We start from the raw sequence: 576716 nt of genomic DNA, 5'->3' as shown, positions 1-576716 counted from the left end.
CCAAACATTTGCATCTTTATATATAGGGCTGTTTTCCTTCCCTGCGAACATAGTAAATTCTCCTAGAGTGATTAAACATGAAGTTATTCATCAAAAGTGTTCATCATGTGAGAGAAAAATATTGATCAAATTCAAAAAGGCAACAAAATAAGACTGTGAGATCATGTTTAGCAAGCACATATCAGAAATGTGCGTATTGTGTTATTGTAAAATACTTCGTGTATTCACTGTGTTCTTGTCTTGGTTTCAAACATGAGAAAATAATGATTGTGTATGAAACAGGTATGATATCTTCCCTTACAGAATTCATTTATCAATCAATTAGCTAAGCAAGCAAGTTAAATAATTAAAGTTTGTGATGGTGCTTAGTTAAAGAATAAGAATGCCACTTGCTTTGAAAAAATACTAAACATATGCTCAAAAAAGATAATTTTCAAAAGGATGTTGACTAATATGACATCAATGTTAAGATACTTAAGGGTCTTCCATGCTATAAATATTAGGCATCATTTTGTTTAGTATAGGAGAATATAGCATAGGTGGGTAAAGGATGGAGAACGGAAAATCTGTGTCTCAGGTAAAGATGCGGATAGCCACATGGCAGGCAGAGTGGCACGGAAATGTTCAACTGCAATCGAGAACACAGTGTTCTGGTCTTTGACATAACGAGTTTAAGATGTCCATCTGACATTCAGAGATGTCACGTAAGTAGCTGAGGGTGTAATTCCTAAGGCCAGCAAGGTCAAAGGGACAAGTCTAATGTGAACTAGAGAACCAGAAACAAAGAGGTGACATTTAAAACAATTAAGATTGCAATGGAGATTGATGATATCAAGGGAGAGGGTATAGAGTGATAAAACTCTCAGAGCTATCAGAACTTAGCCTTGAGCACAGTACATGAGGTAAACAGCAAGGGAGCACGCACACACATACATACACACTCAATATAGGCATGCATGCACATGCACACACAAAGAATATACACACATACATGCACACATGTGCACACATAGAAAACAGTTTTAGACATGTATTTAAGCATTCATTCAAATTCCCCATTGCTTGTGATATTACAGGTCAAGGCCTAGAATTTAGCAGGAACAGGAATTGGATTACCACTCTGAGACTGTGGGACTTTTAAGGCCTGACTAAGAAAGAACACACCAACCATTCTCTGGGAGACCCAGTGCCTTGATTTAGTAACACTGAGGCAGAAGGACTTTGCTCTAAACCTACTCTGCCAAGTATGCTTTGGTGTGGGAGGTCCTTTTGTCTATGTGTTGCTTTGATTGGTTAGTGAATAAACAACTGCTTTGAGCCTATGTATGCCAAAGGCAGAAGAAAACTGGGCGGGAAAAGTGAGGCTGTATGCTCAGAGAAAGGGCAGAGCCAGAGAGACACTATGTAGCCCCAATGGAGACAGAACCTGGAACTTTAGCTGGTAGTCATGGCTACATGACACAAATTAATTGAAATGCATTAAATTGATATGTAAAGAGTTAGCCAATAAAAAGATAGAGCTAAGGGGCCAAGCAGTGATTTAATTAATACAGTTTCTGTGTGATTATTTTGGTTCTTGGTGGTTGGGACAAACAAGCAGCCTCCCTGCTATAGTGTTTATGACTGATAAGTGAAACACCAAATCCACTTGTAATGTGAACAAGGAACTGAGATCTAAGACTTGAAACTGTATAGGTCTGTCATGGTGATTTACTGGCAAGACATTCTATCCCAGCATCGTTGATTGGAAAAGCATCAGATCCTCGTAGCATGTGGTCAGTGTTCTGGGGTCCATGACTTCTGATTGGCTGCTGTTTACTGACTGAAGCCCTTGTTAGAGCCAGTTTCCATGCACCCTTGCAAAAGTTTAAAACATGCTAATTTTTAACTTCCAATTGCCCTTCTGGTTCCAAAAGCTGCTGCCTGTGTGCCATATGCTGTTGTCACAAACCTAAGTCATTTTAAGTCTGGTAGCTATGGTTTAGGCCCTGCTAACCTTTTAAGAATATGTGTGATCAGTTAGGAATGGTCAGTTGACTAACCCAGCCCCTGGGTGCAGGTCAGTTTTTCCTAAGGCACAGAAGGAAGCACATTTGTTGTAAGAGCCAAGAGAGACAGAGAGTCTAGTGCAAGCAGTATAAGCCATGTGGGCACTGTTCGCTGCAACAGACCAGAGTTAATGACTAACAGCAGATGAAGTCTCACTCATAGTCCTCATCCAGTGATTCCTGAAGAAAAGAATCATCCTGTATGCTTGTACAGGTTCTTGTTCTGTGATGGGTTTGTCAGTGAGATACTACATGTCAAAGCTCATTGGAGTTTGGCAAAAGGTGTGTGAAGTAAGAAAAGCATTGGTGTTGTCAGTATGCTCAAAGTGATGACCATTTTCCCCCATCACACCTAGTACCAAACTATAAGTCTAGATCAGTGATAGGTTAGCTGAGAAGGTCACCACTGGTATGACACTCACCAACAACCTTAGAATGTACTAGGCGGCCATTAGTCTGGAGTACTCAAATTAAATTGTCATGTTTTCATATTTGTTATTGTATGCATTGCATTCTTTGAAATAGAAGGGTTTCTCTTTTTCCTGAATGTTTCCTTGCAACTCTCTCACAGTTGGGCTTTTTCAGGAACCTTGTTGAACACATCACCTCTATCAGTTATAAACCTAGAGTTCTGCCATCTTAAATTTCACATATTCACTTTTTGTATTTAGAGACTGCTTGCTTATTTCCCAGGGGCACAAACCCAATATAATCTCATAGAAGCTATATTAATTGCAACACTGCGTGGTCAATAGCTTAGGCCTCTTATTAAGTAACTCTTGCATCTTAAATTAACCCATTCCTATTATTTTACTTTTTACCATGACGCTCATGGTTTACTGGCAAGGTTCCAGAAACTGTCTCCTTTGGCAGCTACATGGTGTCTCTCTGACTCCACCTTCTTTTTCCCAGCATTCAGTTTAGTTTTTCGTCCTTGCTCTATTCTGCCCTGTCATAGGCCCAAGCAGCTTCTTTATTCATTAACCAATAAAAGCAACACATATACAGAAGGATTTCCCACATCATTTACTCTCAGTCACAGATCCATGGTACCAGTTACTGGAAACACATGGGAAGATGTCTACATTCTAAAGTTCAGTAACATATGGGACAATGTAAAAGGAAAATAGGTTTCCTTGAAGCACATGACTATCTGGACTAACAATACTTGATTAGGAAAAAGCAGAAAATGTAGAGTGACATTTTCCCTGTCCCTGACGTACAGTGTAGACAGGATTTTTAAGGAACACAAATTTCTTGTTCATAGTTCCAGAGGTTGGCAAGTCAAAGGAGTGGCACACTCAGTGTTTGATGAATACCTGTTCCTGCCCGGAGATGATGCCTTCTTGCAGTAGTCCCACACAGTCAAAGTAACAAGTGAAATCTTTAAGGTTTCTTTTTTAATGGCACAGTGAGCCCTCTTGGTATAATCGCCTCTCCAAAACCTCAACTCCAAAAAGCACCACATTGCAAGGTGTGTCTCAATATGTAAAGAAGACATCTATAACATCTATATTCCATCTATAACATTACCTCAATGAGACTGAGATGAAGTGTGTCATAGGAAGAGCAGTTAGAACCTCACAACAGAGGGTTGCAGAGGGTGAGCTTATAATTAAAACAAGGAGAAAAGGTAGAGTCAACATTCTGTAAAGTGCACACCACCCGCTCCTATATTTATTTCTTAGAACATTAGCTAGTCTGGAGAAGAATTAGGTAGTCTTTCTTGGGGAATTAAATGAATTCAGAGAAAAGACTTGCAACTGACATCCATTTGGTTATGTGGAGGCACATGACAAATGAAGTAAAAATTTACTAGCAAATACTGCATATATTATATATAATACATATGTATTTTATAATTATATATACATGGCTCATGTGTGTGGTGGTTAATATTGATTGTTAACTTAACTTAAAATCACCATGGAAACAAATCTCTGGACATGTCTGTGAAAGTTTCTAGGTTGGTTTAAATGAATTAGAAAGACCTATTCTAAATGGAGTGGCATCATTCAATGGGCTAGGCTCCTGAACTGAACGCACAGGAGAAAATGAGCTGAGTATCATTGTTTCGTGCTCTCTGCTTTCTAACATCAGACACCAGGCTCCTGCTGGCATGCATGACTCCGCACCATGAATAACTATATCCTGGAACCCTGAGCCAATAAAACCCCTTCCTTCTCTCTCCTCCCACCTCCATGTCACAGGATGACCACAGCAGAGTTCAAGAAGATCTAGAAGTTCTATAAATCAAGGATCTGATAGAAATGAAACAGTATGAATAATATGGCAGATCGAGTTCAGCTGGAGAAGATGCTGCTGTCTCTGTCAGGCCCCTCAGGGCCTCAAGTTTGAGAGCAAAGTGCAGAGTTGAGGCCAGTTGCTGATGCAAAAGGGTGAGAGCAGTCCAGATTAAGGAATGAGAGGATGGATGGATGGATGGATGGATGGATGGATGGATGGATGGGTGGCAGGTCCAGACAGGAAAACAAGAAAACAGGAAGGGAAGAATTCAAGTAGGTCATGTCAATAGTATAGTCTAAACTGAGATGAGTCCCTGGGACAGGGACTATTGATGCACAATCTGTTGGTCAGTCAACAGCTTGGGACCATTGCACTGTACTGTTGGGTAGCCTTTCCTTTATGGGGTACAGATGTGGGAGTTATAGCCTTTCCTTAGTCTGATATGTCTGATAAGTTATCAGACCCAGTTTTCCTGACATGATAATAAACCTATGTGTTCCATTATCCTAATATACTCTACTAAACTTAGAGGATCACATCCTATTTCCAGGAGTAAATAGCCTATCAGCCTGTGCTGCATGGCTGGTACTGCATACATGGTGCTGTTCACATATCCACTCGTGGTCTGAGTCATCTTCCACCCTCAAAATGAAGTAAAAGGTTGTTTATATGTGAATCTCTCAAATATAAAGATTTGGAGCTTGGTCCACAAATAAGAGAACATTCAATGTTTGTCTTTCTAGGTCTGGGTTGCCCTCACTTATTCTAGCGTTTTCTAGCACTTTCCACTTGACTTCTAAGAGAGCAAGAGTCAGTCTTTTTCAGGGATAATACCCCTGATATGTAATCCAATCCCTAAGGGTCAGGGCTAAACACATAAGCAGACTGGAAACACTAAATGACTCAGCAGTGCATGTGTATGCACATGTGTATGCATATGTGTGTGGAGGAGCATTAATAATTAAAAGAGAAGAGGTCATATATCTGGTTAGAATGAGAGAGAGGGGCAGGAGGAGTTGGAGGTGGGAGAAGGGTCAAAATTATGTACATAAATGTAGTACTTATGTATAATATTCTCCAAAACAGTTTAAAATATTGACTTTCTCATGGCAGGATAAAACCTGAAAAAACATTGGTCCACACAATATGGAATAATTTAGGGTAGAGCACAACCTGGTCTTAACCAACCAACCCTCAAGTGATGACAGCAGTGATAAGGACCAGCAGATTTGTTGGAAGTCTAGAGCTCAGACAGTAGTGGGTGATACTGTACCTTGGCTTAACCAGACTGTCTAATTATATATACCACTCCCAATTTCTAATTCTTCCTCTACTCAAACCTAAAGTTCATGCCACACTCCAGAGACAGACTTGAAGTCACTGGACCCCTTTGTTTGTTTCTGTCCCCATTGTAGTCACACTAAATAAGTCATTTCTCTCTGCTTTTCACAATTGCTCATGTCATTAGTATTTGATGTATTGAAGATGGGTAGCCAAGTCTAGCTTATGGGGGCTTCCAAAGCCTAGGTTTTTACCCAAAATATGTCAGCACAGTATTAGTGCATGAAAAAAATCCTCTCAAGAGCTAAAGATAAGGATGAGAATGACATGGTAAATGTGGGATACCTGGGCTTGATAATTTAAAAATATTTTTAAATTCATATGTGTGTATGTATGCCTACTTGTCTGAAGGAATTGAAGGTATTTCACCTATGTGCAGGTGCCCATGAAGTCAGAATAAGGCACTGAATCTCCTGGAACTGGAGTTACAGAAGGTTGTGAGCTGCCAGTGTGGGTACTGGAACCTAAACCTGGGTCCTCTGCAAACACAGCAGGAGCTCTAGACTACTAAGCCATCACTCCAGCCCCTTAATAGATATTTGAAGATTCTAGATTATAGGACAGAAAAGGCATAAGGCAAACTTAAGTCTTTGAAGATACAAGGATCTGAAATCAACTGTAACACAGATAATTCTGGAAGCTTCACAAACCCCAGCAACATATATATTTTGCTTAGGAATTTGGAGGAATTTTTTTCTGTTACTTTCTTACTTTGAAAGCTCATGATTGAGGTTGTGTTTGTGTGTGTTACTTATATAACAAAATCTATGTATATGAATGCTAAGAATAGTAATATCTATGAAAGGATGGGTGATTTTGGTCTTTAGACTTTTCTGTACATTTTAGAATTTACATAATACTTTAATTTAAAATCTGGAGGAAAGTATTATCTATCTGTCCATTTATTTTCAGATTGATTGATTATTTTCTTGCAGATAATGGATGTTTTTGCAGCGGCAGGTAGTCTACCAAATGAATGGTACTTTAACTAGTTGACATAATTTAAAACACTTTGCCTTTCGGGGAATGATTTTTGCCTTGGGGGATGAATAGTTGAACAGAATCCTGAAAATAAAACCATGCCATGTCTTCCCTTCTCTCTGCATAGTGCCCTCTCCTCGCTAATCTCCATTGTCTCAGGCTGCCTCTGACTGTTTCACAGGCTTGTCTCTCGCTCCCTCAGGCTATTTTCAGTTCACCTCCTCCCACTGCCTGATCTAGTTTCATGTAAAGAACATGATTTCTAAGAGTCCTACTTCATCTTTCCAGGTTTCCCTGCAGACTGGCCTGAATGCACATTGTCAAGGAATTATGTTGCACCAACCGCAAGGAAAGAAGTAAGTTAAGAAGAGATTATTCTCTTTCTGGATAGAAGAAAAGGTAAAAGTAAACTTACTGCATTGGCTCATCTGTAGGACTCTGCTCCAGGGTGCCTGGACTAGCTTAACTATGGAACTCTGTCACCCACACTGGGTCTAGAATGAAATGGTCATAGGCGAGAGACTCAGACTATGGCTGGCTAGCTGAGCGGCTTTAGGGCACATTCCCTAAACTTGGATGTTCTGATTTGTACAAAAAGGCAACAATATATACCTCACCAACCTAAAGACTAGAAAAACAATGCCCCAAGTAGAAGAGACATCCAGAAAACAGATATTTCCATTACTTTTTTTTTTCTACCTGAGCTTCCTACTTCTTTTCTTCCAGTTTATTTTCTTAACTAGGAAATTTTAATGCTCCTGTCACAACACAGAGATGGCTTGCCTTCATCTCCACAGCTGTATCTAGGCTAAGTTCAGACACCAGCAGAGACAGAAATCAACGATTTTAGCTGCCAGGAAATGACAGCCAAGAGCTGCTCCCTTAAGGAAAGCTTTCTCAATTAAAATGAACAAAATATAACAGCCTGCTTGTCTCCTGCACCTCCCTGCATGATCTTCGTCATTTACTCTGACCCAGGTACTGTGATAGCTAATTTTTATGTTCAACCTTGTTTAAGTCTTAAGCAGCCTGCGGAGATGTTATCATCCCCATATCACAGAAAAGAAAAATGAAGCTCAGAGAGTTTGCTCAAGGTCAAATTATTGGCTTGCTTTGGAAATAAGACTTGAAACTATACAGCATTTCGGGACTCTATGTACGACCTGATGAGGAGTCACTCGCTTCAGCGTCGCTGTGATTTCCCTGTTGCAAGTAGAGATTCAATAGAAATGGAGTTTGAAGATGCTAATTAATCCTAAACATTGATATGCTTTAGTTATTCGCCTTGTTCTCTCTGAAAGGATTTCCTTCTTTTTGTTTCTTTTCTGTCGCCTTCCCCTTAATGATTTGTAATTCCTACAAAAGAATCAAAATCATTTCCTTTCTTATCAAGATGATAGTGGAATAAAACTAGACATCAATAGCAACAGGAACTCCACAAGTACTTGGAGAACTGAACAATGCATTCTTGAATTAACAGTGGGTCTTTGAAGAAATAAGGGAGGGCATTATTTTTGTCCCCTAAAAGAACTACTCTCTTCTAGGGACTCCACAACCACCACACTCTGCATTGACCCAGATAGGCTACTGGTACCCTCCTTCCCCTTCTTCATTTGGATTTCATTAGACCATTCCTAGATGCTGTTGCTTCATATCTTAGCCTGTCTTCTCAAGCCATTTCCATCCACTTGAGACTCACCATCACATGTAGCATAAACCAAGCTCAACCTCCCTTACCCCTGCCAGTTCTCTGGCTATCTTTCTAAGTTCCCAACTCATTTCAATTCTTCATGACTCCTCACTAACCACAACCTTCTCTCTTCAAGAACCCCACAGCCACCATACTTGGTGGGGACCCAGGTAGGCGATCTATATTTTCCTTCTCCTTCATTCTTGTTTCCCAAGGGCACTGCCAATATTTCCATCTCAACTCTCCCTTTCACTCACCTCTATTCTCTTGGGACTCACAGTCATCTGTGGCCAGATCTAGGATGCCTCTGGTTCTGCCTTTTCCACGTTTTAAGATCTGGACCCTGAAATCGGGAGATTTCAGGAGTCAGTCAGCTTGCCCCATCTGCTAACCTATCTCCCAATCTCAACAGTTGCACCCATCAGGAACTGCTTGGAGGCTAAGTTCAAACAAGAACTTTGGATCTGGAACCAGTCAGAGTGTGAATATTGAAACAGAGAGTGGCATGAGACTGAAAACTAAGCATTGCTCTGCTGATCCACAACCTTTTCACCCAGCAATCAAAGAAGCAAATAACCACCCAACCAAGGTAAGACCAGATATCCATGCAAAGACCACCACAAATGTTATTATTTCAGATCCTAGATCCCAGTGCAAAACACAAATATGAACAACCAAAACAACGTTTCCTCTAGAAACCAGCATACCTGTTGTAATTTTCCCCAAGAAAAGCAATTTACCTGAAGCAAAAGATAAGTACTTCAACATAGCAATTAATGAACAAGTGACTCAATGACCATGAAAACACATTTGAATGAAAATAGCTCAGTATTTAGGCTCCAGTTACAAGATCTCAAAAAGGAAAGGTTATAGCTATGAGTGCTTACATTAAAAATTACAAGACTCTGAAATAAATAACCTAATGATGCAACTCAAGGTTTTAGAAAAGCAAGAAACCAAATTCCAAAGCAATAGATGGAAGTAAATAATAAAAATGAGAAAAAATTAATAAAGTCAGGACTAAAAACTAATAAAACATTTGATTCTACTTTAAAAAAATTACACACACAAACACACACATACACATGAAAATTATAACCAATATACCTGAAGAACATAGACATAAAAATTCTCAAAAAACTACTTAAAAACTAAATTCAAGAACAAATTGAGAATACTATACACAAAAAAACAAGTCAATTTCATTGCCGGGACCTAAGGATAGTTTAGTATATGGAGCCCAATAAATGTAATACAGTGCATAAATAGACTTCAGGGCAGAAATCACATGACTGCTCAACAGGTGCAAAAAAGACTTTTGAAAAAATGAAATGTCCTTTCAGGATAAAAGGCCCAGAGAAAATAAGAATAGAAGGAGCATTTATTAGCACAGGAAAGGATACATGCATACACACATATATACATACATATCCAACTTTATAATAAATGAGAAAAACCTAGAAGAATTACCTCTAAAATCAACAGTAGAGCAAAGGTTCTCACTCACTGCTCTCATATTCAATACAGCTCTCAAGATCTTAGAGACATACAAGTAAGAAATAAAAGAAATACAAATAGGAAAGGAAAGACATTCATCCTTTTTTACATAAGATATACTCTTATGCTTAAAAAAACCTAAAGAGTCATACTTCTTACTTTTCTTAACGCTTTGACAAAATGTGTAACCAAACCAATTTAAGAAAAGAAGGTTTTATTTTGACACGTGTTTGAGGAATGCTGTCCATCATGTTGGGGAAGACCTAGTGGCAAGGGCATGGAGTGGGTGAACACATTGCATCCACACCCAGGAAGCAGAGGGAACTGAATACTGGAGCTCCACTTGCCTTCTCCTTTCTGTTTTATTCAGTTTACGACCCAGGCCAATGAGATCATATTGTTCACATTCAGGGAGGACTTTAAATTAATCCTCTCGTTAGCCCTCGAAGACATTGCTCAGAACGGTGTCTATTTGATGATTAGAAAATCAAGTCCAATTGACAATAAAATTCACCACTTGTGAACTTGACACCCTAACTATAACACTTTACCCTTTATTATCTCCAAAGGCTTATAGACACTTCATGATGCCAAACTCTTTCAGTTCAACTTCAAACCTCCAATAGTCATAGGAAAATAAATTGAAATAGATACTGTAGAAGGAAGAAGCAGGCTGAGTTCCTGCCTGGATCCCGGCTAGCTTACCCCCGAAATAATTACATGGAAACTGTATTTCGGAGGTAAGCTAGACGGGATCCTGGCGGGCATGCAGCCCACCACTCCTTTCACTACAAGATACCTTTATGCTGAGTGAAATAAGACAGAAATAAGACAGTAAGCTTTCCCTCATATGCAGAATTTGACTTAAATATGTAAATTTAAATCTATTATCTAGTGATCTATTGTCATCTATCTGACATCTATCTATCTATAATCTATCTATCTATCTATAATCTATCTATCTATCTATCTATCTATCTATCTATCTATCTATCTATCTATCTATCTCTCTGTCATCTAGCCATCCAGCCATCCAGCCATCCACCCATCATCTATCTACCTGTAAGACATAATAGGAAAAAGGAGATCATGAACAGGCAGAAATGCTCTAAAGGAACAGGAGACGTAAAGAACTTTAGATAAATATAGCTTTAATTCAGTGGCTAGGATTTTCTGAGGGTTAGCAAGGAACTCTGCATGTGGTGGGCTGTGTACAAAATACTGAAGACAGGTGATGAGTTCACAGCCTTGGGTGGAGAGGGGGATGGAAGTGTATGGTGACCAGGTCTCATATGAAGCAAACACTGAGGAGTATTCTTTCTATTCAGTTGAGAATAGTGTACTAAATTCTATTTCAGCTTCAAGTATCATAAAACTCAGTTCTGATTGACTTAAAGTCAGGAAATCTATTATTTCACAAACATAGTCCACGTTGCAGTGTAGCCAGAGCTCCAGTTCACTCCACTCTTCTTCTCCCAGCTCTGTCCCTTTTAATGGGCTGAGCATGACCTCGTCTTCCCTGGTGGAATCAAGACAATGGCCAGTAGCATGTTTCCTCTCTCCTTCGCTGGTACACTCCTGACCTTCCCGAGGCTCTTTCTGTACTTGCTGATATCCAGGATTGATCTGAGACCCGAGTCACACAATTAGAACACTTTTTAGGCCTAACCCACTGCCAATGGTTAACAGAGGAGAGGTCTCTCATCTTCTGGCTCATGGTGTGGAGATACAGGAACTAGGGTAAGACTTTCTTGATGCTCTTATAGTTTTGCGAATTTGAATTCTTCTGGATCTTACTTCTCTCAGTCCAGCAGATCACCAAGAATATTTTTTTTCAACTCTGGGATGGGAATCTACAGGTCATGGAAATGGTGCCCTCGCTTGGCATAGCATCAGGACTGGGTGCACTCCATTCATCATTAATTCCTCCTCTCTAATAGGTCATTCCTGACACTATCAAAGCATGCTATGTAAGACTGGAGCTGGCTTAGCAGTTGAAAGCACTTGATGCTCTTCCAGAGGACCCAACTTCAGTTCCCAGCATCCATGTCTGACAGCTCACAACCACCTGTAACTCCAATTCACTGGATCTAATGCCCCTGGTCTCCGTGGCCAACTGTACTCATATGCACATACCCAGAAAGACATACAGGCACACACATATACCACATCATGCAATGAAAGCAGTAAAAGCAAATTGTTCTTCATTTACCATTACCTTCCATGTCTTCTCGATTAGTGACTCAAACTGCCCTCCAACTCTCTCTGCTTACAGTTTTGTATGGGAACCACCCTGACAAAGACATCCGCAACTTCGACCTGGTAGACACGGCGTTCACTCCTCAATCCTCATTTCTTGCTTTCTCAGAAAATTTGGGACAGTTGGTCAGTCTTCCCCCTTTGAGATCTTTGTTTCCCCTGGTATTTTCCTTTGTAACTAGAAACTCCTTGATTTCATTGGTTATATTCACATCATTTAACTCTCTCCCCAGGTTGGAGTGTCCCAGGTCACTATCCTTGAATCTCTAGTCTTTCTCCTTCTTACCTAGTTCCATAGCTTTACGTATCATTTCTATCATGAGAACTCAAGACTGTCCCCTTGGAGCCCTGAGTTTCATCCCTATGCATCCAGGAGCTGACAAGTTTGTCCCTGAAGAGCTGCACGTTAGGCAGCATACATTTCTACCATGGCTTTATCAAACATTGCAGAGCACGCGCCAAGGTGTGTATTTGTTACCTTTAGCTGCAGACAGTTCCTCTAATCAAGAATTGGCACTACAGCTGGCTTCCTTGCAGAAAGGCCTTCCTCCAGAGGCAGCTACCACGAGCACTTCAGCTATCTTTAACTCTGATCAACACCAGACATTTTGCTAATTAGCATGCTGAATCAAAACTGGGTTTCCATTTGTGAAATTAGTGGCTTGTTAATCAGCATAATGGATGTTAGAAATGGGGTTTTGTAGATTGAATTAGAGGTAACCAAGATATGGAGAAAATGTTTTTAGGGATATTGCCTACCCATATAAAAATAGGATCCAAGAGTCCCTGTGGTCTTTACTGTAGGGATAGTATGTACAGCTTGTTCCTTTAAAAGACCCTCTTTCCAGCTAGCAGAGAAAAACATGTCTGGCTAGCTGATGCTGCTTTGGGACATTACTTTCTGCTGAGTACAGCGGTTGGCACACCTGGCAGGACTGTGATTTGGGACAACATCAAGCTTCCAGAGCAGGTGTACAAAGTGCCCTGTCCTTATACGTTAAAGACATTATCTCTGCATGTTCTGTAAAATCCGATTTGAGATTTGCTGTCATTAAAACTTGGTACTGAGTTTGTGTGGACAGTAACTGATCCACAAACTTAACTCCTTCCATAACTATTCTGTATCGCAATGAACCTAAGGGTGGTATGTGGTCAAACTAGCTACACCAGCTTTCAGAACAGTTCAAACCTAGCCAGAATAAAACTCTTTATCCCCTACACACACACACACACACACACACACACACACACACACACACACCCCTCCATTTATGATAAATTACTTATACAGGCCTAAGCATGGAATCTTGCTTGAAACATCTCCCTCTATACCGCCTACATGACAACAGGCTGTCTTGATCCTACCCTCAAAGAGTGTCTTTCGTCTGTGCACTTTCTCCCATGCCCACAGTCTGCCAGTCTGCCTTTCATCCCCACCACAATAGCCTCCTGGCTGACCCTCCTCTTTCCAGTGCCTCTGGCCAGTTCCTACAAAACTGCCAGAGAAAGTCTGTCTGAAGTATCAATCAGATCATGCATGCCATTCTTCTGCTGCAATCCCTACAGCTTTTCCTATCACAGTTAGAATATAATTTCAACAGTGTGCCGTGTCCTCTGCAGACTCCCACGCTTGAGTCCTGGCAACCCTGTCACCTCACCGTCTCCTGGTCTCTCATCTCAGTCTTGTAGGTTTATCTTTCTTGGTTCCACTTCTCCCAACCCTTTCCTGCCACAGGGCCTTCCCAACTGCTGTTCTCTCATGAGTACTGCTCATTCCCATATACACGTCCCTCTAGAGAGGACATTCCTTCAGCCACCCAGGCTAATGGGCTCTCCCCACTGCCATTCTTCATTCTCTGGCCCGCTTCATTTTTCACCGTAGCATATGTCTTGTGGAATCCCACCACACCATCTTTGTATCTATTAACAATATTGTGTTCCATTTGCATGAGAGGACAAGAACTCTCTAAAGGTAGAGACTTTGCATCTTGTGGATTGTGTATCTCCATGGTGGTCGCAGGGGATGACAATGGTGTTCAGCACATAATCAATAAAAATCTCTTTGATCTTGTAGGAAGAAAGTTTCTAGTGTTCCATTCTCTTTCTGTTTCCCCTGGAGCTGCTCTTCAAGTGCTCTGCAATTAGAAAGTCCACAAGTGGGTAGGATGTCCCTGCATGTACTTCTTGCATGCTTTCTATTGGTCAGACCCTGAAATAAAAGGTAAGAATGCTGCTATTAGCAAGTGAGACACAATACTTGTCTCCAAAGGTCTTATTTAAAAACTGGTAGGAGTGACAATGATTAAATAACAAGCAAATCATCATCAATTGCAAGTAAAAGGAAACCTCATATAGAAAGGCAGAGAATGGCAAGGAAGAACCAAGTACAGTGCCTTGTGCTTGTACTACAAGACCGAGGCAGAAAGATTGCCATGAGTTTGAGGCCAGGCTGGGTTGCATAATAGTCTTGTCTAGTTTAAGCTACAGCCTGGGACTTTTTCAGAAAGTTAAACCAAACCAAGCAAAAATATGAGAACTGTCACATTGTACAACTTGTTCTGGAGGTTGGATAGAAAGAGGCAGGGATGTGCATGAGATCAGAGTGAACGTGAGAGGCAGCTGGGGTGTCTGATACAGAAATGGTGGATGTTTGGATTAATGTCCTAGCCTGGGAGAGGAGAAACAGAGCCGAATTAGTGCCATGTCTTGATGGTACGGTGATAAGGAGTGGGGCAAGGTGAATACAGCCAGCTCTAGATACATGAAAGGTCTCAAAACATACGTTATTCTGTCATAAACATTGAGAAGAGGTAGGGATAGGACTATTTCCCCAGTTCCTGGTTTACGTAGCAGGCAAGGGAGGCTTGTTGCTTCATAAGATGAAGAAAATTGGTAACATCACAATTTCAAGAGAAAAATTGGCTTCTGATGTGAATGTCTTGTCTGATAGCTACGGAACACTACATTAAGTAGACAGTTGGGTGTGCAAGACCTCAAGCCTGACCAATCTGGGCTACACTGCCAAGATGTGATACGTTAGATTAGATGGAAGGTAGAGCGTTGCAATGAGAAGAAGAGGGCGTGCTGAACTGATCAGGGCCCTGAGGAAGCCCAGCCGTTTGGCTCAATTAGAAAAGAAAGTCTAAGGGGCAACAAGAAAATGGTGAGGCAAGAGGAAATTCAGGATAGTGTGGTGTCCTGGGGACCATAGAAGAAAGCGGTTCTTGTAGAAAGTTTGTCAGTCCGCTCAAAGCTCGCAGAAAGGTGAGGAAGGAACAGCGGCAATTGCATTGGCAACACGAGGTTGTTAACTTTGACAACGGCTGTTCCTGGTGAGTGACGGCAGCGGAAGTCAGGCAGCACTGGCTGAAGAGTAAATTGGAAATGTGGAAAGTGGAGACAGTTTGGGTAGAAAAACCTTTGAGGAAATTTGACTGTGGAGAGGAGCAGACAAATCGTTGCAATAACTGGAGAGGTATATGGGGTCAAGGGAGGACTTGGCAGATTTTTTTTTCAGATGGGATATTATAGAATTTATTTGATTCTGATGGGACTGTTTCCACCGAGTGGGAGAGAATACAAAGAAGGGACAGGAAAGGTTGAGGGACTCCAAAGCAGAAGTAAAGATTGATTGGCAGTTGGCAGGTGAGGCTTTGTTCTTAGAACTTAGAATAGAAGGAGCACTTATCTTTCCTGTGTGGTTGCTTAGACCCTGTGATTCTGACACGAGGTATTGCATCATTCATGCAGAATTTGGAAAGAGGTGGGCCAACACGGGCTTTGCCCTCTTCCCCCATCACCTGACTCCAGGCAGGTGAAGGAAGGCTGTGGACCTATGAAGAAAGTGGTGAAGAGTGAACCCTTTGGGAATGTCCATCTGACCTGTGTAGGCAGGGCTATGTTGTGGAACATCTCTTCAACTATGTAAAGATGTGTTCCATTTGTTTAGGCTGCATTTGTTTAACGATGTAAAGATGTGTTGCTCTGCCTGTCTAAGGCACCTGATTGGTCTAATAAAAAGCTGAATGGTCAATAACTAGACAGTAAAGGGATGGGGGGACTGGCAGGCAGAGAGAATAAGTAGAAGGAGGAATCTAGGCTCGAGAAAGAAGGGAAAAGAGGAGGAGATGCCTGGGGCCAGTGAGATAGACTGAGTGGGACCTATAGAATGAAAGAAAGATAAAAGCCCTGAGGCAAAATGTAGATGAAGAGAAACAAGTTAAAAATAAGTTATAAGAGCTAACAAGAAATAAGCCTAAGCTAAGGGTGATCATTCATAACTAATAAGTCTCAGTGTCTTGATTTGGGAGCTGGTTGGCAATCCAAAAGAAAGCCTGTTACAGGGGCACTTCCTCCTAGATAAATCCCAGGAAGTAGGACTTGCTATATATTCTCTAGACATTGGAGAGATTGCCTACCTGCAGGGCTTGAAGATGTCTACAGATCAAAGACAAAGGGCTAGACAGCTTTTCATCATTGAAAAAGGCCTACCATCCCCAAATCTACAGCACCAAAATATTCTTTTCCTTGGAACTGTCCAACAACCTCACAAAAGGTAAAGAATTTCAGGAATCCTAGAAGAAAAATTTCCACTTGGATTCTAGGGTGAGGTGAGGCTCTTCAAAATCAAATTCTGTTGATGGGTCATGGAACCACAAATTTCCTGGGGGAGAGGATGGGTCTCATGTGGTGGAACAGTAGGAGGGAAGCCTCCAGTGAGACATATGAAATGCCTTAATAATCAACCCAGTAGGGAAGGAACTGCTTCCTTCCCACACACAGGTGACCCAGGGACTTGGTCTAAACTCACCAGACAAAGAATCCAGTAGCCTCTTTTTCAACATGCTGACAAGCACAGACCAAGAGTTGGCCATGAGCAACATTGATACAGTGATCAAGGAAGTGGGGGGGGCTGCCTGTCTCACCCTCCTTCCTAAACTTTGGACCTTAGTGAATGCCCATCTGGAGAGTGGGTACAGCCAGGACATTTACATTGGGTAAGAGGTGATATCAAGCTGGATTTGACTCTTAAGTATTTGAAAAGTCAGACTTTTTTGTCAGAAATGCATGGGAGCAACAGGAAAAATAATAATAAGACCAAGGATTGTCCCTTGGTGGGAAAAGCAATGCCACAGAGAAAGTGTGCAAGGAAAGGGGGCCTTGGTGCAGATGGACGGAGCTGCTTTCAGCCTGCTCTTCTCTCTTTCCAGCCTCTTCCCTAAAGTGTTTACAGTTACATTGGTTTCTGTCTTTAAAAGCCTGTGATATTTGCACTGTTGTGGCCAAATAAAACTTGTGTACGGCAGTTTCTAAGTGCTTCCCATTCTGCTGCAGTTTAGAGTGGGTTTACACATCTAAAAGCATCCAAAACCCTAGCAGGTAGCAAAAATGAATGAAACAGGTCACACGCAATGTAACCAAAAGAATGAGATCAGAGAGAATGGTTGCCTCTGCAACATTTTAGAAACCCCACCCAGTCTAACAAGACAAACAGGCATGCAGACTTTAGCCTTGGGCTTTAGCATTGGATTCAATTCTCCCCTACCCTGGACCACTGCAAGTTCACGTCCAACAGAAGTGGCCTTGAGACAGGGATAGAGGACAAGGCAGTGTGGTGTGTCCCAGCTTATTCTAATTCTAAGTTAATGTCATTTTCTAGGATGGTGTTTATCTCAAAATGTCACAAATCTACTTCTAGTGTTTTAGTGTGTGTGTGTGTGTGTGTGTGTTTGTGTGTGTGTGTGTGTGTGTGTGTGTGTGTGTGTTCCTATGCTTAAGTGTAGGCACACACAAAGGCACCATGTATATGGGGATCAGAGGACAACCTTTGGTGCCTTTCCCTTTGTTTGTTTGTTCCTCTTATTCCTTACTACTGCATATACCTTCAAATTTCTGGGGATTCTCCTGTCTCCACCTCTGAACTCACCATGGAAGCTGTAGGATTATAGATGTGATCTCCTGTGTCCAATTTTGCATGGGTTCTTGATATCTGAACTCAGGTCTTCATGCTAATGGGACAAATGGTTTACTCACTGAGAAAACTCCCTGTCTCTATACAGTTTTAATTTTCTCCCACGCTCTTGTTACAGATAGAAATGCATTAACCTATCCTCTTACCATTAGCAAGTGAATAGCTAAGGAGAGACACAGAGTATGGCTCAAAAACTCCTTTTTTTGCCTGATCCTGATAACAAAAGCTAACACAAGCCATAGCTTTATCAAGGAAAACACATTGTAAAGGCCTCAGTTCAGCTCGTTAACTGTCTTCTGGGTGTTCACTACATGCAAAGGAAATTGAGAAGGTCAGTTTTGACCAGGAGAAGCTGTACACTCCAGTGTATAATCTTGTCACTTGGAATTTTGCCTGAGTGGCAATATGTGAGCCTCAAGCAAAATATCTTGTCAGCAAAACAAGAGCTCCCTTAACCTAAAACAAAACATATGAGAGGAATGTAAAAGCAGAATTTCAGAATGAGAAGAGTCATATGCTAGAGAAAAAAAAGAATGTGCTTCTGTTCAAGAAATGTCTGCTCCCCAAATGACTCCATAAAGGAGGACTTGAGATTCATGTCTTTGTGGTACACCTGAAAGCACCCCAGTATCTTAGATGCTGAAAGTGCCCTGGAAGGCCATCAACCCCATATCCCATACAGGAAGCAGGTGCCTTTAGTGTGGGGTCTGTTCATGTGGTTCATCCTCCTGAAGCTTTGATATTCATGGCTTTCCACCGGGTTTACAATGCTACAAGTTGTTATAGTTGAGATCCAAATTGGTGTTAAAATCTCCAAAGATCTGTAGTACTAGGCAACGTTTAATGCTGTAGTTAGATGGGACACAGGGGTATGTGCATTCATAACTGAATTATGAATTAACAGTGACTTTAATCGGTGAAAAACAGGAGAAGCTGGATTATAATGGGTAAAAGACTCAACCAAAACTTGAAACTAAGAGTTCATCTTAACAAGGCCAAAGCCATCAGTAATGGACTATGTGGGTCTGAGGTTGGGGTCTGACACAGAGAACTTGGAATGGAAGCGAAGAAGAGAAGAACATTCAATATGTAAAAAAGATTTCCATGAATACCCAAAAATAAAGCAAGGCCCTTACTTTAAGGGACAGAGTCTACAGGAATGTCTAAGACAAGAAGATGAAACCAGGAGCAGCTACGAAGTCTGTCTGTCCTTCCTGGGTCTGGTCTAATCTGGAACATTTATCTTCTGGTTACTGGGGTAGTTTTCAGTATTCAGAAGAGATATGTAAACCAAGATTGTTCTGTCTTCTTGGAAGAGACTAGGATGCCCCATCTGCAACAAAAAAGTCTGTTTTTATATAATTTTGCTTAAATGTGAATATGTCCTCTTCATTAAATATGTTTCTCCATTATGGTCTTCTCCCAGTGTGTATATAGTTCCATGTCACTTTAAGAAGCATGGCTTCCTCTCCTCGTTTCTCCATGGTAAAAATTCCCAAGACCCAGTTTTGAGATTTCTTTGATTTCCTTCCATTCTCTATTCCACACTGCTCACCATTCATGTTCTCATGATTGCTCTTCTCCTGTTTCTCCAGCCATGACCCCTTCCCTGAGATCTGGCTTCTTAAATCTAATCCCTGCATAGTATAATGACTTGTGAGTCAAAACATACCAAAACCATAACCCTTAACCTTGTACCTCCCTAGTGTCTCCCCTCTTAAAAGAGGCCAGCACCACACATTGAACATTCATGCCAAAAGCCCAAGTCATACTTACCTCGCCATTTCCCTACTTCCTCATCACCCACTTCATGAAATCTTCCATTTCTATTTATAGCATGTTTCTGTGTATGATTTTTTTCATGTACAATGCTATCACTTTACTCCAAGAAGTAGTTCTTTCCCCTTTGCGATTCTTCCATGATGTTAATACTCCACACTCCATTTGTTATAGAACGAAACTTCATTTAGAATCTGGGGAGAAGGCTCTCTTAGAAAATGCTTGGCTTAGCCCTGGGGTGAAAGGGACAAGAGAATCCCTAAGCTCTCACTCTAGACAATCTGTGAGGCACAGGTTCGGTAAGAGAACGAGTCTCAGAAAACTAAGGTGGAGAGCCTTTGAGAAAGGCTCCTGGCACACACACATGCATGCATATACCCATATGCTCACATACACAATGAACACAAACATGTACACACAATCATACACATACCACACACACTTACACACACTAGTGTAATTTAGATAATTCACTGCTGTAACAATTCCTACTTCTTCAGAAATTACGTAGTAACCTCCAAACACACTTCAAAGCAATAGGGCCACGAAGGTCTTGTGTAAACTTCCTCTGTGCACCTAGCCAACTTTATCTTGCATTACCTTCCCCATTCAATTTCCTTTTGTCACACTGGCCAGGATTCTTGTCTGAACATCCTAGGCTCAATCCTGAATTTTGGAGTCTTTGACTCACTTTTACACTGTACAGAAATGTCTTTCTAAGATTTTTTGTCATCCTTTGGAAGTCCTTCTTGTTCCTGTTCTAAAGAACTTGTGCAGCCTTTGCCTATTCCTCCTTGGTCTCTGGGGTTTATTCTGTCTCTTTATGCTGCCCTCTGTCCCTCTCTTCTCAATGTTCATTGGTACATAAAGTCATTTATCTTGTTGATTATCTGTCTCCCCATCACTAAAACATGAACTTGGAGAGAAGAGGTACCTTATCTATCTTGTACTTCATTAGATCTCTGTATCTAGAACAAAGCTGCCAACCATGGGCATCTAATAATTATTTACTGAGTAAAGGTGAACTCTATTTGCATATAATTTCTACTCATTGATCCACTGTGGTTGTGTTCAAAAAGTCTATTATTTCTTTGGTATGATGGTTCCGAAAATACATGGATGAAGTGGCTATTATACAATTGTGTGTGTGTGTGTGTGTGTATGTGCATGCATGTGTGCTTGCGTGTGTCTATCTACAAGTACTTAAATTAATCTTCCTATGAGAGGTTTCCCAGATACTTCACTGTCCATGTTACCTGCCCTTGGATAAACTCCAAAAGAAGATTCTACAGAGTTAATTCCAATGCCTAAAAATAAATGGAATGCCACCAAAAATAGGTAGTGGGAGAACTATATTCAGGCTGGGATTAACAGCCAGCTCCTGCCTTGGTCTGAAGTGTTTTAATGTATTTCAGAATTTAAAGAATCTTAAAATATTTTCTTTTCTCTTCTAGAGCAAATAGTTCTTCTGTGCCCCCAAGCAATCACCTTAAACATGTTTTATTCCTTAAACATGCTTTGTTTACTTTCTTGCTTACTACTTCCTGGCTCCGATCTAAGAAATGTGAGCTAGGAAACAGGGCTTCTGCATGTATCTCTAGGACTAGTTTTTCCTCTGAACTTCAGGTGTACATCTATTTTCTTACTGAATGACTTCAGACTTATTCCCTAGGCATCTTGAGCTCAGCACATATACCAGACTGGCCTTTCTTCCTTTTGTCCCCAAGATTCTCACGTTTCCAGTAACTGTAAATGATGTGTGGTCTGTCTGTCTATCCAAGCCCCAAATCTCAGTTATTTTATTTCCCTTCTTCCCCAATGATCACGTCAGATCTACTTCACCCTTCTATCATGCTGTCTGAACAAGTCTTGGAATTCCAACCTCATGTTTGGAAGGATGCTTTCTCCCATGTACTCTTTCTTGTTCTCTTGGGACTGGAGGCTTCACAGTGTTAGCACAGGCTTTAAGAACCTCTTGGCTGGAAGCTTAAACTGGATTTTTCACTCAATGCCTTGTTCCTCTCTAATTCATACAATGCAGTCATGGTGACTCTCAGCACAGCTGTGTTGTGCTGAAGCCCAAACCTGGTCTGCTATAGGAATGTCTTCAGCCAGCAGCTTTTAAGATACCAGCCCGCTTGGGCGTGGCCTCTTATGCTGTGAATGCAGAGGTAAAGCACATGCTCCTTCTCTCTTTCCACTGCTGAATTCGGGTCTTGTTCCCTATCTGTGCAGAGGGAGATGATCTGTGAGTCTACCCCTAAATAAATAACCCTTTATTGTACTCAATTCTGAGCTAATGTGGGATTTTGTTTTAGTGTCCATCTTCAATGGTCTGGTACTAGACCAGCAGCACCTACCCTTTTTTGACCTCACTTAATTCAAAATAACTAGCTAGGAACTGCCCTCTAACACCACAAACTTTGTCCTCTTTTCCTTTCTTTCCACCTGCCCTTCCCTTCACACCTTTCTTCACCGAGCCAGTGCTCACTTTTTTTTAAAGCTGTTTTTATTGAGCTATGTATTTTTCTCCGCTCCTTTCCCATCCTCTCTGCTCTCCTTCTACCTTCTCCCATGATCCCCATGCTCCCAATTTACTCAGGAGATCTTACCTTTTTCTACTTCCCATGTTGAGTAGATCTATGTATGTCTCTCTTGGTGCCCTCTTTGTGGTCTAGGTTCTCTGGGATTATGAATTGTATGCTGGTGTTTCTTTGCTTTATGTCTAAAGCAACTTATGAACGAGTGCATATCGTATTTATCTTTCTGGGTCTGGATTGCCTCACTCAATATGATATTTTCTAGATCCATCCATTTGCCTGCAAATTTCAAGACGTCATTATTTTTTTTCCACTGTGTAATGCTCCATTGTGTAAATGTACCACATTTTCCTTACCTATTCTAATATTGGAATATCCCAACATGACAACATGTAAGTGCCTACACTTTCTGGACATTAAATTCCTTAAGTTTTAAATCTTAGCTTTATGCTAGAAATGCCTCTAGCATAATTTATGTGCCCACAGCAATATACCAAGGACTTTTTGTGAAGTGAACTGCAATTATATGTTATCTCTCAACTTTTTATTTTGTGACTAGACAGATATTAATTAAGATAGATGATAATACAGGTCTCTCAGACCAAGGTAAATTTCCCATGGTGTCACACCTGTAGTTATTAAGTAGCAGGGACTCTATTGTGCTATTGCTACCACAGAATGCCCACTTAGAAGCAAGACATAGGTCTTACTTATCCCTCAAACTGCCAGGTTCTTTGTCCCAGTGTCCCACATGACATACGACCTCCACAGATGTGCACTGGGTGGAACTGTGGCTAGGAAGTAGAGAGAAACTACTTTGAGATGCCACTTTTATTTGTGCAAACCATGGAATAGTGGGTAATGACCATTTTTTCCTTCTTTCCCAAGGAGCTCCTGTCAAATGCCTCTTTAAAAAGCAAGTGAGGATAATTGCAAGTCAGCTGCAAGTGCTGCCAAGATGGGACCTCCAAGAAGAGTGGGAAGACAAATGATATTCAGGCTGCTACTGCGCAGCGTCTCAGGGATTCAAAATAAAGATCCAATTTGAAATTAAGATGAGCAAAGCCATCAAACACCTATAGTCATAGCATAAAGTATTGTCATCAAAGCCCTGGGAGACGAGGACACCTCGCTTGCTTCTGCCTTCTGCTTGTCCTGTCAGTTTCCAGCTCCCAAACTCGGTCTTCCTATGAAGATATTCCCTAAGCAAAGCACAGCCTCTCCATTACGTTTATGTTCCAGTGGTGTTAATCTTTTCCAAGTCCTTCGTTCATTTGGCCAAAAGTTGGCCATTGAATTCAAAGTTAAGGAATTTATGAACAATAATCCTTATGGAATTCCCCATGGTTTGTTGGCAAGTCTCTAAAGTATACAGTGAGGATGCTAAAGTCTAGAAAACATGACACACAATTAAACTGGGTGGGATGATTCTGAGTTCAGAAGTTCTCGTTTTTTCCATCGTCTGCAGAGTGCTCTAACGACCACCAGAAAGTTTATGTATAGAGGATGTGTTAATTTACTCTCACCTTCGAGTAAGAGAATCTCTCCATATTTTAGAAGAGGTTATTGTGGGAAATACAGCATAAAAAATTCTCTAACAGCTACAAAAACATTTCTATACATGGCAAAGACAATTTATGGGCTTATGCTTCTGGAGGGATTAGAAACCATGTCCACCATTACAGCTTTGCTACTGAAGGAGTTCTTTCCTTGCTGTGGGGGATAAAAAAGCCTCATATCGAACCAGAGGGTTGATTTATTCGATTCATGTTACCTGAATGCTGACATTAGAAAATTATTTAACTTCTCCTACCCCCAGGTTTTATAAAATGGGGTTTTAAAATGTGTCTCATGAAGTAATTATGAGGATTGAACAAAGTAAAAAAAAAAATTGGGGGGGGGGTTAATGCTATAATTTGAACATGTTTTTGCTTCCCTAAATTCATGTGCTGGAGTCCTAGGCCCCAGTGTACCAGTGTTGAAATGATGAGACCTCTAGGAGTCAATTAGGTCATTGTAGATCTAACTTAACAAAAGCCTGCGATCTTCGGGGAGCTCTGTCCTTCCTGACACTGGATGGGTTTCAGAGAGAACCTAGGCCTATGACACAGCACCTCCCTTTTCTTACTTCTTTTCTTGCTCACGTGACAGGCATCACTCTTGTCCACGTCTTCAATTATGACAGCACATAACTCTCACACGATGCAGCCATATATTGAACTTCCCAGTCTTCAGAACAATTGAGCCTTTCTTCCTTGCCGATGGCCACTATGGCAATAAAAATTAAAGTTGAATTGAAAAAACAGGAATGATCTTATATCAAATATTCTGTTCTACTTGTGTAAAATGGAATAAGACATTTGGTACCAAATACTCATTTGGTCTGGTTATCAATAAAACTTATTAAGATGCAGTGTTCAGAGATCTTTAGCTTTGTTATTGTTGCAAATTACTGATGATTGCATTGCAAAAGGAGGAAAATATCTAGAGATCCTCAGCACAACTGTTCACATGAAAGGCAAGGCAGGACCTGTGCTGCCTAAGCTCCTGGGGCTTCTCCTAGCAGTCAGTAGGGAAGTTCTTCCATCCACAGCAGGTGACTGGGCCCTGTATTGGGCCATGCATTTTGCCATCATCCTATCCCCTGCTCTACAGCATGATCTCTAGAAGCTGGAGCTCCCCTTCACAGCACCACAGTCCCCAGCAGAGGTTGCACATAGGGACACAACAGGCAATGGCAGCCTTCTCTATAAAACAAGAGGTGTTATTCTAAGTAAGAATGCTAAGTAACAAGCAATCTGGGTTCCTATCTACTTATTTTCCTTTATTTTTTTAAATTTTATTCTCTATCTGTCTATCTATCTATCTATCTATCTATCATCTATCTATCTATCTATCTATCTATCTATCTATCTATCTATCTATCATAACATCAAAAGGAGCCCCTCTATCACCTCTATCATCAGTCTTTCCTATAGCTCTTCGCAATTACCTAGATAATTTTCTGAACTCAGGCGTGTGGTCCTCAGAAGGTCAGAGCTCCAGCCCTTTGATGCCTCTATCCTCAGTGCAAACAGCACCATAGTTGCACAGCTGCCTCTTTTTTTTTTTTTCTGGAGAAGAACTCTTGGAAGGTGGGGCTTAGCCCTGCTCCACTCTACCCTGATAGCAGCTGCTGCAGGCTGAGGGGTAGGGGCGGCTCCTTTCCCCTCCCTTCATTAGGATAGTGGTTCCCAGTCCAGGGATCACGTTCAGAGTCTCAAATGCCTATTCCCAATCCACTCCAGGGAAATCTGAATTTATGGGGACAAGGACAGAACCGGAGTCTGCTAAAACCCCTGAGAAGCCCTGCTATATAGATCCACAGCGTTTGTGCATGCTCCCGTTCCTCTTCATCATGCCCTTGTTTGTATGGGTTCACAGGAGCTGAGTCTTCTCATTCTCCTACCTGGCTCAACTGGCCTCCGGGAAGCCTACTCGTCTGCTTGCTAGACCTTAGGGAAAGTAGCCTCAAGTACTCTCTATCTGAGTAAAGGAATGTGTTTAATACTAGATTTCACTCTTTAAAAAATTTTCTTACTAAAACCAGCCTCATTCTCCAGTAGTGGTTTTCAATATTCACTTTGACATTTGCTTCTCTATGGGCCTGACACCCCTCCAGCTGATTTAGAGTTTGGATGGAGGGAGGCTTATTCAACAGCATCCTTCTTGTGTGGCCAGGCCATGAGAGGTGCTCAGTAAATATTTATTGAGTAATGACTATTCCCAATCCAGTTCATGGAATACCTTTTCTCCCCTGCAGCCTCCCTCTCCCTGTCTCTCTTCTTCCACGGGCCACAGATGGTTTAAGTGTTGTAGTCCTCATGAAGACTGAAAAAGCAGCCAGACAGATGTGTTGTTCATAGCTCCCCAGCCAGGCATAACTAAACATTTACATTTATTACCAATTAGAGGGGAAACAGACTGTAGTTTTATGCACTGTATGTGGTTGGATATATTTCTTTTTGAGATCTCACTAAAATTTTCAAAGTGTATCACTGGATCTCACTCTTCCGCCAGCTCGAATATCATTGAAAATGTCACTGAAAGAGAGGGCTACCTGTGACAGAGGTGATTTACTTGTCATTCTTCTACATAAGCACAGAATACCATGGAGGTGGGAAAAGATGTTGCAGAAGGGTAATGGACCATGTGCATTTGATTTGAACCCACTTCTTTCAGATTTTAGTACATGAAGGATTGGTGGCGTTATGGAGTTTTTGTTGAAGGCTGTGCACAAAGGTGTGTAGTTGTTGATGGAACTAGGTGCACCACAATGCATGAGAACACAGGACTTTATTTGCGAGGTCCTTTGTCCATCCAAAGTAAATAGAAATGAATAAAATTAGTTCTAAAGTTACTTTGAAATCCCTGGCCCTGCACAACGTCAGATGCTATCTGTGCTTTCCCCTTTGCTGATTTCCAATCACTCTTCTATACAGCTACCGTGTAAACACTGACTCAAATTTATCGAAACAACAGAGAAAATGACTGGCTGAGGTTTAGACAACCTGAGTGCTAGCCCAGCTCTGGATAGATCAGCATCCTCCCCCGCAGAATCAGACCTCAGCTTTCAGAAACTTTTGACAAAGAACAATGAAATTTAATTAATGATTTATATATTGTATAAGGATGCCATCACATGGTTATTTATAGTTTGAATGCTGACAATAGGGTACAGATTGATTAGTACATTGTAGGAAAGCTAGATGAATCATACATAACTGTAGGCAGAGGTTTCTAGTTCATTTGCCGATCACCCAGACTCAATATAATCACACAGAAATCTGTATTACTTGCAATACTGTTTGGTCAAAAGCTTAAGTGTATTTCTGGCTAACTCTTACATCTTAAATTAACCCATTTCCATTATTTTATATTTTACCATGAGGCTCGTGGTTTGCCACCAAGGTTCTGGTATGTCTGTCTCCTCTGGTGGCTACATGGCTTCTCTAAGTCTACCTTCTTTCTCTATATAACTTTTCTAGCTTGGCTATATTCTGTTAATCCATAGGCTGAAAGCAGCTTCTTTATTAACTAATGATATACAGAGGGGACTCCCACATCACCTCCCCTTTTCTGTCTAAGTAAAAAGAAAGGTTTTCAATAAAAAAAAGATCCATACCAATACAAAGTATTCATCTCTATAACACATAACCATTAAGAAAAATCTTGAGAGGGCAGAGAGTTTGCACAATTGTTATTAGCACTTGTTGCTTTTGCAGAGAACACATGTTTAGTTCCTAACACTCACATGGTTCACAGTTATCCATAACTTCAGTTCCAAGGGATTCGGTGGCCCCTTCTGACTTTTGTGGTCACCAAGTACACACATGCAGACAAAATACCCATACACATTAAAAAAAATCTAAAAAAAGGTGTTTTAATCACTATTTAGTACCACTTCTCATTCACTACAGTGGATAAAATGGGTATCTACAATGGGACAAAACAAGCCAAAGTTAACAAGTGCTGGTGAGGATGTGGAGAAATCAGAGCCATCACACACTGTTTGTGGGGATGGAAATAATGCAGTAGTCATTGAAAATCTTGGCAGTGCCTCCAAAAGTTAAGCATAAAACCACTGCAGGATTCTGCTGTCCCACTCTGGGTATACACTCAAACAGACTGAAAGCAGGCACTCAAACATGTTCGCACCTACAAAGGAAGCAACAGCCCCAAGTCCACCAAAGGGTGAGTAGAGACGAGTGGTTGTATACATAAATACTGAGTGTTCTTCAACCATAAGGAATAAAGTTCTAACACTTGCTACAATGAAGAGGAATCTCAAAAAGCATGCTAAGAGAGTGAGATCAGGCACGAGAGACTGCATGTTCTATGATTCTATTATATAAAATATCCAGAGTAGGTAAATGCAGAGACACGATACAAATTGGTCATTTCCAACTGTTCAGTTGGGGGAGGAGAATGGGAAAAGTCTGATTAATAGATTGAGGGCTTTCTCTGGAAGTTGCAGAATTGTTTGAAACTAGAAAAAGATGGAGGTTGATGATATCATGAATATATTAACAGTAACAGAATTGGTCACTTTAAAATGATTAATCTGATGCTATGTGAATTTCAATTTTCAGTCTTTTTTTTAGTGTGGTTTTTAAAGGCTATTTATCTAAATAAGAAATTTCATACCCTGTTCCTTTTGTTAAAGCTGAACTTTTTATGCAATCTGAGTTGTACAAGATAAAAATGTGTGGCATCATATGCACACATGTATGAATTATTTATATACTTATTCAATATCCTTCCTTCCAAAAACACTGAACAGGAATTCTGAACTCTTACAATGATGTTATAGATTGTGTGATTCCATTTTTTTTAAGGAAACAGTGTTAATTTTATAATACCAGGGATGAAAATTGCTTTTGAATAATAATAGACCATAAGGGATCCATGAAATGTAGATTAAATCTACAGGGCAGACATGGTAGAAATTACCATTTGTATCAGGTAGGCAATGCCAGGGTACAGAGACATCTGCAGTTGAAGTAGTGGCACAGCCCTTTGCTGTTCATCAGAGAAATCACAACAAACACGGAATCATCACCATGCTCTACAGCCCACTCCGATAGTTTCTGGTAGATTACCTCCAGCATCCGACTCTTGGTTCTTCTGCAGACTCTGTCCATTCTACCTGCATCCCACTACCTACCAAAATCCTCCATCCTAGCTGACTTCCTACCAGTTAAGAGAAATTAAATCACTCATCTTTGCCTTTCTTTCTTTTTAAATAATAATCTTCTTTACTTCATTATTCCAGTGAGTGACTTCCTGAAATGATCGTCTCCTGTATGGCCTATAGAGGCCTGAATGTTTTGCTCGCCTTCATTCTGCTTCTTTCTTCTACTTCCCAAATCAGTGTGACTGACTGAGAAACTGAGAGTTTAAAAGAAAATTTTGATTTAGTGTCCACAACCCTGATCATCTTAAACTATAATCACAGATAGTTTTATTAGTCTTTTTGTAATTTTTTTGCCATTTTATCATATCATCTTCGAAGATTGGTTTGCAACTTCTAATTATCTTCGTGGATAAGAATTCCCATGCTTCTCCTCACTGTTTATGTGAGCAGATATCAAAATGACCTGGATTATTAAAATGTGTGTGCTGAAAGGAGCATGGGTGGGGGGGGGCTTCTGCTTGGGGAAAGTCCCTGGAATATGAAGGGAGCATGCTTCTGGATCTGTAAGAAGTGAAAACCCTCGCTCAAGATTTCTGACAAAGAGAAGATTCGTAAAGAAAATAAATTCAAATGCTATTTCAGAAAAAAACTGTGAGTCAAATGCACAAAGTCACTCATGGCAGATGATGCAGAAGGTTGAACGCCAGAACACACAGATGTGGTAGGCATTAACTGTTCTCACACCCACAAAGGAGGAGGCTCTTGGAAATTCTGGGGACAGATTCAGGGACATGTGCAAGCTGAGTTTTAATAGGGTGAGAGGTGAGCCATCCTAATCTGAAATAAGCACAGGCTTTATAAAGATAAGACAGAGGAGCTGGTCCCCTCCATCACTAAGAAGACTGAGGATCACAGCTCTTACATCTTCCTAAAGAAAACCGTGGAATGAGAAATTGAGATGTTATCAGCTGCCTGACTTGGGTGTCAGCTCCGTAGGCACCAAACTCAAACAAATAAACCTACAGTTATTGACCTGGATACAGCTGGACCTCAAATGAGCTCCATACAGAAGGATAGCATGTGCCCTGTAAATGTCTCAGTATGTGGATATTCTAAGGCTGGAAGCCAGTGCTTCTGGGTTAAAAGCATGTCTGGGGATTTTAGAAAAGCCTGCACCCCTATCTGCGTCCTTCCTTGGGTGAAGGCTTTGTGTTGAATTGTAAAGCTCCAAGCCCTCAATTGATAACCTGACACACTGATTACTGTTTTTCTGTCTCTTTCTTTGAAAGGACACTAATCCAGCCTCAGGGGAAATAAACAGCCCTGGGATTAAAGAACAAAAGATACTCCCTCCTCCACCTTGACCTAGATGTCCAGAGAAGGTTAGCAAGTGTCAGGATGCTGTTGGGCATGCCTTAGCCAGCAGGGCAGAGCACTGTCATGTCTTGCTTGCTCCCTCTCCAAAACTGTTACAACTCACATGCCTTGTTCTTTCTGGATTTTTTTTTGCCCTAAAAATTATACTTCAGAGTTGTCTACATTAAATTGTGCTTCCCTGTGTCCAGCCTTAAGCCATCAAAAAGGAAAATAATAGTAATAATCCCTCTGCATCTAACACATGGGACCTAATTAGTTGTTCTAAGTTCGGTTTACCAAGAGAAAGATTAATGCATTCTAATTGCGGTCCGTCTAGCATCATTTCCATTGCAGGTTTGCAAGCAGCTGTAAGAATGGCCTTTCGAGAGCTTTAAGCAACATGAGTGTTGGCCTGTGTTGTCACTTGCAGCATCACAGATGTTCTGCTTTAGTTGCATTACTCAGAGAATCTTTACTGACATATGGAATGCCATTATCAGGTACAGTGATGGGACTCAGTGTCAGGCATGACAGTCTGGAGTGGGCATTGCCTCAGTGTTAATGAAACCTCCCATATCCCATTATTTTTCTGGGTTAATAATGCCAGGGTACACTCCTCTCATTTGTTGTCTTTATACTGCAAATGATCAGCTAAAGGTAAAGAACAAGAGATATATTTGCTTGTTTCAAAACATGTTGGGTATTAGAGGACAAACGGGACTGCCCCACATTAGGACATGACACTCCACTCCACTCTCCACAGAGTATGTGTTCTATTTTGTCCTTAGTACTTAGGATTGGTTTAGGCTAGAGCCAAGCACACACTGTTCCATGACCAGTGTTCTTAGATGGTTGACTGGAATCAGAATGATAACACTGGAAGAAATAGCAAACCATCAACCCTTAGTATTACAGAGAACTAACACCTAATATGGGTAGTATAGAAGCACCAGGATGCATTCTAAAGAATCAGAAGGCTTGGAGTTCAGTAAATGATACAAATGACAGAGTCAGTAAACAGCATTGCGATACGTGCCTGACATCTTAGCACTTGGCGCGAATAAAGGAGGCTCTGAAGTTTAAGGAGCCCCTAGGCTCCACCAGAAGAAGAAGAAGGAGAGAGAAGGAGGAGGAGGAGGAGGAGGAGGAGGAGGAGGAGGAGGAGGAGGAGGAGGAGGAGGAGAGAAGGAGAAGGAGAAGAAGAAGAAGAAGAAGAAGAAGAAGAAGAAGAAGAAGAAGAAGAAGAAGAAGAAGAAAAATAAAGACAAGAAAAGGAGAGAAAGAAAAGGGGAAAGGGAGAAAAGAAAGAAAATATATATTAGTGCATGGGTGGGGGCAGTGTGCACTGAGAGATGAACCAAATCAATTTCCAGAAATTAATAAGAGCAAAATTCAGGAGACAGAAGTGGGAACATACAGAAAAACAATGGGGACTCTGGCAAACAGGACCCAAAGAGATCCAAATAGTTCTATTCAGCTACGTCTTCTTGGTGCAGAGCTATTTTTGATAGAAATGATCCAATCTGACTGCTTCTCAGTTTTAAAATAATTTTTTTATTCTTTGACAGTTTCATCTATGGATATAAAATATTTTTTATCAGAATTATTCCCCATTCCCCCCCCTCTTATCCAGTCTCCCTGGGGCCCCTCTTCTTCCTATCATGCTCCACTCCTACTTCCATGCCTTATATTTTTAATCTCACAGAACTTAATTAGGGTTTCTGGCATGTGTGTGAGTGTTGAGGTCTTTACTGAATCCTGAGCAACTCAGCAGTGGCTACACTTCTGAAGAAAAGCAATTCCCCTCAGCAGCCATGAGATGCTAATACATCTTCAACCAGGGATCACGCTCATGCACTCATCCATGTGGAGATGTTAGTGGCTGGATCTCATATGGGTCATGTGTAGGTAACCACACCTTTGCGAGTTCATGAATATAGAGGCTGTATCATGTCAGAAGACTGATTCATAACATCACTCTTCACTCTCCAGCTCATACGATCTTTCTCCCCTTTCTCCTGCAATGCTCCCTGAGGCTTGGTTTACAGGGAGGTGATAGATATCCTGTTTAGGGTTGAGCACTTATTGTGACTTAGTCTCAGCATTTTGACAAGTTGTGAGTCTCTGCCTTAACTAATTCCCACTGTAAAAGCAGCTTCTCTTACAAAGATTGAAAGGGGCATCAATCTATGGGTATAAATGTAATGGCATTTCATTTATATTTTAATTAATAAAACTTGCCTGAAGATAAGAGAGTGAAACAGCCCCACTGGTCAGCCTTACAGACCAGGTAGTGGTAAACACACACCTTTAATTTTGGTAGCCACACTAAGTTGCATAGAAATCGGATGCTATATGCCTTTAATCCTAGTCCTAGAAAGGACTATAAAATGGGAGGAGACAGTTCACAGTCTTAGTCTCATTCTGAGATTCTTGGAGGCAGGATCACCATTTTTGAACTGAGGTCGAGGCAAGAGCCAGTGGCTGGCTATTTTGCTGTTCTGACCTTCAGGTTGAACCCCAATTTCTCTCTCTGAGTTTTTATTAATTGTGTTTCTTATAAACATAAATATTTAGAAGGCAGAAGATAGTTTGACAATGTTTACCAAAACAACAGTATTAAATCCCCACCTAGTACCTATGATTTCTTCAGTTGTGGGATTTGACTGTATTTGCAATATGAGGCATGAATTCCTTCCTGTGAAGTAGCTTTCAAATCCAATCAGAAAGTGGTCTATTATTCCCTGTAACATTCATGCCATTCTTGTACCAGTGTACACGTCTGGCCTACCATGCTGGTATACAGTATATAACATAGCATGAATTTTAGTTGCTCTTAATAATAAAAACTCAGAGTCAGATATGGGTTTAATATTAATTAATATTGACGATCAGAGAAGCAGAGCAGCTGGCCACTAGAGAGTTATTTTACCTCTACCAATGCTCAGACCGAAGGGGTGATCCTGTCCTCAGGCTGTATCTCTGGACTGCATCTGTCTCCATCAAACCTCAGACAGTAATGAGCTCCTGTCTTCTCCTCCCTTATATTTCTCTCTCCACCGAACCATATCACTCCTGTCTCCATCTTCCTAGTGTTTGGATTAAAGGCATGGGAACCCACATGCTGGGATAACCTTTGGGTGAGCTCTGTTTCTCTTTTAAACAGATTTAATATTGTGTAGGTCGGGGGGGGGCTTGAAATAACAGAGATCCCTCTGCCTCTGTCTCCTGAATCCTGGGATTAAAGGTGTGTACCACCACTCCCTGGCCTCTAGTGACTTAACTCTGCACTCAGATCTACAGGCACACTTTATTTGTTAAAACACATACACACACTATATAGATATAGAAATAGAAATAGATATAGATATAGATAAGGGCAAGATATAGATATGTGTATATATATATGTATATACATATATACACACACACACACACACACACACATATATAGAATCCAAGTGCTGGATAAGACCACTTCTGCTCTAGTGATCTACTTAGAACCTTTCCACACTAAGAAGCCAGCAGTAGGGGAAGTTTTCAGATCAGTTGTAATTTAATTTCTCTGTGTCCTACAACCAAAGTGTGTTCTGTTTAAAGTCAAGTTTTTCTAGATTGAATGAACACATAAACACACACACACCCCTCCCACAATTATATCTATCTATCTATCTGTCTGTCTGTCTGTCTGTCTATCTATCTATCATCTTCTATCTATATGGATTTATTATTTATTAAATAGTAATACAGTTGAAATAGTTTGACAATGGTTTCACGCACCCCAAAGCTGAAGAACCAAGTAGTTGTTCAGAGGCTGGCTACTGCAGCAGTTTCAGTCTAGCACCAAAGGTTTGGAATGTTCTTGAAGAACCATTGGTACTCAATACACATTGGGAATCCAGAAAAGTTGGCTCTAATATCACTGAAAGAATCAACAGTGACCACAGGGTAAATTAACTTGGCAACTAAAAGATAAGCCACAAAATCTTCCTTCTTTCATTTTTTTTTTTCAATCTAGGATGGTACCACCAAAAGGTGCTGCAATCATTTGGTGGATCTTCTCATATCAATTAAGGCAATCAGGGGAATCCTCATAGATATATCCGTAGGCTAACCTACTGCAGAAAATTCCTCAATGATGCATCCTGTTAAAGGAATTCAAAGTTGAAAGGATGGCATCTTCTACCCTTGAGGGCCTCTGTTCAAGCATTTTTTAAACTATATTTTTAATTACCTTGCAAAGTAGTGGATTTTCACAAGGCCATACCCCTCTCTTGGCCAATCTGTTTTTACTTATTTATTTGTAATAAGTGGTACTATGGCTAGTCTTGGTCTTGTGAGCTGCTTGGGAAGGTTATGGAACCAGTAAGAGGTAGTAACCTCCTGGAAGAACTGAGTCGCTTGGGGTGGGTCTTGAGGGTTTATAGCCTGCCCTACTTCCTGTTCTTATTCTTCCTGACTGTGGATACCATGTGAGCGAGTGGCTCCTACTCCTACTTCCAGGCATTCCTCACCATGATAGAATGGTCTTCTTGAACTGTGAGCCAGAATAAACCTTCCTTTAACTTGATTTAGTTGGTCATTTTGTTGCCATCATGTGGAAAGTACCTAATAAAAGGGGTAGCAGTGAAAGTCAGAGTAGGGGATTGTAGATGTCAGCTTCCATCATGATCTGTCTTGGATACCAGACCTGACATTCTTTTCTAGAGCTGATGAACATCCTGTAGCGGAAACTGAGAAGAGGAGACATTATCAAAGTTCTTGGTACCTGCAGGAACAGAGAGGATTAGTGCTGTCTTGCCCTTGTCTAGAGGATCTGTGCTTCGTTTCCTATCCCAGGTAGAGTGAAAATTGGACCAGATATTGTGACAAAATTATCCATATGCATTCTGCAGGGCCAGTGTAGACACAGCGGTGTGTATTAGGAGATTTCTTCTGCACTGTACAGAGGGCAAAGTTGTAGGCCCCCAGTTCAGTGTTCAGAAGCTGGGGGTGGGATCCGGGCTCTCTATCAGACCTACTCTTATCTCTCTTCTGCATAGCCTTGCCTTTTCTGCTGATCCTTTGCCCTGTTTCTCAAAAACTCTAAGCTCATATTAGAGTTTGAGCTTTATCATCATCTTTTATCTTTCATCTTCCATGTTTTAATCTCTTACCTTGGTAGCGCTGATCATTTTGTTTTCTAATCAGTTGTCTTCTGCTGCCTCCTTTCTTCATTCCTACCTTTGTATGGAATGGTACCTGAGATGTTAAACCCCGGTTTTAACCCTTTCCTCTTCCAGTTCTTCTTAGTTATCTGCAACTCATTTTAAAGCTTTCTGGCTTTGTGTTTTCTTTAACTCCGCATTACCATTTTTTAAAGCTCCCTTTCTCTCCCGCTATCTTCTTGTGCTTTAGTTGTCTTATCTTTCATACACCCTGCCACGAGTGGGGAGAATGAATACTGGAGGGATGGATGGATACAGGGAGAACCCATCTCCAATTAGAAAATTGAGGTTTACCTTGGTCTGTGAGCAAATCATCCATCTAGTGTTCTTCCTTGGGCAGGTTGAATAGGGAACAGGGAGGTATGTCCCAAGAAGTTCTTGGCCTGTCTAGGTAAGGAGTCGGGTAGGCAGAATGGAGAGAGCAGGGGAGGGAGTCTGCTAGCTACATCTGTTTTTTTTTTTTACTTCCTAGAGGAGCTTGTGGGAAGAATCTATCTGAATATGTGTATTGCAATCCCACCTCTTTCCTTGTCATGAGAACCAAGAGATGCTGTCGATAGTAGAGATGATTCTAGATATAGTTTCTTACTGGGGCCAGATATACTCCCAGGGAGGTCCTTTTTAGTCCAGCTTTTTTTTCTTCAGGTCTACACTCTCCCAAGAGGCCCGCCAGAGGTTTGTGTCTATGGGTCCATTCACTTTCTGATATGATAGATTCCCCAGCTTGCAGTGCCTCCCAGTCTCCTGAAACCTACAGTGTGTAATGCTAGTATGGTTGAGGGTAGAGAGGTTTAATTCTCTGCTCGAATATTCAAGGGCAAGCAGGATGACTGAATCCCCTAACAAGTGCACACTAGTACCACCTTCTCGTCACCTAAACCAGTGGACCAGGGACATCCAACTTGAGGGATCCTATTTTTTCTTTTAGTTGACAACTGCAACACATCGAAACGGGATTCTCTGTAGCAGCAGCTGGTAGAATTTTAGGATCCATTATATGCAGACTTTGGCTATTGAGGTGCAAGGAGGCCAATCAGTATGTGAGGTTTACTACCTATCATTTGGAAACCTTATAACATAGCTAGTTAGTGATACAAGAACTATGAATAAAATAGTAACACAATTCAACTCACAAGATCCTTGCCTCCAAAGACACCCCTCCTCTTTCCTTCATTTCACTAAAGAACCGCTCATGCTCAGGTAAGGATTCTAGGTGACTTTTTCTCATAATAATCTGCCTTTCCTGGCTTAGCTACCCCCTCACTGAATCTCCAGCCTTTCTTGGCCATCACTTTTGTCTTTTGCAATTTCTTCTTACTCTACTTCCTTTCTTACACAGCGAGCTGCTGAGCATGAGTGATGTGGTGAGTTTCCTGCTTTATTGCCAGAGAGAGGGCATGGATGCTTAACAAATCTTTAATTAATGACTCAGTGCACAATAGAGATAACATATGCTACATACTAAACACATAAAAGCAAATCCTGGGGGCCTTTAAGGGGAAACAATGAGAATGTTTCATGGCCATGCAAAAAATCTGTGAAACTGGCAACACAGAAGTGACCTGGCAGTCTTCGGTGTCTGATGAAGGCCCTTCCACATCTCTTTCAGTATCATGTTGTCATAGAAGGCATGGGGGGGGGGGTCTTGATCACAGGAAGTTGATGTGGGCTCGTTAACGTTCCTCTGAAAGAGGCAGTGCTGTGTGTCTCTGTCTGTATCTCTGTGTCTATTTCTTTTTCTACATGTCCATGTCTTCATATGACAGTAGTAGCTGGACTAGTTGACTGCTTTCAGCCAATCTCTTTTGCCATTTCCAGAAAGCAACCACAGGCAGTTGCCTATGAGCAACAGGCAAGAGCTAATTATCACAGTTCCCCAACTTACATTTTGGAGAAAGAGCCCTGACGTATATACAGATATGTGTGTGGAAATAGTGAGTGTAAATGACATAGAGAAACCTTCATAAACAAGCACGGTATAAAAGAGAAACCACCACCACCACAACAAAACATCAGGGGACAGCTAGGTCAGATTGCATAAACAGGCCAGACTGAGGGGAGTGAGAGGATTGCCTAGAACAAGCAGGACTCAGGAAGCCACAGTGCTATCTTATGTATATTACTTTTTAGCCTCAACTATAATGACCCATACCACATGGGTCCCTTGGAATCTAAAACAGGCCCTACTGTAGTTCGGGTGCTGGGTGTCCCCTAGAAGCCCAATGTAGAAGGCTTTATCTCCAGAGTGATGCTCCTGGAAAGTGATTGGTCCTTCAAGGGAAGAGGAGGCCAGCCCTTGAAGGGAAGAGGACTTGCCCTTGAAGGGAAATTTGCAACCCCAGGCTATTCTCTTCCTCTTCTTTGTTTTTTGTTTTGTTTTGTTTTTTTGCCATGAGATTCGAAGCTTGCTTCACAGAGACTCTCTGCCATTGTTAACAATCACCCTCTCACTGGCCAGTCATGAACAGGAAACTAAAACCACGCTCCAGCATAACCTTCTCTCTTGATAAATTAATTCCCTCAAGCATTTCGTGATAATGACAGAAATCTGTCTAGCATTGGCATGCAATATGCTTACCTCTGAAAAGAAACCGTGTGTGGCTAGTCCACAGGGAAAAGGCATAATATGACCATCTGGTGGGGCTCACGCTGAAGAAGACCCCAGGCACAGTCCTAAGTAGGAGGACATTTTATTATGTGGGTGGTGGATAGGATTGGACAAAGGCTTTTTGCATGTCGGGCAGCTGCTCTGACACTGATCTGGGTTTTGAAGAAGACTGGGGACTGTGGTTCTGTAGAAGTAGGGAAAAGCATGGGGGAAGGCAATTGCATGGTTTCCATCCCAGACTCATCGCCTGGTGACCTTTAAGAACCATCAGTAAAAGGAGCACAGAAGAAATTCACTGCATATGGCTCCACTCCCAGCTGCTGGACCTTGGGAGAAATCATTTGACTTCTACCTTATCTTATTCATCTTAAGAGACTATTCCAGCCCTAATTGGCCTATGATTTTCAATAGTACTTTGATAAGAAAATGTGTAATGGAAGACATAAATTAATGATATGCTAAATTACACTATTGATGGCAATAATAGCTAAGATTTGTACATTGCTTTATACTTCGCAAAGTGTTTTTGCATGCATTATTTAAGTTGATCTTACTAAAGCCACTGAAATAAATATAATTAATGTATTCATATTTTATGAACGAGGAAACAGCAGCATAGAGCCTTGTCCTGAGGCCACCAGGGGAGTATGTTGTACAGCAAACACTCAGTCCCTGCCCCCAACATCCTTGACTTCTTTGTTATGTGAGGACTTAAGGGCTCATTTACTTATCATCAGCTCTGAATTCTTGCTGTGTTTGAGACAGGATTAGAGTTTCTATTTTCCAGATATTATTATCCAGGAGATTTCTTTAGTATGTGGTCTACTCCTTCATCCACACTAATGACCACTCACCCACCATGTACAAACATAAGGGCAGACACAGGGATGAATGCCATATGGACTTTGCTAAGGACACGGTGTAAAGAGGTAAGGACCATACACAACAGTGCCCTGTGATGGTCACTCTCAGCTGTCGGTTAATGAGATCTCGAAGTGTATGGCACCACCCTCTGAGCTGTGCGGTCCTAGACTGAAAGTGAAATGATAACAAGCATCTCTTCCCAATTCCTAAGTGGAGATGTGCTCAGGTTCTCCAACACCCACTGCCTTGACTTCCCCCACTATGGTGGACTATTATTTTCGTCTCTGAGTCAACATAAACCTGTTTCCTTTATTAGGGTTTCCTATCATAGCACCAGGAAAAGATGCAACGCCTATCTCTGAAACATAAAGGCAGGAGTGTTGTGAAATCTTAAGTGGCTGAGGCTCTTTCATCTGGGGCTAGCATCATTTCGTTTCATTCCTGTATCTAACCTCTGTCAAGTAGGTCAAAGGCAATCCTGGGCCAAGGCTCCAACTTCACGCCGCCAGACCCTCAGAATCAGACCACACTCATCCCTATCAGCTTCTACAGAGGCGCAACTTTCCTTTTCTGCTCATTCACTTATTGTGTACCACGTGCATTCTATACGTCTTCTACAGAAGCACCGTAATGGATACACAATCTTATCAAGTGAGTACCACAGGCAACATTTGTTATCCATTTGCAGCACTAGATCTCAACATGGTAGGCAGTCAATAAACATTTGTTTGATTGATTAAGATTCCCAGATGGAGAATCCACATGGTTGGGAGGTACCAGAATGAATCTCCTACAAGTTCTTCCATTAAACAAGGAAAGAAAATTCAAGAGCACCATTAGTGCTTCCTTAGAGGGTTTCCATTTGATAAATGAAGTCAGTCTTCAGGCTTACCCTGTGCTCCCTCAGTCACAGACTCTGAGGGCTTTAGCAATTGTGTGCCAAGTATACCTGCCCACTGCTCTTGGGACAAACAGAATAATTGGACTCTTCAAAGTTGTCTTGTGCAATATATCTAGATACCGTGGAGAAGATGTTAAGAAGCATTTTTTAAAAAAAGATAAACATTGATTGTCATTATTTTTACCTGCATCCTGTTTCTGGCTGTACTGCTTCCTTCTGAAGGGGCCTTGGCACATATGTTGCTTGAGAGTGCCAGTTTTCCCATCTGTAAAATAATCCCATCCTTGATCCTCCACTCACTGGGGTGTTTGGAAGCCCAGGGAGATAATGTCTGTGCTGTGCACGCTGGGTCTGAACAAAAAGCATTGTACAAGTAAAGACAGTCCCTCCTATTTATAGTGTACACAGTATCAGAAGCGTGTTTCATGCCCTGTCTCCTTTCTTGTCATTTCTAACCCCAAAGTCTCCCCTCTGCTTGTACCCAGAAGCACAATGGTTCAGATCTACCTGTAGTTGGCTTAATTGCCCAGACCCCTGTGAAATCTCATCTAGTTTCTCAGCCTGCCTGTCTTTCAGGGCTTTTGCAAGCTCTTCTCTTTATTGAGAAAAAAGACATCACTCGGAATGGCAATTCGTGGGTTCTTTTATTAGGTCAGCCTTTTCCTGAAGGGTCTCCTTGTCCCTTAAGCCATCTCCTCATCTGAAACTCACTTCACACTGTGATAGCTGGATGCAGAGACTCTCTTGCTTGGTTGCCTTGGCAACAATTTCTGTTTGCTTAGAGTGAAGTTTACTGTTTGGTTGTCATTGTTTTCCCCGCTGCCTCCTAGTACAAGAGTGGTGAATAAACTCTGAGGATGAGGCCAAACAAAGGCAGTGATCCAGAGTGACAGGAGCGGTGAGGGAAGGCCAGCGTGCGGAACCTCTGCAAAGGCTGCTGTTGGGTCTTCGGGACCGGCAAAACATTGAATTATAATACCATAAGAAAGCTCTTACAATCTAGACACAATTTTCCATAATCATTTGCAGGAAAATAAGCAGAGATGTTAGCATGACAAAGCACTCCATGGGAGCGACCCGAGGACTACCAGGGCTGCAGTACCTCCTCAAGGTCAAGCGGCCACACCCAGACTATTTCCCTTTTCTTCAGCAAGCATAGATGTCATGTATTCACTGACATTTTTGGAGAATTCACAGCACATTCTGGAACAAACTGTCCTAGGTGTTGTATGTATCCTACATATCCTTCAGGAGCAAACATGATTCAAAACACTTCAGGTAATCCTAGTATGCTTTGATTTGTATCTTTTTCCTGAGTTTGAAGGATTAGAGTGTTCTGACCTCGTTCAGCTCCTAGGGCACAACCCGTACACATGTCATTGTTTATTCTTTGTGCTGCATCCTAGTATAACTCTTACATCACAGGGGAGATGATTTTGCACATCAACTACAATTTTTAAAACATTACATCATAATTTTTCTTTGCCACTTCATTCATCAAGTCTTTGTTGGACTCTTGATTATTTTTTGAGTGTTTTGAGAGGCACTAGGGTTTGCTAGAGAAGAAAGCAGTAGAAAATCTTTGCCCTCATGGATGCTTTCTCTTTGTCCTGTAGTCATTATAGGGCTCACATGAGTGCTTTCGGTGTTAGCAGAAACTAGACAGAGGCTACAGAGTTGCCACATTCAAGATTTACTATAAATTATGCTACAGCCAGACAGGGCCTTTAGATGCCATTATTTTCAACCATTCATTTAAAGTGCCAGTTTCTCTTTTAAACCTTCTATGAAGTAGTCACTGCCTGCCATTGATCCTTCTGCCCTCCTTTGTGATCTAGCAACAGCTTTAATTCCAGAACATTCTTCAAGTCTGCCCACCCACATCTCTTGCTCTGTAATGGTCTCTGAGCTGTTATACCCGCTTCCATTCTTTTCTCCATTTCTAATCCATTCTCCACACTGCTGACAGAGTGATCTTTTAAAAATGCAAATTGGACGATGTCTTCCCCACTTAACACCCTCCAAAGGCTACTCTGCACTTGGATTAAAACCATAACTCTCCACCCTCCCCTATAAATCCCTGACAAGCTTTAGCCCGCTCCCACCTCTCGGGCCTTACATCCATGACGTCACAGGGACAAAAAAGTTTGCTTATTCCGGTTACTGCGCCAACTACCACAAACACACTAAGAACTCAGTTCCTTGGTAACAACCCTTTGTCCAACGTGTTCATGTTTTCTTATAAAAGTGTCTTGCAGACTAGTCATCTGTAAACATTAATTAAATTTTTAAAAGCTAATGGGTCAGGAATGTATGGTAGAGCACTTGTGTAGCTTGTGCAAAGTTCTGGGTTTAATTCACAGCGCAGACAAAAAATAATTAGCACCCTAAGCCTCCTCACTATAAGGGTCTCTACTGTCCACGGTATTTTAAGTATTTGTTTAGAGTCTGTTTCTAGGCAAAAACATTCACAGTTCATTCAACCTTTTGACCTATGCTGGTTTTCAAATACTTTTCTCCCTTGTTTTTTTTTTCTCTCAAAAAAAAATTTACCTGTTTATCTAATTTCCTCTAAAAACATAGTGATTGGTTTAGTTATATCACAGCCAGCTAGGAAATGCAGGATGAGTCGATTAACAGAAAACATTTGGCTGGTGAGAAAGAAACTTGATCCAATATTACAAAATGTTCATTGACCACTTACATGAAACTAGTTTAATGTCTGACCAATTAAACCCAATTAAAGGCTCTGTTCGGCCAAGCCAAGAACACCTTCCACTGGATTGTATGCAATGAATCCATTGGGTATTAGTGAGAGGAGTTTGCAGTGGATTCTGTGTTGTTGACTTTTCCTAGTGTGAGCTGGTGCTCAATAAATATGGTATCAAAATAATTATAATAAAATTATGCAAAGATATAAGATCAGGTAATTAATGAAGAAGTATTTGAACTGTCAGTCGTGTCTTGAGCCCTAAAGGGAAAAAATAATAACCTGACAATATAAGTGAAATATGAGATCAACCAATTAATTAGCAGAATAATTTAATCTGATGCTCTGAAAGTAGGCCAATTAAAATGCACTGTTGCTATTTAACATTGATTAAGCAAGGTGCTAGATTCTGAACACAGTTTGAAAATAGACCTTATCCCTACCCTCAGGGAACTTAAAGCTAATTTGAGCAGCTGTCTATAAAAGGACAAAGGAACAGAAGGTGTGGTGTTGATTCATTTTCTGAAGCTCCTCTCTGAGGGCTGGAAAGAGTAGGGAAGGGCTGTTCTCACTCTGGTTCCGTTCCAACCTTCTCAGCCCATTTGTGAGCTTTGTCTCTCTCAACTTTAGTGGCGATTGGGGTGGGGATCAAGCTAGGGCAGAAGAAACGATTCAAAAAAGAAAACCAACTTCCCTGAAAGAAGAAGTTTTCTATATTTGAGCTACTTGATGGGAAGGAAAATCCCAGCTATCATTACGATCATCAATAATTTGTTAGAAATAATTCATCATTTGCTAATGAAACCGCAACAATAACAATAAGTACAAAACCAATCAAAACTGTCTTGCTTTCCAGCACACTTAAGGGAAGGCCTGGACCCACTCTCAGACTCAATGATGATAGAAGGATACATCTCAAAGCATCCCATTAACTGCTCATCTGACTTGGAGGAATTGTGGCCCCTAACATAAATAATAACAATCTAAATGTATTTATAACTTGCAAAAATGTTCCTTAACCTCTCATCAGCCTTCTCCTTGTGAACTAATTAAGTTTTGTGGTCTCTGTTTCATCATCCATGTTCCCAATGCTTCCTGGGTTTTTGGTCAATGTGCTGATGCCTTAACTGTGTCCCCGAAAAGAACCCATTTCACAAGAATGAAATGCAGAAGAGACAGCTCCCTCTTTCTCTCTTCTGGATTTGATGTAAGTTGCTGAGGTGACCTTTGAGCTGCGTGGCTAAAAGTTTGAGTGGGCTGCATTGAGATTTCCTCTCTGTGTTCTTGAGAGAGACCCTTAAAGCTCATAGAGAAGATGCTAGGGAGAACTGATTCTGTACAGGCACCAAGAAATTTCATAAGAGACTCTCAAGTCTCAGCACAGAGAAGCATCTTGCTTTCATTAGCATACTTGGTCATGTAAAAGGCCAAGTTAAGGATGGAGAGAATGCTCAGCATTTAAGAGCACTTGCTGCTCTTGATGAGGACCCGGGTTCAGTTCTCAGCACACTCATGGTGGCTTACAACTGTCATTCTAACTCCATGGGATCTAATGTTCTCTCCTGGCCTCTGCCAGCACCAGGAAAGATAAGATGCACATACATACATCAGAGAAAATATTTGTATACATAAAATGAAAGCAACTCTTTTTTTTAAAGGGCAAAGTAGATTACCATTTGTCAAAGCATGTTGGGGGATATACTGACACACTAAACTTAAGAGCTGGGTCTGGTGATACACACCTGTAATCACAACATTAGGGAGGTTGAGGCATGAGGATCCTGAATTTAAAACTAGTCTGAGCTTCATTGTGAGAACCTGTCTCATAAAACTAAATAGAGTAAATAAAATAAAACAAAACACTACTTCTCTGTTAATAACAAAATATTAAATTATTGTGTGTAATCTCAAAAAATTATCAAACTCACCTACTAAAACTATTATTTGCTGCAAAGCAACACACAGCATTATTTGTCTTCTACTTCTTTGTCCATGACTCTAGGTTCAGAAATGTTTCTCCCTAAACCAATCACCCATCCTATAATTTGACTTGATGATGACACTAATAAAAACGATGAGTATGGTAGTTTCGCTTATCCTTAGAGGGTGCCTTCCCTTTCAACCCCTTAGAGGATGCTTTAAACTGCACTCTAAATGTAGTACAGTGCTGTGCTCTTCCCATTTGTCTTGCAGCATTGCCACATTGTATAGTTTCTCTGTTCGTCAATGGTTTCAATAAACCTTTAATGGGTTATACCCTAATACTACTTTTGCATATCTGTTCTTGTTTGATCTCTATTCAATAAACAGTTAGTTGGACACAAGTCTTCCAATAAGCATAATAATAGATCTGATTACCATAACTGAGAATAAGTGGCTAAAGTGTGGACATGGTAGACAAAGGGATGAATTATTCCCTAGACTGGTATAGCGGGATGATGTGAGATTGTTATCATGTTGGTCATAACAACCCTAAATTGAAAATGTATTGTTTCTTTTACAAATGTTCCATTTAGTATTTTCAGACCTTGTTTGACTATGTATATTTGAAACCATGATTAAAGAGTACCACTGTCATTCAGCTCTTTCAAAGCTAAATTCTTCCCATGTGTATTATTTCCTATCATCAATGTGACCAAACACCCGACAAGAGCAACTTAAGAGTGGCAGACTTTATTTTGGCTTACAGTTTAAGGAGACACAATTTAAGTCTGTCTCGGAAGGGAAGGCATAGTAGCAAGAGCAGAAAGCAGCTGGCCCCATTGCCTCTAAAACCAGGAAGCAGCAAGAAATGAATGCTGAAGTTCAGATTGCTTCCTTCCCATTTTTAAGTAATGGTGTGTCGGTACTGTAAAGAAATGCACCCATGTTTGCATGTGCATGTGAGGGTGAAAGGTAGATATCTGGAATCCTCATTCTTTATCTTATCTGTTGACATAGGATCCCCCAATGAACCTGGAGTTCACCAGTTCATCCAGACTAGCTGGCTGGTCACCAACCCTGAGAACTCCAGCCGTCTCTAACTGCCCAGCAGTGAGATTACAGGTATGTGCTGCCATCCTCAGCGCTTCGTGTGGATCCCTGGCATCTCAGCTCAGGTCTGTGTGCCTGCCCAGCAGGCACTCAACTGTTTCAGCAGCCCCTCTGTTTGCTCTGTTGTTTTGGTCAGTCGTTTACTCCAGCCACTGGAATGGCACCACCCGCATTCAGGGTTGATCTCCTTTCCAGAGATGTATTTCCTGGGTGATTCTAATCCAGTCAAGCTGGCCATGGAAACTAATCATTCCACCATGTGTTATTTTACAAAACCCTCACAACCTACAGGGTAAGCCCTAAATTCAGACTTTGTAGTGATAAATTGAACTCTTAAAAAGTAATGAAGTAATTGGCTCAAGTCTGTCTGGTATGCATTTGCTGGTAGGGTTCCTCTACGCTCTACTGTCTCCTTGGTGATAATGTCAGGGTATAAAGGCTACAGCGGTTGCTTGGACATCTTCCTGAAGTCACATTAGTTCACAGAGCCATTGTCTGCACTGGCTTTAATCTTTCTTTTCACATATTGTATATATTTATAATATTATAACAATTTGCTGAAACTTGGGGTGTTGGTATTTCCATGGTGACCACTCTTCCCTTTCTGCACTCACATCTGTGCTGAGGCAATCACCTAATTAACTGGGTTCACTTATTTACCATGTTCTATTACTTTCCTTGTCAGCTTAGTCTGAATAACAATGTGTGCCCCCACCTCTTCTGAAAGAGAAGAAATATAGGGAAGAAATGGAGTAGGTTTTTTTTTTTTTTTGACAGTTGCAATGTATCACTTTCTTTGTCCCGAGGGCTAAAACAATATTTGAAATTGCAGCAAATTGGGATCCCTGGGCCAAATCCATCTTTCTCTGTAGAGGCTTTTCCTCCTTCTTAGAATTCTGTGGGGTCTCTCATTATCGCATTGCTAATCCACTGCCTGGTTCCTTCAAGTAAAACATAGAGCAGACTCTCTTGAACTCAAGTTCCTAGCCCAGCAACTGTGGACCAAAGAACAGTAGGGAAACTCACGCTGGTTAGTTTTTTATTTGTCACTTCTGACTTTAATATTTACTACTTGAATGGGAAGGTCTAAGGCACCAATGACAAGGGACATGAATATAATTTTCTGTGTCCCCTGGGCTAGAATGATGACACTGTTTTGACGTGTTAGTGAGGAAGTAGTTTTGCATACACTGACCAAGACCTTTTCCCTTGGGTTTAACCTTGGTTCCTTTGGCCATTTAAACCTAGGATATTCTAGGGATTAAAGACAAGGCATGCTTAATTATCATGGTACAATTGGTTACCCACAGGAGTCAGGTCAGAAGCCTGTCCTGCTGAGCCCTGTTCATCCTCTCTTGTTCTTCTCACCGTATTTAGGCTCTGAGCTAAATGACTGAGCTCAATGGCTTTTAAAAATAATATTTTTTCCTAACTCTATCTTTTCCTAACATAAACAAACACCAGAGGAAATAGGTGATGGTCTAGAATAGCCGGCACACCTGTCCACAGAGCAAGTGGAAGACAGCTCAAGAGAAGCATGCGATTGGCTTGAGGAAGAGCCAAGGGCATCATGTTGACTGACATGGGCATACTCCTCCATGATCTAGAGAGTTTCATAGACAGTGAAGCAGAGCAACATGGGAATTGCTTCAATCATGCAAGAAACCCCCCCCCCCCCGCTCTATACACAGAGCCCCAGCATTCACAAGGCAGGTCAGTTGTTTAAATGGCCAAATTCCACCTGGTCCCTTTAACATTGATTCTTGAAATGCATATTCACCCAACTAACAAAAAGCTTGGTCTCTGCAAACAGAATTTCCTCCAAAGTGTAAGGGTCTCTAAGTAGTTCAAAAAGTTTAAAAACCTTATATATAGCCGTTGATTGATAATAGAAGTTCTAAAAAGTAGATGTCAGCGGAGAGGGCCGTTAAAATGCAGATGGTACAAGTGCCACCTGCAGCCTGACTCTCTCTGTCATTGATTATGATTGCTGTCCCCTTGTAAAGGCTGAGGTGGCTGGAGAAGACTGAATTATAGCCTCGATTCTTTGGTGTGGTAGTAGGGAAGGGGAAGACTCTCAGCCATATGTTTTTACCGGAACAATGCATGAGGTTGAATGATGCTTTTGCTATTATTAAATAAATCTTCATTATTTAAAAACTATGCTTGACCGGTATATGTAGGCCTTGATGTGGTCATTTGTCTCTGACTTTATCTTCACCTTTTCACTTTTTCTTTTTGTGGTGCTTACCTGCCCACTCTTGTAGCTTTTTCCTTTAATGTAATTCCAGGAATAAAGCTGGAAAATAATGTGAAGGCTGTTGATTGCCAAGGAAGGCAGTCGCCTCTGCTACTCTTATCTTAGAGACACGTTAATAAAACACCAGTGAGCTTTCTCATCTTCAATAACCAGTGAGAAATGTGTAGATTAAAGAAATTGATTCCATGTCAGATAGGTAATATAAAATTGCATACCATTATTTTATTAAAATTTATATAGTTTAAATACATAATATATAATATATGAGATTTTTTTAAATGTACATTATTTGGAAAACTTAGCTACATACTTTAGAAAATTGGATGCTAACTTTTAGAGGGCCTATAATGATAGTCCCTATGGTATATTTCAGAAGGTTAATTTTCTCCCCAGACTGTGGTAATCTGAATAAGAATATCTTAATATGACTCAGATGCTCACAGACAACTTCCATGTATTGAAAATTGGGACTGAAATAGGATTCTGGACTGTCATTTTCATAAATTAGATGAATGCTATGCATGTAGCTCCATTTTTAATAATTTTAAATCTAAATGAAAAATAAAACCTCACTGAATTTTTTTTCATTGAAAAGACATTGCTTATCTTCATCTGATTGTTTCACTCCAGTCCTTGGGCTTCACCCAGGCATCATATCTTGGCATTAGCTATATTGTTGCTCTTCCTTCATGCATTTTCTAAAGACAACAAAATTAAGCATCTAGATGGGATAAGGCCGGATGTTGTCATGTGGAAACATGTAATTGCTTGGAAAGTCTCATCTTGTTTTTTTTTTAAACATCATTATTAGCCTTTATAAATTCAGAAAGCTTGCTTTTAAGCTTCTTTATTAGTATTTTAGCTTTTGATAAAGGTCAAATGTTTATTTGTGAGGTTTGGGCTGAAATCACAGAACTGCTGAAGTGGAAGATGAGTATCTCATGTTCTCCAAGGTAGACCTGTCTTCAGTCACTATGGAAATCAAACAAGGATGAATATAAAGAAGATATTACATCTTGAAGAAGACATTTATACAAGGTGAACTTGAAGGGTTTGCTTTAACTTTATAGATGATTATTTCACTAAATAAAATGACCAGAAAGCCTATAAATTATGTACATTGTGTTGTAACTTCCTTGGCTAGCCTTCTCTAAAGAAAATTGAATTCTTCATACCTCCTGGGTACATGTACTTTTGGATGCATGGCCTCAACAACATAAAACAAGTTTCTGTATTATGTGCATACGTAATGCACATACTATCCACATTAAATCTAATTTATATTTGATTGTAGACTTCGCATGATTTTTGCTTGACTATTCATTACAATTACTCTGGTAGATTTTAAACACATACACTTTTTTCAGTGTTTTTCCCCTTTTCTATTTTGGAAGATTATTTATTTGGTTAAGGTCACAAATAGTTCTATTTTAGGACTGTATAAAGCCTGGGGATCCTACTAGGTAGCTTGTCAGACATTAACAGGCTTGGAGACTCTCTAGGATGGACATCTTCTTCATATTCAGCTTTGGACCCCCACTTCTGTTTCCCTGGTAACACACTAATTTTAAGGAAAGAGGAGGAACCACAATTTCCTCTTCTTAAGTGAAATATGATGATAAAGGATGGAAGAAGGATTGTGTTTTTCCCTCTTTAGGGTTTCAAACACCACTTGAAGGGGAGGAAAGTGAAGGGGCAAAGTTTTGATGAACACCATGGAGGATGGCTATGCTGCCTGGTAAATCACAGCTGTTTTATACATCATTTTTTTTCTGAAATTATTTTAATCTACTCTGTTACATGATTTTTGGATCAAGGAATGGATTCTGAGTTGTGACTCTGGCCCTAGAAGGAGATATGGTATTCTACAGTGCCCAAAATACTGTATAAGATTACAAAAATATGCTACTATCCCTTCCCTTAAGACTTAACCAAGTGGATCAAAACTTACTCAGGAAAGTTTCCAGTTCCAGAAACTTCCAGAAGTAGGATATAGAACTAGGGATACTGCCTCTGAGTAAAGGTGCCATCAAGCCTGACTACCTGAGTTGGATCCCCAGGACCCACATAGTGGAAGGAGAGAACCAACTTACAGAAGTTTAGTTTTCTCTGACCTCCAAACATGCACCATGGCCTGCAAGTAAGCATACACACACACACACACACACACACACACACACACACACACACACACACACAAACACCTAACCACTACCACCACCACCAATCGACCAATCAAATAAAAATTGTAATTCAGAAAAACCTTTTAAAAAGAAACATGGTACATCTGATGCTATTTTAAAAAGATGAGAATGCCGGGCGGTGGTGTTGCATGCCTTTAATCCCAGCACTCAGGAGGCAGAGGCAGGCAGATCTCTGTGAGTTCAAGGCCAGTTTGGCCTACAAGAGCTAGTTCCAGGACAGATCCCAAAGCTACAGAGAAACCCTAACTTGAAAACCAAAATAAATAAATAAATAAAACAAAAACAAAACCAAGATGAGAAGAATAGTTATTCTCTTAGATATGTATGAGATACATATATACACCAGAAGCCTCTCATTTGACAATTGCTTACAGATCCTTGCTGCTATGTCTGATGCAGAAAGTTAACTTCTTCTTACCCCCTTTCTAACTCCCTTATTTAAGACACTGGTCCAAATCCTAAGCCTGCCTGATCTGTTAACTCCAGGCATTTTCTTCCTCTTTCTCTGAAGACTCTCTCCCACCACATATAAGCAACTATTACAAGACTTCTGTTGCTTAGCCAGCCTGCTTTCTAGACCTCTACCTCTGAAAGCATGGCATTGTCTTCCTTTTATCCATCCTCTTCTTCTTGGCAGCTCTACAGTCTCCAACTCACTTGTTATGTTGTTTGTTTCTGCTCAGACTTTAATGTAATTGTCTCTGTGTATTGTTCTGTCTATGTTAAATTATTTCACCTATAAGACTAAGAACCTATAAAAGAGACCTTTTGTTCTATGGCCACAGATTTTATTCACTAAGCCTGAAGATTTCCATTTCTTTCCTGTTGGGGGAGAGAAGAATGATTCATACTGATGAAGCTGATCACTTCTTCTATGCCTTCAATAGTAGCCCTGGGGCCCAGAACAATCACATAGAGTCTGCCATGGGATAGCAGGACTGAATTTGGTGGAAATATAAAGTGAGGATACCATGCTTTTGAATACCTCTGAGAAGTCATTTCTCAGAGGCAATTACACTTAAAATGAGCATCATGGGTGAATGGGAATTAACTAGATGTAAAGGGGTAGGTAGAGCTGCTATTTCAAACAGAGAAACAGCTTTGGCAAAAACCCAACTGTCTCTAAGATAGTGTTCTATGAAATATCTACACTTCTCTCAAAGACATTAGAGAATATGACGTTCTTTTCTTTTATCCACTTTGAAAATCAGTTTTTAGCTAAAATATAGTTGCATTACTTCTCCCTGTGCTTTCCTCCCTCTAACCTATCCCATGCTCCCTTTTACTTCATTCCCTTTCAAACAGATAGGATTATGTTACTTCATTATTTTGTATATAAATATATACATATATTCATAAATGTATAAATACAACCTACTGAGTCTATTTAGTATGGTTTTTGTGTACATGATCTCAAGGATGATCACTTTTTATTGGATAACCAATTAGAGGGCTCATGTCTGGGATAGACTAATTCTCCTTCTCTCTCAGAAGCCACTTTTGCCTGCAATTCTTCGTCTGCTGATGGGATCCCATGAAATTTCCACCTTCTGTGTTCACATGTCTAAGTCTGTCTGTGAGATGGTGTTTCCTTCAAATGACGGGAAGCTGTGTTCATGATACCACAGCAGCATGGCTGCCTACACAAGACCTGAGCAGAGATAGTATGGTGTTAATTTTAAGTGACAAGTGGACAGGTTAAGGATACTCATGACTATAAGGCATCATTTCTGGTTATTATGGGTATTTATGGGATTAGCATTTGAATCCATGAACTGAGTATAAAAAAACACGCTGTCACCCAATGTATGTGGGTACTGTCAACTATCCAGGAGCCTGGATAGAACAGATAGGCGTATAAAGGCAGAGTCCTTCCTCCATTCTAGAGCTGGGACACTTTTCTAGTGTCCCTTGAACACTGAACTCCAGGACTTGTTAATCACATAGGTTGATTTTCCTGGTGAGTCTCTTCTCATATGACACTATCTGTGTCTATATAAATCTCTAGTGATATCTATTAGTCTATCCATATTCTTTTCAATTGTTTTTCTTTCCTCTGTAGAACTCTAATGACTGGAGAGTTTGGGTCAATTTTTTTCTTCCTAACTTCTTAGTGGTCTCTTTGCCACCTGCTATTTACTCCTGTAAGCCACATGAAATTGGATGGCAGCCTCCAGGGTCAGTCTTCTCTCATTCTTCTCCTTCTCTTTCTGTCCTTTTCTATAAATCATAGGGTTTTTCACAGCTTCTTCCCATCACTCTGTGTAGAGCTCTCTCTTCAACCTCCAGGGTCAAACTCTCTTCCAAACCCAATGTTGTCCACCCCTTTTGAATCTACTAAACTAAACATATCAGTTCTTCCAAGATATTGGCTCTTTGTTCTGCTCCTTATTAAAGCTGATACCAAGAGACTTTTCTTGAAGCCTTTAGGTTTATGACTGTGAAGTCCTGCTTGAACTTTTTTCTCATTTGACCCATCTCACTGACTGTCTCCCTTCTAACTACCTTTGGTTTTCCACTGCATTTCCACTGAAATGACTTTAGAGCTAGTCCCTCAACCCCTATTCTCACCATCATAGACTAAAATTACAGAGTGCCCTTCGCCAGCCTCAGCGTTTCTTCTTGAAGACATAAAGACTCCTGTTATCTGACAAAGAAGGTTCCCAATGTTCAAGTTTACTGGAGGCCTCTTACCATCCTCTTTTCTAGTGCTAAATCAGATACTTTTACATGCATTTGGCCCCATTGCAGTAGACTCATCTGCTTTCCACAGATACTCAGGATTTTGGTTCTCTGTTTTTTTGACTAGAAGCCATTGGCTGCTCATAAAAAAAAACAGAACTTCCCCTTTAAGACTCATGCCTTAGGCTATCACCCTTTGCAGAGCCTCATCTTGGCTAGGACTCCCGCCTCCATCATTCTACCTTCTTCTCTGCAAGTTATTAAAAAGGATTTTCTCTCTTCTGAATTAACACTTAATTTCTTAATTAGCCAACTTTTCTGTATTTCTATTTATAATCACATGTCACTTTATCCACAGCTCTCAGGGCAATTACTGCACTTTGCATTGATTCCAGAGATGTTTCTTCATAAATATCTGGTGGATGAATGAGCACAGTCTTTATAGATTTTCTTCCTCTAACAAGTGTGCTTTCATATCTCAAAGTCAATTGAAAGAATATTACACATGGGGTGAATTTATGTTTGCTTGCAACAAGTTATTTTCAAAGATAATTTGAAAGGGTGCTTATTTTTAGTGTGGAATTGCTATTCATTATATAACTATAAAAAGATAAATGAAGTTGAAAGATAGGATCGTTTTTATGATATCTTCTTGGAGGATATTTGAGTCAAAATTCTGTATAATCAAGCAAAGGATATGCCATAGTCAACTCATAGCAATGATAACAACAATAATAATTTAATAATTGTATATTATTAAACTGAGGACCAAGTATGTCCCAGATACTATTCCATACAATATACAGTCATTTTACCCTCACATTTTACAGTAACAAATTGAGGTTCAGAGAGATTAACTTCAATTATCTAAGCGCTCAGGCTTAATATTTGAAATTCATGCTTCAATTTTATTTCTCTAGATCAGAATGTACTTGCCAAAGTATTTCCAGTTACTCATACTTTGTGGGATTCCAGGAGCCTCTAGCCTCCCTCTTTAACCTATTCCATTTTGGACTGCCCACAGTTTGACCTGTTTGTACAATCACCATAGAACCCTAACATTCCCCTTCCCAGACTTGGTGATCTTTGTCCCCAGAGATGCGAGAGGATGAAGTTATCAGCATTCAGCTGAGAGGTCGGGGATTTCCCTCATGGTGACTCACTGTGCGATACTGCCCAGCAGTGCCTTCATGGGAAAGTACTGTGTATTTCCACTGCTCTGCCTGATCCCAGTGAACTAGGCATGGCTTCTGTTGTTGATGTTGTTAATGTTGATTGGTACAATTCATAGAAAACAACTGTCAGAAATTCTCCATTGCGTTGGACAAATGCCTGCATTTATCTGTTGTAATATGGAAATAGCGATAGAGCCACTTCTTAAAATTATGGAAGAATGTGGCGTTTAGAACCTAGCGACAGTGCTGAGGAGTCAGGTGAATTCCTAGTGTCCGTTTCCCCGTTTGTGTGATGGGTGGGTGACGTGAGTGGGAGAGGCAGTTACTCCTGTTCTAAAGAACGATATGAAAACTGGAGAACACCCATACCTAACAGGTGCCATCATTCTTATAATTAATATCCCAAGAAATTTCTTTCCGCAAGCAGAAGGAAGTCTTGGGACTACTATAACGCAATAGCACAACCCGGATGGCTGAAAACAACACAACTGGGTGTCACCAGCCCCTGCACTGACAGGGTCACACTGCCTCCTGTGTGACTGTCCTCTCTTTCCTTCTTACACAAACACTTGTCCTTGGATGTCCAGGGCCCAGTGGGACAGCTCAGAATGTTCTCTTTATTTCTGCGTCCTTCACGAAGATCCTTCTTTCAAGCCAAAGGGCTCTGACAGGCTCTGAGGATTATAATGTGGATGTATTTGGAGAAGAAGGAAGATTCAGCTCAGTACTGCTCTGGGGAGGTTGAGTAAGATTTTGGATTTGAGCAGGTAAAAATGTACAGCGCTTAAAGAACATTTACAGATGGGTTGGCGCGGTGACCGCACTGACAGCCAGGGGGCAGAATACGAAACCAAAATGAGAGTTCAAAGTCAGGAAGAGGAAGGCTGAGGAACTTAAGAGAAACTGCCTGAAATAACGGGAGAGGCAGGAGACGCGAATGTGGGGAGAGAACTTGGCTCTACAGACAACATTGCCCCAATGCACAGTGCAAGACAAGACAGGCTACTTCTCTATGGCCTATACAGAGATAATACTGAACCAGCTCAGGAGCTTTAAATTGATTCTTAGATAAATACAGCCTGCCCAGATGTTTCATTTGTGCTTCCTTTAAAAAATGCTAAATATTTAAAAGTTGGCAGACAACAGAAGTAAGTATATCCCTCCTTGAACATCGGATGCAGGATCTACTGGACCCCTAGTGTCTTAGGATCACAGTGGGTTTTAGGGCTAGTGACCAATATTGATCGACTACAAATCCACAGAGGTTGCAATCAGCCATCTCATCTATTGCATTACAGCCCGGAGGCTGGCTGTCAGCAGCCTTTGTCGTCCTCTTACACTGCACACTCCCAGTGGAAGAGAACTACTTGTGACCATGTGTCTGTGAGTAGCGTGACCCAGGTGAATGACATTGTCTACACCTGGTTGGGTTCTTTCACTCCCATGACTGGCTTGAGCCCTTAGCATTTGACTTTTGTGACCTTGAATCAAAACTTGAAGATCTCTGCACATCTCTGTGGATACATATTATCTAGCTGCCAGAAGGAAAGGATGGGGAGGGTGGCATATTGAAGACAGAAGCAACCTGAGGCTGCCAAAACTCTTCCTGTGCCCATCCCCGCGCATGGAACCATCCGGTTCCCGAATGTGTTACTGAGACTCCAGAATTTAGAAGGCAGGGTTCTGGCCACCCTCCTGCTTCTGTTCCCATCTTCTTCAGTCTCCAGATTTCCACCCTCATCTTTGTCTACTCGGCTTCAAAACATTCCACCCTTCAGTTCCTGTTACCAGAGCCCCTTCCTGCAGGTTTTGGCAGCATCCCCATAGTGCTGATGCCAGCAGCTTCCTGTCTTCCCAGACTGCCCTCTTTTTCCTGCACGATTTGTGATTTAGTTCTCCAGAGCTCTTTTAGAGGCCTGTCTACAAAGAAAGAGAACTAGGGGACTAGGTAGCACACTGTCTTCAATCTGCTTCCTCTCAGAAGGGGTCTAAGCTACTTTTTTCTGCTGTGATCTAACAGAGAATATAGTCTCTCTCTCTCTCTCTCTCTCTCTCTCTCTCTCTCTCTCTCTCTCTCTCTCTCTCTCCTTCCTATGGCATGTGCCCATTGTTCAGGACCAAATTTGCCTGAATTCTCTTCAGAAAGCCTGCCTACACCAATCCCCCTGGGCCCTGACCTTATTGTGACATGTACATTGTGTACATTGTTCTCCTTGCCCAAGTCTCAAAGGGCGCAGAGTGATGCTGTCCGTCTCTTCTCCCTAACATCTTTTTTTGAGACAGGGTTTCTCTATGTAACAGCCCCAGCTGTCCTGGAACTTGCTCTGGAGACCAGTCTGGCTTCAAACCCACAGAGATCCACCTGCATCTGCCTCCTCAGTGCTGGGATCAAAGGCACCACCCAGCCTCCCCTAACAATTTTTAGATTTCCAGGGACTTAAAGCTCATCTGGGATATAAATAGCACTGAAATTAGATGGATGAAAAATGCTAGGAGGGGGATAAGGTCTCTCACAAGCATAGGCTGCAACTCTTATTTGTATTTGGATGTCTATTTCTATTTATTTCTTGGTGTTCCTGAACTTTCTTATTGGGCATCAAGCCAAGACACTTCGTTTGCTTGTTTGTTTGATTTTTAAATATACAGTCTACTGAAATTGATCTTCCTTTGTACCTTCAGCTTGTGAAGTTCAAGTCAACAAATGGCTGGTGGCATCTCCTTGGTGCCCTGGCTACACTTATTATATTGTTTTAAGACAATAAAGCCTGGACTAATGCCTGATTTATAGTGAGCGTACCTAGGAGCAGTGGGGAATCTTGCACGGCTCTGGGAGTGGACAGAGGGAGGGATGTCATCCAGAGAAGCGGGCAGCAGTTGAAACAGGGAATGGTGAGGGTTGCAGGAAGTGATACTCCCTCTAGTGATGATGTCATTCCTAAGGCTTTGAAAGATATTAAAGACAGGGGCCGTTTGCCCTTCTTACACCCACTCCCCATCTCTCTATCCCTCTCTTATTTTCTTTATGGCAGTCTCTCTATGTAGCTGAGGCTGGCCTTAAACCTGCGATAATCTCGCCTAGGCTTCCAATGGCTGGGAATACAAACACAGGACACAATGCCCATATCCAGACCTCGTTCATAACTATTCCTGTCGGGAATGGTCATTTCAAATTATGCCCTGTTATTCCTGCTTTTTTTTCTTTTTTGGTCTCCATATTAGTGATGCCACAGTTAACTCAATTGCTTAAACAGAAGTTCCGATCCCTTTCACTGACTGCCGCCTGCCTGTCTCTCTTGCCTCCTTTAGTGACTTTCAAGTCTGACACTCGGGCCCCACATCTGCCTACCCTGGTCTGCTTGCTTTTTTACAGACACTTCATGACTAGTATTTCTCCTTTACACCTTGACTGATCTTTCTAGTATTTCTCTTTCATATCTCTCCTTTTTTTCCTGCTACAGTTGCCAATCTGATTGTATTACGAATTTCTCTGCTATCTTTAAAAGTGACTTTCCAGCTTCCTACCCAATAAGATCCCAGTCTTTACCTTGCACAGTATAGATGCGTCCTAAGGTTTTCTACTCTGTGATGTGTACAATAAGCCTTTGTATCCATAGCTTTACTTTTCATGGGTTCAGTTATCTGCTACAACACATGATCTAAAAATGATAATAAAAAGTTCCCTGACAAAAACAATCTATACTTTTTAGATTCTCCTTGTGGCGAAGCCTGGCCCCATCCCTCTGTCTTACCCATGCCCCCCTGGTCCAGAGTATCCCCATGTTATCTGCCTCACAGCCGTTGAGCACATCATCAACTTCCAAATGTCTGCTGTTCGTGAAGTCTCGCCTAAGTCTTTGCACTTGGTCCTGTGCAGGGTACTGGACCCCGTCCACAGCATTCCCAGCATTTCCTGTTGGCTGCCAATTACCTGTATATTAACCATTTGTGTGCAAGTCCGATTCTCCTCTACTGGGGACATGAGGGAAGAGCCAAGAGTTCATTTATTTTATTTTCTCTTGGGTTCAACAAGTTGCCTAGAGCATAGTAGGCTTTCATCCAATGGGCTCATTCGCCAGGAAAACATTTCCATGGTTTCTACTGTGGTATGTAATAGTTAAGGCCCTGGAGTAGAGAAGTGAAAAATTATGGGCAAAAATTCTCTCCACTCTTGGAGTTTCCATTGTGGCTAAGGGGTCAGAGAATAAATGAGTTAAAATGTAAGGAAATTTACCATAGCTACACAATGATAAATGCCAAGAGAGAGACAGAAGTCTACCAAGATGGAAGGGTTGCAGAATATGTATGGAATGAATGAGCTATTTCTTCCCCTAGGGGGCTTTATAAAATTCCAGGACAAGGAAAAAGAGGAATATCCTTAAGGTGAATAAATTTTGCAGAAATTCAGAGATCTAGACCCCACACATTAAATTTTTAGGTTCAGTTTTGATCCATTCAGTGATATGACATCTTTAAAACCTATGGTCAATGAGTAAAATATCCAAGCAGACGTTTATCTATATATAACAAAGAAATGATCTTGTAAACTGATTTCATTGTCAAATTCTTACATTTTATACTTGACTGCTGGTGTCTGAACCTGCACATTGCTTTCTGTCTGTAGGACTACATGTTTTGTTAGCTTTATTCTACTTTTCATGAACCCTTGGGACCTATTCATTATAGGATCTTTCCCTGTCTCAGATAAAGTCCTACATCTGTTATGAGGATGACAGATAAAAGGTAGCTCAGGACCCAGGTAACATGGCTTGTGTTGTAACTCCAGCATCAAACACACAGACTCACACACTTTCAAGCACTCTGTTCACTAGAAAACACACTCCCATTCACTCATACACATTCACCCACACTTTACTCACGTGCACACACACTCTTATGCACACTCACATAGTCACTTCTCGTATACCTCCTGCGGTGGTTTGAAAGAAAATGGCTCCCAAGAAGAGTGGCCTATCAGCAGGTGTGACCTTGTTGGAGGAAGTGTGTCTCTGAGGGGGTGGGCTTTGAGGTCTCTTTTTTCAAGCTTTCCTCAGTATGACAGTCAGTCGACTTCCTGTTGCCTGCAAGATGTAGCACTCTTGGCTCCAGTACGAGGTCTGTCTGCATGCTGCCTTGCTTCCCTTCATGATCATAATGCTGAACCTCTGAAACTGTAAACGAGCCACCCTCAATTAAATGTTTTCTTTATAAGAGTTGCCATGGTTATGGTGTCTTTTCACAGCAATTGTAAACTCTAACTACAACACAGACACTCATTTCCTCACACACATTGTCACGCCTTGCCTTCATTCACATACACATGCATTTTCACTCACTCATACCTTCACACACACTAGTATTACACACACAAACACACACACACACACTTACATGTATGATGATCTCATATCCGCATATTCCCATTCATCTCTTGCACAATAAACACTCTTGTTTTGACTTGTGTTTATTCGGCAACATACTCAGAGTCATGCAAACCTCCAATAGCCCATTCTCTCAAACTTCACGAGCAGCTCACTCATTCTCATAAGCAATAATGCATGCTTCTATTGGTGCCTCGCTGATACCTGGTTCTGTGGTCAGCCTTTGCAGAAGAACAACTGAGGCAGCCCCATCCCCAAACCAGCCTTTGCAACCATACTATCCTTCCTTGGACATTCTAGAAGGTATTGACTTAAGGACTGATCTTGGCTCAGAGGTCAGTTTACCCAAAGTCACTTTTAGGTTATGTCTGCTTTTGTTGCTTAGAAATCCAAGCCTTTTTCCTGTGTAAACCACTGTGATGGGCTAAATGTTGCCAGCCACACCAGAAAACTCACATACTGAAGTTCTAACCTTATTTGGAAACAGGGCCCTTAGAGAGCTGATTAGGAGAAAATAAGGTCAAATATGTGAACCCTAATTCATAAGAGTATTGTCCTCATAAGAAGAGGCCAGACCCTGAAAGAGAGGCTACAGGCAGTTGATGGCTTCTGAACAACGGGGTCAGTTTTCTTTGGGGAATGTAGCTTTAGGACTATGCCCCAGCGGATGATCCCACACCCAGAAGTGTGAGGATAGCACAGGCTGGACTAGATGGGTTATTAAAAAACAAGGACAAGGGGATGTGAAATGGGATGTAGGGTGAGTTGGTAGGGGGGATCTGGGTGGAGCTGGGGTGGGGGGCTTAGAGGTAAATATTATCAAAATACATTGTATGACACTCTCAAAGAATTAATAAAATATCTAAACAAATAAATATAATAAATGAGAGAGAAGGAGAGAGTGGGAGGAGGACCGGGACACAAAGAACAGGTAAACTCAGGCACAGGGCACAGGAGAGAGTCCTTAGGAGGAACAGACCTTACTATCTCCTTCAGTTTAGATTTCTTGCCTCCCAAATAGGAAAAAAATGGATTTATTTTGTTACACCACACATACAAGTCTGTGATGTCTTGTTATGGATACCCGATACAGCTGCCTAATACTATGGCATTTCTTCTCTTTTCTCAAGTGTGGCTATTTGCCCTACTGCACAGACTTTGCCCCTCTCTTCTCTCAAAGCATCCCTGCTTTCTGTAACTACAGTATCTCACAGTGACAGAACCCCCAGGCGAGTGGTTCATAGAACATATTCCCACTGGGACACTCTAAGGACTCTGCTCTGGAGAACGACCATACTCTCTTACCTAGTGAGGACTCTGTTCTCCTTGGGTGGAGTATCCATTTCCAGGGTCACCCTTCATGTCTAGTCTCTGACTCATAAGAAGAGAGCAGCTTTCCAACTCTAAGAGGGCAAGAGCTTTTTTTTTTTTTTTGAGGAGGGTTTTTCTATGTACCAAGAATTACTTAGAGCTCACCATCCTCCTCCCTACAGCCTCTGGGGTGCTGAAGCCACTCCTGAAAAAAGAGTAGTCTCCTCTTCCTCCCTCTCCTCTTTATTTTCCTCCTCTCCTCCTCTTCCCCATCCTCCACGTTCTTTGGTGCTAGAGGTTGAACCCAGAGCCCTGCACATGCTAGACAAGGTGTGAGCCTCACCTCCAAGCCAGGAGTTTTCTTAGTCCGACCAAGTGCCTTGTCTGTGATTACTTAGTGAATTTTTTGCATTGTTAGAAGTGCTATTGTCTGGTCAACTGAAAAATGAAATTACTCCAAATCAGAGAATTAATTAAAATAATTCTTACTATCATCTCCAGGATCAAAATGGCGTTGATAGGTAAGATTGTTTTGCTCCCTCTGTGTGAAAGAGCCTTTTTTCCCCTTTCCATTATTTTTAAGCCTCAGTAAGTAGAAAAGTAGCAGGGCATTTCTGAAGAGGGCTGGGAAATTAAAAAAGAATGAAAATTCATTATTCAATAATCAACTTCAACTGTGAAAGCTGCACATTCTGCAGAGAACACAGCGCTGTGGGGGAAACGCAAAGTCAGACCCTGCCCAGTGCATACCCTCTGGGGGGTGAATCTTCTCCACGGAGACCTTATTAAGAGGAGAAAGATGGGGAGCCAGCATGGGGTACCACTTTTGCAGCCTCTCCACCTTTGTACCAAACATTAGCATGCAGAGCCGTTGTATTATAAATCTGTACTTGCATCTCTCCAAACTCCACACCCAGATTAAAAATTACTGTCTAATTATCTGCCTGAAGGTTCCAGAATGGGGCCCCCTCTGCTGGGGCCTTCAAGTGTAGAGACGGATGATGCCTCTGAAAGAGGTGAAACATACGGTGTAGCTTCTATGGGCTGGCTTGTCTTTCCTCTGCGCTCTCCCAGTTGGTAGACTCCTAAGACTGTCCTCTTGAGTCTCAGCCACTGCTATACACACACCTCTCCCAGTCAGCCTGGGGAACATTAATGAGGGTGCAGCAGTGAGGGGATTTTTCAAGCACAGCTGAGAGCTGGCCAAATCAGTCAACTTTAAGAGAATATCCTGGTTGAGACTGGCCTGGTCTGGTGCGCCTTAAAGTGAGACTAGAATCTTCCTGGAGATTTCAAAGTGAGAGGGGATTGAGGCCAGGGAAAATCTCCATGGCTGGTATAGAAGACAGAGATCTTACGTAGTAAGAAATGGGGTCTTATAGTCCCAACTACAGCCAGCAAGGGAACAGGGACCTCAGTCCTTCACTATAAAAAACTGAATTCTGTCCCACCCATATGGGCACAAAAGAAGCGCCGGGAATCTAGGAATGAAAGCAGGCTGCCCAATGTATTGATTTTGGCTTGAAAAATTCTGAGGAAGGAACCTAGCTCTGACATGTCCAGACTTGGACCTGCAAAACTATGACTTGATAACCAGTTTGGTTTTTTTCTTATCAGTTGAAGTTGTTTTTCTGTCTTGCTATAGTAAGCTGTTAGAGCTTGTGTAGAGTCTTACAGCCATCTGCAGAAGAGCTAGGCCTTACACATAGTCTGTATGGCAAATGTTTCCTGGTGCGTAGCTTTCCTCTGGTTAACCTATGTTGGAAGCCCCTGAAGGCAGCAACTATGATGCCTTAGCTTTGAAATGGGGTACTATGGAGTGGTTGGGAGCACTGGAGTCAAATGACATCTCTGCTACCTTGGGCACAGCCATCTATAACTTCATTTTCTCTGTTTCCAAGATAAAGCTAATAATATCTATGTCTTGAAACCGTTCTGAGCACTAAGTGGAACAATCCACAGAAAAGATTGGTACTTTACCCTGTCATGGAGTACACGATGAAAAAAATCGCTATTTTCTTTCAGTCCACAAACACAGTGAGAAGCAACTTTGTGTGACTTGTGCCTGGTTAGGTTCTATAAGATGTTCTAAGGGCCAATCCTATCGTACGATCTAGTTCTCAACACACCCTGGGTGATATTCTTTTCATAGAAAAGTTCAGTGTCTGCATGCATGAGAAAAGTTTTTAATGCTGAGAAGCATTAAAAAGTGAACTCTGAGCAGATCTGGGTTCCCCAAGAGGCACCATGAGAGAATCTGGAAACTCTTTCTGCAAATTCAAATACATCATAGAAACTCCTGCTACAAGAACAGGACAGAAGGAAGAATCATTCCTGGTCTTGTTTGATAATATGGACCATGGGAGACCCTAACTAAAATGCACACCCTAGGCAGGTGGAGGAGCTGATGGGTATATATATCATATGCATACACATTATGGCTCTGTTGTTTGTGCATTAAAAATACCTCAAAATGAAGAACCCCCGACCAACAAGACAGTCTCTGAAGATTTTGTTGGTCAGGAATGTGTGCTGCCACGTCCTTCTGCTTTGTTCTGCTTACTGACCTTGGTGGTCTCCACATAGCATATGGGCTGTTCTGGAAATGTTCAAGACAGCTTTACTTCACAGTCTGTCAAAAGTCAAGTCTACAGTCCAAGGCTCCTAGACATAGCATTCCAGGAGACAAAGAAATAAAAGCGGTTAGTTAGTTTGTACCTGGACCCTCAAACAAATTTGATACCACTTCGTATCTCAAATTCTAGTTGGTCTTAATTAATCAAAACCCAGTCAAGCTAGGAGGTGGATGCCATACCTTTAATTCTTGCACTGAGGAGGGAGAGGCCAGCAGATCTCTGTGAGTTTGGGGTCAGCCTGGTCTACTTCCAGGTCAGACTCCAAAGCTACAGAGAAACTGGCTAAAAACAACAACAACAAAAAAAAGTAAGTCAGAGATAAGGGTTAAAGCTGATAATCAGAGAAACAGAGGAAGAGAGCAGAAAGACACTTGAGAGATCTTTTGCCTTTACCAATGCTCAGACCAAAGGGTCAATCTTCAGACTCCTAGATTCCATACTCCAGTCAGTTTCTGTCTCTTCCCCTTTACATTATTCTCTCTACCCAACCATATCACTCCTGTCTCCTCATCCTTCATGCTTGGATTAAAGGTATGTGACTCCCAAACACTGGGATTAAAGGTGTAAGCCACCACCACCTGGATCTGTTTCCGAATCAATCTTGTGTAGCCCAGAGTAGCCCTGAACTCATAGAGATCAGTCTGTCTGTCTCTTGAGTCCTGAGGTTAAAGGTGTGTGCCACCACTCCCTTGCATTTAGTGGCTTAGCTTTGCACTCTGATCTTCAGGCAAGCTTTATTTATTAAAATACAAATAAAACATTACTACACCATTGTCCGCATAGTGTATGAGACAAAACAGTTATGAAGTCCACTCAGTCAAGAAGAGGGATCACAGACCCACTTCTCAATGAGAAGAATGCTGTAGCACGTGTAATGTCCCCCCAGAGGCTAAGCAGAGTTGAGGAATATGATTGTGCTTTGGAATATTAGATAGCTAAGGTCTCCAGTCTGGACAGTTTCAGGATGTCCTAATGTAGAAGGGGGCTGCTTGTTTGTTTCCTGACTGCCCAGACTCCTAAAATAACTACACAAAAACTGTATTAATTAAATCACTGCTTGGCATTCAGTTTAATTTTCCCTGCCTAGCTCTGTTCTACCCTATCAGGCTAAGCCAGATTCTTTATTAACCAATGGTATTCACAGCATACAGAGGGGAATCCCATATCATGCTAGCATAGAGCTCAAAACTTCTGTAATGGCAACAGTTTGTGCTTGCCACATCTCCTTCCTTGTTTCACTCGTACTCTGTTAAAAAACTATAGCGAGTATGTTCGGCTTGTTGATTCCAACAAGCTAAGTTTGCCAACTTTTGTTTCCAAATAATCTTCCATGTCACACCGCCTACCTGCACTGTGATTATGTTGACAGTTTCTAAGCTCTGACCTAGGAAGGACAAGGACGCTAACAACTCCATCTAGCTGTTCAAACAGAGGTGAAAACTGAGAATTGGAGGGATTAAGAGATAAGACAGAAGTACCATAGCTAGTTACTGGTAGACCCAAAGAAACCTTTAGACTCTTTCTTTTAATCCGTCTAGTCTTCTCTAGGGAAGAGCACACCAACTGGTTATTCAAGATCAAATGGTCAGTCCTGAATATATATATATATATATATATATATATATATATGTAGCATTATGCAGACTGAACATTTATGTTGTATTTATGTATTTTTATTCATATGTGTGTGCATGCATACATGTGTGTAGGTAACACTTAGTGAATAAAAGAAGTCATTAGTTTGAAATAGAACAAGAAGGCATATATGGGATAGTTTAGAGTTAGAAAAAGAAGAGGGGAAATGAATTATAATATCAGAAATAAGTAAATACTTAAAAAAGGGCTATATTTTGAAATGTTATTTTTCTAGTTAGAAGTACTATCAGATGTTTGGGAGAACAAGTAAGTCATAGCAGGACTGAAATATGCTTGACTCCTCAGACCTCAGAGCACGCCTACCCCAGGTTGGCTGGTGTCCAGCTTGTAGGTGGAGACCAATCTTGCTGCAGAGTTGCTTCATCTGTGGCTGGTCACTGGAAAAATCGAGAGCAATCTGTCGCTCCTACTAAGACCGGTTCCTAGAGCAGTAAATATATGGAACTCTGAAGGAAGGACAAAGAGGTGTGGAGAGTTGGATGTGAATGTGTCCAAGATGGGCTGGGTTGCCAATGTTTCCCACAAGCAGAAGCAATCCCAGCAAAGGGCAATGGGATCACATGGTGTCTTAGCAGGTGGTGTTACTGAAGGAAGATTCTCCCTTTGCTGAGGTTCTCAGGGTGCCTCTTAGGGACTAGTAGTTTCTTATATACCCCCATCATTTCTCAAGTCTTCACACCTTTATGTATGCTCTGCCTTCTGTCTGGGGTACCCTCTCCCCTAAAAGCTCTGCTGGAAACTTTAAACATGACTTGCTCTGAGGAGATTGCCCAGGAATCAGAAGACACGTGATCTAGGCTTTCTTTGGTTCACTTAAAAAATTATGTTTATTTGTTAATTTGTGTGCTTTGATTTACATGTGTGTGTCACAATGTAGGTGTTGAAGTCTGCAGGTAACTTTCAAAAAAAATTATTGGCTACTACTGTGTGGAACTCAGTGGTTGAACGCAGGTCAGCCCTACTTGGCAGCAAGCACCATATCCATTGAGTCATCTCAATGGTCCACTCGCTTGCTCGTTTTTTTATTGTGTGTAAATAATATGGCCTCAAACCTCCTGGTGTGCTTGCTGTAAGTAGTAACTATTTTTTATACACCTCTTTTTAATGTGTATTATCCAACTGTGTTATAGTAGTTTATTTTGATGTCAGTTCCTTGCTCAATTGGAGACTACCCGATAGCTCAGATTCCAAAGCACAGCAGTGTAAATGTTTAAATAAGTGTTTGAGAAGGAACGCATGGGTTCATGATTGGGACTAGGTCTGCAGTGACCTATAATATGTTCCTTCTGAGGTTGGAATAAGGGCTGGATGAATCTAACTGCAACATTTTCTTTCTTACTGGCTCTAATAAATTGGGATTAATTCAAATAGTAACCAAAATGAACTGAAAATATTTTCCTTTGGTACTTAAATGGCAAAATTTCTTTAAAGAATAGGATGGGCATAATATTGCATGTGGCTCATCCCAAAGCCTGTCTCTTAAACTGTTAATCGAATTATATTCATACTCACCCTATCCTCAGGTCCTAGACCATATGGTCTGGATTTTTATAAAGGAAAACGTACAAAATCAGCAGTTGGCTTTTAATAATTTGGTTCATAAAGCATTTCAGAATCTTTGCTTAATAAATAATTCATACTTGGGAGGAATATAATTACGAACTCTGACCAGGATTTCCTTGGATGTGCCTTGGCAGCCCTAGCCCCTGTTCTTGCGACAGTTATTTGCTTCATAGTAATTGACACTATCTTGTCATAATCTCCTTCCATATATCAAATTTTTTGTATTGATTCCTGACTTTGGTCCGTGTAAGGCAAGCTTTTAGTAAATCCACTCTGACCTTTTGCCAATTGTGATGCAGATTGTGGTTTTTCCAATAGTTCTCCTAGAATTGACCAATTGTTTAATGCTGGTATAGATTCTGGTCTCCCAGAGGAATGAGTTTTCTAGGCAAACGAAGGACGTGCTGCTTGTCTGTCAGCAGGGAGGAAGGGTATCTGACCACTGGTACAGCCCTCCCGAGCTGCCTATCACTGCAGCCATGCTGCTGTCATCGTGCTGGGCTGGCTAAAAATAACTAGTTGTAAGGAGAGTGTGGGGCTTGTATTGGTATCAAAGTTAAATTCCATAGTGTGTTCAAGCTTTAAACAGCTCAGAGACCTCCTGTTTGTGGTTTCTTTGCAAGCTCATTGGGCAAGGAGCATGGGTGATGAGTGGAAGGACTATAGCAGAAAACGAGACTCTGCATCTCTTATGAGCTGTGCGTCCCTTTTTACGCTTCTGTAGCTTTGATTATTTAAGATCTAGTCCAATTTCTTCACCTGTTGGATTCAGCAGTGAAGAGGATAACCTTTCAATTAGTAGGTGGCTGCATTGACTGTAGAAACCCAAGAATTTCCACTAAAGATAAAGATGTAGCATGTATTCACATAAGAGTCCTATAATAAAGACAAGAGCCTGGAATAGTGGTAACATATTAAGGTTTTCTGTTATACTTGAATTTCATATCCTGAAATATATTTAGGGTATATCCCTCCTGACTTCAATCTCAGTCTTCTCTATGAATTAGGGATACTATGACACTTGTCTTGGCCTCTTATATTTCATTTAACCTGGCTACAACTGATTGAAGTTGGGGTTGACTGGAGGCGAAATTGGACCCCATGCTATTGTGAGTCTACTTTCAATGTCATCTCTGTGTTTGAAGGGAGAACTTGAAAATAGAGATACAGCCAGGCTCTGAGTACTTATGTCGATGGTGAATATGTTCCTCACAATTTATGCTTTTGAATCCTAAATGGGAGATGTTTAGGCTACAAAGATTCTGGTCTGAAGAATAAGGTTATACAATTATATCAAGGATTTAGGGGAGTGGTTGCTCTTTCTTTTTCACTTCCTTGCCATTGTCGCTTCTACCACGTTCTAATCACACAAAAGAAAGTTTTGTCAGATAGTAACACCTTGATCCAAAGCATCTCAGACTCTAGAACTGCAAAGAAAATTTACTGTTTATTATAAATTGTCTAGTTTCATGCATTCTCTTATAGCAATGCAGAGACAGGCTAAAACATCTCCCATTTCATGTAGATTTTGTGAGATTCTTCAACAGGGAATTGACATGGGGAGTGGGTGCAGAGGTAATGGTTAGTACTTATGCTTTCTTCAAGAGATCATGTGACTAATACATGGTAATTTCTCTGCAGCTTCCAAAAGGATGGATTCTAGTTGCATTGTAGAAAAATGCAAAGAAGTGTAGCCAATAGCACTAGTTATATGGAAGCTTTTCCCCCATACCACTCTCTTCACTGAGACTGTATAAATGGAACAAATGCTCTCATCCTCTCTTACAGACAAGAAGCAGCTTCTTGGATGAGGGTACCCAGAAAGGCAATTCTTCTGTGGCATCTTAAAGAGGAAAGGTAGGAGGCCATCACTTTACATAGCAGCAAACCTGGAAATCATTAGACGTAGTATTAAGGAGAAGTCAGGCAGTAAAGAATGGAAAAGAAGAAGGTAGAAAAGGCATGAGGAACTGACTGACAGTATATGTTCTCCAGAGATCAAGGGGGCAGGGGTCTGAGAATGAAACACAAGTTAAAGTTTATGCCTATATTGTTTATGAGCTGAGAATTTTTCCATTTTAAATGAACACACACACGTGTGCATGTGTGTGTGTGTGTGTGTGTGTGTGTGTGTGTATGGCCATGAGAAATTCAGCAAAATTTAAATATACAACATTCATAAATAAAGTTTTCTGCTCTACCAGAATTGTGCCCACTGGCTTTCCTCTGAGAAGACTTTCAGTCTATAGTGGCAGATTGAGCAATTGCAACAGAGACCATATGGTCCCCAGAGAAGAAAATATTTACTGTGTATCTAGCCTCCACTAACAGATTATCTACTGACCTCTGCTCTAGACAGTATCCCAGACATGGCTGTGTAAATCCCATTTAGCTTCTGAAACTTCTCCCAAGAGGAAGCACTTAGCAACTATTTAACACAGCTTCTGCCTGCTGATATGTCTAGGGCCACTGATACAAAAACAGGTGCAGAAAGACCCTTTCCGTTATTTCTCTAGCTCTGCTTTGCCCCTCGGCCACCTGCACAGCCCCTGCGCATCGTATTGCTCCTTTTGGAAGCCAGCCTATGAGTTGAACTCAACATACATGAGCATCCATTTGAGCAGTCAAATGGGGACTGCATCCAAATTTTTGAAATATCACAGAAAAAAATGTTATATATGGAAATATGTGTGAAATGTGTTACAATGATTTCCATATCTCTAAAACTATGTGCAGAGCAAGCCATGTTTAGATAATTGAATGGGTATTAATCACAGTGTGATGTACAATATTATTAAACTTCACAATAACGAATGTTTCATATCACATGACTTCAATAGACTGACTAAGTAATGGAATACATTTCCATCATTGCACTGAACATTGATTGCTGCAGTTGACATAGCACATATCTCAGGAAGCACATATGACGAATTCATAGATGTACATTTTACCCAAAGGTATTTTTTTTATCCTGTTAGCACTTCTGAAATGACTGTTGTACAAGAAAATAACATTAGCCAGACTAGAATTGTCTTTATTCCCACTACTTTCTACCAACTAGATTCACAATAGGATCCTATGAGTGGGCATGTACACATAGACACACACACACACACACACACACACACATACACACACACACACTTTTTGGTGGGGTCCTTCTACATGACTGGCTGTATCCTTATCTATTCCCCAAAGAACTTGTTACATAATCCAAGCCAGGTTTTTAGCCCAGGGGAGTCTGGTTCAGTTGGAAGGACAGAAACTGAAAAGTGAGACAAAGCAATAAAATAGTTCTAAAACGGCCTCAAGAAGCTGCCTGAAGTGGTTGCAGGGGACGGAGCATCTGGCCACTGAGAAATGGAGAGGTGTGAGCAACTTAGAAAGTAGAATCACAAAAATGCCTCCCTTGGATGGGAAAGGGAGATAATGCAGGTTCAAGGTCAAACAGAAGAGGTGGCAAATTGGTGCATTCGGAAAGAATGTGCATGGGGCAAAGAAAGGCTGCCGGTGTGGCTGTGTTTTGTCGAACGTGGGACAATTGTGTGGCTGTTGTTTCTCTTTCAAGTTGGAGTCTGGGAGAACCATCACAAACTAGAATGTGCGCAAGAAAGTGGGTAGGTGGTGGAGGAAGAGCTTGTGAAGGAACATCCAAGTGAAGGCAAAAGAGAGAGAGCTAGGTATGTACACATGTACTGTGTGGGTGTTGTGAAGAAAAGAAAATAGAAGGACAGGGCAACTGGGAAGGCCTTAATTGCTTGCTGCCTGTTTCTGTAACCTGACCATAGAGCCTCGTTTCCCCATCAGACTTTTTAATGGGCCGTTGAGGTGAGCGTGTGGCTCTGTGCCATGTCAGGAGTGATGGTATTGAGGTGGACAGCCCTGGGGCTCTGCTTCTCCCCTGCAGTTCATCATGTCTGAATTAAAAAGGGAATTGTTTGGACAAGCCTGTTAAGTGAATGTTTTTCCAGCATTAGGAGGAGAGTTTAAGGAGCTCCCATTGGATGAAAACGGCATCTAAACCACCTCAGGCTGTGCTGGGAGGAAAATTTATGTAACAGCATTCACATAGCATCTCTCCTTTGCTTCTTTGGTTTCCTGAATTTAGATTCGTCCAAGGCATCTGCCCAAACCTCTGCCTTGGTGAAATGCTCCCTGCATTCCTTTGCTAAAGTGTCCACAGTGTGCAAGGCCTAATCAGGAGGTTCTGAGTGAGCATATGTTTGTGTGTGTGTGTGTGCAAATGTTTATGATGCAAATAGAGAAGCCTAGTTAATGAGACTTCTTAGCAGTAATCACTATGAGAATGACTTTAAGGAAAGTAATATGCTCTAGGTTTAAAATTGTTTAATTATTTTTTTCTAGTGTATTTAGGAACTATAGCAAACCATAGGAATCTCAACTTCTGGGATAGAGATTCCCAGCTGTTCTATCTCAAGTTTGTTTCCAACTAAAAGCACCAGTCAGAAGAGAAGCACGGGGACCTGGCTATGCTTCCAGTTCACAGGAAACAGAGTCGTATCTTAAATATTGACGGTCTGTGAACTGGGAAGTAAGAAGACAGCTAGGAAAGGGGGCGAGACTTAGTTTCTCAACCGATCTGGGAGAAGTACTGAGATTCTTTTCTAACCCCGAGCCATCTTTTGTGAGCGTGCGTGCCTGCACAGACCAGCAGCAGGGAGGCCACAAGCTGCTGGAGAGAAATCTGCTCCACCAGTAGGGAAGGTAGGGCCAAGGAGGAGAGCAGTCATTGTTATGGCCAAAAGCATCCCTGAGTTCTGCCTGCCCCATTAACTCTGCAGAGGGAGGGCTGCTGCCTCAGCCAGTGCAGGTGTGAACACTCAAGTCATTGCTTGGAAAATTGGGCCCTGGAGGCAGGAGTTGCCAGCTGCTCAGTGATGGGCTCCGGTGCACTCCGAGTCCAGGCTTTGCCCAGCATCTTTACCTGTTCCCTTTTCCAGCAGTGTGCTCAGCACCTCACTGCCACCCTCTCCTTCCAATGCTTCGCAGTTTCCCATGTAATTTGCTTGTAACAAGCCTCATAAAGTTTCATCGCGCTTGCTAGGACTGCAGACCAGACGGACAAGTGGAATGAGCTGCTGTTTCTAGCAGGGAAGCATTAGAGTTTCGAGTGCATCCCAAAGGGAGCCGCCTGTCTGGGCTTTCTCAGGAATGGGAGGCGATTTGTCAGCCTTCGGAATTTCCAAGTAACATGCTAACAATGGGACATGGTGTCCTCTTCTTTGAATCCTTTGGCTCACTTGTCACTGGCGTTCCCCAGCTCTCAGTCCTAGTGCTGGTAAATCATCAGAAAATAAAACTCTGGCTGTCATCTTGTCCTCTTGAACTGCTGGGCCCCACCAGTTTTTCACACCTCTTCAGTCACTCTCTATGCTTCCAACCTCCTGAATCCCTTCCTTGCCGTGTTCACAATCCACCACCCCTTTCTTCTTTTCCTAGACTCTTTCTTATAGGTCCTCTCCCACCTCGGCATCCTTTGCACTTTGCTGTGTCTCTGCCATGTGGCTTATTTGTTGGGCATCTCAGTACATAGGCAGATGGACAGAGACCTGAGCAATGGAGCTGGCAATTGCCCAAGGTGAACTGAAAAGCCTAGCTCTTGATTCTTCCAATCTACCCAAGGTGCTTATCAATGTACTAAATATCTGCAGCTCCATTATGTACCAATGCCTTGTTAGCACTGGGGCTAGCTCTACTGAATTTCTTGGAATTCCTTGCCACAACCATAGTATTAGCACCTTTTTGATAAATAATATTATTGATGACTTCACTTGTTGGCTTATTAAGTAATACCTCATATATTTTTTCAAGCAAATGCTTCTCTATTGCCTACCTGTTAGGGGAGGCCTCTTGTTCATTCCTGGCTGCTCTGACCTGAAATAACCACACAGAAATTGTATTAATTAAATCACTACTTAGCCTATTAGCTCTAACTTCTTATTGGCTGGCTCTTGCATCTTAATTTAACCCATTTCTATTTATCTGTGTATTTCCACGTGACTGTGGCTTACCAGCAGGTTCTGGCATGTCTGTCTGTTGCAGGCAGCTACATGGCTTCTCCCTGACTCTGCTTTCTTTCTTCCAGCATTCAGTTTAGTTTTCCCCGCCTAGCTCTACTCTTCCCTATCACAGGCCAATGCAGATTCTTTATTCATTAACCAATAAAAGCAACACATATACAGAAGAGCTTCCCGCATCATTTCCCCTTTTCTGTTTAAATAAAAAGAAAGATTTTAACTTTAACATAGTAAATTACATACAACAAAACAGGTATCAAGCAAGAATTAAAACCTAACTAACATGACTACAAGCTTTACTATTATAGATGACTCTCTATTAACCTATATTTCTTAATTATACATTACATTTTTAATGAACTGTACAAACACAATACCTTAATCAAGAGCAAAAATATACATATAATAAAATTTACCTTAAATTTGTATTAATAGACCAAGATTCATACCAATGCAAATCTCTATAGCACCCACCTTCTCTGTATTGGTCATTATGTTAAAAATTTGGGTTTTTGAAGCATACTCATCAAGATGACAAATGTGTGGGCTGTGTAGTCCACATATGCTTATAGGGAAGCCCCAGGTTGTGGAGTTGTGAATGGACAGGAAGTTCATTTGTTTTAATTGTTAGAACTAAGGCATTTCCCTTGACATCATGTCTCAAAGTTCTCTGGGCTTTGGAATCACCTAGGAAATCTAGACATAATGAGGTCTGGGTTCCTTTTCTGAGGGTTTTTATTCAATTGATACTGTGTGGCATGGGATCAAAATATTTTCAAACTTTCTTCAAGTCATTCTAAGACACAACAAAGGGGTGCACTCTAGGGCACTTGGATACTGTCTTCTGCTGTTCTTGTGATTGTTTAAACATGAAGATACCCAGATTCTTCTGTAATGCTGAACAACTGGGTCTCCTACGTTTTCAATATAGTGTAGAAAGCTGGGCGTACTGCTATAGGCACCATAATGGGCACCAGAGTAGTTAGAGTTTAACATTGAGTAACTGCAAGTAAAATTACTCAGAATGTGGAATTGGTATGCAAAAAGATGAGGGTGGGAAAGCCCTTGCCCTCAGCAGTGGGCCTGAGCCATTGTCTTAGACAACTCCTAAAGACAGGATGAGGCAGAACATCTCTCCTTTAAGTTTCCAGCAACCTCCTGATAGTATTTTATTTTTTAAGTTTTATTTTATAAGGCATTCTCTGCCCTAGGAAATTTTTCTCTCTATTTTAGAACTTTCTACTTTGTAAACTACATATAGATATTAGGTTGCCTTCCAGAAGCCTTTTCTCCTTTCAAAACCCAAATCTGGAAGACAAGATTCGCCAAACAGCAGGCATTCCTTTGTCACCCCCTCCAGCCTCCCAGTCCGAAGGGCTCAGACAGCAGATCTCACAGTCTTCAAAGGGAGATGCACACTCCTACTCCCCATATATGCAGTGGCTGATATATTTTCTAATAGATGCAAAGTATCTGTCTTAGTTACTTTTCTTTTGCTATGATAAGACATAGTGACCAAAAAAACTTAGAAAATTCAGTGTTTAGTTTGTGGGCTTATGGTTTCAGATGGCTAGAATCCAAGATGTTGGAGCAATGTCATGGAGACAGGAACAGTTGAAAGTTCATGTCTTGATCCACAGGTATTAGACAGAGAAAGAATGCTGGGAATGGTGCAAGTCTTTGGTGTTAGACTTTTGAAACCTCAAAACCACCCTGATTGACACACCTCGTCCAACAAGGAGATACCCACTAATACTTCCCCAACAGTTCTACCGACTGGGACCAAACATTCAAACATATGAGCTACATGGAGGCCATTTTTATTCAAACCACTACAGCATCATTGGTAAGCAAGGCATCTCATTCCAAGTATCTTGGATGTAGTAAAACGTAAGGTATACTATCCCCACCTTTCACAATGCAGTTTGGAGAAAGAGAGAATAATTCGGTGTGTGATATATACTTTTGAAATTGACCATCCATTCAACCACCCACCCAATGAGTCAGTTCAGTTGACATTTACTGAGCTCTTTTGTGGAGAGGCTGACACCAAGAACAGAGGTGGATAGAGCATAATGTCTGCCTGCAGGAGATTTCAATATAATGGGGCAGAAGGACCAGATGGATGAATGGGTGGATGGATGGAGAGATGAATGGAAATAATCCGTACATGTGTGGACCATTGTGATAGACTACAGAGTGGAAGTTTTTCCCCAGTTGATGAGTAAGAAACGAGGTGACTAGAGAGTGTTTTGGAAAGAAACCATGGTGATGAGTCAGGTTTGAGGCAAGGACAGACAGGTGAGCATGGGAGGTGCTATAGTGCTCCCACAGACCTGAAGGTGATGTCGTGGCTGCAGAGTGGGAGTCAGAAAAGGCTTCATGGAACACTTAGAGAGGCCTGGCCTTAAGTTTGATTATTTCTCCTAGCCCTATTTTCAGGGAGGTGACCATTCAGCTTTGCTAGATTGTCTCTTCTCCCACTAGCCATTTGGACTGGGGGAGGGGTGGCTTCAAAACAGCTGTCCAGAAACTAAGTCAGATGCCAGGTGGCATGCTCTTTTAAAGGCATTCCTGGGCTGAAGGTTCAAGAATGATTCCCCCATATTGTTGAACTTGTCAATAATAATGGCAGTAATAATAATGACAATGGAAAAAAAAGGACGATTTCCAGTGAAATGTTGTACATCTTTGATAGCTATTGTTACAAACACACTAATAATACATTTTTAAACAAGAGTGAATGTCCAGGAAAAGAAAACAATAGAAAGAAAAGAAAACCCATGTTCCTAGAGGCATCTGCCATCTGCCAGATTGGCTCTCTTCGGATGTCAGAGATGATTATGTATGAAATGTCCCATATGGGTTACTCCTAAAAATCCCCAGTTATTCTTCCCCATGACCCTGCATCTCCAATAGACATTTATTTTCCTGTACCTCTTTGCCAAAACCCACTCTAGAGATGGGGTCGGAAAAGACCCCATGGAATATACCTATTTACTTTTTTTGACCTAGTTACTGGCACCTCTGGAATTCTCAAGTTTTGTTTGCTGAAGGGTTTTGAGTGCTCACAAAGCTGATTTGCCAAGGCCCTGGGAATGCTATGGCTCTCACCACCCACCGAGGATTAGACATTGCTGCCTCACTTCAGGATGTTTCTTTATAATGAGCACTCTGTTGAGAATTTTGGCAAAGGAAAAGGTTGCTTATTATTCTGCATAAGTTTTTACGAACTTGCCTTATGCCAAATACAATGGAGACTTCAGCTTCTATCACAACATGGTCATTTCCATTGTGGGAGATGGAAAAGGTGATTGGTCAGGGTTGAAGTTTATGACTGAGAAGAACCAGGTTCATGAAAATGGCAAAGACTTCCCAGACTTCCATGTCTCAGGACAGCAGGTAAAAGCACCCTATTTTCACAGGTGGGATAATTTCAATAATTTGCCCAAAATTGCAGAGGGTGGTAATGGCAGTACAGCTTGCCACAGGACTGCACATAGGGCAGCCTACGAATTAATATCTGAGGATTTGAAATTCCATGTGCAAATTTAGCTGGGAAAAGAGAGGGACTCTCCTGATTAATTTGGGAGAGTGATTGATGAGGCATGTAGAATTTGATAAAGGGAATATTCAGTCACATTTGCAATGTGCTCTTCTTCCATATGAAGCCTGTGTCAGCTCTTATCTCTTTGGCTGGAAGGACCAGTGAAATGAGCAGAGCAGAGGGTTATTTTTTGTGGATTTTTTAGGCTAGGAAGCTGCAGCTAGTCAAGTGAGTCTCTTTAATGAATTAGTGATAGACTACCGGAAGAACCTAGGCTCCTGGCATCTCCATCAAAAGCCTTAACACTACATTTGTGCTTTGCAAGAGTCGACATGCTGCAAAATCAATACAGATTGCCAGATGCCACCCCAAATCTACCATGCCAACATTTCTGAAAATAGACGACGGGAACTGGATTTTTGTACAAAACCATCTAGTGATTTTTCCTGGCAGTGTTTGTGATCCCTGGTACTAACTCTGTGTATCTAGGCATTTTGATTGTGTGGGTTACATGACTCACTTCCCCTCCCATAAACTTTCTCTAGTCAGTTGGTATTTTCCAGTCTAAAATAATGGTAGAAGAGGGAATTAAAAATGTTCCCCCCATTTTCTCCCAGTTCTATTAAGCTTCATTATTAGGGAGCTATTTTGGTATTCATTTATAGCTTTTCTTAACTCTGATTTTATTTATTTTCTTGTCTTTAGTTATAAGATCTTATCATCACCACTTCTTACATATTAACAGTCCCTGGAATTTGAAGGGAATTCTATTTTTCTTCAGAATCCTCCACTGTCGGCAGAACACTCTGTCCTCTTAGCATGATCACCGGGAAATTATTTTAGACTACAGCAGTCCAGAGTTACAGACCCCAAGGATAACATCACAGAGAAAATCCAAAGATTCACTCCCTGCCCCTCCATGGTACATTTTGAATAAATAGTGTTAAAGATCCACATTGATTTTGCTGAAGAGTGGAAGCATTTATTTTCAACTGTTTCCTGATGGTCAACAACACAAAGATATCCCCTAACCTAAAAGTCAACAAGCAAACATTCACCAAAGACCAGCTTTTGAAATCACTGTTCAGGGTATACTGAGGATGCTGATCAGTGACATCCTGGGCTTCGTTACCCATCGCTGAATGGAGACAGCCTCTTGTTCTATGGAGCAAAGGCTAGTAGCAACCTCTTGCTTCTACCACCTGTACCCTTGTCAGCTAACAGAAAGAAGCTGCTTTTCTTCTCCTGGTCTTTACTACCTCCCCTCAAAACAAATACACAAACGACCTTGTGACTTTAGGGATTTTCCCAAATCCCTGGGGATACTTCAGGTTTGGACTTGGGCAATGTTTCATCTGTATATTTTCTCATGAGGAAACAAATCATAGAGATCTTCTGGAAAAATCCGAATGAAACAATTGGGGAGATGTGGTGAGGCATAGAGAAAGGGTTGGAGATCTTTGACAGAACGTTTCTCCAAGCACCCCTACTGAGCGTCTTAGAAAGTCTGTAAATATGTAGCCAGACTAGATTTAATCTTCAAAGAATTTCAGTTTTAAATATGGTCAGCAAAATAAGTTCTGGGTTAGTATTTATTAAGATTGGGTTATCTCTGTCTCTTTGTGTTTCTCTTTATAGCCAAAAAGAAAACGAAAGACCTACACATTTGGAAACATAAAAATCAAAATCAAATCACTGAAGAAGGAACTAAAGTTCTGTCCCTATACAAGACCTTCCACGAGGTAGAAGCACTCAACAAAAGACCTCAGCCAGAGTACAGAGAGCCCTGCTTTGAACATGTAAGATCGGCAAACAGAGGAAGTATCTATGGGCAGGAAATATGGGCAAGCATGGTGTTTTATGACCAGTGGATGGCAAGTTTGTCTGGAAAGACTGCTACAGACATGAATAATGCCACACACAATAGAAGGTTTTTGTCGTCGATGCTATTGTTGTTTCTAAACGAGCATTTCCTTACCCTAGGATTGGGACTGCCAGTGCATAAAATCTACAAAGGAAAACAAGCCATGCCTGGAAAAGATATCAATGGCCATATCTTCTTCTGGCCAAGAATATGAGGGCTATAAAGGAAGACATGCCAGAGACAGCCAAACCTGTTCTCTCATGGCCAGAAAACAAGTGTGGTTTGCAGGTGCCTTGGCCAGTGGCAGGCACTGGCTCAGAGCCGTCTGTGTCTGCTTGACTCACATACACTCTCTGATGGCAATAATCAAATATTCGTTCTTCTGCCCTTTCATGCCTTGAGCGTGTAGACCCAGGAGAGAGTCTAGGCATGCTTACTGGTTGAACAGAGCAGACGTCCCACCTACCGTGGCAAACCTCCCGAACTTGAAGATTCCCAAATAGACCTTCCACCTTGAAAGACCTCCTTGCCAACTATGGTTAAACTCTCTTGACAGAAAGAACCGGGTATTTCAAAGGCAGTTTCTTCAAATTAAGATATCAATCAAATTCATCTAATCCACATTGTCTAAACTGTCAAATTCTATCTGGAAAACATGAGAGTTTGTGGATTCCTTAGATAGTAAATTTATGAGATATGATTCTTTATGGCCCCTGTGTATGTCTGTATATACATGTTTTAACAGAAATATGCTCAGGAGGGTTCCCCAAAAGCTGGCTTAGAAACAAGACATGTTTCTTGTCTGTTTTGTTTCCTTTTGCGGCTTTCCTACTTTTTCCTCATCTTCTTCACCTTTCCTATTCTTGTTCAGAGGCTCATTCTCCCTGCTTAGACCTGACCTTTCCATTCCCAAGTATTGATCTTGCAAAGATTAACATTATACCTGAGTTTCTATAAACCTATCTTGTAATAAAGTGTTGATGGCTGTCAGTGGAAGTTGATGTCCTTTCCAGGTGGCAATTTTTTTTTAGTAACTTTTTCTAATGTTTAGAATCTGTACGAACATCAGTTGGGGATGCCAAGTGTGGGTCTAAGCCTCAACGGGCCCAACTCTAGTCATGGGTAAGAGGTCTTATTTCTACAAGTCCTGAGTTACAAGAATGCTCCTGCAGAAAGTGATCCCTGGATGCCATCCTTTCTTTCAAATCCAATTCATCAATTGTGCCTGTGGCAATAGAGCTATGAGTTCAATTCAGCCCTGTAGAGAATCTAAAGGCTGCGCTACATTTCCTCCAAAATTCCCACTAGTTCAAGTGTTGTGCAAGTGGATATGAATGGTCACAAAACAGGACAGAGCTGACAGTGTTGCCCAGGCCAGGGGAGAAGGCCAGTATGGGTGACTATTCTGGAAGGCTAAGTCTGAAGTTAGCAAGAGAAAGGAAAAATGTTCCAAGCACAAGTAGAAACCAGAGCTAATCTAAAGCATTGCTCGGAGCCATCTCTAAGTTCTAAATGAGAGGCAGCCTTCTGAATGTTGGCTTTGTTCTCTTAAGGTGCTACAAATATGTGGGAAAATGCAGCTTGCATACTCACAGGTGGTCAGTGGACAGCAGCAGTGACATGAAAACCTGGTTCTGTAGATCCTTCACATGTAAATCTGGCCAAAATTGTAAATTTTGCTTTCAAGCATTGGCATGACCATAGTCAAATGCTTATTCCTTGGTGTGTCAGACACCTTTGCCTGTTCCACTCCTGTGTTTGCACTCACCTTGGGTCAGCCATTCTCATCTGGTCATAGAAACCCTAAAAGAACACTAAAGGATTTTGGGAAGCCTGCCACTGCCACTTTAACAAATGCTGGAGTGGAACAATGGCCTTTATAATCATCTTAGGGACTTTGAGACAGTATGGCATGCAGTAGTTAAAGGCTTGGTACAGTATGGCATGCAATGGCTAAGGGTTTGGTGCAGTGTGGCATGCAACAGCTAAGGGCTTGATACAGTATGGCATGCAATGACTAAGGATTTGGAGTAGTGTGACATTCACAACTAAGGGCTTGGTGCAGTGTGACATTCACAACTAAGGGCTTTGGTGCAGTATGACATTCATAGCTAAGGGCTTTGGGGCAGTATAGAATTCACAGATAAGGGCTTTAGAGAAACATGGCATTCACAGGTGTGTGTGTGTGTGTGTGTGTGTGCAGCAGTGGTGAAGTGCCTGGCTAAAATACCAGCTCCAGCCCTTCACTGTTGAATTTGAATGAGTTGCAACAATACCCTCATGCCTTGCTTTTAGTTTGTATTTTAAAAGTAGAGGTGTTTGGGGCTAAAGAGACAGCTCAGTGGTTAACAACACTAGCTGATCTTCCAGAGGACCTTGTTCCGTTCCCAGCACCCACATGGCAGTTTACACTATCTGTAACTCCAATCCCAGAGATCCATCACACCCCCTGGCCTTTGTGTGCATGTACCAGCATGTACATGGTACAGACATATATATGGGCCAAACACTCATTCACTAAGATAAGTAATGAAAGAATTAAAAAAGAAACAAAAACTACCAATGATGGTGATGACAGTGTTCTCATAGGGCTGTCTGTTGCAGAATAAATGAGATAGTGCATGTTTGAAAGTAAGAGGAGTGTTCAGGCATGTCTTGAACACTTATTAAATATCAAATCATGATGGTAGTCATGCTCACCGTTCATCCAGGACAGATCTTGAAGAGAGCTTAGTTAAATTACATAAACTTACAAAAAAAAAATCTGAATTCTCAAGAAAAAAAAAGTCACCTGTTGGAGTTTACTGACTAGTAAGGTGGATCTTTGTTTGTACCTCAGACAGACACCTCAACTCACAAAGGAAACATTCTTCTTTCTTTCTTTCTTTCTTTCTTTCTTTCTTTCTTTCTTTCTTTTTTTTTTTTTTTTTTTTTGGAAACATCTCAGGTAATCCAGAATGGCTTTAAATTCACAATGCAGCTGAGGTTAGCCGTGAACTGCCAACCTTCCTGTCTCTGCCACCCAACTACTAAAACCATAGTACTTGCCACCCCACCCAGCAGCATTTACATTCCTGTGTTGTCTTCGCCTTTAGTGTAGCACATTTGCTCACATCACCTGGAAACAGCTTTCAGGCTCACCCCCATGTGGGTGTTCCACCTGGGAACAATTCTTCGTGAGCCCAGGAAAGAGGTGCTCCTGTCATGAGATAAGGCAAGGGCTCAAGGAGGACGCTTCCCAACAGACAGTTGATGAATGGGAGGCCCTCGGTGCTGTGGCAATGCAACGTTCCCTTATTAATTTGATGGTGTGTTAAATTAGCCATTTTTATGAGGAGCACAGGGAGTTCCTTCAGGGGTAGCCGCACTCACTGCTCAGGTCCCCGCAGACTGTAAGACGATGTCTGGTCCTCCTTGCTGATGGGAGCTAATGACTGCAGCGGGACACTAGGTTGACTGCAGTTCTTCTCTCTGAAAGATTCACCCTGGCCTTTAGGAAAGGATGCATCCTTGTCTCAAGAGACTCCAAGCCTCCCTTTCTCCTCTTCCTTAATTAGCCTACCTTCCACTTGGAGGTGTCCCCTTAGCTGGTGTGTGTGCCTGTGGGGACATCGATTCCTTTAGAAATTCTGTTTTTCTGGAAGCGAGAGGGAGAAAAATATTTCAGTGGAATTCCACTATGGGAGATGGCATGTATTGTCTGATAAATCATTGAGCCCGGTAGATGGGGCAGAAAATTTATGTTGTACTAAATAACAGCCTGAGGTTAGGGACAGAAGTGCTTGGGATAATAGAGAAATGAAAGAATAACTTTCGGGAATTTGCCAGGCGGCCCACGGCAGAACCGAGAAGAGCGCTCTGGCTAGCTGTAACTCTTCTCAGTTCTGCCGTGGTGTGGGGGAAAGTTGGTTTTCCCTGGGGCTCTTCAGTTAAATGTATGAACTAAACTTTCTCTAAAAAACAATAAACAAACAAACAAATAAAAAAAAAAAAACACTGAATGGTCCAATATTGATTTATAAGCTGGTGAACTCAAAAAGACATTCTGCATGGTTGAGGAGAAAAAGGGAAGAAGCGAGATTAAATAAAGATGAGTTGAGGCCACTGGACAATGCTAGTCCCCTTCAGTATGTGCAATGCTTGACCCTTTGTAGGATGTGTTCGTCCTTAGGTGTTTCTAATTTCAGAAGCATTTTACTTTTTTCCTCTTACTACATAGGTGTCATGGACTCAGTCATGCTTGCACAAATTCATTAGTTGATGCCTGGATCCCTAATGTGATGTTGTTTTGAGTTGGAATCCTTTGCGTGGTAATTAAGTTTGTGAGTTCATAAGGGTGGAACCATAATCAAAGAGGGCAAGGGGAAGAGATAGACACCAGAGCTCTCCGAGTCTTTACTCATACTTTGAAAAGCAAAGCAGACAAATCAAAATCAAATGAAAACAACCTGTAAGCCAAGAAGGGAGGCCCTACTGTAAACTGCCCTGGTACCCTGCTTTCCCTGTGGACTTTAACTTCCCGACTCCAGATCAGCAAGAGTGCACACATCTGTAATCAAGCCATCCAGTCTGGGGTATATCCATTTTGATTGTACACACAGTAAAGTGTGCTTCCTCACTGAAGGAATTCCCTCTTCCTCACAGTTGGGCAGATGATTTTTTTTCCAAATTCTTTTAAGAGTAAGAATTCTGTCCAAGCCGGTGCCCACTAGCATTGGCTAGTGGACAGAGCTGTTTTTCAACTGTACCCCACATTTGCATCCAATGGAGGGCTACAGGATGGACAGCCGCCAGCAGAGGACAGAGGTCCAGGCAGTCCCAAATCCACAGAGCAGACGGCAGCAAGGGGGGATGTGGAGGAAGGGGGCAGCTGTTGCCTTCTCACGCTTATGACCCAAGAGCAGATCCAGAGTGCCTGAAGAGTCAAGGTCTCAGGCTGCTGAGTTATTTTACCGTTCTCCGTCTTCCTCGTTACTTGGAATCTTTCACATTCAAAGAGAGCGTGGTCTCTCCTCCAAGACCCTTCACCTGATTAACCCTTCACCTGATTAAGCCAGGATAATCCATCCAGGATAATTTTTCCTTTGATTAGCTGGAAATCAACTGATTTGGAACTTCAATTACATCTGTAAAATCCTTCACAGTAGTGCCTTCGCTGGTGTTTGATTGGATAATTGAGAGGTGTACATATATGACAAATGACTGAAAAGACTCTGGATACTCTAATACCCCTAAGCCTTCAAAGTCCTTTCAAGACAGGGACATACCAGAAGGGGGATTTGGGGAATATCATTGGGGCTAGCCAATCTGACATATCACAAAGCCACCACACCATCAAATAATTCTGCTTTACTGTCATGGTTTTATTCCATAAAATATCTGGGACTGGCCTATCAAAACCAGAACAGCAGCAACACTCCCCTGTGACACCCGCAAAAAGACTTCCAGGCGTCACGTCAGAAAATCGCCTCCTCCTTTTCTCGCTATCTCTGCCGTTCTTGGGCATACGTTTATCTCATCACCAGTCAGTCTTGGGTTCTGTTCACTGGAATGCCTAAAAAGGAGGAAAGGATTAAACTTATTTTGTGTCTTGCTTTGTTTGCTGTGATTCTTCCAACTATACTCTGGGACTGAATCTTTGCTTTACCATTCATGAGCTGTGGGAAGCTGGAAAAATCACTTGTTTTGTCCAATGCTCATGGAATCATTTCCCCCAAAGCCTCACTCCACGGACTACATGAACAAATATAAAGCAATCTATGTTACCAGCATGTCACAGGACTTTGATAAATGATGGTGCATTCTAGAAAGTAAGGTTGTTTATTTATTTATTTATTTATTTATTTATTTGGGTATGGACAGGTGCGGGTAGAGGTCAGAGGACAGATGGCCAGTTCTCTCTGGCCATCATGTAGTTCCCTGGAATTGAACTCGGATCATCAGGCTTGACAGAAAGCCCCTCTGCCCTCTCAGGCATTTTACCAGCCCAATGATTCTACATCTCGATCGTTAGCAACATCAATATCATTCACATCCCTTTGCCAAGCTCTTTAAAGACAATCCCAGAATACATTCTTTGTCCAGATCTAGAGTTACCCCAAATTAGAATTTGTATCAACTGATGTGCTCTTCACCCCAAGTTTCCAGCTATTTTAAGACGTTTATTGAGGGAGATTTCTGATATCTGCTCTTCATCATTTTCTTAGAAAGATTGCCTACAGCATTAGCAGCAGTAATGATAAATATAACAATGGTTAAAAAAACCCACAAACCCTCAATGGGTGCTGAAGAAGCCAATGACAATCTGAACGGCAGGAGAGAAAGTTTCTTCTTCCCAATTAATGGGAAGCCAAGTCTAATTTGCCACCCGCATGGCACTTTTGAACCTGTCAAGGAGAAAGGAAACCAGTGGCGCTTCATCTTGTCACTAGTCTTCGTGGGGACGGCTGAGTAAAGCAAACGAAAATAGCATTCATTAAAGGAAAAAATTGAAAGCCCGTGCCAGTTCCTATGTTCTTAAATGGAAAAAGAGTCCGTCACTGCCAGCAAGAGGTGACTCAACGGGCCTTAGACCTGTGCACTCTGCAGACGCTGAAGAGGGAAGGTTTTCATAAACTCTCTTGAAAAGTTTAAACTGGAGTGCATGGACTCCTCCTGGGACTCATGAGTCAAGCGGCATTCAAGACGTCAGCAGACTTGTCTGCTTCAGAGTTCGAAGCCTGAGAAAATGCTCTAACGCTGCAGGTGGATTCCAAGTAAATCGCATAAAGATTTCCAAGTGAGGCTTTTCTTGGATATCTAGAACAACAATAAAAATATTCATACAATCTAGCATTAGTACACTCCCTCACAGATTCCACAGATCAAAACCCAGAAGGAAACAACTGTATAAACTCCTCCTAAAATTTTTTAAATCATTTTCGTTTTTTTATTTTAGGTGTACGTATGTTTTCTCTGCTTGTACATCTGTAAGCCATATGTGTGTCTGGTTGGTGCCTGTAGAAGCCACAAAAAGGAGCTTGGGCCTCCGCAACTGGAGTTACAGAAGGTTGTGGACTGCTTTTGAACTGGGAGTTGTGTTGGGAGTTGAACCTGGAGACTCTGGAAGGGCAGGGAGTGCTCTTAGTCCCACTTAGTCATCTCTCCAGCTCCACAAACACCTTCCTGAGAATGGTTAGTTATAATCTACAATGATCTCCTGTTTTGCTCACTTCGCTCTTTGCTTACAATTAGGGACACAGTCACTAGACGGCAGTGTGTCGTGGTCAATCACAAAGAATCACTAGATGGCAGTATGTCGCGGTTAAACGCAAAGCTAAAAGCAAGTGGAAGCTTAAGGAGTTGATAAATATACCTGAGCGCCCAGAGGACTGACTATGAGTTTGAGACCAGCTTTGACTGGATAGCAAGACCTAGTCCCAAATACACATAAAACAGACAGACAGACAGAGGATATCTTATTTACTCAACATATATTTTGCAAACTTCTTATGTACCTGGAACATTCCAAGATGAAACCACTTGCATACTAGAACTTTTGCCTTAAGTGAAAATAAACATCTTTATTGCCACTTTCATATAGAAGCCTTATGCTATCAACTTCTAATTTATTGATGATGCTCCTAATCAGAAAGAACAAGCTCTTATAGATCGTTCCTCACAAATTATAGCAATCTAATTCTCATCTTATCCTCATTCCTTGATTAAAATTACCTCCTTCCTTTGTTGGCAGCATTGATCCCATCACTGTGTGCACTCCCGTATTGGGACATGGCGTTAGCCATGTTTGTTACAGGAGCCCCTCTGGGGACTTTTCTCTGCTTTTAGGGTGCCTGAGGATTGTCTATCTCCACCCAGCTATTAGCATTGGATTTGGAATTGTGTGCTGTGGTACTGGACCAGCCATATGTCCTGTCTCTGCCCTCTCTCATCCCACCTTCAGCTCCATCTCAGATGAGCAGATGGGATTAATTAACCAGAGGCAAGGTTAATTCTTGGGCACCGGGGTGCCAAGAAATCCTCTTATCTCTGTGGGGATATTTCTTTTGAGGCCCTGTCTTAGTTTCTTTTTCTTGTTGCTTTAAGAAAACATCTTGGCAGAAGCAAATTCAAGGGGAAATTGTTGATCTCAGCTCACAGGTCCACCATTGCAGCGGAAGTCACCGTGGCAGGAATTCCAGACAGCTGATTCTATCCCATTCATAGCCCAGGAGCAGAGAGGGGAAGCAATGCTTGCCTTCTGTCTCCTCTCTCCCTTTCATGCAATTCAGGATTCAGCCCATGAAATGGTGCTGCCCACAGTGGCTGATGTTCCCACCTCAATTAAGATAATCAGGGCCGTCCTCCAGAGGCATGCCCAGAGGCCTTTCTCCCAGGTGACTCTGGGAGATTCTGTCAAGTCAACAACACCAAAGCACTTCACACAGGATTTCAACTAAAGAGACTTTCTGCTCTGAGAACACCTGCGGCACAAGATTCAGCAAGTTCTATTCTGAGCTGCAGAAGAAAAGAGTTGAAGAAAGACCAAGTCCTGGGTCTTGCCCACACATCTAGTTATTCGAGTTATTCGTGTCTGGAGACCCAACTTTGCTTTGGAATAGCAGGGCAGCTTTCATTTGTCATTTAATTCTCTGGGTCTCACTCTGCTCATTCTGAAGTCTCTGTCTTTCCCTGCTGCAGGCTAGGATGACACCAAAGGAGCAACAGTCATGTGACAGAGCCTTGAGACCACATCCCTGGTGTTTACAGGAGTAGTTTCTGCCAGCCTCTTGTCTTCCTTCTCAGAAGTCCTTCAAGGTTCTGCCTTTCTGATCAATACTTTATTTGTGATCAGTGATTCGGGTTGCCTCTGGCAACGGTGCCTGCTTAAGCATACCGTCAGGCATGCCTTCTCCTTTTAAGAATTGTTTTCTGCAGCCTGTGTCTGTTACCACACAACACTCTGTGGTAGCTTTGATACTAAGAGGCTTAATGGGTACTAATAAATGAGAGGCTGAAAGTGATTGTGTCAGGCACAACAGTCCCGAGAGAGACATTTTATTGAATCTAAGCCTTCTTTATAGAATTAGTCCTCTCTCTCTCTCTCTCTCTTTCTCTCTCTCTCTCTCTCTCTCTCTCTCTGTGTGTGTGTGTGTATGTGTGTGTGTATGTGTGTATGTGCAAATGCATACATCATGGGTTTAATACATGAGACAATATTTATGTTGCCTCTCTCTTCTACAGTATATAACATAATGAGCATGTACCTCAGTTTATAAGATACAAGAGTGTGATTAAAATTAAGCCAAAATAAGAGAAGACTGTCCAGTATATTTGTCTTGCTACATTTTTTTTCTTTCTTTAGAAGTAGGGTACATACTAACTCAACCAGTAGTCGGGGTTTTCCTGGTCTACCTGATCATCACTAGATATAACAGATGGGCCTATTTGTGTAGCAAGTCAGAATATCCCACACTTCCTCCTTATGTTTCTGGACTTCCAAGGTCCATCCAAGGAAGTTAATGCATGAAGAATACTTTTCATGAAGCCTAGAAAACGCTACTTAGTTCTCTTCAGGAGGAAAGGCCAAAGAAAATGCTCCAAAAGAAGTATTTTCTAATTTGAAACACTATTTATACTAGAGAACTTTTTTTTTATTTTCAAAGTCCCTTTACATTTCTCTTACATAGCATGAATATACATACAAGCATGTATTCACATGTATATAGCCATATGTTTATCAATGAAACGATATGGATACATCCTGAGAAATTTTTTCCTTAGAAATGTATCCAATTTTGTCTCTGTGTAACCAAGGCAGAGTGTACCTATACAAGCCTAGGAACTATAGATCAGTCACTCAGTGTAGTCAAGAATACAGGGAACATAAGATGCGTAAGTTTGCATACTGTTTACAGAAAATGTTTTCCATAGAAAGAATATAAGCTAAAACCATGATAAAAGTACCCTGCGGTAAGCACATAAACCAATGACACAGGCATTTGATATCTTTGGCAAGATAACTGTACACAACCATATATATGATGTTTCCACATAATTGGCAGTGTAATAAGATTCTTATGTGAAAATCATTAGAGACATCTGAGTCGCTACATTACAGTGTTATGATGGCCATAGAATTACTAGGCAACAGATATTTTTCAGCTCCATTATAATCTTACAGGGTCACCATAATATATCTGGCTCATTGTTGACTGAAGAGTAATTATATGGTGAATGCTGGCTGTCTACGATTGAGTCACCAAAGTAAATCATCCATTCACTTTAGATAAAATTTTAGAAAAGCCAGAAAATGAACTACCTCTAGTTTCTTGTTTCACTTTACCTAGGAATAACTGAACAACCAGGAGTTGCACAGGGCAAAGTTACTGGGACTGAGAGTCAACTCTCATGAGCATTTCTAAGAATTTTCTTTGTCTATTGTAATTGTCCTAGCTAGAACATGTAAGACAGAGTACCACTGAAATGGATGCCTTTATGAAAGCCCCTACAACACTGTGATGCAATTTCATTTTTAAAGCCCCAAGAGACAACATAGAATTTATCCTATGACTGTGGGTAAAAACTCCTGGTGACCAACCAGACAGATGAGATTATTTCTAATAAAACATAAATGTAATGCTTTAATGGTCTCATGTAGTGTTTTCATGTCTTTTAAAATCCTTCAAGGTATATAGATATTAACTTTTTAATGCAAAATAAAACCACAAAAGAAAAATGTTAGTAGAAAATGATTTCCAGATTGGAGATGTTAAGAGATAGTGGTATAGACTCCCTTGAGACAAAAGGATACTGAGTTACAAAAAAATAAAATTGATTGTAGTGAGGAGGAAGTAGTAAAATGGGAATGACCTGAGATAGATTTGATTGGACAGAACTGGTAACTAAAATGGTCATTGGGTTATAATAGACACCAGATTCAGTCTGCGCTGAAGACTACTCCAGGGGGGAGAGAGGAAGGAGATGAAGTTAAATGTGCAGGAGACAGCAAGTACACTTGCTGGCCTGCAAATGGAAAGGCCTGGCACTGTCAATAAACTGTGATCAGGAGCCAAGTGGTCAACAAGTGAACTAGAGGAGATTCAACCTTTAAAGGAATAATACTCATTGAGCCATTTTCAATATTTGCCACAGAACTAGTCCACGCTTTAAAACCAGAGCTAATTTCCTTTGGTAGAAAAATGTTAACTTCATTGGTTAATCAAAATGTTTCTTGAGGACTTACTGTGTACAAGGTATTATTATAGATACTAGAGATATGGTCAGGACTATGACAAAATCCTTATCTCCAAATGACATTCATTGTAGAGGGAAATGCTGCCCACTATCATATAGTAAACAGAGAACTGTAATAAGGATGTATACCATGAATAATTGTGTAACAATAACAAAGTAGAGGATATGATTGGGGTAATGCAGCATAAATGGGTCCCATCTAGAAGAATTGGTCAGGGAAGACCTCCCAGAGGAGGTCATATACAAATTGGAATACAATGGTAAAGAAACATTGAAGAATTGCAAGGCTGAGGATGAAATCTATGAAGGCCCAGTGAAGGCAGATATGATATCCCCAAGGTTGAAAGAGCATTGCATGCCATAGAAACTACTTGTAGGTAGTCTATGTGGACATGCAAGTCATACCAATGCAGTATGAGAGAAAACCTACAGTCAGAGATCAAAAAGTCAACTTTATTGCTGAGAGTCAAAACAAACTAAAGGGAACGGCAGATGTCTTTGGGCAAGTGCATTCTGTCTTCCCAATGGGAGCTATATCTGAAGTTTGGCAGCCACACGGAGAGACAGAGAATGAATCCTCTCAGTGAGCAAACTGTCACTCAAAGGAAGATAAAGAGGAGACTGATCCACATACACTCAGGTTCTTGCTTCCAATCCGACCTGAAATTTCCCATTATGGGACTCATTCTACTCCTCCAAGAAACTGATGCAAACAGTGGCCCAATCACTGAGAAACTTGAAGCCAAGACATTTCAAATAGCTTCTTGGGATTGTGCCTGGCTACATGTTAGAACAACAAAGAGCAGAAGAAATGGGATAGAAACAACCTTGGCTTTGATGGAAGAAATCTCCTCCAGTTCTCACCAGCACTTTTCCCCTTTGGGTAGCATCTAAGTTACTGTTCTATGCTGTGAGGACCCATCATGACCAAAGCAACCCAAAGAAGAAGAATTTATTTGGGGACTTGCATACAGTTTCAGAAAATTAGTTCATGAACATCTTGTCAAAAAGTGTGGAGCCAGGCAGGCATGGTGCTAGAGCAATAGCTGAGAGATATGTCTGACCCACAGTTTTCAGGCATTTGGGGTACTGGGCCTAGAGTGGGTATTTGAAACCTTAATGCCCATCCCTGTTGTGTGAGAGGGCCTGCTTTTGGTCCAGACCACCCCGCAAGCTTATACCTGAAATAATCACAGAGGAACTGTATTCATTTAAACACTGCCTGGCTCATTAGTTCTAGCCTCTTGTTGGCTGACTCTCACATCTTGATTCAACCCATTTTTAATAATCTGTATGTCAACACGAGGTTGTGGCTTACTGGGAAAGATTCAGCATGTCTGACCTGGCAACTCCATGGCGACTCTCTCTCTCTCTGCCCTTCTTCCCAGCATTTCGTTCTGTCTACTCCGCCTACCTAAGTGCTGCCCTATCAAAAGGCCAAGGCTGTTTCTTTATTCAACCAATGAAAGCAGCACAGAGACAGAAGAATCTCCTACACCACATTCCTGGTGACAAACATCCTCCAACAAGGCTATACCTCCTAATTCTCCCCCAAACAGTTCCAATTAACATCTGTGGATCAAGCATTCAAACATATGGGAGCTTTCTCATTCAGAGCCCTGCAGATGCAGACAACAAGCAGTATCCAGCACTCACCAGTGATTGTGACAGAGATGAAGTAGAGTTTGGGTCACAGTTAGACCAGATTGGATCTACAAGGGGAAACAACATCCACTCAGGGTCTTAGCAACTCCCTAGCTTTCCTGTCTTCTACATCACTATGCAAACCTCAACAGCTTATTTCTGTATCTACACCTCACATCTGGTTCCATTACAGAAATGAAGATCTTGTTTGACTTCCTGATTCATAAGGATGAGAATCAAGTAGTTGTGGCATTCGGACGGATGAGAAAAGTTACCTAACCTCCATTTCACTTGGAAACTCTACCATCCTTCCCTAAATAGCATTGTTGCTGAGAAATAACTTACACAGGAAGGACGACAGTCCCACTTTGGGTGAAAACAGTCCCTCAGCCTTTGGGAAAGCAACAGGCCTCACATAGTGAAGCCTTGCTTATCCTGTTGTCTCCATCCCCTGAGCTCTATTATAGTGTTGGGTTTCTGCGTTTTATTTGTTTGTTTGTTTTATTTTGGGTTTTTTTTTTGAACTGTGGCCAGCAGAAGTGGGATTTCCCAGGCAGCCCACTGATGGATGAGTTTCAACCCAGGCAGTCTAGGTACCATTCTCTGGTAAGTGGTTGGAACTAACTCCCAATCTAAAGGAATTGAATTTGTCCAATTACAAGCAATTGTTTAGTGGGTTGAAAGGTAGCTCATTGGTTAAAAGCACTAACTGCTCTTCTAGAGGACCCAGGTTCTATTCCCAGCATTCACAAGGTGGTTCACAGCTATGTATAACTCTAACCCTAGGACATCTGACACCCTTTCCTGGCCTCCCCAGGGGATCCAAAACCTTCTTCTGGCCTCTACCAGCACTCGACATGCAGAACATCCATATACATAAAGAAAATGAATAAATGATCTTTAAAGCACTGTTTAGTATACACTAGCTAATGCCTTCAGAAGGATATTTATAATTCTTTTAAAAATTATTTCAATTTTGACTGGGTTTGCATAGTTCAAGAGATTCAAAGAGTTCTATGTATTTTGCAATGAAATCCTTAATATTCTATCTCAAACCTTGGTTCATACTCCCCACAGGCAATCACATTCAATTATTTTAATCTTTCCTTTGGCAGTTACCTCAATAATTTTAAGTGGCATGCTTACACAGCTAGTTTTTCAATTTTAGGCATAATCTATTGATTACCCCACTAGCATTTGGGCATCTGATGCGCACGTGCACACACACACTCACACACATACACACACACACACACACACACACACACACACACTTCTCCAGTCTCATTAATCACAATTTCTTTGGAGGTGGCTGTGCCTTGTTTTTGTTATTTTGAGAGTGAACGTAATAGGCTCACACTGCTGGGTCACAAGGAATACTGTTTTGGGTTTTCTAATTCAGTTTTCCATAAAGTTAGTTAATAATCTGCCTATTATTTCTTTTCCTTTAGTCAAGCAACTTTCTCAAGGGCACCTGCTCTCTCTATGTTCTCAGCACATCAGGGAATATACTGGTCTCCGGTCTCCTTGTCAAAGTCCTTCCCAGGGCCTTTACTGTTTGTGGCCAACTGAGGGCGTTGCTGAGGTCAGCTTTTCAGGTCTGCTCAGGGAGCTTCCTTTGTAGTCCTTGGGGTCCCTTACACTCACCTTTATTTTTGGTTTCCTAATTTTCTAGACTTCATTTCTCCTTTCTTATTAATTTACTCTCAGGTCTTCCAGTAGTTTTCCAAAAAAAGGTACATAAGTTGGTACTGAATTTCAGATAACCTCTGTCTCTCCTCCTGGTAGACAGAGTGGAGAAATACTTAGCATCCTTCCGTTGTCTTCTCAAGCATTGCTGAGAACGTGGATTTGTTTGAAGCCCAACAGTTTTTCAATGCTTTCTTTTCCTTTAGAGAAAACATTTGGCTTTTCCTCGGTTTCCCTGCATCCACACACTTACTGATATTGTATCCATGAATCATTACTCATTCATAATACTGTGCAGATACAAAATGTTTTGATTCTAGCAACTGGGAGCTAACAGGTTCTGGAATTTTTCTCTGAATTTGTTCTTAATATTTTTCTCTCCATATATTTCTGATATTTTATGGGGGAGGAGTTGTATTGTTCTTTATTTTTTAAAAATATATTCTTCATTAGTTTCTCTCTGAACTACTTTCTCACTCTCTTTTTTTCTGGAGTACGTCATCTGTAACTGTAGTTTTCACTCTGAATGTTTTCTTTTCGTCGTCTCTTCGCTTTAGAGAAGGAAAGCTTGTGTGGTTGCTTTCTGAGGGAGCAGCTTGCTTTGGTACAGACTGCAGCATCAATGCCTCTCTCCGTGACATTCAACATTATACTTAATCTCTGTGGAGCTCAGTTTTCCAACTATAAAATGGGGATACTTGCTGTGCTCACTTCACACGGGCTTGTTCTATGGTCTCTAATAGTTTGAAAGCTCTCGGGGCAGAGCCTTGCACGTACGCGTGGGCAGCCACATTAGCTGCAATTGTTATGTAGGCAATATCTTCTTTCATCTTTCTGAAGATGATAATTACAGAGTTTCTCTTGAAAATATTTTTTTCTCTTTTCTTCTTTGTCTCTGTACTCTTTGTTGTCTGTCGTTAGCTATTTGTTTAGGGTTCTTTTTTCCATGCTAAAGGCCTCCTGAAATAATCCATGCTAGAGTAAACAGTGAAAACATTTTTGTGGTCTTATTTTGTTTGAGGACAGGTTCTCATTCACATTCCAGGCTGCTTTGAACTCCCTGTATACCTGAGGCTCACCTTGAACCTGATCCTGCTGCCCATAACTTCCAAGTACCCCTGCTCTCCTTCCAGGTATGGACCACAGTAGCTTACAGTGAAAGTTAAAAAGACTGACTGGATGCTCATGTTTGTCCCCAGCTTACTGACAAATGGTTTCACTCAGGGTATTTTGCTTTGCATTTTGGTGTAGTGTCTCAACACTGTAGATTTACGGCCTATGGCTACAAACCTGGTAGCCAGAGATCTTAGGGAGGGATGGGGCAGGGGCCGGAGGTCCTTGGATTTCAGGACATCAATCCCACACAAACCCTCTGTTCAGCAAATACTTTTGCTGTTCAACCTAGAGTTCTTCAGGCACTTCTTGTCTGATTTCCTACCAGGGCTTAGGCTGCCAAACACATGGGCCTGCAAACTTCTGTGCTTCATATAGATGTTTCACCGCCCTTGCTTTCATCTCTACCTATATTCTCTTACTTAGGGGTATTTGTATTGCTCAGCCTTTTTTTTTTTTGGGCTTCTGCGGTACAGAAGCCCACTTCAAATTTCAGTTTGAATGCTAATGCATGCTAAGTTCATTTCAAATGTGTTCATCTTCTTCTAGCACCAGAATTCTGTATTCCTCTTTCATTTTTAATTTGTTCTTAAAAATTCCAACTCTTTTTATTTCTATTTGTTGGTGGATGTTGTGTTACCCATGGTCAGGGTCTGTGCCAAGTTTCTCCAGATTCATGTCCTCTTACTTAAAGAACTGAATTAAAGACTCACACAGATTGCAATGTAATAAGAAAATTTTATTCAAAACAAGACAATAGCACAGATCAGAAACAAACACATCGTCAAGAGTGAGCCACATAAGTGAGACTATTCAAAGGCCCTGATTATTGCTTGGGGCTTCCTTTTATGAGGTTCAAGAGAACAAGGAGTTTGGTTTCTAAGGAGACACTCCTAGCTTGGGTGTACCCATTAGTATGGGTAGTTCTCTGTTTTGATTGATAAGTAGGGATATGTAAGATTTTGCTTATTGTGTTTGTTTCTTCCCATCATTCATATGGTTTAATCATATGTAGTAGGAGGTCGCTTGAAATAATCACACAGAAAATATATTATTTAAAACACTGCTTGGCCAATGACTCTAACAGACTCCTAGCAAGCTCTTACATATTAAATAACCCATTTCTATTATTTTATATTTTACCACAAGGCTCGTGGCCTACCAGCAAGGTTCCAGCTCATCTGTTCCTGGTGGCGGCTACATGGTGTCTCACTGACTCTGCCTTCTTTCTCCCAGCATTCAGTTTAGTTTTCCCTACCTACCTCTCTCTATTCGGCCATGCACAGGCCCAAGACAGTTTCTTTATTCATTAACCAATAAAAGCAACACATACACAAAAGGATTTTTCACACCAAACATATATGTGCCAAATTATACATAGGTATAAGAAGGAAAATAAGAGATTTTCCCCATAAGTTCAGTCAAAGTACACAGTTTGCCTTGTTGTTGATGGACACAAAACAATTTCAGGGTGGACTGGTGCATCTCTTTTCTTTATAGGATATGTTCTGTGGCATACTTGGGTAGAAATAGGGTATTATCAAAGAATTGGTAGAGGAAGTGATTTATTTTCCTTGTTTAAATCAGGTATACATACAACCTAGTGTGGGAAGGGATCCAAGACTGCTTACAGGTTTCTAGATGCAGTGTTTGGATGGAGAGAGTTGTTTGCACATACTACAGGCAGGTGATGGTTGAGGTTGCCAAGTCACTGTTAGAACAGAGTATGCGTATAGACAATGCCAAGTAAAGTTGTTGCTAATAATCTATTCCCTTTGCCCATCGACCTCTTTCTGTTTGTTTGTTTATGTTTGTTTTAGCTTCTGAAACAGGAGCTTGCCATGTAGCCTAGGATAGCCTAGAGTTCACTGTGTAGATCTCGCTGGTCTCAAACTTACAGCAGGCCTTCTGTGTCAGCATCTCTTGTGTATGAATTCCAGCCACCATACCCAGTTTTGTTTGTTTGCAGTGTGGAAGACAGAACCCAAGACTTCTTGGGTGCTACATAAGCATGTTGCTAACTGAACCACACCCAACTGCACATAGGTAGCTGTTAAAGAAAGTCCTTGTGGTATTGGTTAGTTTTTTGCTTTGCTTTGTTTTTGCTTATTTGTTTTTGTCTCCTTGACACAAACTTTGTGAAGAGGGAACCTTAACTAAGGGATCATCACCATCAGAGTGCCTGTAGGCTCCGTGGGGTATTTTCTTGATTAAAGATTAATGGAGAGAGAGAGAGAGCACCACATACTATGGGTCTTGCCACTTCTTGACAGGTAGTATAAAAAGCAGGCTGAGCAAGCCATGGGGAACAAACCCGTAAGAATCATCCCTCTGTGCCCTCTGCTTCAACCTCTGAGTCCTGCTCTCTGCCACGCTGGGGTCCCTGCCCTGACTTCCCGCAGTGATGGATTGCGACGTGAAGTGTAAGCCCGAGAAACCCTTTCCTCCCCCAGGTTGCATCTGATCAGAGTGTTTTATCACAGCCATAGGAAGCAAACTAGCTTAGTTGTCATTTCTAGGATTTGGGGGAGGTGCAGGATGCGCAGGTGCCTTTAATCTGCCACGGTTTACAACATAGCTCTCTCTGGCTTTTCCAGTACTTCGGAGTTCTTTGTGTGGTGAACCATAGATAATGGAGACCACAACCCAGGTAATTAATAAAGAAAAAGTTCTCCGGCAGGGTCAGCAGGCAGGAACCTGAACTTGGAGGTAGAGGGCTACTTCCTTGATCTACCAACAGGTTCTTAGTGTGTGACTGCCAGGCAGGGAGGCTCAGCTGAGCAGGGTAGTTTCCCATGATCCCATGATCCATGGGCTGAATACTATTGGGCAGCTGAATTTTATTTCATTTTCTCCCAGGTGGAAGATTCAAATCTTGATGCTTCGTCTGAGATTAAGGGCATTACAAACTGTAAGACTCTTTACACACACAGAGGTTGATGGCTATATTTTAGCCACTCTTCCTTTATGGCTCCCTCATATATCTGGGTCCATCTACTTCACAGTGTCCAGCACATAAGGGCTTAAATTTGTATTTTTCTGACCTTCTTCCCCAGCTTCTAAGCAGACATATTGTTCATCCTTTACTACTGAAAGGAACATTGGTATTGTCATATAGTAGTTGTTCACTAAAATGTTGACTGAACTGAAGACACAGAGCTACCTGGCCCTGGGATTGAACCCACAGTCTTGGTCTCTTCAGTTGTTAATTCTAGTCTGCTACACACCATTAAGAAAAGCCATGTCTGTAGTTGTGATGATCTATTCCTTACAGACTCTGCACAGCCATAGGCTGACAATTGCTACATGTATACATACAACTACCTTACATATCCACAGGCAGACCTGAGAAATGATGCCCCCAATAAGCTAGATTCTAGGCCCTATTACCATCTCTTGGGCCATGTGTTTAGCATCTTATATTTAATAAATAGAGCAGCAGAATCTGATTATACTGGGCCTGGTGATGGTTCAACTCGATTGCCAGGGAAATAGAGTTAGAACCCTGAATTGTTTTTATGAATTGCAATGGGCAATTGGAATGCTTGTTCCATATGGCGCTGACTCTGTCTATGGCCTGTACAGTCCATTCCCCATCAGATGGTCCCATTTGGGGTCAGTGATGATTGCGGGGAACAATGTGTGGAGGCAGGTGATCCCCAAGGGGGTCCATTAGATTTCAATCCTTTCTCCTCAATTGCTGCCCCACTGCAGACCAACGGGCTCTGGCACTGTTGGGCTAAGCAGGCTCACATTTTTAATCGGCACACTGGTGCTTATAGGGCTGCTCTATCTAGGGCTTTGGAAGGCAGAAACAAAGGCTGAAAGAGGATAAATGCCTCCTATAAAGGTTAGTGGAGATTGTTTTCATGCTTCCAGAGGCAGAGGTGGGTTCTTTTATCTGCACCAGTTCACCTGCTTCCAGCTGTCATGGTTGCGAGCAGCATCCTCAAAGCTACCGTGTGCCCAGTCAGGCGGGAGGGGCGGCCTGCTGCTCAGTTTTGCGAGTGACATTTCTCCTCCCCTGACCACCCTGCCAACTCCCAAGAATACATCCTCCTTCCTCGTCTCTGTTCCCTGGATAGTGTTTGCCCTCCTCTGCTCCAGTGAGAGTGGGAGGCTCCCTCTCCCCTCAGTTCATGGAAATTATAGAAACTTCCTTAAAGCTGTTCCTTGTGGCTCACGGGTTCAGCCATTAAAAAGCAGCTCCCGCACTCTGGGGAAGAAGGTGGGCTGTGTAAGGCTGAGGTCACTGAAAAAAATAGACTCCATTTAGATCCCCAGAACAGACACACACCTCGGGCAGCGCCCCTTGCTAAGGCTTTTGTGAATGCTTTGAGAGTCCGTTACGGGGAGGCTGGCTTTGGCACATTATGAATATCAATAGCTTCCCATGGCATTCTTCCTATCATAAAGCAGCATTCATACAATATTCACCAGTGTGGCGGAGACAATGAGTCGGCTCCCTCTGTGGCCCCTTTCCCTTCCTTGTCAAGAGGAATCAGCTCAGTGAGGAGCGTGGGCAGCCTAGCTTGAAGTAATTACTCCAAAACCCGGACTCTTGAACCGGCCCTCAGTGTTTTGGGCGTGTGCGGTACTGCGCATGGTGCATCACGTGTCTTTCAAGGGTTCTGTCTTCTCCATCACAGGGTTGTCTTTCTGTGTCACATTCTGAGTTTCTTTCCCAAGAATTCATAGCAAGAATAACCTATAAAGGGACTTCTGAAATGTCATTGTGACCTCTTTGTTCAATGACTAGGACTTTGGTCCTTTGCCCTCCATAAAAAAACCACACACCACCCAGCTTGGAGTGACAAAAGCCCAGAAATCACAGAGCCTTCTTTAAAAATGAAATTAAACTCTTTTGCTTGAGTGGTAAAGCCTTAATGGCCTACATTAGACAAACAGCAATAAAGCAGACCAAGTACTCCTCACTAGCTGCCTGTTCACATGAAAGAGGTGTGCACAGTACCGATAATAACAATAACAACAAGTAGGTATTAGGGAAGGGAGGCTGGAAATGGGGCTTGTAATAGCAAGTGTTGTTCCCATTAATGTACTTCCATGGCTCCAGCAGAACAAGGTGACGTGTTCCCACCTGGATGGGAAGCCTGCTTGACCCTGGTTCCTCTCCTATGTGGTCCTCAGTTTGACACAGTTGCATGGTGAGGGTGAAGCCCCATGGCAGGTGAAAGGAGGGGCAGAAGTCTCCTTACTGTCAACTATTCTTGTCTCTTGGACTAATGATTGAGTTATGCCACTACAGCCAAGAGGTCATTGTCTAGGTCTTGGTCATTTTACAAGGGCTGTCTGATGTATAGACTTCTTGTCCAGATGGGTCTCATTCCCTGCCGAGAGGCCTGGGGGTATTCTAGTATGATTTATCGTGCAGAGATTTACAGATGTTTTTGGCAACATGGTAGTGGCTGGGACTACCCAACGTAATTCCCGTAGATCACAAATCAACTCTGTAAACACAAGCACGGTTTTCCAGTTTTCTCTTATTTTGCTTCATTGTATGCTTTTCAGCTTTCCTCTTTTGTTATCCACTGACTTGAGAAAAATATGCTTCAAATACTCTCTCTGTCTCAGTGATGCTACAGGGATGCCAGAACAGGCTTCCGGCTTCTGGTTGGTCAGAACATTAGCAGAGAGCATCTTTGTCCCCAAATCACTGCATCAGCCCTAATAATTAGTAAAGAATTTCCCTTAAGCATTATTTTCCAAAGTAGATGTATGCATGTGAATTCTGTTTGTTATTAATGAGTCTTATGAGGGAAATACTGTTGGGGCCAAGCAAGTTTGGGGAATGTTGTGATAAACAACTTGATTCTCAATCTCACTATTTTTCACTTCTTGTGGCTGCCGTAAGACATATCCAACAGTTCTCTGCTTAATGAGGGGCTGGGAATATAGGTCAGTTGGTAGAAAGCTTGCCCAGACTACACAAAGCCCTAAGTTCAATCCCCACCACTGTGTAAAAGAAACATGACGACACATGCCTGTAATACCAGTATATGGGATGATTAGGAGAACCAAGAATTCAAGATTATCCTCAGCTACATGAGACTCACTTAGGCTACATGAGATCTTGTCTCAAAAAATTCTTTCACTGTCAGGAAGGTCAGAAGGTTGAAACCAGCTTCATGTGCTTAAGTCGATGTATGGGCAGGGCTGTGATCTCTCTGGGAGCTCCAGAGAACAATCCATTCTTTGCTTTTTTCCAAAGAAGAGGTAGTTTTGGTAGATGTCAGTATTTTATAACATAGGGCCACATCATACTGATCTTCAAGGTCAGCCAGCATCTTTCCAGTCTCTGTCTGTTACGTCTTCTCTTTGCTTCCCTTCTGTCTTTACGAAAGTTCCTGCATGTGGTTTGGATCAGAGCTGTCCACAAGGATGAGTATTGATTGCTTGGTGCAGTGGTGATCTGGGGTGATTGGATCATGAGGGCTCTCGCCTCATCACCATGACAATCCACCGATGGATTAATGTCTGAATGGACCATCTCGAGGTCATGGAAGCTCTAAGGTGGTGGGGTCTGGCTGAAGGAACTAGGTCACTGAGACCATGCTCAATGATGAATTGTGGAGGTTGATCAATCCAGCTGCCCTTATCCACATGGATTTGGGTTTTATTGCACCAATAAAAGTGACACTTTACTCTGGAGACGATACCACGTAGCTAAAATATCAAAAACTGTCAGAAATCTCATAGGATCACTTATACTACCTTCAATAGATGAAGTCTCTCTAAGGAATGGTAAAATTAGTATAATATTAGGGATGTCACACATTGGATTTGATTTCTGGCTCCCCTACTTGTAAAGTAGGTAACCCCAGGGAAATAGTTTAACCTTTACAAGAATCAGCTTCCCCATCTATGAAGTAAGATATCCAGGAGGCCTACCTCATTGCATTGTATGAATGGTGTATGCAAAATGGTTTATTAAAGGGAGAGTATTATACAACCTAGGGATTACTTTCATTCTGTGAACCCAAATTTTTTTTTTTTTTAAAAAAAAAAAACAAACCACAAAACCTATTCTGACTCACTATGGGTTTGGTGATGGTTGGTTGTCTTTCTATTGAAAATCAAGTTGGTCATGCTCAGAAATGGCCCAGAGAAACACTCTTGAGCTTTCTTCCCCACGGCTCTGCTGCCACATAGAGGTGTAGTGCATGTCCACTGAAGATACGGAGATGAACTCCAGCTCACTGTACCCCTCCTGATTTCTTCTCGTAGTCATAAGACCTGGGCCTGGAGGGATCCTGATGGTATCATCTAGACCAGTTCACAGATGTTCATCTACGGCACAGCAGAGGGTCTCTTACATAAAAAGGAGCTGAGTATTCATCGGACAAGGTTGCTGGGCACCACCCTGGGGATTTGACGAATTTGAGCTGGCACTGGGGAGTTAGCATTTTAACAGGGTTTTCTGGGTTGTATTATATAGCCAGTTCCTATACTGATTTAACTTGTCCTGACGTCTTATATGACACATCCCACTGAATGTGTTTTTTATTAAAACAAAACAACAAAGGTCTCTGGAATTCTCTACTGGAGAAGCGCTAAGTGCAGGGTGGTTACCCAAGATGGTAGCGATTCCAAGAACCTTGTTTGGACGGCTGCTGCTTGTACAAATATTTATTATTCACATACTTCTAATATGCTAGTGTGCGTTCTCGGGAGCTCGCTTGTCTTCACTGTCCCTCTCATCGAAAAACCTCTATTCCTCCTTTTTCCTTGAGTCAGTGGGGATTGGAATGTCCGGCTTCTGCCTTCCTGATGCTTCTTTGTTTAATGCTTTTTGTTTCCCAAAGACTATCTCAAAAGTCAGAGAAAAGATTTTCTTCCTTTAAATATGAAGAACTGGACTTCTCAAAATCATAGACCATGCAGTTGGGAGGGGCCTTCGGGTGGGTCCCCAGTCCTCAGAAGGACAAGAGAGCATCACCTATTTTCCTCAATAAAAAGAAAACTAGAGCTTTAAACCCCGAATGATTTTCTGAATTGCAAGGCGCAAGTATCTGTTCTTCCATCTCCTTATTTCTTAAGTAATGTTTATTCAGAAAAATCTTACTTTAAAATAATACATATAGATGTAAATGAGAACAATGTTTTCCTACTTCAGAAATGCCACCCTTCATATATTCGCCTGCCTCGCTTGAGGAATGGCCTGGCTTTGCTTTTCTTTGTTTTTTTTTTTTATTCTTCTTTGGCAGAGCTCATAATTACTTATTGACATCTGATATTCGCCAGTGTACACTTATAAATAAATATTACAAAGCTCCAAAGCAAGCCAGCCAATATCTACTAAGTGGTAGATGAGTAAAATGTTTACTCTCCTTTTTCCCTCAGCTGCATTAAACCTCACTTTTTTTCAGAGCCTCTGGCCTGAACCCTGCTTCTGCTGTCTCACTGCACTCCTCTGTCAGTGACTCCCTAGTCATTTGTCATCAGGAGTCAGGTCCCTGGACAGTTCAGAAAGCGACTTTGTGTTCTTCAGGAGTGTGGGTACAATCGCTGGGCATCCTGTTGTCCCATGTCCTCTTGAATTCTCCTCTTGGTATCCAAGAGTGCTGGTGACTTATAGCAAGTCACTTACTGTGTGTGGTGGATTCACATATCTGATCTGTAGTCAGGAAACAGGGCTGAACCCAGAGTATAAGGCTTCACTGAAAGCAAAGCTCTACCCTGGCTTTCTGAGCTCTTTCCCCCTTCAATATAGGTCCTGCTTTCTTTAACTCATACTTGTCTGGAAATCAAAGAAGGGATGTGTGGTACCAGGGAAGGCCTCAGAGAGAGCATATGGGGACTCCTGTTCTCAGAGATTATGGGAATAGAATTGACAGAGTCATCAGCCATGGAGAGTCAGAAAGGGCAGGAGGGTCTGTGTGTGTGTGTGTGTGTGTGTGTGTGTGTGTGTGTGTGTGTGTGTGAGAGAGAGAGAGAGAGAGAGAGAGAGAGAGACCCAAGCAGAAAAGACTTTGTTTGATGAGGTTGGTGGTCAATTTTATTCTTTCTCTTTTAGATTGCTGATACTTTCAAAACCAATTAATATCATGAATTTTCATTGCTTTGGTTGGGAATGTAATCATCCAAAACAGTCCCTTATAATGCAAGTAGCTGGAAGTGGAGCTCGGAGTATCCCAAGATACTAAGTGCTAGAGAGGAAAGAGGGCAGTGATGAAGTACAGGACGTCCTGATTTCCTCTTTGCTACTATATCACTAGAGAGTCCAAATAACTTGAAAAGTCGTATAACTATCTGGTGTACAAATATTCAGCATCTAGGTTTGTCTCTCTACTAATTCAAATTGCTCTCCTGCCTCTCTTCCTCCCAGCTCAGTGCCTGCCAGTTCCCCATTGCCTCTCTAACCCCCAGAAGACCCTAGATTAGGGAGCTTTGTGCTCTATTTGCAAAACTATGAACGTGGGACTAGCCCAGGAGATCTGACACTTGGTATTTGTCCCTAGAGCATTCAAAGAACATTTGCATATTTCCCAAGGAGACAGTCAGGAAGTCACCAGTGTCAGCTGCCACCTGCACCCGCCCAGGATAACTGGAGTGGAAGGACAAGCCTCATTGTGTCTCAGCTTCAGATTTCTTCTGAAGCTGGGAAATAGGGGTGGAAGGGGAAAGTGCAGGGCGAAAGGAAGACAGATGAATGGCTAATGGAGGCTGAAGCTGCAGGATGAGAGACATTCCACACTAGACAGAGAGACCTATGGATTGATAGATTGAAGCAACGATGTAAATGGGATAGTTTATTTGAGCTGTTTAGAGTCTCTCCTTGTTATCTACCCATCTGTTTATCTATCTGTCTTGAGAAGGGACTGGTGAGAAAGAAGATGGATGCCTGGATTAGGATGAATATGCCCAAACTGGGACTGGTAGCCTTCTGGCACGCCAGACTCCAGGACGATCAAGAACCTAGGAATGAGGACACGGACACATGACAGGCATTTCCCCGGGGGGATTTTCGGCTTTTCCTGTGCTCCAAATAAAAGCTTGACTTGTGTCAGGACAGAGAAGATTACTAGGACATCAGCGAGCCTGTTCACCTGTCTCCCTGCTCCAGACCCCGCCTCCAACCATCTGCAGCTGTGGTTGTTCACCCCGCCCCCCACCAGGTGGACAGCTGCCAATCTGCAAAGGAAGCTGAGAGAGCAGGGCCCGGTACGAGCATATATTTTTATCTCTAAGGATTGTTTTAAATTCTAGTCAGGCTTCCAGTCTTGCAACAACAACAGGGGAAAGAAAGAGAAGGGAAGGAGAAGGAAAGGGAGGGAGGGAGGGAGAGAGGGAGGGAGGGAGTAAGGGAGGGAGGGAAGGAGGGGGAGAGAGAGGGAGGGGGGAGGGAGAGAGAGAGAGAGAGAGAGAGAGAGAGAGAGAGAGAGAGAGAGAATGAGAAGGTTCCTTCTGTTCCTGAAGGCTGATGGCTGTCAGGTCTGCTTTATTGACAGCCTGGTCTCCGGATCCAGGAAGCCCAAGAGGACATGAGAGGCAGAGAAATGGATCTTGGGTTGGGAGGTTGTGGTTGGTTGCTACACAGCTACATAGGGTGCTGCCCTCAGTATCCCAGATGAGTACAGACCCTGGAATAATTCAGCACATTTAAGGGTGGCATACAGGGTATGCTGGGGCATGTCCTCTGTGCAATGAATAAAAAGGGGCAATAGGGTAGAAAGTCTGCCGTGCCATAGGGATGTCAGACTGATGCCTCAGACGACCTTCCTCCGTGGGAATTGGAGAAACTCCTTAGGTTAGGGGTTGAAGGGCAGAGAGATGATGAAAAAGATGTTCAAAGGCTTCCCGAACTTGGTCCAGGCGTAGTGGAACAGTTTCCAACATCAGCACCTGCACACTAAGACTGCAGTAGACTTGAGGTAGCTGTCAGTTTCTCTGAGACACAGTGAGTTTCACTCTTTCCCCTCCACACATGTTGGCGTCCATGACCCTCTTCTTTCTCTCTTTCTGCTTCCTTCCTGCTGGCCTGAGATTCCCAGGTATGAGATTTATATAACTTTCAAAATAAATAACCTTGCAGGCAAATTTTAAGCTCAGCTGGGAAGACAGCTGAGTTTAAGTCCACCCCTGCCCCACAACTCATCATGTGACCTTGAATCCAACCTTCATTTCTTCTTTTTATGTGATCCCAACTAATCAATCTTATCTCTCTGAGAAGAGTATAATCATGATTCCAGAAACCAAGCAGAGTGGTGCATATGGAACCTAGACACCCTACCCTTCTTGATTTCCCTTTATGTCCTTAACAGCCAGGACACAAAAGACACTTTGAGTAGGTAGTCAGCAATTCTCACGCCGAAGGAAGTCCAGGAAAGGAGGAAGCAGGGAAGGTCCTGTTTGCTCACAGACCACCTGGGCCCAACCACAGAACTACAGAATCAGAACCCCTCCTGTGGGAGCTGGAAATACACCTAGTAACTCCTGTCTCAAAATTGGGAAACTTTTTATCTAAGTAGAAAGAGAGCACATAGTGTCTTGTGATAGTTTCAAGTGTAGGCTGTATATCGTTACTGAATCCCTGGCATAGAAGAAAGTGTCTGACAAGCCAGGAGTCGATGCACAGGATAGACTGAGTGTTCTCTTGTGAGTGGCATGTAGAGAGGATGTGGGTGCTGAAGACTCACTAATGAATACAGAATCATCCCCTCCCCCCAAAAAAACGGCACAGAGATAATTTTAAGACTTTGTTAAGTGCGGCCATGGACTTTCAGGCAGGACATTTTGTAACATGGAAGACCATTCAAAGAGGTAGAGCCTGAAGAGATGGGGTAAACTAGACAAGCCAGACATTTAAGACACATAATTCATGCTGGCCTACCCTCCTCCTCAAGTTTTACCCCATAGCTCCTGGCCTGCTTTACCTAGAACTTGCTGGGAGAGGAAAGATAAGAGAAAGGATTAGGGCAGGCTTTTAGAAGTTATCAGGTCTGAAGAGGTGAACGGGGAGATGCTTCTGGGTAATTCTTAGGGAGAAAGGCATTTCAACGAGATGGGAAGCATAATTGAAGCAGAAGACCTAGAAACGATGTGTGCTTGAAGATTTACCCACACCTAGAGATGCCGAGAGCATAAAGTTAAAAGTAGAGGGTTGGGAGATTTGGGGGAGAGCAGAAAGGAAGTGTGGAAACACTTAGGAGCCATGTTAAAGAGCCATGTTAGGAGCCGGAGATTGTTTACCTGGCTGTGGGAAACAGGAAGGTGAAATGGACAGCCAGTGCCCCAAACAGAACACATTGGTCGATCCCTGGACACAGACAATCCAATTTATAGACATTGTGACTCACAAATGCAAGCTCTGTGTGTCATTTTACAATTTGTAGTAGCCCCATTAAAAAGGTAAAAAGGAAAAAATATAGTTTTAATATTATATTTTTTTAATGCAGCGTATCTAAAATGCCCGCATTAAAAGCATTTTAAATACAATCAGTATGATACATAGCTTATTTATTGTCCTAAGTCTTTAAAATCCATTGTGTTATTTATGATTACAGCATATTTTAATTGGTTTATTCACTCTCTAAGTACCCAGTGGCCACTTGTGGCTAATAGCTATGACATTGAACACTGCATGTAAAGAGAATTCAGAGGCTAAAATGGCGGCCGGTGTACATACACATATATAAATGAGTATGGATTGTGTGAGTGTGTGGTGTGTGTGTGTGTGTGTGTAGGAACGGTGATACATTTCTAATCCAGGGTGTTGGTAATAAAGAGAAGAAGAAACATATTCAAATGGCCAAGTATTTCATAGATTCTTCTTGTCTGAGATCAATATACCACATTTCCCTTCTTGGTTGTTGTTTCCTTTCTTCAAGCTCACAGATAGGATAAAGCTAATCTAGGCTGGCTGGGGTTGAGCATTCGACAGTGTTCTCTCCATTACCCATGCTGTTTGCTCTCCTCAGAAAGAAGAACTTACCTTCAGTTAGGATGAGGTCGTGTTTAAAGTGCAAGGCGCAGGCTATGGGCACTAAAGGGAGTGATGGCACAGCAGCCCTATGGTGCTTGCCCAGGTGACTCTTTGATACCACGCAGGTGAGGGGAAATGAGAACCTGACTGCCCTGGGGAATGAGGGGCAATGTGCAGAGCCCGTCAGGAGAGGCAGAACAGGAGAACTGCTGGCATTCCGGGCAGCAGCCACTCTTGACTATCAGCAGCCAGCAGTTGGCAGAAGCTTCAGATGATTGAGAATCGAACCGTTTAATTGGAAGACCATGAACATCACACTGTGCCAGGTTGGCATGGCTAAGTACAAGGATGTCTTCCCAGAGCCCACGTTCCTTGATGTGCCCCTTCACATGGGGAGTGCCCCTAGCCAAACTCCAGGGTTCAGATCAACAATTTCTGTTTCTTGGAAGAAAAAAAAAATCACCTATGCATTTCCAAACAGATACCTGGCACAGTTCTGCAGAGTGCATCCCTTAGACTGAGGAGGAGGTGGGGAGGGTAGATAAGTCTCCTCTGCCCTACGCAAAGTCTTGTAAAGGTGACCAAAGAGTAACACAGAGGCAACAAATCTTATTCGAGTCAAGGGTCTCTGATCACAAGAAGTCCTGGCTAGCCTATCTCTTATGCTCACCAAGGTGACTTTCAAATGGAAATTTGTTTATTTTTGAAATGATTATTCTGGATGACTGAAGTTGCTGTATAGATGCTGAGCAGCTAACAGTGTAATCAAGTAATCAGTGCCCAGAGTCAGAGAGAAGCAGAACACTCGCTGGCTCCCTTGGGTTTCTCCTGACTCACAGTCATTTGCTGCCTCTGTGTTAGTGTAAGCCAAATGCTGCGCCAGACAACCCTGGATTCTATAGAAGTGACATTACAAGTGATGGTTTCCATCCCAGACTGGTGTTGCAAGGATAGCTCTCTTCCGAGCAGAGATCCAAGGACCCTTATGCCTTCTATGGCATGCCTTTGACCTTGACTGACATTCATTTCTTAGCTCTTTCCTGGCTTCTACAAGAGAGCAAAGCAAACAGCATGTGTGAAGTCCATGATGGAGGTCCAGAAGGGGCTAGAAAATCACATTTGCTCATTTTCTTTGTCCAGAGTTCAGGCACATGGTCCTAACTAATGCCAGAGGAGACAGGCAAATTGAGATTTCCTATGTGCCAAAGAGAAACAGGGAGATGGCTTTGTTGAACTTTTTTCACCGTCATTCTCTTATTTTCTCCCTCCCTAGTGAGAAGAGGGTAGACTTTATGTCTTAGGACTCGACCCTGGAGGTGAAAGAGTCAGGAGACTACAAGACAGGGCAACAGTAATTAGCAGATAATGTCCGGAAGTCCCAAAGTGATTAATCATCAGGACACTGTCATAATCAAACTTGTAATGTCAAGACAAAATTTTTCTTCTCTTGTAGTACAGACATATTTAACCAGTTTGCCTCATTCATAGCAAGTACAACTTCCATACTGCCAACAGAATGGACTCTAGACTAATCTTACCAACATGATTGGCCACCAGGCTGTCCGTTGTGGCTCCTACTTGCTTGCTAAGTTAAGGTGTCATTTAAAGTGGTACCTCAGTAGAAGAGTACCTTGTTTCTGCTTTCAGAAGTAACCCAGCATATCCAGAATAAGCAGCACTATCTTCAGAATTATAAAAACTCTAGTGTGTGAGGAACAGTGAACTACAGGCAGCAATACTGGTGGAAAGATAATACAAATGACGGTCATGTTCATCACTCTGACAAATACCTGAAAGAGACTTAAAAAGAGAAAATAAACTTGTATTTGGCCTATAGTTTCAGAATTTCAATCCATAGTCCCTTGGCCCTATCTCTTTAGCAGGAGTAGCTGATGGTTACCTTGTGAAAGCCAGGATGCAGACAGACAGAGAGAGAGAGAGAGAGAGAGAGAGAGAGTGAGAGAGAGAGAGAGAGAGAAAGGATCCAGAATAAAATACACTCTTCAAATCTTCAAAGCCATTCTTTCTAATGACCTACTTCAGCCAGGCCCAAACACATTTATGAAGTCCGTGGCTTTCTAATTCAAATCCCTCTCAATAGTGCTACCTGTAGAGCAGCCATCCATACAAGAGCCTGTTGGGGACTACTTCACATCCAAACCATTTAACTCTAGCCTTGGCTCCCCAAATGGCTCGTGCTAGTCTCACAGTCCAACAACGCATTCAGGCCATATGCTGATTATTATTATTATTATTGCTATTATTGCAACTGGAAACAAACTAGAGTCCCCTGGAAAGAGTCAGTCTCAGCTGGGGAATTGCCTCTGACAGACTGGTCTAGAGGTAAGTCTGTGAGGCATTTTCTTGATTGTTAATTGATAGAAGAGGGTCTTGGCCATTGTGGGCAGTGTCATTCCCAGGCAAACGGGCCCAGGGTGTATAAAAATGTTAGCTGAGCAAGCCAGGGGTAAGAAACCAGGAAGCAGGATTCCTTCAAAGTTTATGTTACAGGTCTTGCCTTGAGTTCCCGCCTTGGCTTCTCTTGATGACAGACTAATTTGTAAGCCAAGTAAACCTTTCCGCTCTAAGTTGCTTTTGGTCACAGTGTTTTATTACAGTAACAAAGAAGCAAGCTAGAACAGTCCATTTCCAAGACCCCGTATTCTTAAGAGTTCCAACATTGTTCAAAATGTCAAGTCCAGAGTCTTTTCTGAGAAACAATTCAAACCCATACCTATAAGCTAAAAAAGGGAGGGGTGTTAAAAAGGAGGAACTGAACCAAAACAAGACCAAACCTAGTATGGCAAGCATTAAGTCTTGTAGTTTCATGTCTGCCATCTGGAAAATTTGGAGCTTCTAAAGGCCTGGGCAAACTCATCTCTACAGCCTTTCTGGTGGTGCCTGCACACATTTTCTCTTCTGGGCTGGCTCTATTCATTGTGTGTGATCTGAAACAACAGACATTCTAGTTTCCTGGCATCTCTAACTTCCCAGGGTCTCTGGTGCAGTGGTGTAGCATTCCTTTCAGGCTTAGCTTCATGTAGAACCTGTTCAGGAGCTGCTCACAGGAAATCTGACCCTGTGATGTGTTAAATGATCGCCAAGGTCATCCATTAAAACCTGGGTGGAGGCCCCTGCAGCCTTATAACTCTTGCATTCTCTGTGTCTAAAAACCAAGCCAAATGTGTGTGATGCTGGGATTTGCTATCAGCTCATGCGGTAGCTGGACCCATTTCGGCCACTGACTGACACAGTAGCCCCTGAGCCTGGACAACTGGGCATGGTAGAACGAATCCCATGAGCCCAGGTGTCCGTGTGGTGCTCTCTTCCCAAGGGAATGTCCTCCAAATTAGTATATGCTTTTACTTCCTGGAACCTATGATGGCAGAAGGGTCTGGCAAGCTTCTGAGATGCTCTGGAGTCATATACCTTACTGTCCTGCCCCAGGGAACATCTTTTATCCAAAGCACAACAGACAATATGACCCATGTGGCTGAGGTGGAAGAGTGCCCACTCCGTGTTTGACACAGACACCCCTACTTTCCTGGAAGACCAACTTCTTACAATTCATACTATTGTCTTACTAGAAATTGCCCTCAGCCACAGGGAACTGGCTCCTCCAAAGGCACGGCTCCGCTTAGGGAGGCAGCCCTTATCAATGACTGCCTGACTGGTGGTGTGAAAGGCCCTCATCTCATTTCAGGACAACGCTAAAGGACTGACCATTCAGGCTCCATCACTGGCCACAGACAGAGTCAGCTCACGTCTTAGTTACAAGCTCTGGACAAGTTAATTTCTCCTTCAACTTAAACCTGTCTTTGTGTGAATTTCTTTGCATGCCATTTCCTTCTAAGTATTTCTTGATGCAAAAAATGGTTTTACCAACCTCATCATTAAAATGGAATTTTGTGCATGTGTCAATAGCTAGCTATCCTTTGCTGCAGGAAGTGGAGGAGAACAGCCTTTGTGTTGTAGCAGTGCAAGAGTGAAATGCTAGGACATCATTAGCATCTTACCAACGGTAGACTGATGTGGATTATCCACATACATGATCTGAGACATTGCTACTTGTGCCTGAAAGGCACAGAAGGTTATTATTAATATGGAGTTCGGTGATTTGTAGAAGATAAACAATGGCAGGCTAGGATGATTAATTCCCACCAAAGCAAAATGTGCAATTCAAGAGGCCTCCTTAGCAGCATTTAAGGAAACTCTAATATACTGTGGCCAAATATTAAAAGAACAGCAAGCTAGGCTCAGTAACTAATCAGGAGTGTAGTGTGCCTTTGGATAGGTTTGGATCTCTGGCCTCAGTAAGCCTCTTCTGCCAGGTACCGAGCCCTAATAGAAAAAGACAAGATTTGAAATGGGGTTGCAGCTAAGAGCTTTGATTGGCTGAGCTTTCACAATTCCCTTCCACATCCTTTCTTCACTGCTAGAAGACAGGACAGTGGTAAACCACTTACTTAAAGAGAGAGAGCATAAGCCACACACTTTTCAAGTCAACTTTTGCCTGCTTCAGGATCTATTTGGACTTAATTTGCTGATAGTTAGTCAACAAGAAAGAGCAAACCACAGAACAACCAGTCTAGTGGTGTGCTGAATTCTGATGTGGAGTGAGCAGTCATATCCCAAAGAACCTGCAGAGCAGAAATACTGCCAGGAGCTGGCAGTATATGAGACCAAACTGTGGAGATGGAGCAGGATGGGCAGAACACTAGGTTAGATAGTTAGGAGTGTAGCATGAATCTAATTGGTTTTAATAATAAAAACCCAGAGTCAGATATTAAGGGGCGAAAGTTGACAGATCAGTGAAGCAGAACACGAAACTACTAGTTCATCCCTCTGTAAAATCCTCAGAACCAAGGGGCCAAGATCCTGTCTCTACAGATCCTCAGACTGAATGCCTCGAGCTTAGATCCGTGCTACATAGGAGTTTTTTTATACCAGAATAGTCTCTTTGGATATGATTTGATACCATAATCTGGAATTGGGAGATGCTACTAACAAGTCACTGAAAGGTATCTTAGAACCTTCAAAATATATATTCACATAAAGATGTACCAGTACCGTCACAGAGGATGGTGAAAGAAGAGAGCAAACTGTTCCAAGAAGTTGAACAGATGAAACCATGACGAGAAACCTCACCACTAAAGACAGCCTATTACAGAGTCTGAGGAAAGGGCACTCCCAGTGTCAAAACAGTGAGGAACGCATTGGAGAGGAGGACCAGCTCATGGGGGACTCTGCTCTTTAGAACAGAGCTGATAACAGAAGAGACTGATAATAGCAATTAGCCCCATTTGACAAAGTCCGTAGTAAAGATCTAAAGTTATAGACAGTGGCACTTGGTGCTCAGAATCAACAGGATCACGGCTGTGGCAATGAAGCCCTGTAAGGACAGAAATTAGAGTGCTCCAAAGCTCAAACAGCATTTCCATAGGCCTGGTCGAGTGCTCTCTGACTTTCAGAGGCATCTTTGGAGTTGGTTGTTGCCAGAAAAGTACTAAATGAGCAGTCACAGGGAATACTTCACAGTCTACAGAAGCGAGAGGTGTCAAGAGTGTATGAGAAGTCTTAAAGCATCTCTCAAATTAAAGTCCATCTAACTTTGTAAGGTGTCCAGAATTGAGTCAGTTCTTACCCCTAGGACCCTGGAGGCAGAAGGAGACACTGATTCCAAATGAAAAGAAATTGTGCAAGTCCAAAGCAATTGTAGTCAGATGAAAGTCCTCCAGTCCTTCAAAAAGCAAAGCCCTTTTCTCAAGTGATAATAACATTTGGGAAAAGAAGTGCCAAGACTTCTGAAGGGGTTGGATATTGTGACAGAATTGTTGTTAATACTCAACTAGGGAGCCAGTTTACATAATACTCTATTAGAATAGGGCTGTGTAGGGCTAAGGAATAAATGTAAACCTGGAATCTTGGATCTGCCTTCCAATACATCCACTGTACTTATCCTATCTGATAGTCATCCTATCTGAATGGCATAGTTGAATAGTTACTGGAATTTGGTTGAAACCTTCACCTTTGTTCTTTACCCCGTGGGCAATAAAATAGTAGAGATGGCATGGAAGCCACTGAATCTTCGCTCCTACTCAAGCTAAGACAGTAAGTAAAAAGTCCTACCTGATTTATTTAGTTCATTTTGAAATATAGGGAAATGGTAGAGAAACGTGCTGATTACCAAGATGTAAAGAACACAAAGGTGAAGGTTCCATTCAAAGGGGACCATACAAAAAGAGAATGTATCGCAACTGAGTGAATCACTGCTTGAACAAATAGTGGCCCTAATTGCGGCTACCGTGTCAGAGGTGTTTTCCCTAAAATGAATTAATGACAGACACCAGCATACAACAACAGGGGAGCTGCTGAATAAATTCATTTCCGCCTCTATCAGAGAGACGGGCCAGAAGTAGTTCACGGTTAGGTGAGCTGTAGAAGAACACACAATATTGTGAACTGGAGAAGGGTATTGCAATTCTTAGGGTAACAGTTTTCCCTTGCCATAACATTGCTGAAAAAATGACAGAGAGCCTGGTATTCCACAGCTGACAATTACTGTCTATTGCTGACAATGCTGTGCTAAGAGGATGGTAATAATAAGTCACAAATATTTTATAAGTCTTATGAAAATGTATATGCTCTAGAAGGTGAACATTGGGTCTTCAGAATCTCAGCACACTAATAATTTTTTTTTCAGTACGCTAGAGCACTCCAGCAATCCCTTCCAACACAACCTACACAGGATCGTATCTTATAACTCCCAATATGGATACAACAGCACAAAATAATGATATCTTCAGATCCTGAGAGCCATGCTGAATATACCATGCTAGACATTACTAAGGTAACCCATTTTTTTAATTAACATAAAAAGCTGGAGGCTGTGAGAAAGGGAGGAAAGAGCTCAGTAGAATGAACAGGCTGTGGTCAAACAGTCAGGAACCTTGTGCCACATTATCCAGGAGAACCAACAGTACTGAAGGCATCTGTGTCTACCATATTTCGCATTGTTGTGACGGTATGCCTGGCAAGGCAACTGAAGGAAGAATCTATTGTGGTTCAGAGTTTGATGGTTCCGTTCATCATTGTAGAGCAAGCTTGGCAGGAATGTGAAGAAGCTAGTAAGTTACATTCTGTCTGCCATCAAGAAACAGAGAGGTGAATGCTGCTGCTGCTTTATTTGCCTTTCCCCCTTGTTTAGTACAAAGCTCCAGTCCGTATAATGGTTCCTCTCATAATAGGGGTGCATTTTCCTACCTCAATTACACCTGTCTGGAAAAGCTTACAGAGATATGCCGAGAGACTGCATCTTAGGTGATTTTAAATAGCATCAAGTTTGTAATCAATACCTCACAGCATCTATGGTAGGAAAAGATAGTTGTTCTAGTTGGTTGTTGCTATGTTAAATGCTGTGGCCAAGGGCAACTTCTGGATAAAAGGGTTTGTGCTGTCTTTTACTTCATAGTCTGTCATTGGGAAAAACCAAGGCAGGAATTCAAGGCGAGAACATGTTGTTAAACCTGTTGCTTGGAACTAAACTAGGGACCACAAAAGAATGTTACTGACTCTTCTTAATTTTCTTTTTTTTTTCTAAATAGAGATGAGTTTTATTTTTTAAATTGTTTTTATTGAGCTATATATTGTTCTCTGCTTCCCTCCCTTATTCCCCCCCATCCTTTCTCATGATCCCCATACTCCTAAATTACTCTGGAGATCTTGTCTTTTTCTGCTTCCCATGTAGATTAGATCCATATATGTCTCTCTTAGGGTCCTCTTTGTTGTCTAGGTTCTCTGGAATTGTGAACTGTAGGCTGTCTTTTCTTTGCTTTATGTCTAAAAGTCATTTATGAGTGAGTACATATTATATTTGTATTTCCTGGGTGTGGGTCACCTCACTCAATGTGATATTTTCTAGATCCATGCATTTGTCTGCAAATTTGAATATGTCATTATTGTTTTTCACTGTGTAGTACTCCATTGTGTAAATGTACCACATTTTCCTTATCCATTCTTTGGTTGGAGGGTCATTTAAGTTGTTTTCAGGTTCTGGCCATGACAAATACTGCTGTTATGAACAAAGTTGAGCACATGACCTTGAATCAAATGAACCTAAGGAACAAGCTTGTGTAGCTATCCTAATATCTAACAAAACAGACTTCAAACTAAAATCAATCAAAAGAGACAATGAAGAACATTTCGTATTAGTCACAGAAAAAATCCATCAAGAGGAAATTTTAATACTGAACATCTATGCCCCAAATACAAAGGCACCCTCATATGTAAAAGGAACACTACTAAAGCTTAAATCACACATTAAACCCCCCACCCTTCCACACATTAAGCCCCACACTGTTGAAGTGGAAGGCTTCAACACCCCACTCTCACCAGTGGACAGGTCTATCAGACAGAAAATTAACAAAAAAATAAGGAAACTAACAGATGTTATGACTCAAATGGACTTCCCAGGTATGTGAATCTGCCAACCAAAATTAGCTATGACAATTATGCATAGAGTTTATATAAAATCCAGTAGAAGAATTTCATTTAGAACGTTTGTCAAAAATTGTGTACAAATTCATGAAGAATATTTGTCTTCTGAAGAAACCCCGTGCTATTAAGAAAAAATAATGACACATCAACTCTTAAAGTGTTACTGGACCTTGGCAAACACAAAGTTTCTGACTATGAAACTATAAGCAACCTGAGCTGCCCACTATTTGGTGAGTTAAGTAAAAACTACCAAATTATAAAGTGCAGTAATCCATTCTAACATAGGCTTGGTACATCCAAGATGGGACACAGTCAGGGCTAGAGAGCACAAGCAAGCTAAACAATCTGGTAACACGGAATTCCATGCTATCTGTCACTAAAGTTACTAACATTTTTCCTGTGGATCTAATCAACAGCTTAATGAGAAGACTTTAATGCCTAACTAACAGAGAAGTAAAATGGACAAGCTTTACTTATGGGTTTTTGATAGTAAAACTTCTTTCTATTGGTCAAAGGTCTTATATGGGGTATAATTGGTCATCCACTTTGTGTAGAAAGAGCAGTGACCTAAGATAAAAATATATATGAATTTATAATACTGGTTAATACCTTGCCTTCTTAAGGACCCAGAAGGAGAATGATTAATTGATCAAAACATGAGAAATTCTGTGAAAGAGGCTTGTGGATGGAACTATGAAGCACACAGGAAATGTCAAGATGTTTCAATTACATGTTAATGCTACCAAAGAGCATCTTCCATAGAAAAGACACTAAACCAAGAGGCAGAATGACTTGGTCAGCTAAAGAGAGTCAATCTCTTTCATTGGCCTCCTTGGCACAAGGAATATGTAGACCAAATAGCCACAAGTGCAAGTATGGAAGTTATGCACAGGTCTTATTTATTAAAATTGATCTAATCACTACTGTCCTACAATGTGGTCATTCGAGACAGCCAAGAAAATTGAAGCTGTGTAAAGCCTTTGAACAAGCACTATGGATTACTGAGTAGTTTCATAATCTTCTATATTAATTCTTGGAAACATTTTGTGCATTCATACAATCCTGGCAGTGATTTTTATATGATTATCTGACCCCCATAATAAAAGAATTTTCTCCTAGTAAATGCTTCTAGTAAAAGACTAAGAATGAAGATCTCCTCCCTATTCTGACTCAAGGATAAAACCATAATAGCTAAAAATGGGATTCCACAAAATAAAGAGGAGGGGAATGGTGTGTATGCATAAATGCAATATTGAATATATAAAATTATTTCAATATGAGCCTAATGAACAAGAAATAGCAACTTCAACAAGGTTGCTGGACATAAGATTAGCACACAAGAGTCACCTATAGTTCTATACACAAACAAAATGCCTGATCTGCCTTAATTTTTCATAGAAACTGATAAGCTGAACCTAAAATGTATGTTGAAATGTAAGTGACCCAAAATATTTAAACCACCTTAATAAAAAGAAAAACAGTCAGGGTCTCTAAACTTCTATATTCCAGAATGTACCAAGTGCTACAACAGTAGCGAGTGGTCTGCTGGCATGAAGATAGACAGAGATCCATGAGACAGAATTTATCATCCAGAAATCAAGCCATGACTTTATGCTCAGTCACTTTTGACATTTGTGCCCAGAAAATTCCATGGGAAAATTTTAATAAATGACACTGATAAAACTGTATATCTCTATGCAAAATAATGAAGTTGACTCCTAGCTTATATTCTACATAGAAAGCATACACAAATAAATCAGAAGCTTGGAATAGACAGTCAAAACTATATTATTAGAAGAAAACATAGGCACATATTTTGGTGACTGTGAATAAGGAACACATTTTTAGATATGAAGACAGATAACAGTTTGATTAGTAGGTAAATGGGAATCATCAAAATTTAAAACTTTTGTTCTCTAAATAGAGGCATTAAGAAAACAAAAATCTTATTTGTTTAATAGGGAAAATATTTGTTAATCATGTATCTGATAAGAGAATCATATGTGAAGTACATAAAGAGCTCTTAAATTGAAACGTACTTAATTGCCTTTTTAAAATGGGAAAAATGTCTTGAAAGAAGAAATACAAATGGTTAATAAGTACACACATACTCACACAGTCAGCATCATTAACCCTCATGGAAATGCAAGGAACACCTGCGATGAGATGCCTCTTAACATCCACTGGCACGGCTATATGAAAGGCAGAAGCCTGGGTTAGCAGGCATGCGCTGTGAGAGCGTGAAAGGATGCAGATGCTTTGGAGCACAGACCTCCAGGTCCTCAAATTGTTAAACATGGAGATACCACGGTGCCCAGCAAATCCATTTCAAATATGTACTCAGAAGAACTGAAATCCAATTTCGACACAAAAACATGTCACAATATTCATGGCAGAGTTATATGTTATTAACCTAAAATGCAGAAAGAACCTAAATACCTGATGAATGAGTAAACAAAAATTGCTGCAACTGTTTAATGGACTATTATTTGATTTTACAAAGGAATGGCATTCTGATGGGTGTTACAACGTAGATAAATCTTGAAAATATTACATGAACTGAAAGAAATCAGACACAAAGAACCACATTTTGTGTGAGTCCATTTACATGAATATTTCTGAATAGAAAATTCCATTCAGATAGATTAAATATTGGTTACCTGGGGTTGGGATTGAGAAGGAGTAGAGAGTGGCTGCTAATGTGTGTTGGTTGTTTCTTGATTGTCAGCTTGATTAAATTAAGAAGAAATTAGATTAGTAAACCTTGCGTGTGGGTATGTCTACAGGGGGACTTCCAGGGAGTATTAACTAAAGAACAGAGACCTAGCCTTAATTGTGAGGCAAGCCACCTCACCTGTCTTGGTGAATGTTACCTGTCAACTTGAAATGATTTAGAATTACCTGGGAAAAGAGAATTATGTAGGTCAGACTGGTCTCTGGGACACCCTTGTGAGGAGATTGTCTTGGTTTTTTAATTGATGCGGGAGGACCAATCTGACTGTGGGTGTTACCATTCCCTAGGTAGATGGTCCTGAACTATATAAGAAAGGTAGGTAAGCATCTGCTGCCAGCAAGCAAGCTACATCTTCCGTGGTTCCTGATGCATTTCTTTAGCTATGAACTGAGTTCCTTGGTCGGTGGTCATACTGTGTGGAATACAAAGAGGGCGTGCTTTGAGACCCTGCTTTAAGTGTTCCTGTCTTAACTTTCCTCAAAATGGGCAGTGACCTGGAATTGTAAGTCAAATAGATTTTTTTCTCCCTCAAGGCTGCTTTTAGTTGGGGGTATTTGTCACCGTACCAGCTATGGAAGTAGCGTAACACCCAGTGTGCTGGGGAACTCGGATGGAATAAAAGGAAAACGGAGAAAGGCAGTGAATACAGGCAGAATCTCTCCTAACTGCCTGGCTACCATCGGGTGAGCTACTCTGGCCTGTTACATCCTCCTTGCCGTGATGAACGGAAATCCCTGAAACCTTGAGCCAAAATGAACTGTTCCTCTCAGCTGGTTTGCTCATAGTATGCGAACCGAGAAGCATTGCAGAGCTCAGGGTTTCTCCCTTGGGAGACAGAAATGTTCTGGAGGTAGTAGGTGAGGATCTGTGTGCACCTTTTCAAATAAAAATCATAAAACCACACACCTTTAGAGGATGAACTCTGTGAGCTGTATGTGACTGAAACTGTGCTTTTACAGAGAGTGAAGCGAAGATATGGATTCAGGACTTAGTGATAGAATGTAAATTCTCAGCAGACTTTTCATTGTGCTCCTGAATATTATCCAGGGCATATGTTGCCCCCACTTGTTACTCAAGACCATACAAAGTGATCCAGCATCTCAAAGACTGAATGCTGAAGGAGATCCCCCAGCATCCACAGCCTAGTACAATTCTCTCTGCCTTTCTGTCTACCTGTATCTTATGCTTTCACTATAACTGGAATATAAACTCTGCCTCTCTCCTGTCTGTGTCTGGGAACCTTATGGCAGAACTGCACCCTGGCTCCCCATCACATAATTCAGCCAGGAATTGACTGCAATTTGGTGCTTGTGAGAAGTGCACTTAAGATGCATCATTGGAAGGAGGCAGTCTAATGGACATGTTAATTAGCCATTCTCTTAGGAACTCCAAGCTCTATCATTGAAATAAGTTATATCATCAGAACAATGTCCCTGGGCCACATGACCTGGCTGGGCACAGACATTTTGTTGATGATTTATGCTGTAATACTATATTCGCTGCTTTTAGAGAAGGCCTATACAAGAAATAGCCATTTGAATGGCTTATCTGTGTCTTCTGAAAACTGTAATAGGAGAGTTTTTCCATTATATTACCCAACGACCTTTATGTAAAGGCCCAGATGATAAACCCCTCTCTGTTTCCAGGAAGTAAGTTTGCTTAGCAGGCGAGTCACGTGAGTCCTCCCTCAGTTTGTTTTTTTCCTTGTCCATTCCTTCCCCCCTCTCCCCTTCTTTCCTTTCAATAATAGATACCATCTAACACAATAAAAGCAATCCAAATGTATTGGGCATGTGTTATGAATCTGTCAATCATGCTTAATGTCATTTGACTGACCATCACCATATCCTATGAATACACAGCTATTGTCCGTCTTTTATTTCTGTACTAGCTGAGGCTGCAAGAGAATGAATGATGTATCCAGCCTTGCACACCTGTACAAGGCGCAGCTGGAATTGTCTGACTCTGGAAAGCAAGGTTCGTCCTGCTCCTGCCTTCCTGGAACTGAGTTTCTCCCCACCTCCCTGAGTTTCATTCCCTCAGTCATCTGCAGACTTTTGAATTAAGGAAGTGTACACACTAAATCCATGTTTGCTTTATTTCCCACAGCTCCTAGCTGAAAATGCTCAATAAATAATTTTGATTGATTCGTTCTTCCAAGTTCTGAGAGCCTTGAAAGAATGACCCTTCATAAATCTTGGTCGTTGTTTCTATTAATGATGCAAGAGTGGTAATCGTGCAGGTTGGAGCTGAGAAGGACAGAACTGAAAGCAAGAATAATTCATTTCCTATTTTAGATTAGGTGCCTCGGAGGCTCTGGGTACATTCTAAGGCCTGGGGGCCGCTGGGTACTCGCATATCGCTAGTGCGAGTTCAATCATCTCCTCTGATGTATGTTTCCATCAGTGATGGGTACTCCCCGTCTCTCTCCTCAGCAGACTGACTCTGATTGGCTTGGAGAAAAGACCTTTACTCACTCAGTCAGCATGACTCAGCCAGTCCTTGGGGCTGCTTATCTGTAAACACACATTCATAAAGCAAGTCAGCGTGGAGACCTCAGAAATTTCATTTATTCAATTTCCCTTTTGTTTCCTCTCACCCCGCCCCCGTCTCCTATCGGTGTGTATAGGTCAGTCGTCAAGCTCTTAAATGGAGGAGAAATGAAGGGCCAGGAGAGCACCAAGATTTTCATCCGTAAGCCCAGAGCCAGAAGTGATGGATTCTTTTATTAGTTCCTGCATTTCCCCAGAGCCTTCTGGTTTAAATTCCTAAATACGACAGGGAAATGAGACATGCTTTCTGAAAGATCCTTGGGAGTGTGATTCCTGGAGCAGCAGCAGCAGCCTTGCCCTGGGAGTTTGTTAGAAATGTAGAGTCTGGGCCCACGCCCTGTGAATCAGGATTTTGGGGGGCAAGTACAGAGTAAGAAGAGTCAATTTCACACCACTGCTCTCTTCGCTTTTGTCCTTTTTTGTCCTGTTTGTTTTTCAAGACAAGGTTTCTCCGTGTAAGAGTCTGACTGTCCTGGAACTTGCTGTGTAGACCAGGCTGGCCTTGGAACTCACTAAGATCTGCCTGCCTCTGCTTTCCAGGTGCTGGGATTGTGCCACCACCGCCTGGCTCACACCACTACACCCTTGAGGGTGCTCCTATGAAAATCACTTACGTGTTCCTTGGTGAACGGCAGTGTACCAACGTGGTGCCTGCAGAGGGGCTCTCCACCAGGCTTTCTGTTTTCTGCCTCTAAAAAGGGGTCAGGTGAAATAACTGGTGACCTGGGCCACTTCTCCCGTAGTTGTTAGAAGAGTAGCAACTATTTTGTGAGTGTTTCTTTAAGGAGGTAGTTTTTAATTTTTCTGTGTTCTCACAATACTCCACACACTTCTCCTAGAGAGTGACCCACTCTTGTTGAGTGTCCTCCATCACATGTACAACCTTATAAACATGTTCGGTAGGGTCTTGACAACCTGGTAATTAACAAAGAGAGAACCTGTCAGTGATGAATAGAGTAGACACTGTGGTTGCGATTGAATTTTGGTGATTTGGGGGGATGTGTCTTCTGAAATTTAAAGCATGTAGAGCAAAACAATATTGGGAGATGTGGTTATTTGAAAGAAGATGGCCCCTAAAGGGAAGTGGCACTATTAAGGGATGTGGCCTTGTCAGAGGAAGTGTGCCACTGTGGGGGTGGGCTTTGAGGTTTCCTATGCTCAGGATACCACCCACTTCTTGTTCCCTGTAAGCCAAGATGTAGCCAGCACCATGTCTGTCTGCATGCTACTATGCTCCCTACAATGATGCTAATGGACAGAAACTCTGAAACTGTAAGTGAGTCACCCCAATTAAGTGCTTTCTTTATCAAAGAGTTGCTATGGTCATGATGTCGCTTCCCAGCAATAAAAACTCCAACTAAGACAGGAGATAAATGTTCAGGTAAAGAAAGTAGATGTGATGCAGTTGGGCTGTAGCCAAGAAGATGAAGATGAAGGTCATTTGGATTGTAAACGTGGGTCCAAGATACTAATGCAGATTGGCTTGACTCAGAGGCTACGTAGTCTGCTGTGCCCACTGTTCTTCACACTGATAACTTCGAAGGACCCTCAGAACCTGTGTGGAAAATCCAACCCCCTCTCCAACCCCCTCTTCCAAGGGGGAGCAAACTGAATGCCCCAGATGTCAAAAATCTTAGCTTAATCACAGGACTGACTGGTGGCAGAACCACAATGAAAAGTCAGAAGGTAGTACATGTTGTCCTGACAGACAACCATACCTTTCCAGCCCATCTTTCTTCCTTCTCAAGTGAAATGCTCATCTAAAGAGAACAGAACCTTTCCAGGAGTGTAGGCTCCCCTGGTGTCGTGGGTGAAACACCAAAACCACTTGGTGCTTACTTTTTGTATTAAAGATAGCCTGTTTTAGGGTATCACTTCATTACTCTTCTTGGCTACTGTCCAAATCCAGTCCACACTGACAGTTCAAGGCTTTCAAAAGCTAGTGGCTACCAATGCTTCTAGCCTTTAAAAGAAAGATATTATGCAGATACCAGAAGACTTCAGTGATATTCAAAAACCTATAATTGATAATCAAGACTCATAGGGGCTCCCCGAAACTGAAGCAACAAACACAGACTGTGTATGAGTTTGAACTAGATTCTCTGCATATACTTTAAGGTTGTGGAGCTTTGTGTTCTTATGGAACTCACAAAGATGGAAAGGGAGGTGCCTCTGACTCTTTTGCCTGCACCTGGGACCCTTTTTCCTTCTACTGGGTTGCCATGTCCAGCCATGATATGAGCGTTTGTTCCCAGTCTTATTGTATCTTGTTAGGCCAGTTTTGGTGGATATTCCTGGGAGGTCTGCTCTTTTTCATTTAAAGGGAAACAGAAGAAGTTGGCCTGGGGGAGGTGGAGGTGCTGGGAGGAGTGGATGAAGGGGAAACTACTGTCAGGATGCAATGTATGAGAGAAGAATAAAAGTTAAAAAAAATTGTTTTAGACAGTTGACATAAAATATAACTACCAAGAAACTAGGGGCAAGATAATGTGATTACACACAGTGAGCTGATATGGCCATCAGGAGACTAGAATGGCCATTGCTCTGTCTATGTCCTTCATGGACACATGCCTACTCCATGTTTAATGCTTCCTAGGAATAAAATTCTGTTATTTATTCCTAGGACCAGCAACAGGGAATGCCACTGAGGTACTACCATCTCTTAGTGGTCTTCTTAGGATATTGTTTCCTTTGTCTGTTTCCACACGCCCAAGTCCTGAACTGGGTCTTGTTCTCCCCTAATACTTGGATACCATTTACTGGCAGGGGGAAGCTAAGGAGGGAAAGACGGGGCAGCTGTGTCTAGCTCTGCTGACAGATACAAACTAGGCAAGCTCTTTACTTTCTCCAGTTCCCTTAGCCTCTTTCTCTCTATGTCAGTAATGAATATATTAGGCTGGCTGCCCCCTACAAAGCTTCCCGTTCCAGGAGCCCAGTCCTCTATCTTTCTACTGCCTAATTTGTAGGACTTACTTCTCCCAAGGGATATTTTAGCTTCCATGCAGAGCATAATGACAAAAGAAGACTTCTCTTAAAATTCAGGACAAACCTACCTGATGAAATTACAGACTTAAGGGCAGAACATCATGTAGGCAGAATATTCTGTCTGCTCGCAAGGCAGCTCTGCCTATCAGGAACCACTGTTTTCATACTTTTGAAAAGAAGCCAAAGATGGGATCTGAATGATATGTGATACCCAGGATTGTGAGTTCATTTATGTTTTAGGCAGTTCATCACTGAGTACATTTATGGAGTACAGTATTATATTATTAGCAGCAGGTATTAAATATATTATTTAGTATTAGAAGTATTAGTCTCAAGCATTAGGGAAGATTAGCATTTGATGTATTAGTTCTTTGAGGTTACAATTAAGACTTGAATTCCTGACTTATTATCCAGTGCATGGTAGTAGCTGAATTATGATTTAGCTTTAATTCCACAACGAGTTCGCCAACATTGACAACCCCGTACTAATTAACAGCAATTCTTTATTTGCAAATGTGTCTGAGAATAGGTGGCTCACATGTTTAGCTATCATAGAATTTACAGGTGAAAACTTCAACATGGGCATTCCTTTGTTAATGAATTTCACAGACTAGTTTTATGAAAAAACTCTATGCTTAACTAAGTTTCAACCCTTTAAAGCTTCCTCTTAAGCAGTGCTCCTCAACCTTCTGAATGCTGTGACCCATTAATACAGTTCCTTGTGGTGTGATGACCCCCAACCATGGAATTATTTCATTGCTACTTTGTAACTGTAACTCTGCTACTGCTATGAATCATAATGTAATATGTAACATAATGTAAGTGTCTGATATGCAGGACATTTGATGCGTGACCACCCCCCCCCCCAAGGGATCACAACCCACAGATTGAGAACCACTACTCTTAAGAGCCCTGGCCTACCCACTAAGTATGTCCCTTTCTTATTTCTTTCTGGATTCTGGGAGCAAAATTGTTGGTCTGCTGCTTTAACCCAGCTCTTCTTCACTAGGCACTGCATGGTTCTTCATCACAGTCCCTAAACAAATGATTAGGCAAAGTGTTAAAACGTCTGCTGCCATAGTTAATGTTCTCCCAGATCTCAGTCTTTGTTTCTCACACCTGAAGTCACAGGGACACTAATGCGTTCGGTACACTCACCCTCACAGATAAAGCTTTCCGCAGACAAGGAATGAACTCTCTGGAATGGATAACTACATTCCTAAAACCACAGCATCTCACACTATCAGACCTCTTAGAGGTTCATCTCTCAAATAAGAATATCCTAGACATCCTTCCTCTCTCTAATAAGAAGATCCCTTCTACCAACACTGTAGCCCATTTTGATTACTGATTCAGGGACCTAAGGCTGAGGTTTCTTTGCCCTCAGCACACTGGTGGGATTGACCCAAAGGGTCAGTCTCTGTGTGCTGACTCACTTCCTATGGAGGCAATCATGTTCCGCTGCCAGGGCTCCATGCTGCTAACTTTATGTACAGTAGATTCCCAATTTCCCTCTCCCTACTCTGAGTTTTGCTATGCACAGCGGCTGACAATTTGCCACATAAAAAGTGTGCCCATAATTTATGAGTGGAAGTTTCTGTCCACCCACTCCTCCAGCATGGAGACAGGATCATTTCGAGTGCTAAAAGCAGACTCCACTGCCTGCCTTACACCTCGCCCATTTTAGGCATATATCAAAGTCTTCCTGACATTTGCAACCCTCTTCTCCCCAAGCGTCCCCTCCTCTGGTACTTCTCAGCACTCTCATTGACGGAGATGTCATCTGCTTGTTCTGTTTCCCACAGTTGAGAAGCCTGGCATAAACCCCCGCTTAGCAAGCAATGGTCTGAACTAGGACTAGCTCGCCCATAGCTGTTTTCACCCTCAATCCTCCCAGCACTCTGGATTTAAAGCCTTCAGGGAGGTTGTGACTCAGGGCACTTACCTGCCATGGATTTGTTGTTGCTGTTGTCAGTGATTAAAGGAAACATCAAATTCTTCTATATGCAACAATGGGCATACAAGACTCTTGGGTGGATGGAACCGTTTTATCGTTGCCTCCCCTCTCATTTTCTACTAAGATGTACCACAGCTACAGATTGAGATATTTAGTGTCTCTGTGGTTTGCTCTGAATGAAATTAAAGCTGTCATACTTACACATTGCACTTAGAACATAAACCATGTGGACAGAGAAGTGGTTGTCTACATAATATGCTATGAGGTGGTCCCTTGCCACTGTAAGGGAGGCTAAGCTGAGATGCATGTGTCGTCTGCCTGGTGTGTGTAGGTTGCGGAAGTGGCAGACAGAATGGAGAAGACGAATACTACATTTATATATTTGTCAATTTCCTTAAAGAATGATCCCAGACCATATAATACACAGAACATGGGAGAGTCTCCTATGCCCCTAGGGACAGTGACAACAGAGCCTCTCTCAGCAGGTTTCGGGACTGCAGCTTCTTCTGTGTTGGAACTGCCAATCCTCTGACATGATAATGGGATATCCTGGTACCAGGACCTGTGCTGACTCTCTAAAAAAGTTCTGTTCCATTTTCACTTAATGTTTCCCTCCCTCCCTCCCTCCCTCCCTCCCTCCCTCCCTCCCTCCCTCCCTCCCTCCCTCCCTCCTTCTCTCTCTCTCTCTCTCTCTCTCTCTCACACACACACACACACACACAACATTTCATACGTGAGTTAACACAGGCACATACATACACTAATCAGCCAGCCTCCCGCATCAATATACATCATCTGTGGATATTCCTCTCAGACACAGGATGATGATGATGATGATGATGATGATGATGATGATGATACTGATAAACATTGAGTCAACCCAAGAAACTATGTTCTCTTTTCTCTCCCATTTTCCCACTAAAAAGGGTCTTTAAAATGCATTAAGTCAAGTAAAATTTTACTCAGAGGTTCATATGACTGGAGCAGGTTGACAAGAAAAACAATCACAAAATAAATATTTTTTGTTTTGTTGTTTTTTAAAAAAGAACACTTCCATATACATCGTCTCTAACTTGACAAAACTGCTTCCTCGGACAGACAGGTGCTGTGGGAAGAGGACTCCGGATGAACTGTGAGGGGCTCTTGGAACAAGTCAGAACTGTGAAACTGGGGTCGGGGGCGAGAAAGTGAGGGGTCTGGCAGGAGGAAGAAGTGAGGGAGTGAGCAAGGAGGCTGTGGCCTGCCCTTAGTGTCGGCTCCTCTGCAGTACCACTGCACACACTTTCGGAGGAAGTGGCACCGGAAGCCATCAGCCCATGGCCCCCCGGGGTACAGGGAGGCAGTGTACAAAAAGTAAGAACTGATGCAGGGAGTCACAGAACAACAACATCTTAAGAAATCTGGTTAAAAAGAATACAAAAGTGACTCTGCAGAGGGGAGGTCCCGCCCCTCCCACTCTTGTCCCCTCTTGCTGTCCTGGATGACAAAAATCACCTTGAAAGCATTTTCTTTCATGGGTTAGCTGGTTCTTTTATCTCTTCCTTGGCTCTTCTTCAAATGCATTCGTTTTAGAGAGCACCAACTTTACAGACCCGAGGCTGCTGAGCTGTGGCCTCCTTGTGAGTGGGGGCGGGGAGGGGGTGTTGTATGCACTTGTGCAGTGGCTGTTTCATTGTCTCTCGCCTGCTTCAGTCCAAGCCTTGAGCTCCCATCTCCCAGGTGCTGAAAGTCCCACGGAAGCACCCTGTTGGCACTGAGGTGAGGGCTCGGATTATCTTTGCACCCTGAATGTGTGGATCAACTCTCTGACCAGTGCTGGGGTAGTTCCCCCATTAGCTACAGAGTTTGCCTGTCTCATACTCGACAGGATTTGGCAGCTTGGAATTGAAAGCTCTCAGGGAGGACTGGATCCTGCCCACCTCGTTGTTGGCCAGCTTGAGCCTATGCCGGAGCAAGCAGGAGAAAAGGTCAAGTCGGACTTTGCCAGGTGGAGAGAGTTGATTGACCCGGTCTCTGAGCTCAATGAGTTGTAAGAGGGCAGAGTCCTGGGAACCTTGCGTATATGGGTAGTCTAGCTGGAGAATTAGGTCTCGGATAGCATCCGGATCAAAGGGCAGGCTGTAGCCAAAGACCTGCAAGGTGTTGATTTTCATGTAGCCCAAGTTCTTGGAGGGATCTGTCATCTCCAGGGGTTCATAGTAGATTGTCTCGTTGGAGCTGTCATCCAGGGACTTGATTCGACTCCTTAGGTAAACGTGGACTGTCTCAAAGAAAGTCTTCCACCTGTTCCCCAAGGTGATTGTCCAGTTTTGGCACTGGGCAGCTGCATCCACGTTAGTCCTTTCCCAGTCAGGAAAGTTACCCTCGTTGACAGGCATGAACCAGCTCTCGGAGTGGCTGCCCCCGAAGGGGTTGACGTAGATAGCCATGACAGGCTCCAGGGTGCTGTTCTTAGTGAGGCAGATCTGCAGGGACAAGGCTAACATGACATGCACCAGCCCGGGCTTGTACTTGTTGCTCTTCAGAGTCAGCAGCATCCGCTTCCTCCAGGAAGGGTCAAACCAGCTGCCCAGGCGCATGTCGTTGCTGATAAAGATGGAGTGGACCTCGATGCGGCTGTCTCGCTTCTGCAGCAGGTACTTCAGCTCTAAGTCCTGCAGGTCTGTCTCCAGTCCCAGGAAATTCTCCAGGGACTCAGCTACCTCCGGACGGCACAGTCCCTGGGCCAGCACATAACCCGGGTTACAGCTCCCGCAGCGAGTACTGTTGTCTGAAGCGCAGTGGGCACACGCAGACCCTTCACCCAAGGCACATGGAATGGGGCCCTGGCAGGAAGACTGGTCATAGGGACAGGTGCAGCTGTGGCTCTGTTCTAGGAAGGTCCCGGGGAGGGTGCTTTCTCCACAGTAGAGAAGGGATTGGATTCGGTTCCACCAGAAAGACAGGGACCTTGAAGAGATAAATCAAAGAAGTAAGAGGCAAAGGAAACTGCATCCCCTGTCCTCCCTAGGAGTGTCAGGACACCGACTAACAGATGGGGTGGAGGGGGCAGGGGCAAGGGAAAGATCACAGCAACAGGTTCCCTGAGCGGTGAAGACCCTGGAGCTCCATCAACTCAGTTAAGCCTGGAACTCTATCTGGTGGACTGGACTAGCCAGGAAGATTTGACATCAGGCTTGTCCCGGAAACAGCCAGGCTAATTTCTTTTGAAACTGGAGGCTTTTCCGTGTCTTGAATCAAACCTAGCCTTTAGCTTTCTCAATAGCATAGATCTTTAAACAGTTCATGGTCTTTCCAGGTTCATGCCCTTATTTTCTGTTTTATCCTTCTTACCGGAAGACGGAAATTTTTGTGGGTTACTTAAATTTTGGATTTCAACTTTTTAACTACCTCCCCAAATTGATTCTTTCCAGTGTCTCCTTCAAAGGACAACTCCAGTCACTGTGTCATCACTACGTTCTGGTTTAACCCACGGCAACTATCTGTATAAAATCACTATTGGTTTATCGAGCCCTTATTCATCCCTGGAAGTACAGCGAGAACAGGGGGTCTGTGCTGTCCACTAACACATTCTCAGAGGGCAAGCTTGTTTCTTGTTCATGGGGGGCATTGAAAAATTAGTTGCTAAAAAACAAAACAAAACCAAACAAACAAAACCACACCAATTTTACTAACTCCTGTCGGTCTGTCTGCTCCACTCCTCCTTCCTGCCTTCCCTGAGGCTCAATTAGTGACATGGCTGGACCTTTGTGAGAGTAGCTACACTGCACAGAGTCCTGTCTCACCCACATATGCCAGGCATTCCTATCATTTCTTGCACAAGCTGTCCAAGACTTCTTAGGAGGCTTTCTTCTCCAGCCTCTGCCTCTTGGGAACTGTCTCTCTCTCTCTTTTTATGCTTTTGCTCTTTTTTCAATTTATGTCCTTTTGATTGGTGTTCTACTTTCATTAGTTTCAGTGGCTAATAAGTCAGGATTTTAAATTTTTTATGTCTTTACATGTTTGCTAAATCTTTCCTTGTCAACCGTGTCCTCTATAGCTAAATAGCAGGGCATGGAAAATAGGTATACTACATTTTTAATGAAGGCATGTATGAATGAGTGAATAGGTAAGTGGATTCCTATCATAGAATATTTTAGCCCTATTGGGAGAGTCCAGGCCTCAGCTTTCTTCCCGTCTATGACTCAGACAAGCCATGAGAGCCACTTGTTTGAAACAATCTAGTGTGTTTATTTCTCATTATTTGCAGTTGGTATATGGGCTTGAACTCAACCCTTTCCCTCACTAGAAGACTTACAAAACTGAAAAAAGAGTAAGTGAAAATTCGGGTGTTACTAGAAAAGTATTTTAATCTATTATCATTTACATAAAAGTAACACGGGCTCCCTTAACTTCTTCATACACAATGGATGATTGAATATGACAAAGTAGGGAGGCCAAGACCACAGAACCAGAATGGCTGAATGTGTCACTACGTTCTGTTCTTTCATGCTGACCACAACATTCTTCCTGGCTTCGGCAGTATGGCAGAAGGTGCTGTGCTCTGGATCTGAAGTCCAGGTACTCACCTCTCCTTGGGCAGGCGGAAACGGGGCTGCCGATGACAGCGCTTGCAGAGGTTGAAGAGGCGGCGGACAATGCGGTGCATCTTCTTTAACAGGACTTTCAAGCTGGCTCCCAGCTGTTGGTAGCGGTGCTGGACGTTAGTGTCCATGGCCCAATACTGGGAGATGGCTGTGGAGTTCAGAAATCGATCACTGGGCAGCCTCTTCAGCAGGGCCTGGAATTCTTCTGTGGGCAAAAATACAAGATCTGAGCAAAAGCTATGGGAAGTCCCGGGAACACACATGGCTGGTTCCTTAGTCACAGGGGCCCCCCAAGAGTCACTGCATAAGGAACAGGCCTCGCATCCACTGTGCTAGCTTTTTAGATTACATATGATATTATTGAAAATTAATTAACATATAAAATGTGGCTCCAGGATTCTTTTCTTAAGAATTCATTGATTTTTCAATATTTGTTCTCATGTATATGTGTGTGTGTGTGTGTGTATGTGTGTGTGTGTGTGTGTGTGTGTGTGTGTGTGCATGCTCTACATGTGTTTAGGGCCCACAGAGACCAGAAGAAGGGGCCAGATCTTCTAAATCTGTAATTAGAGGTGGTTGTGAATGACCCTACATAATTTCAGAGACCAACTCAGGTCCTATGGAAGAGCAGTACATGCTCTTAACTACTGAGCCGTCTCTCCAGCCCCAACTTCAGAGGGTATTTGGCTCTTTTTTCATTTTTGGTTTTTTGAGACAGGTTTTCTTTGTTTAACAGTCCTGGAACGAGCCCTTGTAGACCAGGCTGGCCTCGAACTCACAGAGACTTGCCTGCCTCTGCCTGCCGAGTGTTGGGATTAAAGGTGTGTGGCTTGGCTCTTGTTTTTTGTTCTTATCCCAGCAAATTTTTGTTTTTCAAAATAAATCTCTGCCACTCCTCAAAAGGCTAGAAATCCTGCTTTTACTCATAGCCTTGGGGTGTGTCTCTTTCCTTTTCTTCTCCATGTAACTCACCCGTGGAACTCTCTTCTTTTCTCACATAACATATCCTGATTACTGTTTGCCCCATCTACTCCTCCCAGTTCATCTGCCCCTCCCCTCCCATCCTGATCCACTTCCTCCCTGTCTCTCTTCAGCCAAATTTCAACCATACCAGGACTCTCCAGTGGAAGGTGAACAGGTTCAGTGACAGGCAAATGTTGGCACAGAGAAGGTACTGTACCCAGCTCAGAAATCTTAGAAACATTTAATCCCCACGCCGAGCCTCTCCCTCCACAGCCTACTCTCTGATTCTCTGAGATAGTCTTGCTCTCTTGGGCTCCTGGTCACATAGGCATTCTTCCTTGTAGCTCATATAAAAGCAGCATGCTATCTGCCTCCAAGCTCCAAATCTGAGGCCTCTTGAGGGTCTTGGGTATGGTTTGCTTTTTGAATTCATGCTCAGGTCTCTCTTCTCTGCTTTGCCTTGGGACCTGTCCCAGCCTTACCACCTGGCAGAGGTCTATGACATTCTCATTTATTCACCTGTAGAATCTCATGGTGGTAAAAGCTAAAGTTGCACTGTAGAATATATCCTGCTACTGCTAGCCCAAAGCATCAGGCTGGGGACTAGAACTTGATTTTTTAAAAAATAGCTCCTTGCATAGACCTATTGCTATCACTCTTTTAAAGACAAGGATATTATTGCATCAAGGAACTGGATGGTCAAACCAAAGCAAGAAAGTTGGTCAGTAATAGGGCAAGAAACAAAACGATCCCCTCAGACCCTGGGTCTTAAGTTGACATTGGTAATTAGTTATGTCTTCAAGAACCAACCGTTGGTCTGATTTCCACTGGGTACCAAGTAGACCATTTTATATACTTCATATCTTCAGCAAATATTTATCAGGTGCAAGCATTGTGTTAGACACCATGAAATCAGTCGCTGGAAGGACAGACAACAGTATTTATTTGTACTCTCAATCATATTTATCTTAGCTTATTAAGGCCTTTACGCACACATCTAAGTTAGGCACTGTGATTATTTGCATGAAGAACAACACACCAGTTAAGACTCTTGGTGACCATATAATTATTCTTTCCTCAGACGTTTACAAACATAGTAAGTTGGGATCCAAGTCAGATTTCTCGTGTTCTGGGCCCTTGCAGCCTCTAGTCTTCAGTGGGGAAACAATTCTGAGCTAGTTGTCTTGCTTACCTGACTCTTCAAACTGCCTGTTGTGAGTGGCCCAGGAGTCTTGGATCTGCAGCAGGCTGTCTTCCATGGACTGGATGTCAGCATCGGGACAGTTGCATTCTGGGAAAGTGGGGCTGCACTTGCACCAGCAGTCATTCTCCCTGCAGACAAGTTCACCCTCAGAGCTGCAGGTGATGTAGCTAAGTGCTGCCGCCACAAACCGCTCGCGCAGGTGTTCAGGAAGCAGCACCTGCAGGCCTGGGGAAAGTGTGAACCAAGGCGTCACTGAGCAGAATCAGCGGGGACTCAGTTTCTCACACCCAAGGCTATGGGAATCCAAACAGGGGTTTTGCTGACTGGGCCTGAGACTGGTCACCCCAGGGTCGGATCCTGCAGAGCTGGTTGGGAGAGAGGGCTTTTCTAACCCCTATGACAGACGGGGGAGAGGATCTGAGTCTGCAGAGGAGGAACATCAAAGCCCAAGGCTTAGCCAAACTCCTCACATCAGCCAAATTGAGAGCGTGCATATCATAAGAACAGGCTTGCTGGCTGCGCATCAGCATTTCTAGGAGAGAAACAGGAAGGTGTTTCAGATAAAATAAGAGCTTAGGGCCCTCCTGGGGGAGAAAGCGAGGCTTGAGGAGCTTGCTCTGCCTCTCTCAGCCATCCTTCTTATAGTTTCCCCAAGGTTGGCAGTAGGCATGCTCAGGTATTACTAAATGCTAACCTTCCTGGACCTCCCAGTCCAGTCTGGATAGCTGAGGATGTTCTGGTTATGAGATAGGGATAGGTTCTATAAGTATACAGGTACTAAACCGATTACTTTCTATATATAGTTGGTACTGGCTCTCAGGGTCATCTCTGTCCTAGAGGTGTTGTTGCTGTTGTTTTATTTTGTTCCCTAAAACAATCTGGGCTCACATTCCTTATACTGTTCATGGTGGGTTCTGATTCTCCTGCCCCTGCCTTGCCAAGGGCTGGGATTATCAGTGTGTGACACCATGCCTACTTTCATTTTGAGGATTTTTTTAAATGAGAAACTAAAAGCCAAAAGGCCACAGTGACCCACTGAAGTCGCAGCCCTAGTATCAGCCACAATCTTTGTTTCACCCGGTGATACTGCATTCTTGACTATGGTTGCCTACTCAGTATAATTTAACTCTTGCTTTCTGTTGTTGTTGTTTGCTTTTTGTGTTTTTCTGCTTTTTTTTTTTTGACACAAGGTTTCTCTGTCGTAGCCCTGACTGTCCTGGAACTCACTCTGTAGTTCAGATTGACTTTGAACTCACAGCAATCCACCTGCTTCAGCCTCCTGAGTGCTGGGATTAAAGGCTTGCACCACCACTGCCCAATTATTTAACACTTAAGAAAATTTAAATGTAGGAGCGTAGACTGTGCCTCCAGATTCATCAGATCAGGTCCTCAGACCCGGATACACACTGGTTTCAAGCCACAGGTAAGGTGACTGTTGGAAGCTTACAAAGGGTGAAGGAAAGATAGTTATGGATTAAGGATGGATTTAGTGTTGGTCAGATCTTTAGGAGACTCTTCCAATAGGGATATTGTTAGACTTTCTTCCAGGAGAATGAGGTATAGAAGGACCCCCAGTTATGAGGAGCTCCTTTCCTCCAATGCATGCTTTTGATTTCCACATCCATGACTTTGTCCTTGGCAGAAAATCAGAGCGCTCACAGTGTGCATCCCAGCCTCAGAGGACCTCACACTGTACCCTGAAGTTGTCAGCAGCTCGGATATTTTCTGTTCTCACTTGAGGTCCACCTCCTACTCCCACTGGCTACTAAATGTCCCTTTCTTGATTCTGTGCCCAGCATGGCACCCGGCAGTCCCCGCTCGGCACACACATGCCATCCACATGCTTGCTTTCAACACTCCACGTCTTCCAGTAGTCTCCTGCCACCTCCCCATTGCCTCCCACCTCTTCACCAGAACACTTCCTGTGGCTATAAAGTAAGCGCCCTGAGCAATGTCTGTGTGAGTGATGGGCTCTAAAATTAAATGGCACAAACTATTCCAAATGAACCACCAGGCATTTTGAACTTCACTCACCGCTAATTTCCAGACACAAATCCTGCTTGTACAGGGCCAGGAGAAGAGATATTAATTGTATTGGGTATCTGTTACTAGGTGTTTCGCTCCTCTTATTGTCTGTTTGTTAATTCCTAAAGCAGTATTGGTTGCCTCTGGTTCAGACTGCTTGAGATTTGTAATCGTAACTTCTGGGTGAGGGCTATTGATTTTGGGAGGCTGGGACTGTAATATCTTATCAGAGGCCAATTCAGTTAGTGCTTAGGAAAAATGAACTCTTCTGCTGAATCCGTTTGCATAGCTCTTCTCTTAAAACATCTGAGAAACAGGTGGAATTAGACATCTCTACTTGTCTCCCATTCTTTGGGCCTACAATAGAGGTTTTTGCTTTTTCTCTCTCCACTTTGCCCACACACTGTTTCCAGTTCAAATGTTCCTGTTCATTCTTCGTAAATGCTGTTCCTGGCTTCGTGGTTCTCGGTTCTCACGGAAAAGCACAGACAATGGAAAGCAAGCCACTCCTCTGTTGTGGTTATAGACCAGTGGACCCAAAGTTTGGCCTAGAGGGAGCCTTATTAGTGAAGCCACAATTACTATGCAGAGGACACTGGTTCCTTAGTGTGCCTTCCATAATCCAAACCACCATTGGACTAGTTTACAAGGTTGTGTGTCCCATCCCTATAGGATAATAGCACAGGTTTTGAAAAGGAACACATTTGAAGTTATTTAGATATCAAGTGGCAGGAACAATGGATCATGGGTGTGGGACTAGTTCTCAGATGTTCCTCACCCCCCCAAAAAAAAACTGATGGAAAGTTGCTACATGCAGGTCCTAAGATTTGTGAAGTTTCCTGTCTTAAGGAGGACTTAGCTGAGGCAGACAGGCATAAACTTAATGACCCGGACTCTACTTGTTAGGAACTGTGTACTCATTTCTATTCAAAATGCAATTGGCAGCCTAGGTCTTTTATCTGCCCCTAGCAGATATATAGCAACGCACCTAGCAAGTGTTAGCAACCTAGAACCCCCACCTGCAAAGAACTGCACTCACACCCTACTGTGAAGGACGGAGTATGTTTTCTTCCTCTTTACAGCCATCAAAGCTGCAGTCTATTCAGTTGTACTCTGCTATGTCCAGGTAGGAAGCTGGGGAAGCCATGTGGCCTAGACTGGTTTTGAGCATGTGTGCAATAAGGTAAAATTGTGTCTCCAAGTGAATGTTTAGGGAGAATCCACTACTTACTATCCTTTGCCTATGCATAATTGGATGCACATTTGATAAAAATCACATGTGTTATGGGAAGGAACATGTACAGTAGAAAAAAAAATGGTTGTGGGATTTGATCTGTGTATCTAAGTAGAGAACCATTCAAACCATGCCCCTAATAACCAGCTCCTCCTAAATGAAGGCCCATACAATGATCAGGGTCGTTGAGAACCTTCATGGATGAAGCCTGTTGCCAATTCTGATAGTGTATTTCCGATTGGTGCTATTGATTTGCTTTGAATAAAGTTACTTTGCTCATTTGGTAAAATGTGAGTCCTTATTTCAGTACTCAAATACGAGGCCAAGAGCCTAGACACACCCATCCCAGACCCGGACCTAACTCAAATGAGAAAATCAGATCTTTCCTTTCTTGTCAGGGATCCAGGCTTTCCACCAGGCCTTAGCAGTGTGAAACCACTATGTGGGCGCTTACCCAGTAACTGCACTTTGTTCTCTGGACTCTGAACCAGGACAGAGCTGACTGAATCCAGGTTGTCATAGTTGCTGCAGCCCAGTGGACCGGTCCTGGTCTCTGTGACCTAGAGAAAAAGGGACACAACATGGACTCAGAAAACAAAAGGAAGATTTCTCTTTGCTCTTTCCTTCGAGCCATCCATGTGGAGACTCTGTGTCCTATCCCTGACCAAAGAAACTACATTTGTCTTCCCTACGAATGCAGAGTGACTTTGTTTTCTTGTCTTGAGTCAGTGAACATCGTTTCTATGTGGTTGGTGACAAAAGCTGCTTGTGGTCATGAGATCCTTTGAGAGGGGAGCCAATAAGATGTGTAGCCAGGAAGTGGGGTGTGGAGTGAAACCTTCAAGTTGGTGTCTGCCAGACTGACAAAGGCACGGGGCCAGAGGTGGTCCCTGTTAGCCTATGAGTGAGCCAGTTACATCCACTTGATGGGGTGCTCACAGGTTTTGGGGATCCCGAAGATAAAAAGCACAAGAGAAATATGAGTGGTTATGAGTATTATTATTAGTATTAAACATTTAAGTCCACTTCAGTACTGAGATGTCCTTAGAGAAAATCAGCTATGGGATTACTGCATTTTTCAGTAAGTATATTAAATATAAATAAACTCTTACAGCCACGTAGTATTCCAAACACCGTATTTTAAAATATTATAAAGTTGGCCCATCAGTTTTCCCTGATGTTTAAAGTATAAGATGAAAAATGGGGAGCTTTAAGTTCACTGAAATAATTATGTAATAAGAATGATGGGGACCTGAGGCCCTTTCTTCTCAAGAGCTCAAAGTCCTTGCCAACAATCAATCAACCAATCAAGGAGTATTTATTGAGCAGCCCCTGTTCAATTCTGCACAATTCATCAAACATTCATAGAGCGCCTTTCTGGAGCTCTTGTGGGGCTCTACCTGGTACTGCTGACCTCCCTTATAGCTGCAGGCACCTGGGCTTTGCAGCAGGCACCGGAGCTGCAGTTTCGCATCCTTTCCTGAGAGGATGTGATTCCCACCTGGTTCCCACGCTGGAGTCTCTGCAGAGGCAAGCTCACAGTTACTTTGCTTGCCATGATGTCAACAGCGGCTAGTGCAGTGCCTGGACTGTCGTAAGAAAGCAGTGAACCTGAGGATGTGTGAGTAAAGTGTTCAAGTCTTTTCAGGAAGATAGGCACAATGATGTGGAAGTTACGTAATGAGTCATTCGAGGAGGCGAGGCAGGTAGATTACAAGTGACTGATAGACATCCAGATGTGATCAAAGGATGTGTCACAGGGAACATATAACTAAGCAGAGGGAAAAGGAAAAGAGCAAGGGAAACATCACTGACTCTTTAAAGATAAGTAGGAAGCAGACAGTAGAGGAGTTAGGGAAATATGTTGTAAGAGGAAAAATTCAAAGAGAAAGACAGTGGGATCTGCAGCACAGGCTTCCAAGTAGATAGGTATGGGCCTGGCTCCCTAAGGAACCCAAAATGCAGGGGACATCACAGAGAGACTCCTGTCTACGTAAGCTTAGAAAATGCACAGAGAATAAAGCTGTCAAATAGGAGATGGGATGATACCACAAACACTGGGAAAGGAGTCAGGGCGGATCTTGGGAGCTTCAATCAGCCTTGAAAAGTGAGTAGGAATTCAAGGGACCTTGTGAAAGTATGTCTGGAAAAGAACAAAGAAACAGCATCAAGAACAGCGTCTGAGAGCCAGCAAGACACAGTCCAAAGGAGGACCAGGACCAGGGCCACACCAGGTGTAGGGTGATTCTCCAGCTTTCATTCCAGTGAAGCAAAATGTCACCGGTGCTTTCAGGACCAAATCCAACCCATTTTCCCAATAGGAAAACACAGTCCAGAGCACAGAGTGACTGGGCTGTGGTATCTGAATGACGGAATATTCCTAAAGATTGATTGATGATTGATTGATTTGGAGATAGGGTTTTACTGCTAGACTGGTCTGTAAGTTATGATATGGCTCAGTCTGTCCTCATAACAATACTCCTGCCTCACCCTCCTAAGTATCAGGATCACAGGACTGAGCCAAAAATAATTAATTAGTTTAAATCAACATTGGAGCTTTCAGATTCTAGATCTGTGCCATTTCAATTTCTAGAAGGCAGGTCAAAGGATTGCCACCACAAAATGTCACCACTTTCTAGATAATAGTCTAAAGAGATCAGTTCACCTAATATGCTAGTGATCTGCTCTTCTCAGAAGTCTAACACTGGGCAAAAACAAAACAAAATGCAATGATGGGAAGTTAGTATTACTATCCTGTCCACTAGGTTGAGAAAGTCTCACTCAGCCCCTGTGCCTCCTCCCGGCACTTCTCACCCCGCCCTCTACCCTAAACCTCTCCCTCCCATGGGCTGGGCCTCCGTATCCCCAGCTTCTCTTTCTTATATAATTTGGCCATTTTGTCTATGCACCCTCTTGGTCCATGCTCTCTCTTGGCTCTCTTAATCGCTTGTTCTCTGGGCTGCTCGTGGCCTCTTGGCCCTTAGCTTCCTCTACCCCCTCTCTCACTTTCCCTCATTCTCCCATCCCACAATCTGGTTCAGTCTGCTGTCCTGGTTCAGTCTGGGCTTTTCCAGATGCCTCTGGCTGTTTTCTTCCTCATATCTACAATAAACCTTCTCAGACGTGGTCAGGAGCCACCATGTCCTCAATTTTTCATTCACTATCTTTCTATGAGAGATTAAGAAAACAAGGTCTAGATAAGTTAAATGAGCAGCTCACTATCAGATATATTGTATCCTAGGGGCTGGGATGAATTCAATACATTCTTGCATTGCTTTATTCAGTTAGTGCCAACTCACAGATGAATGTCACAGTTCCTGCCTGTATGGCACTTGTAAACTTATGTTTTTAGAATCCCAGTGTTCTGGTGGATCTTCTTGGGCTGGCCTCTTTTCCCACGTGGACACTGTGCACTGAATACGTCTCAGTGATCAGACTAGACTGGGCCTACTTCAAGGCCAAGTCTCTCTTTTTGTAGTACTCCCCATAAGAAGAGCCATGGCTAAGAACCAGCGTGATTTAGTGGGACCTGTGTGAACGGGTTGGGCTGAATGGCACGTACAAGCGGGTGCTATAGTGTTGAGAAACTAGTGTGTTGCAAAGTTGTATTCCGGATTTTCCATCTACCCACTCCTGTGTGGGTGACCCACCAACTAGCTTCAGACAGGGAGCGAGATAACAAGCTGTGTGTAGGGAAGGGCAGGGAATAGCCACAACAGAGGCACTGCTGTTCTCTCTTTGACTCCCAAGCCTTTTCCTACCCAGTACTCATCCATCTCCTTCCCACCATCATTTCTCCATACTGAGGCTGACTGTAATCTTGTAATTTTTTCCCTCACTCTCTGCTTGTTCAAATGTCAATTCCACAAGAAGACAATCAGTCAGGTAGGCCTCTGAGAAGAGTAGCTTCCCTTTGTTGATTGTGGTGCAGGATGAGAAAAATGAGGAAATACCCTGGCATTGTACCCATGTCCTGATAGAGCGGAGAGTAGTAAGCCAGATCTTCACGAGGAAGGCTTGCTCAGACTGCACGAGATACCAAGTCATTATTATTTTTATTTCTATTCTGTTCTGATACCACCTCCCTCCTCCATGGATAGGTAATGAGGTAGGATGAAGAAAGGGGCCTGGAAAGAGTCTCGAGTAGACGCTGTCAGGAGCTGACTTGGGTGAGCATTACAGACTGATATATACACAGCCCTGTTCTCACACATGTGGTGAAAGCCCTGTCTCTGAAGGGCGAGTCGAGACAGTGCTGCAGATTTCTCTGTAGAGGGGCAGGCAGTTCCGGGAGGTTATTAAGAGGGCCCATAGAGGTAACAGAAAGTGCAGTTCACTCAAGCGCACACATTTCAAAGAGTGCCTCAGATAAGCTTTCAGAAGGGGAAAATAATTGTGTGCTAATTGGTCTGTTGACAGAGACCATCCTGCCTTCAGAAAGCCCTGATGTCTCCCAGGTTCATTAGCGCATCCAATTTTCCATAATACCAGACTGTGAACACCATCATTCCAGTGAGCCTATACTCCTCCCCCTTCTCTCACATCCAGACTGCTACTGCCCTACCTGGGGGAGGGGGGAGGGGACACCTGTGATGCTAACAGCAGAGGAAAATGGGCCTCTAATGGGGAGCGAAGGGGCTGAACAGGAACAGCACAGTGGTGGTGTGTGTGCTTAAAAAGGCTTCAAAGTGAATCAGGGGCCGCAGACTGCTGCAGCTTTATAACGCTTATTTTTTTTCCCCCTTAAGATGGGCTATGATAAACTCCCCATTTCTGCCTAGGGTCTAGCTGGCCTCTGACTGGCTCTGTTCAGTCGTCTCATGAACTTTTCAATCCCTCCTCACCAAGTCCTTCCACATCCGGACACCAAAGAGGTGAATTAATTATAACTATGGAAAGGGCCCTATCTCATCTTTGTGGTGCTGATCTTTTCTAGGAAGTTATAAACAGTTGTATATGCATATAACCTTTTCTACTTTGCATGGCTTTCCTGTGGATTGGATTATCGGGTGTCACTCCAATGTGACAGCAGTAGACAGGAATGGCAATCATCTTTATCATCAGGTAGAACATGAGTGCAGTAACTAATTGGTAGAGATGCCAGCCTTGTTACCCAGCAGGATTCCAGAGAATTTCTGAGGTGCATTTGTCCTTTGGTTGCCATAAGAAAAGATCTGGAGGAGCTGGCGGGGTCAGGGGAGAGGAAGAATAGTGATGGTTAGGGCACAATGGGTTGAATTATCTGGAAATTGTTCAATGTTTTAAAAACAGAAGTAGTCATATTAGCTGAAAGTCCTGTGTACAGGTGAGTTAAGTGACTGGTGACTCAGATTATGGAGGGGACAAATGGAGTTCAATGACTCCTCAAGGTCATAGACACAGCAAGCATCGGGGCTGAAACCCAATCCCCGAGTACTCTTGCTCCACTTTGGTTTGTTTGCCTCTAAACTGTGTAGCCCGATTTCACCTCTCGAATCTTTTATTGAACATCCTGCCCTATGCCAGATGCTGTAAAGGGACTTGGAGCGACATGCATTCTGTAGAGTCCCTTCTGCTTAAAGACCTACTGTCACAGTGGGTGTGGGGAGGAGGGAAACAGGCATGCAAACAGAGAATGTAATGTGGCAAGACCTACCTCGAAAGTGTGTGCTGAGCAGGACAAACCTTACAGCGCAGAATAATGTTTTCTGGTTCCCAAAGGAACAAACCAGAGTGGGAAGGGCACCTGTTTCTCCCCCATTCATGCAAAGAAGTTACTAAGGAAGAGTGAAAAGTAACCACTCTTTTCACTTCAGGCAGACGTGCTAGAGAAGTTTCTTTCATGAAGGCAGAGCAGGGCTCTCCTCTCACCCCATTCATGCCCACCCAGTGATACAGTAATGAATGGGTTGGAGCCCAGCAAGACTTCGGCTAAGGCATGCTCAGTAGAAGGAAGCAGATGGCAAGTGATACTGCACAGAGGATTGTTAGCTCCTAGGATGAGCTACAGGGTGCATACTGCTGCTGGACTATCCTATATGGTTCTATAAGTGTTTATCATTTAGAGAGGAGGTAGACTCCACTGACGGCAATACTGCAGATCAAACCCAAGCAGGTGAGCAGAGATGTGAGAAGGAATACCTACACAGCATTTTGATCCTTAGTCTAGCAAAATGTCCTTGATATCTATATGCCTCACTGATGACTGGAAAGGGTGGAGATGGGAGAAAATATGAAAACATCCCTTTTTATGAATAGTTTTCTGAGTTGTATCCTCTGTGGAGAATCCACTGTACTCCCAGAGAAAACCTTAGGTCAGGCAGTGCAGTGGGAATTGAATATTCATTTCACAGTCAATGTGTCCTTGGAAGAGTTCCCAAAGGTTTCCAGGGATAGTGGTCCCTCCTCTGAGGAGACAAGCAGTGGCTGTAACTCTGGGACCATCCTCAGGAATTATAAGAGATAGGACTTTATACTGACCTGTCTTTCATTCCTCTATTGTAGACTTCAGGGATATTTCTAGGAACCCATGGCAGCGACTCTACCAACACTGCTGGGCGTATGAATTGAAAGTCAACTCTAAACTAGTTATTTTTTTCTGAAGATAACTGAGAGTTATGTGAAGCTGTAGACAGTAAAAGGATCTGATTGTCAATAAATACAAAATTCAGCTAATTAATATCTAAGGATTAAGCCCATTCTTCTAGATATCAGGAACTAGGACTTGACCATGAATGAGGGTGTGGTCCCTGTACTGATGGCAGATAAAATAGAAACGGTAGTGGCTCAGAGGCGGACAAAGAGACTTTGCTCATTTGTTCATTCCTTCCTCCCTTCATCATATGACATTTGCTTACTCATGACCGACAAGGTTGCAAGCTCTGTACTCTCCTAGAAAACGAAGGCTGAGTGAGACCCAGTTTCTCCTACAAGGCTCTCTGAGTTTACTGTGTCCATAATCACGTTAGCTAGCACCTATAGTTCAAAGGACAAGCTCCAGTAATAGAGGTATGCTCTTGGAACCCCGAGGAGGAGCACTTTACTATGTGAGGAAAAGCTTCACAGGCGGTCAGTTTTCTCAACTGAGCAAAGAAGGGAAGGAAGAGCCACTTGGGTCCACAGCCAGGCGCTGGGAATACAATAGAGAGCCAGTGGCAGGAGGTGAGAAATGAGAGGATAGGGTGTTTTAATAACATTTGGTATTGGGTACACCTGGGTTACATGATGTGAGCGGAAGGTAAAAAAGCAGTTGGGCAGAAAGAAGACTGTTTAAAGATGAAAGTAGGAAGACAGCCGGGGCAGAACGTCAATGATTTTGTTTTCTTAAGAACAATCAGCCCTTTCAAGCGCCAACTGTGTTATGCTCTGGGCAAACTGTCCATTTTCTTATTGAATATCACAGACTTTCCTCAAGGTTGAAAACTCTTGCAGTTATGTAATAGTTTTAGAGAGAGGAAAATGAAATCCAAAGAAGTTTAGTAACTTGTGCAACACCCAATCTTCACACAGTGGTAGGACTTGAATTCTTGGAGAGGAGAATATAAAAGCATTATGGACGAAAATCAGGTACACCTTGACAAGGACTTGGATTAGTGGACCAAAATTGGGGATGAAGGGAATTCAGGGGCAAGGGGCAATGGTAGTGATGGATCAGTGGATCTAAGTTAGGGTGTGAGGAAATGGGATACTAGAAGGTAATGAGATCCTTAAACTGTTGATAAAATGTCTGTCTGTCATTTCCTAGTAAGAATTTTGGGCATCTTCTCCAAGCATGACACAGCTCATATGAAACTGAAGGATGAGGGGAAATTCTCCAATGTTCTAATATCTTGGTAAAACTCTCTCCAGGCTACTTAGAGTCCCTTTCCATCACTTCGAGCTGCATTCGATACCAGCTTCATGAATGAACCTTTTCATTCTGCTAATGGAAACCCATCCCCTTCTTCCAGATGCTCCCTCGCTCCAAACACTGTACTCCTGTAATCTGCTACTTCTTCTGCAGTTACTGTCCACCGTGCTCCCTGTGAGTCATGATTAGTCCTCAGCAACATCTCTCTAACACCAAGCTCTTCTTAAGAGGCTACTTTACCTGTTTTGAATTAGCTCAGCTTCGAGTCCCCCGGGGCAGTTTCCTCTGCAGCCTAATCTAGTGGCTGCTGTTTTCCTTCTCCCACCTCAAACTCTTGACCATGGAAATGAGGCAGATCCCTCGTTGCAGCTCCTCCTTATTGTCAGGCCACCTCTGGCCCCTGGGAGCCAGGATCATGGTGCAATGCACCTTACTAGCCACCCTTTCATATTTATTTGCTTGCTATGCTTCTTGACTCACTGAGGAATTATAGTAGTTGAACTTACTATTGTTACCAGCCCAAGTCTGTACCATTCTTACTGACTTCTGCATCCCATACATAACACATCCAATCATTTAACCTTTGCTTCTCTTAGCTGCTTGGTTGCTTGACCTTAGCTCCTCACAGTTGTAATCCCATTTTTGTCACCATACCCACACTATGTCCTAGACTTTATTCCAAACTGCATTTCCTCTATAACTGCAATAAAAAAATTACATCATGCTTCCTTTAACTCTACCCTATAACATATCAGTTCTCAACCTGAGGTTTGAATGACCCTTTCAACAGGGGTTGCATATCAGATATTCTGCATATCAGATACTTACAATATGATTCATAACCATAACAAAGTTAGTTATAAAGTGGCAATGAAAAATGATTAGGGCTCACCACAGTATGAGGGACTGGTCACAACATTAGGAAGGTTGGGAACTATCTATCATCAGACTTAGATTTTCAATCTTTGGACTTGACCTACTTTTTATCATTCTTAGTTTCTTTTTTTTTTTCAGTAGTTGACTTAGAATCCTGAATCTATATTGTATTCCTTGGTATATAATCTTAACTCCTTTCTCTTCCACCTTGTTCACATATGCACCTTGGTTAAATCCAATTGCTCATCCAGTGCATGCCTGCTGCTATGTAAAATAATAAATGGAGTTGATAAAATGCACCCAACTATAGTGGCTCACGTCACACTGTATTGCTGTGGGATAACTCTTCTGTATGCTGTGAGTATGTGTTGCTCTCATGGGTTGATATAAAAGCTGCTTTGGCCAATAGCAAAGCAGATTAAAGCTAGGTGGGGAAGTCAAACTGAATACGGGGGAAAAGAAGAGTGGAATCAGGAGAGACTTGAACCAGCTGCTTAAGAGCAAAATGCCAGCAGACCAGTAACAGCCATGACCATGTGGTGGTACACAAATGAATAGAAATGGGTTAATTTAAATGTACAGGCTAAGTAGTAATAAGCCTAAACTGAAGGCCAAGCAGTTTGTAATTAATATTAGACCTCTGAGTAATTACTTAGAAATGATCATGGGATGGGGTGGAATGGAAAATCCTCTGTTTATATTGCATTTATGACCATGAATATCTTGTGGGTCTCTAGTGCTGCTCTGAAGTCTACTATGTGTTCCCACTCAAGTGACACTTCTCCTTCCCCCCTCTGAAGTGACCATGTCACATGTTTTCCACAACAGTTTCTTATTCCTTTTAGCCAAGGCTTTTACTTCTTGTTTGGCTGAGGAAACAGAACCAATCAGAGAGAGAGAGAAAGAGAACAAAACCACATCTTCCAACCACCATGTCCTACTATTCTTCAGTAGGTCTCTTCACACATCCTACCTTGCCCCTGACACAAAGAATGGAGTGGTTCTGTGTGAGACCCATTTCTTCATTCCCACATGGAATGTCAACACTTTCATTTAAAGATCACTACCGAAATTATCTCCCCTCTCTCCTGCTTCATCGCTCTATGACTTTCTACCAAATTATTCTTTCTAGGTACCAGAGAGCTAGAATATCTTTACTCTCCAATAAGTCTTCTGATTTCCTTTATGGCAAAAACATGGCTTCTATTCACAACCAATGCTAACTGCCCACATGAACACATGCCTGCACAAGATCATGGCTTCTATCCTGAAACCTTGGTGTTTGTATCGAATATCCTATTACATTCATTTCTAACAGGAAAGTCGATTCAACATGTCCATATCTAAAACTAAACTCTTCCATTGTTCTATAAATTATAAAGCTGATTGGCCCATTAGGTTAGGCTAGTTATTAGTTCTTGTAGCTTATATTAACCCATTATTCTGATCTTTGTTAGCCATGTGGCTCAGTACCTTTTTCAGAGGGGTAGATCACATCCTGCTGCTTCGGTGATCTGGGCAGGAGTGGGAGGAATCAACTTCCTCCTTCCCAGAATTCTCCTGTTCTCATTACATTATTTTTACTTCCTGTCTGGTTTTTCTGCCTATACTTCCTGCCTGGCCAATCAACATTTACTTAAAAGATAATTGACAGAATACAGACAATTCTCCCACACCATGGAATCACTATTCACTTGATAGCTCAGACCAAATATCTTGCATCTAATCTTGACTTCTTTCTTTCAAACCATTATCCTGTGGGTTCTACCTCTCTCCCATCAAACTGCATGTACGACCATCTTCATCCAAGACACCATAATGTCCCACTGTAACTACCACATTGCCCTTGGACACTAAATTGGCTTTGCCACTACCTTTTCCTGTTTCTGCAATCAATAATGGGCTAGTGATCTGGCCCTGCAACTTTAATAGCCTTGTACCTTATTTCACTATTTGCTGACTCCATACAAGCTATACCTCCTCCCTTGGTACTCGAGGCCACACTGAGCACAATCCCCCTTAAGGCATTCGTCCTTGCTCTCTAGAACAGTTTTGTTCAAGATACCCAAACTGTTCCGTTCACGAAGGCGCCTCCTTAAGCGACATTCCCAACTCCATCCCCTTACTAGCTTCATGTCTCAGATCATCAGCCATCAGCTCACACTATCTTTGCATTGATTAGTAGGTCCACTATTTGGACACAAACTTCTGACTGTAGAGACTTTTGTATTGTGTTCTTGGTGTCTACATAAGTATCTGACCCATGCTGAGCACTAAAGAAATACTGAGTTAACTGATAAGTAACCAAAATTCCCTTTCTGTTCTCAGATGATATAAAACTAGAATATAACTTCAATGTCTATAGACCATTTTAATTTTATACTTAGAAATTTAAAGCTTCAGAATTTCCAAAGTGTTATTACTCCTCCATTAACATAGGACCCTTAGTAGAAATGTCCTACAGGTTAGTTAGAGCTGGGGGATTGGAGATTACAGCTATTGACGTCACAGTGACTATGGAGCCCTTAAAGACGTGCATGGGATCGTGAAATTCTGTCATGGTCCTGCTGGAACTCCTCCCTTGCCTGGTGCTAACATTTCTTTTTGTGGCCATGCCAAGCAGCTGCAGCCTACTTCGGAACCTCATCTTGGGTAGTGTCTTCACAGTTCACTTTTCTGTCCTCACAGGACTCTCTCTGCACGTCAATTGCTACTCAGCTACTTCCTGACTTGGGGTCTTAGCACTCAGCATTTGTTTTGTTTTGTTTTGGGTTGTTTTTTGTTTGTTTAATTGAAACAGCCTTCCTCAGTCCTACACAATCAGTCATGCCATTGTTTGGGTCTCAACATCACAGGATAAACCTTAAAGTGCTCCTCCTGACCAACCTAACTAATGCTAGTTGCTCTCTCCCCAACCCTAGAAAACGTACACCTTGTCTTTAAATAGCTCTCCGAAATCTTCTCTTACTGAGTAGCTCAACCCCACTAGGATGCAGTCATGCCTATCTTTGACAACAGCAAATCAGTCTGCAAATTAGATGTTCCTTCAGAGGAGGGGTGATGCAGCCTTTTGTAAGGCTAGCTGAAATGCCACCAGAAAGAAACTGTTTTCCTTTGCTCAGTGTGGTCTGACTGACCTGGAGCTAGTTGAGGATTTGGCTTCCCCTTTACCTTAATAGCCCCTGTGGCTATCTGGATGTGGTGCAATCTGCGCAGTGTGCTCTCCCTGTCGATGAAGTAGGAAGCCGCCAGTTGGTGCAGGGTTTCCAGGGACACAGCGGAGCTGTTCCCACTGCCCCCAACCACAGGAGCACCTCCTGATGTTTCTGCCTTTCTGCTCAGTTTCCTCTTGTCCACAAAAATGGTCAGGGACTCTTCCCCTATAATAAAAACATGAGTTTATTAGTGAGGTTGTCAGCTCCAACATCCCTGGCCATTAAGAACCTGTAGCCCTCGGGCAGGGCAGAGTGAGCTCAAAGAGAACACTGCCCCTGCTGTGGGCCTCTCCCCATCATTTCCACTCTGAGAGCTCTTTCCTCAGACTATGCACAGGGTCACAGGCCTCCCTGCCTGGGAAGCCCTCCTTTGCCTGGCTCTTAAAGCTTCCCAAAGCTCACCCCTCAGCAGCGTCTCCATTTAACATCCTCTATTGATCTCCATCACAGGCAATCTGCCTCCAAGGGGGAGACACAATTCTCCCCTCTCAAGTTGTTTATGAGAAGCCACATGGCTATTATTGCTTCCAGGGAAAGGGTAAAAGCTTTGAGGCTCTGCCTCCCCCCTCTCCATCACACATACACCACCCACCCCAGGCCGACAGCTGGCCTCAACCCCGGGGGAGCTGCATTTTTGTCCACTCCACACTTAACTAAATGTTATGATAAACCCTGCTTTCTTCTTCTCATAACTGGGAGAACTCTATATCTTCGGGTCTTGTGATTCTGTTCAGAGTCCTGGCTCCACTGTGCACAGCCCGGTCCCCATCCAATTCTACCAGAGGGAGTGCCACCAAGTTGTTGGAATTGTGGTTTGGCTGCTCACCAGTCTATACAGTAAGGGAGGAGGGGGTCAGAGACTCAATGAACATCTATCTATTTCTGTGCCTATAGATCTGACATTTGTAGCCACAGTAAGAATTAAGAAGTGAAGTCCCTGGGTTAAATAGCTAGTCAAAATAAAAGTAGGAGCGCCCCCTGCTGGGAGATGCTTCGTAGACACCTGTATGTGCCCTCCCATCTCCTTCCTTACCCCTTACTCCCCTCCCCTCATGATGACACTTTCAAGAGTATAGAAATGTTCTAGGGTGGTTTCGGGTGCAGAGAATACACTGTTCTCCGATACACCAAGAAGAAAGTAGTTCTCAGGCAATAATAAGCCAAAAAGGAAGAAAAGATGCAGGGAGAATGACATTCAACAGATCATAAAAGCTATTTTCCGCAGTGGAACTGCCAGTTGGCTGGGGCCCAGAATGCTGCTTACCTCCGAGAGTGGCCGAAAGTAAGAAATGAGTGCCGTACTTTTTGATGAGGTTTTCAGTAACCTGTTGCAGGTTGGGTCTCCTTCCGAGGAGGCGGATGTTGCGGACAAACTCTGGGGCAAGAGGCAGGGGCAAACTGAAGAAGTCTTTCCTTTCTAGGGCCAAGTTGTTCACTTTCCATCGGGCAAACTCCCTGCAAGGAAAGCCACCATATTTCAGAACAAGAAGTATGAAGCCTGAAACAGATAAGGTCATTCCTCTCCTGGAGGCCTCCCTCCTCAATATCCTTCTCGTAGGGTGGAGATTTGCAGCCTGAAAGCTGATCTCCACCAGAGCGTCTCCCACCCAGGCTTCCCACCGGACAGTGGTAGCTAAGTGTCTTCCCAAGGCAGTCGCCACGCCTCACGGAGAAGCGGAAGCAGCACGTGCTGGGCACGGGGCAGCGATCTGCAGAGGGCTGACCCGGTCACAGCTGTTACACAGCCCACCAAGCAAAAGATCATCCATTTTACTTCAGTCGCTCACTGCTGAAAACTGGGAAGCGGGTTTAGAGAGAACAATGTTTTACCGTTTGGGACCCAGGTCCCTTCACACCCACCCTTGGAGAGAGTTACATTCCCCTGCCTGTTTATGCAGTTCCTATCGGTTGATACCACATCAGAAATTAAAACTGAAAAGATTCAAGTTGTCTATCTAATATTACATTTGAAATTAACAGTAATAAGACCATTGCATATAACCGAATCAATGCATTTCATGACAATAGCTGAAACAAAGCAAATCTGACAGGAAGAGCGTATCGCTTTGTGACTTTGTAAATCTTCCATATCTGCTTGACAGGATAGTTTCATTCTCATATTTGTTTCTGCATCCAGTGTGTCATCACAATTTTGAACTCTTATGCTTGGGACCAAACTAAACTAAAGAGATGGCTATTTCTTAAAAGTTGCTTATAGCATGGTGTCTGAAGTCATATCAATAAACGTTGTATTCTACTGCATTGAAATCCAAAGTTTTATATCGTGTTTTGAATAGATTTTTTTGCCACACATGATCGGATAACAGCACACACTAGCCATCCTTGACATACATGTTCACTGAGATACACAGCTCTTTTAACATTCTGGCACTTCATTGTAGAGTACTAAAACATCAGACTTGTAAATACCACCACCAAGTACAACAGGAATACCTTTAAATATCAGGAAGCTGACTAGCTCATAATAAATGAATATATTTTTTTCTGGAACTTGAACTTTATGTGAAAACTAAAATTTTATTTTTGCTAATAAATAACACATTTTTCTAGTTTTCATTTTTGCTAATAAATATCATCAGTTTTAAGGCTAGCTTGCTATTTTTCAGAAGTGTCTGCCAAACACTTAAGTCTAAATAACTATACGTTGTCTGGTGCTCTTGCTTTCAAGAAAAATAAAATTCTAGGAAGAAAGTTGCTTGCTCAGCTTGCAGCTCAACCACATATGTATTTTTCTTTGAGCTCACCATAGTTCTTTAGTGGCCTCAGACATGCACTGTGTCTGTTTCCCATTTCATCACACGAACATGTCTCCAAGGTCAGTGTTTAACACTATTACTATTATTAAACTGTACTACTTTAGGACATTCTCAAGTGAGGCTGGCATATTCTGTCTCTCTCCCTCTTTCTGTTTGTGTGTAGGGCTGTGTGCTTAGTTCATTTGTATTATAATAAACAATACATGATCACCAGATACATTTGGGACAAGTACTTTCATTCAAATTAATTAATTCAGGTTTTTTTTTCCCCTCTCCAACTTTCAGATCAAATGTCACATGGGTCCTGAAAGGACCAAGAAGACCACATTTTAAGCAGCCTGTTTCAAAAGATGGCTGGGTTTCCTTATGGACACTTCCAGAATAATAAAAAAAAAACCCAAACAGCTTTTCTGTCTCAGAAAACAGTAAGATGTAAAGTCTTCCCAGATTCCTTACCCATCCCAATCCTGCCCATTGTGAAAGTACATAACCTTGGTCTAACCTTCCCTTCAAAGCCAATGAGTGCCAAAGATGGAGCTTTAGGAAATAAAATAGATAAAAATAAATAAATGAAAATCTATGCCTAATCTAAGCCTGTAGAAGTCTCCCCCACCCCATCTAATTCAAGAGGTGCAGATATGGAGGAGGAGCATATGTCAACCATCACTAGGCGAACAAAGAAAAATGGTGACTAATAATTCATGGCTTCAACTTAGTCTTTCAAATTTCTCATTGTGTGGCTTTATTTATCGAACGAGGCAAGTTAATAATACTATATCACCAGTTATTTCTTTTGTGCAGGAAATGCTAAACTTTAATTAAAGTACAGGGTATTTGTCAAAAGCATTTGCTATCCCAAATCCCACTGCAGGGTAGAGAACAGTTGCCTGATCTCATTTGTAGATGGCTGGATGGGAACCAGTATTCTCTCATTGGCTAGAGGATAATTACACTGATGAATCATAAAACCAGATTACTAAAAACAGAAACAAAATATAATCAAAAGAAAACCTCTAGGGTCATCAAACCCAGGCTCTCTGCCTTGGGATGAGATACACGTAGCCTTCATTAACTAAGACTTTCTATCATGTTTTGGCCCTAGATTTCAGGGTGAAGAGGAGACATTCTTCCATCTTCCACAATTTCTTACAACGGACCACACCCATCACTTACATGGCCATCTCATCTAGAAGGTCTTCTTATCTCGCTGTCTCTCAGATTTATGCCGCCAGACTTATTACCACTGATATCATCTATTTTCTCTCCTTCTCTTCCCATTAGACCACAAACTCTGCCAGGGTAGGATTTTCTTCCCTGCTATTAACTGTCTCCAGCAGTAGAGCCATCTTAACCATTCTTACAAGAGAATAACTGTATATCTTCAGCAAGGTTTTGTTGGGTAATTGAAGGAAATATTTCCCATGACCTTTAATATCATAGCTTTCCCATTCCACCAGTTTTCAAATTAACGAAAAATTTACTAAAAGGTAGTTATAGGAATATCACCTAGGAAGCAACAAGCAATTAGTGATTGTTCTGATATGAAATGAAGCATTCAAAATGTGCATGTATCAAGACGTTAAATTTTGTTTATAAAAGTATATGAGCATAATTTTGGGCACTTAAAATATAAATCAAACCAGGTATGATGGCAGATATTTGTAATCTCAATATTTAGGAGGCAAAGGTAGGAAGATTTCTACAACCAGTGTGGTCTACCTAGGCCAGTCAGGATTACATAGACATAGACCCTGTCTCAAGTAAAAAAAAAAAGTAAAACACTGCCAGAAAATTCTTTTGATTTTTCCTTTTATACTGTTTGGGTCCTCACACACTGTCTGCCGCAGACATGGGCAACTCATGACTGTCCACTATCTACATTCAAAGCCCAGTGCATGAAAAAAAATCCCTCAATTGAGACCATTGTGCTTTACACTCAGATATTAATGATCAATATATCCATTCCCCTACAGTGAATCTAGTGATTTCTACCACTCATTGTGTTAAAGATTGACCAAAAGAGAAACAAGCTCAGAGTTCTGCACTTTTGCTCAGTTTGACATCAGCCTTGGAAAGTCTGTTTGATGCAAGTCAATAGCTAAAGACTATTTCACTTCAATGAGGAAACCGAAGCACAGAAAGCTTAGCAGTTGCCTTATGTTACACCACTAGGGAGCATGTATTCTTTTATGCTGTTAGAAGTGGAGGAAAAGTTTGAGTACCATCTGCCTAGCTTCTCCAGATTATGATATATACTGAAGCAGGAGGATTACCATGGATTCCAGGGCAGAATAGGTGACAGTGTCAGATCCAGTCTTGAAAAGATGGGGAAAAAAGAGAGGAGAAGGAGGGGAGAGAGGAAGGAGAAAAGAATGAAGGAAGTGTACATGGGGGAGGGGGGATACTCTTTTTAGAGTCCTGGCTGAGGCTGCTCAGAGCAGGGTAAATCAGAGACTCCGGCTGCCTTAGCACATGACCTGCTGTTTTAAAGACTGAGGAAGTCTTCAGCATATCTGCGATTCATTTGTGGCAGACCCATTTTCCAGCAGGCACCTTGGCTGAGGAAAACCTTGAAACAAAGATGTCATAGTTTTACCTAAAGGAATATAACCAGCTGGTAGCAGAACCTGAGCAAAAAGTTAGCACACTGACCTTCCCCAGGGTTATGGTGATAATAGCAAAAGGTGAAACTCAGAAATGTGAAGGGAGTAGCTTGGATGGAGCCACACAATTAGAGGGAGAACAAGCTTAACCCTCAGTGCCAGTGGTTAAGATCAACGCCACACTGCTTTCAACAGCTTTGTCTGCCTTTCTGGCCCTGAAGTATATACTCACGGCACTCCAGTCCTTTCAGAAAGTTAGCTATCTTCTAACAAAAACAGTGTCATCACTCAGAGCATTCCATTTCTTTAATTATCCACACAAAACACGAGTTTACTCTATATTCAATATAGCACACCTTTTCTACTCTGACAAAGCCTTTTCTGGATTAAAATGGTTTCATGATGCTCACTTGCAGGAGAAGAAATTGAGATTAAGAAGGAAATCAATTTCACATACAAAGCACCATGGGAAGAATCCCAGACGAAGACCGGAGTCCAGGTTTCAGGGGTGCTCAGGAAATCATAACACAGAACAACAAATGACCCAGAAAAGTGGCTGGTACTGTCTTAGAAAGCATTTTACGAGCAAACGGTAAAAAAATGATGGATAAGATTTAATGAACTCTTACCATGTGCTAAGCATTCCAACTCTCTTACAAGGGTTATCTATAAAATAAATATCCCCATAAAGAGGAAAACCAAATTATTTTCACCTTGGGGATGGTGAAATAGGGGCCGGATATTTTAATTTACCCAGCTGGTAACGGCCAGCAGGTGGCAGACTCAGAGTTGGAACAGGGCTTGCTTTGACGGGACATTGTTTGACCACTGTGATCTTGTACCTCTGCCGAGAAAAGCAAAGGGGTGGCTCTAAAACTGTAAGGGGAAGTATGGAGAGAGGAGGAGGAGGAAGAGAGAGGTTTGCTGGAGAAATGATGCATAAGCAGGGAGGGGAGGGAGGTAACAAAATGTGAAGCCTTTCTCCTGAGCAGCTCACTGGGTGAGCAATTCATTGAATGGAACCATATTTGCAAAACAGGAAAACCCAGCAAAAGTTGAGTCAGATCCTGTAGTGCTGCATTGCTATGTCTTGTATGTGGCTTGGACCCATAGGGTTTGTTTGTTTGTTTGTTTTTTAACATGGTAGCCAGGTGGCAATGTTAAGAAGTAATGGGAACTTTAAGAAGTGCAGGGTCGGGGAGGAGAGAAGAAATTAAGATAGTTCTCATGGGATTATGGAGAGTTTTCTGGGACGTCTATAATGCCAAAAATGTTCCTAGTCCTCCCTCCCCTTGACTGTTTCTTCTTAACTTAACCCTCCTGGGTTAAGGTCCACCATGATACCATCCACCATGCAATGCAGCCACGTGGTTTCTTACCAGAGACAAACTGCCAACAGCACCATACCCTGTATTGTCCCTAACTGTGAACTCTATTAGCTTCCTTCCTTTGTGAAGCAGTCAGCGGTAGATCACTTGTTATACTAATGGAATACTGACTAACGCAGATGTCAGCTTAGAATTAGGTGCTAACTGCACGAAGGTTCGGGTGCCAAGGCTTCAACCATGCACTTCTACTCCAGTCAGCTTCTTCCCAGACCTTGGGGACCTTCACTGATACAGCATATCTGCGGGACATCTGTGAAGGGAGTCTGAGCCAGATAGTAGTACTATAGGTTCTATAAGCACATTTAGATGCGGGTTCTTTTCAGCTTCTAAAAGCCTCAGACAATACTGGACGGCAGCCTAAGCTAGCCAAAGAGTAAGTGTTCATTTCCAATTTTTCATTTAGCAGGGTTTTTTTCCCCAGTAATAAAATAATCAAGGCTTTTTTCCCCAAGAAAAGAATGTTTTCTATATATCAATTATATTAACACACAGTGCCTCAATTAAGCCATCATCTTTGTTTCAATTAAGACATCAAGTAAATCTCCATTTCAATTTAGCCATTTCTCCTAAAATCTTCTCCCACTGTGTTACACAGTAAACAGCCTGAGAAAGCAAACATTTCAGACAGCACTGTTAGTACATGGGAAGTTCTTTAGAAAAGCTTCCTGGTTTGAGCCAAAGGATGAACAGAGTTCTTGAAGACAAACTTCAAGAAAAAGGCATTCCTATGCATTTCAAAAGGGTTCTTCAGTAGATGGTTATCATCGATAGAAGCTCACTGTATTTCCCATCATCCTTTAGTGCAATCAGGACTACCTCTAAGGAAATAGTATCTGTCAAAGTGCCAACTAATAGAAACATAAAATCATCGATAACAATTAAGATAAAACTTATGAAAGGTGAATTCCAGATGGGGAGATGGTATCCACTGTGTCATGACAGACACACATACCATGCACAGTCATGTATTCAGACTTGTTTAGATATAAAGAAAAGGAGAGGGACTCTAACATTATCACTATTATTACTTTTGTCTGCTTTGCACTAATGACCTGCATTGCCAATAAATGGTGGCTGGCTCTCCCAGTTGCACAGTAATGATTGCACACGATGTTAGGGGAACTTCAAGTCATGCCAACTTCAGGCAACAGAAGCCTCAGAAGGAATTTAGACGGTGTCAGCTCTGAACCACCTCTGCCTTTGAACCCTAAGGAGGTCACCGTTGATAGTGTTAAATGACGACAGGTTGTTCTAATTCAAAAACTGTAAATAGAAAGTCATCACTGCTCAACAGCACTGTGTCCTGTGCGCCACAAGGTCAACAACAAATCTGCCAGCAAGAGCCTCCCTGCAGGGTCTCACAGCGTCCGAAGATGAAAGGGCTCAGAGAGCGCACAGCTGGGGTCTTCCACCCAGGTGCTGTTTCCACTTAAGCACCACTTTTCAGGCTTGGAAACTGAGAGCATTGATCCAGCCTCATGAAGAGCCATTAATTATGAAGTTTTCCTACCTGTGAAGTCCTAAGGGAGAGACCCTTAAAAATAGAATGTATTGGATAGATAGGTGGGTGGGTAGGTAGGTAGCAAGATAGATAGATAGGTAGATAGATAGATAGATAGATAGATAGATAGATAGATAGATAGATAGATAGATAGATAGATAGATGCATATATAATACATACATACAAATAGAAAGATGGTAGATAAATGACAGATAAATAATAGGAGACAGGTAGATGATAGGTAGATAGATAGATAGATAGATAGATAGATAGATAGATAGATAGATAGATAGACAAATGATAATGATGATAGATGTTTAAAAGTTGAAATCTAGTAATAACGAATAGTAGTCTAAACTGCACATAGCTGCACTGAGACTTTATGCTAGAACTACTTTTTTTACTACTGATTTTCTAATGAATCTTTATCTTTCCACCTTTATTGGGGAAATATGCTCATCACATTACCACGGTTATCTGAAAGTCAAGTTCCACATATTCTCTGAGCTGGCAGCTCTCTGTGTGTGCATTCACCATGGCACCCCTGCAGACTTGGCAGCATCCTAGCCTAGAGTCAGTGCACTCCTGTGTGCTGGGAGCCATTTGTTCCTCCCGAGTAAGACTCCAGGAATCATTGCTGTTTCCAGCACAGTCAACCAATCATCACCTGCTCACTCAGGCGACAGTTCTCAGAATAGGATTGGGACTCCCTGAGAGGTGGGGGAAATCTTAAGACAGCTGTAGAGCCCAGGATGCCTAGCACCAAGCGCCATCTTGTAGCTTGAAAATGGCCCACACAAAAGGGCTTAAATAATCACTATTGCTCCTTTCCATTTTGGACTCTTCTAGTCTATTTTCAGTAACCTCTCTTTGGAGAGGCATCACCAAACTTCGATGCTCAAAGGGACTACTATGATGTAAAAGGACTAAATTATCATTCTCCAAGTAGTTGCTATGGAATGGACCCTGATCATAAAAAAGTGTGTCTGGATTTCCTTGAAAAATGAAGGAAGGTACAGAATAGGTTGTTGAATAAGCTATTTAAGAACTTTAGAACAATGAAGAGGACTTAAGCCAAAAACATGAATGATTTTGTCATCTTCCATGACTTTCTTAGTCTACTTAAACTGCCAACCCATGATTTTTCAGAATATTTCTCACACCTCAACCGGTTCTGGATAAATGTAAGTATTGGGTTCTCTGAGCTCACCTTTTTCTTAGAGAGATGTTTCTCTGGACAGGTTAGGGCTTGCTGATTGGACACAGGAGGCTCAGTAAGAACCACTGAGTATTGCGTCATTGATTTTCCTAAAGAGTTTCTTCATAAGGCCTTCTCATAATCCATGTCTCTGCCAATGTCCCATACACCCAGGGTTCAATATGCCGTGCAGAAATACTGTCATTTTTCTTATTTCATAGGATCACAGTTTTAAGCTAAAAAAACTCACAGGAATGTTTAGTTGGTTTTTGTTTTGTTTTTACTCTTTGGAAGCCCACCAACCAGCTCCCAAATAATCACATGGAGGTTTATTCTCTCTTATGAATGTCTGGCCTTAGTTTGGCTTGTTTCTAGTCAGCTTTTCATAAATTAAATTATCCTGTCTACCCTTTGCCTCTGGGATTTTGTCTTTCTCTAGTCTATATACCTTTCTTTACTTCTTACTCTGTGACTTGATGTATGGCTGGGTGACTGGCCGCTTCTTTAATCACTCCTTCATCTTCTCTTCCCAAATTTCTCTTCCTATTTCTTCTCTCTGTCTGCAAGCCATGCCTATCCTTTCTCTTCTCTAGCTATTGGCCATTTAGTTCTTTATTAGACAAATCAGGTGTTTGAGACAGGCAAAATAACACAGTTTCACAGAGTTAAACAAATGCAGTATAAAAGAATGCAACACATCTTTGCATCATTAAATATATATTCCACAGTATAAACAAATGTAACGTACCTTCAACTAATTTTCCACCACAGAAATAGTCAAAGCCAGCAAGGGCTTTGAGGGATTCCAGTCGTTCACTTCAGAGACTCAGCTAAGAACATTTCAGATTCTCAAGATCATTATTTTAAGGGCATTGAGATCTATAAGTATTTTGGCTCCTATACAGAGCAAAGTACTTCTAGACATATCATATCATCAAAAAATTTCTAGCTCGACAACAGATTACTATAATGTTCTTGGCTATTAGAGTTTATACTGCTATAATGAATGAGACATGATTAATACAAGTCATAAAAAGAAATGATAATAACAAACATAATTTCTTATATGGGTATAGTGAAATCTTTTAGTATTTTTCTTAAACTGCAAACAATTTTCATACATGTTTAGCTAGTTTATTATAAAAACCTTGGAGGGGAGAAAGGGAATATTATTAACCAACTATTAACCTTTTACAAGTTAACAAGAAAGGACACTGGAAACTGAGAAAAGTGATCGGCCCCAAGTCTCAGCCGATTAGCAGTTGAATTTGACTAGCTTCTGGGTCATGCTAGTAATGATTTTATGTCTTTGGTGGCTGGCCTCAAACTCAGGTTCCCAAACTCACTATTGTCACCCTACCTAGACAGTCCTTTTTTTTCCCACTATTTTACATAGGAGGGATCGCAGGCAATAAAGCTTTCATTTTGAAATCACTGGGTTAAATATGACCTCATCCCCTACAACCTTGAAAGTACAAGAGGAGACAGGAGGGCTGTACTTCCTTGATGTTCTAGTGCCCTGTCCTCACTGTCTGGAAGAACTCAAGAAGCCTGGCATGGAGGTAATTTAGCAGCCTGCTGTGTTCTCAAACAACGGCCCGTAAACAATGATTGGCCAATTTCATTCTAATCTTTTCAATTTTGCTCTAATTAAAATCAAGCTGCAGCTTTCAAACAGTTTAATTAAGGCTGATTGGAAGAGGTGGGGAAGGGAGAGTCAAGCTTAGAGGAGGAGGAAGAGATCACTGTTTGGTGAGTCACACTGCCCTTTGGAGCTTGGGGATGTGAAGAGGGCACCAGAAGTGGCATGTCTGTGGAGTCAACATGAAATGCAATAGATTCTTTGCAATGAAGGGCCAGTGAAATGATAAGACCAGAAGAGACTGAACAGGATACCGAGTGCTGTCCAGATCCAGAAGCCCCATCTTTGTCTTCTAAAGCTCATCTGTTCACCTGTGGGGAAATGACCCTCCTCCCCATGGCTCACCTCCTGGTGTGCCTGTTTCTCAGCAAGCCCACAGTCCATTCTAGCCTTCTCTTCAGTAGGCTCCATCCTCAGCTTCCCATTAGCCATTTCACTTTAAGATAATTCCCACAGGCTGGAGTTCCTTCCAGTACTCTTAAAATTTTACTCATATTGAAATGAGGTAGGCCGTCTGCTATTTAGATGCATTTGCTTTCTATACAGGATCCTTTTCTTTGGCCAACTATTAATTCTTATAAGAATACCCACATCTCTAGTCCTTGATGGTCAACTTTTACTTCTTGCACTTGACTTTGTCAATGCATTTTTTCTAAACACCCCCAGACTGATGTGTTCCGAGACAGCGAGAGTTCACTAGAGGCAAGTGACAGTACACTGACTGCATCATCACCTTCATCATCGCTCACATGTTCTTCATGAACATTAGCATGGGTCCAGTCTTCACTGGGCCTCTATGCCACCAGGAACGGGACTGGATGTTTTACATATTTTAAAACCTTCATGGAGATTGTTCAAATGTCAGTGTAGTAGACTGAATCCTCAATCATGCCTGTTTTAGGTCCTCAATACATGGCTCAGAAGAAACGTTCACTTCTCAGGGTAGAGCTTATTTCTCAGCCCCATATATTCAGACTGTGGTTGTATGACTTTGCTTTGGGCAAAGGAATGAAGGCCAAAGAGACAGTGTGACCATTCCTGGATGATTCCTCAAGAGCCACTATCTATCATCTCTCTCAGCTGCTCCTCTATCCTCTCTAGGAAAATCACACTCTTGAGGTGTTCTTTTAGTTCTGTCCTTTTAGCTTTGACCCTAAAATAAGTGCCATTAGGAGACAGACCTAGTGACCCCTTGCCCATCTTAAGCATGAGGCAAAGATCTTGCAGTCAATACACATACATGATCTGAAGAAATGACCATTTTAACATACTGAATATTGTTCTATTTTATATGTATAACAGTGGCAATTATTAAATAATACATACCAAACGTTTCTGTTCTATTTCATATCTGAAATAGGAGATAAGAGTATCTTATCAAGGACACACAGTTTGCCAAGTGATGAAGTCTCTGTTCTTTCTAGTGTCCACCTTCCCATTATTCTTTCACTTGACTACTGTATCATTCCTCAAGATAACGCATTATTGTATAGCAGTGTAACTGAGAAATAAGTTCTGTCCTTATATGTCAGTGATTCTACTGAGCCATATCATTTTGTGTATCATTTCTAAAGATAAAGGCATGGTTATGTAGCAGTGATTTTGTGATCACCCAGCACCCTATGTCACCTTAAAGATCTAGTCTTTTTGTCATAAGACACACAGAAGGAAGGCCACCTTTATCCTAATTTGTGAAGCTGACACTTTCAACTTAAATTTCTGACTCTGCCTTCTACTTTCTTACATTCCACCCTTTGTGGAAGAGATTATAAAGTTGTGCTGTAGGCTATTTCCATTTTCTGTCTTGGACTCACAGATGGTCAAGCCTCCCTGCTCCTCCCACCCACAAGCTTCTCTTCATGCTTAGCCATGTAACTGAATTCTAGACAATAGAAGGTGAGCACAGGCCTAGAGGACAAAACTCCAGCCCAGTTCTTCATGTGTTCTCTTTCCTCATCTACGAGGATCCAGGAGAAGGCTGGATGTCAGGTCTCGAGGAATGGCAAAGTCTTTTCGGTCAAGAGAGTCTCAGCCCAGAATGAAGTCCTCAAGCAATCTGTTTGAGTCCTTCCTATAAATTATATTTTAGTGTAAATGAGCAGAAAAGGGTAGACTATCGCCCTGTCAAGATTTGTGAGACTGTTTGTTTCAGCACTTAGCCTGCTCTGACTAATACTATCTGAATTATATCAGCCTGATTTTTTCCAACCAGGTGAAATATTGTTGAATCTTATTGTCCAACTAGCAAGGGTCTGTTTTGGTGACTTGTATTATGCGTGTAGTTTGCTTGGCCAAGCAGATGGGCATCCACTTCTCAGCTCATTGGTTCTCTCTTCTAGCTTTTTGGATACACGTGGAAAATGGCGTTGGTCTTGCGGCTCTCATGTGTAGGCTACTGGATCTTGTTGGGGAAGGTCTGCACGGTGAGAGAACCATAGCCATGCAGGATTTATTTTAAACTGTCCTATAACTATAAAATCAAAAGATTAACTCAGGCTACAGTTAAAGAGAGTAGTGCATAAATTTGAAGCGATAAATTTGATGTATGCTTGGATTTCCATATAGTAAAACAAGTTTGACAGGGGGAGACTAACTCTCCTCTCTTTGCTCTTTCTAAGAAAACCTCTCCACATTTTCTCCTCACACATTTGTTTAGATTTACCACTCTGGTATTTTCCATATTTACCTCCCTCACACATATACACAAATACTAATCATCTATCTTGAAGTACAACAAATCTAATTTTAGTAATCTCTGAGTAATTAAAGTATTGCTATTCTACCAGCTTTACTGTTGAGAAAATGAAGCTCAGACATGCCAAAGCCACTTATACAATGTTACGTATCTATCAGAGATGCAGCAGAAATCCAGGAAGCCTATTCAAGAGCCTAGAGTTTCCACCACTTTTGTAGGCTGCATCTAATTCAGTCCCACACAATCCAACTGCTACTGAATGGTTTTGTCCTCTTTTTCTGTCTTTCTATGGTGCAGACATGGTGCTGAAACAGGAAGGTGATATAAGATGTGTCCTTTGCCCAAAAGATCTCACAGACAAGTGACAAAAAAAGATACATAAGCACACAAAATTGTGAGGTCTATTACAGAAATAAGGAGATGGAGAATCTTGATAGAAGTAACCAGCCTTCTGGCAAAAGTCAAAGTGGACTTGTTTGGAGGGTGTGTAGGAACTCAGCAAGAAGGTATGGAAATAGCTTTGCAGGAAGAGGACATGAGACACAGAAGGACATGTTGTCAAATAAGCCTCCTGTGACTGGGTGGATCTCTAACTATGCATTAGGGTCAGAGCAATGGGAATGAGAACTTAGTGGCTTGAGTTTAGTACTCATTGACTATAGGTAGAAGAAGGACTAGATGAAATTACACCTGAACTTTATCCTTTGGGTCAGAGGGACCAATTGACAAGATAGAGTTCAGATGAAGACAAAAATGCAAGTGGTCAATGTTGAATCCAAGAGAAGGGAGAAGGCTGGACTTGAAACCATATAGTTTGGATGGGGCAAGGTTAGAGTAGAGGTGACAGTCTCAGCAGAGGCATGGCTGCTCCTATCAGGATGGCCCATAAGAGACACAGGAGTGCAGTAGGACAAGTTTTGTTCTGGTCATTGGTTTACCACAGAGATTAAGCTCAGGCATGCAAAGTCAGAGCAAACTGGATGTGGGTGGGGATGTTAGAGAAGCTGGAAAACAAAAGTCAGAACATTTCTCCTACATTGAACTTGAATAAAAACTTTCTAGATTCTTTTCTCACTTCTTTACATATTTCCAACTCTGGCAGCTGTGATACTTCAGCCCCTAAGATATGACCCTGTGTACTGATGTGTGCCTGTGACCTAGAGCCAGCGCTGCTCACCATCCAGAACTACAGAGAATGCTTCAAAGAAGAGAAGTTGGCTGTCAGAAGCTCTAACGTGGGCAACAGATACTGCTCTGTGACAATTTATAAGAACTCTGAAAGTGAGCAAACAAGGATGGTCCCTGGGAACTAGAATTGGCTTAAAGAGAGAACCTTGTCAAAATAAATTCCATTTGTTTTCTTTAGGAAGAGAGATAAAACTTGGAGTGTTGGGGTAAAATAAACAAGGGTGGCTTAGGAGAGGGTGTGGAGGGGAGAGGGAGGAGAAGACGGGAACCTCTGGGAGTGTACTGAGGACTGGAGGAACATAGAAGGGCTTAGGCTTAACTCAGAGAAGAGAACACAGAGTCCAGAGCATGCAGTGACTTTACAGAGAGAAAAACAGATTCCATTCCAGAAAGATCTTCATAGCATCTGAGAATTGAGGCAGGAGGATGGCCATGAGTTTGAGTTTCAGTATTGGCTTCATAGTGAGTTCCACTCAACCTGGGCTGTGGAGTAGGGATCTCTCTGAGGAAAATAAAAGAAGGAAGAGAAAAGGATATAAAAAAGGAGAGAGGAAGAGTGCAGGGAGAGAGAAGAGAAAGGATGGGAGGAAAGGAGGGTAGGAGGAAGGGAGAGAAAGCATCATAGTTTTTTTTTTTTTTTTAAGCTCCTGCTCAATGGAAATGGGCTTCGGTAAATCCCTGTGCTGGGAACTGCTCCAGCCAAGCCGTTTAACCACCATTGTGAGACTGTAGAACTGGTTGTCCGTGCTAGTTAGGAAATGAGTGATTTTGGAGTTTCCTTCTAATTCAGACATCCAAGTATTACTTAGTTCTTGTAGTGAGCCATTTCATGTCATCAGACTGCCTTGCTCACCCAGATTCTCTCTGTGCACATTTGGCTCCTCATCTCAAGCTCATAATCCCCACAGTCCTCAGTTCTAAGCTTCTGCTCTGGCTGTGACATCCAAGTGCCAAAAAATGCAAATGGCTTTTTTAGTTCTTGCAGAAACCAAAAACCATATTGTCAGCCTCAAGCCACATTTTTTTTCCTATGAAGTCACACATACACGTGACTATTTCATGAACCAGGCCTACTTTAAAAGATTCCTACAGCCTCCTTGCCTCTCCATGCCCCCTTAATCAAATTCATAATTTAGAACAGATACAGAATCAGCAAGTAAGAGTTTGGTTTCCCTGCCAAAGTTTACCTCTGTTACTAACAAACCAATGATGTACCCATGGCAAGGGATCATTAGGTGTTTACATGCCTCTATGCATCCACAAGAAGTCATTCCCCAAAGAACCTTCTTTCCTGTCCTTCCTTCGTCACTAGCATGTCCCCAGGTGAGGCCCAGGCTCTCCTGACACACTAGGAAAATGAGAATTCTCCCAGGTCCTGGGGTTGTAATGAACGTTCTACCTACACAGGGTTCTTCCCATCAGAGCCTCCAGCCCAGGGAGTGAGACGTGTTCACTCTGAGTCACTGGCATGCAGAGTTTGTTTTCTGCAGAGATGGGGGAGAGTAGGTAAATCTCTGGTTTGGGGGAGAGCCTGGTAGGAGTGGGGTGACGGAATCAGGGCACAGCAATGCTGCACAGGACTCCCAGTCCCGGCCCCTCTCACTCTCCCATCTAACAGTACAGGGTAGTGTGGAAGTGATGTCAGGCAGGGCCATCTGAACACATATAGAAACCTCGTCTGTACCAATTTTAAAAAAAAAAAAAACAAAAAAACTTTTAACCCAAATTTGCAATTTCCCAAACAACAGAATACTTGCAGTATTGCAAGTTTCCTTTGGTTTTCTATAGATAGCCTTTGAAATACTAGATGCTTCGAAATGGACATGTATATTTGTAAATCAGTGTCTACCTGCTCCTAAAAGTTAGGACCAGGGATTTACTCAAATTTACTTACCATTGAATTTTTATGAGCCATTGCCAGGCAAGAAATAAGGTATTGTATCAGGGAAATGACATTAAGGGCCCCTCCAGTAGAGGATCTGGTTTACAGAAATCCGATTTACACTGTGTCCCGTGTGGAAAAATACAGTGGTGCGAAGCTCACACATACAGAACTTGCCGTGGGGAGACTGTTACAGGAGAACTCAGCGAGGCTTCCTCTAGCTCGGGGTTCCCCAGTGGCTGAGTGCAGATGGGGAAATCTGGTGGAAAGTGAAGATTGCAGGAACTCAAGGTGGGACAAGCCACCTTACTGCCCCTTGAGGCTTGTCTTCTCTGTGTCAAGAATCTACTGGGATGCTAAAGGGAAGAGAGGTGCATGTAGACATGGAGGAGTGGAGGACATCATTTCTCTGGGAATATTAAGTATCCCTAGCTCAGATGATGTTTTAACTGCACAATGATCATTGAATAGCCAGGCTTCCTCTGAGAACTGAAACTTCCCGGTGGCTGTGATTTTCGCTCAATAAATGGGTTACAAAGAGCACACCCTCCCTCATAGAATTCTTATTAGAAGCTTTTTAAGTAATAGGTGTTGAATGTTGAGCTGGGGAGATGACTTGGTGGGTAAGAGAACCTACTGCACAGTGTGAGGAACTGAATTCAGATCTCAGCAACCACAGAGAGTGTCAGGAGTGACTGCAAGTTTCTTGCATGTGACCCCAGAGCACAGGTGATGAAAACAGGAAGATTGCTGAGGGTTGTTAGCCACCACCAGTTCCAAAAGAGAGTCATCTCCTGGTATAGTGGAAGACTATATCTCAGTGAACAAGGCAGAAAGCAAGCGAAGATGCTCGATAGCTCTGGTCACTGTGCAAAGGCACAAGCATGTGTAAACCCACATGTAATGTGTACACCATACAAGCATGCACAAATGTTGAATGTTTATATTGGCTCTTATTTAAGAATACCATTAATATTAGTGAAGAGAGCATTCCTTGCTTTCCTTCTCGATGTTAAAAAACAGTGCTAGGCTAGAGACAGAGCTCAGGGATTAAGGGCACTTTCTTTTCTTGCAGAAGGGCTGGAGTTGGGTTCCCAGCACCCATACTGTGGGGCACACAAGCACCTGTGACTACTGTCCCAGGGGATCTGATGTCCTCTTATGACCGCTGCAGGCACACATGTGTACACAGACAGAGGAGACAGAGACGCAAGTCATACATGTGCCTTTAAATTAAAAATAGATATTTTAAAACTGAGAAATAAAAACATTCAACCGGTTATGGTGGTTCTTGTACAACCTGCAATTTTCTTTGCCTCTCACTCATTGCTTCCCACAGTAAGATCAGGAGTTTGGAGAAATTCTCTTCTTTGGGGTGATCCTTGCGTAGCTCAGGCTATGCAGTAAGCAATCTGCTCACCAATGCCTGTTGTCTTTGGGACTCTCTGGCCTCAGGCAGTAGACAACCCTCTGGCTCTCTGCCCCTCCTCACAGGCCACTCATCTGCCCTCCTATATATGTCACCCATTGAGACCAGCTCCATTTCCCTTAAGACTGGGTCAACCCATCAGCTGAATAAGTCAGTTGCAAATGTTTTTAGCTTAGGACAGGGATGAGATGGGAGGGTTAGAATACCCCATCTCACTCTGATGTCTAAACCTTGATCTGCAAACTTGTCTTCATTATCTTGTAGTATATTCAACCGTTTCTGATCCTGCAGAGGCAGCTGGGTAATTGACTTTGGAGTCAAACTCCTCTCGCGAGGTCTTTGAGTGCACCACAGACCTTAGCCATACTGAATGGCTTTTATTTAGTGGCTTCCTGGGGGCTTGATCTCCCTGGACCTGGACTGCCCCCCCAGCATCTGTGGCATCAGCTCACTTAGACACTAAACAGGTGCCTCATATTCAAAGACCTTGTTGTGGGCCATTCTCCGTTCCAAGCTCTGTGTACTGAAATAATTTTCTGGTGGGAGATGTGGGAAGCTCTGAGTTGGGAGAAACGCAGCAGATGCTGAATAAAGAAACAAAAAAAAATGAGAATCTCTGACCCAGAAAAAGCTCATCTCTTGAAAGATGAAAAAAAGATAGAAGAAAAAGGAGCACGTGACCAGCCAGTGTCCCTGTCTGCTTGTGTCTGTGTCGTGACAGTTTCTGGAGGCACTCTTCCTCCCTGCTCTAGAGTATCTGTAAGAAACAATTCATTCATGAATAAAATTAATTATTTCTTGAAGCAAAGATTTAATCTTTTTCTCTGCCTGACTGACTCAAGATCTCTCTACTAAATCTTGTCTGAAAACGTAAGTGATCCTGATCTCCCTCCTTGGCCACCCAGGTAGTTCCCTTTCTTTCTTTTTCTCTTCTCTTTCTTTGGTGTGTGTATGAGCAGGTAGGCACCATAAATGCTAGACAAGAGTGCGGAGTGCAGATGACACTCACGGAACACTCTCTCCTCCCAAATCTCCCTTTGTTTTGTATTTTCTCTCTACTCTTGTAATCTTAACTCAACTTGGATATGACCCTAAAAAGGATGGGTGTATTTGGGATAACCGTCATTATGATCTGGGGGACTTGGACCTGGCTTTCTAACTCAGTACCCATGAACCAGTTCTCTCTACCAGTCGTTGGGTGTTGTCTTCCTCCTAGATCTTGAGGAGCTATGTCTCAGTGTGTTTTCCAGTGTCTATTCTGTTACTCAAACTGCTCCTGATTCTCTAGCAATCGTTAGGATCCTATTTCTCTCTCTTTTGTACCCTGTTATAGTGCCTAGGATGCTTTTGACAAGGGAGACTCGATAAGCAGTATTTGGGTAAAGACCTCATGAGCAAATGCGTGATGTTACAAGATTGCTTTCATCCATGCTTTAAGCACAAATGATGCTAGTTTTGCATTTGAACACCTAGCATTATAGAACTTTAAAGAACTACTTGCTATTTTCTCACCAGGTAAGTACTGACAATCCATTTTTTCAAAGTAGAAACAGGAAAAATTTCATTTGGCATTATCTTTCTTGTTCACAGAAGTACTTTTGGTTTGTTCCATATACCCCCAATGTTATAAAATGCCATGCCCCTACTTCTGAGAAATCTTTAAAATTGCACCCTACAAGAAAGCAGTGTCAAAAAGATACTTTGAGCATTTTTGAAGCAAATATGTAAGAACAAGGAGAGGAGGGCCATAGTCTTACATGCCTTGACATTCATAGTTGCCACATGGGATTGGCTGCCTGAGATCTAACCACTTGCACTCCCCAGGGTCTGTAATCCCACCCCACCAGTTCTCCCCAGCAGATTCTCCAGCTACCCACCAGGGCTTGTCTAAGCATTCCATTTTACCAGTCCCCAAACCTATGCATGCCAAATAACTGAGCACTCTCTCCAAATGAACTCACCTAGAAATTCAATCCAGTCAAAAGCTATGTCTCCTTATTTCATGGTTTGTTATTTCATGAAATCCAGTGAGGCACTAAGCAGAACTGTCTCTCTAAAATGTCTGTCAAAAATACCAGTTGCTCTCCTATGAACTTCAGGGCTGTGTCTTTATAGCCTTGCTTCAAGAGAACAGTGCACATTTTCAATTAGCCCTCAAATTCCAGGACTTCATATAGGTGTGCAATGCAGGTGTGGTAGGTTTTCACAACAGCAGACAGGAGTTTGCAAAAGGAGAACATGCTGAGGCTCAACTTCTAGACATTTCCAGAATAAAATTCCTCGATGTATCAAAATGCCTTCTGTTGGGTCTACAATCTAGATGAACATTTATGTTGGCATGGTTTTTCAGTTAGTCACCACCCCACTTTTAGTTAACGCAACTTCTAACCCATTTTGTTCAGTCTTTTCCTGTGTCCTCATTCCTCTCATCTGAGAGAGTGCGTCTGTAACCATGACTGCAAACTCATCCTTGCCATATGCCTCAAAGTGTGATCAGCTTTGAATCATAAAACCAGTTGATGGATATCCCTTCCCATCTTCGGTTTTAACAAGCTCCATGTAACCAAAATGTAAACTGAGTAATGATTTTGGAGATCAACCAGTTTTCTTGGGCTCTGGTCTTTCTCCAGAAATTTCTTCCTTGCCTATTTATGCTCCTGAGGCCACGGCTCCTTCGGGAGTCCTGCAGCAGCATGATAACACAAGCTTTCTCTATCTCACTTGTGGTAATGAACGCCTGAGAAATCGCTGGGATGTACCTAAGCAGACCGAGGTTGCCTTTGGTTGCCATTTATTTATGTGGATCGTGATCTCTTAATTGGCGATGGTGCCTCTCCCAAGGTTCACTGTTTATCCAAATCAGTATTTGCTTGTCGTCGAGACGTGGTCTGGATGATAAATCAGCTCTGGTGCTCCTCCCGTGATTGCATCCACAGCTGCGCTCTGCTCCTCACCTCCCCATCTCCCTGGAGGCGCCCGCAGGCTGCTCTGAGGCCCTGCAGCTTTCCTGTTTCTAAAGTTTTATTCCAAGCGGCTACAACTATTCTTATTAGTTCATGTGCCTTGGTACTAATGACTCCTAAATTTAACCTCCCTCAACTGTTATTCCCTTTCATTTGTAACAGTTTCTGTTCAAACTCTCCACTGCAGATGCACCGTGAGGGACGGTGACTTCCCATAAGACCATTTCTCCTCGTCTTTCCCGGTCATCCTTGCCCTTGGTTTTGTTTTGGGGATTGTGGAGGCCCCAAAAAGTGAGTCTACTTCCACCTTGTCTGAAGGTCAGAGTTTCAGTGCTCAGAGTTGTTGCCATTCCACCCTGAGCCAAGGTCAGAGAGTTGGAACTTACTTCTCTTCCTTCAACATTATTGTCCGTTTCTACCTCAAACAAAGGTCCCACCTACATTTAGGTCAGAGTTCTGCTCTCTCAAGGTTACTGTCAACAGGTGTGGCTAATATCCAGACCTTATATTTCAGGTATAGAGAAATAGATATGTTTCTACCTCAAACAAAAGTTTAAGGATCCAACTAAGTTCCTACTCACTTAGGGATATAGCAATGGATTCCACCTAGGGAGCAGTTTGCCTACAGAATGTTTTGGTCTAGGGTGTGAGCATTACTTGTCTTGTTCTTGCAACAGAATGTTTAAGAATGTAGTCCACAACCTTCAACTGGTCTGTTCATTTTCTTGTATCCTGTTAATGCAGTTTTTTTTTTTTTTTATCTTACTCCTACCTTTTAGGGTTGGGGCTATTTTAAGCAAATGGAAATTAAGCGCAGGTGACTTTAGTCCTCACTGGAACTCCCTTCCGGGACTCCCCTATGTTTTCTGTTTTATTATTTTCATTCGTGGCTCCATTCTCTTTACTACTTTTCTAATTTCCATGCCCCTACCCTGGAAAGTGATACTGTTGTCAAAATTGGTTCCTGACAAGGGATAAGGTCTCTGTAGGCAGGCCCAAATTGACCTTAAACTTATGATCCTCCTGCCTCAGCTTCATGCTGCTGGGATTACAGAATGTGCCACCAGGCTAGGCTCTGCAGCATGGTCATGGTCATTCTTGTTCTCTCAGCTCCACACACTGAGTGTGGACAGTGCAGTACTCCTCAAGCTTTGAGGCTGATTTGAAGCTTTTCCAAATGTCGATTCTGATTCTGTGGGTCTAGGGAGAGACTGGAGGGGTCTGTCTTTTTACTAAACTGTCAGGAGATGCCAATGGGTCTAATCCAAAGACAATAAACTCAGATATGTAAATCAAATACTTGGTCCTTCCTGTCACCTTTTATTACCAGATCCCTCTTTGCACTCTGTTTGATTTCAAGCAGATTGTGTTTTCTCAGGGTTATCACTGGGCTTCCGGCTGGAAAGTTCTTGTCTTGTTCTTTGTCACAACCACCGCATGCTTGGCTGCTGCCTCTGTGGATCCTACATGAACTTGGTTTTGAGCTGTTTTCTTCTGAGAGTCTAGAAATTTGTGGAGTTTTTCCAGAATACAATGGTCTCATCTGTCAATGCAATTATTTGTTTAATCACTTGTTTCCTTTTCGTCTCAGACTTCCAATGTAACCTAGACCATTCCTGTTCAAAAAGAGGTAGGTGTGTGCAGAGGTGGCAAGGCCAATAGTCTGGGTTCACACCTGACTTTGCTTTTCTCCCAATCACCGTATTATGTTCACTGTTCTGCATGATCCCCAATTTTCTCAATTTTAATATATTCTTTCTTAGTCTTAAGTGTTTTATCATAGAGGCTTGGATTTTTTCCAATCCCATGATTATCTCTCTATTAAAACTTTAATACAAAAAGAAATTAAAGGAAAAAAAACCAGACTGCTCATTACTTTGATTTGTAGAAGAGAGAGAATGGAACATTACTGCTAGAGTGTTTCGAGAAACCATATTTACATTTGCATCATCTCAATTTAGGGGCCTGATTAGGTTGTGTGTGATGATGAAGATGCACTTAGCAGTCAAAAGGAAGTGGCGTGGGCTAGAGTAATGAGCAGGAGACTTCAAGCCAGGAGCCCCAGTGCTATTTCTGACTGTGACTGGCTACCTCTCTGACCTTGACCAACTCTATCTCAGTGCCGAAGACCCTAACAGGCTCTTTCTGCCTTATAGCATGGCTGTGAGAGGTTAGGCACTTAAGTGTTTACTGTAGTGTGGGACTATGAAGTGAATCAAAGGTGAGGGCAGTTGGGGGGTCACAAATGGAACTGGAGACAGGATCTCCACTCCTACAGCCTGTCTAAGAAGCCTGTTGAGAGATGGTGTCTAAGAAGTGGGACGATGGTTCAGCTCATGTCTCTATGGGAGAAACAAATGCTGAGAGGTTAGTTCGTGGGATTTTTAAAGCTTTTAGGGAAAATGCCAAGACCATCTTATCATTTCTGGGGGCTTAATCAGACAGCACACACGCTTTTCCTAGCTGCACCACACCCAGGATCAGGGAGCTTCAGTGGTCAGCCTCTGGAGGACATACCCGAGGATTGGTGCTCTGTTACCCCTGACAGCTGGAGCAAGATCTAAGCCTGTAGTTTCAAAGTGGGCCAAAAGTCGCCTTGCTCCCTCCAGCAGTCCTTGTGGTCAGTAAGAGGATTGTGAGGGGTGTCAGTTGTTCTTCATTTGAGAGCCTTCCTCTTAAAGGGTCAGATTGAGGGGTAAAGGGTAAAGTGCTTTAAACCAGCAAACAGAGGAACTCTTCCATTCTGCATAGGTTTCTGCAGACGTCGTAACAATCACAGCCATGGTTCCTATCACATCTTACCATTATTGCCCAGACTAATACTTACCAAAACAACCTAATATCAATAAATGATATTTATTAACCACTAGTTCAAGTACCTTGAATCAACTAGCTAATTTAATTATATACCAGTCTTTGAGGTGGGCACTGTTATTGCCTTCACTTTACAAATAATGGCACTAGGAAATAAGGCCATTAAGTAGTTCACCAAACATTATATAGCTAGTAAATTTCAGTTCCACAACTAGAACCCAGGACATCTTGCTCTAGAGTCTTAACCCTTAAGCACCACGCCTATAGAAAGCAATGTAACGGAATAAGCACGTTTCTCTGGAAGTCCATGAGTAGAGAGACTAAAATTATTCTGGAATGATTAGTGATCTCCTCAAATTGAGAGTTTAGCCTGATAGTTGACTAAGGATAGATACATGGGATCAGGCGGGTTACTGTTAGGTTCTTGCTGCTCAAGCATCCACAGCTAGATGGCAAGGAAGGCTCCATTTTTGTGGTTGAGACAGTTGCCAAGTAACTCCACACGTTGCATTCTAACCCCCTAGGGAAATCTTATTCTTTGCTATCAATTGATTCTCTCTTTATATAGAGAGCATAGGCGGATACAATCTGATTTCAAGGTACCAAAAGCTCCCTTAAAGAATAAAATGAAAGACTCATTTTTCTTGAGACACAATAATTTTCATCAAAACCTTTCTGACATTCTCTGTCCACTCTTTTCTTTCAGTCCCTTTGAATAGTAGGGGAGAAATTTGGGTCCCCTACTAAAATTTCGGTGTATATTTTCCCGGTTTCCTGTGATCTGCTTTAGCCAGCATAAACAAGGTCCTGAATTTTCCAGAGGCAATGTCTGTGGGATCCAAAAAGAAGAGGACTAAAAAAGAATTCCCAGTGGGATAATATAGAGTCCTACTAATATCTACAAAGGCAACATTGTTGCTTAATCATTGAAGCCAAATCTCCCAGAAGGCTCCTGGAGCCCTGGCGTGTGACCATTCTCTATCCCCCACCCCCGAAGGGTCACAAGTCAGAATGCTGCATTCCTATTGCAATGACCGGTTACTGTTTCTCCAAGTTCAGGTTCATGTGCAATAACTGACCCCAGAAAAACTGGCCAGCACAAGTGTAAGAGCTTGTCACATTAAATGACCAGAAAACCATTACTACCTGATAGAGGGTTGAGGGTGCAGAAGAGATTAGAGACACTCCCCATGGACCAGTTCTGAGCTACTGCCCAGATGTTAACTGACTGCTAAGGTTTTCATACTTGGGTCTGGGGCTTAGAGATGCGGGGAAGAAGAATCTTGGTAGATACCAAGAAGAGAAAGGGAAACAAACAAACAGTGGCTTGGTCCTTCTCTTCCCCATAGCTCTGTGAAGTTCATAGTGATATTAGGATTCCTGACCTGACTTTGATTCCAATACACTCAATAGAAATAAATTATTTTTCTGAAGAGAGTGCTTCAGTGTGGCTTGAATACACCAGATCATGGAAGGTAAATTAAATCTCATCTTACTGGACTGGAAGAATCCTCTGCTAAATCAGAGGGTTTTTTTTTTTGTAATATGGATAACAGATCACCCCCCCCCCAATTTGCCTTATAGAAAATTTGTGGGAACATGTGCCTAGAGCCTTATGTACTTATTGAAGGTTGAGTTAATGTTATCTCTGGTTCTTCCACTATTCTGTTTTGTCTGAGCAGGTGTTAATTCAACCAACCCGAGCCTAAGTTATTTACTTTCTCCCTCGGTGATTTGATGTGAATCTCTGCTATATTCTTAGAAGAAATAAAGAACTAATCCCACTTAAGCAAGGAATGTGAGCTGCAGTCTCTTCCAGAATCAGGCTGGCCCAAGCACAGTGCATAAATATGGCCAGCAAAGAGAGGTGGAAAGGTCCTTGGTGTACCAGCATCTCAGCTGTCTGATCTTGTCCCATTGGTCTGTATCCAACTTTGAGAGTAGTAGACCATGTGATTGGGCCCCAGAAGCATCTGTTCTGTTCTGTTCTCTTCCTACACCATAATCCCCCTAACCTTTGTTTCTCATACCCCATATTAACCTAACCATGTTGCAAAGTTTTGATAAATGTTAAAAATAAAAAAAATCCCAGGAAAGTGATAACAAGTATCTCAAATTCTATTTTATAAACTCAGACTCTTGCATCTAACTATTTGGAAGCTAACCCTGTATGCTTGTGGCAAGTTGTATGACTCCTCTGGACCTCAGTTTCCTTATCACTAAAAATCGGGGGGAAGACATAAAAAGGGGAGATGACCCTCTTAAGTCAGGGAGAGGGCAGAGGTGAGGGTTCATGAGATGCTTCCATCAACAGAGGCACTGATGACTTGAGCCCCACCCTGGATCACATAAGGGGGCAGGAAAAACTGAATCCTGAGAGTGGTCCTCTGATTGCCACGTGAGCACCATGTTATGTGTGAGGCTGACCACACACACACACACACACACACACACACACACACACACGCATGTCCAGAGAGAATTATAAAAACACAATCAAATTAATTAAGTGAAATTTTAAGTGCTTAGTCTAAAAGTGTACTCATAGAACTAGAAACACCTATGTCTAAACTGTGAACAAATGTCTAGGTGCTAAAGCCTGAGCGATTTTGTGTTTCTCTTTCCCTTTTTGCTTTTCCATATTGTCTTCCTATTAATCTGCATTAAAAACGGAGTATGGTGGCTCATACCTTTAATCCCAGCACTCAGAAGGCAGGGTTTGAGGCCAGCCTGGTCTACAAAGTGACTTCCTGAACAGCCAGAGAAACCCTGTTTTGAAAAACCTACAAAAACAACAAACTAGTTTAGAAAATAAATGTTTTTAAGTAGGGAGAAAAAAAAAAAAACCACTGAAGCTCCCAAATGGCTGATGATGCTTGTAATGCCGAAAAGATCAGAAAAGAGAAAAAGAGAGAGAGACAGCAGAGGGGCAGGGATGCCAAAGTACAAAGGGAAATTTGAAACCAGAGATGTGCTGGTCTGAGCCCTAACCTTGCCTGGTCAGTAGGTCGAGGAGCTTTCCTCTTCCGCAGTGTGCTCCAGCACCCAGGAATATGTGTTATTCCCACATCTTCTGGACCAACTAGACACACTCATTCGCCTTTCACGTGGGGTTGTTCCTAGGGATGAGCCTCTTCCCATGGCCAAAGTTAGGGAAGCATTTGTGTTGTAAGGGGTGAAGGTAGGTTTGATCCTAACCCTGCAGGCTCCCCAGATCCCTGAGGCAATAGCGAAACTTCCCTTTCTTCATTTGCATGAGTAAGTAATTACAACTCCTAAAAGTCCCTAACCCATCGGTTAAAACAGGGCCCAGTATTTGACTCTGACCCACTGCAGCCTGGGCCACAGGCTGTCTGCATGCCTTCTGATTTGTCCTCAATTTATAGGCAGAACAATCTATAAATAGAAAACGTTTTTCTAAGTCCCCAGGAGGCATCAGCAGGTTTTCTAGTTTGTGTGTTTTCTTTCAAAAGAACAAAAAAGGAAAAAGAACCAAACAAGTAAAAAACAAAACAAAACAAAATCAAAACATGGCACAGGTTTATTTCTCTGCCCAATGTTTCTCCATATTTCACTTCTAGTTCAGCTTGAAAACATTCTGATCAGTTTGAACTTCAGGCTTGACACACCAGCTGGACACTGCCTATGCGGTGTTCCATAGGTGCACATAGGTGCTCCAAAGGTGAGCTCCACTCACCTGTAGATCCTGTACCTGGTGGTGAACCCCTGCCGGTAACGCTCCATGAAATCAGCATACTCCTGGGCGCGGTGGAAGGGACCTCGGTCTGTGAGCAGCCAGTCCAGGGGAGCCTGGCCAGCCGAGGAGGCATGCTGTTCCGGGACCACAGCGGCCACGGTGGCTGAGGCAGCCAGCACCCACCCGGGCACGCCAAGTGCTAGCAGGACTGCCCATGGGGCGGCCTCCGGCCAAAGCCCTCTAAACTGAGAGCTGCGCTGCCACCTCATGCTTCTCCCAGGCGGTTAGTGTCTTCATTCTCTCGCCACGCTCTCCCACTCCGTGCTGCTCCTCCAGGGCTCCAAACTAGAAAAATACAAAGAGAGGTGTGAGGTGGGTACGGGACCATATCCCATCTGAGAGCATCATACGTAACTGGACGGGGAAATCCTCCCTGGTGATGCAACGCAACCGATGCCCTAAGACATTGAGCTGAGTGTTTAGTATGTATGATTTTATTTCTTTAAACACAAACTTAGGAAGAAACACCACGTCGGCATCTTACAGATGAGAAGAGGGGCCTCAGATTAAGACGGTGACTTCTGTCCTCACAGCTTTGAAGAAGAAAGAACAGAGGTATGAGCTCAAGAGAGTATGAATCCCGGTTCCACTCCTACCTGGGCTCCCTAAGTATCATCCGTCTCACAGACAGGTTCACCACATATTTCTGTGATTGCCTCACGCCTTCTGAAGCACAGGCCTTATGCTTCAAATGGAGAATTGTGGGAGAGAAAAGTACTTTTACCCCTTTGCTGCTCTGAAGCTAAGAAAAGCTGAGCAAATCACTCTCCTCTCTGGATCCAAGATGGGTTCTGGAGGTAAACAGTTGACTACACAATAGCTGATACTACTTTTTCTGAGGTAGGTTGAACACCTGACCTATTTTTTTTTTGAAGGTGGTCCAGGGATACATTTGGAATGGGGGATCAGAGGAGATGCTCACACAAGGAGTCCATGGGATCAGAGGAGATGCCCACACAAGGAGTCCATGGGATCAGAGGAGATGCCCACACAAGGAGACCATGGGAAACTTCTCTCCTCATCTCCTCACCAGGTGAGAGAGCCCCTCAGGAGTCACTCTGTGTCTCTTTCCTTCATCCTAGCTCAGCTACTGAGAGTATGGAGCATGCCTGCAGTCATCCTTCTTGAAGGAGTGAGTAAGGGTATTTCCTGCTTTCTCCGGGTTGGAGGGAAGATGCCAGCAAGAAGGATGCTTCTGTCTTTCTTCATTCCTGGCTGTCTCGTGAGTCAGCACAGGCTTTGATTTCTAGGGCCTGCACTTTTTCTAAGGACAACTCGTCACCTTTATCAACCTCTAGAAGCAAGGAATCATTCAGTACTGCGGGGTTTCCTGGAACCGCTGCCGTTTCGCCAGTCTTTAATTTCTAGCCTGCGCTGTCACAGCTCTGTGCGCGTCTGCTCGCCAACACCACTTCAGCGCGTGCCAGAACGACTTCCGACGCCCGGTACCTGTAATTCATAACTTGATGATTGCTGCTGGCTGCCGAAACCCAGAGATGGGATGCCTGGGGGTGAGGCAGACATGGTAATTTTTTAAACTTTCACTCTTCTGCAAGGGCAGGGAAAGAGGGCTTCAGTACTTCATGTGCCCTTCCAGAGCCACCCCCAGGGCCTCTCTGGGATGTGTCAGCTCACTGATCCAGAGACATTAAAAGGGTCTGTTGGAGGTAAATGGGAATCCTGGAATTCCCAGCTCCAAAGATACACCGAGTCTGAGGTACAGAGGCCTCAGCATGGGTACAGGATGCTTTTCAGTGTGCCCATATGTAAGGATGGAAGGACAGAGGAAAACCTGAGGATCCGGGCACTCACATAGCTCTCCTTCTCCCTGGCAGCTGTTGATTTGGAGCTGGGTGCTGAGAGATACTTAGAAGCTGCCCCCACTATTAAAGTTTCTTATGTAGGCATTATAATTAAAAAGTTATATTACGATGGGAACCAGAGAAATTGAGCTAGAAATATAGGCAAAATGTAAACCTCCATCTGTCTTCTTGCCAAAGAATGCTGTGCACTGTTTGGTGAGCCAGAGTAGGGGTGAGAGACTGTCCCCACTTAACCAGCCAAGCTGAGGTGCTGGAATAACAATGACATAGCTGTCCCTTCAGATCTTAAAACATGATAACCTTCCCATAATTAAAACAGTGATGCTAGTTCACAAAACTGGACAGGCTAACCAATGAAGCAAGAGAGCTGAGTGATAGCCCTTATACAGCAGTTAGTATATAAAAACAAAGCCACTACAGACTAATTGGGTAAAAAGCAGAATATTTTGTATATAACATTGAGAGCTTAGTGCCAGATGGATTAAAAAGTTAACTATAAAAAAGTAGAACCATAGAAGGAAAATCTCCAAGTGTTTTTTTTTTTTAAATAAGCTTGCATTACCAGGAAGAAAAGTGATTTAAAACTAAACAGAGGAATCATCCTGGCATGTGGAGGGAGCAGGCAATTTTTATACTGAAACAATTTGATGAGGAGGCCCAAAATATTTCTCATTTAATCATTCACATATTCATCCATTCAAGAAACGTAAATGAGAACCCACAAGTGCCAGACATTATGCTAAGACCTGACAATGCGCGGGCAGGTGCATATTGCCTTACCTGAAGCTCTACCGTTAGTAATTTATTCTTTTCCTAAAATATTGCCGTGTTTCTTAAAGATGAACTGGTGGAGGGGTGAGAGGTTTGTTCATTTGGGAAGCTGTGGTTTCTTAACAGAGGAGGCCAACGCAATACACACAGTAAGGTAGAAGTCCACAACCACGGGCAGAAAGACATATGGGAACCAGGGTTCTAAAGTGACTCCCCCAAGAGACCTATACACTTCTGTGTAAGCCTTCTGTAATTCTGTTCCCTTGAGTGTGGGCAGGGCCTGGGAGTAAGATGGACTATTGGGCTCTATTAGTTGACTTTGAGTTAAAAGCAGATGAATGGAGAAGTTGAAAGTCCAGAAAGTCAGTTAGATCATGGGTGCAAAGAAAGGCTTGTGGATTACCTTGAATAATATCCTAAGTGGGTCTGACCTAGTTGGGTGAGTCCTTAGGAGAAAATAGTGGTATAGGTTGACCAAAAACAGAGCAAATGAACATTCTGTGAACTGCTTATGAAAGTCATATAGCAAGGAGCCAAAAATGGCATCTAGACTTGAGAGCAACCTCCAGCCAGCAACTCAGAAGAAAGAGGGAGCTTCTATCACATACCTGTAAGGAAACAAACGCTACCAGTAGAAAAGGACTTTGCACCCCACAAAGATCTGTTTCCATGTCCAGCACGTTGATTTCAGACTGGTAAAAAACTGGAGCAAAGGACCAACTACCTTATACCCAGGTCTTTGAGTCACAAGGGCTATGAGCCAGGGCTGGGGAGACAGCCCAGACAGTGAAGTGCTTATACTGTAAGTACAAGGACCCAAATGGTGTCCTTACAACCCACTTAAAACAGCCACACAGAAAACCTAGAGCGGTGGTGTGTGTTTGTAATCAGAGCACTGGGGAGACAGGTGGATCCCTGGAGCTGGCTGGCAGGACAGGGATGACACACATATCCCTGTGACAAACCCTGTCTCAAGAGAAGAGAAAAAGAGGGTGGGGTGGGGGGGTGGAAGTAAGGGAAGATGGTTAGAGAGAAGGGAGAGGGGGAGGATTGGGGATGGCTTGGGGGAATGGGAGGGGGAAAGAAGGATGGATATGGGACTAGGGAAGTATATATCTCAACTAAGGGAGCCATTTTAGGGTTTGCAAGAGTCTTGATTCTGGAGGGGTTCCCAGGCCCAAGGAGAGGTCCCCAGATTGTTCCCTGAGCAGCAGAGAAGAGCGTACCTGAACTGGCCCTGGTCCATAACCATACTGATGAATATTTTGTATATCACCATAGATCCTTCATCGGGCGATGGATGGAGATAGAGATAGAGACACACATTGGAACACTGGACTTAACTCCCTAGGTCCAAAAGAGAAGCAGAAGGAGGGAGAACGTGAGCAAGAAAGGCAGAACTAGAGGGAACCTTCATCTGACGATAGATGGAGATAGAGACGGAGACCCACATTGGAGCACTGGACTGAGCCCCCAAGGTCCAAATGAGGAGCAGAAGGAGAGAGATCATGAAAAAGGAAATCAGAACCGTGTGGGATGCGTTCACCCTCGGATACAAGGGGACGGATCGAATGAGAGCTCACCAAGGCCAGCTGGACTGGGACTGAACGAACATGTGATCAAACCAGAGTCTCTAAATGTGACTGACATGGGGGCTGACTGAGAAGCCATTGTCAATGGCACTGGGTCTTGTTTTGTCTGCACATACTGGCTTTCTGGGATCCTAGTCTGTTTGGATGCTCACCTTCCTAGACCTGGAGGGAGGGGGGAGGAACTTGAACTTCCCACAGGGCAGGAAACCCTGACTGCTCTTAGGACTGGAGAGGAAGGAGGGGAGGGAGTGGGGGGGGGGAGGAGAGGGAGTGGGGAGAATGGGAGGGTATGGGGAGGAGGGGAGAAAGTGGAAATTTTTATAAACAAATAAATTAATTAATAAAAAAATTAAAATCTACAGCACAGAGCTGTTGTACTCGTCCCACTACATTGGGCAGCCCACTCCAATTTCACATTGAAATATTTGTTTTGCTAAATAAGCTTCTGCAAAAAAAAAGAGAGAGAGAGAGAGAGAAGAGTAAAAGAAAGAAGACAAGGAAGAAAGGAAGAATGGAGAAAGAAAAAGGAAGGAAGGAAGGAAGGAAGGAAAGGTGGAAGATGCCTGTTCTCTGTCCTCCATACACATGGACATACATGTAGCAGTGTGAGTTGACAAATTTGTAATGCTTTAGATGATGTTTGTTACACAGCAAGCACAAGAGGTTACAGCAGCTTCTATGGATCTGGTGCTTCATGCTCCATAGAAGAAACCAAAATGTTATTTTGTGGGAGAAGAGGCCACCATGGCAGTTTCTAGAAGAGAGAAATATTAGTTGTCTCTCCCAACTCTGCCCTTACACTGTACCCTCCCTTGCCAAGCACACTGATTCATCTAAGGCCAAGTGTAAGCTTTCATCATCCTATCGAATGTATTGGATTACTGCTTCTCAAACATTGTGATGCATCAGATTCCATGTCCTTCAGCAAGGAGTCACTGTGAGATTGTGACAAGGTATCGCCTGGCCTAGCCACTTGGCTTCTTGACAAGACTGGCTGCTGTGCATCCTATGCCATGAAAGCCACCACTCACCTGCCGCGCGAGGGCTTCCTAAGGACAGGTGAGCAACTACTGGAACAAGTGTTTGGAGGAATCAGCCTGTGCTAAGCATGCTTCTTGTCATCGCTGTTTGTAATTATGCCTTTTCAGAGCTCACAATGAGCTGGAACCTGCCTGTTACCGGAATATCAGCTTTGGAATCAAATGATTTTGATTGCTGGGCCCTGTCTGCTGAGCGCAGCAAGAATGCCTGAATTCAGGGCTTGCCGTTCCTCAGAAAAACCTGGCCTGGGAATCACATTCTTTCTACTTCAGTAGCTTTCCTGGGGGATCTGAAGACTTTTTGACTATAAAGTCTTTTTTTAGAAAGAAGATGGATCCTTAAGCAGGTTTCAAAACTTTCTCAAAAAAAAAAAAAAAAAAAACAGACAAGATAATTACTGTGTTGACAGTTGTATGAAAATCAGACTTTTGATGGGGAGCAGCTTTTTGGCCACTTCCTGTTTATTCTTCACACTAATACCACTGGAAATTTTGTAACAGCAATCTGTCAGGCAAATCTGGACCGTGTAAATTCTCAGTGTCTTGTTCATCATTAATAAGTAGGAAGATGTAACAATTAGTGCCTTTCCCATCATGCTTTCTGCTTTCACCTGTCCCAAAGCTGACAGTTGGAGCAGATCTCCATGTTGCCTGTGAGGATGGTGACACAGGGGCCATGCTGGCCCCTTCATGAAAAGTGTTATAGATTTACCTGAGAAAGTGAATAATTTTATTTTTCTCCACACTTAAGGCCATTGTATACCCAGAACAGATACATTGGCTATGCATCAAAGGTAGAAGTTGAACAACCTGTACGTTTTTCTTGGTTGAGGACGTAAGCTCAGATCTGTCCTTTAAACCATGAATCAAATGGGTCGCAGTTCTGTCAATAGAGAAAATCAGGTAGAAGATGAAGTCACTTGAGAAGTGGGTGGTGCCATCTTGAAAATGTAAGACTGAGGTCACCACCACTCCGAGGCTGTTACCTAGCTGGAAAGTTCTCTTGTTTTCAACCACCATATCTGCTTGGCATTTCAGAAGAAGGTACCCTCGTACCAGGCTGCTAATGTAAAGTCTTGGCAAATGAAGCAGACACAGAAAATGAACAGAATTAGTGTGGGGCTGAGCACTCACCTAGGGTATGTGAGGCTCTGTGCTCAATCCTTAGCATTAAAAAGTAAACCATAAAAGATAGTAACTGAAGAGGAGGGATTGCATCCTGGAGGGGCTAAGTGTATAGTTAAGCTATAGGAATAAGGGTAGTATTCTGACTAATAAAACTGTAATGTTAAATAATTAGTAAATACCATACAAATTAGTTAATATGTATGCGATCACTACTGCGTATGAAGCATGAATAATAAAATTATCTCTTTAAGCAGAGGAGAAGCAGGAGGCTAAGAGCGGCTCCATGCAGTGTGAAAGGTGGCATGCTTCAGTCGCAGATCTAAGTCTGCGTGACTGTAACTGCACCAGTCCCATGACTTACAGCTACGGAAAGTACTTGCTTGTCACTTACAAGATATTGCCTGTAGGCAAGGCCCTTTCCTGTGGGAGCCTCACTTTAGCCATCAGTAAAATGATTTAAGAGGGAAGACGAGCCCCAGAATACTGCTCCACACTGAAGTTCCATAATTCTATGCAAATAGAGGGGGCGCAAGCGCAAGGAAGCCGTGGTGCAGAGAGTAAAGCAGAAGAGAGATGAGGTATGAAGCAGAAAGTCTTGCCAGCTAGAGCAGTGACATTTCATAAAGTGATTAGTCAGTGACATTAAATAAGTTTTCAAGCCATTTAAGTGGTTAATTGGCCAACTCTGTAGAGGAGTTGTTTGCTTGAATAAATCTGAGGGTGTCAGTGCTAAAAAAAAAAAAAAATCACGGAAGTGTTGTTTGTTCTTGTCATCCACAACATGTTGATGCAAAACCTGTTTATCCTAGAAAGGAAGGGTAGACAGAAGTGATAGAACACTCCTACAGCCAGGGCCGCGTGGAGGTAGAATGCTCTTGGCTCCCACAAAGGACTGGGTCCTTTCCTCTGTTTGGCCAACCATTGCTGTTTTCCCCAGAGGGTCAGCACAGACCATAAAGGACTCTCGGCTGCACTCCACAGAACTCCAGAAGCTCCCAGCATCCCTTCATTTGAATCCAGGCAGGTGTGATGTGGTGTTTTTTGCCACTTTCCTCCCTGGGCTCTGTGACACAGCCCCCACCTTTAACCCTAGGACTGGCATAAACCAGGGAAGCTTTATACATCTCCTGCCAGTCAGACAGCAACTTCCAACATGGGGATGAAGATATCCTCACTGCATAAAATCAGGTCAACAATATTAATAACTATTTATGCAGAGAGGAGCTAATCATAATTACTGTTTACTAAATGCTCTTACATTAATTTGAGACCTTTAAGAGGGGCCGTTGAGAGAGGCAAAGGGGCTCTCTGGTGGCTACTCTACAGAAGGCAGAAACAAAACTCAAAATCCAGATATTGTCACTCGGAGGCCTACAGTTTGCCTCTCCTTATTCTGCCTCACCGCTGTCTATCCGGCAGCCAGTGGGTTATAAGCAATGTCTACACAAAAGAGCTGTACTTAGGGATGGGGAAAATCTGGTGAACATGGCAGACCCAGCTCTTCACTATCCGGGAACGAAACACCAGACTTGAAGCTAGTGTCCTGAGCTTTCTAAGTCATCCCACATACACAACCCTCACATGTGCGGATCATCCCAGTGACATCAGTCCTTGAAGGCTTTATCCCATTCAGGCCCTGGATTCATAAACCTCTCTCTGGGACAACTAGCACTTCATTTGTCAAGGACAGAGTCATCTGTCACTTACTACGGCTTCATACTCATCTCCTGGGAGTCCTTGTCTCTTTCCTTGGGCCAGACAAGCTAACTGGGAGGCTGACCTGCAGCCTCTCATGATAAAGCTGGGGTCAGAGAGTGTAGAGCAGGGACGGCTTCTGAGCACCACATCCTGTCCTGAGACCAGGAAGGCTCACCAGACCAGATGGCAGCAGCCCTGCTAATCAAGTAGATCTTCTAATGAAAAGTTGTATACTTTGAACCTTTAATCTCTGTACAGAATCCTTTTACTTCTCATTCAAGAAACCCTAGCAACTCCTATTGCTCCCTACAAATCAGTCTGCCCTCTTCCTACAGGTTTTGAGACTTCTCTGGGAGCCATTTCAAAAAGGACTGGCTCCCAGAGCAGACTTCAAGAAAAAGAAACTGGAAGCTGGTCATGGCGGCGTACACCTTCCACCCCAGCACTTCAGAGGCAGAAATTGGCAGATTTCTGTGAATCTGAGGCTGTTCCTGGTTTATATGTGGAGTTCCAGGCCATCCAAAATTACATAGTAAGATCCTGTCTCAAAAGCATTATAATATTGCAGTGATACTTCATAAGGCTATGGGATTTGGAGCCCTTAGAAGGTATGACCTCTGGTGAGAGTGTGGTGATGGGGGAGCACACACTTATTTTTTACTACTGTATCACAAGTACTAGTGTGAGAAACAGTCTATATACACCCTTTCACTAACTATGGCTTTGTTGTTGTTCAATTGCTAGGTTTCTGGCTGTTCACAGGTGAGAAAATAGCACAGATAGGCAATCTCTAAACTTTGTGTCTGCATCCCTCAGACTCAGAGGTGCTCCTCCCACAGTGCCTCAAAGTGCTTACAGCGGAGGTCTTGAGTCTCAGTCCAGGAAAGTGGTGTTGTCATTCTGAAGTTCCTCGAACCTGAAACTCTAGCTCTGTGCCCTGCTGCTGTGCTACTGCTGCCTGGCTTCCCTGTCAACATCAGTCCGTCATGCCTTGTAGACTCATTTCCTCCAAGGAGCTTCTTCAAGTGAGGATCAGTGCTGATGACATACTTATTTGGCCTTTCTTCTGACCCAGTGACTGAGCAGCCAGGGCTAGCTACACTCCATGTCTAAGGATAATGCGAGGAGTTTGAGGCATAGACTATCAGTAGGGAAGGAAGTGCTGAAGGGCAGGGAATATCCATCAGCTGTGAATCCACTGCATTTCAGCTTGGAAGCCCCTTCGCCTGGCTCAGCTGATTAGAAAGTCTGTGGCTACAGGAGGGGAAGGAATGCCTCCAGGCCCGACTGTTGGTTTAGGGATACCCAGGTCCAGTGTTCAAACAGAGCTTGTTCTGTTCCTGCCTCACCTCTGTTAAAGATAAAGTGATAAAGATAAATCTTCCAAGTCTAAAGGCGTTGCGGCCCAGAACTGTCACTAGAACCCCTCCATATTGGTTCAGTTATTGTTAGTATGGATCGAACGCTGGTCTAAACATGTGTCCTACATTAACTCAACAAAAGTTCACAAATCCCCGTAAGACTGATGCTGGTTCGGAAGACCTCTGACCTAACAATGACACAAATTACAGCGCTTGACTTTATCGTGGTACCGAGCAGCAGCAATGAGGGGCAGCTTTCATTCAGATGCATGAGCATGAGAGGGAGCCACCCATATTCTACCCTGAACTTAGCTGGCAAGTTGTGATGTTCCTTTATTAGACATTCGCATGTTACATTCATTTTCAATAATTTCAATTTACAGCAGGCTTATCTGAACAGAATTCCATCAAGAGTGTTACATACGTTTTACAGAGGAGAAAAGTCAGAAGCTCAGTAAGGTTCTCCCAATTGAATCCTCGTGCTCTCTTGGTGACTATAGATGTAAAAGCTACAGTCTCCATACAGCAGCTGTAGATGCAGGCGGTCAGGATAGACACCTGTAGGTCAAAGTCCCTAAAACAGTTCTCCAAGCCAAGGGATAATCTAAACTCTGCAAGGGCAAAATCGGAGGAACCTACCACTGCTCTTCCAGCTTCACTACAAAACTCAACACCTCCTGCTTCTTTGAAGCTGCTAATTTCTCTCCAGATGGCCTCTCTGCATGGCCTCTGAGAGGGTGGTGGTAATTTGGGTAGGGTTTCTCCAAAACAGTGGTTCTCAACCTTCCTAACGCTATGACCCTTCAGCGCAGCTTCTCATGTTGTAGTGACCCCCAACCATAAAATTATTTCACTGCTACTTCATAACTGTGATTTTGCTGTTATGAATTGTTATATAAGTATCTGATATGCAGGATATCTGAATGTGACCCCTGTAGCGGTCATGACCCATAGGTTGAGAACCACTGCTCGAAAACCTTAAGGTCAAAGGTTGGAGAGATGGGTCAGTGGTTAAGAGCACTTGCAGCTCTGGTAGAGTCTCCATATCTGGGTCTCAGCACACCATATCAGAAGACTCACAATTGACTCTAACCTCAATTTCAAAAAGTCCAATACACTCTAGCCTCTATGGGTACTGAATGCACACAGTGCACAGTAACTCATGCGTGAACATACACTTATACATACACATACACATTCATTAAAAAAATACGTTTTTCTTTGATGCTTATTTTCCTAAGCCCAACTGAACATATACCTATCTTCCTGTTTCAGGTTCAGTCTCAGCAAGGCTATGCAAGGAACAATGGACTTACGATTCATGCTGGGCCCTATGTCTCCAGCTATACATTCCTCTACTTCACATGGAGACAGATAGTCTTCCAAAAACTGCCCACCCCCCTGGCTCATTCTGAGCGTCACTGGAGTTTGTCTCCTTGCATTCTGGCCAAAGGTTTAGGCTTCTTGTGACTACAACTCCTGGAATAATGCCTTTTGACTCCTCTCCTCCCTCTAGGCATATCCAATGACCTTCCCTAGTATCTAGTATGACTTTTCTCCCCACCCCACACTTTTGTCAACCATTGACTCCATATTTCAAGGAGAAGCACAGCCCCACTCTCTGTGTTTCCTTCCACAAGTATAGATCCCCTTGCTTAAGCCCCGCTTGATTTTCAGTAGAGCTTCTGGATACATACAGAGTAGCTGGAGGTCTGCAGAGCCAAAATACACTCCAGCCAGGCGCACAGACATCTCTCATCACTATGCTGGCTGAAGTACTGAGGTGGGGCTGATATCAACTCTCCATTCCGATCTTCAGTCCTCAGTGCATCTCTCGCTATTGGCTTTCTGCCAGGCCTGTCATTGAATCTGAACTCTTAGCCCAGGACCTGCCCTACTTGGGCCTTGGCACGGACCAGAATGTAAAAGGATAATTCCCTGAGCTGTGCCAAACAACACAGAGCTCTGAGATGCTAGGGATGCAGATGTGACCAGCAAACACATTGTTTCCGGAACTGTGTTTGTAAATATATGAGTTGCCTGACAGCTTGCAGAATTAAATATAGATGCTACATCACAAACTCGTGCTAAAATAAACTATATGCTGCTCAATGAATGTCAATAAGTACACTGAGGAAGAATCATTATCCCTTTTGGTAGCGTTGTCCAAGAAACCCATATCCAAGTCCTTTCCCTGTTCCTTCTACCCCCACCTTTCTCTTTTATTCCCTCACTCACCACCTTCACCTTCTCTCCACTTTCCCCTCTCCAAATGGTACTGATGTAGGGGGAGCAGTGGAGCAGGATGAAGGGGAAAAAGGAAAGTAATCAGTAAGGTTGCTGCAGAAGGAGGAGTGAATGTGGTTGCCAGGATGAATGACCTTGGGGGTTTACTAGGAAGACTGGCGCCTTTCAGTTAACCTACTCGGGCTTCTGGCCTTGAGGTACCAAGTCTAAAACAATGTCCTGGGTACCCCTGGTAATTTGCCAACACCCACAGATGGGAAGTAGGTCTATCAATGCAGCAGTGTGAATCCCCTCTTTAGTTCTTGAGCCAAAGACTCTTTTCTTTCCTTAGATAGGCATTTACAGACAACCAGATCTTATGTCTGAGCCCACCTGCTAAATAAGTAATAAGTTAACCGGAAACTGCTGTCAAACAAGCGAGCAAGCAAACAAACAAATAAACACCTCTTCTTTGCCCAGATCCCAGAAGACACTGCTCTAGGCATCGGATCAAAAAGAAGAGTGTTATCCATTTAAGACAACTTCTAAATTGTTCTGAGGATTTGTGCCAGCCATTTTGAATTTATGTAATTACTATGCCATTTCTATATTATTTGTTCATTGTATTGGCTGTCAGTTTCTTTTTAAAAAGTGTGTGTGTGTGTGTGTGTGTGTGTGTGTGCGCGCGCGCGCGCGCACGTGCATGTGCATTTGAGTGCAGGTACACATGTACTGTAGTGAACCTGTGGCATGAGGAAGGCAAAGGCCAGCTCTGGGGAGTCAGTTCTCTCCTTCTACCATGGGTTCCCAGGATCAGATTGGGGTCACTAGACTTGAACAGCAGGTGGGTTTTTGTTTTGTTTTGTTTTGAAACCAGCAGAACCATTTTAGTTCTTTAACATCAAATTCCTTTCCCATCAAAATGTGAAGCAAAGACTTAGACACACTGCAGTGATCTGGGCACTGCCTAGTGGCCCTTGAGCAAAACTGTTTAAGAGTCCCCAATGGAGAACTGAAGTAATTCTGAAGAAATTTAACTTGGTTCTGACTCAGGCTGCTACAGCTTTGCTAAACTGTTGTGACAAGTGAAACCCTTTGTAAAATGTGGCATTCATCTTCCAATTTCCTTCCGTTTAGGGAAGTTAGGAAATATCGACCATCCGTCCAGCTAATGCTTCTTTTTTTATAATTATTTGTTATCTTTTGCGATTGGTAAGTGGATCATTTCCCCTTTCCCTCCCCTCCCTCCACACCCTCCCTAATAATCCCCCTTGCTCCTTTTCAAATTCATGGCCTCCTTTGGCTCAGTTGTTAAAGGCTAGGCTCAAAACCAAATGATAATAAATGTTTTTTTAATGGAGAGCATTCCATTTAGGGAGAATGTAAAACCGAAAGCAGACGGAGGCAGCAAGGGCCAAGAGGCAGTGCTTCCTGTTCTTTGAAAAAAGACTGCAAATCCCTCCTGTAGCTGTCTTTGTCAAGTCCTGTTGCCCTAAATCCTGTCAGGGAGCTGTACACTGAGGGCTTGGACCTCTCACAACTCAATGATACTCAAGGCGTTCACTTTCTGAATAAAAACTAAGACTCTCTTCTGCCTCATTGTAAATTATTTCTGTGAGTGTTGATCCAAATCTCTGGAGAACATTCATGAAGTAATTGAGTAGGAATTTTATGTACATTCAAAGATCATGTTTCTCAAATCTGTTGAAAACAAAATTTATGTAAGAAAAGGCCAGCCAATCACTTACTCCGGTGGTTCCCAACTGAGGGGAGGGGACGGGAGCTTCTGCTCCTAGGGTCCTTGGGTGATGCTTGCAGATATTTTGCTGTTGTTGGACTAGGTGGAAAGAGTGTGTCTCGTGCAGTGGGTTCAAAACACCAATTTATGGCAATGAATTCCAATGAACCTGAACTCTGAAGTATTTCTGAAAAATGGGAGGTCAACTTTTAAAGGAACTTTACTCCTGCCTGCTGAGGGCCTAGTTTCTATCATACGTAATGGTGACCATGTCTTCAAATTCCACCTTTTCCCATTGCTACCTTAAGGCCTCTAGTTACCTGCTCAAAAGGTCCTCGATATCAGCAACAAAGATAATGAAAAAAATTCTTCGTACTGAATATTTACTGTCTACTAGGAATTGTGAAGCAATTTGCTCTCATTGAGGTTTGATTAACCGCTGGGGAGAGTGAGCTTCTTAAATAGCCAGACTTTTTTTTTTAAACAACTTGCTTCTCTCCTTTCATCTTATTATCCTAAGTCAGTCAGTCGTTGGACTGTTGTGAGGACAAGGACAACTCATACAGGATCTATCCAAAGCCACATGAGTATAGTTGAGTGAGGCAGAATCCCAGAGAAATAGCAACCGTATTACACACCATGGGGGTTAGCTATACAGAAGAATATGGAAGAAGCAAGAGTCAATTTCTTTGAGCAAAGAAGAGCGATAACTAGGGGATGGTTGAAAGATACATAGGACTTAAGGTTGAGTCTTTGGACTGCGGGTATGAGACTAGCTTTAAATATATATACGTAGGAAAATAGAGGTGTGGATAGATTGGCAGATGGACTGATAGTTAGATATGTCAAATTGTACATGTATTTGTTTATGGGTGAAATATAATATGATACCCTGGATTTAATTTGGGAATAGAAAGAAAGATGTTAGTAGAAAAACTTGTGAAATCTGAAACAGCTTGTACCAATGATAATGTTAATTTCCTTGGTTTTATTTTTATTTTGTCCTATTTTATCTTTGAGACATGCTGGGCTCAAATTTGCTATGTAGTTGAGGAGGATCTTGAATTTTTGACCCTCTTGCCTCTGCTTCCTGAGTGCAGGGAACTTCCCGGGTTCAATTTTACCATGACTGTACAATAGCAGAAGTTGGGTGGGGCACAGAAGACCCCTATGCCCTTTCTAACTCTTCTATGAGTCTAAAACATTTTCTAAAATAGATTTTTTTTTGTTTTAGATGGAGGCATACGTACACACATGCGCACATACGCATCCGTTTCTTCCCCTTAGAGCATCCTACCACACTCACGGGTTCCAAACTCCTGGTTTCTAAGTGCTGTCTCTCCACTAAAAGGGATTAGAGGTCCTTGGAGAAGAAAACGAGGCGGTTAATGTATAAGAGGAGCCTGAAGCACAGAAATGGTGGTGTGCTGGTACATTTTTAAGCAACTAGATCTGGAGGGAAAAAGTCATTATGACATTTGCCAGTTTCCGCGATGTAAATACTCTTCCCATGCTTGATTCCAACGTACCAACTGGATATGAAAGACTCGCACATTTCCTGAAAAATATGCCCAGGTTCTTTTAAGCCATAGATCCAGCACAAGCATGAGGAACAAATTCTCAAAGAATAACGGGCACGTGTCAAAATAACACAGAACTACGTTGAGAAGCCTACTCCCATGACTCCAGGACAAGATACACGCCAGGGAAGGAGGTAGAAGGCCACTCTGTCTCCCAATTCTCTATCTCATCTATCTTCTCGGTCGCTTTGTATGCAGAATGTAGAGATAGATAGGTAGGCATGCAGATAGGTAGGTAGGTGGGAGATAGGTAAATAGTAGATGGAGAGGAGAAATATTTTTTATGTAATTTGCCAACTAACAGATGAAGAAAAAATACTGGATATAGAAAATCGCTTTTGCGAGCCGGGCGGTGGTGGCACATGCCTTTAATCCCAGCGGGATTAATTGGGAGGCAGAGGCAGGCAGATCTCTGGGAGTTCCAGGCCAGCCTGGTCTATAAGAGCTAGTTCTGGGACAGGCACCAAAGCTACAGAGAAACCTTGTCTAAAAAGAAAGAAAGAAAGAAAGAAAGAAAGAAAGAAAGAAAGAAAGAAAGAAAGAAAGAAAGAAAGAAAAGGAAAGAAAATCGCTTTGCAATCATCACAGTAATAATCCATTCAAGTAAAAGACAAGGGCAGTGCTAAGCCAAATTTATGAAAGTTGATCAGGTTGATGGTGAGATGTTTCATAATTTTAAATTTATCTCCCTCAGAGTCCAGACAGCAGTCACCATCACACTCCACGGGTCAAAGTTGACATTATCAGTAATAAGACAAACACTTTGGGCCACCTGATAGGAGTCAGTGAAATCATAGAGCCACCATGACATAGTCTGACTAAAATATCTTTATGAAGAATACTTAGACAATTTTCATCTTGCTGCCTTAAGCATACAGACTTTGAATGGAGGATGGTTCCACACAAGTGAAGGATCAAAGGTCCTGACTCCCGACCTTCAACATTCTTTACTAGGTTAACCCCGCCCCCTTATATTATGATGACCTCTACTTCAGGAGGTAGACAAATGTGGTACACAGCAGGGTGTCACCACTCGGCAAAGCTTCTGATGACTGAGAAGTCTCAGACAAATTTTAATTAGTTAGTTATTTTTATTATACAGGTCAGAACCAGGGGACGGGAAGCATAGCTTCACAAATCTCTCCGACTTTAAGCAAGTCTGAGTTATTGTCAATTCTTTCCTATATCGACAATAAGATGTACTACTCTTTCCTGCTATCTTCACAAGACTACATGTCAGAATGAACCAGAACATGCCAGCAAAAGCCTGGGGACTCTCTAAAGGAAAATATCATAAATGAATTTATGTGAATAGTTGTTATCAAATGCTGAAATGACAGTTATTTTCTGTGATTTTGTATATTCCCGCATTTCCAAGAGGGAAAAAAATGCATTCTTTTTTATGATCAGAAGAAGGAATTTCTTCTAATTAAGAAAATAAAGGTGAGACAAGGATTCAGAGCGCTTGTCTGTCCTCATCTTGGCATCTGTGGCACTCTTGGCAAGACGTGAGGCTAGCTGATCACACTGGAGCATCTCGGCCACCAACCTGAGCAGCTGGTCAGACAGTCTTCCTCTGCAACCGTCGTAGCAATCTCACCCTTGTTTGCTCCACTGGTGTGAAGCAGATCTGTCTGGGTCTAGTGTAAACAAACAGAGACACTCCATCACACTCATTCACAAATGTCTCTCCCTCGGCTAACACTGGGCCCCCACTGCCTTGATGTTCCGCCAACTCTACAGCCCTGAGCCTAGTCAGCCCTTGGCCAGAAGGCCCATGGGGATACCCAGGCAGATCCTGGAAATGACACTGGTGACTCAGTAGGACACAGCTTCTGTTTCCTTCGTCCATCCCTACTCTGCACTAATGAGCTGCCCGGAAGCTATGGCTGCCCTCCTGACATCCCAGCTGGTGTGCTGGGCCACGGGAGCAATTACACATATGCCTTCTGTGCTTGTTGTCCCCAGAAATTTCAATTAAGGATGCTCTCAATTTTTTTCTTTCTTTCTTCCTTCCTTTTTTTTTTTTCTTTCTTTTTTTTTTTATGTCTTCACTTAGAACGCTCATTTCTGCTACAGGCCACAGCATAAGGGAGTTGTAGTTTCCTTGCGTAACACTAGGAGGCGTCACTCATGCTGCAGTCTGTGTGAATGGCATTTGGTATTGCTCAGATGAGCAGTTCTGAAAGCGGTCACACAGCTGTCTCTTGGCGAGGTAGTACATTTGCAAAGGAAAGGAAGCAAACGCATTATAAAGAAATAATAAAGGTAAATTTGTCTGACCATGTACATATCTGGATGCCATTAGTACACCCCAAAAGTAGAGTCTCCTGAGGAAGCAGTTTGCTGGAGTTGAACCTGTGATGGTATAATGTAATCGTGGAAGAGGTGCCTTAGAGTAATATATGGTATCCTGACTTCAGCCATAAGGTACCATTTCTTTGAAGAGCAGCAGTCAACAACATTTGCTGGACAAACTGTCACCACTGGAGGGAGAGAGAATGGGGAGGAGCAATTAGCAGAATTCTTAAAATACTTACCTTTCCTTCAATTCTCATCTGTTGGATGCCCTCCCAATACAAAAACTCTCTCTCCCCCATTACCTCTGCATATTACACTTGAACTTACACTTATGTAGCACTCTCTGCCACGCATCCTGCATCCCACAAACACCATGAAGCTTGACTTCCCTGAAACCAGTGGCCACTCCCGCATCGCCAAACCAGGGAGCTGTTGTTCACTGAGAAATACTATTTACTTGGGAATGTGAGTCACCAAGCATCATTCTTATTGCTTTAAATACATTGGATCTTTTGATCTTTAATACAATTAAGGGCAATGTTTTCCAAAGTTGTTTTCTTTTTATGATGAAAATGAGCTGCTCAGGGGAGGAGTCAGTTACCCAGGGTAGCAGTACTTTATCACCAGGGTGGACTATCTGGACCAAGAACCCAGATTATATCCAATAGGTTTTATTCTCCTCAGTGCACCTCTCCCAAGTCACCCTATGTTTCTGCAGCTCTTCTTGCTTCTGTAGCTCTACCTTCTCTTGCCTCTCTCTCCAAATCCAGCATCCTTATGCACTTGAAAGCCTTATGTCTGTCTGTATTGGAAGTCTGTTCTAAACTACTCCTGGAAATACCCTTGAGGGAGCGGGGGAAACAGAAGCACCCCATAAAAACTGAATGTTGCAGAGAAACAACCCAGGAACAGGGACACCATATCTGCAAACAACACCTGAAATTCTTAGATGTCATATGCATAGACCAGGAAAGTTACCCTGCTTTGGAGTTCAGTGTGTGATTTTTAAGGAGTCAGATTATGTAGCCAATTGACAGTAGATTTGGAATCATATTCTGTGCAAATCTTCTTTACTATAGCACAGGGACTCTTGCTTGAACACCATTTTCTCAAAAAAAGAAGATTCTGATTTCTAACAAATACCGAAGAGACTTATCACTCACATAGAACTTCCAAATGTCCACGCTCATGTATCCGTGCATTGCAGCCGTATTTATTGCCAGAAGCTTCACTCTTTCCCCTTAAATGTTTCTGCATTTATGCGCCACCTTCTTTAGACTCAAAAGGTATCTCACAGTCTGTCCATACACAATCTTGTTTTCTTCTAAGTCCTTAGCCCCTTGGGCTCTGGATAATATCTCTCTTCTTCTTTAGGGGCTATTTGCAGCAGGATATGAAGGCCATTAGTCAATCAATAACTCTTTATTTAGAAAAGGGGTGGGGAGGCAGGAACCTGGAGTTTTTAATTCAGATCTAGCAACTCCTGGGGCATTATTGGGAGCGGTCTAAAAATAAGCCTTTGAAAAGCATGATGCTGCAACCGTTGGAACTTTATAGCTTCCTAGCCATAAACAAGAGCAGTTTGCTGCGGGTGGGAGTGTTCACTGAATTCCCCTTCTCCAGTGGTTGTTGTGTCTTCCTCTAACTCTCTAACATCACAGGTATTAACTATTGCTTTGGGCTCTTTGTTTCCTTTGTTCCTGCCTCTTTTCTCTTTTCTCCACATGTCTCTTAGATATGGATTGAATTTCCAACCATCTGTGTTTCTATCCTTCACACCAAATATATCCACCAGTGTATGAAGCCCTGTATTAAAAGTCAATGCAGGCACACTGGGCATCTGTAATATGCCTTTTCTCTTGTCTGTTTACAAAAATGTTCCCTCAAGAGTCAGCATATGACCAAAGGCCTTTGGTCTTTGTGCTTCCTATCAACTCTGGAGGACTTTTCATTGCTGTTTTACTACCCTTGGCCCAATTGTCTCCAACAGACAAGAGCAACGCTGTACTTCTGGCAAGTGTGGGAGTGAGTCCAGGGCTGTGACAACATAGCTTTAAGGCCAATGTTACAGCATCTGAAATAATGTATGCAAGATTCAATCATATGACATCAGGATTCTGCATCTACATTCATTTAGCAGGGTTACAATTATTTTGACTGTGAGCATGAAGAGATAGCTACAAAGATGGCTGCTGACTGGTATAAGAAAAGGAAAAATATCACAGCTTTCTATTTTCAAAGCACCTACTACTCATAACTCATTGCTGTTTAACAAATCACCCTAAGCCCCAGAAGTTGGAAACAAAGGGAAAGGCTTACTATATCCCTCACACCATCTTTGGGGTGGGGACTTTCGTGGGATTGGAGTCCTGATGGGGTGTAGCCATCGAAAGATTTGCTTGGAAAGGAAGGATTCCAAGATGAGGTGGCATGGGTGTGCTAGTGCCATTTGTTGGTAGAAGGCCTCTGTTCCTCTTCACAGGGACATTTCCATTGGACAGCTTGAGAATTTCTGCAAACTGGAATCTGGTTTCCTCCAAAGCAAAGTGTCCCTAAAAGTAGCACTATGGGAGCTGCAATGATGTTTAGGATCTAGCCTTAAAGTCATACTCCATCATTTCTGTCCCGTCTATTGTTTACAGAAACAAGTGATGCTCTGTTTCGAAGGGAACTACACAAAAGTGTGAGCATCAGCGACTAAGTATCACTGAAGGACATCTTGAAGGCTAGCTACCATCTATGGGGGTGATGTTATCAAGGGAAATATCCACCTGTCTCTCTGGTCACTGAGGGATGACTGTACTGAGTCTGGAGGAACTGACCTCATCTGTTCTGCTCATTCTAGATTTCTTTCTCTTTGACAGCTGCCTGTCTGCAAAGGATGGGCGTTCTGCCTGCTCTCTTATTCACCAAACAGCACGGGAAGCTCTGCCTCTGCTGTGCCATAAAAGGTCTCCAGGGTAGCAACAGGAAACTTCATTTGTCTGGTCCTGATTTTGTTCTAGATCTAGGTCACACTCTGTGCTTGTTCTTTATGGAGATGTAGCTCATCTTTGCTTGTGTCTCATTTCTCAGGTGCATCTCCACTGTAGAGATGAAGAAAGGGCTGGTATTTGTTCAACTCCAGCATTACAAAGTCTATTTATATTTTATTAAGTAATCTTTATACTAGGGGAAAGTTCAAAAAAACCTAAATGTCAAATAATATATGACTTGAGTGCATTATAGTATAGCCATACTATTCACTACGATGCAATTATTTAAAGGTATTTTATTCAAGAATAGTCAATGATACAAAAAAATCATTGAGAATATATGCATTTCAAGATTCAGGTTATAAAACAGCATGTGTGCTATTATTATATTAAAAGTAATGAATATGTAACACATCTCTCACCACTAAAAGCTGTATATATGTTTAGGAAAGTACTCTAATAGAAAAACACACATTACACACTTATTACTTGTAATTCTTATCATCAGCAAGTATATGAAGTAATTAAAATTCCCTTTATCTCACTTAATCTGTTTCCTCCAGATTTTCAATATTTCACAGTCATTTCCTTTTTTTTAATGAGACAAACATTCCATATCTTTGTTAAGGTTCAATTAAAAGTAGCTGGAGCTCCCCAGCATGCTTTATTATGGACGGAGTCAAGTATTTTAGTAACTACTGTTCAACTGTATGAGTATATTTCCCATCATTGACTATCATCTCTAATTTGAAACTTCTTTTCTCCTGTCTTCTTGTCCAATACTTGCTATTGTGTGTGTGGGGGGGGGGTCTGGTTTCTCTATGGCTACTTTTTATAGCCTCATACTGTATCAAATCAATAAGTGTTGTTCTTCCTCAGAGTTCCGCTCTTGTCACTCACTGTAACTTCTGTCCTTAGACTTCTCCCACACCCAAGACTTCAGAATGCAGTTAGTATGTGAACGCATGCCTTTAGCCCTGGCCTTTCTCCTGCTCTCGAATGAATTCTGTGTTTCTTGATTGGGTGCCTGAAATGAACATCTCAAACCATCTTCAAATTTAATATAATATAACCCAACTCAGCTTCATGACATCAATGGTTTTCTGTCATGGTGAAGGGCAAACTAATCCATCTGTTCTTAAGGTTCTAAATCTTATGAATAGATTTGAACCACTAAACATTGTGGTTTTGAACATCCAGGATTGGGATCTTGAGTAAGTAACTTTTTAAAGCTCCCCAATGTTTCTTAACAACTGGCGCCGTTGAGTGTCACTGATCTACTTCTTTGACAGAGACCCATTAATATTTCTGATATCTCCTTCCTCCTTAAGTGCAACTCATCACCAAGGTCCATCAATTTTTAACTTTAAAATGTTGCTTATATATGTCTACAATTCTATATACTTGTCTTACCTTATGCTGAACTCCTATTTCTCATCAAGACTTTGAGTGTGTTCTCTGCTCATCAGATCAGATCATATCAGCCTCCTTGCTCCTTCTGTCACTGATTCCCTCTGAGGTGACCTCCCAAATGGCTTGATCCTATTTTAATTCCCTGTCCTTGAGTAACAAGTAGGACCTGTGACTTGCTTCTAACCAAGACAGTGTGACACAGACAACTAATGTCACTTGCAATTACATTGCAAACCCTAAGGCTCCATTTTAGCAGACTTGAGAGACAGAGACTCTCTTGCCTGTCTTGAAAAAGGCAACAACTCAGCACTGAATATCTGTACTGAAGGTGATGTAATTTGTAATTGCAAGTGGACTCTAGGAGTCAAGGGAAGCCTCTGGCTGATAGTCTGGAAGAAGATGGAAACCTCAGGTCTGTAACTAAAGGCTATAAATTCTGCCAATAAACTGAAAGAACTTGGACATGATTCTTCCCTAGCCTAGCTTTCAAGATGGGACGAAACCTAGGCCATATACCGTGATTGCAGAAAGCCCTGTGAGCGTCTGAGCAAAGATCTAGCTAAACAATGCATGGACTCCTGACCCATAGAAACTACAAGATAATTAATGTGTGTTGGTTCAAGTCACTGTAAGTGTGGTGATTTGCTATGCAGCTATAAGGAAAATAATCCCCACACCTATCAGTCATCTAATGACTGCCCACCGCTGTATACACATTTATAAAAATCATTACAATGAATCCAGAATTATGAACGGCCTCCCACTTGCTTGCTTCTCTAGCCTCGTACACTTTACCTTGCTCTGCAAATCACCCACACAGATCTTCTTTAGGGGCCTCAGTGCTGACATTATCAATGTTCTGTTGTGTCATTTGTCTCTTACTCAACCCACGGCTCTTAGTCCCAGCAACACTTCCTTAAGAAAGCCTTCCTTGAATCTCTCTGTCAGGGTTAAATTCTCAATTACAGCCTTTGACAATATATCTTTTTTACTCGTGGAGCTTGTTCGTTGTGATTTTACATATCTGTTTGGATCACTGTTCTGTCAAAATCTGTCTTCCCTACTACTTCTGTGAGTTGCATAAAAGCTGCAACTTTATCTGCGTTGCCTCATCATTTTATTCTTAGTCCTTTAAATATTAGCTGGTATATTAAAAATGCCCCCAATTGTTTCATATCAGTGGAAAATCAATTAGGTATGGTTCATACTTCTTAGTACATACAAACTGGGTGCCATTTCCCTCCTAGCACAACCCAATCCGAATAGGAATATACGGTTGATCTTCAGTTCCGAATCAAGCATGGAGCACCAGACATAGTCGAGATGTTAGGAAATACTTCTCCCATCAGGCATTCAACATGTCCTGCTCTTCAGGCAAGGCGTTTTAGTGATTACTGACAATATGTGAAACAGCACATTCCTATCTAGACTTCTGTGAGAAGAATGCAAAATCTTTGACTTCCAAAGACAAGTAAATTCATTTCACAGCCTCATGGGGATACAGGGGAAGCAGTCTACCTTCTCTTTATTAAATAAACAGTCCTTTATGATACAGCTGATGAATGTGAAATTGCCTGAAGAATCCTATTCAAGCCTATCCTAATTAAAAGAGACATTAGGAGAAAATAGACCACAGGCATAGCTGTAGCATCCTGACTTTAGCTTTCTGTTTCTGCTGGATCTCCAAGTTCTAGTCACCGTGTGTCTTTTGTACTATGTGGCACTGTAAATATCCTTTTTATCCCATACTTTTTCCACAAAATGTTGAGTAATTGCTATTTGTTAAACACTAATTAACTATATCTTTAATTTTATAATGCTTAAATTTTAGTAGAGAGTCCACAGAGAAAACATATCAGTAACTAAACATGAATGCATCCAGGGGAAGCCATGAATAGTAATGCAGGGTAAAGAGACAGACCTCAGTTGGTAGAGGGTGCTGTTATACAGAGTATTCAATACAAGTTGTGTTTGAGCAAAGACTTGAGGCGAGTGTGGAAGCGTCCCAAGAGGGCAGTTGGAGGATCAGAACATAGCAACTCAAGGTAGGAATGAGTGCAAGGGGAACTGGTTCTGCTTGTCTCAAGAAGAGCAGAGATCAGAGCACTGAGAGGAAAAGTTGGAGTAGATAAAGTCATTTACTTAGAGGTGACCGGAATTTTTCAAGTGATGACCCCGTAAGAATTTTCACTTTGTGTCTAATCTGAGTGTGACATTGTATAATAGAAGGCTGTCTCTGGCTGTTATTTTTGAGAGCAGAGTCTAAGATGTCTGGGATGAAAATAGAAACCAGTTGCTGGTTCAGAACATTGGGTCAGATAAGAGCTGATAGTGTCGGGAACTGGCATGGTCGCTGGAAAGATGGGAAGTGGAGTCACCACAGACGTTAGACATTGAGCCACTGGTGTCTGCTCGGAGCGTGCAGCCAAAGAAAGTGGTGAGGGCACGCTCTAGTTAGGTGAATTTTTTTTTTTAAGGAGACTTTTTTTTTTCCCTCACCCTGCTTTTATAAGATATGAAAAACTTCTCAGGACATGCCTGAATCTTAAATTTCTCAACCTAAATACAATTTTAAAATTAGAATGCTAAGAAGTTCTTTTCAGCCTGCAAATGCTTGCTGCCTTTTACATCTCTACTGAAGAATGCAGGGCAGGGCTTCATCTGTGCCATGCTGGACTCCACCTGAATACAAAGGAGATCCACATCAGATGCTGTGAGTTACTAAATATGGGCAAGAATCCTTAAAATAGCCTCTGTTCCAGTCTACCTGGGCATGTGGGGGAGGTCTCAGCCCATACCATCTCGTCTCTGAGACTTGAGCCTCAAAGGAGATGACCAAACACCAGTAGATAAGCACCATCTATGTTAGTCTCGTGCTGGGCAGCATTGCCTATAGTAAGTCATACTAAAAGTACTCTGTGTCAGTGACTAAAGTTGGGAAACCAAACTTACCACCTTACTGCAAATAGGTCATTGATTTTCTTCAAATCTGACCTACAATTCTTCTCCCTAAGAGAATTAGCATACTGCCAAGTCTAGAAGTTTCTTACTACAGTACTAGGGAGCAATAAGGCCGAATAAGGTGAAAGACGTTCCACTATTGCCCCGCCCTCGCTACCACATCCTCTTCCTTCAGTGAGCAAAACATCTCTAAGGATTATTTTTTTCCTTTCCAAAAATTTTACCCCAGGGACAAAAATAGAACACAACATCTATGTGAAGTTTGTTCAGTGTGCATCTATGAGGCCACATTTCTTTTCAGCATTAGTGGGAAGAGATCAGATACAAGGCGTGCCTCAGAGGAGAGAGAATAAAAATAAAAATAGTCTTTCTTTTGTCTTTCATAAACCCGGAGTCCTAATTGCGAAAATCAAAGGGCATCTTGCAAGCCTCAGCATGTGATACTGATGCGACTCTTTTTTTTTTTTCCTGAAACATATTTTTCTTTTAATCCATCAACTGTGGAGTTGTTAGTGATGGGGAGAGATGCCTCCTCCCATACACCCTCTGGTCCCAGCCACAGCATAAGGATGGTCTCCGTTCTTTTGTTCCTGAAGAAGAAGACAACATGAGCAGGCAGCCTAGGTTTACTTCAGTGAGAGAGAAAGCTACCACAAGAAGCAAATGCACACTCCAGACTGGTAGGGCAGACACAGCTGAGAGGCGAGGGCCAAGGTCTGTCTCCAGTTGTTTAAACCACCTCATCACTGGTGTTTGGGAATGACAGCCTGAGTAGACCAATATACATTTCCCTGGATTCCTTTAAGGGCAGCTTTGCACAGGAGGAGACCAGGAGAGAGGATGATTATTTGACACTGATTGGTCATAACCCAGGGGAAGAAAGAGAGTATACAATAGGAGAAAGGAAAGAGAGAACAGGGATCTATCAGAGTCAATAGGATGGGGAAGGAGGAGGAAGGGATTGTGAGCTGAGAGAGTGAGACAAGAACTAAAGCGACCTTTCCACCATGTTTGTCCTTTCCCCTACCCTCCCCCACTCTTTCTGTGTTCTCCTCCATGGAATAGGTAGAGACAGGCATTCCTTTTTTATTATTATTATTGATTTTTATCGAGCTCTACATTTTTCTCTGTTCCCCTCTCTGTTTCTCCCCTCCCCTTCAGCTCTACCCAAGGTCCCCATGCTCCCAATTTATTCAGGAGATCTTGTCTTTTTCTACTTCCTATGTAGATTAGATCTATGTAAGTCTCTCTTATGGTCCTCATTGTGGCACGGACATTCTTTACCCCCCCAATTCAGTCTGTTCGAATTACAGCAATTAGATGCAGGGATTTGTAGAGAGATGAAGCTACCCACAAAGCTGAGAAGTTTACCAGTGGGAAGGGCAGGGATGCCTTGCCCTTGATCCTTACTGGAAGTTCTGTGAGAGCTGGCCATAACCTGCTGCAACTGACTTTGTTCTTTTTCCCAGACTCCCATCCCCCCTTTTATCCAGTCAGCTTGGCTACCTCACACTCAGCTTCAACCACTTTTATTGACCCTTCTTGGTGTCCCTATAACTAACATTTGTTTTAACCCCAGCTCACATGTGTCAGGAAGACCTGGAGAGACCATGAAGAGTAAAAGAAATGCTTCCTTGGGATTCCAGACTCTTCCGCGCCATTTCTCTGGCTAACCCTTGTCTACCATCTGCCTTCCTCTGTCTGTCAATCATTTCGATGGGGCTAGACACCAGTCAGGCATATTCAGGTTTGCTCCCTTCTTCCCAAGGTTTATGAAATCACACAGTACTCTCTGTGACCCGTTCAGCAATATCTCCCAATTTTACGTCTCAAACTAAGAGCTGTGCTCATATCTGAGCTCCAGAGCTGCATGCACATGAACCAGCATTATTGAATTTGCTGAAAAATTAAATAGCACTGCATGCTCATTGCAATAAGTAAAACAATACAGAGGCTTAGGGGAGCTGCAATTATTTCTTCTTTTCCTCTCTGGCTTCACTAGGCTAAGTTAGGAATGTTAAGCATTTAATAAGTGTCTTTAAGCAACTGCTCCATGCACAGGAATGCGGGTGTCTGCCTGCATATAATATATATGTTAACAAGCCTATGCAAATTTCCATAGGCATCACACTCCCAACACATCTTAGATCTAGAACCAAGCTTCTGCTATTTTAGTTCATTTTCTTTGCTCTGAACCTGGAATCATGCTACAGCTTGGTAATTTACAAGTCTTATCTCCTCCTAAACAATATCATTGTATTCATACCCAGATTTTACCCCTTATAGCTGTTGTTCTAAAATGCAAATCTGATCTGTTTAACAATCTTCACTGCCTTCATTGGCTCCTCATCATTCATACAACAAGTTTAGATCCTTTTTCTGTGCATAAGAGGGCTTCAAAAGCTGACTTCAATGTCTCTCGCTTAGTTCTTGTCTCACTCTCTCAGCTCACAATCCCCTCCTCCTCCTTCTCCATCGTATTCACTCTAATAGATTCATGTTCTCTCTTTCCTCTCTCCTATTGTATACTCTCTCCCTTCCCCTGGGTTATGACCAATCATTGTCAAACAATCATGTTCTCTGCAGTCTCCTGCTGTGCAAAACTGCCCTTAAAAGAATCAAGGAAAAGGTGTATTGGTCTGCTCAGACTGCCATTCCAAAATACTGTAAACTGGGTGGTTTAAACAACAGGACTATTTTTTTTCACGCAGCTAATGATGAAGAAGTTCAAGGTCAGGATGCTCTTGGTTTCTGAGAGTTTACTTTTTACACAGGGCTGCTCACGGTGTCTCCTTCATTTCACACAGAGGGGATAAAATTGATTCCTGTTTTTCTTCTTCTCTGTTTTCCTCTGTGTCTGTTTATCTGTCTGTCTATCTGTCTGACTGTTAATCATCTACTTAGCTGTCTGTTTGTCTACCTGTGTCTATTTATCATTTGTCTATCTGTCTGTCTGTCTGTCTGTCTATCTATCTTCTCTCTATTAGATTATGGCTCCACCTTTATGATCTCACTATTAATTACCTCCCAAAGACCCTAACTCCAAATACCTTTTGTGATAGTTGTGATGTCAACCTGACACGATCTAGAATCATCTAAAAGACAAAAACCTTCAGGCTCATCTGTGAATGAGCTCCTACATTGTGTTCATTGAGGTGGGAATATCCAGTCTAAGCATAAGTGGCAGCATTCCATGGGCTGGGGTCCCAGATTGATTGAAAAGGAGAAAGTGAGCTAAGTGTCAGCGTTTATTTCTGCTCAGACTGTGGGTATACTGTGACTAACTGCCTCACAGTCCTGTTGCCATGCTGTCTCTGCCATGGTTGGCTCTACTCTCAAAAAGGGAGTTAAAATATCTTCCTTCCTCGTGTTGTTTCCTGACAGATTTATTATCACAGCAGCAGGAAGATAACTAGTGTACCTCCAATTGTGAGGTGAAGCTCCACCATATTAACTGGGGAGGGGGAGGAAGGTCAATTCAGTTATCTTCATCATGGTTTCTTCTCCCCTCCCAGAACAGATTTAAGAGTGGAGATTCAGAGACCCACTACACTAATTCGGATCCTCCTTCCACTGTTTAGTCCTTGAGTGATTCTGAGCAGATCACTTCAACAATTTGTTTCATCTTTGCTTTTTGAGGGGATTTCATCTGTGTATACACATCACAAGCAATTCAAGGCCTTATTAAAATTCTGAAGACTACCCAAGGGCTTCCCAGTCAACAAGTCTGGGTTGAGGCCTGAGAATTTGCATTTCAAACAAGTTCCCAGGTGGCGGCGATGCTGTTACAAGTGTGGCCCACCTTCAGAGAACCTTTTTCCTATAGAAAAATACTGGTATTCATTTTATACATCTGTCATTGGAATGGTTACATGAGTGTCAGGGCACAGTGCTCAGGGCAGGGGCTGACTCTGCCATTAATAATTGTAGAGTAAGTGTTGGGTATCATTATTATTCTCTGCCTGGAAAAATATTGCACATTTATCATCACTTACCTTAACTTCCAGTTTTCTGGAACAGGCTTCTGATATTCCCTGGGAGAGTTTTCAGCCCCTTTCCTACTGCCTCCTTACCCTATAAATCTTACCAGTATAGTCATAACTTTGCAACTTATGTGCACACGTGCGTGTTCCGCTGGCTGAGCTTTAGGAGGAGAACTCCGTTTTTTATATTATATTTATGGAGCGGGCGGGGGGAGCACAGTGGTGAATGGCTGCCCAGTGAACATATGTTGAATGAGGGAATGAGAGTACACGCAGGGCTGACTAGACATACACCGACACCGTGACTGTTTTGTTTAGATTTCACCTAAATTCGAGCTTGAGATGTTCCCTTTGAAACTATGCCAATGCATCGGCCGGTCCTTAGATCAATCAATACAGAATCCCCATACCCAGGGCCTGAAGGGCACTGGAAGGATCAAAGTTCCTTAGGGGACTTTAAAATGTATGTGCAGGAATACTGAGCTGGGGAAATGCTAGCCACTAAAATGTGCGTCCCATTCAGCTTTATCAGTTGGGCTCTTCTTGACCATGAATTTGTTTCTCTTATCCCACTACAAATTGCCAGCTTCGAGCAGTTTTGAAAAGGGGTAAATAGAGAAATTAGCATTTGTAGAGCACTTTACAGTTTTCAAAGCACTTTCCTACTCAGTGTGTCATCAAAATCTTAAAATAACCCAGTGAGGAAGGTATCATTCTTTACAGATGCTGGGAGGCAACAGCTCTGAGAGGGGGTCCACCCAGCCCTTTGCAAAGAAGCGACAGATCAGCAAAATGCCATCTGTCAGGCTTTTGTGTTCCTGGCCTCCCTGTTGTTGACAGTCCTACCTACAGGCCTTGAATGTTCTTCTAGGGTATGGGCCCTGGGTGGTCCCCTCCACTTGGCTCTCTGCATGCCTGGCTCCATGGCTGGTCGATGTCTTCTCTTTTGCCCTTTGGCATCCAAAATTGGCTTGGCTCTTTGCCAGATGCTTTTCAGGAACCGATTCTCTCCTGCCTTGTGAGTGTTGGTGTTGGTTTGATTTCATTTAAGCTTAGAGGAATTAAATTACTTTCTTACAGCCACAAAGCCAGTGAATGGCAGGCCTGGGATTCAGACCCAGATGGAGAAAGCAACCACATAAGGGATCTAATGCTCTGAGACAGAGTGGATGTAGAAGAGGAAGAAAGACTCCGGAAAGGAAAGGAGAGCAAAGGGCTCACATGTCACCCTTTTCATGTCGGCCTGGGGCCACCACTGAGCTGTGGCCACAATCCAAAACTGTACATTAGGAAACGTTCTAGAATTGGAACATTTGAAAGGAAAACTGTTTCTCAAAAGAGTCCCACAGGTATACTGTTTTATTCTAGGGCTAAGCCAATGACCCAGTAATACTTTTGGAAGTTTCTCCAAAACCAGAAGCATATTCCTGTAAATATAATTAATGGTAGAAAATATTTCTTCTTTGAGTAAATGATTTCTGTTTAGATAAGAAGTCATTTGAAACCAAATATGGTTAGTACAAAAGGGGACAATGTAGATAAGAAGGGCTTTTTTAGGAACTCTCTAAAAGTTAGGACTCTGTAAAGTCCTCAGAGGAATCAAATATGTCATTTTAAAATTGTATATCCATAGGCCTGTCTATATTTCTTGTCAAGTAGTATTTTATCAATTGGTATTTGATAAAACAACTTGTTGAATAAGTGTAAATTGTTTTTATGATGCCCATAAGGTGAATTCTTAAAAACAAAGAATAAAAAATAAAGTTCAAAACTGCTTTTGAATGTCTTCCAAGAAAGTGTCAAGTCCTTAGAAACTATTGCAAGGCTATAAGATACTAGCTAGTGCAAAGCATGACATGTGTAAGTTGCATACATGCACACATATTCACATCACACAAGTACACATAGCATTGTCATTTTATACTACTACGTGTTTTGTCCATATGCAACTATGTATGAGATGTTTGTACATGTAAGGAAAGAGAATTAAATCTTCTTAGTCATGGGTAGCTGTTCAGGAAAAAGAGAAAAATGAAAGCTTATTAAAATCAAAAGGGGACAGCAAGAGATTAGATATGCTGAGTGGTTAGATACAAGGTTTTGCCTGCAAATTACAAATGCATCTCCTCCTTATTACTGACAGTAGGCAGATGACTGATTCTTGTCTTTTTTAGTAATATCATCCATTAAAACCAAATGTCCTTTTGAGGCTGAGTCTACGATATCACATAGTCCTAAATCCAGACTTGGGTTCTCATGGAACACCTTACTGGGGAAAAGAACATCTTTATCTCTCCCCTTTTGAATTATAGATGAAAAAGCGTGAAAGGGAAATATCCTACTTAGGAGAGGGATTGGAACTAATAACATCTCTTAGAGAAATATTTTAGGGTATTGAATGGAACAGAAAATGTGCTTTCCTACATCTTACTGAAAAATGATTTTTGGAAAAACACACACACAAAAAATAAACATTAAACTTCATTTGCTCTTATACATTGAATAATGGTAAAAGATGTAGTCTGTCAGTGTTATTGCCTCTGCATGGAACAAATGATTACACGGGCAAACATCTTGTAAGCATCATTAGCATCTTCTTCAAGCATCAATATTTTTTCTAGTCTTAATTCCAGTGTATCCATGGTAATAGGAATAGGTAGAAGTTGAGAGACATGGCCTGGGACACAAGAGAGATGGGTTCTACTCACAGCTTTCACCAATAATTAAATGTGTAGCCCTGAGCAAGTCATTCCTCTAAGCAAGTTTCTCTCTGAACTTCAGTTCAATCACATGAGTCTGAGTGAAAGGAGTGGATGACGTCTGGGTCTCTGACACCCATACGCTCTGTAAATAGTGTTACCATGTGATGGGAAGGATCAGAATAAAAGCCACTTGATTCTGCAAGAGCCCCTGGGGTCTCTGCCATGAGGATCTCTGCTGAGGATTCAGGGTACCCGTTGGACACAGTTGACTTTGCTCTGTTGAGTCTAACTGAGGGATGCTTTAGTGAGCATGACTAGGGTTCAGAAGAGGGCACACATTTATTTTCTTCTTTATGTGAGGAGAGACAAATAAAAATTAGGTTGAATAGCCCAACAAGAGGAAAGCAAGAATTTCATGCAATTATATGGTTCCTGAAGGTTCTTCTAATTGAATTACCACAGATGCCTGATGGGCATTCCTGGCCATGTCCCCTGTAATTCCTCTGTGTATACTATAAATGCCGTTAACGTAAGGCCGATATTTGCTTTCAATAAGATAGCACAGATGATTCTGTCTAATTGTCTCCCTAATCCCTCACAGTCTGGGAAATGGCTTGAAATTGCTCAAATCCAGTCACTTATTACTCTGATCAAAACTGCTTTGGAAACCTAACAGTGCCATTGGGAGAGATTCAGGCCCTTCTCACCCATGACATGGTTCTGGCTTCAGTCTATGAGATTGGTAAAAATGAATCAATGATATTAAAATCTCCATCACTTAAACAAAGGAATGGTAGACAAAACCCCACTCCATTTCTTATGATCCTGAAGATGCAACATATTGTGCTTCAGAGCCCAGGGAATTTTCTACCTACAAGGCCTCTCTACCCGTGTAGGTAGCAGCTTATTATTGTTAGACATTTACATCTGGAGCAATAAGCTCACCCTACCGCCCATGCAACTTGGTTCCTATCTTTGGTCAAACCTTAGTTTTCCTTAAGTTATTAAATCTTGACTATTTCTAAATCTAGTTTTTTGTTTTGTTTTGTTTTTCAGGGTATTTCCTGATCTATTTTATGTTTTCAATTACTTGATAACACATTCATCCTTGCATGTTGGCTGAGCAGGGTGTTTTGTCATTGTTCATGACTACAATGGGTTTTTCACGAGAAGGCATGGGTAAAATAAGTTTTAACTGTTCTTCAAATTTCATTTACTCATGTTCTCATACACCACTATTAATAACCCAAAGTTGAACATAAGGTCTGGCCATTGGTCAGTGGTAGTAATAAAAGTTGAAACTCAGCTGTGTGAGGGATATGAGTGATGTTATTAATAAGACTAGAGCTAATATGGGTTCTGTTCCTTTCCAGAAACCAATACTTACACACAGGCAATGCAGCAATGTGGATGGGGAGAGATAAGTTAGACTGGGTTTGGGGGGAGGGGAGCTTTTACAGTTGGTCTCTGTAGTGTTACCTTTATTTCTGCAAATAATTTCCTTTCAGGACAGTACAGAATTGCAGGGCCCATTCATCCACTACAGAAAAACCCATCCATCTACAGAGAAGTGGACCTCCACCTATACACTGAGCAGTGTGAGCTGCCAGCTAAAGAGCCTATGTTCCTTGTCTATGCTACAAAAAAGTCCTCTTCAAGGAATTTCAAATCAGAACAGTCTTAACTTTGGGAGTTTGGTGAAGATCCTGAGGCGTCAAAGACAGGAAGTAATGAGAGGAAATGAAGTTTCCAGGAGACTCCGATTATGTCTGCTGATGATAGAGCAATTATTGGCATAATCGCTCCATTGTGAACATGAACATCACGCTCAAAAGTTGTTTCCCATTATTTTCATTACCCCAATTGATTGATGCCACTTTAAAAGCTATTGAAAGAAATATGGTCCTTCACTGTGATCTTTTATCCTTTAATGTAAAGTTAAAGCATGATATATGTTATGGAAAATGCTAGAAGAATGACATAATTAATTTCTATAACAGTAAGTAATTTGATATTTGTAAATAGATCCCACCACTGAGCATTTGCAGCTTAAAACATGAGGCTGAAAATTTTCAAAGGTTTGTGGTGTCCAGTGTGGGTGTTTTGTGTAGACATGGGAGGTAAACAACACATGAATCATATGATCAAGACTTGGGGGACTGATAGCCCATTGAGTCCTCTGGTGCTATTGTAGTTTGTTCTCATCCTCATACTTCCAGGGATTATATGTATGTAGTCTTAAGTAATGCATTCTCCAGAGGACTTGAAGCAAGGAGCAGAGCTGGTCACTAAAAAGCCTTCCCAGCCCAAGCCTGGTGGTCTTTGGGCAAATTATCACTGTTTCCATCAAGACACAAGTTTCAACAGGGCCTTCTAGCATCGAGATTTGGAGATTTATAAAGTAATGTTTTGTGAGTGAGAAGCCAATTGACATAGCAATGCTTTCCTGAGCAGGACAATGGTTTCTGGGTCCTAATGGTTTCTGGACACTCCAGAGCCTTATAAAGGTGTTGGAGTAATTCTCTTGGTTGAGAAGGAGGAGGGTGAGCTTTAATGCATTCATTTAAAAAGCTATACTAAGAACAACTAGCATTTACGATCCGAGCATCAATGTGATGGGCCGAATTACTTCATTGAATCCTTACTATAACACACAAGGAAGATAGCATGATTATCCATATTTTCTACACAAGGAGCTTTCAATATATTAAGACGACTCAGCCATGATTCCAGAGCTAGTTAAGTTCAGGTCTGAAACCAAGCGATTTGACCTTAGAATCTGTTCTTGTTAACTGTAGCTTATCATCTGGCCACGAGGCATTCTGAGACCCCAAAGTTTGCTTCCCTTTCTGTGAAATGAAGGTCCACCAGAGAAGAGGAATTAACAGAAAGGTCCACTCTGCCTACAGCTGCTTCAAATGGGGATCTCCATGACTTTCTTTACCAATTCCCACCAGTGGAGAAAGGAGAGGAGCAAGCTCAGAGCCTGCCAACCTTGGCAGATGGTATGTAGGCTGCTTTGGAGACGGGAAGAGGGAGATTTTTGCTGGCTGACAAAGAACAAGGGAGAGAGATGAGAGAGAGCTGCGACACAAGCAGAAAGAGCTGCACTTGAAATATACGTGGAAGAGAAAAAGAACGAGGGACAGAGACTGTTCTAGGCGACAGATGGGTAAATAGACTTGAAAAGACATTTTCTAAATGTCACATCACTTCAGTCTAGTGAGGAGAAGTGAGTGAGGAAAGGCACAACCAGAAAGGAGAGGAACAAGATCCTTTCCATGGTGTTTCTGCAGCTTGTCAATAGGAAGGTTGGAGAGCAGTTTCAGGGATGGATTTGGGGACTAACTAGATTCTGAAGGGAACCCGCCCTAGTCCTGCTAATTTGGAGGCAGCTGAGTAAAGCCAAAGTGATGAGGACTTTCTGAGGATGCTGCAACTTTACCAAGTCCTACCCTTTGTCCACTGAGTTCCAAGAAAAAGGCTAATAAGGTATGATGAGATTTCTGTTTGGTGGGATCACATCCATGTAACAGCTCTAAGTAACATCCAAGTTTCAAGGACCATCTGAAATCTTATCTGAGAACACTCTGGTGATATGTTACCAAGCTTCGAGGACCATCTGAAATCTTATCTGAGAACACTCTGGTGATATGATTAGTGCCCTACATAGTATTCTCTTTTCTCTTCCCCGCACAGACCTATCTTAAATTATTTATGCACATGACTTAATGTTGAGATGGTTTATTCATGAGTTTGCCTTAGGAGACAGGAGATAGACAACCTGCTTTCGCGAGGGGCTCTCTGGAGAGGGACAGCCGCACAACGTGTTACTCCATCCGGCTCTTTCAGGACAAAACATCTCAGTGTAGAGAGGCCTCTGTTTAAAATAATGATCAGTGTTCCCTGGTTCCCAGTGGAGAAGCATTTGTATAGAAGTGACTGTTAGGGGTAAAAGATCAAAAGATTCCTTAGCATCAGACAGGGAGGGTCTGTGTGTAGGAGGAACAGTGAGTATCTCTGATTGTTCAGACCTGTAATGAGCCTGAAGGCAATTTACCATTCTAGAGATGATTTGCCACTGGTGACTGTAGGTCTTCTCTAGACGTGCATGTCAGCCAAATGAATCATTCTGTCACCTCCCGAGGACAGTCAAGGCACATGGATTTGGCCAGAGGAGAGATGTTCTGAAATCAATGCTGGAACATTGGTTGCTGACAGATTCAGTGACCTGAAGGGCCGTGTTGATAAACAGGGCTCACATTTCGGATGACTGACTAGCAAAATGATTTGAATGTGTTATTTTAAAAAAATCAAAATTTTCCTTCTTATTAGCAACTTCCCTAATAGTCTTCCATGATTTCTTTGGATTTGAGGTCAAATCTACCTAGAACTATGGTTTCCTTTAAAGCCAAGTTTCAATTGCAATTTAGAACTACATGAAGACATTTGAAATATTTTGTCGGTTTTAGGGCTATAGAAAAAGATCATTTGTGTCTCTCCCTCACCTTCCCACATTTTGCCCTTCTTCATTTCTTCCAGAACCTTTTGGAACTGCTGCAGATTTTCCTACAGTTGGTGTGCACTTTGATTTGGGTTAGCATCGTTGAAAAGATCAAGCAAGAACAACCTAAAGAAGGTAAGTGTTCTGTGAAAGCATGTGCGTGGACAGGGTGAGTTTTGTTCTAAGTGTAGAGACTATAGTTTTTGCTTTTAAATAATAACCTCCAGGAAAGATAGGTGGATTTACTTCCTGTAAACAACGAGTGAGTTCTTAGCCTACACGCAGCACCAAGTCGGGAGCTCTGTGAGCGAACAGAAATGGAAGAGACAATGCATGTTTTAAGCTCCCAAGGAACTCGAAGTGAAACAGAAAAAGAAAGTCTCAGAAGGTAAGAGGCAGTACACGAGAGGAATAGACATCACAAACATTCATGGGCAGCCACTAGACAAAAATCCACCAATTTTCCACTGTGTGGAAATTCAGATAAACAAATGGTTTGATTTCCAAATTTCTAGTCTTTGTACAAATGTCCCCTTGTTGAGAACCAACCTAATTATAATAGAATCTTGCAGTCCTCTTTGCAGCTCTCGTCTTTTCTGCTATATTGTTACCAAAGAATCCATTACCTTCTAATAGCAAAAGTTATGTACTACATGTTCTGTTTATTGTCTGTCTTCCTACCACCATTAACGTATAAGCTTCAACAGGACAGGAATTTTATTTTCATCTGCTTTGTTCATATCTATTTTCCTAGCTCCTGGAGCCACAGAGGAACTCAGTATGTAATTGTTGTTTTCATTATATATACTTGGATTGAACAATATAGAATAAATATGGATATAGAGCTGAATAAGTCATGGTACTTGCTGTAAGGAACTCAGCAAATGATACTAACTACAAAGACACTAGTAATCACAGGGATCATAGTTACTATTAATCAAACATGAGGCAATCATTGTACTACACTTACCCCACCATCTAATTTAATTTTCACAATAACCCTCAGAGATTTTATTTCTACTTTATTAATGAGAAAATGGAATCTCAGAGTATGTATATTATATGTATATTACACACAGACACATATATGTATATTAATGAGAAAATGGAATCTCAGAGTATGTATGTTATATGTATATTACACATAAACACATATATGTATGTATATATATTGTTGGTTCCAGGTTATATATATTATTGGTTCCAGATAACAGAATTATAGTACTTTCTTGGAACTTCAACCTAAGACTCTATTACTCTTAGGATCCATGGACTGATTTTTAAATCTTTTTAATTATTTAAACAAACATATATTCTAGTAACAAAATGATTATGTTAGTCCCTAAATATCCATCACTCAGCTCCAAGCAACAGTGACAAATTTGTGGCTAGTCCAGCACTCAGTCCACAGTCTTCACCACTTACAATGATCTGTTACAGAGAATAGAAAACTGATCTTCCATGAGCAGAAAGAAGATAAAGCCATGCATGAGACATGTTGGGGAGCTCTTGTGAAGCTGAAGTCTCTTTCCCCCTTTTTCGTGATAGGATGCTTTATGTTTCACATGAAATGGAGAGGAATGACAGGTTCTGTCCTCACTGTGTCTGACTCTGAGTTCAGCACATTGAAGTGAGTTTCTACCCAAAGGGAAACAGAAGGAGAACTCATCTGGGTACGTCTGCCTGTTTAGTTTGAGACAGAAGAAGTGTCTGCTTAGTTTCTTCAATGCCAGGGAGCTCCCAGACCAGAGAAACAAGTTCACAGTGGGAGACAAAGTAGGCAAGACAAGGTCACATGTCTCTAACTGGACTTAGGAGCTCATAACTGATGGCCGACCAGCCAAGCAGATGTGCTGTAAACAGTTTCTACTAAAGTGTCAATTCAACATATCCTGGCATGTGAAACTGTTGATCTAGAGGAACCACATAACTTAATGGCTTGCTGAGAAGGCTGATTCTCTAAAGACTCAAAGATTTAACTGTTGAAAGCTTTCTCGGAAGCCCCATCCTTGGAAAGTCAGTCGTCTCTATTTGCCATGCTGGAAATCCTCCTGCAGCGACTGAGAATGGAGGGCCAGGTTGCTGCTGTTTTTATCAAGTTGCCAGCAGCACAGCCAGACCGTCCACCCAGTTTGGGATTTTGTAGGCACAGGATCCTGGACCTAATTGCCTTCCATGAATCATCCTTGTCGGGTTATTTTACTGAGCATATTTTGTGTTTAAGTGCAGCAAAATTTTTCAGAAGTTTCAAGGGTCATTATAATAATTTCTCTGATGAATGAAGGGCCACGATCACAGGTCTTCTGTCCAGAAGTATTGGGATGTCATGGTTCCTGGACAGGTTCTATCTGCCAGGAACTGTCACTCCTTGGTGCCCATAATTGCCAGGACCTTGCTCCCAGAAGAGCTGCCTGATAAAGCAGCTAACAGAGAGAACTCCCCATGTCCAAGTCCCACTGTGTCATCTGATAACTTCATGATCATTAGCATAGTATTAACCTTTCCGTGTCTTAGTTCCCTCTCAGTGAAATGGGAATAATAAGAGTCTGACTCATAAGGCTGTTCTGAGAATGAAGTGAGTTAATTCATAATTAAAAAGAGATGATGGTGCCGGTAAATATCAAGCTCTTAACAAATCATGGCTGCTTACACAAACCCTTCTCCAGACTGTAGGCTATCCTCCGTAACTAGAGAATCTCCCAACTCCACACTCCCTTAAAGTAATTGGAGTAATACAGCTGACTTGCAATACCATTCTTGTCCAGTAGGGGTTCCCTACTACCTATGCGCAGTTCTTTCCACATCAAATTCCTCAAGAGGTGTTTGGCAAAATACTAATGAAGGTTCTAAGATATACATGCATGTATGTATACAGATATGTATGGACTATTTAGTTAAACAAGTCCCTTTCTCGTGGACAGCAAACCTTGGAGTTTGTCTGAGAAATGGTTGTTTGGGACACAATGACATTCTTCCAACTGTTCTAACCATGGAACCCTTCCCCTATATGACACCTATTAACCAGCTGAGGGACACTCATCCTACTAACTAGAACCCGGGTGCAAACTTACCCAGCTAATCTAAAATTGTGCTTTTCAATGTGTAGCCTTCGCATCATGTGCGTGTTAAAATGTAGCTTTCTGCATTTCCCGTAAGACCTGCAGAATCAGGGTCCTTGGAGAAACTGCCGGAGATGCTGCATTTTAATAAGCTCCCTGGGTGCACATTAAAATTTGAGAGCCACTGCCTTGCAGGAAAACCTTTCCAAATTTTACACTTCTATAAATTTGAAGCTCCTCCATAGAAAGGACACTTGATGACTTTTCAGGAAGTCACAGTTTGATGAAAATGGGCGTGGTGAGATAAATAGTGAGGTTTGTGCAATTTTTATTTTGTTCTGCTAATTTTATTAATAAAGACGTCTTCCCAGTGACTGATATTGTGCCAGGAGGGAGGGGGTAAGAAGGCAGACAAGCCTCAACTCCTGCTTTCAGAGCGCTTTGTCTGTAATTAAGAAGCACACTGCTTAGCCTCTCACCTCTCACTGTGGGGCACTGACTGTAGTCACCTTCACGGTCAGGTCCACCAGGACCTACTTGGTCCAGTCACAAATGAGCCATCAAGACATTGGTTTTCTCTGTTGTATGATATCCCGAGGAGGGAGGGAAAACGCAGTGGAATACCGGAGAAAAGAGTCCAGCAAAGCAAAGGATGAGAAATAAAGCTGAAAGGAAAGAAAACTTAATAACTAATGAGTTATGGGAAGAAAGGAAACCGACTGCTGACTCTGTTCAGTTTAAGGTGAGAAATAACAGGATTAGCGTGTCAAACTGCTGAGTCCTGAATGCCTGGCCATAAACCTCTAAGCTCTTTGCCTTTTTTTTTCCTGCACTCACTAATTAAATACTGTCTTGAAATATATAAAATAAGATAAAATAAACGCATTGAGTCCAGAAGACTAGACTGCACACCATCAGCCCATAAGGGCTTGGGCTTCTGACCAAGGCACAGATTGATGTAGAACTACAGGAGGACCCCAAAGCACATTTAAAGTTGTGTCTAGCAGCCAAATACTGTACATTTTTCCAACAACAGAAATAACCAGAAAAGGCTCAGAAGCCCTAACCAGGGGTTCTAACCAATTTCACATCCCTTTCATCATTTGCATTCCCTCCCTCGCCCTCAGCTTCATGGACTGTTTAATGTCTGGTGCAGAAGGTTTGCTATGTAGGTAGATTCCTCTCTCTTCTCACTCAGTTCATGAAAACAGTGTCTGTGTTTCACTCCTGGTAGATGGGAGTTTTATAGCCAAATGTCTGACTCAAGCACCCGAGGCCATCATGAGTTCCTTTTCCGTAGTCTTCCTCACTCTTACACAGGGTAGGTTTGCCATAAACTAAGAATTTCACTGATGAAAGAAAGCCCCAGCAGATATTCTGGCCTCGTGTTCTTCTGTTGTTTGCCTGAGCAAAATCTATCATTACTCTATATGCATATGGCATGTGTCAACTGTTTTAAAATTAGCCAATTTTCCTAAGCATAAAAATGGATTTTTGTCATATCACATGAACCGTATATCACAAAAACAAACCAGGTTTTGTTATGGCTTTTTTTTCCCCCTTTCCAAAATGCATTAAGTCTTTCTAACTCACTGCCAAATCCATTTCACTCGCTGCATTTGTGAGATACATTTAAAGAAACCAAGCAGAGGGCAAAAAAGATCTCATACAGTGCCATCATCTGGAAAGAAATCCAGTTCATTACCAAACCAACCACGCCTAGGAGGCTGGACTGCTGGTGAATCTTCGAAGTGATCAATAAATACAGCATTTGCATGCTGCTCTGCACTGGAAGCTTAAGATAGGGGAAAATCGTAAAAATAAAAATAGGATTAGGAACAGAACTGTCACAGAGTGGGCATTCTTCAAACACTATACATTAGAGGTAGCAATTCTGCAATATTTCATGCTCCAAGCAATCCTGGACTGTGAATTTTGCTACATCCATTTTAGAGTTGTGTACACTGAGGCTTGTGAGGTAAAGGAGCTGGGCAAGAAAACATGATCATCCCCTAACAGAGGCTGCTCCAAAGGTATTCTCTGGTTAGTGGCACCTGAGCCTCTCCTCCCAATGACAAAGGACTTTCCCATGAGTAAATGAAAACTCATTAAGCATCTATTCGAGACACTACCAGCGGTGTCATCTCTTGCACCCCAGCTCTCTTCTCCTGATGAGGGTTGTGTATATAGGTGTTATCTTTAAGGAGTGTGCGTTGCAGAAGGCCTCTGTTGAGAAATTCTATGCAAGCATCCCTACAATGCCTTCAAACGTTGCTAGAAGTGGCTGTTATCCTGACAACTGTCTGTGCATTTTGAGGGGCTTGCAATACTTCTGGTAGGGGGAAAACATGGGTCTTTCCCTTGGCTTAAAAAAATCTGTGAATTTCTCTCTTGAAATGCTCCAGTGTTAATTGGGAGGGCAGCACATTAAGTCATTATTAGTCACTAATACTTTACAAATGAGTTCGTCAGGATACTGCGAGGTGTGACAGGACCCGAGGGAAACAATCATCTTGTTGGAGGTGGTAGGGAGTTGCTAAGAAGGGCAGCCCCGGGTAGCCAAGGGGCTCAGCAGGAAGAAGGATGCTGCCTGGTTGGTGGGCACTAAAGAGCTTGACTTAGGCAGGCAGGGAAGATAGGACCTAATCAACTTAGTTCTGTACAGGTTTGCTTTCACAAATGTAGCCAGCCTTTCCCACTCCTCTAATACCCACACACATGCACATGCACGCACATGTGCCAGCCTTTGCCTTCTGAGCTTGCCAGAAGTGTACTTCATATAAGGCCAGCCACTTATTCTAGATAAGAAGAACCTTTCTTCCCTGCTTGGAGGCCAGGGGGGCTTGTAACACAGGCTTTTGCCTCTAGGGGTCTCCAGAGCCCTGAGGCTTCAGGAGGATGCTGACCTTTTTCAGTGATTCCTGAGTCTCAAATCCCAAAGGGCAAAGATTGCGGAAGAGGCACGGTGCTCAGAAAGCCTCTGGGGACCTATCACCCCACAGAAATGCTGCTCATCACCTGCGCCCGTTCTTTGTCTGACAACATATTTATAGTATGTTAAGTGGCCGGGTACAACGAAGGGGAGGCAGAAATGAGATGCCCCTGCAGTTCTTATCCACCTAGCGTTTCTGTATCTCAAGGGGATTGCAAGGACTTCTCTGGCTCCTCACTCCACACCCTCGAATAAACTCAACTCCCAAGGCTACGAAGACTGAAGCTTCACTGAAATCTGTGTTCTCAGCCAGACTACCTCCGGTTCAGCATGGTGCACCCTGCACGAAGCTCCCAAGTGAGAAATGGAGCTGGATACCCTCAAACCACAGCAGCCACTGAGCCTTGACCCTGATGAACGGGCTGCTCCTGGGCTAGAGGACCAAGAAGGGAAAGGCCAAGGCAGGGAATCCACAGCATGGATCTGTGAGGATAAGAATGCCTTGTGGAAACAAAGAGGTGAGGTGCAGTCTCCCACCTGAAACATGCTGGTCTCCAGTAAGCAACTTTGAGGTAGGCTAATACTGTTTCCATCCCATAGGGAATCTTTAGGGGTTAGTGACCAAAGTCAGACATGCTAATCCACTCCACCCACCGTTAAAATCCCAACACTGCCAGGCATGGTGGGGGTGCCAGGCATACCTTTAATCTCAGCACTTGGGGAAGCAGAGACTTGGGAGGACCTCTTTGAGCCCACCCTGGTCTACATAACAAATTCCAGGCCGGGCTAGTCAGAGATACACACTGAGCTCCCGTCTGAAAATCAACAAGCAGAAATTTCCAGTATCATTATTCTCCTGCTGGTGAGGTTTCTGATCAGTGTCAAGCAACTCTCCTTACTTGATTCTTCTCAGTTTCAAATTGAAAGCAGTGAGATGAACTTCCTGGGGTGGGGGGAGGAGGGGTGGAATCGAAGGAGATGGCACATGTATCGTCGTTAGTGTCTGGTACAGTTCCTGGCATACAGCAGGTGTTTATTCATAGACATTGAATTTCATGCATTTTCAACCATTGAGAATAAGAGAGAGCAGTAATTTGTCCTAGTCTCACTGAATGTCACAGATGTGTCTGAGTTGGCAAAGGTCTAACATTTTATGATCCATTTTAATATGTCACCTATTATTTTAGACAAATGGCAAGTCTTGCTTTTTGAAAAATTTCTATAGTGTATGCTTTTCCGTGTGTTTCAAGGCATCTTTCAAGCTCCAAGGAGGTGCCCTGGGCAGAACTCTTGACAGAGGAAAGAAACATGAGACGATCCAGCTTCGGGCACCCAGACCTGCTCCCGCTAGAGCCTTCCACATGTATTGGCTGCATGTGTTAGGATTCTAGATGAAGGTTTGTTAATGAAAGTCTACTGCTTTCCCAAAAGGTTAAAAATCTTGTGTAGTGCAGAAAACCTTTACTCCAAGCCTAAGGATACTCATCTCTAATTTTGTTTTGAAAGCCTTGGTCTTTTGAAAAAAAAAAAACTGTCACACACCTGTGTTCAGAAATGGTGGCACTTGAAATATTCAGCCTGCTGCACTAATTGCACAGTCTGTATAAAGCTTTGCGCTAGAAACTCTTGCTCTGGGTTTCTGTTTTGTTTTGTTTTGTCTGCTTTTGTACCCCCAGTGGTCCCATATAGGTCTTCTTCTTACCATACATCAGCCCTGGTGGCCTGCTCCTGGGAATCCCTTGAGAGTCTAAGAGAATGCGTCTGTTCCACTTATGAAACAGAAGTTTAGATATTTGAGTAGCTCCTCTTACCTTGATCACCGAGATACCCTTTCCCTAGGACACAACTCAAGGCAATGATACATTGCAAAGTCTACTGTTTGAGCAAATGTTTTTACATCTGATAGACTAAAGGTCATGTGAATTCTGCCTCATCCAAGCTGGGAGGCCTTCAATGGGTTATTTAATCTCTGGGAACTTCAATTGCCTTATCAGTAAACAGAAAATAACCCATTTTAGATGGTTTGTCATGTGATTAGAGGAGAAATTGCCTGGAAAGCAATAGCTTGGGAGTTGATACTTGGCAATGATTCTTAGGGAATACCTGGTTCCCTTCCCCCAGCAGAAGTTGAAGGTAGTACCAACTCTAAGTGGCTATGCCTGGATCCCAGCTTTGCCCTCCGTGGAAGCTGGCATCTTATGAGAGCTCATATTTGGAGACACAGAAACAGTAGCAACCATTTTCTGAATACCTATTTTGAGACAGGGACTTTGTGGATATTTTCCACTTCTTGTCTCTGGTACTCAGGAGATGTTATCATTTCCATTTGTTAGGTGGAGATATTTGTAGCTTCACAAAGCTTATATAATCAAACTAATGTCACATAACTGGCCAGGAGCTAAAACAAGACTGAAGCTGGTCTGACCCGGAACCTGGAGTCTCTCCTTTCCTGACATCTTTCAGATCTTTTCACCATGTAAGGCAGAAAGCCTGGTGCAGTAATTAGAACCTGAGTCTGAATGCTAGTTCCTTTGCACTTTCCTTTCCTTGAAAGGAAAAATTTTTAGTCTACAAAATAGGAACGTCATGCACTTCATGAGGTAAGAATAAAAATTAAGTGAGATATTACAACCAAAAATTTTTTGGACATTTCTTTCTACCATTTTAAGATGCATCTTAAATATTTATGAACCTGTTCAAACTAACTTGTACCTGCTCTCCAAATCATTTCTTAGACTTTTAATTATAAATATATCCCAAAGGGAAAAAAAGCCAAATACATAGATATATGGTATGGACATGTGTGAAGATGAAAATCATGACCAAGCTGTCATTCAGCAATCTGTCAACATCTCATATGCCTTCCCCTCTGCATGCCCCTCCTGGATCAAATTCCCATTTCTCCCTCTAGTCTAATTCACTTTACATCTCATTGAAAAACTAATTTGCGTTTTCCCTTTTGCTCAAAGGCTGGTTGTCTCCAGCCTTTGTTGTACCCATCAGTTTACTAAGGTTCTGAGTGACACTTGGTTCACAGGACAGAAGTAAAATCAAGTGGCTTGAAGAAAGCCATGGTGTGTTCATGTGTGTGTGTGCGTGTGTGTGTGCGCACACATGAGCATGCATACATGCGCTCATGTATTGTCTCTTTCTACTTTTGTCAAGAGTAGCAAGCTGAACACTTTATAAGCCATGTCTTCACCCAAATTAACAGGAGGAAAAAAAATGGGCTCATGGAGGGAAGGTTGGAAGCATCTGGACTATTCACTACTCCCAAGATTACATAGACTGAATCTGGCACTTCCAGGGTGAGGGTTGGACCATATCAACAGGAGCTTCAGTAACCCTAGTTTCCTCCTTTGATGCCAATTCACCCCTATCCTCAATCCAAATGCATCCTTATCTATCTTTCTCAGGACAAGTCACACCTCAAATTAAATATTACTTCCTGTAAAAGTCTTTCCTTAACACTGCACTGGTCATGCTCTCCTATAATATTCTATCTTTTTCTTTTCCATTATCACTATCTAAAATTGTCTCATTTGTTTACTTGCCTATATGGTTACTTTTTTCTGAAGACCATACTAAACCTATAGACTCAGAACTTAAACTTTGTGGAATACCAGCTCCCAAACATACTAACTGTGTGACCTTGAACTAGTGGGATTTTTTTCTTTTTCTCTTTTAAACATATTTATTTGTATTTTTATTTATGTATATACATACGTTTGTCTTTGCATGTGTGTGTCATGTGTGCACAGATGATCAAAGAGGACAGAAGAAAGTGTTAGATCTTCTGGTGCTGGAGTTACAAGCAGTTGTGAGCTGCCCAACATGGGTGCCGGAAACTGAGCTCAGGCCCTCTGGAAGACCAGCACACACTCTTAACCACAGAGTCATCTCTCCAGCCCTAGTCATCTCACTTCTCTGAAATTCCAATGATGTGGGAAGTCCTTCTATGTATGTGTTGTTGGTTAATGAATAAAGAAGCTGCTGTGGCTTGTGATAGGGCAGAGTAGAGCTAAGTGGAAAAACTAAACTGAATGCTGGGAGAAAGAAGGTGGAGTCAATGAGAAGCCATGGAACCACCACAGGAGACAGACGCCTCCACCAGAGCCTGCTGAAACTTTGCCAGTAGACCACGACCTTACGGTGATGCACAGATTAATGGAGATGGGTAAGTTTAGGATATAAGAGCTAGCTAGAAATATGCTTAAGCTATTGACTAAGTATTGAAAATAATATAGTTTCTGTATGATTATTTCAGGTCTGAGCAGCTGAGAAAACAAACAAGCAGCCTCTGCCAACATTCCAATTTGTTTTATAAGACAGAAAGGATAAACTTAGTGTTGAGGATCACTGTGATACGTAAATGAGTTGATGCATAAAAGTCTCCAGTTCAGGGTCTGACACATAAATGCTATAAAAGTGTTAGCCACTATCAGCAATGTCCATATGAGCCTTAGTGCCACAATTTCCATCCAGAATGAGATGAGAAGGCTTTGGTGACTGCTGGCCTCTGCTTCATCTATTATGCTGCAGGACAGGGCTTGCTTTCCAATAATATGCTCCCTGTATTCAATATTTCCTAAGAACTGTGTCTTAAAACCCCCATCTCAGCCCCACTGTCTGAGCCACATAACCAAATCATTACATTGTTGTGAATATAGTAAGAGCGAAGATTTGAGCGAGAAGTGTAGGAGTGTAGAGGAAGAAGCAATTAATTCTGTCCCAGAGTCTCAGAGAAGCCTTCACAGAGGAGATAATGTTTACAGAGTCTTGAAGCTCAGTCACCCCTCAGGAAGCAGAGACTAGGACAGCAGAGGGAGGGCACTGCCAGAGAAGAAGATGGCACTCTAAGAGCCAGAATGCTGGGGCTTCAGTGCAAGCTGCAGTCAAAACGGCGAGAGGACAGGGCCACAAAGAGGCCGAGGACTAGCTCATGAAGGAGCTGTTTGTCAGGCTAAGAAATTTGGTTTTCATTCCGGTGCTCGTGGGGAGCCCAGGAGAATTGCAATGATCGGAGAGGCCATAATCAAATTTACCATGTTGAAATATCACTCTGGCTGCAAGGAGGAAACAGACTTGGTTAGCCCTCTAGGCAAGAAACAGGGAGAGCAAACGTAGAAAGGTCCAGGCAAGAAGAAAGAGCGTCTGACTTCAGAGTAGAAGGAGGGGCCACAAGGAGTACAGGGCTTCCAGAAATCACTAGAGACACACTTTTCCCATGGTTGCTGATAGATTGGATGTGGGTAGAGAAGCAGTGTGAGAGAAAATAAAGGGTCAGCATAATTCATCTTTTCATTTTGGGGGGGTTGTTGTTGTTGGTGGTGGTGTGTGTATGGTGTTGTAGGTATAAGTGTATGTGGTGTGTACATGTAAGTGTAGAGGTATGCAGGCCCATGTGTTCACATGCAAAGACTCAGAATAGGCTGTCTAATATCTCCTTTCATTGCTCCCTGCCTTATTGCCTTGAGACAGGGTCTATCACTCAACCAGAAACTTGTCATTTCAGATAGGATGGCTGGTTTGTGAGGCCTCCACATCTTCCTGCCTCCATTTCTCAATACTGCATTTATAGATGCAAGTAGCTACGTTGGGTTGCTTTTGAAAGTTTGTTTTTGACATGGGTGCTCGGGATTTGAACTCAGGTCCTCAAACTTGCAAAGCAAGCTCTCTTACCCAAAGAAGCATCTCCCTAGCTGTTGTTTTATGAAGCAGAGTCTTGCTAGCCTTGGCTGGCCTGAAGAGCATTGTGTAGAAGAGGTTGGCCTTGAATTTGCATTGACTTTTCTGCCTCCCCATCCCCAGTGCCAGAATTACAGACGTGTTCCATTAAGTCCAGCTCCATATTTCTTTATCGTGTCTCTGGAGGTCTGATTGTGTCATTTACTGAAGCAGGTATCTGGGGAAAGAAATGCCTGAATCTAGTTTGGGGTACTCAAACCATGAGAGTATCAAGCCAGAGATCTTTAGCAGAAAATGGGCATAACATTCGTTAAATGTCTACAATGTACTGGAGCTATATTTGGTATTCTGCCCTATTTCACATTGAGAACAAACCCCTAAGAAGGGGGACACAATTGTGTTTACAGGTGCTGAGACAAGGCTGTGAGAGGTAGTAATGTCTCTTTCATGTGGTTCCTATTTAAGAACTGCCAGCAAGACTGAACAAATAACACATAAAGAGAAGGAGTAGAAAATAGAGTCATAAGGGTAGTTTAAAGATAGATCATGGAAAACATAGGAAGAAGATAATATTTCCCCCTGGGGTGTTGTGTGAATCAGGTGAAATATAACTTGGGAAAACATTTTCACAAATGATAGAAGGCTAAATAGATATGACAAGTTCTAGGCATGTCCAAACCTTATCTCAATGACTAACAATGCCAACATAATATTGATGAAGGGGTTCTAGTATTCTACTCTGTAATTAACAAATAAAATTTGATCCTTGTGTCTTCCCATTTTAATTGATAGTTTAATAAATAATCTTTAAAACATAGCAATGGCTTTTCTCCCTACTACACTAAAATATATCTGTTTTGAAAAAATAAAAAACTCGTGGGTGGGGAGGTCATGTGGTATAGAGATAAGAGTGAGGGAACACTTTGGAAGAGACCCTGGAGGTCACTCAGCTATTTCTACCGCCACCACTTTAAAAGAGAAAGGAAGAAGTAAAAGAAAAAGGCTGAAACCATGAGGCCTCTCACCAACTCGCTCTGGGCATGTGAGCTGGGAGCTGCATCGGTTTGCAAAGGCTTCTGGGGCGCTGAGTCACAGTAAGCTAGGTCCCTCCTCAAATAAATATAGGCCATGTAAGCTATTTGTGTTCCTTGCTTTTTAAATTTCAGAAATCCATGCCCGCAGGCTCCCTCTGGGCTGCTCTTGACCTCTCTCTCCAGGTTCTCTTTTTTTTTGTGTCTCTGGTTCCTCCTGTCTCAAGTTTTGCCCTTCCCCCTTCCCCATTAACCTGCCACTGCTCTGCAGGGCCTGGCCAACTCAGTCTAAAAGAAATGCAAGGCTTGTCACAGAAAAATCTAACTTTCTGGCATCTATATTAAAAACTTAAAAAAAAAGAAATGAGTAAAACTAGCAGGATTTTATTTAACCCAACATATCTGAAATATTATATCATTTTAACCTGAAGTCAGTATAAAACTAGTGATATTTTTACATTGCTTTTGTTTGTACATGTGGGGTGTTTTGGTCTTTGAAACAGGGTCTCTTATATCCCTTTCAGGTCTCCTACTTTCTATATAGTAGAGGATGACCTTGAACTTCTGTTTCCCATGCTCCCATCTCCTAAGTAGTAAGGTTGAGAGGTGTGTATCACTGTGTCTGGTTTATGTGGTGCTAGTAATAAAAACTAGGGCTTTAAGCATGCTAGGCAAGCAATATTGCAATATTAACAATGAGTCACGTACCTAGTCCCTTATATGTTTTTTTTAAAAAAAGTGAATCTTTATAATCCAAGGTGCATTTTGCAATCTCAACATATATTTCAAGAGCTCCTGAGCTACCTGTAGAGTTCTTTGGTAGATTTCTGCCTGCTTTGGGTTCTCACTTTACCCAGTCCAGTGACCCAGGTGTTTTAGCATTGCAAGTGAGTTTCAGAAAAATAAATAATGGGATTGGACCAGCCATTGAAGGTCACAGGCTGTGGTGATGGTGTTCTACATTCTCCGTATATCAGAGAAATTATATGAAGAAAACCAACTCGCACCCACATGTTCAGAGAAGGCTAGCCCACTGCAGCCTTCATAGCTGAGCCTTCTGACACTTCCCTTTCAAACAGAACAGGGTTTCCTCCAAAACTAGGAACCACATATGATGTGCCTTGGGCTCTACCTCAACCCCCAAAATTGCACTGGATGCTTCCATAAGTAGAGAAGATGCCCTACTCGCAGTCCAGCTACATGGTCCTTAGCACAAGGACGCGTGCTGATAGACAGACACAAGCAGAATTAAGAGTAGGATCTTCAAAAGAGTTAATGTCTCTTACGATCTGATCTCTTACGATCTGATCCCTGATTGCACTCCTGGGTCAAAGTAAATAAAGAGACTGGGCTCCTAGAGAATTTCCTCCAGACCACACAGAAAGTACAGTGTGAATTGTGGCAAGCCATTCCCTTCTCATTCCCAGTGGAAGCTTTCTGTATTCTAGGAATAGAGCTATTCACACAGTGACATGCAGCCTGCATGATGCTTCAAACCAAGATCGCTGTGCAGCTAGTCCTCTCGCAAGACCCATGCTGTTCTCGATCTTTTCTCTGGGAGAGAGATCTTTTACTCCTGGAATAAGTGTGTATGTCTAGCTGGCTGGAACCTTCTCCAGGTATACAGCAGCAGCCCTTAGACTTCTCTCGGCATTGCCCAGGCTGACACCATGCCTCTCCCCCTTCCTTGCTCTGCTGAACAATCACAGGACCTCGTGGTACAGCTGCGGGCAATACCACTCCCCACCCCCTCCTGCTTTTTTGTGGTCTCCTCCTTTGTGACTGCTACAGCATATGTTTTATTAAAAGAGGAAGAGAAGAGGAGACAAGAGGTTATGTACATGGGCATGCTCAAGAATTTTAAGATTGAAAATCTTCTGCTCAGTGCTAAATGCCTAAGGGCTTTGGCATTTTGCCGGCTCCAAGTAAACCCCAAGAGGAACATTTGGGTGGGGAAATAGGAAATGGAGGAAAATCAAAGCTCTCTCTTAAGAGATTCTGATTCTAAGATACAAGATTTTTCTCGTGTTCTCTTGAAATTTGCCTGCTTTCTCCACCATCCTTATTCAAATTTTCGGGTGGGAAGTGAATGGGATCTCTGACATCGAGTAACTGTTTTCCTGTTGTGTAAGGATTAGACCTGAGAGTGAATGGGAAGTCAGGTAACATTTTTGATGCCTAATGAGATACCCAACTTCACAGCCCTCTGGTAGGCTCTTGGGCCAACTTCTTGTAGGCTATACATGTTTAATATAATAAGACTTCCGGATTTCCAAAGGAGATGTGGCCCCAAAGAACCATGCAAACCATGGCATTTCCAGCCTCTTACCTGTGCCACAGTGAGTTTCTCTGCCAACAGGAACCCTTCATCCCCTCTGCCTACCCAAAAATATTCCACTCCAACTCTCAAAGCTCAATTCTAATTCTCCTTTCTTGGAATACTGATAGCTCTTATTATCAGTGCAGATCAATGGTCAATTAATAAGGTCAGAATTTTGACTTCTTTTGTATTGAGCTTCTGTTTAGAACTTACGCCGTCATTTACCTTTGCCCAGATATAGGTCTGTTTTCCCAAGTAGACTACAAAATCATGGAAGACAAAGTTGTCTAAGGTTTTTGTCCCTCACTACCCAGACATACTGCCAGAGAAGGAACCCAGATCACACCATAGCTTCCCAGCCTTGTAAAGTATAAAGTAGCCAAGTCAGAGCCCAGTCACTGAGATGAGACTGTGCCTTAGAAGAAGACTTAGAAGAAGACTGAGGCTGGTGAAGGAGCAGTAATACCCAGACCCATCCAAACTTCCCCTACTGCTGCGTGACTGAGGGAAGACATATCTTCTCCTAGGGTGCTCTCTCTCCCCTTTCCAAGTAGGAGGCTGAAACCATTTAGCTCTACGTCTTAGACCAATGAGACAATAAGCCATATGAGAATTAATTAGAGGACTTCTGTAAATCCTCCCAGCTCTTTGGAAAAGGGGGGCCTTTATAAAATGGATACAAGGACTTATTATTTAAGGAAAAGAATCGAGCCTCCAGAAATAAAACCACACTGCGTTTGTTTAAACACCAGTCAGGAACCTGAACACTGAACATTCCAGTCAGCAGAAAGTGCGCACACGTCTACAGTTCCTTCAGATTACCTCTTGCTTGTGAGTGGAGAGGGATTCTGGAGCACTATCTCAGAGGGATATATCTTAGGTGGTGCTCCCCAGGTGCTAACCTGTACCTTGGGGAAGGGGATCAGGAGGAGCTGATGACGCATGGATGTTCTATGCCCTCTGGCTTAACTCAGTAAACAGCCTGTCGGGAGGCCAGATATGAACACTCAGAAGAGGATCCTGAGGTCCAAGGAGAGAAGATGTTTCCTGTCCTCAAAACCAGGCCAGCATAAGGAGAATAGATAGGGTCCTTTTGTCCTCCCCAGATCTTTCTTCCTCGATCTTCCTTGTTTCCACACTGTAGCACACACCACTCCATTCTGGGAGGAGAAAGTCAGCTCGGTTTTTTTTTTCTTTTCTTTTTTTTTTTTTTTTTTTGGTGGGGAGAGAGAAGTGAGAGGCAAGAATGCTTCTACCTTCCCCATGGCTACAACCCAGCCAGCTATCAACCCCTTTAAAAGCAGCTGCTTCCCAGCACTGAAGACTCTGGACCAACGTCTGCTCTCTTACCCTCAACACAGTCTCCGTGCTCTGCGTCTTTGCAATTCCTCTCCTTCCTCACAGAAGCCAAGCACGCACCTTTCCCCAGAGCAGGTGGCAGCTATGGTGCTGGTAAGATAGGATCCCAGTGGCAGCATTGCTTGGTCATGCCCTCACTGCTACAGAGCAGCTCAGCCCAGGTGAGAAGGAAGTCCAGAGGGCCACGGCATAAACAAATAACATACACATTACTGTGTAAAATCAAGAGGGAAAACACCAACTCCAGCATCACTTCGGCTGCTGGCTGATGTCATCAGACTGCCCCCCAGGGGACTGAGTAGAATTCTTTAGCTGCCTGGTTAATACTGGCGCTGCCTGTCTTCTAAGAGCATGGACGTGGGGTGAGGAAACGAAAGGTAACAACATGTACATGTTTAGGAAAAAAAAAACTGGGGAGCTATACTTGATTCAGCCTACATTTAATTCTTCTGATTGACCTAGGCCAACATAGCACTGTCCCCGTGGAATAAGGTCCAGACTATCTTTTATAATAGTTATTCTCTTATCACATATGCGCCCACTCAAAGCAACCAACTCCCCGGACAGGGGAGAACACACATGTGGTTCTTTACAGAGAGGTCTTCTCAACCATGTTCCAGTGCATCCAGCTGATTTTTAGTTAATATTTGACTTTAGTCTATATACCCTGGATAAATATGTACCATGCAGAAGCACTGCTTGGTGAAGAGAGAACTCCTCTGGGCTAGCACAGCAGTGCATAAGTTCAGTCTCCTACTGGGCAGGAACATTCCAGGCATCCAAGGCCTGGGCAGGGGCTCGGCAGGCATGCTTAGTGTTTCTGTGAGCTGCCAGCTTTCTGCATTTCCTGCATACAGCTGTGGAAACACACACACACACACACACACACACACACACACACACACACCCACCACAGGCAACATTCAACTGTGTACGAACAGGGAGAGCAATCTTATAGATGGCATCAGCAGACCCTTCCCTCCAGCACAGCAGCATCTCCCCCTTAGTGTCTCCAGGGCACTAAGAGGATCGACCCAATCAATAGGGGCTTCTGCTATACCACTCAAGGGAGAGTACGGGGTTCACTCTTAGGAATTATTTTTGTCTCTGGTTACATGTTCGTGGAAGAAACAGACTGGCCTCTCAATCATGCCACAGGGTTTTATGAACATGTGAACACAGATGTATTGTGCAACGCGATATCAGGTCTTCAGGGTCCTCTCCAAACACGCTGAGCCTCGTGCAGTTCTCTCCAGCATCACTAGGCAAGCAAAAGTCCTTGTCATTCTCTGCAATTATGGAGCCCGAATGCATTTTCCAAAGCTAATGGGAGTTGCGCTAACTTTGAGGACTTAAACCAGGCAAAACCAATATAGGTCAGGCAGAGTGCCCAAGCTCTGTGACAGCCATGCGACACCAGGAGGCAAAACCAGAGTCAGCTTACACCCAAAGTCCACTGCTAAGCTCCACCTGACAGAAACTAAGGGATGGAATGGGAATCATTCCTTTTGCTCGCAATTGCAGGCACCAGACAAGAGGGTTGAATGAGGACTCATCAAAATTACAACGAAAGGGAATACAGAAAACCCACGGCCCGGCCCCCTGCACTGTTACCTTGAATCCTTGCAAAAGCCCTTCTTGCTGTATCAGCTGCTCCCCAAACCACCAAGGACTGCGAGGAGACTCCTAAAAGGTGCCCGATTTTTGTGCAACATCTCCAGTGGCAGCCTTCCAAAGTTTTTACTTCATGATTTCTTGTAGTCTTTCTCCTTTGGGGAAATGCAAAGCCTCCCCCCTCAGCTTGAGAGAGGGAACGGATGTCTCTTTTCAAATTCTCCTGCTCTGGGCTTTGCTGTTGCCGCCGCCGCCGCCGCCGCCAACGTCGCCGCGGCAGTTAGACCACTTGCATGCTGCCTTGCCGCGGAGCGGCGAGCATCCCAGGAACCCACAGCATCTGTGAAGTGGGATCAGCGCTAGGCTGGGTCGCACGCGGCGTGGGAGAGGTGAGGAAAGTGGGAAGGCAACTGAGGAGTCCCCTGTCCCTCGACCGAGGTGAAACCAAGATCTTGCCCTTTTTTTCCAACTCTAAAGAGACTCACCCTCCCTGTCATCCGAAATCTGTGCCTTGCACATGAGCAGAAACCGTTCCTCAGGCGTCTGGGCTCCTTCGGCTGCCTGAGGACCTGCCGGTGTCCTCGGAGCGCGCGGCAGGTGCATTTCCCAAGTCCTTCCGAATCCGCCGAGCTCAGCGGAGGAACTGCTGGATGAGCCGCGAGCCGCTAGGCAGGCAGGCGGATTCCATCCTAAGGCTGCAGCTCGGCGCGTCCCCACTCCGACTCCGCGCTCTGTACCTAACCAGTGTCACCTGCAGACTCAGACACCAGATGAGTGTCTTAAGATAACAATGCTGCCCTGCCTGCCTCTCTCGTTCTTTCTTATGCACGTAGGTTAGCAGCCAATAGAACTCTGCTCCTCACTCTCCACAGACGCCCATTGGCTGAGCAGCTTGGCAGGGGGCGGGTTCTGAGGCCTACCGGCTATCTCCTTTGGCAGGCTGGGGTACCAGCTCTGTTAACCCTCCCAGCTTTGCAGCAGAGACTTTTTTCCCCCCTTTTCTTTCTTGCTTTCTTGTCCCCCCAACCCTCCCTCCGGCGAGGTTAAGAAAGCATTGGATAAATTCACGGCCGCGTGTAAGGTTGGAATGAGGGTTAAAGAGTGTCAAAAGGCTGAGGAACAGGAAGTAGACGGGGAACTAATTGCATTTTCTTTAATCTTCTGAGTTACAATTATCATTTGTCCCAGCCCATTTTGTTTGCTTGCTTAACCAGAACTCTCAGAGATGGGGACCCATTTGATCCATTTTCCTTCTAATTTGAGGTTTCATTTGGTTGTTCTGTGTTTATTAAGCCTCCTGAATTACTTAATTAGAAGTGAGCCCCCAAGTGAGAAATAGCGCGCGCGCGCCTACACACACACACACACACACACACACACACACACACACAGACATGCACTTCAAAGATACATGGAAAAGAGGGAGGCTAAAGACCGCGGGATCCTATAAGATGGGTAGGCAGAGTCTTAGGATGGCTGGACGGCTAAATTGAGATACCTCACGCCCCCACACCAGAACTGTTGGGACAATGGCAAAAGAACTTGAGGATTCTGGGGGAGACATTTAAAATGCCCTGAGTTAAAAAAAGGGGGGGGGAATTGTTTTGCCTGTGCTGTTTCCCTCCTGTGTGTCTCCCTTCACTCCAGTGGCTGTCGGGAAGAGGGACTCGGTTTTTAAAGGAAGACTAGAGAAAGGAGAACAGGACTAGCCTTGTTTCTGTGAAGCAGGTGCTGTTGCTGAGCCTGTGCGAATCGGGGGTGGGGGTGGGGGCCTTGAGGGAGGGAGAAGGGAAGGGAAAAGAGGAAAGAATGAGGGATAAAAATATTAACTTTGAGTTGAAGGGTGTGAATAACATATTTTTGATATTCTAATAAACGTGTGAAACTGAAATACGTTCTACTAACTGGTGAACTACACTAAATTTTGGCAAGAGCAGGGAAGAGTCATTGTTGAAGAAACATCCACTTCAACAGACCAGCTGGAAGTTGAAACTGGCAAGGGGATGCAGGGGGATTCCCATTAAGTCATGTGATGTGGGGCCATATAGAGGAAGATAGTGAGAAAGAGAGAGAAGGGTCTGGATTTAGTTTCCTTGTATTAAGAGCAAGAGTAGAGGTCATTTTGTAAAGAATTAGAAAAGAGCAGAGACCAGAGGTTTAATGTGTGCCAAAGCGGTATATCTGGGTTAGATAAAAAGTGTCCATTAGCTAGAAGTCCGAATGGGTGAGGAAAGCTGAGAAATAGCATCTTGCCTGCAAACGCTCATTCCCACCATTCCTGATTCCCACTTGCTTCCTCCTCTACATCCCAGTCAAGTTATTCCTTCTTCATGCTGCAGGTGTCTAAGCTATACAACACGCCGGAGACCCCCGATCTTCAACTAGGATAAAATATCTTACTAAAATGCTGAGAATCCAACTGCTTCTGCAATGCAGAGCTGGTTGTCCCTGAGATTCCTAGAGACAGGGGCCCACTGAACCTGTCCCAAGTAGGAACACAATGGAGGTCAGGGTTCTTGTGAAATGTTTTGCGGAAGAGAGAAAATAGTAAAATATCTGTAACTCACGTCAATGGAAAGAACGAAGTGCTAGAAACTCTGGGGGCAGGGGTTTTGGCGCTGATCACTGATTATGTGAAAATAAAGGAACTTGGCTATGTTTTCTTCTGTGGTGTCTTAAACCACCCAATGATATTTCAATGATGAAAACACACATTAAAAACTCAACATGAGTTCATCTGAAGAATATGTATACATTGATGTAATCACTGTTCACATCATTTCCAACATTACAAGAAGCAAATGATTGCTTCTTCTTAGTCAAAATCTTATACCCACCCAAAGAGAAGTGGTAGCCTATTGCTCATTCCCAAAGGATGGTATATTCTGAAAATATAAAGTATTAGTGAGTATAGTGGTTTGTGCCTTATTTTTTTTTCACTCATTATTGTCTTTGATACAGGAAGCTGATGACTATCTGAGCTGGTTCCATATTTTAATCTATTATTCATCAGAATGTTCCCATGTGTCTCTGTTGGTACACACACATTATCATTTCTTCTGTCAAGGAATGTAAATCACTAAATTTACTTTTTACACCTACAATGGAGACACTTATGTGGCAATGATTCAAAAGTCTACTTTCTGTCTGAAACAGTTACACACATAGTGGCAATGGTGAAAGTTATCACTATTAAATGATAACTAAATGTCTGAATGTGTGAGGCCCTTCACAAATATAATCTCATTTCTTTTTCATGAGCACCATACAAATTATGCATTATTATTATTATTGTTATTATTTTTATTGGTATTATTGTTGTTTAAATGCTACAAAGAAAAACATTGACTACAAGACACTGAATTCAGTGTCTGCACTGAATATGGCTATGCATTTGTGTGCGTGTTTGTGTGTGTGGATACATGTTCAGTGAACAGAGCTAAGAGAACAGGAAGTGTTGGAATTTCTTACTTCAACACGAGGCTGGAGGTTTATCTGAGGAGTTCAGAGAACCTGAGGAATGGAGAGTACTGTATATTGTGTGAACAGAAGGGCACAGGAGGAGTGAAAATGGGAAATAGGCTTTATTTTCATTGGTGTGTATATGTGTGAACACATATTTGGGGGAGATGATCAAGGAATGAGATATAGCACAGTGAACAAGAATCTAGGGGGATAAATAGTGTAAGAAATGGAAAATTCTTTGAATTTCCAAAGTACAGAAAATTGCAGAAAAGCTACAAAGGAATGAAGGAAGAAAGAGTTCATGAATTTCTGGTAACTGGGTGCTTGGGTACAGAACTGGCTGATAAGAAAAGCAATCAAAAAGGTATTAAAGAAGTGAAAAGAGGCCACTGACATTTAAATATAGAACAGTGGACCTCAGGAGAAAAGTCAGGCTTACAACTAACAAAACCTGGTATTTCGTAGTTTTAAATAGTATAAACACTTGCATATGTGTTGTCTATGGCTTGGGATGTGAATATAGACACTTGAGCTTATTGTTTTCATAAAACGTTAAAGACAAACTTGGTTCAAATTCCCTTTCAGAAGAGAATATGAAGAAGGCAGGCCTTGAGACACATCTGTTGTTTTACTATAGCACATTGCCTCTCCATGAAAGTGATGACTGAGACACACCCACATCTCCTCATCCCACTTAAATATAAGGCACTGCACAGAAGCCTGGTTTCTGTGAACTACAATTTCTATCCTCATCTCTAGGTATACGATTGCATCCATGTGTATGGGAACTAAGGCAAAATATGTTGTCCTTTTGTTCCCATAGACTCTATTGATAAACTCTTAAAAAGAAATCGAGATGTCAACATCTATCACTCCCAACTACAACATAGTAAGAGAACTCCATAGTGACTTATGGGAAGCCAGTCCTACAGTGCTTCACTTGTGCTTTCTAACACAATACTTGCTCTTTTCAAATTCAGGAAGACTTGAAACATTCTAATAGGTTTCATACTATTCAAAAGCAGGCGGCTATTCTTTTGGCCCGTGCTCTGATGAATGCTCAGGAAAAGATGAATGCTTGGTGTTTGCTGAATGATTGCTGCCATGTATGAAATATTGTTTTGCTTTAGCTGTACATGTTGTTTTAATAGATTGATCTCATTAAGCACTTGACTATTCTGTTGATCTTAGTTTCTTCATCTGTTGATGCATTTCTCTATGCTGGGGGAGAGGAAAAGATTTCATGGAGTTGCTTAGGGAGAGCAATGAAGATGGTTGGAAAGCCCATTAGCTGATATATCCTCTTCCACTAGCTCACAATGCCTTTGCAATGATTTTTTGGATATGTCAAGTTTAAGCACAAAACATGCATCAATTTATGAATTATTTTCTTCTTCTTTTTTCCTTTCATTCCTTAGTTGTGACCTTAAAAACATGGCTGGTTCAACTAGATTAAACTATTAGGTTCAATCTTGTAGACTGCGGAGGCACATGTTTTGTCATTTAAAGGGCACACATTTGCATGTATCAGTAAGTTGCACCATGTAGATTGGGACAGCAATCATTTCAAAGGTGGGATTCATGTGAGAAGGTGATGAATTCCGTTTCTAGAGTAGGAACTGAGCTAAGCACAGTCTTCAAGCCTTGGTGTTCGAATCCACACTGAATAGGTGATGTTGGAAGGGCATACTTTTGAAGTAAGTCATTGCTTATCATGTGGAAATTCAGGCAAATATCAGATGCCAGCATTTCCCAAATGGTTGCTTATCTTATACAGTGTGTGCTATACAGCATTTGATGACACCTGCCTGCTTTAGTGGAAGCAGAACTTACATGAACTCTGTCTGGGTGGTGGTGCTGTTGTTTGTAAGAATACTGTGTGTGTGTGTTGGGGGGGGTTTAAACATCTACCCTGTTCTTCTTCTTATTATTCTTTTTTTTTTTTGACAGAGCTTGGATTGATCTCCATCACAACCTGCGATATTCTTTTATTACTTTCCCACTGATTAGTACTGCTGAGAAACTTTAATCTCACATATCCTCTCTGCTCTATTCTATTTACTGGTTTTTAAATTAAATGCTTAATGTTTCTTTGAGCTAAGTCTGCTCTCCCTATCAATCACAGGATCACCATCATTTTTTATTGCTTGTTTTACATAATGTTTGTGACAGAAACGAAATGCATGAGTTGCAAGTGAAAGTTCTATTTTGCTTAACAGTATGAGTTAGATTGACTTCCTTCTCTGTTCATCTTTTTTTTCGATTGCTCTTTCTATATCAATATTGCGAATGCTATCTTTAAATATTCTTCAGGGCTCATATTGGGTCAAAATGTATACGTGTGCATTTGTCTCAACACCTCTTAATACAACAGACAAATCCAACTAAGAAGTTTTTTTTTTCGAAGAAGAAGAAGAAGAAGAAGGAGAAGGAGAAGGAGAAAGAGAAGGAGAAGAAGAAGAAGAAGAAGAAGAAGAAGAAGAAGAAGAAGAAGAAGAAGAAGAAGAAGAAGAAGAGAAGCCACACTCACAAAACCCCAAAGACTGTATCATTTTTATCTAGAAGAACACCCCTCGCCCCCCTCCACCTGCTTTGAAGAAGAGCCCTTTAAGGTGTGTGCCAGAGTGTGTCTTTTCCCAAGCCATTTGGGTGCTGCTGCCACAGGAGATATTTTTGCATTACAAAGACACAGTTCTAAAAATGCAGAGCAGGTAGTTAAGAGCCTGGGGGATGGAAAAGGCAGGAGCATCATCAGCCAGCTTGGGGGGGGGGATGACCTGATTCCCTAGAATACCCAGTCCTCTTCCTCTTTCCTCCCAACATCCTTCCTTCCCTTTTCTTGCCCCCCACCCCCCCTTTCCCGTCCCCAGATAAGCAGCTCCGGGAAACAAAGAACTGGGCTCTCCAGACCTCAGCGTTGGAACCTAGGGCTCTCGGAGAAGCATCTCATTTCGGGGACCAGGGCTCTCGAGCTCTGTGTCCCCTCCCCAACCTCCCCCGCCTCCCTTGCTTGCTCGCTGCTCCCTCCCTGCTCGCTGCCTCCCCCATCATAGCAGCGCAGGGAGGAAGGCGGCCAGGGCTCAAGATGGCTTTAGCCAGGCTCTGCGCCCTGTTCGCCTGCTGCTGGGGGCCGGCTGTGGTGCTGGCCACAGCTGCCGGCGACGCGGATCCATCCAAGGAGCTGGAGTGCAAGCTCAAGAGCATCACTGTGTCGGCGCTGCCCTTCCTGCGCGAGAACGACCTGAGCATCATGCACAGTCCCTCGGCCTCCGAACCCAAGCTCCTCTTCTCTGTGCGCAATGACTTCCCGGGAGAAATGGTCGTAGTGGACGACCTAGAGAACACGGAGCTACCCTACTTCGTGCTGGGTGAGTCCCTGGAGAGGTCGAAGAGGCCGGAGGAGGCGCTGGACCGGCGCCCCCACCCCCCACTCGGCCCACTCCACACATCCACTTGCTGCCGCCGCCTCCCCTCCCCCACACTACCTCCCTGGATCCGCCCCACTGTTGGACCTCTCTCCACACCCACTTGCAGGCCGGCACTTTGGCTTTAGTGCACCTGATGTCTCCCCAAATCCGATCGATCCCGAGACCCGACCCCCCTTCTCAGCGGCCTTGCCCCAAAGGAACAGGTTGCTGGAGTGTCTCTGAAACCTTCCTCAGCCTTGAGCTGGGAGTTTTCATTCAGGAACACATCAGTACAGCGTCAGTTTCCAGTCCAACTCTCATAGGCCTCTCTCCCTGCTTACATGCCACATGCTTAGCTCTTGGCTTCACACGTTTGGGCACCTATAGTCACCCACCACTATCTCCAGGCCTTAGGAATAGGAATTCTGTGGTCACCTTGCCAGCACGTGGGTGCCTCACTGCAAGGGCTGATCATCCTTCATCCAAAAGCTTTTGTCACCAGGGCTTTGATAGCCTTCCTTCCAAACAAGTTTCTAATGTGGCTGGAGTTCATCTTGGGAAGTTGTACTTTCACGCCTAAGTCTTAACAACCTCCTATTTCAGGCGCCTCCACATCTCCATGATGCTTTAAAGTCTCTTGTTTAAGGAAATGGCCCAACTGTGTGGCTCAACTATTGCTATTGCTCTCCTCTGTTCTTGAAACTTCTTAGGGGTAGATATCCTTGCACACAGAGCAGCTTCCCTGGGCAAGAGGCTTTTCTTGCCTTTGTTTGCCACTCTCTGATCCCTTTCTCATAATTTTCTAACAGTCACCAGATCCCTTCAGATGCTGACTGAATCATATGCTGCTTTGACTCTACCCTTTTTGTTTTCATTACCAGACTCTTGCAAAGCATCATAGGCTCATGTGACTTAGGCAACACTTCCCTGCTCCATCTGAAACTCCATGTCTCTCCATGCTACCCCACCCAACTGTGCAGTCCATTGCTCCAAAATACAATGTATGTAGTCTTACAATATGCTTCATGTATTATAACTTTGTTCAGGAAGGGAGATAAGGATAACCATAATTCAGTCTCTAGATGTGGGGGGCAGGTGAGAGGGAGAGAGAGAGAGAGAGAGAGAGAGAGAGAGAGGGAGAGAGAGAGAGAGAGAGAGAGAGAGAGAGAATGTTCAGGATGCTATTACATTTACTTAACATTCTGCAAACTCAAGTTCACTTTGTGTGAATATGGTTCCCCACTGGCCATGTGTAGGTTGAAGCCATTGGTGAAATTATAAGCTCTCTCCCTACCCTTCTTTCACAAAGATTCATCTTTATACCCAGAGCATTTAGGGAGTAGGTGAGGAAACCCTGGTTCCTCAACTCCAATGGAAAAGTAATTGACAAAATTGCCTGGTCCTATGAAAAGTTCATTTACAGTTCCTGGAGTGCAGCTCAGTTAATCCCATTGAAGCCAGCCTACACACTTGAATGGGTTATTTTATTTTATTTTTTTGCAGGAAAAATACCAATAACATAATAAAGACTGGGGGCTGGCTAGAAACAGAAGCAGCGTGAATATGCTACTTGTTACGGCATTCAATTTGTTGAGTTTAGTGGATGCAAAGTTCGTGTTGAAGTCATGCTGATGTGCAAATACAATCTGTTCGTGATGCTTTGTAAAAGTGAATGTGGAGAATTATGTGTTTCTAAAGGGGTTGTTTGGGGTTCTGTGTGCAGTATTTACTGTGCATAAAGTTGGACATATGTGGATGAAAAGGGGTGGCTGGGCTAGGAGGTGCTCAGAACTCCACTTCTCTTTTTGAAAAATCCCAAACCCGGGGCTGTGTACTGTGATATTCCTATATGAGTCAGATGTCCAAAACTCAGATGTTCAAGAATGGGCTTTCTGCGCCTTTGTATTCGCTGCCCACTGCAGCACCCTGTTGGGGTTGCTATGGTAACCTACTGCACTAAGGCACAGACACTTTCACTTCAGAACCAGAAAGTGCAGGATTGTTCTCCAACCTCTCGGTCACTCAAATGGGCTCAGAGCCAGTGATTTGCTGGTGCCTGCCCCTTTTGACCTGGGATTCCCAAAGGAGCAACATCTAAGAGAGAAGAATGAGAGGAGTTCGAATTCATGGAGGACAGACTGAAGGACACATACATGTTCTTATGCTATGCTTTGTGGTCCCGAGTGCCACAACTGAAGACGCACAGTGAGGGGCATAATAATCTGTGGTAGGTCTCTTCTCCCGCATCTCAGGAAGCAACCTCCACCAGCCAGTAGTTCTGGGAATTCATGAAGTTCCTACTTCTTGGCTCTCTTTGCTACTATAAGGACCCAGAAGCTGACTAAAACATGCCTAGCCCAGATGCTCTCTAGTCAACAGGAACACAGATGCTTGTGTGCTTGGATGTTGAAAATATAGGATTGCTGAGATTTGTCTGTGAGATGAGCAGGCTCTGAGGAGGACAGATTTAGCCACACCTTGGTCAAAATCAGGTCCTGTCACTCATGAAAAAAAAATGAGAATAAATAACAAAAAACAAATGTTAGCTACCCCCCCACCACCCTGAGGATCAAGTCAGACTTTTCTCATTCCACATTTCCAAGATCCAAAGGATCTTCCAAAAGTGATCTTGCTGCCAGCTTTTCAGGCCCCTTATTCTTTCAAATCAGCTACAGGTTTCATGATTCTTTTAAGATTTTGTGCATGCCTCCTTCCTGGATGGCTCTTTGTCCCCTGCCTACAGCTATCCAGTCATATAAACATCACACTCATGTTACCTTTCTGTGAAGCCGTCCCTAGCACCTCCACAGACCACTGAAGCTGGAACACTTACTTACGTATCTCTTTGCGAAGATTGGAAGTGTGTGTGTGTGTGTGTGTGTGTGTGTGTGTGTGTGTGTGTGTGTATGAATGGAATAAAAGGTATATTTGACTTGACTTTGTCTAGGATAACTGAAAGTTCATGTGGAAAGGTTAAGATGTTAATGGTGACTATGAATACATGGATATAGGAATGGCCTGGCTATGAATGGAGATTGACTTGACTAGAGTGGAGCCTCGATATAGGAATGGTGGGAAATGCATGTGGTTCTGGAGAGTAGGGCATGGCTTTTCATAGGTCAGGCAGGGAGGGCTATCTTGACACAGCAAGCAGTGATGTGTGGCTCCAGAGACTATCTCAGTTATCAGCCTGTCCATTTTATTTGTAAAATCATCTCTTGTGTTAGGGTAGAAGGAATCCTTGTCTCCTGTTCTTTGAGGTGGGAGTTGCAGACTACGGTACAAGGGTAAGATAGCACTTTAACTTGTATCTACTTTAGCTATCCAAAGCTTTGGATTGGAATATTTAAATTCAGGTCCTGTCATCTCTAGCTTGCCTGCTTTCCTGCAAATATGAATTTTATTGTGAATGATTGTCTTCTCTATGGTACTTGTCAGGCAACTCCAAGCCAGATAATCTACACCTCTGCTTTCGGGTATGTTGTGAAGGGTTTCTAAAGTATTGCAAAACAACTGTAATTTCTAACTAAAAATATTTGGGCATATAAGCCATATTATCCTCTTGGGAGAATTCAAAGGTTTACTAAATTAATATCTCAACTAAAAAATTCTTGTCTCATCTTTCATAACAGAAGATATTCCTGCTTTGGGAGCACATTTGATCTTGGGATGGAGCTAATGTGAGGAGGGAGGGTCCAGCTTTGCTGTGCCGTGAATAGATGTATTTATCACTCCCAAGGGCATCGGAAGAGGATGTTCCTCTTCTCCAAACCCAACTCTTGAGCCTTTGCATGTACAGACCTTAGGGATACAGCTAGTTCTTATGCTTTGGTGGTTTGCATTAGCTGCTATGGATTTAACAGAAGAAAGCATACCTCAGGATAAATCAGTTAGCCTGTAGAGGTGTAGTAAGGCCCCACATACAAGATGCTGTCAAAAGTGTCTGGAGCAGTCCAATGTGCTGGTTAAAAGAAACGGCTAGGAAGGCAGGTCTGGTGTTAGCCTCTGACTTGCCAACCTTTCCAACAATAGAGAAGAGTGAATATCATTGGAGATAAGAGATTGCTCGGAGCCCCATTGTTAGTAATGGATTGATCTGTCACTTAAACTTAGGACAGGTAATATGACATTTAGGCTTTTATCTATGCCTTCTGCTGTATGCTTTAATTTTTTTTTCAAAAATCTATCCTTTTACACAGTTAGATAAAGGATTTCTGGCAATGAACAGGATAGAGAAAACACACTCACCTGCTTTATACAGAGAAACCGTTTGTGTGTAAACGTCTTTCTCACAGCTTTATCCATTCGGTGGATCCTTACACAAGCCTTAATGCTGAAGGCGAACTCCATCAAGAAAGCACCCAAAAAGTTTCATTTACCTATGAAGGATTTGTCAATCCTTATTTACAACCCTTTCCTTTACTACTCGGAGGTATTTTATGGCATCCAGGGCATGAGGAACCTGCTGGGTGAGGATGATGATAATATGTCTAATACTCTGAGAAGTGCCCCCCTGGAAATACAAATTAAGAATATGATGGTGGGGGGACCTTGAGGCCATGCAGAAACTCTGTGTGTGTGGCTCCAGTAGGAAGCTTCTGATCTTTGTTATATGGTCTTGTGCTTAGAATCCACTGTCAGAGTCCAGTGAGCTATTCCATAGTGAGCAACTAGCTTCATATACAACATTGGACAGCATTTTCTCCTTATACATGGGCTTTGGATTGGTGGGAAGTGATTGAAATACTTCAGTGTCCCCGACTTCTTTTCCCAGATCTCTCCATCTTCCATGGAAAGCGGAGCTTTAAAACATATTTCCCGTATTTCTCTCGCTCTTCTGTACAGTGAACTTTAGGTCAACAATGAACAAATTTACAGAGTGGCGACCTCATCTGAGACACGGTGGCATGAATGATGGCAATCTGAAGCTGGAATTTTCAGCACTTAAACAACACACACTTGCAGAACGTGCTAATTTATAGTATTGAGAGGGTTATTATTTACTGTTTCTCCACAGAAATGTAGATTTTTACATCAAAGGGGGTTTGAATGCAGGAATGATGAATTATACGATGCTTCAAGTGTTCTTCAAGATGTGCTGATACAGCTTAAATTCAAGACATTGGCGCTCATGAAAGAAAAATAAATACCAGCTTAATTTTTTTATTCCTCTTTGGAGGGAAGATTGAGATCTTGTTTTATAGAGCAAAGTCATACACATACATATGTATGTGTACACGCACACATTCCCTCCCTTGCTTCCTCCTCTGTGGCTTTTTTCTTTTATTCCCCCTCTCCTAGCTTTAAATATAATTGAACTTAAATGGCTAGGAGTTTCTCAGAGAAATGCCAGTTTATGCGGACAGAAATTTCAGTGAAGACATGTCAAATTTTAATTTCTGCACTTTTATACCATGTCTGGATAGATGCTCACAGACTGTAGAGAAGCTCTATTTTAATCAAATTAATCACCCAGGACAAGTTTGCCTATGACAGTTTCTAATGTGTTACAATGACATCTATCACCATATTACTTTTATTACAAATATGATAAACCTTAAAACCTTTATAAGAAAATAAAAATATCTGCTTGGACATTCGTGAGGATTCTTTTCAAGAAACAAAATTCAGAAAAAATTAAATTATTACAGATAGAAATGTAAACTAATACTGTAACTCTTATAAAAGCAGGGTTGAAAATGTACCCACCTAAAGACCAAGCCATTTCACGTCTTCTATGTAGCACACAGCACAGAAAGTCTTCCGTGCATACATAGGAATACTTCCAACAATGCTGCTGGTAACAGAAAAATCTGAACATACCATTAGACAAAAACTGGAAGTAAATATGGCGATACCGCCACCTAGTATGATATGATCTAGTCATTCTGTGTAAGAACAGGTAAAGATGTGGCCAAATATTTATGCAAATAAAAGACACACACACACACACAGAAAAAAAAAAACAAAGAAAGAATGAAGTCTCCTCTAATATGAAAGATCTTAATGAGAAGGGGAAGGAAAATGGGGAGTTTGAAGATGATGGCAGGACTTAATTTGGGGTTTTGTTTGTTGTTGTTTAGTTTTGAAAACCATCCTTCATTGTTTAGAACAATTTTACATGTATGAAACACACTCCCTCTTCCTATTAACCTTTACATTAATATGGTTGAAGAACCAGCTTTTTCCTTTCAGGATCTCATCTACAGCACTACATTGCATTTAGTTGTCCTGTTTCCTCAGACTTCTCTTACCAATGGTGGATTCTCAGATTTGTTCTTAATGACCTTGACAGTTTGAAGAATATTGTTCAGATATTTGTAGAATAATGTTCTCCCATTGGTATTGGTCTGGTCTTGCCCCAGTAATTAGAAGAAATATGGGATTTGAGGATGAAGGTCTATCTTGTCATTTCTATCATACAATATCAACTTGACTGCTCACAGGTACTATTGATCTTGATGACCTAGTGAGATTGTGCTGTGAGATCTCCTCTGCAGAGGTTCACTTTTCTTCCAAACACTCTACTCCATCAGAATACATTGCTCACAGACCACACTGTGCTACCTACGGTCCACTTGTTGTAAAGGCTTAGTATATAATTATTATAAATTATTTAGAATCATTCTATATAAGAAAATTGTATTTTTCTGTTTATTTATTCAATTATTCATTCATAACAAATGCACTCATAAATATTTATTTTATACTTAGGGTTTTAATTCAATACTATTGTATTGATTTTATTGTTTCAATTGCTTGTTCTAGCTTTGCCTAAAAGGGAACTCTTTCAGTAGGCTTCTGTGTATCTCACTTACTCCTGTTAGTGTGGAGCTTTGTTTTGAAGACTTTCTTGCTTTTAGCCTATATAAGTTCTTCTAGGTTTATTTATTTAGCATATCCCACACCCCTACCTGAAATAGTTCTGTTTCTAAAGAGCCCTGATTCTTTGTTGGAAAATGGTATTAGAAACCAGGATCTAGGCACCAGGAATTATTTTATGCACTGCACAGGTGTTGCAAACATTCCACACCCAAGTCTGCATCACCACCCACCAAGTATGGATCACGACTCCATACTTTCCACGAGCTAGGTAAGGTCCTAGGGGTTGAACACAAGACGTACACAACACATACCGAGAGTTAGAGTCATTCCCAAGAGGAGAATGCCCGTTTATTCAACTTAATCTGGGGTTAAAATACCCTTTGGCCCCAGTAATGGAAACCCCTCCCAGCCAGAGGGGGATGGGGAAGCTGGCGCCAAGTGAGCTTCTCCTCAGGCAGGTGGGCGAGGGGTGTAAGGCAGTGTCAGACAGGTGAGAGGTACCTTGGTGCCTGGGCTCTTCCAGGCAGGTTGAGAAATTACCATTTTAAAGTGATATAGAGCCCTAGGCTATTATACCAGGCTAGAGCAGAGCAAGCACGGAACTTAGCAGGAAGCTTTAGCTGGTTGCCAAAACAGTCCTTGATTTGCACCTCGAGAGGCAGGGGAAGGCCCGGGCCTTACACAGGTATCATTGTTCCTACTCTGTCAACTGCTAGAACAAAAAGGAACAAAACGTGTATGCTGACTCATACACACATGTATTCATAGTGTTTCTGCATATGTAGGTATATTAAATTAAGCATCAGTTGATGCTGATAACTCTAACTCCATTCCACTCTCTATATTAATAATGGCCTCACAAATCATTATACACTTCCCCTCCTGATAATCTCACTTCAACAATGAGAAACTTGGTTCTGATCATCTGCCATCTAGTTATTTAAAATTTTCATTCCAGTGTGAAGCTTATAGAGGTTACCAGAACTTGCCTATCTATACCCTTAAGGGAAACGACTTCAGCAGCTGGAGCACAGTTTGGGGCATGGTTCCTTTTGCTTTAGTCTTAAACACTACTATTTCCAAATTTGCTTGGTCAGCACTTACCCTTCACTGCCTTCAGTGAGATTGTCCATGTATCTATCTTTGTTAGAGCTAGTATCTTTGCTACATTCCTCACCCTATCTTAGGGTCCTCAAACCTCCTAAATGATTTATTTTACTTTTCTAGTATTCAAGTTGGCTCTTTGCACTCTAAAGTTACATGTCTTGATAGACGCAAATGTAAATGCCTCTTGTTTTTCTCTTCTGTGGTGATATATCCACGGTTAAGGGATTATATAGAATAATTTGATTAGCTTACAAAATACCTCAGCCTTTCTTCTTCCCATTGTTACTTCCTTACCCCCAGACTCTGGGAGGAACAAATTGGCTCTTCAGTTGAATCTGGGTGTATTTGTCTTCAGTGTCTTTCTTTGTCTCATAATTTTTCTTTGCATGTTCAGGAAGTTATCTTGACTCCTAGAGGTGTTGATATGTTTGACACACACATTTATTATCCTGGCAGGATTTTTGCCCTGATCCTGTGTACTTACAACAGACAACAGGGTTAACAGTGATTCAGGAAATACTATTGCCTCCCAGTTTTGTCAAAGAATTTTTTTTACAGTACCCATTCCCTTGATGTCTGCCAACAGCATCCTTCGTGTAGATTTGTACAAAAGTGGCCAAAGGAATATGACATATTTGTTTGAAAGTTTAGTGAACATATATTGAGCATCTCCTTTTAAAAAAGTCTCTTCAGCTGGGCAATGGTGGTGCACACCTTTAATCCCAGCATTTGGGAGGCAGAGGCAGGAGAATTTCCATGAGTTCCAGGGCAGCCTGGTGTACAAGAGCTAGTTCCAGGACAGCTAGCACTGTTACACAGAGAAACCCTGTCTCAAACAACAAGAACACCAACAAAATGTCTTTGTTTTGTCAAGAAAGTGGTTCTGGCTGAAGGCTGCATACAAGGTTTTGTGTATTTCCTTTTTTTGATTATTTGTGTTTATTATATGATCTCAGTGCATAGGTTTATGTTAACAATATTCTCCAACTTATAGCTTAGTTTTATCTTAAGTTTATGTAAAGCAACTCTCCTTCCAGGGGTTTATTAACTTCTCTGGGCACTCATTTCACTTCATTTTGGTTCATAATTCTTAATCACTCTTCCCCATAAAAATATCTAGTCTATGTGTGTGCGTGCACACCTGTGTACAGAAGCTCAGGTGCTTCATGCAGTATCATACTTGTGGGGGGTCATGGAACAGCTTATGGGAATCATTTCTTTCCCACCACCCTGTGGGACCAAGCTCCTCAGGCCTGTTTGCAAGTCCTTCTCCCTGCCAAGCCACTTAGCTGTTCCATAACTGTCCTATGCAGTTTTATTTGTTTATTTATTTATTCATAGAATGAGGCCCATGTAGCTTGGAATGGTCTTGAATTTCTTTTTCTTTTTTTTAAATTTTACTTTTTATTCCTTTAATTAAATACACATTTAGTATAATAATCTTAATGTCAAAACATATTTGCTTGGCTTTGGAAAACATACAGTATTTCTTATGTGTCTGATGTAAATGAAGCGTTGGCTTCAGGAGCAGAGAGTGCACACAATCAATAGAGTTGGGGTAACAACTATCCCACAGCTAATTCTCCAGCAGTGACCGAGGGTGGGTGAGCAACACCATCAATGCTATAGTGAGACACAGACACACAGGTCCATCCAGGTGTTCCTTCTCAGTGACTAAGGTCACAACTCTCTGTCTGTGCATTTCTCTCATCTTCCACTTACTATCTCATATTTATATATAATATAATTTATTATATAATAAAAAATTAAAGTTTATATCACTTTGTTAGGGTGTTTTTACTATTATACACTTCTTGCAAAAGGAAGGTGAAATGGAAAGAAGCAAAATTCCCTGACATCACAGAGCTAGTAAGATGCGCAGGTAGAATTAGACCCACACCCACAGATCTTCACCCCATACTTGGGTTTGAAAATGGTTGACTCCCTAGCTTCACCAATAGATAGCACACGGGTGCTTCCTGCGTTGTTGTCTGTTTAGGATTTGTATGTCATCTGTAGAGAGTGTACCTATCATCACAAGATTATAAGAAGAGTTAAATCTGCTAGCAGAGAAGAGCAGTTTGCCAAGACCTAAGTCACTGACAATAGATTGGCGTTAGTTCTCATATTCATTTCATCTCCCTGAATGGTTTTATGGTTATAGAGTTCTGGGTGGGTATATGAACATATAGACCACGTAGCCAGATAAACGGTGTCTGGTATCAGTCACCAGATTAAGCACTGACTGTATCAAGGTTCTGTGCTAGGTCTTGAACTTCTTATACGCCTGCATCTACCTCATATGTTCTTGCACTGTGGGTGTGCTTGACCACTCCCCTTTCTTTAATATCCTCAGCACTATATTTATTAAGATTCAGCTGTGTTGTGTGATTATAGACCATTTCTGTCTAACAGTGTCTTCTGAAGTAATGTTATTGTTTCATATGTGCCTTATCCAGGTTTGGTTAAATCCTAACAGCATGGCCCTCTTGAGAACTTCAAATATAGGTAGCACAACAGAGTGACTAAATTTTAATTTTTAACATTTAATCTGCTAACTCTCAAATAAGTTCCTACATATACCATATCTAGCAATGCATATACAGAACACTGGTACCATTGTTCAAAGGATTACAGATGCTGTAGAACACTCTCCGTTGTGGATACTGGCCACATTTTACCATCTTCTTAGATGGCTGACACCCAGGTTGCCTTCTGCTGCCCACCGCCTGACACAATGTTACAATTATCACCTTTGTGCCTATTTCCTGAAGTATTTTTGGAGAAATTTTTATGTACCTTAATATGAGAAGAATATCTGGTTCATAAAGATGATAAATATTTCACAAGTTTGCACTTGAGTGGTTTATACAAGTCTACACTCTCCTCAGCAGTATGTGAAGGTTTCTATACACCCCATATCTGTTCCCTATCTGTTATTATTACACAGTCCTGTAATAATTGTCACTCCACTAGACTGGCATTCCATTGCTAATCAGTTTATATGTTATTAATATTCAGATGCTTGGTAGAGTATTGCTTTGTCTATAGTATGAATTGTAAGTATTTTACATTACGCTGTGTATTTTGCCTTTGATTGTATTTGTTTTGTTTGTTTGTTTTTTGTGGGGGTCTCATATAGCCTAGGCTGACCTTTGTCTCCCAGGTTCTGGACTGATAAACTTCATCACCATTGCAGACCTTATTTCTTCATTTTGTTTCTGGGTTTTCAGAAAGATTTTAAAGTTATAAAATTAAAGCCATTAATTATTTCATTTGGATTCTCTTCTTTTTCCATGCCTTAGCTGCGAATGTTTTGTACACATTAAGATTATAAAGAGATTCCTAAGTTTTCTTTTAATACATGATGGTTATATTTTAAGTTTAAATATTTGATAGATATTGAGCTTATTCTGGTATATAGTACAACATACAACCTTGTCCATATGTGCTATGTGAAGTAACATGTTAGCTATCCCTATAGTTACTCAGATGTCTGTACCAGTCATTAAACAGCGACAGGTTTCCCTCTGGTTTGAGATGTCACCTTTACTATATACTCATTTGATAATTAGGTTAAATTGAATAAAAATTAGCATATTACCGAAAAGTTGATTGCTTTTTCTTTCAAGAAAAAAAGAGTGTTTTTAAAATTAATTTTTTGATATTTATAGAGCTAATAATTGGATTTTTCTCTTTGGATTTTTTTGAGAAGTGAATTATATACATAGATTTCCTCATTTTGAACTGCTCTTGCATTTCTAAAACAGTCTTCACCTGGTAATAATTAATTGTTCCTTGAATATGAAATTGGATTTTGTTTGATAATGTTTCATGGAGAGCACATCACATCACTAATCCTAAGTGAGGCTATTCTTAGGTTTTTTGACTGTGTAGCCTTTGTCAGAATTTAGTAGCAATTTTACATTTGCTCCATAAAAGTAATTGCTTCTTTTTTCAAGAACAATTTAAACAGCATTGAAATGATCTATGGGGCCTAAATCATTGCCTAGTAATAGGATGATTACAATGACCAAATTGTGAATTAGTGACTTTGTTGGTGAGATAATGAACATGTAAGTAAGAGGTCTAAGTCAAAGGATGCTGGGATATATGAATAGGTCATAGAACTTCCTGGTTTGGATGAGAAATTATTAGCTATAGCTTAAGAAGCAAATAGTAGAAAGGATAAATCCAGAAGTAGGTCAAAGGATGTAAATGAATACATACTTTGGTGCTCATGTTTAAAGTGACAACACATAGTTGAAGGGACAGGAGATTAAACATGTACACTCTAGCAGAACCTAGTGAAATTTGTGTTTTACGCTTCTAGACTGCAGGTAAGATTGACATATCATCTAGTTTCCTTGAGACTCAATTTCCACTGTAATCTGTATTCACTGTAATCTTCTGAAAGTCTGTACACTGTCTGTCTGTGGTCCTGACTGTGGCTTTGGATTTCCCTGCTTTTCCCTGAGAGCTGCTTTTTCTCTACATATAAGTTCCCTTTGACTCATTCTTTAACCCATTTATTTTCTCTTCCTATCTTTTCTGTGTCCCCCCTTTCTCCTTTTTAGTGTTTTCTGAGTGACTAATATGGTGAATCTTGATTTTTAAGTTGGTGTAGAAAATTAATAAAGCACACATGAGTGTATCTGCTTGTTTTCAGAGCTCGCAGGATCATAGATATTGAGGCCTATGACCTAATCAATGGCTTGTTTCTTTGATGGGTTCAGAATTTAAGTGGACTATTGTGAGATGGTGGAACTGTTAAAGGTGAGGTCTAGTTGCAAGAAGTAGATTGGTGGAATATGCCTTTGAAGGCTGTATTTTATTCATTACTCCTTTTTATTATGTTATTCCTCTTTGGTTCCTGGCTTACACGAGGTGAACAGCTTTTGTCCACCGTATTTTCTTCCATATGCCTCTGCCTTGCCTTGGTCCTAAAGCAATGGAGTAAACTATGTACTTAAACCACTGGAATTGTTACTGAATAAGTCCCTTTTCAACTGTGTCTCTCATATATGTGTCATGGGACCAAAAGTACGACCAGCAAAGTGGCTTTTTTTTTAATCCTAGCACCAACCTGGGATATAATCTGATGGAATGTCTTGCCAAAGGGTAGGGCATGTCTTCACTGTACACTTTCTCAGATGTATCATGGGATGGATGGCTACTTCCTTTGTCGCTCCATTGCATCCTTCATAGCATATGTTCTCAGCATCAGGACCATGCATGGGCTCCAGAGTTCAAGGAATATAAAGTGAATATGCAAATATAAATTCTAAACATAGAGTTACATCTTAAGTGAAATTTTTAAATGGGCCTGATAGTCTAGCTTTCTGAAAAAAAAAAAGAGAGAGAGACTGTGTAAAAATAACTCAGAGGAGAAAAGCTTACAGACCCTCAGGTAACAGTTCTAGGGTCAGTGTTTAAGTTTGGTAGGATTTTCTGCTTTTATCAATTGCTCAGAATCCTAAGATCCCTCCATTTTCTTCCTCTGCTCTCCTGCAGGCCAGAATTCTCTTCTACGGCAAGGCAGTTCAAGAGGGTGAATGAATGCTGGAAGGGGAAGGGCAGGTGTTTTCAGGGTAACACTTCTGAAGGAAGTGAGGAAATATTGCACACATCCTTTCTACCCCCATAGCATATCTGGAAATGCAATGTTAGATAGGTGGCTACATACTAGACTTAATTCAACCAAATGAAGGAAGGAGATGATGGAGGGAGGGGAAATGGAAAGGGGATATATTTTTTGTAAACACTGCACATAAGGACACCTCCAAAACAAAGAAGCACCCCTTAGCACTTAGCACATGCAATTCTGCTATCTTTACAAAAACACACTTATTTTGGGAAAGTTCACTCCTTCGGTTCTGCCATGTTCTGTCTCCCTTGTGGTCTCACTCATCAGCATCCACTACTCACCAGAGTTTGACACTGGTCCTAGTTTCTCTTTCAATCTGTCTCTTGTCTTTATTAGCTGTATTAATTATTGTCTGTATTAGCTGTATTAGCTGTGCTGAGCCGGATCAACAAATGTGTCCTGAAAAGACAAGGTGGTAAATATTTTCAATCTTAGGCCACTCTGTCTCTACCACCACTCAATAGAGCCGCATAGTGGAAGGTATCCATAGATACCAGGTAAATATAAAAGGCAAATGAATGACTGTGGCTATGTTCCATTAAAATTGTATTTAGAAAAACCAACCAAAGCACCACACATTATAGCTGTCCAGCCTTTCACGTAGAAAGTACATCTAATGCCCCACTTACAGTTCTCTGATGCCCCATTTGGCACAGTTCCACACTCAGATTCACATTCTGTATACACACGACTGGTCCCACTCTTTTGATCCCCACGTGTCTAGCTCTGATACTGTGCTATGTGTCACAATTCCTGTTCCAGCCTTTCCCCTGCTCTCCTTTCACTCTGCCTCTCATTTGGTTCTTGGAAATTCAACAGTTCATTGACCATCTGTATTTTCCATGTGCATTCAACTGCTCTGACACCATCATTTCCTAATAAACAGTTTATCACTATAGTCAGTGATCTTGTTTGTGTTACTATACAGCATCTGGTGCTCACAAGAGCATATGAGAATCGTCTCCCAAAATCTATGGGCATTTCTTCCAAGTCCAGAGCAAATGCTAGGTTTTGTATATAATTACTCTTATTTGTGTGGATTTGAGGCACTATAATATGACTTCTGATCTCAGTTTGTTTCTAAAAGTTGCTTGTTAATAGTTTATTGATCTTGATGAACTTCCTCTCTCATTTCGCTAAGTGACTATTTCAGACTTTTAGTAAAATCATTAGGCTCACAGCTTAGTTACTGTGTTTTTACACTAGCTAAGATCTTGTTTCATACTGCACCTTAAGTTCTATTAGGCATAAATAACCTTTGATGTCTCTGTAACTCCAACCTCTAAATGTATAAATTTTGCTTTCATTATCTCCCCCCCCCAATTTCTATTACTTTCTGAGTAGATATTGAGTCCCAGATGTGACCCTTGACTCTGACAATATAATCAGAAATAAAGGAGACATAACCCCATCACACAAGCAAGATTTCTGTCTCTCAAGGGCCTCACTATTTCTGCCATTCCTCTCTTCTAGATTTCTGCTCTTTCCTCTCAGTCCCTCCTTTCTCTTATAAATATCCTCAAGTCTCTTTATCCACCTGCCTGTGTGTACTCCTGGCCAGCATTGGTCTCCTAATGTCAACTTCAACACACTGCTACCCTCATCCTAGTAGCCCTTCCTTGAAGTGACAGGTATGGGTTTAATTGTTCATTGATAATAAGATAATTGCAATAGTTCCAGGCATCATATCATAAGGGACAATATTCAGCAGGGGAGTCAAGACTGATTTTGGTTACTCTCTTGAAAGAACCAAGGCTGCATTTTCTCAGTAGATTGTGGAAGCCACTCCTTGCTACCTTTTGGTCTAGTAAATAGAACAGAACTGTGTCTGCGTATACTTAGATCAGTTTCTCTTCAGAATGATGCAGTAGCTAATCATCTCTGAAATAAATCAGGATCCATTCTGGAGCGGAAGTCACACTCTCAGGTAGAGTGGCTACCTCACAATCACTCCTCCAACTCTCTGTCATTTGTGTCTTAACCTTGAATTGCTTCCATTCTTCTCTGTGTGAGGGGGTGGAGGGGAGGGGAAGTAGGGGATGCACATATGTTTGTGGTATGTGAGTGCGTATGTATATGTGTATTTCTGTGTCTTAGGTGCAACCTCTTTCTCAAAACTTTCTGAGGCTCCTTGCTCTTCATGGCACTCCATGTCCACCTCTTTAGGAATGTTTTGTTTCTAAAATTGCTGTCTTCTCCATCTGACCACTCCATGAAGCGTCAGCCTCCTTAAAGGAAGATAGTTTCTTAGCCGAGCACAGTGGTTCCTAAGTATGGTACCAGTGCTACTCAGGGCATGATAAACAGTTCCAGGCCTTCCCTGGCTTTACAGTGAGCTATTTTCTAAACAAACACCCAGGCGAACGCATTGTTAATAATCTCTGCACCCAGCTTCCAGCATGGTGCTCATGTGGCTGGAAGTAGGTCGGCGCATCTGATCCTGGTTCCACTGATTGTCACCAGGCTAAGTCCAGAGAGGCCTCGTGTCCAGTTCACAGATTCTCAAAGGAATGTGCCAGCCTCCCCGAGCTCTGGGTGACCCTTTCCAGAAGCTCTTTGAAGTGAAATTGTTTCATCATAGTGTTAAGATATCACTGTGGTTTTTTCCCCTAGGTTGATATTTACATTGATTGATGTTGTTGGAACCTCGGGGAAGCAGCAGACATCTTAGCAGTAAGAACAATGCCATCAGCTGTTGTAGTGGGCGTTGTGATTATCACCGTACTCACCGTATAGATCCAGTGCTTACTTAGGGATGACCGAAAAGGAGCAGCATAAACAATTCCCTTGTTAAGCGTAGACCCTTGTGTGCATGTCCTCTGCTAGTCTTAAAATGGAAAACGTATATTTGCTACAAGCGGCGGTGTGTTTCTGAGTCACGATCTGAACGATCTGCTTTGGTCTCGTCCCAGGTTTTATCTGAAGGAAAAGTAGACAGGCAAATTGTAGCTTTTCAAATGTATTTACCAAAGTTTTCCTTAAAAAAGGATAAAAAGGGGCTTGGTTAAATAGCAAACACTAGTAGCTTGATTACCACTGCTCAGATTCAGGCTTTCAAGTGAACCGTTAGGCTATTATAAAAATGTGTGATGGCCACAGTGACATCACAGGTTCCCTACACTGAAAGACTTTTCTGATGAAACCAGAAATATTAGAGTGAGAATTATTGAAGCTTTAGCATGAAACGGGCTGACATTCAACAAAATCAATATAATAAGTATATTCTGCTATTTTCCAAGTATTGTTTTGAAAGCATGCATGAATGAAGAAAGTATGTTCTGATTTCAAAGTTGACAGTGGATTTTATATCAAGTGTGTATAGAAAGTTCAGCTTCTGTTTTCAGCTCCCACACAGCCTCTCATCACAAAGAAATTACTTTTTCAAGTTTTGAAATAGTTATCAAGGAAAAATAACCACAAGCATTGATGATTTCACTTCTGTTTTAAGCAAGATTATCTTTATAAAATCCAACCAAAATAACTTGGTGCTGTGTTTAGTGCAGAAGCCGAGATGAGAATCCAACTGACTTCTATTAAGACACCATTTAAAGATTTTTTAAAAACATATTTATATGTCTGTGTGTATGAGCACATGCATGTGGCTGCCCGTGGAGGGCAGAAAAGGGTTTCAGATTCTCAAAACTGCTGCAAGTGGTTGTGAGCTGTCTGGTGTGGGTGCTGGGAACTGAACTCTAGTTTTCTTCAAGAGCATTAAGTGTTATCTCTCCAGCTCCTAAGGCAGCACTTCAGAGCTTTGCAAAAATATGTTAGAAACTGCTATTTTAACCAGGCTTTGTTTTATAAACGTAATTATTGTTTGTAGAATCCATGGGTAATGTTGGCATGTAGCAGGGTTGCTCTTATTTTTCAATAGAGCAATGGATTTTTTTAACGTATCATAGTTACGTCTTCACATATGGTACACCTTGGTAGACACAGCCCACGTGAACAGACACTCCCAGTGGGCCCTGTGAGATTAGGACTGGAAAGGGTTGTAGAGACCAAGACTGTAAGAACTGCTGACCTGGTGCACGGTGCCTTTCATGACAATGCTACAGCACTTGGCTGACATCTTTAGTGTCCCACTTCCCACAGATACATGGCTGTATGTGTTAGTATTTCCCAGCCTCTGAACCTAGTGTGCATGCATAGCGTCTGGTCAATGAGCAGAAGAAAGACCGATTGACTGACTGAATGGATGAATGACTACCTGCCATCTCATTCTACTTCTGGTTTGGAACTTTTTATCTTTATTATTTTTTTCTACTGAAGTATATGAGCTTTCTGTGTTTCCTTTGGGGGTGAGAAGCAGAGCTTTATGTCCCCAATAAGGTCTACCGACCACATATCCCATGCTTAGCTCCATCTCTTTCAGCCACATGAGAGTGTCTGTGGGGCAGGAAGGAAAAGTGATTGGTGAAGAGTCTCAGCATCTGGGAACTTGAAGGGGCGTTCAGAGGTACTTCTTTGCAGTCCCTTTCGTTGGGACTTTGGGCATACAGTGAGGCTGGAAGGCACACTGCTATGGTTACCTAAAGGTCACCAGGGAGACCAGCTGAGAGACTGACATTTAAAGCAACTTTGGCTTATTTCCCTGGAGCCCTGATATTAAAGGAGATGGTGATGATTATTGTTCTAAAGCTCCTGAAAGAGTCTGAGCTCGGCTAGGACAGGCACTCCAAATCCCAGGCACTCGTACCTTCATCGATCAGTGGGAGAAACAGTGGGAGAACAGATTCTTCCGGGACTAAATGTTAATCTAGAGAATAATCTGGTTTTTAAGTGTCAGGCCAGAGCTAGGCAAACCTGAGGACTGGACACTTAGTGATGGGGGATTTAAAGATGTAAGGCGTTCTGAGGATCATAGACAGAGCTTCCAAAACTTTTCAATGAAGCACTTTTAGAAGTGATGAGTAATTAACAGGCTTCCTCATCCCACCAGTTATCCCTAGGGTGGGTGGAGAAGAGATTCCTTACAAATTCCCGATCTGTAACATCCTCAGAAGGTGTGGCATAGCCTTGGGGAACTACCTTTCTAGTCAGACCATTACTGTTAAGAAGGGGATGAGGTCCCACTGAGCCCCATGGTTTCCATAAATGCAGAAAGATATTACTGTAAATTTTTGAGCATTTGGAGACCATCACTTCTTGACTGGATCAGATTGTAAGATATGGTGATTGGAGTCTGGGCCAGCTCTAAAAAGTATGGAGCTCCATTTCCTCCTAGTCACTAAACTTGTTTCTGAGTTAGCCTTATGAACTCAGGCAAATTGGCATAGAGGTCCTATCCCTGAATTTCCTACGATGTCATCAACACAAGATAGAAATTGAAAACATAATATCGCAATGAGCATACTTTTCACAGGGACTTGATAGAGTTGTAAATAAACCACAAGGCAAATGAATGGAAACTTTTACCTGTTTGAACTTGTTCACTACTGGGGTTGCCTAGTAATTGCGTCTCATTATTTTGAAGTGACGTTAGGCTTTCAGAAAGCTGCAATACACTACCGAGCATCACTAGGTATACCTACGTGTCCTTTATTCACCTGGTCCTCTAACATCTTGCCTACCTGTTTTATTACAATAAAACTAAGTTGCCCCAGGTATGAGAATACTTTAAATGGTACTCAAAATATCTTTTAAAAATATAACATTTATACATATGTTAGAGAATACATATTATAAAAACAATAGGCCTAGTTATTTACTGGTACACTCTTACATTCTTGTGAAACTGAGACAAAAGGATGGTTTCTTTGAAGCCAGTCTGGACCACATTTTAAGGACCCTAACTCAGATTGACTAGCCATATCAAGTCAACCATTTCCTTGACTTTGTGTGTGTTTCTCTGTGTGTATATGTATGATACTAGAATTCAGTTTAAGAAAAAATTAACTTAAAGTATATTTTTATGGAAACGACTAATATTCACCACGGCTAAATTAAATTATAAAAGTATTATTTGAATGACTGGTATTTTGGAGTCCTGTGTTGAAAAATATGCATGACTTAGATATTTGAAGAACGAACTTCCTAACCCCTTTCTACCTTGGAAGCAGCTCCTACGATGGATGCTTCCGGGATGATGGCTTCCCAGAATAGGCCTTTTGCTGCAGGGTACCACTTCCAAGTGATTTGCATGCTCCATCTAATAGGTGGATGCTGGTCAAATCTAGAATAATGTCCCTGCACACGGCCATAACAAATCTGACTTCCCTGTAATTCTCACATTAGAATGTGGATTGATGATTATGGTGCTGATGATGGAAGTTAATGTTCTTCCAAAGACTGGACATTGACAACAACTTGGAAATGTTCATACTAGAGGGAGATTCAAGAGGGAAACGTAAATTATCCAGTTAATGGATTTTCCCCAATATAAATGCAAAACCTGCTTTAGTCTCCAGGTCACTATGTAAATCATGCTACCACATGGCAGTTTTACATCCTCTGAGTTCTATGCAGAGATGATTACTAAGAACACTGGAGCAGGACAACTGTGAGAACCGTGGATACCCACAGGGCCGTGCCCAAGTCTGGGAAGACTCCGCGTAAGTTGGAAGGGAATTTGCTGACATCCATCTTCTGAAGTTCACTGTTTTCTGTTCCCGCAGGAGTCAAAATCACTTTAAATAATGTGTGGCTCGGCCATGTGAGGCTTCCCTGCCTCAGAACTCCTGATTCACTGTGTGTGTGTCCTCGCTGTTAGTGAATGTGAGCTTGTGAGACATAGTGTTTCAGTCATGGTCTCCCCAGTTTGATTGTCTCTAGAGAAGTAAGGCACTTACGAGGCTAAATAATGACTCACCGAGCAAAAAATGATTTCGGGTATTGTGGAATAGACTATGAGGATTTGTTATTATCTCCTCTTTCCTTGCTGAATTTGTGAATTCCCTGTACAGCACAGCCTCATGGCAATCCTCCTGCCTCACTGCCTCCCAAGTGCTGCAGTTACAGGCATGAATCATCACTCCAAGCTTAACTCTTTTTTTTTTTTTTTTGCTCTTTAAGCAGTGTTTGTTAATGAAGGTATACTCAGTCCACCCAATTTTCAGATCCTCTTGGATTTGTCAATTTATTTTTTATTTGGGATCTTGATTGTGAAGAGTGGCGGTGATGTGTGCGGGAACCTCTGACCAGGAGCTGCATTTGCTAGTCTTCTTGTGTTTTTAGTTTATATTGCCTGACATCTCAGGTGTTCTGAATTATTTTCTTAGGTCTTGAGGTGCCCTGGAATAGCAGGATAAATAGAGTTTGCTTTCTGCATCTGTGGCCTTCACAGCTGCAGTTCAGTCTACCCCAGATTGAAAATATTGAACATACACATCCATACACATCTGTACCAAACTTGTATAGACATTTTTCCTTTGTCCTAGCCTTTAAACACTATGCTATAACATAGTTATATTTTAATATTTTAATACCACTTGCACTGTTTTAGGCATTTTAAGTAATCCAGAATAATTTGAAGCGTATAAGATGGCACAAGCAGGCTATATACAATGTTATGACACTTTCCTAAGGAGCATAAGCAACTTCAAAGTGCTGTCTGTGCCAAGGGTTCTGGAACCAACCTCCACAGATGCTGATGAGCAACTATATGCAATTTTATAAACATTAGATCTATAACTCTAGCTATCTTGGTGTTCTGCACTGGCTTCTTGTTTATTTTTATTATTCTTCTATTTGTTGGATTTGCATATCATGTAACAACTGCTGGTACTACAGGCATATTTTTAAAATATGTAATAGCAAAAATATGATAGCAATTTGATTATGGAGCTACATGCCGACCATCTTGAGTAGAATTTGAAAATTTGCTGGCAATTTGCAATTATTATTTTTATTGCCTCAAATAACAGTAAGCACAGAATAAATATGGCCAAAGGAGCCATCTTAGAGGATATCTACATAGCCATTACAGCTGCGGTTCATAGTATAATGTTAATAACAGTTTTTATATTCAGGTAAAGACCAATGCCTCCTAGATGCATGAGGGGCATTTACTCGTGTTGAGAGAGAAAGTAGGACATGTAGGAAGTACTTCATTTCATGGGGACTTTAATCTGACACTTAACTACCCACTTGAGCAATTTCACACAACTAAGTGAGAAAGCGTAGCACATAGCTCTGCCTTAGCTTTTGTGCCAGGGTGCCATTTGTAAAACATACTTATTGTTGAGATCAAACGTACCTAATGAGTATCACTTTTCTCTTCTAACCAGCTTCAGAACTAACAAAAAGGCAGTGACATGAGCCAGCAGGTGGAGATGAACACAGCACATTTACCTGATAAAGCTATGCTAGGATACAAGGCCTTGATCGGGTCCAAAGGCTTGCTTAACATTTTGTCCAAATCAACTTCACCTCTCCAGGTGTCAGGTCTCCTGGTGCTCACCCTTTACAAACTGCAGAGGCAGAATGGTAGTCTGTCCTTTAGGAGTGTAGACATTAAGAACAGAGAGAGGAGCAGGAGGGATGTAGCTGTGACTGACTCATCTTCTCCCCTACAGCCACCAATCAGATAGATTTCTCTTCTTACCACAATGACCTCAATGGTGCTGAGGTCCATGGTGATACCAAGGCATCCAGAATAAGGAAGGCTCCACATAGGCTCAATGATAACCTCTCCATGTGCAGGGTCCTAAGCTGAGTGCCATAGGTCCATGACTTGTACAACCACTACTACAATATTAGGAAGGTAAGTGTATGTTATTACTGTGTGAACTAAGGCTTATGTGGTAAGCAGTTTCATCAAGAACACACAGCTAACGAAGTGATGAGCAAAACTCAACTTCAGTCTGACTAACCTCCAAACCTCTAATGTCCAGAGAAGAGTTGTGATCCTACAGGTGTTTGTATTGTTAGCCTTTACTTCCCCTTTCCATGTGATTGGATGTAATGCTTTTTCTTATTTCACCATCTCTTTGAGAGGAAGATACTCTTGGCTTAGCTGAGCAAACTGACAAGAAATGGACAGTAAATTACACTTAACCAACACAAAGTGGCATAACCAAATGAATCTAAATGTGAATGAAGTATAAGCACTTACCATAGAGATAAAAGAGTGCACCCAGGATTTTGCCCAAACTACTTTTATCTGTGAACTGCTAGGTGACAGATTAGTTTTATTTTCCATAAAGTGGTATAGCAAGTCATATTTTATTTAGAATACTATTCATCCATTTATGTATCTATAAAACATTAAATGATATTTCTTGTTTGCCAGGAAAGTCGGAGACCAATTAGGAGGATGTTCTGGTGGGACAGATGACACTGGTCATATGGTTCAGGACCACAAGGTCCTGCATATACCCATAAATGGAAAGCAGCAAGATTATAATGTTTGGGGAGCCATGGTAGTTTCCAAGAAGAGCCAGTTTTCATCACTGTACATTCATTTTATAAACACATGTTCACTGATAAACTCCACTCATCCATCCATCCATCTATTCATCTAATCTTACATACATTCGATTCTCTGGTTCATCTGTTATGGGTCTATATTTTAATATTCTATCTGGTTGGGGCTGATTGGACACATTTTCTAGGTCAAAATTGTGGTGTTTGAGGGATGTTTTCACTCATTTTATAGTAAAATGTCTTACCTTGTAGGGATAACTAACCATAGACCTGCCACTGCTTCCACTGTAGTCTGCCACTTACGAAATCAGGACAGCAATTGCATTAGATGAATCCTTAAGCCCACCAGCACTTTGCATTTGACCCTAAGAGAGTTTGTGACTTCCAATGCTACCAGTCACTGCTGCGGATCTCTATTGTTTTAGGGCTCTGTGGTACCTAAGGCCTCTGTGATTTGAGCTTCTACTCACGACCTGTCTGCTCTGGTCTTGACTTGTTTTGCTAGATCCTCTGAAGTTCACAAGGAGTCCTTCTCTCTCATAAAGCCTTGTCCACCATAACTGCCCTATCTTCTCTTGAATTTGTCACCCCCTGAAACCTACAGTTTTTGTTCTTGAATTTGCATAGTTTTATAATACTTAGCTATTCATTTTGTCCCAAACTATACAGTCTCATAGGATACTGTTCCTTCTGTGTCTTTTGTAAGAGAACTTGCTCCTGCTAGAGCCCAGAACAGTATTATGCTCATCCCAGAAACTCAGTGGATAGTAACAGAAGAAATTAATGAGATTCACAAAATCCTGAGCTCTGTCTTGTTAGCTTGTACCAGAAACGGCTTCCCAGAGGACTGTTCTTTCCTTCCTTGCTTTTCTCCATAGCAGGGTAGAAAAAACAAAGGCTTTAGTGTCAGAGATTCTGCAACTTATTTTAAGCAGCCAGAGCCACCCAACTTCCATGTGAAGCGCTCTAACTTGAGTTGCTTTGTCTGCATAGGAGAGATAGCACTTTGTCCATAGACTGCAGGAAATTGGCTTTGCAGGAAGCTGAGACAAGGCTTGGCAGCAAGAACATGTCCCTTCTTGCTCCTCTTTTGGCCTCCACTCAGGTTGCTTCCTCTCTTCTGCTTCCTCTCAGGTAGTTCCCAAGTGCCCTTTCTTTGCAGTTCAGTGATATCCTGATTGATGAAGGTTTTTGAAGGAAGCCCAGTTTGGTGCAAACAGACTCACAAAACCCCCCTCTAAATCTTCTGAAGCAGAGCTGTCCGCGTGTATTAGCATGACAAAACCTCCTCAGGACACAGCTATTTGTCCCAGTCCAGTTGAAGGTGGAGCCATGTTGGCTCAGCAAAATGACCAACTGTTTTAAATATATCTCTCCCACTGCAGCCTCTTCTCTTTGTAACCTTTTTTTCCCCCTTTGCTTTGCCTCAGCACCCAGAGATTCCTCAATGGCTTCTCGTCCACCCTCACCACAAAAACTAGAGGATCTCATCATAGGAATGCTTTTTCACTCACAGACTGTGGTTGAATGTGAATGAGTTTTAGCCTGCCTAGTACCCACTCGGCACTTATATTTTAAACCTTTTATTTCTGTGGGGAAATAAGAAGATTTAGCCCATGATAAGTGATATCAGCATAAGAAACAGAGAGAGATCGTATAGGGCAGGGACATTCTACAGTTTCAATCTGCTCACTCTAAAGCTGACCTTGAATGGAAGCCAGATTTATTGAGCCTTTTTTAAGGTAAGAGGGTATATTAGCTCGGAAGGTTGAGCTCTCTCTTCCTTAATGGTTGGATTCCTTCCTCCCCTGGGAATTCTTGATCTGGGCTTTGTTTCTGAAGTTTGTTTTGGTTGCTGAGAGGTGAGATGACTGCTTTGTCATCCCTAGCCCCTTGCAGCCTTTGGAGGACTCTGTTCTTGTCTTTGGCACCTTGAAGGCACTTTTTTCCTTCCTGAGTGCTCGTCTCTTATCCTCATCATTTTCTCTTCTAAGACCCCTAGATGCATACTTTATGTTTCCCAATGTACTAGATGCTTTTCTAGGCATTCCATCCTATAAAAATCACCATAAATCACGGCGAACAGGCGTTTTGGAGAGAACATTTAAGTAAGATGCAGGAGACCCAGATTCAGTTCGACTTCACAGCAATTAGTCCTAAATGCTTTCTAGACATAGCTTTAGGTATTTGTTATCCAAAGGCAAGCCTGAGCCTTCGTTGACTTTCATGATTTGTGTTTCAACTCTGACTCAGGGTGACTGTGACTTTGGACAAGTCCATTTGTCCCTATGGATTTTGTGTATGATGACGACACGGGGGGTGGGGGTGGTGAACGCATCTCTTGCTGGCCATTTATGGATCTGTTTGGCTATCTTGCCTCTAGGAACTAGCCCTTCAAGTAACATTTTCATCCTATAATTATTTTTCCCATCAGGGGTCTCTGGACTATTTTTCTCTTTTGCCTCATATTATTTCCATCTTAGTTCACAATGTCTGTGACTGAAGAAAAGCCTGTGAACTTCCTATCAGGTGTGATTTTTCTAAAAAAGGACCTATGCTCTTTAGTAACAGATGTTGCTGTATTAGAGGCAGCCTATTCTGCTTGGTTTCTCCTCTTTGTGATCACAGTTTCTTCAGTTCTGCCTTGAATCTTTCTTCTTTCTTCACCAATCCCATGGCTTGCATAGACTATCAACACGTCTTTGTTCATTTCACCAATCCATGGAATTGTTTGGTTCTTGTGTTATGGAGCCAAATCTTCATAGCTCCAGGACCAGAGCTTAGATTAACAGTTCTCAAAAACGAAAGAAATCCAGCCTATGCTTTCCAAGGTGCCAACACCAGTACTTTCAAACTTGGGGGCAGCAGGTAGTCAACCAGGTAATTTTTTTGCCACCCACTCTATAAGCAAAGAGTGTTTAGCAATGGTTAAGACATATATTGTAATAAGCGTCTAATAAGTAGACCAGCAATGTGTTGAACATCTTTAAATGCTCAGCTACTACAATAAAGAATGATTAGGTCCAAAGCATCAAACAGTACAAGGTTGAGAAATCCTGGTCTAAGCATTTTGTTTTTAACCTTCGAAATCGAAACCTGAAAGTTCATATCCGTTCGCACAGGATATAGCATGGTTTTGCATGCCAAGCAAAGAAAGATGTTATTTATTATGATTTGACTAACCCCTAGGCAAGCAAAGATAACAGCCATGGTTCAGAACAGAATTCAGTTGTGTTGACATCTCACAGGCAGACCCTAGAAAATGAGCAGAGTGATCAAATCTCCAGTGCTGGTTTATATGGTACGTTGATACAGAGAACATTCTAAGGGGATATTTAGTCAAATGTCATAAAAAATGTCATAGGACCTGGAAGCTGTCTAGTTGAGCTAAGATCAAAAATAGGTTGTTCCACATGAGAAGAGCCACAAAAACTCTAGCAATGACTCCTGAGGCCTTGCATGATTGGGTTGTGCTGGGAGACAAGACTGAGCACGTACAACACTAAAAGAAGATGGAACTGAGTTTGGGACAAATTTTAGCTCTGTCACAACTTCTTCATGGCAATGGTGATGCCTCCTTTGGAAGTCACCGAGTCTCACATTCACTTTGCTTTGTTTTATAATTCTCAAGTTAGAAGTTGGAAATTCTCATAAACCTTGGAAGAAATATTCTAGAACAATGCTTGTAAAATTTTAATGTGCTATGAGTCACCTGGAGATCCTGTGAAGAAAGCACTGTCTCCTTAGGTCCTTATGGGTGGGGTACCAAGATGTAGCGTTTCTGACAAGCAGCTGGTGTTAGCTATGCCCTTAGGCCATGCGCATATCTTGAATGACAAAGTTTTCAAATGTTTAAGCTGAAAAGTATTCTTAAGGCCATTTAGCCCAAGCCTGTGTTTCATAAGGGGTGAATGGCTGCAGTCACAGGCAAAGCTTGGTGAGTTGACAGCCCCCACACCATACCTCACCCTCCATGCCCCTCCATACTGCTCCGTGGCTTTTGGCAGCTCATAGTGTTGGTGGCCCTTATCTTTTTCTTTCTGACAGGAAATGAACTGGAGTTTTTGTGAACTTTGTAGCTAGAGCAGTCCTTTCCCTCAAAGCTCCTGTCATTTGAATGCCAATAGCTGCTATACAACATGGTTCATTGCTGTGTGACGCCTTTAAGAAATGAACTTGAGTAATGTCTGAGGTTTGGATGGGTAGACCAAAGGCTGCCAGAAACTGGAGTTGAAGTACTGGTAGGATAGTCAGGTGCCATCTTTTTTTTTGTTGAATGAATCCCTGTGAAAGGTCTCTCATCTTGGTTACAAATGAATTTCAACACCCTTCTGTTTGGTTTAGGGCACTCTTGATGGAATGAGATGCACAAGATTAATGGAAACTGTCATTCCTCAGTGCTGAGAAACCAGGCAAGAAAGCAAAAGTCATGTCCTGAGGAAGCAAGCGCAACTACCTACCTCCCCCGACCCTATGCTTAGCAAAAGTTCTTAGAATTCCATGAACAACACTTCTTCGATATTGTATTTGAAGACTGGAAGGAAAAGGAGGAAGGAGAAAGAGGAGACCTGTGCCTTCACTACCTCAACCAATTCGTTATTAATATGCTATAGTGTCTTCCCTGGCCTCTTGCTCCTTGTCAGATAATTGCTAAAACTAACTTCTTATAGCATGGTTACTAATGCATTCTTGCCACTTCTTTGTGTTCTGTTGCAACATTCGGCAAGGTTATTTTTTAAAACTTAGGGAGAAAAAAAATCAATGTTTTAAGCTATAAAGATCCATTATTTTTCACTGGAGTTTTCCTTGAAGATTTGTGTAGTCTTGAGACAATAAATTTTCTTCATATCCCTTAAAAGCATTAAATAGGAGAGTTCTTCTCACTGTCCTTTGAATAGTAGTAAGAGAGAAAAAAATCAGCTGAGAGTTTGGCAGAGTCCCTCCTGTGTGTGTGTCGCAGAGGGGGTGAGATGGGGGCTGCGAGTGTCGTTGGCTCAAATCAAGAGCAAAACTCCGGACCCTTTGCGATTCTTCACTGGTGAGGCGAGGTTGATTCCAGAGTATATTAGGGCAGAGCTCCAGGGGTGGGAGACCAGTGTGCTCTAACAAGATCAGCCCTGGGAGAGCTGATTAGGCCCCTGTGATGGAGCAGGAGTGGATAATGAGTGGTACGGAGGTCAGCTAGGTGCCGCTTCTTTGTGGGCCTGTGTTTCAGAAGCAAGGAGGCACTCAGGGAAATGAAAATGTAACCCACTTAGTGCTGATGGAATGACATTCTTCACGTGTGCAATCCATTACTAATCTGTGCATCTCAGGCTCCTTGGAAGCGCAGAGGCCAGCTGCATACAAGGCATGATGAGTTCTGCAGGTGTTAGCACAACAGATTGCGACTTGGGGATCCAGAGATGCGTGCCCTCTTTTTCCAGCCTCTGTTACGTAAGATAAATAAGTGGATCCAGTGCACACTCCTTGAGTGACTAATGTGCCCAAGCCATGGTCCTAGGTAGGGCAGTTTTATCTCCTTGACATCTGATGTAAGCATGAGCTGAATTAGAAGAGTCAAGGCAGATTCAATGCGTTCCCACTCACAGAGCTTTCTTAAGCACAGTCTGCAGCAATTTGGATGTGTCCATGGATCTTGCTTTTCCTTTTCTACTTCAAGAACAGAAATGAACCCGACATACACAAGAATACCCTATGAACTTTCGCATCCCCACCCTTTCTCATCTGTTTGTACACAGTGGAAATGATTACCTACAAATTGCTGGTAGATGTTTTAAGTGGAAAATCATTCTATTAGCTGGGTAGTAGGTACTGTAATAGCTTTAGTCTTTGATCTGATGGTATTAAATGTGCAAGCATTATTAATGAAAAGAGACAGCCCCATCTCTGCCCTATCATTATACTTTGGCCATTTTAATCCATCACTAGATGTAGAGATGAAAGAGGCAAAGTGGGTATTGGAATGCCATTCTAGCCCACCCGGCACAGGGACTTCGCATGAAAAAAAAATGATTTCAACCTTTTAAAAATAAAATTTTAAGTATTCTAAGGCGACATGATGCTGTGGAAGGGGAACAGCTTGAGCAGGGTCCGGATAGAACTTGCTTTGCGCGTTCCATCACGGGCGGCCGTTACCCATTTGCTCTGAGCCCGATTTTTCTTTTGACCACTGGGAATTGAGAAAGAACTTTCCTGCAGTCATTGCTTAGTATTTCTTCTTATTCTGGTTATTCTTGGGTTGCTGCTTACTGACATCTTTGCAGAAACCTTAATTGGACACGATCCACCAAGATAAGTCACAACATGTGGGCACGACTCCGGGGTGTAAGAACCACTCTGAACGCTGAACTCTGAACACTTCGAAAGGCTGAGGGAACCGGCTTCTCCTGGAGAATACCGCCTAAGCAAGGCCCTCCAGAAAGACAGACGACCATCATAGAATGATCACCCTTTTCTTTTTACCCCCTTCTCACTCTGGGTATGAATCTCCATTCACACCCATGCTTCTGCTTGGGAACTGCATGAGCAAATGTGCGATTTCAGGTCTTCACTGAACAGCTTTGTTAGCTTCACACCTGCTAAACACAGGCACTCTGCTGAGCAAGCGGCAGAAGCATGTATCAAGGCAGGTACTAGGTGGCTGGCAAGGCAGGTACTAGGTGGCTCGCAGAGGATTACAGGAGCTTTGCTTATCTCAGGGTCTTCAGAGCCCTTGCCAGCTAGGGCCAAGCATGCATTTAGGCCTTGGTAGATTCAGGAATACTGTTTCCAGATTACCACTGGGGTGCTGTTGAAACTGTGATCTCGGTGCACAAAGAGAACCTGATGCCGATCTACGAATATGTTTTCCTGAGGGATAGGCTTAGGAGATATAAAGCATAAAATATAAAACATGTAGACCGTAAACCTGACAATCAAAGTCATATGAGTGAAGCCACAGGATGGAGGAAGCCAGCTGCAATCACTCCCGTCTGGTAACTTTGTTCGCATTTTAGCAATCTCTACTTGGTAATTATTGAGTGCAAATAGAAGATTAGAAGATACTTATGGGGAACTTGAAAGTGAAAGATATTATTACCCCCATGTGTAGTGTATGAATGTGTGTATCTATATATGCTCATATGTGATATTCATGTATGTATATGTATATATATATATATATGTGGAGGCTAGAAGTTAATGTCAGATGTCTTTATCATTCTCTACCATATACACACACACACCCATATAGTGTATATATAATATAAAGTCTCTATCATATATATCTATATATATTGCAATGTGATATATGCATATGTATATATTATCTCATTGAACCTGGAACTCATCAATTCAGCACAAGTAACTAGGCTGCAAGCTCTAAGAATCCTATTGTCTCTGCTTCCCTGGCACTAGCAGTGCAAGGATTGCACACTTGGCTTTTACATGACTGCTGGTGACCTGAAATCAAGCGCTCATGCTGGTGAGCCAATCACTTTCCAACCGAGCCAGCTCCTCCGCCTGGTGTTCTCAGTCAAGAGAAGCAGCACATTTTCTGTTTATGGGAAAAGACTTGATTAGATCGAGGTTTGCTTTTTTATTTGCATGATTTTAGAAATACAATACTTTCCCACCTCCTAAAATCATAAAGATAATATAGAGCCACAGTATTGTATAAAAAATAAACAAAAATATTTGTCTTCTTTTACTATTAGTTGTAACTACTTGAAATATTGTGGTATACAAAATTAAAATATTTTTATTTAAAAATTAATGTGGATAAATCCCCATATTGTCATCATCTAAAAATAATGTCCCTTTATGAACTCTGGAAAAATGGGACATGGGTACACACATCTTATCACTAACTGCTTAGGGATTTACAGAGTTAGGAAACAGCATAGTCTTCCAAAACTTATGAAGAAGATCTGCTTCACTGCCCCTGTCCAATAGAATAAACAATATTATTCCAACATGTGAATGTAATGTTCTACAGGGTACTGTCATTTCTATGTCTTTACAATTGTACCCAGTGCTGTAGTGAACGCCTTTGGGGCTGCAAACTTTTCTTTCTCTTAAATCTCTGGTTGTTTTCTTAAAACAGATACCCAGAAGTACACTTACATACCCTATTTTAAAGTTATGATCATTGTTTAAGTTCTTGGAACATATGGCCAAATGGCTTTCCAGAAAGGTAGTATTAATTTATACTTCCAGAGAAGTAGATGAACACATTTTGCTATACCACAGGCCGACAGGAAACAAACATGGTAGCAAGGACCATTTACACAGCTCTATCCACTGGGAGGATGGACAAGAAGAGCTTCTGGTGACTGGAGTGGAGGTATTTTCAATAGGGTCTGAAAAGTGAAGTGTGTCATGCACTTTAATTAAAAAATCCAATAGGTGCAAACCAGATCTCAGAATATAGGAGAAAAGCTTCAGGAAACTGAAAGGTAAAGTTTTCGTCTACTTCAGGGAGCTAACAGCCAGCAGCTGCAAACCTCAGAGAGAATGCTGCGCGCCAAGAGCTAACAGTAACCTTGTCTGCCTTCACCACTCAATGTCAAGCACTTTAACATGGACCAGGCTCACACCAAACTCTCTAGGTGACACTAATCCCTGATTTAATTACCCTTGGCAGCCTGTGATGGACTTTAACAAGCTAGGGTCCCTAATGAGCTGCATCCCAGGGTTTTCGAGCCTTGACTTGAAGGGTGCGGTCCTTACCTTGGCTAACTCTGTTAGGTGCATAAACCCTGCTTCCAGCTTGGAGACTGCAGTGCAGCATCCTGTGGCCTGCAGCGTGATGTTTCCAAGTAGGGAGCTGACGCTGAAACTTCTGGCACTATATCATTGCAAAGAAGGGACCATAGAGACAATTTAAGAGTGTCAGCATGTCGTACCATCTTCTCTGCATACAGCGAGCGTTCTGGGGACACGGACTATTTTTGTTGTGGGCTTTAAGGTCCCCTACCGACTTTTGCTGTGGCTGGAGTGAGGATGTATCTCCAGCTGCTCTGGAGTGAGGACCTGACCTTTGAATGAAGATTACACAGGACTGTAAGAGCAATGTCTGGTTTCACCCCATTTGACTGAGGCAAGATTGCTTCATTGAGAAACAAGCTGTACAGGAAGGAACCACAGAAAAAAAGAAGTCAAAGAAATTTGAAAAATCAAGTTTATGAGCTACAGTTTTGCCATGAATGAGATGCTATTCACAGGTTCTGTGGCTTTGAGACAAAGCAATTCACCTTTTTATGTGCGTGTTTCACCTTCTGTGAAATTCAGTGGTGACACCACAGGGTCCTTGGTACCACTCAAAGATGAACACAAAAAGAGAAAGTGTGGTATAGTTAACTCATCCTCGTGTATCATGAATTTGATTCTCTCTCTCTCTCTCTCTCTCTCTCTCTCTCTCTCTCTCTCTCTCTCCCTCTATCTTGCCATTGCTATTTTTCTGTTTTGTTTTGTTTTTTGTTTTTTTTCTGATTAGCTTTTCTCAGTGGAACATTTAGTTTGACTTGGAAGCCCATTAAACCCTTCCAACAACTGCTTTCTATATGTGATGACACTCTCTAGTCTTGCCAAACCCATCCTCAAGGCCTACTTATATGTTCCACATCTAAAATCATTCAGCCGATGTTTAGGTTGACTTTGCAACAATCTTGACCTCTTCTTTTCATGCCTGATGGACAGTGTCCTAGATCTGTGTTCCTGACTTGGAGATCACTCCAACTTGTGTGACTGCTAAGCTTGTACATGTCTGGGTCTCATGTTCTCAGCCCTTACACATGGTTTCCGGGAGTTCTGACACTGTCAAACACTAGTTAGGTTTGTTTCTAGGTTATTATTAATCCCCCTGGGTCTGGGAATGGAGCTCATTTGATAGACTGCATTCTTAGTGTGTGTGGTGTCCTGGGTTTGACCCCCAGAATTCCATAAACCTGCCATGCTGATACGTGAGAGGCAACGTGGGACACATGAGACTCTGGAGGGGGGAGAGATTAATTTCACTAATTGTGAAATGAGGCATGATCCCTTAGTTATCTGAAGATGATATTCTCCTTCCTAGAGCTCCCTGACACCTCTGACAGCTTTCGACAATCAGAGGCTTATTCCCCTTTCTTCTTAGATTAGTCGCACTTCTGTTTTGATTATTTATCATATCCACATTTCATGTCTTGCTCTCGTATCATCCCCAGAGCAGAAGAACATGGTTGCTCTACTTGGAGGTTAGTGCCAATCACAGACATGCATAGCTAGGGGACTAGTTTTCTGAACCTTTCAGATTCCAAGAACCACAAACTTTTGAAATTACAGGAAAGAGAAATGGGTTGGAGGAGGAGCATCGAAGTCTCTCAGATGCTTCTAGATTTGTAACTGGGGAAGTAGGTTACAGAACCTCATATTTGGTGCATATACTCCTGAAGAGTCGTACATCAACATCAAAAACAGTAATGGGTGTTAGATCTTCAAACTAAGGAAAATAATATTTTTAAGACTGTGTTCTTGCTTTAAAGTACCCCATTCAGCTTTAAAAATAATCGTATGTGGACAATTTGAGAGTAGCAAACTTAACTCTAAGGGTTTTTTGCTTCCTAGAATTTGAGTCATTTCAACCAGTATGAAATGTGGTTTGCAATCTTTGAACTTAGCCACTAAACGTCTATGGGCATAGGATATGTCAGGGACATAATGAGAAAATCTGGGAAGAGTATAGCTTACAGATCTAAGGCATAATCTCCAAAGAGGCTTATGAAAAATAGAGAAATGGAGACTCTTTTGTTTTCATTTTTATTCAGCTCTTCCAAGTTATGAATCCTCTTTAGAAATATGTTATTTGCTAAAATTTATCTAGTAGCAGGTAAGATAATAAAATTATACAAGTAAAAACTTATATTTCCCACAGGGTTGTAATTAAGGAAAAAGTGAATCCGTGGAAAAAAAACCTGCTATTATATTGAAGCCTACATTTGAATTATTATTATTTTATTTTATTAGACTGTGGTGACTGCTATACTAGGGCATTACAAGCTACTGTTTGTAGAGAAATCACATCTCTCTAGCATAAAGGTCATTTTCCCATGGTGCATAAGTTGACATGAAAAATTACATCTACAGCTAACATTTATGTTTTGAATCATATGCGTACAGGATGCTGTTGACCTGACAAACTGTTTAAATAAATCATCAAAATGGGATGCCATCCATCCAGCACTTTTGAAGGAACTTGAAGTAGAATTGTAAAACCATAGGCCAAATATATCAGACACCCCAGGCTTGAGAAACTCGTTTGATTGCTTATGCAAGTGTGCAAGGCAGCAGGGGTACAGAATGACTTTCTGGACCTTCAGATCACTCCAGATCACTCCAGATCACTCCAGATCACTCCAGATCACTCCAGATCACTCCAGATCACTCCAGATCACTCGTCACTCTTCAGTCCTTCTGCTTCTGGGGAGAGGTGAAACCATTACAGAAAGAAGGACATTTGAATGCATGTGCATCTCAAACCATACTCAGAGTGGAAGGATCAGACAGTGGTTAGAGTCTGAACTTCATACCCACATAGACACAAAGGACGAGGTACTCAAGGACTCCTTGATCATGCTGAAAGCCCGAGTGAGGGTAGAGGGCTGGAAAACACTGTGGCATAGATGATGAACTGGTTTAGATGTTAAACAGAATAAATGGGTACTTCTTGGAATAAGACTCATTAACTATGAGGTCTTATAGAAACTACCACTTCATATATTTTTAATTTAACATTTTAATATTTCTGTAGGAGAGAGAATAATGAAATTCCTTTAGTGTGTCATTGACATTAAACTCTTCTACATATAGTCATGTCGAGCCAATAGAAATCAATTTTGTTACTCTAGAGAAAGTTAGAGAGTTGAAGGATACTTTTCTTTAGCAAAAGTAAAATCAAATAAAACTTCCCCTTTTATAATCAGATAAACACTAGTATTTTTTTCTGACTGTTACAGTATTTGCTCACTGTAGAATATCCCATGGTCCATGGTCTTTATTTGGCATGAAGCATATGCTGGGCTGAGACTGTTATTTATTCTTCTCCATGTATTTATACCTTGAATCATCAGTAACATTGACACATTCCTTCTGGGATTGCAAGAATCAGAGAATTCACTAGTTTCTCAACAAAATTTTGGTGACATTTTGATGTTTATTTTAGCTCAGGTTTGTTGTGATATTTCATTTGTCTTTTTAATAAATGAAGCTTACCTGAAAACCAGAGAGTAAAACAGCCCCACTGGCCAGCTTTATAGACCAGGCCATGGTGACACACAACTTTAATTTCAATAGCCATACTAGTTTGCTATAGAAACTGGAGGTAGTGGTGCACACCTTTAATCCCAGCTAAAGAGAGAAATATAAGATGGGAGGAGACAGTTCTCAGACACAGAAATTCTGAGGATTCCTAGAGGCGATATCGCCATTTCAGACTGAGCTAGAGGTAAGAGCCAGTGGCTGGCTGTTTCATTTCTCTGACCTTTCAGTTGAACCCCAATATCTATCTCTGGATTTTTATTAATCATGTTAAACAGGTTTCTTGGAAAACAGAACTTGAGGCAAGGATTTACCCTCATTGCTACAACTCCAAGGCAAGGACTTTAAGCGTGAAGAGAAACACATCCACAAGAGAAGAGCAGAATTTGAGCCTATCTAACCACAGTGGCCGCTGTTTATGGATAACATCAAGAAGACTGAAGAGGTCACTTGGCATGCACACTTAGTCTGTAACATGGGCATCTTTAGATAGGACTAAGTGCTTAGAGATTGGAGTAAAGAGAAAGGCATTTGCTTGTCTTCTGGTCCCTCCCTTCTTCCTGTTTCCTTTGGTCCTTTACTATCCCCTTGGCTCTTCTGGATCATGCCATCTTCCCCCCCCACCCCAGAACCACTCAATAAGCCATATCTTAAGCCCTAAAGCACATTCCTAGGCAAAAATGCCATGCTGGTTCATGCCAAGCAAACTGGAGCAAATAGTCTCAGAGATGGATCTTAGGTCAACGGAATGAGACCATTCATATGTAAGGTGTCTCTGAAGAGATAATATTGACAATTATGGTGGTTGTGGTAGTGATGATGACAATGTTTTAAAACAAGTAAGAAAGTAAACACCAAGCAAACAAATAAATAATTCTACCAGTAAAGAACAGAGTCACCAGAGAAGGCCAATAGGGATCAACAAACAGGGGCTGGGGATGTATGTAGATTAGGAGCTATATTGCTTGCCAGGCATACACTTAGCCCTAGGTTCAGTCCCTAGGACATCATAAACCAAGGTTACCTCTAATTCCAGTGCTTGTGATGTAGAGACAAGAGGATAAGAAGATCAAGATCATGCTCAGCTACATTATGAGTTTGAGGCCAGCCTAAGCCATGTGAAACTTTGTCAAAAAAAAAGCATATGGGAGAAAATTTTAATGTAAGGATTTGATGTAACTTGTTTATAATGGCTTGGAGTACTAGAAATAAGGGGCATACATTAGAACATAAAAAGAGAGAATTAATTTAGGAGAAATGAAAGGGGTCATTATTACTAAATACAGCAGGTAATAAACACGTGAAAAATTACCCTTAAACGTGATACTGGCAGAAAATACAAATTGGTTGAAGATTAATTTAGGGAAATTGTATTTTATGGAGCCATAAGCAGCTGTCATGAGAAAACTAAGAGTATTTAGGGTACCAAATACTGTTTTAAGATTCAGATCACAAAACACCATAATGTCTGCCAGCTATATGTTTGGTATCATTTTCAGTGACTGAATGTTGTTCTGAACTGATTGATCATTGATCTGAGTCAGTGCAGAGTGTTTTTGCATCGCTTTATTTATCATTAATACCCACAGTTCTTTCAGGGATTCCCCTCCCCACCCCCAGGAAGGGAGGGAGCTGGGAATGTGTCAGAATTATTTTCACCACTTCTAGGTAAGCACCCAGCATTTCTAGGAAGAGATGAGGTTCACATTAAGGACCACTCTGCCACTGTCAATATTCAGTCTGTTAGCATTTAATTCCCCTCTGCAAACCAGGGAGGAATTAGATGGGCAATCAATCCACTTGATCTCTGCCTAGTCATTTGAAACACAAATATAAAATACATTAGTTTCATCACACTCGTTCTGAACTCTAGTTCTTTGCCTAAATTAATCTCTGTTCTTGGATTCTCTCCTCTGTGTGTTTATCCAATCCATCCTCTGAAAGACTTAGGCCAATTTTCATCTCTCCATAAAATCTTTACCCACTTCATTCTTTCTGGCCCTTTGCAGCTCTAAATCACTTGGCATTTATTGTTTTACCATCAATATTCAGCTGTGTGCTATGCTGAATTGGTTGCTAATTACTTTGTACATAGATGATGTCATCCTAACTCAATTTAAAACCCTGTTATGAGCAGGAGTGAGATCTCACAGCCTGCTCACACTCTCAGCATCCAGTACCATGGCAGGCAGGCAGGCACTGAGTTGATGCTGGCTGAACACATCCTGAGTAATAAGCTCGAATGTGATCAGAGTACCAGGGTTGGCATCACCCCGGCATGGCATAGCAGGCAGCTCTCTGTAGCTCCCAGTAAAAATGCTTCCTCCTTGCTATGGGATAATGAAAGCAGTCCTTAATTTTCACCGAGAGTAATAAAAGTTATTGCACCTTTTAGTGGTGCTAACTTAACACCCTCCCCCTCCTCCTCTATCTAAACATGCTGGTGAATCCTAAAGACTTCTTAATTGATAATAAAGAAAACTTAATCTCCCACCTGATTTAAAAAAGGCAATTTGCCAGCCATAGCTTTTTCCTTTGTTCCTCTGGACAGTGGCTTCTAGGGTAGCTGTTAGTGAAACACTATAGGTAATTTATACCAGATACAGAAATTCATCATTGCTAAGTTCACCCTCACTAAACCCGAAGGTGATACTGTTTTTCGCCAAAGCAATAACTGGGGCATGCTCACACCTTCACCAAAGCTCTATGAGGGCTTCAGGGGCCCTTGTTTTTTTTTTATCTGATGATAAATTTGAGGGAAGAGTTTATGTGTAGTGGGGTGACACAGGCAAGTGTCCGGAAGAATTATTGGAGTCTTTTGGTCTCACACACATTATTGAATTTCTCTCAATCTCAGTTTCATTATCTTTCCAGGGCTTCTTATAAGGATGAAATGAAATGAAAATATTAATATGTAAAGTGTTTTGGCAAATGAGACTAGTAGATGCTTTGTTGACAGGCTTAGAATCCTATTCAGTCTTCTGAATTTGGGCCCTTGCTTCAAGCCTAGCACTGGAGAGGATGCTGAATTAGCACTTAATGCTTCTTAAAAGGAGAACCCTAGTCCTGATGGTAGGAAAAAACAAGGCCTCAGTGGGGAAGCAGCTCCCAAAGCCATTCGATATTCAGATGTGTGCCCGAAAGGCTTCCTCAAAACCCTCTCTATCAGAGAACAAGATTAACTGTCCTTAAATCAAACCTTTTACACAGCAGACCTGGTCCCTCCTAGGCGAGATGGAAATAGACTTACCATTCTGGTGTTTAATTCTGTTTCCTTTCCTCGCTTTGCTGATGAGCCACTGAATTCTGCTTCCTGCCTGAGGTTAGCTCACTGTCGATACTGAGCCTTCCCTAAAGCTTGGGCCTGCCAATTCCTTGTTGTGCCCTTGGCCAAGATGTAATTGGTTCATAGAGCCACGGTGGAGAAGATGCAACTTGAAGTCACAGCTGCGACCAGTAGAGAATGTCTTCTCTTAAGAACTGGGCATGCCAGCACAAAGAAGGATGATGCCTGTGTGCCCCTGGGGACCACTGGGCCTAGAGTAGGGAGCTGGAGTAGCCCACCTGTTGTTCTATCATCCATAGTCTGCCATCACCATCTTTGGAACCTTCAGTTGAGTTTGTATGCTTTGGAGACTTGGTTGCCTGCCTCATCAGAAAGATGTACCTGCCCCGTCCCCTCCATGGTCTCTGATGAAGCACAGATTTTTTTTTTAAGAAAATGAATCATAAAAGGCATTAGGTAGTAATTAGGTTTTAATTGTCATCAACAGGTGAAAATAGTTTTGTTTTCCATTATTCTGGGAAAATGCCTTGGCAAAAGCAGTTTCAATGAGAAAGAGTTGAATTGGCTCACAGTTCCAGGTTGTAGCTTGTCCTTGCAAAGAAGTCAGAGAAGCAGGGTCTTGAAGCAGCAGGTCATAGCATATTCACAATCCAGAGCAGGAAGCAATGATAATACCTGCATGCTAGTACTTAGCCCCTATCTCCACTCTTCTTCTTCAGTTCAGAATTCCTAGGAATGGTGTTACCCACAGCTGGCTTGTCTTCAGGTCTCAATTAACATAATCAAGATGCCTCTTCCCCCACAGACATGCCCACAGCCAGCCTAGTCTACATGACCGTTTATCAAAATCCCTTCTAAGGTGATTTCAGATTGTATTAAGTGACAGTTCTAAGGAATCATCACAAGGTCCAGTATGATGGCTCAGTTGTTAATGACACTTCCTGGCAAACTTGAAGACCTGAATTCAATCCCTGGGACCCTCATGGTGGAAGGAGAGAACCAGTTGCTATAATTTATTCTCTAACCTCCTTATGCATGCTGCAGCTTGCAGATACCCATACACATGCCTCTGGCCTGCACATGCACAGATCACATGCATACCCATAAGTATAATAAATAAATAAGTGTAATAAAAAAAAAAACCAGGATAGTAACAATGTTGAGTGTTATCGCTATTATTTGGTGATATCCCACCGTTTTTTTTAATGTGTACATGCATGTGTGAGGGTATACATGTGTGTATATGTACATACGGAGGTCAGATGTAAACCTTGACTGTTGTCCTCAGAAACACTGTCCACTTCCTTTGAGACAGGATTTCTTTTTGACCTGAAGCTCACCAATTAGGCCAGATTGGCTAGTCATTGCACCCCAGGGTTCTAGTCATTGCACCCCAGGGTGTCTTTGCCTCCCTAGCACCAAGACTGCAGGAGCATGCCTCTGACCTGGCATTTTATTGCTTTCCTGGGGCTCCAACTGAAGTTCTCAGCTTTTGAGACAAGTGCCATCCTGACTAAGATAACTAACTCCTCAGTCCTCTCAATTTTTTTTTTAAAATAAATCCCTTGAGGTGATTTTTGGTTGCTTGTTTTTGTTTTTTTGTTTTTTGTTCAAATTTCATCCCTATTTCTTGTTGACAGATGGAATGGCAGTGTTCTATGCACTCGGGGGGCTTGCATGGGACCACTAGTGATGAATGCATTGTAGGCAACACACATTGGTTTCCTTGAGTCCCTCCCTGCGTTTCTTCACTTCTAACTGGCAAGTGACACTGTGGTGAAGCCTGCTTGTGGCTTACAGTGCGGGAGGTGGGAGCAGCTGTGCTGGCATTCTCTGGAGGGCTGAGAGATGTCCTAGCCTTGGAGCTGGAGACTGGTCCTTCAGTCAAAATAATCCCTAGAGAGAAAAAGGCTGAGGACTTCAGAAGGGGCAGTGCAGGAGTGTTTTGATCCCAGCTCACCAGCTGAAGGACTCTTTTCTCTCAGGCTTTTCCATAATTTATTGCAAGCAGTTGAGAAGACCTTTTAGATCCTGAACATTTCTGCCTCCAGTTCTTTGAAATAGGGAGGATGATTCCCGTCACCCCCTGTTTCGGTAAGGCAGTGAGTCTGATGACTTAGGTAATGTCTGGACAGAATGCTGTCCACTGTGAGGTAAGGAGTATGGAGCGGCCAGATGTGAAAAACTGGGCAGTGACATAACGAGCTGGGCCTCCAGAGTGTCGGTTCCAGGCTCTGAGCTGATTGTGGTGTTATGGAATGATGCTAGGTGGAAGAAAGAAGAGGATGGAAGCGACGCTGATCTTACTCCTTCACAATGTCTCGCATCAAGCACTTTTGACCTTGCGAGTTCAGACTCTGTCCTGCTGCCACCCTCCAGCAGCAATCAAATATATTGTTTGAGTTGTCACTGCTCGGCTCCAGTGTCCCCAGGTAGTGCAGCTAATCAGGTTGACAGAAAGCAAAGGCAGTTCTACTCTCTGCATTGTGTGGCGGGGGGCATCATGCTCTGCCTCTTGAAGAGAAGGAAAGACGTGGTTCATGTCACTTCTGATCCACGTCATCTCTGGTCATCCATGTTAACCTATAGGGTTTTCTCTCAGTCACTCAGTAGCATAGGGTTGACCCTCACTGTTACCTTATTGCATCTCATTTTTAAACCACTTTGGAAAGAGGAGAATAGGATTTGGCAACTATAACAGTAGGGTTCCCATTGATCTTTCTTTTAACCCCATAACCCCAAAGTGCTCCAGGTAGCCACAGCACTCTCTCCTTTTGGCGTTTATGCATTCTGCCTGAGACAAGAGATGAAGCTGCCAGTTTTGCACTAAGTGGGTCAGGAGGACTTCTCTTTTCCTGCGTTTTCTATCGCCCTACCTACCACAGCCCCTGACTGGCATGTTGCTATCGACTCAGCTGCCATCAGTGCTCCCACAGCTTAGGCTCTTGGTCCTGGGAACCTCTATTCCTGGCTAAACCTCTATCCTGCAAGCAACACAAATCCAAGGTACTTGAGAGAAACATAATGAGTGAGCACCACACAGGTCTGTCTTCAGCAAGTCATGGGATTTAATATGTGAGCCCAAGGAAGGTTAGAGGGAGAGAAGAGAGAGGTGGTAGGAATGTGACTTTTGGGGGTCACTTCTTGTGTGCACCAGGATTCATTCCCTAATGTTTGCCCTAAACTTCATAAGGTGCAAAGAGGGTACATAGTAGTTCTCTCTGCCCTTCATTTAAGAAAGGAAATCTCAGGTTCTAGGATTGTAGCTGCCTTATCAAAGCACAGTCATCAACAGACAGACTTTTGCTCTAAAGCCACTTCTTTCCCAGGAGATGAGGTTAGTTGTTTGTTGTGCGTGTGTGTGTGTGTGTGTGTGTGTGTGTGTGTGTGTGTGTGCCCACATGTGTGTGCCCACGTGTGTGTGTGTGCCTGCTCGCAAGTCACTCGAAAGTTGCTCTGGACCCATCCTTGAATTTTCCCTTCTGAGCAAACAGAAAATGGATTCTCTGTGTCACTTGTTCAAGGTCAAAGAGCTGGTAAGAGGAGCAAGGCTTTCTTACTCGTTCATGCTGTGCCCTTCCTATAAGGCAGCCAGCCCTCCCTGTCAGCCTTTATAGGACGCTGATGTTTGGTGACGCTGCCTCTGTGGTTCTTAAAATGTGAAGCTTTTAATTGTCATCATGGAGAGCACATGTGCTTTACATGATGTTTATGGCAAGAAAACAGCAGTGGAAGCCGCAGCCGATTAAAACAAAAACCAGCCCTGACCGGTGGAGCATTTAATCCACATCCTGGTTTCCCTGAGCTGAAAATGCTCCATGCTGTTGAGCAGCGCCCACTTCCTAGCCCCACCAGCACACAGTCTACGCCACATGTGACGGGATGAGCAGAAGAAACAGTGGTACTGGATGAACGGAGCTCAGTTCTGCAGTGGGGAGGCAAAGCCTGGCTGCAGATCCCCATTGGAGGGAAGGACTGTCTCCATGAGGCATAGCCCGCATGTTGTTATCTGGTGGACACCCCCTTTCTCATGACTGAACGTGCCACCTTGATTTTTCCCATCGAACTCCAGCATTAATAGGAAAGCTGAGGCAAATATCAGCTTTGTCAGGAAGACGGAAACAGGCTGTGTGAGTGAGATAGGATGGGTGAAAACTCATTACGGAAGAAAGTGCCGTCTTTCTTCAATGGAGGGCCCTCCTTGTGTCTGGGAGTCATGAATATTGCATCAAAAGAATAAGCTTATTTAAGAGAAAGGAAAAGAAACGAAGAAGCTGGGAGAATTAAATAACTCTGGGGAACTCGCCTCAGGAAAGGCTTTTCAGTTTGATTGTGGAAGTGAGTTACTGTCAGGTTTTGCCCTGGAATTTTAGCTTTGTGTGAATCAAGATCAAGAGAACCCTCTTGGGTTGCCTGAAGTCAGGAGAAAGCCTTTAGTGGTGATATGGTAGGCAGGGGTCCCCCCAAATCAGTGGGGCTTCTCCATCAACCTCCTCACTTTTATTTTTTTTTTAATAGTGTTTTTATGTAAAAGCTTGCCAGTGACTCAGGGAAATAGGGGGATGCTTTCAGGGGAATATTGTTGTAGCTCAGCATTTTAATATGGGTGCTCCTTGAATTAAAATGGACTTAGGTCCTGATAAATCCACCCTAAGTTGGAAGTATCATAATTTGAAAGTGCATTTAATACATCAGAACAGCATAGACAAGCAATACAACACACAGTACCTTTCGGTTTGTGGTGGGAGAATCTGCTGTTTTCCTTCATAATCTAAGGGCTAAGTGAGAGCTGTGGCTTACGGCTGGAACAGCGTCGCAGAGAGTTTTGTACCACCTCTCACTAGCCTAGGGAAAGATGAGAACCCAAAATCTGAAGTGTCATTTCCTTCGACTGCACATTGTCTTCGCACTATTACAAAATGAAAAAAAAAATCACAAGTTGGGCTTCTGTAAATTGGGGACCATTTGTGTTTGAATGAAATATCAAGCAGTCATTTAACAAGCATGTTTTTTAGGGCCTGTCTGGTGCAGTTCATACCCAGGAGCTTCGTAGCGCTCCCAACCATGTGCTACATTGCTGTTGTTTTTTGTGCATAGTGGAGCAAATAACCACCAGCAAAACGCTATTGCTAGGAATGAGGAAGAGGCAGTTGCCTGCCATCTTTATCAGATCCTGACATAGGCCCTCTGGGAGATTATGCGACGTGACACTTGACTTTCCTGTGGGGAGATATGGAGTGCTTGCAATCTTCTTCCTAAGCCTGCCTTTGTCAGACTAAGTGAATGCCTTTGCCTACATGCCGTCGTCATGGAGAGGGAAGATGCTATGATGGTTAATATGGATTGTCATCCTTAAAGGGCTTAAAGTCAGCCTGGAGACACTCCTCTAGCTGGGTCTGTAAGGGAGTTCCTCCATTGAGTTGCGTAAGGTAGGAAGACTCACCCTAAATGCTAATGGAACCATTCCATGGGCTGCAGTCCTGGCTTGAATCAAAGAGAGAAAGTAAGGTGAGCACCAGTGTTCATCACTCCCTGCTTGCTGATGTAGGCTCAGTGCAACTACCTCATACACCTACTGCCATGCTATCCCTGCCATGATGGGCGATACCTTCAAACTGTGAGTCAAAATAAACCCTTCCTTCCTCACACTGCTTTTGTGTCCATGTGGGAGGGGTTGTTTAATGGCAGCACCAAGGAAAATAAGTAATACATATGTCATCAAATATACTTGGGGCAATTTTATGTGATGCTGAGAGTGAGGTAAAGAGGAAGAAAGAGCAATGTCACCAGCAGAACCAAAACCAAACAACAAAAAAAAAGCAAAACTGGAAAGGGAGAGGAAGGAAACAGAGGCATTAGACACAGCCCCAAACCAAACCTACACGGCTCCGTGTGGGCAAATCTATTCCAGGCGTGGCATGGAGTTCCAAGAGAGCTGACTTCTGAGATTTAGCTCATTTCAACGGTCAAGTTCCTGGAAACGAAGAGCGACTTGGGAGGAAAGAAAGAAAGAAGGAGGAGGAACCAAAATATCCTCCAAATTTCTGCAGCTTCTTTTGAGTTGAGCAGGGCTCTTTAGCCAGAGCCTCCATCCAGAACCTTGTTACCATGGCAACCTACTTGCAGCCTACAAGGCTGTGACAGCCTACTCTGGAGTTAGTGCTGCTGAACCAGAAAATGTTACAGAAGAAGTTCAGTTTCCTGGATTATTAACATGAAAAATATACATATAGCGTTCAGGAGTAATCTGTGAATTCACTAGCAAATGCTGTTTTTCCCCCTTGGAATTAAACATAGATTCTGTGCATTTATTAAATATCTGCCTGACATCAGCAATGTGTTGTTTCTGGGGATTCTGGAGTGCATATGACAGAGTCCTTGGCATTTATGAATCTATGTCTGCAGTGGGGTTTTGATGAAATAATCCCGGGCAAAGAAACAAGGCACTGTGCCCTAAGATCTCACCACAGTGGATTTGTGCAGTGCTTGGTGAACATAAAAGAGGGTGTAGCTGACTTTCTTAGGGTGTTAGAAAGTCTTCTCAGGAAAGATGGCGTCCAAGCACGAGCAAAGAGGACTGAGTAGGAGTTTCCGGGGTGGAGACTATTAGGAAAGAGGAATTCCTGCAGGGATAACATCTACCCGGCAGAAAAGATAGCCAATTATTCATTTTGTTCCGATATGTTTGTGGTTTTCTCTACCCAGCATACTTGGCTCTATCTGCAACCTTTACCCCCAGCTTCCAAAGGCTGGAAGATCACTTGATCTCAGTTTTGTGGACTGGTATCACTTTCCAAGCCTTAGTGGGCCTTAACCACTACATCTGCTTTGGGACCAAGTGCATTTCGAACACGGTGTGGAAATGTAATTTAAACATGGTGTTACGGGCACCAGAGAGTGGTTGGGACTGGTTTTTAAAGACAGCTTGTAATTAAATATTTTTCAAAAGACTTTTCTTTGGAATACCTCCACCTTAAAAATCCCACACCATTCATCTGCCTTTCCGTGAAATGACTTTTTAAAGGAGGGAGACACCTTCCCTGAACTCCCCGCCTCCATCATGCTCCAAAGGATGCAGTGATTTGCATCCTGACACCAAGAATATAAAGATAAATTACTTCATTGAGAGCACTGGAGAGCAAGGCCCACCTCTGAAATGTTCCACAGAGCCCCCGAGGATCAATGCCAGTCATCCGTACACTCTCCATGCATATTAATTGGTGATAATTGAAAAATAACACCCATCATCCTTAAAGAAGAAAATCGTTGAAACTGACTGAGTACTTTCATGCGGACTATATTTTTATCACTTAGATCCACTAAAGACTCAGACTGTTGACATCATGATGGACACTACTACTAATATAGTAGTGGTCTAGCTACCTATATTTAGCCATTCATTCATTCATTCATTCATTCATTTAACAGTTGTATTGAACTGTGGTAGACATAAAAATAAAGAACAAATCCTGTTTTCGAGAATCTTACAAATGACTGTATATAGAAGAGAGGTCAGAGGTGCCTAGAGAAGCATCACACAAAGCAGAGTGATTATTAAGATAAATCAACATGTTGTAGGGACACAGAGAAGCCATCCATTTTGGGGAGTGTCCAGAAAAGAAAGGCTGTACATGCAAAGTCATATTTTTATAGAATTTCAGAGAACAATGAGCATTTCTTTAGGTACTGAAGGGAAAATGTAGTCATAATTAACAATGTCTGCGATAGCATGGAATGAAGGATAACAAGTATTTATTTGGGGGAAAAACTCACAATAAGAGTCGAGAGCCGTGGTTCTCAGTGGGCACTGGAAGCTGCAAATAAAATTCTGACCACCACCCAAGTGAGTGAGCACGCAATTTGTCTGCATTTATTAGTCCACACACCGCACCTCAGACCACGCCCTAATGAGCTGGTACCCAAAAGGCAATTGACTGAATGGATTCTCATGGCAAGACTTGGAGAAAGGCTGGGGTGAAGGCTGGGTATCTTCAAGTGGCCTGGAGAATGGTGAAGGTCCAATGAGGGCTACAGTAGGCTTTTATTTTGGAAGATTCTTAATGCCTTGCTAAGCAATTGAATTTTACTTGGAGGTGGGAGATGTTCAAAGTTGTTTAAAGGAGTTTGTATGATTATGGTTATTATATATACTCCTACTCAAGTATAATTTTCCATAGCTGGGGGCTTTTGCCTACTTCATTCACTCCTGTATCTCGAGACTATTACCCCAATGACTTGCACGCAGTAGATTTTAATAGATAACTGCTGTGTGGGATTCCAGTGGGGGCTTTAGAATTGATTTCTGGTGATGATGTGAGATTAAGGAATCAGAAAGACTAGCACAGTAGCTCAGGAGATTGCCTGAAGGTGGAGGTAGGGGTGACTGAAGACGGGAAAGGAAGACAGGTAAACGAAAGGGCAGAGATGTATGCTGGATGCCCTGATCCCTGAAGAGTGTATATGGGACTCAGCATCCCACGTGCTTGCGAAAGTGAACAAGTCTCTGGCTGTCACTGATCCAAGACAGTACCACAGTGGAGCTGCAATAGAAGGGGTACTGAAAGGAAGAAAGTGGCTTTGCTTTGAGAAAGTCTAATTTGGGAAATTCATTTGGTTACTTACTTAAAGTGGAAATTGAGGAGATGCCTTTCGTGTGCCTCATTGAGACAGAAAGACTCAGTTCAGGATGTGGGAGTTAGCAGGGTGGAAGTAATCATTAAGAGGAATGGAGTGGGGTGGACTGAGCGTCCTTGGGGGAGTAAATGGCAAGATCACAAGGTCAGGAGGGAGAATCTGGGTATGGCATGCATTTGATGGAAAACAAACTAGAAGCTTGAAAATGATAGGAGCACTGGCTAGGTTTGTGTCAACTCGACACGAGCTAGTTACCTGAGAGGGAACCGCAATTGAGAAAATGCCTCCCTAAAATCCAGCTACATTTTTTTGATTAGAGATTGATGGGGCGGGCCCTTGGGGGGACACCACTAGGCTGGTGGTCCTGGGTTTTATAAGAACACAGACTGAGTAAGCCAATAAGCAGCACCCCTCTGTGACTTCTGCATCAGCTCCTGCATCCAGGTTCCTTCCCTGTTTGAATTCCTGACCTGACTTCCTTCAATGATAGACTACCATGTGAAAGTGTAAGTCAAATAAACCCTTTCCTTCTCAACTTGCTTTAGGTCATGGTATTTTACCACAGCGATAGTAACCGGAACTAAGACAACAGACAAATCAGGGTTAAAGTTAGGATTTCAGGTAGGTCAAAGGAGGAATTCTCTCATTTTAGATGTGACCAGAAGGATTGAGTTCAGTCAGAAGCAAGACAGGGTGAAGGCTGTCAGAGCCACTGGGTTGGGAGGCAGGTCACACTGGTAGTTTTGGTGGAATGACAGAGGCAGAAAACATGAGGGATTCCAAGTGTTGAATGAGAGAAAAGAACCTACTGTGAACTACATTTTTAGAAAAACAGAGGGAGAGTTAACTCGAGGGAGGTCACAGTTGAAAGATGTAAACTTTTTTCAGTTTCATGGAGGGAAGAAAAGGGTATGTTTGTGAGATAACAGGAGGTGCTCGCATAAAGACTAATGGGACACTCAATTTTTCTGTAAAAGAACAACAGTATTTGACTCTGAGAAAAAGGGTCCTAGCTGAAACTCTTGCTTTTATCTGCATAAAGCGATTCATCCAGGCACATTTTTAACACATGTTGTCACACACAGTCTATCAAGATGATATCTAGTCTCACTAACACTGACCATTCTTGCAGCTTCATTTTGCCCAGGCTGTGATGTTTTGAGGTCACAGAGGTAGCAGGAGCATGGTATATCTACACCTGTATCACAATGTGTCCTAGAGATGGCTGTGCAGCCCCAAGGTGAAGTCATATTAGAAAGAGGGGGAACACCGTTGCTCTAAAATTCACATTTTATGAAAATGTTTGGGATCCTAGATGCTGAGGTCTGTTAGCAGATGACTGGAAATTCTCCATAGTTCTCCAGAAGATTCTCATGACAATCCATCATATCCACAGTTTCCCATATTATAAAATAAAGTAAGTGTAGTAAAACATTAAGGGAAAATGGAAGTTGTACTCTCTGTGTAGTGCCATGCAAGTTTTGTAGATTAAAGGCCACACAGAAACAGCTGCACAGAAGAAGGGAAAGGATGCTATGTCCTAGGATGTCTCAGAGTAGTTACCTATGGTGGTGAGATCATAGAATACTGTGATTTCTTCTTTGTATTTCTACATGTTTGCAAAGTGTATAACAACTTATAACTATCTTCATCAACATAAAACCTGGGCTTAAATATCGCAACCGTAAAATTGCCCATATATTCTCTCATACTGGTCTTTCTAGTGAGTAGGGTTTGGGGGCCTCATTTTTTAACCCCTGGAGGCTGAGTCTGTGTTTCCACCAAAGACCAGAATTGCCTGTGGGAACCATTTTCTCTTCTAGGTGCCTCCATGGGCTGAGATGTGGGATGGTGTGTTCCTCGTCAGTTAAGAAAAGAAGGGGTTTCCCTCTTTCTACCCTCTTTCCCTTCCTTTCTCTTCCTTCCTTGTTCCTACTCTCACTGCTTTTGCTCCTGACTCCTAACCCTTTCGTTCTCCTCCTCTGGTTGGCATTGCTTCTGCTGATGCTCTACTTCGTGTATCATTATTGAAAGGCACCAAGAATGAAGACAGGCAAAGCTTTTACTTTTCACTGTTGGCCTCCAAATCTTGATCTTAAAATTCATTTTAAAAGTCTATATTGTGATGGTAATGAAAGTATTGTGCATCTTGATCAGGGTGATGCATGTACAAACCTGTGTATGAGTGTGCTCACGTGCTTGCACGTGCGCACACACAGAGGAATCATTAAAAAATGGGTTTATTTATTGGTGTCTGGATCTCAGTTGTAATATTGGACTATAGTTTTACAAGACAGAGAAAGAAAACTTGGTAAAGAATATATTATGCTAATAGATTTCTTCTGATAAATGCATATGAGTCCACTATAATTTTAAAACAAGTGTTTAACTAAAACACACACAAATCACACATACACACACACCAACAAAACAAAATAAAAACAAAACCCAGAATCCATTCACATCATGTAACAATAATTGCCCATTTGGCTTTGATAGTAAAAATAGAATATTTAAAAACATCTATTATGAAATTATTATGTATTAGACATTAGGGTAACTAGGTTCTTTGCATTTATTATGCCTTTATAATCAATTCAGTAGCCCCCTGATAGATATTATCATTGTTTTTGTTAGAAAGGTAAGAAAATGGAGGCTCAAAAAGTTAAAAAATTTACTCACAACTACCCAACTTACTCACACAATTACCCACCTGGTAATTGCAGAATGAAGATGCAACTCAGGCAGCTTGCCTCCAGAATATGCATGTGTCAGCACATGATACGCCTCTGTGTGCTGTCACATGTCATATTTGCCTTGGACAATGTAGCTCTGATGGGTAGAGGTATTTTTACTCCTCTTCGACATTATTTCATCACATTTATCTTTAATATTGTTTTAAATTTGCTTTCTCTACTTAATGTTGTTCACATCCTGATAAAATGAGACATAGAGATGTACGTTTTATTTTAGGAGACCACGAGTACTTTATTAAAATACATTTAATAAACGTGGAGGTGGTGGTGCATGCTTTTAATCTCAGCACTTGGGAGGCAGAGATTCACTCACAGAGGTGAATCTCTGTGAGTTTGAGGCCAGTCTGATCTAAAAGAGTTAGTTCCAGGACATGCTCCAAAGCTACAGAGAAACCCTGTCTCAACAAATCTATCTATCTATCTATCTATCTATCTATCTATCTATCTATCTATCTATCTATCTATCTATCTATAATATATATGATTATAAATATAAATACAGCATGTAGCTGGTCTTAAGTCTACTCACATCTCACTAGCTTAATGTTACTATTGTTGATAAGCTCACCATTGTTATTACTGTTTTCTTTTCTTAACTATTATCATCCCTGCTTACATATTTTGTACATCTTCCTGTGAATCATTTTTTACCTGGTTTGTATTTTTAAAGCTTACATTCTTATAATGAGGAGCTGAGCTTTCTTTTGATGGGAGGCTCCTTCCCCACTTATTGTTTATTGGAGTTAGTTAGGGCTTGTCTATATGATCTGTTCATCCAGGGCATGTGCTCTACCTTCTAATCTTGTGGCTCAATTGAAAGACAGAGAGGTCTGAGAACTACTAAGCTCTAAAACACTTGAGTTCTAGAACAGGGGAACAGGTGCATGGGCATTATGTAATCGGAACAGAGGATTTAGGCCAATGGCCGTCCTGGAGAGAGGAGACTGAAAATGTGAAAACCAAAACAAGTGTGTTCCCATCTTAACATGTCAACAAGTGTGCTCCCATCCTAGCATGTCAACAAGTGTACTCCCGTCCTAGCATTCAACAAGTGTGTTCCCGTCCTCGCATGCCAACAAGTGTGCTCCCGTCCTAGCATGTCAACAAGTGTGCTCCCATCCTAGCGTGTCCATAGGAAGCAAACGGCAACAAAAGGCAAGGAGTGAGCCAATGGGATGACAGCCCTGGATGGTACTTTCTCCATAGCTCTTGTCATTTGTGCTGTCCATGCAAAGTGAACAGCTCCTGGATACGGATCGCAACAGGTGCCATCCAGATGACTTTGATCCTAGGTTACTAGACAACTTTAATCATGAATCTTTGAATTTCTTAATAGAGGTGATATTTTTGGTTCTGAGGAGCATGGTGGAAGCTGAAAACCACCTGAGATGTTCTGGATTGGAGCAAGCACAGTGGTTATGAGTTGCTGACTCCCACGGTGAATTGACTGCCCTCATGCTGTTCCAAGCCTGCACTCCTTGAGATACTGAGGCAGTCTGAAGGCAAGATGCCAATCTCCTACAGAGAGGGCTGGAAAGTCAGCAGGGTTGCTGACCTCATGCAGGTCCACTGAGCACAGGCTAACATATCTTTTCCTGGAGACTTTGTTCAGGGATGGGAGAGAATTGGTCGGCTAGTTAAAGTGAGAACTACAAAGATGGTCTTGCAGGCAAAATGAAAGAGAATTTTTGCAACCAGTCACAGGGGAGAAAGGTCATTGTGGAGGGAGGAGCAGGAGATGATGTGGAAATAAAATAATGAGAAGAGCACTGGGCGTGAGAACAGACGGACTCAAAGAAGGGGTGAGAGAAAAGGACTGTTGGCTGCCCTGGGACTGTCTAAGCTGCGTGAAATGTGCAGATAAAATGTAGGATGGGCATCTTATTACAATTGGAAGGTATGTGCACTGCATGCTTCTCTCCGCTAACTCCTTTCCTATATTAAACTGTTAAACTTCTCACTTAGGGATGTGAGAAGAAGAAAGAGAGAGAGAGAGAGAGAGAGAGAGAGAGAGAGAGAGAGAGAGAGAGAGAGAGAGAGAGAGAGGAGAGAGAGAGAGAGAGAGAGAGAATTGGCTATTTTGGTGGCAGCAAAATCCACTCAGTGTGGCAATATTGATTGGGAACAGGAAGCTTGACTTGAAATTGTTTCCCCCATCAGACCTCATTACCCACATCTGTCTTTGAGCGTGTCCCTATCTAATTGCTGCCTAGGTAGCATCCACCTTACACAACATGGACGAGAATGCAGTGTCCTCATGAACCTCCTGTTGGATTAATAACCTGGTCTCAACCAGGTGCTTGGAGGAGACACGGTAGGTAGGAGAGAGCAGTCCTGAAAGCAGCTGGTGTGTGTGCCGTCAGGACACCCCCTCATTCTGTGATGAGATGGATTCTTTCCACAAAGCCACTGTCAGCTGCAAAATCATGGTAACAAGTAAATTTTTTTTCTGCTGAAATAAAGCAATTACTGCAGAGTACGCAAACACCTAAGTGACCCCAATGGCAACCGGAGTAATTTTCTTTGAAGATGCTTTTCACCGAAATAGCACGGCATTCCCAAAGCTGAATTACAGACATTGAGGCAGGTTTCTTGCCTTCTAGAGGAGACTGTCTGATAACTTGGAGCAGGAGTGAAGGGGATCTCTGGGTGGGAAGATGGGAAAGGAGTGGGTCAAAGGCCAACTGGAGTACTGGAACCCTACAAAGAATTCCCAAACACCTTGACTTCAAATTCCTCCAAATGTCCAGCTCCTGTTCTTGCTGAGAGCTGCTGAGCTCTGTAGACTGCCTGAAAGGTGTGCTCATTATCCATTAAGGGCATCTGTATCCTCTATGGTGATAGGGCACCATCACCCTATCAGATTTTCACCTCACAGAAAGCAGTTGCTCTAGAGTCCTTTATGTGTCCAGCAATTGTCTAAATGTCAGCAAAATTGAGACAATGGCTTGTGGTTATACTCATGCGGTAGGTATACCATGACGACTAATCCTGATCCCTCATCCCTATACAGGAAGATCAAGACCAGTATGGATTACATGAGACACCATCTCATGTAATCAACACCAATGCCTAGGAGATTAATGAAGCACACCTTTGAGTTGCGACTATGAGGGTGTCCCCAGAGACAGCTAGGTTCTTAGAACTCTGAATTCATAACGTGACAGCTTTATTGGAAGATAGTAAATGTGGAAGATGGAGCCCAGTTGGAGAAAGTAGATTTCTAGGAGCACATCCTTGGGTGTCATATCATACTTTGGTCTTTTCCAAGATCTCCTTTTGTCTGCTTCCTGGTCACCACATCAGAAACTGTCCTGCTTTGCCCTGCCTTGCCCTGCCTTGCCCTGCCATGCCCTGTCTTTCACGCCATGTTGGGTGAACACTTCTGAATCTCTGAGCCAAGATAAATAGTCATTCCCTCCAAGTCATTGGTGCTACAATTATGCAAAGGTAACTAATACATGTACCTACATTTAGGATCAATCTAACTTTAAACCTTGGCTCCATTATTTAATAGTGTCAATCAAAAATTCTCAGTTTCCTGAGACTAGGTTTCTCTATTTTCATCTCATAACACCAGGGCTGATGTGAATTAGATAATGGAGTCAAGGTTCAGGCAAAAAGAGAAGCTTAATGAAGTTTAGTTTCTATATCATTAAGCCATCTTGCTAGAGGGCCCTTGAATTAAATACTCCATCCCTGTCCCCAAAGAGCCAGCATTTGTGGGAATCAGTGTTTCCAAGAGTTATAGAAGGGCTACACAGAATTTTGCTTTACTCCAATCAACCTCACCTCTCTTAAACTCAACTAGACCTTCAGAGAAATCTTTTCTAAAATCATGTCTGCTTCATAATTAAAGGCAAGACACTGGCTTATTTCCGAGTCGACTGAACTCATATTAGAGGTATTCTGGAATCAGACTGTTTTCATTTTTTTTCTTCAATGCAGAACATGACCAACTTCCTGAACTGTGAGTTTGAATAGTCATGGATCCTTATTTTGGCTCTACTATTTACTGATGTGTGGTTGGGGGTGTTACTCAATCTCTCTGCCTCTTGATTGTGTTATTTGGAAAATAGAGTTGACAAACCTGTCTTGGGGGTCATTGGGAATATTAAGTGAAAAGTTCTGAAGGTGTGGTACATGGACTAGGTGCTCCATGCATGCTTATTTGTTTCCTTCTTTCATCGAGAAATAACTTCAAGAATTTCCTGGGATAATTAGATTAATATTTATTCTAGAGCATCATTGGATAACTCAGATTTGCATGATTGGGGCACACACATAATATTTGTCTATTACTCATTGGTTTTATCCTTAGGGCTAATGCTATAATGGATACTCCAGTCAAATATTCCAACAATATAAAATCTTAAGATGTATTTTAATGTGGTAATTGAAATGTTACCTACTTTTACACTTGGAAAGTCATTCTAACTGACCCTTGTTTGATCTTTTTTGATCTTTATAACTTCTTTTACAAAGCTCCTTGTAGGTTTTCTGGTGTGGGAGGTCCTTCTGTCTATGTGTTGCTTTTATTGGTTAATGAATAAAGAAACTGGCTTGGCCTGATTGGGCAGAGTAGAGATAGGCAGGAAAAACAAAACTGAATGCTGAGAGGAAGAAGGCGAAGTTAGAGAGAAGCCATGTTTCCCTGCCAGATACAGACACAGGAATTTTACCCAGTAAGCCACACCTAATGGCAATACACAGATTAATGAAGATCGGTTAATTTAAGATAAGAGTTAGCCAGAAATACACTTAAGCTATTGGCCAGACAGTATTGCAAATAATATAGTTTCTGTGTGCTTATTTCTGGGTCTGAGTGGCCAGGAAACAAACAAGCAACCTCCTACTACAAATTGGTGCTCCAGCGTGGGCTAGCTAAATACACATAAAACCTGAGAAAGTTTGGAAAGGAACTCTAGACACACACACAAAAAGTTTAGTTACATTTTTTTTTCAACTGGTGGCTTGCTGCAGCTTCCTTAAGAGAGGTCTTTCTGATTTGGCAGTACCAAAACAAAAACAACAACAACAACAACAACAAAACCATACAGTTTCAAACCAGTGGTTTCCTGGTTCACCAGAATGAATGGCTCTGGCTCTTTTGGAAGGTTCAGCTATGGAGCACTTGAATAAGATTTGTGGGCCCAGGTGCTTGTATGTCTGCTTGGGGTTAGGAAGAAGGTAGTTGAGACCATGCCCACAGCTTAGTGCTCCTCCACCCCCGCACTCGCCTCAGCCTGGGCACGCATTGGGATCAGGTCTGCAAGGAGTGTAGGAGTGCACAGGCAGGAGAGCATGGTGGATTCCCACCACCATACACAGAGATATTTCCAGACCATGCAATGCTCTGTATGTTATATTTAGCTATTACTGAGATAAAAAGGGTTTATGTGCTGTATGCTCATTCTCAGAGTTAACGTGCTGAGCGCACCTTCTACCTGCCAGTACCAGAGCTGGTAATAATGGTGTGTCCTCATATTGAAAGGCAGAGAGAGATGGGGCCAGCATCCAGAGTCATTGCAACCAAGCTGCTTACCAATTTAGAGGTGCTCCTGGTCAGAAAATAATTACAGATGTATAATAAAAACAGATTCAGACAGATATGGACCTCTAAATGGGTCACAATTTTGGAAAAATATACGTAGTCTTGGGAGAGAAAAGAAAAAAGTATAGACAGTTATAAAAGTAAGTAAATGGTTTGTAAAAATATAAAACAAAGTTTTTTTTTAAAGAGACAGAGTACAGACAGTCATAGATTAAAAGGAGTAAAGAAAAATAAGCCACATAAAGACAGAAAATTCTCAGAGAGTCTGGATTATGTATATTATTGTACTTTCTTTAAATTTTTTGACTGTTAAAGAACTACATAATGAGAGACATTTCATTGTATGGACTGCTAAATTAAGCCAACATAAAGGTATCTTGACTTCAAAATTTGAGTCTAAGGATATGTTGCTTTGGAGAAGAGGTTCTGCTTCTATTCCCACAGAAGATGGAATCTGTGGATTAATTCCAGACTAATGTGATTTGATGGACCAAGACCCCCAAAATGTTTATGTGAACTCCCCCAAAAATACTTCGCCCAACAAAAAGCAGAAAGCAATTTGGAAAGAACTATACCCATATTCCCAAATATTGTTTACAAATGTTTGTTTACATTAAGAGGGGGATATGCTATAGAGATTTGCATTGGTATGGATCTAGGTTTATTGATGAAAACTTAAGGTCAATTTTTGTTATATTTATATTTATGCTCTTGATTAAGGTATTGTGTTTGTGCAGCTCATTTTAAAATGTAATGTATAATTAAGAAATACAGGTTAATAGATAATCATCTATAATACTTGAGCTTTTAGTCATGTTAGTAAGGTTTTCCAGATATATGGAAATATATTTTAGTTAGGTAGTCTTCAAATCTTTCAGAAACCTTCAGAATATGGTATTTAAATATTATAATAACTTAGGATTTTTCATGACAATGAGACACATCTACTCCTGGCAGCACCAATCACTTCAAAAGGAAGATGGGTGTCAAAGAGGCTTCTTATGGAGTTTTTTAGCCGTTTGTGCAAGAAACTGCTCCTGGCTGGACTGCTTGATGATCTGGACATGCAGAATGCATAGAGAAATGGCTGCTGAACTGGTTTAAAGGTGAGATAGTCCTTCAGGGTTCCTGTTTCATGAAAGATTCTGCCAGACATTCTGCAGAACACAGAAGAAAGTGACTGACAAACTGCCAATATAGGTGGAATTGTCTTTTAAATTTTCTGCTTCATGGAAAAGTCTGTTGGATACTATGGGCCTGTAGACTGAAGATGACTGTCCAGTCTGCAAGATGTCTCTGTCAACTCTAGAGTTTTGGAAGTTGCTTATAATGCCCTTTCTGTTTACTTAGGTAATATTATATCCTTCTGAAGTTTTTGATGGATTTGAAGAATAGATAGTTATAGTTTTAGTTTTCCTTAGGTATGATAAGAGATAAGGTAGATATAAATGTTGTAACTGTAATTCTTGCTTGATACCTGTTTGGTTATATGTAATTTTACTATGTTAAAGTTAAAACCTTTCATTTTTTTATTTAAACAGAAAAGGGGAAATGTTGTGGGAGGTCCTTCTGTCCATGTGTTGTGTTTGTTGGTTAATGAATACAGAAACTGGCTTGGCTTGATAGGGAAGAGTAGAGATAGGTGGGGAAAACAAAACTGAATGCTGGGAGGAAGAAGGCAAAGTCAGAGAAAAGCCATGTAGCCCTACCAGAGACAGATGCTGGAACTTTACACTGTAAGCCACAGCCTTGTGGTAATACACAGATTAATGGAGTTGAGTTAATTTAAAATAAGAGTTATCCAGGAATGTGCTTAAGCTATTGGCCAAACACTATTGTTAATAATATAGTTTCTGTGTGGTTATTTTAGGTCTGAGAGGCCAGAATACAAACAAGCAGCCTTTTACAACAGTTTTCTTCTCTCTCTACATCTTATTATGGTGTTTGGTCAAAAGTAATAAAATTCTGACCTAGTCAAGTTCCTACTGATAATTTTTCCTTGTGTCACATGTAGCTTGTTCATACTTATACATTACCTCTGAGTTCTCAAAGGAATATGCTTGTGAAAAGGGATCAAATATTAAGAACTTTTCCTAGAAAAATAACTGAGGGTAAGTGAAAGAGGAAACAATAAGTGGGGAAAGAATAAGAAGCACATATTTAGATGTACAAGAGGAGAAAGGCCTCCAGCTTTGTGGGGGTGAAAAGCCAACGAGCTTGAGAAACTTTGCTGGGCTTTCTATTCTAATACATTACAAAAAGAAAGATGAGAGTTCCTCCCAGAGCAGTAACTCAGCAGAAACAATTACATACTATTATGAGAGCCAAGACCCAAGAGAGACTGTCCCGCCTACTTTCTTCATCCTCAGGCATGTTTGCACCTCGTTCCTCAGATGAGAACAATGTGTGAGGGAGGTATGAGGAGAATATTCTGTGGTCTCTGGATTCCAACCAGCATTCTAGTTTTAAACATTTTCTAGTCAGAGAATGTGTCTTGAAGTCTCATCTCAGTTCTGTGTTTCTTGTTCAGCACTTAATTTTATAGCTATTACCCTACCAAGGGCTGGATTTTAAATGTACCAGCCTAGGGAATTCATGCAGTTGATGCAGCATGTTGTTTGCCTTTTCTAGTATGTGGGCATGTATGTGAAAGTGTGATTTCCCCCCTTTAAACTGCTTTTAAGGTTTTATAAGATATTCTTCAAATATCTAACAGTTTGTCACAAAGTTAACATCTCCTATAAACCCATTCCCAGAAAGTGTTTATATTCATGTACTATCTCTTGGGCAAAAGTGTTTCCTACATTTACCATCTAATTTCCCGCTTACTTTAAGTTGATTCTTTTTATTTGTCATATCATGTTTGAAAGACCAATACTAATAATTGAATGCGTTTCAGTTATCTTTATTCTTGATCTTAGTTTTATCAAATTATGGGACCTGAACATACATACACTAGATACATACCCTGAACATACATATATCTTCAAAGACATATACACAGTGTATGTCAGATGTACGCTCTTCTTAAGGGTGAATACTATTTCATTATATGTAACAATCACATTTTGTATGTCTGTTCATCTTAAGAAGATGGGATTTGGGTTCCTTGCACCCTTGGTCATTGTGTATTATGGTTAGAATAAGCTAACTGAGGTACATAAAAGAGAACAAAATGGCTTGGAAGACAGAGAGAGAAAAAGTAAATCTATTTCAGGACAGGACAGACTTCAGTGCATATCAATCTATCCCTGTGTTCTAGATTCCATTTGAGAGGACCCAAACAGTCTTTATATAAATGACTGGTTCCCAGATGGTGTTATTGGGTGCTTGTATAGTCTTTAGGAGGTGGAACATTGCAGAAGAACCTTACATCGTTGAGAAAATGCCCATAAAGGAAAAGCTTCCATTATCTCTCTACTCCTAACCTGAGATATGAGCAATTGTCACTACACATGTCCTTGCCTTGATGTGTCCCATCAGCCACTCTCACCCCAGTGAATTAATGTAAGCTTCATGATTTTGAGCCTCCAAAACTGTTTAATTATTAAATTTCTTCTCTTTATAAATTAGTTGCTTCAGATATTCTATTGTAGTACCTTGATTCTGAACAACACATGCGTAAAATACATATATAAGTATGTGTGCAAGATTAAGAAAACATCTGAATTTCAGGTACAGCTTTAGCAGTTGCAGGTATTTAGATAGTAATGAAATCAAAGGAATGGATAAGATTGACTAGAGAAAACATGCAGAATAAAAGGCAAGGGCTTTTTTCCAAGACCTAAATAACTCCAATTTTGTGGGTTAGTAGAAGAAAATCAGCCAAAAAAAGGACAGAAAAGTATACAGAAAAATAGAAATGAATACAATAAAGTGTTTAGTTATTCATTTCCATAGAAAACCTGGAATAGAAAAAGAATATACTTAATTTATGTGTGTATTTGTATATACAAATATATTTGCATACATGCATGCGCACATATATGCTTGCATTTGTTTTTGTGTGTGTGTGTGCATGTGTATGCATTCACATACATACAATGATGTGAGTGTCCTCAATACTGATGAATTATACATAGCAGAAGTCAGTGGTAAATTTTATGATATGTGCTCTTTACTACAGTAGAAAAAGAAAAGTTAGGGACTATGTTAAGAGATTGCACAGAATATAATGTGCCAAACCCAGAAAAGGAAACACTCAACGATTGGAATGTTCTAAAAGGTCAAAGGCCTGGAACAAGGCTATAAGAACAAACAGAGGAGACTTAAGGGATAAAAATGAGTTTTAGAAAATACATGAATAAAGGCAGGCAGATCTCTGTGAGTTCGAGACCAGCCTGGTCTATAAGAGCTAGTTCCAGTACAGGCTCCAAAGCTACAGGGAAATCCTGTCTCAATAAACAAAACAAAACAAAAACAAAAACATAAAGAAAATAAGTGAAGAATACTACCTTTGATTCCAGTTCTCAAGTCAAGAGCTTCAGTGTATTTGAGTCTTTCTACCCTGTGTAGTCAGATGTGCTTGCATGTGTCCACTGCTAAAGAAATCCCCTGGGTCCTGATTTACAAGAAGCAGTTAGCTAAGGGAGACCTCTTCATGTCTTCTAGATGCAAGGAAGGTTTTACAAAGAAGGTAGAACTTTCTGAGGACCTTGAATGCTGGGTAAGGTAGAATACTTGAGAGCTGGATGTTGGATATAAGACTGTATGAAAGGACTTGATGAAGTGCGGTGGGAATGGGCTTGGTGGATGAGTAGTCATGGTGTGTAGACACCTACATGAAAGCATCCTATCTGATTGGTCTGGTCGTGTTGACTACTCATTGTATTGGATCCTCTGGAGTGACATGTGCCACGGGCCATCTGCTAAAGGCATGAAGTGTAGTTACACTGCTAGGTATACCTGAGATTCTGTGAGAAGAGGGAGAAAAAATGATCATATACAATTCTAGAAGTTTCTGGAAATGGAAGTTATGCAAAGAGAAGGGAAAACTGAACCAACAGTTGGCCGTGAAATGATGAATCTTACAGGGAAACCAATGACATTTGATTAACTTATCCTTGATGGGGAAATGAAGGCAAGTGCAGACGTCTTCTCTTCTAAGCCTGTTTCACGGATGAAGGCCAGTTGAGCATCAATGAGAATTGCTATTAAAAATGCTGATAGCTGCTGAACCAGATGACATGGAATGTAATGCTTCCTATTTAGGAGACTAAGGCAGAGGGATTGTACACTCAGTGTCAGCCTGGAGTTCTGAGTAAATTCAAGACCAGCCTCAACAGTTTAGTAAGTCCCTGTTTCAAAATTTGACAGAAGTCTGGAGGTAAGAGTCCAATCGTAGGGTGCATGAACAGTCCTATATTTATTTCTCAATACTGCAATCAAAACAAAACCAGTGATACATCATATATATAATCTAGATGAAAACTGAGTAGGTTCCCCAGTGTTAGAATTTAGCATCGCATAACCAATTAAAAGGGAACTTCAGCTTTAGAACACATTTCCTATTGTGGCTGGAATAGTAGGATAGTTCCTTGGTCAAAGTTATTATAACTCTTTTGTGTGTGCACGAGCGTACACACGCACACGCGTGTGCTTATGCATGTGTATGTGTTTCTTGCATGTCTCCTCTTCATACTGTGTTTCACTCTCCTTTCATTCTTTGAATGAATAATTTTGTCTAAATACATCAGTCAGTGTCCCTACAAACAGGTAATTTATGTCTATTGTGTGTCATGGGGAAATTTATGGAGGAATTATTAAAAAGGGCACAGGAAATCATAGCATAACATATAGGGATTAGATAGAAGGTGCTGCAGCCATCCTTAGGCCTGAGGGCAATAGGGAAGGAGTTACTGAAATGCAAAGGCAACAGGGTCCCTCAGAGAGAGCTGTGCTGTCCCTATGAGATACACTCAACCTGAGCCCAACCCATGAAAAATCCCACTCTGTTATTCTGTAGCTCTCCTAAAACCTATTCAGAGTGAGAAAGGTACCCAGGGAGCCATGCAGGATTCATAGGGCAGCTTCCTTGAACACTGAAGAGCATCATGGGAGAAGTAGATGTTGGATCTGGAGCAGCAAGGAGAATGCCTGTGGGATTCCATGTGGTTCCTAGCTCGATAGTTGCCACGTTCATCCTGTATGGAATTTAAACTTTAATTTTCCATTTTTTTTAATTTTGATTTTATACTTAATGTGAACTTACTCATTCATTTAAATTTTTAAACAGAGTGTATTTCATTGCTGGGCACGGCCTGCTTGTCTCAGCCTGAGCTACGGGTCATCTCTCAGAACCTCTCCTTGCACAACGTCCCCAGGAACAATCCGTTCCCAATGCTCATTGGAGATTTGCACCTCTGGGGAGAGTCTTTACCTCTGACATGCTCCCAGGTGATGCCTATGCAGCTGGACCACGGACTGCATTTGAAGAGCAAGGTCCTGAAAGTTGAAAGTGATCATTAGATAGACTGCCAGATGCCCCAAATTAGATAGGTGAGTCAGTGTGAGAGTCCCCCCCCCCCTTCATGTAGCAAGGCTGGCCATCTGCTACTCAATTATTTCTTGGCTTCACTACTAGATCCTAGGATTCAGGTGTGCTGTGTACTTCTCCAAGCCTCAAAATTTCTGCCTTCTATGTCTGATTTCACGCTGCTCTTCTCTCTGGATTTGTGAAGGAACGATGACTGCCAATTACCACGATTATCTTCTGGGAACAGTGGCCGATAAGTCCTGCTATCTGCCTCACCGTTGCTGTCATGTGTTTGAACATCATTTCGTTTGATGCTTACCTGCGCCAGACAAGCTGATGATGTTTTGGCAAGCGGATCATTGAGTTTCAGCAAGTGGGGAGTTTATAATCATGGAGTGTGCTTCTCTTTATCCGTGTAGACTCACATTTGAGGGGTCAAATTAGTGTATCTGCGTCCCCGTTGTTCAATAACAAAACTCTGGAATAACACAAAGAAAGTGACCATTCGACCAAAGCTCAAGCATCTGCAAATCGCAGGGGGCATCTACAGAGGGAGGAGGAGCTTGTGTGTTCCTTGAAGCTGTGCCAGTCAGCTATGACAGAACTCTGAAAGCCAAGACCTGGGGAAGTTATGATTCAGGCTAGGGGACAGACTGTCTTTGTGATGATCATAGATACCATTGAACATAGAGTCTATAGGCAGAGACGGCAGTCTGACCAATGGAGTTGAGAATATTGGACCATGAAGAAGAGAAGAAGAATGTCGCTGTTGCATTTTTGTCTTCAGCAACTAGGAAGAACAACATTTAAGATTAGAGGAGCTGGAGAGATGGCTCAGTGGCTAAGAGTGCTTCCGGTTCAAGCACGAGGATCTGAATCAGGATCCCAGCACCCATTTACAGAAGTCTGGTGTGGTGATGTATGCTCCTAGCCTAGCACTATAGGGAATGGGTGCAGGAGAATCATGGGAATTTACTTACCACCCATAGCTCCAGGTTCAGCGAGAGGTCCTGTCTCAGGGAATGAGGTAGAGAGTGATAGAGCAGAATGTACAACATCCTTCTCTGGCCTCCGGTCCTGCATGCACAAGTTCAGACACCAGTAAAGTCCTATGTGCACATACCATATACATGTGCATTCACAAACATACAAGCACACTCAGATACTTAAGATAAAAAAGAAATTGCTCTTTTAATCTATATAATACAAAAAAACCTATTTATGGATGCTTACAATATGGCCAGTTCTCCCCTTCAGATCATCACACCTTCTGTGAAAAATGGCACAGTGATGAAGGGTATGGACTCTAAATAAGACTGCTGGGCTTCATTCTGGGGTGTACCAATTCTGGAAACGGGGCCTGGAAGCTCTTGGTTGTACATTCTCTCTACAGTGGAATGACTCAACAATCTCCCAGGGGTGTCTTCACGAATGGAGCTGAGCAATGAAAATTGCTGAGAACGATGCTAGAACATGCCACGTTTTCAATCACTGCTCACAGTAATTATTATTATCATCTAATCAAGGTCTATTTCCCGCATAAATATTTGGTTTACCCCACAAAGCTGTGTTGTTGTATCCAGGTTGGTGAAGATTTAGTTAACAATGGGATGGCCGACTTCTTTAGACTGGATGGATGCATGTAACTTAACAGTGTTGAAATACATGCTGGATATTTTCCCATTATGTTCCCAGCACAATAAGCATCTGTTTTGAAAGGCATGCGGGAGACATGGTCTGAGACTATAAGGCAGAGTGAGTCTTTCAGTACTCTGAGGGAACAGGGAAGGTGCAGTTAACGAGAAGGAAATCCACGCTTTTAATGACACACTAAGATGCTATGTTTGTGTACAGTTCTCCTTGGAGAATAGAAAGAAACTAAGCCTTCTTAGGGAACCATTTGTCCTTGAATCTGGAAGGCGTTTCAGGTGAGTTCTGCGAGTCTCAAAAGGTAATTATTACCGAGTATCCAGTGTTACATCAAGTATTGGCTAAATCCCGCACAAGCATATTATTTAATCCTCTCTCAGTCTTTTGTGGTAGCTGAGTGTTGTCACATAATCCCCCATCAGTGAGGAAATGATGGGCCCAGCATTCCTAAGTGACTCACAGTGCTCCAGGGCAAATGGTGAAGCTGAGAGAGAACCATTGCTTTCCTCCCTAGCCAGTGAGTCTCCATTTTTGTCTCTAAGTCTGGGCTCAGCTAAGTAGTGATAGAACAATGCCATTGTGAGGAGAAACTCATTTCCAAATGATACTTGATGGAAGGGGTTGTGGTGATCAAGAAGGGATCAAGATAATGCTCAGAGAAGTCCGCCTGCACGGTTATAAAGCTGGGAAGGCTTGGGTTTCGCCTCATCCAAATCTTTTCATCTGTAATGTGAAGGACGGTTTAGTCCTCAAGGTCACCTGCACTTAGTGTCTAAGCCAAGACAAGAACCCACTTCCAGACTGGCAGTCACTTCTACTGCTTCCTCCGAAGTGCCATTGCTAAAGCTAGGATTGAAAGTCTATGGTAGCCTTTCAGCAGGAAATAGTTAAACTGGGGAAATCATGCTTGCTAATTATTGAAATCACTAACGGATGCAGAGACGCTGTTTGCTTGGTGAACATATGTGGAGAATATTAATCGCCAGCATATATTACTGGAGCTCCTCCTTACAGAGCTCTGCATCACAACGTAAACATGCAGTGCCCAAAAAAGCATGGCTGTGCCTTAATAGCATTATGAATAAATTATTAAGGACTTTAATTTTCTGGAGTAATTTTACTAGCTTGATTTTTTTTAAATCAATCCTTCTGTGGGCCTGTAATTAAAAGAATGTGTAGCAGCTTTTCATCCAGAAACTTTAGGGAATTACTAAAGAAGGGTCACAATTTAGACTAAAGTATATTTTCTGAGGACTGGGGTATAACTTGTTTGGTAGAGTGTCTGTCTGTTAGGCATGATGCCCCAGGTTTGATCTATTGTCCTATATAAAATCCACTGTGTGGTTCAAATCTGCATTCCCAGCTCCTGAGAAGTAGAAGCAGGATAATCAAAAGCATGAGGTCATTCTGAGCTATAGGTGACCAGCTTTAGGAAGAGAGAATGACAGGAAGTAAGGACAGAGAGGGGGGAAGAAAGGAAGGGGAAGTTCTGTTTATTGAGGGACTCCTGATTGCTAAGAATTACTTTCAGTGAAACAAACACTTCTGTTTGTGTTTGCTTAAATATCTAACAAACTTCGGGGGCCACCTGTGTTAGAACATCGGCGGATACTGCCTCAGGTCAGGAAGAACACTATATTAGTCACATCTAGCAGAACCCTGGCGCATGGTAGGCCCTCCACCAATGCTTGTTGAGTGATGCCGCTCTCAAGGACATACTCTGCAATCCCAAAGCAGCACCATGGTTTGGATTTCCTACAGAATTGGCCCAAGGATCTGCTTAGAACTAATATGCACTGTGGGTAACTGATGAGGGACAAGAGGACCCAGTTTAATGATCAAGGGCTCTCGTGTCAGCCAGACCTATATTTTAGTGATGGCTTTGTTGCCGGCTGTCTTAGGCAAGTTACTTTGTCACTTTGACCCTTATTTCTTTAAAAAATGATAATATGTGCTTTACAGGGTCTGGTTTGAGAAGTGTGTGATAAATATGTAAAACGACCTAACTCGGGGTCTGAGAGGCTGTTTTTATTATCCACTTCTGCTTGACACCAGATGGAAGCCTTGGAGTGGAGAGTCACAAGATTGCGTGCCAGCTATTAAGTTTGATTTATCTATTGTTTTTCCATATTTGCATAATCACTGGGTATCTTGGTAGCAGTGTGTCCTAGTCTCCAGTCTCTGTTAAATCTAGTTTTAGATCAGAGGATATCGGCTTCTCTGTCGCTGCAGTCTCTCTCGGGTGTGGCTTTAGAATAGTCTGCCAGTGCCCCACTTTTCAAGCCCTGTCAGAGAGACTCTACAGGACAAATATCTGTCCTGTCCCTGTGTGTGCAAAATCAAAGCTGAGTGTAGGTCTTCTTTACCTTGGCAAATTCACTGTGAGTTTTCCTTCTTAATTCTAGGTCCATTCAATGCCCAACTATAGCATCACATTATCTGTTGGCCTTTGCATATCATTCGGAGTCACGGAGTTACTCTCAGGCCTTCTTTATTAGGAGCTGTGCATAGGTGAGGCCTCTAAAGACCAAGGCCAGCCTGGTCCAGGATGCTGATAAGCACCAGGGGCCAGAGATATTTCACGGTACTTTTTCAGCAGTAAAGGTTTTTAAGATGTGGGTGGGATCTTCTCATGGAGAGTCTCATGGCAGGTAGGCATTTTTATTCTTTTGTGTTATGGGGACTGAGTGATGGGAAGCCAAAAGCTTATTTTTAAAATTTATTTTTATCTTATGGGTAAGTACGTTTTACCTCTATGTATGTATGTGCATCACATGCATGCTTGATGCCCTTGAAGTTGGACAAAAAAGGTAATCTGAGTTCCTGGGACTGGATTTACAGTTGGTTGTGAGCGCACAAATATGGTGCTAGGAACTCAACCTGGGCCCTCTGGAAGAACAGCTAGGGCTCTTGAGTGCTGAGCCATCTCTGCAATCCCTCAAACATTCAAGACATAACAACAGGCCTTCTGGGTTCAGCTTTGGAGGAAACCGATTCCTAGTATGAATTATGACCACCTAAGCGAGACACGTGCTTTCCAGTTTCTCTGTTGCCTTTGGGGACCACAGGTTAGGTTATTTTGTTTTCTCCCTAACTTAATATTGACCAGTTACATAGTGTTAAGGGTGAAGAATGGTAGTTTGAGAGTTGATTCAACTCTTTAGAATGCTGCTTGTTCTTTTGGAGGACCAGGGTTTGATTCCCAGCACCTACAGGGCTGCTCACAACCACCTGTAACTCCAGACTCAGGCCATCTGATGCCTTTCTCTGGCCTCTGTGGACACTCCACACATGTGGTGCCCAGACATACATATAAGCAAAGTACCCACACACATTAAATACAATACATAATTAGAGGGAGAGAAGAGTGAAGAATGAATGATTTGCCCTTAGGACTAAGAGAAGTCAGGCATGTTGAAAGTAGACAACTACAGCCTGGTTTCGGAGGTCTTTCATAGAGTACTCTCTGGAAAACTGGACTGAGTTGAGAATATGACTTGGTCCATTGATGATAAATTCCACACTTTTCCATATACACTGGTTCAGCTGTTGGAAACAGTTGTTTGGGAAAGATGCTGCTTTGTTTTCTGGGGCACTGGGAATACTCATAAAGTTTGCTGGCAAATAAAGCTGCAAAGAACCTGTTTTGGTGAATACCACCAACCCTGGTAGGAGAGTGTGTGGCAGACTTGAATAGCCCCCCAACTCGAATTTCAATCCTTCGTCTCTTACTCAGTAACAGTATAACTTATCCTAACTTTACCTCCTATCACATAAACTAGGCTACTCTACTAGTATATACCCTGGAAAACTATTGTGAAGATTATATAAATGTTTGATGGTATTATCAGCTCTTAAAGATGTTTTAAAAGTCAATTCCCCTTCCTTTCCGCCTTTATTGAATCTTGAGGCAGATTTCTATGTTCTTTCACTAGACCTTACAAAGGACAAATACCAATTAGTCCATGGCCCCAAATAATGTACGTTCCCGAATGTCTCTGATTGCTCCTTCTAATTAGTGGGACCTGTTTCAGGTACTGAACATCGGCAGCAATCAATTTGAAAATGACAGACATGAACCCATTCATTATCCTAATAGGTCCATTTTTAGTATATAAAAACTGAGACCTGATCTTGCCTGGGGCACAAAGAAGTGAGCACCTTGGTTCCTGCAGAAGGATGTGACATTTAATACATTGTGTTCTCATTTATGAGCTGGTGACCAGTTTCATAATCAAGGAAGAGAGAGCACTGGGACAGGAAGGGACAGGCTGCCTGTGGGGGTTTTCAGTCCTCGCCATGGCGACAGGGTCGCTCTCCTAACTGTTATCACTTGCTGCTGTATTTCTAGAGGAAACATTTTTCTAGGACTTCAACTTTTTAAAATGTCATGTGCATACATTCATATAAATTCACACTTCATAAGCTGAGAGCTCAGTGGCTTTTACTAAAGGGCTCAAGTCAAGAAACCAAATCACTGGAATTGGCGAGATCCCTGCCGACCTGAGTTACATCCCCAGAATGCATATAAAGGTGGAAAGCGAGACCTAAGAAACTTAGGAAGCTGTCTTCTAACCTCCACGTGCATGCTTTCACACACAGGTCCACATGCACATATCATGCCCGTGACATAAATTCTTCTTCTCCTCCTCTTCTCCTTATCATTGCTTTAAGAAACAAGGCTATCAGTGCCGTTCCTCAGATTATTCTTGAGATTTCTTCTAGGGACCACTTCCAGGGTATCCACTGACTAAATTTTACTACCATAGATAATTTAATTAGGTTGCAAGTTCATATTCAGTGTGAACTTTATGGGAGGTTGGCTTCTTTGACCTATGGCTCTCGTAGGAATGTGTTCCTTACCGGGAATTGCTATGCATGGCCACTGTAATGATACTTCACTCTGTACACTGCCGCGGATGACCAGTGTTTCCAGTCTGGGCCTGTTTTATGCAGGACTTCTGGGATCCTTCAGAAGTCGTTTGATCTAATGTCAAAGTACATTTAGTTAACTCTATACCAATAAGTGGGATGTGGGCTTGTGTGGGGACAAAGCTTTTTATAGACACTGCCATAAACCTCACGAAGTCTGGGTAGTCACGTTTTTAAAGGAAAAAGTCCTATTTGTGGTAACACCATGAAAAGACCCCAAACCATACTGTCATCAGGAATTGACGCTTAAATGTAGACACGGAGGTGCCTGCCTCAAGTGGTCCTCTATGTACCATTCCAACGGAGTCTCAACCCCACCCAGGTTCTATTCCTCTCGTTAGTATTCCTCAGCCAATGCTAGAACTTTCTTCTCATAATCTCCTGAAGGCAAAGTAGTGCCTATGGAGGTGTCAGCCTTTCTCTGGATGTCAAAGCCTCAGATTGTTCACTTTTGTCCTACAAAAAAAAAAAAAGATCCACTTTTTAAAATTGTCCAGCAGGGAATCAGGGTGGCTGTGGAAGAATTCCGCTCATACATGGTTTCTAAGCTATCTTTATCCTGCTTGTTCTGTTCTCAAAATGTAATACTAGGAGCTGTCACTTGTCTTAACCATTTTAATGAATGATATTTAGTTGCCCAAGGCTTATTTTAAGCAGAGTACATGGACTAATTTTTTTAATACAGAGAGATAGAAAGGAATAGATGCTCTGCCTTAACAAAGCACTACTGAATGCCAGCTAACTGACCTCATTTTTTCTGTTTCCAGTACAGTGAAATTTCATTATCATCATCATCTGCCTTAACTAACTTTTATTATCTACCCATAAAGCACTGAAGGAGTCCATACCACAGTGCAGTGTGGTGGAACATGTGATAGAATTAGAAATAGGTGCTTGGGAATGAGGCCTGCCTGCCAATTAATTACTAACTCTGTATTAGCCAGGATTCTTTAGGGGAACAGAACTGATAAAATAAATATATATGAATATGTATATATATATGTATGCAATTCTAATAAATGAATATGTATGCCTTTCTAATTAATCTCCTACTTAAATAAATTCAACACATATATTTATTTAAATATGATGTTGCATATAATATATACGCATATATGTTATATACATTATACATGTATTATATATGTTATATTATATAACATATAATATATTATATTATATGCAATATGAGATTATATGTGGTATATATTTAAATAGCTTATGGGCTATGGCCTAGTTAGCCCAACTATTGCTGTTTGCCAATGGAAGTTCTAAGAATTCAGGAGTTGCTCAGTCCATGATGTTGGATGTCTCAGCTGGCCTTCAGTATATGCCCGAATTCCCCAAAGATAGACTGTAATACCAGTGATGGAATGGTCTTGCCAAGGAGAGTGGGAACAGGAGGGCAAGGAGAGCGAACTTCCTTCTTCCATGTCCTTTATATAGGTTGTCAACAGAAGGTGAGACCCAGATTAAAGGCGTGTCTTCCCACTATAAAAAAAAAATCCAGATTAAAAGTGTGTTTTCGCAGTTCAACTGATTTAATCAAGAAAACAATCCCTCACGGACACACCCAGCACTTGAATTTTAGTTACTCCACATGTAGTCAAGTTTAAATTGACATCCAAGAAAAGCGATTATGCTCTGTATTCGTCATGAGTTTAGTTTAGTTTAGTGTTCATAACTTTACAAAGGAGAGGTTAAAGTTTCTGCTTTGATGTGAAACTCTTTTGTTTTAAAATCTAAGCAATTTAGATATGTCCAGTAAGATTCATGAAATCAAATGTTCCCTGCATCTGAACATATGATTTCCCTTTACAGTTTATATAGGCAGGTGTAAGTTTCTCTGAGTTTTATGACCTATCTAAATAAACAAATGGGATTGTGTCTCCTAAGTGAATTAAGACAAATGACAAAATGTCTCACATGTCCCTTGAGATTGGCCTTGATCTACTTGTGAAAGAGGAAAGTGGAGGCATGGTAAGAAAAACCAGCTAGGCAAAATATTGACTTTTCCAGACCTCAAATATATTCTTAGCTTTTTATTTTTAATATTAATGTTTATTCATTCAGAAAATCCATTAAGCAACATCTATATGTCAGGCACTTATGCTAAGAAATATGGTAGTAGAAATCCTCAGTGAGTAAAAGTCTATGGTTGTCTCTGTGTCTAAAAGATACAACTAAACTAATATTGTATATGATTTTCCTCAAGCATCAACAAATGGAAAATAGTATGTGTTCACTGTAAAAAAATTTCACTTGATTTTTTTAACAACCTATAAAGATCATAAAATATAAGCTAGAACTTTCAAGAAAGATTACATGTTGATTTATTCTTTTGCCTGCCTGTTTTCCCAGGAATATAATTACGCCAGAAAAATCCTGGTAAGAAAGATGTTTTCAGAGGAAAAATGGAGTACATAAAATCAGCTTTGGAGTTTCTCTGGCTGAACACTTCTTGATTAATTTTTAATTATAGAGGCACAAGAGATTATATCAAGTGTGTTGAGAATAGATATTGCTTAATGAGAATGTATAGAATGTATGTTCTTCCACATTAAGATGTATGATTCACAGATTAAAGAGGGCCTTTTATGAAAGGGCACTTGCTCCTTCAGTGGGAGAAGCCTTCTGAGTTGAAATGACTGCTAACAGTGGCTTTGATTTGTTGCCCAAAGTGCACTTACAGGCTCATTTCCCATTCATAGAAGTGTTCTGGGCTCCTTCTTGACCTCTAAGAACCTAAATCAGCCCGGGTCACTTAAGTGATCAGGGATGAGTAGATAGCCAGTTAGCCAGAGGTCATGGGAAGGGCATACTCATCTTTACTTTCTTCAAGCTTTGTACAGGGACTGCATTTCTCATGGGCCAGGTGGAGTGAAGGAACAGAGAAGAATTCATTTTAGGAGATTACAGTCAATGATCTGATCCTAAACCACGCCTCTACTTTGTTCTTCCGTCATTCATTTCTTCTCTGGATCCCAGATTTTCTCCTTACTTCTTTTGCCCAGCCCCACCTCCTTATTCTTTAAGAACTGTCTCACACACCCTGCCCAGCTTTGAAGAGCCTCACATACTGTGGACAGAAACTATGTGACTGACTAAAGGGGCTCCCCACACGTCCCAGAGATGTGAATGTTCATAAATAAGAAGAGCTGACCAACAGCCCTTGATTAGCTATGTCAGGCATTGTGTCATTTAAATTAACCTCCATATCAAAGCTTTGGAATAAGTATATCTACTGCTATGATGATTTTCTTTCTACTCACAGCCTGCTGTCTTTAACTATGTGAGGTCTCACACACCAAAAGCCAATGTTTTGTCTCTCCAGGAACAAACTTGGTGCCTAACAATACAGTTCAATTCTGGCATTAACTACGAGACGTTAGCTCCCGAACTCAAAGCACCCCAGACTGTCTCTACTTTGCAGGCCAATTTCAAACCTTACCACCATCTTCTTGATTGACCAGGAGTGGAAGACTTCCCACAGCCTCCTACTCAGGTTCAATTACTGACTAGAATTCCATATAGAACTCAAAAAGCCACTTTACTTAAATTCCTCAGCTTACTTACAGGATACAGCACAATGAAAATGATAAGCCAAAGGGACAAGATTCAAAAGCTAAGGCGCAGAGGAAGGTGAGAGAAGCTTCTGTGCCCTTTCCAGTTGCTCCTCTCTGCCAGTGTTTGCCAACCTAGGTCTCTGAATTCTGCCCTAGGTATTGGCATGGAGGTTCCATTGCATAAATGGGGATGACTCAATCTTTGGCCATTGATGATTAATTCAGTCCCCAGTTCTCATTTTACTGGAGCTTTGTGGAGGAATTGAAGTCCCAGTCATTCAGTTACCTGTTTAGCTCCTCTGACCCATTCTGAAGCTCTTCGGGGTTCCATGCAAAATTACTTAGCAAAACATAGGTATTTTTGAAAGCAGAAATTCATGAATAAAAACAACAAAATGTTCCTTTCACCCCCTAATCAGTCAAGAAATTATAAGTGCCTTAGAACCCAGGGACAAAGGCCAAAGATGCACCATGTTGTGTCACGGTATACTTATACTGTCATGGCAGCTACTGTTAGATGGTGACATTTATACTTGGATTCACGAAATGAGTTGTGTAGAGACCTGTAGCTGATAGGGTCTAAATCAGGTTCTAAGTTCAGAGTGTGTATATGAGCTGGACATGTAAGGTTGAACCAGGTGGAAGAAAATAACGAGAGCACCCCTAAAAATGCACAGCATCTTCTTAGCAGATGTAATAAGGGGTGAAATGATATAGGCTGAATAAAATTCATGGAAGCTATGTCAAGTCTGGGGTAGAAATGAAGAAATAATTTGAACTCTCTGTGAGGGTTGGTGTGAACTGTATTTCTGACTTAGTCTATTTGGGTTGCTGTACCAAAATGCCATGTGCTAGATGACTTATATACAACATAGATGTAGAAATTCCAAAGTTAAGATATCTTGCAACTAAGGGTTCCAATTCCAAGTCCTGATATCATCATTGTTGAATGAGTTTCAGAGTATGAACTTGGGAGACATGAACATTTAAACCACTACAGCCTCTATCTAGAAATTACCTGTAGAGGACCTGGGTGTTGAAGCAGGCTTTGGCTTTCTGGTCAGCCTTTGTTGAAATGGTTTCCAAATTGTCTTTCAAAGCTAACACCCCAAGAGAACATAAGAGTGTAAAAGGCCTTTTGTGGTAGACTAATCTTCAAGAAGGAGCAAGGAATAAAAGCCCAAAGCTTGTTCTTCTTCCAGAAGACTTTTCGGGTGGGGGAAATTTAGGGTTCCTTGTGATTCTCTACTAGCTTCAAGACATACCACTACCAAAATCCTCCCCTGGCCTGCACCTTTTTTCCCCCTGCAAAACAACAACAACAACAACAAAAACCTTTGGGGATTTTGAAAAGTATCCAATCTACCACTTGGAGAAGAACAGCCATATTAACGATGGAAAATCTTACACTGCATCTGTCTAGCCTCTTTCTCCATTTTGTCTTCAAAACTTTACAAAGCTATAGCAACCAAAACAGTATGATACAATAAAATATGAGTATTTATCAATAGAGCAGAACAGAAAGCCCAGCTATAAACTCATTATCTAGTCAAATTATTTTCAACAAAGATGCCAAAAAGTAATAGAATAGTCAGCAAATGGTGTCAGAAAAACTAGATAGCACTTATAAATAGATTCTTATGTCATATACAAAAATGAACTAAAGATAAATTAAAAAGCAAATTGTAAGACTTGGAAACAAAAAAAAATTTCTACAGGGAGGGAATCAGAAGAGAAACTGCATGCTGGTGACAACTTCCTAGATATGACATCAGAAACATCAAACTAAACAGCTTATATTCATCAAAGAAAAGCCAACAGTGTGAAGTTTATTAAACTGGGACACTTGTGTGTAAGCTATTAACTTGATAAAGGGCTACTGCAAAATATTTAAGGAAATATATATATATATATATGTGTGTGTGTGTGTGTGTGTGTGTGTGTACATATGTGTTTGTGATAAGCAGGATTTCCTTTCGTAGCCAATGCTGGAATGCTGGCCTTCAACTTAAATGCTGAAGAGATGGAGACAGGGAGATCCTAGGTCTTGCTGCTTGGCCATTCAATCTGAGTTGGTGAATGTTGCTTAGCATATCCTGTGTCAAAAAATAAGAGTGCTTTAAAAAGACAGCCAACACTGACTTCCATCCTGTGCATACATGAATGTGTGTCTCTCCACATTCATGGAGAAGTGGAAAGAAATTGAAAAGCACCCCACATTCATTTATGACCTCTACCTGCATGAATGCTAATACTCAAGGACATAGGAACAGGCACACACACACATACATACATACATATATGCACAGCAAATATGACCTAGCAATTCTATTTCTGGATATTTACTTACTATTTTTAAATGTTCATTTATCCTTTATGTTGAAGGTGTGTGCTTGTGAAAGTCAGAGGTCAACTGAGGGACATGTTCCCTTCTTCCACCATGTGAGTTCTGGGGATCCGGCTCAGTCATCCAGTTGGGCAAGCTCTCTTACCTGCTAAACCATATTGCTGCCAGTACTTCTGGATATTTATCTTAAAAATTGTAAATAGTTCCCTGAAAAAAATTCTGTGTTCTCTTTTTCATTGTGTTGTCCTGTGTAATGGCAAATTCAAGGAAGTGTTCACTGATTGGGAAATGGACAAAGAAATATGTGGCAGATAAATGCAATGTAATATTATTTAGTCATGTGTCACAACATGGACAAATCTTGAGGACACTGACGAAGGAATTTAAGTCAATCACAGAGGGCAAATACTGCATGAGTCTACTTATCTATTGTATCTAAAGTAGTTACATCACAGATGCTGAAAGTGGGATGCTAGTTTGCTGAAACTCCAGGAAAGACAAACAGAAAATTGCTCAGTGAATGCCAGACCAACATCATGTAAGATGGAAAGGGTCTGGAGAGTAATCATTCGTACAACAGTTGTACATACAGTTAACATGGTGCTCGAGAAGGAGCTGAGAGTCCTACATTTTGATCTGCAGACAACAGGAAGTGAACTGAGACACTGAGCATGACTTGAGCATATATGAGGTCTCAAAATCCATCCCTGCAGTGACACACTTCCTCCAAGACCATACCTACCCCAGCAAAGCCATACCTCCTAACAATTTCATTCCATATAAGCTTATAGGGGCCAATTACATTCAAAGTACCACAAGTACCAAATAAAATATTGTTTAATTAAAAAAAAGAACACTGCACAGAAAGTTAAGAGGGTAGAGTATATGCTGCGTGGGGATTTTTGTTAAAAGAGTATGCCAGGCATGGTGGTGCACAACTGTAATCTCAGCACTTTGTGAGGCAGAGGCAGAAAGAGTATGAGTTCTTGGTCAGTCTTAGCTATATCATGAGACCTGCCTCAAAAACAAAACAAACGAACAAACAAACAAACAACAACAACAACAAAATAAAACCTCAAATCTGCAGCGTTGAGAAGGCAAAGAGAACCAGACAGTCTTATGATTATGTAGATATGGCCTGGGCAAGCCCAGGGCTGGCAGCTGGAGAAAGAGCAATTGGATTATATTTGGGAATTGTTCAGGCACACAGGCTTCTTCTCTTTATTTAAGATTTCCCTGTGCACATTTTTAGCGCATTATATTTCCCTAAGAGGCATCATGACACGGTGATTAAAACCATACAGTTTGGTATCAAGTAGATCTGTGTTTGAGTCCTGGCTCCTCTGATTATAAATTGATAATTTTTCTGGCTTTTCTGAGCTTTGATGATCTCATTTTTGCAGTAAAGAAAAATAACCATTTCGACTGAAAAGCTTAAATGGGATAACCTGTGTAGCAATCTTGGATGATAATGGTGAAGGTTATTATTTATACACAGAAGCCATCCTGGTACTTGAGGCTGAAATGATTATCGCTGTTACAGGAGTTGCTTGTAATTTCAGGCAAGGACATTTCCATAAGACAGGCTAGCTTGGGCATCAATGTCACCGCCAGTATTCTACACTGAAAAGGTAAACCTTAAACTACAATCTTTAACTAAATGCAAAACTTACCAGTTCCAGGTACCTGTCTCTGTGTGCATGCATGTGTGCATGTATGTGCCTGTGCAGATGTGTGTGCACTACTCCCTCATAATTTAAAATCATTTCTTTTATGCAAATAAGAAAATGCTGGATTTATAAAAAAGATTGAACCATTTCCTTGCCTTGGTTGACTTTTCTTTAATCTTCAGATAAAAATGTACTCCTCATGCCATTTTGTGACTCTTCCAGGCCCTGGTCAGAGCAGAAGGCCCCCTTTGGAGTGAGTCCAAGGTCTTTCTTTTCCTTCTATCATTGCTTTCTGGGCTGACTGATAAAAAGCAGTGGCACTTGAGACATTACCTCTTTAGACAGTGGTTCTTTTCCTCCTGGTCTACCAAATGTGAACAATATAATTGCATTGAAACTTGCAATTCATAGACGTTGGCAACAATGGCATTGTTGGAAATAATTAATAGATGATTTCATTCTTAAATCGTCAGGGGAAACCCTGCCTATGACAAAAATATTGTTTTGGTGACTCTGAGGTGCTGGATATCACATATAGTCTCTTGGCACTGAGGGTTAAAGGAAATAACTTTTGGACTTTAACAAGTTTGGCAAGGTCTTTCATACTAGTGTTCCAGAAAAGGGGAGGCAAAAGCAGCAGGTTCAGCTAAGTAGATTCATAAGGGATTGAAATTTGAAAATGGAGTCTACTTATATTTTTCATTTACTCAGTCAATCAGCCACTAAACAAATGCTTATTTGAACCTTAACCATGTGTCAGACCTTGTCTACTAGAAATGTACTAGCCGAAGAAGATGAAGCCACTGCCTTTGTGAGTTTCATAGCCCAGTGCCACACAGAGTCCCTTACTCAGTCTTTTGTTCAACATTGCTAAGACTGATTTCTGTAACAGTTTATAAAGTTGCAGCAATAATGACAGTGTGCTATTAGCATAAGCACAGACATACACAAATGGAATAAAATTGGAAGCCCAGAAATAACCTTACATTAATAGACAGTTCATTTTTGACAGGAGTGCCAAGGCAATTCAATGGGGGAAAAATAGTCTTTTCAACCACTGATTCTGGGACAAGCACAAAATTATCTATCATATACAAGCCATGAATCTGGACCCTTGCTTTGTATTATGCAGAAAAACTGAACAGATCAAACACCTATAGACAAGAGCTAAAATTATAAAACCGTTAGAAGAAAATGTAGGTAGAATTTTCATGATCTTGGATTTGGCAATGAGTCCTGACTGTTCTGTCAAAAGGGCAAACAGAAACAATACATCCAAAAATCCTGAAGCCCACTTTGTGTTGGCCAATACTGCTGCACATGCAGCCTGCCGTGGGTTGGGGTTGTGTCACCTCATTGTCCCTACACTGAAGAACAACAATATTCCTTCCTCAAGCATGAGGAGATTGGGAACTCGGAGAAGTTGGGGAAGGGAAAATAAGATGACCAAAATATATTGTATGAATATTAAAAAAAACGATTAGGACAACAACAACACAAACAACAGGAAAAGTCTAGACAAGTTTAGATTTCAACATTTGAGACATTTGTGTTTCACAGAATACCACCAGGAAGTAAAAATAGAACCCATGGAATAATAGAAAATATTTGTGAATCTTGTATCTGATCAGGGGTTGGTAATATAAACAAGCATTGCAATTTAACAACAAAAGACAAATAATCCAATTAAAATTTGGGCAAAGATTTCTGTAACCATGTCTCAGTGGCAGATAGTCAAATAATCAATAAGCACATAAAAATATACTACAGGGTTAGTCATCAGAAAATGAAAACCAAACCACTTCATGGCTGCCAGGGTGACTCCAATGAGAAATGCAAACAGTCATGGGTTCTGTGGAAGATGAGCTGAATCAAAGCCCTCACACATGGGTAACAGAAATTTGGAGACCAGTCTGTCAGTTTTTCAAACGCACACAACAAGCCATTTAATTCAGATATATACCCCAAAGAACTAAAAGTGTTTGTTCACATGAAATAATATATATACATACATATATACATATGTGTGTGTGCATGTATCTAGATCCTAGAACTTTAGGCCTGTATATGTATATTTTACATGTAGCAACATCATTCTTCCTATAAGAAAGAGACACAATCCAAGCAACCACCAACAGTCATAATCTACTTCTAGATTATGCCATTATTCTATCGAAAACCAAGCTCTAATATGTGCTACAGAGTAGGTGTACCTTTAAAAACATTACACTAAATGAAAGGAAAACCAAGAGGCTACATGTTATGTGATTATGATCTGTGCATGAAAGGCAAAGGTGCACAAACAGGAAATGAGTGAGTAGTTACCTGGCATGGGCTGAGAGGAATGAGACCGTTAATGGGGATAAAGAAGAGGGAGATCTGAGGTGAAAGGTGGGAGATTCGTACACTCTACAGAGAAACCAGAGCAGTACTCTGGAACTAGACATAAATGATAACTGCATAGTGTTGCTTATTGTCCAGTCGATTAGACATCTCCTAAGAGGCAATTTGTAGCATGTAATATGTCAATAAAAGGAGTGTGTATCAAAGCATAGGTGGCAAAGGCAATATTTGCATTGGATGCAAACATGGCAGTCAGTGTGCAGAAGAAATGGGTCAGATTGAAAAGATAGGCTGAATCTGACAGCATAAAATGTCGTCAGGATAAACATAGACTCCCCAAACTGCATTCAATAAAAACAACTAATAACTGCTCTATTAACATAGTTCCTGGCTTTCCAGGGAGCCTGAAGTGAGTCAACAGACTATCACAGTCTGAAAGGTTAATGTGATGTTTGCAGCACTAATGGATGGATAGGTACTCCAATAAAAAAATAAACAACAATTTTGGGGGGAGTTAGTTGAGGGACACTCATAATTATGAGGTCAGTTCTGGTTGCTGTGTTGAGAAGCATCTAGATCAGTGTGTGAATCTAGTTCAAAAGCATAATATATATATATGTATGTATACATATTATACATATATATTTCAAGATTATATATATATATCAATATATATATATATATCTTTCAAGACAAATGCCATCTGGAGGCATTTGTCTATGGCACAGTCTTCTTTCAGCCACCAGTCCTGTTACTCCTGTATTACCTCACTATAGTAGAACCAAACAATGCCCCCATGTGGACTTTCCACTTGCCATTTGTAAGCATTTAGTTTATCCCCACAACTGCACCCTCTCCAGGGAATGACATCTTTGAAATCAATGGTCGAGGAGCTCCAAAGTGTGAAAGGGTAAGAATCAATTGAATTAACTGTGTCTGGTAACACAAAGGTCTGGGAGTCACAAGAGCTAACATTAAGTATTTGAAAGTTTCCCGAAGCTGTGGGAAAGGGATAATGAATATGAGATTTGTACATCAAGACCTCAGAGAAGAGGTTCTGTGAGTCAGTGCTGAGAGCCTTTCTACCTTGCTTTCTTTGACCCACAGTCTTCTACCCCAGATGAAAACCCAAATGCTTTTGGTTAGCACAGTGCTCATGGCCAGTTCTGTGGAATTAACCCAAGGTGGATATCGTAGGTCTATGATCTTTCTAACTTTTTCTGGTTTTCAGACTTCATCACGATACTGTCTCAGGCAGTAGTCATTTATCCAATAGCTACAGTGATGCTAATGTGCTGAACACATAATAACATCCCGTAGATCTTGCCTGATCTGATGCTTGCTCGCTAAAAGTGATTCTAAGAATACCAACAACCAAGTGATACTTTTAAAAGTAATAATAAAAATTAATGATGCAATGAATATAAACTATGTATGATATACGAGATGTTTGACTAATGTTAGCTATCATTTCTATTAGAGAAGAGAGAATGTAAGTGAATACAGCAAACATGCAAACATCCTTAGGCGATTACCAGAATTCTACTCTGTGTGCGTGTATGTGTGTTACTGATTGTTGAGTTCATGAGCCCTATTGTCTTAGAGTATTATTATATGATAATTTGTGGATCATTGACTAGAGAGTAGTTTAAGACCAGCATGAGCTACATGAAGAAATCCTGTCCATAATCAAACACTGATCTATTGTTTCATTTCTTAAAATAAATATGTTATAATTTTAGGAAAAAATATGTATAATAGCTCTTCACAGAATCATCTCTCATGGAAGTTTTTTCCAAATAATTAAAATGGTGTTTCTTTGCTGGTCGATATTACCAAACCACAAATTTATCCCTTGTTAATATCCTGCCTTCTTACCATCACTGGCAAGGACAATGGCCACATTCAAGAACGTTTGTGTCAAATGTTACAACTCTTCAAGGCCCTCCATAGTTTTGGTTTATTTATATGCTTCTCAAGATGAAGAGAAGTGCCTCTGTTTTCATTTTTGTGGGATGAAGAACAAGAGAAAACTTGCCTGGGGCATAGGGATATGGCTCAGTTGGTAGAGTGTTTGCCTAGCATGACCCTGGGTTCAATCCTCAGCACCTCATAAAACTGGTTGTTATAATACTTGCTCATAATCCCACAAGGAGGTGTGAGAAGTTCAAGGTCATCCATGGCTGTATAGTGAGCCTCAGGCAAGCCTGGGCTAAGTGAGACAGGAGGGGGCGGATTAATACTTAGAGGTGAATATTATTTGACTCTGGCAGCAGAAATTGGCTTTGGTTTTCGTTATCAGTTGTGGAAGGGGCAGGCAGACATCTTAGTGTGTCCTAAGAAGACATCTATTCTCTTTAGGTGCTTAAGCAGTTTTTCATTCCAATTCTGTCACATTCAAGGGGGTCAGATGCCTTGTCAAAATCTTGGCCTTTAGGCGTATATTAAACTGAAACTCTCAGGCATGTGAGGTTGGTTTCTTATCACTCTTACCTGAGTAGAAGGTATAAAAAGATTAGGGGATACTACCTAACAGGTACCTTCTTTAATCCAGAACTCTTTCCAAACTCTCATCAAACCATGAGACCCAGAGCCCCGCACTGCTGGTGTGGAAATACAGCCATCACCTGAAGGAACCAATACCCCATGGAAGCCAACCACACTCAGAGACCCCTGAAGTCCAAACTGCAGTGGATGAAAATGAAGGCTGCCTCTAACAGCAGCAGCAGCAGGGACACACTTTATTTTTTCCTTTTTTCAGAGAAATGTAATTACCAGAGAAGGAGCTGGCCTCACAAGTGGGGATTAACACTCCCCAGTTCCTATAAACACCTTAGGCTCCCCCAAATGCTTTCAGCAAGATTTGGAGTTTTATGCTTCCCTCCAAAAGTTGGCTCGGTGTGAAGCATGGCTGAGGACTTGCAGACCACAGGGACATTGATTCACTGCGACAAGGAGAAAGGATTTACTGGTATTTCTTGTAAACCTAGGCAGCCTGGGGCCAGAGGTGGGGATTAGAGGAGATTCACAAAGTATGAAGGTTGTAAAAGAGGCTGTGGTCACCTCTGAATAATAAATAATGTCCGGAGTCTTGCTGAAGGGGCAGAAATCAGCATATGGCTTGCTGAGTGTGATGCTGAGGATCGCTAGCTATTCATAGCCAGCATCACAGGTAAGGACACTGGCTTTAGTTCCCAAGAGCACTGCTGAAAGATGAGTTCTTCACAGAGCTATGTCTGCTGCGCCACTCTTATTGGGAGTCTGGAAATGGAGGGATTTTGTTTCAATGTGCTAGGCCTGGAGGCTATGCAAATCACTTCTCCCTCCTTTGGTGCTTAGTTCTTCATGAGTGGCATGGTCCCTTTTTCATCACTCCTAGCAAAAACACAACAAGAAGCAATTTATGGAAATAAGGGTTTGTGTTGGCTTTCGTTTTCAGACCCTACAGATAGAGAGACATCGCCGTCATTACTGAGGAGTGTGGTGGGCGTGATTGGTCATACCGCATCACAGGAAACAAAGAAATGTGAATGCTAATGCTTGTCAGGCCCCTCCCTTTGCTCCTTTTATTCACACTGGACCACAGCCTATGAGAGGGTGCCACCCACAGTTAGGGTAGGTCTTCCAACTTACGTTAAACTTCTCTAGAAGACACATCCCATGTGTCTCCTAGGGAACAATCCAGTCAAATGGATACTAAAGAATAAACTACACAAATTATGGTCTCCAGGGTCCAAAGGATTCACCAATACCCTTCACTTGCCAGAAGGAACAGGAGAGGGTGGGTAATGATGGGACTAAAGGACCATTATCCTTGTTGGAATCAAAGAACACTTCTTTTTTCTTGATCAACATTCTAAGCATCTCTTTAAGGTTTCTCTTGAAGTATTTCCCGTTAGAAGCATTTAAGTTCTTTTTAACTATGCTACTTTATGCCCTAGTAATAGTATTGAGAGCCTGACAAGCAGAACAGACAGAGCACATATATTAGTTATCATAAAGCTATCTAACAATTATACCCTCAAAATAATACATTTTATTCTTATTAAAAAATTCATTCTTATGATACAATATAAAATTTCTAAATAATTTTTTAAAAAAATTTGAAATCATTCAGAATTCTATCTTTGAGTGGCAAACTAAAAGGATTAATAAAATGAACTCATGTTGGCATGTTTAAAAGTTTAAAAAATAGTTTTGACTTGATCAACTGAGTGGTACATTCCTCTAATTCCAGGGCCTTGAGTTTCAGGCCAGCCTGGAACATACAGTGAGACCCTGTCTGTAAACAAGCAAATGGCTTAACTTTGCGTTGTGAGTGCTTTGCTGTGTTATCAAATGTTCTTTGAAATTATGATGACTAATAGATATACTATTCCACCATATGCCCATAGAATCAATTATCAATCTGTTCTCTGCATCTAAATGAATTCCAACTTTTGCTCATTCAACCCAAAGAATATTCTTAAAATAATTCATTTCCATAGTATGTGTGTGTGTGTTTAAAATTTAATTATTGATATTGTTGTTGGATTAATTTGCTTGTTGAGTTTTAGATTATTGTTCTTTTTCTTCCTTTCTCAAAACTTTAGTTTATGATTAAATTTAGTTGGTAAGAGAAGGAAAATAAAAAGTAGAGATGGGGATTGTTTAGAAGGATTCAAAGTTACCAGATGGTGTCCAAGAAAGAAAGACAGACAGACACAGATAGACAGACAGACGTGGAAGAGAGGTAACTTTTGGTACTATAAAATATCTGGATATTTTACAGTCCAATAATATTTAGGAAATCTTGTATAATATCAAATCATTTGATTAAAATTTTCATTTCCAAGAGCCATGACATATTGAAAATTGGCTACCTCTACCTATATAGTCATAGATTAATATAGCTATAGAAATAGATCCTCAAATATGAGTGGCCGGATAAAAGCTATATGTGTGAAATATGGAAGTATATACCTGCAATCCCACTTGGTAGGCCAGGGCAGGAGGTTGTGAGACTAGCCTTTTAATGGCTGAGCCATCTCTCAAGCCCTAGGCCAGGGCAGGAGGAAAGAGAGAAAGAGAGAAAGAAAGAGAGAGAGAGAGAGAGAGAGAGAGAGACAGAAAGACAGAGAGACAGAGAGACAGAGAGACAGAGAGACAGAGAGATCCTGTCTCAAACAACAAATCAACATAGTAAAGAAAATTAGAACCTCATGAATAATATATCTACCTGCTCTCTGAATTTTACCCCATCACTAATTAACACAGTAGACTTGAAAAAGTAGGGACCCTGATGAAGTAAGAAACACATGAAAATTCTGACCTTACTATTGAAGAAAGAGGAGGAAGCTAGGGAAGCTCATTTTTCTTTCATGCCTCCAGTATGTCTAGCACTGAGCTACACAGTCTCCTTGTTGGCCTGCTCTCCCAGCTTTCCTGGGAGACAGGGCTGCTCCTTGCTGCTTTCTCTGCACTCTGATGGCTGGAGATTTGAAGCTGAATCCATAAAGGACCCTGTCTAAGGATCATATGGCTATTAAGTGACAAAGTGAGATGCAGATTCATGCTGCATATGTTCAGAAAATGTGATTTTATCACAGACTAAATGCTTCCACTCATCGGTATTTGAATAAAAAGAAAGAAAAATGAGTTATTACCCAAGGCATGTATGATAAACCAGAAGTTAAGCAGAATACAAGGACCCTTGTCAGGTTTAAGAGGAGGAGCAAAACCTCAGTCCCTAAGGCATCATTTCATTTTTAACATCTACTTCAATATACATAAGCAAGAACATTTCCTTATAATCTCTGGGATGTCCAGTAGCTAGAGAAATTCTTTTGTCGAAACAAAAACTCAATGACTAAGAGATGAAGGTCCCAAAGTGATAATCAACTTGTTGTATACCATATAGGTAGTAAGAAAAAGTTGTGCATTAAGAACCAAGATCATCTATACTCAAATAAGACACATACTTGCAGTTTCTACCACACTATTTGGCATAAACTCCCATCCGTCATGCAATCAACGCTATTCTACATCTTGACCTGTTATCCCTTCACCCCTCTACATTCAACCCTCTATTCATCCACCAATCATGTGCTGTGTTCAAGACATGTTTTCAAGGAGCTCCCAACCCAGTTAGACATTATCTTACACCAGTGCCCTTCTGCCCACACACTATATTATCTGGGGCAGAAGCAAAGACGAGTGGGCTTAGCAGTGAAGGCATGGATGAATACAGAAACCGAATTCACAGGCTCAAGTTTTGAACAGGTGGACGATTAATGAAAGGGAAAAAAGAAAGACACAAGGAAAGTTAAAATTGAGGTCAGATGTATTTTTGGAGAAGATGGCGAGACTAACTTTTAGCATTATTTTAGAGCAAAGTGGAAGAAGCAACGAAGAGGCCTGGATTAAAAGGCACCGGAACAGTACAAATTCTTCGGAGGTGGCAAACAAAGAGAGTATCAAGGGCACAGCCTAAGAGCTAAGTGTGGGCAGAAGCAGAGCCACTCCCTTCTGACACAGACAGGATACAAAAGGAGATGTGAGGATATGAAAAATCTTAAACCACAGATGCTACCAGAACTCATCTTTTCTATAGGTAGAATTGGGAGAATAGATTTGATCTTGACGACAGCACCTGGGAACAGATTGTGCAAACTGGAGATTTTGGAGGAGGGCGAAAGCAGGACTCACTGTAAGGCACTTCTGCCTGAGGATTTCCACAAACTCTTGGTACTCGTGTAAGAGCCTTCTGTCTGGTGCAAGGATTCGGGTCCCACGATTGCAGGGAAGCACTAGACAGTTCTCTTGTCTCTGTTTAGTATGACGGTTTGCCAACTTTCATCTCAGCTGGAGCTGCACCATCCTGAAGCACTTACAACCTGACAGGATGTCCTAAGGACAGCCGCCGTGAGAACTTAACTCCCGGTTACTGGGGGCTGGAGCAGCATTGTGTTTAGAATCAGAGGCAATGCATACAGTGCTGCAGTGGGAGAGGGGGCATGCATTTGCAGGTGTTCTGAGGATTCTCCCGACGCAGCACTTTCTATCTTCACAGAAGGCAATACCAAAGGTACGGGTTTAAATCTTGCAAGGGAAAATTAATTCTGAAAAACGAGACTGTCTGAGTGAGTTAGTGTAAATGTGTGGTGAAAAACAATTTAGAAGGGAGCAAAGAGCTTTGATGTATCCTTAGAGTCCTGCCATCTTTGCGGTGAGAGGCAGAAGTACTTCCTGCAGGGGTGTGGTCCAGGTGGTGGGAGGATGTGTTTGTGATTCTATATTCAAAGTACAGTCTTGGCATCCTGACCCCAGGGGTTCCTCACTAAGTATAGTTGTCTACCTTGTGGGCTGGGCTGATAATGGAGGATTTGAGGTAGTTTGTTGAATCCCACTGCCTTTCATGAAACACATAAGAAGATAAGGGATACCTCTCCAGTTTGCTTGATTCATAAAGGCTCGAAGGTACCTATTCCAGAGGTTAAAATCCTAATGCTTTGTCTCTACTTGGCACAGAGGATGCTCTAGTTACCACACAGTTTCTTCTCATCTCTACTCCACACTTGGAGCCCTTGGATTCTGATACCTAAAACCATCTCTTTCATTTTGAAACATGAGATAAGGCATTGTTTCCTCAGGGAAGCACATGGCTTGATTCATATAGAGAGCAAAGAATGACGCCTTGGGGCTTTCAGACTCTCCTCTTCAGAGTTTTGAAAATCCTGAGAGCTGTCACATCCTAATATTGGGTAGTTTTAGAAAGAGGACAATAGTTTGCTGGTGTTGAGTTTGTGTGTGATGAGCAATGCATTTTATAGTCTGCCTAGACAACCAGAAACATATGACCCAGACTCACATAATAAGGAAAATATACTGATCCATGGCTTGCTGCTGTCACCAGGTCACTAAACCTATTTCTCCAGATATAAAACGAGACTATCTTGCCTCTCGGTACAAATGTAATAAAATCTAGTAACTCTGCCATGAAAATAAGCACTGGCCCATAACCCAAGGGCTTAAGAAGTCAAGGCTAATGAGAAACGGGCAGTATACAAAAGCAAATTGAATCTCCTGTCCTTTATCTTGGGTTTAATACAAAATTAGATGTATTTTCTCCAGAGACCATCTACATGTGGCTGATTGGAGGAAGGATGTAGAAAAGTAGGAAATATGCACTGATAATGGCATACATGTAAAATAATAAAAAGGGATAGGGCCAATGAGAGCGTTATGGCCCTAATAACTTCTGTGGTCTCCTAGCAAGTAATGAGATGCCGATACCTTGGGCATAGTCTGCAGCAGTGGAAGTCCCTCCAGGATTGAAAGGAAGCCAGGAGTATTTCATGCAAAGCCCTGGTGTTATTTTTCTGGTCTGTATCAAAAACATTTCCTCTGAACAACTGTGGTGTGGGACAGAAGTCCTTGCTATTGTGGCTCTTTTGAAGGCATGAGAAAGGCCACATCCTGGCGTGGAGAGCTGCCCTGGTTCTCCTTTGCCTTTTCTTCTCCTGTAAAGTCCCCCTGCTGTACTCTTTGTGTGAGTATCCTTATGACAGAAAGATCAAAGGGCCACTTCAGAGGAACTTAAGCTTCAAACTGCTTTTTCCAAAAATAACAAAGGTGGAAAAGAAGCAAAGGGCTGTGCAAGTGAGAACCCATCCCAATTTATAAAAACACACTGAATGAGACATTTGTAGGTGAATGGAGCCGAAGAGAAAACAGAGCGCATCCTCTCCTTTAATCAAAGGAGAGAATGAGGACCAGAGAAACCTGCCCAGTAAAGATTATGCTGGTCCAGTTGTTATTCTTGACTTCTAAATTTTACATAGTGCACACTTGTGGTCAAATTCATCTAGTTCCTTGACTTCAACTCACATAACTTGCACATACCTTAAGATAAGAGTTTTACCACATGCTCTGATCTATCTGTTTAGATGCCCAGGGGATAGTCTACCTAGATGTCCAACATGCAACTTAATATGACCATATCCAAACCTCTACTTTTGCACCTGAACCTCTGCTTCCTTGGTGGGTGGAAGGTGTAACTTACACCCTTCCCTTTTGGGTCAAATCCACATGCCTTCCCTTCCTGTCAGCATACATGCCTTGACTTAGTCTGCTGGTTCTTTCAAACTCCTTCCTTTATCTTCTGCTTTCTATTGGCCAACACTATGCTTAGTCTTAGCCAGACTCATCTGTACATTCTCACTCATTTTTCAGGATATTTGCACACTGTGAGATGGTGTATTGCTGTGATTATTGTTACATAAAACTGAACAGTTAATAGTTAGGCAGGGGTATAAGTGAGACTTCCAGGAAGAGAGAGAAATGAAGAAGAAGAAGAAGAAGAATCTAGAAGTGTGAGAAGGCACAGAGAGAAAACAGGAGCTGCCGTATGGAAGACAGATAATGCTATAGAATAATGAAAATATGGGTTAATTTGTTATAAGAGCTAGTGGGAAAAACCTAAACCATTCATAATTAATACTGTCTCCATGTCATTATTTGGGAGTTGGCTGGTGGGACAGAAAAGGGCTTATTAGATACTCATTCCTACCCTTTTTATGTACTTAAAAAAATCAAATTTCCAGCCTCATTTTGAGCTCCCTTTCTCTAATCACTGAAGTCAAGTTTCTTGGCACACATTGTGTCTTGTGTAATATGACCTTCAACATGTATTCTGTCTTTACACAGCCTACCAAGTGCCGTCTCAGTGCTTCTCGGAGGGTTTTGCTTTAACTTTGGCACAGTGGTTATGCCTTAATCTATTGCTATTTCAGCCAGGAATTGCAATTGCTCTGTTACCTGCCTGGCTCTCTTGAAGCAGCCGGGCCAGTCAGGCTGCAGTCTGGTGGGAATTCTGTTCCCACAGGCACCAGCTCTGTTGCTGTCACTAAAGGTATCTTTAACTAAATCTCTATCATACTATTTATAATTAAGATTCAAAATTCAAAGCCTGGACTGAACACATGCAACCTCAGAGAGGTTGAATAGCAACTAGCTGACCTCTCTTTGCTGGCATCTTCCAAAATGCATGTCCTTCTGCTCTGCCAAAACAACAACAACGAAAAAGTCACACCACTCAAAATCCTGCCCTGCTACTTCTGGTGTGCCTCTCTATCTCTCCCAGATGTCCTCTAATGCTCTATGATTACCACTTGTCAACTAGTTGCTAACTCAGCCTCCTGATCCAAGGTTAACTTTATTTAATTAATGCAAAAGCAAACTTGAGGTTCACAGTGTGATTCAGTATCACTCAACATTTTCCCCCTTTTGTCTAAATAAAAGGGAAAGATTTTAACTCTAATGCAGTAAAACTATATCCAATAGGAACAATTATCAAGTAAGGATTACATTCACAATGTACTGTCTATTTGTATCTGGCAAATTCAGAAAAACTACTCTATCAGCTATCCTATCTTAATGAGTCCAAAATTTGGTACTTAATTCACGTTGTAGCCTAACTTGTATTACTAACCCAAAACTATCTTTTCAGACCTCCAAAACATTTTCTGAAACAATTTAAGCTTTTATGTCTTTCCATCTTATAAACTTTATACCTCTTTTGTGAGTGTCATTTCTGAATTTGGTAGCAAGGAAAACTGTAATTGTAACTCTCCCATCTTCAGTCCTATTCCAGACCCAAGAAGGATATAACATCACCTGAATAAAAAGGAAATGCAGAGCAAACAACCTCCCAATATGTAGAAATGACAGAGCAGCTGGCTGCCTGATAGCTGCCCAAGGTACCTCTGTAACGTTGGTGCAGCCATCTTTGGTCTACAGGCCTCGAACATCTGACAGACTTTTCTGTGAAGCGAGAATTTTGAAGGACTGTTCTTCTCTAGGCAAAGTTCGACAGTGGCCTTATTTTGTGTCATGCTCACCCAATTTGGACAGCATGCTGTCAGCAGTTGAGGCAAGGGCAGTTTCTTGCCCAGTGGCTGACTTTGCCACAATAAAAACAAGCTCCATATGGAGGTTCTTCATGCCCATCATCTTTTTTAAGTAAATGGGTGCTGCCAGGAGCAGTTGTGTCTCACTGTCATGAAAAGCCTTAGGTTATTAAAACATCCTAAATGCTATATTCTATAGGTATCTGAAGTGTTTCAGGACCACCTATATATCTAAAATATATGTTTAACCTTGAAAACATACCTGATATGAGCACAAGTTTGATTATTATAGATAACTAACAACTAGTCTGTATTTCTTAATCACACATTACATTTTTAAATGAGCTACATTGCTACAATACCTAAAACAAAAACAACTTTAATTCATATCAGTATACAAAAATATATACCAATGTAAAATATGTGAGATTAATTACTTTTTAGTTTGAAGTAGATACAATAATCTACTCTTTTATTCTATTCTTTCCATATCCCCCTTTTTCTTTTCAGAAAGACATCGTTGAATCCAACTTTTCTTGCTTAGTTTCCTCCATTACTATGACCAGTAACAATTTCCAAACAACCCCCATAAACAATGACAAATAGCCCCAAATCATATAGAGGAAGCTAGATTAAGCCTATTTCTAGAATAAGTTACTACTCTATATGACTATTAATATCATGACAGAAAGTTTAGTCTTATAAATTTAGAGATAATATTTATACCTTAAGAAAAGTTCTAAAGAATAAAAATAAAAACCAGGATTCTAAGATTAGTGACAATAGAATAATTCCTTAATTTTGATTGTCTTCTGTCCCATATCAGATGTCTTTTCTGAGCTGAGACAGAGATTTTGGATTTTCCTTTAACAAGCATGCTTGGGTTAAGAGAAGGAGAGAGCCATGCTTCAACTTCAAAGCCAGCTTTGACTTTTAATTGAAATGGGACCACAGGAAGACCATTTATCTTCTATGTTTGTAGAGAACAGCAGAAAGAAATACTTGGGAAGATTTGTGCAATTTCACGCTTTTGAAAATGTACTATACTATTGGGTCAAATTTACTCCTTTTTTTTTCTAAGACAGGATTTCTCTGTAGCTTTGGAGCCTTTCCTGGAACTAGCTCTTGTAGACCAGACTGCTCTCGAACTCACAGAAATTCATCTGCCTCTGCCTTCTGAGTGCTGGGATTAAAGGTGTGTGCCACCATTGCCTAGATAAAATTTACTCTTTTTTGAGACATTTTTCTCTGGAGAATTTGTTCTTCTTTGGATGTCTCATTCATCCAGTGGTCTTCAGATTCCTTAGTTAAATACTTTTATTCTTCTAGAAAGACAAAAACAAAACTCTTCCCCTACTCTAATTTTGGGGAGTTTCTTTTTTTATATCAGGTTATATATTTGTTAAGAAAAAAATGGGTTTTGGCAACAGAAAAAGTATTATCTTTTAATAAAAAATATTTTATTTTTGCTTTTTTTCATACATAATCACATGAAAGACATTTGTTAATCTTGGAAGTTAGTTTGGACTGAATGACCAAACTGTTTGATGAACTACCACCTCTTCTAATCAAAAGATCTCTCCTGTTTGAATGTAATATTTATCAGTCTAAAGGTATCCATAGCTTTTCTTCTCCCGTGAAAGCAAAAGCAAAACCTCTTCCTCAGCCTAACCCATATCCAGGTTTCCATTCTGAGGTCAACACATCTTTAAAATATACGGGCTAACTTAACTTAGCAGTTTCTTTTCTATTATTCAGTGTCTCTTCATATCTGTTGCTCCCTTTTCATTAGTATTTAAAAACTTTAAAGTCAATAAAGCACTGTGTTATCTATGTCTGAGGTCTTTATTACCCCTTCCTGTATATTAAGCATATTCTTTAACATGCAATTAGATCTTTCTGTAATTGTTTGTCCTGTAGGAGTGTGTGGTATACCTGTATTATACTTTATGGTGTAATGTGCAATAAAGCTTTCATTTTACTAGAAACATATGCTGAAATATTGTCAGTTTTACTTTTTAATAAGTCATAATAGCCATGACTTCTATTAAATGTGTAATTAAAGAATCAGCCTTTTCAGAACTTTAAGCAGTAGTTGCCCATTGAAATCCTAAATATGTCTCTATGATGTGGTGAACAAATTTTAATTTTCCAAACTCTGAAAAATGAAACACATCCACTTGCCCAATTTAATTTCTGAATACTTTTTGGATTATTTTTTTGCATTTTATGAAGTTTGATTATATGATAAACAAGCAGGACATTTCCTTATAATTTCTTTGACTTGTTGCCAAGTGATAGAAAAATCTTTCTTCAGATCTTTACTATTAACATGGCATTTCTTAAGAAATTCTGAGGTGTTCAGCACATTTCCTACCAATAGCTTGTCAATTTCATCAGTACTTTGTGGTAAGGGGCCTGGTAGTCCTATATGGAATCTGATATGTGTTATATATAAAGTATGATTTTTATTTCTGGTTACTTATTGTAGTTAAATAAATAACAAAGTTAATTCTTAATTGTTTGGTATAAGTTCACTGCTTTCAATTTGTTAAACAACTTGTTCTGCATATTGAGAGTCAGCGACTATATTAAGACAGTCTGAAAAAATGTATAATGCCATGAAGAATTGCTTATTTTCCTGATTTTTGAACTAAATCATAAGTGTGGTAAGCCAATTTACTTAATTTTCCTGACTCATAACCTGCCTTTTCTGATTTATTTGCATCAGTATAGAATGTTAGGGGCTCCAAAAATTTGTGTTCCCCTTATTATATGAGGGAGAATCCAATAAGTTCTTTTTATAAACTGAAGTCTCTTGCTTTTCAGGTGTTTGCTCCTAATCTCTCCCATGAAATTACTGTAAGCTCTTTGCCAATGTTCATTTTCTCTCATAATGAGACAATTTCAGTTTTAGTAAAAGGTACCACAATTTCTACTAGGCCTATTCCTGCCATTTGATGAAGTCTCAATTTTCCTTTCAGAATCAATACAGAAACCTTTTCTATATAGGTCTTTAATTTTTTACTCTGTTTGCTTGGTAAAAAAAAATGTCTATTCTAGGATATTATCTTCTCTCTAAATAAGAATTCTTGTACGAGTAGAAAGTAAAATAACCAAGATACAATCAAGCTCTAGATTTAAGTGATCCACATGTGCATCCTATAATCTCTTTTCTACCACAGCAAATTTTCTCCTAGCCTCAGTTGATAGGATTTTTTTGAACTATTTAAGTCCTTATCATCATATAAGGTTTAAAATCTATTACTTTGTTCTTGAGTTGTTAATTTAATTGTGAACCTTAGCCAGTTAATACCGCTCATCAAATTTTGAAAATCTTTAAGAGTTCACAATTGATCTCACCTGAGTTGTACTTTTTGTGGTGTGGTTGAATTTTCCTCAAACCTATCTAATATTGTAATTAATTAATAGAATCTTCTATTTGTACTTTTTCAGGAATAATTTGTAATCCCCAATAAGCAAAATTCTCTGTACTTCATCAAACATTATTTTTCTAAAATATATGTGTTTGAATCAGTCAATAAGATATCATCCATATAATTGGAAATTATAGATTGGGGAAACAGTTTATGAACTAGTATACAATATTAACATAAGGTGGGGCTGTTTAACATTCCTTGTAGAAGAATTTTCCAATTGTACCTTTTAACAATCTGGGAATTATTATAAGTAGTCACTCTGAAGGAAAATAATTCTCTATTGTGTTCTTGTAAAGGTGTAATAAAAAAATTAAACTTTTAAATCAATTACTACAATAGATCATCCATTAGGCAATAGAGAAGGTAAGGAAATTCCAGGATGTTAAGAGCCCATTGGCTGAATCACACTATTTATGACTCTTAAATCTGTTAACATTCTCCATTTTACAGATTTCTTTATAATAACAAATATAGGAGAATTCCAAGGATTGGTCAATTCTTCAATATGTTGAACATTTAACTGTTCCTGTATCAGCTATTCTAATCCTTGTATTTTTTCTGATGTCAAAGTTCATTCTTCCACCCAGACATATTTCATAGTTAACCATTTAAAGATAGAGCTGTTGGTACATTTGATGGATTTGATAGGCGTTATGCCCTGCTTATTTACAATCAGAACAGTTGGTAACTGTTCTTGATAATACCTTTAAATATTTTTCTCAGGAACATATATTACTTTACAATTTGTTTCTGACATTTGAGAAATGTTAATCTGTGTTTTCTATTGCTGCAACAAATCACCTCCCCATAAATTCATTGCTTTTTAAAACACATATGATTTTAATTTTCCTATATGTTCTTTTGGCCCTATACACATGACTCATTTTATACTTTGTTTTACCTGAGATAGAGTTCCAATCCCTAGAAGCTGAACATTTACCTCCTGAAGAGGTCAATCTGAATGCTGTTGTATAATATTATTTTAAGATGTGTTACCTTTTTCTATTCTGTGGAACATTTGTTTAATGCTGAAAAGATTCATTGTTTTCTTTTATGTTGCATTTGTTTAACTCTGTGATGCTGTGTTACTTTGCTTGTCTAAAACACCCGATTGGTTTAAGAAAGAGCTTCATGGCCAGTAGTGAAGCAGGAGATAGGATATGTGGGGCTGGAAGGCAGAGAGAATAACTAGAACGTGAAATCTTGGAAAAGAAGACAAAGGAACAGAAAAAGAAATGAGAGAAGAACACAAGGAGCCAGTCACCCAGCCACACAACTAGCCATGGAGTGAAAGTAAGATATACAGAAGAAAGGAAAAGAAATAACCAGAGACAAAAAGGAGATTGGATAATTTAAGTTAAGAAAAGCTGGTTAGAAATAAGCCAAGCTAAGGCCAGGCCAAGCATTCCTAAGAAAAAAATAAGCCTCCATGTATTTATTTGGAATCTCAGTGGTGGACCCCCAAAGAGTAAAGAGCCAAAGAGTAAAGGAGTAAAAAACAACCAACAATAGGGTGCTAAGATTTTGGTAAAATTGTTACTTCTGTACCTGTGTCTACCAAACCTTCAATTTCAATATCATTTATTTGTACTTTTAGTTTGGTCTTTGATTATTTATAAATGTTTGCCAAAATGTTGTCTTATGGTATCTTCCGAAAACTTTAACTACTGAAGCTGTTCTATCATCCAGAGCAATATGATTTTGAATAACAGGCACTAAGTCTTTTGTTTTGTGGAGTTATTTCCCCAAATGCTAATATGGAATTCTTGAACCAAATTTGACATCGGGCCTTAAAGAGCCCATGGAAGGCATTTACCTGTGACAAAGGATTGCTTTGCCTGCCCCATGCTTGTAACATTGGGGTTAATGTCCCGCCCAGTATCCCATAGCCAGCAAGCCCCAAAGAAAATCACACAGAGGTCTCCATAAGATTATAAACTGATTGGCCCATTAGCTCAGGCTTCTTGCTAGCTCTTATAAGTTATATTAACCCATTATTCTTATCTCTGTTAGCCCCATGGCTCAGTAACTTTCTCAGCGGGACAGCTCACATCTTGCTTCTTTGGTCGTCTGGGCAGAAGTCAGGGGAATGGGCTTCCTCTTTTCCAGCATTCTCCTGTTCTACTGCCTGTTTTGTTTTACCCACCTATACTTCCTGACTGGCCAATCAGCATTTATTTAAAACATGATTGACAGAATGCAGACAATTATCCCACATCACCATGTTGATCTGCATTCATTAGTCCAACGTTGGCCTTTACCATACCTTCTGCATATTCCAGAAGGCTGGAACTTTTGTTTGGATTATCTCTAGAAAAAAAGGTTGTTCCCAGGAACACCTTGCCTGCAATTCCTTTTTATCTGGCCTAGTTTACTAGTTAATTTACTATTTAAAATATCTGACTTATTGATTTTTCTTAAAATTTTTAGAAATCACTTCTATCCAAGTATTATTGGTGTGACATCCAATATCAGCTATATTCATCTTTGATCTTGCCTTTCAAGACCTAATCACTCTTTTGAATATTGAGCTAACATTTTCAAAAGCCGAAGATTCAATTAATATTTGTCTAACTTCTGGGTCTGATATTATTCTATTCATAGATATAAATTAGATCTTTGTAAAAAAATTACTGAAAGCTTCTTTGGGGCCTCATTTAATTTTAGTAAATGAGCCAGTCCTCTTTCCTGATTCTTCAACACTGTTCGAAGCATTCAAAGCTGCTCTATGGGATAGAAACAAGATGTGATCATCAAATATAGACTGTATTTGTAAATCAGCATCCTGGCCCTCACTGAGGAGCTAGTCTTGGGAAATTTTATTACCTCTAGCCCTACTCTGTTGTTCTATGATCCTAGCTTCCTCTCTTCAGCATATTTTCCATCGTAACAGAGAACCAGATTTCAATATTTCTATAACTAAATCTTTCCAGTCTTGTGCAATAATTCTGTTCTTAGTTGCCCATTAATTTAACATCTACTTCACATAGGGTGTATACCATATGAAAAGACTGCTTCTTTAGATCTCTTCAAATCTAAGATTTCTACAGGATTCCAATTAACATCTGGACACACTTGTGGTATCTAACATCCGGTGTTCATTTTTGTATCATAACTGGATAAAGTAAGATTGGTTTTCTAATAACCTTAAGCTGCTCCTCTTCAGTTTCATAATGCAATGGTGTGGTAAGTTCTGCTCTCAATTCCTCTGTTTGTGTCTGAGTATTTTTCTTATCCTTTCATTAGTAAGTCCTTCTAACACTTGCATCTTACAAGTTAAATTTTTCTTAGTAAGTCTTTTTAAATCTTCTATCTTAGCATCATCAAGCTTTTGTAAAGCTTCTATCTTATCAATAGTAAGTTCTTTGAAGGGTCGTATCTTATCAGTAAAATTATCATATTTGGCACATTTATCAAACTACTTTTTTAAGGAAAACTATTCATTAGCAAACCAATAATAATTATGATCAGCATTATTTCAATCCCAGCTAAGTCATTTATCCCCTCATTTAAATTTGCCATTTTCAAACTATCCATAGTATCACTATACAGGGTCCTATCACCCTGCGTTATGATGTTCCCCATTCTTAATGTGGGAAAGATTTTTCTTTTTAATATGTTTCAACTCTCTCCTAAAGGACGTCGCAAGTATCTCACCAAATCTGCTGACTTCGCAATTTGTGCATTGTGGCGATATTTTGTTTGTGCTCTAACAAATAAAGCTTTCCTGAAGATCAGAGGGTGGAGCTAGCCACTAGTTAGCTATAGAGGCCAGCCAATAGTGGCACACACCTCTATTCCACGGACACCAGTTCTGTTGCTGCCACTAAAGGTTGTTTTAACTAAACTATCATTCTATTTATAAATAAGGCTTGAGATTCAAAGGCTGGGGTGAAAAACTACTGGCTCAGAGAGGTTGAGTAGCAACTAGCTAACCTTCTCTCATTGCTGGAATCTCCCAAAAAGCACATCCTTCTGTTCCACAAAAACAAAGAACAGTCATACCACTCAAAATTTCTCTCAGTTACTTCTGGTGTATCTATCTATCTCCTGCAAATGCCTTCTGATGATCTATTATTACTTTCTGTCAACTAGTTGTTAACTCAGCCTCCTGACACAAGGTTATTTTATTTTAATTAATACAAATGCAAACTCAGACTTCATAGTGTGATCCCCCAACAGAGGGGAGTACTTCTCTTAATATATGGCTGTGTGTCTTAGTCAAGAGTGTGGCTGGAGTGCCTTCACTTATAATATCCCAGTATGAACCCATTTCCTTTTGCTTCTTGCGAATAGTACCTCTTCTTTTAAGCCTTTTTGATGTCATTTTCTTAGGAGAAACTGATCACCCTCTCCTCCCACTCTTCCTCCATTCTGCGTACATCCTTGACATAGACCTTTGTTGCATTTATAATGAAGTTTTTTACTTGCTCAATCTTAAACATAAATTCCTTCTGGACAGACTTATCATGTCTGCACCTGTCGTGCTTGGTGTAGAATAGGATTCATAAAGAAATGGTTTTGAAGCAACGAATGAATGAAAGTTGACAGTTCACATCAGAAACCAAGCAAGGCATCATCTTTGTTCCAACTTATATTTTTACTACTTTATGCCACTGGAGATAGTCCATTTATTACTTCAGTTTTGTTTGTTTTGCAAAATATATCCTATCATCAGAGTGAAATTTTAGCACACACAAGAAAATTAAGAGTAAGAGTGGGTCTTTGATGTGCAGAATTTATTATTTCTGTCTTCTGACTCAATTGTATTTAGTTTTTCAAAAACAAAATACAGAAAAGCACATGTGTGTTCAATGATTGCTACATGGCTCACATCGGGTCTCATTTTATTCTCATGAAATTATTTGAGGTGTTTGTCATTATCTATAGTTTACAAATGAAGCATCAGAGGCTCCCAGGTTAGCTAAGTGGCCTGGACGCACAGAGCTAGCAAACATCAGGGTTGAGAATCTAACCACGTCTGTCTGACTCTTAAGCTTGTCCTCTTTCCCCTTCACTGAACTTTCTTCCTGGTTTCCCTGGGGACACAGAAAAGAATTAGGGACATAAAATCTCAAGAAGTTTCACAAAAGACTGTAAGTAGTCAGTGACTTGGCCTGAAAGGGGCAGAATTTGTGAACTCTAGCCTGAATCCTGAAGCATGCTGTGGTTTTGAGAAAGGCAATTAACTTCTTATTTTTTAAAATTTACTTTTATTACTGAATATGGCATTCTCAGGTTCTTTTCATGAATTAAATGAAAAGAGTCACCACACTGTGCCATTTGCTATAGAAATCACTAATGCTTAAGGTGCGCTTTATTTCTCCAAGCAACAAGTATCAGTCTTAAGGAAATTGGCCTAATCAAAATCAGAACAGTGGATAAACATTTGATTCTTATTCTGTGTAACTTTCAACAATCTTTGCTAATGTGATTAAATCTACTTTCATGTTTAGTAGTATAGAAAAAGCATTGAGGAACGAAGAGATGCTTTCTTGGTGATGGGGGAGAGGGAGAGAAAACCCGAGATTTGATGAGCCAAGTTGATTTTCCCTTAGTTTAATACATTTAAAAAGTTGTTATCTTTTTGCTTGAGCATTAAATAACTAGATTTCAAGGCATCCATTGGATTGTAGCAGTTACTGATTGTTGATAGTACTTAAAATTTGGTGTTCCTTTAAACAATGCAGAACATCTAAAGTTGAATACACTGGGCACAGGAACTGAAAAAATACAAGGTAGAACAAAATCCTAGAACATACAAACTGTATTTCCAAGGTTGGTTTCTTTTTCTTTTCTTTCCTTTTCTTTTCTTTTTTTCTGTTTTTCTACATCTTAAGAAGCATTGTGACAGAGAGATACTTCATTTAGAAATTTTTTCTCTGGATTGCTTCTAAGTTAATGATTCATGTAACCTTGAAGAAAGTACTTGTTACATTTTAAAATACAACAACATTTAGACAGGGGTGTGAAATTATACTATTGAATATCTGAAAAATGATGAAAGAATCTGTGTTTTGCAGTGCATATGTCCTCAAGTTTTATGATGCTTCAGATATTGGATTTGATCTCCAGATACCCTGAGACCATTCTTGATGAAGTAACAGAAAACACATAGACAAGGGGAACATTAAAAGATGCATGGGAAAGTGGAGACTGAGATTGAGTTTTCCTTTTCTTTAAATGTGTAATACTTCTTTCTCAGCAGAATTCCAAATTTTTTAATATTTTTAAAAAATTATAAAAAGATTTAATTTCAATACTTACAGGTTAAAGTCTTAAATGAAGAAAAAAGTTTAGTTCTTTTATAATTACTCTTAGGATTGAGCAATGAGCAGTGTAAGAGCCTGACATGGCCCAGGGTCTGCCTTCAGGGATGGCTCCACACCCTAGGCCTTTCCCTGAGACCTGGGAAGGGCCATCATCTTCTGTACTCCAATACGCTCTCAGGCATTCAATCCAGTTCCCTTGTTTTATGTGAAACCTAACCTCTGCACACCTAATACGATTTAGCCCCGCTTTCATTTCCTGAATCTCTGTGCTGCTTTTGCTTCCTGGATCTCATGCTCAATGTTGCCAGTTTCTCTGTCCCTGCAGGTGCAGACAAATTAGCATAAAGAGTAAGTTGCGAAATTGGAGAATAGCAAATTTGATTTCAAAAGCCATTTCAGATTGAGGTCCATTTGGTGGCATTAGGAGCAAAACTAATAAACAAACCAGATTTTTTTCTCCTACTCAAATTGATTTTTTTTTTTTACATGACAGTATCCCTTTAGGAGCAGAATAGTTTATCAACTCCTGATTTTAGCTGTCATGTAGCATGGTTTATTTTTTTTCTCTTTTCTCATTATTGCTGACTGTTGCGTAGGCTGGCAAAGGAAAATCTTTCTTTAATAATAAAAGAGAATGCCTTGGCTTTCCAGTATCACTACTGCCTGCTTGCTTTTATAACCTTACAGATGTGGCATATTGTGGTATGATATTTTCACTGTCCCATTTTACAGATGGAAAAAAATTATAAAAGGACAACAGGGCCATGCATAGACTTTAAAGAATAGGGCTGTGAATAGATCTGGAGTCTGATTTACTGACTCAGAACCTAACAAACTTCTTAAGTGACTTCTTTCATATAGAGTGATGATTACTCATCAGTTATTTGGATGGGAAATTCCTCTGCAAACTCTGAGAATGAATTCAGAGGGTTCCACGGGGCTTGTGTTCACAGGGCAGCTCTCAGCTGTGTCCAGACAGTCCTGGGGAAGTGCTGGACCTGTGTTAGGATTGTTCTAGGCCTAAAATGTGCCTGTGTTAGGCCTGTGCTGGTCCTGTGTCGGACCCATGGGGGACCTGTGCTGGACCCGTGATGGGCCTGTGCCAGGCCTGTGCAGGGCTTATACTGGGACTGTACTGGGCCTACGTTAGGCCTGTTCTGGGTCTGTACTTGGCTTGTGTCAGGCCTGTTGCAGACCTGTAACGGACCTATGCTGAGCCTGTGTCACGCCTGTGCCTCTTCCGGGCCTGTTCAAAGGCTGTGTTGGACCTGCTCTGGGCCTTTACAGCAGACTTTTTCTTGCGTGCCACCAATCAACTCCCAAATCATGACACAGACTTAGTGTTATTAATTATCAATGCTCAGCCTTATCTTATGCTTGTCCTACAAGGTCTTATAACTTATTTTAACCTGTTTCTCTTCATCTACATCTTGCCTTGAGGCTTTTTACCTTTCCTTCATTCCGTATGTCCTACTCTGTATCTGTCTGTCTGGCAACAGCCTGACTGGCATTTCCCTCTCTTTCTTCCTCATGCTCTTCTCTTTCTCTCTTGAACCTGGATTCTTCTTCCTACTTATTCTCTCTCTCTGCCAGCCCCATCTATCCCTCTACCTAGCTATGGACCATTTAGCTTTTGAATAGACCAATTAATTGCCTTAGGCAGGCTAAGCAAACACATCTTTACATTATTAAACAAATGCAGCGTAAAACAGATGTAGCACATCTTTGCCTAAACTATGTTAAACATATAGTTCACAACAGGCCTCTCCTGGGCCTGTGTTGTGCATGCACTGGTCCTATACTGAGATATATCAGGCCTGTACTGGATCTATTCTGGGCCTTTACTGGGCCTATATTGTGCCTGTTTTCAGCCTATATTGTGCCTGTTCTGGGCCTGTATTGATTTTGTTCTTAATCCGTATTGAGCCTGCACTGGTTCTTGTTCAATATATTTCTTGAGGGGAGCATTCCACGTCTTCAGAAGGGTGTCATATTTTAGTGGAGTGACTCTTGTGATTCCAAGTCAGCATCTCATTCATGTTTCTGGTTTCTGGAAATCCTTTCATAAGGTACAGGTTCTGTTGCAGACATTGAACACATAGGAATGAAGACCCAGGTGCCAAGTGCCTGCTAAGTTTCCAAGCAGGGAACTCTAGGACTGTAAAATGTAGTTGGTTGGCATTTTGTTTGTTTGTTTGTATTTGCTCTTTGGGGGCCTGCCAGTCAGCTCCCAAATAAATATGCACATGGAGACTTAGTCTTTCTTGTGAATGCCCAGCTTTAGCTTGGCTTGTTTCTAGCCAGCTTTTCTTAAATTATTTCATCTACCTTTTGACTCTGGGTTTTTACCTTCCTCTATTCTGTATACCTTTCTTTATTTTTCATACCGTGGCTTTCTGTGCAGCTGGGTGGCTGGCCCCTGAGTCTTCCTCTTCTTCTTCCACTCCTTCTTCTTCTCTCTCCTTCTATTTATTCCTCTCTGCCTGCCAACCCCACCTATCCTCTCCTGCCTAGCTATTGGCTGTTCAGCTCTTTATTAGACCAATCAAGCATTTTAGACAGGCAAAGTCTAAAAGAGCTTCACAAAGTTAAACAAATGCAAAATAAAGGAATGCAACACATCTTTGCATCATCTAACCAATATTCCACAGCATGAAAGAATGTAAGACCTCTTTAACCAATATTCCACAACAGTGCAGGCTCTGTAACAGACCGTGGGGGTAGCCCCTTGCTGGCCTACTGTCCTCCAATCCTCCCACATACCCATTCCTTTTCTCCTGACTTATTACCAGCACTTCCCTCCATGCCCTGTGATTTTCTCTACGTCAGCACTCTTGCTTACTCATGTTTTTCTATTTCCTCATCTCTCCAGCTTTAAGTGGCCCTTATGGCCCAGGCTCCCCATCTGTGCTTTTACTATGCATCTCTGGTGAGCTCTGCTTCTGCTGATTTATGCCTGATTTGTCCCATATTCCGTATTTCAAATTCCTAAGAGTGAGAATCTGATTAGCTCATCTTTTTGTGGCCAGCCATGCATCAGGTCACGGCACCATCTGTAGTTGGGTTATCCTTGAGTGAGGCGTCTACCGCAGAGGGGTCAGAGAAAGGGCTCAGCAAAGGCTGACCATCAGAGGAGCAGATAGCTCTCACCGACAAGACAGTGGACTCGCATGAGAATAGACTCACCCAGTGCAGCAGCTACCCATCTTTTCCTAAAGCCGCCTAACTCTTCCCCATCCTGAAGTCATCTGGCGGCCTGCAAGGAATGACTGGAAATTAACTTCTAGGAACTAAATGCTTTGCAAGGTCAGAAAAGAAAAAAAAAAGTCATTAAAGTGAACATGACTGCTGGATGCTGTGTTCAGAACTTTGGGTGTATTACTTCATTTCCTCCTCACAACCATCTCGTAAAACAAATATTGTAATCTTTAGTAGGTTTAAACAACACAAATATGACCCAGCAAAAATTGTTTGAAGTAGAAAGTTTGGGGTTTAAGCAAGGTCTTTCTTACTCTTACAAAGTAAACTCTCCTAGTAACTCCTATGTTACACTGACATTGTCTCCACCTGTGTGGAATTTGATTGGACTCAGCTTTGCCATGGTCTACCACCCCAGGACAGTGCCGGGATGGTAGGAATCATTCTGTGGTTGTAAAGGCTTGTCCACACCCATGGTAAAGGGCACTTTGATGTCAGTGTAATGGAGGAGTGGTGCTTCCATGAGTGGCTGCATCCTTAGTGGAAGTGAGTAATATTCCACACAGGAGCCTTCCATGGATTCTATTAACACAGATCCATCATTAATATGACAGATACGCACACCTGCAGACTTAATTGCTTCCATTTTCTCGAGTCACTGATAGGTTTATGGCCTGCCTCAATTCCAGTAAAACTAAAGCAATCTAGACTAGGGGGAAAAAGTCTCACTCCAATCAATCTCCTGAGCACAGCCGGTCTCCAACCTGATGGCAGACTTTCTTTCTAGACAGGATAATTAAAGTCACAGAGCCAGTTACTTTTAAAATCCCTTCATCTTGGTTTTATCATCAGTAGCACAACCTCAGGAAACTTGAGACAGGAAACAGCTTTCCCTGTCTCATCCTTCTTCTAGCAACCGGCCTTCCACACGGCAAATAGTATACCGATTCTTTCTTTCTGGTTGTGTCTCTACAGACTGAGGCAGTGCGTGTTGGTGGGTTATTTCTGTGTTTGTGTGAGATAGAGAGAGGCATCTCCTATTGCAGTTTAGGGTCTCTCTCCCTTCAGATGGAGTTCCAGAAAAGAGAAAGTCAACATTTATATTGGAAACTTTATTCTCCCACATGTGGAAAGCTCAGCAATAATACAGAGTGGGCTGCTGCTGTTTCCCGAAATGTCTGAGGAAAACCCTATCCAAGAAACAAAGCTCTCTTGGGGAGTGTTTTGAATGAATGGACCCATTCAAACAATCATTTAAAACCATCAAGAACTTAAACAAATCTATTAAGTTGTTAGATGACTATGCATGAAACAATGTTGCTAAGTAGAAATTAATTGATAACAGTGTTTATCACCTCTAGGCATCTAAGAAATCGTCTCAAGATATGGGCAAATAGTGCCAGTCCAAACACCTAATGTTCTCTTATTCTTGTGAATGAGGGAAATGAGAAATGTAACTGATAGGATAAATTTTCCCAATTTTTATTGAAGAATCCATGAAATTTCAACAAGTGTGTTAACATCTGACATTGAAGTCTATGTGGGAATAATCATTGCTAGTAAGAATATCCCAAATCAAGAAAAGTTAATTACTAGTGCTGCATAAAGTACACTCAGGAATTTCAAAGGTCTTTCGAGGTAAACATTGGAGAAGTAAAGAGTTCACCATTTACAGCAGATGACTCTGCCTGCCTCTATTGAGAGAAGGCCATTGAAACTGATAACTGATAGTGCAGAGTGAAACCTGCGAATATTTGAAACTCAATCAAGATGAGCATTAGAGTAAGGAATGGGGGGTGAGATGGGTGCTACAGGTAGGAATTTGAAGAGGAAATAAGTCTGAGTCATTGGTGGTCTGTACCACAAATACTCAGCAAGGGCCTCTACTTAGGTTTTCAAAATTATTCTTTTGACATCCATCCTCCTTAAATTATAAGTTACTGTGTGTATTCTTTTCTCATTGCTCTGACAAAATACTTCACAAAAGCAACTTAAGAAAGAAGGTTTTACCTGGCTCACAGTTTCAGGATATGGTCCATTGCAATAAGATTGCTTTCTAGCACTTGCTCCCCACACGGAGACTTATTATTAATTATGAAAGCCTTAGCTTGGGCTTGTTCTCAAGTAGCTCTTATAACTTTATCCATTTATTTTAATCTACATTTCTGCCACATGATGTTACCCCATCTCCTTATTAACCATCCCGCTTCTTCTGCATCTTGGTTGCCTCTCTACCTTTCTTCTTTGATAGTTTTTTCTGTCCCCCGAATGTCCTGCCTAACCTCTTCCTGCCTAGCTATTGGCATTTAGCTCTTTATTTATTCAAACTAATCAGAAGGCACCTTGGCAAAGACATATCTTCACAGTGTAAACAAATATTTTACAACAGTACATCATGGCCAGTCACAAGTACATGAGGCAAGCAGTAACATTGCATCTGCCCTGAAGACTCAGAGAGATCAATACTAGTACTCGACCCTCTAAACGTCTTCCCATGTATTGTCTGGGAGCTTATCCTGTCAGATAATGCGCCCAGCATTCACAGGGAGCTTCTCTTTACTCGTGTAAACTCTTCTGGAAACCCTCCTACAAATACATCCAGCGATGCATCTCTTAGGTAATGAATGACAAATGCAGTTGACAGTGGAGATCAACCACCACAATTCTGTATCTACTGGGCATGGTACTTCGGTTTGAAAACAATTTAACTGCCAACCCTTAGCAACTTGATGCTACTTTGTATACTAACATGTCAGGTTGGTGGAGACAGACTGTGAGGCTATCAGATGCATCTGTGTGAGAAGGAAGGAAATGGTAGGTGGGCATCATATGATCCTCTTGTGTCACCATCATTAAGTTAACACTCTCCTGGACAAAGGCTTTCTGGAGTTCTGAAGTGGAAAAGATCTCTGCCATACCACTGGTGACTTGGGACCATTGTCTACAGTTCATTCAAACCTTGGTCCGGAAACATCAACTCAATGGCCTAAAAGGGAAAACAAAATACTGGTACGAAGGATGTGGGAAACACACAATTACTCTATGTTTTGGGAAACCATACTGACTGCTTGCTACCCCAAGAATAAAGCAAATTATTCTTGCCAGCATTTTTAAATGTTATCCCTGGGGAATGTGCCTAATATTTCTCGTGCTTCTGAGCCTTTTTGTGTGCATATTAATCTACTAGCACCCTGAAGCGTATGTTTCTATTACTGCCACTGTTTAATGATAGAGAAACTGAGGCGCGATGACTTCAGAGGTTCTACATGGAGAAGCCTTACCTCAGACCCACCTTTTCCATCATTAGAATCCTTCCTGCTTCTGCAGCTTCTCCTGCCTTCTTCTACTTCAGACCTACAGCTGACAGAGGAAGTGTGCCAAGGAGGCTGCTATGGTCACAGGAAGTAGTTCGGCTCAATGGACCTGGAGTCCAAAACCTAACTCACAGTTCATATAGCAGCCCAGCATGGGTAAAAACAACATGAATAAGGAAGATAAAGAGGAAAATGTGGCAGGGTTTATTACAGAAGGTGACCTTGCCCTCTGGTCAACTAGTAGAAGTCAAAACTTATTTGAAACCCAAGAACGGTGAGTCTGGTGAGGAGCAAGGAAGTGTACCTCCATTCTGCAGTTATTACTCCTAGGGGACTCATTTTCCAGGGTGGAGTATAATCAAAAGAGAGAGAGAGGGGTATGGTAAACAAACCGAAAAGACACGGGATGCTTGATGAATGAAAGGGGCAGCATTGCTGAGAAGGGGAGCTTGACCTCAGCTTCGGGGTTGAAGTGAGGGAAGATGAGTGCCTGCTGAGGCAGAGGACCGCCTTCCTGCTCTGTGCCTTTTGTCCATCGGGTGGGAAGGAAACAGAGAAGCTGTCAGTGTCGTGTACTTGCCTCTCAGTCCTCACCTCTGTGCCCTGTCCTGAACCTAATGATCCTCTCATTTTAGCTGCCTTTCTTTTGTTCACACTCGGTCTTGTTTGATGAAATTCGCAGCTGTTTTCCTTTAAAGCGCGCTCTTTGACCATAGAAATGGAAAACCAGATACTTTTTGCTTTTAGTCTAGCAACTTAAATGGCAGAGTTTTGAGAACAGCCTCCGATGAATGAAAAGGGGCTCTCAGGAAATGTTTATGAAAATGTAAGCATATTCAAACACACACCCCACAGATAGTGACCAGGACTAGCTGAGGGTGGAAGAACAAAGTGTGTCTGAGAGACAGAGTCACAGCTGAATGCGGCATGGCACAAAGACATCTGTGGCAGTGGGAGCCAGCTGGGTGAAGGCAAGCTCCCTTTTATGTGCACTAAACGCATTCTTCTTGGCTTTCAAACGGGGTTTTGAGTCTTATCAGCCAGATATTTGGAGAACACTCTAGCAGGTACTTTATGCATTCAATAGGGGTCACATTGCTCTCTTGATATCCACCTCGTATTAGAGGCTCACTCATATCTCCTCATTTAACACACACCGTTCATGTCCTAGCCATCATTTCCCACTGCCAGGCCTGTAATGGGTGGGGTTTTGTTTGTTTGTTAGTTTTGTGGAGTGCTTGGAGAAAGAAGCTGGGATTAGGCCATGCCCAGTCTAAGTTACTTCTCATTGTAGAAAACATTGGCATTCTGGCTAAGCCTTGCCCTGAAAGACTTAAAAAATGTATTAATTCTTTATTTATTGTATGTGTACAAGTGGAGCTCAGAGGATACCTTTTGGAAGGTGAGATGCTCACTCCATCATGTGTGTTTCAGGGACAGAACTCCAGTTGGCAGGCTTGATAGTTGGTAGGTTAGTCACTTTGCCTTCTCACCCGTTCAAGGCTTCATTCTTTTTATAGGGTAAGATGATGTGGGAGAATTGTCTGTATTCTGTCAATCATATTTTAATAAAACGCTGATTGGTCAGGCAGACAGTATAGGCGGGAAAACCAGACAGGAAGTAGAGGTAATGCAATGAGAACAGGAGAATTCTGGGAAGCAGGGAGGTTCCTCTGCCATTCCTGTGCAGACCACCGAAGAGGCAACATGTAAGCTGTCACACTGAGAAAGGTACCGAGCCCATGTGGCTAACATAGATAAGGATAATGGGGTAATATATGTTATAAGAGTTAACAAGAAGCCTGACCTAATGGGCCAATCAGTTTATAAATTATAGAGTTCTCTGTGTGATTGATTTTCCTTGAGAGTTGCTGGCTGTGGGGTACCGGGTGGGATGAAAACCCCAACAAGCCGGCCCCCTCATGTTACATGTAAGAAGGTTTTTATTATAGACACAAGAGAGAGACTATTCAGAGGCCTTTGGGAGATGCCCAAAGCAGCTATGGCTACCTCTCTGGGGCAAAGAGAAGAGGGGCAGACTGGCAACGGTCAGAGATATCTCCCTGGAGTAGACATAATAGCAGGATCAGGGGCGAACCTCACGGGTTATAAAGAAACACTGGTAATTGTAGAGTAGGGGAGAACATGCTAAGAACTGGAAGTTTAGGATAGCAGGGGAGGGGGCTTGTGGGCTTGTGGCTTTGCTAAGCACCATAGGTACCTGTCCGTAGGGAAGCAGATCTGGCAGGCAGAAACCCATTTCACAGGTTCTTACGGAATAATGGGAGTGAGCAGCAGCAGCCCATCAAAAGTTCAGCCAAGTCTGTCATTTGGGGTTCCCTGAGGATCTGACATTCTGGCCCTTTGCTCTTTAAACGCTTCACAGCTGAGGAGAGTCCTGGAAGCCCAAAAAGGTTGGAATGTGGGTCAAAGGTGGGTGGGGAGGTCAGGTTGCCTTGGCAGGGGACTTGGGGAAATTTCTTGAGAAGCCTTTCATTTGCTGACTATCAGGCGATATCTCCTGAAGGAGCCCGAAGAGTCGGGGAGCAATCACATTATTATTGTGAGAAGTGTAGAGACCAGTAAACTGAGGTAGAGTAGGAGCTAGGAGCCCAGGAAGACCAAAGGACAGCCTGGGAATCAGCCCCTGGAGGTTGTGGCTTGCAAACCAGTTCTCTTTCTCATAATGGACTGGCTCACCCCGGCTCTCAGCAAACACAGGGCTTGTCGAGGCTTCAGTTTTACAGCCAGTATCTGACTCCAGTTCGGGTAGAAACTCGGAGGCAGAAATGGCTCTGCACCCTGTGGGCCACATATAAGTATGTCTGTCTGTTCCCTACCAAAGAGACACAGATTGGTAAATATTTTAAAGTTAAAAAGTAGTTTAACCCCTTAAATTCTTCAAAGAAAACTGTCTTCATATGAGCACATGGCATATTAAAATCATATCCAGAATATCAGGTCCAGGAACTTATTGACCACATCAGTCACCTGGATTCCATAAAGAGGAAGTCTAGCATGGGCCCACCCGCAGCGTGTGTCTCTTGGGACCAATAGGCAGGTGACTCCTGACCACCCCAGGGGCTTCAGCTGCTGTTGGGTTTCAGTTGTCCATCCATCTGTTGGTCTTCACATCCGCACCTCCATGCTTTCAGTCTCCTATTCACCTGTCTTGACCTGGTCCTGCTCTCTGCCTCTGTGTCTTCCATGGTCCCATACCTTGCCAGATAGCTCTGCCCTACCCTGTGGCTCAGCTCAGCTCTGATTCCAAGGCTTGGCTGAACTCTTGGGGCAAGTGTTCCAGCTGGGTTTTACAGTATCTTATCTAAATACTCTGAGTGACTCTCCCCGTATCTGCATCTGGCCTAGGCCTTGCACTAACGCGTCTTTAACACACCTTGGACTCTGCTCCAACCTTTTTAACTTTTTGTAATCATTCTGCAACCTACACATAAACATTTATGTATAGAGAGATGTTTGCTGTGTGATCTGAGAGTTAACTTGAGTAGTTGAGATTGAAATAAAGGTGCCTGCCTCCGTCAGTAATGAAGGAACATTGAGACTACTGGGAAACCCCAGCCAACAAAAACATTGTAACTCAAAACTTTATTGTTATTCAGTAATTTCTGGCTTGGAAATGCACAAAAGTGTCTGTGTGTATTTCTGCCATAGGGCCTCAGAATTAAGCAGTAAATATAGAGAGGGAACACATACAGAGTGAGCGTGTGACTTTCCCAGCCAGGCCTCACACCATTCACAGACCAGGTGACCTTGAGTCCTGCTAAATCATCTACCCAGGAAGCACTAGACATCTAGATCAACGGTTTCCATGGGGATATGTCTCTCAGTTCATCTACAGGTCATCTTGACCCTTTCCTCTGAGAGGCACTTACGCAAATCAGCCTGCAGAACTGGGCCAAGACAATGTCAAAAGTCTTTAGAACAGAAACTGGAAGCACTGACTAAGCAGATCCGATCCTCCACAGGGGCCAGGTATGGTGAAATCACATCCGACTGGCACACCATTTGCATATTAGTGTGAAGTTAGTAGTAAAATTTCGGTCTCAGCTCTGCAGCCTCAACTTTTCAAATGTTTGCCTGCGTGTTTACTACTGATGTGTGTCTTCTGAATATCCAGTTCTATTTTCTTTTTCTGAAATGCAAGAACCAGGCATACGGTGTCAAGGGTAAGCATGCGTTGTTTTGGTAGGGAGTCCAATTGAATGAGTAAGGTGTGTGCTGTGAGCTGGAAGACAAGATTCCAGTCCTGTCATCCCAACCCATTAACTTTCTCCTTTGAGATGGTTGAGCCTCCTCTTTGGATTCCTGGCTTCTAGTTCTATGAAGCCCATCCCTCAGGGCTGGTCAGTTTATAAAGAGGAGCTTATAAGAAGGGCTTTGTAAATTGTAAGACAAAAGCCACAGTTATGGAGCTGAGTCTTCATGGCTTTTCTTTGGCCCTTTACTTTCTCAATGAATAACACAACGATGGTACCTGATAAAATAACCGCATCTCATGGCAACTGGAGATGGTTGGAAGGTCACACTGGAGAATGTTGGAGTGAGAAGAGGCTTTCCCCTGCCTTTCTGCAGGAGACAGTGGTGCAGAGAGGACAGCCTAGAGAAGCGAATGTGCCCTAGCTGTGGGTGCCTGCAGGCAGCACTCAAGCTCACGATGGAAGCTCACGTGGCTGCGGGAAGGAGATGGAAAGCCTCACTTCCAAGGAGACTATGAGAACAGAATGCCCCTTGAGTGCAAAGGATTTTGGGATTTATAGTAAGAGGAGATCAGGCCAATAAGTCTACATAGTGGGACCTAGCATAACACCAAGGAGGCTCCACTGTTACTTTAATAGAGTCTCATTTTCTGGTCTACTTCTCCCACTGCCATACATCATCCACCTTGGAGGATATGTCCTTATTTTACTTTATTTTATGAGACAGGGTCTCACCATGTAACCTTGACTGAATCTCACTACGTAGACCAGGTTAGCTTCAAACTGACAGAGATCTGCCTGCCTCTGTCTCCTGAGTGCTGGGATTAAAAGTGGGTACCACAATACCCAGAAGAACCTGAACAATTAAGTCAGGATCATGTTGTCAAGTACCTGACATTCAACTCACTGCAAATCTTACATGCCAGTTTTCAGTGGGCACTGATACCAGCCAGGACATCCTTAGACACAAGTCCAACCACTGGGTCTTAAAGCAACGATAATATTGTTTGACTCCTGTCAGACACACAGAAAAAAGTATTCAGGTTTCTAAATAGCACTTCCAGGAATGTGTCATTGCCCTGGATCCATTTGAAAGTACCACTTACCTAATTCTGTCAAACTTATTGCTCAATTTTAATATTTTTATGAAAATCACAACTATGATGATGCTGGTCTTTGTTGTCTGTTCAGCCAGAAACTGCTAAACACCTGGTTTGCTTGTCTCCTGAGACTGGGATTTGTAAAGCAAGAACCAGAATGATATTGAAGAGTGGCCTTAAAATCAAGAGACCTTGATTCTTCCTTCTCCCCATTCTAGTGCATACTAACTGAGTACGTCTGGTCAAGTGGAACTAACTTCTCTGGAACGCAAGTTCTTTACCGGTAAAGTAGGGAGATATAATCTTACACTGAAGGGTCATTGAGGATTAAGGCACTCATGAATAGAGAGAGCTGTTCAGCATAGCCAACACCCCTTGGGGATTTCATCACTTGTCGAGTTGAGTCATGGACAGTCAGAACAGAAATATAATTGAATGAGAACTAATTAGAAGGGGAAATGAATCAAGATAACTTAGAGCAAGTAAGACACCTTTCCATACACTACTTAGAGATGGTATTTTTCATCATCAACTCCCCTTTTCCAACTACTTTTTTTAAGAGAGATGTTTTTTTCATTTATTTATTATCGCAGCTGTAGTTTCCCTTCCTCCTTTTCTCCCAGACCTTCCCCTCCTTCTTTCCCTACCCCTTAATCCATTCCTCCTCCATTGATGTTCAGGAAAGGGCAGGCCTCCCATGAACATCAACAAAACATGGCATATCAAGTTGCAGTAAGACTAAGTATTTCCCCATTTATTAAGGCTGTACAAGGTAACCCAGTATGATAATTGGATCTCAAAAGCCTATAAAAGAGTCAGAGACAGTCCCTCTTCCCTCTGTTAGGAGTCCCACAAAAGAACCAGGCTACACACTGTAACTTATATGCAGAGGGCGTAGGTCAGTCCCATGCAGGCTCCTTGGTTGTTGGTTCAGTCTCTGTGAGCCCCTGTGAGCCCAGGTTAGTTGATTCTGTGAGTTTTATTGTGGTGTCCTTGACCGCTCTGGCTCTGTAGTCCTTCCTCCCCTTCTTCTGCTGGATTCCCTGAACTCCATCTAATGTTTGGCTCTGGGTCTGCATCTGTTTCCATCAATTATGGGATGGAGCCTCTGAAGCCACAGAGACTCCCAACCTTGAAACAATCTGTGATATGAGAATTACACCACATCCTGAAGCCTTTGTTAGCAAACGATCAGGAACATCAGAAGAAGGGATTCGGGTACACAGGGCTCTTGGTGAATCTAGTGGGAAGTTTCCTTATAATTACCTTGCAACAAGTGTTCTGGGTTTCTAAATCCCAGGTGTCCATATTGCTCCCAGTGCTACACAGCAGAGGAGCAAACACCCCCACCCCCCAAGACCCATAAGGCTCAAATTAGAATTCCAGCGGAGAAACCTTAGACTTCAAATGACTTATTCTTCCCACAATGTATGAAGCGATCTATAAATACATATTTTAACATCATGGAGTTTAAATATTATTACACTTCTTACTTGATGTCAGATTTTGTTAAATGCATGTCGTTATCTCAATTTACAAAGGTCAGCCATGTGGCAGTGGAGAATAGAACTAGATGTAAGTTAAAAAAAAAATTCCCTTTACCAGTACATCTGCAGCTCAGATAACCCAGTCCTTTTCAAAGAGCTTTGGGCTTTCTTTTCCCCCTTTTCAAATGAGATTTTAATGAGTATCATGTGGATAAACTCTTTAGCGAGGTTTGAAAAGATCCAGAGAAACACTGTGGTAGGAACAAGCAAACCATTTTGGATGAAATCACAAGCCATTTGAATGCTTCTCGTCTCTCTGGTTGTGTCAGAACCTTTTGGCTGCATCTTTCCCCCCACAGGAATGTTTTCGTCTCCATGGCTAGGTAAACAGACTGTGCGTGAGGTTGCCCAATTGCTATTCATGCCAGCACCGAGAAGCATAGAGTGACCTACTTCCTGTAGCATCCATAGAAAGCTTCATTGCTTTTTGTGGAAGCTGATTTAAAAAGCCACCCTCTGCTTCTCACAGCTCCCACCCGCAACTGCCCTCCGAGTTGGCATTCTGGGGACTACCCAGGCCCCTTATTTTCTTCCTTTCTCCATCCTTACTCCCTGCGTTGATTCATTTTATTTCACCTTTGTCCATTCCTGGAAAAGAAATGGGTGGGTGGGACGCTTTAAAGGAAGTTAACATTTCAGATTATTAGAGTATAGCGTTTTCAGAGAATACGTTAGGGGTGTTAAGGCAGGTCAGGTGATGTTTTAGCTAGGCTCTCCTCATATACATAATGTACTGAAGGTTAGTACCTGGCTGAAAGCCATTTGGAATGTGGCAGAGTCCCCGTGAGGGATCCTAGACTGAAATTAGACACTTCAGTCAACCCTAGCTCTTTAGAAAGACAGACTTGATTGACACACAACTAAGCCAAAGGTCATGAAGAAAGTCTAATTTGAAAATCTCTTGAGATTATTATCCAGTTGTCTTGCAGTAATGGAACTAGCCTGCACCTGACTTGGGTCTGACTTTCACCAAGTGTTGTACTTGATTTTGTGACATCAGCAATCAGCAAGAGGTCAGAACTAGAGAGATCTTGGAGACTTCCGTCCCATCACCTGAGGACAAGGGATATGAGCTCCAGAGAGATCCACAGAATTCCTTCCACGCTCTGGTTCAGTTGTTTGTGTGACCTGTGATCCCATGTCTCATCCCCGGGACAGCGATCTACTGAGACCTTAGTTTATATCATGTGGGGTGAATGCCACTAAGCTGAGGATGTAGGCATTCAACAGCCTTCATCTAGTCATGGGTGAATTCTCGACTCCAAATCTCAGTAAATCAAGAGGGTTCTGGTTACCTGAGAAGGGAAATTCCTGGGCTTCTGTTGGTAGCTGTTCGATGCTTTAAGCTGTCTTGATCTGAATCTTTGCTTTAGATGGTGCTATAGCCATTGATGAAGTTTATTTGGAGGGAGAGGATCGAGAACAGGATAATAGGAAACATCTCTGCGGTGCCAGTGAATTGAATGCAGAAACCACAATAGGAGCTGCATTCCTGACTGGTCTATGGACGTCTTCACAAAAGAATCCTCTGGCTCTGGGATCTCACATTTTGTCCTCTTAGCTAGGCATTAGCAGGCACACACTCCAGGCAAAGCATCAGCACTCCTGATTCAGGCCCAGCAGAGCGAGCAGTCTTATACGGTCCTCACTCTCGGATGTGGGATCACTCCACATGACAACTCCAAAGCGGCTGGTCCCCGCGGTGAGATAGAGGTGTGCAGTACCTCAGCCAGCTCAGCCCAAGGCTGGTCTCATCTCATGTCTCTTCACTTTGTCCTTTCTCTCTACTTCCGTCTCCTCTGTCTACCCCTCATCTTCCTTCACAGATGGCCAAGACACTAATGTGCTGCTGTCATTATGTTTATGAAACAAGTTGAGGTCTTTAGAGGCTGCTGTTCCAGAGACATTAAAGCCTGGTATCACGTTTGATACCAGGGTGGAGATTTGCAAGATAATTAGTGATCCCTGACTGTTATTAACCCCTGACTTAAGCAGGCGATTTCCTTACAAAGGTGTTGAAAGTTAATGCCACGGTTAATAGTTTCAGTCAGAAGACCATAATGAAACCATGTGGAAAGCTAGACCTACCATCAATATCTTTCAAACGCTGAAAAGTGGGGAATGGAAAGGGACAGTTAAAAAAAAAACAAAGAAAGAAAGGAAAGGAAAATGAAGTAGCCTAGTTCTGTCACAGGCCCAGCTTTCATAATATTTTTAATAGTCACTATCAGAAAGACAAGACACAACTGTTACATTTCAATTTAGCTGGTTGGTTAGCACTATTAATGATCTGACCTCAATATTATTTTTTTTGTTTGTGTGTGTACATCTCTGGAGGTTAGGCATTGGATTTTCTCTTCTGTCAAACTCTGCCTATTCCTCTGAGACAGTCTTCTGACCTGAAGCTCTGTGGGTTTTTTGTTTTGTTTTGTTTTGTTTTAGATGGTGAGCAAGCCTTTGGGATCCTACTGTTCTTACACTCCCCTAATGTCAGGGTACAGGCCTGTGCCCACAATTGACCTTTTACAGTGGTGCTATGGTATTGATGCTTAAGCAGCAAGTGTTATGACCTACTGGTGCGAGAGAATTGTCTGTATTCTGTCAATCATGTATTTTAATAAAACGCTGATTGGCCAGGCAGGAAGTAGAGGCGGGTCAACCAGACAGGAAGAAGAGGCAGGACAATGAGAATAGGAGAAGACTAGGGGGGAGGAAGCTCCCTCGAAAATTCCTGCGCAGACCACTGAAGAAGCAACATGTGAGCTGACACACTGAAAAAGGTATCAAGCCATATGGCTAACATAGATCAGAATAATGGGTTAATATAAGCTATAGGAGTTAACAAGAAGCCTGAGCTAATGGGCCAATCAGTTTATAACCTAATGTAGACTCTGTGTTATTTTCTTTGGGACTTGCCGGTTGTGGGGTACTGGGCGGGACAGATACCCCAACAAGCCGGTCCTTCATGTTACAACCTACTGTATCACCTTCCCCCTGAAATTAATTTTTATCATGCAAGGAAACTCACAATGGCCCCTGGGATAGCATATAGTGGAGGTGGAGCTCGTTTTTATTTTCAGAGATGTTCTCTATTACATGAAATTATTTCACAAATAACATAAAGTCATTTGTAATGTCATACTTATAATTGAAAATAACCGATAAATCTAAATAAGTTGGAGATGCCCCCTATCCTCTACCAGCACGGACCTTGCTTAGTGGTGCATGCTACTGTTCCTTCAATGGAGCTGACTCTTCCCTCACTCTATTCTTGGGCGAGTCCCTCAGAAAGCATTTTAGATTTGGTTTAGAGGAAAGGTTGTGTGAAGACAAAACTAAGTTTGAAAATCTAAGCAAGGCCTTTCGACAGGAAGAATGGCCACCAGGAGTGTCAACGTGAACCTTGAAAGATCACAGGATCAGTTCAGCAGGTGCCCTCCACATGAGGCCAAGCATGGACAAGCTAATGTCACCTCCTGCCTTGACCTCAACAACCGCACTGCCTCATTACTACTCAGCAGAAGTCAGCTGGAAACTCAAGCTTGCTAGCAGTGAAAAGGGGTCCCAAGATACTCAGACTGCTCTAATATGCTCTAAGCAATTCACCGAATTAAATGCTCCTTAAGAATTTTCCCAATTAAATCTATACTCCAATTGGAATTGTCTAGTTCGTTGAAGGAGGGCATGGCGGATCTGGTACTTAGGAGAAGATTCTGATACTGACATGATGTTTCTTGACAACTCTGATCAGGTCCTCTCAGCATGAGGACATACACGAAGGGAGAAGGCATGTGGAGGAGAGTGAGGGCATGTTGTAACGTCAGGTGTGGAACAATTTCTGCAGCAAAGTTTTGAGTGTCCTGACGTAACCCCACAAAGAGACGACAAACTCTCAACCCACAAGCTATCATTAGAGCAATGACTAAGGCTAATTAAAAGTGATATCATCTCACTCTGCCTTTTTCAGCCCAAACTTTTCTCTCCTAGAACTTTCCCTGCCCAATGTTCCACCAGTACAGTTCTCTGGGGGCATGCAGCGCCAACGGTCTCTCGTAGGAACCGGATGTTTGCAGCAGTGTGATGAGGGGCTTCCTCAACAGACTGGTGTACAATGTGATGTTGGGTGTATATCTTGAAGTCTATACACACATCTTCTCAACCCAGGTGACTCGGACCTGAGAAGAGGTTTGACATTATTGGTGACATTAAACTTAACATGCTTTCTGGTGCCCACGTGATTATCAAAGTTATCAAGAAATCTTGAAGGTCATCTACATCATTGCATCTTCCCAGAGATGAGGAAGCTCAGAGTTAGGAAGCTTGTTCAAAGTTCCTCAGATGATGGCTAGTCCTCCTGGGTCCTACTTCTCTGTTTAGTCACTGAAGAATGCCGTTTTTCATTCTGAGTCTTGTTGATCATTATCTTGGTTCATGCTTCTGCCTAATAGAATTGGGAATGACTTTCCCCTCGCTGTGAACTCCTTAGCATGGCATTCAAGACTCTTACAAGTGCCATTAATCTGGATTCTGAGAGTAGGTCCTCTGAGGTTCTCCTCCATATCCCACACCCCTGCAGCTTAACTAGACCTCCTGTGATTTTGACAACATGCATCATCCTTCTGTTCCCTTGCACATACTGAGGCCTTCAGCTACAAGTGTGTCTCCAGTATCTTCCACCGTTTTCTTACTTCCCATCAGTGTTTACCCAGCCAAGTCTCACCCAACACGCAGCATTGCTGTCGCTTAACCCTGGCCACATCTGAAATTTCTTGCACTTGGAGAGCAGGAATACATGGTTTGATTTCCAACCATGACAAACGTAATGTCCCATAATGTGATCCTGTAATATTTGTTGCATACAAGAAGGAGTGGCGCTCTGCTTTCTTCATATTGCAGGATTTGGGGAGATACTGAAGACATGAGGTTTGTAGGAGCAAGGATAGACATGGGGAGAGATGGGACAGCCTTCCCTTTCTGGAGACCTCAGCCCTACTGTGTGCTGAAAGAATCAATGCTTGTGACAACTATGGGAGCTGTGACATCTGGAAATAACCATAAAGGATCCTATTGGCATTTGTTTCATTCAGTAAATTGCCGCAAAGGTCCTGAGTGAGCCTCAGTGGCAATCCTCTGAGGCTTTGGATTGGAGTAACCATTTTATCACCTCCCCAGTAACACCCTTGGCGTCTCAGGACTGGCTTGAATTATAGTTCTTCTTGGGGGAGGAGCATCCACACCATTGTGTTTATGTTAATGTTCCAAGCTCAGATTTTGATCTTGATGGTGAAGAAGTTGGCAGAGCATTTACTATGTCCTATTTGGTCTTTCATCAGCTGATCGAGCCAGATATAGCATAAATATAAATATGTTGCTAGTTTAGCATTTGAGCTCTTTCATGTCAGATCCTATGAGGAGAGGGGAAAATGCCAAGTAAGAAACTATCATCTCGTAATTATCTTGAAACTAAGAATTGATGAATGCCCATGGCAGACATGGTGCCCTCTTTCCTTCCCTCTCTTGCCCTCTACAGTGAGCCAAGTTTGCATAGAATCATGATATCACCATTCCCAGGGATGGGAATGTTTAACCCACAGAAGGGTTTTAGAGGGTTAGCCTGGAAGCCACTGCCAGACTCTGTGCAAGCCTCACTGCCCCATGGAGCACTTTGTCAGAGTCCTTGCTGCTCCTCTTCTTTCTTTGGTACCCCCATGCCTAGTGCCATGAAAAGCAATACCTGCCTCTTCATTGAAATATAGTAGCTGTTCATAGGTATAAAGTTTTTTTAGTGAGCTGATGAAGATGTTCTAGAATTAGACAGTGGGTGAGGGTTATACAACACGATGAATACACAAAATCTCACTAAATTAAAAGGTGACTTTATGGCATTTGTATTGTATCTCAGTTTAAAAATAAGTCATGCAATACTAAGATCTGGAACAAAAAATTAGATCATTATAGTTGCTAAGGTCATAAAACACAACATGGCCTTCATACTTTAGGATGTTTTCTCTGTCTCTGTCTCTGTCTCTGTCTCTCTCTCTCTCTCTCTCTCTCTCTGTGTGTGTGTGTGTGTGTGTGTCTACATATTCTGAGGTCATGTTGTCTGCTTTGTGAGAGGAGTAGGAGACATTTAATGGTTTCTCTGTCCCTGTCCTGTGTCAGGTTGGGTGACTTTGGTTCAGGTACTTCCTCATCTGCTAGCTTGGTTAAAACAGAGGTAATGAGTCTGACCTACTTGATGAAGATCTGCTGGGAAACAAAATCTAGTTTGTGAAGTGATTTAAAGGGACAGGTGCTACGTCCTTTTGAATGGTTATAGAAGGGGCTGAGTGGCATCCAGACATGTCTGGGATAAATCTTAGACTAGGTGGAGATGGTTCTTGAAAAGAAGCTGGGCTTGATTACGCCATAAATGCACTGGCGGGAACTGGAATACTGATGATTTTTATCTCTGCTGAGATAAATACAGACTTTGGTTCCCTGTGCAGTGGTCAAACAAGGGCTTGGGGAGGATAAGTTTGTAGGGGAGGGTGCATTTGTAAGGAGTCTTCTAAAACATTGATAGATGAGAAAGCGTGAGTGGTGCCTGCGGGATATACAGCCATGTGCCTGGAAGAGTTGGTGATTATTGGACCTGCACTCAATTTGTTGGACTCTTGCTGCTATAAATGCTTACCTTCAGAGGATGCATCCAAGATGTTTCCTCAATTCTGAATGTGGAAGACTCTTTAGAGGAATGGTGGAGGTGGGAAGCTAGTATCCCCGCTACCGGAAACAAATGCAGAAATGCCTTCTGAAACCCAGGTCTGAAATGCAAATCTTTTCTTCTCGATCTCTTTGCCTTCTTTAGCTCCCTGGATTCTAGGCCAATCGTATGCAAGATCTCAGTTGATATACCAGCCTGATGGATGACAGAGCCTTTTAGGCAACAGAAAAGAAGGGCCAGGCATGAGGGGGATTCTTTGTCGGCAGCTCTCCCTCAGTCTCAATGTACTCTTCTCCCTGGGGAGTGTGCTGTTGAATGAGGGAGGTCATCATACCAGTGCCTTTCAGGGGTAGGCGAATGACTTGTGTCTCATATAGGACCTCAGTGACATGCAGAGAAGATGAATGGATATATCTGTTCCTTCCCCGTATCCTTCGTTGGTTGTCTGGTCATCCCTTTCCCTTTCCGATTTACCATGAGGCATCTTTTTCCTCATAGAAGACCATTTATTTACCTTCTTGTCTGTTTTTCTGAGGTCAGTTCCTCCACTCACAGTCCCACCAGGATTCATTATGCATATTCAGTCATGGTAGACTGCTTTAAAACATTGTGAAGGTCATCATTTCAGTTAGTGTCTGAGTGTCTAGCACAGGGCATGGTTCATAGTGCATTTCTGGTCTGTGACTATTAAATGAGTGGCTAAATCAATAAATAATATCAGCTCTTCCATAAATAGTGAAGGATAATTATAAATTCTATACATATTTAAAATTGTTTTCCTCTGTGTGGTTGTGATACTTGATGAGAAAATATTCTAAATGTGTCTATTAAATCTTTTTTATATCTATGTCATAATTTTTTGGCTAAAGCTAATAAATTTTGAGAGAAGAAGCATGCCTTTTAAAAATGAAATTTTGTAAACTAATGATTTGTTAAAATGTGTATAACAGAACACTGGTCCCCCTTTGGGGTTGTAGTAGCTGTTAAAGGAAACATGGTCTGAAGGTTAAGCAAAGTCCTGGAAAAGGTGGATTAATCCATTTTCTCTAGTATTAGATGCCTGATGTGATATCACTTAGGACTAAGAGAAAAGAGGGTATGTACCCAGGGTGTTCCTGCAGCAGCAGCATAGTGTTCTAGGAGGCCGCTTTTTTGTTCCTGGCTACTCAACCCCAAAATAACCACACAGAAATTATATTATTTGCAATACTGTTTGGCCAATAGCTTAAGTATATTTCTGGCTAACTCTTATATTTTAAATTAACCCATCTCCATTAATTTGTGTATCACCACGAGGCTGTGGTTTATCTGCCTCTGCTATATGGCGGGGCTATATGGCTTCTCAATGACTCCACCTTCTTTCTCCCAGCATTCAGTTTTGTTTTCCCCACCTAGCTAAGTTCTGCCTTGCTATAGGCCAAAGTAGATTCTTTATTCATTAACCAATAAAAGCAGCACATAGACAGAAGGACTTTATACATCACCATAGCTTGTACTACAGTGCAGAAGGCAACAGAGTTTTTAGGTATTTTTCTATTGATGATAACCTGGCTTTCATCCAAATCCCTGAGAAGTGAATGGGTGTTTATACCTGTGATCAGGGCCCAATTCACACCACTTTCTTCACACATCACATCTGCTTTGCAAAACTGAAGAGACAAACAAAAAAGAGTGAAAACACTTCTTTTCCTGTCATGACAAGTTATCAGACACCTCTCATGGACTATGCAGTCTATGCGTATGGCTTCACAAACATGCCGGAAGCCCCAGTGGCTCTTCCATAACCTCCCAGGACTGCTCCATAAATGCTGGTTCTCCGCACAATAATTACCGACTCTCTCCTTGGTAGATTCATGGGCATCTAGGAATAATTGCTGCAGAGCTCACACATCCAGATTTACAAGAGGCAAACAACCTTGTATTTACCCCCGGGGATTATCGGGTATTCAAACTGTGCAATGTAAGGAATGCTATTGATCACAGGACGAGGGGTAGAACTTGAATTTTCACCTCAGTATTTATCTCACTGGGTGAGAGTCTGTCTCACTAGATTTATCATAGAAAGACCTGTGGGGGATAATTCTCCTCTTCTCTAGATCTCTTGTCTTCCTTGAGTTTTATAAGCAGTGATAAGTCTACCTGCAGTCAGAACCCTTTGTTTTCTGCAGATAGAATTGGTTTGTTGGTACCAGAAACCAGGACTATGAAATCTTGGTCTAGTACAAAATCTCACCTTGCAATTTTGGTGGTTTTTTTCCTCTAGAGATCTCTGGGAATACGGAGGACATCCCTCTGGTGCGCTGGAGGCAGCAATGGCTGGAGAATGGTACTTTGCTTTTCCACATCCATCACCAAGATGGCGCTCCAAGTCTCCCTGGACAAGATCCAACAGAAGAACCCCAACATGAGTCAGCAGAAGAGGAACTGAGGATCCTGCACATCTCAGTCATGGTAAGAGCAGGCTAGCCACAGCCTCCCGGGCACACATAGCTTGTGTTTGCCTTGATATTAAGAGTCTTGGTGTCAGCACTATATTCTTCGGTTTCTTGCTGTGATAACAAAATATCTTAAGTGACTACTTACAAAGGAGCCTGCAGTTCTGGAGGTCAGGGGCAGGTTTCTGTGTCAGTTCTTCTCTGGTGAGGACCTTCTCTGCTCTATCATATCATGACAGACAGCTATGCCAGGGGCAAGTGTGGAAGTGATCATGACCTAAACATGTTGAAAGCCAGAGAGGCACTATAGTTCCCTCCTAGGGCATTCTCCTGATCAATAGGGAACCAGAGGCTTCACCCCCACAAACACACCAATACTGCAATTCTAGAGACCATGCTTCCAACCTAAGAGTCTTTCAGGGAAAGGGGACATTTAAACCAACACAATAGATGTAGCTGTTTAAAATACAAATCCATAAAGGTCATTGAACATGCTGATGTGTAAACTTCTCATTTGTGGGGAATGCATCCACATGGGCTATAAAAGTTGCAGTTATTTCTTTTTCCTTATTTAAAATTATTTTCACTTTATATACCAACCCCAGTTTCCCCTTCCATCCCTTTTTTCACCCCTATCTCCCTCCATCTCAGTTCCCATCTACTCTTCAGAGGGGATAAGGCTTTCCCAAACCCCTCACCCCCTCACAACCCATTATTATAGCATTTATTTTTAGTGATGTTCTTAAATACAGGTTTATTTTACTTTAAGAAGAATTTTACCATGTTATTGAGACTTCACATTTCCATATAGATGTGATGATGGTGGTGAAGTTTTAGAACTAGGCTATAAAGCATCTATTGGCATACCCTTTGCTATGGATAAGAGAAACCAGGGTACTGATTTCTTGTGGTTGGGAGAAAAATAAGAAGATTTAGTAGTAACAAGCAGATGGGAGAGTCAATCATCCAACAAACCTTCATGGAGTAAGTATTTTAATTTATTCCAGTATATTAACTGAATAAATCCTTTCTAAGACTTTCTGATAATACCTCAAGTTTGAAAAAGCTTCTCCACCACTGGACGGTGGTGACGGACACCTTTAATCCGCTCACTTGGGAGGCAGAGCAGAATCAGGAGGATCTCACTGAGTTTGAGGTCAGCCTGGTCTACAAACTGAGTTCCAGGATAGGCAGAACTGTTACACAAGAAACTCTGTCATGAAAAACCAAAACCAACCAACCAAACAAACAAGAAACTAAAATGCTCCTCCATATATGGATGTATTTCTAGTTCTGCATGTTTTGTTACTGATGGCAACCATGAAGAAATCAGTACATTTTATATAGCTTGAAAACCTCCATTATCCAAAATTTAGGATGAAAAATCTCTTCATAAAAAACCCTAGCATATCTATATTAACCTAGTCATTGCACAGACAGACCTAATATATATACATCTGACTGAGCTTTTGTATCGTTAAAATAGCCATGAAGCTTCATTTTAGATTTTATGCTTTCATAATCAACTACATTTATGCCCATATTTACTCAGAAAACAAAGAAGAAATCCCTGGTAGAGAAAAACAAGAAAAACAAATAGTTTCATATCCTCTTTTTTATAACACATCTTCCTGCATTCTGTCCATTACAAGTTCTTTACAATAAATGAGACTTATTTTTTTAAAATACTGGTTTAAAATTTCTCAAAATATAAACCTTTCATTTCTTCTTCAGTCAGTGTCCTCATAGATAACTGGCATGATAGGTTAGCTTCATGGACCCAGGCATGTTCTTTAAACTATAGGGCAGAGAAAGGGTCCTTGAACAGGAAGTGATAGGCTCCAATGTCCAGGTAAGGCCATGAATGAAGTGGGAGAAAGAAAGCTACTCTACCTCACAATTGAAATTAATCAGTCGATTCATCGGGGAGAGGAGCTATGAACCCTTAATCTAAAGTTCTAAGCTATGTCAGGGAAGGTCATCATCTTCAGTGTGGTGATGGCTTCCAGAGAGTGGTGAGATCCAGCAAGCAAACCCTGTTAGTCAGGACTACATCACCTTCACATTTATAAATCCATTTTCTTCCAACAACCCACCTACCCCCGACCTGTGCTCCTAAGTGATTTTAGTTCTGTTTCTGTTTGATTCAAAGGGCTTGTCTTTGTCATACTAAATTTTTTTTAAAAATGCCAAGTAAAGGAAATCATATAAGGCACCAAGGATGAACGTTTGGTGTGATTATATCAGAACATCAACCCCTGACTACCAGAGATTAAGACAGAGGCTACGTGAGAAGGGGTGTTTGGCAGGGGAAAGGATACAGGATAAAGAACTGGCCCAAGGTGGCCGACAGCTTGCTCTAGAGGCTGTGGTCACACAGTCAGTGCCGCCAGGACTCTACCATCTATCCTTAGAATGTAACACATGTGTGTGCATGCATGTTCATCAGTGGCTTTAAAGAGAGGATGCTGATCAAGAATGCCGCAGGGCTTCAGGTAATACATCGTGCTGTAGAAATACCTGTGAGCTGCACTCCACAGTTAATGTCTCTGCTGAGAGCCCTGAGTGGGAATTAGGGGGCAGCTGACATTGGAATGAAGAGGAAACATCAGCCCCAGAGCTAGCTTTCAGATCTTTTTGATAATAAGTTTCTAGTTACCCAATGTGACCATCCCTCACCCACAATTTTCCAAATAAAATAGGTTTTTCTTTCAGCTTCCTTTCCGTTTACCAGATCTCCTGTTAGGCAGGCTGGAGGAGGTGGAGGGACAAAGGGTGCATGGGAAGGATGAGGCTAGAAGTGTGGTGTTTCCTCTAGCTTGGACTTTTGGGTGTGGTCAGATCTCATCCCCATAAATACTTAGAAAGTCTTTGACCTCGGCCTGGGAGCAGGATTTCAGAGTGTACAGAAGATAGCTGCCTTCCTGTTCATCTGTGTGGGAAATGGCTCCTCAGTGGAGCCCACAACATGCCGGTCCTCCCTGCTCTTCCCCCTTCCCATTCCACACACCACACACCCACAGACCCATACACCACACACCCACACACTACACACCCACACACCCACATACCCACTCACCACACACCCACACACCGCACACCCACACACCACACACCCACACACCAAACACGTGCTACCTTGCCATCCTCAGGCTGTTTCTCCAGAAACAGTTTCAAAGCCTGAAGTTAAGGATCTGCCCTCAGCTCAGAAATCAAGCCTGAGGGTATCCTGTTTGAAGATGTCATTCCGAGAATCTCTGATGGCCTCTTCTGAAGAGACCCGGGATCGGTAGACTGTATTTTATTCACTTTATACCACATCCTTTAGCGGTTACGTCGGCAGCTATGTGAGGCATCTGAAGTAGTGGCCTGATAAATGTCAGAAGATAGTAAAACCTTTTGGCCAGTCATAGTTTTGGACAGTGATCTGCGCATGCATGATATCACCCCAGGTCTTTGATAATAACAATACCAGAGCTATTTTTTATGAACTCTAATGATCATTAATGATGCAGTTTTCAGACTAGTTCAAAATAGAATCATTTGGAAAAAAACTAATGCTATTATCAAAATATGAATATGCCCCACTTTTTATCTGCCACTGAGAAGTTTTATATTTAGAAGTTTGGCAGGTAGTCCTAACTATTCCCAGTATGTATGGAGGGGATGAGGGGGTTGTGAACACCTGAAGTTTACGTTTCTTCGCCTGTAGCCGCTCTTTCCTCGGGTGTGCCGCCTTCATGCAGGGACTAGTGCTTGCTGTCATAGTTTGCTTTCACTGCATTTCATTTTAAACACAACATGTAAGGAATGATAGAATGACTAATAAAGGTATCTTTTTGTATCCTTCCGAGATGACATGAATGAGAATGTGCAAGTTGTCTCTCGTACCGTGCCATATATATCGGCAAAAATCATAGGGCTTGAGCAAAACCAATACTCCAGCCGGGTGCTTGGCAATTTAAAACTTTGAAAAAAGTTTCATTTTTCTTTCAATCACATCCTAAAATTTTTGAATTAGTTTTTCAAAAGAGTCACCATTTCTTCCTTGCGTTCAATAATTGGATTTCTCTTCTGAAATCTTACATTATTGCTTTGAGGGTCAAAGGATATATTTTAACCTCCTGCATGATTCAAACTGGCTGAAGAGATTTATTCCAAAATTTGCAGCATAATTGACATTTAGGACCATGACAGCACAGAAGCATACACTTTTGCAAACTCCTGAACAAGTGATAGCAGAATTGATGAATCAATACTGAGTGTGAATTTTAAACCAAAAGTTAAAAAAAAATCCTTCAACAACAAGGCAAATTGTTTATTCCACAGAAGACTAGATTCTGACACGATTTACATCAGATACTCAGAAACTGTGCAAATTTAGATTTCTACATGGTTCTTCTACTGATTTGCCGTATGATGCCCATTTTTCTTTTTAGAGTATATAAAAAGAATCTAATGGTGCATAATAGAATGTAAATGTATTGTCTCTATATTTCATGGTTGTAATTAAAGATAGCAATGTTAATAGATTTGCTAAATGCACATAGATTGGCTAAATTTTTCACAGCAACCAGCCTTCAGTTTTGTCTGTCTGTCTGTTGTCTGTGTAGTTTTTATTGGGTTAACTCCTACTGCTAGAGAATGTCTTTTGAACGTTAGCCTTCTTGGGCACAATTTAAAATTTTGTGTGTGTGTGGTAAAATGTCTTTGAATTTCTATGTGTCCATCTGAATATTCTATGGGCAAGCCAATCAGTCAGGGGAAAACACTGTCCAGGACCACTGTCCCTAGGTGTGTGAAGCCAAGAATCCTCAGGTTCCTGTAGACGTTACCTGTCAGAATTCCCAAAGGCCTATAACCCTTAAGATCCCTGCTCGTGGGAACGTCACTTAACTTAAGGAGCAGAGTTCTCTTTTAAGAAAGATATAAATATCAAATCTGGGGGACAAAAAAAAAAAAACCCTGCTGGTACTACTAGAAAGTTCTGGAGTCTGTTAAATAGAGAAGGACATTTAAGAGAGGTCCATTCTGGAGAAGCAACTTTTGAGTCCCTTTAGTCCACAACCTTCCCAGAGCCACCAGTGGGTGGATTCATTTTACAGGACTGGACAATGGCATTGTGTTGAAAGTCTCCATCCTAGCTCTTACTGTTCTTCTCAAGGCCATACAGTTATTCAATCATCATATGTCACTTTGTTTGAAGATTGGGTTCTTTCATTTTTAGAATGCAGGCACCTAGGATATAAGAGAATGGTCTCAAATGTGGAAATCATTGCCTTCAGGACCCCCAGGTGTTGGCAGAGGCTTCTCCTTCATTCCCAGCTGCTCAGACTCCCAAAATAATCACACAGAAACTAAATTATTTGCAATACAGTTTGGCCAATATCTTAAGCATATTTCTGACTAACTCTTTTATCTTAAATTAACCCATTTCTATTAATCTGTGTATTGCCATGTGTCTGAGGCTTATTGGCAAGGTTCTGGTGCATCTGTCTCCTGTGGGTGGCTACATGGGTTCTCACTGACTCTGACTACTCTCTCCTCCTCTATCTGCTTAGAACTCCCACCTTGCCCTATTCTGCTAAGCTACTGGCTGAAACATCTTTATTAATTAACAACAACAACAACAACAAAAGCAAAACATAGACAGAAAGACAGGGCTGGATGCTTTTTTATGTACCCTTTGCCTTTAACAAATTTACTATAAAAATTTATTAGCAAATTCATTAATCAAGGTCATTTTGCAGGTTGATGGTCAACCAATATTATTTGTGTCATTCAAATCAGGAGGCCCTATTTAAGCAAGGCCAATCTTTGGATCTTCAGAAAACAAATGAAAATGCTTAGGTATGCATTATACCACTGGAAAGGAAAGGACTGGAATAACAAGTCAAAAACTCAACAGTCAGATCCTGATTCATTTGCTTGCCTTTCAAGGCTTCTGTCAAGCGTCTGGGCTGACTTCCTGGTCATACCTGCATCTGTCAATGGCATCGCTAGATGTTTCTCCTTCCATTAACAAAATGGCAGGCTGTTTCTAAAGTAGTCAACAAAGTCTCTAAAACAAATGTCTTGCTCTGTTTGTTTGGAAGCCGGTTATGCAAAAACCTAGAGTTGCCAGGGTTCACAGAGAGTGTCGCCCAGACCTCCGTGAGGTTTGTCTTGCAGACTCCCCTCACCTGTCACCGTGGAGTGGTTCTTCTCCTGCCAAGCTATTGTTGGGCTCAGGTATGTGAGCTCCTTTGTAGATTCAGGGGCTCATCCCTCCTGTTCCTATGCTGTCCCTCTCTGTGTCCCTGTACTGCCAGAGTTGGGCTACACTACACCTGCTCTTGATTTAGAGCCGGAGGCAGAGGCTTCTAATGCTGATTTTACCACTTCAGGGAAGACTTGCTGACTAGAGGCTTCACTATTTCATCTGTAAGATGAACGCGTTGGTGAGACTTTCTAGCATTAGAGGGTGGAGCTTCCCTCAGGCTCTATCTGTGACAGAGTTTCACTGCAGGACTTCTTAAGTAGATAGGAGAGACAACACTCTCCTGACTTTTTAAAACAATAGATTTTCCAAAGGCAGATTTCCATGGAGGGAAGCTGGAGGGTTGCAGCCCAGTTCCTTCACATCCGTTTCTACTGTTTTGTTCTATGTGTTAGGTCCACTCTCTCTTACAGTTTTCTACATTCTGATGATTTTACATGTTTGAAGTTCCTTTTACTTGTCAAGACACTTCATTGGTGACCTCTTCAGACACAGTTTTTTCAACTTTGTTTCCACTGTTTCTTTTCTTTTTTTTCTAATTCTAGCTCCTGGGGGTGAAGGGTGGGGGCTAGGGGAATCTCACCAGATACCATAGTTCCTCTTTGTTCAAAGGTTTCATGTCATGTTAACCCAGAGGTAGATTTAATCCTGTTCTTCCATGTCAGCTACAGTTTAGGAGGAGTGAACTTAGTGACACATTCCTGATCCTGGCACAGCTTGGAAATTATAAATATAAATATATATGTAAATACATACATACATACATACATACAAACAATGCTTTCACTGTTTATTTATTTGGCATGGTAAGCACACTAAGATCTAACTTGATGAGCTGTGAGGGGCATCTAAGATAATATAGATACCATCACCATCACTAACTGTTATCATTACCTTCACTGTCTTCAAAATCTGGATTTGCCACTTGTTACATGCCAAGTATTATTTTAAGTGCTTTCCACATATAAATATTTGTTTCCTATTCTCATCACAGCATTATACAATACAAATTGTAACTTTCTGGTCTCCCAGAAGATGTGAGTAAGGAATAGGCAGGCTAAGTGTCTTATCTACTTCAACAGCTATTAATTTGCTGCTCCTGAATTGGAATTTGGGTAGCTGACAGAGCCTAGGCTCTCTGTGAGCACATGCATGTCTTTGCTGGTCTGTGCATTTGTGTGTGTGGATTAAGGCATACACAGACATCATGCATACGGAGGTAAGTAGACAACCTTAGTATGTTGGTTCTCACCATCCCCCTTGGTCTATCTTATGTTTTTCTGTAGATATACGGGCTAGCAAGGCCATGCGCTTTTGGTATGCTTTCGTCTTGGTCTCCCATGTCCCATTAGAATCAGAGACATTTGTGCTATGTACCCAATATTTGCATGGATACTGGGAATTTCAGTATTATATCATACTCAGGCCCTCATATTTGTGAGGCAGACACTTTGACCCAATGAGCATCTCACTAGCCTTATAGTCTATGCTTGCAGAAGCACCCAATCCAGCTCTGTCCTAAAGGAAGTATTCAGCCTATATTTAGTATTTAAACATATTCATTAGCAGCTTGTGTTGTTTTGTGGTCCTTTGTACTTTGTCTTATTGAGTCTATGAGCACTAGGACCCACTGCCATGGGAGAGCACAGCTTTCTGAGGCTATACCAGGCAGCTGACCTCAGAAACTCAGATTCCGTTCAGCTCCACTAAACCCACCTGCTAACCTTGGCTCTTACACTACACTGCCTCACAGCTGGCTTTGGACTTCTTGGCAGGGAAAGAAGAGACTAGCTGGGGAATTCCAACTCTGATATTGTTAAAGCTGTGTAGCGGTATACTCAGGTTTCTCCATATATATATAATATCAGACTTTTGAGGGGAAGTTTTAGGAATCAGAAAGACCTCTCTCTAAGCGTTGCTGACTTGCTAAAGATTTAAACAAATCATTGACTCATTCTCTCATTCCAATATTGATTCTTTTATTTAACAATATTTTTTATGCTTCAGACTTTTTTTTAGATAAAAAGTAGACAGAAATTGAATGTGACAAGGTCCTGGTTTTACAGAACTTGAATCATTTTATTAATACTTGACATTTGAAGGTGGCCCTGGGCAGACCTGACAGCCAGGTGAACCTTTCATTGTTTGTTTCTTCTCTCAGTTTTGCGGTATGTCCTAAACTTCAGCGAGACCCACCAGTTTCTCTATCTTTCCAGACACCAATGAAAATAGCAAGCGGGTTGATTTCACAAAGATGTTGCTGTCTTTTTTACCATCTGGAATGTAACTCACTTGACACAGAAACTGACAATAAACCTTTTCTGAAGAAATTTTGTGAAATAGGTGAATGTGTCCCAGAGGTAAACACTGAGACTTAGGGAAAAGCCACATATACTTTGAGAAATGAAGGCAAGATTCGGGGTACTTGTATCCAGATTCATTTTTGCTGCTAGATTCCTTGAGGGGGTAGCTTCTGGGCTGGCCTGGCATGTCCAGATTTCCAAAGTGTAAGGTAGTTTTATTTCTTTTGGCTAGCAGAGCAGAAATTCTACACTTGATGGAGATTAGGAGGGTACATACGGCGCCGAGCGAAACACCACTGCAGTATGAGCTGAGTTACTTCACATGGTGAAGAGTAGCTCCAGACAGTGAGATCCGGGCTTCGAACCGAGACTGGGGTTGGCTATGAGAAAACACTAGGCCTTGAGAAGCCTCTTAGGCCTCTAAGTTGTACAGCACTAAATTTCAGTGGCATACTTTATGCCAAGGGCTTCACTCTAAGAGAGACTGATTCAAACCATAATTCTATTACTTGCTAGATTTTCTAGTGACATTGTTGAAATTGCTTTATCTCTTTAAACTCTCTTTAGGACAGGGACAGTAATATATCTTCTCAAGGGGCTGTTCTGATGATTACATAAGGGATTCTGATAAAGCACGTCCTGCAGTGCCAGGACTATGGGAAGTGCCCGGTAAATATAAGCTAGGTAAACCCTCGGCATACTATGCAAACTGCCTGTACCAATTCTGTGTGCAAGTTGTTACCCAGGAGGCCACTACCTCAGGGAGCCATAAAAGCAGCTGGATTCATAGCGACTCCCTCCAGATGTCCTGGAGGATCGGTGCTTAGGGAAAAGATTGAGGCAATTAGGGCCATGAAGGCAACAGAATTGGTCGATTACAAACTATGGCATGTGTTCATGGATATCCAGGCCCTGATAGGCCTCTGCTTCATTGTTTACAACGTTTCCTAGCAGGTGTCCTAGCAGGTATCCTATGGTGTAGGCTGATAATCTCATCTCCAACTTCGCTGGAACTACTTCATTAGTACACTTAATTTTTAATCAGGCCAAGTGATGTCATTATGGGAATTCCTTTTCTACTCAGGTATTCATGCATACGACGGCTGTTATTCCTTCCATGCCCAATCAGGAGAAGAAGACATACAATATGGCAATACTCATGGCTAACATTGTGGAAAAACTCAGAAATTTTGACTCCTGCTATTGTTGTCTCTCTCCAGACAATACTGCTGCTTCCTCTTCTTTAGCCTATCAATCAATCAATTTGAGAATTTTCTTATAGGCCTGAAGTAGCCTTTAAATCTGATTGTAAACCTAAACCCTTAGGCTCTCCCTAGACACATAATAGACTTGAATATAGAAAATGGAGTCAGCTATAAAGCCACAGAGAGAAACCTTGCAGGGACAAATATTATCTAAGCTAAGGGTCTGTAGAAAGCAGCTGTAAGCCTTTTCAGCTCTGAGGGCACGTAAGCTATTTCATCTGCTCAGCTCTTGCCAAAGTACTTCTGTACTGCCATACAGAATATATAAATATATTGGCATGACTTTTTTTTTTCCAACAAGACTTTATTTACTAAAGTAAACAGTGAGCCACATTAGGAACATAGGCTACCGTGTGTGAATTTGATCAAATACATTCTCATCTTGTCTTTAGAACCCAAAGAGACTAAAATCTAACAACCTGTGGGGTAAGTGGTAAAGTTCCATCTTCAGTGTGAAAAAATAATAACTCACTAGTTTATTCAGCTCCCCATAAATTTATTTTAATTATTACTTAAGGCATGGATTATTCTTGTGAGAAATTTAAAGCCATATAGTAGTCACGAATTTAGATGACCTCCAAGCTCATTACCTATTCCTGTGAGATACTGATGGAATTCGTCAAGACACACATTGGTACGAATGGTGCAACAATACAAGCAGAATGTTCAGTATATGAACACCACAATTGTATAAACAGGGTATTCATTATGTTCTATTTTTCTTCTGTCTGGTTTCAACTTTGGTCCACACAGTTGATGTTTATAAATGTCAGGATATGTGGAAACACTCCTTTGGAGCAAAACACCGCAAGGGTGTAACAATGAAAGTAAAACTATGCTCCCAAACTTGATGGTTATGATGAAGTAGACTCGTGTGGGAAATGGTACAGGACGCTCTCAAAGTCTGCTGGTTTCTTGCATCCTCGCTGAGGCTCAGGGTGGACAAAGGCTTTCACACTTTGCCTTATAACATCAGCTTTCATCAGTATCGGCTGACATTTACTAGACATCTTGCTTTTGGGAGAGGATGATGTCAGTAGCTCCTCCTGAAGTCATGGAGGGAGCTGGTAAGGGCAGGTAGTTTTAGCTGCTGCCCTGCTATTTCTGACTCCTTCCACCCTGATACCTCCACCACCAAGGCTGACATCCTCAAATAGCCAGAGATGAGTCAAGTCGCTGACTAACTTGGCATGAATCAGATGTCGATTTGTCGATGCTGTACTGTGGCTGAAAGAACCAAGTGCTTTATTGAGTAGTAATTGAAACCTGCTAGTTCTCTCAGTCTCGAGGTCCCAAGACCCACATTTGAGACTTGTGGTGGCCCGTGCTATAAACTCAAATACCATAAAGAAGGTAGGGGTGGATGAAAGGTGTGCATGGAAGATATAAGGGAGTGGCACATTCATTTTCTCCTGTGCTGTATCTTATCTAAGCCGCTGAGAGGAACTCAGACATACAAACATTTGGGGTTTGTAAGAGTGGACTTGTCAGGGTCTGGCATTTGTTGCTTTAGACACATTCTTTCAGAGTGTGCTAAGCTGTTGTACAGAACTAAACTGGAAGACTCTGTATCTCAACGGTGATGACAAAGCAGCCATCTTTTATTCACTTGCCTTTTTCTAAATGCCATACAGTGTACATATCCAAGTCACCAGTCCTGGATTTCAGACGGCTATGTTGGTCCCAGTTCTTCTCAATGTTAGGGCTCAGAGTCAAACTGCAACGTCTGAGGCCTACAACCATGTAAGGCCTGTTCCCTCTCCTTGGACACTACCTAAAGTGGGGATAGGGCAATATCACCCCATCCCATGTAGGACTGTGCTGGGAGCTTCTATTAGTACAGACCCAGCTCTTCTAGCACAGTCTGTATTAGACCTGAATGACTTCAGTGATGAGAAGAAACAGGTGGGTGTGTCAAGCAGCTTGGGGGTACGGTAAGGCCACCGAAATCCAAGATTAGGCCTAGTATCCCATTTTTATCAACACCCCCTGAAATTTAGGCAGGCTCCTCTGGATTTTCTTCTGAAAATGTGAACTTTGGCTGACAAATGTTATGAAAACTAGAAGATTTTTAATGTCGTATTTCAATATACTTTGTATAAACATTTCCCAAGTATTTTAATGTAAATTGACTGATGTTTCAAGCTTATGGCTATTTCATTCTTTATCCGAGATGAAAATACCAATAAAAGCACAGGTTTGATGGTCTGGTTAATCATTTCCATGCAAATTAGAAATGATCTTTTATAACATTAATTATGAAATTAAAATGTTTTGCACTTTTACCAGACCGTGGTGTGCCAGGTACTAGGAACACACCATCGGGCATTGGCCTCCACCTTGGGATTCTCCGGTCAGGTGACCTTGTGAGTAGCCTCAGGCTATCACATCCAGGTCTTATGAAAGCGAAGGACGTGAGGGACACAGAAGTCCCTAGCTGGCATACTTGAAAGTAGTCTATGAAGAAACTTTCATCCCCTGCAGCAACTTGGCTCCCCTCTTGCCATTCATGAACACGAGCAGCTTGGCTCGCCTTTTCCCATTCATGAACGTGAAGCAGTAGTGTGGGGGGAAATGAAACAGTGGAGTTGTGTGACTACGGGTGAGGTGGAATGTAGAACAGTCTCTCTGGGAGGGAGGCACTTCTACTTCCCACTGTCTTTGGGAGAGGCTTAGTGACTGTGGTCTTTCCCCAGAGCATAGATGAGTCTCTAGCAAGTGTCAGTTCCTCACAGCCTCTCAACTGTCTCCGTAGAAGTTCCTCCAAGTTTTCTCACAGGAAGCCCTCTGGACGGAGCAATCCTGGGACCCCATGAAGAATCAGATGATGGGGAAATCTCCCAGTCTCAGTTTCAGGGGGCCCAATAAAGAGGGAAATCTTGGGGGAGGTGGTGATCTTCAGAAGGAACTCAGACTTATGGAACAACAGTGTCCGTTCCCGGTGGGTGGGAAGCTTCCAGACTCCCTTCCCAGAGACCCTCTGGTTCTCCTTACAAATTCTGGAGAAGACAAGCAAAGGAGTTCAGTCATGCACCCTAGGACATTCTAGGACAAGACATTTCTTCTTCCCACTCCCTGTCCCCACTAGTCACGAGGCATAGCAAGATTTTTTGCCTGTTTGATCAAACTTGAAATTGCTGCTTATTTTCACCTCAAGCCATCTGATGGAAAAAGCTAGACTAAGAAGTGTCCCTTTAAGCTATTCTGTGGAGTGCTGGAAGCACATCCTAAGGGCTGAGTCTTGCATTCAGAATTTTTTTTTGTAAGGAGAACCTTACCCATTCCAGGCCACTAGGGTTAGAGAGAAAGACGAGCCCATAGGACAAAGATGGCGGTTTCATCTGAAGACCATCTACACAAATAAAGAGCACTTCCCCATTGCTCAGGGACTACTTCCTAGTGATGATTCCTCATCCAGGATTCCCCTTTCTGTGCCGACTGACTTCCTGTCCATGTGCCCATCATGGCTAATGGAGCCTCCTGTCTGCCCATCTTTCACTTGTCATTTTTTTCCAGATGTTTCTAGAATCTCCCCCCTTCTTTCCCTCTTTCCTACAGGTAGAGACCTTCATGGTTTCCTTGGGCCAAAGCAAGGACAATTGTGTCCTTCCTCTGACCTGTTTGGAAAATCTCCCTCTCCTCACCATCATTCATAAAACCCAGCTCAAACTACATTCTCCTCAGGGGAAAACACAGAGTTCCCTTAGCACAGAAACTGAAATCCAAGGTGGCTAGCCTTTCACAGCCTGACCATCTCCCTTCATAGCCCATTTTAATCTTTACCCTAGCCACCCTGAGTAGCTCACTCCGGCCTCCAGGACCTCCTGGCTGTTTAATACTCTCATGTTTTAGCCAGCGACAGTCCTTTGGCTCACAATGATTTTGTCCCTGAGTGGGGTCACGTCTTCTCACTCTCTATATTTCTCCTCACCTCTTGATTTACTCTAGGAAGCTGTCCCTAATGCTCTCCTTTTCTCTGGGCTATGCTCACTCATGATAGACATTTCCTTGTTGCTCTTATCTCTGCATGAAGATGTCTCTCATGAGAATGTGCTCCTCACTGGGGGGCATTATGTGTTCTGTATCCTAATTGAGTCTTCCTGGCAAGAGACCATGAAGGACTTTGATAAAGAACACACACTTGTATGAGAAAGGCTGACTGGGTCTGACCACAAAAAGCTAAAATTCAGATAAACTGGATTGCCGAATGACTGGATTGCTGGTGTCTAGCCAGGGACTTCCTCTGTGCTAAGAGACCTTCAAAGGGATAATTTGATAATTCCTGCCTCCTCCTTTTGGGTGTTTGTGGCTTCCTTTCCTCACTGCACTCATGGAACTAGGACCTTAAGAAAAGACTGTTTCTCACACCAGAAGTGGGTCTCCATGAGGGCATGTCTCCTCCATATTGTACGTATAATGTATCTCATGTAAATAAACATTGTTATCATTGTAATTGAGTATAGGAATAACTTGTTTTATATAAAACCTGCATACATGTATTTTAGTTGATACCGAAATAAGTGACGAAAGGATTTTCTGATGAGGAATCAGTTCTGAAATTCAGGAGGTATTGGAGAAGTCCTGGTGAGATCACATGATGTTATGTATTAAAGAGGCTCCTCCGGACTCTGGAAGTCTGGAGAGTTCCTTGTCCAGCCTTTGGGGGAAAAAAAAACAGCTATTCCTGGTTTCCTTGTTCTTGGCAGCTCTTTTCACACTTCTGTAGTCTGCAGCCATGGTGTCATGAAACCTGCTATGGCCCCATGAATTGTTAAGATGTGAAAAGCACATTTGATCCTAGCAATAAGTAAAGTGTTGAAGTTTGTGACTGGCTTCCGTTTCTCATTAGAGCAGTGTTGGGGTTATGAATGACTTATAATAAAGTAGTTCCCACTCAACTCACATTCCGCTGTGCTCTCTTAACTGAGAAAGAGGGAAAATACAGTGTTAGAGCAGCTACAAAGTGCATGGGACCTCCAGTGCCGCTGTGAGGTCTACCTAGCTTGTGCCCCTCGTCTGTCATGGTATGGTGGCAGAGAGAACTGCTGGGCCTGATAGCATTTGGCCCTCTGTGAGCCGGACTTACTCCTCCCAACTCCAGAATGGAGCTATCTAGTCTCCCCAGTCACTGTAGAAACTGAAGCACAAGTATGAGTAATTTTACAGAAATAAATACACATGATGTACTGATTTTAAAAATGAGAATTAGACCTTTAGTTTCCAAGAAAAGGGTCATTTAAAAAAAAAAAAAACTGTCCCTTTTACAATGCATGTGATACAGGCTGCCATGGATAATTGGGTGCTAAATAGATGTTAAAATTTTTGATGACAAATTTCTTTGACCTCTCTGGTGATGAGACTATTCACAGAGAGCCCCACAGACTGGGGCAGGAACAGTAAGATCTGAGTGCATGTCAATTAGTTTACAGGGGGAAAAAAGTGTCCATTGAGCTGAGCCCTCAGCCGTCTCACAACTGCTTGCCAGTGGTACCAAGACTCATGCGCCAGAGTCAGGCTGGAGAAAGATAAAGTTCTGAGCTTTCTTAAAGCACAGTCCTCTTCCTGAACTGAGCGACAAATCCATGCACCTGCTGTTTGAACGTCTTGTAGGTGAGGAAACTCTCGTCTACCTCTAGTTAGTCCCTTCCAGGAAGTTGAAGAGCCAAGTTTGCGACCCCGTGAGCCAGTCCAAGGGCCAGCCGGCTGCTAGCCACAATGACAGGTGCCCAGATGAGCAGACAAATGGTGCGGCAGGAAGGCTACTTGTGTTTTCTCAACCTCATTGAGCCAGTGGGGATCAGTTAACCAAACAGTTGTGCTCACCAGGGACCTGCCCTCTGCTGGATACTCTTCTAAAACAAGCGTTCTAGCAGGCATTTCAAAAGCGCTTCCTGTATGCCAATCAAGTCGGCACTATGATGTGAGGAACTCCAAATTATGAATTCAGGATTTATTAATATATATAATATATATTATATATAATATACATATACTTCAGGAGTTGGGAAATAACATTCCAGGGAGAAAAGGACTTGTGCTGGGTCTTCACAGAGTGGGAGGTGCTTAGGCCAATAGAAGGGAATGACAGTTTGGGTACAAAATCATGTCAGGAAATGCCAGGGCAGACAAAGAGTAAAGGCTCAGAAACGGGCCTAGATAATGACCCCAGACCCCGTTATCCTCTCCCTCTTTCTCTCTCTGTGTCTCTCTTTATTTCTCTCTCTATCTCTGTCTCTGTGTGTCTCTCCCTCTTTCTCATTGTCTCTCTGTGTATCTGTCTTCGTCTTTCTCTCATACACACACATACACATAAGTGTAATGTATTAAGAATAAAAAAGGATAAACCACAACTATTTAAAAAAATAGAAAACTGAAGCTTCATGAACACTGTGATCTAAATTAAAATTAATTCATGATGACACTACACATTGGCTGGGAATGGTGAGCTCAGGGTCGCCTGCCCCAGACACAGAATTAAACATTGGCCTGGCAGATGAGGGTCGTCTCATCAGTTGCCTTGGAAGCAAGAGTCTCTGCTGCTCTTTCTGTCATGTGATCAGTTCTGGCCGGATCAGGCTGACCCACGAATTTGCTCTGCATGATTGAGTCACTGATCAGTAAATTAAAATCCGACAAACAATAGCACAGTTGAGCCTTTTGTTGTCTCCCATGAGGGAGAGGGGGAAGAGCCAGGGCTCAGTTTCAAGCTTCCCTTTGCCCTGGCCCATCTTTAGCTGGTAAGCATCAGGCTTGTGCCCAAGGTCCTGATGTATGTACCAGGCATCTGGCTGGGAACAAAGTGAGCCTCAGTCAGCTGGTGAAGAAAAGAAGCTTCTGTGGCAAGTTCCCTACCTCACTCCATCACCACCCCACCCCAGTCTAAAAATCCAAGCCCACGAGAGGAAACCTGAAAACCAAAAGGACAAAGCTGGCAGCAAGTGACAAGGGTGGATGGTGCACCAGGGAAGGAGGAGGCATGGTAGGGGAGTGGGGATTTATTTTTTGGTGTTATTTTTTCGCATTAATGATGAGAAGGGTTTGAAGACTTGGTTAATGACTTTGCCAGAAAAAAAAATTGTAATTAGCTGAGGAAAATATGCTGCTGATCCTGGAGCCGGTGGTTTAGTGAAGCCTGCTCTAATGAGGATGTCAGCCCCTCATTCGGATTGCCGTTACAAACCAGGCCTCTTCTCCAGAGTTTGTGCTTGATTAGCTCCAGAGAAAAACTGAACGTAAGACATTCTTTAGAGAGAGAAATAAGAACCGTACCAGTTAGTACATAGCCCCGGAGGGCCACCTTTTCCTGTCAAACTCTTGCCTCCTCCACGCATGCTTAGAGCCTTTGATGAAGGCTTGGAAGGGGTCTTGGCACAGAATTCTTGGATTGTGCTTGGGTGTGAACATGTCCCTTAAGCCCTAAATTACTCTCTCCTACCTTTGTTACAGTCTTCAGCTCTGTTGTGCATCTTCCTGGGAGGACAGGGCTGAGCCACAGCTGGATTGTTAAAAGGGATATGACAGCAAAGACTCATTGTTCTCTCTAGGGTTTGGATTAAAACTGGGGGCTTGTGATTAAAATTTAGAATGTTCTGGATCAAATAACTTACCAGTTGGAGGCACCTTGTGACCAGCAGTTAATGGTTTTTGCTGGGAGTGAGCGTTGCTATCCTTTGGATCTGTACTGGTTCGTTTTTACTGTCAAGATGACACAACCCATAGTTACCCAGGAAAGAATTTCCATTGAGGAATTGTCCCGATCAGATTGGCCCGGGCCATGTCTGTCAGAAATCATTGTGATTGTTGATTAAAGTGGGAAGGCCCAGCCAGCTGTGAAAGAAACCATTCCTCAAGAAGATGGCCCTGGCCTGTATACACATAGCTAACTAGGAGCAAGCCACAGACCAAGTCTGTAGCAGCCTTCCTCTGTTGTTTCTGATTCAGTTCCCATCTGAGCTCTTGACCTGACTTTTCTCTGTGATGGACTGCGATCTGGAAGGGCATACCAAATAACCCCTCTCCTCCATCAAGCTGTTCTCGGTTATGGTCGTGATGTTTACCATCGCAAACGAAAATAAACTAGAACAGGGTCCTGATGCAAAATGTGATATTGAGGGTTTTGCTTTTATCCTCTGTGTCTACATCCCTTGGCCAGAAACTTGGGGGTTATGTGTGTGGGTATCTGACAATAATGCAATTCCTAGTTTCCATCCATCTCTGTTGTGCTGTAATACCATGCAATGGTCTACTGTTCCACGTAGGTCTCTATTTGCAGAATAAGAATTTACAGACAATAAAGGAGTCTCAAGTCTGTGTGCTTGTATATTATGCTCTCAAGGAAGTAGCTGAGACTTTCTATCCTTGGATTTTTGAAGAGAGTTAATCTCTCTCTCTCTCTCTCTCTCTCTCTCTCTCTCTCTCTCCCTCTCTCCCTCTCTTTCCTCTCTCTATTTTATGTGTGGATGTGGGCATGGATGTGCATAGCATGGATACTGAGATCAGAGGATAACTTTGGGTGTTGATCCTTAAGAGTTTCTATTTTGTGTTTGAAACAGCAAATCTCATTGTCCTGGAACTTCTCCATGGCATCAAGATAGCAGCCATTAGGGCTTCTTGGGATCTACCTGTCAGACATGTGAGCTTCCAGGAATCGAGCTCTCTCCTCCAGCCATCTTGCCCTAGCTGGAATTATAGACATTACCTACTATATCCAGCTTTTTTATGTGAGTTCTGGGCATCTGAATTCAAGTCCTATTGTGAAGCAAGCACTTTTCTCACTGAACTTTTTCCCAGCTTCATTACACTTGGAATGCATCTGTCCCATAACTCTTGATATCAGTCCGCTCCCTCTATGTAAAGTGACCACCCTTGGCACAATTGAAATAGTACTCTTTATTCTGCCCAATGGTCAAACTTCACTGAAGGATATGGTGACATTTTGTTCAGGCAATATTGATAGTACCAAGTATTGACACATGGAAATATTTGCTTGAATAGCCCCAAAGATTAGATGTCAAGACAAGATAGTCAAGGGCTTAATTTAGAGAGTATGAAGAGAGAGTTGGATGACTAGGGCCTTTGCTTTTGTGGTAGGTCTTTCCTCTTCTACAAGGTTCTGTAGCTATATTGCTAAGGTGAGTGGTTAGGTTAGGTATTGGTTTGACTTTGTTTCTCTTGATAATAATCTGCCTCATTGGGACCCAACATCTAACTTGTAGAAATTAATTAACTCTTTTAATCTTCTGTTTCTTCATTTGAAAAAAGTGAATAATTTCTATGTCTGTTTATTGGTAATATTCAGTGAAATAGTGAATGAATTAAGCATTGGATCTGGCACATGGTAATAATTTAAAAAAATACTATTATTACTATTAACTTCTTTTCTCCATCATTCCACTAGTATGGGAAGATTACAGTATGTCCTTCTAGTCACAAAAAGAGACAGAAACTCAAAGAAGAATGAAGTACACTCAGTGAAGTTGTGATTAAACGATGAGAAGTATAAGAAAGGGTTTCTCCTTGAGATTGTCATGAAATAAACCATCAGCTATGTAGGCTCTTCTGTGTCACTGAATAATCTTTAATAAGAGAGGAACAGGGTCAGGGGGCTCTGAATAACCTAACTAGACCCTGGCACAGGAGACCTCATAACATCCATGATGATCAAGTTGTACCCTACCTGTAGGTCATGAAAATGACAAAGGCTGTACCCCATCTGAAAGGCCTTCCACCTATGCCTTTTCTAGTCTCTCTGAGAAACACAGTTTTGAATTTTCATGTTGGAAAAAAAAATCAGATCTTTGAAGTTATAACTGGCTTCTCTAGTGACACGAAAGACTATAGACCAAATTCGTGGAAATTTTAGCTTCAATTCTCAGCTGATGGTGTCACAGGCTGTTTTCTTCTGAAGTGACTGGGATCCCCAGGTTATACTTTGCATATGGACTGCCTCAATGACTGGGTTTTAAAGCTTTTGGTTATTTTTTTATCAGTCCCAGCTGTGGCCCCCAGAGCCAACAACTCTCTGAGGCTTCCTTTCCTCCCCTTAAACTGAGCTGCCTCACTTTTGAAGAAATAGAAGAAAAATCTCAAATAATTCCATCTGATTAAAAGGAAAGTAGAATTCTAATGGTCATTAGCAATCAGTATCTACTGCCTCTTCTGTTACTTGTTCAATAATTCCTTTAATGTTGGGTCCTAATGGAACAGATTATTATCATGATTTCATTTCATCAAGATCACCTACTGCATGAAAACAGGGAGGAAAGGAAAGGAGAATAGCCAAGAATAGGCATTGGGCATTAGCCAGCTGGAGATGTTTATTTATTGGCTTCATGCTTGGCTAGTGAAGTTTAGAAGGGCTGGTGCTCATAGCCCAGGGAGAAAGCCTGTCTCACGCTGCTCTGCCCACGGGCTGCTGAGACAGCGACCTGGAGTGCTTTTGCTTCTATGTGGATCCTTTAATCTCCCAGATTGGCTGTCATGCATAATACACACATTTATGCATGGGTGTGCGCACACAGCCACGCAAATGGGTTCTATGCAGATCTGTCCTTTTAATACCTGACACTGATTAGGGGTCACATCCATAATGCCTGCCTCAATTGCATCATCTTTCATAAAATTGTTGAGTTTAAATCTAGGGGGATGTCAGGACCTAAGCTCTGCCCTATTCCTCTCTGCCCACCTAGACATCGAGGCCAGTCATGAGAATGAGGGAGTCCACTGAGGTGGCCTGGGACCTTAGAACAGAGCTGTGATAAACAATGGCTTTATCATCCTGGTCCACTCAGCCCCGCTCACTTTAGCATTCTCATTAAGGCAAAGGCAGGGAACTGAAGCTATCGAGGATCAGAGAGCGGTTTAAGAAGAAATGCATCCCTTAGAGCAAAGACAAAGTCAGAGGTCTGAGTCAAGAAAACTCTCAGGAGCCAAAAACGCTACTCTAGAAAAAGAATTCAAAGGAGGAACCCCTAAATAGCCCAGGCTGACTCCTGCACACTAGCGTCCAGTCACTGCCCCTGTTGGCTCCAGGATCTCATTAGATTAACCTTCTGAGTCTCATAAAGGACTTACAAACAAACATTCTAGATTCCAGAGGAAAGAGAGTGATCAAAGATAACTGTCTTGAAACTTTTAGACCTAGGAAAACAAAAATTAAGGAAAAAAGAAAGAAGTTATAATGTTAAGTTGCCTTAGAGAAAATCTGACCATAACCTCACTAAGTGAGAGGGGCCCTTAAGGATAACCCTGCCTACCTAGAAGGCTCTTCATGTCAGAGTCAGTCTTTTGTTAATGGGAGGTTGCTGTTCTCTATCTTTGCTGGACAAATAGCATTTTAATGAGACAGGATCTTCAGAACATTCCATCTCTTCCCTGAGAACTGGCTGCTGGGGACTAGAAAAGTGAGTAAGGGAATCTGGGGGTCCCAAGGCAACAAGTACCAGCAAAAGCTCCATTTAGAGGCTAGCCAGGTATGGTGAGGCTTCCTCCTGTGGGAGAGCTGTACAGCTCATGGCAGAGGACTCAGAACACATATTGAGGCCTCTTAATTAATATGGTGGCCCATGGCAACTGGAAAGCATTTCCAGAAGATTAAAAGCCCTAGAAAGGCCCCAAGAGAAGATGATGTTCCTAATAACTTATAAATTGAACTTGCTGCTTAATATGTTTAAAGTGTTTCACTTGTCTACCACTTGGGAAGGAAATAGGCAAGGGATAATGGATGTCTATTCACCAAGCACCACAGGAGAGAAAATCTGTCAGAGAAGATAACCAAGGGGTTTTCTTTCTAGTTTGGGTGGCTTCCTCTGGCAGTAAAGGGATTCTCAAGGTCAAGAATATGCTACCATCTTAATGACATTAATTGACTTCAAAGATCGGACTTACCTTTGGGAAGGGAGATGTCTGTTTGTCAGTGCTAAATGGAGTTGATGGTTGTTTCTGAACCAACATTATATCCTTGGTCTGTGGTTTTGGTTAATGGTCAGCAAGACATGACCAAGTTCTTTCTACCCTCCCAGCTTCACATTTCCAGTTAGTCATAGGTCATGATTAGAAATGTCAACAACTGATAACAGGAATTGCTCCATTCCCTTTAGTTACCCAATGCTATAGAGGAAGGCAGATATAAGATTCTAATATCTGGTGATTCTAAATCAAATCAAGTTAACAAATAAGTTTCATTATTATAGAGATCTTAATGCTAGTAATTTAGGACTGTTTTCCAGTTGACTAACAGAGCACAAGATCAGAAAGGCATTGTAACCATCCATCTAACTACCTATCTATCCATATATCCTCTGTCTATCTATCTATCTATCTATCTGTCTGTCTGTCTGTCTGTCTGTCTGTATGTATGTCTATCTATCTATCTCATATTTGTCTGTCTATATCTGTCTGTCTGTCTGTCTATCTACCTACCTACCTATCATCTATCTTATCTATATATTACCTATCTATCTGTTATCTAGATATCATCTATCATCTGTCATCTATTATTTATTTGTTTATCACCTATTGATTCTATCCATTCATCATCTGTCTGTCTGTCTGTCTATCATCTATGCCACCCATTTGTTATCCTGGAAATCTGACTCTGGATTAGAATGTGACTAGATGGCCCATGGATTTGCTAACTTTTCTCCTCTTTGTCTGGTTCCTAGAAAAGTCAAAGGCAGATATGAGTTATTGTTGTCATATAAGAGTTATGTCATATAACAGTTATAATATGGGTTATCGTTGGCCCTGATCTCCAGGCATTGTTAAGGAAAAACAGAAGACTAAATGTTCCAATCTAATTTTTAATTTTTTTCACCACCATTTAATTCCGTTAGGGATGCAATTTGTGTCCAGTTGCCTTGAGGGATAATTAGCAATGTCTCAGATTCGCTGTACGGCTACCACTCCACTGAGCTCTGAAATGCTAGCTGATTGATTGGCCACAGTCTCTTGACAGATGGTCACTAGAAACAAAATCTCAGCTTTTCCTCTCTTCTGCCAATGGCTCACACAACCCAGGTGATGCCCTGGAACTTCTGGGACATTTCATAGATTCAGACTTTTTTATTTTATGATTTATTGATCATATGACACTGACCAGTGAAGGGTTTCACTGGCCTCTAGGTTCTCAGAGCCTCATTTCCTGTACAGCACATCTTTACCTTTGCTGCTCCTTTTGTTCTAAAAACTCTAGCTGTTTTTAGTACCAATAATCAGCCTGACTTTCTTTTATGCTTCTATTTACTTTTGTTAGTTTGATTTTGTTCCCTGACTAAAATGTAAACTCCATTAGATTAGGAGCCCTACCTGTATTATTCCTTTAACAGTAATAACAGAAATCACTAGAAACACACATCCCCAGAGCAGATCTGGCAAACACTCATTGAATAGCTTAATAACAAATAAATGAGTTTTCTAAGTAGTCGGCTTGTATGAATTTAGCTTATAGGCACATAGATATCTATATTGCAATGTACTCAAAGTTGATGAGCCCCATCTTTCTTCTCCTCCTCCTCCTTTCTCTCTCTCTTCCCCTTTCTCTACTCATTCCTTCATTCTATAATCAGTTATTGACTTTCTGCCTTATGCCAGGTATTAAAATCAACTTTAGAGCTATAAGAAATATGTCAGACATGACCACGACTTTCATTAAGTCTATACTCGATTAGAGGAGATAGAAAAGCCAGTCAAAGGCAAAAGCACTTGTAGCTAATGTGGAAAGGTCTATGGGCAGAGCATTGATGCTGAACTGACTTTGAAGAGTCAACTGAGATGGGGGGCAGGAGCCAAGACCTAGGTGAATACAGAGGGGGTCTTGTGGTTGAAGTAGAGAGTTAGGACGGACTCAATATGGAGAGCTGAGTAAAGTTTTTCTGATCTTGGGTAATTACCATCAATATTATAGAAAACACTGTTACATAAAAATTATAAAATATAAAAATTATTTGACAAACTTCACATTTCTCTCTCAGGTGAGTGCCACAAATGTCAATTTTATAATAGAATAAAGGTTTTTTTTCATTTGTTTGATCTCTATTAAATCCAGTAGAAATGATTTATTGATTTTTAAAAGAAAAATATGCTTTAAAATGTCACTTATTTGCAAGGTGTTTGTGAATAGATACAGAGTCCACATATAGTTCCAGTATGATTATATTTACAAACAACCATTCTGAGAAAAATCAATCAAATACTCAGAAGCCTCATGGAAAGATAATAAAGTGCAAAACAATGCTATACCATGAAGTCGGTTGTTACTTATTTTCAGTGCTCAAAGTCTGCAACTTATTGCTCATTGACTGAATACAGATGCATCCTAAGGTTTTGTTTTGGATTTTCAATGCCATAAAATCTGAAGCGAACACAAATACATTTTGAGCAGAGCGACTGAGTCCAGAAACACAAAGCTAGCCAAGGCTTCCCTTTCAAACTCCTGTACTTTCCCTGAATCTGGCTTTCCCTGAAACCAGGTTGGAGAGTGTGTTCTTGCCCAGACTGTAGGTAGAGGTCTATCTAGACTCAAATGTCAGAGGGAGTTTGTTCGACACAAAATACTTCCATTTGCAGGAAGATAATAACCTTCATCTTGTCTTTCTCCCTCATTTGATTAGCAGAAAATCCTTGGATGTCCTTGACCTAAGGTTTGAGTCATTTTTATACGCCACCTTTTTGAGAATCTTTGAAATAAATATCCTAAGACATCTGTGACTTCAGGTGTAAACTTTTCCATGTAGGTAGGAGAGTTAAAATTAACAGATATTCCAATGAACTGGACTTATATGGGAATATAATGCAACTGAATAGACCAGTGGACTTCCAAGTTCTCATTGTGGAAAGACAGTTTACTTAGCTTTCTAGACATATGCCTTAATCTAATACAACAATCAGTTCTTTTTATTATAAAGGGGCTTCATACTTTTACTTGGTAGCTGACCATTGAATAGAGCATGTAAGGACTTCAGACGAATTTATGCATAGTGACCTTGTTATTATTGTCACAAAATTTTATTATGTAACACTACATACAAATACTACATGATATTACATCTTGCATATTATTGTTTACATGATAATCTACAATTAGTTAGTAAGTCACAGCAAAGTGTTATAATACTTGTCACCAATTGTGGGTTATGGGAGCAAAGAAATCATAGAAGAACTCAAGGCCTGAGAATCTGCTCCCCTATACTTGGAACAAATTGCCCCTGATGGCTGGAGCTTATCACTGGTAACCGGTTACTAGAGAGGTCATCAGGAGTCACTACGTCTTCACAGAGGTAACGGCCTACTGAAGCAAGACTAGAGACATAAATAGATTTAGACAAATTAAATCCTTGTTCCTGGCTTTCTACAGGTTATATGTTTTAGAGAAATAGACCTAAGATACCTTTGGTTGAGTATCTGGACTCTAGTATACGGGAAGTTAATTATTATACACGAACCTAAGAAATTTTCGTGTTTAATGACCTCGTGAAAAGAGCAATTAGAGGATCTGTTGTCACCCACTCAGCTCCACCAATGTTTTCGCTTCTCTGGACCTTGCCTTGCTCATCAGATGAATGGGTCGAACCTAGAGATTTTCAATGGGTCACTAAACTAAAAGACAACATATATTTCTTTGTTAAAATTCAGTTAAACTTGAGAATCTAACAGCACCTTTCAGGCATATAGTGATAGGTGCTATGAATAATCTTATTTAAATTCATTTATTATTTAAATAATCGTATAGAGTGTGTGAGGGCTGTGGGTTTGTTGTTGTTGTGCTTCTGACAAACCCAATAGTCTTATATCTGGGTTCTTAGTAGTTACTTGGGAAACAGGCCCTTGTAACAATGCTCTTCAGACCTCTGGTCAGCTAGACTTGGGCTAGTTTCTTGTTTTTAGTTTGTGAAGTGAGGATGGATCTAGATACAGGCATCCACTTGTTCCCGTTCCATCCTTTGAACTTGTGAAAGTAAGAGAGCTTAAGTGTCTATGGGCACGGCTCACCATGGTGACTGCAGCCTGGTGATCTATCAGCTCTGGGGCTGCAGTCTGGGATGATGTACTCCATCGAGATAGCTCGCAAGACAAAGAGCTTGCTGCACAAGAATGAAGACCTGAATTCATCCCTGGCACCCACCAAAAATTCAGGCACTATGGTTCTCTATGGTGAGATTCTGTGACCCGGCCCAGCACAGGGCAGGGCTAAGATAGAAGCATCCTGCGGGTTAGCTGGCCCAACAGGTAGCAGAAACAGGAGCTTCAGGTTCAATGACAGAGCCTATCTCAAAAATAAGGTGACTACCAAAAACGGAAGACACCCAACATTGACTTCTGGCCTCTGCACATGCATGGCCGCCGTGCACACATCCTGCTCCCCCATACAAAGAACATAGGCTCTGAATTAGTCATTGGGGTTCCATCCCAGTCCTTCTAACCACACATTACATGACCTTGAACAAGTTATTTGACCTTCATGCCTCCTTTTTATTTTCAAACAACTGTCAGGAAACTCTACCTCTTAGAGATAAAACTGTGGAGTTTTTTGAACAACTGTCTGATACCCAGCAAACACCCATTAATGAACAGCTGCTATTGTTTTATTATTGTGTGATATGGGCAATGAATCTATGGGCTGGATTTTACTGTAACCCTGTTGTGACCATCTGTATGCATAATTAGTAAGAAAGGGTGGAGGGGCTCCGAAGGAATCGTGTGTAAGCGAGAAAGATGGTGGGTGTTAAAACCATTCCTCGGGGATTGATGTTTATGTCGCTCTTACAGCTCTTTAGGGAATAAAATTACCTCTGGCTTTCAGTGGCCTAATTCAATGTCTGACAACTTCTCTCGGTCGGGAAGTTATTCCTTCCGTGTGGCTTAATTACCTATTGTTACAGCTTCAGTTTGGGGTGAGAGAGAGGCTAGCCCATCTGACTGTGCCAGGCAGATGATTGACGGCTCTGATGAGAACTACTGGGTCATACAGAGATGCTTACTGTCAGTGGGTTGCTTCAGGGCTTGGGTCTATACAGCTGGGTACAGTATCCTCTAGGCAGGGTTCTGCTCTGTGTCTGAGAGTCATACGGTATGGAGTGCAGAGGAGATAACAGTTAGGAGCACCTCGAGTCCTTGGTTTTGTGCATCTACCCTGTGCAACTAGAGTGTGTTGATTCTCTCTGTATTTGCATGAGAGACGGCACCAGAAGAATGCATCCTCAAGATAAAGCAAGAAAAACTTGAACCTTGGAGAGTTATGCCCTTAGCCAGCCTCATCTCTTGGTCTGTCACTTAACAACTGACTCTACTGTGTGTTTTGCTACCTCCTTATGTGGCCTTTTGGAACACAGTAGTGTGTATGTGTGTGTGCTTATATGCATATATGTAGGCAGATGGTGAGAAATTGAGGATAGTCAGGAAGATTTGCTGGGAAACTGTACTCATAAATCCAGAAAAAAATCATTGTGAAACTGGAAAAAAAGGGGAAATTTGAATTTGTTTGGGGGAATATTCTTAAAACATCTTCCCATGGGTGGGCCCATGGAAAATGATAGGGACCTTTTAGCTCTCTGATATACAATAGGTTGACCATGACTGGAGTCAAGGTCAGGGGGAGAACCATTTGGTACACCTTGACTTAATGAAGTATATTTGAAAAGATAGTAACCTATATAAAGGGGTGAGTGTGACTGGGTCCAGGAGATTGATATCTGTGGAGTGCTGTAGAGGAAAGAGCTTGGGAGGTTCCCTTCCCCTCTCCAAACCCCAGCTTGGGCTTGTCGCCCTGACAGGTTTGTTCAGCTCACTGAGCACTGAGCACCGTATCCTCACCTCCAGGAGACAGCTAGTACTGTCCTGAATAGTAAGGACTGGCCTTTGAGGTGGTGGCCTCTGGAGTTTGGAAGGTTCATCAGGAAACTCCTCCACCAGCCTGACTCTAGGATATAATACCAGCCCTTTCCTCCATGGGAGCAAACAAAACTGTGTTCCTACCTTCTCCCCACCCCATGTCATGTGCAACCCAGCAGGGTTTCTTCCCTCAGCTGGTGCTCAACTCTGGTGGAGGTAGATGTGTCGATGTTTTCCCTGCAAGGCCAGTTATTTTGGTGGAGACAGTTAAGACTCTGAGCTCGGTCCTGATGGTGTGTGATGTATTGTGCGGCACACTTTACATCATTTCTTCGCTCAATTCTTAGCAACCACCATGAGCAGTTTTATGACAGCTTCCTTGTACAGACAAGGAATCTGAGTTTTGGCATTGATAGGAATCATTGATTCATGGGTTCATTGTGAGGATCCATCTAAGATTGATTGTTTGGATATGAGATGAAACTCGATGCCATTCCCTGCTGGCCGCTAAAAAGAAAGCCCCAAATCAGCTTTATGTGTAGCACATCTACAAAAACAACAAAACAAAACAAATACCCCCCCCCAAAATCAACCAGACTAACAAAAACAAAACCAAAACCTTTTCCCCCACGTCTCTAACTGAAAACCCAAAATCTCCATCGTCTCCATCCTCTGTCTCAAATACTTGCTAGGCCAGCAAATAGAGTCATTGAAATGATGCACTAACCACACAGTTTCCTTCTTCTCCCTCGTTAAACGCCAGTGTCAGCAGTGTCCCTTTGTCGCTGAGGGATGCTTACTGTAAGTGCTCAGTACATTTGATTGCCTGAATTAATGAATGAGTGATGAACGGAGTTAGCAGATGGAAAAATAACACTGTAGAGTGCTCACCTTTCTTTGTGCAAATATCTGATGTCCTGTCTTTCCAGGGTGGCATGATCGCTCTGCTGCTGTCCATCTTGTGCCTGGTGATGATCCTGTATACTCGCAGGCGCTGGTGCAAACGTCGCCGGGTCCCCCAGCCCCAGAAGAGTGCCAGTGCAGAGGCAGCCAATGAGATTCACTACATTCCATCTGTGCTGATTGGCGGCCACGGGCGAGAAAGTTTGCGCAATGCCCGAGTGCAGGGCCACAACTCCAGTGGCACCCTGAGCATCCGGGAGACACCCATCCTGGATGGCTATGAGTATGACATCACAGACCTGCGTCACCATCTGCAGAGGGAGTGCATGAATGGAGGGGAGGACTTTGCCAGTCAGGTCACACGCACCTTGGACTCCCTTCAGGGCTGCAATGAGAAGTCTGGGATGGACCTCACACCAGGTAGGAATGGGAGAAGGGATCGGCTCATTTAGTCCTTGCTCAGGTAGGCCAGCAAGCAGCAGCTAACAGATGTCGTATAGCAAAATGTACTGATGTCTTTCCTCAACTGGGCAAAAATAACCTTTTGCATAGACTCCAGCCCAACGGAGAAGCTATTAGCAATTAATGGCTCCTGGGAGAAGAAGAGCCCAGTTTTCTTCATGAGTGTGAATCCTGGTAGGTTGTCTTGCTCCAGCGGTCAATCTTACACCCACATGCATGTAGGCAAGCACCAACTGGACTTAGTGGGATATAAAAAATTCTATCAAGAAGACGTTAAGCATGTGGGAGGACATAGGAAGAATAAGAACAGGACCTGAGAGGTGGGTCTCATCGAAATACATTGTATACATTTGTGAAATTCTCAGACTTAATAAAAAAAACACCCCTTTTTCTTGGACAACTGTACTGGCTTTCTAATTCATAAAATAAGAAGTATAGTATTAGCATAAGTTGGATCCACTTCTACTCCCACCCAGTACTGGGAGCAGAGAGATGCCTTTAGGTGTAGTAGAAGTGTTCTAGAGCCTCTAGGTGTAAACTGGGAAGCCCACTAGAAAGGGAGGCAGTGGCCTTGGAAACTAACCTGGCTTGACTTCTTTTTATATCACATATTTGCACAGGCAACTTAATTCTTTAGTGACATGGAGGACCCTCAGCTACCCATTTTTTGTTTCATTTTGCTTTTCTCTCTGCCTTCGAAGATGTGGGGCCTTGAATCTTCTAACTACATTACTTTACGCCTGCTTCTGTGGTCTCTACACAGGCTGCATTTTTTTTTTTCAAAGAAAATGGAAGACTACAATCAAAGCATCAGAGCTGAGATGTAGACATATCTAGGGAGACAGTGGGTAGAAGAGCCTTGGCCCTAACCCAACAGAACAAGATCAGGGTCAAAAACATGCAGAGAGGGAGGGACTGTTCTTTTATGGTAGCCCACGTCTCTCTCTTTCAAACTGCTATGAGTCAGTACATCTTGAAAGAGAACGCCTCAACAGTGATCCTTCAAGGCAGTGCCCAGTACCTTCCTCTTTGAGGAAGAGATATTTGATACTGCATACCACTAAAGATGCACAGACTTTGGGAAAGGCGGCAAAGGTTAAAATCACATAGTGGGACGTGGAAATTCTACTTGGCATCTAGAAGATGACCTGTATCAATAATCATTTCTTAATATTACTTAAAGTCTGAGAACTTCAATGTCTGAGAACTTTGAAGTCTGAGACTAGAAAGGAGGAGTCTCCAACATGTATCATATTCCCCATAGCGCTGGGCAGAGTACCAAGGCCATGGAATAGACATACAGTACTTGGGGGTTCAAATCTAAGCTCCTTTAGAGAGCAGACAGACCACACGGATGGATGTGTGCAGTAGCTAGAGTTCAGTCATGAAGGAGCAGTGAAGACCGTGGTGAAAGAGAGGCCACGTTATGTCTGAAGGTGCATAGACTCTATTTCTGCTAAAACCCTGTGCTGGTCAGAAGAAAAACCCTGTATTCTACATGTAGCCAAAGGCTGGCAAGCAGTGACGTTATCAGTATGGAATTAACTCAATTGGATTTCCAATTGTAATCCTCTTACTTCACGCCTCTCTTAGTTGGAGCCCCTAGAAACAGAGAGGAGTGTCTTAGCTTCCGCCCGCCTCTCACTTTCTATGTTCCTTGTGTCAGGGCCCTGGGCCCATCGACTCAGCTCACATGGGTTTTCTCACTTTCTTTATGTCTTGCCTGTTCTCTTAAGGCTTTCTCCCCCCTTTGTCTTGACTTTTTCTTATACAGGAAGTGACAATGCCAAGCTGTCCCTGATGAACAAGTATAAAGATAATATCATAGCCACGAGCCCCGTGGATTCCAACCACCAGCAAGCCACTCTGCTCTCCCACACCTCCAGTAGCCAAAGAAAGAGGATCAACAACAAAGCAAGAGGTAGCCATGTCCAGTTCTAAGTCTCGCGGATAGGTTCCAAAATGTGGGTAGAGGCAAGGTCATTAAACCAGCTACACATACTGTCACACGGAGCTACAAAAGCACAGTCTTCTGGAGGCCAAATAAAAGCTACTTGCCACAAAATTTAAGAGTGGAAATCTTTTGATTAAACATCTTTATGAACATGGGTAGTTCCTGGGAAGTAATTGAACAAGTGTGCAAAGATGTGTGTAAATGACTGTTTACCACATTTAAACAAGCCAAAAATTGGAAAAGGTTTAGATGTCCATCAACAGGGAATTGGTTAACTATCTGGCACATCTGCCTAATGTCCAGTGACTTAGCATGCAGTCATTTAAAACGATCATATAGATCTTTATTTGTTAATATGGAAAGTTGCCCACCCATCTACTCAATGGGGAAAATGAGATTATAATGAAGATATGGCGCAATTCCATTTCAAAGGGAGATTAAAAGCTCTTTACCTGTTTCTGCATCAGAAAAAGGCAGAGAATATATGGGTATATACTTATCAAGTGATCAAAGTATTTGTATATGATTTAGAGGGCTTGAAGGAACATTCCCTGCTCACATGGCTATCATATTATGGAATAAGTGAAAACTCAGAGGTAAAAATGTCTTTACTACTCTGATGTAATTCTGGTCTCCTGGTAACCTGAATGGAACATTTCCCTTCTTTTCTTCTCCACTCCTGACCTGTCCAAGTCCTCTTTGACAAGCAGATGTCAGACGAGTCCCTCATCATAGAGCCATGTTCTGTGTGGAGACTGGAGTGCCATCAATTGCTCTGATAACTGCCTGCTTCTCCAACAAACCTAGACACTGAGCAGCCCTGGCTCCTCAGCTGCCTCTCCCAGATTGTCCATCGACCATTCTCACTTTTATTGACTTTCCAATTAGGCCTCACCCTCTGACTCTGCATTGCAAAAAGAGAAAATGTCTATTCTGATTCTCTATCCATTTCAGCTGGTTCCGCCTTCTTGAACCCTGAGGGGGACTCTGGCACTGAGGCAGAAAATGACCCGCAGCTGACATTTTATACTGACCCCTCTCGGAGCCGGAGACGCAGTCGAGGTAGGAATGATAGAGAGGGTAGGAGCTTGGTGCAGGAGGGCAAGGCAGGGACCACAGAGGGCTCTGTGCACTGGAGCCAGTATCACCGGGAAGAAGGCTTGGATTGCAGCGGGTGCTTGCTCCCAGGAAGAAGGAAGAGCCTAGAGTCCAGTGAGTGTGAGAATCATCTCTCCCAGATAATGGCACTCTCAAACAAGTTTCCAAGTTGTTTGAAAGGCTGTTTCTTGGTCAGAAGACTCTCAATTCCTTCTGGAAGACACGGCAGTCATGTTTTGCTATTCAGAGAGACAAATAAAGTGGGTGAAGTTTGTTAAATTAATAATTGGTGTACTCCTCATCAATTCAGCTGCATTGGTCTTGGAATTGAGCTGGGATAACAGGGCACAGCCAGTAAGGAATTATCTAGGAGTTTTCTTTGACCTTTAAGTCTTTACTCAGTAGAATTTTGAGACCTAAGCCTCCAGACCCCTCATTTCTCCTGGCACAAGTTAAGGAAACTGATTTGTTCTTTGCATTGGCTTAGCTGTGCTTCTGTGCAGTTGCTGCATATATTGCAGCAGACTCATCCTTCTTGACCTCAGAGATGATTCTCGGTGCTGTAGGCACCACTGTCCACTCCTGCTGGTGTTGCCATTACCCCTGAGGGAGCTCTACAGCTGAACACCAATGAACCTCAGCATCTACTTGCTGTGTGGTGTTGCATAAGGACACAGCTCCTCCGAGCATCCCTTCTCGCACAGATTGAATGACTTACTAGTAACTCATACATATGGCTTCTGTGAGGATTACATCCTTTATTTATTTTGGCAACTAATGAAGTATATGAAATCACCATCACTGCTTGCAGATATTTCCCAATGTAGTCTACAGCTTTTATAGAACCCCATCTTGGGATATATTGAACAGACTGCCCGTGAGAACCTGTGAAGTGTATATGAATGGCATCAACAGTGTCCACTTTGTGTGGACAGAATTCAGTAGCGTTTCTGACTAATACCTAACCAGTAGTTTTTAGAACATACACATTTTGGCTGAGTTCTACCTCTATTCAAATTCTCTTCACACAGAACTCATTCTTCCCAGAAACTGCAAGAAAGAAGGCGTTTTCATTCTGTTTCCAGTGTCTGTAGGCTTCCCAATCTTTAACATTTGAATTTTTCTTCCTATTTTTTTTTCTGAAGAGTCAGTGGGGTTCTTAATCATTGACCTGTAAATGTTTCCTTTTCCCTGAAGTGGGAATGCAGGTGACAGTATCTCCCTCTCACTTGATCCTCAAAACATTTTATAGAACAGACACGCGATCTAGGCTGTATCAAAGCAGGCGTGTCTTACTTCACTAAAGTCTTATTGGAGAAGACTCCTGATGATGAGTTAGTTGCTTTACAGCATAAAATGATTTGTTTCTTTAAATTGCAAGCCCCTGTAATGCATCAACTGTCTACTGCTATTAACTAAACTATAAGTGGCTCAGGGGCGGAGCAGCCCTAATTATTTTTTCAAAGTGCCTACTAAAGGATTTTGCCTATAATACATGTGTGTAAATGCCTGCTTAATTGGACTGGATGCATCAATCAGACCAACAAAAGCATCTTCTAACCTACCTCCTCTGGGTCAGCCTCTGTGATAGGTAGTGGAAACAAAAAAACATGGCACAGTGATAAGGCTTCCTGTAATAATATAAATAAATAAAATGAGTACTCAGAAGCGATAACACTTAATTCCACATGGCAGCAATAGGAGGCAATAAAGAAGAATTAGAACTGAAATATAGGCAGTGCATAGGATGTCTTGAAAAAGAAGTCTTGGGTAAGAGCATTTCAGTAGAAGAATGCAGTACATAAAAAGCTCGGAGGACTCAAAGAAATGTGGTTGTCAAGGAAGTGAGGGAGATGGCAGGTCTAGCCGGGATATAAACATAAACATACAGGGAAGGTAGGGGTGAAGCCAGAGAAGAAGCTAACTACCAAAGCAGAGACCTGTCATGCTATTGTAATTGCGCTTGCTTCTGCAAATGAGTAGGAAACCACTGGAAAATTCAAAGGCGGGCAGGGATGCCGGATTGTGGGTTGATGATGCACACAGAGGAAAGGGACAAAAATATCTGTTTCAAGTTATTGCAATCACGGGAGAGCAGTGGCAAGTGCCTGCAAACAGTGATGACATTGTGTGCTAAGAGCTGTAACAACAGGGTGCACTGAGGGCTGCAGGGACAAGGGTGAGTGAGAAGCTGTTCTTGAAGGTTTCAGGGAAGTGTTTTCAGAGAGTTATTGTTTGAGCTGAGTCTGGAAGAGTAGGTGTGGACTGGGATGACAAGGTGACAAAATGGCCTTCTGTGGAAGAGGAGATAATATGTGCAGTTCCTGGCCTGGAAGGGATGGTCTAGTGAGAAAGCTGAGAAACAGCTTTCCTACGGTAAAGTCGAGGGTGCGTGCTTATGGTGATATAGAAAGGGAAGCTGAAAGATCGGCAGAATCCAGGAAGCTGTGACCCTGTTGTGATGTCAAGTCTTGGACTGCTGTGTTAGCTTGTCAGTTGTGCTATGTGGAGGTCTCCTCTTGAGGCAGTAGAGTATCTGAGAGCCAGGGGTGTATCTATGAGGGTGAGACAGGTACTCCCCAGAATCCTAAAGTAAGATGAAAGAATGGAGATGAAATTTTAAACAAGATAAACACACACACACACACACACACACACACACACACACACACACACACACACAAAATTAAAGGCCTTGGCGGTGAGAAAGTGTGTCCTGTGAGCAAGCCGAGAAAGAGCTGGGCATAATGGAGTTGTGTTGTGGGAGTAACTTCCGCTGCCTCAACCAATAATCACTGAAGCAGGAGCCCACAGTGCAGCGGGGAGCGACTTCCGCTCCGTCAGCCAATAGCTGCTGAAATACCAGCCCACTGGGGCGTGGTATATTTCTCTTTTAAAAAGAGAAGCAGTTCCGGATAAGGCCCTCTTGGTTCCGGCTCTTGGTTCTGGTGCTCGGTCTCGGCTGCTGCTCCCGGCTCCTGCTCCAGCGACTAGGCTCCCTTCCTGACGGTTTATGGTGTATGTAAGTTTTACCCCCCGCCAAATAAATAACCCCTTAAAACATAACTGGTGTGGGATTGATTCGTTAATAGAGTTGTTTGAATTGAGAACTGGACAATGGAAATAGGACAGGACGCTGGGTTTTGAGAGATGTGACAGGTGTAGTTTGGGATATGTGGCATTTTGGTGCCAGAAGCTGTTTGCTGTTAGTGGATCTGTTTCTGAGGATGGGTCGGGTGGATCTTTAAGTATGAGGAAATGGATGCCATGCTGAAAAGATCCCAGTGTGAATAGCACCTCTCCAACTCGCAAGAACCAGAGGCTATTGGCAGCCTCTGCATTTCATCCTCCCAAGAGCCCTCTCCACAGTCCCTCGGGAGACCCCACACACTGATAGATGAGCAGTCACGAGCCCCACACTCATCCCCCTGTTCCCTGAGAGCAGCAGTTCCCAAGGCTCTGTCCTTTGTAGAGAGTTGGCTCTGGACACACTCTGCAGCCTCTTATGACAGCTACTTCATGAAGCCTCAATTGTTATTCAATGATGTGAGCCCTGTAGAACTCTGAGCACAGGTACCTGACACATAATGACCATTTTGTAAGTGTTAGCTGTCACAATTAGGGCCTCTACTTGAGACTTATTTCCCTCTTCTGTAAAGTAGATAGTCCCTCTCCAGGCTCACAGGTGTGTACTATGAACAGACAAGGATTTACCAGGAAATCATGTACAGAGAAACTTAGCACAGTTTCCTCCCCTAACTGGACTTACATTACTATTAATAATAAATATTAACATAAGTAAGAAAATTCCAGAAAAAAACTATATATCCCATTGCCTTGCTTTCTCACCCACCCACATGCCTCCAAGTGCCACCCTCCTCATCATGCCTCTGCTTACCACCATTTCATCTAAAAGCAAGAGAAAATTCAGCGCCCCCGCCCCACAAATGAGCAAAGTAAGCTCTTCCTTTTCCATTCCTTCCAGTGGTGTCTGGACGGAGGAGAGGATTCTGGTGTGACATCATTGCACACCTATAGAAGTGCATGCTCTTCTAGTGGGGGAAGTTCCTCCTGGAAGCCTGGCTTTCCACTGTGGGAGCCTGGCCTTAGAGCACCCTCTGCAAACAGCATTAAGACTGTCCTATAGCAATGACACTATTCGAGAATTTTGAACTCAGGTAGGGAAGGAGAGGGAGAGACCTTTGGGACCTCTTGTGAGCTTGACCCAATCAAATCACAGAAAATCTGCACTCAGCTCACCACTGCTGACCTTGAAGGCTACCAGGTGGCCAAGTTCCCTTCCTCTTCAACAGGTGATGTCCCCAATGAAGCTTCCTGAGGTCACATAGCAGAGATATTTTCTGATCACTGGGAGTTAGGTTTGCCAGACACGCTTGCTTGCCAGCAGCAGGCCGAGTCAGACAGTCAGTGCCGGGGTTTTTACCACCGTGTCCTGTTTTTGTCTTGCTTTCAGTGGGCTCTCCCCGAAGTCCTGTGAATAAGACCACCCTGACCCTGATCAGCGTCACCAGCTGTGTGATTGGCCTCGTGTGCTCCTCTCACGTCAGCTGCCCTCTTGTTGTCAAAATCACCCTTCATGTCCCCGAGCACCTGATTGCTGATGGTGAGCTCATTCCGCCGAAAAGGTGACAGCTTCTTCAGTCAGCAGTTTTCAGGCTGGGCAGAGGACAGACCAAGCAAGGGCCACTGTCGTGGGGAAGAGGGATGTGCTCCAAACAGGAAGGAAGAGGATACACTTAGATTGTCTACCGATGACCTAAGAAATTGAGCTAATCAAACTGAATGGGTCATCTCTGTTTCTCTACGACCATAGAGAAATGCAAAGCACACTGGCTACAGGTGGATGGATGCCACAGTCCTTTAGTGTTCGAGAAAGGAAAAGCTAACTGGGACAGTCAAGGTGTTTAAGGCTCAGCCATGCTTTGGTTTGCTTCTCCCAGTTGAGAGATTGCTTACTGCATGAAGTTGCTGTAAACTGAGACTTCAAAAGTAAGAATTTACTTTCATCCAGGGGATCCCCAATATAATGAGGGAGTACCATAGGTTCTGAGAGTTCCTGAGCCATTTAAACCCAGAGCACCTAATTGACTTGTTAATGTCTGTTCTCTGGTTGCTGCAAGGCTGGAAGCAGGTGGGGGACATTCACAGCATCCGAAAACCTGCTATTTCAGGGCAAGCCACGGCAGGGAGTGGGTCCCTGTTACCTGACCCAGTGCCAACGCCTCGTGGCTAAGTCTGATGGAGCCATGCCATGGTCACCACAGAGCCACTCTGTCCCTCTATCCCTGAGGAACACTCCAGCAATATGGGACAGGGCACAGCAGTAGGGAATGATATAGCTGGAAGGCTTAATGACTCTGACCTCCCAGCAGTCATTGTGATGGCAGAACCTCCATCTGCCAGTCCCTCACACTAGTACTAATGGTAGGCAAGGACTGGTGAGTGTAATGGCCCTGGATTAGGACACCGTCATCTCTGATGACTTGCGCTTATGTATTGTGTGTGCATCGGCAGACACGTTTCTTCTCTGTCACCCTGTAGGGAGCCGCTTCATCCTGCTGGAGGGAAGCCAGCTGGATGCCAGTGACTGGCTGAACCCTGCCCAAGTGATTCTCTTCTCGCAGCAGAACTCCAGTGGGCCCTGGGCCATGGACCTCTGTGCCCGGCGGCTCCTGGACCCTTGTGAACATCAATGTGACCCCGAAACTGGTAGGCGGGAGCACCGGGAAGCGGGTAACTGTCAGAGAGAGCATGCCTTTTGCAATCACTCCCTTGAGACTCAGATCATTTCTCCCAATTCCACTGTCCCCTTTCCATTTCGTGAGTAGACCGCCCATGGATATCACCATGTGTTGAGTCACTGAGCATAAAAACCTGCAATAGTCTGGCAGGAGCCTGGACAAGATCTTAATTGCAGCCTTATTATGGAAAGGACAGTTTGGAACAACCTCCATTGCCCATTTTGTCATTATCTACCTACTGGGACTAGCCATTTTATAATTGCAAAATTAATTTATGTTTATTATAAAAAATAGTATAGAAGGAAATGATAGTCATCTGGATTTCTGTCTCCTAGATAAATCACTTTAAAACTTTTTATGTCTTTTCTTTCCATCACTAGCCTTTGCATAGTTTTAAAAAGATTTCCTGGAAGCATAGGAAGTCCAGTTGAGTTTTCCTGAATTTGTGTCCTTAATATTCTATTGTATGAATTTTCCATAATCATAATCTTCAGTAACATTTTAATGGCTATTTGCTGTTGCACTGTGCATTTGTATCACAGCTCATTTAAACAGCCTCATTACTTTAAAGTTAGAAGGCTCTCAGGTTTTTGTTTTTATAAGTACTGTTAAAACAAACCTCTCCACAAGGAAATGTAGGGCACATGGGAGGTTATTTTTCTTCCAATGAATCTTAGTGATAGATCACTGCACAAAGGCTGTAGACGTGTTTAAGTGTGTTACTCCGTCAAGCAAGGCGAGGGTAGTTCTGAGTAAGGCTCAGATTCAGGTGGTGTGAAGTGCAGCTGCTGCCTTACCCCGGAAGCATGCGTGCTGGGGAGCCTGGGTCTGTATGCCAGAGAAATGTATACTTTTGTGGCAGGAAAAGGTTTACTCTTCTGGTTATCATGGCAGAATATCTAGCAGAAGCAACTTAGAGGAGAGGGGTTCTATTTTGGCTTGTAGCGGAAGGGAACACAGTCTATCATGACAGGGAAAGCTTGGTATATGGGGTTTTGCCTATGATGGAGGGGAGTGGTGGCGTGGCTTATTACATCTTTCTGGACCAGAAACCAGCTCTCACTGGAAGTGGAGCTAGCCTAGAACCTTTAACCCTTACCTCTCCCCCTGTGGCTCTACACCTGCCAGCAAAACTTCCTGTCCAAAAGTTTCTCCAGCCTTCCACTGCCACCAACTGGGGACCATGTATTTAAACATGGAAGCCTATAGACAAAATTTCACATTCAAACTATAATAAGAGGTTCATAAAGAGTGGCCTCTACACAAAGACCATTTTCAGGAACTAGAGTATCACAGGTAGAATCTCCCTGGAGAAGTAGTGTAATACTATACAATAAAGGAAAGAGTTGTGAGCCAAATCCTCAAGATCTTTGTCTACCATGTGGAACTCTGGAGAGAGAGGCGGGGTGTTCAGCAAGGACTTTCTACAGATGTGGCCTAAGATATACAATGTGCATTTTTTGGTACTCTATTATTAAATCTCTCTGAGAAAGTAGCAGGTAACTGTGACATCTAAAGTTCATGTTCTTAGGTTTTAAACTTATTTTACGTGGGCCCATGACAGAGATTCTAGGTCCCCATATGGAGGAGAAAGTACAGCACTTTCAACATCTGATGTCTAAGACGGTGCTTACTCGCCGTTCCTCCTACGCTGTCAAGGCAAACACCAAACCAAACAGATGGGCTGTGCACCGTGCCCAAAAGCTAGCGTGCTTGGAAGAAATTAAAAAGAGCTTGTCTCAGAGGTGGGAACTCTCCATGTAGCAGAGCTGGCCTCTGGTACCCTTGTTCTCCAGCTGGTTAGGATTAGGAGGATTTGGGACAATCTTAGCTGTTAAACTCACTTCTGAGAGCAACGAGAACTCCAGAGAACCTTGCATGCTTCCTTTTTGCCTTGAAAGGAAATAAAGGGCCCACAGTTACACATGGAAAGGAGGGGACTGGTTGTTCTATGCTTGGGAGGGTTGGACACCAGTCACCTTCTTACCTTGCCTAACGTTTGATTATCTGGGCCAGATTTGCCCAAAGTCCTTTGGCTACCTACAAGGAGAGTTGGTCTTTAACCTTTCATGAAACCAAGCAGAAATAAGGCTATCAAAGGTAACATGGTCTGTTCAGATATGCCTACTCCAATATATATGTCACTCAACTCTTTAGGAGGCAACCTGTACTGAGCATTCGTTATTGTTGGGTGTGCCAGGAAGTTGGTTGTCTGTACCAAAGAAGTCTTCCTGTCTACCCTTCAGCCCCTTCCAGATGTTGAACTTCTAATCCTTCCTACAAAATGACTTCAGCAAGCCCCTCCCCTGCAAATTGTTTCCTGGTATCTGTGATAACCAATGAATTACCAACTAGAAAGTCACAAGGGTACTAAAAATAGGAACCCAAGACCTGCAGCTAAGGTAGGACATCTCCATTTGGTGCGGCAGCTGAGAAACGATGCTGTGGAGCCTCTCGTTTTCATTAACGCTGGAATTGGAAACCCCCTCCCGTGCTTCTTCTCTCTGCACATGGAATGATGTGGTCATCCCACACGCTCATCACTAAGAAACTTTATCGCCTCCCACACTCCATCCTAGAGCCTTTCTCCAAAGAGCTGAGTGTGGGAATTGGCTCCGAGTCAAGTCGACGTTATTTTTTGCAATCCTCCAGCTAGCTTACTTGGAAATGTCAGAGTGTTGGGACATGTGCTTTCCCAGCCGAGCCGAGGGGTCTGCCCATATGGATTCATAGGGCTGTGCAAATGCACTTGTGTATTTTTTTCACGCAGACACACGTACCCATAAACACACAAGCACACAAACACAGATGCTCAGGCACTGGGAAGGAGCAGCCTTTGGTGCCTGGAGCTCCCCTTAGGCAGCCTTCCTAAAAGTGTCCCAAATCTACATGTGTATTTAGACATCATTTGCACAGCACTCCACAACACCAGGTGTGAGAGACAGAAACGTGGACTCACTCCACCAGAGGCCCACATCCCCCTTCCCACAATCTGTAGGTGTGTCATGTTGCATGCCAAAGGAAGGTAAAATGGTAAACAGAGCTGAGGTTGCCTAACAGCTAGTGTTACAAAGGCAAGATCACCCTAGATTATCTGGGTGTCCCAGTTCAATGACAATACTTCTCCAAAGTAGAAGGGAGAGCAGGTCAAAGTACCATGATGAAAGAATGGTTCATCAAGGTATTGTATACTTTGAAGATGAAGGACGAGTCATGAACCAGGCGTGCAGGCAGCCCTTAGCAGGGGGAGAAGCAAGGAAGCAGATTCTTGCTCATAGTCTCTAGAAAGGAGCGTAACTCTGTAGAGACTTGCTCTGAAGGCTCTTTGATCTTAGCCCCAGAGAACCCATATTAGTCCCCTCTGGCCTATACAGGCATGGCACAATGAGTTGATATTGCTTTAGACACTTGAGTTTGAGATGGGCAATAAATATGACAAAGGAAGAATAGAAGAGCTGAAGGAGGGAAATGGGTTGTGTTCCCTCTTCCTATACCGCCATCATGATCTCAGAACTCCTAAAGATGTGCGGGGGCTGCCTATGTACCAGGGCTATAGGAAACTTGCTGGGTTATTTCAGTTCCAGCCTTCCCCTCCACTTACATTCTGACACCGTGTTACATGGGAGGGGCGGAGCTCAGAGACCAGCCTGGACAATAGCAAACTGTCACTGGCAAATGTTCTAGTCATCCCAACTGATCAGACCTGGTTATGCGTGGGTGGGATTGAGAAAGTAGAGACAAGATGTCTGTACCTGCCACCTGCAGCTTCGCTGAGCACCGTGATCCTCTTCTGTCAGATATCAACTTGTGACGGGTCAGTCCTAGGACCCAGGTTTGGGAAGATCTAGGATGCTTTTAAGTTCGGTTCAGACTGCTGATGACTTCACACGACAGACTGTGGTCCATCTCCCCACTGCTTTGTAATGACAGGTGGGAAATGATTATGGCAAGAATCACGCTAGGCAGTGTTTATCAGGAGCTCATCATGTTGACCCCAAGCGTAGACAATCAAAACTCCCTCACAATACTACAGAGTGACAATATTTTTATCCTCACTTTAGGACAATGTTGCCAAACTGCCTTAACCACTGCCTAGTTAAGACCCAGCTGAACTATAGCTCAGGTTGCACGCCAGACCAGAATTCACAAGTCTGGTCCTTTTACGATGTTTCTCCTAATGTTGCCCTTCTGGAAGGGAACCTAGATGGTGGGCTTAGGATTCTTCTCTTTCCTCCTGAGTGACTGTTGAAAGCCTCAGTTTCTGATGAGGGTGTTTGCCAACTACCAGTCTTCTTGTCCACCCTGCCAGACTGGCCTCTCAGGAGCATCTCTGGTCGAGCTGAGATAGTGACAAAGCCTGAAGGTTGTGTAGTGTGGTGTCTACTGGGTCCTATCTTAGGCTGACGCTTCCTGTAAGTTCTAAGGGGGAACACTTTGCAGTTGTTTGTTTTTATTTTGTCTGCTGGAGGCAGACTACCTAGCTGCATCGGCTTTCTCCCTGCTTGCTCCAAGCCTCTGCTCTGCCATCTGAGCAGCAGCCGAGGCCGAGATACCTGCTTTACTTCTCAGCCACCTCAGTTCTGGCCACAGCCTCCATTGCCTTTTTCAAGCTTTGCAGTCTTTTTTTTTTTTTTTTTTTTTTTTTTTGCAGGCATACATGAAAACTCAAACTTGGCTGTTTTAGTATCTATCTAATATGTCCTCCTCAAAACCCTTGTTTCCCAGATCTTTCTATGGCCGACACGAACAGGTCAAAATGTATCACCCTGCTAAGGGACATGGGCCAGGTTTCCAGACAACTCAGCCTCAGCTTCTTTGCTTGTTCTGAGTCACTGTGTGCCCCTCTCTCTGCACCCCATCTCTCTCTATCTCAGGCATTTTTAACCCAATTAATCAGGAGAGCTCAGCCTCCATTTTGTTGCTATAACCTAGAGTGAACATTCATCCCCAGTTTACTTCTGTAACTCCATCAAAACACCCTTTTCCTTCAGGGGGAGTGTTACCATGTTCCAAGTCTTCTTTCTCAGTTTCCTGGGGGTTGTTCAAACCTGGGCCTGCCCCATTCCTGCTAATGCCCAGTGGTGGGGGATTATTAGACAATTTGGTGTTATCCATGTCCAGATGAACATTTCTCTTTTTAGACAAGGGACAGCCAGTCCTATTTAATAAAAGCCAACCACTACTCGAAGCAGTGTAATGACTCAGGGCTTCTGGCCTTAATTTGGTTTTATAATAAAACAAACTGTGGTGAACACAGTCAACCCAAGGAACCCTTGCTTCAAGGCCTTTCTTAATTCTTAGATGAAGTTGTGACTCAGTCCTTCAATTGTAAAATGAACAAAGGTTCTGCCTGTTCACCATGAAAGGTGGCTCAAAGGTGTTTGTCCCCAAGGTACCAAGCAAAAGTAGGTACAGAGGTCTCTATCCGCTGTGCCAACATCTTGCAGTGGGCTTTCTTCCCTGACAGTGTGATCCACAGAATTGCTCCTGCAGCCGCTGTGACGTGTTACACTCTCCTTGCTGGGCACTTTTCCGTGACCATGCCATGTCTCTCCATTGGATTCCTATGTACACCGCCACAGCGTCCGTGCCTCATGTGTTCCCTACCATCTGTCACAGCAGATGCGGAGACTGTAACACTTCGGCTTAGGAGGGCATCCAACACCCTTGTGGGGTCTTTAAAATTCACAGCTAACAGTCGGAGTCTGTGCTTACACGAAACCCCTCTTAAAGTCAAGATTTAGCAGTTGGTTTCCATAGTAACTTTCCTCATCAAGTCTGAACTCCTTGCAGTATAGATGGCCAAACTGGATTGGGGAGGAATAAAGAAGAGGGAAGTTTGGTGGATCCTAGAAATGAGGATCTGTTGAGAGGCAGATTTTGGATATCCCCAAACTCTAGCCTGGTCTGTTTGACAATTCCTGATTCTCTGACTTTGTGTGGCATATGCCATTATATGGAAGAAAGCTTTATCTGTTGTCAGCAGCTTGTCCCCACATGGTAATAAGTGATGGAAGACTCATGTGGAGATAATGACCATGAAAGCAATCTGAGAAGGTAAACGCACTGCACAAATGGTAGGTATTTACGTCATTAGGAAAATAGGTCTCTGCTTGAACCTGGAGTTGTTACTGAATTTATTTTTACATGTTTTGTGGTAACCAGATACCAGATGTAGAAGAAGCTACTCTTTTATCATTAATCCTTAATTCTAGACAAGGGGTCCAGCTGAGAGTATTCTTGTTCTGTGTTTTTGTTTTTGAGTCAGAGTCTCATACAACCCGGGCCGGCCTTAAAATCACTCTGTAGCTGAGGATGACCTTGAGCTTTTGAACCTCCTGCCTCTCCCTCCCCGGTGCTGGGATGATAGGCGTTCTCTACCCTGTCTAGTTTGTGTGAAGCCCAGAATGAAACATAAGGTCTCAATGCATGCTGAGCAAGTATTCTACCAATGAGCTGTAACCCCAGCTCCAGTTGAGACCATTCTGGGAATCAGAATGTTGTGCTCGACACTCTCTTATGGTTACACACTCTTTACTAGCATTCTAATTGGCAACAAGGACAATCAGAAGAGTATATTTCCCACATGAAAAGATATATTTGAGCTTTCAACCTGTTAATTCATATATATATATATATATATATATATATATATATATATGATGTTGTTATCTGTAAACCAATCAAGTTTTATTTGCTTTTTTCTTTTTGTGTATGTATGATATATCCTGTGTGTGCACATGTATGCAGGTATGTCTTTGGGTGTGCAATAGAGTCTGGAGATCCACTTCAGCTATCTTCTTTTATTGCTGTCTATACTTTTGTTTTTTTAAATTGACACAGGGTCTTTAACTGAATCTGGAGTTCACCCCTTCTGGTAGAGTTCTCTAGTCTCACCTGTCTCTACCTCAAGACCTAGGGTTACAAGTACACATTGTTGTGGCTGGCTTTTATATGGGTGCAGGGAATCCAAACTCAGGTCCTTATAGTTGAGCAATACATACTCTACCACTGAGCCACATTCTTAGTCTAAACATTTTAATGATTTAACTTTGAACCGTAATTTGATGGTTAGTATTGATTGCCAACTTCACACGACCTAGAATCATGGAAGAAAGAAGCCTCTGCGCATGTCCATAAGGATTATTTATGGTAAGTGAGGTGAGAAGACCTGTCCTATATATAACAGTTACTGTCCCATGGGCTAGAGTCCCAGACTGCATACAAAGGACGAAGACAGCAGAGGACCAACATTTATCGTCCTTTGCTTCCTGATTGCAGATGGCACCTTCCTGCCACTGTGATGGACTGTACGGATGAGCCAAAGTCACCCATAAATTGCCTTTGCCTAGAGCCTGTCACAACACAGGACTATACCTATGAAAAGCCTATCTGTTTGAGGAAATTAACATTATTCTTGCCCTGTGTACTTTGCAGTTTGGGGTTTGTGCTTTTTTTGAAACTCTTAAGGTATAAAGTCTGATTCTCCTTTTACTTTGCCCTAGTACCTCCTTTTTAAATCTTAATTTTCTTTCTTTGTATCAAAAGGTGGTCATTGTTGACAGATTTTTTATCACTAGCAACCCAATTTCAAGCTGTATTTTTTGATGTTGCACTTTAATCTCCATGGTCATTTGTAGCTATAACCTAGTACCAGTGAAGGTAATAAATTTGGACCCAAAGCAGGTCAGTAGGTTCCAGCACAGCCTGTGATGCTAGCGTCAGAATTTGCTGTACATGAAACAGTGTACTGATCTCTAATATTCCTTAGATTTATCTAAAATTAAGAAGTTACCCATTTTCACTAGTCCACCAGTTGAGTGCTTTGCGGATGAGGGTTAAGTAACTATTATTTGGTATAGAGGCCCTGGGAGGCAATAGCTTCTAGGGAAATCTTAAAATGTATGAGCTAAATTCTTAAACAAAAATTATCTTGCTCACACTGTTCAGACTCTTCTCCTCTCATATCAGGCACATTCTCTTTATTTTTATTAAGTTTTATTTTCATAAAGAGGAAATAACATTTAAAGCTGTTATTTTATTTATATCTACCTTGTTTCTCTTCCTTGAGAGATAAATAAACTGTATGTATATTGTCTCCTCAGGACTTGGTACCTTTGTAAATTTGTTATTTACTAATTTCAGGAAATCACACTTTGTTATTTCATTGGTTATAAATTAAATAATCAGTCATTAGAAGATTAAAAGCAAATGCTTTAATGTAACATGTCACAGTAGCTTAGGAATAAGTAGTGTCATATACAAAAACAGTCACATCAGGAAGCAGTGGCTGCTGTCTTCAGGACTGGTCCTCAACAGAGCTATGGGTGTCAGTCCTTTGGGAGGTCTCACGTTTGCTTCTTAACTAGATAAGCATCATGCAACCCTGCCTCGGAAAGGGTGAAGCCCACAAATAGGTAATCTTACATGCAATTCCAGAAGCCTATTGGACGTCTTAGAATGCAAAAATAAAACTAACAGCAACAATAACAACAACAACAACAACAGCAACAAACTCCCAGAAAACTAATGAGGAGAAAGAACAGGAAGTCTGAGCTGTGCAGGGTGGAGGCGATGCTTGTTTACTAGCTTCAGAAGATAACTAGGCACTTTTCGCTAGAAAACGTAGTTCCCATCAAAACAGAAGAGAAAAATTGCAACCTCCTTTAAATGCCATGGCAGTTCTGTGGACTCAAAACATCCGTGATGACAGTATCTCAAGTGACATCATCATAGGTTCTAATACTGTCATTTTTAAGAGGCTTACAAGTCTCATACCTTGTCCAAGGCTTGACTTCCCTTATCAGCATCATATAGTAACAATACTTAGGTTTCAGAGTCTTAGAAAGACTTTACATATGGATATTAAATATGACCATCACTTGCTAATTGCTGTGTTATTGAGAAAACAAGCATAAAATGTCCCCTTCCTCAAAGACGTGATGGTTTTTGTGCATGCAGTGCCTTCACACAAGTGTTTTGCAGATGTTAAGATCTCTCAAAGTATAAAATCATCATGCATTAGAAAATGGGGAGATTTGTTCATCAGGGCAGTGGTAAGGGGCATGTGTGACTCAGTGGGCTATATTGTATCATTTACTCTATTAACGAAGTCGGGGATTAATCTGATCATTTCACACTGATTTTCTCAAGCATCGACACAGTAGTTGATTGGTATGTGTTTCTCTTTTCTTCCTACCCTGATGCTAAGGGGAATGTCTGTGCTACGAAGGTTACATGAAGGACCCTGTCCACAAGCATCTTTGCATTCGGAATGAATGGGGAACAAACCAGGGGTAAGTGAGACAGCATGTCGGAAGACAGCATGTCGGCGGTTCCTATGTCACTGCTTTCTCTCGCAGGCACGATGGGAGTAACTGTGCACAAAGAAGTAGACTTCATGGGTGCTTGAATTCTGAACAGTCTGTAGTAAAAATGTCACTGTGCCTTTCCATAGTCATGCCATGCCGATGACGTCCATGCCATATATTCTTCCATTTATGAGTCAGGAGATGCTGCCTCTGACTCGCAGCCCTGCAGCCTCCAGCTGGGATCTGAAAATGAAGCTGCCTTTCTCTTGCTTTTCACTCCACCTCCATCCACGAGAATTCCACAGGCAGAACTTAGCTGGTGATTTTGTTGGAGACACGTGAAGCCATACAGATTCTGCTGTAGCTCTCTTGGAGCTTGATGAGTCCTTTGAGAGACTAACAGGCCTCAAAACATGTTGCTGCCGGCACTGTCAGCAGGTGTGACATATGAGACTCAGGAAGTGCTCTGTGCTTACGAAGAGTATTTCTGCCCGATCCCCAGTTGCCATTTCTTTGTATGACTTTTACTTTCTTGAAACTACATGTGACTTGGGAAAAGTAGTTACTTTGTCTATTGCCTATTATTATTATTATTATTACTATTTTATTGTAATAAAACATACATGTCGTAAGTTTACCAAGTTAATAGGTTTTAAGTCTATGAGACAATGAAATTAAGTAAACATATATCATTAGAGAGCCATCACCAGTGTATATTTTATGTTGTCACTTTTAAAAGCAATTTTTGTGTCTTGTTTTGAATTCTGAGAGTTTGCGTTCCGCATTGGGTAAATGGTGGGAAGGATCAATAAATGCTAACTATTAATAGCAATCAGTGGACTAGGGAGAATCAGAAGGAAATTGAGGCAAGACTTGTTGGTAAGTGATTTCCTAGACTGAAAATTCTGTGTTTGCAGCTTGACAAAATGGAAAAAAAAATTAATCAGTGCCATTGCTGACATCCCCATAGAGACTCTCACTCCCGGGCCCATGATCAACACCTTCGATGTGATTCTGATGAACAAAACCTAGACCCTAGACTTGTCTGTGTAGTTCTGACTTTCAAAGCAATAAATACGGTGACAAATGGGTGAGAGTTTGGAGAAGAGCAATAAAAGTGATTGAGGAGCCCAAGGGAGTGATTTATGATAAGGGGAGAGAAGAACTCAGCTCCGATGACTTAGCCAGCCAATGACTAGTCAAGGCTTGATAGATGCTCATAGACGTGGAAGAGGCCAAATATTCTGGAACTGGTTGAACTTGAGGGATACGAACAAGAGTAAATGAAGTTAGGAAAAGGAAATCTGAGTCACAGGTCAGAAAAGTTAGGGAAGTCAACATATTCTTGTGTTAGTGAGAATAACAATTCTTGTGTCAATGAGAAAAAAGGATGGCTTTGTGGAAATGGAACCTGTGCTCTCAGCAGATAGGCAGCCCACAGATTTTTAAAGGGAAGTGTTTGGTGAGAGAGTAGAGGACTTGGCTAATAGATGCCAAGTGAGGTGTGAATATAGAACAACAGTCACTATTTAAATTCTTCATTGTGCCCTGACTCTCATCGCTGCCGAGCGGTTGGCACAGTTGCTATGGAGCCAGCCCTTTAGCTTATGTGATGGCCGAGAATCTCAGCTGACCACAATTCTTACGGAGTAAAATGTTGTAAAAGGTGATGGATAACCACCTCTCTATCTCATAGCCTGCAATCTTGCCACTGAAGAAAACAACTACAAAATATCATTTCACGTTTCCTCTAAATGATCCAGCCTAGCCCTCTGCAGTGATTGCATGTGGTGCTTAATCGCTCAAGCCTCCCCATCCCTAGCCTGGCAGACATAGCGTGTGAGGATGGGCCTGACTTCACTTGGTAATTGCAAAGCCTTTGTTATTCCCTGTGGCTGGATGTAGAGACAGTCTTAGGATGCAGACAAGAGCCCCCGGGGGGAAATGTTAGAGGTCCCAGCACTGGTGTCGTTTGGAACAAGACAGACTAAAGCACCGAGCGGCAGACTGACAAGAACATTAGCCCCAGGAAATAGACAAAGACACCTAATCTGTCATTTCCATCTCGAATTTCCATTATTCTATGATCTTCACTGTCTACGAGGTCTCATTGTGGACACTAATAAAATCATAGGGTAACTATTAGGAGGAAAGAGAGGAGTGAGTGTCTTGAGGACATTGGAGCAGAAGTGATAAGCAGCCTGAGTTTATGTTTATAAAACAATGCCAGACAAATGGGTGCATTTTTTTCCCTCCTGAAATAAAAAGATAAGTGAAAAGTAGAAGATGCCATACATCATGATTTAAATCAGGGTACCGAACTAGTGCCATGTTTCTTTAGATGATTTTCCAGAAATTATTCGAGATTGGTTTGAATATAAAGAATGCCACTTGAGTTGAAAACTGACAGATTTCCAAATAATGATACATATTGGAGAGCTATGGAAAAAATCAATGATAAACCTTATTTTCCTGGATTTTTTTTTATGTTCTAGACAGTGAAGGTGAGTAGCCAATATAAGGGGTACTGATATTACTCTGCAAACATTCTGATAGGACCTACGTTAAGACTGAAGTAGGTTCATTCTAAGCAGAGAAACCAAATCCAGGTCTGGCAAAAGTCTTTTGTGAGAAATTAAGGTTGATATGCCACGGAAAAGTGGCAGAAAGGCATTTGTGCCTTTCAGACAAGGAAGAATGTCAATAAAGGGCATTCACACAAAAAGTTACAAATGGATGCTTCTGTAAAGCAGAGAAGTTGCATCTGAAACTTTATACAGCAGCAGTCTGCCTCTAACTCATACAGTCGTGTGTATGTGTGTGTGTGTGTGTGTATCAATATGTAGTGTCCATATAATAGTACAGTGTGTGAGTATGTGTGCATGAATGACAATTTGTTTATAGAATGGCTCTCTCGTCTATCATTTACTCTTTGGTTTAATTGTGTTTTCAGCAGATGTTCACCTCATTACTCTTCAGGTCTGCTTAGGAACAAGGTGGAGTGTATGTTCTGGGAGAACTAACAGTCCGGTTAGGAAAATGGGTATATAATGAACAATTGCAATGAGTTTCAAGACCTACCAAAAGAAAGATTTTGAGTAAAGGTCAATGAGAGAATCCTTAAGGGGTGACTTAGGTAAGGTTGAAGAACTGGAATAGAGTTCATGAAGAAGCCAGACGTTTTAACTGTTCTATTTGATAGATAGGGACACGAGGAGCTTGAATTTCCAGGAATGGTAGAAAAGTAGCTCCATTTAGTTTAAAAGTGTCTTGCCCATGGCCAAGAGAGAAAGCTAAAATGGGTAAAAGTTAGCTCTCAAAAGAAGTCTTACTTACTGAAGCTTCAGGCACTAAAACCTATTTACAGGATCCTAGACCTGTTAATAGAGGGTAAGTTCTTAAAGAAGTTGTGTATCCTCTTCATACACAAGTAATTTGAGAACCCTTTATGATGAACTCAAATAATTGTACACACACACATACACACTCACACACACACAAATACAGAAGCTCAGAACCTATTAATATTGTCTGGATTTCATTTATCTAGATTCTTAAAGTAAAATATAATCCTGAAACTTTCCCCAAAACAGACAGAAAAGAATATCTAAGAATTAGAAAAAGCCTATATCTAAAGTCTGTTAATGATTTGCATTGCAATAGTCTCGTATCTCAGTCCTGCCAGCAATGCCCAGGAAATAGCAAGCAAACTGGGACATTTATGTATTGATCTAGTAAAGTCAGCTGCTGTAGCTTGCACAGGTGAAGAGGTCCAGGTGAAAGAGTATAGGATCGTAGAATTCATTGCATAAGAAGAAATTTTTCACTAAAAATAAAAACTCAGGACTATGTAAGCAAAGTTTCTAATGGTTTATTAAAAAAAAAACATGGGGTGTTTGAGGTTACATCCTTGGCCTTTGATGCTGGCAACAAAATCAAGCATTCTTGTGCTAACACTCTGTATGAGTCAACCACCAGGGAGAGAACCCTGGTTGACGTGTCCTAAGCAGTGCATAGTTACTGTGTCTTTTGTCTTTCCTGTGGGAGTTTTCCAGGTAACTCCTTGCCCTCCCATATCTGTGGCTGCAGGACACAGCCAGCGCCTCTTAGAGTCTGCATTTGATAGCTGTTTACCAGGACAGCAAAGACAAATTGAAAATGTTCACAGACGAGAAATGAAAACAATAAATGAGGGTGGAAGAAACAGGAGAGATTGATTTACATGAGAATATCAGAGAAGAAAAGAGACACCCAAATTTATTTAGATACTTCGGAGTTATTAAGAAAGACCATAATAATGGCTTTTTGTTAAATTAAAAGTGTACTCAAGGGCCTCTAGATACATCTTTCAGAACACCACAATTAGATTAAATTCATGCTTTTGGAGATTCCTGGTAAATAATAGTCTGATTACTTATTCTGGCATCTCTGCTGCAGAGGGCAACACCAAGGAGATTCTCCAATAGAGAAATATAAACTAGCATTGGGCTTTAATGCTGAAGGGTAAAGACAGAGTGATAACTCATGAGGTGGGGCAAGGCCTGCTGAGAGAAATGAGCAGGTGTTTTCCCGAGGATTTAAAAGCTGTTGTCAGGCATGACCCTGGTGGCAGAGTGCTCCTCTCCCCATGGCTGCCCAGCGAGATGACACCTCTCACAGAACATCCTCAGATACTGACTCAATAACTCATATATGGTCCACACTGTCTTGAGATGGCCTCGTCATTGTCCCGGGTGCTTATGTTCTTCTGTTTCTGCAATGGACTCGTTCTTATTTATCCAGTGGTTACTGCTTAGGCAGGAAATCCAATCTGATAAAGATCAGTGTCCTACAAAAACCCATGAAATCTAGTGTGTGTGTGTGTGTGTGTGTGTGTGTGTGTGTGTGTCTGTGTGTGTGTGTGTCTGTGTGTGTATACTTGTATGGATACATTGTATGTGCATATACACATGTGTGTACTTTCACGAGAAGGCCAAAGATTGACATTAAGTTTCCTTCTTAATTGCTTCTCCACATTATTGTTTGAGGTGGGGGTCTGTCACTGGAGGTCACCCACTGGTTGGCCAGCAAATTCTAGGGACCCACCTATTCCACTTCCCTGAAGCTGGGATTAAAGATATGCTCCCTAAAGGCCAGCCTTTGACATAGGTTCTGGGGAGTTGAACCCAGGCACTCAGTGTGCCATGTCCAAACAGTTTGTAAAAACCTCTTCACAGCTAGGCTAGAGGCCACTGTGTAGTTGTAACCCCTTCCTGGGTTTTGGGCTCTGTCTGAACTTCTTTGATCAGCTATGAAACTCTTTGGAAAAGACTTAGATAAGCGTTATAGACCCTGATAACATAATATTTCCTGAACTTGGGGAACCTATTTCTAGCCCACCATCTGGTCTTTTTTTACCCTACTCCCTTGCTTATTTCTATGTCACTGAGGTCATTTACCTTCCCCCAACCCTCCAGATAAAACACACAGCACGGCTACCAGCTGCTGCCTTATCTTCAGTGCCCCCTCTCTGCCCTTCAGTCCAGACCTCTTTGTCTGTGCCCAGTTCCTGTCACTGGCATGCCATTCACAAATGGGATTATTTTCCCATTAGCTCCTCGCCCCCATCTCTAACTGTTGTCACTAATTCCTAACGAAGGTTTCAATTAATTTAGTTGACCATTTCTTTGTTTTTCTTTTATTTCCCTCCCCTTCTGTTTTTGTTTGGCTTTGCCTTATCACTTGCTCTGTCTGCCCTTCTTCCTCCAGGAGTCACAGGCAATGCCTGCCGTCATTCCCTCCTCATTTCAGTGCTAGAATAGCAGAGGGAAGCTCTTGGAATGAAACCTAAACCTCCTGGTCCCTTCCCGTCAGACGCTGCCTGCAACCTGATTCCACTGGAAATCCGCAGGCCACCCCTCGCTCAATGAGCAAGCCAGAACTTGAAACTGGCCAGCCATGCCAGAATCTTCTCTATGGCTTAGTTGGCATCTTCCCCCAAGCACCAGATGGCTTTGGAATCTCGGGACCTCACTCTTAAGGATTTTTCTCAAGTGAAAACACCTTTTATTTGACCAATTTTCATGAAAACTATTTGGTCAGTCACCTGAGTTTAGAGAGGTCCTTTGTCCTCTGCAGACTGACTTTCCAGGGCATGACCCCTCTGTGACAAACAGTATGTGCGTCTAATCTGCACAAAGGCCCCTTGTAAGCTACTGCTGACTCTCGGGTCATTTTGGATAAAAGCCTTGACTCCCTTCTTGGGAACAACACTTACAACCCTCTTGGTCACTTTTAGACGACCTAAGAGCTATGACCAAGGGAGCGGCTCCAGCACACCTGTGCGGTCCATGGAGCAGCGACTTGTGTATCATTTTGGAACCCCATTTCTGACTTCTCCATTTGGGGATTTCAATTTCACTGGCCTTGAAGAAGGTCCTGAGCCTATAGAATATCTCTGTTGTTGTTTTGGTTTGGTTTTTAACAGGGATGTTTTGTGTATGTGTGTGTGTGTGTGTGTGTGTGTGTGTGCTGTGTATAAATATGGGTGCACATGCTTTTGTATGTGGAGACCAGAGGACAACCTAGTATGTCATCTCCAAGAATACTATCCCACTTCTTTGAGGCAGGATCCCTCATTGGCCTGGAGCCCTCCAATTAGGTTACACTGAATGGCAGGCAAACAAACTCCAGGGATCCTCCGGTCTCTCTTCTCCAAGTGCTGGAACCAGAACCACAAGCCATTACAGCTAATGTTTTCACGTGGCTTCTGGGAGTCAAACTCAGATCCCTCAGCTGGCAAGACCATGCTGTATCAACTGGGCTGTCTCCTCAGCCACTGAGTATGTAGTTTTGATACGTTCCCTCAAAAGCATAGCCAAACTTAAGAAAACTTTCTAGGCAAGCAGCTTCCAGACCCTCTGGTGAATGGGGCCATCCATCCTCTTCTCAATATCCCACGCTTTTCCAGAGAAGAGTGTGTTTGTAGAATAGTGACTAAAAAGTTATTTTCATTTGCTGATTGGGAAATGGAGAGCCCCAGAGGTGAAACAACTTGTCTTAGGCCACATAATTGGTGGCCGAGCTGTACAGCGACAACTGACTAGTGGAGATAAATCAATTGGATAAATATTTAAGAGAGAGGAATGAAAAGTGTGTAATATTCCGAGAGTGGGTTATTAGTGCTAGGTGGGTGGCAGACTTGCTTGTATTCATTTCCCTTCCCTAGACAAGCAAACTCATCTTCATCGCCAGCTATCCCCATTTGAGTGACAGGCGTCCACCTACAGTGCTGCCTACCCCCACAGGAGGGGTGACACTACCAGACTTCTGTCTCTGCCGAGTCCAGTCAAGGCACCATGAGACTTATTTTAAACAGTGCTGGAGGCGGGAATACTCATATTTCCTCCAACATGACCACCAGGGTGAAAAAAAATCAACCTCAATTTACCCTCCCATCTGCTCAAGAATGGAAGATAAATTGTTTCAATTTTATAGAAATGAATGTTTTATGTCTTGCCTATGCTTTCCAGCGAGTGTCCTGAATTCATATATTCTATTGAATGCATGGATGTTTTCCACTAAAAATGCTCCCTGAGCCCTCTGTTTCCGCGGGTTCCAGTTTCAGAATACCAGGCGGGGGAATGCTGTGATTTTCCTTCCCTTTGGGGATTTGAGCTATTTATCTTTCTTTTTTAATCAATGGAAAAAGAAATTCACTCATTATCTTATGCTTAGAGAAAACCGCCATTACCATTTGTGTGTATTTCCTCCAATTTCATTTTCAGTGCATCAAAAGTTCTTGCTGCCACCTCCTTCCATCTGCATACTCTTTGTTCTTTCTCACAGTTTAGCAATGAGTGTGCCTAACCTTTATAATCACAAAAAGCAGGGAAGAGACCCAGCAGACTTCTACAACTATCCCTGCAATGTGCTTTTTCTCTCAGACTTTCCGTAAGGTAGTTAGTCTCCATGTCTAACGGAATAGTCTCAGTTTTAACCTGTTATAGTGGACTAGAAGAAGTAAATGGTTTTTGAATCTAGCATGGAGGCCAAGATGTTAGTACAAACACCTCTGCAAGTCAGTATAATAACAGCAAGTAATGCCTTACACATTAACTATAATATTTAGTGTAGTACTACTTCAGTTCCTCAAATGCTGAACAATTCTTCATGCAATGCTAATTAATTTTTATCATTTATTGCATGTAAGACTTTCGTGCTGAATAGTTTTTTAAAATTGTATCGCCATGAGAGGCTGGAGAGATGGCTTAGTGGGTAAGAGCACTTGCTTAGCAAGTACAAGGACCTGAGTTCAAACCCAGCACTCACAAGGCACCTGGGCATGGCCATGTGTGTTTGGCACTGTAGAGGATGCAAACAGGATCCTTGGGGCTTGCTGGCTGTCATACAATCTCCAGGTTCAGCGAGAGACCTAGTTCAAAGAAGTAAGACAGAGAATGACGGAGCAGGACACAAACATCATTCTCTGGCCTCCATGAACACCTGCACCCAGTTTTGTACATGCACCACATACTTACACTCACACACACACCTTCTCAAAATAGAGATAAATAAACTCTGTGTGTGTGTGTGTGTGTGTGTGTGTGTGTGTGTGTGATACATATCTTAACAAAAGTCCTACTTAATGTTTTTTAAGAGATGGGCAATTAGTGATATTTATACCACCTACAATTTCTGTGAAAGCAATTTCCATAAAAGTAATCTTAAGGTTTATTCTTCCTAGACAAGTAGTTTAGATTCTTGCTCAGCCTCTCATGCTATAATCATTTTTCTAGCTTTAAATGGTATATATAATTTCAAAAAATAGAAGGTAAACATTTTGTCACAGCATAGCTAGTTTTGTGCTGAATCTTTTGTTTTGCTTCATATAAAAGAAGTGCATATGGCAGAAAAAAACTCTAAAAAAATCAGCAAAAAAGTAAAAAAAAAAAATTCAGGTCACCTAAAATTCTTACAATTTTATCCCCTGTAGTAAAGCAGTAAACACACCCCCAAAAACGTTTATATATGTGTGTGTATTATTGTTTGAAACTCAGTAGTCCATCGGTCAGCATCGCTGAGGGATGAACAGAACTCCTTGAACACTCATGCCCACATCCATGTTGTACACATCCATGTTGTATTCAGTATATCATAGAGGAGTTCGATAACTGGAATCCCCTTTCCCTTCCTAGGTAATCACCTTCCCACCTACTTATAGTGGTGACTTTTATTCTTGTATTAATAAGAAATCAGGGTTTAACTCCATTGGTGAACTCAGAGCAACAATACAAACAAATCTCCCAAGCCCCTAGTTTACAAACCTCTCCACAGGTTTTCCTCATTGGGATTAGTATGTTGACTTGAGGAGAAGCAGCCAGTGCCAAGCTTGCCTCTTGTACTTGACTTTTGGACTTAAGACCTTTGCATTCTGGAGCCCCCAGACTTCTGTCGTAGAGGACTGTGAAATGAGCCCACACACAGCTGCACAAAATCTGAGGTTACATCAGCCCAATTAGCCCTAAAGTCGCAAGTCTCCCGTGGGGCTTCCAGGTACTGGTTCTTAGCATGATGTCATCCGACCATCCGTGCTGATGTACAGCAGGTCCTCTTTTCTCTATAACCATGGGAAAATACTGGCTTGAAGAGGAGCCAGAGTTCTCTACTGTGAGACAGTCACCAGAGGGGACAACATCATCAACTCCGGGAAATACCTGCCTGAAGCCGAGTTGATGTGACCAGTGAACCATCCTACTTCCACATGCCTGCTCTTAAAGCATTGTGTCCTCTGCCCTTGCAGGTACAGGAGCCACGCTTGTGATGATCACACTCATAGTAACCACGTGGTCTCCACGTGATCCAAGTACTTGTATTTGTCGCTTTTCTTGTGGCGGTGGCAAAATATCGAACACAAGCAACTACATTCTTATTCTGGTTCTGATTCACCATTGGAGAGTATGGTCCCTTGCAGTGAAACTGTTAAAGCAGAAGGTTCCTGGTCGCATAGCACCCACAGGTGGAAAGCAGAGAGAGATAAATGCTAGTACTCAGCTAGCTTTTGTTGTTTTTATGCATCTTGGGACCCCGGTCCATGGGATGGCACCACCATCATTCAAAATCGTCTTCCCACCTCAGGTAGCAAGGTCTCTAAGATCCTTCAGTTATATGTTCATCTCCTAGGTCATACTAGATCATGTGAAGTTGGCCATCCATTCCTAACACACTAGTAGAGGAGATTTAATTCTTCCTCCAAAACTTTAAGCCAAGGTTTTTGCCCACATTTTACAGGCAAGAATATAAAACCACATCTCCTACAGAAGACTTTGTTTGGTCAAAGACTTCAAGGGCAGTCGTTCCCAACAGTCTTAAGATGAAAGCAGGGACGAGGCTGAAATTTAGCTTTAGATTTCCAAAGCCAGAGACTTCAAGAGTCGAGACCAGTTTCAAACAGTAAGTCTGTGTTCTGAGTTGAGACTCTTTCAGAATGACATAGCATCCTACAGATGATAACAAGTCACTAGAGGGACCTTGCTGGAGGCCTAAGCACAGCAAGTGCCGTTGGCTTCTGTCCAATTCAGGTAAAATAGCTCTTCAGCTAGATATATACTGAGGGGCCCTAGGCTGTGGCTGTCTTTGGGGACAGGCATTTGTTGCTGAGTATTTTTGTGCTATTGTTAGTGCAAAATCAGGGCCAGCATCCAGCCATAGTGACTCATCTTAGCAGAGGGCATGCGCCACCTATAGCAGGACTCCATCCAGAGGTCCACAGTTGCCCACCTCCTGACTCAAAAGAGAGCGAATGGAATACTGGGACAGGTCTTTGCTATGGGCAACGTTCATAGCCCTTGCCCAGGGGATCATGGATGAGTAATGTGTTGTTCCCATCTAAAAGACAGGCTTACCTATTTTGCCCATGCTACCTGACCTAGGGACCAGGCCATCTGGGACATACCCAGTTTTCTCTCTTGGATATTCTCAACAGACTCAACTCAATTTTGCTTAAGCTATTTCCTTTTAGCCAGCAAACTGCATACATCCTACCTACTTGGGTTAATATTTACCCACCCATTTTATTATTTTACTTTATATGCTGGGAATTGAACTCAGAACCTCTTGAATGCTAGGCAAGTGCCTACCTCTGAGCCCCATCCACAGCCACACCTGTTCATATTTAACCTTTATAGGACACAGTGTAACATAGCGGAAGAAGCTGGGTCTGACAGACATAGGCTCAAGTCTTGAACTTAAAAGACCTTGACTTTTGGCTAATTTTATGACTTTTATGAGCCTTGATTCCATTGCCACTCACAATAAAATAATAGTATCGATTTCATAAAGTTATCATAAAGATTATTGAGAAAAGCCAAATAGGATATGTTGTCCTCAGTGATCTTCACAAATACGTAAATTCTGGATCAGCATACAGTGACTGTCCTCACCAATCTTGGTTAGCATTAGTTGTGACCTATTTTGTCCTTCTACAATCTTTCACCAAATGAAGCAATTTTAAGGTCAAATTGGCAGGTGAGGCTAGCCAAATCTACCACCAGAGTGTAAATTACACAATGGGAAAAATATTTTCTCATGTATCATTGCCTTGCCGTATCCTAACATATTGCCAGGATCATAGGAGGAACTCAGTTAATATTTGCTAAATAAGTGAAAAGGTGTGCCCGTCTTATGAAATCCTTCCTGGGCAAAGCCAGTGACCGAGTTAGGATTCCCAAGGTTTCATGTGGCTTGGGAAAGACATAATCAGACCTCTGTTTTCTAAAGGTAGCTACAGGTCTTATATAAAACCTTATTAAATTTTAGCTTCCTTCATGGAAGTGGTGAGTCACTGATCTAATTTTAGGGACAAGAGCAGGAGTGTATCAGCTGGATCACTGACAAATGTAGAAACTTCGAGTCAGAAGCCCACCTCAAGGTCATATTATCCAGTGTGCCACTCTGAATAGATACCCCTCCAGCAGTCTTTGTAGCAGACAGGCTTCCCACCACTGTATGAGCATTATTAGTGACGGGTACAATGGGATTTGATGAGGCAGCTCATCCTATTGTTGCAATATGGATTCTTAAACAGATCTTTGGGCTGAATAAAAATGCATTTCCATGTGGCTTTCTCCTGTTCAGTAAGTTTCGTCCTTTATAATATAAAGGAATGCACTTCCTTCCTTCTGTGCTTCACAGCTGATTCCTGTGGTAGCCTGATGTAGATTACAAAAATATGCTGAACTTTAGTACAGTGTAGGGTGGGTGCCTGAGAGCAAATAACGTTGTCAGGTGTGGGCTGGTTGGATCTTAATTTCTCTGGTGTTTCAGATCATTGTGTACAGATAACTGCTTCCAGACTTTTCCCTCTCAAAATGCCTAAATCTTCCAACTATTCTCTCTCTTCCGCCGTGTGTGTGTGTGTGTGTGTGTGTGTATGTGTGTGTGTGTGTGTGTGTGTGTGTGTGTGAGAGAGAGAGAGAGAGAGAGAGAGAGAGAGAGAGAGCATGTGCATGTGGAGACCAGAGTTCTACATCAAGTGTTTTCTTCATTCTCTACATTATTTATTGTTTTACTCAGTGTCTCACAGAAACTGAAGATCAGTAATTCTGCTAGGGTGGGTCCAGCTGGTGAGCATCAGGGAATCTGCCTGTCTCTACATCACCTGTGATGAGATTATAGACGTGCACTTGCTTTAAATCAAATCAGTTAGATTAGTTAGCAGTATATTCTTTTAGTTTCTTTTTTAACTATAATTTTTTTCTTTGAAATTATATTATTAAAATATCCCACCTTTCCTTTCCTATCCAATCTCTTCTATGCGACCTCCCAGCTTGGTCTCTCTCAAATTGGTGAAATTCATGGCTTCTTTTTTTTTAACAAGTATATATGTAGCTTATGGCTATCTATTCCTAAATATATACTACAGTCCCTAAAATATTACTTACATGTATATGGTTTTAGTATTGACAGTTGGTATTAGATAACCAATAGAAGGACTCTTCCCAGGAAGAAACCATTTCTCAGCGCTCCTTCATTGCCTGCAGCTCTTTGTCTACTCTTGAGACCACCAATTGGGGTTTCCCTGCTAGGTCCTGAGAGTGTTTGGATTTGAGGGGAAAAATCACCAGATGAAAAGGTGGACTTCAATACAAATAATTAAGCTGCTTCAGATGTCAACAAAGTACATTTGAAGAAATTACAGTGCTCCACGGTCCCTACAAGCAAGGAAGGGAGACCCTGTGTCAGGTGCAGCCTTCGAGGGGGTGAACTATTCTAGTTGTTTATGCCTGACCTCTGGTTTTAGGGGAACAGGCTGTGTTTACTAAGCGCTTCCTTGGTCACAGGCATAATGGATACGTGCTGAATGACTTGTGCACCAATTCCTCAGCAAGTTTTATGAGTGAGGAAGCTGGGACACAAAGGGACACATAACTAGTATGAGATCCCATGATAGGAGTGGAAGGAGGTCAGATGACCTCGGAAGTCTGGCCACAGTCTCTGTGAGGTATGAGAATGACTATGACCACCATGGAAACATTCAGATAGGTTTCTCTCAGTAGCTCCTCCCAATGTAGGCCCAGCATCCTTTGCAGCCCTAGGGAACCATATGTTCACACACCTTAACTTTTTTTCTAAGGCCAGCTGAAATAACTGCTCTACCATAAAAACTTCCCAGATCTGCAGTTGGAAACTACCTCCATATTTGTTTGATCCAGGCTTGTGGCTTTCTTGTGTCACTTTGTGTCCTGTGCTAACTTGTCTTGACGTCCTGTTAATAAGACTTTTGGAATAAGGGAATATTTTTTGAAACTCTTTCTCTGCTATACTCAATGAGTGTTCAATAAAAAATTAGTGGTTTCTAGTGAGATTTCTAATATTTTGAGACACAGACTCACAGGACAGTTGTTTATGTAAGGGTCATGAAGGAGGGTCTGTCTTGATTTTCCTTGTAACACATCACTTCTACTGGGATTTCTTCTTTGCTACCCATCCTTTAATGATCCAGAAGCCCTCTGTGTAATCTAGTTCACTTCAGAGACAGGAAGTTTTAATCTATATAAAACTAAACCAGAACATAAGAATTAAGATTCTACCGATCATCTGGGTCCAATTCCTGGCTCTACCCCTTATTAACTACTTTATTCCCTTGAGCAAATCCTAAAGCTCTCTGCCTCTCCACTTCCTCTCCTATGAATTAGAGTCATTAATAGTAACTATTTCACAGAGGCCCAGTTAGAAGTGACGTCATCACTTAGTATTCCCAGATGACTAGCTCCAGTAACCACTCCCACACACAAAATCTAAGAATGCTTGTGCCCCTGTAACATTTGTGCTTGACCTATGTACATCTTCTTACATTCTTCAAACTAAAACAACTTACTTTTAATAACTAAATACATTGTAAGCACTCAGCCAACAGTTCTGTGCTGTGCTGATTAGAAAACAACGAGGAGGAAGAAGAGCCCGTGATGGTTCAGTACAGAAGAAATTCTTTACAGGTTGTGGAACCTGAAAGCTGACTGTAAATGGCAGAATCCTGGAAGGCAAATGTGTATGACCCATGTAGATGGTTGGTAACACCAGCGACAATAAACTTCAATGGTTCTTCTTTTCAGAACAAAGGGCGTTGGCTAGCAACAGATACAACACTTGCTAGGGAAATGTTTCTTTTTTTTTTTTTAAAAAAAAGATAGTGCTTCCACTGTTCAAAACCTTTGATTTCCAGCTACTGTTTAACATTCCATGGGCAGCCTGGGTTTAATTTAGTTTGGTTTTTTAACTTTTTTTTTTCCTCTGCTAGCCTCAAAGACACTCCTGTTCTTCAAAAGCCTTGTCTCATTCTTGCCCAAATTGTGCTTTGCACTGGGCAGGGGAGGGTGTTCTTGGACACAATATCCTAAACGTGGGCCTCTTGCCTAATTATTCTGCAGTCAGATGTTCCATGGAAGCCCCCAGCAAGGCAGATGCCCTCTTTGAAGTCATTAGTCTTCACAGCAGGGAAGGCACATCATCAAAAACTCTGTTTCCCAGCACCCCCTGCTGCACCCTTGTGCACCAGAGCATTGGGTGGGAAGGGGGAAGAGAGGAGCGTACACATGCATTAAGTCTACTGTTTTCTCGGCCCTGAATCACAAATCCTTTGAACTGAAGCTCAGAGAGAAGGTTGATGATGCTATCTCAGAATTTCTCCCCACTTGCTATCTTCAACCAGTTTAGAAATTAAATTGACAGTGACCTGGAATATAAAAAGTAGGCTTGGCTGGAGTTTGAATTGGTAACCTAAGACACTGGGAGATAGGGGTTAACAAGAAAAGGAGTGTTTCCGAAGATGTAGATACTGAAAATGTGATTGATAATCACTATAAGCTGTGATGCTGGAAAACAACCTCTCTCTCTCTCTCTCTCTCTCTCTCTCTCTCTCTCTCTCTCTCTCGCTCTCTCTCACACACACACATACACAAACACACGCACACGTGCGCACACACACACACACACACACACACACACAGAGAGAGAGAGAGAGAGAGAGGACTAGTAGGATCCTATTCTGCTTTTTGTTTTTAGCTTTGTTGTTATAGTTGTTTTGGTTGTTCTTGCTTATGGTGTTATTCTTTTTTATTCCTTGTTTGTTTGTTTACTGTTGCTTTGGCTCTTTTTTTTTCTATGACTCTGAGTTTTACTTTTTATTTGTGGGGGACCTAGAGAGCATTTTTATTTCTAACTTTCCACTTCTTAAACCCCTTTGAAACTCTTTGACTAATATGAATAAAATGATTCTTAACCCAATTACTTTTCTAAGACCATGTTTTAAATTTCTTCAAAAATTTGGGCATTAGATTTCAGTGCTGATATCTGAGGGCTCGAATCAAGCCAACCTACCCCTCTCTTTCTTTGGAAGACCCATGGTAACACTCCATCATAGAATTCTTAAGAGAAAGAGAATGGCATGGAGTCCAGGTGTCTGGGATGCCCACTCTAAGTTTAGAGCATGGAGCACACCCCTAATCCCGAGTGTTTATTCCATGGATCTCTTACACGTGTATGTGGGCTGATCTATATGACCACAGCTGTCCAGGAAGGAGCTTTTACTCTCCCTGTGTCATTTGACAGGCTGTTATGTGGGTCCCACCTCCTTAATTTTCCCCATGTCCTTCCTCTGCAGGTGCTAAAAAGATTTATCATAAAGACCTACCTATTTTACACTCTTCCTCAAATTTATCAGTTGTCTCTGAGGCCCTGCAAAAGGAAATGTGAAGCTGTCAAAGATGAGTTACAATTTTTCTCTGTCCAAGCCTCTGTCAAGCTCTCCATCCTTTTTACTCCAATCGCTCTCTGCCTCAGATGCTATGGCAGCGAGTCTTTTGCAGAAGCTGTTTATGTGCTGTGCTTTGTCCATGTCTTTACTACTTCTGTCGGCAGATGTGTAGTGGTTGGGGAGTCTTCTCTTACTTCTCTCCATCCAGAGACCCAAGCATCTTATCATCATTTAAGTCTATATTAAAATGGCCCTTTTCTCAATGTTTACCAATGCTATCCAGTCTTGAAGAAGTCCTCTCCCTCTCCTATCATTCTGCTGTTCACATTAGTATCTGTGTTATTGGTTTCAAATGATAATTACAATAATCTGGCAACTATAATGATTTGTATGTCTATCTCCCCGTGCCTCTGCTATACAAAACTGCAAGTTCGGGGTTATGTAATTTTTCCTTTTATAACTCTGTGGTGTTTGCTGTCACATTCTTTACTGAGTGTTGGTGGAGGGCCTACTTGTTTGTCCCAGCTTCCTAGAACCAAAATAAACACACAGAAATTGTATTAATTAAATCACTGCTTGGCCCATTAGCTCTAACTTCTTATTGGCTAACTCTTATATCTTAATTTAACCAATTTCTAATAAGCTGTGTATCACCACGAGGTCGTGGCCTACCAGCAAAATTCCAGCACATCTATCTCAGGCGGTGGATCCATGGTGTCTCCTGACTCTGCCCTTCTTTCTCTCAGCATTCAGTCCCATCTTCCCCACCTACCTAAGTTCTGACCTATCAACAGGCCAAGACAGTTTCTTTATTCATTAACCAATCAAAGCAACACACAGATAGAAGGACCTCCCACACCATTTCCCTTTTTCTGTTTAAACAAAAAAGAAGACTTTAACATAGTAAAATTCTAGCAAGAATTACAGTTACAATATTTATATCAACTTTATCTTTTATTATAACTAAGGAAAGCTATCTATAACTATAAATTCTTCACTCCATCAAAGACTCCAGAAGGCTATAATATTACCTAAGTAAACAGGAAATGCATTATAAACACCTTCCAAAACTCTAGAATTGACAGAGATATCTCTCTGCCTGAAGAGTCACCCAAAGTTCTTCTGTACTATTGGCGCATCCAATCTTCAACCCACAGACTCATAGTATCCAGCAAACATTTCCAGGAACAGGAAATTTCAAAGACAGGGCTGCCTATATTGGCAGTTTGCCAGCCATTTTCTTCTGTATCCTGCAGAATGTCTCGCAGACTCTTTCATGAAGCAGGAACCCCAAAGGGGTTCCATCTCACCTTTAGGCAAGTTCAGCAGTCATTTTTCTGTGGGTTCTGCATATCCAGTTTTTACAGCATACCATGAAGCAGTCCAGGCAAGAGCAGTTTCTTGCTCACATGGCTAACAAACTCCATAAGGAGCCTCTTCTGTGCCCATCTTTCTCTTGAAGTAGCTTGGTGCTGCCAGGAGCAGACGTGTCTCACTGTCATGAAAAGTTCTAAGTTCTTAAACATTTTAAATGCCAAATTCTGTAGTCTTTGAGAGGTTTGAAGAATGCCTATCCATCTGAAATCTCTCTCTCTCTCTCTCTCTCTCTCTATATATATATATATATATATATATATATGTCTGTGTGTATATGTATATATATATATTATATACATATATAAGTGTGTGTGTATAAAACTAACAAGTTTGGCTATTACAGATGATTACCTATTAACCTATATTTCTTAATTATACATTACATTTTAAAATGAGCTACACAACCCAATACCTTAACCAAGATCAGAAATACATATACATATAACAAAATTGACCTGAAATTTGTATCAATAAGCCAAGATTCATACCAATGCAAATTATTCATATCTATATCATATCCCCTTAAAATGTAAACAGACATTCATAGACAATATTTGGGATTATGGGTGTAGTTTTGTCCATACTGCTTCCTGGCACCAGATAGATGTTCATGGAGTAAATGAATGAATGGCTTCACTTGAAGTTAAGCATGCAAGTTCTAGCAAACCTCTGTATGATAACTAGTGTTCAATCCCTTTGTCACCTAAGGAGAAATCAGGGCTTTATGGCATGACATTCTTTTATCAGTTAACTCATGTCTCTTCCAAGTGTCACTAAAATGGAGTGTAAATATTGTTTATTCACTTAAAAAGTCCTGACTGGTGTCTCAGGTATTATCTTAGGTAATTGGGAGAAAGAGATGAATAATAATAACTAACCATCATTGGGGGCTTATGGTATATGGTGGACCCTGTTCAAAGCTCTTAATTCACTTAGTCTCCACAGCAAACTTGTAAGTAGGTGCTTTCAAGGTCCGTCTGAGTTTTTTTAACTGGGCAGCTTATTCTCAATTAATATTGGGGATACATCCCAATAAATTTATTAAATGCTGAAAGCACCATAGGTCAAAATATATTTAACCTCAATGCTCAGGAAAATAAAATGGGAAAGTTTTGAATGTAAGGTAAGCCTGGACTACATAATTAAACCCTGCAATCCTCCACATAACCAAATATTCACTTAGTAGCCCATCACTGGACATTATTGCTTATTCACCTGACAACTGTGTGGCTTGACTGGAGGCTTTGACTTTGTCATTATCACTAGAGAAAATCATATTTGGCATTACTACCTGGGTAAAAAACCCAAAACTCAAACTTCCAAGTATATTTTCTACTCGTTGCATGCAGTATCCAACTCCCCATACACTCATGTGCACTGTTAACCATCCTTTAAATGGAAAACTACTGTATGAAGTTGTCTTCCCCTAATGACCCTAGAAATGACTTATATTCAAAGATGTGATCCCAGAGTAACAAAGGTGAGAGCAAGGCTGCTGAGGTTGACAAGAAGGAAAATCAAAAACAAGGTGATACATTAGCTATCTAGCCAAAACATCATATGAAGACCATTTTGGATACATGCTCTGGAGTAAACACAGTCTTTTTAATGTATTTTTATGTTTAACAATATAGCATATAATGAGTCATTTATAAACCATAGAAGTCTAGTTAACTCTAGAGGCTGGGAAGTCCCAGGGTGTTAGCATCTGGCAGTGGCTATATGTAACATGACAGCAGAGGAGGCAACTACAAATAAGATAGCACAGATAAGCCAAATCATTTTTACAGGAAGCTGGCTATAGAGCAGTGCTTCTCAACCTGTGGGTCGTGACCCCCTTGGGAGTCAAACAACCCTTTCACAGGGGCCACCTAACACCATCAGAAAACAGATATTTACACTACGATCCATAATAGAAGTAAAATTAGTTGTGAAGTAGCAATAAAGATAATTTTATGGTTCCCACAACATGAGAAACTGTATTAAAGGAAGGCTGAGAACCACTGCTCTAGAGATAGCTTACCCATTTCCAGTATAATACTCATACATAAGTCAAATATGTTTAGGTAGATAGACTCAATTCTCTTAAAATATAGATGAAGTTTCAGTATGAATTCTAAACCACAGCATGCCATCCCTGGTCCTCACAGACTTGTGGTTTTTCTTACCCACAAATAGATTAATTTCACCTGATAGCCCCAATTTCTCAATTCTTCCCAACATAAAGTTCAAAGTCCAAAGTGCAGAGTTTCCTTTAAGCTAAATGTAGATAACACATAAGCATTATTCATCCTGAAACATATTCTTTCTGGCCGTGAGCCCGCGATTTCAAATTTTCTGCTTCCAGAATTCAGTGGTAGGATAGGAACAGAGTTGGCATTTCTGTTCCAAAAGAAAGCAATAGGCAAGAAAATGGGGGTAGCTGGTTCCAAGGAATCCTGAAACCTAACAGGGAAAGCACTGAATGTTAGAGCAGAGAGGTGTCCTTTAACTCCACGTTTTACTACAGGACATCCTGGACTTGGTTCCCCACCTTCTCACTGTTCCGCCTTTCTGTCTAAGCCCTACTTCTCTAGGGTTGGCGTCTCATTCCTGTGGCTCTCCTAGGCTGGCATTTCATGCTGGTATCTTTACCATTCTGGGGGTTTGAGTGTGGTCCCATCTCAACAGTTTCACTTTGCAGAAACTCCTTGCAGTGGTTCTACTTATTTGGCAAGTGTTTGTCAGGACACCCTCCCTGTCAGCATGCTTTGGATCTTACCTGGGATAGCTATGTTCCTCTTGCTCTTGCATTCTAAGAGCCTAAAGACCTATGAACATGTGTACTTTGCCAAGGTTTGCTAGTTCTACCTTCTAGATCAACAGCCAGAGTTATACAGGTCAGTTAGTACCTGGGGTCAGCGAAGCTGTGGCTTAGGAGCATTGTGCCAGATTGGAGAGCACAGGTCCCAGGAGGCTTCAGACATTGAGCCTATAGAAGATCTCTAGATCTTCTCTCCATCAGCCATTCTATACTTCTAGATCTGTAGGCCTGTTAGGTCTATCAAGATCTGGGGTGAGGGGGGTGGACCAGTGCTTTAATCTCTTTGTCCAATGGTCTTCCTTTATTTGGGGAAGACCAAATTTATTATTTGCAGCACCAGTATTTTCTCCCAAACATTTTGTTTAAAACTATAGCAAGTAAGGTTCCAAATTCTACTAATCTGATTGCATTTTAATTATATATCTTTAAAACATCTCTCTGTTCTTGATCTCACTCTATGTGGCTAAAGTAACCATGTTAAAGTAGCAGGTTGAATGCCTGAGAACCGCGTATCCTGGTTCATCACTCCTAAGTTTTGCTTTTCATAAAGTTCCATCTGGGACATAGACACAGCTTTCTCAAGTTCTTGGCAAAGATGACCTTCACTCCATTTTTCAATAGCTCACCGCCAGGCCCCTGGAGAGACCTTATTCTTTTTGGATGTAGTTGACTCCACGGAGGTTTATGTGCTTGGAATTTTACCCCACTGTTGCAGAGTTGAAGTAGTGAAACCTTGAAGAGGCAGGAATTGTTCGAAGGTGGTTAGGTAATAAGGAAAGGAATCTTGCTGGTCTTTCAGATTGACTATGACCCAGAAAGACTAGTTTGTCACAGAGTGAGCCACCCATGCATTTCTGTCTCTTCAGGACTAGTACATGCCTCATAAGAATGACCTTCACTGTCTCGATCAACAATCCAGTCACGACTATTAGTGACTTCCAATAGACTTTACTACAACTTTTATTTTACGAGTCCTCCTTCATCAGAATCACTCTTAATGTTGCAAACAGGCAAGCACAGAGCTGTTCTGCATAGTTGTCACAGTTCATCTGTGCTTTCACATTGTCCGTTTCCAAAGTCCCTTATTTCAGATGTTTGGTATATCAACGCCTGTTCTGTTCTTAGTCAGTCTCCCACTGCCTTGACCAAATGAAATAGACTAGATCATTCATAAACCATGGAAGGTGTTTTTAGTTCTGGAACTGAGAAATCTAAAAGTATATGCTAACATCTGGTGAGGGACTCTATACTGTATCATAACGAAGAGAAGGACAAGTGACCATATATGCTTCAGGGAAAAAAGCAAAGCCAAATCATATTTATAGGAACTCTTCTTAAGATAACTCACCCATTTCTACCTATGAGAACATAAATGACCTTCATGATCCAAGCCAGTGGTTCTCAACCCATGGGTCTCAACACCCTTGGGAATCCTCTAGCTCTACAAATATTTACATTATGGTTTGCAAGAGTAGAAAAATGACAACTATGGAGTAGGAATGAAAATGGTTTTATGGTTGGGGTCACCACAGACAGCACGAGGGACTGTATTAACAAGTCACAGTTTGAGGAAGGTTGAGGACCACTGAGCTAAACACTTCTAAAGACCCCACCGTGTATAACCATCAAACAGGTAATTACATTTCAACTTCAGTTTTGTAGGGAGTGGGGAAGCCATGGTAGAAGACTGGTGGAAATATGTACTTCTGAACAGTCCATGTTTGGTGAAGGGTTGGCAGGAAGGGGGTGTTGATTAGTTGTTTTTTTCCTTGCCAGTCCCCTAAATTCATAGGAATTGTTAAATTCAAGTCCCATGCACATCAGAGTACATGAAGCTGAGGTGTGCTCTCTCTCTCTCTCTCTCTCTCTCTCTCTCTCTCTCTCTCTCTGTGTGTGTGTGTGTGTATCTGTCTCTGTATTTCTGTATTTTTTCTCTCTGTATCTCTTCATCTCGTGATATCTCTCTCTTTCCTAGACACAGACAGAGACCCCTCTCCCCACACATCTCACTTGTACATGAATCTCTGACAGGGATCAGTCTCAAGTGAGGAAGTGAACAATCTCTTTCCACCTATGGGGAAATCCACAGTTGTCCCAGATCCAGGCATAATGTTCATAAAGTACAAGTTTATGAAACTTGGGTACAGGGAAGTTAGAAGCTAGCTTGAAATGTTTGTGAAACCAAAGAATGGTTGAGGTGAATAAATTAGTATGAAGGAAACACCTGAACAGTGATAGATAGATAGATAGATAGATAGATAGATAGATAGATAGATAGATAGAGATATATATGTATATGTGTATATAGTAGAATAGATGCAGTAGTCTTGCTGCACCCCATATACATTTACTAGAACCCTAACACAGATGGAGAAAGGCTCAGCCTATGACAAATGAATCTAGAATCTTGTAAAACCCTCAGCAGCTTATCTTGGGCCACTGGAGCCTATGTCTGTAACACAGATATTTAAGTGTTGTAAAAGATGGATTTCTGGACAGAGAATGTCCTGGGGTAGCTACGAGATATGGTGTGGAGAAAATGGTGCTTTGAACACAGATCATTCTGTTCCCAGTTACCTCTAACTCATCCTACAGAACTTTCCCGGAATCCTCTTTTCTGTTATGTCACCATTGTCACAGTTTGAAAGACTCTTCCCTGGAGCACAACAGCACTTACACATGGCGGCCGAATGGGAGCTCAGGCTGTTAGTCTTGTCGGTCTCTTCACAGGACTCTAAACGTCTTATGGACGTGGACCATTCCATTTTGGTTCTGGGCTATGCATGTGATACAGCTCGCTTGGTTAGTCATAGGGAACAAGTGCTTGTATTGCTCTTAATCAGTTACTGGAACAAAATGTTGAGCTGGGTATTGTGGCTTATACTTGTAATTCTACACAGGGAGCAGAGAGAGGAGGATTACCGTGAATGAACCCATGGCCAACCTGGGCTACAGAGACAGCTGCTCCCCCCCCCAAGAAACCCAAAAGAACAACCACAAAACCGTTTCCTGCCCACACAGCTTAGAGAACATTGAGGAAGGGGAGAGAGGGTAAAGATTGTGGCATCCAAAGGCTGAGAAGGAATGCTGCCCAACTCTCTTCTGGGTACTGTACTCATAAAATCTCAGATAGCTGTGGTTGTCTGCCCAAAATATCAACATCCCATCATGGAGACAGGTGCTCACAATGGCCTGTGCCTAGGTGAGGATATCTGTCAGTGGAGGATTGCGAAAGTAGAGATTGCCAGTTTTCTTCAGGGAAGTGGCCCCTGGTAGGTGGCCCGTGCTACAGTGGGTGACCCTACACTCATGAGCTTTGAATGGCACTCATTGGAGTCAATGAGTTTTTTTTAAAAAAAGAAACGAAGTTGGGAGGGAGACGTGGCTGGAAGTGATCTAGAAGTACAGAAAGGAGAGGGAGTAGATATGATCTAAATGCATTGTGTAAATGTACAAAATTTTCAAAGAATAGTAAGAAGAAACAAAACAGAAAACAAAATCAGCAAACTAGATGACTTGAACATACACCAGAAATTATTTGTTCACAGTTGGAGAAGCCACAAGACCCAGATTGAAGGCTTTTCACTTAGCCATGCCTGACCTCCAAATGGACACACTCTCCTTGTCTTTATGGGGTAGAAGGTACTGCAGGCCCTCCCTTCCTCTTCTTATAAGGACACCTGTCCCAATGAATAAGAGTTCCACCCTATAGTCCTCTTTTATTTAGTCACCTCTTAACAAGCCTTTGCTCTAGTATATCACAAAGGGACTTCAGGCTTTAGCATCTGAATTTTAGGTGAGACAAAATTCTTCCCATGGCAGTGCTGGGTAAGCTTTAAATCAGAGTAAACAACAGAGCCCATGGCTGCCTTGCTTCTGAAGAGTATAGTAACAGGATTCTCTTTACCCTTCTGAGATATGCCCCCTTTTGCAGCCTCCACCTAAGTAACACTCAGGACAGACTGCAGGCAATTTCTATCTCTCAAGAAAGATAGCAAATCCCAATGGGGCAGAAAGGGAGGCAGGTGTTTCTCTTGCTCATTGATCATGTACAAACCACTGAAGGGCTTTCTCACCTTCATCTAACCTGTTTCGTCATGTCAGTAGGCACACTGGACCCATGGTGGGAGTCTCTAATGAGATTCAAGGCAGAATTCTCACTCAAGATAATTCTCTTTGAAAAATTTCACACACATATATATATATCATTATATATTACATACTATATATAAACACTACACATAAAACCACACACACTATATATATGTAAGTACACATACCACAAAAATATATAAACATGCTATATTTATTATATGAAATATACAAGTAAAAAAAATATATATATACATATGTATGTATATATGTATACACACACACACACACACACACACACACACACACATAACCCTTAAAGGAAGAGTGGCAACCAGGACTTGACTTCTGAAATTTGTTCTGTGTCCTTGAGACCCATATTTTTAACACTATGAGGAAGGAAATGAAACTGGATGAGATCAACGTTAATTCTGTTCCTTAGGTCTAACTCATATGCTGGGAAAACCACCATTAGTAGCAAAAATAACTGTCAATTGTTGGAGGCCTACTCTATCCGTAGAAACAATTCTATCCATACTTTGCTTACATCAATGGTTCTCAACTTGTGGGTTATGACCCTTTGGGGATTGAATGATCCTAACGCAAGGGTCACCCAAGATCGCCAAAAATCACAGATATTTACATTATGATTCATAACAGTAGGAAAATTACAACTATGGAGTAGCAATGAAAATAATTTTATGGTTGGGGGTCATCACAATATGAGGAACTGTATTAAGGGGTCACAGCATTAGGAAGGCTGAGAACCACTGTCTTACATCATTCCCTACACACAGGACACAACTGCCATTTTATAGGGCCATTGCGAGGTATTTTATATTGTCACCCAAACAGCAATGTCTGTCAGATGCTATATAGACTCTTTTGAATTTATGACTATTGCTTTTTTCTAATGGCTACTAAGTTGTAGATATAAATACTAACAGTAAATGAAACTTGTAGATATTTCCTTCGACCTGAGAAAGTTGAAAATTGGAGAGTCACCTTGGAGAATCTCTTTTTACTTCTTGGAGCCCCTAAGAAGGCGAGAATTATCTCCAGAACTTTCCCCTGGGGATGCCACCATCAGAAGGTTAAATAAATTATTACATGGTTCATAAAAGCATCTGAAGCCAAGACCTGAGCACAAAGCTGGCAGGCTCTGAAACCCATCCCCCAGTGAGCTGCTCTTCTGCAGACTTAAGGAAGATCAGGTCTTAAGACTGTCAGAGCTAAAACAGGCTTCACACTAATCCAGCTGGTCACACAGCTGATTAATGCTGAATTATCTGGGATCAGGTCCCCTGATGCCTGCTTGTGCATTTATTTCCCCTTCAATGAACTTTTCCTTCCCAGCTGCGGACAGCCACTCATAATGGCTTCTACAGTGTTCACAGTCAGATGTAGAAATGTTTTATTACCTGAAGTACAAAAGAATGAGGGACATCGGGAGAGAGTACGAAAACTAATTATAGGGGGACAGGCGTTAGTTTACAGGGAGAGATGAAAAGAACAAACACAGGCTGTATTATGCGGTAACCATACTTACATGCGATGCGTCCGTGCTCTAGTAATATCCGTCTGAGAGCAATGTCATGAGACAGGGCAGAAAAATTTCTAAAGTGGCTCCAGCCAGGAAATGGGATGAAAAGAAAGAAAAATGCAGGCTGAGACTGTGATGTTGGTGTTTATTAGACGATGTGGGAAGTATGGGTGCCCTATCCATCTCCGCATTGCCTGGCTGATGGATAAGGTCCTGGGTAGCATACCTAGGGATGAGGGATGCAGATAACTGATCTCTGGGGATTTTCCTAAGTCATTCCTATAGGCAGCTTTTATAGTTCTTCTTTGCTCTTGTTCTTCCCTATTCATTAGGAGCACTCCAGCCTCCTCTTTCTGTGTTTTCTTTTCCCTCTGTGTGTTTTGCTACCACCACCTCCTCACACTCACTCTTGGCTTCCTTTATCCCTCTGACTCTTCCTCCTCATCTTCCTCTCCCGGGGGTCTTTCTTGGTACCTGGTCTATTGAGTGCCTCTGTTCTTCCTCTCGCTCCCTCCAAAATAGAAGATTAAATTCGCCACTCCGACAAAGTGAACAAAAGCTGAAAGTCCCTGCCAAAGTTACAAGGACAGCATTTTCTCTTTTTAGGGGATTTTAATTTTAAAATGAAAAAAAAAAAAGAAAAAAAATCCATCCTCCTCCTCCCCCCACCCCCTGCTGTGCTAGAACCGCTGTGAGCCCCACGGGAAGGCAGGGAGCATCCACAGAGGGACAGTCAGATAAAAAGCTGCTCCTTGGTTCAGATCACTTCTGCACCCATGTTCCCTCCCATCCTCGGCTCCTTTTGACTGTGTTTGTCGGGAATCCAGGCAGAAAATGGTAGCATTAGCATTTTTAATAAAGGAAACTGGAGGGAAGGGAGGCAGTTCAAGAAAGCTGAAGGAGGGAAGGAAGCCCAAATCCACTGACAGTCAACACTCCCTTTTAGAGCCAGAGAGAGCTCAAGGTGGGGGTAGGGGGAGGCAAGCAAGAGAAACAGGAGTTTAGGGAAAGGATTCAGGCTGATATAATTGGAGTTTTGAGCACAGGCAGAAACAGTTGGGAGGTGGGAAATTGCTGTGCTGGATTGAGTTTGGCTCAACTTGATACTGAGGCCCAGCATTGTGAAATGTTTTCTAATTTAGCCCATTTTCTCTGTCTTCCTGGAATGAGCCATTATTCGTCCATTACTGGCAGAAATCATGATCCAGGCTAACCCCTTCTTTTCTTCTCTCTTCTTCCTCTTCTCTGTCGCTCTATAGGAAAGCAGAAGAAATACACTGGAGGCAGGGGACCACGTGTGCCCTTTATTTAAAAAGAGAAAGTGACCTTCAGAGACCTGGTGTGGCTGACCCTCTCTTCCCCCTTCCACTTTTCAGAGGTTACCAATGCAAAACTTTAATGGAGGTGCTAGGTTTGTGTTTTGTGTGTTTGGCCATTGTACCTCTGCAGGATGAAGCTTAATTGGCTCTTTTCCTACCACCGAAAGGGACAAAATATATCGCCATGTGGAGGTTACTGTTCTCCAAAGAAAGTGGCAGTGATTAGATCTAATGCCTTTGACAGCTGGATAAAAAGTTGCTAAATAAGAATAAATTGAATGCCCAAGTCTGGAGTCGTTCAGAAGGTAACACAAACCGCAAACACCAAAATGAACCATCTTGTCACACACAGCATTCTTCTTCCATCACACTTAATAACCCCGTGTGAGGCAGAAGAGTGGCAAATGTGTTTCACTTTCTTAAACTCCCTTCTGCCTGAGATCAGGGCAAGTCAAAACTGGGTGAATGGTAAATACTCTTTTTTATTTCTTTTTTGACCTGGGTTTCAGCCTATTAAATTCTTAAGACCTCTTTCCTGGTGTGGTGCCAACTGGGTAATTGCAGACATCCCATACACTTAGACTTGATGCTAATCCCATTGTGCAAAGGCCTGCAGCTTTAACAAGAGAGGGACTATCACAGTCAGTGTTCCTTACACGTGGAATTGATCATTTTAGCCTCATTTGAACAGACAATAGAATGTGCATGTTTGTATAAACACTTAGTTCCATCTCACCTATAATCCTAGTACTGAATTTGGATATTTATTTATTAATTTTTTTTATCAGAGAGCTACTCTGCCTGCCCTTGCTCTTGCAGCGATGACCTGGTGCAGGTAGTAGGCATATAAATGTTAAAATAATACAACATAAAAATATGTAAGAACCTTAAATCAGGATACTTTTTTTTTTAAAGTAGGGAGCAACAAATAGCTCTTAGGTTCCATCAAGGAATAAATACCACCTCTGCGCTCAGGATCCAAAAGTAGAATTAGCATCATTTGGATACTTTGAAGCACATTTAGGTTTGGATAGGGTGTGGGTTTAGACCCAGAGCCAAGTTTCTTTGAAGGAGTGAGAAATTCATTTGGAAGTTTCTTTGTTACTATATCTAGGGCTACAGATGTATTTTTTCTCATTTCTATTAATTTGCATATGTACTTTGACCTCCTTTCATTCCCATAGCAATGCAAGTTTACACATTGGAGGATCAGAAGGTACCTGTTTTCGGTGACATTCTCTGCATTTCCTTTCTTCTCCTGGAGGCCTCGCAGTGTCATCGGTTTCCTTCCATTACCAGACTGCATTATTTCCCCCGATGCTCTCCTCCATCCCAGAGTCTTGACTCTAGTCCATATGCTTGTTGCCAAAGTGTTGTCTGCAATCATCATCTCTCTTCTTATTTTTATGCCACCATCTCTCTAACTGCCCCTGGATATCTCTCCGTGTATTTGCTATAAGTATCTAAAATTAACCTGTCCAGAATGCAACATGAAGCCTACTCCCACATGACTATCTGCTCCAACTCCCATCATCTTGGCCGGTATAAACAGTGTCATCTACCCTGCCTTCTCCCAGATGGGAAATCTGGGGACAAGTCCTCCTTATTCCCCTGCAGATACCCTACCCACCTTCTCATTCACATTACTCACCAGATCCAATGCAGTCATATCGAAAGTGTCTCTGGAGACTGTTTGCTTCTTTCCTTTGCCAAGTTGATGTCCCCCTCCTTGTCCCAAGACAATACTCAAGTATCCTTAGACATTATTAATGTCTTTCTAACTGCCCTCATGGTCATTGCACACACCTCTGAAAAACAGGAGAAAAGGAGGCTGTAAGGGGATCCCATCTGGGAAGTGGAGGTGTTTCTGGTAGCGCGGAGTGGCAGGGGTAAACTGTGGAATGTGCAGTTTCTGCAGGGAAAGTGAATAGTTGCATTGTGTGTTCTCACAGGAAAGGCAAAAGGGCAAGGAGAGAAAAAGGAAAAGTCTGGATTCCAAGCATGTAGCTTGGATTGTACCAAATAGGGACTGGGAAGTCAAAAGAGCAGGGTATGATGATGGGATAAGAGGGGCTCATTAGATAGGTGTCTCTGAACTACTGGCCTCAGGTCAAATCTGATTTCCCATCCATTTTTATAAAGTTGTCCTGTTAACATGCTGATACTCACTCATTTAGGTGTTATCTATGGGCTGTTTCCATGATATCGTGTCAACATCATGTGGCTGCAACACACATTACAAGACCTATACCGCTAACCACATTCATCATTGACCCTTTAACAGGAAAGGCTTGGCAACCCCTGCATCACATGAGAACCTCTCAACCTCAGAACTACTGGCATCTGTTATGGGGTTATCTTGTCATTGATACGATATACTCCAATGCCCTGGCATTCATCCACTACGTATATGTAGCAGCCAACACCCAATCTGTGTAGGTCAAAAGTGTCTGCAAACACAAGTCAGGAGAAGCCTAGATACCATACCACCCCCTTGTGCTCTCTCTCTCTCTCTCTCTCTCTCTCTCTCTCTCTCTCTCTCACACACACACACACACACACACACACACACACACACACTGTGAACTTCTGCACTGATAGGAATCAATGTAGGAATCTGCTGATACAGGGGAATGGCAGCCATAATGATAACAGCATGTCCATATTGCTGCCTATGTCCCTGCCCCTGGGGGTCACATTAGATGCTTTAACTTCTTCAAATTTGTCCACAATCCTATGAGATAGATACTGTCCCATTATTACTTTCCAATGAGGTTAGAATGGTTATAATTGCACACACAAGGGAATGAGACAAGGAGGTAAGACTTTTCTCAAGGTCAGCTGGCCAATGAGTCAAATCTGTGTTCTGAACTCTCTACCTAACATATGTGTCCACGAAACTCTCCTGATTGTTGACAGAGGGAATTTGATGCTTTTTTGGTGGTGCAGTGGCCATGAAGCTATAGAAAATAAGACACCATGGGCTAACCTCTTCTCCTCATTTCAGAGCCATTTTTGCTTTATTCTAAGCACGAGAGCTAGAGCATCTCACTAGGTGCTACCCTATGAATCGCTCCATCCTTGTCCTGTAACAGTCAGATATAACGTGGGTTGCCAAGGTGGTTGCTTTTCTCTGTGCTAATGTTGTTTATTTATTTACCAAAATTTAAAAGTAGTGACCTCTGATGCTCCTCTCTACCATGAAGTAGATTTGAACTCCTTTCTGGCGTGGAGCCCACTTAATTTTCTGCCTGGACTTTAACACCACTTCTGGTATCTTCCTGGTTAGTTTGTGGCCAGCAAGTGTATGTGTTGTGACGGGAATTAAGAGCAAGATGAACCTGGAAGACAACCATAAATGGAGACACTCCTTTGGGGGGCAAGAGAGTGAGTATGGGAATCAGCCTCAGGGACCGTCCTACCAGGGCTCAGCCACCACCTCAACCTTTCTCTCTGTTCTCAACCTTTGGAATTTGTCAGGGTTTTCTTGTGAATAGTAAAGGTGACTGGTCACCTCTACAGCAAGAAAATGCCCCCATTTCTTCCCTTCAGAAAATAACCTGGACAAGAAAGAGAGAGAGCAAAATAGCAAGGACTAAAGATTATGGTTTGAAAGTAAGTTTATCCATGTAGTAGTAAGCAGGGATCTAGTAGGGCTAATGGAGTCAGAAGGACAAAATTAAGCCCTTCACACATGTCCAGGAGGGAGGTGTTCAGTACTGGACACAGGAAGCAGGTATGGTTGAGGGAATGAAGCCTGCACGCTCTTGTGGAATATTATTTAACTGTGCAAAGATGTGTTATATTTGTTTATGCTGCATTTGTTTAATAATGTAAGGATGTGTGATTAATTATGTAAAGATGTGTTGCATTTGTTTTTACCTTGCTGTCTAAGGCATCTGATTGGCCTAATAAGAAGCTGAACATCCAAGAGACAGAAGAGAGATAGGTGAGAATGGCAGGCAGAGAATAAATAGGAGGAGGAATCTAGGCTCCAAAGAAAAAGAACAAGAGAGAACAGGGAGAGAAAGAGGGAGGTCCTTGGAGCCAGCCAGGCAGTTACCAGACAGTCACTGGAGGAAGCCCGAAAGTAAGATATACAGAAAACAAAAGGTAAAAAACCTGAGGCAGAAGGTAGATCAAGAGACTCAGGTTAATTTAAGTTAAAAGAGCTAGTCAGAAATGAGCCTGAGATAGGCCAAGCATTCATAACTAACAAAAAGTCTCCATGTCATGACTTGCAAGCTGGTTGATCTCCCCGCCCCCTAGTCAAAAAAAAAATACCTGGTAGAGCACACCTGTTGCTTTGGCTTTGGGCTAGTATCTAAGGCACCCACTCCCTTTGTAACAATAAGCTACAAATATGTGTGTGTGTGTAGGGGGGAATAATGGAAGCATGATCTTGTTGTTCAGACCTTCCTGGTTCACTCATTCTAGCCCAGCGTCCCTGTTTGATCAGCCTACCTTCTTTTTAACAGTACAGTGACTGCCAAGAGCAGGGAACAGAGAGAAGGAAGACAAAACTTCAGTGACCTTGAGGACTGGAATCACAGAAAGCTAGGATGGGTGTGGGAAAAGGCACAGAGCAGAGCAGTGGGTGGGTAGCAGGGCTAAGAGTGTAGCAGTGCTGAGAGAGACGGACGAATAGTGGGGGGGAAGAGCAAAGAGGGGGTGCAGACACATGCTGAGCTGGCACAGGTAAGTGGAGACAGATCTGTAGTCCCTGGCATTTTTTTTTCTTGCCCTAGCATAGACTAGCTCTGCTGTCTAGACCTTGCTTGGCCCGAGAGAGGGGAACATGGAAGAGTTCTTTTGCTACGATCAGAACAGGCAAGTCTCCCCTGGATGGACAGGTGTGTGCAGAAAACAAGCCATCGGCTTTGAAGCAGATGAGTACTTGCAGGAGACAGAGGCAGCGAGCTGCTTCTTCACGGGGCCTAACGCAGGGTGTGAGCAGGGATGAGAGAGGCATGGGTGAAGGCAGTAAGTCAGGCTGCAGGGGCAGACTGGCATAGGGGCAATTCCTGAGGAGTTCAGTCAAGAACATGCTCGGAGAGGAGCATGAGCACAGATTCGGCACTGAAAGAGAAGAGAACAGCAACTGGTACCCTGGTGGCGGGGTGGATCTATGATGGGCCTTCAGAATTGTTTCCAATGGTGCCAGACGATTAGACCTTTACCTTCACCTTTGCCTCCCACATTGACTTCTCATTGAATGTGAACTCTGAGGAGCAGGTCACTGCTAGGCTAAGCAACTCTCTTCTGCTAAAGGCAGGCCACAGAAGTGGCATGGTGGTATTCAGTGTCCTCTCATACCCCTATCCTGAGAATACTGAGGAACTGACGGTGTGTCTGTGTGGTAGCCCAGAGTCCAAGAACAGAATGGTCCAGTGAGAATATGAGTATTCCCCTTACTCCTTGGCCTATGTGCCAACCTCTGAGGCATGCGAGTCTCATCTGACTGCGGCTAAGGACATGTTGTACAGACTCAATAGGATCTGTGTGTACAGGAAAGGGCCGAGGAGATGGTGTCATGGGGGCCTGTGTGAATCTCACTTAGAATGTAGCAGTCTGATCAATCATAGACTTCATGATATAAATCCAGGGAATTCAGTGACAGGCTGGGGAGTACACAGATAAGAGGGACCAGAGGTTGGTTAGTTATAGAAGTTCTTGGAGATGTGTAGACTAGAGAAGAAGTAAAAGGAAATATCCAAACAAATGTGGCAAGAGCATGAGCCTGGCTTGGCTTTGCCCCAGGAAGGAAAACTGAAGCTCATGAGAAGGGTGCATATTTCAGCTGAGATGCTTTTAAACGAGCCAGCCATAGTGACACACACTTGCAATCCCAGCACTGCCTCAAAGAAAAGAAGGGAAGAATGCTAAACACCATAACACTGTCTCAAAATAGAATGCTTTGCACCGGGAAGCACGGTCTCCCACCCTTTGGCACTGAGAATGAAGTTCACGTTAGGTGCACGTGGCAGTGGCTTCGTCATGAGACATGTAAGAGCTATGTCCAACCTCGCGACCGTGTGACACGACACTGTCATCTGTAAAGTTCGTGCTTGAAAACCACACATGAGGATTACAGAAAAAATCACGAGACGTCTTGCAATATTTTAAGCAAGCTTCTGATTTGCGTTGGGTTGTATCTGTAGCTGTCCTTGGCTGCAAGTAGCCCACAGGCTGCATGTTGGACATGCCTGCCAGAAGCCTAAGCCTTCGCATTGTATGATCTCACAGAGAAATCCAGTCTGCCTTTGGAGACTATAATAATCTCAATACTCCCCCAAAGAGCCCAGTCTCTAAACCTTTTCTGTGTGATGGCCCCCTGACCTCCTGATAAAGCAACGACTTTGCTTTCCAGTGGTTGTAATGGAGGCAAAGTCTGTTCAACCCCTCAGAGTGGTACTTACCATCCCCTGTCACTCAAATCGGAGAGCAAGAAAAATCAAAAGCCAAACACTTCAGAATGGCACTTTCAAACTGTTCCATTCTTGTTACTGTCTGTCCTGAACAATTACAGCCTCCGCTTTTTGTTGCTGGCTACTGCACCCGTGGTGTGGAGGGAGAGTAAGGCCCTGTGTTGGAGCATGCTAAAATCCCATAGAAATGGCAAAGCACTCCCAGTGTCTGTGAGGCAGGAGGGCAGGCTCTGCCACCGCAGCCTCTTCCTCTGTCTTGCCTCTGGCTGGGCTGTTACAATTGCTGGACTTCCACAAGGCTCCGCTCTCAGTCAGTCAGCTTGACAGAATGGATTAGGCTCCAGCCAGAACATTCAACAGCAGCACAGCCCAACGGTGGCGATCCCAGCAGCTGTCATTTGTAGGAGTGAAATTGAGACTGCTGGGAGATGCGTGAGGGACAGCCACGGGGATCTGAAACCTTTTATTAGTCCAGAAGCCTGAAGCTGCCCACCACTGAGCCCAAGTCCAAGGTCAGAGTAAATACTTTCTAAGTTTCTGAAAGAGAGGGAGAGGAAGAGAGAGAGAGAGAGAGAGAGAGAGAGAGAGAGAGAGAGAGAGAGAGAGAGAGAGCACTGCACAGGGAGCCTGTGGTATGAGAAGCAGAAAACAAATGTTGAGTTGATGAGCAAGTTGCCTTCAGGGAAAAAAAAAAAGGTCTCTACAAGGAAGCATCCCCAAACTCCCAATCAGAAAAAGTTAAGACGAGAACAACTTAGTATGTGTGAGCTTTAACTATGTCTGTGAACATTCTTCAAAGGAAAGATAAGAGCAGCGAGTGCCGAAGGAGTTAATGCTGCCAGAAGGATTGAGTGGGATAAAAATGTGTTTACTAATATACCAGGGAAAAGGCAGCACTTGGGGAAAATAGGCCCACAAATAAGTAAAAGGGATTGAAATCTGCTGCCAGTCTAACAAGACCAGAAGTCTGAATTATGTTTTCCTATCTGCCTTTTACATGAAAAATAACAAGGAGCCGCCAGTGGGGATGGCAGGGACAGTGCGCGGAGTCCTCTGGGCTCTGCACAGCTCTCAGGTGGCCTGCGCTGAATCCTGAGCTTGGCATGCATGCTGTTCACTGACCTGCCTATGTCCGGCCTTACCCCAGGCCCTGGTCTCCCAGGACTCCCGTACATCTGTCCTGTTGTTTCATATACCTTGGCCAATCTAACCCCGTCGTCAGTCCTAACCCCATCCTCAAGTTCCTCTCCAAGGGGGTTGGAGCCCCCCTTTTATCATTAGAAGTCACACCCTAGCATCATCATTGCTGTCTTTCTCCCCATTGGGAACCCTGGGCAAGTCCATTCTGTTTTCCAGTCTAGCCTCCTTTGGGGGATCCCACGTTAGTGCTCAAATTTGGATTTCTTTTCCTGTCCATTTCTTTACCCTCCCTGTACCATCCCCCATTGCTTACTTCCCTGGTTTTGCATAAATACATGCATACATATTCAACCCACGAATCGAATTCCTCAAGGCCCAGACCTTTTGTCTCCAAGTGTTTCTGGTTCCATGCTTGAAGTTGATTGACTATTCTCAATTTCACCTTAAAATCTTGTGGAAATGCAAACAAGTCGGTGTCTACACCTCTTCTAGGGTACACTAAGTCAGATGTTTCCGGGTGTTTCAGGATCCCAGGTAGTTCAGGAGCCAGTGATTCATTGTTAAAGCCACTAATACTGTGATCCTTAAACTCCCCTCCTGTATCAGCAGGGTCAGTAGCACGACAGAACTTACTAGAAATGCAGGTTCTTCAGCTCACTTCCAACCTACTGACTCAGAAGTTCTGAGGTGGGAGCCCCAAATTTACATTTTAATAAGGCCTTTGGGTGACCTGGGTGCATGCTGAAATTAGAAATTCACTACTTGACTAGAGGCTTGCCAAGAAGCAGTCACTGAGTTGAAGTATTCGGCCAGATTCCTCTGACCCTTAGGGAGCAGGGCCTCATTACTTCAAGAATTAGTGCCATTAATAAAGCCACACCTTTAGGATCTTGCTGTCTTTCTTCTTTCTACATCTTTCCACCCAAGCCCCACATATGTCACAGGGCTCTTCTGTGTGTAAGGAAATCCAAGGTGCTATCGCATGCTTATCCGACCACTGAGCCTTAGGGCGGGGCCGTGTAGAGTTTTCCTTTCCTGACCCGATGGAGCACACTAGGTCCTCTTCCTCTGTTCTGCTCACCTGGTCTTTCCGGTCTCACCTTTGTTGGCTGCCGCTCTGTCTGTGCCCCACAAAGTTATCCTCTGGAACTGTTGACTTTACCCATGGCAGAATCTTTGTCCTGGTCCTTTTATCTCTGAACCCAGAGACTGCCTTAAACTACCCCTATTCCTCAGTGACTGTCTTGAGCAATCAGAGAGAGAGAAAGAGAGAGAGAGAGAGAGAGAGAGAGAGAGAGAGAGAGAGAGAGAGAGAGAGAGAGTGAGAGAGAGAGAGACTACGCCCTGGGAGGCAAGGTCTCTCTAAGGGTCACATCTATCACCAAATTCGTCCATCTTTTTCCTCTTGCTTGCACAATGTCAGCTATTACTTTATCCCTGAGTTTTAATCCATGTGTCCTGCTTTCCGAGATGCAGAGTACTGATGTCACTACTCGTCTGCTCAGAATCTCTCCTAGCTCTCTACTTGCCACAAAAATAGAGATTCACTTTCCGGTACCATCACCATATACCTGTGCAATTTACTCCCCCACCTCTTAACGGCGCCTATGTTACATTGATTACTGCTCCCTTAGTTGCTTCTGGTGCCCTTCATGTCTTTGTCCTCACTGTTCCTTCTGCAGCGCATCTTCTCTCCTCTCTGGACCACAAATATCTGGGTTCAGCTCGTTCTCCAAAGTGTATCTAAACTGGCTCTTCCTGCATGAGTCTTTTCTTTTTCTATGACCTTTGAACCCTGACTCTATTACATTAGCTGCAAGTTTGGGCTAATGTTATCTAGCTTTCCTCAGCCTTACTTTCACCATACATTAAGTGGGACCAATACAGTCGTTGTTCTCTATGGCTCTTAATGAGAGTTGATATAATAAATGCGAAGCACTTGCTCAGTGATTATTAGTTAACACACAATAAATCGTGGCTTTTGCTTGTTCAGTCATAACAGCTGACAAACTAAACGCCATGGTTTGTTTACTTGTCATCTTTATCCCATCGGACCATGATCCAGGACAAGGACCCAGCCTTTTATCTGTGTCCCCGAACTCTCCACAGTGGCTGCTCATCAGAGGTACATAATAGATGCTTGGGGAATGATTTACTGCATTAATGGAGTCCTCGATGGCAAATAACGCCTATTAATCATTTCAATGTCCCTTGACAATGTTTAGCAAAGTGTTTTTACGTGGCAATTGGTTAATTAATATTTTCAAGTAAATAAATAAATGAACAAATGGATGAACAGTTCAATTAAAAGCAAAGCTTGCTAAATATATATTGAATTGAAATAAATTGGTAGATAGGGGAGGGCTTTGGGAAAATACTAAAATACAAATTATGTTTCTTGACAGATATTTTATTCCTCTTTCGCTTATTTACATGATTAATCACAGTAACACAGTGATCTGTGCCTCCCGCTGTAAATTTTGTGTCCTTATTCATCTCCCTTCTCTTCAGTTAGTACTATTTACTTGCCTAACTTCCCACAGGAACTTAATACGTGCATTTGTGGAGAAGGAGAAGGACCCAGGTCCGTGGCTTCTCTTGTACTAGGAGGTCACATTGTGCCAAGAGTAGATGTTGAACCATTTTACTTGTACAGCAGTGAATTTATGCAGACCCGTTGCCAAGTTCTTATCTTGTTCATTTGCGACTAAAGTTGGATGTCAGGGACACACAGCAGACTATGTGGAGAAAGCGAGACTAACAAGCTTTTAGGAAGATTGAACTTGAGACCCTGGTTGCATTAGCCCAGAATACAAACCTATTGAGCCTCTAGATGCAGAATTCACTGAGAAAAGGTGGGAGCAAACTTTAATTCAGAAAATGACAACAGCTCCTCTGTTGTCAGGCATTGTCCTGAAATTTCTACTTATTCATTCATTTAATCTTCTTATAGTTCCCTGAGAAATAGTTTTTTGACTATTATCATCTATCCACAAAAAAAGGGGGAGTCCTGGAAGGGCAAAGTATCTACTTGTATCAGGTTTGTGTGGCTGGCAAACTTTGGCTGCCAAGGTACTCAAATCTAGACCTTGGATTTGAATAGCGATTGTCTTACTCCAGAACTCCAGACAACACAGGGGCTATCCCAAGACCTTTAAAGGTGGCTCGTCTGAATGACTGCAGGCCTGATGAAGGTCTGTAAGGAGCCTGCACCTAGCTGGCAATGCTTTGCATTAATGCTTTCTTATTTGCAGCGCTTGCCATAGGGTAAGGGAAAAACAGCACAACAGTTCTAAATCCCACCAGTTATCTGGCCTCTAAACTCCACAAAAAATACTGTATCTGTGCAATATGCATAACGTGAGTTCTGTGACTGTATGTGTGACTTGGGTCACATCTGCATGGCTGTGTGTAAACACCTGTACTTGTGGATGTGTTCATACATGTAGAACAACATCAATTTGGGGTGCTGCTGTGTGATGGTTTGAACAAGAATGGCCCCCATTCAGACTCAAATACATGAGTGTTTGGCTCATTAGGGAGTGACACTACGTGATAGGGATTAGGAGGTGTGGCCTTATTAGAGAAAGTGTGTCGCTAAGGGATAGTAGGCATTGGGGTTTCAGATGTTCAAGTCCAGTGTCTCTCTCTCTCCTGCTGCCTGCAGATCTGGATGTAGAACTCTCACTTCCTCCAGCACTATGCTTGCCTGTATGCTGCCATGTTTCCTGCCTTGCTGATCATGGGTATCTGAAACTATAAATAAGTCCCAATTACATGCTTTTCTTATTAAGAGTTGCCATGGTTCTTTTTGGAATCCTATTCTCTTTGGCTGGATACCTTGCTCAGCCTAGATATAGTAGGGAGGGCCTTGGACTTTTCACAAAGCAATGTGCCTTACCCTCTCTTAGATTGGGGTGGACTGGGAAGGTGTGTGAAAGGAATGGGAGGAGGGGAGGGAATGGGAATTTGGATTGGTATTTTTTTTTAAATCTAATAAATTAAAAAAAATGTTGTTCTTGACTGAAAACAAAAAAGAGTTGCCATGGTCATGGTGTCTCTTCACAGCATTAGAACATTGACTAAGACATACTGAATTAATGGAAATTTTGATCAACAGAAGTCAAAATGACTGATAGGTTTTTATTAAAATGAATCTATATTACCTATGACAGTAAGAAGATTTGGGATATCTTAGTTTACCAATAAAGAACTCAATATGCTCTCCTCCTCAGTATAATTCATCATTCAGTATCATATAAATGAGTTCCATTGAGTTCTTAGGATGCAGTACTATTTCTGCTTTAATGGCAGTTACATTTTGTAAAACACCAATATATGAAGGTTGGCTTGGCTGAAAGATCAGTAATTCCCTGAAGTGCCTGCTTTAGAACCATCTGTTTTACTTTCTGAAATATTTGTATCTGGCCCGACTCTAGATGTGTGGAATAAGCGAACCCAAAATTTGGAATCCTTACAGTCAAATCAGGGTCAACCTGATGTACCCTAAAGTTTGGGAAATATTTTGGTAAGTGTCACTTTTGAGTGATGTAGAGATAAAGGAGACTCGGTGTTCGTGTCGGGGATCGAATATTTCAAAAGGAGCTGAGAAGTAAGTGATTGCAATACTATTGTGCCGTCTGACCTTGTCCTAGAAAAGACAGGCCAAGGAAAACGGGCATCTTCCTGTGGACTGAAGACAACATTCTTCAGTTCTGAAAATTCTGCATCAGTGGATGGTCTTCACTTAGAGAGCCACACCCACGGTTATTCATCATTCCTGGATTTAGACCCAAGGCTATGTTTATACATTTTCTTCTGTAGTTCTCATTCCATGATGGTGAGATGAAGAGAACAGCCATGACAGAAAGTAGAGCATGGGATACGTGATAACCCTCGTCTCTGCCCCTTACTATCTACGCAACCGAAAGCAACTGAGTGAACCTTACCAGATCTGCTTGCCTCTGCATAGTGGCTACACAGCTGAGATGCTTGTAGGAGGCTATGAGATTTACATGGATGCCTCTGAGTGTGGTGCTTGCCTGACACATGATAGTGGTTCAATAAATAGCAGCTAGTATTACCAACCTCTTCTGACTCATTCAAGACTATTTTTTTTCTCCTTTTGCCTTAAATAATTCTGAATCCCAAAATATTCAGGAGAACTTCAAGGCCAACTTTCCCCATCTGAGGACACAAGAACTTCTGCCTTATATGATTTTTCTTAACTCAAAGATCATGCAGACTTTCTCCCTGTAAGTCAGGTGGTAGGAAGCAAAGTAGTAGTGTCTTCTGTGTTGTTGGAGCTCACTTCCTATGTTCTCCAACTTGCTATTTTTGACAAAAAAAAAAGCCAAGCATGAATTTTAATTTTGTTCATATGTATATTTTTGCTTATTGCTACTTTGGTGGGTTAGGAGAGGTCAAAGTTGTGTCCCAGGATCCCCAAATCTAAGGAGCAAAGTAAATTTTCTTCAGTGTTGCATTTTCAAAATCATTTTATATACTTCCAAAAAATGTCTTCAGGGAAAACCTCATTTTAAGTAGTGGAAGACGGCTCAGGGGGCAAGGTGTCTGCTTTGCAAGCTTGATGATCTGAGCTCAGATCCCCAGAGCCCACACAGAAGCCTGAGGCATGGTGGGAACATCTGTGATCCCAGTGCTTCTGAGACGAGAAGGACATGGAGGTAGCTTTCCAAAAGCTTCTGGATGGGCTAGTCTTGTGCATTCAGCAGTGAGCAGGTGAACGAGAGGCACCTTGTTTAATCGAGGTGAAAGGTGAGGACCACCTCATGAGGATTTCCTCTTATTCCTATATTAGTCTTGTGACGTATGTGTGCCTGTGGTCACACACATCATTCACACAATACAAAGATTTAAAATTTCAATTTAACACTTAGAACCATCATTTTAACACAGTTTTAACCATAATAGTTAAAATTCACTTATCCCAGAGTTATAGGAAGTTGGTTGCACATCTTTGAAGAAAATCCTTCCACTGTGTGCAGTGGATGACATAGGCGTTATGATGGAGGAGACAATCAAGTCACACACAGGCAGGGATGTGGCAGTTTCTCACTGCACCATCTTTAAATAAAATAATTTATGTAAAGCATATTCATATTCACACATAAAATATAGAATGGAAACTACTGCAAAAAGCTGAATTAAAATTAAACCCAAGATTCTTAATGATTTGAAATTTATTTATGCATGCTTCATTCAGCAATAGCAAGGGTACATATGAAGACAGTGGGGGCTCTGTGATGTTCTTTCTTTGCTTGAGGTCATAAGACCTGGAGAGAGTTTGGATTATAGGCTCCATTTAGGGCGTCTACCTTACAGCCCATTGCCTGCTCAATGCCAAGGGTGAACTGATATGCCTGACAGTCAGGAACAGAAACTTCCTATGCCTCGTTATCATCAGAAGGCCAAGCAATAGTCAAACAGGCAATGGGTGGGTGTGATGGGGGAAGTTTTGAATCTGAGTGCCTTTTTTATCTTTTGTCTCAGTTGCATAGAGAGAGGATATTGGCTAGAGGCTGAAGGGTCAAGTGTCAGAGGTTCAGGGAGAAAGAAAGTGTTAAATAGTGGTCTAGAGAGAGGGAAGGTTAATGGACAAAGGAAATGGAACTTGATCAGTGAGAAGTATTCAGAGCACCTTCTCTTGTGTGACATCGAAATGGAGCCACATGGTCATGGGTTTTAACCAGTGTTGAAGTGTTGCAGAAAAGTATGTAGAGGCAGTGTAGGGTTGTGGAGACTGAGGTCAACATGACAATGAAGTATTGTAGCAACCAATGACAGAATTTAGTCTTAGTTTATAGAAATAGAGTATATGAGGTGGGTGGAGGTCAGGGAAATGGTGGATGAATGGACTCTCTAAATCAGGACAGTAGAATATTGTCAGACGTCAGAAATGAGGCAAGAAGGCAAGTGATGAAGGTTGGATACTGGAATTCTTGAACTCAAAACCAGTGGTGGGGTCCAGAGATTGCTGAGCCTGCTTTCCTGTAGAAACAAGAACAGCCGGGAGTGGCATCACCTGCCATAGGCTGGGCCCTCTTCATCAGGTAACAATTAAGAAAATCCTCTCCAGCCTGCATCCCAATCTTGTAGAGGCGTTTTTCTTTATCGAAGCTGCCTTCTCTCTGATGACTCTAGTTTGTGTCAAGTTGACATAAAACTAGCCAGCATAAGCATTGACAGGACAACCTTAGTGAATACTGAGATAACTAAAAATGATAGAAACCTTGGCAAGAACAAAGGTCCAGACTGTGAGGGGCGGCAGGAAGAGGGAGGATCGTGTGTCTGTGGCGTGACTGTAGTGAGGTGGAGAGGTGGGTAGAATGGCCTGATTTTAAGTCATGAACTCTCTAAAGTCATGGAGTTAACAGTTGATGAAACCTGGCTATACAACTCCTTAGTCTAGCTGCTGAGCCAAGCTCCTAACTACTTTGCTAGTTACTGAGAACCATGGTTTTTTTTACATATCAAAACTACTAATTCATATGTTTACCTGTGAATAAACATTGAACAATGGATGTAGTCTCATGAACATTTCATTTTATAGCCCATGAGATTCACATGTTACAAGATAACAAGTTTATAAAACATACCATCATCACGATTTATTTTTATATATGACATTAGAAAAGCATTCTGTATTCACCTAATGGAAATGGGAACTATAATGGATCGCAAATAGTACAATTAAGTTTATTCTACGTGTCATAAGCTGTACAAAAGATGTGTTCCTTGACAATCAAGCACTAACGTGTCCCACACAAATTGATTCCTTGCTAATCCAGTAAGGTTTTATGCACATATTTTATTTTCTCCATCAAAATAGTCTAACACTCACTAAATTCAACAACCATTGCATTTGCCGACCTTGCTGACTAGTACCATAAATCCGTTACTACTAGCTTCAAATGGGCTCTGAAATTGTCCAGTGACTGACATCTGTACATTTCATAGATGGTTAGACTAGGTTGTGAAAATCCAGTGATGTATTGAGGTCATGCAGTTCAATAACTATCCCACCCAGGACTAAAGCCAGGTCTGTCCAACCCTCAATCATTTGTGTGATGCAGTGACCACCAAGGACATAACAGCTAGCATGCCCTTTACAGACGGTGAGGGTGACATGTTATCTGAATTCTGAATACATTTATTATTGTTCTAGATTCTGTGAAGAAAAACCTTGAAATTTAGGAAGTTATTCTTAATCTAAATGTAAATAGTATACAAGGTGCTGTATAGTATTAGTCATCTACAGCACACAATGATGATAGTTGGGGATGCACTATTTACTAGTTCAAACACTGTTAGTACTCCCTAATAGTATATATTAAGCATAACACAAATTGGGGAAAGGGAGGATTCTAGGAAGAGAGTATCTGCAAAGGCCCTGAGGCTATAATGGATCACATACACACTTTGGCTGCTATTATCCATTATTATCCTTATTACTTTGGATGATGACTCTCATCTACCCACCATTCCCTTTTGATGCCCTTCACAATAAAGTCTATCACCTGATATTCTAGCCAAAGGCTTTGATCTCTGTTTCCAGTGCCCTGTTTCTATTCAATAGAAAATCAGAGTTAGCACTCGGGCATATAAAGGGTCCCACAGTAATCCCTCTTTGCAGTAATCCCCACACATAGCAGACTGGTCACACAGGGTTTTCTTACTCATTTACATCCTAGTTTACACAGGGGAGGAAATAGCAAAATAATCAGAAACAAAGACAAACAGCCAGTTAAGTTCACAGCCAACTAACCTGTGGCCCAACACATCCTTGGGACTGGGAGGGCTGGGGCGGGTGGAGATAGAATTGTCAACAGAAGCTGAAAGCTGAGACATTGTCAGTGCTGAGAGAAGAGCAAATAGGCTGTGGACATTGTCTAACACCTAAACAGAAAAAGAAAGGCAACGAAAGGTTCCTAATGTTTTTGCATTGCGTAGTTCCGTGTGTACCCTGCTGGCTACCATGCCACCATTCCAGTGAGATCTGTGGTGGCCCCCATTCTGCTCCTGTCTGAAGCAATGACTCTAAGACAGTTGCTGACTTGGCCTGAGTGGGCCTACATGGAGGCCATCTGGGGCTGCTCAAATGGGAGGGGAAGGTTTTAGGGCTTTGATTTGTCAGCATAAAAATCATGCAGCAAGTAAAAAAAAAAAAAGTTATATTCTGACATTGGATTCTGCCCATTTTCCTGACCCAAGACAGTGCAGGTGCATCGCCCAATGCAGCACAAAGAATGGCTGCATAGCCAAGAGGAAATAGGAGATTAAGTGCTCCTTCTATGGGAGGTCCTGCACCACATGTGGCCTGACACTGCCTTGGCCTAATCTGTTCCACTCAGCAGTGCTGGCCAGTCCTGCTGGAGGCTTCAGTAGAGAAGAAGCTGAGGTTAAAAGCTCTGGTTTGATTAACAGTGGCTGCCATCTCCCAACTTTCACCCTGAAGAACCAATGTGACTTGTAACCTGCTTAGATGCCTCTGGGTCCTGGCCCACAATCTGATCAAGAGGCCTAGGATATGCCAAGCAATTATTCTATACTTATCAGTTTCACAATGATGAAGAGAGCTTGCTCTTCAGAGGATGTGGAGACTTGAGCTGTGGCTGTTAAAGGCATCCCCCCTTCCATGTACTTTAGCAATGGAGAGGGGGAGACAAAGTTCATGGTGTGAACAGTAAAGGAGCGGGACATTTTCTAGCAGCCTGTAGACCTCTGGCTTCTAGCCTCAAGAGGCAGCTTTGCTGTGAGCCGGGATGGGCTTGCGTTGGGACCAGCACATTTTTCTTTTTTGTCATGCCTCAAGGAGGTCTAATAACAGAAACCTTTCCATTTGGGGTTGGTCCCAGATCTTCAGCTTCAGAATATTTTTGGTCTTTTATATCTACTTCCTCATTACTTCCTGCTATTCTTGAATCACGATGTAGCCACCCTAGTGCTGTAAGCCAAGTTCCCCATTATTCCAGGCCTTGCCAAACACGCAGCCTTCTCTTCTCTGGATAGTTCAGCCAATATGAAGCATGCACCCTGTAACTCCACCCCTCTTCCTTGCTAACACTCTCTACCATTTATCTAAACAAATATGTGCTCCTTCAGAGAGATTCCTTGAAGGGCAGGAATTTTCTTAGTTCAATTTCCTTGCTTAACACCGCATTTAACACACAATAGACCTCCAGAAATATTTGGTAAATGAATCAAATTAGAATCCCTATCTTTGGCAGATCATCCCTGATTAATGGGGAAAAAAATGTTTCTTTTTTTTTTTGCCTTTGCTAGTAAGATCCGCAGCTCCCTGAAATGTTTAGCAATTTTAAGATGTTCTCTTCCCTGTGTCTTGGTGATTAGTGTCAATACTGAGTAGTTAGCTCCCCTGGGTATGGGATCGGGGATGGGGGCTTGGATTTCCCATGCTCACAATTGTCTCCTCTCCTACAAATTCAAATGTGTCTGCAATCTGAGTTATAGCCTGTGCTGGCATCGCATTGTACCTTGAGGCAAGACACACCTTCCTATATGACAGTGGTTTCCAACCTGCCAAATACTGTGACCCTTTCTTACCATTCCTCATGTTGTGGTGACCCCCATCCGTAAAATTATTTTGTTGCTGCCATAGAGCTATAATTTTGCTACTGTTATAAATTGTAATATAAATAAATATCTGATATACAGAATATCTGATATGTCTTCCAATGGGCTCATGACCTGCATGTTGAAGTCCACTGCACTATAAAAATTGAGAAATCACTCCTTATTATAAGATTTATATTTGATCCAGGTGATTAGCAAATTCAACATATTTAATAACAGATTCCATGACACTCATTAAATGCTAGGCACTGTTTGGAGCATATAATTATGTGAACTAGTTCCTCCTCATAACAACTTTACCAGACAGACACAGTTACTGCCTTTGGCCTCGTTTCATAGATGAGAACATAGGAATACAGAAAGGCTAAGAAACTTGTCCAGGGTCGTTATAGGGATTGTTGGTGTCCTGGAATTCAGATCAGTCAGACTCATTCCAGAACTTATGCCCCAAACACTCTGCCTTCCTGCCTATAAATATGAGGGGGATCCATATACTGCATATCTGAGTACTCCCTGTATAAGTTGGTTTTGCTTTTGAGTGAGTCAAGAGTTTGAGGCCTCTTCTACTTTCATGGAGAAGCATACAGATATCTGCTCAAGTGTCTCCAAGCTCACTGATTCATTGCCTGTGTCTTGAAGATAGCCCTGTGTGTGTGTATGTGTGTGTGTGTGTGTGTGTGTGTGTGTGTGTGTGTGTGTAATCCAATGCAATTTGTATTCTCATTGTAATCAAATCAATCCTGCCATTTGCCTCCTCAGAATATATTTTCAAACAACTTAGGAACCATGCCAGGAATGTACTCCAATCCCACATTGTAACAGTTTTGAACATAGAGATAACTTGAAGGCAAAATGTGTGTTATCTAAAATTATTAAACAATATTAAGTGAAGATGATACTGCCCCCAAAGAAAAAATGAAATAAGCATGTCTCTTTTTCTTTATTTTTAATTGTTCTAGTGTTTAGAATCAGGTGAGCCATTTTCTCATAAATTTGGCATTTTATTGAATGGTTCATATTTTGTGTTGCTCAGGAGACATCACTTCATGTTCAGTCAAACAGAAGCAAATGCTACCCTGTGTCCATATAGGAGGAAAAAGCAAGCACATAGATGATACCTGGTGGAGGCGTTGTTGCTTTGGTGAGGGGGCTGTTCACGGTACAGCATTTGGATACTTTTGAAGCCTTGAAGATTTCTAAATTGAATCCTAGGAAGAAAGTATTTACAAATAGTAGGCATAAAAATGAGCACATTTGTACTGTCCTATTCCTTATATGGGCCCAACAGCCCATACTTCCTCTTGCTGTAAAGCATGGACTCTCCTGAAGCTTTCATAGTTTAGGTTAAGTTAGTGGTTCCTAATTTGATTTAACCCACCACCCCATCTGATAACAACCATTAAAAAAATCTCTTGTACTGTTCATAAGTAATACAAGCTGTGCATACAAAATGTCTACAAATAAATAGAATGTGTTAGTAGTAATTGAGAAATAGCCAAGTAATTTGTAGTGGTATAATAACTGTTTGTAACATGTAAATATTGTTTTATGGCACAAAACAATGCCACTACAGATATTTGTACATAATACAATTTACTTAGTGTAAGGCATAATGGATCTGTGATGTCTAATAAAAGCAATGGAGACTGATGAAGACATGCTGAATTGCATCTAGTATAATGGTACACTTCAGTAATTCTGACATTTCAGAGGCAGAGGCAGGAGGATCAAGGTGTTGACGCTACCTTTAGCTATGAAGTGAGTTTAAGGCCAACTTGGGCTACATTAGACCCTATCTCAAAAAATAACAAAACAAAATAAGCTCAAACCAGTGTATGTTGTACTGATGAATCAATGATTATACAACGTATAATTTCCCCTCGATCTGCATAATAACTATGCACCTAAGATGGATCTTGTATTAAAGCTGTACAAGCTACCTTGTGTTTATATAAAAATGGAGTTAGTATTTGGGCTCAGATTTATAAAGTTTTTAAACACGTGAACAAATGGCCGTTTGATATTCAAAATCTTGCAAGACACGGGGACATTTTGTGTTGTGCAGAACAATCCTGGGCACTGCAGTATTTCACGTATTCTATCCCGGCCATTTAAATGCCAGTGCTGTTCAGCTGTCAATGTGTCACTCGAGAAGAATCCTTTACATGTCCCTCAATTATGTCTCCTCAATGATAAGCCTTTCACTGGCAACCACAGAGTTAATGACTGATACTAGATTTAGCCCCAAATGATAATTATAACATATTCTCTGATTTTTGTAGCCCTCAGGAAACAAAGGAATGGCCAAAATAAAAGCTTAGTAATTGGATTAATTATGAGACTATTCCATAATTATGCCCCATAATTGAAAGAATACGTTCACCTAGTGCACACAACAGCTCAGTACTTAGCCCAAGTTCTAGACTTTACTCAGACTTGTTGGAATGAATTTGGAGTTTCCATGGCTAAACTAGTGGAAAGATACACATTGTTTAAAAGTGATCTTTTTCTACTTTCTAGAATGCTTGCCAATACCCAGATGTTTGCTAGCAGGGAGGAGTTGATAGTTACTTGAAAAGAGCTAATTGCTTCTGTTTGTATGAGCGGCATTAAAAATGTTTGGATACATTTGGAATAGCTCAAACACTAAGGATCCTCGCATCATTTTGAGTAGGGAAACTCTGACCTGTGATCCTTGACTTAAAAAATTGCTAAATTTTCATAAGGGTCTGTAAAGTTGTTGTTATTATCTATCTATCATCTATCTATCTATCTATCTATCTATCTATCTATCTATCTATCTATCTATCTATCTATCTATCTATCTATCTTTCAAATGAGGAGGTTGAGTCAACAAGGCAAACTATCTCCTTTACTCAAACAGTTGACTCAGTTGCAGAGCAGGTTTTGAATACAGAAATGTCTAGTTTCAAAGAATTTGACTTTTTAAAGATATCATGTCGCCCATCTTTCTTCAGTAAGGCAAACAGGTTTCTGTGAATGTACTACAGAAAACTTGTGAATTATGGCTGAGTCCCATCTTACTGTGTATGGCAGCAATGTCACATCTTATCAATTTCTGCTTTGTTAGTAATTCAGTTACTTTTTAATACTAACTTTGTTCTTGGTCCCTTTTCTGGGTTCAAGGTTGTACATGCACTCACATGTATGAGCTTCTTGAGGGCGGGGAATATGTGCTCTTCATCTTTGGATCTTTAGAACCTAGCAGAGTATCTGGCATGGAGAGAGTGTCTGTTGAGTGGACTTTAATTGAATAATGTTTCTCCTTTTAGGCCTTGGCCTTACACAATATTTCAGCGAGGCTTTGACCTGGTTTTGGGAGAGCAGCCCTCTGATAAAATATTCAGGTAAGTTCACATCCAGGGATGTGCTTTTATATGTCTGTAAGTCCCGGTGCTCCTCGGCCCACTGGCCATTTCCAGGGTTAAACACAGGAAACATTTGGGTTTGTCTACTTAGAACAAAAGTGTTTGACCCAAATCATACCCAGCAGCAACATGGAGGGCTGTAAACTCAGACAGGTTCTGTTTGGGTCCGATTCCATTCCTTGCCAGCTCAGTGAGCTTTGGTAATGTGTTGAAACTCTCAGAGCCTCCAGTTTCCCCGTTTGTTAAATGGGGCTGTAATACATGCCTGGCTAGATTAGAGTGAGGGGTGTATGAGATAATACAGGGAAAGTCCCCAGCACAGAATCTGGCACAGAACAGGCAATTAACGTCAGGTTCTGCCTTTCCTCTTTACATCTAATTTGCACATTCCTTATAGAGTCTTGAGTTGTTCAGAATTAATCTATCCCGCCCCTGCCTCCCTCTATTCTAAACCCTACCTTATTATTATTTTCTTTTATCTATTACTCTCCTGATCAAATTTGATGAGTCTAATCCCTCCCAATTTCTACCTGCATATCTGGTAATAGCACACATTACAAAGGCTCACAAGCAAAGGGGAAATTTGGGTGCCAGCCATGAACTATTGAATTTTCGTAAAATTTAATTCACACCAGGCTTTTTCTGGAACATAAGCTTATTTCCAATCTCAGATCTTACTGTTCATTCCCGTAGTCAGTTTGCCCTTCACCCAACATGAATTACCATGTACCTACTTAGAGCCGGAGCCTATGCTTGACCTGGTAGCACGGTCTTTGTCTTCTTCCACAAGCAAGCCCATTTTTGGAGGATGTGGACAGACATTCACAGGTGGATGCTGTCAAAGAATGAGCTCAGTTACTGCATGCCATTGCTGGAAAGAGGCTGAGCGGTAGAAGACAGGTGGAGAGCTTGCTTTCCTTGTTCTTGTAGCCATGCGGTTGGCTGAGATTCCCTTATTTCTAACTTCTCGAATCCGTTTCTCCATCAGTCACACCTTGCTTTGGTGTTGACTTTTGCCCCTGCACCACCCTCTTGAGCCCAACGTGTGTTAATCCTCCTCGTGACTTAGGATGGACACAGTTACAGTTCATATTTACATGAGCACTTCCTCAAATGACCTCTACTTGCCCGTCAGTCTCCTGAGTGTCTTTCTTAGGGCAGGTTGGGTCAAGTTAATGATGCTGGCTGTAGGCTGCACTTGGAATACTTGTAGTCTAAGAGAAATCAGCAATATTCCTTATACTTAAATTTTCTAACAATGATTTCTATTTGGATGACTTTTCTCGATGTTCAACTGCCAGGATCATCGAAGGTTTCTTTTTCTTTTCTTCACCACCACTACCACCACCACCACAACAAAAAACAAGGTGATAGGGAATCATGAGAAATTTTGTTGATAGCATAAATAAGTTCTCTGTTTCCTACAAATTGTAACTTAATAGTAAAAAAACCAAAGGTTTTTGTCAAATCTCTGTAAGAGTAGAACTTGCATATGAAAATATGTTCTATCTCCACAAGCATCATTTTTTTTCAAGCCTGTTGGCTGACAGGCGAATGTGACAGCCATACACTATTACAGAGGGAGCAGGTGTGGTGTTTAATCCATGACTTCACCGCCTCAGGAGCCAGTGCGGTGATCAATATGTTATTAACAATTTTGGTACCTAATATGACAATAACTCTTTTCTCAAATGAATACTATGGGTTGTGCTTCATGTATTTGGGGCACTTTTAAATTAAAGCCACTCTGGCATTTAAGTCAACCATTTACCAATGGAAATTCTGAGAAAAATTTGATCTGGTCAGTGATGAAAAGTGGTTATTTATTTGCTGTGGTACTGATTCATGATTTTATCATGATCAGTTCCAAGCCACTGCATATTTCTCTAGCCTGTGGAATGGAGTTTAAATTCTAGCGTTCAAATCTTTCTACCACTGAATGCTAACGCTCGGCTATGAAATAAGCTGCTCTTATCCTCTGGAATTTTCCATTCATGGCCAAATATGGTTTCTACTCTATCCAATTCACTGTATCCAGTATTTTCTCATTCTATCATTCAGCGAGATTGCATCTTTCCCTCCTAATATAAACACTGAACATTTCTATGCTCCACACCAGGTTTCCAGATTTGTCATCTTGTCAACATCCATCATTCCAAAGCACTATTTCAAATGTTGTAGGTATGGCCTTGATGGGCTTGATGAAGGGAGTCCCTGTTCTTAAGTTTGCAGACTCACCAAGAGGTGGTCTTTAATCCCTGGTCCTACGCTTTATAAGGACTATTGCACCCAGCACAAAACAACTCAAAAGCACTGGGACTTGTACCCAGGGAATAAATACTTTCTAAAGACATTATGGAAAATTTTATCTACATACATGATTGATAAACACTGCTATTAAGCTTCTGTACTGTTTTATAATAAATGGTTATAGTAGTTAATTGTTGATTAATTTATCTCAGATTTATTTTTAATGTGGCATTTTGCTTTTGAATGAGATGGTTGCCTTCTTGAAGAAAGAAATGGTTCTATAGAGAGGTTTATACATTTGATATAGTCTTGAACATTTGGCAGGTAAGCGTAGAGGGTTATTTTAGGTATCTCCGAGCCCTTGAAATTAGACAAGGAAAAGCTATGGATGGTGAGCTCAACTTTGAAAAACAGCAATCCCAAGCTAGATGCAAAAGGGCACTGGTTCACCCAGCTGTGTTTTTAAACCAAAGACAAAGACATTCTCATGATACCCCATTGTGAAGATCCATCCATTCCACTGGACTCTCTGGTGCCAAGTATGAGTGCAGGATACGTGTGTGTGTGTGTGTGTGTGTGTGTGTGTGTGTGTGTCTATGACCTTCTCTGCAAGTGTTTACCTTCATCCTTGAGAAAAATATTTTGCCTTAGAAAAACCTGGCCTGGGGAAGAGTGAAGACACCAGATCAAGAGCTCTCATGTTTTCCCACATTCTATTTTGCACTAGGCTAGAGAGACCACAGAATTATTCTGTCCAGGACTGACTAATTAGTGTTTGCCTCTGGACAGAAATTTCTAGCTGGGTTTCAACAGGATTGTGCAGCACAGGGCTGAGTCCTCAACAGCAGTGGTCACCACCAGCTGTCTCTAAAGAAGGCCCGACGTGGGAGAGCATTCCAGATGCTCGCTCAAGTTTCCCTTGGGTGGTGTTTTTAAAGTCATCCCTGCCAAATTTGCATGAATGAGGGACAGATGAGATTTCAGGACACAGTTTTTTTTTTCTAACAGTTTAGGCTATATTTGGTTTTTGGAGTTGTTCAGTAGATTTTGTGTATGAAAGAAAGTTTTAGAATTTCATAAGCACCAGCCAGCATGGGCTGTCAAGCCTCTGGGATCCATATTTGACCAGCTCCGTATTTCTTTTCTACAAAGGTTGACCTCTCAGAGGTCACTGATCTCCTTATGGTATTAGACAGTGGATTTGTAAACTGGGGCCAACAAAATCACTGGAGAAGGCCATCGTGAGGATAAACAAGAAGCTCTGCCAACTGCCTGCCCTTGTGAGAGTTTTCAATAAGTGTTAGATTCATTCCACATCTAACTGAGCTTCCATTATAGGGCTTCACCTTGACTCTACCAAGACTGAAGGAGATTACATTGCTTTACTTGCTAACTAACATAGTTAGTTTCTCATGAAAACTACGTCATGGTTATTAGATCCATCCATACTCAAAGTTTAGCTCACATTGTGTTTGCCATGAAGGATTAGCTTTGCCAATGTATTCATTAAATTTGTACCTCCTGGGTATGTCATCCAGATGCCACTGAAAATGAAGGAAACAAACTATTCTGTTGATTAGTTAGTAGCTATTTATTGGGTGACATTTTTAGTCTAGGAATTGTGTTAAGTACCCTCTGCTACCCAAGAATGCACATTCTCCTTAGAGATGATGAACCCAGAAAAAGTACAGGTACAATTCAATACATGAATTGCAGAGACTATGTAATGTGGAAAGCAGAATGTCACTTGCTTGGCCTGAGTGTTGAAGACCAAGCTTCTGGAAGGACTTTCTGGAAAGGTTTGTGACTGTAAATGAGTGCTTAAGTGAGTCAGTTGAGGTGAAGAAAAGATAACATAAAATCCAGAAATAAATAATAACAGAAGCAAGAGTACTGTGATTAAAAGTGTAGAAGGATGCTAGGAACCGCAGTCATATGACATGGAGGGAGCAGAAGTATGAAGCAGAGAAGATGGGATCAGAATGACAGCTTCAGGACTTTGAACTTTGCATGCACAGGAATATGTCAAATAGTTTCAACTGGGGCAAGTTATAGATGGCTTTTTCTTAGGATCATTGTGAGATGGTTGGACAGGAATTCCATAAAAATAATTGGCCATCACAAATGTGCTAGAGCTGCCAACAATTTCCTAAAACCTGTTACATTACCTGAGTAAAAGTATAATTTTAACGAAAATAGAAAGCAATGGTCAATGTCCAATGATCCACAGAATCCTGATACCATTCAAACTTGAAGTTATTTTCTGAAATAGTACATGTTCATGTTGCCCCTGTTCAAGTTGACTAGTATAAGTGACCACCTCAAGAATGTACTTTATGAAATCATACAGATGTCTGAAGATCATTGTTGTGAGATATGTATACACTGTGTGAAGATATATTGCTATAATTTGTTTAATAAAGAGTCAAATGGTCAATCGCTAGGCAGGAAAATGTTAGGTGGGATTTCTGGGGACAGAGAGGACTCACGGAGAAGATACGTGGGGAGACACCAGGAAATGCAGAGCAGGCAGAATGTGCAGGAGGAGAGGTAACAGCCACGAGACATGTGGCAGAATGTAGATACTTCCTTGTACCGAGTGTCAGCTGCTCAAGTGCTTGGCTGTATATCAGGGCCTTAAAGGAGGCACACCTCTCTCTATACGCTGGCCCTACTGGAGACTTCTTTCTCATGCCCTGTGCGGATATTGAGCTCTACACTGGGTGCCATATGCAGAGAGTATTTCTCTGTTCCCCCAGCTCCCAAATAATGACACGGAGACCTTTTTATTAATTATGAAAGCTTAGCCTATATTTTAGGCTTATTCTTAGCTAGTTCTTATAACTTAAATGAACCCATTTATATTAATCTATGTTCTGTCACATGGCTCATGGTTATTACCTCTCCTCCTGCACGTTCTGCTTGCTCTGCATTTCCTGGTGTCTCCCCACATCTCTTCTTCCAGAGTCTTCACTGTCCCCAGAAATCCCACCTAACCTCTTCCTGCCTAGCTATTGACCATTCAGTTCTTTATTAAACCATCCACAGAAATACATCTTCACACAGTGTATAATATCCCACAACAGGTCATATATTAAAATTCACATTTAATTTTAAGTCCCAGATTTAGTGCGCCTTGAAAAAAATATCATCCCTGATTCAACCTGTTACTACTATTATTACCAGATGAGAGAGAGAGAGGGAGAGAGAGAGAGAGAGAGAGAGAGAGAGAGAGAGAGAGAGAGAGAGAGAGGAGTTACTGCTATGCCTTCAATAAATATTCCTGGTTGTTTTCTTAATGAATACAGCAATAGCCTTTTGTAGTCTCCCAGCACCACCAAGTCATGGGCTTGCCTAATACCTCACATTCTTAGAGGGAGAAAGATCTAAGAGCCTTCTACAGAAGGAGAGACATCTCAGAACATCCAGGAGTTCAGAGGATTCAGAGGAGTAGAGTACTAAGAAACCGAGAGCAGAAATGGGAGAAATATCTACCAAATCAGGCCTCATACGACTTCCACAGAGATGTACCCCTTTCCCAGAATCTCTTGTAGTGTTGCCTTCTTCTCTCTTAGCAATTCTGATTGCAAGGACTGTCATTCAGGTCATGGGAAGAAATAACGTTGCTGGGCATCTCCAGTCTGTAGAGTTGTCTGTGGCTAACATTCTTGGGCTGACTACACATTTCATAAATATATACACGTATAAGGCATCAGTCTGATTTCCTGACATCTCAGGCATCCCAGAGATGGGAGAAGACTGTGTGGGCTAGGGAAGCGAGGAGCAGGGCTCTGAAACGTGGCTGTGACCAGCATGCTGATGGTGCTGGTGCAGCGTTCTGCTTAATTGCACTTATCCTTCCTTTGTTCCTCCCTCCACATCAAGTTGGGAGGAGACACTAAGCTGCCACCGTCTTGTGATAGTCCACCCACATTGGCTTTTATCCATCCGACTATTTTTTTTTTTTTACTGTGAATGCAGAGCATTTTAATGTCTTTGAGATGAAATGAATGAATAAATAAACAAATAATCTCTCCTGGATTCCTTAAAGCTCTCCCTTGTAATGCTGATTGATTCTTTTATTCCTTTTAGCCCTTGTTATAAGAATAAATAAAAAAAAAGTCTTCCCTGCATCCCATGGGTTATCATTGTTAGCTCAGGGTGTGGGTAGGAGTTCAGAAAATAAATCTGGGCCTGTTTTGTTCGTTTGTTCTCATTTGTTCATCTCTTTCTTTGCTCACCCCTGGAGGCCCCTAACTTCAGTCACACCTATTCCTGTTATGCAGAAGCCAGAAAAGGAAACCTTTTTCCTGTCTTTTCCTTTTCAGGGCTCTCCCAAGTAGGGAGAAACCCTGGCTGCCACTGCAGCTTTGCAGTCACGGGATGTGGATGGGGTGGCCAATATCTCTTCTCAATTAAACTGCTTCCAATTTCCATATATGACTTAACACAAAGGAGGACCAGCTTTAAACCTGAAAAACCTGAAACCCTCTTTTTATGACATATTAAAAACCACTTCTGATATCTGGTGAATGGGTACCATAATCAGATCTGTTCCGTGAGTTGGATGAGGCCTCTGTCTTCCTCTGACTCAGTCATGCTGTCCATGCCAGACAATTTCAAGTGCTTCACCTGTCTGAAGAGCACTGCAGGGATGGGGAAGACGAGAAAGGAACAAGCAATGAAGAGAATTCCAGACCCTCTGGTGAAATTCCTATGCTATATCATGACTACTTTATGCATTGGTTCCTGTAGTCACCTGGTGTGGGGGTATCTGCAGAGTCTTCAGGAAGGCTGAAAAGGAAGCAGCTAGCAACAGGATGCTAGTGGGCAGTTGTGCTCAGCTAACCACCCGGGGTGTGTGTGTGTGTCCACCCAGATTTACCTACACTCTTGGGGAAGGCATGTGGTTGCCCCTCAGCAAAAGCTTTGTGATTCCACCAGCTGAACTGGCCATCAATCCATCAGCGAAGTGTAAGACCGACATGACTGTGATGGAAGATGCTGTGGAGGTCAGGTGAGTCTCACTTCAGGGTGGCTTAGGAGGTAGAGTGACAAGCTCCACCAAAACTGGGGGGAGGGGACATAGAACAAGCTGAAGTTGGCAAACTGCCTTCAAGTTCCCCACAGACACAGCCAGGATCTGCTATTTATCTGGGTCAACATTGCATAACCCAAGGCTCATTCACTGGAAGAGGACATAAAATTAGAGTTTGTAAGCACTTCCCACAAACCTCAAGGACTGACAGGCAATAAAATGTTAATATCCTTGCCTACATCCATATCTCCTTCTTTGACCAGGCATTATAACATTGGCTCATTTCCCAGATATGGTGAATGCCCATGATTTGTTAGCTCAAGGCTTTGAGTATGGCTAGTCTTCAATTTTTATAAAAGAGTGAGATCAGAAAAAGCAGACCAGATTGGAAGAGGGAATGTAAGAACACTTGTTGCTTTTGGAATCCCTTGATTCCTCCATTGCTTCTTCATGCAGAGAGGAGCTGATGACGTCATCATCCTTTGACAGCCTGGAAGTTCTCTTAGACTCCTTTGGGCCAGTGCGTGATTGCAGCAAAGATAACGGAGGCTGCAGTAAGAATTTTCGCTGCATTTCCGATCGCAAGTTGGACTCTACTGGTTGTGTGGTATGTCCATTCTTCTATCTTATGGGTTCCTCTATGAGGTGGGGATAACATATAACACAGTCATACAGAAGAAAATATGTGTGGTAGCCACGTGTGACCATCATCTAGCCTAAATTAAGATTTTTTTTTTCTTGTTAGGAGCAAAGAGTTAATCAGTCCATCAAGAAATACACAAAGAGCATTACTAGGTGTTCTAGATCTTTCCAGAGAAACTTCCAGACATTGAATAGTAGAGTCTTTCCAATCTTACAAGATAGTTGGTAAAAGCTATTTGAAAACTAATCAATTGCTTCCACAAATATTGTTGGCTCCAAGACTAATAGGAAACTTTAAGAGAAACCTACTTACAGCTAGGGATATGAAAACAGTAAGTTATGCTCGAAATGGTAGAGGCATCAGAGGTGAGAGAGATGACTCAGCTGTTAAAGGTTAAGCTGGCAACAACAACAAGACCCAAGTTTAGCTCTCAGCACCCACACTTACCTCTCCAGCTTCCTCCCCCCTCTTTTCTTAAATCTTTTCAGATTTATTTATTTAGTTTACAGTATTCTGTCTGCATGTATGCCTGCAGGTCAGAAGAGGGCACCAGATTTCATACAAATGGTTGTGAGTCACCATGTGGTGCTGGGAATTGAACTCAGGACCTCTGGAAGAATAGTCAGTGCTCTTAGCACTTAAGTCATCTCTTCAGCCCCTTCAGCTTCCTCTCTAAAGGCAGGCATCTCTGAGAGTTGGAAGTAGACCTTGTCTCTAGAATGAGTTCTAGGCTAGCCAGGACTACATAGATTCTATATATTGTGATCAGTTGGAGCTTACATCAAGGAAATCCTGCTTCTCTAAAAAGAAGTCTCTGGTTTTGCTTTTTGTTTTCAAATCTATAGACTTAGACAGTTTAAAAGCAGGTGATATTGTTAACCAGTAAGACTCTTGGGGCTAGGATTACTCCGCTATCCCCCAGGTTATAGAAATAATGATGGTTCTGGGCCAGGAAGGTAAATGGAGACAGGAGCTGTTGGAACCAGCAGGCTGGTTTCTTTATATTGACCATTGCTGTTTCCGCTGACACAGTCATCTTTTTTTAGTCCTACCTTCTTTAGAGATTTGGAGGGGAGAATCATGAACTATTCAGGAAGTTAGAGGGGCTTGGTCAGGGAAGGATGGCAGGGAAGATGTTCATAGTGAGAACAGAGGAGGTAGGGAACATTCACTGAGACATATAGTCTCAATAGTGACCTGCGGGAAAGGACTGGGAACTTCCAGCCCTGGGAGTGGCTATGGTGCCCCATTTAACTTCCCATTCTGACAGCTGTGATGTGGGAGGGGACCCAGAGCATGGGAAAACTGTGAGGATGCTGAGCCAACACCATCTTTCACCCTCCTTCTTGCCCAGCTCTGAGCATCTGTTCCATTCAGGAATCTGTTAGGTCTCAATGACGAATGCCTATCTGGTGTCCAGGGTGTCGTCTCCAAGCCGATACCAACTAAGCTGCAGCCGGAAGGGCTCTGGCTTGTATCAGAAAGAAGTGGACATGAAGAAAAGCAAAGGAAAGATACATGGCAGACAGGAGGATCTGGCAGATACCCAAAGAGGACAAAGAAGAACAGGGGGACTCTTGGAGAAATACAAAGGAAAGCACTTGTTAGTTCATGGCTTCCACGGGCAACCAGGAGGCGAACTGATGCCCATCATTGCTGTCCTTCTTTGGTCAGTTCCACCTACCTGAGTTTCCCAGGAGACAATCTCACTGTTTAGATGAACTCTAAGATGAGATACTTTTGTTTCTCTTTTACCATCCTGCATGCTTCTCTTTACCCCGATTTTAATCTTCTATTCCTTATTATTCTCTGGGGTCATTTTAAGTACTGAAATCTGTGAACATAAGTGCACCTATGTGATCCTCCCGTGCCCACCGTTATTCACCCGCATGTGATTTGAACGTTCATATGCAAGAATTAACTCTCCCATTCTTGCTACTACTGCTTACCAGGACCCTTCCTCCAGGGTGGGAGTTGCCTGCAGGTGCCTTCCGTTGGCCACACTTGGCCTTTCACTTGGCATGTAGCTGTGCTTGCTGATGGAGTTCTATAGTTTCCACATTGTGATCTGTGAGACGGAGCTAGCGGGAATAGTTCTGATGAATATGCATTTGCAGAACTGGAGCCACTGCAGAAAGTCACCCAATTATACCAGTACTGTATTAGCATAATTCTTTGAAGACACTATTCCACGTGGCTCCCAGAGGGAAAGAGGCCAAGCCGATTGGCAGACACATCCCATTCACTGCTTCTCATTGGCTATGAAGCATATGATCACTAAACTGAAGGATAGCGTATGTCAGAGCTCATTACGAGACTCGTGACCCTACGGAAAAGATGACTAGGGATCTGGCTTTGAGCCTGACCCAACTCTACTGGGCATCTGTATTGTCTCAAAGTCCTGGTGTGTTAGCAGAGTGGTCTTTCATCTGGAGGTGGGCTGGAGGCAAAGATAATCGGTACCCTCTGCAATTTGAGAATTCACACACCTCTGCATAAAGACCCTTATTTTCAGACTTATTTTGTGTTGAATGGAAAGACTTCCCAACAAATACTTATTTTTATGAAACGAGAAGAGCATGAGAAACCAGAGCATGCTGGACCTTCAGGAACCTGAAAGGAGTCAGAGATAATGGACTTTGGAGAAGACACACCTGTATGTTTTCAAATTTACCCAAATCAGACAGGTAGGATTCATGTTATATCCACATCATCTGCTCAAAGAATTTTTGAATGAATTCTTTCTAGGGAGGCTCTTTCAGTTATGCATCAGCTCCCAGGGGTTAATTGCCTCCAGTTAATTACCCTGTTGTTTATATAGTCTCCAAGAACAGGAATCAAATGCCTCTGAAAGGTAGAACCTTGTGTAAACCTTAGCATACCACTACAAAAATGCAACTCCTCTCCAACAACCGGGGACTGTGAAAGCTTTCAGAGGATTCCCAGAGCATAAGGCTGCCGCCCACTACTAATGGCCAGGCCTTATTCATTGTGTTCAAAGTTTCCTTCATCAGACACCTTTGAATTGCTGCTGGAACAAATCACACTGATTTCAGTGGCTTAAAGCTCTACGAATGTATTATATTACAATTCTACTTGCAAATTCAGGGTGGAGTTATTATTGATCTAAAAATTAAGGCATGGTCAGGGCTCTCTTCCTTTCTGGAGGTTCTAAACAGAATCGATTCCTCTACCTTTTTCAGTCTAGAGTCCATAAACTTTTCTCCGGTCAAGGCTCTATTGCTATACCTCCAACTAAAGCTAGAGAGACTGTATTTTCCTAACCATCATTCTGCAGCATATATCTCTTCCATTCTGTGTCCCTCTTCCACTGTTAACAACTCCTGTGATTACATCAAACCAATCTAAATATTCCAAAATAATTCTCTCATCTAAAGATCCTTGATTTAATCCTATCTGTAAAGTCTTTTTTTTTTTTTGCCATGTAAGGTTAGATATGCTCTTACATTTCTATGATTGTATTACAAATTTGGACGAACCATTCATGAGTAATGGCAGTGGGAATTCAGTAGACTTGGCAGACAGAACTCCAACCCGCCCCACCCCAGCCCCAGTTTTCATGAGGGCTTCCTTATCAACTATTATAGTGTGTGTGTGTGTGTGTGTGTGTGTGTGTGTGTGTGTGTGTGTGTGTCTGCATTCATGCCTTCATGGGGAGGCCAGAGAGAAACATCAATTGTCTTTCTTAATCACTTCCTACTTTATTCTTTAAGATGAGATCTCTCACTAAACCTAGATCTCAAGACTTCAGTGAGACCATTTTGAGGAAAGCCACAAAGACCCAGAGATCCTTATGTGCATATCTCCCTGGTGCTGAGATTACAAACATCCATACAGACTAGGTCTGTATTTCTATGAATGTTGAGAATGTACACTCAAATCCTCATGCTTGGATAGCAAACACTTTACTGACGAATCACTCCTGCCAACCCCCTTCATTCTCATGAAGCCTACCTGCTGAGGTTCAACATAAAATGTGCCTTGAGAGTTAGAAAATTACTACCACTGCTACACCAACAGCAAAGGAAATGGGAAATTTTCATCTGCATACTCACACTCATGCTGAGCATACCCAACAAATGCTTTTGCTTTGTAAGACATTGAAATACACTGGATAAGTAGAATATGTAGACCATGACCATGAAAGGGAGCAGGATCAACAGCCCTGCATTCTTGTATGTGAAACTCATGACCTTCCTGGCCTATGTCCCACTGGTTTCTGAGCTGCCCAGCGACTCTGACCCCCTTCCTCCATGTGCTGCTCACCATGGTTTCCCATAACATGTGACGTTTTCCCATCGCTAGACCACGAATGTGCAGGGTCCATTACGGATGAGCATCTCTTCTTCTCTCTATAGGACAATAAGTAAATGAATACACTCCGAGATTTCTAGAGAAACTGGGGCAGGAAACCGCAGCAGCCCGAAATATAAATTTAACTCCATCGCGCTTTCGCTTGGGAGAAGTCCTGCATGTCGTAGACCGGCATGTCAAAGCCCATCAAGAAATTGTGGAAATCATCACTTGCAAAAGGAGATTGCCGCGGAGTAAAAAAGAACCCACTTCCAGTATAAAATGTGGTCACATGCCTTATGAATCATCCAAGTTCAGTGAGGCAAGCTCAAGTGCTGATCTCTGTCCCTCTTCTCCCAGGGGACACGAATAAGCGCATGCGTCCATCACTCATAGCCATTTGCCAACAGAGTGACTACTTTTTAATCTGGAACTGAGATATCTGTGGCCTCCAATTTAGTCTCCTAAGTGATTAATCAACCAAAACTCATTGGTAGAAAAAGAGGGGAAAGATGGCAAAGAAAAGGATTTGAATGGGGAAAATCATTTTAATCTCATTAGCAAATTATGCCTTGGACCAGTAATGAGTCAAGAAGTCATGAACACCTCATGGAAGACGATTAACCTTGTGTATTTTAGGGGTCACTGAAATATGAGCTCATTTATTAGACCTTCCTGGTTGGGGGAGGGCTATGGCTGTAATAAATGGACTTTTCTTTTTAAGTCTGTACTTCATAAACTCCCTGGGACTGCTAAATATAACCTATGCAAAGTGGGGTTAATATATGACCTTGGGGCTCTCTACTGTGCAAATGATTCTCATTCAAGGACCAAATCCACAGCCAGAAAGAGAGAATACCCAAGACTTGCCAACAGAAAACGCAGCTTCTATAGACAAAAGCTCCTCAGACCCTGTGGCTGAGACTGTACCTACTTCCGGAAGCAGGACCACAGTTGGTTGCAGCTTCTTTATGTTCAGATCAAGAATTTGAGGAAACCTGAAATTTAAATGAATAACACAGGGAAGACATGTGAGAAACCAAATTTATTCCATAGATGCTTGAATGATTACCTCCCTAGGGAATGGGTGCTCTGGATAAGAGCTATGAAGAAATCTCAGTTTTTCATTTCAACAATTTTTTTTCTTGGAAATATTTCTAAAATGTTCTGAACTGCCGCTCCAGTTAGTTACAGTACACTAAAGATAACTGCATCCTTCTCAGTGACTGGGGATCTTGCTTTGTCTTCAAGGTCATCACTCTAGACAGTTTTCTGCCAAAATAGTTCCACTAATAACATGGTGTGTGTGTGTGTGTGTGTGTGTGTGTGTGTGTAAAGAGTGACACAAGAAAAATATTAGGCTAAATCGATCAGCCCATAATTCATCCAAGAATATGCTTCAGAAATCGCTTCACATAGTCAAATAGCAGATCGACAGGATTACTTTACATTGTTGATGCATTGCCTTTATTTCTTCTGAGGAATCCAGATTTTATCACAGGTGCACAGCAAAATGTCAGAAACACATACAAGCTTTGGAGTCAGACAGATCTAGGCCCAAAGTTTGCTTCTGCCATTTCCTACCATGGCAGCCTTTAACAAGGTTGTTTTTCTGAGCTACCCATAAAGTGGAGAAGATAAAGTGTACCTGTGTTGTTGGGACTACAGAAAATGCACACAGATAAAATTGGACCACAAAAAGAACTGCCCAGTTCAGTACAGCTATGGCTAGTAGTTTAGCTTTCCTTAGAAGAACAAAACTCCAATGTGGACCAAATAGCTAACCCTGTCTTCTCTCCAAATCTTTGAAGAGAATCTAATATCAGGCGGTGAAGTAGGAACAGCTATGGCCATCTTGGCATTAGGGCCAGGCCAGATGTGACTATGCCAGGATGTGGCATCCTGAAACAAAACCTTCTCCTGTTTCACTCAGTGAAGTCTTTGTCAAAAGTTGGGCACGATAGAACACTCTGAATAACAGCAGGTAGCTGAGAAGCTGGTGCATCCTGGCTGGGGACTGATAGAGTTATCTGGTGTGAGGGTTGAAATTATGTTAAGTTGGATTGACAGAACAACTGGCTTTATCTCTGCCTGGTGGCTTTATAAAAGGAAGAAGGGGAGAACAACTCCTGCCCACCAGTACAAGACATTTAATTCCAATAACACTGTGTGTTCCCATACCCAAATCATGCCCAGGCAGTCACATGGTGCCTAAGCCAGCCCCCTCTGGTGACACATCTGGCCTAACAGCTGGGTGGCCAAGGAGCTTCAGGGAGGAAGGACTAACAGATCATGGGGTGCAATCCTCAGCTTCTTCATTTGCTTGTTTGCCATCATAACCATTCTGGAGAACATCTGGGTGTACACAATAGGGGGTATCCCTTGGAATTGCCTTTAAATGCTGCCACCTTCCAACTTTCCATCTGTCTTCTTGGGAACACGGGATGGACCAAGCTGGGGGCCTGGCAGGTTGGGGGGAGCATTTGTTTGGGAAATCGCACAACTGGTGTCAGTAAACAGTGCATATCCTGCTGTGGCTGTTGACTGGAGAAGGAGGTGGGAGGAGAGGTGACTTTTCAGAGACACATCTGCCTAAGCCCTAAGCTCTGTGCTGAGCCAAGGTGTCTGGCGGAAGAGAGAGAGGACAAGCCAGGCAGTGGCGAGTGAAGGGAGATGAGGTCACACTGCCAAGTTTCAGAAGTTTGGTTTGGGTTTTGGAGGAGTGTCTTGCAAGAGATAGATAGATAGATAGATAGATAGATAGATAGATAGATAGATAGATAGATAGATAGATAGATGATAGCTACCTAGATGATAAATAGATTGATAGATGAATTAATAGATGATAGATAATAGATATGTGATAGATATAAGCTTAATAGATAGATGATAGATACATAGATAGATAGATAGATAGATAGATAGATAGATAGATAGATAGATAGGATAAAATCAAGTATAGTCATTAAATTCCTGAGTTTGGAAACCAAATCTGGACATACTCTCAGCTCTGCCCCACTCTAGATGCTTGAGCCCGGCCTTCATGTACGCCTTCTTCCCAGTCTGTTAGTATCAGTGTTACTATTAACGCATGGTGTCGTCACACGGGCACAAGGATCCGGGTGAGAAAAACTAAAATATAATTTAAAAATTGAAAATAATATTTTAGAGATTCTAGTGCACTATCAGGGGTTGCCTTCTCTTTGAATGAGGATAACACAGGAAGTTGTGAGAGAAGAGAGCACAGGCTCAGTTTCTTGTGACTAGGCCTGTCACTTAAAGTCCCAGTGTGACATAGGAGATGATAGAGCCACTGAATCAGGATGCCACAGATGGTCCACCAGGGATCCAAGTGTGGACCTGCTTGAAATAGCTGCGATTCTAGGAATTCAATACTCTGTGCCTCAGTTTCCCCGTATGGGTCACACGTCTCACCTCACGGACTGTTCTGGGGGTTGGTGTCTTAGGGTTTTTTATTGCTGTGAAGAGGCACCATGACCATGGCAATGCTTATAAAGAAACATTTGGTTGGGACGGGTGGGGGCTCACTTACAGCATATCATCCTATCGGGGAGCCCAGTGGTGTGCAGGCAGATGTGGTGCTGGAGCTGAGAGCCCTGCATCTTGACTGAGAGGCAACAGGAAGTTGATTGGCTGTCACACTGAAGCTTGAAAAAAGAGACCTCAAAGTCTACCCCCACAGTGACACACTTCCTTCAGTAAGGCCACTCCTCCTAATAGTGCCACTCCCTTCGGGGGCCATTTTCCTTCAAACCACCACAGTTGGATTAGACAATGAGGCAGGCCCCTTGCTGAGGTCTGCGAAAGTGTTGCTGGGGCTCACCTTGCTCCATGAGCTTTACCAGGAGCTGAGGTTTCTATGATTTCCTCCTTTGCCGTCCTCCTTAGGAAGTTGACTGAGGACATTTAGGGCAGAGGAGCAAATGATCCTATTAAGACCAGCTGGTCAAATTCAACACAGCCTCAATGGGTGTTTGTGTAGCAGGTGTTGTGGGCTAGGTGGCTTCCAAGGGGAATCTTTGAGACAGCAGGGTGATGAGCCCAGGATTTCCCACTGTAACAGACATCACAACACTTCTCTCCAAGGCTGTAAGAAAGTTTCCTTCCGGCCTCAGACTGGCAGCCCTGGCTCACTCCATTTCCCCAGTGTCGCCAACTGGTACCAACATTGATAAAGTGGCCTTTTAATGTGAGTTCAAACAGCACTGCCGCTCTCCCTAGTCCCCAGGAATCCCTGCTTAATGCATTTTAAATCCTGGCCCACCACTTCCCCTCTTCTGCCAGCCTGAGGTCCAATAGGGAAGCAGCACTCTTCTCTGTCTTGCCACATAGCTCCATGCCAGCCTGCTCAGAGCCAGAGGCTTAATGCAAATGTGTGTGAGTTGTGCCCAGACAGAAACAGAAAGATGTCAAAAAATAAATAAATAAATAAAAGGCCTTTTGCTTTTAAAAGGAGACAAAAAGGCAAAAGGAAATCCATAGATTTTGGAGCGAGTCAGTGACTGCGCTTAGGTCTTCTGTTTTATCCACTTGTGCGGATGCTTTCTGGTTGTGCCAGTGCCCGTCAGGACTCAGCCCTATGAAGGACAGCTCAGGCTGCTATGACCGCCACATCGGCGTGGACTGCTCAGATGGTTTCAACGGAGGCTGCGAACAGCTGTGTCTCCAGCAGATGGCGCCTTTTCCAGATGACCCCACCTTGTACAACATCCTCATGTTCTGCGGGTGAGTGCTGTGACCCCAGTAGGTCCTTGGGAATGGACTGGTCACTCCTAGACCCTGGGGAGAGAGCCGGTAGCACTTTGATAGCCTAATTCAGAGGAACCTTACGGCAAGATAGTTCGGTGGCTACAGAAATGCAGCCTCCGGCTTGCCTGAAAGGAACAATTAACCACATGGTTTACGTATATCTTTGCCCAATTAAGCAAGGACATCCAAGCTTTGCCTTTGAGGAACTGTGTTAATGATGTGTTTTGTGACAGAAACTGTTCCCGCGGTCCAAAACTTGAGAAAGACTATGTGAAACTACCAGATTATCAAGGCAGGGAAAGGAGGAATGTTTTTAGAAAAATGGAAGCTTCAGGTTCTGTTTCCAAAGTCCCCATATTTTGCATAGCCCTCCCTCCTTCCACTAAGTCATTAATGAGTTTCTCTCAGTTTAATGCTTTTCCCGTGATCAGCTCTCTCCCACCATGTGAGAGAACAGGTTGGGCAACACCACCCTGTTTCCCAGGTGAGAAAAGGAAGGATTAGTGAGGTGATCCATCTCCCTCGAGACCGCAAAGTTAGTGAGCGGGAAGATTAGGAGCAGAATTCAGGCCCTTTCTGACTTTTTAAAAGCTCTGCAGTTTTCTCAAAATTTAAATTTGTATCGCTGAGTGAAATTATATTTAAAGCCATTTTCATGCTATATTTATCAAGTAAATAAAGAGTTAGCCAATTTTGTTATGCCCGTAGATTGCTTGTCTATCTTTTGCTTCCTTTCCACCCTCCCTGCTTCTGCCCCCCTACTCTCCCACCCTACCCTGTTGCTGCAAGTCAGTTGGGGTGTTCACACATCACACTGACCACAAAGCTGCCGAAGAAAGTAGCATTTAAGTTCGTGTCTTCAAGGCTCTCACCATCTAATAAGCTTGCAATGAAAATCAATGTTTATAGTCATAAAACTATGTTAGGGGCTTACTAAAAGCCGGTGCCTGCTGAGTAACCATGAAAAGATTTCTAGTGCACTTGTAATGTTATTTTATTGTATTTTATCTCATTTCTTTGCAATTGAGCAATTTTTGTATTTAGTTTCTTGTAAAATCCCATTCCATAAATAGAAGCTTGCTCTAAATTTTAATGTTCTCTATAATGTGACCATTAAGGGTGACCCACTTCAATTAATGGAAGCAGACTCAGTCAAAGTTACATCCTTTTTTTCTTAACTGTATATGCATTTCAGCACCCGCTTGTGCAGAGAACCTAGTTAGGTGTTAGATACAAGGGGAACAACAGGATGTCCAGCTGGGTCTCCCCTCTCAAAAAAAGAGAAAGAAAAGGTTTGCTGTGCAATATTTTGACAGAAAAATAAGAAATGAAGACAGACAGACAGAAAGACAGACAGTTGTCAAGATGTTCAAGATGGACTGATACAGAATCAGCTCTGGTTTATGTGGCTAGAGGAAGGAGTCATTCAAGGTCCTGTCCCAGACCTCTTCCGAGTCATGGAGGCAGTCCTCTATGGGTCTTGAATCAAACCCATTCTCTGGACAAAAGCCATGACCTCTCACTGGACTTTCTTTCTGGTTTTGATTGGAAATAGGCACATGTTGATTAGTGTTACCCAAAGCACTATCTATAAGTCGTACAGGTCCGTTCTGATTTGAGGTTCTTGCACAGAGAGCAAATCACATGCACTTGCACTTGCACTTAAAATGCTCCATTCACACCTGTTCACACCCCTGTATAAATGGAAAATGGAAACGGGGAGAATTAGCAGTTAAGGTTATTTGCCCACGGTCCTCGTTTGCATCTCCACTAATAATAATAGCAGCACGCAGCCAGCAGTAGCTCCACATTCAGCGTGGTGTAAGTTCTATATATTCAATATATGAATTAATTTCCTCAACACTCTAGTAGAACAGCTACTCCTCACACCCTTCCTGCAGTTTTGGAAACGGAATCTCACCGGAGTTTCGTCAGCTGGGCCAGAGTTACACAGTTAAGGACAGCATTCATGTTGCTGTAGCATTATGTCTCACTTTTTAAAACTATGATCCTTTGTTCCTCTATAAAGGACTGAAGCTTTTAACTTATCACAGTTACTACAGATAGTGATAATTGATGTGTTCAGTATCATAATCATCTTACAATTTTAAATTTGTTCTATTTTTAATCAGGGAAAGAAATCTTTTTAAAAAAACAATGACAACCTTATTAAAGAATTAAGTCTTACTTGAGTTAGCAAAAGTATCTTACTCATAAAATAACTACAAATAAAGTCCAATTAATGACTTATGAGTCACTGACCCATGATTACCAAATTAGCATTACTTTCCCATTAGAGCAACACAATGAGGAAAGTGCCCAGGAGGCAATTGTTGGTTTATGGAGCACATAGTATTCACACTGTGCCCTGGCATCTATTTAGTTTAGGATGTCAATGCTGGATGGAGGGGAGTTTGTATGAGTGGCTGGTTTGTTTGTAAGTATTCAAACAGAACACAGCGAGAAGATCATAAATCTTCCTCATTTCTTAGTTGACTTGCCACAGGACCAGATTAGAGAGTTATTAATTTTTTAAGCACACTGTCACTCTTTTGCTGCCTAATTACCCTACAAACAAATGCGAACACTCACAGAATATTCTTGAGAAAAATGCTGGCATACCTTCTACTTCCGTGTGTTAACTCACTTATATGCAGAGGGCTAGGAAAGGTGGATAGTTTGAGTCCAAATTATCATCTAAGGGAAAGTAAAACATTTGATATGATCATGATGGAAAGTGACTCCATTTATAAATGGAAAAAAACTAATTTTTAAGAGACCCACATCAAATTGGATTATTCCTAGTTCGGGGTCATCTAACATTTCTCCAGCAACAATGCTCCCCAATTTGATTTGATGATTTGCCCGTATGACTCATCCACTAACAGCTTAACTTGAGTTCTCGCCTCCATTAGGTGTATTGAAGACTACAGGCTTGGGGTGGATGGACGGTCTTGCCAACTTGTCACAGAGACCTGCCCAGATGGTGGTGACTGTGCCGAAAGCAGAGAGGTCTCCATGAACCAGACTCTGTTTGGGGAAATGTTCTTTGGTTACAACAACCAGTCCAAGGAAATAGCTGCTGGACAGGTGCTAAAAGGAACATTCAGGTGAATGTCATATGTGCAGAGCTGACTTTTCAGGGGTCTTAGTAGCTTCCTCTCTGAAGAACCTTTTTCTCAGCATGTTGTTTATCTTGGATCAGGGTGAAAGTGATATGCCTGAAGGGGCAGATTGTGTTCTTGCCCATAATCCTGTTCAAGTCTACACTCTGTCTTCAAGAATCCAAGAAGCTTGCTGCGTGTATAGTAAAACCTTAAGCTAAATCTTACCTTCAAGACTTCACATTGAAACCTCCCCAAAATGTTCAAGTTCCCTTTGACTTCCAAATCTTAAGACCTGGCTCCATGAGTGGACCTAGGACGGCCGTCCTCAAAGGGTGCTCAAGAGAATTGATTTTGCTGGACCTTCAAGGAGTACTGAGGTCCTACCTTTTAGAAAGCTAAATTTCTTTCTTATATTTCAAGTAAAATAACATGTTATAATAGGTTGGATTCAGTTGTGAGAATCCAGTTGTCTTCTATTAAGTCATACATTTAAAAATATAAAATAATGCCAGTGCCCTTTTCCCATAAGGCAGGCTGATACTTAATGTGTTTATTGGTATTTTAATAGGAATTGTTAAATTTTCTCTTTAAATTTCTAACATGGTAAATATTGACGTTTACGATCATGGCCAAGTATTTAATTATTTTGATGATATTAAAGCACCCCTGAGGACAAAACCTTTTGAACCATTTATTTAGAAAAATCTATGAGAGATTCTCCATTTGACCCTCGTACATTTTCTTCATTGTGCTATTTGAAATTTCTTAGAAGCTATCAAAATTTGCTTTTCATGAGATGGTGATGATTATGAAAATGGTGATGTCAGTGTTCTAACATAAAACACAACCTGGTAGCAATCTAAGCCTATGCTCTTAGGAACAAATTGGGGGCAAATTTCCAAGGTAGTTCTTATACCAAGCTCCAGTTTCTGTCATGGCCAAGAGACTTTGCAAGCATTTTCCATTTTCATCAATGGAATTGGGTTTCCAGGGCAATAAATGTGATATCAGAATTGATCTTGTGATAGCCAGAGCCTTCTCTGTGTTCTACGCATGCAACCCAGAGTGTTGCTATCTGTAGAGGGGAAGTCAGAATGGAAACCTGGGGTGGGGGGAAATGTTCTCTACCCTGACTACAGACTTTTCCAGTTGGTTTGCCTCTCTCTGCTGCCCTTACTTCCCTTATGCATAAGCCTGACTTGTGTCATATGTACCAAATGAGTCTCAAGGTGAGGCATGACTTTTGGAGCAGGAAGACCTTTGGCACTGTGGGTTGAAATATGGACTGCATGCAGAGGAGTTCCATGGACACTCGGAAAGCGAAGGTCTGCTCTGTTTCTAGACAAAACAACTTTGCTCGTGGTTTAGACCAGCAACTGCCAGATGGTCTTGTGGTCGCCACAGTCCCACTGGAGAACCAGTGCCTAGAGGAAATCTCGGAGCCCACCCCTGACCCTGATTTCCTGACTGGTAAGTGTGCCATCCCTTATGAAGCCAAACCCATAGTTTCTTAAAATCATGGCACTCATTTGACTACGCTCGTCTTTATTTCTAAGTCAGTCGTTTCATTCAAGCATGAACAAGTGGTTATAAGATCAAACATTATTAGGATTAATTATCAGTAAAATTGTTAACATTCTCATATGATTACTACACAATGGCTGTGATTATATATATTTCTCTTGCTAAATTTTATAGAAATTCTTCGGGGGCAGGGGGAATGCCACAATGGATGCATATGCATCCAGGGTTTTGGTTGGATTAGAGGTATGTAGATCATGGAGCAGAGAGAAGATGGAGCACTCCTATCCCCTCAATGTGCATTAATAGTGCGGTTGAGTTCCCTGCAGAGAACTTCTGGAGCACAGAGATAAGACTGAGGCTTCCGGAGTTCTGTTGTCCAGTGACCCTGTGCTTGAATCTAGCTCTGTTGCGTGAGAGGCTCTTGATCCCTCCTCATGCGAGGAGGACAATAAATCCTGCCTCTCTGTTCTTCATTCCATGGCTGCGTCTCTTGACCTATACAGGACAGAGATGTAGCTCCATTAGCAGAGGCGGGACCCAGAGGGTAGGCCATTTCTTTCTGGGCCTTGGCTTCTGGACAGATCCTCTGTGAGCTAAGAAGGGGCTTCAGGAGCCCTGTAAACCCTAGAAATCAGTACTTGGGATTTGGCAATCCTTACTAGAGCAACACGCACGAGCTCAATTTCATTGATTGTGCTTGTTTCTTCATTATCCCTCTACTCAATCACTCTGTCTTTCTTATTCTACACTTTCTGCCTCTTTTCCTTCATTTTTTAATGAATTATTGAACAAAAGCCTTCAACAGATACCAGGGGTTAAAGAAGCATAATAATTATTAGCGTGGGCCTGGAGCCTGGCAGCTGGAATCTGCTCCTCACTGGTCTAGGTTCCGGACAAGCTACTTAATTTCTCTGTGCTTCAGTTTCTTTTACTTTTAAAAAAGTGTGTTATAACACTGTCTTCCTCATAGAATTTATATGAAAGACTAACACTAATGAATGTGATTCCTAACACATTGTTGCATTTGTGTTTGTTAACTAAATAAAATCCCCAATGAAAAGTTCTGTACAGCATGTGCAACCTGTGGCTGCATGTGGTGGTAAGTGTGACCTAGCACAAGACGATACGCTTACTTAAAACACCATGAGATAGTTTTGGTGGTTTTCCTTCCTTCCTTCCTTCCCTCCTTCCTCTTCCCTCCCTCCCTCCCTCCCTCCCTCCCTCCCTCCCTCCCTCCCTCCCTCCCTCCCTCCCTCCCTCTCTCTCTCTCTCTTTCTTTCTTTCTTTCTTTCTTGTATCCCATTTCTTGAGCATGAACTTTGTAGATGATGACGTTGTTTCTCAACAATGTCATGTCTCAATATCAAAAGCTTGGTCACATCTTCTATGTGTCTTCTCTATAGCAGAAAAGGAAGCAGTGTAAAATAATAATGAAAAATATATACATTGTGGTCCTTCAAGGAATCTTTTCAAATCAAAAATCAGTTGCCTGTGGAAAGCTCTGACTACACACACACACACACACACACACACACACACACACACACACAGGATTAACATGTAGACTCAGGGGTGCTTCCTGAAAAGCAAAGGTCTCCAACATCACTTCCATTTTGTTTGCTAAGAAGCACTCCTCTCTCTCTCTCTCTCTCTCTCTCTCTCTCTCTCTCTCTCTCTCTCTCTCTCTCTCTGTGTGTGTGTGTGCATCTAAAAACGAGGCTTGGGGACTGGCACCTACAAACGAGGAAAGTTCCATGCTTCTAATGGCTTCTAGTGAGATGCTTGCTTAAAGACCCACCAGCCACACCCCACATCCGTGGTTTAGTTTGAAAGGGAAGATTGTCCTGCAATGACCAGACTAGGAAGATGCCCAGAACAGCCTAGGATGATGTGAGCAGCATTTCAGGAGTGAAGGAGATAGAACTGAGGCATCAGAAGCACTTGTACTTGAATCCACATCTTTGAGATAAGGAAAATCTTCAATTACGTTCTTTGCCACACAGAATTAAATTTACTCACTATGCTCCTGGTCCCCTCTTTATGTGCCTTAAAATTTAAAATGACAAGTTGAGGTCCTTCTAATCAGCCTAATTCCCAGATAGAGTGAAAGCTTCCTGACCTGGCGGCTTTTCTATCCTGTTTGTAACCTGTTTTGGGTAAGCAGAGCTAGTTAGTCCCAGTTAGTGTCCTTTTGTAATTTAAGCAAAAAGGAAACTCTTTCACTTATGTCTTTAACCCAGAATCACTAGAAGGACTGAGAAAGAAGCGACTGACCAAATGCCTTCCATCTTCTCCGGCCAGTCCTGGCAATACTTTAGTGATAACTTTCCATGCAGTGACACAGTGAATCGCGTGTCCTGTCACACTCCGTGTTGTTATGGGTCATAATCCTCACAAGCCTGCAAGCTTGAAGGGTTTTAAAGCTAAAGTGATCTTCAGAATCGTCTGTCTCAGCATTTCTAAGCATTTCTTGCTTTGTTATTTTTTTTTTTCATGAAAAATCCAAGTTCTGTTCATAAAGCAGTTCTGACTTCAGATATGTCCGGGAAAACTGCATGGGGCATCCTCTCAGTCCTTCCCACCACCTTAATATCAGAAAGCCTGCAGGCGGGAAATCCCTTCCACTTTATTTAACCCGGCAATTCCCAATCCTATTTAACTAGAGAATCCTTTGCACACAGACCATCTGGAGGAATTATTAAATACCACACTGGAAATGCTGATTTATAAATCCTCATCGGCTGCTTCAGAATAGCAGTTAAGCTTCCCAGGTCACGCCCTAGTCACAGGTTGCACGGAAGTGAAGGAAGGCCAGCCAAATGAAAACAGCTAATGGCTATCTATTCCCGGCTGGCGACAGCAAGAACAGAGCAGCTATCGTGTGCGTTTTGGCACTGTCTCAAAGGTAGAATGGAAAGTGGGAAATCTTCATGATGAGAAATGGCAAGGTCACAGGTGGGGTTGCCAGCTGTTGACTTGGGAATACTGTAGGCAAGCTAACAGGAACCTTTGTCACTGGCTAGGGGGATGCATTAGATACTCAGTCTTTAATAAGATCCTGGGTGGTTGGATGGAATTGTTATGGGGACAACCATTAGGCTTTTGGGGCAGTGTGCTAGGGAGGGTCTGGCTTTCCACACCCTGACTTGTGGGTTTTAGGTTTGCTTTCTGGGTGGGTCAGTAGAGATAGTGGGTTGATGGGATAGTTTTCTAAGCAGCTGCTGTAGATTTGGGGTAGAGTTCCACTTCCGTATTTTTCTGTCTTCTGTCCATTTGTACACTCTTTCGATTTCCCTCCCCTCCCTTCTTCTGTGTTTCTCTTTTAGTCCCTCCTCTCTCCTTCTCTTCTCTTTTCAAATTATACACAGGTATGTTTGGCAACTCTGTCTCAAGCATAGGTTAAAAATATAAAATAAAAAACAACATCCATTCTCAAGAAAACATAGCCAGAGACGTTTTGTTTGGAAAAAGAATCCATTTGGTATAAATGTGTTCGAAGATGATAATAGAATAAACCTGACTGCATGTCAAGGACACACTGAGAAAGAAACACGACTCGGCTAGAAATTATGTACTTTATCCTTCCTTTGTAACCAAGGGAAGAATTATCTGTAAGTAGGGATAAGCAGACACTTTCCAAGCATTAACCATTATGTAACCACTCTTCTGACTGCAATGGGGCCTAAGAATAGTCACTGGAATTGTGTTTGGCTGTTAAATACCCAAGTCTAGGTAACTCATTCTGGGTAAAGGTGAGACACTATTATTCCACGTTGTACTGAAATAAAGTCTATAAAGTCACAGCAATGTATCAGTTAAGAAATGTCAAGTTTACATATGTATGGGTGATGTGTGTGTGTGTGTGTGTGTGTGTGAGAGAGAGAGAGAGAGAGAGAGAGAGAGAGAGAGGGAGAGAGAGGTGGGGAGGGAAGGAGGGAGGGAAGAAAGGAGGGAGAAAAGAAAGATGATAATGTCATCGGGACATGCATGGATGTGCTTCTTTATTTTCCCCAAAAATTGATTTATGCTCATGATTTTATTCTACTCTCACCACCTACCTGTGTAGTAATTGGGATAAATGCACTCAGTCCCTCTTTTTAGATCTGAAAACAGAAATGCTTGCATTGCTTGCCCAAAGTCATTTGTACAGCTACATGAAATCCCAGAATTGAAAAGGAAATCCAAAGATATTTCATCCAGGCCTCTGATTTTGCAGATTAAACACCCAGGAACCAAAATATCCCATAGCCAGGTAGCCAAACAGAGGCTACTTGGGTTGTGTGGAGAAAAAGCGACAGACACTAATGTAACATGAGGGGGGCTGGCTTGTTTGTGTTTTTCTGTCCTGCCCGGTTCCCACAGCTGTTTATCCCCAAAAAGAAAATCACACAAAAGACTCCATAAGTTATAAAGCTGATTGGCCCATTAGCTCTAGCCTCTTACTTGCTAACTCTCACATCTTGATTAACCCATTTTTCTGATCTATGTTAGCCATATGGCTGAGTACCTTTTTCAGTGGGGCAGCTCACATCCTGCTGCTTCGGTGATCTGGGCAGAAGAGGGAGGAATCAACTTCCTCTTCCCCAGAATTCTTCTGCTCTCCTTGGATCATTTCCACTTCCTGTCTGGTTTTCCCACCTACACCTCCTGCCTGGCCAATCAGCGTTTATTTAAAACATGATTGACAGAATACAGACAATTCTCCCACACCACTCACTAACGTACCTTTCCTTCTGAAACTTCCAGCTGTAAAAACACCACGGAGCCCAGGTCGCCTGGCTTCTTGTCTACTGTTTGTTCCAACTAGGACACAGTTCAGTTAAAGAGATTTGAAACTACCCCACCACTTGTCCCCTCCCCGTCATATGTTGACAATCTTTACTTGTTTTATAAATAGGCATTTTCAGATAGCAACAGAATGGATGTGCTGCTGTGGACACTGCATTAGAATGGCTTTCCACTGCCATACGTTTTCTGTGCTAATGAGTTGTGCCTTTAAGATAATGAAATCTTCCATTTGTTAAGCTTGAGTTTCATTTGTGTGCCTTTGAAGTCAACACAAAGGTCAAAAGCCAAAGTATGCAGTCGTATGGCTGTCATCACAGAGCTTTATACCTTGAAAGCGGAACACTTGAACAGAACCAGTGAAAAATCTCTTTATCACATGAAGCTTCTCTTGATTACCTGAGCAAAATTTAAGCAGTTGCTTCACGAAGCAACTTTGCTTGACCTTTCTTCTTTTTACCTTACCAATAATTATTCCCATATGATTCACACAGAAATGGAAATTTGGTAATTACTCGCCCAATTTGATCAGAGTTGACAAGCAGCTAATTAATCCTGCCCACTCTTCATTCAGTTTTGGTATTAAGTTCGTTGATTTAGTCTCAAAAAGCAAAGCCAAAAGAACGGAAGAATTGACTGTGTTTGTCTGTTCCATTGCCATATTGGTGCACCCACAGTCTATATATCCTGTTATATATATATGTATATATATATATACTTCCTTTATGTACTGTGCACGTGTACATATATGCACATGTATAAGTGCACATATACATTTCTGTAGCATATATGCATATATAATATGTGTGTATATATAACAGAAATGAAGCTAAAATTGTTTGTTTGTTTTTTTACAAACTTGGGAAGTCTTTATTTTATTTCCTGTGGCTTATTTATTTTGTTTCTGTGGAATTATATATTTATAGAATTAACTGGAATTCAAATAGGGGAACTTTTTCAGCTCTTAAGGAAGAGCAGGCAAAGGCCCTAAGAAGGCATGTGCTGAGCGGACCTTGGGCAACAGACTTTGCTTTTCAGAATCTGGATTTTCATAGGTAAAGGGGAACCTTAAATGTGTATGCTATTGCCTGACATATAGGTGGCACTCGCTATTTGTCTGTCACTACCCTTTAATGACTTAGTTACCCTGGCAGTGTCCCTTCTGGTAAAGAAGAGATAAGCATTATCAGCCTCAGAATAATTAAAGTGTAAATACCAACTATAAATCAGTTAATTGAGACAGAAAAATCAATGTTACAGATTGTGTTGGCTTAGTAAATTGCTACAATACAGTAAGTCTAGAGTTGACTATAAATGTATTATTTGGATATTGCAACAGAATGAGTAAGGAGCCTGGTTCTGGGTTCAGGCACATTTGGGACCCCACCTTGTCTTACCTAGTCTCTTGGGGACTTTGCATATAAACACTCAGGGTCTCAGTGTCTTCACTTGGCAGGTGCAGATGTTAACACTTACAGCACAAGGATCAAATGGCTTAACATATACAAAGTACTTAGCAAAATGCCTGACAGAGAGCAAGAATTCGATAGGCGATGGTTGTTACAACCAGGCTTCCAGAGAGTCTCTTCATCAAAGAGCACTTCCTAATTTCCTCACTAGTACATCCTTAGCCTAATTGAACTGGGTCATGCTTTTCAACCTGGGACTTGCGAGTCAGTCTCACATGCTGACCTTTTGTCTCCTCTGTCCCCAGGGATGGTGAACTTCAGTGAAGTGTCTGGCTACCCTGTACTACAGCACTGGAAGGTTCGGTCTGTGATGTACCACATCAAACTCAATCAAGCAGCCGTCTCTCAGGGTGAGCAAACACTACAGCCAGCCCCCACCTCCGCCTTCCACCAGGCCTGGGGATTCCTTTCCGAAGGGATGCTTCAGCTCAGCATTGCAGAAGCAGCCTAGCGCACAACCACTGCATGAGACACCAACCAACACACTCAGATTCACTCTTCAGGGCAAATGGATAGAAAGAGATTCTTTTTAAAGCACAGATTAAATTCAAGGGGTATCCTATACTATAGAAGACGCAAGGCAGAAACCAATGAAAATATCACTTTTCCTGGGGTCATACAATATTACCAGAGTAGTTTTTAAAAGTAGACTTTTAATGAATTGTCAGAAAAAAATTTGAAAGGACAAAAACACAATTGAAAGATTTCATATGATGATCTGAAGAAAAGGGAGCTAAAAGGAGGGAAGAAGAAAAAAAAGGAAACAACATATTTCCTAAACAACAAGTATAATAGAAAGCAACAAAGAAATATATCTTTAACTACATATAATAGTGTGTGTTATATAGAATGGAATGATTTGTAGAAATACATATATACTTTAATAATTTAAGGAGTGGTGACTTGTAAACTTATTTAGGGTCTTAGAGTCAGCGAACAGAGGCTGGGAGTCTCAGGGACAGTTGAAAAAAGGTGATTGACCATAAAGACTTATGATAAAAATGAAGCCTATACTCATAAAAAAATATGCTTCATGAATTGGAAAATATTAGAGATCTAGAACATTCTTATTGGGCACAACATTATTGCAAACTTTTTAGAACATTTCCGCAGGGTCCAAAAGATCTAAAAAATTTGACTTTTTTATTTGACAGATTTCTTAGTGAGAAGGGATTGGAATGATGCTGAAGGAAACCTCAAAAACAGATTATGTAGAAAATGAAGCCACTTTTCACTCTCAAGAACCACTGCAATAGGAGTTACTCCGCCCAGACTCAGTTTGCACTTAGCACAGATGCTGGGCATTGCAGTGGTAGATGACTCAGGTGTTTCTATTACCAGAGACCTATCAAAGTCACAAAATGTTGTCACAAGTGATGTGGACCTTGGTACTTAACATCTCATGATTGGGTTAGACTCCACCTTGCCCTGGGAGGACACAGATGTTTAGAAAGGAGGGTTGAAAAGAGCTGGCCAGATAAAGTATTAGATTCGGGAAAGTTTACTATAGACTATTTTCTCCCGTAAGTCTTAAAGATTGACAGAAGCCATAAAGACATTTGAGTTAGTTGACAAATGAGGAGGCTTATGGGGTCCTTCTACTCAAAGTTTCCCCGTTCCTTTACCATTGGTTTTTCTCAAATAAAATACAAGCATTGTTCCTGTGACCTTTCTAACCTCTTTCCTTCCATTATCTCTCATTACCCAGTTCTTAGTCAACATGTTTTGCAAACAGTTTTGGTTCCTGAATTCCTTACTACTTTCCTTTGTTTCCTCATTGCTCTGACAGAATAACTGACATGGATCACTTAAGGAGGGAAGCATTTATTTTGGCTCACATCCGTGATAGAGAAAGCGTGGTGGCAGGATTAGGAAGAAGAGAGAGGTGAATGCTGGTGTTCAACTGGCATTTCTTTTGTACTCTGTCCAGTCTCCCCGCCCCTGAAACAGTACTGCCCAGAATTAGGATGTGTCCTCCTACCTTGTCTCAGACGATTATTCTATTGCTGTGAGAAAACACCATTACCAAAAGCAACTCTAGGAGGAAAGAGGGTTCTTTTTTTGTTTTTTGTTTGTTTGCTTTTGTCTTACACTTTCCCATTACCAGTCTATTACTGAAGGAAGTTAAGACAGGAACTCCAGGAAGGAGTTGAAGCAGAAGCCATGAAGGAATGCCACATACTAACTTGCTCCTGGATGGCTTTCTCATACCATTTTCTTATACAACTCAAACCCTCCTGCCTAGGCTTGACACCACCCACAGTGGGCTAGGTCATCCCAAATCAACCAGCAATCAAGAAAATGCCCAACAGACTTGCCTATAGGTGAATCTTATGAAGACATTCGCTCAATTATTACTTTTTCTTCTCAGTATATCTAGGTTTGTGTCAAGTTGGCAGTATTAGCCATCATAGTGTCTGCCCACGAGATATATTTTATTTTATGACCCCGTGCTTCCCACACCCACATCCACACAATACATACACCATAAAACAATACTTCATCTTATGATGTGGAATGTTCCTTGCTAGTATTTATGTTTCTATTTTAGACTATGCTATTCCCTTTCTATTTTTAAAATGCTATTAATTAACCTGACTAAATTGATTTAATGTCATGCACTGCAGTTTTAGGGGACACAAAGCCATTTACTTAATGATGGCAGGAGTCAGGATTTGCGCTCCTCTGCTTAACTTGCCTAAAATTAACAGCACAATCAACATCCTTGAAAAGATACCTACTTCGGCACCTAAACTTTTATTTCAGTTAAACAGAAACACATCATATTATTCCTAGCTAGCTCTCAAACATCGCTTGAGGTTACATGCTCACATTTGGGACCAGGTTGCCTAGGAATCCATGTACCTAATCTCTGAGTTCCCATCCTTATTTGTTTACTCCTGGGTGATATTCTCCCACAGCCTTCAGCAATGCGCTCCACTCCTTGGATGGGGCCACATCTCGTGCAGATTTCGTGGCTTTCTTGGATCAGTTTGGCAACCATTACATCCAGGAAGCTGTCTACGGCTTTGAGGAATCCTGTTCTATATGGTACCCAAACAAGCAAGTTCAACGGCGACTCTGGCTAGAATATGAAGACATCAGTAAAGGTGAGTGGGTGGCTCAGTGGCAAATTCTACACCTGTGCGAGTCCTGCTGGCCTACCAGCAATCTGTATGGTCAAAGGTAGAGGTTCCAAAGGAAAAAGATTAATTCATAGTTCCCCAAATTCTGTGGGCTTCTCTGTGAAATGTCTCAGGTCAGGTTGCTAAACTCAAATCTCAAAATGAGGATATGAGAGGATGGAGGATGAGACCACAGGTGTGTGTTCTTTGTGTTAGTTACTCTAGAGTTTTATTCTGTATATACTATATAGTGTGCCAACCACTAAAAGGTGACAGATGCCATCCATGCTGCTGCTATGAAATAGGAGGGAAGGAGGAGAAGGTTCCAGTCCATTTACCCACAACACCACCAACATACTGCCTCTTAACCTCTCACGGGAATGACAGACTAAGTCCCTTCTCATTCTATCTTGCACTATACTTAGGTTTATTTTCCATTTTCCCTATTGATTTGTGTTTTGAAGAACTGTCTTAAGTGTTGGGTGGCAGACTTAAAAATAAATCTTGGTTCCCACTATCTGACCAGCAAGTGACTGACCAGAAGCCCCTTTGCTGTACAGTAGTGGTGCCATCCTAAGTATTTTTAATCACATCAAGACGGATTTAGCATTGCCATTCTCGGACTTCCTCCTGATCCAATCTGCATGGTACTCTGATGAGAGCTGGTTATGGATGTGCAAGCTGCTAATTTTGGGGAAGTCTTGAAAGTGAAATTCAAGAAATGGGACATCTTATCGATTATGAATCAAAACTTTCTTTGAGACCAGAGCCTCTTTACTATCAACAGTGCTACCAAAAGAATAATTATGTCTGTAGCCTGAGTGGTCGTGCTTCTGTGTTCTCCATACAACCGCCCAGTTGCCTTGTTCAACAGGAGGCAGAATTATGACGGATTCCCTTCTGGCTAGCGTCTTTCTTCAGGACCAAGAGATTAATCTCTGAGTCACAATGGCTGAAGGAATATCCCCCTAAACCAGAGTCCTCTGAAGTCATAGAGGCTTCAACCTCAGGCTTCTCAAGCTTTGGAATCTGAACAATATTCTGATTCCAATTTGTCAGGAGAACGGTGTAATGTAAGTGGATGTAGATAAGATCAGTTCCAGCTGGCAAAACTCTCTGAAGTCTCCGTTCCAGAGCCCAGGCACTGGATCACAAGGCTGAATCCTTTGCTCCTCCTGCCTGCCAGGGTCTCAGGGATTGCCAAGGCCTGCGATTTCTGGGAGATGAACATCTGACCTTGCTCTAAGCTCCTGACTCTACATGATGCATCTCTCCAGGCACAGTGCTGTCCTTAAGAGAAACTCTGAGCCCAGTAGGGAGGTTTGTTAAAGCCTTGGCATTGCACCTTGCTTCCCTTGATGAGAAGCCTCTTTTGCCACTCAGGATGCAGCTTTGCCACACTCCAACTGTTGACTTGAGTTTAAAGAACTATGATCTATGTAGCTTCCTGCTTGGTATTTACATTAAAAAGTATTCAATTATTTTGGCTTACTTCAGCTATGCCGAACTTGTAAGCGTTGTGAGGGGCCATTACCCACGTTCACCCTGCGGCCTCCCATTCTTGAGACTTCTCTGGAAGCTATAGGATTCATCTGTTGTGTCGTTTGTTTGGGTTCTTAATATTTTTGTTTGTTAGCCTAGCCTTTAATGGCTGAGCCATCCCTCCAGGCCTGGGTTCCTAATTTTAAACTGGGCATCGATCTCCCTTTACTCTAAAACACAGTCATTTGTTGTCATTCCTGTTGTTGCTATTGTTTCTTGCAATTGTTGCCAGTGATGATAGAGGTGGTTGTCATGGGTATAAAAGCCCTTCTGGCATGGACCTGTGGGCATCGCTGTAGGCACTCAGCATTACTCACATATGACTGATGATAACTTAGAGATGCGTGTTTTAGGCTGGATCTTTAGAGGGCGGCTCTTCATGCAGTAGGGTTTACTTCTCATGATACCATTTTTTATTAAATATCTCTACATGAATCTTTTGGAGACCCATGGGAAAAAATATGTCTCTATTTCTTATTTCTAAAATTAAACTTGATCACTTTCTTTTCCTTTCTTCTCCCTTTGTTTCTCTCTTTTTCACAAAAAAGAACACAATTATAAATAGAGTTTTCCAGTACCCTTTGTCCCCATATATAAATATCTAAAGATGCCTGTGTCTTATCTCATTATCCTTTACCCTTGAGCTCAGAAAACAGGATGGTCTTCTGTTTCAGACCAACCTCTCCACCTTTGGTTTGGCTGCCAGCTGTCTTGGTCCATCTTACCTTTTGCTCATTAATTATGTCCTTTTAAGCCTTTACAATCTCTGCAGCCACTGAATGCTCTCTTTCCCAATGCTGAGTCTTTGAAAACTCATCTTCTCATAAACGTGAGCCCCCTGTGTTTTAACCACTGTTTACTTTAAATACATTCTCAATAAATTTCTTTAGAATTTTCGTGTCATTCCTCTGCTTCCTCTCACTGACTTCATTTCCACTCTTCCAGTTGTTTGTTTGTTTTTTTAAACAGCACTGGAGCAGGAGAAACTCAAGGACTTTTTAATCAGTGTCACTAGCATTTATTCTATGACCATTCCATCTGTCTTATTTATAGATTTTTCTATCATCATGCCACTCCTTAAAACTCGTCTCTTCCCATCATGTTCCTATTGCTGTTCTGTTCATAGTCTCTTTCTATGTCCTTAACCTTTAGTTGAATCCTCTTTGCCCTCACTCCTTTAAAGGAATCATTTGCATATATAAGGATCATGCAAAGCTTTCATTTTTGGAAGATTTATTTTTCCCTCCCTCCTTCCCTCAATCTCTCTCTCTCTCCTTCTCTCTTCCTCCTTTGCTCTCTCTCCTTCTTGCTATCTCCCCCCCCTCTCTCTGTGTGTGTGTGTGTGTGTGTGTTTGGGGTGGGGCAGAGGTGTGACAGTTCCCAAAGTGTCAAAGAGAGCATCAGATTGCCTGGAGCGGGAGTTGCTGGTGGTTGTGAGTGTGAGCCACCAGATTTGGATGCTAGGCACTGAACTCCAGTCTTCTGAAAGAGTAGCAGATGCTCTTACTCAACGAGTCACCTTTCCAGCCTCACTTCATCTTTGCTATTGCTTCCTTCTTTGCCCATGTTGGATGAGTTCCATCTGGATCCTCAGCTCCCACCCCAGAATCATTCATTTCCTCCAAGAATCGGCACTTCATTGCCACTGAATGTTCAAGTCAAGATTAATACCTGCATTTTCTCTAGACGCCCCAATGACCAACACCTGGCTTCCCTGTAGCCACTAGATTCTGAACCCATGTAAGGCACAAAAATTAATGTGGAGAGAGTCTTGGTACTTCTGATTCTTTGCACTCAACCATATGAAGCTATGACCTCTTCCCTACCTAGATATTTTCTCAACACAGGCCTCCTCTTTTGCATTTTCTCAAGGCTGAGTTTACAATATCAATTGGTATGGCAATAATTCAGATTGAAGAGAATAAAGGGGGTGGGAAGAGAGAGAGTGAGAGACTGGTATATACTGTGCTGTAATAGCAGAAATTAAGTCCTGATATGCATTGCACAGTAGGGTGAATATAGTTAACCGTAGTGTTAGCGTATTCTCAGCAGCTAGAAGAGAACATTTGGGTGTATTCATCCTGAATAAGTGATCAAAATTTAAGGTGATGGATATACTAATCACCCTGCTTTGATTATCGCATCAAACATACATCAGGCACATACATAATACGCATCAGTCAACACATCATGCTGTATCCATAAATCTGTATAGCTTCTTATATCAATAAGAACACCATTTAAGTGGTTTCCTCCTGTAACTCCTTTGCTTCTGTTTCCTGCCATCTCACTGCATTCTAAAAGACACCATCTGTTACCTTTTAAAAATGCAATTTAGTGGCATTGCTCCTCAACTTGATGCCGTATGCTTATTGGATCCTGCTGTCTCAGCACAAGAAGTACAGCTTCCCTCTCTGTATCAGGTTCCCGTGGCTGCTGTAACAAATGACACAGTCCTGACACCTTAACATAATTCACCGTCTTCTAGTTCTGGGAGGCAGCAGTCCAGATCCAGTGTCAGTGGGCCGAGCAAGGGCTTCCCCCGGTCCAAGCTCTCCCTGGTTGGCACCGAAGCTCTTCAGGCCTGAATAGCACATCAACCCAACCTTGACCACCATTCTGGATCTCCCAAGCACTTGGCAAGAACTAATGAGAGGGACCCCATTCTCACAAGGCCTCCCTGACTCCAGGCACAGTTCTTGGCAGCCCGCTTCCTGCTTCCTTCAGGCTTTGCAGATTCTTTGCAGCGTTCTTCACGTGCCCCTGTGCTGTCATTTCCTTGTGGGATTCTCTCCCATAACGACGGCCTTGGCGGCACTATTTTTAATCTCAAGTGTATGTGTTTAAAATAATCAAAGTGCATAAAACAGAATAAAATGAAAAACAAATTATTTCCCTGACCTTATTTCCTGGTGTTCTACTCACCAGAGGCAAGAAGATAGTCATTACTACCAGCTTACTGTCTGTAGCAGGCTTTCTTTGGGGCCACCATCCAGCTCCCAAATATGACACAGACTTATTGTTAGTTGTAAACGCTCGGTCTTATCTTACGGTTGTCCCACTAGCTCTTATAAAATCTTGTATGTATCTCTTATATATTTGTTTCTCTTCACCTATGTTTTTACCCTTGGGGCTTTTTACCTTTCTTTCATTCTGTATGTCCTACTCAGGATTGCTGGCTGGCAGTTGCCCATGGCCCCAATCATTTCCCTCTCTGTCTCCCTCATTCTCTTCTCTGCTCTCTAGTATTCCTCCTATTTATTTTCTGTTCCTGACAGTCCATCTATCCCACTACTGCCTAGCTATTGGCCATTCAGCTTTTTATTAGACCAATCAGGAGCCTTAGGCAGGCAAGCTGAAACAGTGACACATCTTTGCGTAATTAAATAAATGCAGCACAAACAAGTGCAACATATAGTTACATAAACAAATGCAACATAAGCAAATGTAACACATCTTTGCCTAGTTAAAGTAATATTCCACAACAACCGTCTATGCATCTGGAGCTTCTATTCCTCAACATTATAAATGAACAAATCTAGATAGATATATACCTATCTAAATATAGATACATATGGAGATGGATATCTAGCTCTCTCTAAATATATAAATTCACACACATACACATGTAAATAATATGTAGAGAAAATACATTTGTAATCTTAAATTCACTTTATATAGAAAAGCAAATTGACTGGGTGTTTGCTCCAAGATTAATTAGTGGTAAGTATAAAAGATTCATGTTGTTTTGTACTGAGAACTTCCATATTTCTTTTCCTACAACAAGCATGCGCTTCTTCTATAACAAATTCTTCTAAAGATTAAAACATATTTTCTGAAAAGTTTATGCTAAGTGAAGACTCATAAAATGAACCTACAAAAGCAATGCACACAACATTTCTACACAGAACTCAGTTTTGGCGTGGCTGTGACCTCATCATCAGAGAAGTGGAGATGGGAGGATTAGAAGTTCAAGGTCATCCTCAGCTACCCAACGAGTTTAAAGTCAGCCTGAATTATGTAAGACTCTGAATGAAAAACATAAAATAACACACACCCACAAAAAGAAAAGGAATAAAAAGGCAAAAACAAAAGCTAGCCTGAACATTGGCCAGAAGTCTGGGAGGAAATACAAAGCATTACAACCACATTTTGTTAGTTTCTAAGTCCTCACACCCATGGGAATGTCTGGTATACAATTAGAACCCACAGTCTGGTCAAAGAATGAATCTTTTACCTTCCCTCACTTCAGAAGAAACAGGAAAAAAAATCTATACATCTGAAAGCCTCAGAAAAATGATCAAGAAACAGTGCTCCTTCCTCAAATAAATCCTGCACAGACTTAACCTTAATCCCTACTCACACACTAAGGCAGCTCCTTTCTTTTATTTCCTAATGCTGTGCTCAGGACAGGTTCCCCCAGGCCTTTCATTCCTCCTGTTTCATTTCCAATATCACTCGTTGTGACCTTTGACCATTGCCTTCCTGACCAGTGCTTTTGCTGCACGTCGGCTGGGGCGTCGAGGCTGAGAAGCTGTAATAAGCAAGGGTGTCCTCCCTGCTGTGACTGCCAGTCCACTGTACACACTGGGATCTATTCAGCTGCCTCCTGCCCCTGGGGAAAGTTGAGCTCGCTGCCTGTCTTCATCTTCCTCTGAGACTCAGCTGAGAGTTGGTCCCATGCTGTGATCTCCAGCTCTAAGTCATCAGCAGTTAGAGACAAAGAAAGTGACTCACCTACCTGGCGTCGTATCCCCACCACTTAGGATCCGAGTTTTCCTTGTTCTACCGCTTTGCTTTTGTGTGTCTTGGTCTTGGACAGATTCAGCTGATCCCTTTCCCAGGATAACAGACCTCTGCTGCAACTGTCACAAAATCAGTCACTGCCTCAGTGCTGAGCCTGTAGTGCTGGTCAGCGGAGGTCCAGGCTCACCTATTTTAGCCGGGTATGGTTTTTCAGGTTAACTTCCCAGATTGCAACTCATGCCTTAAAAATGTGACCAGGTTAAAGAGACACAAACTTACATAAATCCGATGAAAAGTACATCGTTAAATTTTCTGCAATGTTTTGTTTTATGACCCTTGGGTTGCAAACCAGCTCCAAAGGCTTTCTGTGCATATTTGCAACAACGAAGTTAGCGCTCAAGTAGCAAGGCAATTAGGGTGGTGTATGGCTATTTTCTCGAAATGATTCATTTAGTCATTCAGCAAATGTTTGCTAAGGATCTGTTACATGTAAAGCCCTGCAGTAAGCTGAGAAGGGACCAGGAGAATTATGCTGCTCGGTGGCATCCAGAGGTTTGAAGGAGGAGCTGCCAGAGCTAAGTATGGCTATGCCATAGGCAGAGCTTTTGCAAGAGGCTAAGCTTTCCCGAAACACTTCTGTGAGTTTCAAGCTTTGGTTCCCTAGGTTCTGATACAATGAGTACAGAGTACACTGGATCTATAGGTTAAGGGAGGAAGCTAGTAAGAATAATATTCCCCAAAATGACTGGAATGCTTGTTCTAAGCCCAATAATGTGATCTACACATAACATAGCTTTTCTCATTTAATTTTCTAACAGACTTAAGTCCCACCCTCCCCAGTATGTAGAAAGAAAATCTTGCAGAACTTCAGTAATTTGCATGTAGTCACAGAACCAATGAGTAGGAAGTCAGGATTAGAAGAGATGACTACAATGTTCTTCCACCATCTTACACAGCAAACCTCAGCCCTGCTTCCCTCCAGGGTAGCAGGGCTAGGGAGATAGTTGAGTTGGTAAAGCACTTTCAAACAAGCATGAATACCAGAGTTCAATACTCAGAACCCACATTTAAAAATATAAAAACAGAGTTAAAAAAAGCACAGGATGTGATGACACACACTTTTAATCTCGGTGCTGAAGAGAATGAACAAGAGCTCTAGACCAGTTCTTGCTGGTCAACTAGCCTAACCAGCTGCTGCGTTGCTAGCCAGTAAAGACTTAGAAGACAAGGAAAATAGCATCCAAAGTTGACCTGTGGCCCCAAAACACACACACACACACACACACACACACACACACACATACACGCACACACACACACACACACAGAGAGAGAGAGAGAGAGAGAGAGAGAGAGAGAGAGAGAGAGAGAGAGAATCTAGTCACTGACGTATACTGGAAATGACTTTATACATGTTACCTAAAAGTACACAACACAAAAAAGAGTTTAAGGTGGGCTCAGGAAATCACCGAAGCCAGAGCATTGGTCTAAGATCAGTCCACCAGGGCCAGATGCTCAGCCCTGTTAGGTACATGGTGGATGTACTGTCAATCCCTTTCAATTTTCTGGATTTGGGTAGTTTGTTGCAAAAGGTTTTCCCTCATGATCTCCAGTACTAGCAATTCCCCAACCCCAGCAATGATTCTCAAAATGTAATGTGCACATGCATTGCGTAGGAGCTCATTAAGATGGAAAGCGACTCAGTAAATACAGGTGGGGCCTGAGACGCTGGATTTCTAGCAAGCTCCCAGAGGTTACCAAAGCTGCTCCTCGCAGAAACACATTGTGTATGCTTTCTCAAAGATCAATAGGCACAAAGTTCTTCCACCATCTTACACAGCAACCCTCAGCCCTGCTACCCTCCAGGGTTCTCTCCCGGCATCCTTTCTACAAAGTAGTGGTGCAGGCTAGAGGGGCTAACCTTGAACACAGAGCTTGCTCTGCTTAAGCCTTTGGCTATTGGACTTGTGTGCAGAAGCAGCTGGTATGCAACACCGGATTGCTTTAAGCACCCTGACATTGAAGCGAACTAGAAAAATACAACAGCCAGGATTAGAGGTGCTTAGCTTAGTACTCTAGGTAACACGGTCCTCACTCTACTGTCTCAAGAAAACTCTGTGGAGGTTGCTTGAAACCATACTGCAGAGAGATGGCCTTCTTTATTTCTTCTTTTCTTCCCCCTCTGGGAACCACAGATTATCAAAGAATTTAATATTTTAACCTGGATAGCATTTTGGTTCATAGGATAACTCTGGTGTCCAGATCCGGTAATAGGAAAGCAGCCTATTTTTCATATTGTCTTGTAATTGATTTGCTGTTGTGTTAGCTTCTGATCTCACACTTTGACCGAGTCTGACAAAGGTGGATTAAGAAGGGGTTTATTTGGGCCCCGCATTTCAGATGATATGATCTGCCATGACAGGGAAGGTATAGTGGCAGGGGCAGGAAGTAGCCAGTCCCATTGTGTCCATAGTCAGGAAGCAGAAGCAGGATCAATGTTGGTGCCCAGTTCATACTCCCCTTATTACATTTGCTACCCCAGTCAATGAAATGCTATCACACATTCAGGGTGAGCTTTTCCACTCTGGCTAACCTAATCTAGATGACTCATCACAGACATACCCAGTGGTTTATTTATTTTTTAATGTTTTAATGCCTTCAAACTGACCATCAAGATTAGCCACTAGAATTGTATTCTGGGTCATTTTCAGTTTCTACAAATATGTAAATGATTTGGCAGCTTGGTTGATTAATCCCTAAGAATGGGATTGGGGTTTAGCCTTCTATTTCTTCAGTAGCTTCTCTCTGTTTAGATATTGGTTTAGGTGCTGTGTATATGATAAATAACGCAGAAGAAAAAAAATCTACCGTTATGGAGCTTGTATCCTAGAGAGGAAAGCAAATAAGCAAGCAGTAACTGAATGAAAGCAATCGTCCTGCACAGAAATAGACACTATGAAGAAGCTACAGGCAGATGATATACTTGAGGCTGACTAGAAAATTGGTGATAGATGAAGTTGGCAGGCACCGAGAGTCACCCAGCGATGATGGGGAGGGCTGATTCTAAGTTGACACCTGGAAGAGAAGATGGAGGTGGTCCTGTAACGACTTACATGGAGGAACTGGAGAGATGGCTGAGAGGTTAGAGTTTGCTCATTTTGCAGAGGAGCACAGTTTCCTTCCAAGCACCCCTCTGTAACTCCAGTGCCAGGGAACCATTGCTCTCTTCTGGCTCCTGGGGCAACGCAGGCACGCTCTTCATATGCAGGAAAGGCATTCATGCACATAAAAAATTTAAAAATATTTATTGAAAACCTGAGGGGAAAATAATCTAGGCAGATGCAACAGCAGTCATATAGCCTTTCTTATTTCTATAGCTCCTAGAATAATGTAGTGCATATTAGGAGTGTAACCATTAATATTGCTTGTCAATATGATAAGACCTAAAATCCTTCAGAAGCATACCAGTGAGGTATTTTCTAGATTATATTAATCAAGCCAGGGAAACCCACTCTAAATGAGGGGGTCCTTTTCTACTGGCTGGGGTTCTAGACTGAATAGAAAGTGCAAAGCCAACTAAGCATCAACTTTTGTTTCCTTCTGCTTTCTGACACTGGCGATCAGTCCCCTCAAGGTCCCGCCTCCATGACCTCCCTACCATGATGAACTGTGCCCTCAAACTGTGAGCCGGATAGAACTTCCTTTATTAAGTTGCTTTTGCTCTGTATTTTTGTCTCAGCAGCACAGAAAGTGACTAACACAAAAAGGTAACCGAAAGTGCTGGGCTGTGAAACAGCCCACCCGTGGGGAGGAGGGAAGGTTGGATTCTGGGATGCCACAGAAAGAAAAGCAACTCTGCTTATGGCCAAGTTTATTCTATTCACTAAATTCAGCCATGTAAGATGTGGAAAATTTGTTTGCTCCATTTAATTTTACCCAACATATACCACTGGGCTGGAAATAAGGTATAGACCCAGGAGAAAAATACACATGGCTAGAAGCTTAACAATACAAGGCAGCTATTTATGTGGCTTCATGTCTTGATTAAGTTTTGGGATGAATCCTGCAACTAATTAACTCCAGAGGAATTATGTGAGAGGAAAAACAAATCACAAGATAAAGTGTGATGGGGGGGGGGAGACTGCGTCAAAGGACAGAACCTGAACTTTGGCATCCCTGGGTTCTTCACATCTCTGAGATGAGCACTGTTTCCCCAGCCTGACAAGCACATCTTCCTCTGTAGCAACATGTGGAGGTGAGGAGCGCTGGGATGGGGTGCAGAGCCGGGTTCTTTTGTCTCGGCTGAGCTATTATCCAGCCAGCTTGACCTTGAGGAAATTACCTAACCCTCTTCAAAATAATTTTCTTGTCTCTATAATAACAAACTTGAAATTAGATTACACTTAAGAGTTTCTACTACTTCTAATGTTCTGTGACTCTATAAACTCGGCAAATGATTTCTATTTCTGATAACACAATGCAACATTTAATAATGCCTGACTCAAGGCTAAATAGGTTAATTCAACAGATACTGCAATAGGAGTTTAATGGAGTTGCTTGCAGCAAAGGTTTAGTGTCTGACAGAATTACAAAAGATTTTTTTATTATATGTGGCTGTTGAGACATTGGCTTCCTGGCTGTGGGACTCAGTCTCCGTGTCTGTGAGATAGGGATATTAATGTATGTTACAGAGTGGTAGAAGGAATGAATTCAAGTTCCACACGTAAAGCAAAATATCTGGTGTTTTGGGTTTGGTGCACCGCGGCTTAGATCACTACTCTTCCTTTTGTGTTCTTAGCATCACTTTCATGAAACAGGACGCGCTCTCCCTACTTTTGAACAAAATAGCCGCTGATAAAAACTGTTAAAGGGACTTCAGTAAAACCTCCCTTTCTTCCTCCAAACACATGATGTCCATTTCACAAGTAACAAATCGCCTACGAAACAGACTCCTGGGAAGGCAGATCAAACCTGTATCACACAGAAGAAGGTCTTACAGAGGACTGGGTGTGAATACTCACTAGAAAAGGATGCCAAGGGCCACCCTGTGAGGAGCAGCAGGGGGTGCTGCAGCCTTTGAACTGCTTAGAAACTGTGAGAGCATCCTCCTAGCAGACACTGCTGGGGAAAGAAAGTGCAGAGACACCAACCTTCCCTTTTGAAAAACAAACAAGCAAAATCTTTGTGTTTGTTGTTTTAAACTAGCATACAAAGTAATGGGTTTCAATATGTCATTTCCATTCATTCTTTGTTCATTAATCTTTCTTATTCCCTCTCCTGTGCACCTTTCTTTCTCCTACTTAGGCCCCCTTCCACCCTACCCCTTCTGTACATATGTCAAACCACATATTTTCTGTCATCTTCTTCTCCTCCTTAAGGTTTCTCTTTCCCCTACTATGGTCCAATTTCCAGCATTATAGCATACCCCCCCATAGACACACGTGTGTGCGCACGCACACGCGCGCGCGCACACACACACACACACACACACACACACACACGTATATATAGTATAATCTAGGATGCACATGAGAGAAAACACATAGTATTCATCTTTCTGAGTCAAGCTTATTTTTCTAGACATAATGATATCTAATTCCATTTGTTTCCCTGCAGACGTCATGATTACATTTTCTTTCAAGATGCACAAAATTCCATCACATATACGTACCCCATTTTCTTCATTCAGCTGTTTGTTGATAGGCACCTATCATGAAGAAAGCAATAAACATGGATATAGAAGTATCTCTGTGGTGGGGCACAAAGTCCTTTAGGGAAATAACCAAGAGTGGTAGCGTCAGATTATATGGTGGGGTTCGCTCCCTTACTGGTGGCTGCGGTTTCTGTTCCCAGGTTCAGTGGATGACGCTTCTTTCCTCACGTCCTCGCCAGCATCAACTGTCCCTTGTTCTCTTGATGTTTGCTATTTTGAGGTGATAGCAATGAAATCTCAGTGTAGCTTTTTTTTTTTTCTTCCTTGCTGGCTAAGTATCCTCCCCTTTTTCTTGGGATTCACCGTCTGTTGACTGCTTCCACAGGGTACAGACAAAGACAGACAAGGTTTAGCTGTGTTCCAGAGGTGAGACCCCAGCCCTGTTACCACGCCAGTTGAAGCAGACATGGATACTGTCAGCTTAAAGATGCTTCTTAGTCATCGTGCAGTTTTGTTCAGTCTGTACATTTTACTCATTCCATTTAAACTCCTACTTTAAAGGAACATTTTTGCATTTTGGAAAGCATCTGGAAGTCGGTGATTGCTGAAAGGGGGGGGCCCTGTCTGCATGTCTGTCAATATGCCGGTGTGTGAGTAGTGTTTAGCAAGCACTCAAACATTATATAAAACCATAGTTTTCTTCCTCATTTTCTAAGAGAACTGGCAGGATATTAAAAGATCATTCCCAAACACCTCTCCAGCTCTAGCTCTGCCCTTGCACACTCCAGAGACAGCTTGACCCAAGAACCTACCCTCGTCTCAGATCTCCAGCTGGCATCAGCACATGTGGGACTTGGCATGGTGATGGGAGGCTTGGGCAGGTAATGTCCTGTCTGTGAATTTGGAATTAAAAGAGAAGGCTAGGTGTGAAAATAGCATCAAGTAATATGATTCGAGATTAAAAGTGATCATCAAGAACAGGTTAAATTCACTTCTGACCCCCAAATTGTGATTGTTGTTCTGAGTTTGGGTTATCGGCCAGTATTCAGTATTGTAGGAATTCAGCAGAAGGTTTTTCTTCCTCCATGACTTTTTCTTTTTTTCTTTTTATTTCTTTTTTTTTGTAATTACTTTTTAACTTTATGTTTTGAAACAGGATTTCTCTGTGCAACCCAGACTGACTCCTGTCTTCTTAGTCTTGTCTCACAGGTCCTGTGATTTCAAGGTCACACAGCTAGCATAGCTTTTCTATTATAAAGTGATATAAAGATTTACTCCATCGGGAAAGGGGGGGGGCAAGTGTTAAATGCAATACCATACAACTTGTATTTAAACAGAAACACAACAGATGTGGAAATGCTTTGAGGAAGATCAGCACATAACTGCTCCCTTCCTGGATGCTCACATTAGTGTGGTCACCTGCCATTTTGGGCAAACTCCTCCTAGTTTATGTTCTTTAGTTATCACAGTTTTCTTTAATATTTTTTATTAATTAATATATTTATTTTACATCCCAACCACGGTCTCCCCTTCCTCTTCTCCTCTTACCCCCTCCCTCACCCTCCCCTTCACTCCCCAATTCAATCCTCTTTTGTAATCCCTCAGAAAGGAGCAGGCCTCCCATGGGCTCCAGCAAAGCATAGTCTATCAAGTTGCCTTTAGACCAAGCATCTCCCCCTGTACTCAGGTTGGGCAGGGCAATCCAGCCTGAAGAGTAGCTTCCCAAGAGCCAGTCAAAGCACCAGGGACAGCCTCTGCTCCCATTGCTAGGTCCATCCCACACATGGACCATAGGGACCAAGCTACACAACTGCCACATATACGCACAGGGCCTAGGTCAGCCCCACGCAGGCTAACTGGTTGCTGGTTCGGCTGTGTGAGTTCCCATGAGCCAGGCTAGTGATTTCTGTGGGTTTTCCTGCTATGTTCCTGACACCCCTTCTATTCTCCCCACTCCCCACCCCACCCTGTTTCCTACAATCCCTCCTCCCTCTCTTCGGCAGAACTCCCTGGAGTTTTCTTTAATCTTAAAGAACACTTTGGAAGTTGGTTCCATTAATGGTGAAAGAGCTGGGAGTTGGCACAGAACACACCCAGACACCAAATTCTCAGTCCCAAGGAGATTTGTTACCCTAGAGGGGCAAGTGGGAAGGGAAGTGCCTTTGGATCCGGCAATTACAGCGACAGATATTTTTGTAGAATTTCTTCAGGAGTGGTTTTTAAGGAGAAAAAAAGGAAGTCTGTGCTAGGAGTTGGTAAATCCTGATTGGACGTTTTCACCAGGGTAGCCAAACAATTCATTTCCATTGCTTGACCCTGGTGTTTTCATAGCTGGACCTTGGTGTTTTAGTCAGGTATAACAACGTGGCCAAATAAGGGAAGAGACCTTGGGGGTTAGCTCTGAGCATGTACTCTAGAGTTTCAGCAAGGAAGGCATAAGGAAAGAGGGTGAGACCTGCTGGCAGGAGGGCCATGCTTGGACCCGTTACAGAACACTTCCAACGGAAGTTATAATTTAAACTAAAAAACATAAGAAAAACTAATGCTTAGGAAATTAGCTTAAACAATAGCAGGTAAATGATTTATTTAGAAAAATAAAGTTAGTAGCATCATTGTCAAACCTGGTCACAGTAGCCAATCAATAACTGCTTGAAATGTAGATTGTTCGTGTTATAATAGCCAAGGGTCCCAATACACTTCTTTTATCTCTTTTACTGATAGGGATGGTTTTCCAATCACAACCACTTCCCTCCTTAAATTCTCCCTACAGGAAACATTGAGAGTAAAGTTAATAGCTGTCTCAGCATTGTCTCCAGGGAGGAGCCAGTGGTTCTCCAAGGATCCCACAGAAGAAGGGAGGAAAGCTGATGCCAGGTTCTAAATGCACTCTCTACTGAGTGGGCACCTTGTCAGAGCCTGGCTTGTCACATCCGTGCCTTAATGGAGGTGGCTGCCCTAGGTGAGAGCGCAGGAGCTTGCGTGGAAGGTGGAAGTGCAGGTAATGGGCAAGCATTTTAAGAGAAAGTACCTGTGGGAGCAGCTCTGGTCATCCTGAGACAGACAGACATCAGACTGCCTTAGGCTCAAGTTAGGAGTCAGCAGAGCTCAACCCTCGGAACGCTGAAGGCAGTTTCACGGGTACCCAGTTAAAGCACGATGTAATTAAGGGCAAGTATTCACTGCACTGATTTAGAGTGTATTGAGTCTTCAATTCAGAGCAACTGAGAAACAAAACCAAAACTGGAAAGCTGATTTTTTTTTTTTTAAGGCGCGGCAAAGCTGAAGGAAAAGAAAGGCAGAAACGTGTAGCTCTCCAGCTCAGTGTTTCAAAAGTTCTGCCTGTCAAAGCACGTGTTTTGGAGGTTAAGTGTGAGCGCCAGCAGCAGAAAGAAACAGTGTGAGTGGGTAAGCTGACAGTCACATTCCCTTGGCATTTCCCCCCCTCTGTGGGGTTTGGCGGTCTCATACTTATACTTGTCACTCCGTATGTGCCTGCACTGCCTAAACTGGTGGCCGTGCTCCCTCCTGTCAGTCTGTCCATTACTGTGGTAATTGATTCTGTAGCTACTGATGGGTTGGGGGCCTTTAGGCTTTACGCGTTTTTGTTCAGTTTGTTTTGCTCCTTGTCTTAGAGAACAGGCATTGTCCCATTCCCTGCTGCCTTTCCTATCCCCCAGGTGTTGCCTTAGATCCTGCTCACAGTGGGCTCATGCTGGGCATTGACCATAGTAATGGGATGGGGGTAATCAGGAAACAGCTCTCTGAATTCTCCTGCAGAGCGATGCTGGAAGAGGTAGGTCGATCTTCGAAATTGTCTTCAACATCTTCCCCAAGGGTCATCAGTGTATTGGGGTTCATACAGATCGTGGACCCTGTACTTGCTGGGCTGGCAGAGGTCACTGAGACCCACAGATAAACAAAACAAAATAAAAAAGTAAAGAAAACAAAAATAAAAAAACAAAGCAATGGAATTGGCCTTTCTTTTCAAGTTTTATTTTGAAGTCCTTCAGTGCACAGTTACTGAGTATCTAATCCTTCCTTGCAGAGTTGCCAAGCCTCTAATGAACGGCTACTAGGCAAAGAGCACTGTATGTATTGTATGCATGAGAGAAGTGATCATTACTCTGGTGGAGATAGAGGCCATGAAAGAAATACATTATAAAGAAGTAAACACACAGCAAAAGATTATGAGGTTTGGATGAGCTGTTGGGGGTAATGAATAAGATAAGGCTGCCCACAATTGAACACATCAGGAAAGGGCCAGCTGAGTGATTGTACAGCCAAGCTGTGTAAGGTAAGCTAGGTAGGGGAAAGGCTTCCATGGGGGTGGGGGTGGGGGTGGGGGCTTTACAATGACTAGCTGGGACTCATGAGGTAAGATGGTGAAATGTGAGCGAGGGGAACAGTGGTCTGACTTGGGAGTGTGGAATGGCTGAGCATGGACAGACAGACCTATCCCAACGAGAACGTTAGGAGGTCATACGTGTGTGTCTCCAGATCTCCACTGCACTGGACAAAAGGACTTAAGGGGAGTGCTGTCACAGGGACAAGCAGAAGTGGCTCCCTTACCGAAGTGTCCGGCAGTGGAGGGAGACAACACAAAAGAGATCTAGGTTTACTCTTAAGAAAGTAGTTGCTAGAGAAACTTGGCAATAGGGTGAATTCGGGAGGAAGGAGCAAGGAAAAAGGATGTAGAAATAGACTCTGGATACTTGTTTAAGTAACTGATTTACCTGAAAGAACTACTTAGTAATTGGGAGTGATGGTACCCAACAGGAGGAGAGGACCAGGAGAGAAGAGACATCCAAATGCAAAGGTCAAACAAACTTGAGAGTGGCAAGTTGGGAACTCAAAGGGGAGGTCAGAGCTCCAAACACAAACCTGCATTGTCTGAAGCCTTGGCCTCTAGGGGTAGATGAGGGAGAAAAAGTGTAGACCCAGGACTCAACTCTAGGGTGCCCTGGCTAGTGGCAAGTGGAAAATGTGGGTGGAGAACAAAGGGGGTTGCAGAGCGGAGGCCAGGAGGTAGAGGTGCATGGGAGACTGGTAACGAGGTAATGAGGGGTGCGAGCAGCTGTGTCCTTTCTCACTCACAGCGAGAATAAAACTACTAAGGCAGACTGGATTGCCTGTCATAAGAGAACCATAGATTTAGTATCTCAACTGTGAAAGCCCTAAGATGCAGTTATAATGAAGTACATAAGCAGAAATCTGAAATTATTAGTGCTTTTTTTTTCTGTATCGACTGCATCTCTTACAGCCTTATGATGTGAGAAAGCAAGTTACGTCTTAAGATCCTGTTCGGTGAAGGGCTTATGTAAATGGCATTCATTCACAAAGGTGCATTTTTGATTAGAACACCTAAAGGGTAGCAGATCACAGCTCTGTCCCTTGAGATGGCACAAGGGTAAGTGGATTCTATGCATCCTGGCAGAAGAGCCACTTCCCAGCCAGGACAGAACCCACAAACCCAGTGTGTTTGCAATGTGACATTACCATCTTTTTCCACTAGCAACCTAGCATCCCGTCCCCCTAGAAGCCTAGCGTCTGTCCCCAGCTGTAAAGCAGAAGGCCCACGAGTGGAGATCTCAGCTCGTGGTCACACAGGGAGTAGAACTGAAACCGGGGCCGAGACTGGATTACCTGCCATTACCTGCTCTGCAAGAACCACACATTGGTTTCCACTTGTGCCCCACACGTGCCTATTGTTCAGGCATTTCTCTTCATTTCTGGATCTGCGTGGATGTCGCTCCCCTCTCATGAGGGTGCCAGGCCAGCCATGACCATCTCCTTGACAGTAGTGCTGCTGGGAAATATTAAGGCAATAACAGAGTAAAAGAAAACCTTTACTCTACTCAGTTCTCACCTTGTCACCTCACTTATGCATTCCGTAAATTCCTACGCTAAGTGTATGGGGGGGCACAGACCTGCTGAAATACTGGGGGTTCTGGTTAACTGATAAAAGATAGGAAAAAGCTGTCCACAGGGTAGCTAGGCAGTAACCAATGAACAAGAAGTGATGATTTAATGAGAAGGGGTACTAACGGTGTGAAAACAGAAAACTCAACAAGCAGGATATGATCTAGACTAGTTCAGGATTCAGAAAAACAGACACTGCCTGAACTGAGGGATGGGGTAAAGGTATTTCACTGTTGCCAACCCCAGGAAGGGTATCTAAACAGCACATGGGTCCGGGCAGACTTGTGAATTAGGATATGAAGATGGGGCACACAGAGCCTGAAGTGAGGAGCAGGGGCCAGGTTTAAGAGCCATTCAGCAACATCTTCTTGTCTTTGTTTTTCTGCTATTTTAAAGTTACTGACAGATTTTTAGCTGGAAAACTTGCAATCTGAGTGTGCTTTAGAAAGACACAATTAATAACAGCCTGGGACATGGCTGGAGGATGAGGAACAGTCCAAGGCTATTTGGGGTAGACCTGGTAGGAAGTGCTGAGGTAAAGGGAAAAGAAATGGCCGATGGGCTGTGCAGGGACAGTAGCTGAGGGAATTCTGCCAGGTTGTGAGGCTCTCTGGGTGTGGAGGGCATGGATGTGGGGAACCGTTAACAGAGCCTAACAGAAAATCACCCAGGAAGACATAAATGAAACCCCGCAGAACTTCCCAAGCCACCATTTAGTAAGATGGCAAGGCATTAAGCTAATTGGTAGGATTTTGATATACGATCTTCTGGGTAGCAGGACTGTGCTCTGTGACAGCTTACTTCTGGATGCAGAAGAGGCTGGTGATGATGAAGGCAGTGGTCTAGCTGGCCTTTTCAACTGACCCAGCAGTATGACATCTGAGAGGAAAGCCTAGACTGAGGAACTGCCTAGATCGGAGTATGTCTTGATTATTAATTTATCCAGAAAAGTCTAGACCACTGTGGGTATACCATCCCTAAGCAGGTTGTCCTGAACTATATAAGAGCACTAGAGAAGCATGAACCTGTCTGTGAGCCAGAAACACACAGAGACACAGACAGAGGGAGGCAGAAAGAGAGGGACAGACACACACGTGCACGCACACCACACACACACACACACACACACACATACACACACACACAGAGAGAGAGAGAGAGAGAGAGAGAGAGAGAGAGAGAGAGAGAGAGAGAGAGGAGAGAAAGAACTTTACTATGTGATTTCTGCCTCTTGGTTCACGACCCCCGGTTCCTACCTTGACTTCCTTCAATGATGGATTGTGACCTTAAATTTTAAGTCCAATAAACCCTTAACCCCTGAGTCGCTTTTGATTAATGTTTTATTGTTGCAACAAAAAAGAACCTAGAATAGACAGCAACCTCATCTTCTGGGCTGGGGAGGAAAGGGAGAGACCATCTTTCCTGGTCTCCTGAGCTTCAGGTACATCTTCGTGAGGTAGACAGGAGAAACAGGAAACTGGTGTACTCATGTAGATCCTAATCTCATTAGCTACCTGTGCTGTGGCAAAAATCCCAAGCAGCAGTCCCTTGAACCTAGCCCATGTCTCTATTCTAACACAGCGTTGAACCCTAGTCAGATTCGTCTGGTCTAGGGCATGGGAAAAGATCAGCAGGAATGTTTGAAAAACTCTGGTTTCCAGTATCAGGTTACTGCATCCCCTGGAGTAAAAATTCTATTCTAGTGCCCCCCAAAACCATTTGGGTAGAGATGAATTGGAGGTGTGGATGAGACATTGAGAATGAGTAAGGGAAAATCCAGGTTTGTAAAGTGCGCCACAGCTTTCCGGCAGTAGCCAGCAGTCAGGTTTAATTCTTGCTATTCTGAGCATATGTTTCCTTGTTATCTTTTAATTGGTTTTTATTCTAAATTTAACACTAAACGTTTCTTGATGGTAGCAACTGTGAAAACTAGCCTGGTGCATGTCAATTCCAGGAATGCACAAGACATCAGGACCTTTTCCATGCCCCCCTTCTCCTCCCCACATCACACCAGCCTGCATTAGGAAGCAGGAGACTGCTCATTGTGGCCTTTCCTGCCTGTGTTGTCATGTTTATAGATGTCAGATTCTAGGGAACAAAGGGAGGGGAGTAATCTCAAACCCGAATGATACCCCCGGAAGCCGTGTAGAACCGCAGGTGCATGCCAATAGATTGGAAGCTGCTATCAGCAGGCTCACGGTGCATGAAATCCAGCATCTCAGGCAAGGTCTTCAGAAAGTAGTGAAAACGATTCAGAAAAATTGGGTAATCAGGTGTTCTGGAATCAGCTGTGGAAGTCTGATACTGAAGATCTCGTACATCTGTCATGTAGACAGAAGTGTTAAGCTGGAATGCTGGAGCTGTAGTCAGATTCCTAGTGCCTGTATAATCTCCAAACAAAAGGCCAAACTTCTGGATCCTCAGAATTTCCATCTACAAAATGGAATAATGAAAATGCTGTATGCTGGAATGGTCATGAGGCTGGTAGAGTCTTGGGCCATGGTGGGTTCTAAACAAGGAGACTCTTGGGGCTTTTCTGAAGTATGTTTCATAGTACATTGGCTCAACAAGGTTTTCTTCAAGAGTTGAGTTCAATGCTCAAATTATTTTTGGCTGACACCAACCACATGCTGTTTTTCCTCCTATGAGATTTTAATGCATATTAGGAAGCTAAAAGCTTTTAAAAAGATTTATGAGATTTGAAGACTTACAAGCTTAACTTTGACACAAGCTATCTCACCATCTTAAAGCAAGAAAACCTGGTGTTTGCGTGTTTATTGGTTTAAATAATGCTTTTAAGGTATTCTAGGCAAAAGAACCTTCTGACATCGTATAAACAGAAGTTCTAGGAACCTACTTCAAAAAATTCTGAGACTTTGTTGTTTTGCAGCCTCTAAGTAAGTGAGATCTATCACTCTTCAGCTGTGGCATGGAATCCTCTTGTTTCCCCTGAATAGTCCCTTGGCTTGCCTTTCATCAGCCGCACACAGCCGCCATGCTAACTATGCCAGCCTAACCTCCAGAGCTCTCAGTCTTCTGACTGGTTTCTCATTCCCTCAAACCTTTGTGGGCTGCCATCACGGTGCTACCCCCTCTTGTCTTCTTCAGCCTCCTGGTCATGTTTGCTTAGCTTCTAGCCAGTGCTTTTCCCCAACTGTTGCTTCAGACAGAACTACATTACCGGGATGATTCTTCCCAAGCCTGTTTCCTGGCTCGTCGTGTATCTTTAATGTTTGTTCTTTCCCAAGTAGCAGGGCTGTGTCACAGAGTTAAACTAGCCTCTGTGGCATCTCCTCTCTTTGTGTTTTTTCTCTTACTTCCTCCTTCTGTGAGGCTACACTCTGCCCTAATTACCTCAGGAGCCCCCACTCACTCTACCAAACAGTCTTCCACCAATCCCTGAGGGCCCTCCAGCCCCCATTCCCTCTCTTCTTCCTTACACCTTCAGCTGCTGCCATATAAGTTAGGGCTGATTATATGCCCTGGGGTCAGACCTGGGCATAAGTTCAACTGCTTCAACATTAACCTTGAAGTTCCAGGCAGAGAACCAACGAGATGTGTTTTAGTGGGAGAATATAAAATCCCTGTGCCCCTCTGTGCTCTGGAAGGAATACCCTTCTCTCCGATACTATAAGGACTCAGTTAGGACACCCACGCTTACCTCTGATAAGGTTGTGAGGCTGACTACCAAATTCCTCTTCTTCGTCTCATAAATGATTGCTGTACTGCTTGTACTGCCAACCAGCAGGAACAAAATGCATGTTAATTAAAATTTGGTTAAACTTCTCTCCATTGTCTAGGTTCTGGCCTATCCTCAGGATGGGCTAGAGGGCAAGCTGGCCTCAGATCTTCTCTCCGGTCAGAACATTTCCAAACATGTTATTTCTAGCTTTGTTTACTTCCCTCTATAAAAGTAAAATGTCTTTCCGTGTAACTTGAGCAACTTCCAGACTCCATCTCACTGTGGCAATGGTTCTCTTCCCTACACAATAACAGCATCCTGCCACTCTTACCTTGGCGATAATCCTTTAAGACAAATCTTCCATCATTAGTCCAAAACTATTTTTTATTTGATAGAATACACAAATATTTACTAAAAAGAATCTGGCATTTTATACTATTATGTGTTTGCTGGTCTTATATCCTAAGTATGTTATGTATTCTGTGAGGAAAGGTGATTTACTGCCTGTATTCAGGGCCTAGCCCAGAGCTGGACACGGGGCTGATCTTTAATAGATCTGTACTAACTGATTAGTCTGTCGGTGTCATCAAAAGCTGAGAGCTCAAGATGAGCCTACATTTGGGAAAAGCCCACAGACAGCTGAAAAGGTAGTTTAGTTCTGTTCAGAGAAAGAAAATGATCCACCAAGGCTGCAGACCACCACTGGGCAATCATACCAGATGACGGCGAGAACATGAGAGTTTCTGCTTTACCTCCATCTCCTCCAGTACATGAGACTGATTTTAAACAAGAGAAAGAAAAGAAGCCATGCAAGAGTGAATTGTGGCTCAGATGGAGAGAAAAAGAAAGAGTGACTTAGACAGTCCCATCTCTGAGCATACTCTTCACCTGCAGGGTTAGACAACCTTCTAAGTACGTTTTCTGGCCCACCATAAGAGATGGAAGACTTTGGAACATATAAAGGAAACCTACTTTCTTCCCTTAAAACGTGGGGTCAGGTAACATTCTGGAGACAAACGTTACTGAATGTTACATCCATCCCTGGTGTGACTTGTTAAAGAGAGAACGTGGTGGTGAACACAGGTTTCCGAATGACCCCAATAGGCGAGGACTACCATAGTAAACATCATTCTTAGTTAAAAGAACTTTGGATTTCAAACTACCTCTAGGGGAAATCCATTCATCGCGCCATCTTCCTGTTTTCCCTGACCATTATAAGGAGGCAATGTGGCCCAGGGGTTTGTGCAAGCAAGGCATTTGAAGCTGGTGTGACCTAAGATCTCTAAGCTTTACCTGGAAGTCTGGAAAATGGAAATGGTAAGACTTATCTTATAGAGAAAGTCTAAGAACTGAGTGAGATTAGGTATAATAAAGCCTTTGATTTGTAGCCAAACGTCATTGGAGGCGAGGGTGATGCCAAACTCTGACCCATAGACAGGTCTGGTCTGTTACTTGTTTTTAAATGGCCCATGGACTAAGACTAGAATCTGCCTTCTTTGAAAGTTGTAAACTAGAAATTAAAAAGGGAACACATTTGGCAACATGTGCAAACTATGAGGTTTTAGGATCTGTAAGTAAGGATTTAACAGAACAAACACGTTGTTTCGAATAACGTCTGTAGCTGGTTTTGCAGTACATGGATACTCTGGAGTCGTTATCACACAAACCAAGTGGCCCACAAAGCCTAAAGCATTTTCAGAGTAGCCCTTTACAGAAAGAATCTGTCACCTCATGCCACAGATGACAGTAAGTCTGTCCTAAAGGATGCTGGTGTCCCTTGAGGCCTTTCCCAGGAACGGCTCCTTCATTGCTCCTCTCTCACTCCAACCACCCTGATGAGATCTACCCCTTACACAATCATCTTTTAAAATGGCATTTATATTTCTGTGTGTATGTCTTAGCTCTTCTGGGAGATAAGACATTCTTTGAATGTGGGGATTACATATAATTCATTTTGGGATATTCAAAAGAGTCACACAGCACCTTGTAAATAGACATTCAATAACTTCGTATTTGCTCTATTGAATTGAGTTGAGTTCCAGTTTTGGGTCTTGTGACTTTTGCCTGATGTCACAAAACTTTCTGATAAAAAGCAAGTCCTAGAAGGACAACAAAAGAATTACAAAAAGGACCTAAATGTTGTATGCATAGGGGGGAAAGTGATCATGGTATCGAGAGGGAGACTTAAACGGAAAGCAACATTTCAGTCCTTCCTCTCTTACGTGCCTCTGGAACTTGGAAATATTGTGAGTTTTTTATCAGCCCTTCTAAGAGGCCCTGTTCTTCCAGCTCTCTCAACACCATTCTATTTGCTGGCACTAGGATATTTTTCTGGGGATGTGTGTGTACACAGAGAAGCAGGCATTGTATTGTGTGCGTTCATTTGTTTGACACCACAGCATAGCAAAGGCAATATCTGAATAGTCCTGCAGTAGACTTGTTACTGTAGGGATGAAAATTAAATACAAAATCCTCTGGCTGAAAGCTTTGGAACTACATAGAATCCGTGGCTTAATGTAGCTGAGTGTGTGTCTCTGTAGGTTTCTGATTTCAGGTGTAGACAGGTAACGATATCCCTCGGGTTTTACTGTTACCTAAAAGGGCAGGCACATTTTTTTTTTCATTTTTCTGTGAAAACAAAAGATAATCTAAAAATCTGAACAGTTCCTTACTGCTGACAGCTAAGTATTATGAATAGTTATTTAAGAGACAAAATGGATGTCCTTAAAAGCTGCCATTTATACACCATCCACCCTGCATCAGCATCATGCAACCATGGCTACATTTCAGGGAGAATTCTTTGTAACTGAGAGGAAGGGATTTTAGGAGCACAGCTCAATCTCACTCTACTCGTACAATATTTTTATTTGAGATAAAGCTCAGCATGGCCAATAGCTCTCCCCATTTCTTCACTTTAATGCTGATTAATAAACAATTTCTAGAGATATTGGTTCCCAGGTTTGCAGGTGCCCGGGGGAGCAAGAGTCTCTTGGCACTCTGAACAAACACGCCCACAAGAGGCTGCCCGAGAGGACACCATTAGTCAGCTCAGCAATTCCTTTGTTGTAGCTCTCTCCTCCTCTCCCCGCTCTTTCCCCATTCCTCCTCTTTCTTTTCCTCCTCCTCCCCCCCCTCTTTCTGTCGCAGTGTATGGTATATAAACATGCATGTGTGCAGGTACACACGTCTGTGAACATGCATGCTGAGGTCAGATGAGGATATCACAGCCATATTCATTTGAGACAGGGCATTCTCACGGAACCTAATCTAACTGGTGGCCAACAAACCCCAGAGATTCTTTGGTCTCTATCTCCCATGATGCTTGTATTGTAGGTGAACATACGTGGCCATAATCTGTTTTACATGTGGTTGCTGAAATCGGAATTCAGGCCCTCATGTTATTTCAGCAAATACTCTGATACACTGATTCATGTGTTTTGTTTTATGTTGTGCATTCACATTTACCTGGCAGAGTATTACCACAACATTCTACATCATCCTTTCTTTCCCTTGTTCCCATCTTATGTGGTTACAGGAGCTCTGGGTCTCTGGTGGGAAACCAGAACAGCTGGGACCATATTCTAGATCCAATACCTCCTGTCATTTGCAGACACACAGCTGGATTCTCCAGCTACATTTTTGAGGCCAAGTTGTAGGACCCTTGCTCAATTCTACTTTCAGCCTGTGGCTCCGACTTTAGGTCCTTTCAATGTGGGGACTTTTTATCACATTATTATATAAGAACAGATATCACAGATACCCTCGCAATCCTACATGGAGATTAAGTGCAAAGGTCCCAGAGACTCTGGCCTTCTCAAAAACCATGGCCGTCCATGCCTATAGATCCTGGGAGCTTCTGCTGATGGACAGAGTTTTGTGTCTTTCTTTCTGTCTGACTTCATGTACATTTGCTCTTTTGGTTGTTGCTGCTTCTTGGTCAACCTTCTTTCAAGGGAATTAGATGTATAAGAAAAAAAATTGGTTCTTTTTATTCAACAAAATGCTGGAGGCAGACTATTTATAAAGATGGTTATTTGTCTCAAATTCTTGTTAGCTTCTGCTTGGGTCTGGTGAAGGTGTCCAGGTAAATGACATCATAATGCTTGGGAGTACCAGCAAAGGTGGAGAACACAACACCAAAGACGAAGCCAAAGAGGTTGGGGAGTATCCAAGCTGGGTCTTTTATAAGAAGCCCCTGCTGCATTAAAATCGGCTCAAGGGTCTTACAGTAGCTACCTAAATCACATCCTGCGGTAGTTCCCCCCATTGACTCAAAGATCTAGCCCTTAAAGGCCCCAGTCACCTTTTAATGTTTCCATATAAATGACTGAGCATATGAACCTTTGCAGCACACAACTCATACTCATTCAAACCCAAGCAGAGACCTGTGTAGAAAGGCTTAAATGGGCAAGTAACAAGATGACTCCCTTATTGGTTGCATTAGCTACCGCCTTGGTCCTGCTCTACTAATAACAATAACAGCCTTCACTTTCCTTGGAAGACATCTGAATGGGAACTACACAGCTCTATTATTTAATATTTGTAATAGTTTCACATCTACTATTGTTATAAGAATTCCAAGAAGTAACATAAAGTCACAGTACCATCTTGTTGGACCTGATGACAATTTTTCCTTCGGCTATCTGAATGAGAAGACCTAATACCTTTCTCTGTTAGCATGTGCTCCCACTAAAGCCTGTAGGAAGGGAACCTGTGACATCACCTGCCCCTCCTGTTGTTGCCTGTGTTCATCTTATTGGATGGCTGTCTACAGTGGTGCTGCCTTCTCTCATTCTCCATTGGAACTTTTCCCTCTTATTTCTCTCTTTCTCCCTTTTCCTCTCCCCCCACGCTCAGAGAAGATGTCGCTGTGTAGTCCAGACTGTCACCACACTCTGTATGTTCCTTGAACCTGAGATCCTTCTGCCTCAACCTCTGAGGGCTTGGATTGCAGGCATGTACTCTGTACCTGGCACCAGAGTGCCTTCTTCATGGGAAGATGAATTTATTCAATTCAGTAGATTTCTTCTGTGGTCAGAAATCTAGAACATTTCTGACTTAATTTGTAGCCAATTAGGACAGACAGCACAGCATTTGTCTTGCAAAATCCAAGAAGCAAATTAACAACTGTATCTGACACAGTCTGCGGTTTGTGGCAGCAACCTATTCAGACCTTCAGATCCAGCCCAACCTCCTGGTTGTGGAGAACCTCTGGTTTCTTCCAGAACAGTTCAGTCCAAGGTCATCAGAGCTGAAATAAGTGGCTTTGAAACTTGCCCTCTTGCATGTTTTGGGGCTCTGCATAAATGCTTAAAGAACAGCTCCATAAACAATGGAATTTTTATTTTCATCAAAGAATAATCTCCTGAAAGCCAAAAAACCCTATCCCACAATTTCACCTTTTTATTTATTATAAATGTTTATAAGAGTTTTTAAAGGCATTATGGCAGTATTTAATAAAATACCACTCTTGTGTGGAGTGGTAAATTTCAACATGTTACCTGAAGTCTGCTTCAGTCATCACCCAAGAGGTTCCTGATAAGATGCAGGTTTCCGACTCCACTAATTTGCAAAAAGTGAGATTAAATTTAGCTTTTAAAGGTGTCCCATTCTGAAATGCACACGGTGCTCAGACAGCCCTGACAAGTGGCTCACTATCTTCTACATGAACACTATGTCTGGTTAAGAGTTTGCAATCTCCAAGGCTTTCTATCTTACTTCATTCAAGCTGAAAATATTATTACAAAATTCACTCTTGGGAGTTGGGTGTCTTCCCTTGGCCCATGTTCCCCGGTGGCATAGGTTTCAGCACTTCTCTGTGGGTGCCCCAAGGCGTCTCCCAGTACTACAAACTCACATCACTGTCGCATTCTTGTCCACTCTGTGTGCCTAGAGATCCTGCAAAATGAGCTTTATTTCCTTCACCATCTGGCATTTTTCTCACAAGCACCAAGACCCATTTCTGGCACCAAGCAGGTACTCAGTGGAATCCAAAGCACAGCAAACCTTGCTTCCCTCTGGTTTTCTGCCTCAGGTCTGAGGTGCGTGTTCTGGAAATACACAGAAAACATGTGATCTCATTTCTAGAGGACAACCCATCAGCTGTCTAAAGAAAAGGATGCTAAGCCCCACCATATGCACTAAACCCATCTCCTTCAGCTATTGTTCATGGGATCATCTCTCCTAGTGTCTTGTAATCCCCACTACCTCCCCTAGGGTAAATATGACTCTGCACTTGATCCAACAAAAGCTGTGTCAACTCCCAGTGAACATTTGTCATGGCGGCTTGGCCCACCATCACCTCCATCACCGCAGTCTCTTAACATGCTACCATACCCATCTGCTGCCTTAGCATCCATGCAGTCTGCATACTTAGCCTCCTTGTCTCCTACCATTTGGCTGCTTGCTCCATTTACATGTGGTACCCAGGACCAGTCTGAGGCTCTTGACTCTCTCTGCTCATAACCTTGAGTAAAGCCACATCTCATAATGAGAACTTCGTTAAGGCTGAGAGGCAGCCATAGGGACCAGAGAATCCGAGAACAGAGGACGCAGGTCACCAAGAGGTGAAAAGAGCCTGGTCCACTCAGCACATTTTAGAACTCAAGAGAAGAGGACCAAGAGGTGAGAGGATTGTGCAGAATCCCAAATCACCACCGATAGTCACAGTGTATTTGAGCTCGTGGCTCCAGCAGGCAAGAAAGCAGCATAAATTTCAGCGAAGCAGAGCTAACTGGTAACGGACTTTAAGTTCTGTCATATATAGTTAATTTGCAGAATAAATTGGTCGGGGCAGCAAAAGGATTTAACATCCAAATTCATTTGAAAAACAGAAGCTAGATGAGTATCCAGAGGAAAATGGAGACCGTTACAACATTCCCTTGCCGGCTGGAGTAGTATTATTATTGAATAATATTTTTATTAAAAATTTCTAGACCATTTGGTAGTTAAGGATATTTATAACCAGCCTCGGCAGCATCTTGGTGAAGCTTTGAATATCACACCATGAATCTGCGTTCACTCCAGAGACTCCACCTGCCTCTAACACATGTTAGCTGTCCTCACCTGTACTCCGCATATGCCACATGCAGCCAGGCTCTTAGAGTGTGGAGCCAGGGCGATCCATGCTCCCGACTCAGGGTTGCTGTATTTCAGAATGCTCTAAGGGTTTCCTGGCCTGTGCTCCTGTCCAGGTTTAAAGAGAGATAGAGAGGCAGAAACACACAGGGGAGGAGTCGGTGAGGGATCAAGAGGCAGGGATCCTCCAAAGTTCAGCAACATCAGGAAGAAGCAGGGGCTGGACTGCTGAACTAGAAAGCCAAAGGGACACATGCAGGTCCCTGCCTGAGAAGGATGTTGTGCTGTGCGTAGAGGAAAGCATCCTTAATCCCGGAGCTGGGTGGATCCTCAGCATTAGCTAGGGTGGAAGCTGGAGGTTCCCTTTCAGCTGCAGGGTCATGATTCTCTCTTCTTCTCTGGGTCATGTGTTTTTCTTCCATCCCCTGCTCTGGGCTATTCCTCTGACAGTTTTCTTGACTCTTCCTTGGGAAGGACCCAGAAACTGGGAAAATGCTTGCCCTGGGAGTATAACAGGGGTATATCTTTGTTTTCTCAACTCATCTTCCCACACGAGAGAAATGGGAATGGGGAGCCTACATCTGCACCTCCAGACAAGCACATGGGAGGCTCTCTCCTGGGGGCCAGCTGAACTGGTCTACCCATTCGCTTGTCTTCCTGCTAATGGAGATTTGAGAATAGCAAATCCTGCAGGTGTTGCTCATTTTCACCTCTCTCCTGGCCCTGCCTCCCTCCCCGCTCTCTCTCGCCCATGCCACTCTGTTTGTAGTGAAACAGCAGGGATAATCCAGCCCAGCTCTGCACATCCTGAGGGCTGTGACTCTGAATTTCTATGTCAGGTTTATTTTGACACTGACAAGAAACTGCATGCAGTGGCTACTGGGCACCAAGAGGATGAAAGAGTAAGAAAGGCTTTGTTTCCTTTGCCCAATGCTTGTGAGGCAAGGGAGGAATCCAAGAGATGGCCAGTGCCCAAATGGCCAGCAAACAAAACCTCACTAACTCTGCATCATATAGTCTTAAAAGCAGGGACACAGTGCTAGGTTGACTAGAATCCATGCCTCATCATGTTAACCGATTTGGAAATAGTCTTTGCAAGAGGAGATACATTATGGTGACATGATCACGAACTCAATATAGATAGATCCTATATCCAATGGCTAGCTAGTATATAAGAGGGAGCAGCAGATTTGGTCACAGACTCACAGAGAAGACTCATGTGACAACCAAGGCTAAGGCTGGAGTGACAACTTTGCAAGGCAGGCAATGCCAACAAGCGCTGGGATCTTCTCGAAGTTAGGAAGAAACAACGGTGGCTATTTCTCTAGAACCTTCCGAGGGAACATGGTTCTAACTGCACCTTCAGTTTTGACTTTTGTCTTCCAGAACTAGGGTGATAATTTTGTAAATGCAGCTTTAGGGAACTGAGAGTCAAAACCCGGGGAGAGCAAGCCTAGGTGTTGAGCTCTGGCTTGCACGAAAGGCATTCAGAAATTAAAGCAATGAGCGTCCGGGTGGCAACTGAAAAGCAGCAGCATAGAACCTTGAAGCTTCCATTCTGATCATCTCACAGAGCTCCACAAACGGCCCATAATCCAGTCAAGACCAAGATTCTCCCAGAACATCAGTACTGGACTCCAGACAAGTCCTTTCTGTGGAAGTGAGACAGCAACCACAAACCCAAGTGCAGCTGCCCATCTCTCCTGTGTATGTCTGTACACACTTCCAGCAGAATTACTTCTCTGAGGGAGGCATTAGAGGAGAAAAATGGGAAGGGAATGGAAGAAAAGAGAGAAAGAAAGAAACACTGTTTCAGGAGACTTGAGGACTGAATGACTGTGATTTCAGTCCGATCTCCCGAACTCCCATCCCCATGTGGGCATTTGGCAAACCCTTTTGGATAATCTGGTTAGGATTTGGATTCTCTGGCATTGCTCTTGAAGTAAATCTTAATGAAAATTTAGCCTATCATTTGAGGGCTTTAGGGAGAGGGTGGATATAATTCCTTTTGCTCCTTTCTGTTCCTGTGCATTTGTTGACTGGAACATTTTCAAGTGTGGGCCACTGGGCATGCTCCATAATAGTGTAGCACAGCCTAAGGCAGCTTCCTGTGCACTGGGGACTAACAGTACAGCTGAGTCGAGGAGTCTGCCTTTGCAATAAAATCTTGAGGGCTTCCCAGCAATTCTTGGATTTGAACCTTACTCCTCCTGAGATGCATGGGTTGTGCAGAGATGATCTCCAGGAATTCTCAAAGAGTCGCTGATAATTGAGTTAGCTTGACTCGTATTTCTTCTTGACACAGAGATTGTGACTTAGAAAGAGGGTGTGGCTGGGTCAGAAAAGGTATGGTTGGGTCAGAGATTCATTGCAAAGACTGTTTTGTTGTTTGTTTTTATAGTTCTTTGGTAGATTCTGTTACCATAAAATTTCATTGACTGAACTTTGAACCCAATGTCATTGTCATTGACCAAAGAAGGTATATGGAATGCTTGATGAATTAAGACCATTTATTATTGAATTCACTGTCCTCATGCCAAGGCTGACTAACAAACAGCTTTTGGCAAAGACTAAGCATTGTACCTATACCAAATCTCAATTTAACATAAACCAAATTAGCCAGGGACCTCAAATAGACAGTTATATGTTAGGAAACAAGCCTTCGGTGAGAGGATTATGTTAAGAAAGTATAACATTGTGTTATCTGTCAATTTTTAAAAGCCATTGGGGCATTGATGCCATTTTATTTCTGTCTCCTCCAACTTTTAAATCTGCATAGTCATAATTGATGAACAGAATCATCACCTGGAGGCACCTCGGGGAAAGGTTTAATTCTGTTTGGTAGGCAATGCTTTTTGAAGCAGGCAGGAAATTGGAACACTGCAGTTTTAGAAAAGAAAGATGTCAACAAGGACTGCAGAAAAAGTATGCATTTTTCTGGTTAGGAGTCAAGTAAACCAAAATCCACTTCTAAAGATGTGTTTCCTTGGTCACCCCAGCTATGGACACTTTGTGAGGTGGTCAGTGGGAACCTGGTGACAGCCACTCCACCATGCCCTTGGATGCAGCTCTCCAGGGACTGGCTGCAGGGTCTGATTATAGCAAAGACCCGCTCTTTCTAGAAATTTCCTAAAGAAATTACCAAAGGACCAAGTCTAAAATGCACAATGACATTAATGTTAGAACAAAAGAAAGGATAGACCCTGAAGAAAGAATCGTTTTCGAATTTATTTGTAGGAAAGGACAAGAATATAAACTCTTTCTTGTTGGGACTGCTTTCTGAATGCATTGGTCAGATGGGAGCCAATGATTTCCACTAGTTAATTCCCCAAGAAGATTGCTTACTTGGAGCTACAGGGTATTGATGGACGTGAGGTTGAGAACCTGGAGTGGTTTCTGTGTGCAGGCTGAGACTGGACAGCTGCAGAAGGTACAGGTTTCCAGGTATCTCTCTTTGCAGGTGAGGAAGCACATGTGAGGCCAGAGTCCCAGTCTGCCCACAATAGCTCTGTTCCCCAGATCTATCCAGAACTCCCTTCCCCTCCCCCTTGGGCATTTTCCTTTCCATCCATTCCTTGGGTCCATTCTGCTGGCCTTGGCCATCAGTCCTGATCTTGCCTCTACTTGAAGGCATTATTTGAAATAACTTCCCCAGGTTTTCCAACCACAGAAAACCACTCACTGTCCTTCAGCACCAGAGCTGGCTGTTCTGGATATTCCCTTCCTCAAGTCTAAATCCTTGCCTTCCCAGTAATTAACTACTCAATGACCACATCAATGTTCAGGCCTACAGTTTAAAATTTTGCAGAATGAAATTTCTACACTATTTCTACTATCCAAGTCTTTGGATCCAAGATGTCTCTGAACAATTCTTCATACCTGAAAGGAGTGGAAGCCATTCTATTTCAGACAAACCTAGGACAGCAGTGCTCTGAGTTGAGTAACACTCAGCTGTTTAGGTAGCACTTGAAGAAGACAAAGTATAATCACTTTATATGTAATTCATCATAAACGTTTTATTATCCAACAAATACTCTTGTCATTTAATAAATACATTTCTAATGAATTGTTGAGTTGTTGCATATTGAGTGAGTAGTGTAGGATGTTGTGCTAGAGGGTAAGGCATAACTTTGTCCCTCGTGGTACTCAGCATGTGACAGTGATGGTAGCAGGCAGAGCAAGGTAAGTGGTCAGCATGGTCAGAGTAAGGACATTGAGCGTACACTCATATGTCCTGAGGACTGCTCAAGATGGACTTTGTGAGTTGCCAATTCATTTGGTTTGGTTTTGGTGTTTTGAACCAGATTCTTGATGTCATCACATAGCCATGGATGACCCTGACTCTGCCTTCCAAGTGCTAGGATTACAGTCGTGGGTTACCATCCTCAGTTGTATTATAGGTTTGTTGGTGAAGAATCAATCAGATCAATCAGTCTGGACTTTTCTACTTTATACACAAGGAAATCTAGACTCTAGAAGGCTATGAAACCTGTCCTCGTTCAGACAGCTGATACTAGGTAAAGTAGAAACCCAACCTAGGCAATCTAAAGAGTAAGTTTTTAAACTGCCAATTCCCTTATGTGGTATTGAACATGGAGGAAAGGATATGGGTTGCGAAGAGAAAGCAATTTACTGTTAAATGAATGTTTGGGAAGATTGAGAGGGAGCAAGGAAGGGAAGCAGGATGGGGGAGGAACAGTGTTTTAATGCCTGGGGGATCAGCTGTGCTTTCAGTTGAGCTGGGATGTTCACGAGAAGAAAGAGGCTGCCAAGAGAGTGTGGAGGAGATGGTGACCACAATTAGGAGAACCCTGTCATGTAATGTGTATAAATGGATGTCCTAACAGGTATGTAAGGCTTTGTTACTTATGGGAGAGACCTTGGCTGGAGTCACAGAGTCAACTGCTCCCCCAGTAATGCCTCGCTTGCATTTTCTACTTGACTCAGAGAACTTAGCAGGGGACAGGAGAGCTGCTTGGCAAAGGCTTTGCTTCTAGTCTTGAAGTTTGACATTTCGTAATCATTCACAACTAGGCTTGGAGCTTAGGATAATTACCTCAGGGTGCAGATATGGATGTAAATGCTGGTGATAGATCGAGATACAGGCAGATGCTCGTGCAGATACAGATGATAGATTAAACCAACAAAGGAACTAACTTCAGAGGTGAAAAAGACATATTTGCTGACTACAGTACACTACTTCCTCCCCTCTGGCATAGTCAGAAGTGCTCAGTGTAGGCTCTACCTCCTGTCCCCTAGTTAAGATTTGAGTCCCAGAGAATGTGTGATCACGGTGTGACTGTTGGTTCAGTTCAAACCCCAAGTAGCCTGTTTTAGGATTGTGATTGGCTTTGCAGGTTGAATTCCTCTACTTGGAAGACATGAGATGAGGGAGATGTGCATCAGAGAACCCAGAATCACGGCTCTCTCTGTAGATGGGGTGAAGGCTGGGGTGGGCTCTGGCTCAGTTCCGCACACTGGCTGTAGGCGGGCAGATTTCCAGTGCATCTTGCTGAGCTGGACTTTGCTTGCCCACGTCAACCTTCTTCCCGCGCATCCCGAGCTCTCCCCCGAAGCTGTGATCCGATTAGTTTGCATTTGATTTCTTTGCCGCCTAATGAACTGCCTGTGTAGTTCTGGCTGTGCTGTCACCAGCGTCTCATTGCCTTGGGCACCAACTCGGGAGAGAGATTCTTAAGCAGTCCTCAGGATCCTACAGGAATTGTACCAATTTACTTCATAACAAGCAATTCACCTTTGCGACCTGTCAGTTCACACAAGCGGCACGGAACCTGCCTAAGAATGGGTTGGTCACTTTCATCGTCCTAATGTATCCCTGAATTTAGGTGGGTCACTATGTACATGCCTAAGGCCATGGGCGCATACACGGTGAGGTTCTGAGCATTAAGGATGCCAATATTCTCATACCATGGTATTCTATTGGGGAAACTCATCCACTGTGTGCTGGAGGATACAGATTTAGCCTAAAGCAAATGGCACTTATTTATAGCAAGCTGTATTTGCAAAATGCTTTGCCGTTTGAGGTTGTTAACTACATTCCAGGTTGAATATTCCTCTACTTGTAAGAGAGATGAGTGTCACAGTCAAACACGAGGACCTTCCCTGGGGTGAGGGGCCACCCAGGTACTCTTCGTCAGAGGGCACACTTGCCAACCAGCGTCTTCCAAGACCTTCGCTGTAGATTGCTTCTTTTGTTCAAAGACCATGTGTTTACTGAAGTAGATACTTCTTTTCCTAAGGAGCATTACAGTACTGCAGATTCTGGGAGTGTCTCTACCTAGGTGACAGAGGATGGAGAAAATCGCCAAGGACTGTAATAGGACGGCCAATAGAAAGAGAGGACCACTGGGTCATAGGAAACAAAGTGGCTTTTCTTCTTCCCACCTTCCCACTAACAAATAGCAGACTCTCCTGGAGAGCTTAGGATCTGAACTATTCATTCGTTTGCAGTCAATGGTGGCACTCTCTTTGGGGTAAGAGAGATTTATGTGGCCTCTCACCAATGGACTCCATCATTTTAAGGAGTATTTCCCAATTGTATCTTTAACTGCACACAGAAAATGCATTTTCTCTTTGAAAAATCTCCCTCACACACATGTCTATTCTTGGCTGGAGGCTGAATAGATGGCTTTTGGGAACTCACTGTTCATTGCTTCTGTATAAATCCAGCCTCTCTCTAGACAGCTTCATCTCATGTGAGCACGGGGCCAGCAAGACACACTGGCCTTGACTTCTAGCAGGTACCTTGCATGTGGACCTGATTTGGGAGGGGATAGACAGAGAATAACGTCCTGAAGAAAGAAACGAAAAGAGAGTTTGATGGTACCTATCACCTGTTCCTACATCCTTTTTCTCAGCCATTTTTTTTTTGTATTCTTTAATCTTGCCAAGTTTGTAAGGTGGATAAGGTGGATAAGGTGGATAGGTATTGACAGGGATTAATTGCATCTTGATTTTAATTGGCATTGCCAGAAGACAGCAGCAAGGGAAGCGGCCCCTCATGTTTACAGCATTTACAAGCTTTAATGCTGGTGAGCTGGAGGGCAAGGAAGTTAACGCCAACAGGGCTCGCGCATTACAGTGCCCCCTGGTGGTGATTTCCGTACAATTCATCTGGATAGTAACCCAGTAAAGTTCGTTTCAAGGAGAAAAGAAAGGTTACTTTCTTCCTTTGAAGTATCTTTTACTCAAAAGTAAGACTACTGAGAGAAGTTTTTAAAAATTCTCTCTTATGGGTTTTCTTTCAATTATCCTGCCATTATCACCTGTTTCTCTTATTTTTCTCCTTAAGCTATAAAGTATAAAATTTGCGATCATTTTACTTCTTAGTTTTTTTGTTGTGTCTTAGGAAAAAATTGTTGAGACACCTACACCTTGTTTAGGGTTCTGAATATTAATTTTCCCTGATGCTGTCCCACAGCACATAATCATTTTAGATCCGCTACCGCCACCTAGTGGTCATATTGTAGATTTCCAGTCTTACAGAATGAATTCTCAAGGTTGTGACTTGGTACGGAAATGCATCTGATGATGATGTGATTTAAAACCAAAGATGGAAAGGTTTTCTGCATCTTAAAGACTTTTCACAGGCATCAAGTTATGCCCAAAGACCTTACTTCACCTCCGCTTACTTTGACCTAGTCAGTCTGCAGTCTGAAGAAAACAGGAGGTCAGATCTCGACTAGTCTGTGGCCCTTTGGATACTCCCAGTAATCCTTTCTCAGCCTAAGACAAAGTGCAGAACCAAGACTGAGCTTCAGAAGCCTAAACATTATAAAGGTGAACCTGTGGGTGAAGTGATTTGGTGTTGGTTAGTCTGGACTCTACGGATGTCATTATCCTTGACTTCTGCTGTGTGTGCCGCTGTCCAGTTCTTCTGCAGTCCAGGAGGGACTGGGGCTCAGTCCTGGATCTATGGTTCAGTGAAATGCAAGTGTTAAACAGAGTGCTGCCCACAGTCATTGAACGTGTCCTTTGCAGAGTCCCATGTTAAAAGTGTCTCATCCACACAGTGATGGAATTCATTTGGGAACCAACAGCATTGGGAACCCTGCCATGTCCCCACATGGGTCCATGTTACACAGAAAGCAACAGATAGGATGGGGAGCCCCTACACCAGGAGGGGGAGAACATTTGCTTTTCTAAACCAATGAGTCATAGCTCCAAATCACCTTCGGGAACCGCTTTGCGAAGCCTTTCAACCAGTTAACCCTGTGTCCCATCAAGTATGACATTCTTAATGCACCCTCAGGAAACCAGAACATTCTGTGTGTCCCCACCATCTCCAAAGGCACAGCAGTCTCTCTAAAATCGTTTCCTGCTTGGGACACCAACTGTCAGAAATAGCTTAAGAAATCTGGAGGGTTCTGTCCACAGGCTCCTTTACAGATAATGAGTAAAATGGGTAATCGTGGGAACTGAAGAACAAAGAGCAAATGGGGCTTTCGTGTGTGGGGAACAAACAGTTATTCTCTAATAGGCATTTCTCGTGTTTGTCACCAAAAATAGATCAAGAGCCTGTGTAGCTAACTGCTATGTGGCAAACAACGGTGAAAATCTTTTGGAAGAAGCCAAAAGATTGCGTTCATTCAATGATTCAATGATTGTTGATCATTCCCTCTGCATGATCAACGCATGGGCTAATTAGACAGCTGAGAAATGCTGACTTTGCTCTGTGACCTAAACACTTTAGATCGAGACACTCCTGGGGTCAAATGCCAAATCTCACAAAGGTGTTTGTGACCTTGACGGTACTGTCTTTTCCTGATATGTAGAAATGGGTATAATGGTAGGCAGCCTGCGATGCTAATGTCAGGGTCAAAGGAGACCTTAGATCAACCCCAATGTCATAGGAAGAATCCACAAATATCAGTTGGAATTATGACCAATGATGGGCGTCATGTATTTTGGAAACCATAGGTGTGTTTTCAAAACATTTTGTCATTCATTCATCTAATAATAGGAGAGATAGATGGTATGAAGGAAGCCAAGAACGGTCACTTTGCTGTCATCTGGGTTCTTGGCAATGGATGTACCACAGACACATCCCTCTGGGTGGACCAGTGGAGCCAACGATTCTCAGAAAAGCAACAACCCATTCTCATTCTTGAAAGGCCATTGCCAACTCTGTGTGTCACAGGGAAGATCTGTGCCCCTAACTAAGTGGAATGACAGAAATCACAATTTGACTCCCTCAGTGGCGCTTTCTAACTTCTCAGTGTTAGACCTCAGAACGCAGGAGCCACCGAGTCATGGCTGTCCCTGCTATCTTGCCTCCCTCACTGTTCTTTTTCTTTTGTGTCTGGCAGGCAACTCCCCATCTGATGAGTCGGAGGAGCGGGAAAGAGAGCCCAAGGTGCTGACATTCCCAGAATACATCGCCAGCCTGTCAGACTCTGGCACCAAGCGTATGGCAGCTGGAGTCCGAATGGAGTGCCAGAGCAAGGGACGATGTCCCTCATCTTGTCCTTTGTGTCATGTGACGTCCAGCCCTGAAACCCCTGCCGAGCCAGTCCTGCTTGAAGTGACCAGAGCATCCCCCATCTATGAACTGGTGACCAATAACCAGACCCAGAGGGTAAGAGGGCTGAGACACTTGGCTCTGGAAGGTAATGAAAACAGAGAACTTGCTCCGCACCACAATCGAGAGTGGAGCATCTTTTTATTAAGCTAAGAGGGGCACCTAGATTTGCATGTTTGCATATTAAGTCAAATCAAGTAATACATTCCAGAATACCACGGTAATGTGATTCAGGAGTCAGAACCGAGCAAAGAAGATGGAAAGATGGGAAGGAAGTAGGAAAGGTACATGATTGGCAATCACCAAACTCACTGTGATACCTCTCCCAAGGGGGTGTGGTTACGAGGACAACCATCTCTGTCTGCCCCTGGAGGAGATGCATTGGCTCCCCTAACTGATCTCCCAACCTAGAACTTGCTGCACCTAGAATAGAAGGGCCATGTCAGGTACACATCCCAGATGAAGGAAGGATCTAACATCCTCAAACTGGAAGAGTCCGGTACCCTGGTCATCACAGGCTTTCAGGACGAAACACCACATTCCTGCCCATCTTTCCATGTTTTATCATGCTGGAAGACCATGATATTTCCCAGACATCCTTTCTCTGTCTTTATTATCTTTACTTCTCTGTTCCTGGAGATCTTAGGAGAACATGAGTGAGCCATTAAGAATCAGGTACGGGGGTAGGAGGAGCAGAGAGAGTGACAGTTCGTTCTTTAGCCCCCTTACCTCCTCCAATGTACAGGACAGAGTAAGCAAACACAGACAGGCACAGGCCTTGCCAAACTTGAAATTGAAAGGCTCCAAGAGTGAGATTTCTAAGCTTGTCTGCAAGGCAGCTGGGGAGTGAGCTGAAGCAGTGAACTGCTTGCTTACCTGACTGCCAGGGATGCCCATCCAGGTGGGGTGATAATTGCTTCCTTTTTTCTCTTTGAAGAGACACCTGGTGTGTCCCAGTTGGTTTCATAGGTGTTGCTCAGACCCACAGGAGGGATTTTGCATGTGTGTTTCTCTCACCTACCCGCCTCTTCCATAGATATTTCAACGAGTGTTTGAAAATACAGGTTTTTTATCATAGGAACAAAAAGACAAATGGTTTCTGCTGGCCTACAGATTTATCCTGAGTCTAAAAGAGATGGTTATGAGATTGTGGGAAGAGGGTCAGGAGAGAGGGACTTAAAGAAAGAAGAACAGGGACACTCAAAGGTGTGCTGAGGTCACTGGACATGCAAAGGTGTGCCTATGTTAACACAGCGGCTGCCCTACCCTTATCCACCTAACACCATACTCCCTCAGGTTGCTGTGGCTGATGACCAAATACTTCCTCTGTCATCAGTCTGGGTACAGTGAGGTCTGGGCTAAGCAGGACCATCCTGTGGATTGGGGTGCACAGAGATACAGATGGAGAAGAGCTCAGTGAGACACAAGGGCCTTGGGACTGTCAATCAAAACCAGGATACCTAAGGAAGTTCAACTTCAGTGGCCCCATTTTCCCTACCCAGTTTCCACAGAGGAGTGGGAAGACCCTGTCTCTCTGGCCCTGTCTTAAACACTTCAGTTTCTAAATGCTGACAAGCTAGTCTGAGATGGAGTTTTGTCACTACCGGGGGAGTCTCCTCTTCTCTTTGTGTGCCACAGTCTACCTCCATCACCCTCTCTGTAACTCTGTCTTTCCTTCTCCGTTTAAATTTCCAAAAGCTGGGGAGAGGGTGGACAGGGGCTCATCATGACACTGGTGACTCTGTGGGGGTTTTCATCTTCCCCTCTAATATGTGGGTTCATTTCCTGTCTGTACCCTTTGGCCTATTGTCCCTGTGTTGGATTAGATAACCTCTGATACCATACTTAATAAAATCTTTGATTGTGATAAACAAATAGGTTCAACCAACAAATGTTAGCTTATTTCCTCGTGTCACAAATCCATACCACTTATGTTCATCTCATTAAATGGCACAAGTGTCCCTGTTGTCATCCTTTGTATCTTTTCTGTCATCATAAGCAACAGGTATATCCTGAGACCCCATCACAACCTAACTCTTCACTGCAATCAAACATTTTATTGCAGCAATCTTCTTGTTGGTCCTTTTATTAAAACCCCTGGAATTGCTGTACAATATGGATGTCTGGCCATATTGCATCAAGATAGTTTAATGATTCCTCAGATTGAGAGCAATTTAGAGTACTTAGCACATTGTTGCAAAGCACGATGCAATTCATCTTCACTCGCATGGTTAGGTTGTTAGTACTATATACTCTATAATTTAACTTTTGGGCCTCCCCAAACACAGGACATTTTCTTTCATGAATTCAGCCATTCAGACTTCTGAGTCTCTGTCCCAGGAATGTACTCTGTCACATGTAAGCTCCTGGAGAATTCCTGCTGTCATGTCATGCTTCAACTCAAACATCACTAGCTCTCAAGGTCCCTTCCTTCATGTTCCTGGTCCAACTCAGACCCCTTCATGGAACTTCCACTGTATGGACACACATGTTAAAGCATGTGTCCCCTATGATCATACTTGTTTAGCTACTTATTTCACTCTAGACTATGAGAAATGTTTTGTCTGCTACGGAATGCCTGGGTTGGTACATGGATGATGCTCTACTGCATAAACAAATGAACAGATGAATAAATGAATGAAATATTCTATTGATGAACCTGAATTAAAATTCATATTTTTCTTCCTTAATAAAAACAATAGCCAACATTGACTTTTTCTACACTCTATTAAATTTGTTAACAAGTATGTATCCCCCAGGAAGTGCACGGACTAGTAAATTGCAAGCACTTAATAAAGTGGAATGTCCCTTTCTCTTCCTTTTCAAGGAAGTTCAGGGGGTTGCATTTTGATTCTTCTTTTCTATTGCATATTAGTCAGCTTTTCATCACTGTGACAGAATAACTGGAATAATCAACATAAAAGAAAGGACTGTCTCAGTTCTGCAGATTTAGCCATGGTTGCCCAGCTCCAATGCTGTGGGCCTGTGGCGAGGTAGATCACGATAGTAGAGGTGCCTGCTATGGGAGTCTTCTCACCTCACTCTAGCTGGGAAGCAAAAAGAACTCATGAAGAATACATCACGACTAGTATGTAACTTTCAAGCGCAAGTCCTGGTGACCTATGTCTTTCTATTAGAACTCACTTCCCATTATCATTAGGTTAGGTATCAATCAGTATACTAATATATGAATGAAATTGGTGTCTTTTTTTTTCACTTCTCAATGGTATCATCACCTTGGACCAAGCCTCCAGTACAGGACATTTCATACCCAAACCACAACATCGCCTCATCCAACCTGTTGCAGTTTGATGCACCCCAGAATTCGGAGACACGGAGAGTCTCACAGAGTGATGTTGCCCAAAGGTGGAGAGTTAAAATTCCTGAAGAAATGGCATTTAAAATAACTGCATCATGTATACCTTGTCATATTTTTATATTAAAAATCTGATCATGTTCCATGTTTAAAACATTATACTTATTTATCATTGTTCTTGAGATAGAACCTCTCCTTGCAGACAGACTATCCGTAAGCCAGCTCTACATCCTGGGCACTTGAAAAGAACTTCTTTGCCCTAACTGCGTCTCTTATAGACAGATTGGTATTTCTAGTTGACTTTAGGAGTCCAGTTTCAGTAAGGGTCCAATCTTCTTAATGTTAGATTTTCTACTTATATTGCTATGATTTTTGTGACCAGATAACTTAAAAAAATAAACCACTAATATGTATAAATACAATTTCATGTGTTTCAGTGTGACATTTCCATACAAGCCTGCATTGTACTTAGACCACATTCATCCTCCATTCTGTCTTCCTTTCTCTTCCTCCCTCATGCCTTTTCCCTTCCTTAGCATTTCTTCTTTGATTTTTCAGGCCATTACTCTTGGAATTTCCATATATGAGAAAAACATACACCTGTGTTCTCATCTTGTTTGTCTCCTGTCACGTGCTGTCCTTCAGCTCCAGCCATTTCCCCCCAATGAAGGTTCCGTTTGTTTGCAGCCTCCTGATGCTGTGTGCACCCATGGGACCCCACCTTCTCGTGGAGATCCTGCCACACCATTGTGAAATTTGGATATTTACATGAATCCAGTTTGCTTGTTTATTATCTGGCTGCAACATTTATGCAGACAGGGGCCATGTTGCCTTCTTTTGCGTCATTACGTCCTTCATGCTTAGCACAGGAAATGGCCCCTTGTAGATGGTTATCAAATAGTTGTTGACTGAAGACACTGTCAAATAGAAGGTACAACTTTATCTTATTCTGTCTGCTTCAAAGAGCCTGTTTTCCTAGTTTTAAAAAGTTTGCCCTTTGGTTTGAATTTCAGTCAGAAAAGCATAAAGTGAGTGACTTGCTGGTGGCCTCAATGCTGATTAAGGGGACACAATGGAAGGAGCCTAAGAAGTTCCGTGAGCTATGCAGAGCTCAGTCCCTGGCACTGCCCCACTCTCTAGCCTGTGATCCTGAGCAAGTACCTAACTCTCACTCCCAGAGTCCTTCACTGTAATTCATTAGTACCATCTATCCAAGAGTTAGCATCCAAGGGGTTCTTATTAAATAGAAACTATGCAAATCATAACTGTGATTGAGAATCATTTCCTGCTTCTCAGAGACTCTTGGTCTTGGGAGGAAGACAGTTAACCCTTAGTCCAGCTCATAACCTTAAGTAACCAGTGTTAAACTCTGAAAGAATAGGATATATGTGATGACTCTTTATATAGATATTCATGGAGTCAGATCCTTCTCCCTTCTCCCCTTTCTTTCTTCCCCTCTCCATCCATTCCCCTCTTCAGCTTACTTCTTTTCCTTGTGATTGTTTAGTATGCTTTTTCAATCTACAGGACAGCTGTCCCCCCTCCCCTGACTTACCAATGTGGACAAAAGACACTGAGACAGAGGGGAGAAAATCATTAGAAAGCCGAGGTCGAAGCTGTTCTGTGCCTCCAAGACACGGCTCTGAGCTCAGCTGACTTGGAACCTTCACCCTTGGATTATCTGAGTTGAGGGAGAAGAGCCCTCTGAGAGGCCACCATTCTCTCAGGATTTGCTCTCTCACCAGAGAATTGCCTCTGTCATAAGTGTTGTTGCTTCTTGGGTCGGATTTCATCTTTGTTTTTTATTTTCTGCTGAAAACATCTCCATGAACTTACTTTATATAAAGAGCTATGTAAGACTGTAGTTTTTTTTTATGTATAAGGCTCAATGTGAGCCTCAACTCTGTCATTCAAAAACAATAATGTGTACCAGGTGTGAAGCATATATTATGTCACTTGGAACAGACTGTTCATTTAATTGTCACAACATCCCTACTAGGAAAGTAATATTTTTATCATCAAGGAAACTGAGTGTATGTAACTTGTCCAAGGTCACAGGCAATGATTGACAAAACTGAGGTTCTCATCCCCAGAAGACTGATGTAGGCTTGGAAATTAGCCTATAATCTACAGCTTCTTCCAGTCACACTCTAAGGAAAATGCTTGATGTCTAATCACAACCCAAAGCAGAACCACATATGTATTCAAATCGGATCACAAAACGGGCTGAGACACCATGAAGGACAAGGGCAGGATGAACAGGGCAGGTGTGAGTGCAGAGAGAGGCATTCGAAGAAGGGCAAAGTTGCTCTGGGTAGAGGGAAGTATAGGTAAGACATCCCTGTTACTGATGCCCACAGTAGGAGGTGTGAAAGAGAGTAATGAGGGGAAGGCAGAGGCTGACTTACTTTCAAAGAAAAAAAGCCTTTATTTATTTATTTGTTTATTTACTTACTTACTTATTTACTTATTGCAAATGGAGATTGCACTTTTGTCTCCCAGCTACTCAGACCCAAATAATCACATGTAAAAATATTAATTACAACACTGTTCAGTCCAGTGGTTAGCTGTTTTGCTTTTCTGACCTTCATGTTGAACCCCAATATCTGTTTCTGGGTTTTTATTAATCATGTTACAATTTATTTTTATGTCTTTATTTAGAGACAAGATTTCTAGTCAGGACAGGCCTCAAACTTGCATCTAACTGACCTCTAACTTCTGATCCTCCTGCCTCCAACTGTTGGGATTATAGGCATGTGTCATCATTCTTGGTTTATAAGGTGACAACTCAAACTATAGAGATGAGTTATTACTCTAACAGGAGAGTGACACCCCAGGTATTCTACAGGGCTGCGGTTTTCCTAGATTCCATCTTCTGCAACACAGTTTCAGGCTAAAGAATGGTGATATCATGTTGATACAGCCTTTTCTCTGGAAGTGATTTAGGACCACATAGACCCTTGATGCTAGGTCTCATGGTAATGACCTGTCTAGCCATGGTTTCCTAACACTTACTCTTTGTTTTTTGTTTTGTTCAGCTCTTACAGGAGGCCACCATGAGCTCTCTCTGGTGCTCAGGGACTGGAGATGTCATCGAGGACTGGTGTCGGTGTGACTCCACTGCTTTCGGAGCGGATGGCCTCCCCACCTGTGCACCCCTCCCACAGCCTGTGTATGGTTCCTTTCCCATGCCCCCTCCTGCATGAATGCCTTAACACTATTATGCAAAAATAGAATCAAGTAGATATTAGTCTCCAAAAAATAGCCAGAGTGCTGGGGACTGGAAAGAAGAATGTGGTACAGTTGCTGCTGCGGGCAACTTTCAGTATATTAGAAGGAGCAGGCACACAAGCCATTTAATGGAAGTTGTGTGACAAATCTCACATTTTAAAAACGTGAAGAGCTGTTCATTGAGCCTGCATTTGGGCAACACTAAAGACTTTGTGGAGCAAATAGCTAGTAAATGCCTTCCATATGGAGGACAAAGCAAGACAACATGGTTAGAGAGTCATACGAATAGACATATGGTTGCTATGGGAGATTTAGAGGCCTATAGGGAGGTCTTAGTAAGCCCAACAACTCTGCTACGTCTCAAAGACATTGTAGGTTCCAGGCACTACATGGGGTAGGGAAACGTTCTCATCACCACACTGCCAACCAATGGACCAGGAAATGGCTTCAAGAGGATTGAATTTTATCCAAAATTAGACAGCAAGAAGCAGGTGATAGGTGAGAGCAAGTGTAGTACAAGAAAGCACACAACTGAAATGGGTTTAGGTAGAGCCAACATGGCAAGAAGACTGTTTACTGTGAGAATGAACCACAGCCGAGAAGGGACCCATCAGGGAGTGTGTAGAGTTGAGGAGAAGACCCATCCCATTTGAGCTTGGCCTCCAGCTATTGAGGGATAATTGTGTGGATGTACAGTAGGTAGAGAGGCAGGTAGATCTCTGTAAAGGAAATAAAGCCTAGTGATAGCAAGCGTTCAACCCACGTCAGAAAAATGGTAGATAGAGTCGTAGCTCTGAACATGGCTGCTCTCTTAGCAACATGCACTATGCAGGGCAGAGGCCTGGCATGGACATGAGAAAGTGTCTGTATTTAAGGATGGCATGAGGTACTTCAGAGGTGCCTGAGAATGAACACATCCATTCCTAATCTCTCATGGGAAGCTTAAACAGAACGAGCCGAGATGTGGAGCCAGGCCCCAATGCAGGAATTCAGGTCTTCCTATAATGAGGTGTTCCCAGTGGTAAAGACACAAAATGTTATTTCTGTGAAACAGTGCTGGTAGAACAAGGTGGGGGCACACGACCCCATGGATTCATAGGTTCAGGAAAGCCCAAAGTGAGAGTCAAGACCTGCAGCAGCTAGAGTACTAGTTACAAAGAGCACTGGACCATTGGCAGAAATCCTAGGATGGAGGCTGCCCGCTGATCTGCAGGTAAAGGCAGATATTAGAGAGCAGACCCGAAGAAGAAGAAACTGAGAAAGAGGGTAATTTTTACCAACGGATCATCAGTGGAAGCCAATCTACTCTCTGTGCAGGTGCCTTTAAATGCTCCAGCCATTGACTTCTTGCTCCTGGTAGTTGTAACTTGGCTATCCGAATCAAAATAAAAACAAGTTCCTAGTTAATAAAAAGTCATTTCATGTGGTAGTAAGGGAGCCATTAAGAGAGTTTGTGCTGTTAGACCAATTCAACAGGTAAGAAAGCTACCCAATAACACGGAAACCATCGAATGGAGGGACACAAGATCCAGCCACTGTGTCTAAGGCTGATTGGATATAAACATGCATTAATTAAATGTGATAACTAAAGATCAAGCTGAGCTGGGTATCATACCTGAGAAACGTCTATTAAAACTTTTCCTGTCAGTAACAGATCTTAGTTTTTTGCACTTTAATTGGCAGTTGGAAATAGAAATGTACTCTACTTTTACATAAATCCACGTAAATCATACACACTCCTATTTCTCAATAGGGGTTGGCTTTAGCTCTTATTTTCACAGAATCTGAGTTCTCAGAAAGCTTAGTTACTAACTTAAGCTTCCTAATGCGTTTTTCCCTTCAAAATAGCATTCTGCATATGACTCTAATTAATGAATTTGTCAATATCCGCACTGTTTTGGGTCTCTTCCATCCTAATGTCATATGCAAGCTATGCACTCCTTCATAGTGGCCACTAACAGATGACCATGTGTTTCCTATTATTTTCCTACTAGCTAAACTGCTTCCTATTCCCCAAACAGCATCCCTTGATTTCATGCTAAAGTTTTATCACATTCATTATTGTGTGTTTCTGATACTCATTAAATTGCATAAAAGAAGGTCTGGAATGGGTTTGTGTACCACTGCATAGCCTTGGAGAACCAAAAAACATGATGATGGATTTGTTGAGTTGAAACTGGACGTTGCAGGTTGTTTGGTGTGATTCAGCTCTGCTGTTCTTGTCCTGTGGTCTTGAGGCCATGAGGGGTATCTGCAAGCTGTCTAGGAGGTGGGAAGACTAGGGCTGCAGACATTTTTTGAGATGGAGAGACCAAGGATAATGATGTGGGTGAATGCTAGGGACATTGGGAGAGAGGAAGGCTACAGTGAGCAGAAGCTGGGAAACCCCTCACAGTAGAGTGGTCTGCAAAGAAATGAGGAATTGGAAGCAAGAAGGTAACATGAGCCATCTACAGAAGTTAGAACAAGGAAGTAAATGGATAGCTCTTGGATGGCCAGGAGATCCACACCAGTGAGCTTCAGCATTGATTACTGACTCTTGGTAATATGCAGAGAGGTGTGAGCTAGCAGGGCAAAGCAGGAGTCAAAGGACAGCTTGAGAAGAATGAAGTGACTGCAAACTGAAACTAGTGACAAATTGGGACTGAAACAGGAGTTCAGGTTCCAAGCAGCAGACTCGGGGCATCACCCCAAAGAGAATGTGGCAGCAGCCAACTTTCACCTTAGAGTCTCACTTCTAAGCTGAGCCTGTTCTGAGGTTCTGAGAAGATGGACTGGAGAAGGAGACAGAGCAGAAAAAGGAGGGGGAAGCAGGGCTTGCCAGATCCTGGGGGTTATGGGACTGAAAGGCACTAACTGTGCCTTTATCAATGCAAGATTCTCTTGAACGCCACCTTCAGTGGGCTTTGAAGTGCTCATTGCACAATGTTTGCCTAGTATTCCCCAAGAGAAAAGCCAGAAATGAGATTTCCAACTATATAAAAGGGACCTATCAGTAAAGCTCAATTACCAAACACACGTACTATGGAGACTGTTATTCATTCAAGAGATCCAAATATAAAGCACCCAAATCTTCAGGAACTTCAGCATCTAGTGAAGGAGACCAGTCCTCAGAGAGAGTTTGTACTGAGGCAGTTGAGATGGTAGTTAAAGGGTGACGCAGGTCCCAGCTGGGTCCCCAATTCATCTTCCTTCTTTTCTGCACTCAGGCTGAGACTTTCCACGGTGCATGAACCCAGCAGCACCCTCGTGGTCCTGGAGTGGGAACATTCGGAGCCACCCATTGGAGTGCAGATTGTAGATTACCTGATCCGTCAAGAGAAAGTCACGGACCGGATGGACCACTCCAAAGTCGAGACAGGTGAGCGCGGTCTCCATCCCCTGCCTAGTCTTCTTCCAAGGGAGGAAAAGGAAGAGAAGGAAAGAATGCTCTTCCTCATGGCACTGCTTCAGGCTCCTGGTATTTCAGGGCAGCGCATGGATGCAGAAAAGAAAGAGCTAGTGCCTCTTCTAGGCAGCAGCCATCTTGTCCATTTAAGAGTTTTTGCATAGTGAGCAGCTGACAGTCTTGTTTTGATTTTGCTTTTCTTTTATTTATAAAAGAGGCGTCCATTTCATTGCCTCGAGGCACACTCGCAAGCAGCAGCAACACAGGACACCAGTTATCCTAGCCCACAATTAAGAAACAATTCTCTGCTAACCACTGCCATGATTACAGAAAAAAAAAATTCCTTTGCTAATAACCCCCTCCAGGCAAAGGCATGTACAAACAGATGCTCTTGATCCATGACTTGTCCTAAAGCAAACTGACTTTTGTCAAGGCCCGAGAGAAAAGGAAAGCCTTACATGAGTAGAAAGAACCCACAGAAATAAGAGTCCCATGCCTTACTACTTTGCTGCCTACACATCCGAGAAAAGCCAGCATAAATAATCCTAAGGCTTTCACATAAAATACAGTCTTCCTTAAGGATGAAGATGTTCACAATCTCAGAGCTTCTAGTAAATTTGGGATTGAGGCTTTGGAGAAACATTTTGGGGCATGGAATGCTCTCCGTTGCTGTTTCTGGGGTTCTTCCCTTTGTATGTATAGGTATTGGTATGGTCTGTTAGGGCTCAGGGACCAGCACATCTGTTCTCTATCAATGTCAAGGTGTCTCATGGAAAAATGTTTCACAGATGTGGCATGTACATTTTGCCTTAGTAGTCCTTGATCTAACTCTGGAGAAATGACTCTCAGCTGAATGACTAACAGTGAAATGGCCAGAAAACAAAACAAAACAAAACAAACAACAACAACAACAACAACAACAAAAAACCACCCCCAAAACAAGGTCTCCTTTGTCCACTGAGAATTTAAGAAGTTTCAACAAGCTTTCAGAGTGTTTCTCACTGCTGGAACATCTCTGTTTTTTATACTTTCCCCATCCTTTTTCATTTGTGCAGAAACAGTGCTGAGCTTTGTAGACGACATCATCTCTGGAGCCAAAGCTCCGTGTGCCATGCCATCTCAGGTGCCAGACAAGCAGCTAACCACCATTTCTCTCATCATCCGATGCCTGGAACCTGACACCATTTACATGTGAGTAGGTGCACCTTAAAACGATTTCTTACCCAGAAAGTTCTGGGATCTTTGCGGGCTCCCTTCGTTGCCTGAGTTCCTTCAAAGATGCGGCAAGAGATTTTTAGCCTCTGCAGTCAAATCTCAGTAGACGTTATGGAAACACTTCCTGAAGAAGTCTTGTCATCAAAGACTTTACAATATACAAATGGCATAAACAGATAAATGTGACCCAAGGCAAAATGGAATACATGTTGGTTAGAAGGCCAGGGACATGTTGGAAAGAAAGAAGGAATTGGTTTATTCTAAGTAGAGTTGGTGTCTAGATTCTAAATGTGATTGTATAGAATCCAATAGCTACTGTGAAGTAGAAAAGGCACACTAGGTTAGAAACCCCCAGGCAAAGGTAGAGAGGCGTGAAGGGGAGCAGCGGGTGTCCAGGAGGTCTGAAGCGGATGGGGAGTAAACAGAAATGGAAGGACATGAGCCTGGGACACCAGAGTGAAAGATGTATGTCAGAGAAAAGCCACTTTTTTAACTAAAGGAGGACAATGCCAAGAACTATGTGTGAGAAAGCTCTCTCCAGTGGTTCTGTAATAATTTATAGAGTTTAGATGCTGGTCAGCATTTTTCTTCAAAGAAAATGGAGTGAATTATATCACCATGCTTGGAACATCCCTATGTTCTCTGTGAACTCTTCCCGTCTCTTCCTGAGCCCTGGGAACAACTGTAAAATATTTGTGAGCAAAGACATAAAAGATGCCAAAAGAGGAGATTCAGTGATGGAATCTAAGTCATGATGGAAAAATTCAGGGTCTAACACAGAATTCATAGTGATACAGTTCGGAAGTGTTTTGACCCCATCAGTATGAAAAACATCTAACAGTTTACAGATGAGGTCACAGGCATGGAGTCAAGGTTTCCAGAATAAATCATCCCCACTTTCACTCTTGGGGAGTTCAAAGATGGAAAGAACTAGAAGTCTGAGTGCCGTTGATCGTGATGAACTTAGATATTTAGCTGTGCATCTTTCATGTAGAAATAAGAGATGTAGCTCAGGCCTGTGCAGGATGAAAGGGAAATACATAAAGACAAATGAGCTCTGAGAAACTGGACTGGATACACACACAAAGATGGCAATGTCAGTACCAGCGACTATCTGTCTGTTCTTTGGACAAGGATGACATGATCCATAAAAGCGCTCTTGATAGTGGACAGCTGTGGCCCTACAGAGTAAGGGTTCATAACAAAGGAACACACATCTGAAGGATAGCAATCTGCTTTTTAAAGTATCATAATGTGACTCACATGACCACCTGTAGTGAGGGTGCGCTAACCCCTATCAGTCCATCTTACCTGTTAACTAGGACGTCAGAAGGTCTAGAGGAGCAAGAGGTGGGCAATACTCTCCTTCAGAAAGACCCTTACTAAGTCTAGGCCTTTCCTCAAGTTGGCTGATTTGACTTTGTTTCCTGGTCAAAGACCCGAGAGCTAAGATCCTCTCCCATATTCAATATCCTTGCTGAGCTGGGGTTCACTTCCTAAGCTTTGTAAATCATCTACTTCCTGTCAATGCCGATTACAGGAGTGGGAGAGACAGGGTAAAGGACAGCCGGCTTCCACTAGGTGGCAGTGCAGATCGCTGGAAAACCTAGCTGAACCTCAGCTGTAACTTCATAGCCCCCAGTGGGGGAGCCAGTTCTTGCTTTAGCAAGATGATATTCCTAGATCCTGACAGAATAACCTGGGGCAGCCTGAACACAAGACACAGTGTGTTTGGGGAAAAAGTGAGGTGTCCTAGATGCCACAATATTTCTCTTTGTTGATGAGCGAGGAATCATTGTACTTCCATCCCTGGGACAAAGAAAGCATCCAGCAAACCTGGTTTTGCGTCTAACCATAAAGTGACTTTAAATATGACCCTTAGCTTCCCTGCACTTGGTTTTTCTTCACTTCGGATTAAAAGAAAGGTACCCATCGCATATAGACAGCTGGTCCTATGAGACAAGACTTATTCCTATTCCATAACTGAAGAAACTGAGGTTCAGTAGAATTGAATAACTTCCCCAGAATCACACAATAGGGATGTACACAATGGTTAGGAGCTGAAGCAGGGTTTCTCTTTTTCACACACTGAGTCCTACTTCCAGGCCACCCCAATTTATTCTGCCAGGAACTAGGAGCATTATCGTGCATTGGAGCGCTGGTCCCCCTGGGAGATTATGGGGTTACATCTGACTTTCAGCTTTCTTTGTCATATATTTTATTTAATGCCATGTAAGAAGCATTTTGACAATGGACCAAGTGGCACAAACACAGTTAAGAACCCCTTAAAGTGTACAGGATCCAACATCTTCATTTTAGGGTAGGTACTGCCCCTCCCACTACCGTCTCACCCACACTGCCAGCCGGGAGGAGAGATTTGCATTTCTGAGCACATTACAGCAGACAGATGATAGAGAAGCATGTCTGAGGCAGAGGATCAACAAAGCCACCACATGGTGGCTGGAGGAAAACAGAAAAGCAGCGGGCAATGCAGCCAGCCCCTGACAGGCTTACGGTCTTCCTTAGCATTAGGCCCCAGACCTTTAAGGCCCCGACCCAGGGCCTGAGCCAGTCTGTGTCAGTTCCCACGCACATATGCCTCCGCCCGTGTCATCACCACGTCGCTAACTACGCACTGAGAGGTCCCAGCCTGTGGCTGGGGAGGGAGCCCAGAAGCGTTGGAAGAAGCAGTAAACGGACTTACACATGAGCCCTCTGGATCTAGAGCCAGGCTTATCTCCTCTGTCAGTAATTCCAGCTAACCCTCTTGCTGTCTTTTGAGGGTGCTACGGCAGCGGGATGAAAAGGCTAACAACAAACAGAGAAGGCCTCCCTGACATGCCAGCACGTGGCATTTCCACATGAAAATGTGGCAAGTGTTCCTCAACCTTCAGTAGTCAAACACCCTGGCTGTTCTCTCCCTTTCTGGGGGCTTGGGGAGGGGGGGCATTGGGGAAGGGCTGGGCCTGCTGAGGAATGGTTCTTAAGGTCAAGCTCTGTCTGTACTTGGAAAGTTGTGTGAGGCATTTCCTTTCCTAGTATCTGCCTTGTATTAAAAAATAAATTGTGCTGCAAAATAATCGGAGCTTGGCAGCTTGCATTTCACACTAACGGCCTTTCAAAGTACGTGATGCTGAACGCCAACAGGGGCAGCTTTGTCCCAGTCCGGGATCAGATATGGTGTAGCTGGAACGTATAGCAAGACAAGATAGGCAGGAACGCTGCCTGGAGTGTGGACTAGCTGGAACTGAAAGACAGGCTCCATCTGGCAGTCAGTTTGGTACCCAAGGAATAGGATATTGTAGTTCAGAGAAAGTTAAGAATTAAGGATCCAGGATTAAATTATGATGGGCTGCAAATAGTGGCCATTAAGTTGAGGTTGCTGCCTTCAGCTTACTGGCAGGTGGCAGTAGCCTAACCTGGAGTTGTAGGCTGAAGGAAGAGGAACACTAGGGGAACAGGGCTATGCTTGTAACCCGAGACCACACCCAGGCCAGTCTGGAGTGTCAGCCTGCAAGGATCAGGGCTTTGCATCTCCTAGCTCTCCCGAGAGCAGCTGCTAGAACCGAGGGAGTCGGCAGCAAAGAGCAAACCTTGGAGACAAAACAGCAGAAAAAAAAAAAGACCCCTCTTACCTTAAAAGGGTCTCAGATTCCCAAAACATAGATTGGTTCCCTACTGAATCCCGGGGATTTCTAACTAAACATACTATTAGAGGTCCCAGAGAACATGACTTAGTATGGGAATCACATACACCATGAGGTGTAAGTTTGCATGGGGGTACCTATGCTACCTCTAGGTCTACCCTTCAGAACCATAGTTGAATGTGCTACGAGACTGGGTTAAAAAGAATGGGTTCAGAAATGAATCTAGTTCCAAAAAGCTCGGGTGTACCATTTACAGGTTTGAGGGTCTTGGGAACAATTCTAGGAACAGGACCAAGAAGCTAATGAGGTACACAGAGTCCAATGGGAGAACATATCATGGCTGCCAGGACTAGGGTGGGGATCAGGAGTGTCAGTGCAGCCCATGCTCCCTCCAGGATGGCGTGGCAGGAGAAAGGTGGCAAGATGCTCAGTTTGGAGTCAAGGTGCATGTGGTGGGAGGGGGCCCTTAGTGCTGGCTCTACCAAGCAAGGTCATTGAGCAAGGCTTAAGAGCAGGGCATGAGATAAATATGTGGGGTGCTCTGAACCCTCTCTGTTGATAAGAAAGCTGGATGCTTGGCCCTGATCCACCTGCTGAGAAAGTCCTGTTGGTATCCAACAGCTCTGGTCTGGTCCATGTCTTTTGGAGTAAAGCAGGCTGTCACATTTTAGGTCTAACTAGACCCGGGATTTTGCTAGGATGAAGCCTACAGTGTCATGAGACTGGGGAGGGAAGAGAAAGGTATGTGGCATCTTGGGGCATGCAGGCCCTCACTCTGCCTATCCTCTGTGATTCTGAGTAAGGAAGAAACTGTGGGCTTGAGATCATATCTCTTTGAACATCATGTTTTTGGAAGAATAATTAGGTAGCATAATAAATAAATAATTTGGAAAGAAAAAAGGAGAACAAGCCACCTGAAAGTCTCAAGGCTTGGTAAAGCACAGGTTTCTAGTCCCCATATCAGATTGAGTAGCTCTGAACTGGGCCTGAGAATTTCCAACAATGGTGCTGATGATGCTGGCCTGGGGGTTCCATGTGGAGATGAAGTGCCCTTCACTATGATGCTTTCTATCAGACATCACTCAAGACAGTACATTCCAACCACAGACCACAGGAACCAGCCGAAGGCTTCATGCCACTGCTCTCTCACCAGAGTGCTAGACGGGAGCAGTAAGCATACCAGCCTCCTATTTAGACAAAACTGGACCTCAAGACAGAGTTGCTCAACCCCAACCCGCAGACATTTCCTTCTAATAATGCTACCTTCCTACCTCTCTGCAAGGTTCACCCTCTGGGGAGTGGACAACACAGGGCGACGTTCCAGGCCAAGTGATGTGATTGTGAAGACGCCGTGTCCTGTGGTGGATGACGTCAAAGCCCAAGGTAAGGGACACTGAGGTTAGCAATGTCTACACATGATTGCCCAACTAGTTACCCTTGCCATGCTAAGGAACCGGTAGCCAAAGGGTGCACAGCGTGACCTGGAGTTTGACAGGAACAAAGAATCCAGGCTCAAGGTTGAAGCTTGGGTTTTCTGCCAGTACTGCTGGGCCTTGTGCTGCAGCAGAGGGTTTCACTGCATTCTGCTGTCCCATACAGTCCACCAGGCAGGAGTCAGCAGCAGACATTGATAAGGTCCCCAGGTAAGTAGGTGCTTAGGTCCATGAAAAAGAACCTGTCGTCTCTGCCCTCACGGATGGACCACTTGCTCTTTGTAGGGCTTGTACATCTGAAAGTTTGTTCTGAACTAAAGCATACAAGGCTGCAGACTTGGAATTATCTGTCGTCAACCCTCCTCCAGTGCACCTAAGTCAGTAACTCCATACTTTGAAGTTATTATGCGCCAGTTCTTCAGTGTAAGCTCCCTCACTGGCCTTGGTCCTGGGCCACTAGGAAGCTTTTTCTCAGTCATGCTCCAGCACACACGAGATGCTCCCTGACTGGTCTTGGCATCATCCCCTGTTATAAAGTTTTCACACCTCCAAAGGCAGAATTCCTCAGTTAGGCTTCCCACTTCTTGGGACTCCAGAACCAATTCAGGTGAAACTGTAAGGCCCCTAAAGTTTACTAGGAAGAACTGAAACCGAAGCCTTTTTATCAACAGAGACACTGAACACTTTGGTTCCATGGATTCCAATCAGGGGCAGACCATGGCTAAGTTTATTGTCTGATGCCCCTCACTATCCTACATATAGTTCTTGGCTATGCATATAACATCTTGACCAAGAGGGGCATAGTCCCAGAATGCTGCAGGGCGACAGCCCGATGATGAAAATCGTTTAGAAAAGAGTGATTTAGACCTACTCACTTTGTCTAACTTTTGTAGAGCAAACATGCAGGATTTTATCAGAAAGTGAAATGACAGCTCTCTGCAACAGGGATGGGGTCCCCAAAATGGGCTGCCCACCTAGCTCTGCTTTAATTCAAACCACTGACCTTTGAGTACTGTACAACTTCGGGAAATATTGTTTATAGTTAATCATATTGGCTTGTTATGCGCACAGTATTTTCAAAGACATCTGACTATAATAAAATACATTCTAATAACAATCACTTAATGGGCTGCCTTTATTCTTGTGACATGAATATTTAAAAGGCCTGTTGGGAGATAAGTGGGTGACCCTGTCTACTTCTTCAGCACCTACTTGCCAACTCCCCACTACCCTATCAATCTCTTCATTCTGGTCCTACTACCTTTCTCAATACCTCTTATACAGGTCTCACTTCTATTATAGGGTCATTGCAAATGTTAGGCCCTATTACTTCAAATGCTCTGTACCTTTCCAAATGGCTAACTCAACTCAGCCTGGAATCTCAAATCAAGTGTCCCCTTCTCCTCTGTTACGTGCCCTCACAGTACTATGTTTCTGACTTATAAGACATTTCTTTCCATTTTTATAAGGATGTGCTTAGTTTCTTTTGACCTCCCTAGCCAATGAGTGTCTTGAAGGCCTGAGGCAAGTCCCCTTTTCTGTACTGTGTGTCCCCAATCTCTAGGAGACAGTATAATTGACTGACAGCTCACATAAGTACTTAGCCTTGGAGACAACAGTCTAAGTTCAGATTCCTGATCCACCATCTACCTACTAGAACTTGAACAGCTTCCTTTATCTCATGCCTCAGTTTACTCATACGTGAAATGGGGAAAATGGTACCCCCAATGTGAAGGATCTAGCAAGAGTTGAATGAGATCATTAAACTTAAAATAGTAAAAGCAAAATGGTGCTTAGTACATAGTGAATAATAAGTAAATGTGTTAGGAATAAGTTATTGGCAACCAAGCATGAAGCCTGATAGTTCTCTGATAGAACTCAATATTCTATATATGAAGCAATAAGCACAACACTGTCCTTGTTTTACATATGATGAAATTGAAATTCCAAGTAAATAAGGTGCCTGAGGTTACAAAGAGTCTAACAGAACCCACATGCCCAGTCCATATTTGATCCCAATTCCCATTTATTTTTATAATGTTATTATGACAAACAGAGAGTGTTATTAGGTGAAAGACTCAACAGGACATTGTCTCTGCAAACTGGTGGAGAAAGGGGCTACTTTAGAAAAGGCAGAATTCCCCCTTTTAGGGCCATGTCCAGTGGGACACAGTGGAAGAAGAGAAACCCACACATATGTGGCAGGTGGCCTTCTTCCTAACGGGAGAGGAGCTGGCTCACAGGATCTGAGCCTCGAAAGTCTCTTAAACTCCATGAAGGCAAAGACAGGGTCTGTGTCACACACCTCAAGATGAGAGCCTGTCTGGGAGATCCATAGCACCTCCACACCATGTTGAAGAAGGTGCTTTTCTGTCTGGTGTTCACTGGTGTCTGGGGAGAGACAACAGCTGCCATGGAACTGCTGGCTGAGGAGAAAGCAGTAAGAAGGAGATAAACAGGAGAAATGACAATTAGCATGATGACCTCTACAGGACATGTGGTAGAGGGTAGTTAGCTCCTTCTCTGGAGGGCTCCCGCCTGTAAGTTCTAGTACAGGAGGCCTAAATGTGTTGTCTACCTGTTTTGCTTTCTAACGAAAGAACTGGAGGTGCAAGAAGACAATTTAGTGCAGACAGAATAAAATAGCAGTCCCAGGTCCTGTTACCCTTCAACCAGGAAGGAGTCCTGCTCAGAGCAAGTCTGGAGATTAATGAGTTAGACTAATTGAGGGCGTCCTTGCAAATTAATATAGTCCTTCCAAAGAAAACCCCATATGCTTTGTCTCCGCAAACCCATATGGTGATCGTAAATATAACTCATTTGGGTCTGGGCTTAAAGCGAAGGACAGGCAGGGATTTGACCCAGAGTGTGACATCAGCTCCCAGATACTATCCCTCATGTCTGTGTTTATCCAAAGCTAGCTACTACATACGTTCTAAGAAGAGTTTTACCATATCGTAACACGCCAGCTACTGTGTAAGTGTCTATTGCCCGCTTACTGGGACCAGCCTCCTGGAGCTGAAGCAAGCATTTCTTAGTGAGGAGATAAACCTTGTTGTCTGGTGTGAAGGTTGTGTCATGTTATCCTGCAAGTTCTCCATGGAATCTCACCAAGGGAAGGCTGGCGCTTGTCCTTTGTTTCCCCAGCAGCTGCCCTCCTTCCTGGTTGATACACAAATGCATCCATTCCTTTATTTGATTCTCCCACAGGTGTGCTTGTCTCCTGGAATTAGTCACCATGCAGACATTTATCAGTTGTTAGTATTGGACACAGAATCAATTTTTGTAATCAATTTCATGGATTTGTGAGCTCCTTCAACAAATATTTAGTCCTTGTTTGAGTCTGCTGTAGGAGCAAAAATACCATATATATATATATATATATATATATATATATAATATATATATATATATCAGCAGGGGCCACAGACAACAGCAACAAAACAGTAAAATACATATCTCAAGTGATGATACCTATCGTGGAGATAATAAATGGGGCATGGTGGTGCATAGGCAGAGGCCAGAATTGGGGAAAGTAAGTGAAGAAGGAAGTCACACAAATGTCTTTGAAAGGACCATTTTCAAAAGTAGCAGGGTAGGCTCGAGGATGTTTGAAGAAGAGAAAGTAGAGGCTTGTGATTATTGGCTCCTATCTGTGAGGAGTGGGGAGTGGAGAAGACACATGGGAGGAGTTCCCAGGGGCTCTGGGCAGATTTAGTAGTGTCTAGTCATTAATAGGATGGGACCATATCTGGCATTGTGATGTAATGCCCTAGAGGACTTGGGACAGAAGAGTGACATCATTAGGCTTGATGTTTTAGAGGTCATTCCTATTGCTGTGATGCGAACAGGCCCAGAACATTATAAAGTGGAAATAGATGGGCATAGCAATTGATAGGCAATGGGCTGCTGTTTATAACAGGGTCACTATTGGACAGTTGCTAAGAGGTAATCAGATCTTCAATATGCTAATGGAAGAACCAAAAGGATTTATTTCTCAATAGGTTATATGTGGAACATGGCAGAAGGAACAGTCATGTTAACAGTCTTATTTGGTTGAAAGGTGTGTGATTTGCCCTGACAATTCCAGAAGTGCAGGCTTGCAAAAAATATGATAGAAGAGAAACTGGGAGAAGAAGAAAACTAATGTGAATTGGTTTGGATCTCAGGAAGAGAAGAAAAAGGGTTGAGAGGATGCCTGGAGTGAATGGAGAAGCCAAAAATACTCAGGTGTTTGTTGTTTGTTTTTTTATCGAAGAATAGGCTGAGTCCCACTACAAAATACAGAAATTGCAGAGTGAGGTTGTGTTCTGTTCACAGTATGTGAGTTTAAGATTTGCTATTTCAAAGGTGGAGCAGTTCTCAGGGACAATGATTCGTAGTTGACTGTCTTAAGGGGGCCTCTTTCACAAGAGGCAAAGCCACCATGCATGGAAGGGGCATAGAGATGAACCAGAAGCATGGCTCTTCGGTGGATGTAAGCTAGTTGTCAGGGAATGAGTGGGAGGAAATTTAAACTAGGGGAGTTTTAGAAGTGAAGACTGCTTAACACATGTGTGAGGGAGAGGGAGTTGCTTCAGTTGATTATTAGTAACTAAAGGACCATTCTCTTCAAGGACATGAGAGAAGAGTATATATGTTGTGGAGAAGGCTTCAAAAAACACAAAAATAAGGAAGGAAGAAAGGGAATGTACCCTAGTTGCGGGCAAAGAGAGAGTTGTTGCTTTGTGATAACTTCTACCCCAGAGAAAAGTAAGGAAAGATTCGAGAGAATGGATTCATGTACAACATTGGCCTTTAAAATGTGGTACATCAACAGCATCGGAGTTACCCTGGAGCTTGTCAGAAATGGGTGTTCTCTGGTTGGGCTCCAAACCAGACACTTCAGTGACAAACAGCAGCCGTGTCAGTGAAAATGATGCTTCCTATGTGAGGATCACTGGTAAGAGCGGAAGCACAGGAAAGCTTGATCGGGGAGCATATATGGAGCCAGAGAGAGAAAACAGGACCTTGCAATATGTGTAGTGCCAAGGAGGACAAAGATACCAGGCCAGTTGAGATTGCTTGGAACTGCATCATTCATTACTTCAGTGTGGGGCTGGGGTTGTAGGTGGCTCCTGAGAAATGCTAAGTGATGAATTAAGATTTCTTGTCTGGGGACCTTTTCTATGAAGCCAAGGAAACCATCAATGAAAGCTGCAGAGGTTTCCCACTCCTTCTAATTCATGTAAAAGAGCAGCTCTTACTGCGGGATGAGAAAACTCACTTGTGCTTCTGAAGTTACTATCTCATTTAATCATACTGTTTTCCCCAGTCTCCTGGGCTGCTATGTTTTGTGTCTTCTTTCTTTGTCTTGGCATAAAAGAAAATACGATCTATTGAGAAATTGTCAGTAAAAACACAAATACTATTTCTCCCTCCTTTCCCCTGCTCATTGGATGCCTGCTGTAATCTGGGAGCCTTGGTGCTGGGACTTCCCGTCTCTGTATGTTCTTCCAAAGATATTACACAGCTCACGCCCCCTTGTCTTCTGTATCTAATCCCAGTGCCTATCGTGTCATTGAGATCTGGTGCAGACACCCCACTTAAACTGGCAAAGTTCTCAATACTCCCATCCTTCCCATTCATGTTTTCTTTCCATGCCTTCTAGCACACTTCATTTCCTTTACTTAGGATGCTTTGTTGCTCACTTGACTGTCTCCCACCGCAACACGGCAAACACAAAGTGAGGACTTTTACCAGATTCTCTCAGTTACGTGGTTCCCAAGCACATTTGCTTAACATTCCAGGACTTGTTTAGCATTCATTGACCATTTTATAAAATCAATGACTAAATATAAAGTTACTGTGGGCAGATATTGCACTAAATCAAAGTTTTGCATTCAGGAAAACTTTTATTCTCATGATAATCTTGGGAAGTGTATGTTACTATCAATTATTAAAAAAACAGGAAAACTAAGACCCAAGGGGTTAAGTAATGTATCCAAGGCCTTGTGTATCCAATACACAGGAACTTGAGTCTATTCAAAAGTCTGATGGCTGCTGTTAGTTATGCCTTTGAGTCTAATGGCTTCAGCCCAGCCCTGTTATTTTATCCCACTGTCCGAGAGATCTCAGGTCCCTTCCAGCAACCGAGCCTCCCTTTCTTGCAATGATGCTGTTTCCAGCCTCCTAGTCATCTTCTCGCTTGCATGTCACTGTTCCTGACTCATGCATATTAAAGAGAAGAGGGACTTGAACCGGTCATGGATAACTGAAGACTTCTGTGAAGCTCAAAGCTAAGTAAAATAATAATTTAAACTACCTGCATTTTTTGGATGATTGAACTCTTACAATCTATATAAACTAATGAAGTTAAAAAATGTCTCAAATATTAATTAATAAAAAGAAAGAATTGTTAAAGGAAAAAACTGTCTCCGTTCTCTCAGGGGAGATGGAGGAGACAGATGTGGCTATGCTCTGGGAGCTTAAGCAGAGGTTTTTCTGAGTATAAGATCCTGTTTACTGATGGGCTTTTAATCCTCTTCAGTTAGATTATCTTGGTTTTAGCAGATTTGTAGTGGAACTTGGTTTTGCCCACAGGATGCAGATGTTGGCTTGTTCAACTAAACATGACTCTTAGGTTATGAGAGCGAAGCGTGCTCCAGGCACCACCACTGCCCTGGCCATGTCTCAACAGGAAACACGTAGAACCTGGAACCTGACACGTTATCTCCCACTGCAAGAAATATTATTTGGCATCAGTGCATCCGTCAAAGAGGAATTCCCAATCACCCTATCTAAGCTGCGGTATGAGCACCGATGGTTTTCCTTCCCTAACCATTCTCGGCTTGGCAAAACATTCCCTGCCTTCCAAATAATACAAGCCAGTCATCAGAATTGGCCCACTGTTTCCTTCTCTCCTACCTCCAGAGAAGCCCCCACTCCCTGCCACACGTACAAGGACTCTCTGCCCACATGTGCTCTGTTGGAGATAGTTACCCCAAGATACCGCCTCTTACACCTTACACTGTTTATATGCCACTGATGACTGAGTACTGCCGCAAAGCAGCAATGGCGAGGGGACAATCCAGAAGCCTCACTGCTGCCCACAATAGCAAAATGACCTCCGGTTGGTAACCTCTAACCTTGTCTGTCTCTTAATCTCATTTGTTGAGATGCACACATCTGCAGTGAGGGGTGTGAGCATGGAAAGTTCTTAGCTTTGTAAATGAATAAACCTTTAATAAAAATGAGATATCATGGGACTCCAGTTTCTAAATTGCTCTCTTCTTTATCTAAAAATCTCATTACAGCTGCCTGAGAATTTTAACAACCTGAGAATCTAATTGAATTTCTGAAGGAGACGGATGGGCAGTGCTGCCTGTAGGTTTGGTTTCCAGGGTTTGTGCAAACCAGCCTGGAGAGGGATCATTTGGAAACCCTGCTACCAAGTAGATTCAAGCTATGCTCAAACTTAGGAGCTGTATTCTTTTAGCTAACAATTCTGATCAGCTCTTTTATCTGGCACTGTACAGCTTCCAAGGATATCAAGAAAGTAAGGCTTAGCTCCCGTCCCCCAAATAACCAGTGGAACATGGAGGCCAGCACTGGTTTTAATCATTCTACCCACAACACCTTCTGGTGGATCTGACATTTACCAACATTCTGAAATTCACCTGGTGTGAGCACAAGGAATTCCGTGCTGTGATTGGCTAATGGGGTCAAGTAGGCATAATTCTGATTTTTTTCACCCAAGAACTCAGTTTCTTCAACTCCAGAATTAACACACCAAAGGACAAGCATTGCTCACCTGCTCAGAAGATGATAGCTCTCAGATATTAAGAAGAACATGCAAAAAGCATCTCTTTTTCTGATGGCCATATTGAGAAAACATGTAATGATAAAACTCCTCAGATTTTAAAACAAAAAGAATGTTAAGGCTGTGCAAAGTTGTAACTGCTTTAGCATGTCACTGAACTCAGTCTTAGCCATGGAAACTTTTGAGGCAGATACACCACAGGTATAAATTAAACTGAATGTTTACTCATTTGGGATTGTATAGTGTTCTAGCTTAAGTTTCTGAATGTATATAGATTCTCATGTTACCTTTACGTCGGGCCTATGTGGTTCCTGCAAATGTTTAGTGTTCCAAAGTCAATGCTTCTCTGAATTCTTCTCTTGACTCAAAAATATTCTCTGATGGTGCCTCACTTTATCTCTGAGCCAAAGCCTGCCATCTGTGGCCTGAGTTTCCCCAGTGCTTTTTAAAGAACCACTTGGTACCCAGGTAAATGCTACCTACACATATAAGGTTTTCATGTCAGTGTGCCATAGGAGTAAACTCCAACCAGTCTTATATGGAAGCACACTTGGACCAATCTTTAACGGGAACTCAACATCAAGTCTTTATTCCTCCCACTGTATGGTTCAGAAGTGATTCGGTAGCTTCAAACATCCTCTCCTGCAAAATATAACATTTGGGTTCCCAGGAAGGCATTACCAGCTTCCTGACATAATCTTTTATATTTTCTCTCATTTCTTGCTTCATTGGCCTTTATCCCCAGACCTATTTCTTTGGGATTGCACTTTCCAATCAAGCATGAATATGTGAGCTTTTGCCTTAGGTTATTATTATTATTGTTATTAGTTAGCAAACCTTGGTAAGACAAAGAGTATGGCAGCTGAAATTGACCTTAGAGGTGTATTAGTCAAAGGCATTTAATTTATTAAAAAGAGAACTGAAACCCAGTGGCATAGAGGTAGAGTAGATTACACATATCAATCTCATATTTTAGGATCAGTGTTTTAAAATAACACCATGCATGCATAAATAAATATGCTTATATTTATTTCCTGGCACATATAAATACATGCGCATACATTGCATATGATTATACATATATAATTAATGGCTGAATACTATGTAATGATATTTTGATAAGTAATGGACCACATATACCACAGTGGTCCCATGAGCCTATAATGAAGCCACAAATTTCCTATACACAGTAATGATGTAGCAGTCATGATGGAAGAGCAAAGTGTATTCTCACAGGCTTGTGGTGCTGATGTAAACAAATCCACTGTGTTGCCAGTCACATAACACACACGATTGTGTGCACCTAGTAATATTGACCCTGATAATGAACAACTATCACTGGTTTATGTATTTACTCTTCTACATATAAAACTATGTAGTACTCCACTTAGAAAATACCTTATTGAAAATAGCACACTATTTCACAGCAGCAGCCTTATACATCTGTGTCTACCATGTCTCTTGATTGTGTTCTTCTTGCTCCTGTTTTAATCTTGTAGTGTTCATCACGATTCCAGGAACAACGGTTATGCCTGGGGTATTTCATATATAACACATGTTAACAGACAGCACCATCTATTTTGTTTTGAGGAACTCTGTATAATCTCTGCACAGAGTTGAAATCTCCTAATGATGTATTTCCCAAAGAGTAACTGGACTTGCCTTTTCTTCCCTTCTTAGAAATAGCAGACAAGATCTACAATCTCTTCAATGGCTACACCAGCGGCAAGGAGCAACAGACTGCCTACAACACCCTTCTGGATCTGGGTTCCCCCACTTTGCATCGAGTCCTCTACCACTATAACCAGCACTACGAGAGTTTTGGGGAATTCACCTGGCGGTGTGAGGATGAATTAGGTCCCAGGTACTCAGCGAACTGTGCATTCTCTTTTAAACACTCTGCGGAGCCTTGTGTGTCTCTTATGCTGTTGTACGGTTTCCTGGACATTGTAGGGACTTTCTGAGGGATCTCAAACGCTCAGAGAACTAAGTAACATGTTTTACATAGCCCAGGGCATGCAGAATGGTTTGGAATCAGCTCTTTTGAAGCAGCTGAGTCATGAATTCACATCCCGAGCCTTTGTTCCTGTTCTTGATCCCACTGATACAAAATTCCAGATGCTAAATTGACAGGAAATCAAACCTCAGTCTTTTGAAGGAAACTAAAAGGTTTACTAAGGAGATCATCATGGATCATCCAGGGCACATGAACGTTACCTATGGGATGCAGACTTTTGCATGTTCTTTCAAGATGGTGTCGGAGAAGATGGGGCCTCCATTAAGGTGACATAGCACTTTCCCACTTACTCCTGACCCAATCCTGTCACTTCCTAATGCACAATATACACTGTTTACACTGTTTTTAGGTCATGAAACTCAGATAGAATTCCTGGAAAGTAGGGAATGAGGAGTGTAGAGAGATAGCACTTCCTGTCTTAGACTGTTTATTATGACCATGTATTGAAATAGCTGATTTTCCTGGAAATTCTGTTAATCTTAGACATAATGAAGAGGCAGGTTGCATAAAATTTAGTATCATAAATCATTCAAGATCCTTTGAAAACTGAAGATAGAACAAGGGCTGTGAGAATAGGGAAAATAAAATGAAAGCAAAAGAAAGGGGAGGACAGGGTGTGGTGGAAGGTGGAGGACAGAAGGAGATAGAGACGTGGGGGAGCAAGAAAAGGAGGGTGGGAGAGAGTCAGGAAGAGGAGGCAAAGTAAGGGAAATGGATACTGTAGTAGCCCTGCCTACTCCTACCTCTAGCTCTTAAGCAGTTCTCATACTTTAGTCAACAGGCAGAGCAGTGCTCCCCGGAAGTTACCCATCCCATCTTCTGACATCTGAGGGCACTCACCTCAGTAGTTAGAAAGTTTCCAGGAAAACCATTGTTCAGGATATTTCCCCTTTATTTCTCTCTCTCTCTCTCTCTCTCTCTCTCTCTCTCTCTCTCTCTCTGTGTGTGTGTGTGTGTGTGTATACACGTAAGTACGTATATGTGTGCAGGTGTGTTGGTGTGCTGGTGTGTGCGGGTGTGGTTGGAGGCCAGAGGTCCGCCTTGGGGACTGCCTCCTGTCTCTACTTCTATGGATGTGGGATTCTAATAGCATCCCACCCCAGGGTCCTGATTTCTGAGAACTGGACTAACATCTGCACGGCAAAGACTTTGTTGACTGAGCCATCTTCCCAAGCTCTACTTTATTATTTTTGGAGGAGGTAGACTATTTAGGTTATTCTTCCTGGAATAAAACAGTTGTTTGTATAAAGTCAGGCAGGATCTAGCTACACTCTGTATGTTTACCTGTAATTTACAAAGAATGATAGACTTTGAACAAACAAAGCCACTGTTGTAGGTCTAAGGGAAATATGTAGGGGGGCAGTTAACCTGTCTGTCTTGTCTTTTTTAAGAAATAAATTCTAACTTAGAATGTAGATAAGTATTAAGCAATGTCCTTTACACTCTAGACCCTATAACTACCTCTGGTCAAATTATTGCTCACACGTGCCATACTCTCCTCTAGCTACCTCCTCCTCTTCCATTCTTTCCTTTTTTCTTTTCCTTCTGCTCCTAGTGCCCCTCTTTTCCTCCCTTCCTTTCCTTAATCTGAGATTTATCCATTATACACACACAGTTCTTTGTTGGGGAGCAGAAATGCCACAATTTGAATGGCACTAGCATTGCAAATTTTATTGTTACTTCTAACGGCATTTGAGTCTTTAAATTTCTCTTTTGCGACTCAAGATTCAGAAGGAAGATTGGTTAATGCAGAAAGTGAGCAGGGGAGGATATGGGAATGCCACTGTGAAGCAAAGCCCACTCTGGTCTCCACACTCTCCTCCCAAAGGCTCACATGGGCAATACTGATCTTTCACAAATTCATAGTAGAAAACATTGTGTTATTCCATTAGCCCATGGAAACAAAGTCTTAGTTTTTAATGTCATGAGTCTGAGAGAGCCACAGGAAAGGAAAAGTTCACAGCCTTCAGGGACATCAACTCACTCCAGGGTTAATTGTGAGAATGACTAAAGACGGGTCTGTGGGAACACACTTCCTGTTAGCAAACAGAAAGGGTTCCCACTGTTCTGGGTAGAGTTATTAAAACCTGAGGCTTCCAGACTGAGCTGAGGTTGCAAACACTGAGGACAACAGTGTTGCACCATTGCTAACAAAGAAGGCTGCTGCCTCTGAGATGGTCAAGAGCAGACCCGAAGTAATTATTATTTAAAGAACAATCAGGGAGCAATGAAAACAGCAACAAAGACTCCATAGACTAATTCAATTCACTCTTTTGAAAGGCTACTGGGTTGTGCTCCTTCTGTTTCCGGAAGATGATGAGATGCTGTCCTCATTCTTTCTTCATACCCCACCCCCACGTCTTCCAACTCCTCAGAAGGCTAGCTAATGATAGCACACAAAAGAGGGATTAAGAGGAAAGGGCCACCAAAACCCTGAACCCTGCCTGACCAAACTAGAGGAGCTGACAGGGAAAGTTCAGATCATCCAGAGAGACTCCTTAGTCAGATGAGAGACCGTTGGTTTGAGTTCCTCCGACCTACCATCACTGGAGAAAATACAACTTCTTTTTAGTGAGGTTACACTGCTCTCCGTTTCTTGACTTTGCTGCTTGAAGTTTGACATCTTTACTCCAACACCAGCTTAACCCTCCTTTTTCCTGTCATCTTAGGAATCCAGTGATATCACTGCTCTCCCCATCCCAAACAACACACTCCGCTGCCCAGAGGAAGAGGAATTAAATGGGTGTAGTTATTCTTCTTTGAAATGTTTGCTATAAAAGAGATGCAGGAAAATTCCCATTTGTGTAAGAAGTTGTTGATTAAAGCAGAAAAGAGATCATTCTTTACAAGAAAAGTTTTTTTTTTTTTTTTACCTTAGCAGTGAGTTAATACTGCGGGGGATTCTGTTCTGCAAGCTTTCTATTCTGCATTTTGAGCCTTTCATGAGCTTGCTCCAGTAGGAGAATCATCTTCATGGCTTCCTGACCACTTATATCTTTGAAAAGTAGAAAAGAAGCACAACCAAGTGAGAGGATCCCCTGTCCTAGGTGCTTAAAAAGAAAACCAACATGGCCTGAGAACCGGCTTCCAGGTGTCCTTCACGTCTGACTCCAGGAGAAAGGACACAGCCGTCACCTCAGGGCTAGCCGGTTCACCAGACAGTGTTAGCCATTTCACCAGGCGGTGGCAGCCGTTTTGCCAGGCTGTGTGCCAGAGGTTCCACATGCTGAGATAGCAGTATTGTCAATGTGTGTAATACTGGGCAACCTTGCTCTCCTCTCCTACTGCTCCCCAGATCCTCAATAGCTCAGGTGCCCTCTCACCCACTCCCTTGCTTGTTTATTCAGTGGTGTTTGGTAGCAACAGCAATGGCCTTGTGTCTTTATGAAGGAGATGAAGAAGCGGAGCGTGTGCTCCCCTGAAGGTTAATTAGGTGGTGTGTGCACCTGGGAGTCTGCTCTGTCCAAAATATGCTTCATGTCAATGTGAGCCAGAGTCCTATTGTCCTCGGGATTATTGTACTATAATTACCTCAGCACGGGCATAATTGGTTACATCAGATACCCCTTTCATTCCACTGTATTGACTGTTTTTTTTATCAATTCAAATTTAGCTTTGAAAGGAGAAATTCTCAGGCAAATACATTACTTGTCATTTAGTGATGATAAATTACTGACTTTATACAACATTGATTTGATTTCTCTCAAGACTAACAGACTCCATGATTTAAAAAGTTATATATTCCCACTAAAATATTAGTTATTCATTTTCTCAGTTTTATTTATGTTTTTTCCTGGCTGCATTTGTTACTTCCATTTCTTGCTTGTGCCTACATCACTTCACCTGCCCATGCCTAGCACGTAGCGGGCGTGGTCGATTGATAAAATAACCAGACCAATTCTATATAAAGATTTGACTTTTAATCAAAAGGGGAAAACTTACAAGACCTGAAATCCCATGAACATCATTGGAGCCGTAAAACCGAAAAGGGGAAGGGGGCAAGGCACTTCGATCTTTTATAGCCTGAATGGACACACCTTAAGCAGAATGTGATTGGCTGAGATTCCCCATCAGTGCACTCATTCATTCATTGATTCATTTATTCACTGGACAGACAAGCATGAAGGGTCTGCTGTGCTAAGAGGAAAAGCATGGAGTAGGACGGAGTAGAACGGTCAGCTCTACCCTCTTAAAGGCAGGAGTCTCGCCCTGGCAGTAATTTTCTTTTCTGGCAATCTCTTTTTGGCATGCTTGTTTGCTGATGAAAGCATCCTTTCTCTTTGGCCTGCAGGAAAGCAGGCCTCATCCTTTCCCAGCTGGGAGACCTGAGCAGCTGGTGCAATGGACTTCTTCAGGAGCCCAAGATCAGCTTGAGGCGAGCTTCACTCAAGTACCTGGGCTGCCGGTACAGTGAGATCAAGCCCTATGGACTGGACTGGTCAGAGCTCAGCCGGGACCTCAGGAAGACCTGTGAAGAGCAGACCTTGAGTGTCCCCTACAATGACTATGGGGACAGCAAGGACATCTAACATCATGGGGCCCGGGAGTCGCTGCCAAAAGAAAGCAGGAGAGAAGAGGGGGACATCTGGGTGGGTTTGTGGATTTTTAGACATTTTTTTTTAAATGGGACATCCAAAGCTCCACAGGTACCTTCTAAACCAGGAAGAGAGTAGCCCTTGCTCCCTGCAGGACTTGTCCGGTGTGATAACCTCCATCTGCATGATCACTCAACCCAACAGCCAGTAGCTTCATGCAGCATCATTTTGTTTCCTTAGAAGATTACCTTGAAACTCATTTTGGCATTTATTTTCTTCGGTCACTTGTTTTTCTTCAAGAAATTTACCGGGATGCTTAAGCGCTCCATCCCGCTGCCCACGAAAGGTCAAAGGTGGAGGTGCTACTATTAGTGAGTTCCTAGTGGCACCTGGGAACAGAAGTGAAAGCATAAATCTTCACCTGCCTGGTGCCCCAGCTCTGGCATTTCTTAGGAAGCCTCGGAATGCTGGGAGCCCAGGTATGCGCTGAAGAAGACAATGAGGTGGCCCATGCGTGTTTCTCATGGATTTTTTCCCCAGGCTCCCTTGTTGCTATCTCCAGACCTCACAGGTGGACCCAGGTTCTGCTAGGGGTCCAGGGGGTCTTATAGAGGGTCTTCCCTTCTCCATGTTAAGCCAGGACCAGAATTGCTGGTAAATTTCCATTCTTTCTTCGAAACAACATGATCTTTGAGAGGCAGTGCAATAACGCCTATCAAATCTAGATCCAGAGAGGGCTAAGTGCAAGACTACTCGGCAGACCGCTTAGCAGGAAATAAGAGGAGTTTGTCTAAAAATATTTATACTCTCTGAAACTACCAGCAGAGACCTAAGAGCCTTGATTCTGTTTGGTCCTGGGCCCCTTCCTCTGGATGGAAAGGACTTGATTGATGTTTGGTTTCATCCGGGAATGAGATTCTTTCCTGCCAGTATTTCAGTGAACTAAAGCTCTTATCAATCTGAAAAGTGCTTCTCTCCACACTCCCCTTACTAAATTTTCTGAATCATATTGTAATTTTTGACAGTCCTTTCTCCAATGTCAATCAGCTGGCTTCTGTCATTGCCACTGGTTGCCTCCCCACAACCCCCTGACTCTGCCGGTTCCTGAGACTAGCGGGGCCTCTGGATAGACCAGAGCATCTGGCAATCATGCTCAGTAGGGACTGAGGTCCCGTTTGCACTCTGCCCGAGAGTGCTATGGTGACTCAGCTATCAGGAAGACTAGCTTCGTGGGTCCAGGTCGACTAGCAATGACCCAGTGTACATTCAGCCAGCTTGCCTTCCCTGGAACTCTCCCCATGGAAACACATGAAGGGTCTGGAAGGCTCTCCAGCATGGTCACCGAGCCTTATTCATGCTGTCCAATTAGGGATAATGACAGACAATATTGATTAGCTGCTGTGTGATGGGGACTACTCTAAACGTTTTACTGAATCCCCAACCCCCTAAGGAAAGTTCTATTCTTTTTTCTGCCTTTTAGTGATGAGCAATGAAGGCAGGAAGGTGACTCAATGTTCCCCAGGTCTCTCAAACACTGTATGTCCTGAGCTACAGGATGAGCTCAGTGTCTCCAGAGCACAGGACTTTAGCCACTCTGTGTTGCCTAAAACATGCAGCTGTCCAACGAGGCACTAAGCTCCACAGGGAACCCCCTTCCCCCAGAGCTTTACCTTCCTAAGGAACCATGTACAGATTGCCCCTCACGCAACAGGAAGGGAGAGTGCCAAAGTACACCCATAGCCTTTGGAGTCGGGGTGCATTTGGTGCCCTCAACACAACAGCATCCTGGCTTCCCCGTGTGAGTGGGGAGGATTTATCTTGTACATTTTGCCTCACAGATTCCCTAACTTTTAGAACAAAGTACAGATGAAAACTTGACTGTCTCACCTTCGGCCAGTGCACGAGCTTTAGGAAAAGGGAATCCAAGGGCAAGTTGTTCCCCATTGGTAGGGTGTATACATCTCCTTACTGCTGTTTTTTTTCTTTCTTTCCATTTTTCTCTTCAACTCTGTGATGAAAATGGTGTCTTGATATTGAACAGAAGGATAGTGAGGCTGCTGATGCCGTCCAGCCCTGTTGGAGATAGGAGCTTATAGGTTCAGGAGGGAAAACAAGGAGTGGGGTTAAGATTATTACTCTGGCCGGGCGGTGGTGGCACACACCTTTAATTCCAGCACTCGGGAGGCAGAGGCAGAGGCAGATGGACCTCTGTGAGTTGGAGGCCAGCCTGGTCTACAAGAGCTAGTTCCAGGACAGGCTTCAAAGCAACAGAGAAACCCTGTCTCAGAAAACAAAACAAAACAAAAACAACACAAAAAGATTACGACTCTGTCGCCTCCCCCATTCTGTTTTACTCCAGGCACACCCTCCTCCTCTTTTATCCTCGACTCTCCAAAGCTCTCCAAAGTCCTTCCACCAATGTCTCTGTTATCTCTCTCTCTCTTTTTCCTCTCTCGCTTACCCTTGACTGCCTATTCTTTCAGTCTGCTCTTATGTTCTCCTTTCTTCAAATGTATGACGATGTATATATACCCTCACTCCCACACACTACGAATGCAACTCCTATGATGGGTGCAGTGTAATTTTGAGTTTAAAAGTCCAACATGAATGGGTCTTAAGATGGTTATAGACGTGGCTGGAAGATTTTTACCTTCGTCGAGATAAGGATTACACCCGTCAACCATTCTCAGTTCTTGCCTGGAGGAACTCTCTAGAAAAGCTAATGCGATCGAGCCAGTATTAAACCTCATTTCCAAGCTGCCAAACAGGTCTTAAGGGAGCCACTTCCATCCACCTAAATGCCTCCAGTTCTGTGTCAAACTGGGACCTCTATTGTTTCCTCTTGAATGTACACAATTCACTGTATAGCATCACACCCTTAACTGAGTGTGCAATTGTTTCTCTTGAAGTTCGGTCCCTTCGCTATTTTTAGTTAACTGCACTCCTTGATATTCAAATGTTCTATTAAAAAGTTAAGTGTGGAAAAGCACTACACTACTGTAGAAGGAAGACATGGTACAATGTGACCAATCTCACCTATAACAGTGTTATAAGAGAATTACTGTACGATTATGAGAAATGAAGTAATTGAGTAAATAATAAACAAAGCTGTCAGCAGGTGTTGAGTGTGTGGGTATTGCCTCCTGTCGTCCCATCAACTAGGCAATCACCATGGCCTACCGGTGAATTAAGTGTCTAAGTGTTACAATTTATATGCCAAATACCTAGGTTTTGAAGCCATCATCTTAACTAGAACATAAAATGGTTCCCACAGACAATGATCAGCTTATGTTTGTGTGGTAGTGATTTTGATCCTCTGTTCCCTCCTCCAGGGAAGTAGTAAGTGCAATGTCTTTGCAGCAGATTTGCCATTTTCCAGACACAGAGAGGCACAAACTTCCTCTGCCAAAGCTTGGCCTTCCACATTGAACCTGTCCTTACAAGGGGAAGGTAGGCTGACACACAGCCTAAGACAAGGAGGGAAGGAAAACGTTGCAAAAGGCCACCCTGCATCCGTCCTTGTGTTTAGCAAAGTCTTTTGAGATTTGCTGGATGTTATGAGACACCTTCTGGTAGGTAACCTCAAATGCCTAATCTCTTTTTTCCACTCTACAGTGTGACTTTAGATGTTTCTTGTCTGCCACCAAAACACACGATTCACTTCAACTCGTCAATAGTCAGAGATTAAGAGTTTGGTCTTAATATAGTCTCTGAAAAGCAATGATCAAAGTCCTAGGCCCTGCATAGGCAGGCATGATTAAAAGAAGACACAGACTGGAGCAGGGTTCTATTTTGGTCACACACTCTTCCACATCCCTTTCATCTAAATGTTCTTTTGCCTCTGCCCTCAAGTCTGGGCAGGTTTATGTCTGTTTTGGTCAATAGGTTATAATGGAAGTGAGAGTTTGTGACTTCTACATCAGAGTCAAAAAAGGCTTTGGGATTTTGACCTGCTCTGGAGCTCCTGCTCTTGAAGCCATCTGCAATCAGATAAGAAATCCAAGACTTGGAGTTGGAGTAATGACTCAGCAGCTAAGAGCGCTTCCTCTTCTCACAGAGGACCTGGGCTCAGCTTCCAGCACCCACAGATCAGCTCTTAACCATCCATAACTACAGTTCCCAGGGGATCTGACACCTTCTTCTGGCTGCTGCAGGCCCCAGACATACATATAAATATATTCAGGCAAAGACTTCTTACACATATCATAAAAATAAATAAATCTTTTTTTTTTTAAAAAAATAAAGTCTGCCAAGAAGTAGGTGGACTTCCCATTTACTCCATGATGAGAAGGCTACATGCTACCTCTTTGGTCTATGGCACCCACTAGGACAATTTTGTTGAGAACTCACAAATGAAATAGCCTGGAACCTTCGAGAATAGTTCCCCTACCTACTGCATTGGACCACGAGCCTCTGTCAAAGTGAGAACCTCCTTGTCAAGCATGCCTAAAATTCTTGACACTTGTTCCAATTATATAAGACTATCAATGGTTGTATCCTGTGGATTAAAGGAATCAAATGAATAATAACGTGTCTATTTGATCTGTTCAGTGACCAGCATACAGGTAAGACTGTCCTGGGTGTAAATTCATCTCAGAAAGGAGAGGGAACTGTGTTAGTAAGATGTTCTTCTCATTGATGGACAGAGTCTGTGGTCCATGAAAGGATTACCAAAAGAAAGATGGACACTGTACCCCAGGGCTGCCAAGAGATCAAACCTCAAGATATACTGTGAGAGTGGAGACATTATTTTAGGGCCAGAAAATGAGAAAAGAACCTCCCACAAGGAGTAAGAAAAAGTACCGAATGAAAAAGGGTACTTTAAGTTATTTTGTTTGTATGTCCTTTTGCGTTTGGAACTTTGTGGAAATGAATGTGTCAACCCACACTTCCTGTGTGCCAGGTCCTATGCTAAACTCTTAACTGCATATGCTTCAATGTTCATCACAAATTAATACTTAAGAAAGAGAGAGAAAGGAGTTACATGAAAGTATAGCCATCTCTACCAATACCTACATTACTCTGATTCTGATATTGTACTGTTTCTACACATTACATTCATATTTCATTAAATATAAATTTCTGAGGAGTTGTTTTCTTCAGGGATGTCATACTGATAAGTTTCCCATGGTATATAACTTCCAGAACAACTACACACATGCAAGCAACTCTTATTAAACTCCCTGGATCACACACCAAATGAAGAGGTGAAGGTAGGAAGGGGCTCTTGTTGCTAAGAAGATTGTTAGGATATGCAGGGTGATGAGAGAGGAATGGAGAGTGAAATGACCAAAATTCACGGTGTGTGTGTGTGTGTGTGTGTGTGTGTGTGTGTGTGTGTGTGTGTATACACAAAAGTTCTAGGTTTAAAAGAAAAGAATTAATTTCGAGGGTCATAAACCTATTTTTACAGTCTGAGCATACTGTGGTTTTATTTTAGATTTTCTTTTTAACCACATGAGGGTACTACAAACCTACAGAAATATTATTCTAGCTCTGTGCATATCTTTGTGGGTCTTTTGGCTCTATTTTCCTCCCATGCATGCAGAGTCCTGTCACTACTTGGAAGAGACCTCAGGGGATGAAAGCCTTCAGGATAGCAGAGAAGAGACCCAGAATTCAGCTCTGATGTTGATAAATGCCACGACCATCTCTGTGCCCACCATGAACTCCTATAGTATTTCTAGTTCATATAGACTAATTAGGTAGTAGTTCCATTTCAAATAAAGCCCCAACATTGTATGGAAATTACTTTGAGTTCATGTGGGAATCTGGGACTTGATTCACTTCTGTACTCATGCAAATTGAGAAAATAAAGAAACGTCTTGTTCCGGAGTTTTGCAATGTGGGCCCTGCAATTAACTGCTTTCCTTACAGATGGACAGGTTTTGACATCACATTTCTTCACCAACTATGACTTTTGTTAGTGTCTATGATATACTCACCCACATGGGGCAGAAATTAATGTAATTCATTCCTTATTACCTTTCCTACCAAGAGATCCCAGCTGTACTCTGTGTCTAATAAATAAGGGCAAGTTCCTTTGTTTCGAATGATTAAAAGTCAAGAGACCCTGAGGCTGTTGTCCAAAGAGTCACACTATTCTCTGACTCTCCAGACAGGAAACATCCTCAAACCATGCCCTTGTGGTGTCCCAGGACTCAACTTCACAAGGATGAAACTAAGGTCAAACAAGTCTTGTTTGGAAACGATAGCTGGGCCTTCTTTGCTCTATTCTTTGCCACGCAATGAACTCCTACTAAGGCATTTCTAGACTCTCTGACCTTTGGGCCTCAACCGGAACATGGGATGTATTTGTAGACGCTTAGAGGACAGGTAGAGACACCAAGCCAGGATACTTCCCCTCCCTCCACTCTGGATGGTGTCTCCAAAACCTCTTTAGTGGCCGCTGTCTCCTCTGTGTGTCCACTGAGTCTGCAAAGTAAGAGCTTCTCTGGATGTTACCATACCTAAGGTTGTCTTACCATTCCTTACCTTCCCTTTTCATTCATTCAATCTTTCTCTTGGTGCCATAATTCAGAATTCCTCTATGAAACTACCTAAGACAATTTCTTTTTCCTTGTCTGGGCCTTAACTATTGCATACTTTATTGAAAGATAATTACTTACAGAGTATTTGACATAAGATTTTCAGAAGTCCTGAAGTTCTTGGAGACCATCTTGGAGATTGAGTTTTGAAGATAACGAAGTTTAGATTTATGTGAACTTTAAAACAAAGAAGTTTGCAGTTCAGGACTGAATTGAATCAGGAGTTTGTTTGGACGTATGAACTGCTTCCTGAACAATTGGGTTGAAGATAATGGAGCTTGTGAATCAGCTCCTGGTCAGGAAAAGTGAGATCTATTAGTGTCTGGGAAGAGAACATTTATGGTTACTCAGAGGATGCATGCCATGCGAGTGCCTGTCCTAGTTACAGAAATGGACTAGGCAAAGAACAGGTGAAACTGTATATACACAGGGAAATCAATGACATATGAATCATATTTTATAAATATATTTGGACAAAACTAAAGTGAATATAAACTTATTGTTTATTGATAATAGAAACAGAATGAGAGCAAGTAACTCACTTCTGAGATCTTTCGGTCTTACTGATACATGATTAGAGCCCCCCAACTCTCCTTAGGTTTTCTGTTTGTCTATTTGTTTGTTTGGGTCAGGGTCATAGCAGAACTCACTATGTGGACCAGGCTAGCCTCAAACTCACATAGATCTGCCTGCCTCTGCCTATTGAGTGCTAGGAATAAAGGAATAAAGGCAGACACCATCATGCCTGTCCTACTTAGGTTTTCTGAACTACCATTTTCATTTCTAAAACTGAACTTTAAGGCATATGAATAGTATAATTTTACTATCATGAACATCAAAACATAAAGCATTTCAAAGCCTCCATTTTTGATGAGTGAGCAATGCATCAGTTAAACTTCAATTTAGGTCTGAAAAGTAAAAATTTGGTGTAAGAAATTAGGCAAAATATACTGCAGACAGAAAAGCATAGCAGAGCTATTAGAGACTGAGATAGTGCATGAATATTCACAATAGCTACAGGAACCTGCATCATCCCTTAGTCTGGAAGCCCAGGGATGGTGTGGAAGTCTCAGCAAGCAGAGCCCTTCAAGGAAAAAGGACAGTCCCTTAGTGCTGGAACTGTGTTCTGAACAATGAGGCTGACTCATTGAGGACATAGATCCTAGGGACTGAACGGATTGCTGCTGCCATGGTGAAGAGCCCTTGGTGCAGTAAGCCAACTGGGGCATCTAGCTAACAGGCAGAATCAGTCTTCCTTCCAGTGTCCCTCTAGTGCACCTGTGGACAAAAACCCGCCCTGGGACTGAATAACAAAAAGGAATCAAAACTTGTAGCATCTCAACAGGAGCAGCATGGAGAGTGAAGGCGTGAGTCCAGACACGATAGCTTACTAACTGTTGGGTCCCGAGAGGACAGGCCTTCGCACCCCACTTGATCTGTTTTGCACTCTTGCACTTGGTTGAAAACAGGAACAAAACCAGGAACAATCTGTTGTTTTCAGCAATGTTTCTAAGGATGTTTACCCCTAAGTCATTGAGTTATGGTGATGAGCTTCCTGATTTTGCTGTCTTGGCCTCTCCTGCTGAGGGCTATATATACTGTGTGAGAAAGTGGAATAAAGGCTTGTCTGCAGAACCTGAAGCTGTGTTGCATGTTAATCCCGACGTCCCTCGCTCAGAAGAACGACAGTTGCCGTGCTGGCACAGCAAAGTGGAGGTTCCCACCGAGATCTGAGAAAGAAGGGGTAGCGGACCGGGTAGTCCTAGACCGGTAAGGATGGATTGGGGTAAAATGGGATCCACAAACAGTAAGAGAGATATCTAAATTATTAGAGAAACAAGGAACCGCGGTCAAAGAGAGAACTATAGAGGATTTTCTTAAGACTATAGCCACAGCAAGTCCATGGTTTTTGACAGGTGGAGGTTTGAACATCTTCGATTGGAAACAGGTAAAAACAGATTTGCAGAAACACCTGCAAAAGGAGGGTGACAATAGCGTCCCTATATCTACCTTTTCGCTATGGCGCCTGGTTCGCGATGCCCTACTTACTGATAAAGTGAAAGTGAGACAGGAGGTCGTAGCTGCAAAAGAGATACTTGAAGAAATACAGGAGGAGGAGACTTGCCAGTCCATAGGATCGTCAGAGTCACATTGGGACCAAACAGAAATAGGGAGAACTTTGGAATCTGGCGCAGGACTAAGGCTAGCGCCAAAGTTTACCTACTTTCGGGCGCAAAATCAGATAGCAATAACCTCTGAGTCAGAAAATGGGAAAGACAGTCTTAGCTCTAGTGCAGAGAATAGTTTATCTGATGAGGAAGCACAGCTAATGCAGGAAATTAAGGTACTTCAGAAAAGGCTGAAGCGCTGTAAGGCGAAGGATTCCTTTTGTGTGCCGTCAGCCCCACCTGCTTTTAATGCTGATTGAGGAAAGAGGGAGTCCCATTGAGGACTGACAGATGACAAGGAAGCCGAAGAGGGCTCTGGAAGAAGAGGAGGTGTCAGTTTTCGGCCCCGGCACACAGTTGCTCTGGTTATAGAGGTACCTGATCCTAACAATCCAGGACAGATGCTGAGACAACATGTGGCCTTGAGCTTTAAGGAGATGAAGCAATTGAAAGAGGCCGTGGCAGTATACGGCTCTCAGGCCCCATTTACTTTTGCCATGGTAGAGTCTTTTGCGCCATTGAATCTTACACCTAGCGACTGGCAGCAGCTATGCCATGCGGTACTATCGGGAGGAGATTACTTATTGTGGAGGGGAGAATATCAAGAAAATTGTTTACAAACGGCTAGGTTAAATGCGCAAGCGGGACAGGCACAGCACAATCTAGACATGCTAATTGGAGCAGGAGCTTATGCTGACTTGGCCAATCAAATTGTGCTCGATCCTGCCGTATATCTCCAGATGGCGACTGTGGCTACCAAAGCTTGGAAAGCCCTGCCAAACAAGGCCACGGGGGGGGGGGGGGATCAGCTGTCAAAAGTTCTATACTCAAATGCAACAGGATTTAGAGAAGGCAGGGCTAATCATAGCTCCTGAGAAGGTCCAAATGCAAGCCCCATATTCCTACCTTGGATACCAATTGGTCATGGATGGAATTAAACCAAAAAAATTAAATATTAACACCTCTCATCTTACAACCTTACATGATTGGCAGCAGTTACTGGGAAACATACAATGGATACGCCCCTCCCTAGCAATCAAAACAGGAGACTTAAGACCATTGTATGATATGCTCTTGGGAGATCCTGATCCAACCTCTCCCCAAATATTGATGCCTGCAGCCAGGCAGGCCTTAAGGCTTCTTCTGGACAACATTGAAAGGGTCCATCTCCAGCAGATTAATTATGATCAATCATTAAATTTTGTAGTTCTTGCTTCCAATTTTGCCCCTATAGGAGTCTTTTGGCAGAATGGACCTATTTTATGGGTACACATGCCTGCCTCTCCAGCAAGGGTAGTCATCCCATACTATGAAGCTATATTACAGTTACTTTGGGAAGCTAAGAAGGTTGCTGCCCAGACATTTGGGAAGTACCCTGACAAGATTATAACACCTTATACTAAAGACCAGCTAGTACAATTACAGCAGTACCATGATGAGTGGACCCTTTTTCTCACCTCCTTTTCCGGAAGTTTTGATTCTCATTATCCTCAGCATCCATTAATAGTCCTGTTCAAAAATCATCCCATTATATTCCCCCAAGTGATTAGAGGATCTCCCATACCCTCAGCTCATGCTGTCTTTACAGATGCTTCCCCTAAAGGTAATGCAGTATTGGTCTCTGGAGGAAAAGTATGGAAAAGTCCTGTGAGGGATGTATCAGCCCAAGCTGCAGAGGTAACAGCCTGCCTCATTGCACTCCAGCTCTTCCCTGGGGAATCTGTAAATTTGTATACTGATAGTGTGTATATGGCCCACATTTTCAAGCCATTGGAGACATCTGCATATATATCACCTACCTCTAAGGTCCATCATTTGCTCAGCTACGTTCAGCATTTGATTTGGCGATGGACTGAGCCTTTGTTTGTCGGACATATCCGCAGTCATACTCGACTGCCTGGGCCATTGTCAGCAAGTAATGGTTTAGCTGATAAATATACACATGTTTGCTTTACTTTTGACTGCACCCAAGAAATACATGATAAATTTCACCTTAACGCTTGCTCCCTTCGGCATCATACTTGATGCACGCGAGAAGTAGCACAAGTCATTACATCTTCTTGTCCTCAGTGGGCTCCTTTCCTAAGAAGCCCCAATTTAGGAGTTAATCCACGAGGGTTACGACCAAATCAGTTATGGCAGATGGATGTTACACACCTGCCTGCTGCAGGGAAACTTAAATTTGTCCATGTATCAGTAGACACCTTTTCAGGAATAATTTTCGCATCCTTACATTCAGAAGAACGAGCAAAAGATGCCATTGCACACTGCCTATCTGCTTTTGCCTATATGGGCAAACCTGAGGTTATTAAGACAAATAATGGCCCAGCATATATCAGCAAAAAAATTTTATCCTTTTGTTCATTCTATGGAATTTCCCATAAAACAGGCATTCCATATAACCCAATGAGTCAAGCAATTGTAGAAAAAGTCAATCAGACCCTCAAGCAATATTTTCAAAAACTTAAAAGGGGGAAGTTCATATTCTCCCCAGCTACTCAATTATCCACCATTCTCTTTATTTTAAATTTTTTGACTGTGGATGCTGAAGGGCGCTCGCCTATGGAGCGTCATACACAGGTTAGGGCTCAGAGCCTAGGATGGGTTCGCTGGAAAGATTTGCAAACAGGAAGATGGATGGAACCAACCCCCTTGTTGGCAAAGGTGAGGGGGGGCTGTATGTGTTTTTCCTCCAGGAGTTGACAAACCAATTTGGGTGCCAGAGCGGTGCGTAAGGCCAGTGACCCAAGATGAAGACCACAACGCTTCTTCTGCTTCAGGTGATGACTCTGGTAACAACAACAGAATTATGAGTGATGGGGAGTCTGCTGAGAAACCCCCCACTTTTAATACCAGTTAGTATTGCATAATACCTCTGGTCCCAAACCTGCTCCTTGGGGTTGGGATGCTGATGGAGATTTTAATCTCCACCCGACAGTTATGTGGGAAGAATGTATCACTCAAGAGTCTGATTTGTTATACTGCTGGACACAATATGACTATTTGATCTTCTGCTTGCATTCCTGCCCCATTTTTCTTAGTATTGTGGAATGACACTTTGGGGGGGAACGATATTCTTAATTGTTCTTCCAGGATCTGCAAGCTGAGTAATTGCTGGGATGGTTCTGATGGAGCTTTGATCGCTTGAGTGCCAGCTGTGATTCCTCTGCCGGTGCTGGTGTCTCAAGAACATCAGGAGATCATCCTTTATCAACAGTGGGCAAACAGCTGTAATTGTTGCTGCTATTGCTGTCACTGCCACTGCGGCTACAGTTGCTGGAGTTACCATTTCGCAGACAACTGTGACTACAGAGACTGTGAATCAGCTGTCTGGAAGGGTTAGCAAGTCCCTGCAGACACAGAGTGCTCTGGACTCTCATATTGGACTTGGACTTTTAAATTTAAATCAACAAACTGTGCTTTTGCAAGAACAGGGAGATTCCCTTTGACTCCTGCAGCAAGTGTCTTGTATGTTACACCTGCTAATGTTATAAATGCTTCTGATGTGATTGAACACTTGAATGCATGTTTGGATGGCCCTTGGAATTCCTTTTTGAATTTCACCCTGCAGACAGCTTATCATATTGTTAGTTATTAACAGCACATGGGTCCCTGCTGTGTCTGGATCCTGTCGGTAGAATGCCATGGCCCAGCTTGGGGGCTGGGTCCAGCAATTGTCTGGAATGCTCACTTGTACTCATATTGCCATTGGGGTTATCTGTTTTTAGATTTTCTGCCGCTTTATGTGGCAATCCCACGTACAGAACACTGTCACTCGACAAGTGTTGCTTGGACTGTCTTCCGGTAATCAGGAAGTGCCCCAAGTTTGGTTGCAGATATTGCAGAAGTCATGAGGGATCCCTATGACAGGCAACTTTCCTGGTATAGTGAGCTCACCTAAGACAGGGATTAAGGCGTCCCGTAGACGGGTAAGAGTCTCTATCTGGGGGAGTCCTAAGAAAGGGGCTCTCATGCTTTTAAAATAAAAAGGGGGGAATTGTTGGGTCCCTAGAGGACAGGCCTTAGCACCCCACTTGATCTGTTTTGCACTCTTGCACTTGGTTGAAAACCGGAACAAAAACAGGAACAATCTGTTGTTTTTAGCAATGTTTCTAAGGATGTTTACCCCTAAGTCATTGAGTTACAGTGATGAGCTTCCTGCTTTTGCTGTCTTGGCTTCCCCTGCTGAGGGCTATATATACTGTGTGAGAAAGTGGAATAAAGGCTTGTCTGCAGAACCTGAAGCTGTGTTGCATGTTAATTCCGACGTCCCTTGCTCAGAAGAGCGACAGTTGCCATGCTGGCACGGCAACTAACTGCCATAAGCAACTTGAAGATTGCACAGGACAACACCTTTGAAAGGGCTTGACACAATGCTGGAAGCTTTCAGGTCCCCTTCACTGTTTCTCAGACTTTAAAGTGGTTTGTAATTTCCTGGGTGTCTTCACTTGACAACATGTTGGGCAGCAAGAAAACATGTTCAAATTTCACATTATATATCCTTTTTTTGTGTGCCAAAGGTCCTGTTCAAATTTTGACATTGAACTTCCTTGAAGATGTTTTACCATGTTACACAAAGCATCTTTCTAAAATGTAATTTTTGAGATTATAATATAATTACATCATTTCTACCTTTCCTCCCAAACTTCCCATTTCTCCCATTCTGTTTCAATATCATGACTTCTTTTTCTTTAACTGTTATTACATATGTGCGCGTGTGTGTGTGTGTGTGTGTGTGTCTATGTGTGTGTGGTATATAAATACATATCCCTAAATATATAAAGCATCTTTTCAACTTTTGTTGCTGAAGATTCTATTGTGTTTAATTGCAACTAATATTAATTGATCCCCCATCAGCTATCAGCACTATGGGAAAACTTTTCATGGTTTCTCTTGTCTCACTACCAACATGTGACCTCTGCTCCCTCTATTTTTCAGGTGAATTTTTCAGGTGCTATTTTTCAGAGCACTTAGCATTGGTATGTCACTTTCCCAGTGTAACAGAGTTGCTAACTATGTCACCCTGTCGTGCTGCCAAGGGTTCACTTTTATGCATCCTTTCCCTTTCTATTTGTACAATGTGATGAGATAGAATCAAGCTGACAGTGAAATTTGGCTGAACTGAGGTTTTTGTTTGTTTGGCTTGGTTTAGGAGGTGTGGAAGACACACAGTTTTATATGCAGCAAAACTTGCAGTCTTCCAAACAATGAACCAAATGTAATCATCTCTATAACTCTGTCTTTCTGTTTCTTCTAGGTCTTTAGCACAGTGCATTGCTGCCATGGAGAAGGTCCAACAGTGAGGCATTGTCAAGGCTAATGGTAATAAGTCTTCTCTGAAAATAAAGAACTCCAGAACTCCTCTTGTCTCTGATCTCACTGTGTTCTAACCTAAGAGTCGAGGCACATCCATCATCCCCACTATCTGGCCTGACCTTACTTGCACACAAACCATCTAGCTGCTTGGAGGTCTAGTCCCTAACAGAGCAAAAACAATCTAACACACCCATTTTGATATCTTATGTGTACATCACGATGATCTTTGACTACAGCTCAGTTGCCCTTCAGACCTCCAGCCTTCCAAACAGTCTTAATCTTGGGCACTGGACCGGGAAAGACGCTTTGATCCTCATCCTGTACCCTCTGTGTCCCTTGGCAACTAATGAGGGATGGAGAATGCCTACAACAGAGGTGTTGGTGATGGAGCTGACTGCAGTGAAGCAAGGAGGGGGAACATAAAGGAAGGGGATTTGGTTGCTATGGCAAAGCAGCAAACACTTAGAGGAAGAGGGTGTGGCCCAGGACTTAATGATGTGCCATTGGGTTTGAGCAGTAACTGGAATGTCTGAGCTGAGCTGTACTCCTTGCCACAAAGCTTGGGGCCAGGCCACCAGCAGGAACTGCCTGTACCTCTCTGGAATGCTCAAGATGAAGGCAGGAGTGGGAAAGGCCAGCAGGCCTCCCAGGTGTGGATTTTCCTACTGCTCACCACAGAAGGGAGCCCTCCCCAAGGAAATCTGGAAAACTCTTCAAAGAGCCAGAGAGACTTGATGGATAAATTATTTCTTTCCCTCCAAACTCTGAGTCTGACATTCTTCAGACTATGAAGAGACACTTTGGAAGTCTTTCCCTGTACATGTTCACCTCTGTTAGTAGCTTTGCTTCCTGTCTTCTGGGAAATGGCATTTCTACTGTGGGAATAGAACTGCCATCTCAAGGCCCTTGAAGTTTGATCAAAAAATGTATATTGTCAATGGGAACGTACATGGCACTGGCTTGAAATAACCAGAAAAAGCAAGGCTATAAATACAGTGAAGGGTTAAAGCTGGCAGATGTAGAGAACTTTAATTAAAGAATACAAAAAAGGCTCACAGACATGGTCAAGACATATATTAGAGGCCCGGTGGTGAGATGAAGTATTCACCAGCTAGGAGGTACATGGAAAACCTAATGAGAGTTAATTAAACAGTGAAGTTGCCATAAACATCTGCACAAACATGTATGAGTCTGAGAATAGACATGACCAGAATCTGACCTCACTTTCATTTCAATTCTTGTCACCTTGTATTCTTTTTCTACACTGGTTTCCTCTAACCCTAAGCCTTGAGATCTTGTAAAAGCTATAGCATGAATAGAAACTAAAAAATCACGATGACATTTTGGGTACATCTGAAATGTTCTTCAGATGGTGTAGGATACTTCCTTAAAACAAAGCGTAGAAATTGCTTTTTAAAATAAGCATGAATAGGTATCTCTTGTCCATAAGTATTTACTGAACTCCAGCTGTAGTAGGTGAATGGAAATTGTACAGACACTTTATGTGCCAAATGCAATCAAGAGTTATTTTCATACAACCCATGTGAATGTGCACAACAGACCAATAAATTTACATTCATGCCTCACTTGACACACGAACACTGGAGGAGTCAGTTGTTCTGCTCATGGCCTCCCTGAGATAAGAGGACAACAAGGTCTTCGCTGTGAACACTCTCCTCTGTGAAGGAGCAAACTTGAATTCAGGATGCAGATCACTTTTAGGGAGTCAAGGACTAAAAAGCACAGATACCTTGGCAACAGTGGGCACATTTATAACTAGAGAAATCTCTGCTACTCTTTCTGCCCCAGTGATATCCTTGCTTCTCTTCACTTCATGGTGTCAATCATTGAACACCAAAATTATCCATGAGCAAGGGTTGTTCATTAATAGATGCTGTCTAGGGCAAGTGATGGCTTGGTCTCTGACACTGAAGTGCCCTTCTGAAATACCTTGTCAATTACATTGTCTTCCTGACATATTTTTTTAAATGAAAATTGTTCCTCATGTGACACTTGGACTTAAGATCACATTCAAATGATTTAATCTGGGACCATAGATTTAGATGTAGTCAAACTTAAAACACAGCCCCAAACTCATAGAACATTTAATTGTATGCCATTTATATGTATATTAAAGAAGCAAAGATAATATCACTTAGTTTATTAGAATGACATACACTGTAGGAAAATTAAACACATTGAAATTCAAAATGTTGCTACTCATCACACTTACCACTCTACTAGTGTCTTTCTTGCTGCACCGGAGACATTTCTGTTCACCCACGGTAATATATTTATGACAATGATTTGTGAAGCTGTCAGGCTGTTTCTTAGACTGTAAATCTTGCCAGATCAACAGTTGCTAATTCTTTTGCCCACATCTTGTGGGCTACACATTTATATCTGAGCTGAGCATGTATTTATGTTACCTGGGCCAAAGTCTGCCTCAGTGTTACAACAAAAGACAAGCCCGAATTCATTACTCATCTCCATACTATATGGTCAAACCACACAGTGCTCTTTGTTAGCCTGGTGCTGACATTGCTGTTTGAGCTATTGTTAAAGAGCTGGTCATGCTTTTCACTCGGTTTAGGCTGTCCTACTCATGCCAATACCAAATATACAAACAACAGAACTGATCTGCCTTTGTCTCATGTCCATAAAACAAGGATTGGTAATAGATTCAGCACACCTCAGTGTTTCACAGGGCAGGACACTACCAAAGGCAAAACCAGAGATCCTAAAAAATGAATGGATAGCATTTCTAGGGCTGCATGTAGAGGTGTGAGATTCATGCTACTCAAGACTGCCTGGTCCAGAAGGTGAATGCTTTTGGAAATTTACTGTTGCTAACTGGAATTTGAAGAAGAGGGCTCTGACTCTGGTTTGCTTTTACTCTAATGGAGAGATGTATCTTTCAAATTCTCAAGAAGACATCAAAAGACTTAGCGGCTCTCTAACTTCGCCAGCCATCGAAGAGTTCACCGCTGATACTGGGAAAAGCCAAGAGCACATCTGAAAACAGCATTGTAACAAGAGGGATGGCTTGTTGGGGTTTCTGTCCCGCTTGGTACCCTACAGTCCTCAAGCCCCAAGAAAATTACACACAGGACTCCATAAGATTATAAACTGATTGGCCCATTAGGTCAGGCTTCTTATTAGTCCTTGTAACTTATATTAATCCATTATCATTATCTACGCTAGCCCCATGGCTCAATACCTTTCTCAGTGCAACAGCTCACATGTTGCCTCTTTGGTGGTCTGGGCAGGAATGGCAGAGGGAGCTTCCTCCTCCCTAGCCTTCTCTTATTCTCATTGCCCCGACTCTACTTTCTGTCTGGTTGACCTGCCTATACTTCCTGCCTGGACAATCAGCGTTTTATTAAAATACATGATTGACAGGATACAGACAATTCTCCCACACCACAGCATCAGCTAAATATATTGATTATTCAGAGGGCAAGAAGGGACCAAAAAACAAAGATCTCATCAAATAGTGCTGTGCTGATCATTTTGTTGTTGTCATCCATTTAACACCTGGCAGTCATCTGGAGAAAAGGAATCTCCGCTGAAAAAAATGCCTCCTCGCAGAAGGAGGAAGAACATTAAAAAGGAAATCAGGACCGTGAGGGGTGCGATCACCCACTGATACAAGGGGACTGATCTAAGGAGAGTTCACCAAGGCCAGTTGGACTGGGACTGAACGAGCACGTGATCCAACCAGATTCTCTGAATGTGGCCGGATTCTCTGGCTGTGGCTGGCCCGGAGTCTTTCTGAAAAGTCATTGACAATGACACTGGGACTTGTTTCCTCTGCATATACTGGATTTTTGGGATCCAGTCTGTTTGGATACTCACCTTCCTGGACCTGGAGGGAGTGGAGAGGAACTTGAGCTTCCCACAGGGCAGGAAACCCTGACTGCTCTTAGGGATGGAGAGGGAGGAGGAGAGAGGAGTTGGGAGGAGGGGCGGAAATGGAAACTTTTATAATTTAATAAACTTGGAAAAAAATACCTCCTCCTGTCTGTAGGCAAAATGCCCCTGTAGGCCATTCTCTTGACGAAGTATTGATGTAGAGGTTATCATTCCTAGGCCGGTAGGCCTGAGTTATATGAAAAAAAATCAAGTTCTGCGTGCTGTGGAGAGCAAGTCAGTAGGCAGAATTTGTCCATGTGTCCATGGTCTGTGTTTCAGTTCAGTTATTGCCTCCAGTTTCCTTCCTTGACTTCCTGCCCTGACTTCCTTCATGATAGACTGTATGTTTTATGATAAAATGAACCCTTTCTTCCTCAAGTTGTTTTTGGGTCAAGTTTTGTTTTCAATGGCACAGAAAGCAGATAGGACAAGGGAGACGAGGCAATGCTTCATGGGACGAGACTTGTGAGAAGCAGCCAAGGAAGGAGGCTCAAGGAAGAGAAAAAAGTGAGTCTAGGTGAGGGAAGGGTTGAACTTTGCAGGGGAAGGTCCAGGCACCGATGAAGCATCTGATCAATAGGGCCACAGAGCATGGGGCCATGCCACCAGCAGGGACTTCTTGTACCTCTCTGAAATGTAATGTGTATTTGTTCAGAAGCAGTGAGAGTCCAGGGTCAAAGGTCAGCTATGATTTGAAACTAATTTAGCATTAGAGATAGACAGTCCTAGGCAATAGGCTCATTTCCTTGAGCCGCAGGACTTCCTGAGGCCGTATTTTAAAGCAATAATACGGACTGTGTCTGTACCTGAATGAAATGTCTGGGGAAGGGGCAGGAGAGTGGAACTTTATTGCAGATGTCACTATGTCCATTCTGGTCAGAGCAAAGCCAGTGTGAAAAGTAGGGATACTTTATTGTGTATAAGCATGGCTTGTGTGTAAGTACAGGGCAAACAATACAGGAAGGACATTCACTCTGAGTGAAATCCAGATTCATTCTCACAGCTAAGGGGGTGGCTATGGGACCCACTTCCACCTTTATTCACCACTGACTTCTGTAACCCTATCTCTGTCCCTCATTGTGCTCCATGTCTCTTCTTTGTGAAGGAGAAGTTCTCTCCCACCCTTGCCTGCTGTTTCCAGTGCTCAGCCAACTCCTCCCCACCCCCTGCTAGTGTTCACTTGGCCTGATCATTCAGTTCCTTTACATCTTCAGGAAGCATTCATGCACCCTCACTCTGGCCATGGCCACTCATTACCCTCGTGCCATGCTTTCCTGTCTTCAGGGTGTTCTTCCTCTGAATGGAATGGCTGCTCTTAGGTGATGAGCTGCCACTGCTTCCGGCCAAACACTCCATGGTTCTGTTGACAGGGCACCTCATCAGTGCGTGGAACTTCCACTGCAGCACTCAGCCGATTTCCTCATCTGGTCTCCTTTCTCCTCCACATACTCGTCTCCCCAACTCATAGGTTCTGGTTCATGAAAATTTGCCTCATCCTCTTATCTGATGCGATGCATTGTTTCTATGATCCCTTTCTGCTATCTTTCTATAGCATGCTGCCTCCTTCAGCTGTTTGCTAAGTTCCTTGAGGACAGAAACTTGATTCCTGTGTTTGTTTTTCTTTTCCTCACCAATTTATCCTAGTGCATAGAGCATCGTAGGTATCCAACAAAAACACACCGTGGTGGTTTGAAAGAAAATCACCCCCAAAGAGGATGACACTATTAGGGGCTGTTGGAATAGGTGTGGCCTTGTTGGAATAGGTGTGGCCTTGTTAGAGGAAGTGTGCTACTGTGGAGACCGGCTTTGAGATATCATGAATGCTCAGGACAAGCCCTGTATTTCAGTTCACTTCCTGTTGCTTGCAAGATATCAAACTCTCAACTACTGCTCCAGTATTATGCTTGTTTGCTTGCAACGACGTCCTACCATAATGAAAATGGACTGAACCTCTGAACTATAAAGTGAGATACCACAATTAAATGTTTTTCTTTATAAGAGTTGCCATAGTCATGCTGTCTCTTAATAGCAATAGAGAAACCCTAACTAAGATGTAAGTTGTTACTAGGAATGGAGTATTGCTATAAAAGGCTTGAGCATGCTTTTGTTTGGAGTGTTATGTACTTTGATACGTTGAGTTAAGAAAGCAGTGGAATGCTTTAAGCACCGCCTAATGGGCCATATCAGTAGGAATGTATAAGAAAACAGTGCTGAAGGTTATTTGAACTGTAGTGGGCTGGCTCAAGCGGGATTTTAGTATGTTGCCTAGAGATTGTTCTTGTGATATTTTGTGGAATAAAGTGTCGACCTTTGTGCCTTTGTCCAAAGAGTTTGCTTGAGGCTAAAGTGAAGAGTTATGGATTAATTCCATTGGCAGAGGAAGTCTCAAAACATCCCAGTATTGACTTTGCTGGACGGTTATTAATGGAAATTCTAATGAAGATATATAATGAAAAAGTGTAAGCTGAGCAGGGTAAATTGCAAAATGTAAATTTTAAGGAGAAAATGAGTGCCTGGAAGTGGAATGGAGCTAAGCCCTGTGTTCAAGGAGATAAACTGATTAAGAAATGAAAAAAAGGAATGGTGACCTCATGGCAAGATCCTAACCAGCTAAGTTTCCAACTTATAAAAAACATTAAAGAAAATCTTAAGGTTAGTTGTGGCGGTACATAACTTTAATGCCAGCACTCCAAAGGCAGAGGCTAATGGATCTCTTAGTTTAAAGCCAACTACAGAGCAAGTTCAAGGACAGCCAAGCTCAGGCGGTGAAGGTAACCATGAAAACAGAAAATGGGTGACGATGTAATTGAACAATGGGGTCGTGTCCCAGCCCCAGCAAGCAACAGAACGTAGCAGCTTCAGTCACACAGTTCTGGTTTTAGAATCAAGGAACTACTAAGGAAAGATGCTGAGGTCAGGCATGTGTCAGGGGTGTCCCTGAGGGAGTCCTAGAGAGGCCATTGAGTGAAGCTGTGGAGCTGAAGCCTGGATTGCCTTGAAGAACCCAAAATGCTGGAGAAGCCAAGGACATGGGATACCTGCCAAGGAAAGATGATGAAAGGGAGTAGAACCAGCCCAAGGGAAAGAAGTGTGCTGCAGTCAACAAAGCTGAAAGGTGCTGGAGATCTGAAGAGCAATTTGACATCAGACATGGAGATGCAGAGTTTAGAGACTGCCCACCTGGTTTTTGGTCTTGCTTTGGTTGGGTATTTTCTCCCTCTACTTCATTTCCTAACTTTTGGAATAGTAATGTATATCCTGTGCCATTACATGTTGGAAGCATGTGATCTGCCTTTTTTATTTCAATTTTACAGGGAACTATAGTTAAGAGATTGCATAAATTTCAGAAGAGACTTTGAGCTTTAGACTTTTAAGTAAGTCTGAGACTTTTATAGACTATGGGGACTTTTTGGACCAAAGGCATTTTGCATTATATGTTTACAAGCCTTTAGAGGCCATGGAGCAGAATGTGGTGGTTTGAAAGAAAGTGGCCCCCAAAGGAAGTGGCACTACTAGGAGATGTAACCTTATTGAAGGAGTGAAGATTTCATTGGAGGAAGTGTGCCATTGTGGAAGCTAGCTTTGACGTCTCACATTTGTTCAAGCCACACCCCGTATCTCAGCTCACTTCATGTTGCCTGCAAGATATAGACCTCTCAGCTACCTCACCAATGCCATGTCTGCCTTCATGCTGCCGTATCCCACCATGATGATAATGGACTGAATCTCTGAACAGTAAGAGAGCCACAAATGCTTTCTTTTATAAGAGCTGCTGTGGCCATGGTATCTCTTCACAGCAATAGAACTGCTAAGACAACACTGAATACAACAATGATATTCTAAGAAATGTTTTAGGCACTGGTTCCCCTAAGCCGGAGAAGGTTATAATACGATAAGCATGGCACTGGGCAGCAGTGAGCTTCATAATAGGAGTCCAACTCAGAATGAGTTTGGACAGATTTCTGAAAGGAATTCCAGTGTAGAGTAGGGTCCTTTGTGTTTCTCTCGGGTATGAGAACCCATAAACAGAACACTGATTTATCTGTGTGGTTTCTAAGGAAATGAAGTGTTCTAGAGTAGCAAGATTTGTTAATAAACAGACTATAGAAACAGACTTCTGGGTCCAATTCTGGTTCTGACAATTGCAAGTTTGACAACCTTGGTCTTTCTGTACCTCTCTGGGTAGCTCTCACGTCTTATTATTATCTCTGAGTAGCTCTCATGTTAAGTGTTTCCATTACTCATCTAGTGATGCTGTCTTCTTATCTAGTAAAAATTGTATAAAGGTGTCATGGAAGGGACAGCTTAGCATAGGATCTGTTTTTACTGTTTGGTTTCTCATTGGAGGCTTCTCTGTGCCCAATATCTCCTTACATCGGCCATGAGATGTAAGTAACATGATTTAAAACTTCACGCCCAGGGCATAGATGTGACAGCGAAAGAGCACTTACCTGGCAGGTGTGAGGTGCTGGCTTCAATCTCCAGGACTATATTGGATAGTTTTATGTCAACTTAACATATGCTAAAATCGTTTGAGAGGATTCTCTCCTCAATTAAGAAAATACCACCATAGGACCAGGCTGTAGGCAAGCCTATAAGGTATTTTCTTAATTAGTGATATTGATCAGGGTGAAGGCCCAGTTCATTGTGGGTGGTACCATGCTTAGGCTGGTGATCCTGGGTTTTATGAAAACGCAGGCTATGCCCACCATGGGGACTAAGCCAATAAGCACAACCTCTCCAAGGCTTCTGCATCAGCTCCTGCCTCCAAGTTCCAACCCAGATTGAGTTCCTGTCCTGGCTTCAATATGGAAATGGATGTCAAACAAGCCCCTCCTTCTCAACCTGCTTTTGGTCCTGATGCTTCATGACAGCAATAGAAACGCTAAGTATTGTCAAAAATAAAACAAAATAGCACACAAGGAAAAGACTTGCAAGTGGAGTGATAAGTATAACATTCTACAACTGTGTATTCCAGCAAGGTTCCCACTAGGTACACATTTAACCACTCACATTTAATGGATTGGCATAAGGTATTGTACAAGATAAATTTCTTCTGTCTCATTAGTCATTTTTCATATACTAGATAGCAAGATATGTGCGGTGGCTGATGCACTGAATAACTCAGAGAACATTGTGGAAGTCCACACTGGATAGGGTTATTTTATAGAATAGATATATTCAATGATTCAATCACTTGCCTTCTGAAGAAAATTACTAGTTTTTTTTTTACATAACTAACGCAATTTTCTAGGTAGATTCCATTTGCATTTACAAGCCCAGTTTTCCAGCTCCTAAGAAGTTCCCCTTAGCCTGTTTCCCCCTTTTCAGTGGTAAGCTTTACCACTGTTAATCTACAAATCCAATTTGCTTCTCCTTGGATCAGTGGGCTAGAACACCTCCTGGCCAGCTACCTGGGAGTCAGCAGATGCTCCCCCTCTTCTAAGCATAGAGCTAATGATGGCACACATCCCAGCGGTACTCTAAGGTCAGACTCCCAGGGTGTGTGAGGGTTTGAAGGTATTTAGAAAGCAGTTTCCTGAGCTTCTGTACC

At 42.2% G+C, this 576716-nt stretch overlaps 2 protein-coding genes across 5 annotated transcripts; one reads left to right on the top strand and one right to left on the bottom strand.

The window, feature by feature from the left end:
- Nucleotides 1-126314: 126314 nt before the first annotated feature.
- Nucleotides 126315-229761, bottom strand: Brinp2 (BMP/retinoic acid inducible neural specific 2). 3 transcript variants are annotated; one of them, XM_048421374.3, is made up of 8 exons: nucleotides 228942-229761; nucleotides 175083-175427; nucleotides 148569-148759; nucleotides 147261-147469; nucleotides 135840-135945; nucleotides 132115-132351; nucleotides 129942-130164; nucleotides 126315-128322 (listed from the first exon to the last, which is right to left on the bottom strand). In XM_048421374.3, exons 2-8 carry the CDS (start codon nucleotides 175349-175351, stop codon nucleotides 127206-127208), a joined length of 2352 nt encoding a protein of 783 aa, XP_048277331.1. In that variant the 5' UTR covers nucleotides 175352-175427; nucleotides 228942-229761; the 3' UTR covers nucleotides 126315-127205. The 3 variants fall into 3 exon arrangements, with proteins under 3 accessions (XP_048277331.1, XP_085544163.1, XP_085544164.1); XM_085688037.2 differs by lacking the exon at nucleotides 228942-229761 and adding an exon at nucleotides 227319-227570; XM_085688038.2 differs by lacking the exon at nucleotides 228942-229761 and adding an exon at nucleotides 227388-227570.
- A 5487-nt stretch (nucleotides 229762-235248) lies between these two features.
- Astn1 (astrotactin 1) lies at nucleotides 235249-556334 on the top strand. Of its 2 annotated transcripts, none has more exons than XM_087906372.1 (23): nucleotides 235249-235774; nucleotides 357194-357381; nucleotides 385948-386341; nucleotides 388158-388304; nucleotides 389292-389399; nucleotides 393910-394059; nucleotides 394998-395165; nucleotides 404409-404493; nucleotides 453352-453426; nucleotides 460577-460714; nucleotides 461192-461342; nucleotides 470272-470438; nucleotides 473378-473572; nucleotides 474912-475039; nucleotides 481593-481697; nucleotides 484269-484457; nucleotides 522421-522689; nucleotides 528987-529120; nucleotides 532389-532540; nucleotides 533623-533758; nucleotides 538712-538812; nucleotides 548344-548527; nucleotides 552972-556334. In XM_087906372.1, the coding sequence occupies exons 1-23, from the start codon at nucleotides 235492-235494 to the stop codon at nucleotides 553207-553209; spliced, it is 3885 nt and encodes a 1294-aa protein (XP_087762498.1). In that variant the 5' UTR covers nucleotides 235249-235491; the 3' UTR covers nucleotides 553210-556334. The 2 variants fall into 2 exon arrangements, with proteins under 2 accessions (XP_087762498.1, XP_087762499.1); XM_087906373.1 differs by having other exon boundaries at nucleotides 235264-235774; nucleotides 394998-395189.
- The last annotated feature ends 20382 nt before the right edge of the window (nucleotides 556335-576716 follow it).

This window comes from Myodes glareolus, chromosome 5 (genome assembly GCF_982192425.1).
Source record: "Myodes glareolus chromosome 5, mMyoGla1.1, whole genome shotgun sequence".
Classification (NCBI taxonomy): Eukaryota; Metazoa; Chordata; class Mammalia; order Rodentia; family Cricetidae; genus Myodes; species Myodes glareolus.
Note: the sequence above shows the minus strand (reverse complement) of the source record. Positions and strands in the feature narration are given on the sequence as shown.

Excerpts from the sequence above, each read along its gene's own strand:
- Brinp2 (XM_048421374.3), bottom strand. The coding sequence starts at position 175,351 with ATGAGGTGGCAGCGCAGCTCTCAGTTTAGAGGGCTTTGGCCGGAGGCC. Across the intron at positions 148,760-175,082 it reads ACCAGGTACAGGATCTACAG|GGAGTTTGCCCGATGGAAAG; the intron begins GTGAGTGGAGCT and ends CTTTCCTTGCAG. Across the intron at positions 130,165-132,114 it reads CAGGCAGTTTGAAGAGTCAG|AAGAATTCCAGGCCCTGCTG; the intron begins GTAAGCAAGACA and ends TTTTGCCCACAG.
- Astn1 (XM_087906373.1), top strand. The coding sequence starts at position 235,492 with ATGGCTTTAGCCAGGCTCTGCGCCCTGTTCGCCTGCTGCTGGGGGCCG. Across the intron at positions 473,573-474,911 it reads GTGCTAAAAGGAACATTCAG|ACAAAACAACTTTGCTCGTG; the intron begins GTGAATGTCATA and ends CTCTGTTTCTAG. Across the intron at positions 533,759-538,711 it reads GAACCTGACACCATTTACAT|GTTCACCCTCTGGGGAGTGG; the intron begins GTGAGTAGGTGC and ends CCTCTCTGCAAG.